At 43.5% G+C, this 576,716-nt stretch overlaps 8 protein-coding genes and 2 long non-coding RNA genes across 19 annotated transcripts; 5 read left to right on the forward strand and 5 right to left on the reverse strand.

Annotated features, from left to right (window-relative positions):
- Positions 1-50,772: 50,772 nt before the first annotated feature.
- MED21 (mediator complex subunit 21) lies at positions 50,773-54,416 on the reverse strand. Its single transcript, XM_030238564.2, has 4 exons — positions 54,301-54,416; positions 53,957-54,071; positions 53,627-53,727; positions 50,773-51,490 (listed from the first exon to the last, which is right to left on the reverse strand). Exons 1-4 carry the CDS (start codon positions 54,340-54,342, stop codon positions 51,314-51,316), a joined length of 435 nt encoding a protein of 144 aa, XP_030094424.1. The 5' UTR covers positions 54,343-54,416; the 3' UTR covers positions 50,773-51,313.
- A 995-nt stretch (positions 54,417-55,411) lies between these two features.
- On the forward strand, positions 55,412-73,967 carry TM7SF3 (transmembrane 7 superfamily member 3). The gene is made up of 12 exons (XM_009094111.4): positions 55,412-55,578; positions 61,528-61,682; positions 63,476-63,626; positions 65,234-65,354; positions 66,101-66,272; positions 66,583-66,760; positions 67,989-68,075; positions 68,479-68,559; positions 69,273-69,425; positions 70,514-70,611; positions 71,176-71,338; positions 71,804-73,967. Exons 1-12 carry the CDS (start codon positions 55,509-55,511, stop codon positions 72,064-72,066), a joined length of 1,692 nt encoding a protein of 563 aa, XP_009092359.1. The 5' UTR covers positions 55,412-55,508; the 3' UTR covers positions 72,067-73,967.
- A 3,445-nt stretch (positions 73,968-77,412) lies between these two features.
- On the reverse strand, positions 77,413-88,630 carry FGFR1OP2 (FGFR1 oncogene partner 2). Of its 3 annotated transcripts, none has more exons than XM_009094113.4 (6): positions 88,479-88,630; positions 85,462-85,598; positions 84,234-84,351; positions 83,193-83,335; positions 80,110-80,223; positions 77,413-79,769 (listed from the first exon to the last, which is right to left on the reverse strand). In XM_009094113.4, exons 1-6 carry the CDS (start codon positions 88,480-88,482, stop codon positions 79,632-79,634), a joined length of 654 nt encoding a protein of 217 aa, XP_009092361.1. In that variant the 5' UTR covers positions 88,483-88,630; the 3' UTR covers positions 77,413-79,631. The 3 variants fall into 3 exon arrangements, with proteins under 3 accessions (XP_009092361.1, XP_050842266.1, XP_018774167.1); XM_050986309.1 differs by having other exon boundaries at positions 85,462-85,720; positions 88,479-88,612; XM_018918622.3 differs by having other exon boundaries at positions 85,462-85,653; positions 88,479-88,602.
- A 952-nt stretch (positions 88,631-89,582) lies between these two features.
- On the forward strand, positions 89,583-107,531 carry INTS13 (integrator complex subunit 13). Of its 3 annotated transcripts, XM_050986293.1 has the most exons (19): positions 89,593-89,662; positions 90,015-90,070; positions 91,169-91,400; positions 92,329-92,403; positions 93,112-93,314; positions 93,565-93,645; positions 94,799-94,889; positions 95,843-95,971; positions 96,119-96,142; positions 97,621-97,705; positions 99,411-99,500; positions 99,951-100,040; positions 100,993-101,171; positions 101,923-102,093; positions 102,480-102,634; positions 103,571-103,801; positions 105,105-105,244; positions 105,901-106,036; positions 106,818-107,531. In XM_050986293.1, exons 3-19 carry the CDS (start codon positions 91,176-91,178, stop codon positions 106,855-106,857), a joined length of 2,145 nt encoding a protein of 714 aa, XP_050842250.1. In that variant the 5' UTR covers positions 89,593-89,662; positions 90,015-90,070; positions 91,169-91,175; the 3' UTR covers positions 106,858-107,531. The 3 variants fall into 3 exon arrangements, with proteins under 3 accessions (XP_050842247.1, XP_009092362.1, XP_050842250.1); XM_050986290.1 differs by having other exon boundaries at positions 89,583-90,070; XM_009094114.4 differs by lacking the exon at positions 96,119-96,142 and having other exon boundaries at positions 89,584-90,070.
- A 34,914-nt stretch (positions 107,532-142,445) lies between these two features.
- On the forward strand, positions 142,446-385,309 carry ITPR2 (inositol 1,4,5-trisphosphate receptor type 2). Its single transcript, XM_018918626.3, has 57 exons — positions 142,446-142,719; positions 171,365-171,435; positions 178,543-178,658; positions 179,786-179,872; positions 180,558-180,716; positions 184,568-184,666; positions 185,770-185,853; positions 186,685-186,831; positions 188,046-188,141; positions 199,832-199,876; positions 208,587-208,741; positions 210,126-210,225; positions 210,345-210,505; positions 212,658-212,799; positions 213,543-213,701; positions 214,570-214,742; positions 216,827-216,946; positions 217,048-217,233; positions 217,820-218,071; positions 218,942-219,086; positions 219,984-220,134; positions 233,808-234,001; positions 236,287-236,419; positions 237,339-237,396; positions 238,935-239,100; positions 241,024-241,197; positions 245,839-245,928; positions 246,092-246,217; positions 247,287-247,409; positions 248,908-249,108; positions 252,520-252,771; positions 254,219-254,344; positions 259,264-259,392; positions 259,954-260,074; positions 269,832-270,022; positions 271,280-271,422; positions 272,977-273,085; positions 307,857-307,965; positions 309,513-309,700; positions 310,745-310,928; positions 311,533-311,789; positions 312,669-312,869; positions 314,819-314,929; positions 319,666-319,761; positions 320,933-321,052; positions 339,283-339,390; positions 340,905-341,097; positions 344,064-344,189; positions 347,339-347,514; positions 348,829-348,993; positions 351,051-351,246; positions 353,341-353,433; positions 357,887-358,014; positions 359,344-359,509; positions 360,740-360,900; positions 381,007-381,168; positions 382,402-385,309. Exons 1-57 carry the CDS (start codon positions 142,628-142,630, stop codon positions 382,486-382,488), a joined length of 8,103 nt encoding a protein of 2,700 aa, XP_018774171.1. The 5' UTR covers positions 142,446-142,627; the 3' UTR covers positions 382,489-385,309.
- An 18,827-nt stretch (positions 385,310-404,136) lies between these two features.
- Positions 404,137-416,796, forward strand: LOC127059086 (uncharacterized). Of its 2 annotated transcripts, XR_007776528.1 has the most exons (3): positions 404,137-405,296; positions 415,281-415,398; positions 415,825-416,796. It is a non-coding gene; the product is annotated as an uncharacterized LOC127059086 (long non-coding RNA). The 2 variants fall into 2 exon arrangements; XR_007776527.1 differs by having other exon boundaries at positions 415,281-416,796.
- Positions 410,571-429,989, reverse strand: SSPN (sarcospan). The gene is made up of 3 exons (XM_030238408.2): positions 429,508-429,989; positions 418,639-418,725; positions 410,571-413,816 (listed from the first exon to the last, which is right to left on the reverse strand). Exons 1-3 carry the CDS (start codon positions 429,823-429,825, stop codon positions 413,454-413,456), a joined length of 768 nt encoding a protein of 255 aa, XP_030094268.2. The 5' UTR covers positions 429,826-429,989; the 3' UTR covers positions 410,571-413,453.
- Positions 429,990-449,529: 19,540 nt separating this feature from the next.
- Positions 449,530-455,030, reverse strand: LOC127059146 (uncharacterized). Its single transcript, XR_007776627.1, has 2 exons — positions 454,798-455,030; positions 449,530-449,707 (listed from the first exon to the last, which is right to left on the reverse strand). It is a non-coding gene; the product is annotated as an uncharacterized LOC127059146 (long non-coding RNA).
- A 1,505-nt stretch (positions 455,031-456,535) lies between these two features.
- BHLHE41 (basic helix-loop-helix family member e41) lies at positions 456,536-460,501 on the forward strand. 2 transcript variants are annotated; one of them, XM_050969944.1, is made up of 6 exons: positions 456,536-456,623; positions 456,738-456,841; positions 457,099-457,162; positions 457,445-457,552; positions 457,772-457,883; positions 457,995-460,501. In XM_050969944.1, the coding sequence occupies exons 2-6, from the start codon at positions 456,780-456,782 to the stop codon at positions 458,999-459,001; spliced, it is 1,353 nt and encodes a 450-aa protein (XP_050825901.1). In that variant the 5' UTR covers positions 456,536-456,623; positions 456,738-456,779; the 3' UTR covers positions 459,002-460,501. The 2 variants fall into 2 exon arrangements, with proteins under 2 accessions (XP_050825901.1, XP_050825900.1); XM_050969943.1 differs by having other exon boundaries at positions 456,538-456,841.
- A 13,999-nt stretch (positions 460,502-474,500) lies between these two features.
- Positions 474,501-547,851, reverse strand: RASSF8 (Ras association domain family member 8). Of its 4 annotated transcripts, none has more exons than XM_030238266.2 (6): positions 547,700-547,851; positions 511,445-511,527; positions 494,825-495,019; positions 481,962-482,851; positions 479,871-480,015; positions 474,501-478,762 (listed from the first exon to the last, which is right to left on the reverse strand). In XM_030238266.2, exons 3-6 carry the CDS (start codon positions 494,925-494,927, stop codon positions 478,641-478,643), a joined length of 1,260 nt encoding a protein of 419 aa, XP_030094126.1. In that variant the 5' UTR covers positions 494,928-495,019; positions 511,445-511,527; positions 547,700-547,851; the 3' UTR covers positions 474,501-478,640. The 4 variants fall into 4 exon arrangements, with proteins under 4 accessions (XP_030094126.1, XP_030094128.1, XP_030094127.1 ...); XM_030238268.2 differs by lacking the exon at positions 547,700-547,851 and adding an exon at positions 546,858-547,008; XM_030238267.2 differs by lacking the exon at positions 547,700-547,851 and adding an exon at positions 546,480-546,665.
- Positions 547,852-576,716: the final 28,865 nt, after the last annotated feature.

A 576,716-nucleotide genomic window follows, 5' to 3' on the forward strand; every position in this document is an offset into this window, starting at 1 on the left:
TTTTTATGTGGCTGTAAAAGTATTTATGTTAGCAGACATTCCATCACAAAACACAAACGGTTTATTTTAATTTTCTAATTTTAAATATATGTTCTTAACAGAGCTGTACACATAGAAGGTTATCTCACTGCTATAAAAGTCTGATTAATGGGTTCACCACTGTTGCAGTTGAAGTTAGTGGGCTGGAGCCTCATGAATATTGGAGCTTGTCCATAGTTTTTGAAGGTCTGCACACCTAAAGAAACGTACCACCAAATGCTCATCCTGAAATGAACTGTGGCAGAGCCAAACCAAGCAGATGAATTTGTTTGTTGTTGAAAGAGAGCAGACAAAAATACCTAAGGTTTTAACCCAAACTGGGACACAGTGTAACCATTACCAACAGCCCAATAAACTTTTATTTCTGTGTATTTCCAGAGTTAGCCATAATATAGGAATATAAGCACCTATTCACCTTGTAGAAGGGCAGCAGCTCTTTAAGCTGCCAGACATAGGAGTTAGACAAACATTTTGAAACAGAATCTTTGCTCTGAGCATGCAAACTTCTGCAGGCTGCGTGCTGTGCCACTCCTGCAGGCTGTGACAACCCGCCAGGGTCCTGCGCCCTCTGCTCCGGCTGCAGCAGCAGCAGGATCCACCCCGGGGCGCAGCAATTAAAGGCAAACACAAAAGCCCAAATACCTCTTGCCAAATTCCACCGAACCTCTGAAGCCTTCAGAAAGCTCAGGGGAACGTCTGTGGCAAAGCAAAACAATGTTGTCCTCGTTATTGTAGTTCAGAGGAGGGAGAACTTGTCAGAGAAAGGACAGTGATGTGAGGGTTTGACATTTCTTTCTTTGCAGTCAATTGGTGTAACAAATCCAAATTGCTGTATCAGAGTCATGCTGGAGATGTCTCTTGGAAAGATTCAGAGGGGGTTTTAACCATGAAAGCTCCCTCTCAGCATCAGAAATAACCTAGAAATGTTTAATTCACAAGTAGTTTGAATCTAACTACTTAATCAACATTTAGGGATCAATTCTGACTTTCCTTTCTTTCTTACTCTTTTCCTAACACAGCCCAGGTGCATTTCTTAACAATAAGCCAGAAAAAGTCCAGAACACTTGAGACTGGTCAGAAAATAATGCAGAGCTGGGTAAGCATAGTTCAAGCCATGAACTATGGAAACAGAAACATTCCCAAAAATTTCTACGGGTTTATTAGGACCTTTTTAGCTGCTGTTCATACTACTTGTAATTCAGATTTTACTTGTAGCTTCTGGTCTGTCTGAAAAACAGAAGTCTAAGGTTTTTATTATATTCAACAGGTAGAAAGCCAGGAAAAAACCCAAATGCTTTATTCTGTTTTATGACACTTTAGTGCTGCTCCACAATTCTGATAAGATTTCACACATGCTGAGTGCACTGTAGATCTTTAGTTGCCTGATTTCAGTGGGGCACAGTAGTGAATCAAATGTTCAGAAAATGCTGTAGCATGGACAAAAATGTATTTTCTTTATAGGTGGAATGCAAATTTAAAAGGAGGCACATATGGTCATACTTCATATGCAGTGTCTCACAATTGAATGACACAGTTAAGATCTTGGGTCTGCAAACTCTTGAAGAGTAAGACAACTCAGAAATTAATTTGGTTTATTCTGTGAGACCATTCATAGAAGTAACATTTGCTCACCCACTTGTTTCCTGCCATGCTCCATCTTCAGGAAATCATCATCAATATTAAAAATACTTAACGACATGAGAATGTCTGCACTGGTTCAGAGCTGGGCTCTGTCTCAGTCACATTTCTGCCTTCCTGGTGATCATGGCCTGACATCTAGGGAAAAGGAAGAATGAAAATAATTCACAAAGGATTCCTTTAAAACCCTCTCACCCTTCACGTCTCCCAAATCTGATGTTGTCTGTCTAAATAATACCTTGAAGCGTTTTGCTCTTCCAAATGTTTGTGCAGTCTACTCTTAAAATCCTGGAAACTTCTTGTGTTCCCAGCACATGGGACAGCCTGTTGAGTGAAATTCACCTCCTTTGGCTTGTCCTGAGAGCATCTTGGTGTGGATCCTGAATTTGTTACCAGCACAGATGATGAACTGTCAATTCATGTCAATCCTAGCAGTGCTACTCTTTTTTTATATCCTGTTCCTTCTCAGTTTTCTTTATTTCTAGCCTGGAAGCCGTTCCATACTCTCATCAGTCATGTTGAAATGTTGCAATTTCTATTACAATTTTGGAAGGAAAGGAACCAGAATTTCACCATTCAAAGAATGGACAAAACATGAATTTAACCAGGGGGATATAATTTTTGCTACATCTTTTAACCTAGAGGCAGAACACATCATTTGCTATGTCTCTTAAAAATAGAAAAAAGTTAAATTATGTCAACAAATAAGTAATATTAGTTCAGTTCTAAAAATGAGGTGCCTTTTGAGGGTATTTGAAACAGTCCGCCTCTGTTCCATACAGCCACCACAGACTGTTCTATATCCACACTCTTTCTGTGAAAGTTCTAGTTTATTCTTTCCTGAAAGCCCAGAAAACTTACTTTATTTAAATAACATCTATGTCACAGGGAAACCATTTCTATTTCCATGTGTATAGTCTAAGGAACAAAGCAACTCATTCAGCTCTACAAAATCAAGGAAATTGGTATAGTCACCTTTTAGACTCTCAACTCATATCCTGAACATCTTAGCAACTCCCAGCAGCCCTTCCAAATCCAGGATTTCGCCAATATTCAATACCATTGAAATTACTTCTTTCCTATGTAAGGAGTATTATTTCTTTAGCATGAATTTCTGGCTTGGCTGTGACTTTTGCAGGCAATTTGGAACCCACAGCATAGTTCTTCCTGGCACAGAGATACCAGATTCCTCAGGCAGGAGTTAAGGATGTGACAAATTTGATTTTTTTTGTAAGCAATTAAAATATTTATAGCTGAGTTCGCTTAAACAACGTCATCTCTTAAAATATTATTCCTGGATTCTCCTTGGACAAAATCCTTGGTGGACCTGCAAGAGACATATTTAGTACATGATCTTTTTCCATAAACAAAGAAACATGGAAAGTCTGGAACAAAACAGTTGACGAATACACTAACTAATAATAACTATTTTTAATTAAGGAAGCTCAGTTAGCACAATCAGCATTGTCATCAGTTAGCACAATCAGCATTGTCCTTTCTTCAACTTCCAGAGAAAAATGAAGGTGACAATTTTCCCAGTCAATCCCAAGGATACAAAATAATATACTAAGCAAAATTACTTGTGTTTTCCAGACATCTTATTCTTAGTATATTTGATCTGTTCTTGCACTGGGTTCAGCAGTGATCCTATGCTTTTTTCTTCTTACCAAAGATTCTCTGCAGATTCTTTGCTAAATCCATTGGTATTTTTTTTTTCTCATTATCTCAAGACATGGGAGATCACTGTGTGTTGCAAGCTTAACCACAGTCTGTCTTCATACTCAACATTTTCTTCCTATATGGTGGTCAAGTGCAGCTTTTCTGTCTGACATAAAGCTCTCAAAATAAATTAGGGAAAAAAGAAACTGGAACAAGATGTAAACAAAATGATGCAGCTTGCTGTTACATTCTGTTCCCTGTTTTTCAACCCTAATGCATCTATTTTAGGGCCTGATACTGAAGTCCCAGTGAACACAGCTTGTGGAAGAGCCTATGGAGAGGATGTTCTTGCTTGGAAGGGCTGGCTGGCATCACAGCACAGTGTAGCTGAGACAGGAGAACCAAGGACAGCCAAGGAGGCACAGCAGGCACAGAGACTGACCAACCTGACTGGAACTGGAGCTGCCACATCTTGTGATGTAACTCAGAACACGACACTTCAGTCACAGGGCACAGTCTGGCTCTGGTGCCACAGAATGGGGCTGAAGTGACAAGCTCTCCCTCTTGGTATCTCATGGATTGATGGTCAGTTGCAGGAGAGTCAAAACCGGTGGTTCCAGAGCCTGTAGTTCAGTGTATGGAGCCAATATGGGAGGTAAGAGGATGGATTACAAGGAAATGAGATAACTCTCAGTGGGGCTGTGAAGCACTTCTGGAACACTGAAAGGTTTGTGCAAAAAGGACTGGTGTAAGTTTAAACCATGGTCATGCTCCATTGCTTTGTGGTCATGCTCCATTGCTGACATGAACGATCCAGCTGTACCTCAGAGGAGCTGCATGGAGGGAGGAGATTTTGGGGAGGGAAGAGATCAGAGCAATGGTCAGAGATAACCTGAGAAAACCACAGGTCCAATGATTAAGGAGTCTCAAAAGCAGGGCTGCTGTTTCCATGGTGGAAGAAGCAAGAGATTACTGGAAAGAACTTGGAAGGTTTTTCTAACCTGAAGTTAAGCTAATCCAAGGTTAGGGAAGCACTGCAAATCCTTAAAGGCTCAAAAATCTTAAATCAGCTCTCCCCTCCTAAACTTTCACAAAATTCACAGAACCATGAGTCTGGAAAAAAACCAAGATGATGGTGATGAAATCCCAGGATTTAGGCAAGTTCTTTAGTTATTTAATCTTTTGTGCCCTGTTCCCCCACTATTCTCCATTTCAATAGAATAATTGAAAGCCTGAAAAACTCCATCCTAACTACTCCCACAGATATGCAACCCCTGCTCTGCTGCGTTCTTGATTTACACTTCCAGTCCTTTCACTCTCTGTCTTCCAGCTCCATTGTCTAGAGCCTGCCCTGTTTCCTAAGTCCACTTAGCAGTACCTGACTGTTCTACTACATTTCCCCAACCACTGACAGCCAGGCAGAGGTCCTCCTCTGTTTCCAGGGTGTGTGAAGCATGTTCTTGTCATGCCTTTCATCACTGGTTCTTCTTACTGAGCAGGATAGGGGGTGTTCTCCATGTTGTTTGCTATTTGTTAACGTCAAAAGTCTGTTCTGGATTTTTAATGCTAATCTGATGTTCAGTGACAAAGTGGCAGAAAGGACATTTCTCCAACCCAGGCAGCAACCAGTAAACTTTGGCTCTGCTACACAAAGAGAGAAAGGAAACTCTTTGCAGAACTAGAGCTGTCAGCCTTTGATGTCTGGGTATTTCTCACACATCAATGAAATGCAGGAAAAATCTTCAGGGTTAAAAAAATGATAGTTCTCATTTTGGCAAAGGTCAGTTCTGAAATGAGCTGGCTTTTCAAATTGGCTTAGCTACCTTTAGCACCTAATGTGAAGCAGGAGATTCTAGGCAAAACATTTCAAAACCAAAGCGTAACCAATTCTCATTTGAAATGGGGCTTTAAGAGCCAGTTTTTCTATGTGTCACACAATCCCTATGAATATACAGAAAATTAACCCATTTTTTCGGAGAAGATTAATTGTTTCGCTGGTGAAGTCTTAATAAGCTATCAAGAATCAGTTCTCAGTTGACCAGAATATTATGGGATCCCTGTCCATTTATCTGTCCTAGTTACAAGCACATCCACACACAGTCTGTAACTGAATCTGGCGCATGAAGATGTGAGTGTACTGGCCTAGGCAGCAAAATTTCTGGCATTCTGAAGCTTTAATATCAATAAAGAATATGTACCCTCTCCCATTTATCCCAAAAGTGACCCTCTGAAGGTTTCCAGATGAAGCACTAACTGCTCTGACAACTTCCCAATAGCTCTGGAATTCCAGCAAGAGTTTTCAAAGGTTACTAAGGAGATGGACTGGTCAGCCATTGCATCTGTAGGTCAAGCCTGTGTGAAATTGAAACAATCACCCTGTGAAGACCAACCTGCTAAATGGGATGACATTTTGGAGGCTCACCTGTGTTGCAGGCAGAGTTTGCAGTGATACCATCTGCCCTGCTTAGCCTAGAGATCTGTTCAGACAGTTTTATGCCATTTTTCACAGTAAAAAAAAAAAATTATGTAAACATACTGTAATTTCCTTTTTGCTCCTTTTCTTTGTGGAACTTGCTTTTGTTGCCGTCCTTTTTCACTACCAAGGTAATTGCAAGCATAAATTCCATAAGTAGCCTTTTCACTTTTAATATACCACAACTGCATCCTGGAATATAATGATCTAAGCACAGTCTCCATCTGCAGAAGAGAAGAAAGTGATTTCAAGCTAACAAAATAGCTACAAACTTAATGCAGCCTCACACTTGTTTAGACTACTAATGAGGGAGAGCAGGGAAAGGAAAACAATTCTTTCCATTCCACTTATCTTGTGGGCTTGGATCTTTAAATGAAAATAATCCAATTAATTGTCACAGCGTGAAGAAAGTAGTTGGATCTGATAAAAAAAGAGGCAGAACCCTAAAGAAAAAAACCCTATGTTTAAGGTCTTATTTTAAGCCAGCAAAAGATCTGGTTCCTGTGGACCAATTCCATCGCCTTCTGTGCATTGTCCGTGAATGAGTCCAGTGTCACAGAGAGGTGGAGCAGCCAGCTCGGGCTCATTACACTGCACCAGCAGGACCAGTTCTGTAATGCTGGATCTCTCACTGTCCTGTTGGATGGAATTCTTGTGGAGCCCTCAGGAGCACAGAGCTCTGTGCACCAATGGAAGCAGAGCAGGTAATTAGGCCTGCAGTGCTCGAGCCTGCTGTGGAGAAAGGCCACGGGGCGGGGGGCCCAGGGAAGAAAAGCTTTTTAAAACTGCATCAAACGTTAAATCCCAGAACTCTGTTCTTACCCTCCCAGTTCCCAGTCAAGGATCTGCCACATTTTTCAGGAATTACTGCGATTGAGATGCACAAGCAATGAGCTGCCAGCAGGGTGGCAGTGGAGCTGGAGCTGCCAAAGCCGTTTCTCAGTCTCTCCAAAGGAACAGAACGTTAATGAATGTACTCATTTTTCTCCTTCCACTGTAATTAGCCATGCATGACCACAGCTTGACCACCTGAGTTAACTCAAAACTGTGGAAAAAAAATCAGTGTACTCAGAAGGATTACTGACCAGAGAGAGTAGCTATGGAAGGACAAGGAGCAGTCAAATATCTGGCCTGGTGTGGTGGGGGTCAAAGCAAACAGTCAGATGGTAGGGAATGCAGACAAACAGGTGTAAGCATGGACAAAAACTCTCTTAGGTTTCTGTGGTTTAAGTAGTCTCCTGTCTCCCTGGGACAGCAGCACTCCTTAGTAAAAAACATAGCTCCAAGGCTATTTCCAAAGAGATTGCATATATTAGAGTTCTTCCACTAGCTGGAAATTTTTCATCAGCTGAACAAACTAGGAAACCCTGCTCTTTAATGAGAGTCCTGTCCTCCTTCCAGAGAAGCTGGGGCTGCACCATTCCTGAAAGTGTCCAAGGCCAGGCTGGATGGGGCTCTGAGCATCCTGGGGTAGTGGAAGGTGACCCTGCCCATGGCAGGGGGTTTGAATGAAATGGTTTTTAAGGTCCCTTCCAACCCAAACCACTCTGTGATTCTTTTCCCTACAGAGGTGGGGGACTGGCCACAGAGCAACTGTAAAATCACAACTGAAACCTTTATTTCTGCACCTTAAGTACTGGCTACTAAGAAAACATCATGGCAGTAAATATGGAGAGGAAAAAATGTGTTGAAAGCAAACAACAATCAAATTCTTCAGAGAATTTATCATCAGAAGAAAATATTCCAGAAGTGAGCAACTGGTCAAATAGTTGAAGGGGCAAAAGAAAATCTTAGCTCACTTTTCATAAACATTTGTTGCAATGAATAAGACCTGGAATGTACAACAATATGATAACATGAAAAATGGCAGAAATAGCACCACATTTTGTTTACCTCCTAGCAAAATGGAATTACTTTCTAAATTCCCTTCTAGATCTTTCAGTACCTGTGAACCTGGAGCACAGGAACACTGGCTGGCAGGGACTCTGCAAATCATTATGTCCAAACACCCACTTGAACTGGGGCTGCCACCAACTCATGGGTTGTCTTCTCTAGCAAGGTTCTGAAAACCTCCAAGGCAATAGACTGCAGTGTTTTTCCATCCTCCGATCAAAAACATATCCTAGTGTCCCATCTGGACTACCCAGAACAGTTTGTGGCCTCCACATCTTCATATACCATCTTAAAGTGCTGAAAATTTGGCTCTTCTTTGGCTTGGCATTTCTGTAGCTCCTCTCCATGCAGTTTTTTTTTTTCTTTTTAATTCATCATTTTTAAATGATTATGCTACTTTACAGCATGCCAAAAGTGCTATGTGATCCTCTTTGTAACTGGCAGTGGGGAATGGGTCTTACACAAGGAGTATTTGCTTATGCTGTGGTTGCAGGAGGAGCACAGCCAGTGAGGTCCAAGGACATCAGTCAGAGAGAGGAGAGTAGAATAAGGAAATCCAGAGATATTTGTTTTTCTTTAGGATGAAATGCCTTATTTTCATTTTGAGGCATTTGTATTTTATATTACAAACTTATTAATCAACTGGTAAACATTTCAACTTCATAGCTGGGACTGTGAGTTTCTTCTACAGCTGAAAATCTTCAACCAGCAGTGGCCATCAAGAGGTGCTGCTTCTTTACTATTCCCTGAAAGGTGCATTGGCTGTAATCTCTGATAGCCTTAAGCATATCTGAAAACTCATTTTTCTACACATATGCCTATGGATATTGTAAGAATCACACTGCTCTCAGCTTCTGGGATCACCTGGAATCTTTGTGGAGAGCTCTAGGGTAGGTGCAATGTATTCCTGTTAAGCCATCTGTCTGAGAGATTTTTTTTCCCCTAGAAGTTGTACTGGAGCCTGAGCTCTTGATGGCACACCAAATGTTGCATATATTTAGTCAGGCCTTTTATTGCCTTTACTGCCCATTAGAGGTTTGCTGGCACTGCATGCTGGCACTGAACTGCTGTCAGTGTGTTTCTTAGGCTGCTCCTGAGGGTGGCTTTGCTCTCATCTAGTCTCATCTGATTTTGCTTTTTTAGATGATTTTTTTTGTTAGACAACATCAGTTGCTGCCAAAACAGGCACAAAACATACAATGCAGTAAGCAGGTATGTAGGTGAAACATTTTGTGAAAGTGGGCTTCACTGAACACTTCTGTACCCTGAGGTTTGGGGTGCTTTGGGCAAAATCCAAAGCTGTGGCTCTCCAAGCTAAGTTCAGATGTAGTAACAGAAGTTTTATCACGGGAGATGCTGATCAGAGTGTTCTGCTTGTTCCTCCCCTCTCTGTAAGGACCTATTTTATTGAAATAATGTTAAAGTAATTCCTTACAGTCCTCTACAAAATATTGTAGAACACTGAACACTGCAAGCACCTCTACTTTCCCCTCCTTCAAGAAAAAAATCTATTCCAAGCAGGTTTTTTTATGCTTTTGCTGCTCTGGTTTGTCACACTAAGCCACTCCAATAATTTTAGCTAAGTGATCACTACTTTTGTGCTTTTAGTAGCTTGCTCTTTTATATCCATTCTTCATCTGATTTCAAGCTCACATGCTGTATTTTGCATGTAATTCATAGTCTACCAGTGACATGAACAGAGCTAATCCTGTCAAAGTACAAACTATCACTACATTTTAAATAATTGTCTTCAGCCTGGCCCAGGATTTCTTTACTATTCTTGATTAAGTAAAAAGATGAAAAGCTACTTCTCTTGCCAGTAAAAATCACATTTCAGTAGATGGACTTTTTAAAAGATCATGGTGTAGCACAACTAAACCCAAGAAGGTAGAGCTTATGCCATTGTGTTATTACCCTGTCAAGTTCTGCCATTCCCCTGTCCAAGAACTATTCTGAATCGAGTAGAATTGAAAAAAAAAAAAAGTCACTTAAGAACTCTTGGAAAACGGAACATTCATCAAGGAATAATTAATAAGTAACCTACTGATAAAGCTGCTTCATGCTTCAAGTGTTACCACATCTGGTCTAGCAATTTTGACTTATCTAATGGTAAAACTTCCTGGTTTTGTTTTAAATTGCTGCAATTTCTTCCCCTTATGTCTAAAGCAGCAGGCTATGCCTTCTGTAAGCCAGAGCAAGTGGCCAAATGTCCCAGTTCTTTGTGGAGCAGTGGCAAGTCACTTTTAGTACAGTAGCTCTGGAGCTGCCACATCTTCTCCAGGCACACACTAACCTCATGGAGCAGATAAATGCAAGCACAGATAAAACAGGGCAAATAGCTGGAGATCTGCAAGATTAACATGTTGTTTGTAAAACTACATCAGCTGTGAGCAGGAGAGGGTCCCAGAGACTGGATGGCTGCAATGGCATGAAGCAGGTGACATATTTCTGCTGCTCTTGCCTGTAATGCTGCTCTGAGGTGTGTAGTAACATCATGAGACAATCAGGAATAAAAACAATACATGCTTCTCAGTTAAAAATTTCAGCCAAGACTACAACCCCTTTGCTTGTGAAAATTTAATCACATCCTTCTTCAAGTGACACCTCTGAACAAGTTTGGGGATCTGCCAGGAAAGGGACTCCTTAGAGAGACAGCTCCCAAATGTGAGCGGTTGACAAAAGTTCAAGCAATATTTAAATCAGGCACTGAAACTCTCAACCCATTTTCTTAATCTCTCTTAAAAACTCTCCCTTCAGCAAGACTCCTGATAAGTGCCAAAATAAGATATTTTCAGGTAAGGTGTTCTGAGAAGCAAGCACCATCCACATCATTGCCAATGACTGAACATGGCAGCACTTGCCCATTTCCAGTTCCCAGCTGAATTTTAGTCCTACACTGTTGAACTCAAGGGATGCTGCTCTTCTTATGCATTGTCACCTCTGCCTTCTTATTCCTTCTTATTGCAGTGAGGTTGTCCCCTTGTGGCACCACTTGTGGGATGAAGCCTCCCTGACTTCTGTGCTTGTGTGAGGTTTTGGCTTTAGTGACAGAGCTGAGGACAGCAACCACATTGGTCACACCTTGCCCTTCTCTCTCATTAATGGCTTTTGTCATCACAGGATCTCTTCCTCCAGTTATTCTTCAGAGGGGAAAGGACCCTGTTAATGTTACCTGTCTTCTCTTGTGTGCATTCTAATGATGACATTTGAATTAAAATACAGAGAAGAACTATGTTGTAAGGAAAGTTGACTACTAGAATGACTAGAGAAGTAAGAGCAAGCCAAACTGCAGGTCTTGTTGAGCTAGGGTGCTTGAAATAAAGGGAATTAGAGATGCAATAAGTTGTTGGTGATTTTTATATAATATTAATCTTGCCAACAGGAGGTGATTTATCTTATACTCAATGCCAATCCTATAAACACACAACAAGAGGAACTTTTTAAACTTTACCTGAGTGTGGGAAGAAACATGACCAGCATTAAGGAAATTAGCAGGAAATTTCTCAGCAGCTGTGATAAGGGACAGCTTTTAAAAATGCCTATGTGTGCATGTGTGTGCATTCATGTGTATTTGAAGGAATCAGTTTACAAAAAAAAGTATCTATCAAAATCCCAGTGCTGGTGGAATGAAGTTTGACTCACAATCCTTAAGAAGGGTGGAGTGTGGGGATTCAGACCCGGCCCTTTGCTTTATGTATTTTTCCATTTGTTTTTACTGTATGAGTCACAAAGTACCTAAAAATTCACAGATGGAAAAGGCTGAGAAATAGCACATCTTTTTTATGATAAACTGAAGCAATTTACCATCCCAGACAGAAAGGACAATAAAATGAAATTAAGAGTCTAACCTTTTACTGAAGCTACTTCATGTATTCCCTCATTCATTTAGGGAATATGAACTGTTCTAGAAACCACCAAGAAACATGAAGTAATTTGTAAAGAAACATGAAGTAATTTGTAGAAAGCTCAGATTATTACATCATCTGTCTGAACAGAGATTTATTGCTGCTAAAATTCTGTGCTGCAGAAACACAGCATAAATAAATCATCATTTACCTTGTCAATAGCTTTAATAGGAGAGGGAACAGGCTGGAAATTTTTCTGGATGAAGTGATGTTCCAAAAGAAGATCTGAGACTGGAGTGTTATTGCCATTAGGAATAACAATATTTACTTGTCTCTTGTAAGGAAGGTCAGGATCAGACCTGCATTAAAAAAAAAAAAAAAAAAAAAAAAAAAAAAGGCAGAAAGGACTTGAAAATTCTGCTTTGTGTTATTCCTTGTGGATGTTGCCACCCCTCTGGCTGCCAGAATTGCTCATGAGGGTACAGAAAGTGTTCCTCACTCACACCAATGGAAGTGACTGATAACCCCCAGCTTGTGCCAAAAAGCAGCAGACTGGGAGGATTATTTATGCCAAAATATTTGTGAGGCCTTTGCAACTGGAAGTACAGTATAAATTCTGTATACTGCTGGTTAAGTGTGTTGAGCTCTTTGCACCGTCGAGGAACTGCAGCTTACAATGTGTCCTGTCTTTATGGGGAGTGATTTTAAATGATTTGCTGTTCTCCAACTTGTTACAGTGTTTAAGGTAGTTACTGTGTAATTCTGCAAAACAAGATGACTGTAATTTTAAGGTTGGTAGGACTGGAGTTTGTACAACCAAGACATTACTAGCTCATCTATGGTCTCATATTTATTTTCCATTTCTTGCTCTTATACTATCCCTTGAAATTTTGTCATCTTTTTGAGTATTTCCTTACTGATTGGGGATTTTGGTGCAGAAATGTATTCCTTTCTCTAATTTTAAAGAAGACTGGATAGGCATTAGTGGGTTTTTTTTCCCTATGTGACACTTCTGCTTTTCATTATACTCATTAAAAACCACACCCTACATTTAATTTTCCTTAAGTTGTATTCCTAGAACTCTTAATTCTGCACTCCCTTCAGTATATTTTACATTTCTGATATTTTTTAATCGTCTGAGTGTTTAACAACCACAGTCAAATACCCCTCAGTTTCCTCCCAAGAAGACTTAAAAACCCCTTCAAAAAGAAGTAGAATTTGTTCCAAAAGAAATCTCCAGTAAGGAACTGAAAACAAGCCTGGCTATTTCTAATGTCAAGCTATTTCACATCTGCTTTTACATCAGAAGAGAAACTAAAGTGAAAACACTCAGCATCTTTCCTGTTTGCAGGCTGTCTTTAGAAGGGAGCTCAAGGCTGGAATGGGTAGAATGGCCCTGTATTTATTGATCTCACCTCAGTTGTCACCTGTCAGCTATAAAAGCTCTTAATGTATCAGAGGGAAATGCTTCAAATGCAACATGGGGATTTTACAGCAAGAAAATGGCTTTAACTGAACCTTGGGAATTGCATCATTAGGCAGCAGTCTCAATGCAGAGGTCATAGTAATAAACTGATAACTCCTTATATTTTTTACTGCATGAGAGCTGAGGAATGGAAGCTGCATGACTAAGGATTTATAAAACCAATCTCGTGGTGACTGCAGTCTTTAAGCTAAAGAAGGAGTTTATGCTGCCTGCTCATATTCACAGATGCTCAGTTTCTCTATTACTGTTTCAAATGTTAGAAAAAGTGAAGCTGTGGACATGAGATTTGTAAAATTTTCCTGTCAGCTTTACAAACTGTGGGACACCGACCTGTAAATGGGTTTATGCACTGCACAAATGTACATGGACATTGGAAAATGAGGTTCTGAAGGAAATGCAGAGAAGTATGCCCAAGGTGAGTGTCCAAAGTCAGTGCAGAGATTAAGTAGGTGATTCTCTGTGTGCTTCTCCCTCTGCATAAACTCCCTTGTTGAGTCTGGTGCTTAATCCAGGTGAGCTCCTGGCATATTAAGGAAAAGGAAAAAGCCCAAACCCAAAGATAAATTGCATCCTATTTCAGCTGCATGTTAAGGCAATTGTTAAGGCAGATAGACACTTAAAAACCCACAAATTTACTGTTTTGCAGTGGGGCTGAAAAAATAAGTCTCCTAATGCCCATCTTGCTTGTGTTTTGGCCTGTGCCTCTCTTGGTTTCCATTGTGGAGGTTGCTTCCATTTGTATCCCTCATGAAAAGTATAGGAGCAAAGAACTGTCCTTTTCCCAAGGAAAGGGAGAACAGCAGGGCAAAAGGCACAGAAGGCTGCAACTTAGAATCTGTGTTCCCACCTGTGACAGGTTTTTTGTGACCAAATATTTATCAAAGGCAGGTAAAGCACATCAGTTTTCATCCTGTGTATGGTTCAGGGTTTGATTTAATTGTTTTCCTGGAACCAGAGCTAAACAAGCCAGAGCCAGTTTTGTCTTGCAGGCGCCTCAGGGCTAAAGTGCAGATTGAACACTCCTGTGTTTCTTTACAGGTAAACACAAGTGTGCCAGGAATTCATGGGTGCAGAAGGAAGTACCCATAGCCCCTACGAGCAAGGGAGGGAAGCTCTCTTAGGAAGCTTTGCCCTTGTTTGGATTCTCTGTTCAAGGCATTTCATGGGAGGTGTTCCACGGGTGAGCACTCGCTCCAGTTCTGATCCCAGCAGATCAGCAAATCCCACATGGAGCAGTGCAGACCTATGGCGTGTGATCTTACCCAGAATAAAACCAGGTGTGTTTGAAACCTGCACTTTTCAGACTTGGAGGCTGAAGGGCATTCCCATCAAACACAAAATTCAAGTAGCCAGAGGAGATCCTTCAGGGACTGGAAAGACCTCAGGAGGTAACAAAATTGGACTGGGCTGATCAGCCCCCCAAAACACAGTGCTTCCAATATTTGAAAGCTGATTATTGACAAAAATTGTCTGTATCAGGGAAAAACCAAAAGACTAGATGGATATTATGGACCTTTATGAGTATAATAAAAAAACTATAGCTTCTTGTGGATTGCTGGCTCATGGTTTGGGATGAAATCTTTAAAGGGAGGAATCATGTTCATTAAGATACAGTGACACTGGGAAGCCAACGCTTTTTCTGCAAGGTATGAACTCTCAGCCAAGCTTGCTCTTTGCTTTGTTCTGGGTTTTAGAGTGCTATGGTTTACTAGCACAGGAGCTCCATGCACTTTATTCTTCTTGACAGGATTTTTTGGGTGTCTGAGTATTCCACATAGGATCAGGCATTCCTATGACCTCAAAATATCAGGTGAATCAATTGAAAATGTAACCTTGAGCATAACAAGAAGCACTAATGTATGATGAATTTGTGAGAGCTGGATCCATATGTGAGAGCTTGATCTCTTGGCAGTCTGTGTTGTCAGGGACCAGAAGAAAACACCCAGCCTAAGATGTGTGTGCAGAGTGTGATTAAACATCTCAGTATCTCTCCACAGGTCCTCTATGCTTAGATTTGAATCACTCTTCCCCTATGTCCCTTATGAAAATGGGAACAGTTTTTAACAGTAGTGGGATGATGGCAAAAGAGGCACCTTGTGGGCTGTTTGAACCTCACCACTGGAGAGCAAATCCAAGAAAAGCAGACAAAAGGCAAAGGCTTCCCTGCGGTTGAAAGGTTCAGCTTTGTGAATGCTGATGCAGACCTATTTTGTTTTAGCAGACCCACTTGCTAATTAATGGTGTTTGTCTAGTTGTCTCACTAGACTAATGGTTAGTTTTACTCTGTAAATAAGACAATCTGTGGTTATAGCAGAACAGAATCTCTCCCTGGGAGTTTGTCAAATAAATGCAGATTGCAAAACACAAATATCTACTCTGCCCTGTGAGCAAAAGCCTGCATTGTAATTGTGCAAAGAGTTGTCTGGTTGGGCAAGAAACCTCCTGTGAAACACACAGGGTCGAGAAAATAGAGGTAGTGAATTTGAAATCCATGAGTAATTTCAGACTTGGTTACATCCAGCTGGTTTGTGTTGCTGAAAGCATCATTACTTTCCCAGAGCAGGAGGAAGGACAGAGTTATGGGGTAGATCACCCAGCGTTTGTCTGATGAGGTGTTGGGTGCACAGCCCTCAGATCCTGCTGCAGACCAAGAGGTTCCTTGGGATAGGGAACCATAGGAAGCAAATATGGCTTTGCAGTGAGAGTAAGGATGGTAATCCTGGAGTAAGAGTAAGGCAATGCCATAAAATTGTGCTCGCTGAAATATTATGATGATGCTAATTTATATTTTATGATGACACACTGCCTCTGCTGACTGCTTAATCCTTAGGAGAACTTAGCACCCACAGGGTCCTGTGGCTCTTGCAAGTGGTTGTGAGTAGATGTGAGCTGAAGATCTCTCCCCCTTCACCCTGAAAGGCAGCTCACAGAATAAGCCAAGACACATGGTGCTTTAGGTGAGAGAAATTCCATCTTCATGTGGCAGCAGCCAAAGGTGCAGTGCCGTCGCAGGTGTGTAAAAGGGCTGATCACTTCCAGTGGCTGGAAGTTCAGAAGGTGCTTCAGAAAGCTCATGAGCAGCTTTATGTAGACTCCAGGCTTTTCCTGCTCTGCTCCTCTGTGCTGGCTGTGTGGCACAGAGCACAGCACTGCTCAAATCTCACTGATACCTGCTGCCCTGGCCTATCATGCACAACATCCTTAATTAGCAGAAGCATGAGAATGAGACAACACATGAAATTGCTGATGTGGATGAGTATTACACAGACATTTCTCTTCCAGTCAGTGAGAAGAGCAAACTGAAGATGTGTCAGTGTACTCACAACAGCATCATTCAGGATGACCATGCACGTGATTAAGCAAATTGCTTTCAGGGAAGTGACTCATTGTTTTGGGTTTGCTTTCTTTTTTTTTTTTTCCTTGCATTATACCTAATAAGCATATAAATGTAGTTTTGTTTATGGACAGCTCTGGGACAAAAATACACATTGTGTGCATCATCAGTTAAGTAATCCATGTCTGCCTTTATCCAAGGGTGCAGGCATCAGGAAACTGAAACAATTGAAAGATGACTATCGTGTAAGAATTATGTTTCAGTGTCTCCTCATATTGAGTCAGGTCATTTTGATGGAGGATAGCTTCTGGGAGATTGTTCTCCCTGAGCATCTCTTAGAAGTTGTGAGAGTCAGCATGTCTTGCCTTGCTGTGTTTATTCTGAAGTACTCAGACCTCTCTTGTCCTGTTATTCTGGTTAATTTGTTAATGGATAATTGATTTCAAGGGAGAGGAAAGTTTCCTGTTCATACTCAACTTTACAATCCTGCCTGCCTGGATATGTAGGATGGCAAGATAGTGGCTCCCAGATCCTATTTCTGATCTTCCACCTCCTCCCAGTAGGTATCTGATGTCCTGGTTTACCGTGTGCCCCAGCCAACAATTATGCCTGAGCAAGTCAATACTGAACAGGTGTCCCAGGGTGCAGCTTATCAGGTGCAGATTAACATCTCAGTTCTACTGGATTCAGGGACTTGTGTGCTCTTCAGAAGCACAAAGCCAGTGACTGTAGAAGAAAGCCGGGTTAGTGGCTTTTTGTTTATTTTCCCCCACTAACCAGGAATAGAGAGGTGCAAATTTAACATCTTGTTTTATCTAAAACTTCCTGTGTGGTCTGCAACATAGCATTAGTTGAATTTGCTGTTGTCTGTAAAGAAATAAAGTTGCACTGCCATTTGAGCCCTTGAAAGTCAGCCTTCAGTTCACTGGGCCTCTGTAGCCATTTGCAAGTTGTTTCAATTTAGGAGCATGGGACAAGTGCTAGAAATCCTCTCTGCTTAAGAATTCTCTGCTTAAGAACATTAAGAAGCATTTCAGTACTCATAAAAGTGAATGCTGAGCAAAGGTAATTTGAAAATTATTGCTGTGATTATCAAACTGCAGTACCAGTAAATAATGTGGTATCATAAATGTAGTAAATAATTTGCATCCAATTTCCACATTTTATTACAGCGTCTGTCTGGAATTTGAAGTGCTTCATCCCAGCAGTTTCTGTAGCTCAGCCCTGGGGAAAGATCAGGGTTTGCTGGTTTTGTTAACTCTTGAAAGCAAAAATCAAAGATGGCAATTGCATCAACTTCCTACAACCAGGGGTGGAGGAGACTCCCCTCTCAATAGCTTCAGTGCCAAATTCAAATTCTCCTTTAACCCCAGAACCAAATCCCTTGAAGTTTAGCCCTGGTTTTATGTCTGATAACCCTCCTAAGACTTCAGAGAAAATGCTCTGTGCAGAAGAGAAGAGCCCAGGGCTGTATCCAGCTCTGGCAAGGCAGCTCAGACAAGCCAAGCTGGCAGGACCTTGCCCTGCCAAGCGCATCCTGCTGGTGACTCACCTGTGTGGCTGGGTCAGTGGCACCATGAACTATTTCCCTACTTACCTGAACTGCATGTGCATGCAGGATGTGTGTGCAGGTTTTGCTTTTGCTAGAGAGAAGTGTGGCGAGGTCTGGTGAGTGCTGCTGTGGCCCCATGTTTGCACTGTGCAGAGGTGTTCATTGTGGGAATGCAGACGGATGGTTCAGTGCCTCACTGGCCATGGGGCTGACAGCTCTGCAAGGCCCGGACTCTCCAGCTGTCACATGTGGTGGCACAGCTGACAGCAGCCTGTGGCTCACTCTCCCCTTGCCCCCACTCACCATGTTTTGAGGCTGAACCGGATCTGTGTCACTACGTGCCATCAATTTGCCACCTGGCTTCCCTAAAAAGCTGTCACAGCTGCTTGTGGCTGACATCTTTCATTTCCCCATGTGAAACATTCTCTGAGGGCCCACCACGGAGTAGGTGTCTGCCTCTGGCTGGTTTCCGGGAATGAGCAGATAAGATTGCTTTTTTCTCCCATTGTGCCCATTGTGGTTACTCCTCAAAAGGCTGGGGCTGCTTTTCTAAGTTTATAAGAATGTGAGTGTAAGAGATGGCTCTGCAGGCCACCAGTGTGTGCCCCCTCAGTGTCACCCCACAGGACAGGTGGTTACCCTGGAGCAGTTGGATTGCATTTGGATGCCTGTGCACCTGTGTTGTTCAGCATTTCCCCCTAATCACGAGTCACCTCCCTCCTTCAACCTCTGGTGCTGTTTCTGTCCCAGGTGGAAGAGGACACGCCCCTCCTCATCAGTGCCAGCATATCCAGCGCACTGTCACATGGTTTCTCTCTGAATTTCCTGCAGCTGATGAGGCTGCCACTGCAGGACAGCTGCAGCAGAAGATTGATTGTGGGGATTCATCCCCACAACTTCCTTCTACTGGATTCTCCTCAACAGTGCTTTTCAGAGTCACCTGTTCCAAGGGAATGTGTATCCAGCTGTTGTCAGGATGGACCTGCATTATGGACTATACTGGTCCCACATATGGCCAAACCAAGTTCAGGAGTAGCAGCTGATACACTGCACACACCTTCCAAACCATCAGTACAGGTCAAATCTTCAGCATCCCTTAGTCTGGCCATCATAATGAAGGTTCTCTTGGAAGGGCAGACGCAGAGATGCTTCTGCTGATCAGAACTTCTTATAGATTAAATAATCTATTTCATAGACTCATAGAATGTCAGAATGGCCTGGGTTGGTCACCTTAAAAGATCATCTTGTTCCAACCCCCCTGCCATGGGCAGGGACACTTCCACTACTAGCTTGCTCAGAGCCCCTTCCAGCCTGGCCTTGGACACTGCCAGGGCTGGATCAGCCACAGCTTCTCTGGGCACCCTGTGCCATGGCATTCACAAGGAAGAATTTCTTCCTAATAAACAATCTTATCCTCCTCTCTGTCAGTGTGAAGCCATTGCCCCTTGTCCTCTCACTCCAGACCCTTGCCAAGAGTCTCTCTCCATCTTACCTGTGGGCTCCCTTCAGCCTTTCCTCCCAGCTCAGAGTACAATGCATTGCTTCTTTAGGTGGTTCTCCTAAAAGGACCCACTGAAGTTTTTGGTGAGTTGCAGACTGTATCAGGAGAACACAAGGATCTGTTGACTGAGAGGCAGTCAATTCATCAGACACAGGTAGTAATGGTTGGTTAAGGGCAGCTTAGTAGATTTAACTGGCTGCCATAATGCATGGGCATGAGGCTTTTAGCCTGGGTTCAGCCTCACAAAGGTCCAAAGCAGGCAGATCACATCCACACCTTGGCTGCTTTGCTATGCTCTGGAACTAATTTTAGGACCAGAACAGAGTTGTAGCAGATAAGGAGCTGCATTTGTGAATTGACACCAGTGAGCTGACTGCACTCTGGGTTTCCCAGAGCAGTGTCCTGAGAGCAATGGCCTGTTCCCAGCAGGGGTGGGGCAGTGGGGATGTCAGGGTGTGGGTGAGGAGCTTGTTTTCTCCTCACCAGCCAGTGGCTGCTCCTCCATGCTGAGCTGCACAGCCTCTCTGGGCACCCAGCAGATGCAGCCCTGTCCAACAGTGACATCTCCTTTTGCCTGTGTCCCTCACACTCAACACAGGGAGCCCCTGTGGCCACCTGGGCTGTTTTGGCTCTCCAAGTTCAGTTTAGACACAAACCTAGGTTGGGTCCAATTAGGCTTTTCAAAGGGATCTAGGTAAGCCTGAATCCCTCTTTTGTCAGTCTTGTACTCACAAACTTTATAAGATCACAAAGAGAGATTCAGCTTTTCTAACACATTGTTCATGCTTTTCCTCATGTTTTCCTCCTCTAATCTGAAAATTAGCATTTTGCTTTCTGTGTGTGCTATTTTTTACCTTTCTTTACTTGTGTCTTTGGCATGCCATGCAGGCAGGCTGTTAATGCTGGCCCTGCTTGGCTCGTCAGCAGCACTCGAGCAATCCTTCCATGCTGGGCAGCGAGATCTATTTCCAGGCCCCTTCTAGGATCTGGCCCCACCTTTTGAAACACTTTTTGCCCACAGAAAGGTTCCATGCAGTCTGGGCAAGGATTTTATGCCTGAGAGCTGAAGACTGTCAGCTCTTTGTTCCAGCTGTGGGGACAATCTCTTTTCAGCATCAAATGTAGGTGTGTCTCGTGCTCTGGTTTCCAGCTTCTAACAACAAAAGGACAAAACAAAAGGGCTTCTGTTCTCAGATGGTTTCAGAATAAGGTGAAGTGCTTGAGGACAGCATTACCTCACATACAACAAGAGAACGTCTGTGTGCTGAAATGTCAGGCCTCATGAGACAAAGATTCCTCTTTCTAAGTGCTGTAGCTTTCCACAGTTCTCCCTCCCAGTTGATATTTTATGGGTTCTTGTACACAGCTGTGCACAGGTGTCCTTAGCACGGTGGACAGTTTTTATTTGACACAAGGGAGGGATCAGTCACAGCCAGTGGAGCAGCCAGGTCAAACTGCTTTAACACCAGTGCTCTCCTGCACAGCAGCATGTTTGCAGAGCCCTGCTTCCCCCTTGGCACGTTCTTGTTCAGCAGATATCTCAATCTCTGCGGCTCTGCTTCAGCTCTGCCTTGTTTGTCTTGTCTTTCCCTGGTGCAAGTTCAGAAGGGCAGCTCCTGCCTTCCTGTTTGTACATCAGTGCCTTCACCTCAGCCAGGGGCTCTTGGCACTGTGAGCTGCAGAAGCAGCATCTCCTTAGGCCACTGCTGGAGAATGGGAGCACAGCTGACACCTGATTCCCCAGTTAATCCATGGGCCCTGTGCTAATTACCTTTACACACTAGGCTGCACAGCCTAAGTGCAGGAAAACAGCTTGTGTCAATCCAGAGAGCAGCTAATGAGAATAACCAGCCATTAACACATCAAATCAGATAATAAATGCTGGGAAGCACTTCTGGTGGCTCAGAGCCTCTCATAATTTGTGAGGGTTGTTGGTTTTTTACTTCCCAGTAAAAGAGCAGCCACTCCTGCACAACTTGGCTTCATAGGAAGTGGCTTTTCTTGGGATTATAGATCAAATAAAAATGTATGGTGAATTACAGCAGCTGGGGTTAAAATCCTAGACTTACCCATTAAACCTGTAGTCTACCAAGGCCATGTTTCACTCTGCAGGTCAAGGACTTCAGAGCAGCTGGGGAAAGCTGGGGAGTCTGGAGCTCTGCCAGTCCAAACACTTTGACAAACAGGCTCAGGTGTGGGGAGTGGGGGAGAAGGGGCAGAAACCCACCAGTGAAGTGTGCCAGAATTCCTTCATGTGCTGCTTCACCCTGGCCTAACTCCCACAGGGTTTCTGTATGTGAAGATTGCTTGGCATTAGTCCTTATTATAACCACAGAGAAACTAAGGAAACACATCTGGAAATAAACTAGCTGGAGCTAAAACTTTGGGAATAGCAATTGGAGGAGTTTTCTAAATGTTGGTTAGATATTTTGCTTGCCAGTCTCAAAGCTCTCCCCAGTCAATTAATGCATTTGTGTGGCACCTCGTCACAGTAGAAATCGACAATTGCTGAAAAGCCCTTCTCTTTGGTATGGGAAATAGCTGAAAATCAATAGTCTGGAGAGTACAAATGCAGAAGATGAAGACTGCTGAGTGCTTTCCAAGCTGCACAGTGGTGAGAAGGGAACTTGTATAGGCAATGCCATCTCTTGCTGGGATTTGCTGTTCCTCTTCCAGATGAAGCTGCTGTAGGATCTTTCATGACCTGTTCCCACCACTAGTAGTGTTACTGGAGTGGGTAAGAGCCTTTCAGCTTCTAACTTCATCCAAGGAAGGAGTCTTGCAGTGTCACAGAGCTGCTGGAAACCTTTCTTGGGTATTTGCTCCAGCAGATGGACACTTGGAAGGGACTGGAGCTAGCTGCTGCCTCATCCAGCTGCTTTGCAGAGCACTGAGTTTTTTGTCTTGCAGGTGTCTCCTGAACACAGCTGATTCCCTCTGCACCACATTTTCCTCTGGTAAACCACTGAGACTTTGGCCTTTCTCCTGCCTCAGGGCTTTTTTAGGATGGATTTCTTCCCTCCTGGTACAGCACTGTGGAGTGAGACACTGCTCATTTTGTTGTGTCTTTTGTGTGCATCCGCTATGGGATAGAAGACCACAGCTCCCACCTAGGAGCAGAGCAGCATAGCAGGATCTGCAGCTGGACCATTTTCCACACAAAGCCATCTTCTAAAGCATTATTCTTCTTCTCAATGTACTCATGTGGCTGTAGAGCTGGAAATAATTTTGGCATGGCTTGGTATTGAGGCAGATTAATTGTATTCCAGCCATGCATTGTGCCAGGATGCTCTTTCTGCCAGTTTTTAATGTCACTCAGAAGCAGCACATGCCCACAGCTCGATTTCCTCACCTGTCCCATGGGCATTATTAGTTTGGCATAATCAAGCAGTTGACAGCAGCTGCCTGGGCGAGTTGCACTGGAAGGACTGACAGAAATATTTCCTCTTCCACCAGAGAACACATTTGAAATACTGGTGGATTTATAAAGCCTGCTTCATTGCATGGAAAGGCAGGGAGGATCCTTTCTTGGAGAGCTATTGAGAGCTCCACAGATGACAATCCTGCTGACAAGTTTCAGTTATCACCAAAGTGAAAATATACCATGTTTTCCAGCTATTTCTCTTTTTGCCAAGATTCTGATCCCAAAATGAAAAATACCAGAGCAAAAGAGATCTTTATGAAAATTACAGGAAAATTGTCCCATAAAATTTGAGACCTTCAATTAGTCCACATCAGGTCTTCAAGGGGCAGAGAGTATCAATGAACAAGGAGAACGTTTCTATTTCTGTGGCTCTTGTTTTCAAATTGCTTTGAGCCATTTCCAGCCAGCCTAAATTCCAGCTAAATGTCTGTGCCTGTAGTGGGTTTAGTGCCTCTGGAGAGCAATTCAGAAAGCCTGAGGGAGGTGCAGAGTGAGTGTTTTGATTCAGATAGCAGGAAACAGGAGACAAAGATGACACTTGGTGGCATTTAAGCCAGCTGAATATGCCCATTTTCTTCTGTTTGTTTTTTCTAATGGTGATACCAGCTGGGGTGTTTAAATATTTATTTCTGTCCTCTCTTTTTTGGGAGATGGGCTGTGTAGGAGGATGAGAGAATTCTTTTCTTCTAAGGGGCATAAGGTACAAACTCAGCCTCTGTCCAGTGGATGCTGTAGGATCCTTCCAGAAGGAGGATCTTGTCCATGCTTCACACTGTATCTCACAAGGAAGTGAGACTTCTTCTAAGTGACTACGAGACCAGCAATTCAGAAACAACCATCCATTTGAGCTGCACAGGTTAAAAGATAATAAATATTTGTACAGTAATTAGAATATCAAATAAAAGGCTGTACAAAGTTCTAGTCAGGAGGGAAGCAGGTGGTGCTCTGTCAGAGTAACCCTTTGGGGGCTGGATCCTCCTTTATGCACTGCCAGGGGCTGTAGGTGCTCTGCAATACTCCATGGTTTCCTGGATTTTCATAGGCATGATGCTGTTGACCATTGGGATGTTATGCCTGTTGTCCTACCAGCTCTTCTCGGGAGGGAAATTATAGAAAGGATGGGTGTGAACCACATTGATTGTAGGACCAGTGCCAATCCTCCATCAAAAATATTTCATTATAGACCATAAAAAAGTTCTGTCAGAGTTGCTGTGTGGTTCTGGAGACGTAAAAGCCTTGGTACCTTAGGCAGGTCCTTTTTCAGTCATCAGACAGCAACAGCCACTTTCAGTTCTTCGGGGAATTAAAGCCAAAACACCCAGTGATGTCAAGCTATGACACCTCTCCTCTCTGGGGACTGCAGCCTTCCAGAACACTGCTGGGCATAGGGAAGGAAAGGCAGAGAAAAGTAATTTGTGCAGTGGAAACCAGACTGCCTTTCTTTAACCCCCTGCTCTTGGGGTCCAACTCCAGATCACCATTACTGATGTCCAGCCTGTGGCCCCAGGCTGCTCAGCTCCAGCCAGAGGTGTTGGATAAACCCATAAAGCCCTCCTCTTCCACAGGGACAAGAATTTGACTTCTGCTGAGGCTTTTGGGAGGATTTTGTCTTGCGCCCAGAACAGACCCAGCCTTCTCCTTTGTGAAAGGCACTGGCTTTGCTGTCGTCTTTCAAAGTGAGGACCCCTTATTGCCCTACAGGGAGGTGTGCCATGAGGATGGGCAGGCCTCTGACATCCCATTTCCTTCTTCCTTGATTCCAGCCCCTGCACTCTCTCCACACTCATGACTCCAGGAAGGCATTAAAAACTGTTTCCTTCTATCTTTGCTACTTGCATGGCTCTTTACCCTGCAGTATTTAAATGCTTTTAATGTATTTATCTTCCCAGCAGCACACTAAAATAGGGAAGGACCATTAACCAGAATTTACAGATGAGCAACTAAGACATAGGAGCCTTAATTCCTGGTTTCTGAGATGCATCCAAAGCAGTGTGGGCAGCACGAGGAAGAGATTCTGCCCCTCTACAGCTGGTGTGCTGCATCCAGCTCTGGGGTCCTCAGCACAGGAAAGGCATGGAGCTGCTGGAGTGAGTCCAGAGAGGGCCATGAATCAGAGGGATGGGGCAGCTCTCCTGTGAGGAAAGGCTGAGACAGCTGGGCTTTTTCGGCCTGGAGAAGAGAAGGCTCCAGGCAGACACCATTGTAGCCCTCCAGCACCTAAAAGGCGTTTATAAGAAAGATTGGGACAAACATTTTGTGAGGGCCTGATGTGATAGGACAAGGAGTAATTTGCTTTAAATTGTAAGAGGGTTGATTCAGACTACATATAAGGAAGAAATGGCTTTACAGTGGGGGTGATTAAATAGTGGCACAGGTTTCCCAGAGATGTGGTGGATGCCCAGTTCCTGGAAACATTCAAGTTTCTGGGATCTGAGTAACATGATCTGGTGGAAGATGTCCTTGCCCACAGAGGTTCAAAGAGCAGGGTTTTCCCTGGTTTGATGATTACATGATTATGATTATAAACAAAGCATGTATTATAAACACAATACTTACACAGAAAGACTATTAGAACATATAATCATTTAGAAGTGAAAAAAAAAAAAAAGAAAAAGCTTTGCTACTTCACAGATAATTTGCTGTTGCTTTTATGTTCCCCAGCCTTGTAAAGAGCCTTTGTGAATTTTTTCACCTAATGCTCCAGCTCTCCTTTGAGCTTCTTATCTGTCAGCTGAAGCATTTTAGATAACCTTTTTTCCATACACCCGACTTTTCAAGCACCCTGTGAATGCAAACCTGTGAATGAAAGTGGCAACTACGATGTGTCACCTGCAGCCACCTAGGCACCTTGTGTCATTCTGTTTTCTGTATGAATACAGGGTCATTTCCACCTTGTGCACCCTCAGAAACTTGGGGGTAGGTAGAGTGGTACTTCCAGTGTATTTTTTGCACACAACAGTCTTTGGCAGGATTAGAGATTCCAACAACTGGAATGCACCTCCACGGATCCCTGTGGTAAAAAGAACCCTCTCTCTTTTGAATGAGGCAAGAAAATCATAGAATCACAGAGTGGTTTGGGTTGGAAGGGACCTTGAAGATCAGCCAGTTCCAAACCCTTGCCATGGGCAGGGACACCTGCCACTATCCCAGCTTCCTCAGAGTCCCTTCCAACCTGGCCTTGGACACTGCCAGGGATCCAGGGGCAGCCACAGCTGCTCTGGGCACCCTGTGCCAGGGCCTCCCCACCCTCACAGGGAACAATTTCTTCCTAACATCCAATTAAAAATATCCTCCTTCAGCTGAAGACTATTGAATACATGCACTTAATATCTGCCAAACATATGCTTTGGCTGATCAGACCATGACTGGTTTGCAGGCAGAGAAATGCCTTGTTTGCTCTTCAGGCACATTTCAGGGCACGTCTAGAAATTCTCCTTCAGTCCCCACAGTCCAGTGAATCACAAGCTTTTTACTGGTTTTCTTCTGGAGCATCCAGCTGCAGTGCTTTGAGGTGAGGACACTACTCAGTAATGTCTCTTTGGAGCAATGGGCACTTGGCTGAGGGAGACCTGAATCCCTGATCACATTCCAGAGGGGAATCTGGGAGTTTTGTGAAGCAGTGACACCATCAACAGTCCTGATTTTTATCCCTTCCATTTTAGTTCAAATTTAAAAACTAAAGCAGGGAATGTAGGGGACTCTTCCCCTCATAAATGCATCTGTAAGGGACACATCTATTTTAAAAGGCAATTTTTTGAAGAAAGAAACTGCAGCATGAGAGCTAACTTCAGTAACTATCCCCTAACATTTATGTAGGGCGTTGTTAATCAATGGAGCAAAAACCAAGGTGCTGTCCAGTGAGAAGGCTGATTTCCCTTTGTCCTTCACCAGTGTTTCAACTACAGACCTGTGAGGAGCATTTCTGGTTTGGAGATAAGATTACCCAGGTGAACACTATCTGAAAGGGAAAAAGAAGGAGAGCAACTAGTCTGAGTTATTAAAATATGAGAGTAGTTTAATTTCATCCTCTGCTCTCTGCTGACTCACTTTGACCTTGAACAAGGCCTCTTTATATTTTCCTGACTGTAAGAAAGGACTAATAATATTTTCTGCTTCCTGGAAAAGGATGTAAATATAGCTCACCATTTCTAATGTGATCATATGGAATGCACAGGGTGGGGGGGACACAAAGTTACAAGGTTCTTTTTTCCATGTGGCACATGCAGGAAGACTTAAAACCACGATATCCACAGCATTGCAAATTTCCATTCAGATTTGTTGTCCCACCCAGGACCCTTTTTGACCCCTTTATAATTGCATTCTTTTTTTTTTTTTTCCCTGAAAGAGTCAATCAAAACCACTCTTCAATTCCAAGATTTGAGCTTGGAAAGAAAAACCATAAATTTTTGTCCTCTTACAAATAGTTTGGTGATTTTGCTCAGAGAGATTCTGGCATCACTGTCTGATTAGGAGCAGTGTCTACTGATGTGGGGTAAAATGCCTTTTAGACCTTCTGTCACAAAACATCTGGCAAGGAAGTGCTCAGCAATGGAAAACCCTGTAAATGTCACTCCTGTCATACTTGAGCCTCTGATGAGGTTACAGTTTGATGGTGGAAAAAGCTCTGAGCTAACAGTAGCAGCATTTCAAGTAGGAAAGGAGACCTGTACTCTGAAATGAGGATTTTGGACACTCTGTGGACATGTGCACTGCCTGTATTTTTATGCAAGAGAAGGTATTACTTCTTTGGACCTGTCAGTGTGGCTTTGATTCCTGAGAAGGTTCTGAAACAGCCATCAAAACCTGACTTTGTAAGTACTTCACTGATACGAACTGATTAAGGAAATAGCCACCAAGGATTGTTGGGAATGGATCATGCCAAGCCTGTGGGGTTTCTGCCTTTGGCTGCTTAAGTGGCCTAGTGGGAGAAAAAAGGAGGCTACAACTCATGTGGTATAATCTCAAGCCCAGGGACATTTCTGCCACTTCTTAGTGACATTCCCAAGAGCAAACTGAGGAAATGGTGTTGATGTGGTTGTGAGAAGAAAGGTGTGCAGTGGTTGGAAACTTGCTCCAAAAGAGTGCTCCCAGCTCTTTTGTGATGCTCTGTTCTGGCCCTGGCTCTGTTCAGCACTGCTGAGTTTGGAGGACAGTGAGGGAACATGGTCATTGTGTTAGGGACTGGGAAAATAAATCAAGGTTGCAAGCACTGTGGACACAAGCATCAGGATTCAACACATGCTTGACAATTTAGAGGGAATCTGAAATGAAAGCAGCTAAAATTCAGCAAAGTCTTTCTCCTTTCAGATGAGAAGTTCAGTAAACAAGGAGAAAAATGGAAGTTATCAGCTAGGAAGCATCCCAGCAGATTTTTCTGACTGCACCCTACTGATTTAAGGTAGCATTTTGTCTCTTACCACCTGACTGTGAGGACAGCAAAGCACTGGAATGGATTGCCTATAATGACAATGAAATCTCCTGTTGGACATTTTTTAAGAACAAGGGAGACAAACATCTTTTGAAGATTTCTAGGTATCATTCACTAGAGAGTCTCTTTTTATCTCCTCACATTCCTGGTCTTCTGTGATCCACACTACAGAGCTCCAGTTAGGTACATGTCAATAATCAGATACTGCTGAGGAAGAGAAGAGCTTTGTTCTGACAATAAAACTCTTTCTGTAGGCAGCAGTAGCAATTGTTCCACTTTCTGAAGCAGCAGTGAACTGCCAGCTGGAGTCCTTTGTCTCAGCTGGAAGCAGTAAGTAGAAACAGGCAAGGGAAAAGCACAGGAAAGTAATCAGCATAAGAGGGGTGGAAAAGAAAAGGCTGAGAAATGCTGCAGCAGCTTGGAAGGGATTGATGCAGGTGGGGCAACAACTTTGCATTTCCACTTCGGGATGAGCAAGAAAGAATCAGTTTCCCTTTCACTTAAAGGATTTCAGCAGGATATCAGGATATCTGTCTGAAAGTGTGGCAGAGCATTACTACCCAGGGATATCGATTTCTTAAGGCGAAGATAAAAACGTCAGGGTGGTGTCCAGATACTTTTAGCCTGCTTCAGTGCAGGATGTGGGGCAAAATGATCTCCTGAGACTCCTCCCAGCCTGCCAGATCTGTGAATTTATCTCTGGCAAGCATTACTTTTGGCATGGTGGGAAAGCATGGGGAAATGGAGCCAAATGGATGTATCCGGGAAAATCACTGACTGGTAATGAGCGTGAACCTTTCTGAAGGAAAGAAAACAACTCTGTTGCAACATCCCACTGCCAGGATGCTTCATAAACCTCATTATTTTTAGGTCATTTTTGCAACTCAGACCCTTCCAGACTCCTGTTAAAGCCCAAAATTTCTTACAGGGGCCAGACCATGCTGTAATTTGTAGTGTTTGTGTCCTGCTCTCATTTTTGCTCTAATAAGTCTCCTGAATTCTGGAGGACATCTCTTGTGAAGCTCTCCATGGGTCAAAATGTACTTTCAGAAACAGAACATGACGTACACAAGAGTTGCTTTTGGTCTGCCATTATGGTAAAGAGACCACTGAAAGCTCATTCCACTGACAGTTAAATACATTTCTGGAAATTCTCGTCCTGCACATTTATTTCCAATTTGCTAAAATCAACTGGTGAGGACTGGGACTGCTGCCAGGACATGCCTTAACATCAAAAGTCTTCTCATCTTCCATCAGCATCTGCTTAATTGAGGCTGTAGAAAAAAGCATCTGCTGCTTTCCCTCTGTTCAGTGGTGAAAAGAAACTGCCTTGGCATTTGACAAACAGGAAAAAGTTGAAATATTTGACTGTTGAATGGAAAATCATCCAGTGAATGTGAACCCAAAAAATGACACTGTTTCATGTGTTTCAACACAGAAATCCAAGTACAGGGGATACACGCTGTGCTCTTTCAAAAGCCAAAGAAATTCTCTGCTTTTCCAGTTAGCTGGATTACTGCTCATTTTTGAGAGGCAAACCTTTCAGTGACTTCTCCTTTTACCATAATAATTTTTCTGGAGGAAAAACGATTTCATGGTGTATTACTGGGCCTGTCAGCAGGAAGAAATAATGAGCCTCACTTTGCCATTCTTTAGCAGAGAATTTGTTGAGAAAACAGCCCTCACCACTCTGCAGTTGCATTGGTGTGAAAACAGCCATAAGAACTCTGGATGTGGATTATTGGTGCTGTTACCTGGGGACTTCAGCAGCAAAAAGATGAAAAACATAGTAACAAACACTTTAGCCAGAATATCTGTTTTTCGTAAGGTAAGGAAGAGAGCTTGGAGGCAGGAACTCTTCCATGAACTGGCATTAGAACAGTACATCTCAAAGTGGGCGTCCAGCAGCTGCTAGATCAGTCTGCCCCCCTGCAGACACTGAAATGGTTCCTGTGCCACACATTTACCCCTGGCACACCCCTCCTTATCTCTGGGCAAGGCTGTCTTGAGCTCTCCTGATCCAACAAGGTGAAACAGCTGCCTCAGCCACACGGACAGCTCCACCCTGAGCCATGTCCTGCTGCCTCTGCCCACTTGGGGCTCACACACGGAATTTCCCATCCAGGCAGAGGAGCTGAAGCTGCTGGGGAGGAGCTCAGCAGCACTATGGTTGGATGGGGCAGAAATATCAGGAACTTCCATTCTTTGGGAACAAAACTGTGTGCTCCCAGCCTCCCTGTGGGTTTGCCCTGCAAGAAGAGCCATGGAGGGATTTGCAGTGTTAGTTGGTGCGTGGTTTTATCTGAGAGCCTGGGATCACAGCACTAGATTTGCCCATCACTCAGACTTAAATGTATAGGGGATTAAGGCTTTGATTCAGGAAAACATTTCAACAAGAAGTCGTGTCTTTAGCAGAAGAACACTTCAAGGGCTGTGTTGAATCTGTAATAACCCCTTTTCTTTGATACTGTAAAATCTCTGTCAAGAAAGGCAGATTTCTCAATGTCTTTAACTGCACTAGATAACTTATGCAGTTACAACTATGGAGTAAGAAAAAAAAATGCTCTTAGAAGCAAATTAAAAGTATTTGGCACTTAATCAGGGACATTTAAAATACATTTAAATATGGACAGCAATGCCAGAAACCTGAATCAGTCACTACAAATCTGAAATTCCCATTAAAAGCTTATGAACATTTTGCCTTAGTGAAGACTGCAGAACTTTTCCCTCCTGATGGTATGGTCTGATCTACAGTCACAGTGCCTTCACTCTAGACACTTCTAGAACAGCTTTACCAGTGGTTTTTTTTTTTTCCTCTTCACTTTTTTCTGAAGCTTAGTCTGTAGTTCTGGAACTTTGGTTTTTATAGTCAAATCTCATTAGACACAACTGTCTACAACTGAGGGATCAGCTCTCCTCCTTCCCTTTGACAGAGGAAGGCAAAAACCAGACCAGGCTGGTACATAAGGTCAGAAAAAATAAAATACATCTCTTTTGAGTATCGTTAGGCATTGGAGCAGACTAGTATGGAACACAATAAATTCTCTTCTGGAAGTTTAAAAATCAAGACTCGATCCTTTTCTCAAACCAGGCTAAAACCAAAAAATGCATTTCTGAAGGAAATTGGATGAAGTTTAGTCGCTTCTGTTATGGAAAAGGTCAGATAAGATGATACTAATGGCCTTTTCCAGCTTTAGAATTGCTGAATACTTCATTGAATGAGCAAGAGAGTGAATTTTAAAAGCTTGATTATTTTAAATTAAACCTCTCTTGCCTAATGTGGCACTATATTTTCTCCTGCATTACCTGATGAAATTTTTCCTTCCCGAAAATAAATAAGGAAGTATGTCAGCTTCCCACAGTCTCTCTGAAATGAATAATGCACCACTCAAAGGGATCTGTTTTCTGTTTATTTCTGGCCCAAAAATTATTAGGATCTCTTGAAGAATTTTTAGAAGTATCCCATTTTTGCAAAGTAGGCATTATTTTCAGACAGCAGAATTTGAGGGCAGATAGTAATTTCTCTGGATGTGTGTCACTGACATTTTGAATGTTTGCCCCTTGCTATGGTAGATGAGATAAACAGCATAATATTAATTTCATATTTCAGTGAAGAAGTAAACATTTAAAAGCCTCTGAAGGAGGAATGACACTGTCACAGAGCTGTAACACAACTCAGAAGGTCATTTCATATTTCCAGCTACTCTGAAGAAACCTGAGGAGGGATTTCCTATTAGACCTGCTGGTTTGGGGGTGGGCAGACTCCAAGAGGGGCATTGAAATGTTACAGCACTCCACATGAAAAGTGCTGCAGGGCCCTGACTGCTGCCCGAGGAGGGAATGAACACAACACATCTTCACACTCCTCACTGTCCCTGTGGCTGTGCTCTGACCAGGATTATAAAAGGTTCAGGTTGGACACCAGGAAGAATGTTTTCATTGAAAAGGTGGTTGGGCATTGGAAGAAGCTGTCCAGGGAGGTGGTGGAGTCCCCATCCTTGGAGGTGGTGGAGTCCCCATCCCTGGAGGTGGTGGAGTCCCCATCCCTGGAAGTGTTCAAGAAATGGTTGGATGTGGCACTCAGTGCTCTGGTTTAGTTGGCCATTAGGGGTGGGTCAGAGGTTGGACTCAGTGATCTTGGAGGTCTTTTCCAACCTCAATGATTCTGTTATTTTAAAAAAAAAAAATCATCATTAGTTTAGATAATTTCTGTGTTTTAGTCTTCAAAGTCCTTCTTGGTCACCTTTATGATATTTTTACATTTAATCTGTCAGAGGTTTCAATTCTTTCTATTTTCTCCCTTTGCACGTGCCTCCAGCTTTTGAACTTCTTCCTCCTACCCTTCCTTGCTCTGCTGCTGAGCAAAGCTGGCTGTCTTCTGCCCTTCCTCAAGCCTTTCTGCAAAGACACTAAACTACTGGCCTGGCACCCCTCAGCAACTTCCATCCAGCTTGCAGGAACTTAATTTTCAGAGCTGCCGCTTTTAAATCCTTTTAAAATGGTTTTACATTCTTACATGGTTCCTCTTTTTGGAGCTGAGCACATCTGTAATGGATATTTGGCCTCTGTAAATACTGTGCACTGCTCAGGTCTGAGCCAAGGGCTGGGTCTTCACTGATGAGCTCCCTGAAATGGAAGCATTTAAAAATTCAGGCCCAGGAAGGGAATGTAACCAGTGTGCATTGAGTGAAAAGTACTGAGCCATTGCCTCTGAAATTGCAGATGACAAACCAGTCTGTTTGTCCTGGCATGTGAGAGGTCACTGTTTGTGCACAGCAGCTTGTCTTGCAATCACACTGAGATGTTCTGGGCTGGAAAAGCTTCCTTGAGGGGACAGGTTGGTTAAGTGGCTGATATTCTCCAGAAAATCAGGCACAAAACCTCCTCTCAAGCTGCAGTTCACAGGCTGGCAGGAATAACACACATGTAAGGAAGTCAGTTCAGTGTCTTATCAGCCGGAGAAAACAAAAGGAAATAAATGACTTTTGTTGTATCCTCATAATTTCCCTGAAACACGGGAGTAGATTCTGGAGTGATGGGAAATGGTGGCCCTTATCAGAAGGAATGACAGTGCATTTATCAGTGTAATAAACATGTGGCCATGCCCAACCCCCTTCTGTTCCTGCCTCCTTTACCTAAGGAGAGAAGGAAGGCTGAGGATGCAGTCTTACCTGCAGACCCACATTGAGATCACAGGAAACTGTCACATCCAATTTCAACATTCTCTCTAAAAATTCAAATCCTGAAGGATCAAGATCAAAAACCCCAGCTCTCAGAGTGCCTGTCATGAATGTGCCAAGTTTGTCTGGAAACATGCCAGGAGACCTTGTATCAAACAAGTCTGGACCTTCTTTACATAAAGTTCCTGTCTAATCCAGAAGAGCTTTTGTGTAGTGATGGCTTTGGGTGCATTTGCATACATCCAGGGAAGGGAGCAAACCTTAAGTAAAGCCCGGTGTAGTGTTATCTTGGACAGGGAAATTTTGAGGGCAACTGATCAGGTGGGGAAATGATGCAAAAATGTAAACTGAAAGTACAGACAGCAGTTGCTTAAGGATCTGTTGCAGCAGCAGAACTATCCCATTTACTAACATTTCCAGGTCTGTGAGGGGGAATGTCAGCTTCAGTATTCTTACCTGGCCCCATGGAGCTGCCACTGCCAGAGGAATTGTCAGGTGCTCTCTCCATAGGGGTGGGTGCACAGAGGTTCTTTTGCTCAGTAAATATGAAATCTCAATTTGATAGCTTCATACAGAAGGAAAAATCATTCAAGTCAAGCTGAATATTCCCCTTGACTTCTAAGCATTCTTGGAAGCTTCACAGGCTTCCATGTGAAACTCAGAAGGATTCCTTGTGGCGAGGGGAACAGATGCTCCAGGTTTCAGGTAACACTATCCCACAGTCCTACAAAACCTACCCAGAGCTACATTTACCTTTCTGATGATGCTCTTCTGACTTTAATAGAGCTGCCTCAACAACAGCAGGATTGTTCAATAATTCTTTCCAATGCTGGAATATGCAGAGCACCAAGTGAACCAGCTTGGGAAGACTCAGGGCTGGGTGGGAATGATTGGCTAGTGGAAGCTTGTTCAGGGCTTTGACAGCTTCATACTGACTTTAAAAGCAAAGAATGAAAATGAATTTATAACTGGTAAGCGGAGAAAGGATTTAAAAACCTGTCTGGGTTTTACCCACGTGGCTGCTCTTAGTCAAGGATTCCTAGGAGGAAAAGCACGAGGTCAAGTGGTGGCTCAACCCCACTTATCTCCAGGATAGTGACAAATGAAGGGCTGGATGGAAAATCACTTGTGACATGTGCAGACTTTTCTACAGCTAGTCTGAAACTTTACATTTTACTGGTTTGGAGCATATGGAATGATGATGGAGCAGTGAATAATAATGTATGCTTCAGTGACTTTCCCATAACACTGCAATAACAAATAGGTAATAAAAATGTCACAGACATTGACAAAATACAGACTATCCTGTTCCTTTGTTGTCTTTTTGTCCCTAAGTATAACTCAATATTGTGGCCATGATCTTTGCTTAATGGTGACCTTCAAGCTTAAAAAAAAATGGATTTGTGGCTATATAAACACATACAGACACACACACAGACACACAAAAAGGCACTTTGCTTTCTGACAGCAGAAGTGAAAATCCATTTCCCCCATAGGCTTTCTTGCTCAGAAAGAAGAATGAAGTATGAAATGTTTTGGCTTTCCTGAGACATTTATGGCAACTGTCAGAAATACTGTTTTCCTAGCTTCTCACTGAAGCAGTTAGGAAATCACATCTTTAGTATGTCTTTAATCCTAAATGTTTCCCCACGTTGTTACATTGTTTATCTTCAGTTATTGACTTTTTCCCTCCTAATGTAAACCATAGTGTACAGCCTGAATTAGCCATCCTTTTCTCTTTTCCTATTGTTTACCTCATTAATCTGTGGCAGACAGAATTAATAGAATTCAGGAATTTTTTGATCCTCAAAGTGCCCCATCTCTCTCTGGTCTTTTAAATTCTCTTTCCTGCCCCTTCTTTGTCCTTTCCAGCCTCCTTCTCTGGTATCTTAAAACTATTTCAGGATACAAATCATTGTGTGTGCTGTGGAGGGAAAAAAAATTATTTAGTGCTTTGACTATGAATAATATTGAAGAGTTTTCTTATTTCAAAGGCTTGAAACACAGCAAAAGCTAAGGCGAAGAAAAAATGTTTTTAGGTGGGAAAAAACAGAGTTTGCCAATGGGGTGGCTCTCCTTCCTCCCACAGGAAAAGAAAAAAAAATCCTGCAATGGTTTTTTCCAAGATTTTTGGGTTTAGTATGATTTTATACCAGGAAAAGAACTAGTATGAATAATGTCTAATAAAAGGAAAATAAAGAGATTGGTTGAGGAGCCTTCAAGGCAAACAGTGGTCATCACTGTAGGTCTCTGGCAAGATGTTCTTGGGGAGGGCTGATGGGAAAGGCAATTTAGCCTTTGACTTCCTCAAGGCTGGGATTTAACCTCAAAGGGAAGGAAAAATATGTGAAAACCTCCTCCTGCACTGCACTGCAAGTACTTCTCAGCTCTTCCTTTGGGCAGGAACAGCCAAAGGTTAGAGCCAGCTCTGGCAGAGATTTTGGGAACCTGACAGCACTCCCAAAAAGCAGATGCTGTCCTGAAGGCAAAGAACTCTGAGCTGCATCATTGAGCAAGTGAAGAGAGCAGGAAAAGGAGCACTGGCATAGGAGTCTTCATAAGGAGACTTTGCTCCTTTGACAGAAATCACACCTGATGAGAGCAGCATTTTCAGGATTACTCTGAGATGTCAGTGAACCCCCAGAAGGCTCCTTGGCATCTCTGCTGGAACTGGGATGTGATCTGTGGGCACAGATTTTCCATAGTTTCTTTCCAGAAGGCTTAATTAACTCCAGCTGGATTTGCAGGAATCCTGAGGATTTTCTCTAGGAGCACAACCTCTTGGAGCACAAAAGCTCTGACAAACACCTGGAGCTTCTGACAGCTGTATCATTATCTCACCTTCTTTGTGAAGCCAGGAACAAAAGAGAAATCTTCTGTGCTGTATGTGTTACTTCCCTACACCACACTTTTAGCCACTCAGGCTGAAAATTTAAGATTCTTTTCTATGCTCTTTTTCTGAAAATTGCAGGTATTGGTGTTCACCTCTGGCTCCAATTCTTATGGATACAGGTCTTCTGTGCATGGTTAATCACATGTACTTCTGTGAAATAGATTTTGTAGTGCTTCTTCTTTGCCCCAGTGATACTAAGAGTATTCCGGATATTTTCCAGAATTGCTGCACCACCATTTCTCCATGATGCTGCATAGATTAGTTTTGAAAACACAACCACAGGTGCTACTACAGATTTCAGACTTTTATCATGTGGAGGGTCAGCCAAACGGGAGTTTTCCATGAAAGGAAACCCTCTTGAGAGGTTGTCTTTCCCAACTCTAGTTTGTCATCCAAATCCTAGAGTTAAAAGAGTTTTTGAAGTCCCACCACAAGTACATGTAAGCACATGGCAGCTTTTTCCCCAAACATCTCTCTTAATGATCATCAGCCAGATTTCCAGGCTGCTCCCTGGGGATGAAGCAGGACCACCAGGAAGCCCTTACTGCTGTTTGGTATCAGCTCCACAGGATATTTCAGAAGGGCTTTGAGGCCGTGGTTCTGAGAGGTCTGTACCCCAAAAGGAAGTGTGAGTAAATATTTAAAGATTCAGTCAGTCTGCTTGAAGGGCAGAGTTCAGTCTAGATGGGCTCCTAGAGCAGAAGAGAGGGATTCAAGCACTTGAGAAGGTTTCTAACAAGCTCCAGCCATGGATGACTGGAACTATTCAGATCTAACAATTCAGTTTGATCATATTTCTAGCTTTGATAAGACATTTTTTGTAAATATAAAACATTGTGCCCATTGAGCTCCAGCTTCATTTTAGAAAGTGACAGATCAATTTCCTGGACAAAGAGATATAGAACTGAAAAAATAAAACAAGCACTTGACAAAACCAAGAAGTGATAAAAACCCCTCAAAGTAAATACAAGATTATGGTCCTTTTTCCATGAAGCATCATTTATATAACAACATCTATCACATCTATATAACAACAGTGTTTAAACCATGACTGCTCATTCTGTATGACTACATGAAACAGCATTTCAGAGGTTTTTTTCCCCAGCAGATCCAAGCCATGAAATGCTAGAAACCTTGCAAGCTGGTTCTCTCAGAACCTGTTCCCACTGCAGAGCAGGCACTCGGTGTTGGTGTGATCCCACTGCAGGGATCTGAGTTCCCTGCTGCAGGAAGTGAGTAAGTCACTTTGACTTCAGTGGTGCTTACTCATATCCTGTGAGAAGATGAGTGGGAAGGGGGGAAACACACAAGGAGAGAAGAATCCAAGAAAAGAGGGAGACTAAGGTGGGAGGGAGGTGCACTGACAAACAGTGAAGCCTCAGTCATTAATGGTCCTCACTTTGTGGCACAGCCTAGAGAAATTTCTCATAATGGGGGAAACACAAGTGGTAAGACACTAAGATGATCCCTAATCATGATAATTTCCTTGTGTTTCTTTTTACAGCTTATCTTTTAGTCACACATAGAAGAAAATGAAAATGTTAAATGCAGGTGCAAGTTTGTGTTCAGAGACAAACACTGTACGTGTGTGGGGTGGCTATGCACATATTTATATGCTCAAGATATAGGATTGGGTTTGGATATTTAGGGCTAAAGCTGGAAAACATGCTTAGGAGCTAAAGCCTTACTGCATGCACTACTTCAGTTATCAACACTGATTTGCCTTTGCTTTATGGATCACATCCAGGAATAATTGTGTGTAATACTTGACAAGAAGAGCCCTTACTGTGTGCAGCAACGTGTCACTTGGGAGTCTAGAGAGCACTTGACAGCTAGATTCAGGTTTGCTCAGTGCCCAGTTCAGGTACAGAAATGCTGGATTATAGAAATGGCCACCAGCCTCGGACCAGTGGTAACAGAAACACAGCAGCTGCCCTTGAGGGGGCAGAAACCATCTGTGTTTCTATAACATTCATTCTGCCCCTCCAGCAGAGCCATGAAAGGGTGCAGCCAAAGCTGAGGGAAAGCTGGCTGCACGAAAGGCGTGCTTGGATCCACTTTCCCTGCCACTGGGGGATGCTAGGGTCTGGCATTTGGGTTCAAGCTGGTGTTTTACTGCATAGGCTGCCTGGGCCAACAAACAGAGCTGGCTACAGCAGCCCCAGCTGACGCTGGCGTTCTCCAGTGTATATAGCTGGGATTGGATTGAGTTAATCCCTTGCTTGGATCATTAATTTCTGCACTAAGTCTGAGGGCAGACAGGGAGCATGATGAGAAGCTGATCCATTGCTTCCCAGCAGAGGCAGTTCAGGATGTGCACAGCTTGGAGCGAGGGGTATTGCAACAGCAGGCTGTGCACACGCTAAGTGCTGAATCAGGCTCAGAAAGAAGGCCAAGTCTAATGCACTGTACGTAAAATGCTTCCTGAAAGGTTTTGGAACCCTCCAACATCAGTGGAGATCGTGTTCCAAAGAAATGGGGTCAAAAGAGGTCAGGACAGGTTTATTTTTATATTGTGAAAAAGCCAGAGGCACTTAAAAATGTTCAGCAAACCGCTTGTCTGCCATTGTGGAGACCTGCAGTGCCACCTGGGAAATACTGTGCCTAAAATCACAGGGGGACAGAGCTTCCCAAGGGGGACAGTGCTGCCATATCTTAGAGCTGCTTTAAACCACTGTGATCCCACAGCCCACTGCACACACAGTATCCATCCTGGCTGGGAGGGAATTATAAGCTCACAGAAACCTCAACCTTCACAAGTAAAAGTATTTACAAGGGAGAAGAAAAATTAGGAAGGATGGGAAGGAATGGGTGAAGACAAAAATTATTCCTGTCCTGTCCTCTCCTCTCCTTTTTCCCTTTGGCAAAGAATCCCCTTCTCCAGACCCTGACAACAGGCATGGTAAAGCCCATGGCTAAGATAACAGCTTCTCTCTCCTAAGATAGCAGCTCAGTTTTTTGGAGGAAGCACTGCTCCCACAGCAGCATGAAGGGTTTTTGGGCAGCAGGGCCAGCTGTGAGGCTGCTGGGTTTTGGGAGGACAGCTGTGCCAGGTCCTCGAGGGCAGAGAGCCTTTGAGGAGCCAGGGAAGTGACTGGAGCGAAGTACCACAGGAGTTTGGCAGACACAGACAGCACCTGCCAGGCAAAAATGGGATGTGAAAAGCTTTGCAAAGTGGATGTTGGGTTGAGGGGCAGCATCCATGGGATCAAGCTGGTGAATCCAGCTGCCTTAACTCCATCTCAGTGTAAAGGCAGAAGGGGTGATGGGTCAAGGAGACCAGATGAGAAATAGTAGGTTAACAATTGTGTGATGCCTGCAGTATATTTTGTTCATCATCTATTAGTGAATTACTGTCCTCCCTCTTTCTACCTCCCATCTTCTGACACTTGGAATAATTTTGCTGTATTGACATACCTCAGCTTAGAATAATCTTCTGTCTTTCTCACAAGTCTGGAAATAGAGTCTGGCCCCAGGGACAGTGGGACAAGCACATCATTCACTGGCCAGAACCAGAGGTACCAAAGACTCCTCTGTACAGACACCCCCTCTGGATCTCAGGAGGCACATGACAAGCCCTAGGGGGGAGAAATTGTTGAAGTCTGATATGGTGACCTCAGTACCCAATAACAAAACACTGTGCACAATGTTCATCTTTTGATTTCTATTATCTGTCCTATATTTATTTTAATTAGCCACCAAATCTGGCTAGCTGTGTCTGGGGGCTTCCTGGTTAAAGTCTGTTCCAGGAGTATTTAGGTCAAGCCAGCCTTCCCTTAAGAGAGGCAAGAATTGTATCCCTCTGAATGCTGTGCCTATGGAGTGAATCTGAGAACTCCCTCAAGTCTCTCCAACGGGATTATTCTTCTCCCTGCTCAGCACCTGAAGCTGTTTTTAACATTGATATGCCAAAGCAGGTATCTCCAAACCTGTGATAAGTAAACACACCAGACTTGGGAATGAGGTATGTCTGCAAAACCCCTGTGCCATGGCCTCTCCAAAAAGACATCAAATAAATTGTGATCAGTGAGGAATGTCTGGTCAGCTTAACCATTAACACAGACTGGACTATTCAACCTTCTTTATAAAGGCAAACTTGTGGGCAGCTCTGGTGGCATGACATTTTCCTTGAGTGACATCACTCTACAGTAATTTCTTAAAAATACTGTGATGAAACATGCAAGGAGAAAAGTATTCTGGCCTTTCCAGACACCTGTGAGTCATCCCAGATTGCTTTTTCTACCTCCAAATAGAGACAGTTAGAAAAGGTAGTTTTCTGAAAACTGTAGCAGTGGCAGAGGCATTAATACAAAGAGTAATTACAGCACATTGTGGATATATTCTGGATCTCTAAACCTTTCAGGCAATCAGGCTATCTTCCTCCCCAGCTTATACCCAGTTCACAAAGTTTATTTATTGTAAACCTTTATCCTTTGCAATATTAAGGCATGTAAGCTTAAATCACCTGATTAATTAGTTTCTTGGGTTTGGAGCATTGTTGTGCTCCAAAATGTGGCACCTCACTGGCTGCATGGGGGAGAAAATCAGCCTCAGACAGGAAACTCTACAAATACAGCTTTCAGTTTGCAGTGTCATGTCCAGAGGACACTGTGGCTTTGGTCACCGTTGTGCATCTGGCCCTGGTGACAAAGGGACACACTTCCCCTTTAAGCTGCTGTTGAATACAGCAGGTCCTAGTCCTTCCCTGGGCCTTTTATCCTGTCTGACTGCAGGCACAGCTGGAGTGTGGTGGGCACACAGACCCTGTCTGCACTGGGGAACCTGACTGATTTGTCTTTTCAGTAACCTGCCCCATCCTTGCCCCTCACACACACATTGCCACCCTCCCAGTAACAAAGGCCAGCTTTGTCCCCAGCTGATGCCACCTCATCTGGTGGCCAGCATGGAACGGAGCAGTTCTGTGGCTCTTTGGGTAGATCTCCTTAAAGCTGCTGCAATGAGGGACACAAAGGAAATCCTTTCCTACTGCTCCAAGGCAAAATGCTGGCTTTGGACGGACAAACAGTAACATCTGTCCCTCCAGATGGGGTATTGGTGCAATTTATTATTGCAATAATAAAATCTTGTGCACAATGTTCACCTTTTGTTTTCTAATAACTCTTCTTTGTTTATTCAGTTTAATTAGCCACCAAATCTAGCTGTTCTAGGGGCTTCCTGTCTCAAGTGTCTGTTCCAGGAGTATGTAGGTCAAGGCAGCCTTCCCTTAAGAGAGGCATGAATTGTATCCCTCTGAAAGCTGTGCCCATGGAGTGAATCTGAGAACTCCCTCAAGTCTCTCAAATGGGATTTTATTCATCTCCATGCTCAGCACCCGAAGCTATTTGATCTGGGGTTACAGACTGTTCTGGAATGGTGAATCTTTGCATTCTTTTTTCACTTTTACTCCGTGTCTGTCTGCAAAGACTGGAGGCTGTGACTCCTCCCTCCTCCTGGATATATTGACTCCCACTAGAACATGGACCACATCCACGCATTCTCAATCCATCTGTCTGGATGAGTGATTCTAGGCAAGGTGGAACATTTATGAGAGAAAAGCCTGGCATTGAATCTAGTGTTTAATGGAGAGGTGTGTGGGTATCCCTTGAAAACTGAAAGCAAACAAGACCAAAAGCAGTTTAAACAGAGACTCTTTGTTCTCTACAACTGTGTTCTTCTAGACTAAGAGACTGGCCTGAAGATGTGCTCTCAAAGGACTGAGCTGAAAATTTTGAAAGAAAGGAATCCATCCAGGTGGTCACAAGGAAGAGTGCCTCCTCATAACCAGTTCTGGCACACTTCTCTCCTCAGCACAAGGTTAAGGAGGGTTAAAACACCAGAACAATGCATTTCTGGCAAGTGCAGCAGCTGCCTCTATTGTGTCTGGTCGAGAGTTCCTGAGTACGTCAGGATTATGAATCATAAGCAAAAAAGAGAATTCAAAGTTCTGCAGTGCAATGTCTCCTCACAAGCATTCCAGTGCAATCCTGCAGTCCCATTTCTTGGAAATCCCATCCCCTTTGACCTCACTGGGGCAGAGTAATAAATCCCTGCTAACACCAGAGATCAGGTTTTGTGCGTACTCTGGTCAGAATGCACGTAACAAGGGCTAAACACAGGATGAAAGACAAAGGGGCTGCCAGAGGGGGCAAGGCCAGCTGCACAGCACCACGTGGTGTTTAGTTCCAAGAATCCAGTGACACAACCCAAACACAGGAACCACACCACCATGGCCCAGGAGCCACCAATAATGGAAAACCACAGGAAGTGAGCACAGGTGATCAAGGGCACAGTTAAGGTGCCCATTCCCTGCAGGAGCAAGAGATGAAGTGCTTGGATAATCTAAGAAATAATCCAGTTCTATGCCATGAAGAGGTAAGAGAGAATTTTAACAATCCCTAAAGCTGGGGTTGATGTCTTTTTGAAAAGCAGTAAGTCACAACAGGCTTGGACTGAACACAGGTGACTCTGGAAAATGTGCAGTTAACTGCCAAAATTCTGCTGTCCCTCACTGTCAGATGGGGTGGACAGAAAGGAACCACAAGTTCCCTTTACGAGGGGAACAACAACTCGTTTGCACTTTAACTTTGTTATTTCAGAAGTTACATTGTTGCAGCTTTATTCTGGCAGACACCAAGCATAAAGAGCTGTGCACGATATAGGCACAATCTTGCTTATTGTGGTAAATATTATCACTTCATTCCTCTAATGATCAGATTCATTTCTGACTCTGCTCCATAGGATTCTTCCTGATAGATTTTCTCTGAAAGGAATGGTTTTTTGCATTTCAGCCTACAATTTACTGTGTATTCCACAGCCCATCAAATTCAGGCCTTCAGATGAGGTCAATATCCACTGTCACACAACAGACTATTAAATATGACCTAGTCATAAAGAACAAGTCACACAAATCAGGATCACTGGCATCTACAGATGCCAAGCCATTTTGTTAAATCATACAAGCTCATGACAACTTTTGTGAAGAGAAAACTGATCCCTCACTCCCCAGCTACACCTGAGATTAAAACCACTGCCTTTTGTCATGCCTCACCTCCTAAATTCCTGCTCTTGTTAGAGAGGTTGGCAGGGATTTATTACTCAATTACTTTTAATTGGTGAATTAAGGACCAGGTGGAAGGAACCACACAGGTGCAAGTGGATCCCTACTCATTCACCTGAAGCTGCTTCAAAATACCTGCAGAGGAGGCAGCCAAACATGATTGTTCTCTGCTGAAAAATACTAATGCCAGAGCAGAATTGCCCTTTGCATGCTTGAGCACACCAGAACAAGTCAGAGCTGCTCCTTCTGCCTCATTGGAGGATTTCACTCCCTCTCAGCACATAAGCCAGCCTGGTGGAACCACAGGAAGGATTTCTCTTGCTGTTGACCAACACCAGCAAGGGCAGATCCCACACTGTGCTCCCCATGGATCTGTCTGGCATACTGAAAGCATCAGGCCTCACAGAGTGCCTGGGAATGTGAGTTCTCCTTTGCTAAAGCACTCAGGTTTGGGCTCTTGGATGCAAGAAACAAGCTGGAACACTCCACCCAGATCCCCTGTAGGTACCTTTCCATAGCTGGCTTCCACAGCACAAATTAAAACCATGTAATTTGAACCAGTTCCATCACTTTATGTTCAAACTCAATGTCTTTTGGGGAAGGAGGACGACATCATGCATCATTTAGTAATCAATTTTAGGTGTGACTTGGCGTCTTGAGGGTGAATGCACCTTCCATGCTGCAGCCCTAGCCCTGACTATGATGCCATAGGGAGCAAGGAGGGACACCAGGACATCTGCTGTGAGGGGGGCATTAGGCACTCACTCACTGCCCTTGAATTAAGATGTTTTTCTTCTTCTCTGCAGTGTTTCCCTTCCATGATTTTACACTGTGCCTCTGTAAATCACCCAGGAGCTGCACAGAGAGGCACATGCCCTGCTTTGGGGTGCTGAGGACAGTCAGGATGCCTCCTTAGCTTCACACACATACCTGGTACCAGGGAAACACAGGATCTCTTTCCACTCCATCAGTCACCATTTGGCAACTGCTGGACAATTCTGGTGGCTTTTCTGTAGCAGAAGCTGGACAAATTACTGCATTCTCACTGCACTGCCACACAGGGAAAGCTTCCTGGCAGCAGCCTATTGCTGTTTTTAGAACTTGACCAAGAGAAAACCTCCATTGCCAAAGCTATGCCTTCAGTCCCAAGTCCAGTAAACACCCAGGGTGCTCACTGGCACATCTGAACACTGCCCAGTTCTTGGAATGAATCCTTGCTTATATTGTTTGCTGACATGAGCATTCAAAATAAAATGGCAGGCTGAATGTTAGTAGAACCCACACTTTTTTTTGATACCTCTAGAAAGAAAACAGAGAGAGGGAACAAGATTTTTTTTTTCTTTTCAGCAAGGCTTGTTAGGTTGGGAACAACTGTATCCTGACTGCCCTGACATTTTTCCTTCTATATCAACCTTCTTCAGTGCTGAAATAAAATCTGTCTTCCACTGTCTTTCCCAGTGGAAGGCACCAAGCACACATACTGTTACTTCTGCCTATTCATCAATCTGCAATACCCAGAGAAAGCACCAGAGAAACTCCTGCAAGAAGCCCTGCCTCCATAATCTCAAGTGTAAGAGCCCTCGTCTTCTGAGCTCTTAGCTTCAAAGGTCTTGTGCTTTCTTTTAATGAATGTGGCTTCTCTCTCTTGGGTCATGGCATGAGAAAACAATTGGGATTTTTTTGTAGCACTTGTGGAAAGTTAATGTGCATTTAATTGCTTTCCCACACAGCCATAGAATGGAGTGCGTTTTTTCCTGAAAGAAGGCTTTTATTCCAATCTTCTCTTTTTAAGTGGGCAGGGTGGGGGAAGGATGTCTCAGAGCCAAACTACACAGTCCCTACTCAGCTACAAATTTCTACTTCTCAAAATTATTCATTTAGGCCATCAGTGAAGTATGTAAGAGGCTAAACCCAGGACCCAAATAATATTTACCATAAGCAAATATCAAGTTAAAATGGTGAGTGGAAAACTGTTTGCACTGTTGTGTTATGCTTTTTGAGTGTTAGGTACAAACAGAAATTCAAAAGAAACGTGGTTCTGGTATAAACAGCTGTGAAATAGACAACCCTGTGTGCTCAGAGCATGAGGTGAATGTGTTCAGCTTCTTCTCCACGCTGGGTGAGTGAGCAGCAGCAGCAAGAATATAAAATTCCTGGTCTAGCTACAGTGAACAAGCCTACAAGGCTTTCCAGGAAACAAAAGTAAACATAAAACCTGCATCTAAGTGTACACAAACAGCACGCAGTCATTGTCAAGCTGCACTCCTTCAAAGCATGTTACACTAAAAACATTGAAACATTGAAGCTTCCTGAAGATCATTCCCACTGAGGATGCCACTTAGTGCAAGCACCTGTGTCTGACATACCTGAAATGTGAACATAATCTGGCAAACTTTGTTTTCTGTGCTCTTTGTTGCTAGAACATGGGTTACAGGTAAAAAGTTACTGCCAGTCAATCAATAAAATGTTTTTAAGTCAATAAAAGTCATTCAAGCTTTCTTCCACAGATCTTAAAGAAAAAGCTAGAATAAAACTTTTTCTCTGGCCTCAGGTTTAATGCCTGAAAATTGCACTTTGTTATTTCTTATGTAAGACTATATAACAAGCAATGTAAAACACAAATACAATTTCTTTCTGTAGAAGAGTCTGCCTTTGTCTAATAGTGAGTCAGCATCATCTGACAGATCAATTTTCTCTAAGTGTTGGATGTGGATTTTGCATATCACACTCTCCAAGGGCACCTGTTGGAAACTTGGGTCGCTACAGCGTGGAATTTCACACCACATGTAAGGTCAACTCAGTGGCCTCCTAGCACATCACAAAGTCTCATCAATAGGAATGAGGCTGATATGAGATACCTCAAGTCTTCTGCCCTCCAGATCTGCCTTTCTATAACGGGGACACGACATTCCTTAACACTTGGTTGGTTCTTTCTGAAGCTGTGCATGTCTTATATCCACGGGATCAAGAGGAGAGACCTCAGGAGGAGTCTAATTCCACCTCCTGAGCAGAGGTCAGTCAGCTGTGAGGTCAGAGGAGGCTGGCCAGAGCTTTAAGCAGCCAAGTCTTGAAAAACCTCCCAGGATTTTCAGCTTCTCTGGGGACTGTGATGCAAAATTTACTTGTCCCGATGTAGTGAAAAACACTTTTCTTTATGACCAGTCTGAACCTCTGTTGTTCCAATCTCTGTCCACCATCACCCTCGTTCTGCTAAGAACCACTGTGAACAGCCTGGTCATGTCTTGTCATAAGCCCCCATTGGTGTGGGCAGGCTGCTCTTAGGCGTCCCCAAAACCATCCCATGGGCAGGCTGCTCTTAGGTGTCCCAAAGCCACTCCTGTTCCCAGCCTACTCCCTCAGCCTCTCCTCACAGGGTATGTGCTCCAGCCCATGCTGACCCTGGGGGCTCACAGCTGTGGGGAATGTTCCAGGTACACTCCAACACATGCTGAACACAGGGAAGTGATCCCTTTCCTCGATCTCCAGGCTGTGCTCCCCTTAACACAGCCCAGGATGCTGCTGGCCTGCTGTATTCCTGGGCCAGCATGAGCTGCTGGCTCATGCTCAGCCTGCTGTGTACCAAGGCCTGAGCTCCATCGGAGCAGAGCTGCTCTCCAGCCTGCCAGTCTCTAACCTGTACTGTTGAAAACTCCCAAAATCTTTTGATATCAAGTCTGTGGGGATGGCCAAGACACTTTCCCCATGCCACACACAGCAGAAGCTTCCAGATATTCCCAAGATCATCTGCAATAGAAGCGAAGATTGACTCTATACAGACATTAAGCTAAAATAATGTTAATGCACTTTTCCCAGTACCTTTAAAAACAAGTGTACAAATTCCTCAGTATTCTTGTCTCTGAAAAAGAGAACAGCTGCTGCGAGGTGTTCCTTTCCTCCAAGCATGGTTGTTTATAGTAAAGAAGACTCGGCTTTGATCAGTTGCTTATGTTTACTAAATTGATTCCAACATCTTTGCCTGTGGGCTGTATGGATTCCCAGTGTGAGATGCTCCTGTCATTTGAAGTGGCTGAGATTGTTTTTCAAGGGAATTTTCCATTATGCTCTGTACTATCTTTCTTCAAAGTACAATTTGTTCACTGGACAGTACTCCTTGTCCAACATAACATGCAGAACCATAGCTCAACACTTTTGTTTTCTTCCCACATGCTCTACCTCCATCTATTCTGTTGTCTCAACCTAAGTTTCCTTTCACAACTCTCTCACAGGTAACCTCATATGTTTGTTACCAGCTGCTATGTCCGCTTTGCTCCCACCCCCCTTTGTCCCCCTCTCTCTGGTATTAAAATTTGGGAAGCAGTCAAGACTTCTCAAGGAAGACACAGGCAGGGATGAGCAGACGGAGCAGCCCTGGCAGAAGGACCTGGGGGCTTTGGGTGAGAGCTGACCCTGCCCCAACCCAGAACCCAAGGGCAGCAGGGCAGGGGGCTGTCCTGCCTCTCTGCCCCACTCTGTTGAGCCCCCCCCTGCAGGGCTGCATCCAGCCCTGGGCCCAGCACAGGAAGGACAGGGAGCTGCTGGAGCCAGGCCAGAGCAGGGACACCAAGGGGATCTGAGGGATGGAGCAGCTCTGCTGGGAGGAAAGGCTGAGGGAATTGGAATTGTTCAGCCTGGAGAAGGCTTTGGGGTGACCTCATTGTGCCCTTCCAGTACCTGCAGGGAGCCCACAGGAAAAATAGAGAGAGACTCTTGACAAGGGCCTGCAGTGACAGAACAAGGGGGAATGGCTTCACACTCACAGAGAGGTTAAGGTTGGTTATTAGGAAGAAATTGCTCCCTGTGAGGGTGCTGAGGCCCTGGCACAGGATGCCCAGAGAGGCTGTGGCTGCCCCAGCCCTGGCAGTGTCCAAGACCAGGTTGGATGGGGCTCTGAGCAAGCTGGATAGTGGAAGCTGTCCAGTAGGGGGTTGGAATGAGACCAGCTTTAAGGTCCCATTTCATTCTATGATTCTCTGACTCCCAACCTTTTTCTAATGCACTGAAAGTAGGAGTACTATAAATGACCCAGACCCTGTAATCCTGCATGCCCTACAATACTTGCCTGAGTACAAGGAGATCACTACTTGTAAAATGAATGGAGCCACAGGGGGTAGCTTCTCAGCCGGATAGCTGGCTCCCCGCAGGGTAAGCGCTCCAGGCAAGCGGCCCAAGGCCGAACACCTCAGCCCTCTGGAGGCTGGGGTGCCCTAGGCCAGACTGCCGCACAGCTGAGACCCCGAGCAAGCTCAGTGATTTCAGCTCTTAGTGAAAGTCAGCTCTTTTGTGATCTCAGCTCTCAGCTTGCTGTAGGGGCTGCGGCTGGCCGTGGCTCCTGGAAGGCAGACAAAATGAGAGAGGAGAAGGCGGCTCAGAGCGTTCCACGGTGGTTTATTCTGAGGGTCTCGTGAAGGGTCTTGAAGCTGCTCTTCTAGGGAAAATGGGCCCAGACGGCCTCTTTTATAGGGTTAGCGGGGATTGAAAACTGACCAATTGTAAGGGTTAGGGAAACTAGCCTATGGGGTCACAGAGAGATAAGGAGGACCAGAGTGAGGACTCCTGGTACAATTCCTATGACTCAGCAAATACCTATCTCTAAACATCCCTCCACGGAGCCGTAGCAGGCCCTGCGTCTGCTACAACTACCATCACACAGTGTGTTCTGAACAAAGACATTCAAACCCCAACAGCAGCAGCTGGACAAATCAGCACATGATAAAGCGCAAAGGAATCCACATCTCCATCCCCTATCTAATGCTTTGTCCATTAAACAGCTGTAGCAAATCAATGTTTTCCCTATTTTCTTGTGTCAGACCCAAAAGATATACACTTTCCTGACCAAGGTGCAGACTGTGAAAGAGCAGGTGAAAATCTACAATAGCTCAAGTGTTGAAACATTGAACATACTTATGATGAAACTTATTTATCTCTCTGGTGAAGGTCTACTTCCAAGTGTGACTACTTATTTGATGCTTAAACAGCAACTAGAATAAAGAGCTTCCACAGACAGGCAGTATCAGGCTGCAGAAACAGAGAAGGTTTCAGGAATAAAAAAACAGGCAGCTATGAAATGTAAAGAACTGTGGTTCCTGAAGATGTACTGTCTCCCACAGTTCCCAAGTTAACAAGTGTGAGGTGATACACAATATTAAGCTGTAACAGGGAATCTACTATGAAGATCAAATCCCTTTTCCAGCAACATATCTCAATTTAAGACATCTCAAAAACAAAATCCACCAATCCCAAGCTTTTCCCTCTTTTCAAGTCCACTAATTCAAAAATCAAACGAACAACAAAAATTCACCCCACCCTAATCCAAACCATCATGAGAAGCACTGGATGTAGTTTTTCCAGGAAAAACCAAAAACCAGGCCCCAGGACTGACTTCAATTGAAAATCTGGCCTCTCAAGCCTCCCCACAACATGGGCAAAATAAATCAAGGACAAGCTGTCAAAGGCCTAGGGCTGTACTGTAGTCTGTTCACCCTTCAATCTTTTTTTCCTTCTGCAGAATCCCATAGTACAAGAGTTCCACAACAGCAGATTAAATTTATGACTACAGATATGCACATTTCATAAAATATTGTTAAGCAATGAAATACTAGCCTCATTAGGTACTTACAGTTTTAGTATTTGTTTGAGGTAGGAACACCTTTGTCTTTTTTAATCCTCAAAACACAGTGCTGTGCTACACTTGTTGCATGCTAAAGGCATTTTTGAATTGCTCTGATTTGCCTGGGTGCATTAGCAATATGTATAACTTTCAAGCCAATGACAATGTTGTCAATATATAGAAACAAGTGGTTTTGATCAGGAAATGAGTAGATGTTATGTGGCAACAAACAACATCCTGCAATAACAAGGCTGGTAACTAAAAACAAGATAAAATGAGTAAGTTTAACCCCAAGTTCCTGCTTTGAACCCTACATTACCTGCTGGTTTGGTGTTGGGATTTTATTTCAAATATCATAAGAGATACTAGTATTTCTGTAGTCCTACAACAAAGAGCAGAAATTCACTCTGTGATTGAGTGTGTGAAGATAAATACACCTCTGTAGAGCACCTTGGGGACAACGGGAATCTTGCTGCTTATGATCACAGCATTCATATGGCAGCCACTGCTTATACTGAAAAGCAACTTTATTTAATAAATTACTTTCAGTTTTCTCACTGCTGATTTTCATCCAGTCATCCGATGACTGGAGGCTTCCAGTGATGAGGCTTCCTCATCACTGCCTGCTTTAGAGGCACTCACCAGTTGCCACGAAAATACAGAATATCAGTAAAAGCAGAGAAATAGCACAAGTAAGAGCAAGTGTGTCAGTGGCAACAATGGACTCACAGGCTCATTTGTGAATTACAAACAACAATAAATGTCAATATCAGACACTTGCAGGTTTATTTATTTGTAAATGTGATGCCAATTGCAAGAACAATCACTGTGTAAACATCAGAGTACTTTTCCTTTCATATGCTCTGTAAAGGGTGGTAAAGCAGCCAATCAACACTACCAGTGCTGTTAATTAAAACATGACCATCTCTGCATTAACGGCACTGTATCCAGGGAACTCTGGTCAACTCCTATGTGTCTGAGGCTTACAAAAACCATACCATGACCATAGTGGGATTAATTTATACAAATACTTGCAATATGTAACAAATTCGATTGAAGTCATATATGTAAACAGAAAGCTCGTTTTAAGTCAAAGAAACATCAATCCACGCAGATCCGTAACAGAGCCCCTGTAGAAGAGTTTCTCACACAAAATCCGCAGCCGAGCTGTGCCAAAGCCGCCGCTCCCGAGGCGGAGCAGAGCGCAGGGCAACCCCGCGGAAGGGCCGGGCCAGCCCATCCATTCCCGGAGTACCCAGAGGCGTTCCCGAGGCTCCTGGGCAGGGCCGCGCTGCCCCCTGGCGCTACGAGTCAGGCAGGGGCTGGCTGTGGGTGCCGCTCCGCGTCTTCAGCTGCGACTGGGCGATGTCGGCCAGGGCGCTCTGGATCTTCTCGAGCAGCACATCCCCGCGGTACACCACCTCCTCCAGCCGCGCCGCCGCCTCGTGGTTCTCCTCCTCCAGCCGGTACAGGCTCGCGGCCTTCAAAGCAAAACCGGGATGATGCCCAAAGATTCTTGGCTGTTTATGTATTTTTCATATATTCGTACCTCTGAATGCTACTATCACATAGTCCTAGTATTCTTCCTACTGTTTCCCTTTAGAACAGTAAGCTAACCCTTCTCATGCATACTTAGAACTCTATTTAGACTTATTCTTATGAAGAAGCCTGACCAGGATGTTTTGTTTTCCAACTAGAATCTGAGAACACAACAAGAAATGGGGCACAGAGGCCCCTGGAACAACTCCAGTGGGGTAGAATGCAGGGAAAACTACCTAACCAAGTGCTCTTTTAACTGGCAATATTCATTAGATATGCTAATTTGTTAAACTTATGAAATTGTAGAAATCTGATGTTGGGTGTGCCCATGACCATTGGGATGCCTGGAAGCTTCCAATAAAGGCCTGCTTTTTATTTTACTATTTCAACACTCTTGCAAGAGTTTCCTCTTCTGATATTAGGCAAAGGGAAAAGGAAGGATCTTCAACAGAACACTAAAGTGACTTTGCTACTCAAGGATGCTGAAGGAACAGCTGGTGCTCCCTAAAAAGAAAAAGGTTCTCTTGTTTAATAGTTGACTGCAACCAATTCACAGATTAGAGCAGAATTTGTACTGTCAACTTCACCAAAAGGGAATTCACAAGGGGCAGGTAAATTGTGTTGAGCATTCATCTAACAGCTCCTTTTATAATTTAAGACAAGACTCAGATCTTTATACACCAAGACAACTTCAGTATAAACAACTTTTTTCTATTTTCTAATTAACCAAGTATTATCTACCACTTTTTTAGCTAAACCTAAAGTGCATATTTGAGAGTGTTTCAAGCACGTTCAAAAACATTTCTTGGAAGACTATCAGAATATTTAATGCTGCACCAAATTAAGCAACAGAAAATAAAAATCAAAACTGGAATCCAAGTGATGGAATCCAAGCTAATTTACCTTAAAACCATACCAGACAGAAAGTATCAGAAATTTTTGTGACATGAAGTTCTTCATTAAGACAGCAAGAAACTGTTGAAGTATCACCTCTAAGGAAAGCATATGCCTACTGGATCACCAGGTCCTCCTTCTGGAGCACCCTGCTTTGCCCACACCAGCTGCCACTTTGATGAGACCCTGCTCAGTCATGGAATAAACTGGAATTTGTCTGTAGCAGGCTTTCTATCTTCAGCTATTAAAAATGCACTTATAGGAAATTATGCTAGTGTTAACGTATCCAGTTAGGATGTTCAGCAATTACTGTGACTAGAAAAGTTGCCAAATTTAACCTCCTCCGTTTAAAACCAAACGTGATGCCACTGCCAAATCATTTCTCTTTGGCCCATACACTATCAATCTTCTGCAAAACACTTTTGAATAGTTACAGAGTATCAATGCAGGTTTAAAAGTTCCAGGGGATCTTAAAGGTGTTTATCAGAGGGTAACAGCATCCTACATCCTTTATGCATTCCAAAAAGAAAATACTTTATATAAATCCAGCCATTAAAAGTCACAAAGAAAAAAAAAAAAGATTATTTTAATAGGTAAAATCTGTAAAAATATAGGAAAAATTAAAAACCAAGTTTGACTGGTTCAAAGGAAGACTCCTTGTTATTAAAAAGTAGTGGAATTATTTGTGACAGAGCTGAAGAACTTAAAAGACACCCTGCAAACTCTTTAACCAGAAACAAAGAGGAAGAACAAAAGACTTCTGTAATGTTGGCTGGTTCTGTGGCTACAAAAATAAATGTGAGAAAATATGAATTATTACACAGGGAAAAAAAAACAATGCACACAGCATCAGTACTGCTATATTTGTTCTGTTAATAACTGGGAAAAAATGGTGAGAAGTTTCCAATATAGTGGTCGTGTGATAAAATCACCTTTTTTTTTAACATTTAAACAGAAAACTAAGTCTAAATCACTGATTACAATCTTATTTGGAACTAGATGCAAGTTCAGTATTTCCACTAAGCCTACAGAGTACTCACAGTCTACCCGTATGAAAAATTCAGGTTTGTACTAAAATAATTTTTCAATGTCCTCATGGCTTAGAGATGAAAAATTGTGTTTAAAAAAGAGGAGGAAATTCGCCTTCAGGAGCGTTCTGATACTGGAATTAGGAAAACTCCTACCTGCAAAGCTGCTGTGGATTCTTCACTGGGCAGGGAATCTATGAGAACGTCGATATCCTTGGCAGTGCGAGCGATTAGAGCTGCGAACAGCTGGGCATACTCTGCACAAAACACAGCACAACTTAGGCGATCACTCAGGGAATTATTAGAAACAAGCACAACTCTGCTGTCACAATGCTATGCAGAAAGCGCAGCCGACATCCACTGATGACTTAACCTCCACCACACCATCGGCTGGGGGGAATTATTTGCCGAGGTGGGATTTTACATTCCCGAGCGCACTGCCCCGAAGCACGTTCGCGTGCAGGAGGCGGAGGGAGCGGGACTCACCTTCCGTGGGGTTCACGGGCTGATCCTTGTTTATGGCCGTCTGGATGTTGCTGAAGGAGGCCGGCGGGCCGCACTGCTGAAGCACTCCGATGGCGTTACAGAACTGGTCCGCGAGCTGCCACCACCAATTAACACGGCCTTAATCACCCTGCCCACCGCTACAGCCACCCCCGGCTCCCGGCGCACCCCCGCCCGCCCAGCCTCCAGGCCGTGTGCAGGGTGCGCACCCCGCACCCGCGGCCATTCACCCGGCCGGGGGGCCGCACTACCGCATCCCCGCAGAGGCGGCGCAGCCCGTGCCGTGCCCCGCGGCCCCGGGCGAGCGGAGGCAGCAGCCGCCTCACCGAGTTGACGGCGTCCTGCAGCTGTGTCAGCCGGTCCGCCATGGCCGCGCCACCGCTACCGCCCCTGAGGCGCGGGCCCGCGGGGCGTGCGCGCCGCCTGGCGGCCGGGAGGAATGGTTGGGCAGCGGGGGTGGGCCGGCCTCGGCACGGCTGACCGGGGCGGCGCTGGACTCACCGTACCTTAGTGTCTAAGGGAAGACTGGACTTGGCGCTGAGTGCCATGGTCTGCTCGGCACGGCGGTGTTCAGTCACAGCTTGAACTTGATGATCTCAGAGGTCTTTTCCTACCTAAGTGATTCTGCCACGGCCTGGGCAGCTTTTCCTGTGCAGCAGTCGCTCTGATCCCAGCTGAAGGCCACAGCAGCGCTCGGGTGCTCCACTCCAGCCCCCATCTGAGCAGGGAAAAGCCAGAGTGTAGTGCTCCCAACAAGCCAAATCAGAGACAGCATCCAGCCTCCGAGTCCAGGGGCTGGAGAATAAATGCCATTTGTGCCAGTCGGTTTGTGCCCATCTTTCTTATCTCTGACAACTGGGTACAATGCCAACCTTCTCCCAGGTGGACGTTAGAGATCATCTCTTTCCAAACTCCTGCCATTAGCGGGGACACTTTCCAGTATCCAGGGTTGCTCAGAGCAACCATCCAACCAGGTCTTGGACACTTCCAGGGGATGAGGCAGCCACAGCCTCCCTGTGCTAGGGCCTTGCCACCCTCACAGCAAAGAATTTCTTCTAATATCTAATCTAAACCTCAGTGTGAAGCCATTTCTGTTATCCTGTCACAACCCGCATTTGGAAATAGCCACTCTGAAGCCTTGTCACTGATGCTGCGGGTGCAGCAATCATACAAATGACCCGCCCTAAGTGGTTTCCAGACAGCACGGTTGGGTGAGGATTTTGTTTGCCCGCGCACGCAAGCTGGGAGGTGGGGTCTCTTCACGCTCCAAAGTTAAACCCCAAGTCCCAAACTGCCGGTGCGAACCCCACCGTGCATCTTTAGGAGTTCGCAGCTGTTACCACGGCCAAGCGCTTCCCCTCCGCACTCCCACCGCCCTTCCCGGCAGGGCCCTCCCACAGCTGCCGGAGGGGGCGGGAGCGGCTCCATCCAGCCGGGCGGGCCCCGCCTGCGGCCCGCCCTCAGCGCCCGCCCCGCCCCACCTGCCCGGCCTTCCCCGGCGTCACCCCCAGTTCTGCGCTCCCTCCGCGACGCCATGTGGGTCTCGCCTCGCCCTGCGCTGCTCCTGCTGCTCATGGGGGTCCTGCGCCATGGTGGAGCCTCAGGTGAGGGCGGTGTGAGCCGGAGCGGGGGGCGCGTGGGGCTGTGGCCGCCATTAGCGGCCGGAGGAGCCCGGCTCGTACCGGGAACGGCGGGGCTGTGCCCGGGTCATGTCCGGTGGCAGGGGCTTGCTACCACTGCAGAGCCTTTTGGGGTGTCCCCGCTCCTGGCCGCTCTCCGGAGGGCGACCAGCCGCTGTCCGGAGGGATGAGCAGGCGTGCGGAGCGAAGCTGCCTGCGGCGCTGTAGAAGCGATTCGCGGTTATCTTAATCTTTCATGAGGACAAGGAGAACCGCCCTTTTCCCCCCCCTTTCCCTTCCTATCCTTTTTTTTTTTTTTTAGTACCTTAATTGCTATGAATGCCATAATTTTAACTGTTGAATGGATAATTCGGAATAATGTTAGCCGCGTCGTTGCGGTACAGCTGATGCGGCTGGTGTAGGGCTGGATTCCCCGAACAGAAACAAGGTGGCATTCACTCCCCATGAACATGAGTTTACGTGACAGGGGGAACGTGGTTAAAAGGCGGTGTGGTTTTGTTTGCTTGGTTTTTTCCCCCCCGACCGTGTACTGGTGTGCATGGGTTCCCACCACCCTAGTGGATGATGGGTTGAAAACTGCTGTCGCTATAAAGCTAGGGAAAGAAGCAAAACCTAGAATTGCAGCTTAATTCCTAAACTTACTTTTTGTCCGTACTGATGTAATCTGGCTTTATTGGCATGGGCTTTTTTGGTAATTTCCCTGTGTTCCTGCATGCGAGTAAAATAGGAGTCCAGAGTTAAGTTTGCTATATTAAGTGTAGTTTGCGAAGATTTACTGTCACATTTTTTTTTTCTTGTTAAATTCTTATCAGTTCAAATAAAGGAAAAAACAAACAGTTTCCTCACAGAGATAATTCAGAGATAAGCAATCAGTCCTTTGTATCAGGGCTGATGTAAGCCTCCTAGTCTTGGTTTTGCTTTATTTTTATACTTGCTTCTAACCATAGACTCATAGAATGGTTTGGGACCTTAAAGCTCATCTCATTTCAATCCCCCTGCCATGGGCAGGGACACCTTCCACTAGACCAGGTTGCTCAATGTTGCCCCACCCAACCTGGTCTTGAATGAATGAAGCTTAATTGTCCCAAAGGAGACTCTTGGGATACTTTGCAGGGCTGCAGAACAGCATTTGGAACCAGAGTCCCAGGTGTGGATGGCTTCTCTCTGCCCAAGTCTCATGCCCAAGATCCTCATGGAGAGCCAGCTATTCCCTGTTTCTTGCAGGACCTAAAAACTTTAGCTGGGCACCTGATGATCACAAGCAGGTGTGAGAATGAAAGATGTCCTTAAGATAACTTAAAGGACGCTAACAAGCATGCTTTGTTTGTCTCCTGGACTTGATGAAAATGGGTCATGTGTTGAGTAATTTTTTTACAATACATAAAAAGGCAAAGCAACTATGAGTCCAAGCAAACTGCTTTGCCTTGAAGGAACCTGTTGCTGTTTTTCCTTGCAGGATTGTGGGTGGAGGGGGAAAGTATTTCCCTCGTGAAAAACTAATAAGCTGTGTAATTTGTGTACCAGAGTTTAGCTGATCATTAGGGCCTTTAAACAAGGCCACTTGCTTAATGGTTCACTGATTTGAAATTGTCTTGTGCTTATTCACTTGTGGACACCCACTTTGCAGGGATGGGCTCTGCTAACTCCTAATCCTTGAAGATCCTGCTTCATTTTAAAAGTGCTGATTAGTAAAATCTTTGCATGTGTGATGGCCTCTGGGCTTCTGATGGGCTGCAGCTCCTCAACCTTGGTCTTTGTGCAGCAGTGTTTTGTATATTGTGTTTGTTGCCTTCCAGGGAGCTCTCCCTTCCTGAGTAGGAGTTTAACTGGCTGTGTTTGCTACATCCAAACCAGGCTGTTTAGTTTTGGAAAAACTAAAGTGAATTAATAGTGTAATCAGGACTGAGTGGTGCTTTTGTAAAGGGAGCTTATCTGGGTGAAACTTGTTTGTGCCAGCTGTTTAGTCTATGCAGAGATGATGCTTTAGAACGAGGAGTTCACACAAAACTCTTCCCTCACTTTTCAGGCCGTAAAGACCTCAAGCCTGGTGAACAGAATAGTCCTCTGGGATGGGAATGGTGCAGATGGTGACAAGCCACATTCTGTGGTGACATCTGCTTTAAGCATCAAGCTGTTCTAAGCATGAGTCTCAGTACACACACAGTCAACTTTCAGAAGCTTTCAGAAGTGTTCCTGCTTGTTTTGAGAGTTGGGTAGGTGCTGTATTTTTTGAGGGGTTCAGTAGTGTGGGAAGATGGACCCTGTAGCCGGTCTCCCATGATCTGGGTCTGCATGGCCTTACAGGTCTGATAGGATATGGCTCCAGGCTTTATTCTGTTAGGTAACAGTATGTGAATGTTTTTCTTACTCAAACTGGTTGTCAGTCTGAGCTTGCACTTCATTAAATGTCTTCATGTGACTACTTGTTGTACTCCCTGCACTGGAAAGTTCTCCTTAGCTCCTGGAGTTTGCTTACATCAGGTTGTTTTGCATATCCACTGCAAGGTGCTCAGCACCCAGTAGAAATGTTTCTCTGCACAGAACCTCTCTGAGGGAAGCCTACTGTTTGAGCATGGCTCTGCTGGTGAAGACTCTTCTATATAGGCAGCAGGGGCATTTCTTCAGTTGTGTTTCTTATTGGATATTGGACTGCTAGGTGTAATTAAGAACCCTGTGTGATTAACTGCTCTGTGGTGGTGGGGAGAAACACTTGGCTATTGGAGCTGGAAATGTGGTTTACTCAAAGCATCAGAGCAGCCAAGAGCTTGGCACTGAATCAGCACAATGGAAACAGTTAAAACTGGGTGTAGCCTGTTGGGGAAACTGTGTCATAGGGAAGGGATAACAAGCGCAGAAGCTCTGGAGTTGCCTTGTCGTTTAGGAGTAAGGACTTTTGATCTCAGAAGAGTTCCAGGAGGTTCTATTTCTTTGCTGTCTTTACTGGTTTTGCCCTTCATGTTAGAGAAGAGGTACTGTGAGGTGACAGAGTGGGCTGTTTGCTCTGTTCACCAGTGCTGTGTGCAGGACTATCAGTGCTCCAGTTCTGGTGCTGTTTATGGAGTAATACAGTGCTCCATCTCTGCTCTGCTGCTGCTTGGTTTCAGCAACGCTGACTTCCCTTCAGCATCTGTTCAGTTGATAAGCTCTGTAAGAGTTTGGGTTCCTCTCATGTCTCTAACCCAAAATTACTCTGATGTGCAGTGACTGTTACAGTCCTTCCCACAGGGCAAGGAAGAGAGCATAGCCTGAACCTTAGAGTGCTTCCAGACCTTCACTGTTGGAAGCAGTAAAACAAGTTGGGATGCCTGGATTTTGCTTCCATCTCGGTTGCTTACTTGCTGGATCTCTCACTTGTGAGGTGGTGTTAACTGTGCTGCTGGTCTTGCAGACCTGTCTGGTGGGCCACCTCTGGGCAGATCAAGCTTGCCCAAAGGAGAAGGTTGCATGCTGTGACCAGCGCTATGTGGTCATTGAGGTCTCTGTGTCCACCTTCAAAGGATGTTTGACAAGACTGAGCTCTCTGTGCTCAGGGAGTCTAATACCTGTCTGGTATTAGAACCAGAGAACTGGTGGTAGCAATAGGCCTGGTGAATTGTGAGTTGATTAATTTAATGAATCAGTCTTGCTCACCACCTTTCCTTTCTGTCTCAGTGCACCAGTAGTGACAAATGAGAGATGGAGAGTGCTGGAAGGGTGCTGTGGTGTGTGGCTGTGGAGCAATTGCTCTTCCAAAAACTTCTTAGAAGGTTCTGTTGCTCTGCAGTGTTCATCCTCTTTTAGGCCTGGCTGGAAGTATGGTTCAAGGAGCCTGTGAACAGAAAGCCGAACAAGACTTGTCTGATGGGTGTAGATGTTCTTCACCCTGAGTCTCTGCTCTGTGCCCAGACTTTGGGGTAAAGTGTGTCACATGTGCTGTTCTCAGAGCAGTTATGCAAACAGAAAGCAATATAGAACACCATACCTTAATTCACCACGCTAATTAAACTTGAGAGAGTGCCTCTGACATTTAGAGTCTCATGATCAGGCTGAAGTAGTGACTGTGTGTCCTGCTGACAAATCTGTCCTTATTTATGCAGAGGCCCCTGGGTATGGGTACACAGTAGAGGTGAGAAACAAGGCAGAGCAATGCAGCTTTTTCCCCTTGATGTAGATCACACAAAGAATGTGTATGGTCTCAGCTTTTTTCTTAAAGAACATCTAAGTGTGAATGTCTTGCGGTTCAGGAAGCTCTGCTGAAGTTTTTAAAGATCAAAGAAAAATATTTTTTGTGCATTGTAAGCATTCACTGTAAATTTCTGAGTGTATAGATGTATAGTCTGTGCCTTCTGAATGCTTTTCTTTAGCGTTCATATGGCTGCTTGCATTTGTGGTAGAACTTGATCTGGTGAAGAAGGATCTGAGGATATCTGAATGCTGCTCAAGGGACTCTGAAGAATCAGAAACTGAAGGATGCACAAAGTTTTTTTGCAGCTTTAATTTTTACATTACTGTGTGAAAATTTGGTGTAGAAGCGTCTACCTTAACACAAACTGCAGATGATGGAGCATCTTTCTTTCCTCACAAGTGGTTTATGAACCCCCATATTTTAGCTGAGGCTTTATTTGTGAGGCAGTACTGGTATTAATTGAATTTTTGGAGTGAGCATGTAAGGGTTGAAGTTCCTTCCCTTACTGTGTATGGAGTGGAGGAGGCATAACAGCTCCCCTCTTAACATATCAGGAGACAAAGAAACTGGCCAGTGATGCCAGTTCTTGGCAGGAGAGAGAGAAAAGTAACAGGAAAGTAGTTAGAGAGTACTGGGTATAGTTTCAGGTAAGTGAACTGTTCTCTCCCTTGTAAATGGGAACCCCCCCAGTGTCATCAGCAAGTGTCCCTTGGATGATGCTGCTGGTGACTCTGTGTTAGGGAACTCGGCAGTACCAACCCTTTCCACCAGAGGCAACTTCATTGAGGAAGTCTGTGTGTGTGTGTGTGTGTGTTCAGGCTTGATAAGTTTTAGGTCTGTTAGGGTATGGAGGCAGGCAGAGGAGTTCAGGGAAAAGCCTGGAAGGCATTGTGAAGCCTGGCTGCAACCACCTACCAAAGAGCATCTTGTGGCTTCTGTGTGGCTGCTTCACTTTCCTCCCTTGGCATCTCCTGTCCCTGCAGCACGGGGAGAAGCCAGGCTTGCTTGCAGGACTTGAATGACAAGCCAAAGCTGATTCTCAAAGATCTTGTATCCTAGGTCATGTGGTTCTCTTTAAATTAAAATGACAGTGGATCATGGGGTTATGCTCATTGTAAGAAGAAATGGTCTAGGTTGTGTCTAGGAAAAATTAGTCAGATTTTAGGTCTAGAGATGGAGATGCAGCAGTCGTAATGATTAAAAACAATTTGGCAGCGAAAAATGTGGAATAGTTTAAAATGGGTTAATGTATGTATGTAAACTACAGATTTGACTCTGTCTTCTGGAACTTGACTTCAATTCCGATGGTTTGTAGGAATTCACCTGGAAAGTCTGATGGATATTGTGCAAGTTGGCTGGCCAGTACTAACATACCTGCCTATATTTGCCAAAGATCAGGCAGTCCTCAGTATCTTCTCTTACTGACTTTCTGGAGTGTAGCTGGCTGGTTGGCTGAGCTGTAGCAAATCCTTACTCCTGGCAAGAAGCTCTGTCCTGTCCTCAAGTGAGTGCCAGGCTGCAGGGCAGGTACCCTGGCTGTGCCTGTGTCTGCAGGTACAGCTCTGTGTGCAGCAGTCTCTGAAAGCTTGGTACAGCTCACAGGATGAGAGCAGCACACAGCAACATCCTGGTCTGCTCCCAGCTGATTAATACTGGGCTACTGGAAACTTACAGGCTTCCCTGGTAATTGTTTCCCTCTGGACCAAAAAAACCCCTGTATCTTCCTTTTTTTTTTTTTCGTAATGCAGGTCTTCTTGAGCTCTACTTGGGAAAATTCAGAAATGTGCTACTTAACCAGACCAATCCAGTGGAGGCTGTAATCAGGAACATCGCCAGCAATGTGACTGTGGTTATTTTTCAAGTGCATGCCCAGCAGAGTGATGTGGTGATATCCTTTGATAAGGTAAGAGTGCCGCTTCTGTTAAGTGCTGCCTGTCTTTCAGCAAAGGACTTGGCTCTGGTACATGTAGAACTAATGGACTGAAGTGGTATAAATAAAGAGTGTCTTTTACCTGCTTGGCTTTTAGACAGTGTTACTGTAGCTTTAGAAATCCTTTCTTGTACTTATATGTCATAGCTGCTGTTTTGAAAGACTGAATGCCAAAGGAATGTCAGAGCTGACTTGAAAATGTTTCAAGGCTCTTTATTTGGTGGCGGTGGTGCTTTTTGTCATCTGGCTCTACTGACTGTTGTCCATCAGCTTGTCACATTAAAACCAGATCTGTGTAAGTGTTTGCCAGATGCTCCATAAACGATCACTTTGGGATGTTTAGTTGTCTGCTGTTCCCATGGCTTGGATTTAACCACTGCAGATATAATGTGTTATCCCAGCTCCTTGTCCTGAATCTAATCCTCCTTTGGTAACGCATGGAGAAATTCCTCCACGTAGTCCAGTGAAAGCTGTTACTTCTAGACAGCAATAAAAACATTCCTGCCACTGCACCCTGCATCCCAGTAATGATGGGACAAAATGAGTCAGTAAAATATTGATTTTTATTGTTGTGATGCTGGGACACTCTCACTGGTATTTGAACAGAACGTGGACTAAGCTGAAGGTGGTAGATGGAGATCTGACAGCTGCAATCCAGTTCCCCTCTCTCCACCAGCATCTTTGAAATCAGAATATACTGAGTGTCAATAAGTATCCTGAGAAGCTTAGAAGATGAATGACCTGTAGCACAAGTTACCCAGCTCAGCCATCCTTGAACTAGTGAAACAGTGAGGATTACAGGGCTGAGACATTACTGTTACACCTGTTTAGTCTTGCTTGCCATTGGTAGAATCCTCTGCTGCCAGTTCAGATCCTCTTTGCATTCATGGTCTTACCAGGCCCAGGGCAGTGATGCATAAATGTAGCTGTACTGCTTTTAGGGCTGGCCTGCCCTAAAAATATGAAATTGAGCCAGATCTTAGTCTGCCAGGTCCAATGTGCTTCCTTGCAGCATTGCCTTGGGTAGCTGTGGCTGCCTTGGCCAAAGGCACTTTCCATGCTGAAAATGTGGCTGCAGGTCAACTGGTTGTTCCAGCTGTGAGATTGTGATACTGTCATTGCTGCTTATCTTTCCTAAGAGCTCTGGTTATGGAAGGGATGATGGTGCTGGGGATTGGGTCAGTAGTTGGCCTGGCCCCAAAAACATCTGGCATTGCTACTGTTAAGGCAGCTGTCATACAGTCACGTTCATTTTGGTGGAGATAGGAAGGTGCTTCTGTATGCTGGTTGCCAGAACACTTCCTTGCTGCCATCTCACAACATTTTGTGAGGGATACTCCAGTCCTTTTACATTTTTACTAGTCAATCCATTGCCGGATTTATTAGCTAGATTTCAGTGCAACTTGCTTGTGATTATCAGCTCTTTAGTAGTCTCACACTTGTCACTTGGGTTTTTGAGCCTGAGCCAGGCAGTGTGTAGTGTCAGAGCTCCCTTTTTTCACCAGCTAGGGATGCCATCCAGAGGGACCTTGACAGGTTGAGAGGTGGGCAGACTTCATATAGTTCAGCAAGGCCAAGTGCAAGGCCGTACACGTGGAGCTGGACAATTACAAGCACAAATACATTTTGGGCAAAGCCTGATCTGTTGTAACTGTTATGTGTGCCTGGCAGGTTTGTGACAGGAATAGCCTCCTGTGATATTATCAAACTGTGATAGAAATCTTCTCAAGAAGAACTGCTTGTTTCTGTAATTTGTTTCTGTGCAGACTCCGTCGGTGAACAGCTCAGGAGTTGGGGTGGACAGAGGGCTGGTGTCCATCCTTCGGCTGGAGCAGACGGTGTGCACGTGGTACCTGCGCGCCCTGGCTGCTGGCCAGGTGCTCAGCACTGCCATCTCCATCCCCTACATGGAGAGAGGTACGTGCTCAGGGCATGCCAGCTCTGCTCAGGCAAGTCATCTGGGGAATCAAGTACTGACCTTTCAGTCTTGCATGGTGGAAATCTGATGGTGATACCAGAAATTCTTTTGAAATGGGCTGAAAATGGTTTTATTGTCACTGCTGAATTGTGAGTTGTGTATAGGAGGTACTCTATGGTCTTGCCATGACTTAAGCCTTAGAATAGAAAACTGCTGTGCATGTGATTGTGGAGTCACACATCTGTTTGGATTGGAAGGGGACCATAAAGATCATTCAGTTCCACCTTCCTCTGCCATGGGCAGGGACACCTTCCACTACCCCAGGTTGCTCAGGGCCCCATCTAGCCTGGTCTTGGACACTTCCAGGGATGGAGCATCCACAGCTTCTCTGGGCAACCTGTGCCGGGGCCTTACCACCCTCACAGGGAAGAATTTCTGCTGCATTTTGATGCCTTGAGAGGCTGAACCTGGAACAGAGATTAGTCAGTGCTAGAGGAATAAAGTAGGTAATTATTGAAAGGCCTTAATAGATATACCTTGGGCAGTACAAGAGCCTGGGCTACAGCCAAGATGGACCCAAAATGATCACAAATTGATGACTGGTCACAAATCTCACGCTTTTATAAGTTTTGATCCCTTTGTGTATTGGAGTTAATTGTCCAGTTATAGCTTCAGGTCATGAAGTCCCATCCTCCTTGTTGCTCTCTTCAGTTCTCCATTGTTTATACCTTCTGGGCCTCCAACTTGTCCTTGGTCTCAGGCTGGAAAGGGATTATTTTGTCTACCTACCCTGCAAAGTGAACTTACTGACACCTAATATGAAGCTCAGAGCTTCACACCTAGGCAGCATAGAATCTGAAAAATATGAAAGCTAAAACCCAAGCCATCAATATCCAATCTAAATCTACCCTCCTTCAGCTTAAGCTGTTACCCCTTGTCCTGTCATCCCTAGGCCCTTGTAAAAATTCCCTCTTCAGCTTTCTTGTAGACTCCCTTCAGGTATAGGAAGGCTGCTGGAAAGGTCTCCCCAAAGCCTTTTCTAGGCTGAGCAATCCCTACTCTGAACCTTGATCATAGGAGAGGTTCTCCATCCCTCTGGTCATCTTGATGGTCCTCCTTTGGACTAACTCCAGCAGGTCCACATCCTTCTTGTGTTGGGGTGGGGTCTTGCCAGAGCAGACTAGAGGGGCAAGTCCCCCCTGCCTGGCCCTGCTGCCCACTCCTCTTTGCATGCAGGATGTTGGTGTCTGTCTGGGCTGTAGCACACATTGCTGGGTCGTGTCAAGCTTCTCATCAAGCCAACATCCCCAAGTGCTTCTCCTCAGGGCTGCCCTCAATCCATTCCCCACCCAGCCTGTGTTTGTGCTTGGGATTGCCCTGAGCCATGTGCAGGACCTGGCAAGAGCTTGTATCCTTCCATTCCAACACTCCAGTCATTGGAGTCACCCATGTGTGGGGACCTGTCACAGGCTGCAGTGAAAACCTTTTGCTGCCTGCAGGGCCAGAACCTGATAACTTTCTGTGCTCAGCAAGTGGATTGTGCCTGCAAGCGTGTAATTGCAGTTATGCTCTCTGTGTAATTGCAGTTATGCTCTCTGTGTTCTAGATCCTATTCCTGGGGGCTGCAATCTAGAATTTGACTTGGAAGTGGATCCAAATATTTACCTGGACTACACGTTGGTTGATATACACATCAAGTTTGCCCCTGCAAACTTGGGATATACCAGGTGTGTGGAGAATTTTAGTGCACTGTGAAAGACCTTCTGTCCTGTGTTTGGCCAAAAGGCTAAAATAAAACCCTGCTGTAACAGCTGAACCATCCAGCTGCTGGCAGGAATTTTGTTTGCTGCAACAAATGTAAATGGGGAAAAGGAGGAGGGGAAGAGGTACTGCATAAAGGAGATAAAGGTTGAGAGTTACATCTTGTGGGGGAGGTTATGCAACTTCAGAAATGTAGGCAGTCAGTAAATACTGGATCTTTCCATTCCCTGTAACAGCTTAATTTGTTTGAGAAGCAATTGTATGTTACAGCCAGTTTTATTTCTTTCCTAGTAGTAAAGCATGATAATGACCCAGAGTTTTGTTTAACTTGAGACTTGAAGTTAAAAGGCGTTATTTCCTGAATGGTGCCTGGTGTCACAAGTGATAGGCAGGGAATGGGGAAGACTCTTCAGAACTCCATGGAAAAACAAACAGTAATGCTGTGGTCTTTGGCTGTTGTGGCCTCCTGAAATTCTTGTTATGGCAATTCATAGGAAGCCTCTGTAAGTGCTAAGGTACCAGCGCAGCCACCACCTGTGCCAGGGTGGTTCTGTGTGATGCTGCTGTGCCCTGTGCTCACAAATACAGTCCAGCTTTGAGTTAGCTGCTGGTGTGCACCTCTAAAGAGTAGAAGCAAACCCTGTGGACAGGTAACTGCTGAAAACTAACGTTAAGGTCTGGGGCCTTGTGGCTGATGTGCTTTTCATTGCAGAGGAGCGAACCCCCCCTCCTGTGATTCAGGGACTGGTCAGAGCTCCCGCTGGCGGCTGCGCTACGATGTGTACCAGTACTTCCTGCCCGAGAACGACCTGTCCGAGATGGTGCTCATGAGCCACATACGGAAAATGTCCGGGGTGCAGAGTGTCAGAGCCAATGGCATTAAGGTGAGCCTGAAGCACTGGGTGCCAACCATGTAGCAGTGGGGTTCTCTTGTTTTCTCCTCCCCTGTGCTTGTCTTCCTGGAGAGGAGATGTGAGCAAGCTCCCTGGACCTGCTGGGGAGTGGAATGGCAGCCTTGCCTGCCTCGGGGGCCAGACCTGGGTCAGTAGGCTGGTAGGGAACCTGAACTGTGCCCTCAGGCAGGGAGGAGCAAAAGAGGAGTGGGAGAATCTTCTCCCCTGTCAGAAAACACAGTTGTGTTGGAGGGAAGGGTTTTATCCTGTGAGCCTTTAACACAGATATTTACTTTTCCAGATGCTTACGCTGACAGCTGATGACAAGACCAATGTCTACTTCTCCTCACTTCCTGGGCAAGGTGTGATCTACAATGTCATAGTGTGGGATCCTCTCTGGAACAGTTCTGCTGCATACATACCTGTGCATACGTATGCCTGCAGTTTTGCTGACCTGGTAGATAACTGCTCTTCCGTCCGTAAGTTGGGAATTTATGTCCTTGCCAGCTCCTCTGCAGCTTCTTGTGCTCCAACATGCCAAATGTGCTTTAAGATTCTTTTTCCAATGTGTGCAGGAGATATTTGTTTTACACTGTGTATATTTTGTTACTTTAGTGAAGTCTACTTCTTGATTAGGGGAAAGTCTAGAATGATGAAGAAAGCCTAAGGAGAACTATTGGCAATTCAAGGTTTAACCTAATGGGGGTTTAGTATGTGGCTTGCAAATGTAACTCTGACCTCTGTACTGCCACCCCAGCTTTGTCCATTTCAACTGGATACATAATTTCAAATAATTTGTAGGACTACAGATGCTGGATGTGAAGCTGAGCTAATAAAACACAGACTAGATTAGGCTCTAGCCAGATTTTTCTAACTCTGGTGGTGCTAACAGGAATCCTGCAGGTATTTTGAAAGGAGGCAGTCATCTAAAATAAGAGTGAAGATAATGTCAGCTGTAGTGGAGTGACTACCAAGTCATGCTGCTTTGTACAAAGCTGTGTAATGATGGAATTTGTGCAGAAACAGAAGGGACACAAGTAATTGGTAGAATTTGGTTCATAAAGTAAGATTTGTTCTCATTATTTTCTTATGTACTGTAACACAAGTGACTGTTGTCAAACTCAATGTTGTCCTATGACAACATGAGACAAAATTATCTAGGCTAAACCTCTCTAATTCAGAGCACATGGAAAATATAGTTTGCTTCTGCAAATAGCTTAAATATAGGTAAGAAATTCAAGAGAAGACGGAGGTGAGCTATAATGGGATGCTGATGATCGTTTTTGTTGCATGGCAAATGTATGAGAGGGAGACAAATGGTGAAGGCTGCACCTGGTGATTAAGCCTATAGCTGCTGCCTGGGTCACTAATCCGTAGCATTTTATAGATGACTGGATGTCCCTTTTTTTAACCTGAGCAGAGACTTTCTGGCAAATTTATTTCTGTATTATAAAAAAGTTACATCTCCTTACAGAAACTTCTCTTGAATAAGGAGGAAGCTCTTGATTTCTTAATCAGTCTGGGACTATTTCAATGTTCTGTTGGAGATTTTACCAAGCTAACTGTTAGTTCAGGCATTGCAGATCTGACAGAGTGGCAGCTCTCAAGTTGTCAGTAAAGTTCGTAACAGCAACCTGACCATACCTTAATCTCTTTGTTGGGACTACTAGGTGGAATGCTCTACTAAACCTACCTTTCTTGTTGTAGGTAAACTCTCTACCAAAGTATTCTTCACTGCTTTTGCTGTTCTTGGTCTTTTCACCTGCTTTTGTGGACACAGATTCTGGAAAACAGGTACTGAATATTTTATCTCATAAATCTGGTTGGAACTTCATTAATGTTACTCTGTGTAACTTAGAATGATGATGTTATTACCAAGATTCACTTGATAGTGATGCTGTGCCAGTTAGGTCCACTGCTTTGCTCTTATGGGGTCTGAAGCTTTAAGCTCAGAGCACGAAGTTTTTGGGATGCAAAGAATAGAAACCTAGAACTAGGGTGCATGCCGGGCATGTAGCTATAAATATATCGTTTTGGACTATCTGTAGTGCTTGAGGACACCCCTGTCGAGAACACAATGTTGTCTGGCTCTCCTTTTGGGAGCTGCTACCTTCCTCGTTGTAATACGAAGATGTCTGAGATCCACTGAAGTGGGCTTGGTACGAAGCTTGCTAAATACTTTTTCCTTCTTCTCTAGACTTATTCTTCATGGGCTTCATTGTTGCAGCATTTGTCTTCTTTGTATTCATTACCAGGGTAACTGGCCTTAGTTATGATGGTGAGTAGATGTGAAAGAATATCCTTTGCTCTTCCTAAACTCTTGTTAAGAACCCTTCAGGTACGATCTCAGTTGTGCTGTTGGCCAGCCACAGGAAGGGGTAGCAGGGTGATGCCTGGGTGCTTGGGCTCTGATTGCCATAACAGCTGAAAATGCAACACAGTAAGTGTTCGTTCCAGCATCACAGTGATGCAGAATTAATAGCTGGATTTAATTACAGTATCTATCCAGGGAAGATAAGAGGTGTTTGGAAACTGTGGGAATTTGCAACATACTTTCTTCCTACTTTAACAATGCATGGGCCTCTGTTTCAGATCAAATGTAGGTTTCATCTGTAAAGTGGAAGTAGGTGGTTTGCGCCCAGCTTGTCAGACCAGACACAATTAGTTCTTTCTGTCTGTGCTACCTCATGGAATTCCTTTTTTTGATACACATGCAGTAGCTTGTAGCCACCTGAACTCCCTGAGAGCTCAGGGAACTGATGTACACGGAAGGTGCCAAGGCCTCCATTCCAGCCCCCCCTGCCACTCTTTCAGCAGCACATCCCCAGCTGCAGGCTGGCATCTGAGTGAAGTGCATGAAGCACATTCTGACACTTTTGTTACCTCATGCAAACTCACTGAAAAAAGCCAAATGTGTATGTAAATAAAGCTGCTGAACATGTTCCTGCAGGAACTGAAGTTTCCAGGATGCTGGAATTTTCTCTCTTTCAGTTCGTCTTATTTTGACGGCAGTGGCTGGAATCATTGGAGGCCTGCTCTTGGTTGTGAGCTGGTGGAGATTTGGCTCTGTCCTGCTTAGCATGTTTGTTATTGGACTTGTGTTGGGATTTCTCTTCTCATCAACACTCTTCTTTACTCCCCTAGGTAAGCACTGTAATCCTCTGCTTGGTGAGTGCTGTGTTCCTGCATGCTGCAGGCACACTGCAAGGCTCAAGATCGAATGGCACTCTCTGGTTTATCTTACTGGGATGTTTAATGTTCTCTTTCCAGTGCTGGGAGGAGTAGAGACATACCTGAGAGCTTCTTTCAGCTGTACTGTCATTAAAAGTACTTGGGGAAAAGGGAACTGATTGTTTTGCAGAGGACTTGGTGACTTTTCCTATTTAAACTGTGTGCCATGTCTGTAACACCAGCTCTGCTCCAGGCATGCACTTGCTCTCTTGTTCTCTGTCCAGAACAAATCCCAGTAGAAAATCTACAGTCTAATTTGAAGGCTTCAGGCATAAAGGCCTTAGACAAATTGCTTAACAGCCAGTAAGCCTGCTGAGCTGGAGTCCCTCTGGGACATCAGAGCATCAGCTATTGTAATTTTCAGTCTCAAAAGTTCTCTTTTTGAAGTCCTTTGGTGGGACAGGTTTTCGTTCTCCAGTTATCTATGTTTGGCTCAAGCCATGATTCTGTGGTAATCTATGCAGTCCCTGGTTGCTCCTCATAAAAGTGGAACAGTGACTCAGCTGGAGGTCAGCTTATCCTCTCTGGTGAATCCACAGGCCTTAGAAGGCAAGGGGAGCAAAGAAGGGTTTGAGTAATTTAATTTTCCTAAAGCCCAGAAGAATTTGTTGCCTGGTGGTGTGGTGATGGCTACATTTGCACCATACTTTGGAGTCTGATGCAGATTTTTGGTTTGGAAACCCACAGAGGCAACAAACCAGCTTTTTATTGGGCAGCAGTACTCTGATGCTTTTAATTCTTACGAGGTGAGGAACGTGTACCTTGTCAAAAATTCCAGCACAGAGTACAGGACCTATGCTCAACCAGGACAGTTTTTCTGTTCTTGATTAACTGTTCCAATACATCTTAAACAGTCAGGATTTGAGCTCAAAAGCTGGGCTTTTCAACGATGTACTCCAGGTATTTTTGAATGTACAGAATTTTTGGGGGAAAAAGCTGACCCCTAAACACTTGTGGAAAAGGAGATGTTTCTCTCACTGCTGAATGTGGTGTCTTGGCAGGAGACTACAGGGTCTTCCGTGATGATGTGGTGTTCTGGGTGACCTTTACTTGTGTAGCCTTGATGCTTCCAGTGCTTTTTGTTGGCTGCCCAAGAACTGTAAGTAACTCTGTTGTCACCTCAGAAGGAGGGAGGGAGAAGGGGGGATCAGACTTCTTAATGTAAAATGTCGTCCAATGTACAGAAAACTTAGCACAGCTTTGTGAAGCTCTGCACAGGTCCAGTTGCAGGCAGTTCCTGTTTTCTGGACCATTTAGCACCACTTGTGCTAAATGGTCCAGAAGCTAAGGAATTACCTATTTTGCACAAAGTATCCACTAAAACCAGCATTTAGTTGCCTTGTGCTGTCTTATCTTGGCTGGATCACAGGTGTGTGCAGCTGATTTATCACAGAAGAACTGATAAAAATTACAAAATACTTGTCCAGAGAAGCCGTGGCTGCCCCATCCCAAGCAGTGTCCAAGGCCAGGTTGGAGAGGGCTTGGAGCAACCTGGGGCAGTGGAAGGTGTCCCTGGCCATGATAAGGGGTTGGAACTGGATAGGCTTTCAGGTCCTTTTCAATCCAGGCCATTCCATGATTCTATGATTGTACTGTCTTAGGGAAGTGGGGAATTAAGAGTGTTCACCAGTCTCCTAAAGCTGTGTTTTTTCTCCCTGTCTAGCTGAACATCTTGGCCTCTGGAATAGTGGGCTCTTACACGGTGGTCCTGGCCATTGCTTGTTATGTCTACACAAGCCTTGCTTACATCACCTTAGACCTGCTCAGAAGGGTCCTCAACAATTACTTCAGCAGAGCTTACACCAATGTGCCTTTTCAAAGGAATGGTGAGTCCTCCTGAGACTTGATTCTCCTTTCAGAGAGGAATCACTGCCTCTTTGGTTCTGTTGTAAACAGTAGAGTGAGGGCAGGAAGGGGATGGGAGAACATAGTAGTGTGAGATTTAACATCCACACGAGAAATTTAGGGCTTCAAAAGCAGTACTGAGTAGACTCAAAGGCAGGAATCTTCCTAGAGGTGTTGTGACAAAGGCCCTTGTGAAAGTTGCTGTTTAGACTTGTGCTGGCAGCTTGCTGAGGAGTGTGCAGAGTGGGCAGTCCAAGGCCTAATACAGTGAAGAGACCTTTCCCAACTCCCTGTGTGTCCTGGCCTCTGCATGGAGTCACTCAGGGCATTTAAGGATGCAGGGATTATACTTTATTCCTATCTGTCACAAAACTAGTTCAGTGTTTGTGCTTGGGAAAGCAAGGAATGTTCTGCTTTGCTACAGGAATCTGTTTCTGTTTTTCCAGACTTCATCATCCTGTCAGTGTGGGCAATGCTGGCCCTCAGCGGGGTCACTGTGCAGCTCCGCCGGGAGAGGAGCGAGGTGCCCTTCCCACCACATCCCTATCTCACCTGGAAGAGGGAAAGGGAGCGTAGAAGCACCAATGTCTTAGACCCCAGCCATCATATCCCTCCCCTGAGAGAGAGGATCCACAACAAGCTGCTGCATATCAAAGAGTTCTTCCAGAAAGACCAGCCAGCTGGGGAGAGAACTCCGCTTCTACTGTAACTTGCCAAATAACTGGTGGGAATGGAGAGGGGGAACTGGGAACGGTGAGACCAGAAACCAGCCAGTGGTGCAGGATTTACCACTGCTAATTTGTCCTGCTGAATAAGAGATTGCTGCTTGGCAGAGCGGTTCAGTGTCCAGTACACTACATGCTGTTTGTGACTCCTCTGTAGCACACACTGCCTGCTGCAACCTGCTTGTGTCCAGCTGCAGAATCCTGTACTCGTAGCCAAGGACAGGCATTGATCCTGTTGGGTCTACTTTGCTGTTTGGGTATGTGGAATATCAAACAGGCCTTGGAAAGCAACCTGCTGATTGTTCCTTGCGTGTGGAAATGTCTGCTGAGGCAGTGCCCAACTCACTCCCAAGGGTGGGCAGCCTGTCCAGCTGTGAGGGGAGGGACAGGGACTGGACATACGAAGACTTCTTCCAGCAGGAACTGAGCATCTCCTTCTAACAGGTACAAAACATGTGGCTGCAGACACGCTGGTTTCCAAGAAGTGTTACTGAACCTTGCAAGCTGAACTGAGTGACTTGAATTGAAACTGCACTGAGTTAACTGTTGTACGTGTGCACTGTGGGGCTTGGGAATGGGAACTGATCTGAGACAAGAAGACTTTTTCCTTTGCTTTTGGGTGGTTTTGTAGCAAGTCATCTGGTCTCTGTGCAGAGATGGCTGCTAAGAGAAGCAAGAGGTTTGTCTCCCTGTTTGCTTTCTGAATACCCTGTGTCTTGTTTCTGCTCTGGTATAGTATCTTTTTTGATGGTGCTGTCATAAAAGAAAGAAGTAAATAAGCTTCTTGTAGCCAATTGCAATTTTTTCCCCCTGGAGTTGGCTGAAACACTAATTATTTGCTTTTAACCATCTTTTAATTTTGCCTTTAAGGGGTGAAAACAGCATTCAGCTAGCAAGATACTGACCAGGAACCTTGCTGACTGAATGTGTTCCTTACCTATTTGAATTGCATCTGCCCAAAGCAGAATGTAGTATAAAAACAGATGAGGGACCAATCTCATATGTGGCTTTATGCTCTTCCTCAAAAAAAACCCCAATAGCCATTTTCAAAATGTCAGCTGGAACAATGTGGTTTTGGCTCATCCCAAGGAGACCCAAGGGTGTTTTACCTGTGCTTGTCCCTTGTGCCCTGTCCTGGCCTCCAGTGGGGGGGTCTGTCATGCACTGCAGGATGGCTTAAGTCTCATATGCTGTACCATGACACAGGGTATGGTTGACTCTTCCTCCTTCTCCCTGTGTCTGAACCTTCAGTGAGGGCAGCTGAGTGCACAGTCCTGCCTGTGTGAGGTGAGTGGCTGCTCAGGTGCCTGCATGGAGCCTCCATGAGGGAGTTCCACAGGGGCAGAAGCTTAAGCTCTCAGCCACCCCTTGAAATTCTTGGTAGGAAATCTGTAAGAAACAGCTCTTTCTGAGGAAACTGGCAAAATCACTTTTTCTGGGAACTTTGTTGGAAGCTAAAGCACCCTAGCATAGACAGGAATGAATGACTTAAATGGCTTTTATTTAAGGAGTTGAGAGCTCAAAGACAGTGTCTGAGGTGACTGAATCCTTCTGATGTTTAGAGACATCCCATCCTTGCTTGGAGCTGGACCATAAACAGCAAAGCAAGGCTGCAATCCTGAGGTTTGGCTCTGGTTTTCCTGTGCTGTTGTGTGGCACATGGGGTAAACAAGGAGCTCTACCCTGGGTCTCTGCTCATTGTCCCTGCACTCATCCTGAGCATGTCTCTGCCATGTGTCATGGCAGGCAGTAAACCCCTTGTGGTATAGAAATGCTCTTAAACATGTTTACCTTGGTGGGTTTTTATAACTGCTGCGATTAACATTGTTCAAGAAACAAATTTAATTTTCTTTATCTTTTATAATAAAGATGTCTTTTCAAAGAATATTGAAACGAAAGGGGTCTATTTGAATTCCATGATGCTTTTACAGTTTAGCCTCTGCCTTTGGTCTTGTATGGAGAGTTTGCTTTGAAAAATTTCTTCTGACCAAGGGCTGAGGTGTGGGGGAGCTTGGCTGGCATTGCAGTGACACCCAGAGGCTGAGAGTGTGGCATGTGCTCTGGGCAGCCACTGAGGGGAGCGCGTGGTCCAGAGAGGCTTTTTGTTTTGAGAGCTTTGTCAGATGAGGTTCTGGAGAACAAAGGCATGGTTGTCATCCTCTTCTTGCCTGAAAACTGGTCTGCAAGCTCCCATAAGGATCTTCAGTCAGAAGTGGGCTTTGAACTCTTTTTCTGAGATCCTGAGTTGGAGATTGTATTTCCTTTTTTTGGTTCTGCCAAGAGATGGTTCTGGAATTTTCTCCCATAGTCCCTAAGCCACAGTGATTAATAGTGGTGATGATCAGAATACATGAACTGATCCACTGCAGTGTTGAAGGGGTATTTTCAAGTCTTTTTTTTTTTGTGTACCCCTTGAAATCCAGGGTCTGTTTAAGGTCTCTTTACGGTCCCATCCAGCACAAATGCTTCTATGATTCTGTGATTCCCTTCTGTCCTTGACTAGTGCTGCCCTTGATCTGGAAAGGCTTCCGAAAAAGAGGGAGCCCCTCCAGAGGAATCAGGAGGCTCCATCTCAAAATGAGCATGTATTACTGAGCCTTGGAGCTTTTCATCTCTCTGCCTTCCGACCTGTCAGCAGCTGTAGGTCTGCAGTGACCTTGGCAGTGTTTTTTGGGGTGAGCTTTAGCGGATCTTTAATTCCTGGTTGGTTTATCCAGTGACGAGTCAGCATAAGAAACACTGGAGCCTTTGGGTGTGCAAGGTGAGTATTGTGTTAGGTTATTGTGTCCTTACTCAGGGGCAGGAATGCATTGATATATTGATAAATCCATATTTATTTGGATTTTGCCTATGACTGTCTGGTTGCCTTCCCTTCCCACATCCTGGATTAGTAGGATCTGGTGTCTGAATTTTCTCTGGAAACAACAGCTCCTGTAACATTTGTGTGTTCAACAGATGCTTGTTGTTTATTATATTTATTTTATTGCTCTCAGAGCTTGTCTGCTCCAGCCCCCAGCTCCAGCAGCCAGCTGACTCCTGCAGAGCATGAAGGGCTTAATGCTTCCTTGCATGCTGGGAGAAGTCAACTTCAAACCAGAGCAATAAACAAGCTCATTTTGGGGGCGAGAGGGAGTGGCAGGAGAAGAGGGTTGCGTAAAACTTCCCTGCCTGCTTCAGAACTAGATCTTCACAAGGCTGCCTCATCTGAAAAAGCATCAGTTCCAACTTTTCCATCTTATCTGGTGTAACAACAGATTATCTAATGTGCTCAAAATGAGCTGGATTTGATTTTTTTTTTTTTAAATCCTGAATGCTGAGGGTGAGGGAGAAAGCCATATGCAGGAAGCAAAGAAGCACAGGTGGAGAATTGCAGGAGGCAGCTGCTGTTTGCTTAGCCAGGAATGTAATGAGTTGCAGATGAGTCATTTAAGAATGTGTTTGCAGTGTTTCTGAATGTAGTATTGGAAAAGGGAAGGTGCTGATCACCCTGCATCCATTGGTGTGCTGTGTTGAACTTCCAAGAACTGACTTTTCAAAACCAGCTCTACTGCTGCTCACTGGAAGAGCCACCTCAGGTGTATGGATTGGAGGATTTCTGGTGCTGAGAACACTGCAGAGAAGTCATTGTCTGCCATTCTTCAAAAAAGTAAACCTTCACCTTGGGAAATGGAAAGACACTGCAGTTTGAGTTGGTGGGTTTCCCCTGTGCCTGTTCTCTGGCTGGTGCCTGAGGAATGCTGCCAGCACATGCTTCTTCCAAGACTGCAGTGACTGTTTCCCTCACTGAGAGTTGGTTAAGGCAGTTGTCAGGTGAGTGTTTTCTGAACGCGGGAAATAAGGATATTCCTTGATACAAGGACAACACTGGCCCTGTGTCTGGGGACAGGAAGGTGGTTGCCGGCAGCAGGAACTCAGTCTCTCCTCCCATACAGTTCCTCCATTCAGCCCCACTTATGCCAAATGGTCCAGAAGCAAAGGAATGACGATGCAGTTTTGCACACAGCATCTACTACAACCTTCATTTAGCTGACTTGTGCTCTCTTATCATCTTAGCTGGATAACAGATGTGTGCAAATGATTTGTCACAGAACTGATAAAAATTACAAAATACTTGTCCAGAGAAGCTGTGGCTGCCCCATCCCAGGCAATGTTCAAGGCCAGGTTGGATGGGGCTTGGAGCAGCCTGAGATAGTGGAAGTGTCCCTGCCCATGATGTGGTAGCACAGGAGGAGCTTTAAGGTCTCACCTTCCCTCTGCCCTCATGCTGTGAGCAGGACCACAGTGCTCTCCTGGCCAAAGTGACGGCCGGTCATGCCTCGGACACTCAAGAACTCCAGGCTCTCAAAAAAAAAAAAAACAAGTTCAAGTTTTACATTCCAACAGAAGACTTGAAATTTCCTCTTTTAACCAAAAAAGGAGCTTAAGGAAATGTCCTAGGGTGACTGTTATCCCCATTCGTGTGTGTGTAATTTATGCTGGATATTATGTTCTGTGCCTTTAAGACTGGTGGAGTGAAGGTTTTGTTTTGGGCCTCTTATCAGCCACCCGGCGGGACATCCAGATAGCACCAGTGCATGTTGCTGCTTTTTTGCTTTTTGTCCTGCTTTTTGCTTTCGCTCTTGCTTCTGCTTCGCTTCTGCTTTGCTTGCTCTTGCTTTTTTCCCCCCCTTCTCATTAGTTACTTTAGCTAAGTAGTCCAAATTCCTTTCTGGACTGTTCCCCCCACCCCGTTGGACCTGCTGACTGCTCCGGACTGGGATTTGGAACACGGAGAGAGAGGTTACACCTTGTGACTGCAGCAGCTGCCTCATCGCCGGAGAGACTTTCTGAATTTGTCATCTTTCTCAGAGCAGTGGAAGAGTGGTGTCATCCAGTATTGTTCATTGTGTGTGCTGGGGGGTGCTGTGCTTGTCAAATAAACAGGTTCTTTCCACTTCTCTCTGAGGAATTCTTCCCGAACCGGTTGGGGGAGGGGCCGTATGGGTTTGTTTTTGGAGAAGCCCTTTTTGGAGATTCTCTCCCAAATTTGCTCTAAACCAGGACAGGAAACTCCCTAAGCCATTGGGCATTTAAACCGGGATCCCAGTACATGCAATTCTGCGTGAAAAGTGTCATTAGTCCTGTATTTTAACAATTTTCTAATCCCACGTGCTTGTGAAAAAGTCAAAGCTGTTCAAAGCTTTTAGTTGTACAAACCAGCCAAATTTAGTTTCAGTCTGCCCTTAGCTGAACAGCTGCCACATACAACAGTTTTGGTTACTTTCTTATCTTGTCTTGCCATCAGGGCTCATCTCAGAGCAAGTACCTTGCTTTAGTCATGGAGACATCCATGTTTTCAGTCAACTTTATTGATAAAATAAGTTTACAGTACACAATTCTAGCCATAAATCCTTTTCAAGCCATCTGCATTACAAAAATAACAGGTATGCAATGAAAAATAGTCACTCCACACACTGTGAAGACTCTTTAGGATTTTAAAGTGATCAGGGTAGGGGAATGAAAGGGGAGACGTATCAAATGTGAAGACTAGGAGTAGATAAATTAAGTCACTTTTTTTTTAAATTTACAAAAATAAACACTAATCAAGCATTATTTTGTAATAGAGCAACCTCAAAGTACTGCCACAGACCAACAACCCTCTTCTGTATTTGGAAGCCAAACCAGAAGTCAGCCATGAAGCTGAATTCAGCATTAAATGGATAGAAATGCCTCTTGACATCACTGCATGGCTGAAAATATGCTTCTAGAAACAAGAACTTGAACAACTGAGCCCAAAATTCCTTGTAAGTTTGCAACAACAGAACACTCCAGTGAAAAAAGATGTTGCTTCTGGTAAGTCAGCAGCTTGCAAGCCATGGCAGAAATGCAAAATCTAGATTAGAGAAGCCCTGGCGAAGCTTTACAGGTAATATAAAAGCAGATAAGAATATTTTGTGCTTGAGCTAAAATGTTCCCCCAGAATTTCCTCACGGCTGCTTCACAAGTCTGGAAATGGCCATAACTTTTTTCCATGCATGTGAATGTCCTTAGTGTGTTCCTAAGCCTAGCAAGAAGCCAAGGTGCTCTGCAGAGAAGCAGCAGCTTTTCCATTTCTAAAGCACGCTGTGAGAATGTGGAGGCCTGATTTACCTGTCCTGTCAGCACATGTATTAGTTCACTGAAAACCAGCATTTACTGCCTCCTAATGCTCCTTTCTCTTACTTATTTCCTTCTTAAAAGCATCACGGGAAGGAGCAGCAACAGAGACACAGAACAAAGGACATGAGCGGCTCCTAAGTCAGTTCAGTGCCATTGAAAGCTCCTCCTTAGGCCTGTGGAGCATTTAACTTGAGCTCAGGGAAGCTGTGCTGGGGCACAGGAAGCTGCCTTGAAGCTGGCACATTTGGAAGTGTTGGGTGCTTAGCTCCTTCTGTGTTGCTGTGACTGAAAATCAAACCTGACTAAGTGGTGGTTGACTTCAGGATAGCCCAGCTGCCATTGCTTGGTGGGTTATTGAACAGCCTGAAAGTTAAACTGTGGGTGGCAGCTGTAACTCCACAGTTTTCTGTAGCTGACAGCTTTCACTCTGCTTAACTCATTTTAAAACCTTCTTGATGACTAGTAAGTACTGGAGAAATGAAAATTAAGACTATTAATTGCATGCTGCCAACTCTGCCATGAAGCTGCTTCCTCCTTCCTCTATCCCCCCCTTTCTGCTGCCACTGCTTTTGTGCTTTCCAGTTGCCATTCCTCACTCAGGAAGTTTGGGCAGGCAACTGGAGAAGAGAGACATGGGACTTGACTTCTTACTGACAGAGAAGTGAGCTGGATTTCCCCTCCGAAAGGTAAAAGCTGAGGCAGAATTGTATTGCTACCTGTGTTCCTGAGAACAACAAAGCGGGAACAGCTCTTTCCATGTTCTCACAATACAATTCAGTGAACATATTTGAAAGAATCTTGTTTCATTTAAAAACTCCAAACTACTGACTGACAGCATTCCTTACATTTAAAAACTGGCCTTGTATTTTAAGGAGATACCTCAAGGCTAAATGACAGAAATTCTTAAATTTTATGCTGCCTGTGTGCCCCTCCCATCAAAGAGGTTTGCTGCAAAATGAGAAGTTATTAAAACCAAAACAAAAGGAAAAAATGCTATGTGGATCATGCACAGAGCATATTCATAAGTTACTACTTTCTAAGGCAGAGATCAGACTTGAAATCTTACCTTTATTATCTAAGAGTTGCACTGAACTTTGTATGAGCAACAATTTATATAAATTACTTGAAATCTCACCTTTTATCTGTAAAACAAGTTCATATAAAAAGAATTTGCAATTCAGCAAGTGCATGAATCCATTTCCTACTGAGGTTAGATCTATGGCAATCAATCTGTCACTGAGGATATTGCAGAACACCAGCTGAATTTATGTTACACAGTATAAAAGCCACTGAGCTGGAGTTGGATGTATTCTCTTGCTGGTGCCCTATTCAGTAACAAGTGCTTGACCAGTGCCCCCTGATGCTCCATTGGTTTAAGTGTGCAAATGAAGCTTGCTGATTTCCAGAGTCCTTAGCTTTTCCTCAGGCTCAGATCACTGCTTGTCACTAATCCTGACAGGGACGTGCTCTCTGATGCATCATCCTTCTTGAGGTTCAGAAACGATTCTCTAGTGATTTGAAGAATTTCTCTCAAGCCTTTGTTTTCTTGCTAAAACCAGAGAGTAAAAAATACATTAATAGGACTCTAGAAAGAAATCAGGTAAAGCCTCACCTCTACTCCAAACTAATTCATAAGGAGTAAAACACTGACTTGAAATCAGTGCTGTGTCATCTTCTCCAAGGGAGCACATGAGGTTTCTGACTCTCCTGCTCTCTTGGATGGGCTTTAAGCACCCCCTCCTTGAGATTAAGCTGTAGTGGTGCTTCCCCTGCTCCAGCAAGGCAAAGGTAATACAACAGCGGTGAGTGACTGGGACAGTAACTCCATAAAACACCTGGAAGGATCTTTACTCCCTTTAATATCTGTGCCTCTGCAGCTTTCTCCTCACCTCCAGCTGGGTGATGCGCTCCTGCTCTTTGCAGCCATGCCTTTCATCCACCTCAATGGCTTTTCTCATCACCGCTGCCATCTCTGTAATTTGGTCCACGTGCACTTGCAGCTCCTGAGATACAATATTTAGTAATATCTTAGTGATATATTTTCTGCATTATTAAAAAAGCAAAGCATTAAATGTGGTTTAGCTGCTGTGACATTTTTTTATCACAGACCTTAATTCTGGAAAACAAATTCTCTCTAACTTCACAGTGTGGGCAGCCACAGTAGTCCTGTTTATTTAAATAAACCTGGTTTGCCCCACAGTGGAAATTGACAGAAGCTTAACCAGCTGTGATTCCTGGCCTCAAAATGGCTACAAGATGGAGCTGTGCCTGCCCTGACCAGGACCTTCTGTGAGCAGGAACTGATGTGTGTTATTTTGGATACGCAAAACTGCTCCACTCCTGTGAGAACAGCAAGGAAAGTCACATTCTTTCCAGGTGTTTGAAACTGGATCTCCAGTACCAGTCCATGGACAGGCATTTTTCTCTAAAAAAGAGCAGGTGCAGTGGTCATCCTTATTATGTCATATACTACAAAACTTCAACCTGTCCTCCACTCCCTATTTTAGATACTTTTGCTTGACTCCACCTCCAATTCCAGCTTTTTTGGGCTCTGGACTTCAGAGGTTCAGTGTAAGGGTCACTGCTGCCTTTCCCTGCGATGCTCCGTGAGAAGCCTGTTCCCCTCTGGCAATCACTGCTGCTCAGTTAAGCCAAACAGTTTAAAGGTATTTCCAACAGCTTTTGTTTTTCAACTTGTCTTTTATTTCGACTCTGTGGTGATGCCACTCTAGTTGTGCCTGACCTGGCCTTTGGACAAAATCCACAATATTTATTGGCTAGGAAAAGCAGGACAGAAGGGCCGAAATGAAGGACAGTAGAGACTAAAGCTAAATCCCACCTTTAAATGATGAATTTGATGGGAGATCTACACAGCTGGCAGATGATCAGCTTGCCTTTAAACTACCACAAAGAACTGCCTCAGCTGGAATCATAAACTTATCTGACCAAAACAAATACCCTTTACTGAAATAAACATCAGCCCTTTCCCCTCTGCCATTCCAACTGCCCAAGCTATAATTTAGCAGCTGTTAAATGCCCACTCTCAATGTGAGGGGGCAGGGAAGAACTTGCTGTAAATCTTTATTTTCTTCTCAGTTTCTAGTGCAGGTGATGACATGAAGTATTTTTTTTTAAAGAACTCCCAAATTTAGCTTGACAGGAAGCTGTGGTCAGGCAAGGATGCACCCTTGAGAAGGACTGGGTAGGAGCTGTGGGTTTCAGATATACTGCTGTCCTCCCTGCTTCCTGCTTTCACAGCTCATGTGGGCTCTAAATCAATACAACTTTGGGCCTGCTCCAAGGTCACTGATGTTAGGTCAGACCCTAACACCAAACTGGAAGGCTCCACTCTGGAAGGCACATGGGGAAAATCAAAGAGAGCAGTGACAGTGAAAGCCTCTGTGTATCTCTCTTTCATATACATGTGGTTTTTTCTCTCTAAGGAGATAAAACCAAAAAGGGGCCGCACCCATTTGAGGGCCTTGTTTCAGCTGAGCAAATTCACAGAGCACACTTATATCAGGGTCACTACTACCAACACACGCTTTTCTCTTGCATACAACACTAACAGAAGACACTGCTGTTCTATTTAGAGGAGGTGCTTCTTCATCTGCTGCAATCAATGCTCTTGTAATAACCTGTAAACAGGCACTAAAATAACAGCTGGCACTCAGGAAAATAGCATTTCTGGGAACAGGGAGCTTAACTCCTTGGGTATAATGGATTTTTTACTTAACAAGAGAGGTATTTAAAAAGTATTTCAACATTGTTCAGTCTTCTGAATACAAAGCCTGAGCCAGAGAATATATAATGAAATTCCAGAAATCCTTGTGTCAAGATAAGGGTGATAAATCTTTTTCATCAGGCATTCATGAAGGAAGAGGTTTAATGAAAATGTTGAAGCCTAAATCTCCTGTTCCAATTACATTGTGAGATGTCATTTTTTCTTTTTTGTTTCTTTTTCTTGCCTTTCCATTTAAGTGCTCCTAAATGAACTATCACAGTCCATTTCAGGATGGATTTCATTTTACCCTCTTGTTTTAGTTCTCCTGAAGCTGGAGCAGGTGCTATACCATATTCTGAGGTAACGTCTGTTGAAAATGATCTTTATCTGTCAATTTTCAAGATTTTATGTTAAAGACACACTTCTAATCCAATATTTTTTCATACCAATGGCAATAATTACACACATAGGATGCTGTAAGCAGGCAAGAAAGAATCAAAATCTTAAATTCTGTTTTCCCAGTAAGCAGACCCTAACTTTGCTTTGCAAATTTAAATTAGCTGAGGGCAAAGATTATTAGACACTTAGAACTTGTTTGTCTTCACAACTGCATTGCTCTAATGATTATGTTACATTTTCAAAGAAATGTATTATCTTGCTAAAAAGCTCCTGTTTAGATCTGTTAGTGATCCAGAATAATGAATTCCCCCAAAATTTACAAGTCCTTTTGACTATTGAATAACTGAACATACACTTGTGTTTCCTGCTTCATCCAGTTAAACTAAAGTCAAAGGACTTTTAATTTTTAAAATTTATTTACAATATTTAGGGGAAAAATTTAAATATTTAATTTAAAAAGCTTGTTCCTCCTATTCTCCCTAAGCACAGGTTTACTAATGATTTCTTGGTGTCACAAGCATAAATTAAAGCTAGTCTAAAAGTCTGACTATTACTAACCTCTGGCAGTGTAACAGGGCAGTTGCCTTAAAGACTGAATTGAAACAAAAGAAAATTAAGCAAATGCAGTAATGAAATGCTACCTGTTTAAAGTTTTAATAAATCAGAAGCTGGTGAGGTTGACTCACTCAATTGATAGTTTCCTGACGGTACTGCATGGCGTGGATTATAAAAATTAGGACTCAATAGTAGTACAATAGTATAAAAACTGACATGAAGTGAGCTTTGAATTGATTCACTACAAGCTAAGGTTAATTAAAAAAAAAGCAAAACCCTCAATGAAGTTATTACCTTGGAATGTTGCTCTTTTAACTTCGTTATTATACTGGGATCATCCTTTTTGCTTGCCATAAGCAACCTAAACATCTGTTCTCTGTACTTGCTCATGATGAGTTCCAGAGCTGACTGGTGCTCTTCGAGAGATGTGCGCAGTTCTGCCAACAGAATTTAAAATGCATTTAAGAGCTTAACACAGAGAACCAAATCAAAATGCACAAGGATTTCAGCTTAAGAAAACCCAAATGAGCCCATAATTGAGTGCCCCCACTCCCTGCACCATGAAATCTACGCAGGCTCTGAAAATGGCTTTGATGGTGATCAGCCTGGGACAACTCCTGGTCAGTAACAACGAGTCTTTTCTTAGTGTGACTTCGTGTTCAGTCCATGTGGCTGACAAAAGCCAGCAGGAGTGTGGCTGAACAGCTTTACCCCAGCCACTACAAGGCACTCTGTACAAAAGGCAGGAAGGAGTTCCCAGATCTGTCTGAATCTGCAGCTTGGTAAAACCAGAGTTAAAAAATGCTTCTGTTCAAAGTATACTGAGTCAAAGGATAAATAACCCCCTAAATAAGGGAAGACTCATCTGAACTGAGATCACTGAATCCTTTGCTGAATGGAACTGTTAGAATACCTAAGACTTTCTTGGAGGAACAGTGCATTCCTAGTTTACAGAATTCCAGAAGGAATTATACTTCTTTACTTACACTGTAACTTGTCCTGACTGCTCCTATTATTTTCAGCAGTCGTTAAACTTGTCTCCAAAAAGATCCCTATATTGCAGAATAAAGTTCTATTTATCTCCTCACTTGTGCTGGACATTAGGTAAGGACCAAAAAAAGTAATTTTTCCCAAATCTCTCTTTTAATTCATCAGTCCCAAAGGCTGGACTTCAGGACTCTTGAACTGAATTGTGATCAGTTAAACGGACAAATTGAAACTAGAAGAAAATATTTCTTCTACAGCTCTGTTTTGAAAAAAGATCAGTGGTAAAAGCCTCACTATTTCCAGTGATTCAGGCTGGAGCTTGAAAAGGGTAGAATACTCATATTTTACCTTTGTTTTCCTGTTGCAATTCCCTAATCTGTCTGTTTTCCTGCTGGATACCCATCACTAGAGTAGACCGAGGGCGGTGTCTTGCTACTTCATTGAGCTCCTGGATTTCTTCCTGGTACTGGTTATCACAAAAACAAAGCAACAAGGTACAGCATATTTGCTTAACCAAAAGCAGGTATTACTCAGCAGGTCACAAAGCACCAGTTCTACTGTCACTCATAGTCTGTAACCAGGAAGACAATGCTTGTTTTTAAATGATAATATCAAACATGCATACCAGAAGTGTTGCAGACGTCCTGACCTTTAGAGACACAAAAGCATCACCTTAGATGTGTGTAGTGGATGCTATTTAACCTTCAGTAAATGCAGGCCAAGTTCACCATCAGTGAAATTTGGCAATTTAAAACTCATAGAGATGTGGTAAAGACAAACCATGAGGTATTAACCTCCTGACATTTACTGTGGCTTGCCAAACCCACAAGGCTGTGTGGGTACAAGTCACTCGGGCCCGAGTCAATGGATCCTGACTTCCAACACATGGGGATATGTAATACTCTTGATCTGAAGCCATAAAGCCTCTGCATGCCTAGTTTTACAGGGCTGAATTGCATGCAGGGTGTTATAATTTTATAGGCCCATTAACATATCTTGGGTCACTAAAATGACAAGATGGACTCCCATACGGAAGGACACAAGACACCTTTATGTTTTCCCAGGAGTTGTCTTGTGAAAGTCACACTCAATCTAACAACACGCTTTGAGCAGCTCAACATCAGAATAAAAGTGAGCACCAAAAAGCCCAAGAGGCAATTTTGGAAACAAAAGGAGACAGTTCAAAGACAAAGTATTCTGTACAGATGAAAACATGTCAGAGCCTCTGTATGATTAAACGGGCATGCTGAAATTAATAAAACTGTGTAGTATTGCACTGGAGAGCAAACCAAGAGACACCACAGAGTGGTTTGTAAGATACCAAGCCCATTTCTAGCAGCATTCTTCAAATAAATGCTTGTTTTCACTATTTAAACTGGACTAACTGTGAAAATGTTTTCACAGTCTCAAACTATATAAACAAGCTATTTTTAGATGAGAGCCACACCTCTACTAAAAACATCAAGTCTGCATTACAGGATTAACCCAACACTACACTCATTCCATGCAGCACAGAAGTGCCCAGAGGATGTTAAGTGCTGCCACTGCCAGGAGCAGGCAGGGCAGGAGAGCAGACCTGTTTCATGGCTTCCACCCGCTTGTTGAGCGCCGTGGTCTGTTCGATGAGTGCCTCGGCCGCGCTGTCGTGCTCCCTCAGCCGCTCCACCAGCGCCTTCGCGTCTGCCAGCGCCTTCTCGATGGTGCAGCTCATTTCTGAACACGACAAAGGCAGCGCTGGCACTACAGCACCTCTGCACAGCACAGCTGCCTGGGGCATGGACCAGCTGCTAGAGGCAGGGCACTGAGCACAGCAAAGCTGGGCAGCATCCCTGCTTCTGGCAGAGTGATACAGAAAGTAAAAGACTGTTACGTGAACTCATTCATTTTTAATGCTACTTTTTTTTTTTTATGTGCCCTCCTAACAGATATATTTCAGGATAACTGAGGTATAAATCCAGCACAAAAAAGAATGCTGAAGGATTACAGTGGCCTGGAAGATTCTGATGACTTAAATCAGCAGAAAAGGAGAAGCTCAAACTGACAGAGTAGAGAAAATTGCTCAGTGGAAAAGTTCAGAAGACAAAAGGCTCGTGTTTTGTTCATGTCTACAACAGAACACAAACATCGCTCTATGGAATGGAACTGTAACGTCTTCAAAGCACGGAAAAGCCAGCAACTCAGCTAATGAAAAGAAGCAACTGCACTCTTAAAACATCGCCCTTCTACCTGCAGCACTTGTTCACAGGAATTACAGATTGCCAGAACTGCCAAACTTGCAAAGTGCTTGTGTCTATTGCAAAGAGTACTGGTCTTTACGCTGCATTTTTTCATATTCATGATTGGTGCATTAAGTTTCAAGACCAAGATTTTCAGTCTGTGTTTTTATTTTCTTTTAAGGAACCTTGGACTTAGTCTACTGAAAAGGAAATCTATTTAAATTCCTTGAACAGTCTTCAGCAATCAAGCAGCAGCGATAGAGGTTTATAAGATTTATGAGCCTTGTTGATATCAGGCTTAATATTTGGTTTAGGAAATGTTCTAAGGTACTGAAAGAATCTATTCAATCCATTTCTTAGCCAGGCTATTTACAAAAGTAAAGATTTTTGTAAGCATTAAAGATTATTGAGTCTTTTCTCATCTACATGAAAAAAAAAATCACTTCAGGTTGATTTTCTAACTTTCTCAGGCACTTTTACAAATCATAGACCAGGATCTTAAGCCCAACTTAAAGAAATCCTCAGATTTGCCTCAACTGATCTTTTGCTCCCACCCCAGGTAAGTAGTAGAAGGAAGGATATTTCAAACACTAGACATTTTACCTGTGTTTTCTGGGATTCATGTGTTATCAAAAGCATCAGCATTTCGGCATGTGCAGGTTTCCTGTCTATCAGATAATGCTGGCATTTAACTTTCCATATGATGTATCTGAGATAGCCAGGCCCCCAGCGGACTGCTGGGCTATCACAGGTGGTTAATTTATTCACCCTGGCTTAGCACTTGGAGCTCTTTCAAATATGACATGGAAAGGAATCACACTGCACTTTTTTAGAGATTTGCTTTTCTTGCTCCTCCCTCCAGTCAGATCTCCTACAGAAATACCCCAGACAAAAGATGACCTTCCCCACTAACTGGCTGAACTGCTGCAGAAATTGATTTAGTGAGATCCATGTTGCTGCTGAAGAGCAGCCTTTAATTCAGCTCACTGTCCAGGAATTCTCTGGCCAGTATAAACAAAGCCTCTGAGGCCTCTACGGGAGCTGGGAATACATTTGGCATTCAGACTACAATGCACTTAACACCTCTGATAATTTGTCTGCATCCACATAAATTTTTAAACAGCGTATGTTTAATAGATGCACTTTCTCGTTTTTGCCCCGGCCCAACCCTGTAAGAAAAAAGGAAGTTTGTTTGTGGCAAAGGCACTGATGATTCTTTTCACAGGGAATGTGCTGGGAAAGACATGTGGAATGCAGCCCCAAAAATTCTGCAGTCACTGTTTCCTGTCAGGCCAGGGCCCACCTCCAGTTTTCAGGCTCTATTTGTACCTCAAAAAGCAGAATCACTGTTTGTATCATGGTGATTCACAGCGGCTCCAAATCATGGCTAGGATACCTTTTGGTATCCAAGACACCGGTCCTAACCTTTGAATCTTAAAATGCTCTCTGCCTGTGAAAAACAAAACCTTTTTCCCTATCCTGAAACTGAGCTAAATCCGTGAGTTAGCCTGGACATTTAGGGGGTGGAAAAAAACTCAAATTAATCACTAATATAATTGATTTAAGCAAATTCTTATCATATATTATTTTTTATGAGCATGACTACGGGAGCTGAAGTTAATGATTCCTGAGCCCTGCCCTAGCAGAGAAGCCCAGTTGCACAGATGCTCGTTACTGCAAACTTGTCAACAGGTAGCAGAGCCCCAAGTCACCCCAGCAACACTCCTACTGCACACTGTCACTTCCTGCTATTTCCTCATGCTTTCATTACCAAATTAAACACCAAAAGACAACAGCAAAGAATAAAGATATCTGTGCGACCACCGCCTTCTCCTAACTTTCTGCCTCTTTCTTTTTTTATCCTTACTGGAAGCCACCTTTTCCTGCAGCTTGTGGGTTCTGTTACCACGGAGACCAGTTTGGCAGCGCTGAGCCAGAATGCAATTTCCAAGGAATTCCAAGGAATTTAGCCTGGTGCAAAGGTCTCGGCGTGACAGGAGCATCCCGAGGGCGTCACCGCCGCACTCCCGGCGTGACAGATCCTGGGGTGTCCCCTCCCGGTGTGACAGGGGCGTCCCGGGGGTGTCACCGCGGGGAGCGTCGCCTCCTGCCCCCAAAACGCGGCGCCACCGCGACGCTGAGGGGCGAAACCGACGCCGGTCGTGACGCGGGCGCGAGCAGAGACACGTGAGGGGTCCCTGGCCCGCCCCGGCCCGCGGGTCTGAGGCGGGGGCAAGGGCTGTCCTGCCCCTTCACGCCCCTCAGGGCGCCCCGGCCGGGGGCGTCCCAACGCAAGTCTGCCCGCGCTCCCGATCGCCCGGCGACGGCCACAGCGGCAGCCCCCCGCCGTGTCCCCGAACCCCTCCACGGAACTCACTCATGCCCGGGGCTCCGGCCGTGCCGGGGATGCGCCCGGACCGGCCCCGACCGATGTCAAATGGCGGCTGGAGGGGAGGCCGGCGCGTCCCGTCCCCGCCAGGGGGCGGTGTGCGGCGGGGGCGGTACCGGCCGCGCACCACTCTCGCGAGAACACACCCCTCCGCGGCCGCCAGCTCCAAAGCTCGCGAGAGAACGCCCCGCCCTCCTGCAGATGCCGAGTCCTGCAGGTGTGAGGAGGGTGTCGAGCCAAACCTCGGGATCTGTGTTTATTTGTACATCAGCAGCTCTAGCGGGACACGCAGGATTATGCAGTTGCACCGTGAATAAGTTTCGATTGGATATTGGGAAAAACTTCTTCCCTGTGTGGGTGCTGAGGCCCTGGCTCAGGGGCCCAGAGAAGCTGTGGCTGCCTCATTCCTGGCAGTGTCCAAGACCAGGTTGGATTGGGCTCTGAGCAGCCTGGGATAGTGGCAGGTGTCCTTGCCCATGGCAGGGGCTACGGACCCGGACTGGATAATAGGGTCCCTCCCAGGCCAGGGCGTTGTGTGATTCTATGTTCGTATTCTTGTTCCATCTTTTAAGAAAAAAATGGGAGACAGTCCCAAAATGACTAGGCTGTGTGGCTGAGAGCCATCAAGGGTGAAGCCAGCACTAAGTGGAAGTTAATGCCAGCGACCGCAACCACCATCCCCTCCTGAAAACAAACCCCAGACTCAAATGGAGAGAACTTCCTCTGCGTACTAATGAGCGTGAGAAGCCACAGACACATCCAGCAAAGGGGGTTGAGTCCTAATTAACACGCAAATTACGTAACTTGCTGCCCGTGATCGCTGACCCTTGTGTTTCTTAAAATATATAGCTAGTGTGAAGTTTCGGTGATCGGGGAGCCTTTTGCTGGCATGCTCCGGCTCCCTGCAGTCTGGAAGACAGAATTCCCACAGAAACTGGAACAATACACACAGCTGTCGCCCCTCGGGCGCTGCGCGCCGCGACCGTAGATCTCGCGAGAACACGACGGCCTCGGCGGGGCCCGCCCACAGGGTGTCCCCGTGCTCTCGCGAGATCGTGAGCTCCTCCCCCGAGCCGTGCGGGCAGCGCAGGGACGGGCGGGGCGTCCGCGCCCAGGCGGGATCGGGGAGGGGAACAGGAACGGGAGCGGGGCCGGCGACGGCCTCGGCATGTCGGGCGAGTGATCCCGGCCGGGCGCTGTGGCCCGGGGAAGTGCGGACAGGGGCCGGGCGCTCCCCCCGGGGGAGCCGCGGTGCCGGCGGCGCCCGTGGCCGCGCGGGGCCCCCGCGGGCTCAGGGGTGGGCGGAGCGGGGGGGGCTCCGGCCGCCTCTCCCACCCCCGCGGCCGCCGGGCGCGTAGGCCGGACCCGGGCCCCGCGCTCCCCGCCGAGCCGCCCGAGGAGGGGGAGCAGAGCGCCGCAGGGACATGGAGGGCGCCCAGCCGGAGGCGCCCGCGCCTGGCCCCGTCTAGGGCGCCCCGCGGGCCTCGTCCCTCCTCCTCCTCGGAGCGGGGCCGCGGCCGCGGCCGGGCACGGCGAGGAGCGGGACCGGGGCTGCTACACCACAGGAGGAGCCGGCCCAGGTGAGGAACGCTCGCCGTCGCCGTAACTCTTCCAGCGGCCCTGCCGCGGCCCCTCGGGCTCCCTGCCCCGCCGAGAGCGGGCTGCGAGCGCTCGGGCCGGGCAGGCAGCGTCCGCGGCTCACGCCCGAGGTGCCGCGGTGACCCCCGGCTGCTGCAGCCGAGCCCGGGTCCAAACCTGCCCCGCTCCCTCCCCTGGAGGAAGCCACGGTCTCACTTCCGTGATCGTCGTTGCTTTGATATTTTGTGTTTTTTTAAATGAGCTTATACGTATTTTTTTGTCTTGTGTATTCTATAATTCAGCAGAAGTACATAGAAAAATAAATTCTTAGGCTAGAAATTGCGTTTTCGGTGGTGCCCAGCGACAGGACGAGGAGCAGTGGCCATAAACGAAAACACAGGAAGTTCCACCTCAACGTGAGGAAGAACTTCTATACATAAAAGGTGGCAGAGCTCTGGAGCAGCTGCCTGGGAAGGGAGTCCCACTCTGGAGACATTCCAAACCCACGTGAAGGCATTACCCGCTCTAGGTCACCCTGCCTTGGCCGATGGTTGGACCAGATGACCTCTGGAGGTTCCTTCCAGCCCTACCTCTTCTGTGATTTTTATAATTTCTCACTTGTTATTTTTGTCAGTGAGATGTTGAAGTACAAATTAACTATTCGTTTAAAAATAAGATATATTTACCAAAGCCAGAACTGAAAACTGGCGTAAAATTCTGTTTATGTTACTTAAAGTTCTTTAAAGTTTAGTAATTTTTTTCTTTTGCATGTTATTTTTTTTTTTTTAGGAAATAAGCTTTAAATAGGAAGCAGTTTGTGTACTTCTTCTTTAAAGTTGGTTTTAAATAGAGGTGTGGGGAGAGTAATACTGTGCAGTTTTGGTTTTTTCAGCAATACAATCCCACTTTTCTCTATTTTTGCTCCTGAGAAAAAAAATAGTTTCTTCTGATTAAAAAATGTAGTCTACTAAATATGGACTCTAAAACTTGCATATTTCTAGGATGTATGTATAATTTTCACAGTCAACTTATGATGTGTTTTGTTTGGTTTTTTTCATTGTGTGCAATTCCTTCCAGCTTTCAATGTCTGTTTCTTTCAGGAAGAAAATGAAAATATTTTCTGAGTCTCACAAAACTGTTTTCGTTGTGGATCACTGCCCCTACATGGCAGAATCATGCAGGCAGCATGTGGAATTCGATATGTTAGTGAAGAACCGCACCCAGGGCATCATTCCTCTGGCACCAATCTCCAAGTCCCTGTGGACCTGCTCTGTGGAGTCATCCATGGAGTACTGTAGAATAATGTATGATATTTTCCCTTTCAAAAAACTGGTAGGTTCTGCCAGCCATTCTGCATATCATACTTAATACAATAAGGGATGTTTTCATCTTTTATTTGAGTCTTTTAATGTATTTGTGTTGTTTAGAGTAAAATATCAAATAGTAATTTATCACTTAAAATTTGTTTTTGCTGTATATATACTTTATAGTCCTTTAATTGGTTTTAGTAGTATATAAATCTCATTACATTTTTAATTTTAGAATCTTTCATTGTCCTAATGTCACTTTACAAGCTGGTACAAAACATGGAGAGATGCTTTAGGGCAACTTAGAGCTTTATTATTGTGCTCTGCTGAACAATGACTTTACAAAAGCTTCAGTGAGGTATTGTCTTAAGTTGAATTTTGTTGCTGAATACACATGGTAGCTCTCTGTAAGAGTTTTGGTATCAGCATTGAAGGAATTCTGGGCTTTAGGAAGAGGGTAGGATTGCCCTGGAGCTAACAGTTTGGAAAAGTGGGAGGAGAGCTTCCTGGCACACACAGCTCCTTGTGTAGAAAATCATATTTTCTTATTGATGTTTGTTAGATCTTGGTAGATATTTACCCCAAGATTACTGTGACAGACTTTGGAGAATGATGTGCAGTTTGCAATATTAGAATTTACTTTATTTTGTGACTATCCTACTGAAAATATAATCTGATTCTTAAAATACCAATATTTCGAAAATCTTATTTGGTATAGAGAACGATTTTCTGGTATACAAATATAAGTAGAAGTTGTTAATCATATTGCTAAGGAGAAAACTGAATACAGCAGGAGTGTGTGATTTTTGTGGGTTTATTATTTTGAGTTTGGCTTGTTGTTGCACATTATCTCCAGACAATCAGAAAAAAGAAGTGCAATTCATGTTTGTTTAAATTTGGGGAAGTAACAATATAATGGCTGTTACCTTAATGAGCTTTTTTGATCCTTGTAGGTGAATTTCATTGTGAGTGATTCTGGGGCTCATGTGTTGAATTCTTGGACTCAAGAAGATCAGAACTTGCAGGAGGTATGATTTGTAACTGTTCTTTTGCTTTGTAGTTCAGACCTCATTGTGAAATAAACATTGTGGTCAATATGAAGTAACTCTGGTTAGTTACAGTATTGGTGGATCTAGTCTGAAATTGTTGTATAACAGAATTTCAAGTAGCTGCCTGTGAGCCTGGATTATTCTATAGACAAAATTTAAAAATAATCCAGAGTCTGTAGGTAGAGACTTAAATATTTAATATAAACATTATGAATAAATTAGTTACATATTTCTTCTGAAATTTAGTGCTACTTCTTGAACTTAAATTCTTAAAAAATATTTGTATGAGAGGCAAATAACTTGTGTTAAATACTTTAGTTGTTAGTATCCTCTTTATGGTTGAGTTGTTTCATCCTGAAAGGGCTCATCCTCTGACAAATTTACGTTGAGGAAGAAATACATTTCCAAAAAAAGCAGAAGGCAACTAACAATATTAGAATGTCTTCCAGGTGTTGGATAGAAGTTGTTATTATGGCCAGATATTTTACTGTAATAAATGAGGTTATTTAATCACAATGAATAAATTAAATTGCAAAGGATAATATAGGGCCAAATGTTTTCCAGAAGGCTGCCAGTAACGTTCCTTAGTTGTTCCATTTGCCCTTCTCCCGGCAATGTCAATGTGCATGTCAGATGCTTTAGAACGCTGCGGGCGGTGCCTCTGTAACAGCTCTTTGTTCCGCCCAGCTGATGGCGGCGCTGGCGGCCGTGGGGCCGCCGAACCCGCGGGCAGACCCCGAGTGCTGCAGCATCCTGCACGGGCTGGTGGCCGCCGTGGAGGCGCTCTGCAAGATCACCGAGTACCAGCACGAGGCCCGCACCACGCTCATGGAGAACGCCGAGCGTGTGGGCAACCGGGGCAGGATCATCTGCATCACCAACGCCAAGAGGTGGGCACCTGGGGCCTGTGCTGCCCCTCCACCAGCGGTTCCAAACACTCCCACGAGGGCTGCAGGCAGCTCCTTTGCACAGATCCTTCTCAGAGCACTCCTCACCTAATCAAAGGTTTTGTTTATTGGTTTCTGAGGGTAAAACGCCAAAAGATTCAAAGATTTCCCACTTTAAGTAGAGGAATATTTGGTGGCTTTAAACAGGAGGATTGATGGTGCAGCCTTAAAAGAAATCCACCTTCCTTTGTAGTGACAGCCATGTTCGGATGCTGGAGGATTGTGTTCAGGAGACCATTCATGAGCACAACAAGCTTGCAGCTAACTCTGACCAGTGAGTATGCTTTTTACAAAGTTTCTGGCATTCTCTAGGAAATATGGATGTATTTCTGTTACAAAACTCACTATGATGAACTATTTGAGTGAATGTGAAGTAGAAGGTGATAAATCATATTGCTAGCTTAGAGCTGGTGTATGATCATTATCTTTCCATTATCATCCTTCACAGGATTTCTTTAGCTTGTTACCTTCTACATCTGCTCCAAAATGAGATGCATAACTGTGCCTTGTTACACATTGTGTGTTTTTAATCACTAATTCATCTGGAGCAGTTTTTCTTGTATTACTTTCATGTTCATCTTCCTTTGACTAAAACAGGTAACTTCTTTGAAACTAGTTTTAGTTTCTAAATGACTGTATTGCCTGGAACTTCCGTTGAGATAAAGGAATCTTTAAATACAGAGTGCATCTCCTCTGAGAAGTCTTTTCCCGCATATGTTTTGTCTAATTAAACTCTGAAGTGTTTGTCTGCAGCACTGTGTTATCTTGTAAAGTTGTTGTCAGTTGAGATCCTATTCCTGGTTGCTCCTCAGGCACTTTAAGAGCAGAAGCAGCGCTCTTTATTTTTTCTTGATGCAGTTGCAATTTCATGGATGTCTGAAGGATCCTGCTCCAGGAGTTAGGTGTCAGATCCATTGTAAAGACAGGGATGTCTCATTCCTGTAGGTAGAGATGTGGTACAATGTTTGTATCGCTCCAAACTTCCACATCCGGATTAGCATATATCCCATTACATGTCCCATCTCTCTGTGCTGTTTGGGGAGTTGTTCTCATGTTCCCTGGAATCCCCTCATTCTTACCTTCACTTGGAGGCACAAATCCTCTGTAGTGTCAATATTCAGCTGAATAAAGCTGAACAGATTGCACCAGTTAAGGACTTACTCCATTGATGTGTCCAAAAAAGAAGCACAGCACTGTAGCATCTGAGGAGCAAGAAGTGTTAAGCTTTTATTTTTATTCTGATAAGAACTTATTTTGAAGTCTGTGCTTTTGAAATTCATATCTGTAACCTAGTTTGTGCAGCACGCTTTCATAAACATGTTACTAACATATGTCTTGATTCTGTGTTCTTTATACCAGAATTAATTTAATTTTAGGAGATGGTCTGCCAGACTGTAAAGGCTAAGCAAAATGATTTTATTTTTCAGTCTAATGCAGATTCAGAAATGTGAACTGGTGTTAATCCACACGTACCCAGTTGGTGAAGACAGCCTTGTTTCAGATCGTCCCAAAAAAGAGGTGAGGGGCTTAAAATTGGAAAGCTTATCCCAGACTGGGAACCATGTCAGACTGAAAATAGTGCAAATTATTCTCAGTTGTTCAGTAGAAAAAGCGCATATGGTGGTTGTTTGAAACCAGGTATATTAAAAAAATCTGTAATATATTCTGCTACTCAACAGTCTGCTCTGCATTAATGTGTTGTCTGTAAGAAAAGATCCCTGAAAATGACTTAACATGAAAAGCATGTAGTGCTATGTAGTATTTAATATATGAGAAGGACTATCAGGGGCTACCTTCCTGTGATTGATTCTACAGAACTCTGCTGTAGTTGTGCTATAAATTGTGAATAGAAGATAACAAATTGACTACTTCCCTCTCTAAGACAGTCACTCTGTTTGGATCTTGGGATTTTTTTTTTTGTTGTTGTTGTTGTTTGGGGTTTTTGGGGATTGTTGTTGTAGTTTTTGTTGTATGGTTTTTTCAATTTATTTTGTTTTGGTTTTGAGTCCCAACCCAATGTTCTTTTTGGCTAAGGAAAAATCAAATACATCTTCTAGCTTGCGTTTATTTGCCTTGTGTATGTATGATGCACTTACAGATAGACATCTAAAGATTACTTTGCTACTGTTCCTCATCAGGTAAAAGAATGTAAAACTAGGCCCAGAGCTGCTGTTAGGATTTATTCCCCATATTGTGATGCTAATTTTTCCTATTAACAATTAGTGACTCAAAGTTTTTTAGCACACTTCTAATTTATTTTTTTTACCATTTTTAAGAACTGCACCTATAGCAGTTGGCATAAGCTCAAAATTCAGAGTGAAAACAGGTTTTGCTTCTTGCTTAGTAGTTTCCCCTGGTGTGCGTTTTAAAATGGTAGTTTTAGCAGTATACTTACTTGAGAGTTAAACAAACTGTACTGTTGAATGATATCACAACCTAAACTGTGAATTCCATGTATCAATTTATTCCAGCTCTCCCCTGTTCTAACCAGTGAAGTGCACAGTGTACGTGCAGGGAGGCACCTGGCTACAAAACTCAATCTTTTAGTGCAGCAGCACTTTGATCTGGCTTCAACCACAATAACTAACATCCCTATGAAGGTAATATTGTGTCTACTGCTCTGTGTTAACCCGATGCATCACTTCTAAATTTGTTTGAAAACTTTTGATGTTTATTTTAATTGAATTTTTACATTGTTTTTCTCTCCATATCATATTTTCTGTTTTGTTTTTTTTTTCTTTTATTAGCCCACATTCAATGTCTGTGATCAGGTTAGTAAAAATGAAGTAGGGGAAAAAAAAGTAAAGAAGGATCACAGAACAAAATATTGTATTGCCAAATCTCAATTTTTGGTGTAGCAATACAAGTGTTATTTCAGTTCTGTTTGCATTACTTTATATAAATACAGTCTTGTTTACCTCAGATCAATTTGTCTGTGATTCTTTTGTCTTTTTCTCGTTGTGTTTAGATATTCTTGACCCTTGTGCATTATAGTGGCATAGTGAGTCTCTTTTTCCTCTGTTTCATTATCATGCCCACCCAACATAAAGGTGTTTGTAACTAAAAGCTGCTTTTTTACCGAGGATTTTCCAGTGGGTTTTCTACTATGAAAATCCGTAAACATGAAATGGGGACAGGATATACCTAGTTAAGAAAGATATTCAGTTAAGCATCTTGTGGTAGAAGTTATGTCCATATTTTAATTTTTTTTTGCTACTTGGAGGGAAATTAGTGCAGTTTAGAATGTCAGGTGTGAAGTTAGCAGTAATTTTCTAATCAGGCAGCAAGGGACAATTGAGACAGAAGTGTCAGTATTCAAACAGAAAAGAGCCATGGGCAAGTAACCTTTGTAATTTAAAAAATTCATTAACTTGTAACATAGTCAATCACTGCATATTTGAAAACTAGAAATATTGTGTGGATTTTATAAGTTAAAACATATTTATATAAAAATTTCAGTTTTTATGAGAGTTTTACATGGGTCATGGCATAAATGTGACTTCAGTTTGCAAATACCTTGTCTGTAACTTTCTGACCTGTGTGCTGCTGGTGTGCCTCTCCTTTCTGCCTTTGTCCTTATAGCAATAGACTATGTTGGGTTCTCTGTGGTTTTTTCTTTTTTTTTTTTTTTTTAATTGTTTTTCTTTTTACACTTGGAGTAAACTAGCGGAGTTACTGTTCTGTTTTTGCTGATCCTCTGCAGCTGTTTGAAGATGCAGTGTCCTCTTTACAAAAATTAATTTTTTTAGTTATAAACTTGCAGTTGCAAATGCACTTCTCATAAGCTTAAGAAATAATAAGTTCCAAGTGTGGGTTTTGGTTTGGATTCTTTATTTTTGGTTTTGAAAATAATTGTCACTCTACCCTGCAGTGAGCCTTTGTTGCTGCTCAGTAAGTTGTAACTGCTGGTGATTATGTAACATTTTGTAGGCTTCCTTAACTTCACTAATTTAGTGAAGTAGTCAAGTCTAGTTTTTACCTGTATGTGATGCTCTGCACCCTGACATGAGGCTTGTATAAAGAGGAATAGGGTTTCAAAAAAGTGAATAAGAGGAAAAGCAGTTGGCTGCATCTTTAAACTGCTCAGAGAGCAAAGTTTCCTCAGCATTGCAATCCTGTTGTTCTCTGAGGCACTTGGAGATTTTTTGTTTTTTTCCAGACTGATAGACAAATGTAGAATCATTCATTTATGAAAATGGTAACCTCTAGCTAAAGTAATTCTATTTATGTCTACCTTTCTCTTTTGAAGGAGGAACAACATGCTAACACATCAGCCAACTATGATGTGGAGCTGCTTCATCACAAAGAGGCACATGTCGATTTTTTAAAGAGTGGTAAGTAGGAATGGCCCTCTGAAAATGGCTTTTGATCAATCTCTTTGGGAGTATTCACAAAGCAAGATGGAGCGCTTCAAATCCATCTAATTTCAGGCTCAAATAGTAAATATTTCAGTTATTCCTTGTAATCCAGGAAACTTAATTTGTAATGTTTGCATTAGTTTTACTCATTACTGACATATTTTAATGCAGCAATGAGAAAACAGGCCAAATTCACATAAGTTCAGGATATTGCTGTGATTTGAAGGGCATGTCAGTTTCTTACTGAGATATAAAAAGTAGATGAGAGACCAGATATGCAAGGAGATTTTACAAAATGAAGTTCCTCTTGTGGATATTTGTGCAAAATTCTGCCTTGCACAATTGTACTTCATTAAGTAATAATAATTAGCACCACCTACATCCCACAGGCCTGTTTATGACAATAATTGCTTTGGAAAAAACAAGACTTGTTTGGCTGTTGAGCTTTTTTGTTGTATTTGAAATAACTATTATCTCTTTTTTTATGTAAATTTGGAATTACTATCTAGTATTCCTCTGAGGTGAATGTTTAATAGCTTAGCCAAATTTAGAAAAGCACAACACTTAACTTATTTTGATGAGGAAACTGCCTGATGTAAAACTTCATTAAAAATCAGCTTATAACTTCTGTATTAGTAGAATTAAATGTCATATGATCCATAAGTTGCCCTTTTGGGGAGTTTGTGCTTTTTGTCCCATTACTTTGAGGAAGAGGAGGTAACTCCTTTGTCATTTCCAAGTGCTGGGCTCCAGATTTTAGGGCAGTGAATGATTAAAGATTGATGAAAAGCCTGGGGTGTTGCAGTAATGACCTCGGCCTCACCTGAACTGTGTTACGATGTTGAAATCTTAAAGCTTTTATTGCCCGGGCTCAGCAGCAGTTTTGTAAAACCTGTCGGCTCAAGGAATTAGGTCTCCTAGGATAATACAAAAGCACTCTGACTGCATTTCCTCTTCACATTTTTCCCATCAGGACTTTGAGAGGAAAAACTATGTTCTTAGATCCTGTAAATTTTGGGTTCTTTCATTTGTTTTTAAATACATATTTCAGCTGTAATAGCTCTGATGCTAGGAAAGCAGGAATTTAGCAACACTGGTCTTATTTCTTTGAAATGTTGCCAAGGAATTTTCAGGTTAAATAAGTTTAGCCTTTAGATATTCTGAGAGGTAATTTCTAAAAATTGTTGCAGTTAATTTTAATAATAAAGTATTTCCAGTATTTTAATAATAAAGCATCTGTGGTCAGTAGAACACATTGAGAGAATTCAGGCTGAATCTGACACAGCAAAGAGACTGGATGATGAGACCAAATATTTCTTTCCCCAAAATCTAAACTTGTCAAATGTACCTTTACGTTGGTTTAATTGACTTTGGGAATACAATATGTGCAAGAAGCAATCAGCTCTAGTATTTGAGAGTTCTGATTTCTGTGTGGAAAATCTTAATAAAGATACTGTCTTAAAGTCCTGAGCATTTTAACAGGAAAAAATTGCCTGCTACTGATAGAACTAAACTTATGTAGAACTTTCTAATTGTCAAATCAAAAGGTTAGGTATCTAAGTTTTAAATTTAGGTTACATTGTGTATATATTCATGTTACATTTTGTACCTTAAAAGTTTAGAGTTGTTTTTTCTGTAAAAAACTCTGGTTGATCCTCCCTCTTTCTGCCTTTCTCTGCAGGTGATAACCATGTGGGTGGCAATAGCAGAGAAGGCACATTTAAAGAAACTGTGACACTGAAATGGTGCACTCCTCGAACCAACAGTGTGGGTAGGTGACATAGAATCTTCCAGACCTGGTTGGTAACAAATCTAAATACAGGAGAGAAAGCCAGGGCAAATCTGAGGTACCACAGGAATTGTGTGGCTGTGCAGCTCATGCACCCTATTAACTATTAGCAATTTTTGTTGACTTGTTGAGCCAGCAGGCCAAAAATACAGGTAAGAGAAATAAGAGCAAACTGACTTGTTAGTGAAGTAATTCAGGAGATAAGGAATTGGGGTTTCTGCTGGAAACAGAACTTGGGAATGTATGAGATTCCCAGAGCTGTGGATTCTTTGGAATCCTCCCACTGAGGACTTTCAGCCTGAGAGGCATCTAGACTTTTTAGTTCTGCTCATTGTGAACTAGCCTCCTCCTCTTCCATTCTTTTATTTTGTGGAATTTTTTTTTTTCTGTCTCTGGAATTACACTCCACTTTTCTACTTCTTTATTTTTCAGAACTGCACTATTGCACCGGAGCATACAGAATTTCACCAGTAGATGTAAATAGCAGACCTTCTTCATGCCTTACAAACTTTCTCCTTAATGGTAAATTTGTGTCCATGGCTAATTATTCAATGTTGTAGTTTTTAATTTTGTAAATGGAGCATATAGCACATTTTGATTGGTGTAGCAGTAATGTGTATGTACTGTAAAAATTCTGTGTTTATTTTAAAATGTCCTATAAATAAGAGAAGAAAGTCCTCAAAGGCAAATGTGTTTTGAAACTTAAAGAGGGGAGGAAAGATGTAAAGAAGCAACAAGTATTGAAATGGAGGTTTGTATGTTTGCAAACAAAATGGCATTACAAACATCCTTTTAAAAAATGTTTCCTTCAGTCAAGTAATTTGATTCTCTAAACATGCAGTGGTTTTATTAAACACTATATCTTAGTGTATTTTTATCTAGAGATTGTGTAGTGAAAATGTCCTTTGGTTAATAAAAATGCTTAGAACCAAAATTAATAGTGTATTTCAGAAAAGCACACTCTTCTGATTTTTGCTTCGTGATAAAAAGAAACTTATTTGGAGAATGCAGCCTTTAATGCTTGGTGTATTATACTTAAAATAAGATAAACAGTTTTATTTCTCTGTCTGAAGAAACAGTGTCCATTTTAAGCATTAGCAAGTGATACCTTTGTACTCAAGAGGTTATTTTATTACTTTTTGAAAGTTGCTTTTAATGAGAGTGGTTCTGCAGCAGGGCAATTTGAATCCCTTATGAATACGTATTTTTTCCTAAGTATAATATTCTATAGAAGAAGTGATTGGTTGGTCTGGGAGAGGCCTTTTGGTGTTGCTTTGTAAAATTTTAAGGTGTATATACCCTGTTCTGTGTCAAGAAATGAGGAGATGGCAATTCCTTGTTCAGCTGGGTGAAAACACCACCTTGGTGGGTTCAGATTCTTCTTGGCCGAGCACAAACCTGTATTTATGCAGCTCGAAATTTAAGATTGCAGCACACAGGAATGAGCGAATGAAACTGATCTCCCTTCCACTAGGTCGTTCGGTGTTGTTGGAACAGCCACGCAAGTCTGGCTCAAAAGTCATCAGCCACATGCTCAGCAGCCACGGGGGAGAGATTTTCTTGCATGTGTTGAGCAGCTCCCGCTCAATTCTGGAAGATCCCCCCTCAATTAGCGAAGGCTGCGGTGGGAGGGTCACTGACTACAGGATCACAGTAAGGGTCTTTCTGTCCTATGCTGCCGCTTCTCTCACATGACAACAGATGCAGGGCAGTAGATGTGGGAAGGAAATGTTGGAGTGGATTGCGTGGTCAAACTTCCTTTGTAATAAATACCTTGATAGATATTTAGTAGAAAATACTGTATTTCTTGATTGTTATGCCTGCTTCATAAAGTACTTTGTCAAGGAATGCCTCCTTAATGCACTAGGAGTGTTTTAAGTTTGTTCTGGCTCTAGAAAAACATTTTTCTTGGCGAGTTTCTTCTGTGGGTTGGATACACATAGGACTATATTGTGCTTATTGTCAAAGGATAGATTGCACATGAGTGTTTGTACAATAAATAAAAAAGATGAAGTTGACAGCTTTGAACCCTGATATCAGACAATCAGCTGACATGCCTTTTGTTTATCCTTTATTTTTTTCAACACATTCTTGATGTCTTTTGTAAATAAGTAGAAGTTCATTCTGGAAAAGTATAACTCTTCCCATACGTGAAATACCTTGCAAATCTGGAAGTCCTCCTTGTCAAAACCCATACATTGATTTTTACCTCATATTTCTGTGCCCCTGTTTTTGTGTTCCCCCGGTAAATGCATGAGAGCTAGAGACAGGGCTGTGGTTGGTAGGGTCAGATGTGGCAGTGGGATGGTACAAAGTGATAAGCAAGGCTAAGCTGTTTAGCCCCTTCACTGAAAGTTCCTTTGTTAGAGAAATGCCTAATTGTATCTTGTTTGGTTATCATTAGGATTTTGGTGAATTTATGAGGGAAAACCGATTAACTCCTTTTCTAGAGCCCAGATATAAGATCGATGGAAGTCTTGAAATTCCATTGGAACGTGCAAAAGATCAGTTAGAGAAACATACTCGATACTGGCCTATGATTATTTCTCAGACCACCATCTTCAACATGCAAGCTGTAAGTAACCTGGGCTGTGTACATTTTTGTTCTGTTCCTAGATTAAGTTTCCCCTTGTTGTGTGATGAATTACCAACTCTATGGGGTGATAAATCCCTTGCTGTATAATCAGTTTATTTTCAGCTTTATTTTTCCTGAACTAATTCTGTATTTAATGCAGTAGATTATTGGAATGCTATTTAAATAAAGTGATTTGAACCTGACAGCTCCAGTTCTGCTGGGTGAAGAAAGCATCTACTTACACATAGAATTAGTACTCAGTAACTGAGGATAAGAGGGTGGGGTTTTGGTGTGTGTTGTTTCATTGCCTTTAATTTTTTTCTCCCTGTTGCTCTCCTTTGACATACACACATTTTCTTCTTGTTCATTTCTGTTTTGCCTCGCAGGTAGTGCCATTAGCCAGTGTGATTGTAAAGGAAACAATGACTGATGAGGATGTGCTGAATTGTCAAAAAACAATATACAATTTAGTAGACATGGAGAGGAAGAATGATCCACTGCCAATTTCAACAGTTGGTACCAGAGGAAAGGGGCCAAAAAGGTTACGTGCCTATCTCTCTTTGTTGATTCTGGACTGTTTTCAGAAATATTCTGTTGACAATGTTATCATACCAGTTTTTTAGAATATAGCTAAAAGTAATACATAGTGAACTGAACACTGTATTGCACATCCCAAATGCTGTGAATGCTTCACCTGTATCATTTAGGGGCTATAACAGTACTGATACTGCTGTATATTAAGGAAAAAACCTCTACAATTTTGTTATCTAAGAATTTAAATGTGTTAAAAAAATTGAAATCAAATATAGTTTATCAGCAAAAGTAAGAAATTTATACAATATGGACAGATAAAGTGGAATAATTTCAAACTAATAAAAAGGAAAACGGTGCATCAAAATTGGGATATATCAGAATCTTTATGGAACAGTTATTTAAAATATGGGATATTTCTTTAAAATAAACATGGAATATTCTGACCCATCAATCACTGGGATATGTTCCTTGTATTTCCAGGAATGAATTGAAAAGAAATTCAGCTTCTGATCTGCCTACATGACTGGGAGTTATTGACAGTAGTGTGGTGCAATTATTTCTTATTTTTTTAGACCTAAATAATGTAATAATTAATTTGCATGTCAGTACATGAGTGGACCTCTGACATTGCATTGTTAGCAAGCACCTGAGAGGTTTCACAAGTGCCTTTTGGTAGTGAGATCTTGTGGATCAGTACAATTTCAATGGACATAATCCATTTCAATTTAAACTTTACCCTGGGCGTTAACTGGGAAATGTTAATGTGGTTTCAAGCATGGAGTAATCCTGGGTGGAGGAACCTGCAGTACAGGGGGATAGATCATCTCTTTGGAGTTATTTTTGATTTGGGGTTTCTGTTTTGTTTCTTGAGGTCTGCATTCATTCAGTCAGTAGTTGCTGATGGTGGTGATCCTCAATGCGGTGTGTTTTCCTGGCCCTTTAGGGATGAGCAGTACCGCATTATGTGGAACGAGCTGGAGACCCTGGTGCGAGCACACATCCAGAACTCTGACAAACACCAGCGAGTACTTGAGTGTCTCATGGCCTGCAGGAGCAAACCCCCTGAGGAGGAAGAGCGCAAGAAACGAGGCAGAAAGAGAGAAGACAAAGAGGACAAGTCAGAGAAGTTGGGCAAAGACTATGAATCAGATAAGCCATGGCAGGAATCAGAGAGGTACATTTTCTAAAGTGAAATCAAACTGTAGCATAACTGTTTTTCTTAGTTGACCTCTTAGATGGGTGTTTTAGCTTAAGGAGTTCCTGCTGTTGGGTTCTATCATAACCACACCACCTCTTCGATATTAAACTGCTTTATGGAAACCTTAAAGCATGTCTGAACATGGGACAAGCAATTGTTTTCTTTTATCAAGCTGTAGATAGTTCAGTGTTCAGGTTGATTAAACAACCCAGCTTGACTTGGCTCTTCAGCTGAGTATCAGGATTATTGTCCATTTACCTCCTGTCTGTAATTCATGTTGTTATTGTAGCTTGTCTAAGTAGCAAGCACCTAACAGTGTGTTCTGTATTCCTTCTCTGCAACTACTTTCTACAGAGTTCCAAAAAACTCATGGTAATAAGCTTAATTTGCATGAGTTTTGTGCATTCAGGGATCATTTAGGATGGGAATGTGGTGGTGTTCGCAGGGGTCCCAGGACGAGAGAAGAGACGAGAATCTTGACTCCATGTTTCAGAAGGCTGATTTAATATTTTATGATGTATATTATATTAAAAGAAAATGATATATTAAAACTTACTAAAAGACTAGAAGAAAGGATTTCATCAGAAGGCTTGAAAGGAAAGGAATGATAATAAAATTTTGTGACTGACCAGAGAGTCCGAGACAGCTGGACTGTGATTGGCCATTAATTAAAAACAACCACATGAGATCAATCAAAGATGCACCTGTTGCTTTCCACAGCAGCCGATGATTATTGGTTTTCCTTTCCTCTGACGCTTCTCAGGAGAAAAAATTGTAAGGAAAGGATTTTTCATAAAATGTCTGTGACATGGGAGGACCTTTTCATCTACCCTGCTGTCACCATGCTGATGACATTTCATGCCTACCTATGAATGATCATTCCTACAACTTTGCTTTCACATGTGGAACAAAAATGGGGACTGAGATAAAAGGGGTTTGGTGTGAATGGGTCTGAATTCACCTAGAAAAGATAATAGGAAATTGTATTGTATTTCTCCATGTATTTATTTTAATTTAGTCTTTTCTTCAACATTCAGACCTCAATTATCTCAATAACTTAAGTGAAACTGTGTATTAAGAACCTTTCCTATAGGTAGTGCTTTATACAGAGGATTATTTGGCTACAATTCCCTATTATTTGTCACCCACTCCAAGGGGTCAAAAGAAATTTTCTTGTGGTACAGGTCTTGTATAATTCTTGAGGAGTACAGAAAGCTATCAAGAATTATGTCCTGCTCAAGCATATTTTTCCTCACCCTTTTCCTTCCCTCTGAAAAAGGTTAAAAGGTCTTTTGGATCGGGAGAAAGAAGAACTGGCAGAAGCTGAAGTTATCAAAGACTCCCCTGATTCTCCTGAGCCCCCCAACAAAAAGCCTCTCATCACAATGGATGAAATGCCCACAGTTGAAAAGGCAAAAGGTAAGCCAGAACAATTGCAACAGATTATTTCTTTTAAAGGTAGATGTTGTTGCATCAGTCTGTGTTTTCTAAAGTAATGAGGTGAATAATTTTGGAGTTAAAGCTAAGTCACTGAAGATGATGTTTAATTGAATGCTAAATGTTGAGAAATTCTTGGAAAACATGTTAACCTCACCAGGTTTGTGAAAAAAGTGAGATACCAAGATACTGTGTGGGTCTGCTGATTGGCTCTTGGGTTGAGAGGGGGTTGGCCAAGTTCCTGCTGGTGCTGTTTGACCTACTATATGTGAGAAATGCTGTTTGAGATCAGGTATCAGAAATCACTGTCTCTTGCTAATAAATAATCAGCTTGCCTAAGCAGTGCAGTTGTCAGAATCGACAGTTCTCACTCTTCCTTGGTGTGAATTATTTTCTGTCACAGTGGCTGAGCTGATGCTGAGATTCTGCATTTAAAGCAGAGTTCATCTCACGTGCAGCAACTCCTCAGCCACTATCACTTTGCATATTTTCTATTTATTTAGCCCCTATTGTAAGTTTGTTTTATATTGTTTTAACATGTTGAATTACCATAATCTCTAATTTCCTTTAAGATGTGTTAATGATGTAATGTTAATTCAAAATTTTCATCACTTAGACTCTTTTACTTACAATTTTAGGGCCAATGTCCTTGCTGTCTTTATGGAGCAACAGAATTAATACTGCCAACTCTAGGAAACACCAGGAATTTATTGGTCGGTTGAACTCTGTCAACAACAAAGCTGAGCTGTATCAACATCTGAAAGAAGAAAATGGGTTTGTATCAGGAAACGCATCACTACCCATATCTTGGTAGCAGTCAGTGTGGAGTTTACAGCATTAGATACTCCTTTGGTGATTAAAATATCTAAATACATTCCTTTGCTTCTCACCATTGATAGAGAACCACAGCAGTGTTTGATTTTCTGTTTGCATCCTGAGTGAAACTGCGTGCTGAGAGCTGGGCTTCCCTGGGCCTCAGGGATTGCCCCTGCAGCAAAGCTCTTATTAAACTTCAGGGGTTTAAACAGTAGCTGAGACTTTCTGCTTGCTTTAGCTTCCAAAGGAATGGCTGATACAGAAATATTGTTGGTAATAAAGTGGTTGACTTTTAGGCTGTGCTGTAATGAAGTTGACAGTAGTCCATGTTCTACAAAAGATACTGGAAAACCAAACCAGCCTCCTCTGAAGGAAATCAGATGATGGTAGACAATGATCAGTGTAAGAGGGGTGAAAATGAAGTTCTTGGGAAAAAATGGCTAAAGCTCAAGTTTTCAAAATGGATTCTCCAGTCACATTAATATTTTCTATTTTGGTGAGGTTGATAGTGGATGGGTTTTCACAGCTGAAATGTATCCCTGCAGAAACCTTTCCTTTATGTACTGGCTGCTGTTAAAAGAAGTATTAAGAGGAGATAAGATTGCATATGTTGGGGTAGGGTGAGACAGGACACTTAGTGAAGTAAAATATATTTATGAAAGCATTTAAATCTGATTTTTTTCAACTATTGATTGTTCTTCCAGTAACAAGCCTTACCACTTGTTGTCTTGCCTTTCAGAATGGAAACAACAGAAAATGGAAAAGCAGGCCGGCAGTGAGGATTAATTCTGTTTCTTGGGACAAAACCCAGCCAAAATGCAAAAATATTTAATGCTGGAATTGCTCTTGGTACTGTTTCAATACAGTTGTATAGCTGTAGTTTGATTGGTTTTTACATTTTTCTAGTCCTATTTTTGCTATGAAGTATGAAACCTGCATATCACGTTAAACCAGCTGTGTGCAAATAGGAGATGTCCTGAAGCGTTTTCCAGTCTTGCTTTAGGTTGAAGAAAACCTCTGCCATGGAGTAAATCAAGTAATCAAAAATGTTAGTCACCTTAAAGTCCTTGCCCAGAAGTATTGGATACTATTTCAAAATCAGTGATGACTGTCTTAAAAAAAAAAAAAAAATTCAAGTAATTTACAGTAAGCTGATAACATCCTTAATTTTGGTCCATGAACACCATTTATTTATACTAGGATTCCTCAGGAGTTCAGAATTATGGAAAAGACCGCACACTGAGTACCCAGACACTGAGCTGAGAGAGTGCCAGTCTTGGTTTTCATCTGAGGGGTGGGAGGGTGAGGGGTTTTACAGATAAAAATTGTTGGTTTAAAGACTTTTAAGAAATGGAATGGAAATGGTCTTTAGAAAAGCAAAGCCTTTCAAGTTGTTGTGTTGGAGTTAAAGGTTTGTAAGCAAAAGTACAATAAAATTTTTTGCTAATAATGATATTATTGATGAAGTGTGTTCTGTAAGATACTTGTGGTTATATGTCTGAGAGACTGAGTTTGAGTGGCTGTGAATGAAAAGGTAGGTGATCTGTGTCCAGTTTCTTTGAGTAGAGCCTCTTTCACTGGGGAGTAGAATTCTCAACAGGGAAAAGTTAGCCAATGTCTGTGGTCCAATCCCTTGCCAGGTTTTGGGTTCTCTTCCACATGGGCTAAGGAAGGATGAATTCCTGAGCTCTCCAAGTGTTAGCCTTCCTCTGGTCTGCATCTGGCTTCTGCAAGCAACTGAAGGGGTCACTGGATATCTTATAGTTGGTTTGAGACACATCTTTGAGATTTTCTAAAACTAGATATTTTTATATTCACCTGCAGCTTTAAATACCATAGTTTGTGATATATAGATCTGAACACAAATATTCTTCACTGAACATTTGGGACTGAATCCTTTTTTCAGCTCTGCCTAAGTACCATGAATAATTTCAAGGTGATTATTCAGCCACTCTGATGCAGGTGTGTTTTCTGTTAAATGACTTTAGACCATTTTTACAGAGTGATTAAATAGTACTTGCATGGTATTATTTTCTATCATACTGTAAAATATTTGTAGCTTTTACAGAAGCAATGTGTAACTCTTGGAGATCCTAGTGTGAAGACTTACTGCTTTTATTTTTACTACTTCATTGAAAACGGAATGTCCTGCTTCACCACATCTCTTGATATCCTAGCTAAAATGTTCTGGTGGAGAAAACTGCCACAAAATTATTGCTTCTCATAACTTTCTGGGTTATTTTAATGAGATTTTACTGCATATCACTCTCTATGTTTCTCTTGTTTTCTAGAGGAATATTGAAGTCTGGAAGCTGGGGAGCATGTAAATGTCAGCTCTGCAATTTGCTAGGCTGGAAAGCTAGAGCTGAAAAGCTCATCCTGTGTCTTGGGAATTGTGTTTTGCGTCTCCTCATGTGCCATTAATATTCAGCTGCACTCTGAAAATATGCACAGGAATTAAATACTTCATTAGAGAAAGTAAGCAAGCTAAACACATACACATTTTAATAGCAGCTGCTATCAAATTTCTCCAACTCCATTAATGGTGCTGCTGCAAGGCCTGGGGAACGGCTCAGTGCTGGCTGGTCAGTCCTCACTGTAGGAAATGCTGAAGGTCACATTGATTCTGTACTCTGGCAGCATTGCTTGGACAAACTGTGGGCTCACAGAGCCAGCTGGCACCCTCAGTTTCTCCAATGCCTGCTGGATTTCATCTTTCCCGCACCAGCTGGAAGAGGTGTTGGCGCTTGCACACAACGAGCTGTTGTACCAGGAGATGAGTGTGGAGCCAGGCTGGAGAGCTGTCAGTGCCATGTCTTTGGGGCTGCTGGAGTCCAAGAAGAAGGAGAGCTCCAGGAACAAACCCACCCTTTTCCTCTCCCTCAGGAAAGAGGAGAAGCTGTTCTTGGTCTGCACGATGAAAAGGTGGCAGGGTGGGTGGGGGGCTTCAGGAGCTCGATGGTGAAGGACTGCCAGGCTGTCAGGCCGCTGGAATCCGTGGCAGCCAGCACAAACTCCTGTGGGGAGTGCTGGAAGTCCATCTCTAGGGGACAGCCGTGCATGGCCTGCTGGGAGGTGTTAAACTGCAGCCAGCTCTCAGAGCCCCACGGAGAGCTGTCAGCTGGGAGGATTTTTAGGGATAACTGAGTGGAGTTGCCATCTTCCTTGTCATAAAATGTGTTGGCAGGTATAGGGACGAAGAACAGGCAGCCAATGGTTGCTGTTAGGAATTTAATGGAATGAACAACCTTTGGGGAAGTGTTTGCTTGTCCTTTAGAGAGGAAGGAGAAAAGGAAGGGAAAGAATCAGGAGGAAAGAAATTACTGTCTCTTGCTGAGTGATGGCAAAGAAATCTTGTCAGCCTCAGGATTGTGGAGTGTACTGAAATTGAAACTTTTAACAGTAAAGTCTCATCCTTGATCACATCTTAACCTCATTTGTTAAGAATATTTAGATATCTGTTTATTAAAACAGCTATAAATATCCTCAACACTGTTTTGTCTAGTCCAAAATATTAATCAAGTCCTGTATAGTCCCTTCCCAAACAATTAATTCTAGTAACTTTTACACAGAAATACCACAACATGGTGTTGTTTCGTCTTCTATTTCCAACATTAATCATGGATTTTTTTGGTGGGGATTTTATGAGAGTATGGGTGCCTGGGATGGGATTGCTGTGAGTGCTTCACATCTGCCTGCTTTGAAGAGTTCCAGAGAATCTGGGAGCAAACACCAGGTAAGCTGGAGGATGATAAAGAGTGGGGACAAATTTGAAAGGAAATCTCTTCTCCGTGACTGTCAGGTAAAGTTTGCTACCAGACTCAAAGAGTGAAGGATCACGACACACAGTTTCTGCAGGTTGTGACAAAAATGGTTCTCTGTTCCTGCCTTTTCTGGATCTTGTGTACTTGAGCTTTCTACACTTTATGGTGAGAACTAGTAGAGTCATGCCGTTATTATCCTCTCCTTGTGTATTACCTCATGTAAACGTTAGGGAGGTATGAATTCAGGACACAAATATTTCAATTGTGATATCTGAGGACTCCATGGGTTCTAGCACAGGAAGCCAGAGACACCGTGCAGGGTGGATGAAAAGGTTGATGGCACCTGTGTTCAGAAGCATGAACAGAAAAGTAAACTTGTTTTTACCTTGGGTAACAGTCTGCAGCTCTTGTGAAGCAGAAAATGGAGGAAGAATCCAGGTGCTTTCCACAAACTGCAGTCTTTCAGATGAGGGAAACAGCTGGGTGCTTGGCTCCAGGTGTCGTGGCAGCAGCGTCTCACCCACCTCTGTGAAAGTGAGATCATTACTGTTTGTCGTGGGGTGACAGCCTTTATCCCAATATCGTGTGTTGTGTCTGGCATCTGCGCCTTTCTCCCCCCGCCCCCGGCCGTCTTGCCGCGGCGAGGCGGGGAGGGAGGGGGTGAGGGTGACCGGGCACCTTGGCTTTGGCTTTTTGCTTGCTTGCTGCTGCTGCTTAGCTTGGCTTGCTTGCTTTTTGCGCTGTTCTTTTTTTTCCCTCCTTTTCTTCCATTCCCTCTTTCTTACCCTCCCCTGAAGATACCGTACCGGCTCTGGACCTGACCTGGGACGTCCAGGACCCCCCGGAGTCTGCGAGAGAAGCTCAGCACCCTCCACAACACTGCCTGGTTTCTTTTTTTCTTTTCTTGTGTTGGGGAGTGTTCCTTTGTTACTTGTCATTAAATAGGTTTTATTTTCCACTTTGCTCCTCCGAGGAATTCCTTCCCGAACCCGGTATTGGGGGAGGGGTGGTTGGAGGTTTGTTTTGTAGGGGACTCCCTTTTGGAGATTTCCCCTAATTTGTCCTAAACCAGGACACAGTTTAAGGTGAAGGACCATTTAGATCTATGTAAAAGGAATCTTATGTCAATAAGGTTACAGGGTTGGGAATAGTATTTGAGTGCTTTTATGGCATGTGGTTGAAGATCTTTGCCAGTTTCTGTCAGCACAGGAAGGACCAAGGGAAGCAGGCTGGAGTTCAACCTCCCCTTTAAAAAATAAGGGAATGGAAGTGGCTTCTACCTCTGAAGAATAAAGTTGTTGGGTTTTTTTTAATATTTCTACATGGCATGTGCTTGGAAGAGTGCTAACAGAAATGTGTTAGGGCTATATTGTCCATCTGAGGGCTTTGACAGATCACAGAATCACAGAATGGCCTGGGTTGAAAGGGACCTCAAAAATCATCTAGTGCCAACCCCCTGCTATGGGCAAGGACAACTTCCACTATCCCAGCTTGCTCAGAGCCCTGTCCAGCCTGGCCTTGGACGCTGCCAGATATCCAGGGGCAGCCACAGCTTCTCTGGGCAATCTGTGCCAGGGCCTCACCACCCTCACAGGGAAGAATTTCTTCCTCATATCCAATCTAAACCTGCTTTCTCTCAGTTTGAAGCCATTCCTCCTTGTCCTGTCATACCCCACATGTTTTATCCCAATGATGCTTGCTGGGACACCTGATTGCAAACCTAAATACCTCAGACTGCAGTCTGTGTACAGGCTTTGGGTACAGACTTTATGTAGGTCTAATAAAGTTTTACAAATAAGATAGCTCTGAGATGCAATAACAAGGCTCTGAATTCTGCACTTTGTTAACAGTTTAAAATATACCATGTGTACATTTTTACAGATTTAATGTAAGGCATAATCCCACAAATTTACCCAACTGGCACCACAAACAAACCATCTCTGTTGTCTAGTATACACTTAAGTCTGAGTCACAGATTCAGGCAGCTGGAAGAGAAGGAGGACTAAAAAGAGTGTCTGGCCTAATTCTTTACTCCAAAGGATACTCAACTACTTCCGTGTTATTTTTGATAAATATTTATTGTTCAGTTCTTAAAAACCCTCCACAATGTTCTTCAAGCATCTTTTCTAATGCTTTATTATCCTTACTGTGAGAAAGTTTATCTAATGTCTAACTTAAATCATCTTAATTGTACTTGAAGGTCATTAGTGCTGTGTGAGTTTCCAGGGGATTCTGAGAATGTACCTTCCATCTTTTAAGTGAAATATTATCCAAACCCATGTATTTTCTCAGTGTTCTAGACTCATTATTTTAGTTTGACATGTTTTCTAGACCTCTGACCATCCTTGTACTCCTTTGGAGCTTTTTTAAGGGTCCACATCTTTCCTTAGATGTCAAAGGATGGTCAAAGCTGGGCATGATCATTCAGCTGAGCTGTTGTCTGCTCCCAGCTAAGCAAAATTAAATTGCACTCCCTTATTAGGAAGACTGCTGCTGGCACATGCCTAATGCAGGGAAGTTGTGCTTTTGCACGAGATACTGTGTAGAACTATTCTGGCAGGAAAGAGGACAATAGAAAAGCCAAACCTTAAACATACCTGGTATGCTGGTGCCCAGGTGAGAAGTGGCATTAAATAAAGTCACCAGAGGTGCTTCCACAGCACTGGAAGCTTCCAAGCCATCTGGCTTGATGGCTGAGATGTTGTGTGACTCCAGGGTAGGCTCGGTGACTCTTGGCAAAATCCCACTTGTTCCCAGATCTCTGTCTGAAAGCAGTTCCTCTGTGCCACGAGGTAAAATCCTCGTGGGCTGTGGCTCTGTTCTGAGCATGCTGCTGCTGTAAGGAGGAGGGAATGTTGGTCTGGATAACCTGGACATGTGAAAGGCAGAAAAGTCTTCCGGCACAGTAAGAACTGGAGCGGTGTCAGGTGGGACAGAGTGATCAGACTTGGCTCATGAGGTGCTTCAGCTTTACCAGGGACAGTGCTGGTTAATGTGTGAGGAAAGCTGGCTGAGGCTTCAGCACTGAAAAGCAATTTGGAATAGAGGGTCTGTGCTTCTCTCTGGGCCACAGAAGGAGCTGTGCTCTTCCCTCCAGCAAATGAAAAGCTTCTTCTGTGGATAGTCATAAAAGGTTTAGACTGAGGTTCACAGCCATTAGTGAACAATTGGCTCAGACTGCTGTTTGCTAGGTCAGCTAGGAATGTGTCCTTGATGAGAGATGTGAAGCCAGACAAAACTGTGGCCCTTACTGAAGCTTCTTGGAATACTGAAGGGAGTGCATCTGGACAGAGGGACGCATCAGAAAGCTTTTCAGGTTCTGGAAAGTGACTTTTTACTTCACTGCTGTAATCTGGCATTTCTGATACTGACATTGCTCCAGGCAAAAATGGGTGTAATTCTGTCTTGGGAGAAAATGCCATGCTGAGCTGTGAGGCCACTCCTGAGGACTGTTCATCTCCCATGACCTGGAAAGCTGCTTTGTGCCTGGAGTGATGTCCAGTAGGAGATGGTATGTGGATATCTCTGATTTACTGGAAAGGAAATAGGAGTCTGCCTCAGGCACGTGAGGCTCTGACAGCAAGGATGTACCAGAAACTCCAGCAGGCAGCACTTCCAGTTCAGAGAAGAGAGGCCTTGTTTCAGTCATCAGTGAAGGTGAAAGATCTGGGAAATGAGAGTCTGCAAACATAATGGATACTGCGGGCTTAGCTGGCATGGCCTGTGCTGAGTGCATTTCTAAGGTGACCAAGCTTTCTTGACTTGCAAGGTGGATATTATTCTGCATCTTGTAACTTGCCGTGGTTATACTTTCTGCACAGAAAGTTGATAAGCTCTGAGTAGCTCTGAGTGATAGCACAAGTGGTGTGAGTAACTGGCTTGGCACAGGAAAGAACAAAGGCCTGGAAGCCTCTCCTGCAGCTGGTCTCTGGGTAATTCTAGTTGGTTTTAATGCAGGTGTTGGGGTGATCATTAATTGTCTGCGGTGCAGTCTTGGCGACTTTCTTTCATACTCCCCTCTCCTGAGTATTCTCCAGCCTGCAATTTCATACCCCAGCAGCCGTGAGAGGCGATGCGAGTTCACGTTGTGCTGCAGGACCTGGATGAACTCACGGAACAGGCCAAAGCCTCCGCAGGTGAGGGGCCAGGAGAGCCCCAGGTAGGTGCTGGCGGTGCGGGGAATGTGCGCGGTGTCCTCAGCCAGGACGTGCGAGCCCGCGGCCGCCGGGCCGGGCGCTGCCGCAGCCGCAGCAGGGAGCTGTCCCGGCGCACGTACTCGGCCATCCTGCGCACCACCGACAGGCGCTCCAGAGCTCCCAGGGCTGCTGCTCCAGCGCGGAGAATGATTTCTGCACTGGTGATGGGAGCTTCCTTTCCACGCCTGGTATTGAAAGGCCAGAATTAGAGTGCCTCAGGACTCTAGCTGGTCAGAGTCACCCCGAGATACCCTAGAAAGCCTCTTTTTCCAGCCCGGTGCTCGAAGAAGGAGTCAGAGCTCTTCAGTCCTCGGTCTCAAGGTTGTTTATTGTTTCTTATCTATAAAATTCTTTCTTCTGTCCAGCAAGACAGTCAGAGGCACTCTCTGCCTGCCCCTGGGCAGTGTTATCTTTTTATACTAAAAACTACATGTACGATGTTTACAATTACTTTCCAACATCTATCACCTATGTTAGACAGTGAGCTTCCACTCTAAAGTGCCAACATCACCCAGAAGATGGAGGCCAAGAAGAAGAAGGAGAAAGGCTGGACATGCCCAGATTCCTCCATCTGTCCCCTGAACCCCCATTCTAAAAACCCCAAAAATCTATTTTTGACCCCGTGATAAATTCACTATCTTTATACTTAAACTTTCGTGGCTTGTAATTCTTCATATAAGGTTGGTAATTGTTTTTTCCAGGGGCTAAATCAAAGGCACAGGGGTCTTGGGCTCTGTGCCAAGGTCTCTGAGCCCCTGGGCAGGACTCGAGTCCTCCAGGGCAGCCAGAGGAATTTCTTGGGTTCCGACAAGAGTGATTAACAGTAGTTCTTCTTACCCCTCCCCATTTTTGTGAAGATCCCTGTTTGAATTTAGTCAATTATTGCTTAAAGTTTTACCTTTTAATCCAAAACTTCCTTCTCCTTGAATATATGAATGTTTCCCATCCCAATAACTTCACTGATTGCTAAGTTTGATCCTAGTGCTTGTGCAGAACACAGCAGCATGGGCTTAATTTCCAAACACTGTCCTCATTTATGGAAGAAATTGACTTCAGAGATACTCCCAGTCTGTTACACATCAAGTGTAGGTACTTACACTAAGAAAGTACCATCAGCAGTAACAAACAATGTCTTGTGGAGGAAATTTGGAGCCTCTCTGGGAGTCTGACTCTCTCCCTGCTCACAGAAGAGCTGGGAACTGGAGCAGGGAGGCTGGATGCTACCTGCCCAGTGGAGAATTGTGTCCCTGTGTTGCTGGGCTTGCAGCCTTCATGCCTGTGTTTTCTGTGCACTGTTGCTCTGGGACAACAAAGCCTCCTGCTTTTTTATTCAACATGTGCATGTTCAATATTTTGTGGGGCTTGGTTTTGGTTTTGGTTCCTTGATGTCACATTTCCACAGCAGGAAAAACCCCACCTTGTGTCAATTAGGGAGCACCCATCTCTTTTTCTTAAAAATCGTTTTTCCCTGCCCTCACTGATTGGAGCAGAAGCCACGGAGGCCAGCAGTACTCACTGGTAGCTGTTTGGCATGTGCTTCAAGTTCTGCATTTCCAAGGATAAACTGCTGTCCTGCACGTGGATGGTGAAATTTCCAGCAGCCCTCAGTGTTTTCTGGGCAGGCAGCCCTCCAGAGGCAGCAAGGTTGGGCTGGTACACTCCTCCCTCCCCTGCCATCGGCAGCCCTTGAAGTGTGTTTGTTTCAGGGTTGAATTCCAACCACTTTGGCAAATCTGCACCACTGGCTAAAGAGACCTTCTCTACAAGAGGATGGCAGAGAAAGAAACAGAATTAGTGACAGGAAATGGTGTTACTACTCCAGTTTTACATACTGTAAGCTCTATCTGGACAAAAGTTCAGAAACAGCCACAACTGATCCATTAAAAAAATCTTAGAAACCATAGTACCTTGGCTTTTTAAGCAGTGCTTGTTTTGGGTGCTTTTTGGCATAGTGGCAACATTTTTTGTCCATTTTGTGCATTCTTTAGACTACAGGTAGATAAAGCACGGGTGTGGTTTGTTGCAGGTTGTTTATTTGCTTAGTAGGGAACTGGTGCATTGGCAGTGAATGATGGTGAGATTTCTGCTATCAGTCCTACCTGTTTTTAATACATCTGAGGCACTTTCTAGGAGGAGATTTTTAGTGAGTTCATTTTAAACATAAAGTGAATGTCTTTGCTGCAGGATTGCACCAGGAAAGGTACTGAATAGCATTACCTTGTACTGAGTTATGGTTCCCTGAAAAGTAAACGCTGGCGCTGGAATACAGAATATTTTTCCCATGAGTACGGTTGCATCTGAGATTATTCCTTGCAGGCTTTTTGTTTCTTCCCATCTGTTATTCAGTCCCTTGGCAGCCTCAGCAGGGGAGCTCACACAGACAGACAGCAGTGCAAAGAGAAGAGAGAGCAGGGGCAGGACTCTCAGCCCTGGGAGCACAGGGGACCCCGAGGCAGGAGGGCTGTGCTGGGTGTGCCCTGGGTCCCTGCAGGCATCCTCCATCTTCCTCCAGTGCTGCTGGCTGCTGGGTGCTGCTACTGGAACTGTAGGGGAGAGAAAGAACCCAAACCCACGGGCATGTGCTCGTCAGAGCAGCCAGCTCCATCTCCCAAGCAAGCAGAGCACTGCCAAATGTCCGAGGCTTCTCATTGCTTGGGTTAAAGCCCTGCAGGTTTCTTTGGGTCACAGTGCCATTTGGGGAGGGCTCTGGGCTTTCAGAAGCCTTGCTACTCACCATCACTGCTCTGTTCAGATGAAGGATTTCCACGGGCAAACAACAGATAGCACAAAGCTGGCTCATGATGTTTTAACCCAGTTGCCTTCAGTCTCACTGTTGCTCCCATCTCTGTTTCTGTTGTGATAAAAGCCCACTCAGAGGTGAAATGTTACATCAGGGGAGCCTCCAACATATGGCATAGGGCAGAGGCAGGTGAGCAGCACAGTAACCTGACCTGCTGGGATTTTGTGGTGTAGTGGTACCAAAGGAAAAGGTGAGTATGGCAAATGGTATTGATCACGGGGACAAAGGCAGGCTGAGACTCACTGTCCTTTCTTCTGCAGCATCAAGGGCTGGAATTCGATTTGCTACATTGAATGCTACTTCTTCAAGTGAGGATAAAGGCAGAAATAAGGGCTCTCATACACCTGTGAGCGGCTTCCAGCTTTTAGATGAGCAGTGCATACAATATGCTTGGTCTGTCCTGCTTAGAACAGCTTTATTTAAAAGCATACAAAAAGAAAATAACATTTACTGGCTCAAATGATAGAATTGAGAAAGCGTGGATGATGTTTTGGAGCCAGAGGACTGCAGCAGCTGGGCAGGGCAGGGAGTGCTCCTTTCTTGGTACAACTCTGCCAGCAGGATGTCTTGAAAACCACAGCATGCTCTGCTTTGGCCCTGCAAATTCAGTGACCATTTATCAAGGAACCAGTTGTGCTCTGCTGGTTTTTAACAAATATTTTTTTCCTTCTGTTTGTGGATGTGTTTGCAGTAGTTGACAAGCTTTCTGTTGTGCTCCATTGCACAAATCCCTTCCATTTTAGCCACAAGTGGAGCATGATTTGGATAGAGCAAGAACTGGTGATGCAAATTTTACATAAAGACAGAAATTGTGTGATATCTGCCAAAAGACAATGGTTTGCTAGAGCCTGCAGTGTGTTCCTATACTCTTGAAAAACAGAAACCCACTTGCCCTGCTGCTAGGTGTGCAGTGCTTGATGTCATTGCTTGCTTTTGGCCAGAGATGAATCTTTATCCTGCTAGTCTGTTTTCCTTGCAACCATGATTGGCCCTGAATAAATCAAAAGTTTGTGCTTCTTTTATTATGCTCAGCTCTGCTGAGAAACAAGTTGCTACATTCACCTCTCAATTTTTCACTGTCAACATCTCCCATATTCCTTTCTCCTGCAATCCATGAAAACAATGACAAGTCCTCATTCACCCCTTATTAAATAAGAGGGAATAGGTGATGGGGCAGAAGTTCAACCTGGAGATGAGGACTTTTATTTAGGGAATATCATTCTTATGCAAGGGAATGGGTGCTTGACAGCTGACTAATCCTTTCTAATGAATTTGCCTCCTGAGAGCTGAGTAAATATTGCCATGTAACCATGCATGAATCATCAGCATGCTCTGAAATGATGGGAATACTCTGAGATCCCTTGGTTGCTGTAAGCTGACAGTAGTCCAAACCACCTCTGGAAGGGCAACATCTGCCCAGTTCAGGGATCCAAAGCCTATGGACACACCTTTGCTTCAGGTGAGGGAATGTCAGTGAGTGTTAAACCTGTTTGGGTCCTGCCCCTCCTTAGTAACATTTGTCCATTTGCTTTGACAGCAGCAGACATTGTGTATTTACTCTGTAGTTGTGGGAGGCAGAGTATTTTCACACTGCTGCTGTGATGTTCTGGGTATAAACTTACTGAAATCTCACATAAATGTGCGAGGGTTTAAAATAATTAGATTTTTAAAATTTCTCTGGAGTTTTCCTGTAATCCTCACTGTTGTTTAATTACTGAGCTCATAATGGATTGTTCTTGCTAAATTGCAGCAGAGGCATGTGGCAGTCTGTTGGGTAAATGTCTTTTGACAAAAACAAAAATGAGAGAGTGGGAGAGAGATTTCATAGAGGAGCAGGAGTACATGGGGGAATAGCTTCAAGCTGCAAAAGGATGGGTTTAGGTTGGATATGAGGAAGAAATTGTTCCCTGTGAGGGTGGTGAGGCCCTGGCACAGGGTGCCCAGAGAAGCTGTGGCTGCCCCTCTGGAAGTGTCCAAGGCCAGGCTGGATGGGGCTCTAAGCAAGGTGGGATAGTGGCAGGTGTCCTTGCCCATGGCAGGGGGTTGGACCTGGATGATCTTTGAGGTCCCTTTCAACCCAGGCCATTCTATGATTCTCTGAAACTATCTCAAATGTCACTCTCTGACAAAACACAGGGAAACTTGGGAACAAATGCAGCTAATCTTTCCCACACAGAACCAAGAAATATCAAAAATTTTATGGAACAACTTCATTCTCATGTGATTTCATGACCAGGGTACAGAGATAAAGATGGGCAACTGAATCAAACAGGATCTTTTTGGGGCACCTGTAAGTACTTGTAAAGAGAAAAATAACTTGCTTATTTTGCTTCACTTCTAGCTTTAAACACTTTTTCCTACAAGTGTGTGCTGCATTTACAAACATGATTCTGAAACCAGGGGAAGAAACACCCCTTAATCCTTATCTGAAACACCAAAGGACACAGCTGAAGGATACATTATCTTCTGCTTTCTTTTTGGGTGGTCTTGTAAAATGGAAATTGTGACTGTCTTGTTACCCTGTGCTGCCCTAAGGCACTCTCTTGTCACTCCTTCCTAGAGGACATGGGGAACAAATGTCCCATACTTCTCTGTCCATGTTTAGCAAGCCTGCTTGGCAGGGTTTAGGGTCTCCTGCAACATCCCAAATAGCCTAGAATGGTTCTGCTTTACAGCCTGTAACTCAAAGGTAATGTTTTTTTGATGATGTTGTTTTTTTGTATCTATTAAATCCCCAGCTCCTGGAATAAAGTAATTACTTGGCAATTTTTACTTCCTTTCAAGTGTCTTTGATATTCCAGCCCCCCTTGTCTGCTGCAAAGGAAGCCTAGATCTTTTCCCAGTAGCCCAAGCAAACTCAGCAAGCAGAAAGTGATTTCAGCACAGTATTGTGGTGGCCTGGCTCATTGCTTTTGCTATGCCTGAAGCTGGCAGTGCTGGCAGCCCTGGAAGCCATACATTGGTAACTTGCCAGGCAGTTTCAGAATGGTTTGTGTGGACATAACAGGAAGCCTGGTAATAGCACGTGTTCTGCTGAATTGTCCAGTATGAGTTTTTCACCTTTGACTTCCATTAAATTCCAGGAAAAGCCTCCTGTGTTGGAGTTGCCTAGAAATCTGTGGAGATATGCCTGCAAATTGGCTGTTGGTGCATTGAGTCTTATGCAAAATGTGGGAGATGTTTTTGCTCGGACTGTTGCAATTAACACATTGCCTGTTTCCGGAAGGCAGAATCTTGGAAACTGGGTGTTGGGAAAGACAGAAATTAATATGGTGGGAGAATGGAGCCTGAATGTTACAACCTGTGTGTCACAACCAGGCACTCCTGTGCTGCCAAATGCAAATTCATTAGAAAGTCAGGGGTTTGGTATCTGGGATAGTGTCATAAAAATCGCTGAGTTTTTCAGAATAATAATGCACCCCCTCCCCACCCCAATTTTATTAATTTTAATCATGGTAGTGCTTTATCTTTAAGTGGCTGCCTCAGGTCCTATTTCTTTTTCTCTATTTTAAAACAAATGGGAGAAAGAGTGAAAAGGACAAAGAAGCAACATCTGAGGGAAAGCTGCTTCTTAAACCTTGTCTTTACTTGCTTCTATTTCTCATTCCCATTAGCAGTGGGAAAGTGTTTTCACTTCCCACCCCACTTCCCTCCCAAACCCTCATGTTTCCTCTGAGAAATTTTCTGCGTGGGAAAGTTTTAAACATGAAAGTCAAGGGATGATTCTATACCAAAGTTAAATTTTGTTTTAACTACCCATGTGAACACTCTTGTTTTGCTACAAGCTTTTTTTTTTCTCACAAATTATGACTTTCTTTTCCTCTTTTAAGCTCAGTTTATGACACTGGAAACTGATTAAACTGAGCTGGAAAAGGTTGTACTAAAAGGAGACAGGGACTTACAGAGTTACAGCTACATATCTAGCAGATAAAGCTTTCCTGCTCAGACAAGCCCACACTATTTCATCTTAGCTGTTTGTTGGGTTTTTTTCCCTGGGGAGATCTAAAAAGTGAAAAGAAATAATTTGCTTCAATGATTTCACTTTCCAAAGCACCATCTTTTTGTCTTCCATTTCAGCTTTGAAAATGAGGAAAATGGGTTAAATTCAAAATGTTCTTTTTTGTTTTCCTAATGAAAGATCACCTTTTCGTAAACTTTGAAGTAATATTAAATTTTGGCCTTTTCAAAGTTATTAGTTATTTAATCCCTTTAAGGGAAAGATCACTAGGGTGGCCAGAATAAAGATGCTCTGTTGTAGGAAGGCTTTGTTTGTAACATTGTGCTCTGTGGGAAGGGAGATGGGAGAAGATGCTCAAGCCACTCATAAAGCAGGACTTCTGCCTGTACATCTGTTAAATTCATTGTGAGACCTGCAAACCTCCAAAACCTCATTAAAACTGCATCTCTCTCCAGCTGTTAATACCAACATGGGCTGTCACTTCAAAAGGGATTCTAGAAATCCTGTCAGCTGATACCACTCCGGGCTGTCCTTGATGGCAAAAAGAGCCAGTGGCTGAAGCCTTCTGGCAAAGTCTTCATTGTTGTTTTGTGTTTTTTTTTCCTTCTGCCCTTTTTTTTTGGTCAAATGGAGGAGTCTGAGCAGAGCCGAGGTTTGCACAAACCCCAGGGCAGGACAGAGGCTGGAGTGCCAAATTCCAGCCCCATGTGATCTTTCAAAAGGGGGTGGGATATGTAGCAAACAAGGATGGCAAGGCTTGTAATGGCCAGGCTGACAGGAGCTTGTTATGGAGCCTGCTACTGCTCCTGGGGCCAGCCTTTGCATTCAGCCAGTGCTGCTGCCTTCCCACAGTAGGCTCTCAAACCAGTTGCTGTAATAACCCTAAAATGGTTTGTGTTTCACTCAATGGGCTCGGTTTTGCCTGGCTGTCAGGTGATGTGACACTCTGGGACAGAGCTCCCTTCCCCAGGCACCAGCCCCAGACGTGGCTCACAGCTCTCTGCTCAACCCAGCGCTGTCCCTCCACTAACACAGATGCTGCTGCCATTGCTCTTCTTTGTGTGAGATGGTTTCTGTCTTCTCTGCTGGAAAGAAGGAAAAAAAAAATTACATTTCCATGTGACCAGCTGTGGATCTTCTCCTAAGGAGAGTGAACTCAGTCGTGCCTAGAAGTTTGGGGAAGCTGCAGCATTGCCCAGCAGATGGGAGGCTGGCTGGGTCCGGGTGTGCAGAGCACCTCCTTCCCCTTAGGCACTTCCAGAAGTGCTGAAAACGGGGCAACTGAGCTGTTCTCCCTCCTTCACCTCTGCTTTTTTGTAAAGCCAGTCCTAAAGCTCTCCAAAAAGCAAATAACAGCTGAACCCCGGTGCCTTTCTGTGTGGCAGAAGCCGAGAGGCTGTTGACTGATGGAGGAAAGGAAGGAAATTTACAGCCAGAGCCCTCTCACCAATTTCTCCTCCCAGATGTTTTTCTTTCGATGTTTGTTTTACTTTGGCAATTGACTAAACAAATTGCTGTCTGAGTGGTGCAGCTGATGGAGTCTGGTTTCCTTCAGGTTTTTCTGCAGTTCCCTTTCTTCTGACTTAATGATCTCAGCTTCATTCTCTGCTATATTTTCCATGGGGAAGGGCAGCCAGGAGCTGAGCAGGGCTGCTTTTGGCTTTTCCCTCCCTCAGTGGGGACAAGGTTTTGAATTTCTGTCCTTCAGCCAACTTCTAGCTCTCAAAAAAATCTTGACATAACGTAATTTTCAAGGCATCCATAAGATCCCTCCCCCTACAAATGCTCTAGACTGGCTAATAATGGGATCAGGCATTTCTGGCTGGGGAGAGGACTGGGTTCTTGGAGGGGGCAGGCTGCAATTGCACAGGCTTTGTTCCCCCACAGCACCGAGGTGGAAGTCAGTCCCTGGAAGCCTGTTTTGTAAAAAGGCCCCTTGTTTTCTGCATCCCTTGGAGCTGTCTGGGTGAGCTGCTCCTGCTATTGCTAAAAGCACTTGAGCAGAATAAAAATCCATATCCTCAGCAAAGCACTTGAGGATGGGCTGCCTCAGTTGCAAAGGAGTAACAAAAAGAGGGGAAGAAAGCATGGTATCACTTAAAATAAAGGACTTTCTATGATAGCTAAAGTAGTGTTTATGTTCACTCTTGACAATATTTACAGCTTCCTTTCCAATGGGTTGCCCTGAATTATGAGTGGGATTCAGTTTCTGTCTCTATTCTTTTTCAGTTTCTGCCATTGTCCTTTTGTAGGTGAAGTTAAGTGTTGCCCAGAAAACCACAGCTCAGGGAAAGCGTTGTTCTGTGTGTGAAAGCAATGACTGAGGCCTCTACAGAGAGGCAGCTGTGACTCTGCTTTCATCTCTTTCAGGAATTATATGACTTCTCAGTGATGAAGACAGATCTTTGATAGGGGATTGAAAGTAATCCCTAAATATTTAATATGTGAGCATTAAAGACAACCAATTTGTCAGATTTGAGAGTGGGTTGAGACTTGCTCCAAGGCCCTGGTAAATGTGTGCATGACTCACGTTGAGGTGCTCCAGGGTTTTTATGGAGGCTTATCAGTATAATAGGGTGAAAAAAAGAGGGTGTGGAAAGGCAGCTCTGAGGTTTTGAGTGAGCTTAACAGAGGGAAAGTGCAGGAGCTATAAATTGTGTTGAACTTGGGGGATGGAGAAAACTAAACCCATTTAGTTTATATAGATGCCCTGTGCCTGAAATGAAATTATGCATTAAACAATGCAAAAAGCCCTGAGTTGAGCTTTGTAGCTGCTCTTATAAAACACAGCAGAGGTTTTTGTGTTTTCACAGCCAGGCCTCAACAGCAGGTTTTGGTGCTGAAATAAGGCATTTGATAAACTAGCTAAGTTTTTAGGAAAAGTTCAAGCTCTTTCCTTCAGAGCTTCTGCAAACTAAATTATCTATTAAAAGTCCTAGCTCTGGATCTAGAAGCCTTACTTCAGTCACTTATTTCTGTAAATATTAGCCTGGCTATTTGCTTTTATTTTTTCCAGGCTGTTGTGCCTGGATGCTTTTATTTGCATACATAATGTCTGCTCTTGCAACAGCCCCTGCTCTGGAAGTTGCCAGGGTAACAGCTTTGTCTGTTTCCTTTTGAAAGCAGGATGAGAGTGGCACCTCGACCTCCTGGCTGGGTGCTGGACCTGGAGCCAGCAGAGCTGGGCTCCATCCTGCCTTGGCTGCTGGCATCTGCCTTTGCCTGAGGTGCCCTTGGCAGGAACCAGCAAAGCCTTTCAGTGGTTTCATTTATTTATTTATTATTTATTTGTTTGTGTGCCTGTTGTTGGGCAGCCACCCAGTCCCTGCCTAGCAACCTCTGGCATCCACAACATTTACTTCAAGGACTCTTCCCACGTTCAAGGGCTTTCCTCACACCTTGCTGTCCACCCCTGACCCCAACTCCCCTTCCCACATCCCAGAGGGACTCCGGGCCTCCCTGCTTCCCCCACATTCCTCTGTAGCTCCTGCCATTTGCCTCTTGGTGTCTCCATTTCCCTTCTGACCCCAGGTTTGCCCTGCTGACTTCAGGAGTGGCTGTCACAGCGGCTTTACCTCTGTTGATCTGTACTTGCCACCAAGATGTTGGGCAAATGTTGATATTTTTTAGGATCAGCTGCTTGGAGAAAGAATCTCAGGACGGTTCTTCTGTTGCTGAAACTCACAATTGTTTTCTCTTTTTTTTTATACCTACTTTCCCATTTCTCAAATATGCCTGTGCATGTCAAAACAGCAATGATCAGCTTTCATGAAATAAAATAGCTTAATACTGCTTGACATCACTATCTTTAGCTCATCCACTGAAAACACCTAAAGAGAATGGTTGGTCTTGGTTTTGCTAGGATTTGCATTTTTTGTTGGTTTGTTTTTTGGGGTTTTTGGTTGGGGATTTTTTTGGTGGTTGATTGATTGTCTGTAGTTTTTTAAAGGAGAAAGGTTTCAAGCTCACCCTGCAGACCAGTGGCAGAGCAGGAGTGTAGGCAGGTCTCCTGAGCTCCCTCTGATCCCACTCCTCCATGGATCAGCCTCTTTCACTGCTCTGGCTTTGGGTCTGAGAGAAGTTAGGGCTGTTTAGCTGGAAAAAAGAAGGTTGTGTGGAGACCTCACAGCACCTTCCAGGATCTGAAGGGACCCACAACGGAGATGGAGAGAGACTCTGCATCAGGAGCTGGAATGACAGGACAAGGAGCAGTAGGTACAAATGGAAAGAGGGGGAATTTGGGCCAGAGGCATGGAAGAAATTCTTCCCTGTGAGGGTGGTGAGGCCCTGGCACAGGTTGCCCAGAGAAGTTTCCTATCCCTGGCAGTGTCCAAGGCCAGGCTGGACAGGGCTCTGACCAAGCTGGGATAGTGGAAGGTGTCCCTGCCCATGTGAGGGTGGGGTAGAACAAGATGATTTTTGAAGTCCCTTCCAACCCAAGCCATCCTGTGGTTCTAAGCTGAGTCTGTGGGACCGGGCCACTGAAAAAAGCCATTTATCTCCCAGCTTCGTTTCTGCGTGTCTGCCAAGCGATAACTGGGGGGAAGAGGAGCCCAGCCCTCACTGTGCCCGTTTGGTCCATGACTGACAGATTTATGATAGGCTGCAGTTTCCTCCGTTTGTCCGGCAGCGAGTGGCAGGGCCGGCTGATTGTGAGCCGGCCTTCCCCACAGAGAGCTCTTCCAGCTGGATCCAGGGCAGAGGAAATGATCTAGAGAAAGCCTTTTGGTGACAATTAACAGAATTCCTGCTGATAACTTTTTTTTGTCCTCTGCCTCAGAACGTTTTTACAGCAAGCCCTAAGTGGCTGTGGAGAGGCATTGGGGGTGGGTGGTTACAAATATCTGATGACTGTGTCATGGATAAAGTTTATTTCTGTTGAAAGTATGATTATTTTTTTAATCTACACCTCCTTAGTATTTTACTCGATGACCAAAGCAACCTAAAAATTTATTTTTCTTCTGAGACGGTCAAGCCCTAAAACCCAGCCCAGTTTGGCTGCAAGCAAGGAAGGGTTATTGTAAACTGCTTGTTTTGCCAAGAACAGCAAGGGGGTTGAGTCCTCGGGTCCCCAAGGTGGTAGTATCAACTTGGGAGAATATACTTAAACCCCCTCCTCCCCCCAGTTTTTGTAATGCATTCCTGTCTGTGCCATCTCTCTTGAAAAGAGGGAAAAATAAATATTTATTTGTGGTTGCATGGGATTATCTGTATCAAATGAATGAAAATACTGGTGTGGGGTGTCCTCCCTCAGAAAGCTTTTAAGAGTTGCCTTAGATGGAATGCTTGAAACCAAATACCTTTCCTTAAAGCTTCATGGTCTTCAGATCTGAGGTTTTGTTTTTTACCATGGGTGAAAAAACAGAACCTGAAATCCTTGGTATTCATTGTTCTTGTAGAAGAGGAGGAGAAAAATAATTTTTTTTTGAAGAGTTGATACACATGGGGATTAACCAGCTCTGTTTTCAGTAGATAAATTACAGCTCAGAAAATTAAATTTAAAGTGAAATGAATATTTGTCCTTGAGAATTTGACACCTGTAAGCAAAAAACTCTTTGTTTTGAGAGCTTAAGGTGCTGCTATAGGATTTGTGCTGGATTTATGCTTGAAGACTTCTTTTCTCCAGCAACTTTTATTGCACTGGAGTTTCCAAACTGGGGTTTACTAGAGAAGGGCAAAAGAGGGTGAAGCTGGTGTTGTAAGAGGGGTCAAGTTTTTCTGCTGGGTTGTTCATGTTGTCAGGGGCTCTTGCAATGAAGTGCTACGTGGGAAAATGGCCTTTCCTTGCCTGAGCAGTGAGCAGAGCACAGGCAAACTGCTTTTATCTGCTGTGCAGCTGGTTTGAATACTGACAGCTCAGACCTTTTGATCTGCCACAGCCTGGCTGCTGGTTTTGCCTGTGCAGGAGCAAGCCCAGGAGCAGAGAGTGGAGAAGGAAAACTGCTGTGGCAGAGAATGGAAAACAGGCAAGTGATGAGACCATGGAAAATACAGTAAGAAAGTGTAGGAAAAATGGACATCTGGAAGAGTCAAACATTGCAGTGGTACAGGAGAGGCCGTGTCCTCATCTGTACTTCTGTGACTTCTGTCCAGAAGTAGCTTGGGCTTCAGCTAGAAAAGAGTGTTTTCTTTGTAAGTATGCAGAGATTTCAGTAATACTGGGGAGCAAAACACCTTCTAAGAGGAAGCTAGTTTTTGAGCCTCAGAAATCATCTTGAAAGAATTCCTTTTATGCTTTTACAAAAGTTCCTGTGTTCCTGTTTCCTTCCCCCACCTGCGTACAGGCAGGTGAAGAAGGGCTGGAGTCTTGCTTGTTTGGTTGACTGCATTTTTGGTTTTGAATGAAAGAGTCTGTATAAATCTATCTGTGTCTCCTTAATATGCATTAGTGTTGGTCCCACAGCAGGCAGGGTGAGCATAGCAGCCCTGCCTCACCAGCATACAACAGGCATGTGAAAAATCAAGAGGAAAACTCTACCTTCAGTCCAGGCATGAAAGAAATTGTTCCCTGTGAGTGTGGTGAGGCCCTGGCACAGGTTGCCCAGAGCAGCTGTAGCTGCCCCTGTATCCCTGGAAGTGCCCAAGGCCAAGTTGAACAGGTCTCTGAGCAAGCTGGGATAGAGGAAGGTGTCCCTGTCCATGGCGGGGGGATGGAACTGGGTGATCTTTGAGATCCCTTCCCAACTTAAATTATTCGATGATTCTATGTAAATCCTAAATACTTCCACTAGACCCAGCTGCTGCTGGGCAGGTACTGGGGACTGTAAACCCCTGCTACCTCAAAAGCAGGGGCTCAGTTATCCCCTGGGAATAACTGGAGATGGAGCAGGTCTGCAATTGACTGTGTGCAGCAAGGCTGGTCCAGGCACTGCCCACAGAATGAAATGATGCTGAAAATGATGTGTGAGCTCACAGCTTTGAAGAGAACCTGCTGGTGGGTGAGGGAAGGGCTGTTCCTGACTCAAGTCAGAAACCCCAATTCCCTCAGTCCCCCTTTTGCAGCACTGGCTTTCAAGAGCTGTGCTCATTGAGGGGCTGCTCTGTGATGGGATAACCACACTGTTTTTTGTTTCCTTGCCTCTTTTTAAAAGGAGGCTGACAATGTCTGGTCCTCACTCTTGGCTTGGTGGAAGAAGGAAGCTGAAAGAAGGAGGTGATCTGGCAAAGCCAACAGCTGCTTGAAGCGCTCCAGGCCTGTCTATGCACATCCTTGCTCCTGAATTCCTAGGGTTTCCAGAGCAGCTAGCCAGAATGCTGAAAAAGCTTTCTCTCTAATCTCTTGATCTCCACTGTGTGTTTTTGCCAGTGCAGGTAAAACAGAGGTGCACACTCCACTACCGGTGTTTCCACCAGGTAAACAGGAGAGTCTCGGTAATTACTGAGAACGATCTGGGTGAAACATCTTGTCTCTGCAGCTGCCTCCTGGGACACAGGAGCAGGAAGGGCAGGCACACTTGACCTGCCAGGTATCACCAGTGACTCTCTCTAGTCAAACAACAAGAAGTGAGATTCATTCATTCATTCTTTGCTCCGGCTAAATTCCAACTCAGATGTGAGGGGAAGTTTTGTCTGGCAGGTTTGCTGGGAGTGGTGGCGGGTTTGCTGTGCTTTCAGAGGTCCATTTGGTACACACATCCTAAATTCATGAGGTGGTTCTCCCCAGGGTGCAGCTTTGCTTCAGGAGCTGGCAGGCCACAGCCCTTGGCATCACTTCAGCTCTCACTTGTGGTGTTACAGAAAATGGTGAGAGGCTCCAGGGTTTGCTCAGGCCCAACCCTTGGAACAGCACACCACCTTTAATAACCCCCAGAGAAGGCTCTACTATTTTATTTTCTCAATTTTAATTTTTAGCAAAGAGACAACCCAGCTGAAAACCAAGAGGATGCCATGATATTAAGGAGTGGAATTAGGCGTGCAGGTTACAAACCAATCTGAATCCCACTGCATGAAAATGTTCAACAACACTGCAGAGCCTGACTGCTTCCTCCCAGGCTTCAGCTGGGACTGAGGACAAATCCCAAGGTGAATTCTGTCCATTAGTAGCAATGAGATGCTCCCTCCATTTGTGTGTGAGTGTATATATATATATATGTATATATCTATATACATATATCTCCTCACTTTGCAAGCTGCATGCAAAACTTGTAGCTTGCCTTATAAACTTAGACTTTCTAAACAAGTTAAATGGAACTAGGATGAGAAATACTAAAACCAGCTAAAGTTTAGCTATTTTTTTCAGTAGTGACAGGAATGCAAGAATGGGGACACCTGGTGATTCACCTGGCTCAGAATCCTCTCCCCCAGCGCTGGCCAGGGATGGGAGCCTGAGGAGAGACAAGAACCAGGTATGTGTGCAGTGACAAATCTTCCAGACAACTCAGGGAACCCACGAACTGGATAAGGTGTCTCTGCTCCCCCCATGATGTTCTATAAGCTTTGTCAGTTTCTTAGGGGAAGGAGCCATGTGGATGTGCTGCCTGTTGAGCCTTTGGTTTGTTCTCTGAGTGTTTCCTCTCTGTGGCTTCACTCTGCACCTCTGAGCTGCATTATTAGAGCTGTACAAGCATCTGTCTCTGGAGACCATCACATGCCAATCCTGATGTGGCAGACTGCTGGAGAAGGTTTGTGCACTTAATGTTGAGGGTTTTATTGTTGTGGAGGGGTTTTTTTGTTTGTTTACTTGTTCTGTTTTTTTAATGGAAGTTGCTTTTATAATGAGCTCTGGGCCAACTTTAGGTTCATGTGGTGGAATAGAGCCTCTGTTGCTCCTTATTTTTCTCCTGACAGGAGAAAAGTGCTAACCCTCAACAGCCCCTGCACCACTTTGTTGCTGAGCACTGGGACTATCCTGTTAGGCAGACTGGAAAGGACATCCCCCCTCTTCCAAGGGTTTAGCTGGCTACAGCCCAGGAGAGCTCCCCAGCAGGAGTGATTTGAGGAAAGGCTGGAAGTAACATCATCTGTCTCATCCCCCCAGGACAAACATGATTTGGAGTGGGTTCCCACTTCTAGACACCTCAGCCAGTGTAATTTTGGGCTGGTCAGAGACAGCAGTTTTTGGGAGCTGGGAAGGAGGAGGGAGCTTCATTTTTAGACAGTCCTTGGATTTCCAAGAGGTTTCCTATGTATGTCTGTATATGTAAGATTCTCTTCTGTTGAGCAGGTAGCAAATAAATGTAATTGAGCATGAGGAATGCAATTATTTGGAATTTGTCTACATTAGAAATATTCTCCAGCGGGGAGTTCAAGGTTTCTTTCTCTCCATCTTCTCCCATGCTTGAGGCCAGGTGGTTTTGGATGATTGAGGCAGCAGATTTGAGGCAGAGGCTGGAAGCTGACTCCTCAAATGCATTGCTCAAGGTGTTTGGTGAAGCAGGGGAGACTAAATTACCACAGAGCTTATTTACCATCTTAACTGGCCACATCTTAGAGGATATGCAGCTGTTAGAAACAAATGTTTCTCAACCATCATCAATAAATGCTGTAAAGTAAGTGGCACAAGCCAAATTATTTTCCACTCCAAGTCTTATTTGCTTCCCTTTTTTCCTGTCTGTAAGCCAAGCCATGGCTAGTAATGCCTCCCTCTCCCAAACAGCTGTCACATAAGTGTAATGTTTAAGCTTGTTGCAGAGCAGTCACAGCTTGCCTATCCTGCCTGCCATCACCTCCCTGCAGGTTTGGAGCTGCTGTCTTACCCCCAGTGCTCCTGGGAGGAAGCAAGAAGTGGCTCCTTTGTGGATGTGGAATTTTCATGGTTCTGTGGGTCCAGAAGCAAGGACCTGTGCTGTGGAGCTGGAGGGCTGGGATGGAAAAGTTAATGCCAGGAGTGTAATTGTCAGTTTGTTTGTGGGTTTGTTGCATCTCACTGTGAAGGTGAAGCAATGATGACTTGTGGGACATCGCTCTGGTTCTGCCCTTGGCTTCACGCACGCAGATTTGGGAGGGAAGAGAAAAAAGCCCTGCACAAAACACTTTCATATCAGTAAACACTAAATAGTGTGCAAAAGGCTAAAGTTGAACTTACTCCTCTTTTGGAGACTGAGGAGATCTTCAGGCATCACAGCACCCCTAGGGGGGGATTGTGTGTGATACTAAAAATTAAATTAGGAACCTCATGTTGGGGCAATTACCCTCCCCATCTTGGGGAAATTTTAGTTCAAACCCTTCGCAGTGGTGTTACAAAGCATAATTACATGACTTGAGGTGCTGTTAGATTGATGCAAATCTTCTGGGTATGCTATCTCTTCATTTAATCAGTTATTTGTTTGCCATTTGGGTACAGAAAGTACTTTCTTTAAAAATTAGTTGAATACACTTCCAGTAAGAGCATCAGTGGGAAATAATGAAAACTAGCTGATTTACTACTAGTAAAGAGCATCCAAGAGCTCCCTGGTGCATCCCATTTATTCTGAGGTTTATGCAACACACAGTCAGCTAATTCCACACACAAGCAAGCCGTGCATAGCTCCTTGTGTTCTCTGTTTATGCCCATTTATCTTTAACTTTGTTAGAAACACATAAGCTGCCTCCTTTATTTGCTGGGTGTTCCCTTTCAATTGAATCCTACTTTTCATTTTTTGTAGATATCTCTTTGCTGTTAACATTGTTGTGTGGTACACTGGTACTTTTTTGGAAATGGGTTGTAAAAATGTTGCAGCAAGTTAGTAGATTTTGTTCAGGGAATACGGATCATCCTTGTTGTAGCAGTGAGCTGATGTGTGATGATGTGGAGTTCATCAGCAGCAGAGGCTGTGTGTGCACACACATGGGAGTCTGGGATGGAGCAGTGGGCAACACATCCAGGTGAGAAACTTGAATAAAAGCCCACTGATAATAGGGAAGGTTTTTGTGCACATCAGGGGCTGAACAATACATGCACTGATTTTTCCTTATTCTTTCACAGCCCTCACCTGAGGTCACATGTAAAGGTGAAATTGCTGCCTGGTGCGTGTGAGATGTGTGTCATGCTGAGGTCCTAATGATGGGCGACGGCTGTGAGGTAGAAGAATAATATATAATATCACTGTGAAAAACAAATACCAATTATTAGTTTGGCATCTGAAGGAAAGCATATCCTTTCTCTGCAGAGTAGAGTGTGCTTTCCTTTTAGAGGGAGATGAAGGATGGGTACCTGCCAATAAGCAGCAAACACTGCCCTTCCCAAAGTCCTGCACCTCCCACTTGAAGGAGATCACTCTGCCCTGTGTGTGACAGCCTTTCAGTTTCAGTAGGGGTTGTCACCTTGCAACATAAACCCTGTCAGCTTAAGCATCAATAAAGGAATCATGCTTCTGTGCTACTGTGAAAATAGGAACAAACACTTGAACACAAAATGAACCACAACAGTTCCTCCTGGGGTTCCGCACCATGTCCAGAACTTGCTGGAGGAGAATTCACCATGGAGGAATATCCTGTGCCTGACCTGCCATAGCCTGCTCCCTCTGGGCTCTCTGCCTCCACTTCTGTGGAGTTTCTGAGCAGCTGTTTTGATGAACAGATACTGCAGCTGATGGGGTTGATCTGTGGTAAGAATGCTGTTAATTCGAATTTGTCTGTAGAGTACTACACCAGTCAGTCAAGCCTGCATCCTCTTTTTATACAGGATGGGTTTAAAACAAACATCCAGTGGATTTCCCAGTGCCAGGATTTCCTGGTGGTTCAACCACTAACTTGGGACTTGGAGACACCACCACTGTGCCTTTGGATTCATGATGTCTCTTTCCAAAAACATGTGAGATTCAGAGAGGAGCCTCTGAGATTTAAGATTCAGATAGGAGCCTCCCAGATTTTCAAAGGCAGATAGCCAAGTTAAAAGCCTGTGTCTCACTGATCTCTGCAAGTGCTTCAGCTGGGTCACAAAATTAATAAATCTTTCTACATGCCTGCTTCTCAGTGGCTTAATTCATAAGTATCTTCCCAGATCTCTCAGTTCTTCCATTCCTCACCTGTGCTGTACCCTACTCAGGTGATTAATAGTTTGATTTCTCTCATGGAGTTTGTCAAGATATGTTCATTAATGTGGTTTCATTAATTATGTAGGGTGGGAATGGGGGATAAACCAGTTTTTCAGATGAGATGGCCAGGAGGAAACTTTTATCTCTCAAAATACACTGAAAGATTCTTGGTGTTGGGGGAGGGCTGCTTTTCTCCATGGCTTCCAAAATCCCCTGTGCTCACTGTTCATAGCTCATCTGCATGATCCAGGGGCTGGAAAGGAGGAATGAAGACATCAGGAAGCAGTAGCAGGCAGACATGACCTATGCCTGCCAGAGCAGGATGGCATGGCCTTGTGGCTGTTGCAAAGATTGAAAATAGGAGGTACAGGGGTGGTGGGGAGGAAGAGCTGAGCGAGGAACAAATGAGAGCTTGGCAGCATGTTCTGGGATCAGGAGTGGGCTCATCCCAGCATGGGAATGCTGCAGGAATGGTGCCTTGCTGGTGCTTTTCACTGTCACAGAAATGGCACCGAGGGCCACCATATCCTCTGCCCCCTTTCCTGTCCTGCAGAGGGTTTCAGCAGTGTTCTCATAGAAGCATTTGCCTGTTCTCCTTTTGCTCTACCAGCCAGCTGCCAGGGAGGCAGATCAGGGGATTTCTCCAGCCTCTGGTTGCCACGGGAAGTGTTTTTCTCCTAGATGTCAGAAACCAAATTGTACCACGAGGGGAAAATTGATAGAAATCAGCATTTCCCCCCCTTTTTGCCTTTACACCCTTGTTTTCACATTAATAACCTCTCCAATTAACTCGTGGGTGAGTGCCCATTCAGTCTGTCCTGATGTGATCCAGTCCTGTACCTCGTGAGCCTGTTCTTGGTGCTCGCAGCTATTGAGTAACTAGTGTGCACCAGGCAGGACATCTCTGGTTGGTGTTTTTATGTCCCTACTGATGAGAAGGTGGCAGTTCCCAGCCTGGTTGTGAAACAGAGGTGCTGATTGTGCTGATGTCAGAGGGCAGGCATCACTTTTATGTTACCCATCTGTTTTCAACCGGCACTTTAATATCTCTGCAGATCACCCAGGAGATAATGTCAAATGTAGTGCTAAATGTATCCATGTGCATTTTAAATGTTGAGCTTTACTAGCTATCTCCAGCAGTTTCTTTGTCTGTGACATGGTAACAATATGCATTTCTTCAGTTCTTTTAAAGCAAAATCCAGTTTCACTGGTAAAATAATTCATCTTCTGCTAACTTTTCCATTCTTGGTTGACAAAATAGAAATGGTGGGTGATGGTTCTGCTTTTTAAATGTACTCATTTGTGGTTGACTATGGATTAGTTAAAATCTAATTTCTTAAACACATTCATATATCTAACTTCCACTGCTGCAAAGATGCAAAACATCTTGCAAGAGCTGTTGAGAAACAGGAGGGTATTTCACTGATTTAAGTGAAGTCCACTGAAACAGAGATTTATTTCATCAAGCATCCACATCATGGATCTATTTAAATCCTGTGATGCTGGAGGATATGAAATTGCATGTCTCAGCTTTTCAGGATTCAGCTGTTCTGCTAACTTTTGTTGTGCTTAAGGAAGACACCCAAATGAGGAACATATTTAAAAACTACCCACAAAATAAATGCAAACAAAATGCCCCCAGTTCTCAGGGACAAGGCACAAACATAAAGCAGTTTTTTCTGACTCATGTCTTACACCTTCAATACAATGTTAAATACTGGTAGGGGACAGAGGCAAACGCACAAGGCATTCCTAACTGAAAAACAAAATCAGGTACTTCCATGTGATTAGTATGCAGGTTTCTTTTTTTCTTTTAAGTTCTAGGTAAATTTAGCAGTTTAGCATTCAACATACTTTTAGGTAAGATTTTTGTTTCAAACCACTGCATTTCCTGAGTAGGAGGAGACAGACTCCAGTCTGGGGAATCCAAATGTGCAGTAATGTTTTGATGATTTTCACAATTCCATATTAATTTATAAAAAACCATCAATTTTCTTTTTTCTCATTTCTTATTGTTACTCAAGCTCTCTTTTCCTGGTCACAGCTGGGCTGAGATCACAGAAATCCTTTGAGAACATCTCCCCTATAGGGCAATTCCTTCAACTAAGCATAAAATCAGTTTGAAATAATTGTGGTGTGAACCTCAAATCTTGGTCCATATTTGCCATCAAAGACATTTTCTGTCTACATGGAATCACAGCACAGTCATTTGGCTGTGCTAATTAAATAATTCCATAGTGTCCTGGAAAGTAATCTGCATTTGGGAGAGGTAAAAGTAGACATGAACTTGGAAAGAGCCAGCACCAATCAGAGGTGAGGGTGTGCAAAGGTGAGACAGGCAAAGAGGATTAATTGGACCTCCTCATCCAAGAAAATCTCTAGACAGAGTGGCCAATAAAATTCATGATCTCTAATTTTCCCTTCCAAACACATTCCTGAGAAACATCAGTTCTTGGGTTGAGGGAGAGGAGTGATGGCTTTAAATGGGCTTTAATGACTCCAGACCTCCCTAAATTACTTCTCTGGAAATGCAGTGCAAACTACCCAAAGCCTGTTGACTTGTGTTCCCCTCCATAAAATGGTATTTTCAGTTTATTTTAACCATCTGAAAGATAGAATGGGCCTGAGGTAAAGATATGTGGCCCCCACTCTCATGAGGGAAGACTGGTTCTCCTGAATAAAAGCTGCTTTTCCTGATGTTTCCTTGCCTGAACATGGACCAGAAAGAGAAATGCACCTCATCCCAAGGTTAGAAATGCTGGTGTGGCCTAGGAAGGATGGGCCTGGTGGCAGCTGCTTGACCAAAACTAATCACAATTTTTTCCCTCACTCTGGTAATATTTAATGTGCCCCAAAAAAGAAAAAAACTGTCCACAGCCTTCTTTTTTCTTCTTTTTTTCACTCTAAACATGGCCAGTATGCTGGTGAAAGGATACAATTCTGGCAAAAAAAAAAAAAAAAAAAAAAAAAAAGAGCTGTATTTATTTTGCAAAAGCTTTTCAGAAAGGAAAAAAAAAATTGTTGATCAGAAAAAACATCAAAAGCACAAGCCTTTTTAAGCAGTCCTGAAGTGTAAAGCTTCCACAGGTTTGAAGCATCTTTCCTGAGGCTCTGCACGATAAAATTAGGAAAGGTAGGGAGGTATTCCTCAAGTATGCTTTCCAAGCTCCATGTCTGCAAATAACTGCAGCCATACAGAAATTACACATATTTTTCACTTATTTAGTTAGTTGCCTACAATTGCCACTTTATCCAGCTTGGAAATACAGCTGCATTTTTTTAGACTTCTTACTAGAACTGTTGTTTTTCTTAGACTTTACTGCAGAAATATTTGCAAAACATTCTCAATTTTGGAGTTGAAAAAAAGAAGGCAACGTTGAGTTTATGTGGAATATTGCTTGCATGGTTTAAAATACTTTTATTTTAAATAACTGCTGTACATTGCTAATGCTACATCCACACTGTAGCCACTGCCATTGCATCAGCCAGTATTAATGACAGCACTCACAACACAATCGCCTTTTAATTACAGTCACTGTCCTCTACAGGAGGCTTTTACCCCCCTTTTATGGCGATGATTCACTTTCCCCCCTGTGTTTTTAGGTTTCTGAAGTCTCAGGACAGCTGGCAAAAGAGAAAATTCAAATAAGGTAAGTGCCCTTTCTGTGTTTGGTAGGGAAAGGCTTCATTTTGAAGCAGCCAAGCAGCACAGGAGCCCCAGGAGACAGTGGCTGATTACCAAGCCTGTGGGGGCTGGCAGGGAGGGCTGCAAGGTTGGAAGCAAACCCGGTGTAGCCGCTGGCACTTGCTCCCTGCAGGAATAGTGAGTTCATTTTTGTGCGCTTCCTGATGCTCGCTCTGCGGTTGGGAGCTGATAGAAGGCAACGCTTCAACTTCCTGAACCCTCTAAATAAAGCATCCTTTCTCTAGGGGTTGGTTTGCTTGGTTTGGTTTTTTTTTTTTTCCCCCAGAGAAAGGCACATTGTGCTTTCTGCTTTGGTTGGATTTTCGTGTTTGGCTCTTTGAATGGACAGCTTTGGTGGTGGAACAGTTGGAAACTGATTCCAGAGAGGCTCAAGTGTATGGCAAGGGGAAATATCTTCACTGGAATGGCTTGGAGCAGCTCTCAGGAGTTTATTTACATAGCTGCTGTGTCATGCCACAGCTACAAGGGTGGCCCAGCTTCCTCTTTAATCTAAACTCCTTCTACTTAAGGTATTAATTCACAAATAGCTTCAGTTTTCTTTATTTCTAGGTTTGCTTCTTTCAAGAGATTATTACGGCAAGGCAGTGATTATTTAAATACTTGAATTAATAGGCATATTAGCTCCTGCAAATTCAGGTGTAGCAAAGAGCAAGTCAGACAGCCCGTCTGTTCACTCTCACCACAATGTGACCCAGTGTGCCTGGACAGTGAGGATGCAAAGCTCACACCCATTTCCTAGTGAACCCCCAAGAGGTCGTCTGCAAGAGGTGTTCATTTTCTAATGTTAAGAAAAATGTGTTTCCCTCCAAGGGCAAATCCTTTACAAGACAAGGTGTTAGGAATTGAGCTGGAATTTCCGGTTCCTACCTAAGCCAGGTTGAATGAAGTAGGTAAACCAGCACTGAATGCTCCATATTCTGGTTTTCTCATTATTCTCAACCAAGTAATGACGCTTATTTTGCATGATTCACTGCTTTATTATGTTACTAAATCACATTTATCTCTGTCAAGCCTCTTTTTCCTGGAGTATTCTGCTGGTGTAATTTTTTTTTAACCAAATGTTTGCTATTTTGTATGGCTCCAACACCAACATATCATTTGAAACAACAGCAGAAAGAGTTAACTCCCATAAGGAGAAAAAAGGCAAAATGAGTCCCCACAGCTGGTTATCTCTCAAGAAATCAGCTCGACGTTTGCTACAGGCAAAGTAAAACAAAGCTCTACCAGCAGTAAATCAATTCCTGTGTGCGGGTACTGTCAAAATGAGCTGTTCTAGAGCTCTCTGATGCAACCCGTGGGCCAAGTCATGCTGATTTTATACATCCAGTGTTTGAAATGCCACTGTGCTCAGGGAAGAGCTTGGCTGGCTCAAATATGGATATCCACAAGGTAGTGGGTGTCTTCAGCTGCTGTGAGAATCTTCACTGGGTGCCTTGAAAAAACAGGCCTTCCTCAAGTAAGCTGTTAATTGTGCATTGCTTGAGATAAGTTTATTAAATATACTCCAGCTACACAGGGGCTTTAAAATCAGAGCTGGATTTTAAATATCAAAATGTCTGGAATGGTTTGTTCTCTTTTTCTTTTTTTTTTTTTTCCTTCCTCTTGTCTATTAAAAAGATAAGAAACGAACCCAAAGCTTTGAGTCCAACTTTCATATAGCTTCATGCTAAAGCTCTGGGGTGTCTGCCTGGATTTTGGCCTGTTCCCATCGACATCTATTGTATAAAAACAGTTAAAGGCATTCTTGTCTTCCCTCTTTTCCCCTGCAGCTGGAAGGCACTATCCTCTGCTCTCAAGAAAACAAACATCAATGCTGCCTGTTGTATAAGCCTCTGGTTGGTTCAGTTTGCTTCTCTGGAGTGGCCCATATATCTGTAACTTCACCCAACAGGGAGGCTGTGTAGGTGTGAGATTAAAACCTTTCCAATCAGACAATTTTCAAATGCACAAAATGCTCAGCTTCTGTCAGGAGCCCACCCTGTTTAGACAAGGTGAGCAGTAAATTCAGACATCTTCCCAAGATGTGAGGAGTGGAAAAGGAGCAGGAATAGGATGACATTGGCCTATTTACCTCAGTGAGTTTTTGGAGTCTGAGGACTCTCTAATATTGTGTATTTTCACACCTAAGGTGGATGCTCAGTGCTGCAATGAGGCATTTGTGTTGAACTCTCTGTGGATAAGCTGCTTCTCCTCTATGCCTCAGCACTGGAATGAACATCAAAATCTAGCACCTAGACATCAAGGTGAAATTTCCCTCCATTAAAATATAGTCAAATACTTCTATAAAGAGACTTAATCTCAGAGTACCACTGCAGAAATTGTTTAAATATTTTCTTCTCAGAAAATAATTAACAGAGCAGAAATGAGAGTTGAGAAAGGAAGACTTCCTCAGTTTTACAATGTACAGAGGAACATGTGCAGCAGGGCAGTCTGTCAGCACCAGCTGATGATTCCTGCATCTGGGTTTTGTTTCACAGCAAATCTGTATTCCCAGCTTTAGAGCAAAAGATTACCGGAGATAACTGATGGAAAACATATCCCAGTTATTGACTAAGCAGCCTCACCTTCACCCTGCAGCTAATTACAAGGTTAAAAATGTAGTAAAAATATCCATATTTATCCAAATAACCCATTTGGTGTATTTCTGCTCCAGATAAATGAAGCAATATTCCACTATAATCTCTGGCCCTGTTTTATCTTTTTCTATGTAGACTTGTTATGACAAAATCTCTTTCATTTTAATTAAATTTTTCCAGATACCATCTTCATAAAACTAGCACTTAGAGAGGCATAATCATTATTTTTAATAGAAGAGAGTTAATACTTGTTAAAAATGCTGGAGGATTGTCACTACTTATGTTTCCTGTCTCCAAGGAGAAGAAGAGCAAGGGTTCCTCAGATCTGCTTTTCCAGGGTGATCTTTCTACCAGTTTAAGACCTGGCCTCCATAAGTGGGTAAGTGCTGACTTATTTTGAGCATACAAATCACCTGAGTTTATCAGAGTGTTTCAACAGCACAGGTTTAAAATGAAGCCTAGATACCTGGCTGCCTTCAGGATGTGACTTTTTCTGCAAAACTGCTGATTTCATAGGGCTCATTTTTAGTTAACAGCTTTCTCTGCTTGGATTGAGATTTCCAGTTCATTCCATGCTTACCACTGGAGAGCTACGGGGTAACAACCATGCTCAGCTGCTGGCACCATCCAGCCTGAGCCAAGATGAACAAGCCTAGAAGGGAAGGGAAATTAAGTCTGTGCCTTGATTTCCTTGTGGGGAGGGTGGGGAAAGAAGCAAAAAGAACTGCAAGTGTAGTACTCCTATCAGTTTCCAGCTTTGTCACAGCAAACATATGCCAAATATTTTCTAAAGTGACCCAAATTAACCTTGTAGTGGCAAAACCTGTCGGCCCCTTTCTGCCCATGCAGGCAGAGCTGTCAAGGACACAGCAGTCCTGCCTCACTGTTGACAACCCACACAAGTCTCAGGTGCCAAAGGACATTTCAAATGGCCCCTATGAACCATGTTTAGGCAACAGAGCTGTCCCCTCCTGACAGAATGGTCCCAAATGGGGCTTTGCTCCAGGCACACCAAGGACACACAATCCTGCTGCTTGGCCAAATTCTGAAGTTCATTCTCAGGAATACTCCCACTGATCTAAGGCATGCCAGGATTTCATTTACTGCTGGGAAATGTGAAACTGCTCTGGCTAAAGTGTATTAATTAGGCCATTAGAGCCTGGTATAAAATGGCTGAGATAAACAGGGTCGGGAGGGCAAAGGATATTGTCAGTGCATTGTAAAGCCTTTGCTGCTCAGCTCAAGCTGTCCAGAAGCACATTTCCATGAAATAAAACCCCAGAGCCCTCTGTGTGGTGGCTCCTGGAGGGCCCCTGGGTCAATGCTTTTCATGCAGTCAGCACGTGGGCAGGGAGCCAGAGCTTCTCTGCCCGCTGGTGCCTTGTGCTGCTTGGACTTTCAGTTTCTAATTCCGGTGTGTTTTAACTAAGTCCAGCCCTGGGGTTTTCTCTGTGTGTTTGGGGCAGTTTGAAGGGCTTCATCTTTGGTTTTCCTGTCCAAGGGCTGGATCCTGAATGAGGGCTCTGGCACCTCTTCTCTTCATATGGTTTTTCCAGGAAGCATTTAACAACTGCAGTGACTCCAGGAGACTGAGCTGGAAGAATCTGGTGAATTCTCAGATCTAGGGCCTATATTTATGTGTACACAGAATCACAGGATGGCTTGGGTCGGAAGGAACATCAAAGCCCCCCCAGTGCCACCCCCTACCATGGGCAGGGACACCTTCCACTATCCCAGCTTGCTCAGAGCCACATCCAATGTGCTTCCAGGGATGGAGCAGACACAGCTTCTCTGGGCAACCTGTGCCAGGGCCTCACCACCCTCACAGGGAAGAAATTATTCCTAATATCCAATCTAAACCCATCCCTTTTCAGTTAAAAGTCATTCTCCCTTCTCCTGTCACTGCATGTCCTTGTAAAAAGTCACTCTCCAGCTTTCTTGTAAGCCTCCTTCAGGTACTGGAAGGTGCTATAAGGTATCTCCAGAGCCTTCTTTTCCACAGGCTGAACAAATGCCACTTTCGCAGCCTGACTCCCTAGGAGGGGTCTTTGCTAGCATTTTTGTATGTGGGTACAAAAGAAAGTGGCAAATCCAATATATTCACCATAAAAGAGCAAAAAGGGACCTCTAGAATGGCATAACATACATCTAGATGCTAAGACCCTTTTTTTTTTTAATTTGGAAACTCATAATTTCTGATCTCAACAATTTATGCTCAGAAGTGCAATAAGGTTGGAAGTTGTAGATCTGAGAGACTAAATCTAAGTGTGAAACCATCAGCTTGTTACTCACTACTAGCAGTCTGCACATTCCTGTGACTAGATTCATATTCTAAGTTAGTACTTGATCAGGCCCTTTCTTATTTTTTTAATTCCAAACAGTGTTTTTTTTAAAAAATATAGTGGTTAACAAATACTATTACTGAGTTTGCTTGTAATTTGGAGAGTTGTCTCAGGTAAATTACACCTGAAAAATCATAAAAAGCATATAGTTTGATTCTTAGAACTGTTAGTGAAAATCACATTTCTGCTTAAAGAATGCACAGTACTTTTAAGAGTCCCCTGTTTGGTATAGCCTTTCCTTGGAACTGAACACTTCCACCCCATACTGAATGTGTGGTTTGGTGGGCTGGTCCTTGGTTTTGGGCAGTGAACTGAAGCAGAGTGGGTTTGTGCAGCCCCCCAAGCGCCTCTGGCCACCAAGGCGTGGCCTGAAGCCTCTCTGGACACCGTGCCCTGTCCCAGCTGTGCATGTTGGGGGAGCCCTGGCAGGGCCCGGGCTCTGGGCAGGCCCAGCAATGGCACCAGAGGAACGGGCAGGGAGAATGGACACAATCCATTGCCCTGTGCTCTGAGATGGCTCTGCTAGCGCAGGGAGATGGCACCAGCTGACTGGCTCACTGCGGCCCCTTCAGCCTGACCCATCCTATGACTCTGAACCCCTGCACAGCACTACAGCATGCTCTGCTTCTCGTTAAAAACAATAACTACAGGAGTTGTGGTTCCTGAAGTTTGCAAGCTCAAACAGAATGTGACACTTCTGGCGACCACACCAAGCACACTCTCTGGGCTGCGGGGAAGGGTCGCCGCTCCCTCACGCCCCCCGGTTTGGGCTCCCTCAGCCGCTGCCCCCGCGGGTTCCAGCCCCGGGGAGCCGCCGGCGGGGAATCACTGACCGGGGACTCGGCAGCTCCTCTCCGGGCCGGCGGGGGTGCCGGGGCAGGCTCGGTGCCCTGCTCTGAGGCCCGGTCCCCTGCCGCGACTCAGTTCCCTGCCGGGTCTCGGCCCCTTGCCCTCAGGCTCAGTCCCCTGCCGGGGTTCGGTCTCCTGCCCGGGGCGGGGCAGGGGCGGGCGGGGGCGGAGGCGCGGGGGGCGGGCGGGGGCCGGGCCGTGCCGAGCCGTGCACCGCTCGCCTGTCAGCCGTCTCGGCACCTCCGGGGCCGCGCTCAGCTCCCCGCCCGCCCGCCTCAGCCCTCAGCCCCCGGCTTCTCCAAGGATCGCTGTCATTTGCTTTGATTTTCTTTTATTTTAATTTTTAAATTTTTTTTTTCACTCGAAGGGGAGGAGCGCGGAACCCAGCTGGAAAATGAACCAGAATGTCTGAGAAAATGTCCAGCTTTCTGTACATCGGGGACATCGTGTCCCTGTACGCGGAGGGCTCCGTCAATGGGTTCATCAGCACGCTGGGGTGAGTGGGGCCGGGCGCGGAGCCGTGCGCGCTGCGCGGAGCCGGCCCGCGGGCAGCGCCGGCGGCAGCGGCACAGGAAGGGGCGGCAGCGCTGCTCGGCGGAGCGGGGAAAGTAGGAAGTGATGGGGAGCGGCAGGGGATGAGAGAAGTTCCCGAGCGGGGCCCGGGCGGCCGCGGTGCCGGCGGCCGTGCCGGGATCTCCGCTCGGCTCCTGCCGGGGCTGCGCCCCCGCGGCGGCCCCGAGCGCAGCACCGGAGCCCGCTCTCTGCCCTGCCCAAACGCCTTCCTACGGTCTTTATCTATAGCTGACCTTTTAATTAATTAATTAATTAAGTTTAATTGCCCGTCCGAGAATTTTTGACAAAGACGTGAAAGGCAAACCCTTTGCTTTCTTGCTCATCCTCCTAATTGGATCATTAAATGTGTATCCCTTTACTTCAGGTTTGCGTCCAGCACAATCTGGTTGTCAGTGATGAGATATTTATAGTCAGATGTTTAATTTCGTGGGGATGCTTTTCCCGTGAGCTCTTTCTCTTTGCGAGGTGAAAAGATGTATTTTACTTCACTGAACCGCTGCTTGTTTCAGGTTTTTATTAACAGTGACGGCTGCAAATCACTCTTTTGGAATCCAGGAGGGAATTCCTCATTCTGCCTCAGCGCAGAATGACAAATACACTGATACATTTCTTTACGTTGATACATTTTTTAAAACCATCCCGTAGTTGGGTTGCAGTGACCTGTCCAGAGGGTGCGGTGGTTCCCTCTGATGTTTGTAGGAGAGTTGCGGGAGCTTCAGTGACTTTGTGGCATGTCCTGTAACCTTTACCACTGGAAACAGCTCCTGTGCTGCATGGTTTTAAGTGATGCGATCGGCAAGGCAGGTCAAACTCTAGTAAATATCTGCTTAAACATTAGTGGTACCCTCGGAGTAACAAGGAAACTTGCTAGGGCGAGTTACTGTGTGCCTGGGTATCACTCCTGTGTTTGTGTTAGGCTCCCTGTGTTCTGAAATCCCTGCGATGGGGGGACTGTTGGTGTGAAAATGCAAACAATTAATGTCTAGATTAACTCGGTGTGCTGCTGTTACTGGAGAAGAGCTGGTGTTCAAGATCTTTTATATTTTTTGATACCTTATTATTGCATCCAATCCTTGCTGTTCACTCTTTTGATCTGTTGACAAGTGTTTTTCCATGGTATGTTCCTCTATTTGTTAATTTGGCGCCTCATCTCTCTGTGACTCCCCATGTTGTCTCACATCTTTTGTTTTGCTGACTCTTACAACTTTAAATTCCATCTGAAAAATTTTGCTTTCTGCAGATGTTAATTGCTGGATATTGTTTCTTATTCTTGTTCTCCCCAGCGCTTCCTTTTTGCTGGCACAGTCTGTTGCTGGTTGGTGGTGTTGTTGTGTCTCATCGCTAGGTTCTGTTATCCGGAGGAAGCTGCGTGTGCTGTGCTTTTGCTTTTCATTGTGTTCCTCCTTTCTGAGAACACCTGCTCATGGCATGGATGTTCCTGCTGTGACTGGGGCTTGGACAACTGTCTCTTGAATACGTGTTGGCATCACCCTGACACAGTATTCAGACTGCTGATCCTCCTCTGATCCCTTGGAGTTAAGGCAGGACATTTACTCCCAGTTTTATGGAGGAGAAGCCAAGATCCAGGCTTGCCTAGGGCACATGGGAGCTCTTTACTAGAAGAAACAAGTGAGCTCGAGCCAACAGGTTCTATCCAGGCTCTTTTTTAGTCAGGAAACACAGCTCAAAAAAACTACCAGTGATGAGACAGGAGCTCAAGAATGCTGATGTACCTCTGTTGGCTTTTCAGCACAGCCCTTTTGCACCCTGCTCCCTGGCACGGTAAAGGCAGCTGCAGAACCAGGAGGCTGGAGTGGAGGAGCTCTGGGAAGCTTGAAGTCACCAGGGGAAAACTCCCATGGCTAGTCAATGGGAAAGCTGACCCCTCTGCTGGTAGTACAACAGCTTGGACTAAAATTTAAAATTGTGATGCCAAGTGACATTATCTGTGCCAGCTATTGCAATTGCTGCCTTTGGACTGGCTGCAGCAACACAGGAGGCAGAAAAACCTCTTAAGTTCAGGGAAAAAGCTTGGCCAGCTGCACTTTTGGTGTGCAACCATTGCTGAACTCCTGCACCTTCTGCATTCCTGTGGGTTCTCTGCAAATCTCTGGTGAGAGGAGGCTTCACCTTTCAAAGGTGCCTTTAGCTGGTGAGGACAAAGTGGGGTAGGATTGGTAATGATTACTTGCTTCATTTGACTGCTGGGAATCCTTGTTTGATTATTCTTGCTCGGGTTGCTCAGGGTGCTGTTCTGAAAGGATAGCTTGCCCAGCACCTCTCTTACACTACTGAGGCTCCTTGGGAGTCTTGTGCTGTTTCAAAACTTGAAACCCAGCTCAGGGCCAGTGACTGTTCAGCAGAGAGAGCGGCCTGTTTATTTTGAGCTGTCAAAGGCTAATTGTTTCTTAAATGAAGAAGCATGAGCAAGGCCATTCTATAAATAAGGTAAAAAAGTGCACAACACCTCTCCAAGCAGGGCAAGTCTGTCACATCAGTAGACATCACTCCTTGAAGGGTTGATCCAGCTCAACACATGAGTTTTGAGGGAGATTTCAAAGCCTAGGCTGTTTCTTGAATTTTGGAGTATTTTTTCCTCACTTGCCAGTGCAGAAATTTTCACATGCTCAATGTCCAAATCATGTGTTGGGCCAGGTTGATATCTGCTGTAACCTGAGTGTGGAAATCTTGCTCTGGTGTAGTTCAGGAGGTATAAACCATCTCTTTATAGGAGGCAGAGAATCTGTGGCCCTGTGTCCAGGTGAGCATGCTGAGAGGTGCTAGGTGAGGGCAGGAGATCCTTTCTACCTCCTTCTGCAAAGAGAGTTTGAGAATTGCTGGAGCTACATTCTGTCAGTGGGTCCTAAAGGCTTGGAACACTTCTTGGAGCTGGAAGAAGCCTGTGTCCTTGCCCTTGCCCTTCTCGTCTCTGAGTGGTTTCAGTGCAATAAACAGCTGCTGGATGTGAGCATGAAGGCTCTGCTTTCAGCTTTGATCCCTCTTAGTCAGAAGAGGAAACTGAACCTCTCTTGTGCATGTGGGGCTAGTGCTGTATGGTGGGATGGGAGCAGGGAAGTTTGGCACTGCTGCTCTAATTCTTGCTCCTCAGTCTGTATTTTAAAAGAGCTCAGTTTTGGTAGAAGAGGTTTAACCATTTGTCTCCAGGAGACCAGGTTTAACCATTTGTTCCAGGCTGTGGATCCCACAAGGAGAGAGGCACCTCTGGCTCATGGTAAAGGAGAGGGTTTCAGGCCTCAGCATTCCCTGTTGGCTACTAGAGACCTTTGGATTCTTGAGGTACTGAGAGCCCAAGAAATTCCCTGCTCTTTTTTTTCTGCTTGGCTTTGGGCTTCCTCTGGGTTTGGATGCTGCTTTGAGGTGCTAATGATGTGTAGTCTGGCTTTTCCAATCTCAAGGCTCTCAGAGTTTCCTCACTTGCCCTCCTTCCTTTTAAAAAATGAGATAGCTGATAGTTGAGGAAATGTTTGGGAAAAGCAATTTACATCCATTGGTAGCATTCTGTCATTGCAAGATAGGTCTGATACTGGATTATTGAACTGTGCTAATTCTGTAGGGCTTTCCCTTATTTCTTTAGCTTTTAGTGTGTTTTGGCTTCTGCCCAGTTGGAGGCCTTATATCCCACAGGACGCGTGTGGCAGGGCCAGGCAATGAATCCAGTGATCTCACATTGCCCTAGGCTGGTGTTGAGACCATCTTTCTCAATATTTTGGCTCTGAGTGCTCTCAAATGATGCATGGTGGCAATTAAAACTGCATTAATCACTTGTCAGTACAATGAGGGGAAAAAAATATTCTTCACTGGAGAGATGGGGGAAAAAAAAAAAAGTAAGTAATGACAATGGCCAGGATCAGCTGTAGGAAATTTTGACGATGGGCCTGTTAGTCACCATGAGGAGCTGCATTCCTGTCTCATCTCCATAAATGTGCAGTCAGAGATCTCCTGGAACACAATTAATGGAGCATGCAGCAGGACCTGCCTGCTCTGTGATAGGTGGTCCTGGATGATGAGGGGTGCTGAGACTTACTTCTAATAAGCAGCAAAAAGTTGTGTTGTAAAATATTTTGGACTCATTTTATTGCATGTAATGTTGATTTTTCTTGAACAACTTCTCTTAATTTGTGGGAGTGCTTGCTTGCTGGAACTTTCTTACTCTTACTCAGGTTTCTTCACTGGCTTTTTGTGAATTAGTTGTCTTGTTGAATTTGGGCTTCACAGAGGGGTTGAGTCAATCATACTCTCTGAAGAGACAAGATTTAGTAGAAAGTGCTTAAGAAGCAGCATAAATCAAAATGTTGCAAGGATAGCAAGGGCTGAAATATGCCATCTTGGTGGCTTCAGGAATGGTGCTAAGACAAAAGATGTAGTGACTGATGATGCTTCCAAGACACCCATGTAGTGTTTTCAGAAGTGCACTCATTTTTTCAACCTTTCTCCCCTGCTGTCTGTATGTGTAAGGTATGGTTAAGGAACAGAGTATCCACCTTTTAATTAATAGCAAACTTTTCTTTCATGTGCCAGCTGGAAAAAGGTAGTTAGTCAGGAAAGAATAAAAAGCCTAAAGAAAGTGAGAATGGCATTACTAGAGTTAATCATAATTTGATTATAACACATAAAGATCAAATAATACCTAAAAGAGAGATGGGAGTATGAATTTCAGCTTTTCTGTGGGAAAAAGTACTTGTATGTTTTGTTTCCTAGGTACTTTATCCTCTAGACTGATAGAACCAATGAAATTTGACAGTTATGATTGTGTGATTCTGATTTTTTTTTTAATACTGTGTGGGATTGGCATTTTCTGGAATATATTTTCTTGGTTGTCTTTCTAATGCAGCAGCCCTGGTGTGAATTCTGCAGCTGCTTGAGAATATGGTGATGCACACTTTTCAGCTCCAGAGTGTATTTCTATTCTGTGATAACTAATAAGCTATGCATTATTAACGACTTTCATTGATCTTACAATAAATGCCATGTAAGTGGAAATGTAGGCATATAAATACACCTCTGTATCTCACACACCTTGCTATTCAATCCATATATCAAAGCTCATATCTTCTGTAATTATCCACTCTCACCAGCAATTAGGCACCACTCCAGCTTTTATAACAACCTTATTTTGATGCTTGTTTCAAGTACTGTAACAGCAGTGCCATCTTTGAATAAACAATGAGACAAAGCTTTCCACAAAGCAGCCTCAGGGGAATGCAGCAGGCCATGAGCCCCAGGGGAAGTTGGTTTGTTTCAGAAGTTTTACTTGTTCACAGAGCACTGCCTCAGTGTGAGGGAACATAACATTAGACTTAATTACAGCAGTATGATTTATGAGGCTGCATGCTTAAATGTAATATCCTTGGTTCAAAGAGCTCATTCTCAAACAGGGTTGGAGAGAAAATGGGAATTAGGGAAAGAACTGATTGATTGATGTGGAAGTGAGTTTATCTGCTGTGTGGTGGTAACTGGAAATAAGAGAGGACTTGGATTTTGAACTGAGACAGGTCATACAACTTCTGTAGTTCTCAGTTGGGCTGTGGGTGATGTGGGGAGTAGTTGTTTGACCTGAGTGACCTGAAGTCTTTTCTACCTTGCTTATACATAATGAGGGGATTAAACTAGACCACCTGTGTGTGGTTCTTGGTGTCACTAGAAACCACAGTTACCCTGTATTTTAAACATACCGCAGAGGAAGAAGTCAGTCAATCTCTGTCTTCCCCAGGCTGGAAGATTGTTTCCCAAGGGGCACACTGCCCTTGGCTCAGCCGGGTGTTTCACAGCACAGCGAGGTCTTTGGAACCCTCCCCTGCCGGTGCTGCTCGGCTGGAGCCTGAGCCTGTTTGTTGGGCACCAGCTCAAAGCCGTGTCCTCTGCACTTGAAAGTCTGGTTTCTGCTTGCTTTGAAAGGTCTGCTACTTCTTGTTGCAGAAAGGGGATGTGGGTAAAACTCCATCACTTTGATAAACTTGGTATCAAAATGGAGAAAAGAAAATGAATATTAGTTCAAGGTTTACTTTTTACCTTGTCTGTGCTGTGTTCTGTCACTTGATCAGAGATGCATATTTTAATTCTGTTGAGGACGTAATCCCCCTTATGACTGATTCCTTTAAACCTTCAAATTATACAAATTTATCATTTGTAAATCTCATTCCCTCTAATTACTTGAACCAGCAGTTCCACCACTGGAACCACATCTACTTTGTGGTTCTTCTGTCACAGGTCCTGCTTTCAGATGTTTATGCTGCTAAACCTTGATGTTCGGGACAGGGTGGATGCCTGGAGCTGAATGTTTTGCTGTAGAAAGTTACAAGTAAAATGGCCTTTCTGAGAAGAGGATTAACCAAAAAACCCCAAACAACCACCAAACCAAACAAAAAAAGCATGTTATCTCAGTTTTCAAAAAACCCCAAGAATCGTGGCAGATATGTGCCAAGGGTCTTCCTGAGGGCAGGGCTCTCTCCAGCACCACTTCTCCAGCATGGAGAGCTTGTCTATCTCTGCCCCTTCGGAGTTTTTGCCCAGGTTTAGTTGGTGTAAGTTGAGGAAGGATTTTACCCTAAGACTTCGTGGGCTGTCGATACCTGTCGATACCTGCCTCTTGCTGGGGGCAGCAGTTTTACCTGGCAGGGGCAGCTTCTCTCTGCTGACACTGGGCACCAAGAGCCCTCACCCCCACCTGCATCTATGTGCGAGGTGAATCCCAGTTCCCAGGATTTCCAGGTTCCTTTCCTGGGAGGTCACAGGAGAGCTTCAATTGTCCAGCTGCTTTGTGCTCCCTATCTCTGGAGAAGTAAAAATAATTTCTGGTTTTAGTGCCTCAGTTCATTTCAAATAAGAAACAAACTGATAAATTACATTCTAGCAAGGTAAGGTTTTGGAAACAGGGTTAAACAAGAAAACCACAGGGTTAAAATGTACTTATTTATGTCTGATATTAAGTACTGCTTGAGATTTTGAGGGGCTGTTTTGACTGTGGTAGCCAAAAGATTGTGTCAGGGATGATCTTGCTGCTGTTGTTTCTGGTTTTGTGCCTCAGTCTCTACCTACTTCTTATCCTCATTCGTTTGCATGTTTTGATTGCTGTTGAGTAGAAATAAAGCGTTTTCCAAAGTATGTGATTTAAAAACAATTCTTATTCATTGCTGAGTAACAAAGGAAAGAGGACCCTGAAGAGTGGGCTATAGGCTGCAGAAAAGAATGTGAGGGAAACAGCCTTCCCTGTCCTTCCAGTGCTCCCTTGCTGGATGATGAAAAGGAGGAAGAGAGGTGTGTTGATGAAATCAGGATGAGAAATGAGCAGAGCAAGTGTCAGAAGGGAAGTGGGGCTAAAGAGGAGCAGGAGCTGCAGTTACCAAGAGATCTGCAGCCCTTGCTGAGAGAAAATAGCTCTGAAAGCTACTGACAAACTCGGTTCTTTTCCAAGGGAAGAAGTCAGCTTGCCTTTGCCACTGCTTACTTTGCTATTTCAAATGTTTGAGGCCTATGCTAAGGCTGGTGAGGTTTCAAATACTTGAATATTTGTTTGTTTTTTGTTCTGGAGGTTTTTTACTTTGTCCAGGTAAATGAATGTTTTATATCACCTTCTTCAAGAGAATGTCTGAAGTAAAATATCAGTTCCTCAGAAAGAAATTGCAGTTTTAAGATTGACTGTGATAGTTTTTGAAACAAAAGTTAGATATAACAAATTGTGGTACTTGGTAGTCTTATATAATGAAGTTTGGAGAATTAATTTGAAATGTTCCTCTAGGTCATTGCTGCTGCATGAATGAAGGTACTGGGTTGAAATTTATATGAAATTCTTGGCAGGAGTAGGCTGGAAGAGCATATCCAAATGTGGTGGTTATCACTGTGAGTCCCTTCCAACTCAGCTTGCTCTGTGTTTCTGTGATTTGACACCACGTTAAGCTTCCTCCAACTCTTCTCTGTATGATATTAAAACAGTAGTCTAGTTTTTGTTCTTTGACCTCTGACAGATAAAAATCAATGTCATTTAAAAGGAATATCAACAAACAAACCCTGAAACAAGGCTCTTTATATGCAACTCAAAATACAGAAACTTCTTGTGATTCAATGCTTGGGCCTCTTATCTTGATTTTCTCTTGGAGGCTTGTTTGAATTTCAAACAGCTTTTTTATTCCCTGCACTTGACACACAAGTTAATCAGTGCTGCAGGGCAGTTGGAAGCACACAGAATTAGGGAAACAACTGCTTAAACTCTTAGTAAACCCCAGATTTTTTATACCTGCTTCCCGTAGTTAAAAGACAGGAATCCAGTTGTTAAGAGTAGATTTTGGGTAGTTGTGTCACGTTGGGCACTGTGATGTGGAAAATTTAACTTGGCAGCTTGAGAGGGCAGCAAAGTTGGATGTGAGCAGTATAATTTTGTCCTGAATCTTGCAATACCTGACTTGATTTGTAAAATCCCAGCTCCTACAGCTCTCTTACTTTTGGATATCTTCAGCTTCTCCCTCATGTGCTTTGCTAAAATATTCTCGGTCACCTTTTACGTCTGGCATATATTTGTTTTAATGTTCAGAAACTATAAATAAAGAGAGGAAGCAAAATCAATGTATTAGAAAAGACTGGATATCACTTTTGAAAACACTGAGAGCAGATTTTGTTCAGTTGTAAATGCTGAAAAATGTTCAAATGCATCACTAAGCAAGTTCCATTCTTCCGATCAAAGAATAAAAGTTTAAAGCCTTCCTAGAAAGATGGGGTTTAAAAAAAATCCTTTATTAATAACAGAAAAAAGAAAACAAACCAACAAACTGTGTGGACTGAAAAAAGTTAACTCCCTGTTAATAATGTTTTCTTTGATGTTTTGGACAATTTTTTTAGAATATCAGTTTTTGCTACGGTGGTCTCAGTTTCAGCAGAATGCATTGTCCTTCTTTGCTGCCTGGCACCAGTGAGGGTGCCAATCCATAAACTCCTGTTCCAAATCTGACAGGGCTCAGTGAGCTTGGCTCTTTACAGTGAGCAGAAAAGTCAGGTTTTAGTGGAGAGTTTTGTGGAATTTCAGTGGAGTAAAATGAGGTTTTCCATCAGGTTTGCTGGTATAAAAATCAGGCAGGGCAACATCTACACTGCTTCCCAGGTTGCAGACAGAATTTAGTAAGTCAAACTTTACTGTCAAACAGGTTTCCTAAGTCCTGGACTGATGTATAAATATTTTGGATTTTAATGTTGCTGGGAGAACTGTAAAGCTGATTACTTCACAAAATACAGGAAGTCCAAGTTTCAAATGAGATTTTCAGGCATCTCTGCAGATATCCTTATGTACCATTGTAGCATGTTATTTATAAAGAATAGCCTTGCCTTTAAATCATAAAAATACAAAATAACATACAGAAAAATTAATTATTTTTTTATTTTGGCAGTGAGTAGGTAACAACTTATGTGTGACAGGCTGGCCAAGCTGATTAAAGGGATGGAGCACCTCCCTTGTGAGGAAAGGCTTAGAGAGCTGGGATTGTTCAGCCTGAAGGCAGCCTACAGGAAAGATGGAGAGAGACTCTTGACAAGGGGCTGCAGTGACAGGACAAGGGGGAATGGCTTCACACTGACAGAGAGGATGTTTTGATTGGATTTGAGGAAGAAATTCCTCCTGTGAGGGTGGGGAGGCCCTGGCACAGGTTGCTCAGAGAAGCTGTGGCTACCTCATGATCCCTGGTAGTGTCCAAGGCCAGGTTGGATGGGGCTCTGAGCAAGCTGAGATAGTGGAAGGTGTCCCTGCCATGGCAGGGATGGAATGAAATGATTTTAAAGGACCCTTCCAGTCCTGGCCATTCTATGATATTATATATTATTTTCCTCAAAAAAAGTAACTCACAATCATTGCAAAGCTTCATGACATTTTTTCCTGTATAAGTGATTTAAGATGCAGCTCCTACACCTGCAAATTTGTGGACGTAAACTGAAAAGATGTCATGAGACAGTTTTTTAAAAGAACCTGTTGAATAGGATACAAATTCAGATTTCTTACTTCCCTGGCTTGATTTTCATGAGTATTAAAAGGTAAATTAGGATTTGATCAAGAAACCCCGTCAGAGGCAGACACCTGGCTGTGCTGTTCAGAGAGGGCACTGCTGTGGCCCCTGGGCAGCTGCAGGGTCTGGCTTGGTGGTTTGCTCAGTTTGTGTTAGCAGTGGCTTCTTTTGCAGAAACAAAACAAGGTCGGGACCTGGCAGGCAATTAAGTCTTGTCCGTATTAACTTTTGTAGTTGAACAGGTTTTTCTGTCACTGAAGGCAAGGACCAATGAATGTCTGGGATACAGTAAAACCATGGTGTGTAAAGTTTGGTTGTATCAGCTCATTTGAGGCCGTGCTGTGCTCGGGGCTGGTGGAGTCAAACTCTGGGTTTCATCTGATCCATTTCCTTTCTGTGCCAGAGTAAGCTGTCCCTGTGATTAGGCTGCTTTTAATGGAACTGTGTTCCCTGAGCATAGCTGGAAGTTGGACAGTTTTTCAAGCATGGATCTAAAGTATGTTTGAAGAGAAACAGTGGATTAAGGGGTGGGACACGAGCAGAGGAGCTGCTTGCACAGGTTTGTTGACAAATTGTGGAATACAACCAAAGACTCCAAGTTCTGAGTCATGCTCTCTTATAAGCATTGATCTGGCGAGCTGTTCAATGCATAAATTCTTTTATATTGGTTTATCTCACAGTAACTGGGCTTATGCCAGTAGTGACAAAGCTAGTTAGTTCATTAAGGCTCCCACGTGTCAAAAGGTGTGTTGTTTTATTTTAAGTCTGTGTCTAAAGATGCTGAATTTATCACTTTGAGAAAACTGTGTGCTGAAGAGAGTCTTACACTTGCTGACATTATTGTTATGCTCATCCATTGGGGGGAACCTCCTTGACTGATAAGCATAATTAAAATTCTTCATTTGTAATGGAGGTGAGGGAGAAAATCCTTTATGCAATCTGATAAGTGGGGCAATAGAAGTCACCACCCAAAGTACTTACACTTGGTAAAGCTGCATAAAAACTGGGCTGTGTTGCCCAAGAAACTTCTTAGAAAGAAATTCAGCATCATCAGGGCAAGGCGTAGAGGCCTGAATGAGTACAGAGAACACAAGAGAAAAACATCAGTCATAGACAAGAAAATCTGCTGACCCAAAAGCAATAAAATGAGTGTGCCACTGAGCAATCTTCTCTCTGAAAACTTCTATCAAGAAATTCCAGCTGTTTGATATGTCCTAGGTTCAGGAAAACAAGAAGTCACAAGTTCTTGGACTCATTGGGCTCAGTGATCTTAGAGATGTTTTCCAACCTAAATGATTCTAAATAAAACTATTTCCAAAGAACTGATGAAAAAAATACCTGACATCACCTCAAACTTTTCTTTATGGCAGAAACAGCCCTTAAGTCTCCAGAATTGACACCATTGCTTCTGACTAACAATAATCTGGTATCATGGGATGGATCCAACTTCCAAAGTGTAGATTTGTGACTGGTATTCGTGTGGATCCATGGTGCAAGAAGCAATCACAGAAAAGAGACCAGAGAGAATTGATATAATTTCTAATACAAGAACTGGAAGCCTTGGGGATAGAATTACACCAATAATAAAAATGCCACCTAGAGAACGAGCTGGGTGCATCAGTCGGAGTCAAAGCAAAGAGGTTTCCTAGTGACACTTTGAGTGATGATTTTCAGAGGAAAGTGAAACATTTTATGCGGCAGCAATTAAAAACTGTTCAGGCAAGTTAGGGAAATGAGTGTCAAATAAAGCCCCTCTCAAACAGCAGGGTGGGGTCACTGAGTTGGTCAAAAATATATTTGCTGTGGTTCTGATCCATTTTTCCACAAAAAATAGGTGAGGGAGCTTTGGATTGCTTTGTGTTTGAGCCTCAGCAGAGACTTGACTTTAGGAATGACCTTGCAGATCAGTTACTCAGCTGTGGAAGCACAGGTGCGAGAAGGTGAGAGGCAGCTTAGAAGGGGACAAAGTAGGACAGAAATTTTTGACCTCTTGGGGAGAACTCCTCTTGGTGCTTAAAATTTCAGATGTTTTCATTTTAATTTATCTGAGGAAGAAGTACATGGTTAGTACTGTGCTGAGGCATCTTGAGAGCAGCTGGCACATTTTGCTGAAGGAATTAATAGGAATTAAATGTGCTTTCATGGGTGCTCACAGATCTGGGAGCAACAGGGTCACGTTGATGCCTCACCCAAATTAACTCTTTGCAGATATTGCCTTAGGCAGAAGATCAAGGAACTATTTCAAGGAACGACTGCTGAAAAAGGCATTGCTTTTTCTTTCCTATTCATAATTTGCAAAACCTTCTGAATGCGGTGCAAAACCTGCAGAATCACACATCTGATGAATGTATTGCTCCTGGAACAGACTGCAGATTGGCCAAAAGCTTTCACAGACCATTTGGAATCTTATGATCATCTGAAAGCGTAGCATCCCCTCAAAGTTGCAAGATCAAGGTTTCCTGATCTCATCAGGCAAGTTGGGAATTTAGAAATGAGGTAATACACAGGTGGTTATATTAATTCGGAAATTGTATCGTGGCTTTGAAACTGCTGAAACGGGGCGTGCTGGAAGAGTCATGGCTGATTTGCAAAATGTATGATTTGGTGGCATGTAAGCAGGAAGTGGGAAATAGTGCAGGAAATGTGACGTTGGCAAGACAGATAAAAGAGGGGGAGCCCAGTGTGTCTTACGGAGGCATCACTGGAGTGTTTGGCTGAGGAGCTGAGGGTTTTTTTCTGCCAGAGAACTGGTAGTTTTGGCTGTTTACTGAGACTGTTGGGATTTATTTCACAAAATCACCCAGTGCTTGTGAAGTTAGGCACCAAAGGGCTCTGCAAATAGGAGAAACTTGGCTGAATGACTTTTGTAGATATAGAAACAAGAGTAAACCATCTATGGATCAAAGGAGAATTTGGAATTTCCAAGTATTTTGCTAAGTAAGTCTTTGAGATGGCAGGCTTTCAGAAAAGACACACTATCTCAATGTGCCCACAGGCTGATGGGTGTGGGTAGAAAGGATCATTATGGACTTCTACCTTTAACTCTCTCATTATATAGATTCAAGGAAATGAGGGCACTGTGTCCCACTGCCTTTGAGGAATTTAAAACAGGAGTGGATGTGAATATGAATTATACTCCAGAAGGTATTTTATTTCAATATAAAGCAAATTCCTACATCATTAAGAACGTTTGGGGTGATGTGGACTGTGTAGAAGATCAAACACTAGGCTGGCAAAGCTTGTTCCAGCCTGTTCGGTAACATGAACATCTCTTGGATGGAATTTTACAGCAGAGCTTATGAAGTCCAGGGACTGACTGGATGTGAATGAGACATAATGAATCAAGGAGAATTCAGTCCCAATTCCCCTTTGTGCCTCCTTTTCCTATGTAGTTGAAATAAGTGTTAAAATAGTCAACCCTTGTAGTGACAAGTGCATAGACTAAGAAGACCAAGTTCATGTCCAGATCAAGAATAAAGATTTCCAACAAGCTGAGGTGAAAGCATTTTTTTCAGTAGCTGCTTTTCATCTATTATCTCAGTTTAGCAGAGGTCATAGAAGAACTAAAGGAATTTTATCACTTTAGCCTGAAAAAACTGAAAATATCTTGTCAGCTCTTCTTTTCAGAGGATACTTCAGTCCTCTGAGGATAACGAAGACATTGCATTCACAGGCTTGTCTGAGTGATGAAATGTCTTCAGGTATCTTCAAATGCTGTCAGAATGGTCTCTACACCTTGGTTGTGGGTATCTGTTGTTGATGGATGATGTCACCCATTGAAGGAGCTTCAGAATTTTTGTTTTGGCTAGGTTTTGGTTGGTTTTATGTACTGGTAGCTTGAGGGATCAAATCTGAGTACTTGTTTTCTAAGGATTGTTGAAGGCACTTATTGTTGTGTTAAAAAACTGGTGCAGGTTTCTCCCTGATTTTTGCAGCCAAAAGAAATATGGATCTGTTTGGTAGGGTGGACCTTAAATACCTTCTGTGAGTTCTTAGTCCTTCTCCATACAAAATGGGACTGAATTGTGAATGCAGTGACGTGTAGGTTATTTTATCTAGTTGAAGGGAAGAGGGAGGAGGATTTTCCTGTGCATTGTGAATATTGGTAGCTCTTTCCACGTGGTTTGGTCCTAGTCTGGGGATGAGGGATTTTCTCTTTGGAGGATGCTGTTCCCACCTTAAACTGGCACCTAGGTGTCCAGATGAAATTCTGTGTGTCTGGATTTCTGATTCATATCAGCCCTAATGTGGCAGCAGCTGCTTTCAAATGTGTCTTGCCTAGAGGGGATTACAGGGAGTGCTGTGAAGTCTCATTTTACTTCCTCCACCTTGGCTACAGTGTGCTAAGAGGTGGGGAAGTTGGATATTTGTGCCATCACTTGTCGATACAGAACTGAGCACTTGCTGGTCAGCTGTTTTCTGGACACTTTGTTGCCAGAGTAAATCAGCAGAATATCTGATTTAAATGCCATTGAAAGTCTGCTCCACAGCTATGACAGGATGTCTTCAAAGTTAGTTGGCAGGAACTTAGCAGAACTTTGGTGAGGTGAGTGCTGTGATACTTTTTTCTAATTTCAGGAAAACAAGTTAGAGACAAGCTTTTCTGTTGTGTAAACACAAGGTTTTAAATACAAACAAATAGTTATTTTTGGTGCTCTTTTCCTATGACAAAAATTAAACTTGAAAGGTAAAAATAAACAAAAACATGTTCTAAAACATTTTCAGATTAAAGGTTAGAAAAAAAAAGAACAAAGGCTCAAACTCATTTCCAACTCACATAATTGCTGACATGAAGCTGCAGTCCAGCCAGATGAACAGCACATTGTGAGGTGCAGGAATAATTTGTAGTCCTTTTAAGTAACCAGAGTAGCAAGCAGCATATGCATGCTGTGGAATAAAGCCTTTTCTCTGCTTCAGTTTTTCTAAGAAATATGATAATATTTAGGTTTAACCAATATCTGTTTCTATCTTAATGGGTCACAAGAGAGCACTTTACTTCTGATGTCTTATTTAGGGCTCCGTACCCATGGAAGAATTTATATGTGAGTGAACTCTGGTGTCAGAGATGATTGTGTCTTTTGCCTTGGTGAATGGTTTTTCAAACCACCAAGGCTGTGAATGTACATGTACTCTGCAAGTTGTTTTTTTTATCAGTGGCTTCACATTACTGCTCCCCATCAAAACAGTTTATGTGAGTGTTTCTCAGCCCTCTCTAAGCAGTATGAGCTCATATACTTAAGCAATTTAATAGATGATTTGTGCTAACAGGGTTGACTGTTGCTTAGAGACCCTCAGGCTCTGAAAGGTTGTAATGTGAAATGAATGACCCAGATTAATGTTTACTTTTGCCCTTGCCTGCATTTGAGTCAATTTAGTTCTGTTATTGACTGTTGTGATCTGTGGGTCCTGTAACTCAGAGGAGTGTCAGGTTGTAGGTACAGTTTGTGGTAATTGGGAGTGGGGCTGTGGAGCTCCATCCCTAGTGGGCTACAGCTGTGCAGGGCAGGGGAACAGCATTGAAGGCAATGAGGCACAGAGTGCCCAGGTGCACTGACCAACTACCAAAGGGAACAGAGGGCACACAGCTGCAATGCATGAACCATGAGGGGGATGAAGGGTTGGGCTAAAGAGCAAGAAGGGAGGCTGCTTGCAGCCTCCTGCAGTGATGTTACTATGTATGGGTTGAAGCCTTCTGAAATTATGTGATAACACTCTGTGTATTGTGGCCATCTTAACTGTGACATATGCTGTAACATCAGGTATGCTGTTTTATTTCCGTCTGTCAAATCAGAAAATAGTGGAGAATTCTGCTCCAGAGAGGTGCTTGGGGCAAGGCTGGCAGCTGTGATTTACAGTCAGGGAGGAAGTTTGGGAAAAGCATGTCTGTTTTAGCAGGAGGCTGGACCTTCTTCCACTTAGGCTGAAGCATCTCAATGTCCTCTTAAACGGAAGTGTTAATCAAAATATAGCAGGCTAATTGTTTATGTGAGTGGATGAGATTATCCCAGACAATGTGGTGCTGTTTGACTTGGAGAAGGAACTGTGTAACTGTATGCAAAGCTGCAGCACAGTGATAGACGATTGGCTTTTTGATTAGGTCATAAAATCTGGGGAGGTGATAAAAAGGGAGCTGATTTTTGGGTGGGGTGCTCTGCTATCTTTTCAGATCAGCTTATAGCTGTGGAGTATTATTTACTATGCACAAGTGAATAGGGACTAGTCAGTGGGCAGGTTTTTAATCTTAATGTGCCAGGCAGCAGGTTAAGCTCTTGTGATAATGTGTCCGAGAGCTTTGTGGAGTGATAAGGAAAAGGTTAGAATAGTTTTACTGTGCTAATATTATTGCACTGTGTTAGATTAGAACTTTTTTAATGGGGGTTGTTTGTACCAATTAGTTTAACTTGAAACTAGATGCGAGCTTTGCTATGCTTGTTTCAGTGTCCAGGTTCCCTTTGCAGGAGAGTGTGCAGTAGTGGTTGCTCCTACAAAATCTCTATGGGAACAGGGCTGTCATGAAACTAAACCTCAGAATCTCAGGCTTGCCTGTAATTGCATTTACAACCGTGCACTGACACAAAGAGATGGAATACACAAAGCACCCTGAAAAGCACCATGCCTTCTCTCTGAGAAGGGCTGCTAAAACATATCCCATTTACTTAATCTGCTCTGGGCAGAGAGAGCTGACATCTCTAAAAAGGGAAACAGGTGTCTTTCAATTGCATTTCTGCATGGTCCCCACTGTCCTGGTTGAGAGTTGGCCATGCAGGAGTAAGGAATGGTGGCTACTTAGTCCATTATCCAGCACGTTCTGATCTTGCTCCAGCTCCTTGTGGGAGCTGCGTGCTTCTCTTCAAACCAGGTAATTTATTTTCTCCTGTCATCCCTCATATTGTTTCTTGGAGCCCCGTGCCTTGGAGCCCCGTGCCATCTTATTGCCAGCCTTTCCCACACCTTGGATTCTGCCCTTTCCCACCCCCCTGTTGCTCGAGGGCACCAAGAACTCCTTGCAGGACCAGCTAAAGCCCTGTGTGCTCAGCCAGGGCTCTGCTCTGTGTGCAGAGGAGCTGATCCCAAGGCTGTCCCTCTGCCATGCCTCCTGCCCAGCCTGCCAAGCAGCTGCTTGCCCAGTGCTCTGACAGGTCCTGCCGGTGAGTGGAGAAGGGGAAATGTTATTTTTTCCCATGTATACAATGAAAGGAAGCGCTGTAATAAATGGAGTGAGGTAAAAAGGCTTTCCCGGCACATTACCTTCTAACACTTCTTCATCCTGTTTCTCTGCCCCAGGTCCCACTCTGCTGTGGGGAGCAGGACTGAATTCCTCACAGCTGGCTCCTGCCAGCCCCCAAGGCCTGGCTTCCTCAGGCAGGGAAAGCCCTGCTTTGTCCTGTCAAGGGGATGAAGGATGTCTCTCCCTTGGAGCTGGGCAAAGGAGGGTCTCCTGCACCTCAGCCCGCTGGAGCTGGTGTAGGGAAGTGCTATTTCATTGCTAATATAGCAAAAGGAATAACAAAGTCTCCAGAAATTATGTAAAAGACAAGAGGGGTGGGTGGGAGGGTGGAGAGAGGAAACACTTGGAGATGTCTGCAGTGCTTCCTGTTTGCTTCTGAAGATTATGAGTCAGATCCCCCAGAAACAAAAGAGAGGGGTTTGAAAAATGGTGAGATTTAAAAAAAGTAATCATGCGTGCATCTGTTCTCTTGGTCTTCTGGTTTTTGAGCTCTCAGGGCGGGAGGCCATTTTTCACATTTTTCAGGGCAGTGGTGACAGCAAGGAGCACACACTTTTCCAGTGAAAGTAGAGAGGTTTTTAATATCTCTCAATGCAGCATCAGGAAGGAGACCAATAGAAGAGATACCAAAGATCGCATGGCTTGGAATAAAATTTATGCTAGCATCACAGTTCCTCTAGAGTTGATTGCTTTGGCTTGAAGAGGTGTAACCCTGGTTTGGCTTTGGCTTGGTTAGATGTAACCCTGGAGCTGGTTTGCCTTTGCTTTCTGACGTATATACTTTGGCACAGAAAGGAGAAGGTGCATTGTGTGTGCCCAGATTGTGTTTGATACTGACCCAGAGGGAAGAACCGTGCTCCTTTTTCCCAGGTCAGACACAGTCTTCATCTTTAAAACCCATGGATTCTGTGGGATTTTAGCATGAGTGTTGATAAGTGTATGTGTGTACAGCAGGATTGCACTTAAAAAGGAAAAATGAAGTGGATATCATTGTTCCACTTATTGTATCACCAAGTGCAGGCTTTTCTAGAAAACCTGATTTCTTTGTTTCGCTGCCAGTTAATTCCCAGTAAATGTATGTAAGTGATAAAAGACTCCAGTTTTCCCAGTAGAAAATGATTATTTGCAGGTGCTTTTCCTCCATTCAAGTATCAGGATAAGCTGTGTGTGGGGAGACCTGGAAGCATGTCCTTCAGCTGAAAAGAATGCTGCTGAACTGGAGGGCCTGAAGGTAGAAGGCCAAACTCATTTCTTTGTAACAGAGCTTGTTGTTAAGATACGCCTTAGGAGGTGATCTGACTGACAGGGACAGCACAGCCAGAGAGTCAGAGCTCCTTGATGCTCAGCAGAGCCATTACTGAGAGCTCAGGTGGACCAAAAAAAAAAAAAAAAAAATCTGTATTAGTAAATAAACACCAGCTCTTGTCTGCTCTGGGTGCTGGATGCAATAGCCTGTACTACTGTAAGTGTTTTCTGGAGTGATTTTTGCCACTTATGCTGTCCCCAGACCCTGTTGCAGGGATGGGCCTGGAGGGGGTCCTGGAAGCTCCTCCTGGAGTGTGCAGCTACCCTGGTTAGAATGCTGAGCTCTGCTGAGCAGATGTGGGGTTTTCTGTGCCTCAGAGCCTGGGAGAGTCCTTGGGCATGTGAGATTGTATGTTGTGAGTGTAGCCTCCTGGTGGGAGATGCCAGCCTGCCTGGTGGTTGGTTTGAGAAAGGTCTGAAACAGTTTTGAGATGTGAACATGCTTGTGATGTCATTTTCCTGCTTTAAAAGGGTTATGAAAAGTTCCCACAAGTAGAACAGGCTCACACCTGTCCCCTTGCGCAGAAGTCACTGTTTTGCCACCCTGCTTGTGGCTGCTGTTTCGTGACTCTCCTACTTCCCAGCTCCTTCCACTGTGGCCAGAGCATTCCTAAGCATTTCCTCTCCAGGTTTCTGCTCTGTGCTGCTACGTGGGACTCACTCAAGCGAGTGTGTACAGGTCGGGGTAGGTGTGGCAAAGGGCTCCCAGAGCAGCTCCCAGCAACTGGGAAAGCAGTTCTGAGACAATCTGGAACAGCTCCCAAAATGATCTCTCCCCATAAAAAACTGGCTCTTCTCAGTTTTAAAACAAGTAAATAAAGCCACTGTGATTTCTCAGCTGTTGTAGTTTTTTTTGATTTTTTTTTTGTTTTTGTTTTTTTGAACGTTTTTTTAAACTGGCTGCTGAAGAAAGAGAAGTACAAAGAAGATGCAAAAATACCTGGGCAAGCTGCAAACATTTGTAAACATTTATTGTTGCGAAGTGAAAATAAAAATGATACAGTCCTTTGTTGAGAGAATTGGAGCACGTGTTGATGTGGAGTTGTTTCCTGTGCACAATTCTCATTGCCACCGGTGAGAGCTGGACACATCAAAGGGTGAGCAGACCTCGTTCAGGGAGTTCCTGCCGGCCCAAGTCATTGTCCCCAGGGGCAGAAGTAAAGGCTGAAACCAGCAGCAGGATTTTGGGAGCTGGATTGTGTGCTGGCTACAAGCTTGTTGGTGGTTATGCTGTTCAACCTGAGAGCTGTCTCCTTTTATCTGAGGGCAAAACCAGGCAGCACTGTAATTCCAGAGCAAGGGGGTGGTCAGGAAAGGTTCATGTTCCCGGTGTAAAGTGCAGGTGTGCACCCAGTGCCAGGATATTGCACATCTCATGGAAAGGGGCTGTGGCTGGGGGAGCTCAGGATCTGTTGTATGAGTGTGCTTGGACAGTTTCTGTGGCTGCTGAAGGGAGGTGCACTAAAGGAGGGGTATAACACTGGGTCAGTACAGAGTTGCTGCAGAAAAGAGCTGTCTGACTACTTTCAGTGGAATTATATGTGTTCACACTAGCCTGGGACTTGTCCCCATTGTTCACCTCTGAAATGAGGTGAGCCCTTTCTTTGTTTGGTACTCTGACATATAAAAGTGTTTGTAATATGGAGGGTTTTGTTATCTGTATTGTCTGAAAAATTGGGTATTTTTAATTAAGCAAAAAATAAGACATGTAAAATTTGCCTCTCCTGTGTAAAATAAGCACCACAGAATGTGAAAAATGTCAGCACTTTGGTTGAGCAATGTTTTCCACTCACATTTTTACAAAGTGTGACGTGGGTTGATCTGCTGGATTATTGTTGTTTGCGTTACAAAATGGAGAAAGAGCTTGGATCGTTTTCCAGGATTTACATTCCACCCTGTGTTTGCAGGATTGATAGTTTTTTCATGTATATTTGTGTATGCATATGTGTTTGTATGCATTTTTTTGCCTACATATATATTGTCATTTTAGATGCTGAGGTTCATTACAGACCTTACAGTAGCATCTGAGGCTCATTTGTCTGCTTAAACGACAATATTTTTACATTGTGTTACTTCAGCAAAGTTTCCTAATTTTCTTCCTTTGCTTATGCTTCCTTTCTACAGTAAGTGTTGCCATTTTGATGAGTAGGTGTGACTGCCTTCATTACAGGGATGAAGTCACTTTTTGATCACTGGACAGATATTGGCATTTCTCAACAGTGCTTTTCTGGATGAATCTCTCAATTTTCATTAAATGCTGTTAGCAGTGAATGATCCAGCCTTTCTGACTTCTTTTATTAGCACAGTTCTTCAAAGCAGTCCTTTCAAGTGGCCATTCACAAATACGTGCAAAGGTGAGAAAAAAACCTCAAACTCTTCTGTTGTAAACTAGATGTAGAATTTGTTTTGTTTTGGATTATTTTCCCTATGCTGCTGGCTTAGCTTTGTCTGTGACTGAATAGGTCACTCTGCAATGAGTTCTGCTTGGTTTTGGGAGCAGTGATGCTGTTACTAGGATCTCTTACCTGAAGTCACTGTGTACCACAGAAATTTAAACTGCTCAGTCTGATAGGGACCAGTAAGCTACATGCCTAAAGATGCAGGGTTGCCTCTGACACCCTTATTTTAATTTATAGTGGTCCCAGTGTCAGTGTTTCTAATGTGTGTTATGTTGATATACCTAGTAATTTGGCTTTATGTGTGCTTTCTTATATTGAGACAGCTGGGTTGCAGACCTGTTTTATGGGTGGTTGTAAGGTGTGAGCAAGCAGAGTTCAAGTCATGTGTGTAATCTTGATTTACATCTAAGTTTGGGCCAAATCCTGGGCTTGTTACAGTGTTTGCATTCCATATGTAGCTAGGTGGATTAAGTGGAAATGCTGAAGAGGTTAGGTTGCAATTAAATCTTTGAAGAATGACCCTCCGTGTGAGGTGCTGACACTGCTGCTTCTTTAAACTTCATCCCTCAGTGCAGTTCTGGGAAGCTGGGATGATGAGGGTGAAATCCTGGCCTCAGAGATATCAGTGGAAGTTTTGTCCGTTCAAAGACAGCCAAGATTTCACCTAAAAGGAAAATATTAGTAGTGGAAAAATTGTCCAGTCCTCCAGGGGATGTGCATTATTATTGGGTCTGTATCCTGCAAGCTGCTAAAGAAAGCCTTCAGAAAGCTTTCCTAATACTCATTTTATATATTCAGGTTTTTTAGCTTTAATACAAATTTCACCCAGAAGAGGGTTTGCCTGTGGAAGGCTTTTCCAGTTAAATGCCTTTAGGCTGTTGTAACATCCTTGTAGGATAGACTCTTACTTTTCATATTAAAAAAAAAAAAAAAAAAAGAAAAGAAACAAAGGAAGAAATCAACCATTTCCTTGGGTTTATGGGAATGTAATTTGTTTATCAAAGGCATTGAGACAGACTGAAGCCAAAAACCTGCCTGGGAGCAGAGTGCCAGTGTTGTAGAGAAGTACAGCAGGACTGGGTGTGCCTGGGGAGGGAGCTGGGTGGGATAGGCTGGCACACCTCCTCCCATTGCCAGTTCCCCTTGGAATCACAGAATATCCTGAGCTGGAAGGACCCACAAGGATCACTGAGCCCCGCTCCTGGCTTTGCACAGCACAGCCTCAAGAATCACACCCTGTGCCTGAAAGCATTGTCCAAACACTTTCTGAGCTCTCTCAGCCTTGTGACTGTGACCAGTTCCAGGTCCCCTTTTGACAGAAGAATATAGGTGTGTTTGGCACCACTGAGAATGACTTGATGTATGTTGTATTGATGTGAGGATCGTGAAATACTGTGCAAATGTTAATTTGCTTGGCAAAAATCAGTATGTCCAAGTGTAGCTCTGTACCATTTTTTTGGCGCATTAATGGCTTACCTATTGCTCAGGCCAAGAAAATTGCAGAACTGAGACTAAAATCCAAGAATCATGCTTTCTTCCTTCCTCTGCAACCTCCAAATAATGTTTTATTCCTTTGTAATAATTTACTTTAGCGCTGTTCTTATAATTTGATGGAAATTGCACAATGTTTTAAATGTAAATATAGCTATAAAAAGGGCTAAACAAGCTCTACCAAACAGAAGCTTTTGCAATCTAAAAGCATGATTGGATATAACACAATACAATAGAATAACAAAATGGCATTTGGGATTTATAGCTGGATTACTTAACTGAGCAGAAAAACTTCTGCTTTTACTCCCTCCCCCTTGACATGCAAGCCTGCAGGTACAGTTACAAGAAAATATGGATACGCTATCAGATAAGGAAAAAACTTTAGGGCTAATTATTTGTGCAGTTATTAGTGCAAATGTGGAGCTGCCTGCTTGTATTGATGGTGTTTTTGTTTCCCACTATGTGCTTGGGATTGTGCTTTCTGCCCTTGTCTCCACACCATTTACTAATACAAAGTGACCCACACAAGCATTTTTGGGATGGTGGGAATGGCTGAGTGTTCCTCCTCTGCATTTTATCTGTGTATCTCAGATAAAATGCATCCGCATCTTGGTTTTGCACTGCAGGTTATTAATGGTGAAATTTGTCTGCTGTTTTAGACACCTTCAGGAGTTTGGAATGTTTTAGATACATAGAATTTTGCTTTCCCAGCATAAGGGTATTTATTAAACAGCTCTTTTCCACCGGTTTTATGTTTGTGGCAATTAAAATTTGTTCAGAAAGGAAAGTATAAATTTCCTAAGGTTTGAGGCAGGCAGGAGCCAGACTTTCTTGTGTCTATGCTGCTGTACCTCACTGGTATGAAGTGAAGTTCTTTAAATATTGTGTTCTGCTGTCCTCCCATTTGTCAAAAGGGCTTTTTAGCATCGAATCTTCCTAAGTTGGACAGAGGTTTAATAGCCCTTCTATAAGTGCAAGGAAAAGCCTTTTTATTTTTTGCTTGAGCTGGGATTAATCTAGGGAACCCTAAAAGATGTGAAAAGATGATGGTAAAAAATTTGGCATTGGAAAAAGACAGGAAAAAGGACACATTTCATACAGGGTAGCTAATCATAGAGCTGCAAATCATTTGAAGCAGGATTGGTAGTCAGAAAGGAGTATGAACTCACATTTTGGGAAGGGTGAGGTAGGATGACTGCAGATTTTTGGCAGGAGACCACTTGAAGCACACAAGAAGTGGGCTGACCTAGATGCCTGATAAGAGGCTCAATGAAATGAAAAGTGGGTGGACTTGGAGAAGAACTGGGTGGATCTGATTATTTTGGCACTTGGGTATTTGATGTTTGATTTCCAGGGCAGCAAAATTTTAATCACCTATTGTTCATTATTGGTTGGTTTCTTGGTGGTATGACTCTCATCTCTCTTCCCAAGTGGTTGCTGGGATGTGTGGAGCACAGGAGAGGCTTTGTGCTGCAGTTTGGGAGGAAAGAAGTGTCCCGGGTGGCAGGTGCTCTGAAGGATCATTTCTGTGGAGGAGGTTGTGTGAAGGGAAATCTGAGGAGCAAAGCAAGGGAGCCTTTGTGGGCCGCTCCTTTGTTCATGAGGGGATGTTGAGGTTATGTGGTTTTGGGATGGAACCTCAGCATTCTTTGTGAACAAATATGTTGCTGGGCTCCACTGGCAGTTAAAATGTCCGGCTTCTCTTACTGATGCCTGTTACCAACTTTGCCCCTCTTCCTGTTGCTGCCCTGGCCTTGTGCTGCTCAAAATGGCAGTGAAATTATGATACCATTAAGAGAATAAAAACTGAGCAACATGAGTGTCTTGCACTGAAGACATTGCCTCTAGCTTAGTTTATTCAGCTTTTTGAAGAGAAAAATACTCCATAGGTGTATAAATAGTACCAAATGTGTAATAGACATCAGCAGCTGGGTCTTGTATTTTTGAACAAGTTACACACACACGTGCAGTTCCACCTGCAGGAGAGTCTGTGTGCTCATGTGTTTATTCAGATATTGTTGTACTTAATAATATTGGCTGTGATTACTGGGTGGAAATCTGTGTTGGTAGGAAGAGACAAAATACATTTCAGGGTGGTATTTTTGAAACTCAAGGTATAAAGCTAAGATAAATGATATCATGTGGCTGCTTTCTTTGACAATCTAAAAAGCATCTTATGTTATGAAAGAGACCTAAAAATCCATGAAAACCACTATAATTCCTTTCCTATTATTTTCTTACATTGATGTTTGTTCTTTAAGAATGCAACTGTATCTCAGCAGTAAATCTAAAATAACTCATCACTGAGAACAGTCCTTCTAGGATTACAGCTGTACAACTATTCCTTGACTCTTGCACTACATCTGCAAGTTCCTAGAAACCTTTTGTGTATTTACCTTTAGCCTGTGTTAGGTAATCAGGGGAGCTTGAAGGACACAAAGACTTATGGAGCATATATGATTCCTGCCTATGAACCATTAGACTTTTCTGCCAACATACTTTGCTTATCAGTTATACTGCCATTGCTCAGTCCTGCTCCTCCCACCCCTGTGTCCTTCCTCCCATTTCAGCAGAGAAGAGGCAGCTTCAACTCCACCAGATGACGGGGGAGAATGAGAGGAGAGGAAGAGAGGTTCAGAACTCTACAGTAGCTTGCTTTGACCACTTGACACAAGGCAGAGCTTTCTTCCTGTGCAGTGACTGAGCACTGAACAGATTGTCCAGAGAGGGTGTGGTGTCTCCTCAATGGAGATATTCCAGAGCTGCCTGGGCACAATGCTGTGCCCTGGGGTGGCCCTGCTGGAGCACGGAGGTGGGACCAGCTGCCCCACTGTGGCTCCTTCCACCCTCACCCATCCTGGGTGATTTTGTGATGATAGTGGAGAGTTGAAACTGCCTTTACTTTCCCCCCCTGCCTCTGTGGAGAAGCACACCTTATCTCCTAGGCATTGCTTTAGGTAGCTCCAATTCTTGTTTAATGAGCCTTTGTACACTGTAGCTGTGTACACTTCTGTACACTGTGAGGCCTTGATGGCTTAAACACCTGCTGGTCTGTGGGGTTGGCTGCCTGTGGCACAATGGTGAGGAGCTGCCCTTGCTTGCCCTGCAGTCAGTGGAAAAAGTTCCACTGGTTTCAGTGGGAGAATGACTGGGCATGTGTGACAAGCAATCCCATGAGTGTTGTTGCTTTCAGCCCCTAATTCTGCAATTACTGAATACAAAGGGCCATGCGTAAAGCCCAGGGGTGTAATTACTGTTTAGACTTTCCTGATGATTTATCTTAGGCACTACCAATGAACTGAACAGCTTAATTACAGCAGTTACTTGGAGGGATTGTGCAAACCCCAGGTATTTATTGTGTTCAGGGAGAGCTAGCTCAGCTAGAGATCATTTCATACAGGTCCAGGGATCTCCATCATCATTTATGTGCTGCCAATGTATGGAAAACTGAAATGCAATTGTGTTGTATGTGCCAGGTGCTGAATGACAGCAGAGAGCACAAAGCAGTATTGTCTGTGGTCCAGCTGATGAATTAAACCCCTTGAAGTTAAAGCTTCTCTGATAGTATCATGGTTAAGTGGCTTGAATATTTGTACCATAATTTGGATGAGTGTTTACATAGCTTGCACATTTTATGGTATAACACAATAAATATAATACAATAAATTCTGCCTTTATTTTTAAAGTCTGATCTGATGCACTTTGGCCTCCTATTCAAACCTACAAGCAAGTGATCTTAAAACCTGCTGTGGTGTGGTCTGAGAGTCACTGCAGGTGCCCAGGACCTTTTGCAGCCAAGCCTGTTGTTTAGTTTCACTCATCTCAAATGGATTTGTTAGCAGGTTACAAAGGTTTTGAATTGCTGCTTGTTTAATGCAGCCACCTCACAGGTGTCAGTAACAAACCAGCGGCTGCTTTTGGCTTGCTATAAAAGTGGGATTTGAATATTTTGAACTGTGTGTCAGAGGAAGTGGTCTGTGTTTGAAGAGCCTCTTGTGTTCCCCTCCGCAGAGCGGGCTGAAGTCTTGCATCATGTGGAATGTGCAGCTCAGCTCTCTCTATGGTACTGTAAGGAGTACCTATGGTGCAGCTCAGCTCTCCCTGTGGTACTGTAAGGAGCACCTCCAGAGTAAACAAGGAGCTGTTAGCCTCCCTGAAGGTCATGCAGCTGGAGTACAGGATGAATGGCATTACAGGGAAATGCTGGGGATTAAATTGTTAATTTAGTAATTGCTAAATAAACAAAGCAGTACTTTCCTCAGATTTTTGGCCTGTGTTATAAGAAACAAAGATGTGAGAAGCTGAGGTGCTGAGCAAGGGCTTAGGAGATGGTGTTCCTGCTCGGTCATGCCACTGCCCAGACGCATGTCAATCAACTTTTCTATGCTCTGATTTTGTGTCCATAGGATGGGAGTGGCACCAGCTCCTTTTTCCTTTGTCTTCTCTGATGCCTTTAGTTCCTGAAGGCTGCCAAGCTCATTTATGGTCCTTATCTTTGAGCCTTTAGATGATGGTGAACAGCAAGTGATTGGTATTAATTGTTGGATGTCTGTTCTCTGCAAGGCCAGTGTGTTTGAGCACTGCAGCTGGCTGGCTCAGAGAGTGTGCAGGATCTCATTTGTTTTGCTCAGCACCAACACCTTGCTTTCTATCTGGCTTTTGCTACAGTGACGTGCCATGGTGAAAGTTTTGCATTTCACCCACAGTTGGGGTTGTCATGAGGGTGTTCAAGTTGTCACCAAGGAACACAGGAGATTCCTTGTGAGTTATGGTGGACTTTTCAATATGCCTCCATCCTGACAGTGCTTAAGGTCAAATCTTATGGGTTTCTCTTTAAAAGCCTTCCAGGGATTTTGTTGAGAGTGAGAAGTACTCCTTGGCATAAAAACCCTTTGGCAAAGCTCCTGTTTAAGGTAATCCTTTCTAGTCAGCTCTCAGTGACTCCAGGTTTTAGGTGCTGTTTACAGGAAGCTTTGGCCTATTAGAACATGGACAGAATGCAGGATGCCTGCAAGACTCTTCCTACGTCCTGCTTTCCAAACCTTACTCTTCTATTTAAGCCTGGCCTAACCTAGACTGTGAAGAACCCAACTCCCTAAGGCCCCCTGCTCGCTCCTGAAGCTGTTCTTCCATTCCCCTTCCTCACTGACACCACGTTTGCTTCAAAGTCTGTTATGAGATTGGAACTGCTGACTTCCAAAGTTCTTTGTCATTTTTGCTTCTGGGAGCTGCAGCTACAGTGGAGACTTTGTCATCTTGCTAGAGGTAGAAAACTCATGGGTGTGCTGGGGGATTGGCCTTGCTGTGCTTGTGGCTGGAGGCAAAGCCTTCACTAACGTGAGTCAAAGCTGAATGCATCTATTGTGTAACTTGGCTGAAGCCAATTTGTGCTTTTTATTTCAATTTCCAACAAAAATGCTGCTAAGAATGTTGCTGTGAAGTGGCAGGGCAGTAGTGTGTCCTTAAACATGATTTTCCTGAATAATTGTTTGAAATGGGCAAATTATTTGCAGGATGCTTCCTGAAAGGAAGCTGAATTTATGTCTAGGAAGTTCTGAGAAAGGTTTAACAATTCATATTTTAAATTTTATTGTTTATTTAACTTCTAAAATATTACAAGAAATATATTAGATTTGTCATCTAGATTTTCTGCTGTGGGCTAAAGAAATGCTTATTCATTTTAGCACAGGAAAATGTGGTCTTGGGAGTTTTGATCAGAGCTGAACCTTAATTCCACATGCCTCCTCAGAGGAAAAAATGGGATATGGTGAAGAAGAAAGTCTGACAGCTGCAGGAAAAAAAATATTTGATTGAGGGTTAATGGCTCTGATGAAGGAAAACATAAATTTTACATGGAATATCAATGTATTTAATGTGACAAAAAGGTTTTTAACTGGATTTAAATGAAGTGGGGTCTGAAACACAGACCATAATTTAGTGCTGTAGAAGAAATCCCTCTCTGGAAGGAAAATATAGACTTTCTTGGTTGTGCTTAGTAACTGAATAACAGATTTTCTGAGGTATTTTTTCTATTCCACTGGAGAAATGTGGAAGCTTTTGGCTCTGTGTTGTGGCAGGCATGTCTGTGCATTTATAAACATTGATGGCATGTTTTAGTGAGTGTGATACCTTTTGTTTTTCCAGGTTAGTGGATGACCGGTGTGTGGTCCAGCCAGAGGCAGGTGACCTTGCTAATCCTCCAAAGAAGTTCCGAGGTCAGTAACCAGGGATGGTTTCTCTTTAATGACCAACTGCTGCTGTTCTACCTCCTTGGGCACTTTTACCATGTGACTTCCCAGAGGGTTTGTGGACACAGGGACAAAGTCTCAAACTGGAACATGAATGGCAGATTTTGAGAATGAATTACAAAATTTGCAAGGGCACAAGAGGCAGGTGGAGAATACAGGGGAAGGGGCTGAATTTTCCTGTAGTCCAAGAGTTACTTGCTTTGTTCTGCACATTTAACACTGATCCCCTGCTCTGTGACAAACTCTGCTCCAGCCCTGCTCCCACTGTAAATGGGAAAGAAACTTGTGAGGTCCAAAGCTACTTGAGCTGATAAATTGTTTATTTTCTTTTCAAGATAAGATACCGTTTTAAGGAGTACCCCCAAATATTTTGTCAGCTTTTTGTTTTGCTTTTGCTTAAAATGGTATGATTTTTTTCAACTTGACCTTGTAGATTTGGATAATTCTGCTGTTTTGCTTATTGGAAAAAAATAACAGTGTGCTGACAACTTGTAGATTTTACTTCTTGACTGCTAAGCTGTGCCAGAGCAGAGCCTGATCCAGGCCTCTTTTGGCTTAAAAGGGCTTGGATTCACACTAGTTCTGAGATAAAGAGAGTATGACTTGCCTGATTTAGAGCAATGGAAATGTGTTTCATGGCTGTGTGTATCTATTTTCAATGATCTTTAAGGTCCCTTCCAACCCAAACCATTCTTTGATTGTCAGGGCTTCCACTGACATGCTTAACCTTAGTATTTTATTTTCAGTGTTTATGTATATGCTACTATTGCAAAAAATAAAGCATTTAAAACATTGGGAGAGTGAAGTTCTGCTTTCTCAGAGAGTTTAGGACTTTTTTCCATTATATATTCAGGAAACATCAGCAGTTGGTTCCAGTTCCAGCTGTGAGTATTCAACACACTGGATGAAAGTGAGGATGCATACTTAGAAACTAACAAACAGTAATAAATTTCAGTCGCTGGTGTGACTGAATAACTTTAAAGCAGAGCTGAGAGTAGCATCCAGTGTGGCTTTCAGGCTGCAAAACTGGTATTTCACCCCCTCACTGCCTGCAAATGACTCGCAGTTCCCAGGTTGCACAAAATATCAGGTGGGGATTCTTTGGATGATATTTCTGTCACTGGACTACCCTGACGTGTTTCTAAAGTTGAGCATATCCAGGTTTCTAGATGACACCAAGGTCACTGGGAAAGATTTGTGATAGGATAATTGAATACACCCAAATGCCTACAACTAAGGATCTCAACAGAGCTTAAACAGACAAGCATAATTTTTTCACTGTCTAGTGTTTGAGGGGTTGATTTTATAACTTCAGTACGTTAGAGTTCTTTTCTTGCAGCTCTATGTTGTTCATTTCTAACTTCAAAAGGCAAAGAAAGAAAAAGTTGGTAGGTTTCTGTGTTGAAGATTTGGGCACTTTGATGCATGGTGGAAGCTGACTGAGCTCCCAGCACTAGTGATTTGCCATCAGTAGTGGCAAGACATGTGGAGCAGATGTCAGAGGGGGATGGGACACTGACAAATATACAGCTGTTTTCTGCTGCTGGGGAAACCATTTTCTTTTCTCTTGAGTTACATCCCGGCTTCTGTCCATTAGTTGTGGACAGTTTTGGCTCTGTCCCTTATTGTAACCTCTGCCAGTTGCTTGCATAACACATCCCTTTTTCTCCAGTTGCCTCTGCTCCTTCTTCTCCACAGCATCAAACCTTTAATTTCCTCTAACTCAGATCCTCCTCTTTTTGGGGATTTCCTCTTTTCCCTCTCCCTCACTTCCCCAAAACTTTTTAGTAGTTACTGTCCTCCTCCCTGCTGCTGCTTAGCTCCTTTTGCAGTCTTTCTTCCAGTCACTCATTAGCTCTCTCTTCTTTGTAGTGCTCCATAGCTTAATTCTGGGATTGCTGGCATGGTGGTAGCATGCAAATTTAGATGAGCTGCAACACAGAATGATTTGGGTTGGAAGGGACCCTTAAAGCCCATCTCATTCCAACCTCCTGCCATGAGCAGGAACACCTTGCACTATCCCAGCTTGTTCAGAGCCTCATCCAGCCTGGCCTTGGACACTCCCAGGGATGGGGCATCCACAGCTTCTCTGGGCAACCTGTGCCAGGGCTCACCACCCTCACAGGGCACAATTTCTTCCTCATATCCAATCTGAATCTACCCTTTTTCAGTTTGAAACCATTCCCCCTTGTCCTGTCACTCCATGCCCTTTTAAAAGAAGTCATTCTCCATCCAGCTTTCTTGTAAGCCCCTGAAGGTACTGAAAGGTGCTAGAAGGTCTCTAACACCTGTAGGAAGGAGAAACTAAATTAGTAAAACTGTAATTGTTGCAGTAATTTATGCAACCCACCTTTCTATAAAAGCATGGCTATAGTGTTAGGGGCATTGAATATCATATCAGCTTCAAGTATCCATAAGAAATGTGTGCTCAGGAGGATGGCTGCAGGAAAGATAAACATATAATTTGGATGTTCTCTCCTTCATCCTTCAAGTCAAATTCAAAGTGTGAGAATAGCAGGAGCTTTGCTGAGAGCCCAGCAGAAACTTGCTGTCTAATTGAGCTTTAGTGCCTTGAACCACAGAGGTGTCTTTATCAGGAGAGCAATCAAAAGCACATCTCTGCTATGCTTTGCTAAATTTCTTAGCTCTGCTCAGAGCCCTGAGGCAAAAGAGTTTCTAAATATTGTTCTTATAATCAAGAATCTAAGCAAAGTCCATATTTTTCTCCCCAAGAATCTTCTGGGAAATAGCTTTCAATTAAAGCAGCAAAGTTAACAAACCAAACAAAAACCGCTTTAAGTAGGTTCTTAACATGAAAGGAAGACTTAGGCGTAAATGATTAATTGTATCATTAGACATAAGCAACTGAAAATAACATCTAAGAGCAGGATGAGTAGGGCCTCTTCACTAATAGGAACTGCTGTCTGTATGGTTTACAATGTTTTTATCACTGATAGCTGAACTGGCGTTGATTTGAGGTTAGAGCATGACCTGGGAGTCAAAGAAGTATGAGAAAAACATGTTTCTAACAAGATGTTTAGATTTCAAGGACTAACTCTGAAAATTAATATCAGAGAGGACTGTGTTTGCTCTTTTTTGGTAATATTTTATCAACCCTTTCCCCAGTGGGAGGGACAAAAAAGAAAGATTGTAGTTTTGATTCGTATCTCCCCTGCAGGGTTCACTCAGAGATCAAATCAAGGTACTGAGCTGTTGGCCTGAACTGAAAGCCTATGTAAAGAGGTGCCTCAAAATAGCAGTTTCATTTTTGCTATGTGTTTACTTTCTTTTTTTTTTTTTTTTTTTTGAGTGGGTGGTTGCTATTCTGGTTGTTTCAGAACGTCCTGCAGCGTGGGGCGTTGTTAAGCTAAGGAAAGATGTGGTTGCTTCTCATTTTGTGTCCATATGAAGAAGCTGTGCTCCCCATTCCTCCCCCAGTTGCACTGGGATGCACCTGCAGTGGCTCTGTGTTCACCAGGGTGCACATCCAGATTTGCATCAGTGCAGAGGAGGGTGGAATTTGGTCCCACATGTGTTTCCTGAAGCCTGGTGAAAAAACCCTACAGAACATTCACTGTATTGGATTGAAGGGACTGATCAAACCAAGTGCTTCATGTCTTAATTCCAGCTGAAGCTGGTGAGATCCAAAGCACTGAGTGTGGTGATGGAAATGCCCACTGTGCTGCAGGGCTGGGTTCACAGATATTGGCAAGAACAGTGTGGAGTGTGTGCCAGGAGTTGTGTACCTCTGCAGAAAAGCCACATCATGAGCCACACAACTGCAGGTTTCCTTAGTCTGGGACCCTAAACACACTCCAGCTTGATGCTCCTATCTCCAGTGGGAAGCACTTTCAGCTTCCAAGGTGTAAAATAGCACAGATGAGACCTGCTTGTTGATCAAGGAACAGGAGCACGAGTCTCATTCCTGTTTTAAATGTAAAATGACTTAAGTTTTTAAACTGGTCTAAACGTTCTTACTTGTAACTTGTATTGCTTTGCTTTCTTGAGGCTTCTGCAGTAAAAGTGATGCTGGTTCCTAAATACAACTCCTTTGCCTTTCAGGTTTTAGTCTGATCTAAGTTTTTTCTGATGTTATTATTTTTTTTTCTTCTCTCCCTTCCATTACTTTTTTTCTGCGCTCTCTCCTTTCTTCCTCCCACCCTTTCCTCTTCCATCTGCCATTTTTCTTTTTACTTGCCCTCTACATAATTTTGGCCTATCATTTTATTTTCCCCTTGTTTCTTCCAGTTCCATAATTGCTTTAGTTTCCTTCTTTAATTTCTTTCTTGTTGTCCTGCCTAGGAAACATCATTGCCCTACTCCATGCTCCTCCACATTTTTCTCCTATTCATTTTCTCACTAGTTCTTTTTTACCTTTTTGTCTATTTTTCTTTCCCCAAAACAAGTAGATTTGTACATGGGGTGATTTTATAGCCCTGTCACTTCCACTTACCCATTTGTCTGGTTTTAGTAAAGCCATGTGATAATTTCTCTAGTTCTGCAAACCAAAGAAATCTTCCATGATGGGCAAGAGTTGAATTTCTAACACTTAAAAAAAAAACCCAAGAGAGGGCAGAGAGAGAAAGCATCTGACAAATATTGTTCTAAAACATCTTTATCCAATATCAAGAAATATGTAAAGGGCATAATAGGAGTTATTTTCCTTTTCAGACTTCCTGAGTAAAGGTGCTATTTGCTTACCTTTGATATTCCCTCCTTAAATGTTTCTCTTCCTGAGGACTAATTATGTAAAACTCCATAAAGTAAGGGATTGGGAACTAGGACTACCTGGGAATGTCTGGAGAAGTCAGAAGAGACATTCTGTCTATTGAGTGGGTTGCTAGACTGACCTCCAGGAGGGAATGGCTTTTTGATCTGCTGTGTGGTGGAAAGTTACTTTATAATCTTATGCCTCAGTTTCTCCTTTTTTCCTGTTTATTTGAACTGTAGCATCTCTAGGGCAGGCACTGTTCCACCTCCTTACTATGTTTAGGATCATGAAGCTTGAATTTACATAGTTTTGTTACCCTAATTAAAAAATAGGGAAAAAAAAACCAGAGAAAAATAATGAGATGGCCTGGTTTCAATGCATCAGGAATCCTGAAAAGTAAAATAAAACAAATAATGATCTTTTTAGACTGTAAATTGAGGGAAATGCAATTGAAGTAATACTGATTTGGAAAAGGTCCTTTACATAGTGGTAGCACCATGCTCTTAGACTCTGCAGGAGGATGGCAAGCACTGTGTTTATTCCAAGTAGCAGGATGTGTGGGGAGTAACTGAGACATGAAGACTGTTCATGAAACATTTATTTCTCTGAAGTAACAATACCTAAAAGAAGGTATTGTTACTTCAGAGAAATAAATGTTTCATGAAGCCTTCTAAGAAGGCATGTTAATTATAGATTGTGACAGAAAATAAAAGCAGACCTTTGTCTTATGAGCTGAAATCTCGATACTTCAGGTAAAATATCCTACAATATGCAATACAATTTAATGGCACACAACAATTTGGGGTTTTTTTCACCTCCTTGGTTTCCAGAATATTGTTAAAGTTACCTGGGAGTTCTGTACTCTAGGTTCTGTGATATCATTCCCATTATAAATGTTAAATGAGAGCAAACACCTTTGCAGAGTGGCTGGGTTTGCTTTGATAAGGATCTGTGGGACTTTTCCCTTGGGACAGCAACTCAGGGCTGGGGCGGAGGGGGGACGGGTAAATCCATGAGCACTTTGGGTCAGTGCCAAGGAAGGTTCTGCCGCTGGGGGACAATTTTGTATGGACAAACTTTGCTGAATGCTTGAGTAGGGGCTGGGTCAGTCGTCATCCAGTGCTTGGCCATCTGTGCCAGTGAAATATGGAGGGCTCATAGTTGGGGACAGACCTTCCTTTGACTGCAGCCCATGCTGAGGAAGAGTTTCACCCTACAACACCCAATCCTGAGTGTCCTTACTACTCCCACAGCAGAGCTCTTTCCTCCTCTTGCCTGTTAATAAGTGTGCATGTGAAAGGGCAATTACCAATGTTTGCTGTGTGAAATGTCTGTCAAGTCTTGCTGCTTTTAGAGCAGTTGATGATTGTGGCTGTGCAAGACTACATGTTTGTCATTCTAAAAGTAATTGGAGGTAAATGAGCCATCAGCCTCTATTTCCAGTTTATAGGACTGCCAGTGCTCAAAACCCCTTGAGTCAGGGAATTTCACAAAATTCAGTTTCTTGCCAATTAGTATTAACTTTCAATTATTGATTACGGTTTTGGGAAATGAAGATGAACAATTGAACAAGCACTTAGGGAAGCACCCTTTGGCTTCCTTCCAGACATCTCTCCCCTTGTTTGATATGCAGCCCCCTCACTCCACCTGGGGAAATGGTGGGGATGGGATGAGGGTTGGTGTATTGATATTCTCTTTCCTTTGCTGCTCATTTCTTATTCAGCATCTCAGCATTGCCTGCAGTCTCCTCCTTCTTCTCCTTCTCCACATCTTTTAATCTCATTTGCACAGCCACCCTGCTCAGGTGGCTCCTCTCTCCTCACCTGCTTTTTCCTGGTCTGTTGGACAGTAGTGATATTCAGCTTGTGTCACTTTAACTAAAAAACCCTTAACAGTAAAAACAACTCCGTGAAGGCACAGAGACCCAAAATCTGTGTGGACCTGCTTGGTGGCTGGCTGCTGAATGCCCCTGCCACCCTTGGATCCAGAGGAGCTGGGCAAGCTAGGTGTGTGGTATACAGACAGCAGGACCCCTCTTCCAAGGCTTCATGTGCCTTCAAGCAGTGCATCTGTGATGTTGGAGTGCTAACAAAGCAGCAGACAGATATGGCAGGATCTCAGCCTGGGGCTCTTACAGAAATTGCACAGAATGGGAACCTGTGAGCCTTTAAAGGCTTTAGGTTCAACTCTAATGTTGTGCCACCCTGTTTCTGGTATCATTGCCACCAAGCTGACTTGGTGGCTGTGTTTAAACACTGGTATCTGGACATTTCTGGACAGAAAAACCTAACCAACACATACTTACAAATGAAGGAAATGTCTTTCAATATGACTGAGGAGTATTTCTTTCAATCTTTCCCCAGACTGCCTTTTCAAGGTGTGTCCTATGAACAGATATTCAGCCCAGAAGCAGTACTGGAAAGCCAAGCAAGCCAAACAAGGAAACCATACTGAAGCAGCACTGCTGAAGAAACTTCAAGTAAGAGACAGCTGTATTTGTAATCTTATCTCAATCTGCAGGCTGTAGAATTACAATAGCACCAGAAAGAATAATAACTAGTAGTGCCTTGGGAACCACTGTGATGGGTATTATTATGCCACCATAGCAACTCTGTATTCTCCTTAGCTCTCCTACCACCTGACTGGCATTTAAAGCCCCTGACCTGGTGTTTATTTTACTTTGAGCTGGGGGTTTTGCCTTTGCTGTAAGCAAGCTAGTCCTCAAGCTAGTCCTTTCAGAAATTTTATAATGTAAAAATGGAGTTGTTAAAATCAGGATCCCTGGTTTAAATAATGCTGGAAATCTTTACCAGGCATTAGAGAGAAGAGTGGACAAAGAGATGTCCTCAATGCTTTAGCCAGGGCATTCCTCAAAATTGTGTTTGCCCTTGTCTTCAGTCTAAGTGATTCTTTTGTGAACCTTTTTGCAGATTTTATTTTGTCTCAAATACAGTGTGGATGGAACAACTCATCTGCACCTGAAAAACGGCTGGCCTGGTGTTGTAACTGAATGCATGAGATTAAGTGAAAACAAGATCCTGTTAAACCTGGATGACAGTTTTGTGGGCAGTGGGGAGGTCACCAGTGCTTCCAGTTAAAACCAGCAAGGAAGGCACATGGTGTGTGGCCAGGGTTACACAGCAATTAGTGCTGGGAGTGGAGAGTTTGCTCTGTGGCTATGTTTGACCCAGTCTATTGTGTTTAATTTTAATGTTGCCTATTGTGAGCTAATGTTTTTGTTTTGTTGTAAAGTCTATGTGTTTATGTACAATTAAACCCCAACAAGTAAAAGGAGTGGTGACAGGGAGAAGCTAATCATAGGCCCCTTTTTATCCTCTATTGGATGAAATAAAGCCCCTGGAATTACCTTTTGGGGTTGGAAAATTTTAAAATAGCATGCTTCTTAGGTGTCACCCATGAATTGTGACAGAGTCCCAATTTTGGGTAATATAAAAGTCAAAATCAGCGTCAGGATTTGGGTGCTAATATTTCCAGTGCAGTAATGTTTGTAGGCTGCAGGATTTAAATCAGGTACATTTCCATTTTGCACTGTGTGTTCCAGGTACTTCTTTTGTAGAGTCTAAAGAAATAGTAATTCTCTTGCAGCATGCAGCAGAACTGGAACAAAAGCAGAATGAAAGTGAGAACAGAAAGCTGTTGGGTGAAATTGTAAAATACAGCAACGTCATCCAGGTAAGCATATTGAAAATCCATCTGCCTTCTCAGTGTTGGAAAGGAAACAGTTGTTTCATTTCAAGGTTACAGTGAAAATTAACTAACTACCCGCTATAATCTGTATTGTCAAGGGTTAGGTAAACAGAACTTGGTGAAGTTTACAATATTGTACTTTTCTGCCTGTTTCAAAGTCGACCAGAAGTGCTGTATATTCCTGTTTAAATAATATGTCATAATAAAAATTCTATGTGTATTTCTTTGTGCTGCAGTTTAGAATCTGAATGTAAATATGTGTCTTTTATTACCAAGAGTTATTTCAAAATCCTGCTACAGAGGTGCTGTGCAGCTCCTTTTAAATCATTGAAGTAATCTGTATCTCATGACATATAAATGAGACAGGAGCTAAGTTCTTAAGTGCAGTACAACTTTTCTGTAATGGATGTAATTCTTGAAGGGAGCACTGAAATGGACACTTGCCTTGCTGTAAAATTGATCCCTGACACATTTCTCACAATCTGAGATGGATCATCTGTTTTCCTAAACTCTAGCATACTTTGATAACTGCCTTCTAGTTATATTTTATATTATTTTATATTATTATAGAAAATCTCTGCAGTGTGAAAGCCTGTGCCTCCTCTTTTGACTGGAGGGAGAAAAAGCAACTAAAAGCTGTACTTTAAAAAAAATTTTTTTTTGTTCCCAGCTACTGCACATAAAAAGCAACAAATACCTCACAGTCAACAAGAGATTGCCAGCTCTGCTAGAGAAGAATGCCATGCGGGTGTCCCTGGATGCTGCAGGGAATGAGGGCTCCTGGTTTTATATCCAGCCCTTCTGGAAACTGAGGAGTGAAGGTGACAATGTAAGTGGAAATACTGAATGTGTTAAGAAGGAGAAGGGAGAAGAATTCCGGGACGTATAACTTCTTCTCTGCTGGCCTGTTTCATAATGGATTCAGTTCAGGAAAGAAGAAATTAGAAGAGTAATTGGGACTTTCACCTTTCATGTGTAACTGGAAAGTGTTACTAAATTATATGGTCTGGAATCTCTTGTGTTGCCACATTGAAGCTTCTCTGTTGGGGCTTCTTTGCTAAGTCTGCCTGTTGAATGCACGTTTACAAAGCTGACAAGAAATCATAGTTTATGCTGGAGTCTTTTTTTTTTTTTTTTTAAAGGTTTTGGGTTTTTTATAAATTTTGTGGCAACATTTTTTTTTCAAGGGGTCAGTAAAGAGTGTCTCTAGGAAAGACATCAGCTTTCTTTAAATCTGTATTCCCTTCTGATGTGAAAATGGTATCTATGATTGGAGCTGGGTAGAGTAGTCTGGAAAGCCTTTTCTGGGTTGGTTTCAGCTGGAGTCTTGCATATTGGTGAGAGGAAGAATGCACAGGAGAGCTCTTTGCAGCAGATCTGAGAGCTGTGCCGTGAGATTACAACTCCCTTCTTCATTCTGTGGCTTGGTTAAGTGCCCAATGTGGAGAATTCAGATCTGCCTCTGGGAAGGCCACACGATGATGAACTTGTGTGGTTTTTTATTGCAGACCTGGCTGGGAATGTTTGGCTGCTTTCCCCTGTGCATAATCAGTGAAAGCCTTCTTAGGATTGTAGAAGGGAATGCCTCTTTTTTTGTGTATTTTCTCTCATTAATTTTGTGGTTACCCAGCCCTTGGAATGCTCTCCAGGATGATGAGTGTGGTTGCTTGCAACTCCTTTTGCAATCTGTTGTGGAGAGGAGAAGGATTGGATTCCCAGCTCCTGGTCAAATATCCCTAGAGTCAGAGTCTTTCCCTGCTCCACATGGTGATCAAAAGGGTATTTGAAAATCCTCCTTTTTCTCAAAGCCTGTTGCAGAGAAAAGGGAGCAAATATAGCCCTCAGGATGGCCTCTGCAGGGCTTTTCAGCTCAGGGGCTCAAACAAACGTGGCTCAAACATTAGCCTGGTATTTCTTTTCCTTCTTTGGAGAGAAAAAAAAAGGGTGACTTGTTGCTTTGGCTTAATTTCTTGGAATAACGTCAGTTCAGCATCTTTTTAAATTTCTCATGCCTTGAAAATAGGTATGTGTGTCATGCTCTTGAGAGGGAGGACCTGGCATTCCCACCTGTTATCTGCAAAGCCATGGTGAGCCCTTAGAGCTGAGAGCAGCAGAACCATCCTTGGCTTTCAAAGGCATCCTCAGCACTACAGAGATTTTGGTTCCATTTCCCACTGTTGTGCACACAAGAGGGTTTGAAAGCAGACTTGCTATCTACAAAGATTGCAGATCAGTGCAGTGATGGCAGTGGCATCCCATGCCCCAGACCCCTTTCCCAGCCCATTCCCATGGGGATTTATCTGACAGGCTCTGAGCCCTGAGGGCCATGTGCCAAACTGCCTTATTCCTGACTCAATGGACTCGGTTCCTTTGGAGTGGCCTGCTGCTCTTTTTGTGTTTCCAGGTTGCCTTTCAGAGCTGGCAGCTTGCCACTGTAATTTACAGAGGGAATTTATAAAGGGAAGGTGTTTCTTGTTTCTACTAGGCCCAAAAGGATTTGGCAATTTTCTTTGCAAATTTCCAGCGATAAACATTAGTGCTCTGGTAGTTCTCTCTGCTTTTGTGCATTTCTACTTCTACAACAGATACACAAACCAGACAGCCGTTTCACAGAGGACAGGAGTAGCAAGAGGAGTAGCAATCCAGTTCATTTTTCTCTCACAGATGGAGGGAGGCTTCAGCCTTTTACTCACTGCTTCCTTTTCAGTTACTCCCAGGCATGGAAACTTCAATTCATGGAGTTAGCTTAGTATATCAGGCCCCTACTCTGTTTAGAAACTTTGAGATTTTTTAAAATTTTATTTCTGTGCTATAATGAGGAAATTCCCTAGAAAACATGTTTTAGAAAGTCTTTTAAGCAAGAGCAGTGAGGTCTGAGTTACTTCTTGGATGGCTGCTACTGACCAGGTAATGCAGGCAAGGTATGCCATATGTGCTAAAAGAAAAGGAATCTGTTACAGGAAGTCGAGTGTGACTCTTCTGGTAAGTGATCAGAGCTTTTCAGCTTTGTGAAATATTTTAGAACTTCATTTTCTGAAAGAAGGTTAGCTTAGTTTCACTAGCAACTGATTAATTTTGCAAGTCAATGAAAGTAATTAAAAATATGACTGAAAATTTACAGTAATTGACATAACTACGGTATTTTCTGCAGACTTTTATTAAGTCTTCATAATTTTTGAAGCTGCTCTTCAATGGAAGATAGGACTGATTAAGGCTAGAGCTGCTTCCAGATGGACTGAACAATGAAATATGCCCTGATAGCAGGAATGGTGCTGTGTGGATTGCACTGCAGTTATTTGTCATTTTAGTGGGTTTTGTTTTTTTCTTTTTAAATAAGATGTTTAATGATGTGCTCTCTTACTGATTTAGTTGTGGTAGTCCTGGTGTACATGCAACAATTTTGAAGTCCTGATTCCACTTTGCAGGATGCAAACCTGGTGGTATTTTGGTTAATGAATTGTCTGGTCATAACTTCTTAAAGCAGGCTGTAAGTAATGTCTGTGTGAAGCATGGCATGCAGGAATGTATTGCATAAGAAATGTGTCTTATAGTCATTATTTTGATTCTGTTAGTGAACTTGTTCCCATGCCTTGGATCAAGTAGGATTTCTGTGTGTGATCTGAGCATGGTGACACTGTCTTACGCTACTGTTTATTTTAGCTGTGTTGGTAAAGAACAGACAAACCTTCCTTTTCACTCTGCAATGAGGGGGCCAAATTCACCTGCATTGAAGTTGCACAAGGCTGAACTGGGCTCAGCTTTTTCATAGGAAATGTGCTGATCAATGCAGAAAGTGTTTTTATTTCTTTGTCTTCCAAAAGAAAGCATGGCTTGTGCAGCATTTCATGTAGTAAAAAATCACATGTAGCCACTTGTCTTCGTGTCTGTGTGTGCTCAAAATTGCTGTGAACAACATAAGCAAATCAGGACCCAGTGCCAACCAATCTATGTGGATTGATATTTTTTTATTATTTATTTTTCCCCCTTCCAGGCATGAATTGAATTCTCCATATGCATGTCTCAAGCAGTTTTCAGGTTAAAGAAAGTTTTGTATTTTGAAAGAATTGCAAGGGCATGCAAATTTGCTTGCAGGGAGCCAGCTAGGAATTCCTCTTGTAGAGGGAAGGTCTCTCAGCTGTTGTACCTGTTGCCTGTGCTGATCTCAAACACCACTTAGGGAGCAACAGCAGAGGGGATGGAGTGTGTTCACCTCTTCCTGAATTTACAGTAATTTCTGTGCCTTTCTAGGTTGCCCCTGAGCAGTCTGAATCAGAGAGCTACTGAGCCTGTCAGGACACTTGCCAGCAGATGGTCCTCATGAGCTGGGGGCTCATGATTACTTTCTAAGCTTTCTTTGGGATAAAGAGAACTTAGTGTAACTTTTGGATGAACTGAGCTGTTCCTGGAATTCGTAGTTTCATTTCTATTTCATGGTCTGGAGTTTCTGCTGAACCAGGGGACATGCTTATTGGGAATGCAAGGGTTGAATAGTTGGAAATCTTGAACCCAAGTGATTGCAGATCGTGGGGGAACAGACCTGCTGTGTGAACTGTCTGCAAATAAATTCACCGAGTGCCACTCCTAGAGCATGCATTTAAATAATTTTCTAAATATGCTTCATTACTTCATTTTATTGGATAACTACTTAGGTCTAAATTGCATTTTATTTCTGACTTCCAGGTTGTGGTGGGAGATAAAGTTGTTCTCATGCCAGTCAATGCAGGACAGCCTCTGCACGCCAGCAACATTGAGCTTCTAGACAACCCTGGCTGCAAAGAGGTGAGTTCAGGAGGGCAGGATCTGAGATGGTCCTAGAAAGGCTGAGGGAATTGGGATTGGTCAGCCTGGAGGAGAGAAGGCTTTGGAGTGACCTCAGTCTTTCCTGTGGGCTCTCAAGGCCACAGTGAGACTCTTAACAAGGGCCTGGAGTGACAGGGCAAGGGGGAATGGCTTCACACTGACAGAGAGAGGGTTTAGGTTGGATATAAGGAAGAGATTGTGCCCTATGAGGGTGGTGAGGCCTGGCACAGTGTTGTAGGCACACAGTTTGTGGTAATTTGGGTTGGTGCTGTGGCTACAGTTGTGCAGGACAGGGGAGCAGCATTGAAGGCAATGAGACCTGGAGTGCCCAGGTGCATGACCAACCACCAAAGGGCACAGAGGGCACACAGGTGCAATGCATGCAAGGTGAAGAGTGTGAAAGGTTGTACTGTAGGACAATAAAGGGCTGTGGATGCTTGAGGCCTTCTTTGGTGTCCCTTGTGCCTCCACCATCCCTCTGGCAGCACAGGGTGCCCAGAGAAGCTGTGGCTGCCCCTGGATCCCTGGCAGTGTCCAAGGCCAGGCTGGATGGGGCTCTGAGCAAGCTGGGATAGTGGAAGGTGTCCCTGCCCATGGCAGTGGCTTGGAGCACGATGAACTTTACATCCCTTCCAGCTCAGGCCATTCTGTGATGTGTTGTGCTTTACTGGTAACCAGAATCCACCGTGAGCCCACGATGGACTCTAAGCCAGCCTTAAAAACTGGTTCCAGCTTAGCCTCAAAAACCAAAGATGAAATATTCTTGCTGCAGTGATAACTCTGTGAGGTTTCCTTGAGTATCTCAAACTCTGAAGTAAGAGTAAGTCCTCACTCAGTATCCCTTAGGGGTGTTCTTGGTAGGCTGTCAGCAAACAGGGCAACATTTCCCCACCTAGTCTTCTCCAATGTTACAATCATTAACACCTGAGAGCTTCAGGACCAGTGTTAAGAGCTGTACAGATATGTAGCTTAGCCATGTCCCCTGCCATCCTAGATGAGGTGTGGTCTTTCAGAAGAGTGGAATGTCTAAAAAAAAAAAACCATCCCCATATACTAGAATCAGATTTTTTTTTTCTCTAAAGGTAAATGCTGTCAACTGTAACACAAGCTGGAAAATAACTTTGTTCATGAAATTCAGTAGTTACCGAGATGATGTACTGAAAGGAGTAAGTATGATTTTTAAATTGTTTTTTGAATCCAAAAAGTCTTACTGTATTTAACTGTAGAGAAATATTACCTCATGAATAAAAGAAGAAATAAGGACTTTATGGAGATGTTCCAAGTAACTGTAACAATAACTGTAATAAGACAATGTAGCTTTACATGCTGAGGTATTGCACAGTTTCATGCCTGTAGATTAAACTCTGAGATAATTTACATTTTCATTTTAGAGATAAGCTTAATTTGTCCTCACATGTACCTTAATAAATCATTATCAATGGTTTTTTTTTCAATAGGTGTCAAGGTACCAGCAGTTTTTGAGGAAGAATTTGAAAGGGAAAATGGTATCTTTTTGTAGACCCATTTAAGGATAGTGTTTCAAGTCTTGGAGAGAGGCAGGAAGAAACAAAAATGATGCCAGCAGAAGAAATAGAGAGGGGGCGTTGGTGTTGATTGCAGAGTAGAAGTAATAATAGAATGTTAGAAAAATCTCTTCACTTCCCTTAAATAGTAAGTAAGATTAGAAACAAAAAAATCAATTTAGTAAAGTTAACTAGAATTAAAAATCATCTTCAGGTTAATTTTTGCCCACTGTTCATTGTGGTGCCTTCCCAAAAGGCCATGGGTCTCCTGCAGGACTGAGTTACCCCATCTAATTTCCAGACTTGGTCCTAAGATTGAATGCTCTTCACTTGGTACCTGCTCCAGAAATAGGAAGCTCAGAAGTATTTTCTTTCTATCAGCTCTGCTGGCATCACTGGAGCTGTTACAAATAGAAAATAACTCTGGAGGCTTTGCCTACCACTTAACAGTGCTTCTTTTTCCTATTTCTTTAGGGAGATGTTGTGAGGCTGTTTCATGCAGAGCAAGAGAAGTTTCTGACCTGTGATGAATATGAGAAGAAACAACACATTTTCCTCCGCACTACGTTACGTCAGTCAGCCACGTCTGCAACAAGTTCTAAAGCACTGTGGGAAATAGAGGTCTTTTTTATTTCTCTTTATAAATATTTTAGGATGCGAAGGCCGGGGCTCAGTAAAAAAACTTCAGCACAACATGAGTCATTCATAGGCTCCTGATATCATCACACACCTCCCTGTAACTATTATTATTTCATGAAGCGGTTTGTGTAGGATGAACCCTGACGAGCTGCTTTATTGCTCTGTGTGTGTGGAGACAGGAGGCTTTCTTGCTATATTTGCCTGCACTGAAATGAGGGAGAGTCAAATTTCAAATTCAGACTTGACGTAAATGGTGTGATTTTACCAAAGCCAATCAAAGGGCGCTCACCTCTCCTGAGTTTTGAGTGTTTACGTTTAACTTCATGTGCAGTATAAAAAATGGAAATCCGTGGCTGACAGGAAATCTCCCAAACATCACACAACACATCAACATTTGTTTATCTGAAGAAAGGTGGTCTTGTGAATGGGCATGACTTTGAGAAGGGAAATAGTAAACATTTTTGTTCAACTAAGAAACATTGGAAATTGATATGTCTCAAATCCTTGATACTACAATAATGTAACTCCTATGTACCCAAAAGTTCCTGTGTGATGGACAACCTTTGTGTATTTAGAACAGTCTTCAGAAAAATGGTTGATTTGTCTGGGTAAGGATTGTCTGGAGTAGAGTGTATTGCATGTGTACTTATTGGAGATTCCTCCTTAAAGGAGACAGACACTGCTAGATTTGAAGAAAGCAAACAACCTACATCTCAGTCAAAGGATAAAAGAAATAACCTGTGATATTTCAGATGGTATGAGGATACATCACTTGAATGAAAAATTTTCAGAAGCCCCTAATATTGACAAAAACAGAGCTGGTATAATTGGTAAAATAATGTAAGATGGATTGAATTTTGCATTTAAGTAGTGCCTAGTAGTGTAGAACAGCTCTCCTTACTTTCTTGAGCTGCAGATTCACAGCATGTCACTAAAAAGCAAAATATGGCTCGTCATGTTTGCAGGGAATAAATTAATGAAAGCACAGAAAGTAATAGATGGAGTATTTCCTGGCACTTGGCAAAAAGTAAATGTAAGTTATCTATAGTGAGCTTCATGTAAGCACAGAATTCCTCTCTTTGGCAGGCTGTAATGATGTTGTTTGCATATTTTTATTAGGAGTGAGCTGCAGGAAATGTCAGTGATCTGAAGGATGATCTTGAGGATCAGGATTAAAATCTAAATTCTTCTTTTAGGTTGTCCACCATGACCCTTGCCGGGGAGGGGCAGGACAGTGGAATAGCTTGTTTAGATTTAAGCATTTGGCAACTGGAAACTACTTGGCTGCAGAGGTAAGAATGCCAGTTAAACAAGTGTTTGTGTGCTGCCTAACCAAGTCCTGCTGGTTCAGAACTGCTGTAGCAGGTGGGTCTGCAGTGTAGATCTTCACAAAGGTCCCACGCCGGGCCCCTGCTGGGTCATACTGTACTGCTGCACCCAGGGCTTGCAGGGCAAACACCACTGTTAAATATGCACAGTGTTTATACTGAAAACCCTGGGGCTCAGTTATCTCTCTGTTCCTGTTTGCCCTTGATTTTTGGAGTGGTGTTGTGACTGTGGATTGGTGTCATGCAAGTTCATTGTGATTAACTAGGCTGCAGGGTTCTGCTATTGCACTCTTGCCTTTTGACTAAAATTCAAATTTAAAAAGTTCTGGGGAAGTCTCTGCCCCTTCTGACGGAATGGAAGGTCCCAGAGGAGAAAGAAGATGTTGCAACTTGTCTGGTTACTATCTGGTACTTTGTATTAAAGCATAAGAGTATTGTGACTCCCCAAAAGAGCAGCTTAATATATTTTAAGACTCCTTAAAAATAAAATATGGCTCTTGACAAGCTGGAATACAGCAGATAATACCAAGTGTATGAAGTGGTACAGTCTTGGATATTTTGATAACCATTAAGAAGCTGTGAACTTTTTGAGTCATATCTAATCCATATTAAGACAGTTTTGTGTACAAATTTTATCAATGGAGTTAAAAGTAGGGTTTTTTTCCCACTGATTTAGTTAGGATTGCTTATTTTAACTTATGCTTTGAAGTATGAGTGAAAAAATTTACTGCCAGAAGAAAGTTATAAATCACTAATGTTAGGGAACCCCTGAAAAAAGACTTGCTCTGGCTGGCTTGAGTTAGATTTACAGCAGTGCAGCTTCTGTATGCAGACAGCTCTTTAGTATTCCCAGGGTACTGCTTTTGTGTTCCAGCTCCTGTAACAGCCTGCACTGAATTCAGAGGAAGAGCAAACAGGAGCTATCAAACTTTCATTTATTTCTAATTATGTCAAGACCACTATCAAAATATAAACAGTGGACTGCTAATAATAGCTAATTTTCAAGCGGCAACCAGTACTCCCACCTGAGAATGGGAGTATTTTCCTTTCTGCTTATAGTGAGGGATGCTCCCAGTAGGAAGATTTTATTAGCTGAGCTGATGGAGAGTCAGGAAAAGCATTGAGCATACTGATGGGCTTCCTTCTTCCACCAGGGGCTCTGTCTGGGGGATTTTTAGGTGAAAAAGCTTCAGGTGAAGAGGTGCCACGCTGCACTGAATGTCAGAACTGAGTTTAGGTTCTTTCTACCTCTGGAAAGGAAATCCCCATCAGGCAGACTTCTAATATGCAGAATATAATTGGCAACAGCAGAGTGAGAGCTGGAAGAGCTTTTGGGTTGAACAGAGGTGATCTGCTGGGACTGGAGAGCTGCACTGGTGACTGTGTCTGTCAGGTGTAAAATGCCTCTGGTGGAGATATTAAAGGTACTACTGTAATAAAACTCTGTGAACTGTATTTTGCACAGTTCGTATGTCAGGCACAACACACCAGCCAGCCAGACACGTCAAAGATTTATGAACAGGCAGGCAGACACCTCGTGTGCGTGACCTAACTTTAAATCAGTTGGGCAAAGCCTACTGAGCACTTATCTGTGCTCTGGCAGCACAGGGAGATTACTCATGGTATGGATTATCAACAGCGTCACACATTGCCATGACCTGATTTTGTTTAAGCCTCCTTGATAAAGGTATCTAGAATGGAATAAAAAGTACAAACACAAGAAGAAAATTCACAAATCTTCTAAGCATTCTGTTGTTGGCTAATGATGCAATTTCTGTCACAGTTTCAGCTGTTGTAAATCAGGATTCATCACTGTTTATAACTGTCTTTTTTCTTACTTCATCCGCCCTTAAATCAGCTTGATGTGTGCCATGGAGGCCTCTGCAGGGCAGTCTTGCATGGGTCAACCCTCAGACAAGGAGCAGAAGTGTCCTTCCCCTGCGTGCCTCCCTTTTCTTCTCTCATACCTTGTGTGAGCAGCCTGTGCCTTCTCTTTTCGTTGGAGTCATCCTGTGCCAGATGTAACCGGTCAGTCTAGTCTGGGATTGGTGGGTCACTCCTGAGCCTCATTGTGAAGGGGAGCCCCTGCAGCTTGTTAAATTCAGGGGATAATCTGGGGACTAAGAAAATTGAAGATGCTTGCCTCACAGAACTAAGGAAATTAAAGCTAATAAAGGTGTTTCAATACTACAGTAAGCAAATTAATTAAAAAAAAAAAAAGTGAGGCAATACCATTGTTCAGTAAAAGAAAACATAGGTGGGTACTTGTAAATCTAATTGTAATAAACTTGAGAGAGGATGAAGTCAGGATGTGTAAATCCTAAATTCCGTTTTCCTTAGAAGTACAAAAAGTCACCTGATTTTTGTTGCCTTTCAAAGACCTCTGATATCTCTGACTTCTGACACAATCTCAAGTAGTAGTATTTCTTCTAATCTTCTTTCCACTTGGCATTATTTAGACTAATTTTAATTACTGTGCTTTGAAGTTCTTAAAGACCTACTAATACGTTAAAGCAACCTAGATCCTTCTCCCAGACTTTGGGCTGAAGGTGAGCCACCCTGAAAGGTGCACTGCTAAAGGAGTCACAGTGGGAGACTCTTGGTGATTCCACACACCTGCACTGCCCTTCCTCTGCTGCTCTGCACACCCTGGGTCACTCACAGTGTCTGTGTGCTCTCACACAAGTACTTAAGACGGAGAAGAAATATACTGAACAAAGAGTTTGATATTTGGTGATAAGATTTGGGACATTGGAAATCTGGAAATCCAATGTCAGACATCTGGTAATGATGTCTGACATTAGAAAACTTAAGCCACAGGCTTAGACGTTCCCAAAGTAGGGGAACCAAATACTCAGCTGAAAAACTGGAAAGAGAAATTGTCTTCTTTAGAGACAGCAGGAGTTCTGCTGTTAGTGTCCTAAGGGCTTGTTTTCACCCAAAAGATCTGAGCCATATCTTCAGCAGGAGATTTAGGCACTAAGCCACCAGCTAAGATCCAGGCTGCTGAGTTTCATTCTCAGAACAGAGTTTTATTCCCATCTTCACAGAGTCAGCAGTCTTTTAGAAAAAGTTCTGTTGAAGATCCTTTTATAGCCCTGGTTACAGGAAAATGACCCAAGTTATTTTGAAGCTTTACATTTATAAAGAGAGGCTGTAAGGTTAGGTGAAAATTCGATGTTTGAAAGTAACAAAGATTTTCCCAAAAGTCTTTTCAGTGCATGTAGCCCATGTAGAAGGCACCCAAAGCCATCTGTGTGTGTGTGTGGGAGTGAGCTGCAGTTTGCTTGAATAGCTTTGCAGATGCTGCAGGTTGGGACCACACAGCTGTGCCTTTCTCATGAACACACATAACCTTTTAAATATTTTAAATTGCCAAGATAAAAGTCTCTTTGAACTGAGTATCAGCTTATCAATTGTGCTGAACCAAAACATGCACTTTTAATATTATTCTCCACATTTAGAGCAGCTCTGGTTCTGTGATTTCTAAACTGGGCAATTCATACTGAAACTATTAACACTTGTTTTATGAGGCTGTTAAACTGATATGTGTGCCCACACACAAGAAATACAGGATAAGTCTGTCATTTCATATTCAACTTCTCAGGTGTGGCTAAAATAATTACAAAATATATCTGCATCTATCAAATCACATGCTGATCTCAGATATTGCAGTAGACAATAGATAAGCCCACAGTATGTTGCTTATGAAACCTCATGAGCATGTACATAATCACAGTGCAGAATTTGTAAGAAAAAAATCTGTGATAATTCTGTTTTACCTAGCTGAATAGATTAGTTACTAGATACCTTGGCCAAAATATGGCAGTAAATCTAGTGAGGTCTTTAGCACGAAATTAACTCAACTAAACTCAATGAATTAAGGCAGGTAAAATGGCAGCCTGAATGTTCACATTCTGTGTTTCTCCAGAACTGTGGCCATAAACAATTACTGCTGTGGAAAACTTCTCTGGCTTTCTTATGGAGTTCTCCTTCCTCTCCCTGTAAGAGTGAAAGGGCAGGGTTTAAGCTGTAATCAATTGTAGTAATTAAGCTGGATCAATTCTGATCAGAGTTTTGTTCTAAACTCTGTTCTTAAAATCCTGCATGAAACACTCTTCCAGCTTTAGGATTATTTTAGCACTAAGTACTATTTTGAAGGTGGGAATGATTGAATTTATTTGGGCTGAGCAGTACAGGGTTACACACACATGAGATGCAGTGACAGTTAGATGAATATTAATTGAACAGGAAGTCCAGTCCAACTTGCAAGGCTGTAGTGCAGTGGTGGAGCACTGCAGTGGCAATACAGGCTTCCGAAATGTCCTTTTTCCTCAGGTATTGGATTGGGCAGACACAAGGTGCTGTCCCTGAGGTGGGGCAGGCATGGGGAAGAGGGAATAGTCTGTGCTGGAACAGGGTCACTGAGCTAAGGCACCAGAGCATGAGTGTTTTGGGTGGGACTCCTGAAGCTTTGCAGGACTGTCAGCTGATTTTCACCACACTGTGGTGTAAGCCACTTGCTGAGAACTCTTGGATCAATGGCCAGTAGAAGTTACTCATATTTCTCTTGTCTGTCTTGAATAATTTCTTCCCATATTACCTGACTCCACTTTTTGGTCAAAATTGCCCCAAGCTGCCCCTTTCTTTTCAGAGAAGCTTATGTATATCATTCAGTTTAAATTGAGAATTGCTGTTAAATTTTGCTTTTACAGTCCATGGTGGGGGGTTGGCACTAGAGGATTTTTAAGGTCCCTTCCAACCCAAATCATTCTATGATTCTGTGATTAAAAATATTAGCCTTCCATGTTATGGATATTGTTATGCTATGCATTTATGCAGATGGACAGGACCATGCCCTTCATAGTAAATTTAAGCCTGTTGTAATAATCACTTGATTGGGATAATGGTGGAGATAGCTGAGTACATACTCAAGCTAATATTGAGAGAAAATAATCCTCTCCTGCATTCTGAATAGTAAAGATTGCCACAAGAATCCCACAAGAATGGAAAACAAAGCATTTAATGAGATTTTAAGAAAGATTACATAATTGTATGGGTAATAGTATACTCAGCATTAGCTAAGATAAAAGAAATGTAAAAGGCAAATCAGTTCTTAAACTTGAGGCTATAAATCAAGATTAAACTCCTGGTGCCTTGAAGAAACTGTCTGTAGTTTTATGGACTTTTATTCCACTCCCTTAAACTGTTAGAAAATGGAGTCCTGCATAGGTTGTTTTATAAAGGCATTTGAGATTGATTATTTGAAGTTCATAACTTAGGCCTTTTGTTATCCACTTGTTGGAAACTGAACTACTGATAGAGATGTTTTTTATTTAGGAAGCAACAACAGAACCACAGCTTGCCAGTGTAATTTTATTTTCTTTTTTGTTTGACATGGAAACAAACCTTTGCAGAAGGACTTGTGGTCATGCCCTGGTCATGCAGAGAGGGACAACACAGTGTTAAATGCTCTGTGGTTCCTTCTGCCTTCAGAAGTAACAAATAAAATGAAATAAAAATGGCCTTGTTTAACTGAGATGTGAGCTAGCTTTTGCTCAGGAACAGTTTGTAAGCCAGAGAAGATGCCAGGAGATGGCAGCATCTACCAAGGCCTTCACACATCTCCTCACCGATTTCATTCCTTGGTACTGTGGGACCTCCTCACCTGAAGATTTCTTCAAACCCTTCCCTTCAGGCTGTTTTTCCCCAGTGTCTCGTCATTAAATTTTAGCACCTCATTCTGATTATTTTCTGTCTGATTAAATGTTTTCTCATAAGAAAAAGGTTTTGCCAAGGTGACAGGGTGAACTCAGCACTGGAAGCCTTATTTCAGTTTTTCTGTCTCATAGGAGTGTGGGTTTTTTTTAAGCTCTATATGGAGAGAAGGATAATTTACAGCTATGCATGACGAGATGGAAGAGATCCAGAGGAGGAGGATGGATTACTGATTTACAGAGCCAGCCTGACCTGTTCTGCAGACTTGGATATGGCTTTTTAAAGTGACAGATCTAGATGTCCATTTAACAAAACCCAGAACTAGATTTCTCCAAGGTTTTTAAATTCTTGAGAATGTGTCTAAATTTCTTGACCTGACTTGTCTTGACTTTGGTGGATTCTGTCAGTGTGCAAATACCTTCATAAATCTGGATCTCAGAGGAAAGTTTTTTCCTCCAGCCAGCTCGTTTGCAATTGTGATCTGTGAGAGTGTTCAGCTCTTTCGATCCTGCCTGAAGGTGGCTGCACTGGGATCATGTTTGTACATATACAAGCTTTAGGAGTGAGGAAATAGAAAGATATTAATACAGTTTTTATTGTCATTTAGTCATTACAAGGCCTAATTATGTTATTAAAAATACACCTTGCATTTTGATGTCTCCAAAACAGCAAATGTAAACACGTCTGTCCTTAAGTGCATTATTTTTGTTTTTTCAAGATCACTTGAGAATCTTTTACTCAATTGTATTTGTGCCTCTGTGATGCTTGACGGAGGTTTCCAAGACTTTCCTCCTTTGTTTTTTTTTTTTTTTGTTTTTGGGGTTTTGTGTGCCTGTGGTTTTTGGTTTTGTTTTTTTTAACAGTAGAAACATCAGTCATGTCTAATTCAATCATCCCTAGTTACTCCTGTGAGGACCACTGAAAGGCATAATGGGGTATTAATATTTAGAACATGACTCTTGAAGAGATGAGGATGCTTTCTTTTCTATAACACAGGTTGACAGAGCTGCTGATGCTCAGACTAAGGTTATGGCCCAGCATCTAAGTTACACTTAAGGGCCTCTTAGACATTTTTCTTCCTTTTGACTTCCTCTACAGAATAGGATATGGCTGAGTGGGGCTGAGCACTGGTTTCATGTTCTCTGCCCTTGATCCTTGTAGAAGAAATTAAATTTCCCAGTTACCACTCATGACATGGAGCTGCTTCAGCTTATGCTGCTTGTGTGAGACCTTTAAGTCTGTGCTGATTTAGGCATGGCAAAATGCTGGCCTGCCATTGCTTACACAGCAACTGGAAATGCCATCAAGATGATCTTTCTTCTGGTAATGAGGGTGAAAAATTAGGACAGGAAAGTGTTGAAGCTGCTTCTCATTCCTGTTTTTGACTAGCCTGAAGCAGATAAAAAGGTTCAGCTTTCCCAGTGCTCCCTGGAAACTTGCCTGATCTGCTAAGACATGGCTCATGAGGAAAATACAATCCTGAAAGAAAAGGTCTTTTAAGATGTTTAAACTTTGCTTGCATGATGATTATCAGGAGCACTGTGGTGATGCTGAGGAGGGGTTGAATGGAGTTTGTTGAGGTAGAGCTGTAGCCAGTCTTTGTTTGGCAAGTTAATAAGATGGCAAAAGTCCTTTGAATACCACTGAAAGTCTTTGAAATTGTGCAAAAGTCCTTTGGATTTATCGAAAGCTAATCAGTATGACATTAGCAAAGAACAAAGCAAGCCTAATGAAGATGAAAGATTTGAAAAGTGGATTATTTTTCTTTTGTCCTGGCTTTTCTTCCCCAAAACACTTGCCCTTGTTGGCTGGGTAACAGGCTGTGTGTTAACAGGCTGGTTATCAAATGAAATGGGGACTGTTTGAGCGTGTTGAATTAGATCCTTTTATGCTTTCTCTGTCAGGGTTTCCTTCATAAATGCAGGTTTTAACCAAGTCATTAAAATGCTCGTTTAGCTGAAATTTGGCAATCTAATTCTTGATTAAAATCATGAATTAGATTGCCAAATTTGATTAAAATCAGCATGGGTGTTTCTTTCCCCAAGCTCCTCTCTCTCCTTCTTAACAGTCTGTCCAAAAATAGCCTGTTTGGGTACTTTCCATGCATTCCTCCAAGAAAACGATGTTCAGTAGAAAGGTAGAGTTTCAAACTTCTTGGATTGTAAAGGATATCTAACTATGTGAAGATGCAAAAGTGAAATTAAAGCCAGGAATAACCTGTGAGATGATCTGGACAATAGCAGAACCCCAGGAAATGATGCTCTGTAGACTTGTGAGGTTTGGAAACTTTAAGGTACAACTTTGAGCAGCTTTAATCAGTAGAGATGACAGAGCCTGGAACTTCTGGTGCTCAATCTAGTGGAATCCCTCTCAGGATTAGCAGGTCACTGGCACCAAGTACCAGAAGTAGCACACAAACACACAGAGATGAATGTTGCCTTCCTGCAATGCAGACTTTACAGATTTTGTAAAGTCACTAAGTGAAAATTCAGCAATGATATTTCTTTCCTGCCACATGGTTTTAACCAGAAATAAAGACTTTGTCTATACCTCAGTTTTCCATGTGTAAAAGCTGACTTTTATTATGAGTTTGTCATATATACTTTCTCCTGGGGCCCTTCTGCTGCTCCCACAGGGTGAGGATGCTGATATATATATGTGTTCAGACATCTAATCTTTTCACATAGCGCCGTGTACCAAGGCTGAGCCTGAAATCTGTCCAAGAGACACCAATTTTTGTACTCAGGAGGACTACCTGCAGCACTGACTCCTGAGCCTGAGCACCTTCAGGCTCTCTCAGATACCCTGTGTGGACCACAATTTGGGAATTTGGCTTCTTGTAGAGGAGTGCAACTAAATTCCATTTAAATGTAGATTTAAAAGAAGGTATTGCCTTCTCTGTAGTTGCAAATCTCTCTCTAAACTCCAGAATGAGAAATGTAAATGAGAAACTCTTTTTGTGGTAACTTTTTATTTCCCATTCATGGAAGGGTAAAAAATGACTGTACCTGAGTTTGTCGAAAAACAAGCAGCTGAGGATTAGGAATTCTGGATTATTCTCTGCTGGAAAAGAAGCTGATGGAGATATACAAAAAAAACCAAAAAACCAAAAAACCAACATACAATGAAACTATTACAATAATAATTTATACAATTACATTTGCTTAAGCTCTGCAGTTTGTGGTTCTTCTTGTTCTTTGTGCATATTGGCTGCATGCACCTTCCAGTGGCATTTTGCAGGAATATTCACTGCTGTATTTCAGGTACAATTCAGTAAATTGAAATTTCAAGACATCCAGTGACACAAAAAAGCTTGACAAGTGTTGAGCTTTATTGAGGCCTATTTTAGCATATCAGTCTTACTTTCTAAACACCTGCAGAAAATTTTACTTGATTTCATTAGCAGCAAGATAAAAATATTAATGTTGTTCTTTTCAAGGTTTCTTTTGTTTTGGCAATTTATTGAAAATGTGGAAGTGAGCTTGCAAAAATCAGAAAAAGCAATAGGTTTTGGAGTGCTGAGACTGTCACTGTGTCCTTAGGTTATTCTGGGCTGGGATATTGAAAGGGACTCAGAACAGGTGTAATATGACACACAATACTGGATGATTTATGCCCCTTCTACCTGGCGAATGTAGCATGGGATAATAGCTACTGGTCTGTTTTTTAGAAACCCTCAGCACCAACAATCTCAGTTGAAATGAAAATGAAAGTGGCAACTGCTGACCAGAGCTGAAAATGGGGCCCTGGATGTCAGCCTAAAAACTGAGTTCCATTGTGTTTATTAATGTCAGCATCTCAAAACTTTCTCTAAACAATGTCTTTTTGTGTTTATTATTTCTGTAACAGCAGGGCAAGAAAAGGCCTCATCAAGGATGTACTTGATTTCTCACCTGAGCCTTCTGTGTCCATCACCCTCAGCCCTGTTTTAGAAAATTGAGGGCAGTCAGTTCATTCATTTTTTAAGAAGGCAGGAAGCGTCAAGGGAGGGAGATTCTCCTAATTTCTCCTGTTACTGTTATAAATATATATTTTAATCACCATTATGTTGAAAGCAGGCAGCTGAAGGATAGCAGAATTCGGTTCATACTGAGTAGGCAACTCTATTCAATTGAGTCCTTCAATGAAAACCTGTAGGATCAAGTCCTCAGTGCCCAGTTCTCCGTGCTTGCTCTAGGGACAAACTTAAGATGACCCAGACTTTTTCTTGCTAGCTTGCAACCCGCAATATCTGAAGGTAGCATAGAAATTCAGCCTTCCTGTACCTTCTCTGCACCTTTGCTGGAAGCCACGGTGTGGGGCTGGGACTGAGGGGCACTGCCTGCTAATTTTGTCTCTCCTTGATGGGGCACCGAAGGCAGAGAGCTCAGCTTGGCTGCTAAAATTGGGACACCAGGGTTATTTTAAGGTGTCAGGTGAACAAATGTCATGCTGAAAGAGCTGTGGAAACTTAAGAAGTAACCAAAACTATGTGAAGACAGTTACATAGGTGTATAAGTTCTAGTTTTTTGGTGTTCATCTCTCATTCCTCTTGCTGTATAGCAGTAGCAAGAGCCACTTGGAGTTGGGAGACTGTGACAATGTCAGGGAGGAGCAAAATGGACTATTTGAGATAGGTGTCAGCACAGGGAAGAAGGCAGGGTCTCTAAAGTAGGTTTGTAATGGTAACACAGTAGCTAATGCAAAAAATGAAATGGAGACAGCATAAACCCTTGGTCATTTCTGTGTTAGCACAACAAGTTGTGACGCATAGGGAAGGTGTTTTCAGCCATTTGACAAAGATTTGAAAGTTTTCCTCTTTTGTTCAGGCTTCTGTTGTGGAGAGGAGTGGGCATTTTGAGGGGTTAAAGAGATATAAATGATTATTTTTTAATAAAAGTCTTATCATTGTAACAAAATCTCTTCACAACAGTTGGCTGTGTAATGTTAGATGTATGATAATGTGATATTGAAAAGTTCCACTGGGACTCATGCATCATGCCCTGTGCAGTTCTCTTCTGACTCTTCCGCACTGGTAATGCCAAATTCAAGCCAAGAAAATGACAGTACTCATCTGTAAGATGTATACACACTGTAGTTGCCTATGAACAAAATTGTCTTTTATAACTTATAATCTTACTTCAGCATTTTCAGCATATCCTGTGTCAGGGAATATTGGTAAATATTGACACAAAATTGTTTCTTCGTGTAAATCAAATCTTGAAAGGTTTCATGTGCAGCTAGTGAGTGGGTGTGTGTGGTTTTTGTTTATTTGTGGATATGTCTGCCTACATAATCCCCATCTTATAGGCTACATATTTCCCTTGTCAAAAGTATGATATTAAACAGCTTTTAAATAGTAACACTTAAAATTTATTATTTTCTCACAGTACTTTAGTATTAATTAATGCTTGATAATCCTGATAGGACATAAAAATATTATTCCCATTAATAATAGCTAAACAGAACTACAGTGTAATGAAATTATTTTCTCTAGTGGCATCGTCACTCCTGTTTCAAAGATGTGTTAGTTCTGAGTTCACTGTCTTCTCCTGAAAAATCTCAGTAGACATAGAGAATGGGTTTTTTTATCTCAGTCTGTCTGCCCAGGGTCAATCCTGGAACTGATTGCATGTGCATGTGTGTGGGTGACTGTAAATGGCTGCATTTAGAATAGTAACTGTGCTTTCTTCATCATCCTTTTTGGGTTTGGTTATTTGAGATTCCTCTTGAGTTAACAAGCTTGATTGCAAGATGCTCTTTCTAGAGGTGAGGACATAGCTAGCTAAGTCAGCCAGAAATTGATGCAGTAAATCTTTTACTCTCACACTGCTTCTAAAACTCCACTCTCCTTTTGCAGGGTGGAAACATAATAGAGAACTGAACCAAACCCTCTCCCCCAGTTATGAAATGTCTGAAAGCTATTGAGATTGTATTTGACTTCTTTTCTTTTCCAGGTTAACCCTCACTATCCAGAAGGTAATAATGAAGGAAAAGCTTTGGTAAGTGGAATTTATATGTTGCATATAATCTGGGGTATGCTGTATCCTTAACCCAGCACATCCTGACATATGGAAACTCTTCATAGCTTTCCTTTTCCTTATGTGTTCCAGCTGCTGGGATTGTTTTCCATATCCTGTGTAAGGTAGGATGCATCTCAGAACTGGCAATTCAGAAAGTTTTCCCTCACTCTGAGGCAAATGATAAGAAACTTATTCAAATTCTGCATCAAAGTGGCATTAGTTGAAGTTGTGCTTGTTGTCTGACTGCAGATATAAAATGTATTAGTTCTTCTCAGCTCAGATGTGTTATTTCCTGGCAACAGCCTTTGCCTGGTACAGCTTCAACAGCATTTTAGCTAATTCTGACTAATGAGGCCAGACATGGAGATTATACTGTGTGAAGGAACTGGAGTTGGGGGAAGTCTCCTTAGGGGAGTCTTATTGTTACTAAGTCAACAAATATTCCCAAAAAGAATAATTCCTCCATCAAATTCATGAGATTGTCTTAAAAAGGCTGAGATCTTCTTAAAAAAATTCAATTTAATTTCTTCCTGCTTGCCTTCTGGCTTTTGTTCTTTAGGAGGACACATTTTCAAGTTTTTCTCTGCACAGGGAAGAAATTTTTGATTTTTCATGACAAGAAACCCAAGATTCTTACATAATTACATGCCTTAAGGACTCCAATTTTAATAAAAATGAAGCCTTTCATAAGAGTTGGCTACACTGGTTTTCCATCTTCCCTAATATTTGGCATTAGTGGTGATATTGCAATAACAGCTAAGTTGTCCAGAGAAATGAGAATTCTCTCCTATGAAAGTACAGAAGTTCTACCAGTTGTTTCTCTTTTGTATTGGAATGAAAATTGAGGCCTTTGAAGCTTTGGAATGGAAATCAAGATCAGTTTTAGAATTCTGCAGTGAGTAGGTGTTAGGCCCTTGTCACTGAGGAGCCAGTCCTATTGTACCACAACATACTTATTTAAATTTTCCCTCTGCAGCCATACCAGTTCATCTAAATAGTTAAATATTCCCTGGACTGGATAAGGCACAAATCTAATCTAAGCATGGATGTTAAAGGTGGCTTCACTATCAGTTTGGCTTATTCTTCCTGGGTATTGGTTTCAGCTAAAACCCCAGACCAGCCAAACCACATTAGAGAAATACTTCCAATAAAAAAGTAATCAAAGCTGATGGATGATTAAAGCTGATATTTCTGTGGAAATTTTAATTTATGCAGTCAGCACTTTCCTATGAAAGATGTTTTGTGGGAGAACTTCTAGCAATTTTTGGTGACACCTCCATGTAAATCCAAGCCTATAGGCTCTATTAGTGTGGTAAAAATCCTTTTGGATCCTTCGACCCTTTATAATCTTGTTGGCAATGCCATGGGTCAGCAATGGCTGCTTGAGCCTTCATTCTGCCCTGAAGCAACCCAATATAGAAACTTCACATCCCTGTTCAGGAATTTCTTTTATGTTGCAATGATGCAGTGCATTGAATTGTCCCTCAAAAGTAAAAGAATCTTGTAATATTTGGAGTTCTTGGAGGGCCAGCTATGTCAGTCTTGTATCCAATAGCACGTAACCTGGAGCACACAGGCTTTCCTTGCTCTGGTTATCATCTAGTGTTTCCTCTGCCTAACTGGCTCACAGCAAAGGCATCTTCTTTTCCATCCTTTGAGGCAATTTATTTTGAAATATTGCCCATGAAGTAAATCTGAAGTGAGGAGGTTGAAGTGGACCTACCCCAGCAAAATTTGAGTCTGAGTAGCAGGGAAATGGGAGATGAATAAACAAATCCTTGTGGCTGAAGGGCTGAACCTGTAGCCTGTGCCCTTGAGGCCAAGAAAGCCAATGGAATCCTGGGGTGCACTGGGAAGAGCATTGCCAGCAGGTCAGGGAGTGATCCTGCCCCTCTGCCCAGCCCTGGGAGGCACATCTGCAGTGCTGTGTCCAGTCCTGGGCTCCTCAGCACAGCAGAGACAGGGAGATCCTGGATTGGGGCCAGTGGAGGCTGCAGAGATGATTTAGGGCCTGGAGCATCTCTGACAGGGAAAGGCTGAGGGAGCTGGGGCTGTCCAGCCTCGAGAGGAGCCCCAGCTGAGAGGGGCCCTCAGCCCTGGGTGTCCCTGTCTGCAGGGAGGGCTCCGAGCAGGGCCCAGGCTCTGCTCCAGGGGCCCAGCAATGGCACCAGAGGAACGGGCAGGGACTGAGCCCAGGAGGTTCCACCTGGGCAGGAGCAGAACTTCTGTCCTGGGCAGTGACTGAGGACTGAACAGATTGTCCAGAGGGCCTGTGGAGTCTCCTCATTGAGAATATTCCAGAACCATCATGACACAATCCTGTGTCCTGGGATGGCCCTGCTGGAGCAGGGAGGTGACACCAACTTCACCCACTGTGGTCCCTTCAGCCTGACCCATCCTGGGACTCTCTTTTCTCTACTGGACTGTTGGATGAAAGGGTAGCATCTCCTTCTCTGTTGTCTGGGTTTTAAAGGCAGCACAGCCATCTGTGCATACTGTGCCAGCCCTGAACCCCTCAGCATGTGCTGGGGCTGCTTGTGCATGTTCATAGCCTGGTTTACAAGGCCTGATCCCAATTGCTCAGGCAACTAAATTTTGGGAAGCAGCAATGGAGAATGGTTTTCCATGATGCAGCAGGGGGCACGGACACCGAGGTTCTGCCTAGGCACATCTTTTCTGCCTTGCCTTAAGTGACTCCAGAGTCACTTAAGGGATGAAAGGGTTTTGGCTCCAGAGAGCATAAATATAACTGAAAGTCACTGGGATTCTGTTCCCAAGCATTACAGGTATGTTTGGACTGAGGTTCGTTGCTTGTTTATGAGCTGCTTCTTGACAATCCAGCCAAATTGTCTTGTGAAGCACTGCTTTTAATTCTGGTAAAATTTGGCCTTGCAATGAGTTATTAATATTCCCATATCTAAAATCCAGAATAGTTTTTTTAAAGTGGGAAGATCTTTTTGAGATTTAAGGGTCTTATCAAAAAAAGGGTTTCTTCATCTCTTAAAGTCTAGGAGATTGTAGTGTATCATGTATCAAAATGCAGTGCTCCGTGTTACAGTTCCCACTAAACCCAAAATTGATGGTTTTTATGCTGCAAATTACTATGCTTGCTCTAAGGAGAGAAATGTACAGCATCAAGAAGAATTCTACAAACATCAGGGAAATGTCAGGAGCAGTTGGGAACCTGGCATTTGTTGGTGCCTTTGTGTTAAAGGCTGACTTTGGATGGGTACCTTATCTCCATTTGTCTGCGTTTTCATGAGAGGGCTAATTCTAACCAGTTCCTGTCTTTTTTTCATTGTTGAGATTTTTGTTAGGATGGAGACTGGTATGTACTTACTTATCTTGTAAAGAAGTTGGGCAGTTCTACCATGGGCTGCCAGGTACAATTTGATCTATCTCCTTTCATTTCTGTTTATATATCTTTATGAATTCCCAACATTCTGCAATTCTAACTTTTCCTTCTTGCTGCCAACCCAGATTGAGAGATTTTCTTTTCCTGATAAAAACTGTAAATTAATTTTTTTTTAAATATTGTTAAAATATTTTATTATACCTTGCAGGAATGACCTGTATTGAGTTACATATTTTATATGGCTGGGTGATGCTGTTTAAACAAGTGGAATAGGCAATCTGAAAAACATTGAAAAGAAAAGAGAAAAGAAAAATCATCAGCTTAAAAATGGCAGCTTATATAAAGCCAGCAGTCAGGCCACTGGGGAGGCTGGGGGAGAAGGGGAGACACGGATGCCGGCACATTATTATTATTCTGCTGTTGCGCACGGGTCTGAATCAGCTCTGGAAATGCATACATTGCTTCTTACAGAATGTCTCTGGCTCCTAACAACAGGATTGCAACGTGATGTCTCTGCTAAAAACGCGATGACTCACAAATGAGTCAACAGTGAAGGTGTTACAGGAGGCTAACTGCTGTGCCGTCTGCCAGGGCTCCTAGCAGGCAGGAGCAAGGCTGGCCATTCATTTACTCCATTTGCTTCTCATAAAGAATTTTTAAAATAATCTAGCCTATGGAGTTCTGCTCACGTTACTGCTCTGTGAAAATGCTGGTTTTGTAAGAGCCTCCTAAACTGGGTTAACGTATTGAGATACCACATTGCTCTGGATTTAACAGGCATTTTCAGAACTCTGGCTGCTATTAAATTTAATTTCTGCTGAAATCTGTAGTGCAGTTTAATGTATTCATTCAGGAGCAGAGCATTATCCTATGCCACAAGAGGTGTCTTCACCAATTGGAATTGTAGATTGGGTTTCTAAAAGAAAAGGTATTTTAGGTCTGTCATGTTTTTGGATTGCTTTTTGCAGTTGAAATGAAGGCCCTTCTGTAAGCAAAACTCCATGTAGGTCTCTTGAATTTTAGGTATGATGCCCCGTTGGGTTAAATAAGGAAGTTTTGGGATAGTAGCAATTAGTAGCAAATTCTGTTAAGAGCTGTGAAAAGGGTTATCTGCTGAGCTGTGAGTCTCCAAGAGGACAAGTCTGATTTGACCTGATTATTTTGTCACTGATTCCAGCATGGGATTTGTCTCTCCTTACATTTGCCCTCCACATGGCAAGCAGTAGGTCTGTGCTGTTTTTTCTCCTTAAGCTTCTTTGTAAATCATGATGCAGTGTAAATCAGTGGTGGTAGCCCAGGAGTTACAGACTTTGCTGTGGGCCTGGATCAGTATTTCCCCTTCTCACCAAAATGGTGGTTTTTCTCACTACCTAGGACTCTTTTTTTGAATCTTTAGCCTTTCCTTTCCTAGGTGGGTCCCACCCTGGCTGTGCCATGGGGGTTTACTCAGTTCCCCTTCCTGGATGTGATTATTGAGCTTTGCTGCTGCAGAATAAGGATGGGGGCTCACAGCTCTCTGTGCCAGTGCACCCTGAGGTTTTCTCAGGCTGGAGGAGCTGACTCTGCTCTTTGTACCTCTGATACTTACGCTGGGCTGTTTAGAAGGGGTGGGTCCAACTCCTGCCTGGCAGAAGCAGAACTCAATGTGTGATCTCCTTGATCCTTGTGAGTGATTTAACCAGTGCACAAGAATGAAGTGATTGCATCTTCCTCACCTTGGGTATGTGTCTGATGTGAGTTGTGACAGCCTGTTGCTAGTTTGGGACAATCAAAGCTATACACATTTTCCTTCCAGGAATGGACTGTTTGGTAATACTGTTTTACCCACAGTTCTCTACACTCCTGGCATGTAATTCACCTGGATTTTTTTTGTTTTGTTTTGTTTTGTTTTTTATTAAGTCTTAGAAGTGTTTTCCTTGACTGTCACTGACCACATTGCCAGCATGTCTGAAACTGTTCCATTGGCTTTCTCTTCACACTGCTTTAAGTTGAATTTTCTTCTCTCTCTGTTTGAGCTCCTTTGCAGTTCTTTTCTTTTCTCTTAATTGAATCCAGTTTTGCTGGCTGCATCTGCTCATATGCCAATTTCTACCTGAGCAAATGTCATCTTGTTTTCGTCTGCTTAGGAATGCAGTACTTCTCCTAAGCTATTGTCTAATTAATTTAAACTAGCCTCGTACTTTCACTTCTTTCCACATCCTCACATGGACTCACTTGCTGATTCAATAATGGCTGGGTTAAGTGCAGATTCTGACAGCTGCTTACTAAATTTAATTTATCGTGAGAGGCTTTCTGTATGCAAGTGTCTGTGCATTCTCTCTCCCACATAGGCATGTGCACGTGCACTGGGACATAAAATGAGGCACAAATACAAATCCATGTTTGTTCCTATGTAATGACAACATTGCTGTCTCTCATGTACCCCTTGTATAGAACTTGTTTCCAGAGCTGTCAGGTTGGGGGTCATTTCTTGTTAGATTTTTTTTTTCATGAGTACTGCTTAACTTCCATAACCCAGGTTGGGTTGTAAGATTCGAATTCTAAAATAATGCTGTAAGGAGAGTTCTGAGGTTTGTGAGGGAGTTCAGCCTGGAACCGCTGTACAGCCCTTGTGCAGGTCTGATTTTGCTCAGCTAAGCTCAGCATTGCAGTTAACTGTGCTGCAGGCACTGTCTCACCCTCTGTTGAAGTGGAATTTCTTTTTAGGCTAAAAACCAGATCTTGTTCCTATGTCTGCCAGCTGCTAAGCCTGGTTGGTGGGATTTAGGGTTGGTGAACTTGTTTCTCAACAGGATCTATATAACTGCTGGGGTCACTGGGGAATGAGCAGGGTTAGCCCCAAACTGCTGGGTGAACTTCTCCACAGAGTTAATGGTTGTGAACTGCTAAAGCACACGAGACCTGCCTTTGACTTTGCCTCCTGCCAGCTCACCCACTTTATACACTGGTCATGGTGTTCTGTGGTGGGCAATATCCCTTTGCCCAGTCTGGGTCAGGTGTCCTGTCCATGTTCCCTCCCAGTATGGTTTCATATTTTGGTCTGTATTTTACTCAGAGCCCCAGGATAAAAAGAAAACCATACAATTATGAAGTGTCCTGCCTTTTTGTATACCAGTCATTTCAGTTTGGAAATTATAGTGAAGTGGGTAGTTTCTGGGAAATCCTAATTAGATTTCAGTGTAAGTTGTGGAAAATATCAAAAAGTTTGGATGCTGTTCTAAACTATCCTGTACTACTCACTCCTTTACAGACCTCTTGAATTTTAAACTGGATTTCCAGTTTTCCATTTTGTTATGAAGTGTAGGAAGTAGTTTTTCATTTAATATTGGACTCTGACTCACACCTGTTAAGCTCTCAGAAGGATTTTTTTATTGTTTCTATGCCTTTTCAGCTTGTGTCTCATCACGAGAACGTACAACAAAATATGTATGGAAATCACAAAAGCAATTTGCTATTTTCTCGATCCTTGCATATTGGTTAAATTTTTTGTGCATTTTTCAGTAGTTTTTTGCATAAGATACAGGAGAATGCGGGGACTGTCAGATTAGTTTATATTTGTGCAAGTCACAGGTGATAGTTGCTCTTTTTCTTAGCAAGACTTCCTCTCAAACACTTGTGGCAGTATCCTAATGACTAGAGGAGCCTAGGAAAAATGTCTTTCTGTATTTTTTTTCTGCTCTCTCCATCCTTGATAGAAGTCATGGGATGGAAAGCTTGCATTTTGTAAGCTTGATAATGAAAATATGGATGTTTGGAAGGATTCAAAAAGTGCCTTGAAATGAGTTCATAACTAACCCTTTCTTCCATAATTTCATTCATCCTTGATTTTGTTGTTTAATTTCAGTTAGCAATATGGATAATCAAAGCTTTGCCCTTGATTGTCCCTTACAGTTTGGTTTTAATCAAGCTACTAATGCAAAACAACTACAGCCTGGCCTTTTACGTTGTACCACTCTTCCTTAGTGGTGTATTGTAAATCATTATAATAGCATTTCATGCTTCCAGGGTTGGATTTTTTTTCTCTTTTGGCTTTCCTCATTCCTCTTCTCCTCTCCCTCTGTGATGTATTTTGTGTACATAAACGGCCCTGGGCTGCCAGTCTCTTAATTGGTTATCAGTCTTTTGTAAGATGTGTAACTCGGCACCCCAGAGGAGCAGCTTTTACTCACACCAGTAATTCTGTTGGTTGCTGTGTGGATACGGGCACAGGCTCTGGATGACTCCATCAAGCCAAGAAATATTCTCAGGGAAGGTGGCATTTGGAGTCTGTAGGCAAAGCTAAGGAGGTGACTAAAGATATGAGGATGGTGCTGTGAGGTTACAAAATTCCTGTGGGCTCTCAGCAGGTGGTGAGAGGCAGATCCCACCTTAGCTCACAGCCTTGGCTGAGTAACTGTCCCTCAAAGGGAACAACTCCTGCCCTTGCAGGGGATAAAATCAGACCTGTGTTGGACCCAGCCTTGGTGTGTTATCAGCCTGTTCTGGGGTTTGTAATACAATCCAGCTGGGGCTTTGCCTGTCCCCCTTGCCATGACAAGCTGGTCCTGATGGAGCAGGTGTTCTGCCTCCTGCTCTTTGGAGAGTGTCCACAGGACAAGAGGAAATGGCCTCAAGCTGCTCCAAGGAAGGTTCAGGTTGGGCATCAGGAATGATTTCTTCTTGGAAAGATCTGACAAGCATTGGAAGGGGTTGCCCAGGGAGATGATGGAGTCCCCATCCCTGGAGGTATTCAGGAAACAACTGGACTTGGCTCTAGTTTAGTTGACAAGGTGATGAATTTAGTGACAAGGTGGTCAGAGGGTGGACTTGATGATCTTAGAGATCTTTTCCAACCTAAATGATTCTGTGATTCTCTGAAAGCATACTGCTCTGATTCTGTAATCTGAGAGGAAAAAGCCATCAAATTTACATAAATTAACAACAGATTGAAGCAAATTGCTTACTTTTTAAATCTCCTACTTGTCTTAAAAAAAAATCTAATTTTCATTCATTCTCTTCTTTCAAACATGGCCCTTTTCAGATCAGCACTGTGTAGTTGCATCAGGTGGGAGTGAGGGGTCTGCAACTACTGCAGGTTTTTGAGGTTGTAGGTCTCAAATAAAGCGTATCTAGTGCTGCAATGCCTCTATAGCTTGTGGCTTGCTGTTGTTCTAATGACTGCCTGAGACCCCATGGAGCCAAGTGCATCCTTTGTGTTACTCCAAAGCCAGTTGTGGGAGACTCTTGCTAGAAGGTAAAAAAAAAAAAAAATTCAGATGTATTACTTGTCTGCAAGGTAATTGAAGAATTTCTAATGGGCCCTGATGCAAGCAAATAACCCTTGTGCCTAATCAGCAGAGAGAAGGCGACCTTCCTTCTTCAAAGAAGAAACGCCAGGCAGGGGAGAAGATTATGTATACTTTGGTCTCTGTGCCACATGGAAATGACATCGCATCTCTCTTTGAACTGGATGCCACCACCCTTCAGAGAGCTGATTGCCTGGTTCCAAGGTAAAAGAAAAAAAAAAGAGAAAATGGAAAAAGGGCAGAAAATAGTGCTGTATTGACAGGGCTTCTTCCTGGTGTTATGTTGGTGAGTAAAGCAGAAAAAAAAGCAAACATGAGCAAGTATTATCCTTCTGTTAAAATTTGAGGAGTGTTCATGGATAAATAAGGGATGTATAAAACATGATACTGCTGCTGTGACTGGGTAAAATAATTACAAGGATAAAACAAGTGACACTTAGAGTCTGTGAAGAGAAAAAATAATGGTCTAAATATTGCACAGATCCGTACGAGGATAGAGTTGAGCTCTGTGCACTGTTTGAAAAGAAAAAAGTACTTTTAATAGATTTAACTGAATTGTTCCCAACAAAATAATGTGTGGGGTGAGCTGGGCTTCTGTTTCCCTGACAGATCATGATGCCACTGAGCACATTTGTTATTCAAATGTATTCAGCAAGTGGCTTCTGGGTTTTAATTGTCAATACTTGAAATTTTAGCTGGGTAGCATAGCTGAGATTGGTTAGATAAGTCACACGGTGTTGGTTGTGACTGAATGGGCTTGCAGACACTTGGGGCTGGTTGTTATGAGGGTGGATTTTAAAGCTGGGTACTCACAAATACTGATGTATGTGACTTTGAAGTGTGTTTGCTATGCTAAGTTCTGCCAGATAATTTGCTTACTTGAATACTCAAAAGCCCATCAGCGTGAAAGGGAGAGCGTGAATGGAGACCACAGTGAATATATTTCAAAAGTAAAATTCTGAGTTAAAATTGTAATTGATTTCTCAGCTCTGCTTTTTGATAATACCACAGATTATCATATGGAAAGAATTTAGAAGGATCTCATATCTGCTCTTTGTTCACTTGATTTTCAGTTGAGAGCTGGTACTGTAAATGCTTGCTCTGGAACAAGGGTTTGCAGATCATAATGATGAAGCTGTGAAACCACGGTCAGCTTTACTTTCTGGCTTTTGTGCTATGACAGCTTAAAAGAGTTTGTTATTCTGCAGGAAAAAAATAATAAAAGAATTGGGTTTATTCATGAAATGTATTTCTGCTTGGATGGGATTTTATAACATCTTCCTTTTAGTTTTTTTCCTTCAAAGAATATTTTACTCCTAGACTTACATAAATACTTAAACCCAGCATTCTGCATAATCCCAAGATGCTGGCTGTTCTTCTTGCAGCTCTGCTCTGGGTGAGAAAGAAGGAGTCAAGGGAAAGGGGTACTGCAGTGTCTTTTAGGTCCATCTCCCCTTTTTATTGCAGTGGCTGGTGTAGCTCCTGCTCTCCAGCTTCATGTCACAGGCAGGTGTTGCAGGGCATCCCACTTGCCCACATGGGCTCAGGACTGATCTATCTCAGCTGCTGTTTGCTCTGTCCCCTTTAGGAACTCCTACGTCCGACTGAGGCACTTGTGCACCAACACTTGGGTCACCAGCACCAGCATCCCGATAGACACTGACGAAGAGCGGCCTGTGATGTTAAAGGTAAACAAAATCCCAAACTCTTTCCTGAAGCTGTCTTACTTCTGACCTATGAAATGTGCATAATAATTAAGATAAGGTAAGAGGATTTCTCACCCACTTTAAACCAAAAACGATTGCAGATTGGGACATGCCAAACCAAAGAGGACAAGGAAGCTTTTGCCATTGTATCGGTTCCTCTGTCTGAGGTCAGAGACTTGGACTTTGCCAATGATGCCAACAAGGTTTTAGCATCAACTGTTAAAAAGCTGGAGAACGGAACAATAACCCAGAATGAAAGGAGGTTAGTGAGTTTTATTTTTTTCCCAGCTAAATTGGTGTTTGGTTACTCATGTTAACACAGTCATGGGTAGGTGATATCCACATGGACAGAGGCAACTGGGAGAGGACACTTCAGTTCTGAGAGTGCCAGCCTGGAGTTAGATGCCCCCTCTGTTGAAGCATCCTTGCTGTACCTCAGGCTGGTCTGTGTGTCACCTGTGTAAAAGAGGGGTAAACAGCACTTCCCTAGCTCACTGGCCACATAAATAAATGGGTTGTTCCCTGGACAAGTGTCTTTGTCTGGATTTCATTTGATAATCTGCTTCTGACCTGTAATGTGAGGGTACATTGCATCTGATTCTCATGTACATGAAAGCAGCACTGCAGGGCTCTGGACTTGTGTGAAGTTCACCACACTGCAAATCTGCAAAAGCCTTGGAAGGAGGTCTCAGTGTGACTGAGAAGCTGCTCCATTTGCTTTCTCATACCTATTTTCCCCTGTTCTCTTTTTCTATTTTACATCTTTTTGATGTTTACCCCTTGTATTTATCCCCATTTTGTTTGTGGCACTATTAGAATATCTGCTTCTCACCCCCCCCCCCCCCCCCCGAATCAAGGGATTTGTAGTACATTTGTTCTACATTGTAGCCAGATATATTCCACCGCCAGTGATGTAGCTCACTATTTGTCTTCAGCTGCCTGTGGTTAAAGTGAATATAAGACAGCATCTCTGGCACTGTGAATTCATAACTCTAATGCATCATACACATCATACATTTTTCTGAAAATGTTGCTTTTTGGTGATGAAACTGAATTTTTGCAGTCAGTTTCCAGTAGAAATTAGACCAGATGATTTAATATCGTAACATGCAGATTTTCCCATGGGTGTTGGGAGTCAGCCTTGAAAAGCTGTGGGGGCCATTTCATGATTGAGTTGACCCAGAGAGGGACAGTGTCCAGGTGGGACATCCCTGTAGGAACCTGTCACTGTCAGTATTGTCAGGTCTTGATGTTGACAGATGGGTACAACAAACATGTAAAACAATTCAGAGCTGTTTCACAACAGTGCCATTATTTGTTAGTTCTTGTGATTTCCTTTGGGAAAACACGCCAAACCATCTTTTTCCTGTCTTATCACCTTCTAGCATAGAGAAATAGGAGTCCCAACAGTTCATTCCTTATTGCTCCATCCTACAGCTGCCTTTTCAACTTTATTTTGTGGGGGTGACACACACCTTCACTCAGAGGGTTTAGGTGAGCAGCCCAGTTCAGTTGTGGATAATGGGAACTTTGTGTCTGTCTCCCACAGGTGACTTAAAATCTCTTGGGGATGTTACTGCCTCTTTCATAGCTGGCAGGTTTGTTAGTTATAGACTAGACATTGACCAAATTGAGATGATGCTGAGTTTTTCATGTAAAAGATTGCTGGTGCTGTTACGGGATATTCTTTGAAATCTGTGGACATCTGTGTTTCTCACTGCATGTCTGGCAAGGTGTTAGTAACAAGGAGGCAGTAATGACTTTGTTTTCTTTTTTTTCCATTTATATTCTGTCTTTTTGCATTTTCTGAAGGTGGGAGAGAAGGAATTACTACTGCTTCTGTTGTTTTTAGCACCTGTTTCTGACAAATCTTTTGTTTAGCAAAGAGTGGAACAAATGCAGTTTCTTCGGTCAGAATATATAGGAAAACAGTTATATATGAATATATATATGAAAAATGTATATATGCAACAGTTTCATGGGTCAGTAGGGAAATTGTCTAGTGGCAGAATGTTTTTATTCCTCTGGTGAGTCCATCATCTTGTTTCATGGACCTATGATAAGCATAAAAATCCTTGCAAGGTTGTCTAAGTTTCTTTTTACTGCCCCTGGGCCTTGAGGCTACCAGGTATAGATTTTGGGCCTCTGAATACTGTGTATCAATCCAGCAGCCTGTATTTTTCTCTTGTTTTCCCTCTGGTTGTTTAATGCTTTGATAAACAGCCCTGTGATTGATTTAAGCTTCTGCTGAACCAAGGCTTGGAATCCTTAATGTACATGTCAAACTTAACTTTGCAGTGGTGGAAGTTCCATTGGGCCAGGTAAAGCTTAGCATAAATGTGATTTTCATTCTTAATGAATCCTAGCAAGTGTTGAGTGACTGTTTATAGTAACGATTTGTCCATTCATTCTAGGTTTGTAACCAAGCTACTGGAAGATCTCATTTTCTTTGTTGCTGATGTGCCCAATAATGGGCAAGAAGTTTTAGATGTGATCATCACCAAGCCAAACCGGGAACGACAGAAATTAATGAGGGAGCAAAATATATTGGCTCAGGTATGTCCTACTGTGAATAACTTCAATGTATTTGCAAACAGATTGTAGGAGAGAGTGATGTGAGAAAAAGTTATTTTTGGGCAAGTCGGCTTATGCCAGGTCGGGTTTGTGTCTCTTTGGATTGGGTAGAAATGGCACTACTTGGTCAAAGCTCATCTCTTGGTCCCTAAATCAGCGTCAATCGCAAGAGGCTGTAGAGGGCTCTTAATTTCATGTGATTCTGATAAGACTTAAGACCATGCTTGGAAGCAAATTGTTCACAAAATTTGAGACAAACATGGAACATGGTCCCAGTCCTGCAAGTGTTCCCCACATAGTGCCCCTGTGAAACTCTGACTTTGTTTGCATGAGGGCAAGCTTGCAAGTAAATTAAATAAATGTCCTTTTTGAGAAGTCATCTGAAAGAAATTTAAAAAAAGGGGAAAAGGAGACTGGACAGAAGCCAGTGTTGTCCTCCTTTTTCATCATTAAAGTGTCCAGAGTTAAGACATGTAACTAAAACAGTTTAAATTTGGGGGTAGTAAAGAAAAAGCAATATCAATCAGGTTGGTGGGAAATGTAAAGCTAACCCCAGATGCTGTGATTTCTCAGATTGTGTCCCCACTTGTATTCAGTCAAGGCTGTTGTGCTGATCCTGTCAAAGGACATTTCCATTGTCTTTGATTTCTGCTGAACATCCATTATATAAGTTCAGCGGAAATCTGGGTCTGGTTTTCACTCTCAATGATTTTTATTTTGAACAGATATTTGGCATCCTCAAAGCTCCTTTTAAGGACAAAGGTGAAGGATCAATGCTGAGACTTGAAGACCTGGGCGACCAGAGATACGCTCCCTACAAATACATGTTAAGATTATGTTACAGAGTTCTAAGGCACTCCCAACAGGACTATAGGAAGAACCAGGTCAGTGGTATTAAAGATAATTTTCCTCCTGATTTCTATAATTATATGTCCTGGGTTTGACATAGTGCTCTGCACTTACAAGTGGGATTCTGTGGTAATGGGGAAAGGCCTTTTTTTTTTTTTTTTTGTGCGTGTAGCTTAGTGGTGTGTGAATTGAAAGTTCAGCAATGAATATCACAAGTTCACTTTGTAGTTTTGCAGGCTCAGACTGAGACTGGGGTTCACTGCTTCATTCATGAGCTTTCTGTTATTAAAAATATGTTCTTGGAGCCTAGATTGCAAAGTGGGAAATCTGCAAAGCTGTCTGTTTCTCTTGCTTAAATATTTGTAGAGGGATGGCAGTGAGTCAGAGCAGAGGTTGTTATATCAGGTAGCCTGATTTCCCACTGCTGGAGACTCCCTGTGAGCCAGAGGTATTTCAGAACATGGACTAAAGGGGCTGGAGATAAAAGCCTGAACTGCTGTGTGGCTTCTTTGTTTTCTTTCCAATGTTTTACAGAAATATTTCTGTCCTGAAGGGAGAGAAAAGGAGAAAGGAAGACTCAGGAAAAAAGGTTCTTAAACACTATAAAAACCTTTCAGTTTTTTGGGTTTTTTTAAGAGGTTGCCATTTCTTGCATTTTATATATATTTTCATGGATTCATTCCTTTGATTTATGAAAGAGTAAGAAGAGTTAGTCATCCCTAATATGGAATCTTTTTCTCAGGGTACATATTTGAGGTATTCAGAAGTTCTTTTGTTCAGGTCAGTTCAGAGAGGGAAGTTTTGAGTGTTAGTTTGATTGCTAACTAAGCTGGATACCTCTGGTTCTAAACCAGAAAGCATTACTGCTCAGCAGGTCATCATGGGAATTTTTCCTTTTTTCAGGAGTATATTGCTAAGAACTTCTGCGTCATGCAGTCCCAGATTGGTTATGATATTCTGGCAGAAGACACCATCACAGCTTTGTTGCACAACAACAGAAAACTGCTAGAGAAACACATCACAGCTAAAGAAATAGAGACGTTTGTGAATTTACTCAGGAGAAATCGAGAGCCAAGGTTTGAAGTGGGCCATGTAGCATTTTTGCAGTAGCTGTGAATTGCATGCTATTCATTACTTTAATGTCTCTTTCTCCCTGTTGTGCCCTGGCAAATGAAAACCCCACCAGTACAGAAAATATTAGAACTACGTCTAATTCTTGGAATTTAACCATATCCACATTTTAAAACTAGAGCTTACTGAGAAGAGGCCTTATGCTTTGCAGGACAGCCTTGAAAATTTGGTCTCAGTTCTGACTGGGGCAAAGAGAAATCAAGAAAAAGTTTAATTTCTCCCAGCTCTGCAGCTCCTCTATGAAAGTGCCACTTGTGTTGGTTCCCCTGCTATAAATTATACACACATGTCAATTTTTCTAAGCTTCTATTAATATCAGTTTTTCTGCAGGTTCTGATTCCAGGTCAGACCTGAAAAGGGCCTAGGACAGTGAAGATCCCATAAACTTGTGTCCTAGACTGGATTTTGTACCAAATTAAAATTTCTGGCCTTGAACTTCACTCACCTGATTTTTTTTTATTTTTAATAAGCTTCAGGTCAAAATATAAAAGAATTTGATTTATTTATTTTTAAATGGAAAAATCTCTTTATGATTGGATTTTTAGTTGTAAAATGAGCAAAGGAATACAAGTATAAGAAATTAGTGTACTGAAGGCCAAATATTGTCCTCTGTAATGATGAATACCATTTTCCAGGTAACCTTTAAGGATATTGCTCAAGGCCTTGGTGCTTCACTGCCTCAGTTATTTTCTATATGCCTCTTTGGCCTCACTCTGTAATCTCATTGCCTCTCCCATGCTCAGCTGTGTTGGGCTTGGTCAATATGAAGAGGAAATCACAGGATCTGTCTCTGAAGAGTCTGTGTTTATTGAAAATCTCACATTGCATTTTCTTGTGGTGGAGGATGTAATGGAATTTGTGCCATAACCACATCATGCAACTGCTGTGTATCCACTTCTTTGAGGAGTTCAGGAGCAATAAATGTTTCAAAATTGCCCCTTGCCAGATGGTGTAATCTGAACAGTAAAGACTTGATCTTGATACTGATTTTCATGGAGAGTCTTGTAGATTTTTGCAGCACTGTGGGGTGAGAGAGAATTGTGGCATTCTGCTCCAAAACAAGAGCTACAAAATTAAAAACCTTCCTGAGTTTTGGCTCCAACCAGGTGACTTCCCCAGAATTCCATGTAATTATGTGCTGTTTGTTTAATTTTATCTTTGTGATTGCTATGCACTTTTAATTAGTAGTTGCCACAAAGCTTCATTTCAGTTATGTGGGTGGATTTTTTTGTAAGTCTACCCTAAAAATGCTGTCTGTACTCACCCACTACAGTTCCCAGACTTTAGTGGGGATTGTGGTCTGTACTTAGAGGTTCAAACTGTTGGATCCTTGGATGGCTGATAGGAGATAGAGTTTGTACCTAGATTTCTAAGGAAGTGGAATATATGATCTGTGTGTGTGTGCCTGTTCACATCTGCTCCCCCACCAGCTCTTGAGCACCTTGCTCTGTTTTAGCCACATTTGCTAGAGGAGTGGTGGGCTCAGAGATATTTAATTCCCATAATGGAAAGTGGAAACTACATAGAAGGAAGAGGCCCTTTTTATATTGCAGTGTGTCAAAGGCTGAACTGTTACTGCACACACAGGAATCCCTGAAAAGAGACAAACCCACGTGCCTAATGAATGTCTCAGCTGTGTGGAAAGCCTCAGCCTGAACCTTGTTAAACATCAGAAGACCTACATTTGAGAGACAAATTAATAGGAAGCTGATTTCTCTGCAAAGCTTTGTTCTTTCTGCTTTACATGGAATGACCTCTTTGAATGCAGAGTCCTGTCTGCAGGTCCTGACAGATCTGCACTCTTCTCTGGTAGCCCAGCATTCCCTGACCGTGTTAGGATGGGGCTTAGAGGGTGTTGTGAGTTGCAAGAGTATGAACTGGCAAAGATCATATGTTGATAAATATCATGATACAGAGTTCCTATAGTCTACCCATACTCTAGTGCTGAGCGCTAGAGACTTCTACTGCAGTTCTCTAGTAGTAGTTCAAGTCTTATGTTCTGCTGCATCTCTGGTTTTTTTGACTGCAGATTCTTGGATTATCTGTCAGACCTGTGTGTATCTAACACCACAGCAATACCAGTAACTCAGGAACTCATCTGCAAGTTTATGCTGAGCCCAGGGAATGCTGACATTCTCATCCAGACCAAGTGAGTATCTGTAATCAGAACATGCTACCTTTTTGTTGTCTGCTCTCCTAAATTCCCAGCACTTTTCTCGTGGCTCCATTGTGAATGGTTTGTGTTTGCAGGCTGGTTTCAACCCAAATGGACAATCCCCTGGAATGCCCAGTCATCTCAGATGACATTGATGAAGAGGAAGTGTGGCTTTACTGGATTGACAGCAACAAGGAGCCTCACGGCAAAGCCATCAGGCATCTGGCTCAGGAGGCAAAGGAGGGCACAAAAGCTGATTTAGAAGTTCTTACCTACTACAGGTAAAACTGCTTGTTCAAAGGGAAGAAAATGTAAACTCTCTGAAGACACCCAGTGCTGTTCTTATCCAGTTCATTTGGCAATATCAAAAAAGGAAACCAGAATCGTGAAAGAAAAAAAAAAAATGAAATCAGTTTCATGCCAGAAACTGAGTTCATTTCAAGTTTTTCTTGTGGGAGTTATCACAGTCTCTGCTGCCTACTCCAGGCAAATCTTGAGTTTCCTTTGCTCATCACATCTCTTTGTGAGTCTTTTATTTTGCTTCTAACCTTTTATTTATTGAGCTTTAATTTTAGGTTGTGCTGCCCTGGAAGCAAGGCATGATCTGAGAAGCGAGTGTCCTGAGTGTCTTGAGGATTAGAGAAGAAATGGGATCATGGAATAATGTTTTACAAAATTGAAGCAACAATTGAACAAATAATTTTAATGTCAAGTTGCTCTCTTACTTAACAAAATCACTCTTGTTATTTTTTAGGATTTATATCAGAAAGGCTCACAACAGGCTTGTAACATGAGATTCTGAGGTGTGTTCTTTCATTTCCAACCCATTTCCTTGAATACCATGTTATTACCTTTTTCTTTTTTTAGGTACCAGCTGAACCTCTTTGCAAGAATGTGCCTGGACCGCCAGTATCTTGCCATCAACCAGATTTCTGCCCAGCTGTCAGTAGACTTGATCCTCAGGTGTATGTCTGATGAGAGCCTCCCCTATGACCTGCGGGCTTCCTTTTGCCGTCTGATGCTGCACATGCATGTGGACAGAGATCCCCAGGAGTCTGTGGTGCCTGTCAAGTACGCCAGGTTGTGGACTGAAATTCCTACCAAGATCACCATTCATGAGTAAGTTGAAAGTGCTTCAAACTAAAGTACAAAGCTCTTTGTAGTGTTAGTCTCAGACCAAAATGGTTGTAGATGTCCAGTGCCCACAGAACATGTGTGTGAAAAGGCATTTTGTTGCAGAGCATGGAACTATTAATTATTTTTACTCTTGGAAACTTCAGTGGCAAGCTTTCAATCATTAAATATTTAAATTTTATTTTTCACTATGTTCTTTTATTGAACAAGCTGGGGAAGATGGAATGGCCTTTCCTCAGACCAGCTGCACTCCAAATAATCCCATTGTGTCTCACATGACAGGTTTGCTAGGCTGGAACTCAGTTTTATACCTCAAATTCAGCAGAAAGCCACAGCTGGGAACCCAGAATTAAGACACAGTCTCTGTCCACAAAAAACTCACAGTGGCTTTGGCCTTTACTTAGTAAAGTACTTAAGCATGTGTTAAATTTAATTTTAGAGAAAGGACCATTGATTTCAGTGGAAACCCTCTCCGGCTTCACTGATCTGATGGAGCAGCAGCGCTGGGATGCTCCCAGCCCTGGAATTTCTGGCTGGAGAGATAGAGGAAGCAGCACAGCAGTGCAGCAGGCAGTGTTGTTTCTGTTAATGACCTCGTTGAATTGCCACAGCAAGATTTAAGAGTTAATCTTGCCACAGCAAGATTTAAGAGTGCCGCAAAAGGGGCATTATCCTGTCTGTATTCTTCCCATTCCTCGTACTGTTGAAGGGAAGGTTTGGGCATCCACTTTCCATATCTCCAGAGAGATGAACTAAGTAATCTCAGAGGGTCATGATTGGTTTGTTTTTTCTTTAGTGACAGCTGATCCTGATATTAGAGGTATTTAATTTTCCTTCTTTTTGTGCCTTGTATAGGTATGATTCCTTCACTGACTCTTCAAGGAATGAAATGAAGACAAAGTTTGCATTAACAATGGAATTTGTAGAAGAGTACTTGAAAGAAGTTGTGAATCAGCCCTTTCCGTTTGGAGACAAAGAGAAAAACAAACTCACATTTGAGGTACTTCTCAGCTATCTGCATCCTACTTACAGTATTCCTCATTTCAGATAAGATGACGTTGCTTCTTTCAAGCATAAATGTTGGTGTAAAATAGCCTAAAGAAGCACCTGTTCCTAATTCCATTCTTCTTGGTGCTGACTGGTACTGCAGAAAATAATATTCTTGTCTGCTGTGTTTTTCCAACCTTTCCTTCCTTCTTCTGGGGTGGTTGCATTTCAGTGGAGGGAGAGGGGATTTCTGGGGAGTGAATGGTGACTATTCCTGCTCTTTCTACATTAGTGAAATAACTTGTAAAAATTCTTCAGTAAAAGTAAGTGCTGTTTTCTGTATAGGGTATTACACTCAATGAAACACTCTGGATAACCTAATCCTATGGTTTAAACATTATTTGAAATTCCTGACAGAAACTTTAGATAAGCCTAGATTTTCTAGGTTCACATAGCAAAGAATAAAGGGGAAATGCTTACAGCATTTATAGTTCTTCCTCCAGCCTACTTCTCTTTGTTGCTTTTGCCTCTGGTCACCTGAAATCACCTCTGTGCAAACCTATCATCTTACTCTTCTGCTGACATCCATCTTCCCCAAAGCTGCTGCCTCTTTAAATAATTTCCCAGAGTCTTTCTTCTAGATCTTATATATTTTCACAGATGCAATTTTATCCTCTCAAGCCTTCCTAAATCTCACCTTGGTTTTGCTGTCTGCTGTAACTTGATTGATCAATTGCTTTGTCTAATCCTGACAAACATTTAATGTTACTGGCCTTAGTCCAAAAATCAGTGGCAAGACTTGTGCTACTTTCCACTCAAGATCTGAATCTCTGTGAAAGCTGCTGTGTAAAATGCAATTGAAAACCACATAAGCTGTCAGTACTTCATTTTTATTTTCTTTTTCTCATAGGTGGTACATCTGGCTCGAAACCTCATATACTTTGGCTTTTATAGTTTTAGTGAGCTCCTCAGGCTGACCCGGACGCTGCTGGCAATTCTGGATATTGTTCAAGTTCCCATATCGTCGTACTTCGAACGGCTGAGCAAGTTTCAGGATGGAGGTGAGATGAGCAGCACAGACTGTTATTCCAGTGGGTAATTAGCTTTTTAAGTTGGAAAAAATTTATGGAAAATCTCATTACTCTTTCAAGGTTCTGTATTCCCACATCAGCCCACCTACAGGAATGCATTGCAGGGGGCATTAAGATGATCAGCTAAAAAGGAGCCTTTTTGAACAGAGCTGCATCCTTCATGACTTGTGGGGTACTGCATTGGTGTTGCTGCTCCTTTGCTTATTTGGAACTTTCAGATTTGGTTGTAAACCTCATGCCCCTAGCTCTGAGCATCCTGAGGGAGTTCAAGCAGCGTTTGCCTGGGCACGGGGATTATGGTGGCTCATCTGTGGCAGAGCTGATTGTTAATCCTCTTAGCACTTCAGTGAAAGGGGGAGAATGAGATGTTCTGGTCCCACAATGGTAGAAGTACCCAAAGGTAGTCCAGAGGAAGCCATCCTCTGCCTGTGTTTGTCAGCTTAGAATATGCTTTTTTGTGAACCCAGACCACAATGCCTCTCTCACAACCCTAGGACTATTCTGTATGTCCCACTGCCTTTGCTACCATGGTTTAAAAATGGGTTGAAGAACAAGCAGGCCGGAAAGGTGCTGAAACGTAGCAGTTTAGTTTCCCTTTGTGAGTGGAAGAGAGGCGTGGGGGCTGAGGGTCCAGAAGACTGACTGATGGGAAATTCTCTTTTAATATGTAGCTGGTGTTGGCAGCCAGCTGGCTCACAGTACCAAAATGGATGAGCTGTCTTGTTGGAAACAATTATTTGGTGTTTTCTCTGGGGCCTTTTCCCAGCCTTGAGTTTTTTTATTCATCATTTTGCTCAGTCACTCCCACAGATGCCCTGCAGGAGCATGCTGTTCTTCACAACTCGTTGAGATTCACACACTCTGGAGAGGTGTAGACTGTCCTTGTCATCTCTGAACCAAGAAGTCATATGCTTGGTTCTCTTGATCTTCTCTCCATCACTGCCAGCAGACTTTACTGACACCCTCTGGAAGTCTTTCCTGCAATGCAGTGCACACCAAGTCATGCTGTAGCTGGCTGCAGTCCCTCCTCAGCACTAGAGAAAACACTGTATGCCCAGACACTTGGAATTATGTTTTCCTTTTTTGTCCCTGAAAGACTGCATTGAAGACTCTCTTCTTAAATAGAGAAATAGACTCTCTTCTTAAATAGTCAAACTGGACACAGTTTGACTCCAGACACAGTTTTGGCATATTTGCAACATGGGACATGCAGATGTGGTTCTTCTGCTTAGTTCTCACTCTGTCCAAGCCTTTAATCCTGCTTATGCATCTTGTTTAGTGTTTTTTTACTTACATTCATTCCCCATAAAATCATGTTTTGTCCTAATTCCCTTTTACTTCTGTGGAAGGGTTTCCTTTCAAGCTATATAAGAGAAAAAGGAACCACCCATTAAGTGCAAACAGACTTGCTCTCAGTTATATGAATTTCCTTAGCAATTCCATACAAATCAATGAATTTGCTTTGAAATGAGTGAAGGAATGTTGCAAATGGCACCATCCTGCAAATGAAAGCTCAGTAGCCTTTTTAGTAATACTCAGTCACATACTGGAGACTTGTTCGGAACTTTTTGTCCGGATTTTGTCTCATGTTCTTTCAGCAAAAAGGGCACAGAGCAAAGGTGTGATTTTTTTAAATTATTACCTTTAGCCTTTGTACAGATTATTTAAATTTCTTTCCTGCTATAGCTGTCTCTATTGATATTTACCTTTCAAACACTGACCAGTTCAGGTCAGGATGTGATTATCCATGGATGTTCTCTTGTTAATTACCTGTGGGTTGGTTTGTTTGGTGGGGGTTTTTCCCCCTTTCCTGCTAACTCTGTGTCTAGAAAGCTTTGGAGAGAGAATTTGCTGGTGCAGACTGTTGTCAGTTCTGTCTGCAATCTTACAGGAGTCCGGAGATATTGGCTGTGCTGTCTAGACTTAAAAACAGGCATTGAAACTTTGCTGTGGTGAGACAATGTGTTTTTATGTAGAAATAGCTGTAAGGCTTCCTGGAGAGGCCTTCTACAGTCTTTGTAAATGAAAAGGATGCCTTTGGGTGGTCAGATCTTTTCTTCAACCTCCCTTTTCTTTTCCGATTGAGAAACTATAAACTACATAACGTGTGCATTTGCTTTGCACTCGAGACAGCATGATCCTGAATTTAACTGCTGTGTCCAAGCATCTTGCCTTTCCTCCTGCTTTCCCTGGAGGTGCAGACTTACCTACCTGTGAGCTATAAAGAGGCATGTATCACAAAGATGAAGTTGAAGCAGTTTAATAACTCCATTTCACTATCTTTGAGCACCCAGCTCATAGAGCTTCATGTTCAAAGAACGTATTTCATGTCTGAAAATCCCAACTCGAGCCAAACAGGGAGTGCTTTTCATCAAGGAGAACCACTCAAGAATCAACCAGCATTGCTTTAGTTGCACATTGCACCACTGAGGGGTGGTGCTGGGCTGGAGCCTCTGCTTGTGTTGGATGGATTGCAGATGATCCCAAGGGTGAGTTCAGAAGCACAGGTATTCCCTGGGTCCTGTGGAGTCTGGATCAGTCTTGTCCAGGATGCACTAGAGATCCTGAGAAATGAACAGGCAAGCACAGAAATTGGTCTAAGGAATTTTTACTAGATCTCCCATCACTTTGAGAGTAAGGATTGTTCACCATGCAAAGCTGTAGGTATACATTGGTTTTCCATTTAATAGTAATTATGGGATTGTACATGCAAGGGTTCTCTCCCCTTTTTACACAGATATCCTCTCATAAAACTGTGTTGCTCAGAACATGATGTTTTATTAGTTACCTGTCCTGGCTTTTTATTGTCTCTCTTAATTTATGATACTGGTTTCTTAGGCTATTAAAAAGGGTGAAAGTAGGAATTACCTCAGTCAGCTTTCTTAGATTTTGGAAAATGTGATGGCAATTTCTAAAATCAGAATGGTCTGATTTTTTCCAGCAAGTGTTTTCTTATTCATAACTTCCATAAAACACAGACAGATGGATTGTTCCCTGCCCTCTTTCAGGGTGGTGGGACCTCTCTCTCTGGTCAGGGAGGTGTGAGGGTGAGTTCTTGCCTTAAAGGAGGTCAGATTCCATTCTCCCACATCTCTCCAGACTGCAGCATCCTCTCTGGCAGGTCCAATTCTTATAACAGTCATACCAAACCTTTGCAGAATATTGCAGGTAGGTGTCCCTCCAACACATTATTACTCTAGGGATGTGCAGGTTAATATAGCTCCTTTCTAAAGAAATAATAGCTTCCCTGAGTTGCAAAAATCATTACATTTATGTTCTTTAAACCAACAAACAAAAAGATATGATTGTTTCTGTTGTGATTTTTGTGTCTATATTATGAATGTATGGAAGTTTAAATTTTGGGGTTTATAGAAGTTGTGGGGCTTTGTTTGGGTTTTTATGTTTGTTTATTGGTTGAGTGGTTTTTTTAAAGCTTCCAGTCAGGGATCACAAATGTCTAGGCATAAGCTTCAATTCAGTAAGAACATGTATTTCATCCCTTGACCTTAGGGTTTTGAAGTGTGGCTCATAACTCCAGTTTTGACAAACACTGAAAGCCAGTCATGATGCCTGAGATTGACAGTTTATTGGTATAAACAAATATGTTTAAGTTTTATCAAGCATTAGGGGCGTGATCCTGTAAATCTTTTGCAGAAAAAGTGCTACTGAATACCAGCTTAGGTTCTGTATATTTTAATTTTCGTCACTATTTAAGTGTAAATGTGCATAGATTGATAGTGAGATTGATAGTGAATCTATATTTAACAACAAGACTTTGTCAATAGTTATGCCAGTTCAGAATCACAGTTATTTTCAGGTTCTAAGAAAAATTACTTGAAAAGGGGTTTGCCCAAATGGATAAGTCGTGTAATTTCTATTCTACAGCTGTAGTAGATAGAAGGTAGCATCTCTGTAGAAGTTGAGATTTTTGATCAGGATCTATGTATTTTACATGATAGGTTTTGTATTTTAGTTTTTCTTAAAACGTATTGATTTCTATGGGAAATCTGTGCTGAACAAATCTGGGGACAGGTAGGTTATGCTGTTTTTCCATTTACTTTTTCCAGGTCAGTAGCAACAAAAGTTTCCAACATCTGATTCTGGTAATGTGAGGTTGTTTGGGAACTGGTGAGCTGGATTCCTAACTGGTTTGACCAGTCCACATTGTGAAAGCTGTAGTTAGGATTTTGGGAAATATATTAATGATGGGTGGGAGAATGCGGTGAGTCTTGGCTGTGGAAGGCTTTCCTGGAGGTGTGCACCTCAGAACTGAAAGAATCAAATTTTCAACCAGCAGACTCGAGTCTTCTTCCCTGTTTAATATTTATTTCTTAAGTACACCCACTTACTTCAGTAAAACTACTTGTTAAGTGAGGAATTATATATGACAAGTGTTGAACTGTTGAGGCAAATCTGCAAAATGGAATGTATTTTTAGGCTTAGAGGAAGTTACATGAAGATTTAATTAACCTTTCACATTAAGAAGTCCTTTTCCCTCCTTTGCTTAAATTTGGAGCCACCTTGGTGGCTGAGGTAGTCCTTGATGTTTTCTGTGGGTTTCTCTGTCTTGGTTTGGCAAAGATTCTCAAACCACAGAATCATAGCATGGCTTGAGTTGGAAGGGACCTTGATGATCATCTCATTCAAACTCCCTGCCATGGGCAGGGTCACCTTCCACTATCCCAGGTTGCTCAGAGCCCCATGCAGCCTGGCCTTGGACACTTCCAGGGATGGGGCAGCCACAGCTGCTCTGGACAACCTGTGCCAGGGCCTCCCCACCTTCACAGGGAGCAATTTCTTCCTGATATCCAACCAAAACCTACTCTTGTCAATGTGAAGCCATTCTCCCTTGTCCTGTTGATCCTCAGATTATTGTAAATGTCTGTTACTTCCTTTAGAAAACTTAAATTTAATGCCACTGTCAGTTACTTGAACCAGAATTAAATTTAATGTACATGTAGTTTTATGGGTGACCTTATTTGATGAAGACAGATTGAAGAAAGCTGGCTAAGAAACATTTATGAGACAAGATCCTGTAAAAAGTTAGGATGTGTATTTTTGGAAATGCTTCTTATCTAGATTGCACCCTAAAAATGAACTGACTTGAAAATCTTGTAACCAACTTCTTTTTTTGTTTCAATCAGTGTGTCTTAACTTTGAATTTTTTTGTGCATATTTGAAGCTGTTTTCTGTTTCTTTTTTTCCCCCCCTTTTAGATTCCAAAAAATATATGGGGTATAGAAAATATACTACCTCTATCCTAAAGAGGTGGTTTGTTTTTTTTTTTCTTAAGGAGAAAATGAGGATTTCATTTAGTACTGCTGTCATTTTGGCACCTTTCAAGAACATTATAATCTCTTGCAGTTTTAATTAAAAGGTAAAGTCATTGCTTTCCTAGTAAGTGCACCCTGCTGTATCATTCCAGAGTAAGGAGCCAATCTGTCTTGTCCAATACTGCTAATTTATTCTCTGTGAATTAAAATGCACATCTTTCTCTAGGTGCTATTTGCTCTTTCAAATAGCTGATTTTAGTCAAACCATGCAACTACAGCATATGTCAGGTCTAAAGAGGAAGCAACATGGTAGTAGCAGCAGGTAAGCCACACATTTGCCATGCAGCTCAGTGCTGTTTAGTTACTGTTGTTTGGCAATGAGAATAATGACATGCCAGGAAATACATCCCTGAATTTGAGCTGCATATGTATTGGGATGCAGTTCACAGTCCTGGGCACCAGCTGAAAAAGCTCTCAGTGGTACAAATCCGGGTTATCTGCAGAGTGTATCTGTCCCTCAGGAGCTCAACAATTTTCCTGAGCCACTGTCCACTGATATCAGTGGGAGTCTTGGTTTACTTTGCTCAGTCTTTCCGAAAAATAAATTTTAAAAACTGCCTGTAATAAGCTTAAATTGCTCCCACCTCTGTGATTTTCTTGTTAAATGTGTTGCCCACAACTGCCTAAGAAAATGGCTCTTTTTACTTGTTTCAGTCTGGTGGCCACATATCTCAGCTGTCTGGGTCTGTATCTTGTGGTGTGTCCCTCCTGCAGATGGAAGGGACACAAGATTCCATCCTGCCAGGGGGCAGGACAGGGGGGCCTTGCCTTCTCCTGGAGTCTTCAGCACTGGTGAGATCTGCTGCCTCTCTCTGCAGAGGAATGCTTGTGATTCTGTGTGTCAGGGGACTCTTGTCCAGACTTCTGTTGCTGTTACACAACCCAGGAGCCTCCTCAGCTCCAGCTCCAGTTAGGTCTCATTTTCTTCCAGCCCTTTTGGCTGCAAGTAGAGGTACACAGTGTCTGGAAGCACCAGTGAGACCACTGAGGGTTGACAACAAGGCTGCACCTGCCTTTTCTGTGGTCCCTATGGGTCCAAGGATCAGATTTCATCCAAGACTATTCAAAGTTACTCTACTGTTTCTCAGCCCTGCATCTGTTACCTGCACTTTTGTCTAGTTAACAATTTGCAGTATCTTCTTTGAGGCATACTTTGATTAGCAGGGCTAATGAGGCAGTGGCTGCCTGGCAGACTGGAGTAATAATTTATACCAGCAGTTTGCAAGAAAATCAAGGTTCTAAGAAGAAAAAGGAGAGTTAACTGTGTTAGTCACAGATAGCTACAGAGAAGAAACTGCTGTTCAGTGCAGAGTACTGCCAGACCAAAGGGGAGGTCAGACTGAGAGCTTAATTCTGTGACATGAACCATTTCTTTCCTCCTTACTCTGTCCCTCATTATAAGACCCGTGCATTAATGGGATTCCAGAGACCATTGCTCTTCTAAGGAATCAATATCTGTCTTACAGATGTAACTCAGCTAGGAGGCTTGATTCTCATGGTGCTTTTTACCCTCAAGGCCAGCATGTTGATGTATTTTTTTTTCTTGGACTAATGTCCATGCCATGAAAGTTATGCTTGACAAGCTCAGTGGTTTTGGGGATAGGAAAAAAGCCCAGAACCTGCAGAATGTCAGGAGAAGGTGAAGTTTGGTAGAGTTTCACCATGGCTGGGCAGCTGAGAGTTTGCAGATAAAAAACGAAGGTTTATGGCTATGTTGTGGTGAAGGCTGGAGTGGCCAGATTTACTCAGTGGCTGGGGAGCAAATGTACACTCATGGCACATTGTAAGTTTTTTCCTTTGTTTTGCCTCATTACTTCTGAGGCCTATAAAATATGGAAGTGATACCTCACCATGTGTCCTTAATGCCAGGCATAAGGTTTTCTGTAAGCCTTACCTGAGGTCAGCTAGTTATTGAGCAATGAAAAATGGTTTAATGAAGATATAAAGTGTGATTCTTGGCCTGTTTATGGTAGGCTCTGAAGTCTTTATGAACAAATTCCATAGAAAACCTGTAAAAATTAATACCTCTTTCACAAGCAGAGCTGTAAGGCTTTAATGCTTCTGGCAAATAATGTACAGCTCTAAAGAGTTTGAAATAGAATGTATTCCTTTAGGTAGTGAAGTGTTGTTATTATATGTCCTTAAAATGGCTGTAACTTTTCATGCAGAAAAATTAAATTGCATGAAGCAATGTAGCCAAATCATCAAAGAAATGTAGAGCTAAAGCTGTCATTGGATTCTTAATCTTGCCCTTGGTATTTGGTCATTGTTGCACACAAATGGTGGTTCCCTGACAGAGGGTCCCTGAGGACTGGAGGTGTTATGTACTTTAAGATGGCACCAAAGCTTTCTTTGGTAAGCTTTTGGTGGAGCAATAGTGTAAATCTCACTGAAATCCCCAAAGCCAAGAATATTTGGAGTTTTGCTGTTGTGAATACTGTCTTAAAACCTGGTTGAATGCACCTGCACTGACACATGGGTTGAGACAAAGTCCTGTGTGCTGGTTTTGACTGAAGTGTCAGTGTCCTAATCAAAAGCATACTTGGGTATGATGACATCAGAGAGTTGTTGCTATGACTTAATAACTGCATAGACCATGTGAGAATTGTCAAATTTTTGTAAAGCCTTTTATTTCTTTGTCCTCCCTCCTCTTTTTTCTGTAAGCAAAATTGAATAATATATTTGATTTTTATGGACAGGTTAATGAAGGTTGTTGGGGTAGTGGATGCGCATAAATTTGTCTTTTCTGATCGTTAACAGATCTCCTGAAGATCTGATGAGACCTTTCAGTATCTGAAGGGAACCTACAAGAAAGATGGAGAGAGACTATTTACTCCAAGGGCATGAAGAGACAGGACAAGGACAATGGCTTCACACTGACAGAGAGAGGAGGTTTAGATGGGATAATAGGAAGAAATTGTTCCCTGTGAGAGTGGTGAGGCCCTGGGAGAGGTTGCCCAGAGAAGCTGTGGCTGCCTCATCCCTGGAATTTTCCAAGGCAAAGCTGGATGGGGCTCTGAGAGACCTGGTGGCAGGTGTCCCTGCCCATGGAAAAGGGGTTGGAATTGGGTGGTCTTTAAGGTCCTTTCCAACCCAAACCCATCTATGATTCCATGTGGCAGCTCTCTTTTAGGTACTTAGTTTCCATAAGCATTGAGCATCCAACTGGTCCAGTCCCTAACAAAAGCTGCTGGGTGTTAAAATCCTTTTGAAAATATGGGCATTTTTAAAATTTCTGTGCTGAGAGATGAGCACTGTGGGAAACTGTTCAAGCTAAAAATAGCTGAGCAGTTTTCAAAACTGAGTCCTAGGAATCCATCTTTTGCTTTTCTTTCTTCTGGGGAAGACTGAACAGCAATGATAGTAAGAGCAGGTTCCTTCCCCCCATGACAACTAGGGACCAGACCAGATGCCTGTAGGTAATTTCTAAATAAACAAGGCTGCATGTTGGTTCCCTGGCATCTTGGAGATTTCTGTGGAGCAGACGAAATTTCTGGCTCTAAGGGGATCTGCCAGCCTTTGAGGCTTCCACTGACTGTTCCACCCTCAGGTTCTGCACAGTTCTCTGCACTGTGTGTGAAATATCCAAAATTCTGTGGGTCCTGGGAGAGGATGCTCCATAGCAATGGGCTGGGAACAATTGGAAGCAAAGGCACAAATTGCCAGCTGCCTTCGGCAGTTGTTTTTCTTACTGAATATGGTATTTTGTCACTTATCATCCATACTGTATTGCATAGCAGATTGTTGTTCACTTTTATATTCTGCTTTTAGAATTTTTGCAACCAGTAAATGACTTATCAAGAAAATATGTTTATGTAGAAAATGAAGTGTCAAATTATCCACTGTTTCGATTACTTGGGTGGTTGTTATTTTTTTCCCATAATTGACTCCTCTGAAAAGCCTTTCTTCTCAGAGAGGCCGCTGTGTTGTCAATCGTGCCAAATTGTATGAGATTATGTGCTACAGTTTTGTGACAGAAACTGATACTCATTAGGAAGTTGTGATCACTGTAATAAAGAGTAATGAAAAGGAGATGCACAGTTGTCTATTCAAAACATGACAAGCATTCTCTTCTTTCTTCTTCTTCAGTGTCTGTCAATCTGCAGCTCCTTTAAATTACCCCTTGTGAATGGTGAATTCAGTCTTCCATCGACTAATCTTGTTGAGACTGTACTTTAAATAGGAGACATTTCTAATGGGTCCACTCCTTATGGAGGGCTTTTGGCAATTGACTTGTCTTGGCAGAGGGAGGAACAGAGAAGAAGGGAAAACTGGAAAAAGATTCAAGGAGATTTCCTTGTGTTCTTTTCCTCTGTTGGTCAGTCACAGCTCTGAGCACTTGTGCTGCAGTTTGCTGCTGAGAGAGGTGGTTGGTGGCACACATTAGCACCTCACAACATTGCAAGGACTGTTCTCTCCCTGCCATGCTTCACAGCCATATATAAATGTTAGTACCTTGACCTCAAAGAAAACAGCCAAAGATGAGGTCAGCAGGTTAAGGGTGGCAGTACCATATGGAGGCACAGCTCAGCTTCTATTCACTTATCTCTAGCAAAGTACACATAAGAGTTATCAGAGTTCACATCTACTTGCTCTCTCTCCTGATTTATCTCAGTTAACTAGCTGAGGCAGTAAGTTAATTTTTCCTTGGTCATTGGTATTCAGGAAGCGCTTAGGAGATGTGACTAAGATCAGAGCTCCCTTATTTTAGTCATTGTGTGCACATATACTAAGAACTTAAATCTCTTTTATTGAGCCAATGTATTTTGTCTTGCATTGTTGCAGGCTTAGCTGACAGAGAGCCAGTCCCTTTTTAAGCTGCAGTAACCTTCCTGCGTGCCTTACCTCAGGGAAGCACACCATTCCCTGCTTGAATAACCACCTTCCAGCAAGACTGCTGCTGGGCCCTCATGCTTGTGGCTGACAGATTTAATCCGTGCTTAACATGGTCCAGGCTTCCAAGGCTGGACAGACAACACTGAGTACCACCAGTGATGATTACTGAGGGATCTTTTGGAAGAAAAGCTGCTCCCCACTCCTTATGTACATGGAAGATCTCGCTGGCTTCTTTCACAAAGCAGAGCAGCTCCTCTCAGTTGAGACACATCAGCTGCACTGCTGTCTGCTCCTTGGAGAGGGTTACATTTCATCAGCACCCTGAAAACATAGTTGTTTGAGATATATTTCCTGAAAAGAAACACTGAATTGCTCCAGTTGCTGCAGCATTTTAACTCTGGGAATGTTCTCTTCAAGCCTCCTCTGAATTAACTGAAAATTATAGTCAGCATCAGGCAGTTGGTTGAAAATTATAGTCAGCATCAGGCAGTTGGTTAAAAAGTTTTCCAAGATGACACCTTGTCTCCCTGCTATTATTGACAGAAATAATGCAGTATTGAATCACTACCCATTTCAACTGTAAATACTGAACTGGATTAAGTAGTCTTTTCTCTTACTAAAATCCTTTCCTGTGCATTAATGAAATGCTGTTTGAAATGGCAGGGATAATAAGTACCACCTTAATCCTCCTTCACTTTCCCACCTCTGTCTTTTGAGATCACTTGCATTAAGGTCAATAGTGAAGGAAGGCTGTGGACAGAGGATATATCCTTGTTACTGATGCTGCTGGGAAGCAGCTTTATAGCTGCCTCTCACTGGTTTGTGCTATCTTTGACCACTGGTGTTCTGTAGATAACAGAAAAGGACAGCAGTCACTTAATTTATTTTTATTTCCTAGATGCTTTTCTGGGCTCCAGTATCACGTTAGCTGAGTGCCTCAGAGTCTTTGCTATTGCAGGCCTCTCACTGTCCTTCCTAGAGGTGGAAAAAGTGATCTACTCATTTATGGAGGTTGTCCTGAAATGCAGAGACAGTGACTAATTCCTTTTTCAGTGAAGGAGTTGAATCCCATTCCCTGCCATACCTGTGCAACACCCTAGTAATAGCTGTGAAATAAGCAAGATATGGTCTGGGCAAAATCCCAGCTTTCTTTCTCCAGGAACTGAGGTCCACCCAAGATGTTGTCTGATATCTTGTCCAAAAGACACTAACTTTTGCGTTAGCTTTACAACCAGTAGATTTCAGTCTTGAAGGGTCAGCAGGAACTTTTCAAGATGAAGTGGAATTTTTCTTCCTTATTTTGGACAAACTACAGTTGTGTCTTGTTTTTGAGAAGAATATCTTCTGGATTCGTCTTAGACCTAAGTGATTTCCTTATCATTAACCCCATTGACTGAAGTTTGTTTTTAAAGAATTCCTGATTTCCCAAATGCCCTCTATTTATACTTCCCTCTGCCCAACTGAGCAAAAGGGATTTTGAATCAATATTTTGAGAGATGATAATTTCTTAACTGAGGTGTATGCCAGGGGTGTTGCAGGCCATGATGCAGCTGCCCAAGCTACAGGTCTTGTGGGCTTATCTGTCAGCATTAAGGACAGAATGAAATGGATGTCATTTATCTAATGATTTGAAGATGAAGAAAACACAAATTGTTGGTTTAACTGAAGGCACTTTAAGGGCTGAAGGTCCTTCATGTAGTACTGTAGCTTTGCATAGGTGCATTGAGTGGTGGTCAATACAAATACTTGTTTAGCACACTGGGAGAAAGGAGTTGGGGAGTTGGGAGAGAGATATCCATCCCATGTTATTCCCACACTGTTTTACTTGATTTGAAGAGAAAACACACCTTTTTCATTTTATGTCATGGAGAGTATTTGTGATGAAATTATTTGCTTTATGCCTGTGTAAGCAGTTAGAACTTTCTGTGCCTGCCTAATGTGAGGATACAGCCTGTAGTTTGATTTCTCGGTTTTTCCCCCCTAACAACATGCAAAATCAGAAGTACATTTCCCCCCCCTCTCTTTTGTAGGGACTTGAAGTATTATTTTTAAAAGACTGATTCAGAGTGATTGCACACCAGACCAGATGCTGAATGGGACCTCAAACTTGACACAAATCTGCCTCATTCACTTTGAAAAAGCACCCTCTTTGTGTGTTTCCCTTTTAAAGTCAGGGCTAAAGGCATTCTCTTGCCATACACATTGTAGTTGAGCTCTATGAATTGAAGAAATAAGGGAATAAGAGGAGGATTTTGCCAACAAAATAAAATCTAGCCTTGGCTTTTACAGGAGATTATCTGGGAAGAGGGTTTCTTCACTGTGAGTAAAGCTTTGCTGTGGCTTGGTGATTAAAGTGTGCTAAAGGACAGACAAGAACTATTCAGGCTTTTCTCAGCCAAGCTACATTTCCTTCAGTCTTTTCCTTGCCTTTAGTGTAGCCTAGGTCCTGGCACTCTTCCTGTGAAGAGATGCTGTCATTCCTTTCCTTTCCTCCATTCCTTCCTATCTGTGTTTTGCAAGAAAGGAAACTGATTCATGTCTGTAGGTAGCACAATATTCTCACACTTTCTTGTGCTACCTTTGCAAGGAAGCCACTGATTCACTGAGATGTTTTTCCCATCAAAATTCACTACAAAGACCAGTATAATCTGTGGGAACAAATGGTATTTCTTGGTAGATTTTTCAGTGTACCATTGCAACCTGGATAAAGGTTTTACCACATAAGTGTAAAGTAATTTTTTCCCTCATGACTAACTTACAAAAGGCACTGTGATTACAGATACCAGTTTGACCTTCGGGACAGCCTTCAAGCCTGGCATTCTCCTGGGACTTCATTTTGAAGGGAGATGGTTGGCTGGTTGTGTCAATTGGGTTTGGGTTGTGCCCTGTCATTTGAACCAAACAAAGAGACTGGCACAACCTCATCTCTTGACTCTCCTTCAGTTTGACATCCAAAACTCCACCCATGTGTCTCCAAATTGCAGCAATAGATGATATTCATAAAATACCAATAAAAGTTTTCTAACGATAAGCATAGTCAGGTACTGGAATTGCTTGCCTAGGGTTGTTCTATAATACTGGATATGCAACACTCAGTTTGCAAATATTCTGAAGAAAAGTTAAACCTCTTTAAGAAATTATCTTGGATGTGGATAATACACCTACAGGCAAAGGAATGGGTGAGATTTCTTTAGTTCTACTTTTTATCATTTGTTGAGCATGTTAACAGAACTCTGGAAATCTTTTGGCATATTTACCATCTGTTGACCTGCAAGAAATGATATCTTGGAAAATCAGCATAGAAAACTTTTGCCTAATTGGGTAATTTGAATGAGCTCAGGAGCTGAGGGCTTCTTTTTCAATATGCCTTTTGAGACTGGAAAGGGGTTTGACAGCCTGGGTGTATGTGTGATATACAGTACTGTAAATGTGCTTTAGTCCTAGGAAATGTGTCTGTTTTTGTTTAATGCACAGGGAACAACGTCATGAGGACCATCCATGGGGTAGGAGAGATGATGACCCAAATGGTGCTGAGCAGAGGGTCTGTGTTTCCCATCAGTACTCCTGATATACAGCCAAGTATTCACCCAAGCAAGCAAGCCAGCACTGCAGACAGTGAAGATGTGATTGTTATGGACACCAAATTGAAAATCATTGAGATTTTGCAGGTAATAATGAGGGGTGGTATTTTGCACAGCAGTCATTTCACAGTTCTTTACTCACAGAGTGGCCAGTTCTGTTACCCACATTCTTACTCTTCACTGGGCTGCTCATTGTAGAAATACCTCCTTGATATGAGGAAGGCTAGTCCTCTGTGTGAACAATTGCACGGTTGTGGTCCTCACCCTGTTGTACTAGCTGCACTTTTGAAGGAACAGGATACTGCAGAAACTTTCTCTCTGTGACTGCAATGACAACTTGTCCAATCTGCCTCACTAATGTTTCCTGAACACAGTGTGTCTGTTTCCAGTTTCTTTCACACACTTAACACTGGGTGGTTGCTTGATTTAAGCATTTGACCCCTCTGTTGCAGTAGTTGGATAAAGGGCAGAATTGGCCGTGGCCCCACTGAAGTTGTGGGAGGCTGTGCACTTTTGGTACAATTAATGCATTTCAGATTCCTACTGTTGGGCTGAGAACAGTCTGTGGGCTGCTGTGATTTTCTCCCAGCTGATGTGACAATCTAGGTGACACCAGCCTGCTTCCTTAGATGCAGTTTTCACTTGATGCTGTTAATAAGTGAAGTGGCACACGCTTGCTCTGTGTACTGAATCCTGCTTTCTGCAGTGCTTGGGCCCTGAAGGAATGTTTCAGTGTTTTCTATAAATTCTCTGGATTTGTTGGTAACAATGTCACTTTTGAGGGATTCCATTTGTTCTGACTGCTCATAAATTATTTAGATGACTCTAATTACTTGTCATCTGAAAGGCTATCAATTGTTAGAATATACTCAATACTGCATTCTTTGGTTCTAGGCCTCCTTTAGTTTAAAATTTACAGTGAAAAACAGTGTTACAAAATTAAATGACCTAAATAACACCATTCACGTGTATTGCTTTTCATTTTCCTTGTTTGTATGACTGAATTTCTCTCCATACTTTCCTGCTTTACTGGTCAGTCTCTAGGAGGATGATTCCAGGACCTTGTCCTGTGCATTCCCTGAGGGAATTGCATGTTGTCTCATCCTTTCCTTTTTCTCAGCACATTCATTGTAAGAGCACTCAGGATTGAAGAGCATTTAATCCTAATTTCTTACTTAATCTGTGGTTTGGTATTAAAGGATTGGTCACATGGTCAAATTACTTCAGATAAGTGAGTTGTCATATGCTGGGTGAATCCCAGTAAATGTGCATATATATGATCTTAGCCCACAAGAAATACAAAATAATTCAGTTTTAAATGCAATGAGGAAGGATTAATTTAAATCATGTTACCTTTCATTACTGCGTTATTAGCCTCAACAGTGAGTGAGAATATTTTAGATTTATTGTACTAACTTGCAAAGCAAGTACAATGGTGATTAAAGCCATTCTAGTCTCAGAAATATTTCAGTTTATAGTAATTTAATTCTCAACATATCTTCCTATTGCTTTAAGTAAAGACTGTTTAACTTATGATTTCTATTCTGCCTTCAGCCAGAATTAAACAGATGGTCTGATAGACTTACTTGACTATGCATGGACTTGGGAAATCTTTATTTTTAAAAATCTTGCCTGTACAATTCTGGGGCAACTGAATAATGAAACCAAATTAGAGAAATCCTATCACAGTGGGTCTGGGAAGCATACTTGGCTTTAGCTGTAGATGAAAGAAACAGGTTGCCACCATTTGCTAACTCACCTTTCAAATCACCTGTCACCTCAGCCTTGGAAACTCAGCATATGTCTTTCATCCACACTGATTGTAAAATATGTTAAATAATCTTAAAGGTGTTTGATTACATGCTTGCATTTCCTGTGGGTAAGAAGTATCCATGTGTGTACAAGTGTCAGCCCTTAATTTGATACTAATGCTTCCAGCCTAGTTATTTTCCTCACTATTCCAATATAAAAACACCACTTCCAGGTCTGAATTAGAATTTTTCCTGTATGAGTTTCCTCTTCCACAGCTGAGGAACAAAAAGGAATTTTTCAGATATCTGAGAAGGTGAGCCTTGAGCCTGTTGTGCTTGCTCTCTATTCCACTCCACAGGGCATTGGAAGTGCAGCTGAAATATGAAATAATTGATGTCAGCGGGGGTTTGAAGGTTCTGATCTGGCTTGTAGGCAGTGAGGACAAGGCAGTGTGTTGGAGCCCCTGCACACACCCAGTCCTACTCAAGCAATCCATAGGGCAGAGTTCAGCATGTCTCAGGATGGGCAGGGTAAAGAAAGGAATCACAGAAAATTGGTGGATGTATTGGATTGTTTTTTCATAGTAAAATTAATTTGCTTCACTTTTTTTTTTCTTTTAGTTTATTCTCAGTGTTAGACTGGACTACAGAATATCCTACATGCTATCTATCTATAAGAGAGAGTTTGGGGAAAACACTGAAAATGTTGACTGCTCTACATCATCCCCACCTGACACACCAGGGACTGCCTCAGGTAAACCTTGCTATTTTCTTTCAGTGCAAAGTAATTCTGAGTAGGCAACTGCAAACACTGAGCTCAACTGCAGCAGAAAGACACAGCCTACTGCAAGTTCAAAAATTTGTGAAAAATAAAGAAAAAATTAAGGCATTCCATAAAGTTTTTTGCTGGCCTGTCCTCCTCCTCTAACAAAAAAGTGATTCAGTTTTCCCCACTGTGATGTTTTGTTAATTTATCTGTGCTCTTCCCAAAACACTGCATGGTGGTAAGTGGATAATGGTTGGGGATGGATGAGGACAGGTTTAAGTGAGGTGAACATGGTACAGGAATCTTTTGGCTTTCCAGGGAGCCTTCCCATGCACACACAAGTGCTCAAAAGGTCTGTGTGAATATCTGCAAGTAGGGGCGAATTGCTCTAGTTGGAGGTGGGCATGTGTATGATACAGGTCTTAAGTAACAAGTTATATTTAAAGCCATTCTAAAGCAAATTGATGGTGTGGCAAATAACTGGGTTTATGGTAAATACTCTAATGTTCATGTATGTGCTTTGCTGGGGTTGGCTCAAGAAAAAAGAAGAAAATGTAAGAAAAAATGTAAAAGTTTGACAGTCTGCATCATTTGTGGGTCACTGCTGGTGGCTAGTACAGCTCCTAGCACCCTGTGGCTTTGGCTCATCACTACAATTCTCTTCCTCAGGAATAGTAGTACAAAATTTACCTCTGCCCCATATCCTGTTTGTTCTGTGCTACTCTTGGAGAAAGCAAATTTTGCGTAGTTGGAGAATGACTAGTTAGACCTTTACTTGATACCATCTGCTTTAAAGAGGAACAGAATTCCATTTTGCTGTGCAGATTAAATGATGATCATTGGCTTTCTTTTTTTTTTTCTTTCTTTTTTTTTTCCTTCAAATTTTTCTTCTGATTTTTTTCCCCAGCAATTGTTCCTGACATAGATGAAATTGCAGCTCAGGCTGAAACCATGTTTGCTGGCAGGTATATTCTCTGAAGTTTTACCTCTATGTATATTTATATATCTTTTTGTTCATGTCAATATTTCTCATGGCCGATCTCTGTTAATTCTGTGCTTATTTTTATAGCCCTTTCTCTTCCTTTGCCTGCTTGTTAGTTGCATAAGCCATACTTGAACAGAAACGTGCCAGGAAAAGACCTGGATTTCAATCAAGCAAACAGCCCAGTTGGCCTGGATGGCTGTGGGATTGGCTATGAGCACCCTCTTAGTTGTAAGAGAGTTGGTAGAAAGTTTTTGTCATGTTCCCAAAGGCAGCTGGGGAATGGTGTACAGGTGTTTTGGGCTAAACCACACTAATTTTCTATTTATCTTTTAATGCCTCACACGGGTGCTGAAAAGCCACTCTTTTTCTGGTGTGTCTCATGGCTACAGCCCCAAATTTCCTGGATCAGCAGCTTGCTGTTGGCCCTCAGGATTTCTCATAGATTGCATGACCTGTTGTCATTGCACTTGGTGTTCAAACTCCTTGGGAACATTGTGCTAACAGTAATCTTTCCTGTGCCTCCTCAGTCAGGAGTGGACCACTTGCCATGATCTCCTGGTCCACCAGAGGCCTGTACATCACAATTTATGCTTGCAGAGTTTTGGAAGGAATTTCAGCTGTGCAGTGAACAGAAAAAAGTAACCCATGGAAGACACTCACGCTGGAGAGTTATTACCATTATCACTATATTGGTTTAATTTTATGGGTATAATTATAATTATACCAGTAAAAAATTAATTCCATTTAGACAAGGCCGTAGACTTTAAAGTTTTTCTTGGAGCTAAGGAGAAGGATCTGCAATGTGGGCACTGTGATCTTTCCTCTCTCAGTCCCTCATGCATTCTCAATCTTTACCAGCAGAAGCAATGCCTCCAGACCTCTCCTGAACTCCCATAATGTAAAACAACACACAGCCCTTGGCATCTGCATCTTTAAAATGAACAGAGAGACCGAATGGTTTCTTGGAAACATTATTTCTGCTTTGATATGTTAAGTGTAAATCTGCTTTCTGCCGTTCCACATTATGAATATGATTCCAGAAATATGATGCTTTTGGCAATTCTTGCTATTTTGGATCTTCTTTTTTCTTAAATGAAATTTTAATAGCAGCTGAAAAGGGAAGGAGTGAAAAGGAAGGAGTCAAATTAATGTCTGAGGAAATGCAGTTTACTTCGTTTAATTTGGATTGGGGATGAACCTGGCTCAACTTATCCATGACATAAATGAATGCTTTTAGAATATAGATTTTAATCACAATGTTTGACACATTTCATAGATGCTTACTTCTGCCCCATAGTGTCCATTATGCTATAAGATTGCTGCAATAACTGTAGGAGAGAAGTCCTTGTAAAATACATTAAAGTCATATTTATAATTTCCTTCCTGCAGTGTATTTATTTTGATTTTAAGATCTCTGTCAAGTGAAGATTGTATATAGAGACATATTTATCTCATGAGCTTTTATTTTTTCTTATTTACTTTACTTTATTTGGTCCTTTCTCCCCATATCTGTTGCAGAAAGGAGAAGAATGCAGTTCAGCTGGATGACGAAGGGGGCAGAACTTTTTTACGGGTCCTCATTCACCTCATCATGCATGACTACCCCCCATTGCTCTCAGGGGCTCTGCATCTGCTCTTCAAGCACTTCAGCCAGAGAGCAGAAGTTCTGCAAGCATTCAAACAGGTATGGATGGGCTGAGTGTTATCCCAAGAAATTGAATGCAGGGAGCCTTCCCAAAGGCTGTTCTGCTACTTAAATTGCTGTTTGTTGCATGACAGTGTTATTTCCTCAGAGGTCAAGTATCAGCAGACCTCTTTGGCTGGATGTGCTGGTATATGTTATACTTCTGTGCCCCCCAGAAATTGTTATTTCTGGCACTGCATCCATTTGGGAAAGCATAGGTCTATGGTGAGCCTCTCACAGGGATCCCTCAGGGACAGAGCAAGTGCCTCGTGTTTGGCAAGCAGCGTCCCCGTGTCAGCAGTGAGACTTCTTTGTCTTCAGGGCCTCTTAGGCTGGGTATTGTTATTTTGTTATTCACCTGGTATTTCTAATTCCAGTTCAGGTGTCTTTGCACGGGGCTCCCCTGCCTGATACCGCTATGCCCAAGAAGCAGGAAGGCAGGGATAGAGCCAAGCCTGTTTTCAGCTTTTTTTCTGTCCCTCTGGCAGCGGTGCATGTGCAGACTCCATGTGTCTGTGGATTAGGACAGGGAGATCTGATGTCATGGGGCTGCAGGACAGAGATGCCTCTGTTACATAAGCCTTTATAACATATGTTGATAAGAACATCTGATGCTTATTGCAGGAGCTGGGTAGTGTGTTGTCTCATCGTTATGTAAGGTAGGGAGGTTTCTCTCCTGTGCAAACAGATGAATGATAAAGACCTGAAAAGCTTTTGTTTAATGTTTTTGTTGTGCAGCATAATGGCCTCCCACCAGGTATTTAAAGCTAGGCTGTGCTGGTTAGTTGCATAAATAGCTGTTATTCCCAGGTAAGCAAGGACTGAGTTGCTTAATGTGTTTTTGTGAAGGAGGGAAAAGGCTAATGGAGAAATAAACAAAAAAGATTGTAGAGCACGTGGAATAAGAATGCCTGCAACTGAGCAGCATTCATAAATTCTGTAATATAAGAAGGTTTTGCCAAGCCAAGAGCGATTATTATGACAAAAACTTCATATTACAAAATAGTGAATATTTGCCTGGATGTAATGTGGTTTTAAAAACAACATCAGTGTTGTCAGTGACCCTAATCTTTTACATGAGTATGATTTCTTAAGTGTGTTTATTAATTTACTGTAAAGATTGCTGATAGTTTTTTGGCATATTACCTTCATTAATAATCTTTGGAGAACAGAGAGTGTTACAAAGAAAGAAAATGTGTAGGTCATGCTAAATCAAGAACTACACATAACAGTGAAAAACCCAGATAATTTGAGCAGTACAGGAAAAGGAAAAAATGAGATTAATCTTAATAAGTGGCATCCACTCAGACGGTGAGAAATTCCATGAACCTGAAAGTCAGTTTGTCAGCTATATTCAGAGAAGTTTCTCTAAGCTGGCCTAACAGTGTGAAAGTCTGTTATTTTTCAATATTTGATTATGGTGGTGTAGGAGGTCATTAAAATTGCTGGCCATTCTGACTTTTCTTTGGATGCCCTGATCCCTTGTCGTACCATCCTTTTTTTTTCCCTTCTGAAGTACAGTGCTAAAGCAGTAGGTATTTGTATCTATTGCTTTAATAGTGTGTAACTGTATTTTATAATGCCATGAGGATCATGGTCAGTGCATCAGAGCTCACTCTGCACAGAACTCAGGAGCCTGTAAATCTGCCCATGCTGAAAATGCTTTGCAGTGTACTCAAGAAGGTGAGAGGATGTCGTGAATGTTTTAACAAACCTGTTTTAGGCAACTGCAGCTTCAGGCTCTGCTCAAGGTTTTTGATAAATGGGGGCTAAAAGGCTGCATTGTGCCATGTTTGAATTGCACAGGGAAGGTTGCACAAGCCACCTGGAAAGAGGCTTAGAATGGGAACTGTCAAGAAAATTACCTGGCCATAAGTGCTGGTGCTTCTGCTGTAACAGCTTCACAATTTTCTCCATTTCCAGGTTCAGTTGCTGGTGTCCAATCAAGATGTGGATAACTACAAGCAAATCAAGGCTGATCTTGACCAACTACGTCTGACTGTAGAAAAATCCGAATTGTGGGTTGAGAAGAGCAGCAATTATGAGAGTGGAGAGGTGGGGGACAATCAAACCAAGGGGGGAGAAGAGCCGATGGAGGTGGGTTTAAAGCCTTTGCTGTTTCAATACTGATAGGTAGTTTCATGAACAACTGCAAAATCGTGGTCTGGTTAAGCAATGTGAGAATGTGAAGTGTTCTGGCTGAGCTTTAGGAACTGACAGAAAAGAAAATAACACTTGTGTTATCAATGTATTCAATATTCTCTCCTGATGCTTTCAGGAACTGCATTCTTAGGTCACAGAGCTGCCTTCCTTTCTGGGTGCAAGCCACAGTGTGCAGCAGCACCCTGAAAATAATCTGGGAATTGTCTGCTGGCAGTTGGATTGACTTTCTGGAATAAAAGAGGAGTAGACAGTGTCCTGCAACTAAGGGAGAGGAGCACAGTCACACCCATGTTTGCAAACATTATAAGTAATTCCACTCTTCACCACACAAGACTGACCTAAGAATGTTGAGATTTTGTAGGTGAACTAATGTTTTAGTTTCTTTGGCCCTTGTCATAGCATTTTCTCAGGATATACTCTGATTGGATGTAGAACTTGAATCTAGGAGTATGAAGACCTCTTTTTTTAAAGATTTCATTGTTTGGATTTTTTAAATTTTGCTTTTCAGTGCAAACTGAGGTCACCATTTAATCATTTATCTCCAGCATGAGCTTTTAAGAAAACACAAAGTGTTGCTGTGATTGAGGTTTGTGCCGTAAGAGTAGATAGAGCAAGCTTTTCCACCAATATTTATTCCCACTTTTCCCTTTTCATCAGAGGAGGTGGGGAGAGATGAAGAGCTGTGATTTCTGACACAGCATTTTCCTTGTTCTCTTTCCTGGTGCCGGGAAAGATGGGTAAGGAAGCTCCCAGGGAAGTAGAAAGCCAAATAGAGATTATACAATGTTGTGGAGGCCACACATTAGGAAAAAAAGCTGGAGCCGTGGAGAAGAGAGAGGGTGCTTGCAAATATCTGTGACACACACATGGCCTTTTAGATGGGGAAGCAGATTTTTGGTGGCTTCATGCAGGGGCAAATCCAACACTTCAAGGAAGAATCCCAAATTCTTGCAACAGTGTAGGTCCTACCCTTTCTCTGATCTAGCTTAGCTGATGTTATGATACCACATCTTTAGTGGTGTCAAAATTAGGGAGGAATCTGGAGTTGAAGCTTATGTGGTATTTCCTTCTTTCTTTCCTCAAGCACAGCTCTAGAAGGAAAAAAAAAGTTTCTTTATGTATTTAATGAATTGAAAAGGTAATAGGGAAACAGAAAATAGAATTATGTCAGGATTACAAAGTTTTTAAGCTATACTAAGTTTTTAAAGTGTAATTTATTCCTATGGGTAGCCTTGATAGCAAAGGAACTCCAGGAAAAGGGGACAAAACAATGTGTTTGAAACAGAGTCACCTCTCAGTGGGATAGTTTGAGGGTTTTTTTGCCATGAGGCACCTGTGGGTCTGTATGGATTAGCAGTGCTTCAGTAGATGCACAATATTATCTCTGGCAGATCAGAGAGATTATTGTATCAGAGCAGTAATATGTAGTCTGCTGGTTAGATCATCTGCTGGTAATTCCCTGAGAGCTGTGCCAGGTTACAATAGCTCAGAATCTTGTCCATCTTTTTTTACCCTTGCTAAATTCTTCTTTAACCTGAAGAGGTGTTTTTACCTGGCAAAAAAGTAACATTAGGTAGTCAGTACTCTCTTTGAGGTCTTAAATCAGATGTAGGAGGTGTGATGTTGGCCATAATCTGCAATGTGTGAAGCAGGTGGCTAGCTTTAAGCAGACAAAAATCCCATGAGATCCATGCTTCCTTGGAATGGATACTGGGTATTCAGAGCTGGATGTACCTCTAGGTCTTTAGGGAATATGCCTCATTTACCTGTGTTTAATTTTTCCCAAACAACATTAAAGTGTGCACAAGGACTTAAATGACACTCCAGAACACTCTTCTCTTAAACCCAAGTTTCTGTTGTCACATGAAGCCTACTGAAAGGTGTACATAAGAGTTTAAAATTACCATTTTTTTTTCTGAGTCTTCCTAGGTAATTGTTTTTCACCTTACTGTCATAACCTATGAGCCTTTCTTTCTTTTTTTTTTTTTTTTTAAGTCATATGACTCCAGAAATAGGATTTGTAGAAAAAAGGCCTTGCTCGTATAAAAGTATCCAGAGTTCTCCACATGAAAAATGGCAAATCTTACATCCATGAAGGACTGTCTGGATAGGGACTGGAGATCAGAGTTGGAAAGAGTTATTTCAGACATAAATTAGACACCAATAGGGTTAGGAAGAAATGCTGAACTTGAGCTCACATAAGAGCCCTGCTTGAGAAGGGGAAATCAGATAAAGCCTGTTCACTTGGTTCTCTCTAGGAAGGGTGTTCTGGGTCTGTGTAGATACCACAGACCATGGAAAGTGAGTTTTATTGTCTGGTCCCTGGAGGATGTTTGGTTGTGTAGCACCAGAAATGCAGCTCTGAGAAAGAGAAACAGGCTCAGTTAAAGGACTTTAAGGTGAAGCTGGAATGGACTGCAGTGGCATTATAAAATTCCTCATCTTTTCCATCTGCTGAGAAAGTTCAGTGAGGTTTCAAGTCTTTCAGCACTTGTAAGCACCTGGTGTTCCCTTATGTCCTTTCTTTTCTGGTCTGTGGCACCTTGCTTTAGTTCTGGGAATGTCTGAACACACATCACAAAGGTTGAGGTTGTGAACTGAGAATTCTGTGTGTGTCCCTCATTCCCCTGGAGGGAATTCCTGCCTGTGGAGGGCAAAGCTGTGCCATGGGGACACAGACATGTGCCTTGCACTGCTGTCCTGCTGGGAGGAGGGAGACTGCTCAGACTGAATGCTGGAAGCTGTCTCCACTGGCAGCTAGCAAGAAAGGATCTAAGACTGATGAAATGTTATTCCAGGAATTTTATGGGTAGAGGGAGTAGTCTCTTTCAGAAAATACAATTTCCTTAAGGTGGGGTACTCAGGTGAGAACCTTTCTCCCTGAGATCTCTATGCCTGCCTGTCCCCTGTGGAAAAGTGTGACAGGGAGTGTCTATCATGGGGCATAATGAGGCCAGATCTGCAACTGAGTGTCTTTGGTATCCCAGTGGTGTGATTATCTCTTGGTAACTACATCCCTCGCATATTCTTATGGGTTCAATAAACAATTGTTTATTTTGTAAGGAGAAAGGATAGATTCAGCAGTTTAATGCTGATCAGTACTTCCAGATAAGACATACAGTTCACATGGATTATAAAACTACTTTGATGAAGGAAGAATGTTGATAAAACTAACAGGTAAATTAATCTTCGTTTACCCACAATCCCAGAATGGAGGAGAGTGGTTAATTATAGCAAAAAGCCTGAAACATCTCCCAAAGTATTGATTCAAACAGCTAGAGAGATGGCAGCCTGCATACTAACAAACCTAACCAAATAAAATCTGCTGTTGTTACATAGATCAGCACTGAACAGCAGTGCTGACACTCTTATAAACAGCTTCCATGGCCAAGTGGTGCAGCTGTTCTTACCTCTCTGGAAATTAGGACCAGATGGGATTTATAGAACTCTTGAATTTCACCATCAGCTAAAGAAGTTCAGAGAGAGGTTTCAGGACATATAAACATTCAGCTTGGCATGCATATATTTGTTTTAGTGTATTTCTCTTTTCTAAAACAGTAGGAAGTTTGAGGACACAATGAAACTCAGAAGTGCACCTGTTTTTTTTTTTTGGTTTTTTTTTTTTTTTTTAATGCTGTTATACTGGTTTACATCCTTGTGGTCATACTGTGAGTCAGTCTCAAGATCTGCTAGATTTTTTCTTCATGCTTTATAGCGTCAGCATCTGAAGTCCAATATTTCAATTTATTTTTGTTTCCTGTTAAGAAAGGCTTAGCACAGCTGACAGCAGAAAAACCCCCAACACTGCCAGTATTCTTAGTGGCAGTATTTGTGTACATGTTCTCCCATGTTTTGATTGAGAGATATGCATGGAAAGGTGCGTGGGTGTTGGCAGTTCCTTGCTGACTTGATTTCTCTTATTTATCATACCCAGCTGGGGCTTTCCAGGAGCCAGGGCCCAGAGCATACAGCATCATGACTTGATGGTGCAGTTTAACATATGGTTCCTATTTGTTTTTAAATCTTTTCCTGCATCATCCAGAGATACAGGCAGAAGAATCCCCTTTGTGGGAGGAACATCTCTAATTTCCACATGCTGCTTGTTCCTGTTAAGAACTATAACCTGCTTAACTGCAGAGGCTGTCTTAAGCTCTTTCTCCAGACTTTTTAGTGTTCACATACACAGATTTTGTAATCTTTCCAGCTGTAAATACGGATTTTTGGAACATTTGGTCACTACTGAAATACACTTTTGGTACATCTCCTCACAGTATTTAAATTCCTTGGTGTGCATAATCTCTGATTTAGGGACGTACTCCTTCAGAATTATCAGAAACATGAAGACATAGAGTAATTGCCTCAAATAACATTGGAAATTTGAATCAGAGGAAAGACTTGAATGTAAATTCTGTCACTCACTGGATAAAGAATAAACGAATCTTTCTTTATTATCTGTGTTATATCAATTCCTTATGAGCTGCTGTAATACTTTGTCACTTGCTGCTATTAAATACAATCAATTAATGTTGAGGAAATTGCAATAAATCTCTACTTGTCATGTGTTCTTTATTACAGGAATCAAACATTTTGAGCCCAATACAGGATGGGACCAAAAAACCCCAGATAGACAGCATTAAAAGCAATAACTACAATATTGTTAAAGAGGTTGGTACATCTGCCAAGAAACTTGCTTGACATACCTGGTTGATTAGTAGATTTCGTAATTATTGTGAAATAAAGTGTCTTTGGTTTTGTATGACATGACTGGTTTCTTTTCTTGATTGCATGCTTATTTAAATGTTTGATTTGTTGTTTTTTTAATTTATAGATTTTGATTCGACTCAGCAAACTTTGTGTTCAGAATAAAAAATGTCGGAATCAACAGCAGCGTTTACTGAAAAATATGGGCGCCCATTTGGTGGTCTTGGACCTTCTGCAGATCCCCTATGAAAAGGTTATTTTCCTAATTTTAGTGGTAGAGAACACAAACTCAAGGAAGGGAAAGGCCTCGACAGGCCCAAGAATCAATGGAAATATTTTTTAAAATCTGAATTGTCAGCTGGTGGTACAAGCATGAAATGATGATGTCATTTTCTACCTTCAGAATAGTGAGTTTGAGCTCAGTTTAAATACAGCTGCCTGCACAGTTTTATTTAAAATTTAATATTTACTGCTTTGGGTACCTAGATGTCACAGTGCTGTCATTCCTCTACCCATTCCTGAAGTAGGCAAACCTTAGGACCAAAAGCTTTCACAGATCAAATCTGAAATAACTTCTTTGTTTTTATGGTGGACATCTGTAACCTAGTTCCACGTGTTATTTTTTTTTTCACAAGATACAGTTATTTGGTACTGATTTGATGGAATTAAGCATACAAATTAATGAACTAGATAGGCTTTGAAAGAGCACATTTTTCTAGATCTTCTAGGAATCACTGACAGGAGGTAAAACATTTTCTGGGCTATGTTTTCCTGTGTGTTATATTACAGACACTGGGTTCAGCTGTTGTCAGTAAAATAGTGCTTGTCCATACAGGTGGTTCATCAAATCATACTTAGGATACTACATGAGAGGAATATAAAATGGAGATGAAACTGGAGATATATTTGTGTGGGAGTATGTGTATGCACACATACATCTGTTTCTGTATGTAGCTGTAGAAAAACCAAATGTTTGCCAAAGCTTAAAGCTAATGCAGAGTGACATTTTTGGTTTGTTTTGCTTTTTTTTAAATCAAGCACCTTAGCACTTTTTAAAACTAGGAAATTATAACCACACAAGAAGAAATCTTACTTGGATTTTATGCTCCTACCTATGATTCCCTATGGTTTGATTCAGAGTAATGTACAGCTGCTAATGGACTCTGAAGGAAACTGCATTAGTTACTTTTGCCAGAGGGAGAATTCCTGCCCTATAAAGGCTCAGGAGAATTGGTTTATTCCTGGCTGAATTGATGTTGTGTGGTTTTAACACCTATGTTTAGCTATAACCAGCTGGTTTCATTTGTCCTTACTTCCTGCAGAGTGATGAAAAGATGAATGAAGTTATGAATCTAGCCCACACTTTTCTTCAGAATTTCTGCCGAGGAAATCCTCAGAATCAAGTTCTCCTCCACAAAAATCTCAACTTGTTCTTAACTCCAGGGGTAAGTATTTCATTTGAAATAGAATATGATAATTGGAAATAAATTTGGGTTTGCTGAAACATCCCAGTGCTAAATAAATAATTTCACTAAATTATGCCTCCCCTCCCCTCTCTCATTTCCCTTAGTGTTGCTTTTTATCTCTTTGGCCTTAATGTTGCCATTTTAAAAGTGAAAAATGAAAACCAAGGAACCTGTCGGGTTTACTGGAAGGATCTATGAATGTGTGTCTCATCCTTGTCTTGAACGTGACTCTGATTTTATTCATCCTGACTCACTCACTGATGGACTGTAAAGTCAAGGTAGAGGGTACTGTGACTGCTGTCATAAACCTTGGGTAACAACAGAATCAGACTCACACATTTTTGTTGATGATGCTCCCATTTGATTCAACTAGTATAAAGTCTGACCTTCTATTAAATAATTGTCTTTACAATACACATTTTTATCACAGTCCCTTTGTATATATTTGTGTGTGTGTTTACAGACATATTCATATAGAATGACACTTGCTCAGTGGATCTACTGAGCAAAATATACTTTTATTAGAAGGGATTGTGAGTATGAGGATTACAGACCCTGGCCTGTGCACTTTAGGAACATTTGTTCCATTGTTTTTTTATTTATGCTCTTTTGTGACATTAGTGAGCAGCTCTGAGCTGACCACAGTGGGAACAAGAGTCTGGATTCCATCACGTCCAATGCTGACACTTAACTTGGGTGCAGTGTGAAGCCAGCTTGCACTTGTATTTCTGTTCTTTCAAAGCTGATTTCCTGATCATCCATCCACAAGTCATTTTGCTTTTGTGAATATTGTGGGGCAAACTTAACATGGATTCCTATCAGATGACACTAAACAGACACGTATACTTTAGGAGCACACCTGACCCTCAGGAGCCTTTAGTCCAAGGGATCAACCTAAAACTAAAGCCCCAAGAATGCACAAAGTCTGGGTGCTGTGTCCTCAGCAGAATCCCTTCTTGCTCCAGATCTGTTCCTCTTGTTCCATGCTGCTCATGGATACACAGCCCTAGGCTTCTTTTGCAGTTAGTGTGAAAAGAGACATTCTCTTTGAGACCATCAGGCTGCATCTGCAGGGATTTACCTGCTGGAAATGCCTCCTCTGTGAGCCCCAGAGAGAGCTAGAGCACCTCAGCATCTCATCTGCTGGCCTCATTGCAAAGTTTGATGGTGAGTGGGGCCAGGGTGGTCTCAGGTGCCTCATATTCCAAAGCTTTTGCAGAGTGCTCTAGCAGTGTAGTGTTTGTGTCTTCACATTCCACATGGACACAGGTTTGGTTTATGCCCATTTTAGGACTCTTTGTACTTATAGGGAAGTGTGGAGAAATCCCCTCAAAACTGGAAGGGGGACTCTGAGATCACTGAAAAGGATTTCTCCAGTTTCCCTTTAGCAGTGAGCCTTCCTCTACTTGAGAATCCCATGCCTCTCTGTCTCAAAGCAGATCTGCCGTGCTCATGAGGCTGTTTTTGATCTGTACAGCTCCTGGAAGCAGAGACCATGAGGCACATCTTCATGAATAATTACCTCCTGTGCAACGAGATCAGCGAGAGGGTGGTGCAGCACTTTGTGCACTGTATCGAGACCCACGGCCGGCACGTGGAGTACCTGCGATTCCTGCAGACCATCGTGAAAGCAGATGGCAAATACGTGAAAAAGTGCCAGGACATGGTAATGACAGAGGTAAGCAAAGGCTTCACATGTTAATCACTTGAGTATTTTGAGGCTGTTTTTCCTGCTCTTGATACCAATGAGATATAATGGCATCCTCGCTTTAGAATTTTAAGCGCCTTCACAAATAATGAATATTTTAGCAGACATTTTCGGGAGTTTGATCTAATTTTGTAAGGCCATCTGTATAACTACTAGAAAGAAAACATGAGTGTTAGCATGGTGATACAGAGATGTCTATTTGTAGATGATGTAGCATGGAAATCTGAGAGTTACATAAACCTTTATTTTCCTATAATGTAATTTAGGATCACTTTTACCCACTCTTGTGGCATGGGTTTGCCATACAAGAGGCTTTTACCTCTATGGATTTGTCTAAATAGTGTTGTAGACCTTTTTTTTTTTTTTTTAACATGTAGCAATTCTAAATCCTAGTTTCTGCCTCTTTTGTTTTTTTGGTTCAGTTCAGAGCATTTCTGTGAGGGTCAGTAGAGCTTCTTTAGCTTTAACTAGCTGGATCCAGTAAATTCAACCAAGTTGTTTGTGGAAAAATCTTTATGCCAATAAATTTCCTAGGAAAATACCTAATTGACTTTCTTTGCTATTAGGATTTGATATATTGTGAGCATGATAAATGAAGTCTTCAACTTGCAGACACTTGTGCATTTAACTGTAACTGTGTTAACAGTTCCTTGAGATTAGTAAGTGGGTAAAGTTGAATATGGTGAAAAGTCATGGTTGGATTATAGTCCAAGGAACATTTTTATTTGTTTTACAAAGTGTTTTTTCTTGGCTTGGTTTGGTTTTTTTAAGAGGCATCTTCACAAAGCAATCAGAGATAAGCTTTAGTTTTTTGTGGTATGAACAAAACGAAATCCCACTGAAATTTTATTCCTCAGCAACAAGAGGAAAAACTTCTAATTAAGAAAATAAAGCTCCTGCCTACATGGATAACCTTTAATGAAATTCACCTCAACCTTTTCAATTTGACTGAAGTATTTTAACATGAAATATCAATTACAAGCCTTTGATTTACATAATGCAAAGACTTCTTCTGCCTTTGTGGTTTTAGATTTTTCTGATTCCACTGAAGGGTCTTGTAGATTTTTTTTTAATCATCAAACAAAATTTTCAGATTTTTCTCAATTTCAATATATTTTGCTATTGACATGTAGCAGCACAAAGATAAACTGTCATATTACATTTTCAAGCTGACTCCATGACAAAAGTAGAAATGAACTTGGATACAGCATTCACATCATAAGTCCTGCAGGAATTTCCCGGGGGGAGGGAGCAAACCTGTTTTGATGAAATAGGGTAAGATAATGATCTGTTTTTCAAAAAGTAGGAAATTACAGGTAAGTAATTATGATTTCTTTGAAAAGGATGCTAGTTGTGAAACTTGAATGGCACTTGAATGGCAATCCACTCTAAAGGGAACAAATGGCTGGAATTTGCCACTGAGTTGGGACAGTTTCTCTATAGACAACTCAGATGTACTTTGTGACCTTAAACAAGTGCTGTAGCTTTTCCTGTGCCTCCAGATGGGGCACATAAACAATTTACCACAAGACAAGATAGAATATGACTGTACAGCTTGCTTCAGCTCCTCCTGTGTTTTCTTTCTCCCAAGGGAAGTACATCGTAGCTTATTCCCGTTTACTGGGAGTCAGGGATAATCCTCATATTTACATGTTCTAGAAAGTGCATGCAGATGAAGGAGCACCATGGCAAGAGAATACTGTAATAAAATCTATTGGACATCCCCAATCTGGCTGATTCCCTTGTTCTCATCTCCTTGGTCTCCATGTCTGCAATGATGTTTACCAATGTGAAAGGCTCCTTACGGCACTTTTTCTCATTACAAGCAGGCTTTGAGGTTCCTGGAAGAACCCTGCCTGTCAGTGCAAACATTATTACAGAAGGGAAAACAGAATTTACTTTGGGCCAGATCAATGTGGCAGCAGAGTTTTCTGTTACCTGTAGTATTCTGGAGTAATATTTTGCACTGTATCAACAGCTGCTCCAATACTGGACATCCTTCATTATATTACCATAGAATTCTAAACTTGCTGAAAATATACTTTAATGGCAGAAAATGTTGTTGGGTTGTTTTATCCTAAGTTCTCATCCCTTTAAATTATTTTTTTTTCTGTACTGTAGATTGTCCAGAAAATGTCTGAAAAGTGGTGGGTATAGAAATAGTGTAGAAACGCAAAGATAAATGAGAAATAAGAATTGCAGGAGAGACTGAATTCACAATTCACTCCAGCCAAACATCAAAGTAAAAATAAGCAAGAAACAGGGAAAGCACAAACAGAAATGCTGTGAATTCAAAATTTGAAGTGTTGAAACCCTGGAAAGTGTAATGAAATGTTTCTTGACTTTTCATTCTGGGAGACTAATTTTAATTCCTGTTCTTGCTGCTTTCCCATTTCTCAGCAGCTCCAGCAACCTTTATGACTACCCTTGAATTGAGTAAGCTGGGATTTCATGTCACATATGGACTGGAATAGGTCAAGTGCCTAACTCACAAAATAAGTGTGATTTTTGAGCTGCCGGGGTGTGTTCAGTACTAGCAGGGGTTTGTGGGAGCTTATTTTACCTACACTGAGAGTAGATTGTGCTTCAAAGGACAGTGATGGAGAGAGGATTCCAAACAGGGTTAGAGCAAAGCTCTTCAGTGAGATGTGCTGAGATTGGGCTGCCAGCATCCAGCGCTGCTCTGGATCCTCTTGAGATGAGCAGAGCACTTGTGGCAGAATCAAACATTTATCACATACACCAGTTTTCTGCTAAATGAAAGTGCTGAAATGACTCTGACAAAGTCATGACCCACCTGCCAGATTTGCACAGGGTGGGAAGAATCTCCCTTTGTTTCCAATACTGAGCAAGGGTAGGGAAAAGTTGGGTGCAATTCTGGGTGAGCCACAGCCTTTTTGTGTGAAGCAGCATGGAAGATTTAATCTCACTGCACCTCAAGTGCTTATCTATGAAACAGGGATAATAATGCATCCTGGCCTCCTAGCAGGAGGTGAGGGTAATTAATTAACTTCACACAAACATTGACATGGTAGGAATAATAAGGATGGCATGCTGTCTTAGGTAAAAACAGAGCTACACAGAACTTAAACCTCAAATTCACCTTGCATTCCTTGGTGAGTTATTCCAGATTTGCACCTATGTTGATAAGAGCGGAAGTTTGCCTGGAATATTGTTTTGACATGTTCATTCGGCAAACTGCATCAGAGTAAATTTTGTTTCGTTGTTTGGGTTTTAGCTAGAGACTCTTCGCATACTTAGAGATAAATTAAGACATTAAGAAAATCACAGAATCATTTGGGTTGGAAAAGACCTTTAAAATCATTGAGTCCAAAATGATTGCAGTGCAGGGTGCTCAGAACCTTGTGCTCTCTTTCTCAGCTGATAAATGGTGGTGAAGATGTGCTGATATTCTACAATGACAGAGCATCCTTCCCAGTGCTGCTCCAGATGATGTGTTCAGAGCGAGACCGAGCGGACGAGAGCGGGCCCTTGGCCTATCACATCACTCTGGTGGAGCTGCTGGCCGCCTGCACGGAGGGCAAGAATGTGTACACAGAGATCAAGTGCAATTCACTGCTGCCCCTGGATGATATTGTCAGGGTAGTGACCCATGATGACTGCATTCCTGAGGTACGATTCCTCACAAAGGAGGAAGCAGACTTAGCAGTTTTTAGAAAGCAGACAATGTTCTGTTGTTATAATGCACTGACAAGTTGAATATATGCACGGGGAATGGGCTGGAAATGGGTGGTGCTTCTTAAGGTGAATAAGTGAGAAAGGATAGACAGTATTTATATCACAGAACATTCACTGTCCATAATGCATTGTTTGACAGCTTTTCAGGCACCTTCTTTTGGGTTTGTCCAGCCACTGCCAGAGTTTAATGCACTCATAACTTCTGGCTGAAACTGTGAAGACCCACCTGAATGTTGGGTTGAGCCAATGTTTTGCCGTTGCCTGATTTTCTTGGAAATGATAGATAAAATTCTGTCCATGCTGAAGTCAGTGGGAATTTGGGTGAAGTCTCATTTTATTAAACTCAATTGCAGTCTGGCAAATATTTTTATTCACTGCAGATAAAGGCACAATTCTGCATGTGTCATGCTAAAGCACAACTGTGATATTACCTGGCAGAAAAAAGGGGCTCTAAGCAACAGAACTGGGGCCTGCAGGAGTTAAAACTCCCTCTGTGCCATGAAAATTGCCCTTGTGATCAAATGATCTTATTGCTAAAAAGAAATATGTTTGCTTTGCCCAAAAGTTCCCCTTAACAGTAATTTCAACAGATGGTAATTAGAAAAAAAATCCCAAACAAAAGAAACCTAAAGGTCTGATCTGAGTTTTTTCTTCACTGCATTAAACATATGGAACTATCTCATCTCCCTTGACCGTGCTAAGAAATTTTCAGTGCATATGCATATGTTTATATTTAATCTATACATTTTTGGGCACTGGGTATCCATTTTTATGCTGTGCACATTCAGACTTGTCATGCCAGAGAGGAGTCCTGGCATGTCCTCCTCCTAAGCCTTGTGCTGCTTTTGCTGCAGTCCCAGTGTGCCACAACCTTTCTCTGCCATTTAGATCCCAAATGCAAGTGCTGCATTAGAACTGTGGAAATACAGGGACTTCAGTCCCAGCTCTGCAAAAGACTTTTTATTTTATATTTGGCAAGCCTGTCACAAGGCTTCAACCTACCACAGTCTACTGGCAAGTGCAGAGTGTCCTGCATTCTGACAGCCTCTGGCTTTGGAGCCAGGCCTTGCTGGTCTTAATATTAGTTAAATACCAGAATCATTACTGGTTTGTCATGGGGGGGTTTTGTCACTAGAGTAAGCATGTTTGCAAAACCTTTTCATTTTTCTTCCTGTGGTCTTTCAGTAAACACATTAAGGCATGTGTTGCCCAGCTTCTCTCTAAATCTTCAGAACCAAACATGTGCATTATTATTGTTATGAATGTTTGTTAGTACTGGAAGGTTCATCTTTATTGTTCAGTATTTTTGCAGATAGAAAACTTTATGTTAATTGTTTTTACTGTTCCATTTTATATGATTGTGTTTTTGCTGTTCCTGCAGGTGAAAATTGCCTATGTTAATTTTGTTAACCACTGTTACGTGGACACTGAAGTGGAAATGAAAGAAATCTATGCCAGTAACCATATCTGGAAACTTTTTGAGAACTTCCTTGTTGATATGGCAAGGGTAAGCTACACCAGGTGTTAAATATTACAAAATGCTCATGGGTGACAACTGAACTGGCAGTAAGGGTTTGTTTGTTTTTTATTTTTGTGAACTTTTATTTTGTTGACTATTTTTATTCAAAGTTGACAATAGGATAAGTGTGGTTAGTTGGTTTGTTTGTTTAACAAACAGTCATTTCTATGATCTTTATCAACATTTAACCTGCTGATTACTAGTAGCCTTCTCTCTCTAAAAGGGCATCTTAGAACCTGTGCCTTTCTCTTTTCTTACAAAGAAACTGGGGATGTGTACATGGGTGAGAGCCTGTATACATCTTTTGGGAAGGTGCATTACATGTCATTATAGTGGTGACTAAAAAAACCCCCATCTGTAATCTCTTCCTTTATTCTGTTGTTATAGTGAGGATCAGGGATCAAGATCTTCTCTGGCTCATGTTCCTTCTTTAGTCTCTGTTTTTGTCTTTCATTCTCCTGTCACTGCATTCTCATTGCCGATGTGAAAGGCAGGTGTAGAACTGTGGTCCCTCAGAATACTAATTCAACTATAAATTACAGCTGCCAGGGGACAGGGCACAGTCAGTACCACAGGCCTGCCATTCCTGTGGTCCTCACTGAGCCTCTTGGTGTCAGTACTTGTTGAAGTAAATTTTAAGTTACAAGTTGAATTAAGCTTCGTTCCCAGGGATTTTGAAGGCAGAAAACAAAAGCAATCTTGTGACTTCCACAGGGATAAAATACAGTAGCAGAGCTGCAAGGGGAAGCTAGTATGATGTAATGATTACATGTGCTACATATCCTTTTCTAGGAGGTTAATGCTTGTAATTATCAATAATTACAATGTTAATGACAAGCAATGGTGTTGCTCTTTCTGCTCAAGAAGTAAAACCATGGGTTTTTGGGTTTTTCCCAGTCCATGGCCCATTACATTTTATAATACTTAAGTTCTCACTCCTTGCATTCTTCATTTCATTGAAATGAACAAAAAAGGTGAAGAATCTCAGTTTGGTCCTGCAGCAGACAATGACCCCAAAGTAATAGTGTGCCACAAAATAATTCCTTTGAGACCTATTAGGAGAAAATACAATGATTTTTGGCTAAAAGAAGAAGCAACACAAAGACTTATGCTGTGCAATAGTTACTGGGACCTGTTCATTTTTTCTGTGAAACAGAAACCTTATATATGTTTGGGTTTTTTGTGGTTTTTTTTTTTTTTTTTTTTTTTTTTTTTTTGGGGTGTGTATGTGTGTGTGGGTTTTTTTGGTGTATTTTCTTTTTAAACCTTTTTTTTTTTTTTTCCCTGGGAGCAGGTTGAGGCAGGAATGTTTGTGCTCTCTTTTTTTGATGGTAGCCATTTTGAGCAGTAATTAGTCCTCTACAAACCCTGTTTTCTTTGCTTTGTCTTTGTGGTTGTGTTACACAGTGAAAGCCCTCCTGGACAAAAACAACCTGGGTTGAAAATTAAGATGAGAAACATCCTTGGAAGAGTGTTCTGACTTTTAACCTTACTGGTTTTATCTCAAGAAGTTATTTCTTCTATTAATTCCCTTTCTGGGTTGCCCTTTTCTGACATGTCCTGACCCTGACTTTCCAAACAGACTATCCCTCCTCCCTAGCCCTTGAACATGGCCAATTTTCTGTGCCCCTGGGCTGGAAGCAGACAAGTAGAAAGAGAGCTCTGTCCAGGTTTCCTCTCATGAACCTGGAGACAAATGGCACTGTGCTAAATGCTCCAGGCTTGTCCTGATGCTGGTGACCACTGAGCTTGTTTTTAAACATCTCTCTCCTGAGAGAAATTAAACCCCAGGTCTTCAGAGGTGATGAGGGGAAATGCCGTGTTTTGTATGTGGGTGCTGTTGGCAAAATGCAGGTTTATTCTCCTCTCCTGCAAGTGTGTCAGAAGTGCTTTGGCCTGTCCTGCTCTTCAGCCATGGATAGTTGTATTTTCCAGGTTATGGAGTGTATTTGTTCAGATTTGGTGCTCTGAGGCCCCAGCAGAGCACAAGTGTTATAAATACATCAGCGTTCTGTAGCTATCAGGACAGTTAGAATGCTGTCAGCCTCATGAAAGATGTTACAATAGCTTTCAAAGCATTTAGAAAAAGAGCCCTTTGATCCTCTGTGTTCCAGTGAGCTAAAAGGGATGCTTTTGCATGGGGGAAGGGGAAATGCTTTTCTTTAACTGCTACAAATGCCTGTCAGTGGGTGAGTTTGTGAGCTTTGAGTCTGTTATTGGAGAGCACCAAGGTGAAAGACGGAGAGTGTTATCTTCAGGTTGGATTCTTTCTGTTTTAGATATCTATATATATATATTTAAAAAAAAAAAAAGTAACTGATTTTTAAAATCTGTTTCTGGATTGAGGAAGGAAATATTTAGTCCCCAGCTGTCATTTTCCTTTCAACAACATGATACATTGCAAAGCAGCCACGAGGCGGATCCGTGTATAAACTGGGTTTGCCAAAAGCTGTCGTGCTTTCAAAGACACCCTGCTTCTACAGCTTCTGCCAACCTACTTTCTGCTGGGTGTGACTTACAGCCTTGTGCTGAGCAAAGGGGGTGCTGCTGAAGGAAAGGCTTCCCTTTCCTGTGTGTGGCCCAGCCTGTGTAAATCAGCAGCTGTAGTCTGAGCAGGATTAAAGACAAGAGCCGAGGATCTGACAGCTGTAAAGTCATCCTGGCTTTCTCCACAGAATTTTTGAAGTATTATTCATGTGAGTTTTGGTCCCAAAGCCTCTTAAAGGGTTTTTAAACACTGCTTTCTCAATCCTCGTCTCCATTTCATGCATTTCAGGTTTTTGTTTTTTTCTTTCACGGAGGAAGATCTTTCAATCCCCAAAGGGCAGAGGGATAAAAACAAATGAGAGGATTTCCAAATTCCTTCTGTGCTGGGAAATTTTCAGACCAGTGTTTGAGCAGAGTGGCATTCCCACATATGACTCTGCCTTTCAGGCAGCTGAAGGGGAAAGCTTAAAATGTTCTGGAATTTAGTTTTGGTGATTTCTACATTCACTGTGCTAGCACTGCACAGCTCCCTGTCTTCCTATTGGGATTGCAAGTGCTGAGCTCAGAGCTACTGGTTCCAGCCAAAATTGGCATGCAGATTAATTAAAAGCAAAAGAACTTCCAGAGATTTTTAGCTCTATGATCTCTTAAAAAAAAAAATTAAACAAGTTTTGATTATTAACTGAATCATTTACCTTCAGAAGGACTGGGGCTGGTAGTGGTGTTCCACTTTCCCCAAAACAGAAGGGCTGATAAGTTTGCTGTTTCATTTTAGCAACTGTTGCTTCTCTGACCAAAATCTTTCCTGGGGTGATAAAAAATGCACTCTGTGGAGGTATGACTGATTTATCTGACACATTTTAGATAAGCAGCAGACAAGCAAACTCCTCAAGACGCCTCATTTGTCTAGGTCTGAAGTTATCTTTGGTTATTCCTCTGCCTACTGCATGACAATCTTTGTGTGCTAGACCCAAGGTGTGTCTGTGTTCCCTTGAGCTCCAGCATACCCTGAACACAGGTGCTTTTGGATGTCATGCCAGTAGACTTCCTTAAAACATTCCTGGTGAAATTGCTGTCTTGTAGTGACAGTGGCAGCGTGTAATTAGAGAGAATCTTTGCCCTGTGTGAGATTCAGGTGCTGTGGATTATCTCTCTGCTTCTGTCACCAACTTTTCCCTGTGACCTTAAGCAATTCAGTCAGCCTCTCTGGACTCCCCATCCCTGAAGAGATGTAATGTTAAGTGTGTGCCACTCAGGTTTGGGGTTATATATTAAACGTACAGATGGCAATGACTCCTATCCCTGGGATTTTTGTATACAAAATAAATTCTGCTTTTGCTTAGATTCCCTAGAACATTGCAGTCATCTCTGGCTTGCATAGGTAAAAGAGTAAACAGCTCTGCCTTCATTTCTTGTTAAACATGACTACAGCTGCTTATTTAAAGGCTGTTGGAGAGGTAGTATAACTACACTCTGTACTACTTATTTGTCCAGTCTTGCTTTTCTCACTATTTTTGGCTCTCTCTAGACACCTTTCAGCACTGTGTACACTGACACACGCAAAGTCAACATGACTCTGTATAGATGTTCAGAAGTGTTGAAGAGAAATAAAGGAAATACTGAAGGATGTAATCCACACCAGTAATTTTTCCCTTTCTTTAGGCGTGACATCTTTATGCAGCAAAACTTTTAGTGTTGTACCAAAGGGAGTCTTTAGGAACCTTTTGTACAAATCTTCCCACTTCCTCCCACCATTCAATCATCCTTCTGTGCTCCAGAGCTGTCCTGATATCATCCATTCCCTTCTTTCATTGTTTTAGCTTGGCTTCTGTATTTTCCCCATGTGGCTTCCCAAAGAAATGCTGCCTCTCTTCCAGTACCATCCTAAAGCCTGTTGGTATTGAGTGTGCTGTTTCCCTTCCTTCCCTCCTTTTAAACATTTTTCTTGCAAATGAGCTTCACCTTTTCCACCCATTTGTGGTGATTAATTGTTGAGAGAAGCTAAATGTTGTATGAAATCTTTCTAACCTGAGTTGTTTATGTCTCATCTGTCTCTGAAGCATCTTCCAACCAGCCCTGCAATGGGAGGAAAGGTCCATTTTCTTCTTGAATCTGTCTAAATGTGTAAGTGGAATGCAGTGTGCTGATTTAGGGGAATCTTTTCTTCATGGTGTGGGAAAGAAGAGGCAGGCAGCCAGAAAGAACTAGTTCAGAAGAGAAGGGTGGACCTCCAAGAAGAAAGATAAGCTATAACAAATCCAGCTTCAACTCTAACATAGTTTTCTCTGATAGATACTATATAAAAATCCTTTGTTTTTACTTTAAGAAGAAATATCAGATGTGTTGTGATAAATACAAAATAATGAAGCTTGCTTATTGGGGAGAACTAAATCTCGTTGTTTCCTCCTCCTTCCCTGCAGGTTTGTAACACAACCACAGATCGTAAACACGCAGACACGTCTCTGGAGAAATATGTCACTGAGCCTGTCATGAGCATTGTGAGTGGCTTCTTCAATTCACCATTTTCAGACAACAGCACCAGCCTCCAGGTAAGGAGAAAAGACACAGACAAATCAGCTATTCAGACCATTAATGAGCTGCCTTCTGCTACCTGCATAGGAATGCTGTCGCTTTTCATCCTCCTTTAATTTCTCTGTCCCCTCTCGTGCCACTGACTACAAGCTTAATCCCTCTGTAAAACACTTAATTCTTCATTTTAGTCACTTGCATCTTGAACCAGTAGACAGCTCAAAGGGGTCAGAGTTACTTCTGGCTCTTGTGAATTCATTGGAGGGGATATCCTTGTAGAAAAATCTTTGTGTCCTGTGACAGAAGGGACGCACACCTGAGAATGGGAAAAACTCCTCTGTCCTTATGGTGTGTATTCTATTTACTTGATATCAGTAGCAATCTAAGGAAAAATTGCATGATTTGGTCTTTTTAGAGGTGCAGCATTGATTTCTGCTCCTGCCAGACCTAAAGATCAAAGAGAATTAAATGGAGCCATAACTTGACTCTACAAGTTAAAACCCCCTTGCTTTGTGTCAAACCCTAGGGCAGCTGTGGGGAGATCCTTAAGGGTAAAATTCTGTGTTTGTTTTTGTTTTCAGACACACCAGCCTGTTTTTATTCAGCTCCTGCAGTCTGCTTTTAGAATTTACAACTGTACCTGGCCAAACCCAACACAGAAAGCCTCAGTGGAGTCCTGTATCAAAACTTTGGCTGAAGTGGGTAGGTGCCAGGTTTTACTTTGATTATTACTCTTCATGTTTAAAGATCAGACTTGAAGTTTAACAACATTATATTATATTAACAGTTTTTAATATGACTCTATTAGCCTGAAGTTTTGTCAGCAGTGATTTCAGAAATCCCACTTTCTGAGGCTAAATTCTTCCTTCTTTTATAACCCATTCAAACCTGCCCCATCAAATAGGGTTCTGAGGGTGAAACTGGTAGGGCAGAAGGATGAGTTTGCTAATGAGTGCTGATTAAGCTTTCGGCCATCAATTTTAATTTGATGGTTGAAACTCTCGATGATTTTAACTTTTTAATATCAAGCAAGTTATGATATTAAATCACAACATAAGCAAAGTCATTCCTGTTAAAATACATTTTTTAAAACTTCTTATCCTACATTAAAAAAATAGTCTTCACCAGAACATAGCTAAGACTGGCAAAAGTTAATTTAAGTTAATTAAGTTAAATTTCTATAAATATAATTTTAAAGTCGTCTGCCATTCTGTTCTGACAGAATAAAGGATTATTCAATGTAGTTTCCAAAAGTCAGTGCTGGTTGCTGGTAGAACAAGTTTCTGCTCGGTGCGAATGAAAGCTGAGTAGAGGCAGAAATACATAGAAACTGGCTAAATTCTATCATTGATACATTTATTTAAAAGTATTAATAAATAATGATAAAACAATATGAGAGGGTCCCAGAGCTACCTGCAGCACTGTAACAATCAACTCTAAATTTAGATTTTTGGAATAGCTTTACAGAACTATCATTTAACATTTTAGCCAAAACATCTCCTTAACTTTCTGTGTGAATGTGAATAAGCAGTTACCTAAAAATTTAGCAACCTTCAATTGTTTTATTTGCTGAGCAAATTATTTAATTAGGGATCCATCTGGCAAACGAACTTGGGAAGTTGAAGACATTTTATTTCCTTTATGCTGTAGCTACTACAGTCTTAAATAAAGCTCCATCTCTACAAATTCTTGTTTGTGTGTTTAACACTTATCCCCTTGTTCTTCTCTGGCAGTTCTGGAAACAGTCATCAATAAATTACTTCCTTTGGGAGTCTGGGGAAAGGCGGAGAAATAGGGCAGGTGAGAGTAGGTTTGAGACCAACCATGCCCTCTGTGTGCTTGAAGACAGCTCAATGTCTTCATTTCTGTAGAGCTGCATTTAAAATCAAATTCTAGCTCAGAGAGGTCGTTGTGTTATCTCATCAAGATGAGGCTGTTTGGAGGCATCTGAGCGTGGGTTTATTTTCCATTTGGCTGTGTGCCCGCAGCACACAGCTGATTGTAGCATGAAAAATTCCCAGCAAATTCCAGCAATGCAGAGCTCTGCTGATTGCTGGATGAGTCAGGCCAGGCTCTCACTGGGCTTTCTCTTCTCCCAAGGAGCATGTGCTAGGACAAAAAGAAAAGGCCTCAGGTTGCACCAGGGGAGGTTTAGGTTGGGTGTTAGGAAAAATTTCTTCATGGAAAGGGTTGTCAAGCACTGGAACAGGCTGCCCTGGAAAGTGTTTGAGTCATCATACTGTGGAAGTATTTAAAAGACATGTAGATGTGGCATTTAGATACATGGTGTAGGGATGGACATGGCACTGTTAGGTTACTGCTTAGACTCTATCTTGAAGGTCTTTTCCAACCTAAATTATTCTATGATTCTGCCCTGCTGAGACAGCTAAGCTGAACTTGTCCCCACAGCAGCTTGAGAGGGAAAACACAAGTGACCCTAAGGGGATGGCAGATCCAGCTTCATGTTAGGTGTGCCAGCACATCAAAGGGCTGGTGGGCTTTGGTGGGCAGTCCTCTGTGTGCCTCTTGTTTCTGGGGGCTCCAGGAATGGCTGATGTCTGGAGTTTGCTTCAGATACGTGACTTTGTATGCTATTTGTGGAACTCATTTTCTACCTCCACAACAGTCCTTTAATTCTGTTTTCTTTTTTCTGGAGATGGTTTAGAGTTGGTTTGTTGTTTTTTGGGGTTTTTTTGGTTTATTTTGTTTTTTTTTTTTAAGTAAGCTCTTGTGCTATCCTATGGGTCCAGGCTCCTTCTTGCTCCTTTGGCTTCCCACCCGTGGGTCCCCAGCCATGCCTTGGCTTCTATCAGGCGTGGCAGAGCAGAGCTGAGCAGCCAGTGAAGGGCATCGCTCCATGTCCTCCTCTGGGGCTTCCCTGCAGCAGGAACTGCCAGGCTGGGAGCCCCTGGGGTGCCATGGGCTGGCAGCCTCAGAGAAGCTCCCTGAAAGCACACAGCATTGCTGATTTCCTTGCCCATATCCTAACAACTGTTTGGGGATTCATCACTAATAGCAATATCCAGCATGGTAAAGTTGTGTTGTGTCAGACAATTGCCACGTTTTATTGAGGGCTGAGTGCAGAAGGGAAGAGTAAGGGAAGATGTGAGGGGGATTTCCCCAAAGAGCAAGGTAGCTGGAGAAGTAGAAGCAGAGTTTTTGACAAACACCCCTGTGCAAAATTTGTCAGGCCAGCAGAGATTTTAACTGCAGGTGATATTCAGTGTTCTTAGGCACAGTCACAAATGTGTCTTGCCTGGGCTAATGGAGTGAGCCTGTTCTTCTCTTTGCAAATATTTGGAAAAACTGCCCCAGCTGGGGATACCAGAGGCTTTTACAGCCAAGGCCCTTCTGTGGTTACAGTGGGTGCCTTTCTCTGTCGGGTGTTCCTCTGCCCAAAATGTTGCCTCATTTTGGGAAGCCAGAGGCATCTTCCATAATGCAATACAAACACAGCAACCTTCTTGTGCCTCTTTTGTTGGCTGCATATGTGGACCCTTTTTTGCCCTTTTCTGACTTGAGAATCTTACAGCTTTAATGTTAGGGCCTTTGTGTTTCACAGCAAGGCTTTAAAAAAACCTGCAAAAAGATTTTACCTATATCAGAGAGATGGAGTATTGGACAGATTTACAGCAGGGACCAAAGACTTCTGAGGGAATATAAGTGGAGTATAGACCCGAAAGAGCAAACATTATTTTTATTTTTTTTTCTTGGTGTCATTGCCCTGGATTTACAAATGAATCCCAGGAGGAAGAAAGAAAGATCATACACAGATTTCCTGAGATATCAAAGATCCATATAATGACACACTTTTAAAATGACATACTTCAGAGCAAGTTTAAACAACATACACTCTGCTCAGTGCTTCCTAGTTTATTGCTGGCAGGTGGATGCAAGCACTGCCTCAAGAGCTTAAGATCATTACATCTGCTTTCTGATGAGCACTGTAAGGATGTGTGCTACCTTCCAGGTCAACAAAAGGATATCTCACAGAAGCTTATTTTTATAACCCTGGTACTTCAACTCTGCTTTACCACCAGGGAAAAACTGCATAAGCTTTGCAAGCCTCACTTGCTGCTTTGTCTCCAGGCACATTCCTGCCTCCAGTTCAGCAGGAAGTACGGAGACTTACTCCTCTTCAGCAGATCTCTCTGTGTCTCCAGGAGGTTTGGAACATAGATATCAATGTCCACCAGGTTTCCATTGCCCAGGAAACATTTGGCTATTTGGCCTGAATAGAAACACTTGTGAAATTACATACACACACATACACACACACATACATACATATATATAGATGTGTGTGTGACTTGTTCACATGGATTTCTGAAGCAGGTTATCACACTGTTAAAAATGAACACATACATATATCACTTTGGCCTTTCCTCTTTTAATACATAGGACTGAGCTTTTCCTTGAAAATACAGTCCAAAAAGTGAATAATCAAAACAGCTCCCATCTCCCTGGTAAAACAGCAACAACTGAAAAATACCCAGACCTTTGTGAAAACAGAGGAAATAAGACATCCAACCATTTAATTTGTTTCAAATGAATACATTATCAAAGGACTTTCAGTTGATGCATTTTATGATCTTTGCAAGGTTGAGAAGGGTGGAGGCCAGCCTCAAAGTCTGCATTTTAAACCAACTACTGTCTTTCTCTAAAGATTGGGGAATATCACCTCTCCTCGCAACCAAAGATTGTATATCTTAAATTACATATCCTAAATGGTATTGAAGCAGGGTCTTTCCTGACCAATCCTTCAGGACCCATGCAAAGAACTGTCTTTGCTTCTTAATTAAGGCAGCAATTCTTGTATCTTCTCCTCTGAGCATCAGTTTTCTGTTACAAGGGTAAATTAATTTGCTTTACACTCTTGTCTCTGTAACATCCGTTAGTTTTCTCCATTATGTTTTAAAAAATTGAATATTTTCTCTGGTACTGTGTCTATCCCAAAGATATGGTCTGTCTGTGACTGTGCTGTGACCACCAATAATGAAATAATTGGAATCTCCCAGATGAGTAAACAGTGCCAGATAGGAACCTGCATTTTGTTACGCTATGTCTCTTGGCAGACCCTTAAAAAAAAAAAAATCTGTTAGCAAGCCAAATTGCATTAGTCACTATCAGATTATGTTCTAGGATGTTGTGCAGGAGAAGCAAGAGGAGAATTCTTGTTTCCATCCTACTGAATCTGAGGTGAGCCCTGTAAGATTGCTATTTCCTAAGTTCAAAGCTGGAACAGGTACTGCTGGGGTGGTCAGGGGAAAGGAGCACTCTGTTACAGGAAGGGAATTCAGAATCCCCACATGTTTTGCTTAGCAAAACACAGACCTGTGTTGTTGCTCTCTAAATGTACTTAAGAAGATAAATAGTCACAGAGACGTTTAAGCTGAAGGGCAGTGCTGACCCAAAACCAACTGGACATAAATTACACTGGTTGTAAATAACCTAAATGAATTTAGATTGTAAATCAGAGGATTAGAAACCACTTTGGAAGGATGTCCTTGGTCAGTGGGCTGAGAGAAAGCGGAGGGAGGAGGAATGGCAGATAAGCTGCCATCATTTAAAATGGGGCTCAATAAATTTTTCCAGGGATATTAAAGAGCATGGGTTGTCTGTAACAGAGAGCAGATGGTCTGAAGGTGTACTGAAGTCCTTTCTAGTTGAGTATTTATTCCCTAATTTAAAGTCACCAATACCTCCTTGTACAGAATAAAAAAACCTTCTCCTCTGGTTCTTCTTGACCATGCTTTTATGCCCTCTAAAGCCCTTTACTTCTCCCTGATAAATTACAAATAGGAAATATTAAACATAAAATCTAGGTCACATTTTGTCACTTCTTTGAAATTATTATGTGTATTTTAATGTCCATATAGATGAATTTTCATATAAGAATTTTTTTCAGTCCTGAAAGTACGTTTATTTCACTTCCCATTTGAATTTTAAAATCTTTCTTCCATTTTATAAAAAGCTAGACCTTCATTTTCAATTTTTAGTTCAAATAAAATAATTATCCTGTTGTTACTTTTTTGACAGCAAGAAGAATACATTTCAGATGAAGCACATATTTTATTCTATTTTAACTGTTTGTGTTTGCCTAATTGCAAGAAAAATTCAATGATGATCTTTTTACAGGCTGATAAATATTTTAGCGTAGATTTTCTGTTGGAAAAAAACATCCAAGTGAAGGGTACAAGATTGGCAGGTTTGTGTCTTGTCTACACAAAGCTTTTATTTCCCTTAAAAAGTCTTGCTGTCGCTAGCATTAGTGTCTCTCCATCCAAATGCATTTGTTAAGCAGTCAGTAAATGATTAAGGAGCTGGAGGGACTGATTTATGGAACAAAATTAATTGAACTAAATATGCGTCACTCTGTTACGTGACAACTGGGAAGTGTGGGAGAACATGATAGAGCTGTCTGCGACTACCAGGGGGTGTAAACTGGGAGCAGAGCAAAGGATTCACAGCCAGATACAGCTGGGGCTTTTTCCTGACCCACAGGAAAAAGCACACTGCCCAGCACACTCCTCCTGGAGGGGCTCTTAGGGGCCAAATGCCTGTGGGTCCCCCTGAAAACCCACAGCAGGGATGCTTCAGGGTTAATTAGCTGTGAAGCCACCACACTCTGGTGTGTTCTGCATATACTGCAAAAGCTAATGGAGTGACATTTAAAATGAGGGAGCAGTAGGTGGAAATAGCAAGAACAGCAAGGTTCCTTATGGCAAGATAGATCATTCTGCAAATGGGCATCCAAGGAAAATTACAGGCAAGGGCCACTTCCTGGAAATTCTAAGGACAGAATTGGTCCTCAGACACAGGCAGCAGCACAGTGAAAGGACTGTACTTCAGGAGGCAGTCCTGAAATAGGTCCAATTGCTCTACTCCTGTGAAGAGAACTACATGCAGGTAATTTAACAAAATAACACCTGGGCCCATTTCAGCCTCTTGGGAGCAGCTGGACTGTGCTCCTGGGACCTGGCTGGAGCTTGCTCGTCCAGAGTGCCTTGATTTTTACCTGCTTGATTCTTGGCATTCCTGGTGCCCTTTTCTTTGAGTACTTTGAGTACTATTTCATTGTTTAAAGCAGTAAGGGGGAGGAAAGCTGCTGATCACTGGATGCCCACAGACCCATCCAGCACAGGGCAGGGCATTTTGCTGGGACCTGGCTGAATTCACAGCACTGTGTTTCTTACCACTGCCATGGGTTGTGTCTGCTCTCTTGTCTTGGCTCCTCTCCGCTCTCTTGCTGAGAGATAATTGGGAACAGCAGATTGAGAGTTAGTACTTTAAAGGATTTCCCAGAAATTCCATCTCCTCTGACACTGGCAAAATGGTGTTGTATATTCAGGATGTAATTAGCCCTGTGCACGGTGCCCTAGGTGGGAAATGGGCACTGTATAAGCCTGGGACGTGCCCTCCACTGCAGGGCAGAATTTACCTGTGCTGAAGACATCACAGAATCACACAATATTCTGAGCTTCAAGGGACCCAAAAGGATCATTGAGTCTATCCTGGTAAGTATCCTGCTGGATACTTATGTACAGACAGCCACATAGCTTTTTCTCAAGTTCACCAGATGAAAGACAGAATTTTACCCCCTCTTGGCTCCTTTGTCTACCAGCTCTAACCATAGTTTGCAAGTTTGAGTGCTGTCCAAAAGTATTTCTAAGTGGAAAAAAAATAAACATGCTTTTAAATATTTGATGTTGATACTTTAAGGGAGATTGACACATTTTGAAGAGGAAAGCAGCCTACAACACCTAAATTAAAAATAAATATTTATGTTCACATTTGTTCATCAGCTTTCCAAAATGTAAAAATATGTTTCATGTAGTTTTAAATAATGAAATGTGAAACAAATGAAAGATAAACTTTCTACAAGCTGAAAAGAAATAAGAAGACAAAGGCTTTGTTTATAGCTTAGACTTCAACAGTGCCCTTTGACAACCAATACAAATCTTAATTACAAATGGAATTATACATGTAAGAACTGCTCAAAACAAAGGAGTATTTTTTTTTTCTCTCTGGTTTTCTTTGTGATAGTTTTAATTAGCTCCAACTCTTTGAACAATCATAGTCCTTGACTGCTCCTTAGACACTGATGGAAGTTGCTAACTTCAAATGGCATCTCTAGGACTGCAGAAGTCTGGGTTTTCCTCTGAACAGTCTGCTCCCCATTGCTAAATTTATTCTTCGATATATCAGGATTCTGCTTACATTCCACTTAATTGAGAAGTGAGCATTGTCCAGTAGCATTCCAGTGATTGACATTAAGACACAATAAATTGGATTAACAGGCTGCAGCGCCCTCCCTCCACTGGCAGAACTTTAATGGACTTCTCTAGTAAAGTAGGCAGCAACAGGGCAAATGTGTTTTGAAAAACAGCCCAGTTGAATTATATAGAAAAACAATCATTAGAATAATGGTCAGCCATACATGGCATTTTCCATGTTAATCAGGAACTTGCCTTCAAAACAAATGAGGAGTGGAAAGGAAAAGTCAATTTGTGTCTTCCCAGCTTAACCTATTTTTTTTTTCCAATTCCCAGTGGCCAACTATTTAAAAGAAAGTGCCTACCAGAAATGGATTTAGAGAATTCTCTTCCATGCCAATGGAACAGCCTGATTCAGGGGGGAAGCCCCAGTCCTGCATTGGGATCCAACCTTGCAGTGGGAAGAGAGGAGGGTGCCCTGGACCTGTGGGATTCATTAAAGGGAAGAGAGTCTCCATGACAGAATGCCCTTGCCATGGTCTTTGGGGCTGGGGGTTGAGGTGTCACAGCCAGATTTAGGTTTATAATAAAAGCTGTCATTTCAGTCTAGTCCTGAGGGGAAGAGAAAGTTTGTGCCTGGGATCTGTGACTCACTGTGCTTGGCAGCACTGCAGCCTTCATTCATCAGAGCTGTGTGGTGCCTCTGCCTGCACGTCCTTCCTAGGGCTGGAGGCATGGGCTGCTTGGGACAGAAGGGCATCTGCTGACTTCACAGGCTCAGGACATAAAGCTGGATATATTTTAGAGCTGGGAGGAAGAGGTGGAGTATTTTTGATGCCTCCCTCCACTGTGGAAAGTGTGTTAGTGAGGAATAGTGGGAAAATGCCTCAGAGAAATGTTGTGCAGAACTGCAATTTGGGCTAATTGCTTTTTAAATTTCAGCTTGTTTCAATAAGAAAAACTGAAAAATTACTTATTACTGGTCATTATTACAAATGGATTAGAACTGCTCAATTTTATTTTTAAGTTTTTATTAAACATAAGCTGTGCCATAGAAGTGAAATGACATGGAATACAGAGCCTAATCACTGGAACATAACCTGGTCTTTCAGAGATACTGATCATAGGCTCACAGAATGGTTTGGGTTGAAAAGGGCCTTAAACAGCATTCAGCTCCAACCCCTGCCATGGGCAGGGATACCTTCCACTATCCCAGCTTGCTCAGAGCCCCATCCAGCCTGGCCTGAAACACTTCCAGGGATGGGGCAAACTCTTGTTCATTGGTTGAATTTCAGATTATGAAATTGGTTGAAGTTCAGAACAATGTCACTCTGATCTCCAGTGGGAGGGAAAGAAGCAGCTAACACAGAGATTTTACTGGGGGAGAGGGCAGATACCTTCTAACCCTGCCTTTCAATCTTCCTTTTCAAACAACAGTTCAGGATGCAATAGTAGTTTAATAGTGGATGCCCTGCAAGAATTCCTGCAAGTCTCTTCTCATTTTTTTTTATTCTGATACTCTCTCTATTGTAATTTCCTGCCTCTAAAGCCTAAAAAATTTGCAATTTTTAGCTATTGATTAATTTTTTAACTATCAGATATTTATTAACTCCTGGATATATTGCAGTGGCATCCAGGCACCATCTAGGATTCCTGGATGCAGGAATCCTAGCAGTATAGGAAACCCTGAGAGAAGAAGACGGTCTTTTTCAAATTTAATTTGTATGCACTTGGTTCCTCAAGTTCTTCACAAGAGGAATATACAGTAAAACAACAGAGAGTACTTGGGATAAACTGGATAAATGTGCATATGTCCACTAGAAGGAAAAATTCCAGAATTTGCTTCTGAATAGAGTAAAACTAACAATAGAGTTGAAATAACACATACTCCTTTTGTTACTCTTATTAATATCTCTGGATTTTTTTTCAAGTTAGTAGAAAAATTATTCTGTTTAAAAAAATAATTGCTGTGTCTGTGAAAATATATACTGGAAATTATTCTCATCTCATTTAAAATAGTACAGCTTGCTTTCTTTAACTAGATTATGGCTGATTTCTGCCACTTAGGTATGCTTATTTTTAAGGGTTCTTATTTTTAGGATCCTTATTTTTAAAAACCTGTTGAAGTGATATCTCCCTGCCCCTTAACTTCAGCAAGATCAGGCTGTTGCATGCCATGATCTCTATAAGATTTTCAAGTTTTTGCCACTGTAAATAGCTGGTGTTTTTCCTTCCTATTAAAGCAAAGAACCGTGGGATTGCAATTCCAGTGGATTTGGACAGCCAGGTGAACACCTTGTTCATGAAGAGTCACTCCAACATGGTGCAGAGGGCAGCCATGGGCTGGAGGATGTCAGCCCGCAGTGGACCTCGCTTCAAGGAGGCTCTTGGTGGGCCAGCCTGGGATTACAGGAATATCATAGAGAAACTACAGGTACAGAAATAGCACATGGCTTGGGCAGCAGTGGGACTGCAGGTATCTCACGTGTGCCAGATGTGGAAAACACCAGAGACAGGCCCAGTGCATTTTTAGTGCTGGATGAGAGGAGCCACTGCAGTTCTGTGTGGGGATGGCTGAAAAGGCTCAGCTCTTCATGATCAGAATTTGGCTCCTACAGAAGTCAGAGAGGGGTAGGAGGTATCACAGAATGAGCTGGGCTGCAAGGATATCATGAGGATCATTGAGTCCAACCCCTGGCCCTGCACAGACACCCAAACAATCCCACCCTGAGCTTGAGAGCACTGTCCAAGCACTCCTGGAGCTCTGGCAGCCTTGGGGCTGTGACTGTCCCTGGGAGCCAGATCAGTGCCCCAGCACCCTCTGGGGGAAGAACCTTTCCCTGATATCCACCCTGACCCTCCCCTGACACAGCCCCAGCCGTTCCCTGTGTTCTGTCCCTGTCACACAGAGCAGAGATCAGGGCCTGCCCCTCCTCTTCCCCTCGTGAGGAAGCTGCAGAACTGCTGTGAGCTCTGACCTCAGTCTGCTCTTCTCCAGCTGAACAGACCAAGTACCCTCAGCTGCTCCGTGTGTGGCTTCACCTCCAAGCCCTTCACCATCTCCAAAACTGTACTTTGGACACTTACATTGTGGTGCCCAAAACTGCACACAATATTCAACTTGTGTTCTCCTTGAAGTTCTCCACAGAGCAGCATCTCCTTTCTGCCTTTTTTTGGCCACATGTCTGTTCTGGCTGCAGAGGAGATACTGGAGGTTTTAGGTCATGTTTGTGTCACTGGAGATTGCCATGAGATGGAGATCACTTTGTGCATGTAGAGCCTAAACAACATCAGGGGTTTATGATCTGAGGAAACAGCAGGACCCAGACAAATGGAGGGGCCCTAAAAACCTTGTTCATGAAAGCAACACCTGAGGTGACACATTACCTGTGTGTGGTGAGCCTTGCTTTTCCAGCACACCATCATCCTAACTGTTGCCACAGGTTTTATGAGCACTACAGCAGAGGAGAAATTTGAAAGAGAGTAACAATGGACACCTTGTCTCCCTTGCCCTGCATGAGGGGTGGTGTGAAGAAAGGCTTGAGGTGGCTTTCCAGCCACATGGGCTGCCCAGGGCTCCTGCAGCTGGGCATCACAGTGGGCCAAGCAGTGTATCACAGCGAGCTGTGCGACTCCACAGCACGTTGGTGTAGTTCTCCTACAGTTATGGGTGTTCTCCTGTCTCCCCCAGGATGTGGTGTCCTCCTTGGAGCAGCAGTTCACACCCATGATGCAAGCTGAGTTCTCGGTGCTGGTTGATGTGCTGCACAGCCCAGAGCTCCTGTTCCCCGAGGGCAGCGATGCCAGAATAAGATGTGGTGCCTTCATGTCCAAGTAGGTGGCGTGCAGAGGGACCTGTTTGCTTCTTTGGGAAAGGTGGTGGGTTTTAACTTTTTCAACAGCATTTACCTCTGGTTTTCAGCAGAGAGTTAAGCATGCAGCTGACCAAGTTTACTGTTCAAAGCTTAAAGTGAGTTCTTTTGATCCCTATTTTATATTTCTCAACAGTTTTGTTGTCTAGAGAGCATAGAGAGAGAGGTGTTGCTTGCCTTACCTGCTAGAAATGGGATGTTAGTGGCTTGTTAAAATTGTGGCAGGCTCAACCTACTTCTGTTTTCTCAATGGGCTACTTTGCTATTACATTTCACCAAATCCACAACAAAGACTTAGATTTTCCATAGCAGAATTTTGAAGAATTCATAATGAAGCAGTGGGCTGCTCAAGGCTTGTGGGTTTTTTGTTGGATTTTTTTTTGGTACAGCAAATTGATATTTTTATTCTAAACTGCCAACAGCTCTTTGAAAATACATTTCACTAGGACCCCTATCTGGTCTTGAATTATTAGATGTTTTATTTGCAGTCTGTGCATTGGAATAGAGTCTTGCAAATTTTTTATTAGTCCTCAAGTGAGATGCCCTCCCCGCCCTTGAGAAACTATAATTTAAACAGAGATAACTTGGGGGAAATGAATGCATTTGGCAGCTCTCCTGATTCCTTGGGTATTTGCATATTCTGCAGAGGTAGCATTATAAAAATATAGTTTATCTGTTTGGAAAAAAAAAAAAAAAAAATTAAATTTTGAGATTATCCCATCCCATGTCCTCTGTCCAAACTCCTGTTTGAAGCCAACATCAAAATGCAAACAAAAACCCCAAAACTTGTCCAAGACCTTCAGATTTCCTCCCTTCCTATTTTCGCAAACATTTCTCCAGCAAAGTGTGAGCCAGTGCAAGGACCTGTGCACAGATCTGTTCTGCACAAAGACAGAAAGGCTGTTTCTGGTATTGGCTTCACCTGACTAAAATCCAAAATCCTGTCACAGTCATAGCTGGAGATAGAAATGGACTTTGTTTTCTGGCTTGTCAAGTGGTTGTGTGAATGTAAACAACAATTATGTTTCATCCAAATGTCTGTATTTCTGAGCGTCTCCATGTAAGGTTTTTTTGGAAATTCATTTGGCTGAATACTATTTGCTAATTAAATCATAAATATATTATAACCATCATAGAAATTGGAAAGTAAAGGTTGTAGCTTTTAAAGTATGAAAGATGCTTGGTGAACACTGGTTACTTTTAAATAATGGTTAAAATGTTACCTTTCAATAAAGAATGGATGAAATAGCAAGTCTGGATCTTAAACTGTAAACCCTCAAAAAAAGTGGATGTAGAATCCTGTCTTCTGTATGGGCAGTAAGATATGCAAATTGACACAAAAATCTCCCCACACCTTGAAAGTCCCATTTCCTTTTTAATTATGATTTCTCTTGATCACTTTTATTTCCTTTCCTTGAGGAAAAATATAGTGATGGGCAATTTTTACATAAAGAAATTGCAGCATGGCTTAGCAACAATGTGCGAAGCTCTTTAAGTTTTAATATTTTACTTTCAGGTTGATTAATCACACAAAGAAGCTAATGGAGAAAGAAGAAAAGCTCTGCATTAAAATCCTTCAAACTTTACGAGAAATGCTTGACAAGAAAACCAACTTTGCAGAAGAGGTACTGCTTCCACTTTAATATTAAATATAGAACTAACAGCACGGTATTAATAACAGAATCTGACATAGTTTCAGTTTTGTGCATGTTTTAGAGATAGCCTGGTGTCTTAGGAACAGTGTGGTAAGGTAGCAAGTTGGTTTGGAACAAAAGAAACTCTCTGCCTTACATAGTTCTGTGTGAGGGACTTGATAAGATGAAATGAACTAGCAGGGCAAGTATTACTATGTAAAATTATTATGTATTGGATATTCTCTATTTCTGGAGATTAGTTTTAATTTGTCACACCCAACTTTACCATAAAATCAATGGAAATATAAGGATTTTTAATTGCAATTGTACAGTTTTTCCCTGCTGCCTGTGGTGCCAGACTTTTATACTCCACACACTTTTTAATGCTCCCAAATGTGTGAAAGGAAATCTGCAATGTTTAAGCAGAGCTGCCAGTTTTGGGAAGAAGTGATATAGTCTGTACTCTGTAAGTGTCTAATTATTTCTTGCATTCCTCTCTCCCCTCATTGCCCAGTTTCCTCTTGTAAAACCAAGTCTTTCAAATGCCTCTTTCATTTTGCCTATTCCTTTGGCTATCAGTAGGCAGATTCAGATGTAGATGTCAGCTGTCCCTGCTCTTTCTGAGCCTGATCCCAGTGTCTTTTGTGTAATTTCTTCTTATCCGTATCTCTGGGTATTCCCCAAACCCTTTCAGCATTATTCATTCTCAAATATGAATCATGGAGCTATCATCTAATTTCTCAGTGCTGACATCAGACCTGCCCTGTGCAAAAATAACCAGTGTAAGCAGAGGAAACCAACCCCATCTTCACCTCCTCCTAAAGAAAACTGTAGTTAGGCCTGGGCAGACAAATTCTTTTTTAATGTCATAAAGAGAATTTCACAGGGGAAAATTTTTGATTATGATTATTATTCAAATTATGAATGATAATATTATAATGATTTTCATTCAATCATTAAAATGATTATTATTCATATTTATTCTAATAGCATTCTGGGTGCATAACAGCAATGCCTCACCTGGGAGAAATAATTTGCTGTTGTAACTGACCTTTGCCAAACCTCTCTAAAAGAATTACATAGACCCACCATAAGTTAACCTCATCTCAGAACTACAGTGGAGGAAAAAAGGCAACACTTTTAATGTAGGACTTGAAACAGGCAAGAAGATTTCCTTGTTTTAGTTGCTCCTTGTACCCTGCTTTGGCTGGTGATAAAGGGAGACAGAGTTAAGGGAGGGAATTCCCATCAGAGGGAATGTGCTCCATAGGTCTGTAAGGGCTCTGTTTCCAGGAGTGGGTAAAGGAGGTGTATTCCCAAATCCCTCATGTGACCTCCACCATCCTGGGGGGGCACGGTGGGTGGAAAAGCTCTTTCTAAACAGAATTTCTCCCCCGTGCTTCCTCTGGAGTCCCATTGGTTTTACACTGAGGAATGTGATGAATCAGTGCAAACAAATATGTGAATAAACAAGCTTGGATATGCTTTGCAAGTGTTTCTCTGGCTTGCTACTCTTATGAGTCATTGTTCAATGCCATGGACTAAAGAACAGTAAAAATAGCACAATGAATAGCCTCATGTGCGTGTTTCCCATCTTTTTTTGGGCTATGATCTCACTGCCTGCAAAGTTATTTAACTATGGCATGCAGATATTAAAAAAAAAAATTAAAAATAGTAGTAAATACATAACGGTCATAACCAGAACAAAGCTACAGGGGGACGTGGAACATTTTGACAGGAAGCCTCAGTTTGCTAATCAGCCATCAAATTGTATTTTGTGATAAACTTGACAGAAATGGTCAACACAGTGAGAAAGAAGGATGAAATAATGAAATAAAATTTCCTCCGCTCTCTTCACATTAATTCCCACCACTGAGCACCTTCTACTGCCTTGGTCCTTCATCTGACCACTGGAAAGTAGCCTATGTCATTTGCTGAAGGAATAGGAGGCAAAATAGGAGTAGGGGCTTATTTCACTGATTTTATGCTTATTCCTGCATCCACTATGTCAACTCTATTGTTGCACCTCCCTTTGGTGGTGAGTTTCAGGTCTCTGGTGCTCTCCTGGCTCCACATCCTTGGATTTCCTGGCAGTCAGCCTCTGAGGCAGCACTCGCTTGTGCCTTGTCTTGCTTAGCACCACGGCATCTAATCATGCTGGGAATCAAAGTTTAATTTCAGAAGTTTGATTTAAGGTATATAAATGAGACATAAAACCTCCTGGCCATTGATTGGCTTTCATAAGTAATTATGGGTGATTATTGCAATCTCCTGGGAGTTCTGCATTGAGTCCTAGCCCTGTTTGTATTGATTAGGTCACCAACTGGAGTGAAACCTGATCTGCAGCCCTTCTCTTCCAGAGCAGTGTTAAAACACTTGGGGAAAGCAGGGTGTGGGAGGAGCTCACATTGCCTCTGTTTAGATAGCTGCTGCAGTATCTAAATGTACTTATCTAAAGCTTGCTTCAGACTGACTATGTGAGAAGAAAAGGAGGGACAGAAAAGACTGTGCTTGGACTGGATGTGCCCCATCCATACTTGGGGTTAGAATCACTGGCAGTTTTTATACCCATTTTGCAAAACCAGAAGGATCTTGGACTGGGATTTTTGAATTTATTTAGGCATGTCTTTTTGTGTTTCACCATAGTGCTTGATATCAGTTCAATTTCTGTATGAATGTTGCCTCTAGACCTATTTATACACCTTAGTTTGAATCTGAGTCACATTTCCAAAAGCACCTGAGACATGTGGACTGATGTGTGCTCACTTTGCAAATGACTGGAGCAGTTTAAAATCTTAGCATGACCTTGCTGCCCTGCTTAAAGTGGCTGTCCATACAACTGAGCTGCTGGGCCAGGAAGGGTGGTCCAGCATCTTCAGAGAGGGTTCAGAAGCTTAAATTAAACCCTCCCCAGTGAATTGGATAACGTTGTTGAACTCTTGATCTAATGGTGCTCATGCGGGCTTTGTGCCTGACTCCAGCTGCTGGCATGGCAATGCCTTGGGTATGGACAACCTGCTGATTTCCCAGCTGTTCATAAATCAGGTCAGCACCTCTGGGGGAAAAATGTCCTCTCTGTTACCATATGTATATTGCATCTGATCAGATGTGCTAGTGGATGGGAGGATGTTACCAAATGTGGCAGAATCCAGGCCTGTGTACCCCTCCCTAAGGCAGCTCCTTTGAGAACCACAACTGTAAATGAAAGGAACCCTTCAGGAAGGGGCACCTGTGCTACGCAGCTCACACTTTATACTACTTCTTCCTCTTTTAGGTGCTGAACTTCAGTATAAATAATTGAAAACTGCATTTTTAAGTGTCAGTAGAACAAAGACTCTGTAAGCTGCTTGTCAGAAATAAGTAGTTGTGCTTTTTGCCTTTTTTGGAAAAACTCATGAAAAATGTTTGGTTTTCTCTTAGACATTTGTACTAGGTCATGATTTAAAATCATAGAAGTAGCTCTGTGGCCTTTTGTTTTGCAGGGTTAATGTTTCTGCATTCTACTTTAGATATCAAATGTGAGCTGTCCTCTCCCCTTTGTTTGCAGGAACACCAAATATACATGTGAAAGAAACGGTACAGCTTTGGTGGAAATAAAGATGTATTTTATTCCTGCAAGATGTGGTCCCAGATGTGGCCACTGCTGGCTCTTGGTCATTTTGTGCCAGAAGAACTGAATCTTTTCATGTGGAGCTGTTGACAAAACTCCAGTGAGTTTGTCAAAAGCAGTCATGCCAGTTTATTTTTGTATTGATCTACCGGGCAAGCTGAAGCCAGTGGGAGATGCAGGTCTTTCTCTGGTGGGATAAATGGCCTCAATGGGTTTTAGAAGCCAGGAGATTTTGGGAGCCACTACAGTGTCCCAGCATTGCATTGCAGCTCACTGAATCACAGACATTCTCAACTTAAACTGCTTTCTATTCTATAGCCTCATCTTTTCAAGATGATTTGACTTATTTGCATGTGCAAATTAGGCAGCATACAGATAAACAGCATTTGTAGGTGAAAAAAAAGAGGAGGAAAAAGAGAATAATTCTGAAAATGTGTTGCTTGCTGAGTGTATCATACCTCAAAAGAATGCTTCTTTTAAATGGGAGAGCAGGATCCAAATTCCTTTATTTTGTTACTGCTCACATTTTGGGTTAGTGGCACTGCAGGCAGTAAAAAAATGTGAGCAGTAACCCAAAATTAAATTAATTACATTTAATTTTTCCCTGTTTCTGCTGTCAGTTTTATTTGTGCTGATGTATAAAAATACCTGTGCACTGGTCTGTTTTTCCCTGTTGACAACAGGCCATTCTCCTCACTAAGCTCAGTGTGCCTGCAAGGTGATAGGGGGTCAGAAACACCGCAGGAGAACATGCATGCTCAGTGCTGTTGGTACTGAATTTTTTAAAAAATCACTTATCTATTCTAGCTGATAAAGGACACTTTTGCAGGGTCCAGCATTAAAAACTCACTCCTTAGGAAACCAGCTCACAGGGAGGGACTGGAGGTGCAGGGAGAAAGAATGGGTATCTCCAGCAGTGCCAGCCTGGTTGTGGACCAGCATTTCTGGTATGGTCAAAAACCTGCTATTATGTCTTTATCATGGCAGTTAAATGATGAGTGAAAACTCAAACACAAGTGGTACCCCTCAGTCTTAGAGATGCTTTGTGTGAAAGTGGTGGTCAGCTGCAGAACCAAAGCCTCCAGGAATTCATTGCAGCACAGGATTCAAGGCTTGCTATTGCCCTGAATCCTCTGAGCCAGTAATTGCAGTGGCAGGAGCACCAGAGCTTTCAGATATGCAAGACTAAACACTGGACGTGGTCAGAACCTGAAAGTGTGGTAATTTCTCATTAGACCCGCACACTGACATTTTACAAAAGAGAGAAAACCTACAGAAAAAACAAATGAGCACAGTTTCACTTTCCCCCCTCTAGGCTTCAAGCTGGGATAATTAAGCAAAGGGACACCAGGAGGCATGTGATGGTGATGGTGTTTGTTCTAGCCAGGTGTTGTCAGCCGCAGTGCTCACAGCCTCGGGCCATCAGCCACTGTTGTGTTGTTATTGCTGCACATTTCTGGGGCTGTGACAGGCAGCATCAACCAGAATATTCTGAATTAGCATCTCTCATCTTTGGGGTACCCCTTTTCCCTCCTGTAATGTGCCTTGCTCTGGACTGAAAGCACAATGCTGCTGGACAGCCCCCAGATACTCTGCTGGATTTTTGATCATGTCCATTTGTTGCTGATGCAAAAACCTGGGAGAACTGGGTATAAGAAAAGTGTGACTTATTTTTAAGGGGATATTTTTTTTTCTGTAAGTAACAGGCCCTAAGGATTTGCTCCAGGTTTGGACTGTTAGCTGCTTGTGTCACCCTCAGTAGCCTGTTGAGAGCCACTGTGCTTGGGTCAGTTGTGAGGCACCTACAGGGGTCTGTGTCAGGGGTGGTTTCAGGCAGAATGCATTGCCCTTGTGGAGCTGGACAAGAACTTGAAACTCAAAGTCGTGTATCAAGGACAGGTAATTCAGGAGACAGCCTTCCTGACACCCTACAAAGTGCAGGTCCTGATCTAGTGAAAGGCAGGAGAAGTTTAATCTGCTGCGGGGACAGTGAGCACAGGCCTAACTACACTGCAGTCATGATTTTGCCCTCTCTTTATTATGCATAATTGTTAACTCACCATGATGCAAATAAAGGATCTCCAGAGACCTAAAGGTACTTCTGTCTCAGGTGATAGTTCAGTGAGCAGTGGTGCTCACTACTCTCTGGTACTTACTCTTTTTTTGTTTCAAAATCTTGGTTATTTTTCCTTTGTTTGTTTTTTCTTCAAGTCACAAACAAATCTAATGGCAGAATGCCCAGGCTGTAAAAACACATGGTTGTTAACACATTTCATCCAAAAGATTGTAGTCTCTCAGCAGCTCATATTTATCAAATTTTAAGATTATGGTATGTTGTTATCCAGTTTTCTTTCAGAAATATTAAGCCCCAAATCCTGATTGATAAATTATTTTGGAACTTATATAATCTGCCCTTCTCACATAGATCATCTCTCCTCTAAAGGAGCATCTAATGCTGTAAAATATTTTTTGTAGCTACTGATTAAAACAGCATCAACCAAACTGATAAAACTGGAGTAGCTTGCTCCTTACTCTGAACTTCAAATGACCAATTTCTGCTCTGGAATTTGCCCTTTACACAGTGTATGGGACATAGGGGGGTTGCCCTTCTTATTTCACATTAACACCTTCCTATGGATGCGATCTTAAGAAGAGCAAACCAGCATGAAAATCTTAACTGCCTGCCAACTGTCTGACATCCTTCTTTATTGATATTGCTATTCATTAAAAACAAATAAAAAAGAGTGCAAGAGAAGAGAGCTGTTTAATAAATGAAACTGTTAGAGCTCTGAGGATGATTCATCTCACCTTACTCAGGTACAATATTCATGGAACTGATCAGGATCCTTTTTGTAAACAACAGCAACTAGATTTTCTAGTTGTTTTGAATACAGGTGAAATTAATTTCACTAAAGACTCCAGTACATCTGGAAATTAAATTCCACGCTCACTATAGCTCTTTGAATCAAATTCTACATCATGAAGATATCAGGATCAAAGTTTTCTCCCTGTTTTATTTCTATATTTTAAATTATGAATACAGCAGATTTTTAGGAATTTAGTGGTAGGTTCCAGCAGATCTTAGATTGGCAAGGACTAACTAGGTAAATGACCAAAGATACGTTGTATGCTAATATGTAAAATGAGCCAACAATTTTATCATAAGGTTCATGTCCCCAGGTGTGGGGAGTTTTGAGTGAGGATAGATTCATAAATATAAATATTTATTTTAGGTTATTTATTCCTATTCCTTCTCTTTCTCTTTTACCTCCATGGTGGAGTTATATTAGAAGATAAATATTAGAATGTTAATTTGGTGTCTAAGCATATTGTTTTGGTTTTAATGGAGTAGATGGTTTTGTTTAGAATGATACTGTTAATGCTGTCAGAGTTACTTAACAGGAATAAAAACATAACTCCCATGGCCACCCTAATTTTAGTGATTGGTGGTTGTTCAAAGTGCCCAGTTGACATCCCAAGGAGCCTTTGTGCTTATTTGCAGAGCAGGAGCAATTGGCATGGGTGCAGCAGGGCTTTCCATACCCTGACAGCTACACTGAGGTGGGAAGGGAGTTCAGAGGGACATGTGGGAGAAACAAATTGCAGGCACCCTGATGTTTGGGGTGGTTGCAAGGTGTTTTGGGACTTAGGAGAATCAAACTGCATAAACCTTTTTCCTGACTATGATTCTAGAAGATGTTTCTCCCCACACCCTTTCCGCTCCTGTCTCAGAATTAATTCCTATATGAAAAGGCCACATTTATGAGCAGTTTCAGTACCACTGCCAGGTAATGGTTATAATTCTTGCTGAGAAGCACAGAGAGTGTTGCAGTATCACAGAGACCACAGTGTGGCAACTGTGGACTTCTCAGAAACATCTCCTGTCTGTGGGAGCAGGTCAGCTGCTGCTGCTGCTGCTGCTGCAGGGCTCAATTCCCACAGCAGGCAAATGTCTGCAGTAGTCGTGGAGGGGGCAAGAGAAAATGTCTCCTTTGGTTTTGAATTTCCTTGGAAGGGGAAAAGGGTTCTTTTGTTTTCTGGGTGGTTTGGGGTTTTTTTTTTTTTGTTTATGGGTTTTTTTGTTTGGTTTTTTTTTGTTTTGTTTTTTGTTGTTGTTGTAGGGGTTTTTATGTTGTTGTTGATGATGTTGTTGTCTATCACAAATTTGCTGCTGCTTTATTTAATATGTTTGAGCAACAACCCTGTTTGTACTTTGCAGTCGCACCAGAGATAGCAGTGAGCAGAATTCAATGCCTTGTATTAAGGATGGCCAATGAATATTTATGATAGACCTAGGGAGCCAGTAATAAAAATGAAATCGGCATGATGCCACTAGATCCAAATCTTTGATCTCTGTTTTAAGAGAAAATACAATAAAGCAGAGGATAATGGACTCATTATAATGGAATGGTTAGTTATGGTTACTTAGGGCAGCATGAATAGGTGGCATTACATAAACTGCTCTAGTCCAAGATTTACGATCCAGAAATGTGTTTCAGGCACTGAGTTTCTACAGAAAACATCAGTTTATGCTACTGCTCTGGTTTAGTCGGTCCAAGCACAAAGAATTAAAGATATATCCCTTTCAGATCCAGGATGGGGCATGCTCTTGCCTTACCAGGGACAGCAAAAGCACTAAGAACCAGCAAGGCCCTTCTCCTCAACCTCTTTGTGCGCTTCTCCTCCTCATCCATCACCCTGAGAGCAGGCAGAGGGAGGGCTGGGCATTGCACAGGGGTGGAAATTAGATTCCACTCCCTGCCCAGGCTGTCTTACCAGATACCAGGTGTGAGGTGACACTTGGGGTCGTCAGGACAGAGGGGACAACTGCTGGTTTGGCATCAGCAGGAGCACACAGGGGTGGTGCCTGGAGATGTGTGCCACAGCTGGATGCACCCACCTCCACGAGGAGCAGGGAGAATCTCCTGCAGAGTGCTGAGACAGCTCCTGGGAAGCCTAATGAAGGAGCTGCTATTTGACAGGGATGGGGAGCAGGAGCAAGTGAGCTATTCTTCTTTTTAATGGTTGCAATTACTTGCTTAACACCCCTGCCACACCAAGCAAGACACAGAGGAGGGCTGATTCCAGGCTGTGGATGAAAGCTGATCCCAAGGTCTCTGTCTAGCCAGGCAGGAGGAGGAAATGGAAATTCACTGTTTTCTGATTCATTTCAAACTGATGTAATTTCTAAGGGACTTCATCACTAATGACACCTGGCAAGGGATTAGTCTGCAATGTGGCCCATCTCCCCCTTTTCAAGAAAAAGAAAATATATGCTATATTGAACTCTGGAAAACAGCTATTAAGCAACCACAGTAACTGCTTCTGATTTTTTTTTTTTTGGTCTGATGAGGATTTTACCCAGCATGTTTGGCCTTGGAGGAGTGCCTGGATGGTATTGCCAGCTGGAATTGTCAGAGCTGCTTTGTCTTCTGTCCCAGGAAAACAGAAGCCTGGCGGGCAGTCACTCTCGCTCTTATTTCATATCCCTGCTTAGTCAGAGTTGCCAGCCCCAAGCACTGAAAACCCTGAGTCAGGCCACAAACAAATCACGAGATTTGGCTTGAAAATCATGAGATTTTTTAATTACAAATAGTTTATTTGGGATTTCTCTGTGTTTTAGAGTGTCTGTTCTTCTAATTCTACTGTACAAATCCCAGAGTTTGAAGTATGCTTTGCTGGATTATGCATGTGTTTATTTACTGAAATAAAAGCCAGGTTCATTTATGGTTACCTGGACTCTGCAGTTCGTGGGGAAAAGAGCAGAATACTCAGAGCTCACTTTAGGGGATCCTTTCTCCTGCCAGGGGTGGCCCCCAGCTGGGGCACAGGGAAATGTGCTCATCAGGGTGGGACTGGTGTTGGTAACTCCAGGTACAGAGCTGTCACTGGGGGTTGGGAACAGGGCCTTGTCACTCTGAAAATTCCTTTTGGCAGACTTGTCCAAAACATTTTGTCTCCAGTTACTGAGCAGTTATACCAGCGAAGTCTCCTTATATTCCTTTTACCTTCAAGCTTTTTACCCTTCCCCCTGACTTATTTTTTTACTACTTTTCTCCTCTTATTTTTTGCAAAAAAATTGATTTTTTGACTCCTTAGCTGTCTACAGTAGCATTTGTGTCCTATTAACCCTCCATCCAGTAGGGCTGGATACCAGTCTGCCTGTCTCTGCTGCAAAAGAAATTTAGATAACCTTAACTCTCAGGTCTTTCAGTTTTAAGACTCCTTACTTCTTCCAGAGGAACAACAAGCTTCCCTTGAACCAGGTGTTTTCTCAGCTGTGACCAGTTAGAGGTTCTCAGCTCTAAGGTTCCTTCCAGGCTGCTCTACTGGGTGCAGTTCAGCATTTTAAGAAACCAAACTCTTCTAAATATACAAATATTTGACTGTGGCTCTCTAAAAATGAAAACCTTTGCATTTAAACAAATGCTGGAAGCCCTGCACATCGTTGGGAAGTTCTGCTTTTACAGTTTTTTCGAAGGGGCTAAAAAAATGTTCCTGGAGAACAGACTGTGCAGCCTGACTGTTCTTAATTTTGCAAGGAGACCCACATTAACTAGGTTGCTTTTGTGAGGCAGAGGATGTTAACAGTGGTAATTCACTGCCAGCAATAAAGTGTGGGCTGGTCAGTAAATTCACCCAGGATGGCACAGAGGATTGTTCTGGTTATATGTCACAGTCTTTATTAAATTTGCCCTGGTTGGTGCTGGCACTTAGTTGTAGTCATGATAATTCTCACAATAAAACCAACCATAAGGACTTAGAAAGGGCTGTTTGGAAAATGGAAGTTGAACCATTTCTTCTTTTCCTTCATATTTAAGTATTCTTACAGCAAATAACATCATGGGATGGGAAAACCTCAGATTTTATTGTTTGAGTTTGGATTTTTGTTCTGAGTGGGGAAATGTTTTCATGAAGAAAAAAACCCAAACAACCCAAAACATCAGTCAGAGCAGCAAGTTTAGGAGATTACTTGGGGTTGGGGTGTGCTTAGACAGAAATGAGTAATTTGTACTGCAGAAATCTGGGCAAGGTGGTAGCTATTTGTGCCTGTGCAGGGTATCAGGTGAGAGCAGCGCTGGCACTGTGGGGGCACAGGGCTGGGAGGTGGCAGCTGAACTGGCTCCTCCTGGAGTCCCACCTGATGCCCGGCCAGGCTGCTGAGAAGGGTTTGCTGTCCCCAGTGTGGTCTGCAGGGAGCCACTTGACTTAGATGAAGCTGTTTATATAAAGATATTTCCATACATGCAATACTGAAAGAGCTTGTTTTAACTCAGTAGCAAATTCTAGCACACTGGGTACTCTAAAGATAGGTCTTTTACTTCCCTTTTTAAAGAAAAAAAAAATCAACTATTTGATATATACTTTAATTCATCATGTATTTAACCTGTTTTTTAAGCTATAAACAATTTGAAATGAAAGAAACAATTCCTTGTCTCTTTAAACTATCTCTTTAAACAATCTTTTTCCTATTTTTGCACATGCTTTTTCCTTTTTCTTTATTTTTTTCCCCTGATTCTTAGCTGAAGAAAGACTTTATTTGGGAACAGGAAAGGAAATGTTGCTGGAATAATGTTTTCTTTTGATCTACCCCACAGTTTATGGCTTCTGTGTCTTAAGTTCAGTACTTTGATCACTATCTGTCTGTTTTGCTGCTAAGCCCTATGCAGTGTGATGTTACTATTGAGCCAGCTGGGGCTCTGCCACCTGCAAGAACCATGAGGTAGTAAAATCAGAGTAAATTAAAAGAGTTTTCTCAAGCCTCTTCTGCATGATTCCCAACTCTTAATTTCACAGCTGAAAAGTGGCTGCTTTCTTGCCCCTGCCACTGCCGTGCCCATCCAGACCCATCTTCCAGCAGGGGCCTCCCGAGCCACAGAAGGTGGCAAAGCAGCACCAGGCAGCTGCAGCTCTGCACAAAGGGGCTCTTTCACACACGTTCCTGCTAGGAGAGCACATGTGCAGCTAAAACAAGTTCCACTGCCCATCTGACTTGAGCAACAGCCACCCTGGGGAAGCTGTCTTTTTCCTTTTTTTTCCTGAGATTGGTCAACAGATATATTGCCCTAATGCTTGTTTCTGACTCGGTGAGCACTGTGTTTAGGCTCAGAGCTTTGGTAATTCTAGATTATTTTGTGGTGAGGAGGGTTGCTGAAGGACAAAGGAAGGAAACTAAGGTTCCACCTGACAGGCTACTCGAGCACAACTCTGCCTCTTGCCCTGAGCTTGCAGCACAGGGAGGTACCACCACCCTGGGCACGTGTCAGTGCAGCACAGGGTACTTTTAAAGTAGCACAAGCTCACTCCCGTTTTGGGCTCCTCTCCAGGGGACTGAGTGACTCACCTTGAGAGAAGGTCTCTGAAAGTGGAAGCAGGACTCTGTGTATGACAGTGCAGAACCTCGCAGGTTGGCAGGGCGCCCGTCTTCTCCTCCTAAATCAAGGAGTGTGCTCCTGGGCTTTGTGAATGAAAGATTTGTTGGGGGAAAAATGGGATGAAGGCTTAAAAAAAAAAAAATTTATTAAGCTTGGCTTACTGTGTAAACTCTTGTTCTGAAGTTGGCTTCTCTTGGAAAAAACCATGCTTTTAGAAATTTCCGCAATGTTGGCATACACGAAAGGAGCCGCTTCTTGAGTTGTACAGACTCCAGAGACTCTTCCTGCTGTGTTGGCCAACTTGATTTGCAGTGCCTGTTCTCCTGAAGGTGGATTTCTGGGTCAAGGTGGCTCTAAAAATCTGCAACCCAAAGGGGTGATCCAACAAAAGACAAAGCAGAATACCTCCTATAGAGCACTCTCCCCTCCAAACCTGCCTGTGGCACACAGATACTGCTGCCCAGGGTCGGTGGGGTGGCTACCAGCTTCCGAGGCAGCCAGATGGATGCTGGTTAGATGATTTGGGACACATGTCAACCTCACACTCCAGTGATCCTTGTCTGTCGTACCTGTGGAAATGTTTATATCCATCATACCATGGGGTTGCAAACATACGGGGGACGGGACAGGACGGACCCCCTTGCCTGGAGGGCATGTGACTTTGACACGGGGAGGAGCACGTTTTCTCCACAGCAGCCACTATCTATCCATTATCAAACACCACCTGCCTTGTTTGCAGAAAATCCCTCCGGATGACACTGGAGGCATTTCAAAGCGAACCTGGACACGTTCCTTTGTCACCAAGGCAGGGGGGGTTGGACTGGACCAGCTCCAGAGGTCCCTTCCAGCCCTAACAATCCTGGGATTGTGTGAGTGATCAGCGGGATAACAGGAGAGGCCGGTGCCAGCCCTCTCCACAGGTGCCAGGAGGCTGATTCGGGTGAGAGCCGCGGCAGCAGGAGCGGGCAGAGCGGTGCCCCAGCGATGCCCGGGGCCGCTCCCGCAGGGCAGGAGGGGGGATGCGGGCGAGTGCAAGGCGCCAGCTCCCACCTTTCCAACCGGCCCCCGCGCTGTAATCGCCTTTGCCCGGGCAGCGATTTAATGAGCTGTTTGGGCATGTGACCGCGGCGCATGTGAGCGGGGCCGCCGGGGGAGGCGCGGGCGCTGTTATGTAATGGGCGCAGTGTCTGGCTCCGTGCGGCGGCCCCGAGCCCGCGGGGAGCGCGGCCCCGGCGGCAGGAGCGCAGGAAAGGCTCCCGAGCTGCCTGCGGGGCTGCGTTGGCACGGAGCGCGCATCCCCGCGCCGCCCGCGGGAGCCGCCAGCCGCGCCTTATGTAACGCGGCGGGAGTGCGGCGGCGCCGGGGCACGGACAGAGCCCCCGCTCCTTCCCCTCGGCCGCAAGAGCATGGAACGCGGTTATATTTATTAACCTGCTCCTCTCCCGCTTTGCCGCCGCCTCGAGAAGGGGCAGCAGAGGCGCCTCCCCTTGTTGGGGTGTGCGGGATTTGGCAGAGGATGCTGGAGTGCAGGCACTGAGGTTTGGGTGTGCAGGTGGCCTGCGAGGATTCTCATAAATTATTTTGTGTCTGACTCCCCGGTGGCATTGCACGGGGGTGCCTGTGTGAAGCTGCAGTTGTTCTTGCCATCAATCCCTCACCGTTTGTCTAGTTCTCTGAAAAAAAAAAAAAAAAACCCACAAAAAAAACAAGGTCTTGTGACCAAAAATAAAAACCCACGAAATGTGGAGCATCTGGGGCAGCTTTAAATTTCAGTAACAATTTTTATTGATAACCAGCTGAGGAGCAAATTGACATAACAGATCTGACAGATAGAAAAGTGCTTCCCCCATCCCCACCCTGCAGCATTCACCATTTCTCCAAAGTACCATTTGAAATCCAGTCCTTCCTCCTCTATGGAAGCTAATGTTCATTGTCTTGCCCTTGAAAAGAACAATAGTGCTGCCCAGGAGCTGTGAAGAAACCAAACCCTCGAAAATGTTGAGCTGTATTAAATCTCCCCTACTTTCTAAGGGCCGAAATATACTGCTTACAGGCAGTCTGATTGCATGGCAGTCAAAACATTTTCCTCTTAAACATTTCCCCTGCCACCACTACAGTAAGAAAATAGCTGCTTATAAAGCTGTGCTTGCAACAAACTCCCGTGCTGTTTGATAAGATCAGGTGTACTAGTTGTGCATCTGGGGAATATTCAACAAATAATATCACTTTATATGATACAGATTCCATTATCCTGTATTTATTGCATTTCCAAGAGGAAGTTTTTGTTGGAGTTGTTTTTGTATTAATAAGCATCACAAAACGGTGTTTTGGTGGGTGTAAGGTTTTTGTCTTCCCTTCTGTTGCTTTCCCTCTATTCTTTCACTTCACCTCCCTATATACAGCAGACTCAGATTTAAATATACATTGTTATGTGTAGTTACATAACTCTGTCTTGTAAGTGCTGAAAAACGATCCCTGGCTTTATCTTCTGAGTATTTTTTAAAATTAACAGGTTTTGTGTATAATCTAGCACAGTCAAAAGACAGAGGGAGGCATGCTGCTACTACATAAAGATAGTTTCCCACAAATCAGAACAAAAATAATAGAAATTATACCCCAACAAATATCATATGCTGTGCTTTTGCTAGCCAGTGAGTCCTAATACCAAAGAGTATAAATGTGTTTGCTAACGAGTGGATACTGAGTTGATTTAATGAGTTGGTGATGCAGTTGGTGACTGCTCATTATCATCAGAGAATCTAACTTGCTGCAGCATCTCAGAAAATAAATGAGTACAGCTCAGACTGGCCTGTGTTGTGAGCTAAATGAGAACTTCTCCTCTCTGCAGCTTTACCAGTCTTTGGTTTTTCCTGCTTCGTATGTATTACGCTGAGCTGCGGTTCAGGTCCTTTAACCATCCATTGCTGAGCTTTCCAAGGATGGGTATGGAAGTGGTGCCAGACCCTGCCTCTCCTGAGCAGAGGGATTGTCCAGACAGGTAAACAGATTCAGAGGTCTTGACAGATGGAGATTAACAACAGGCCTTCTCTCAGAATAAAGGGCCATTCTTTTCCTGAGGGGTGGAGAGAGAATATTAGGACTCTGGTTATCATCTAACAGACATTACAGGAGATAAAGGAGCTCCAAAGGTGTGGAAAGCTCTGACTACAGCTTGAGCAGGTCGGGTTGCTTATGGTTGCTTATGAACAAAAGCATGCCAGGAGTCTGCTGGACTCTGCCAGCGCTGAAAGTGTTTGGTTGAATGGAATCGCCTTATTCTGGTACCACTTATGGGAAGAAAACAGCAAAACTCTTCCCATTCTGCAGCCTACATTTTATGGGGCTTCATTCCTTAAATACCAGTGTGCCCTCAGAGCTGTGGGTTGCTAGATACTGCAGGAGCACAGCACATAAATAATGACATTTGCTTTATTTTGGAGTTGTTAGGAAATCAGTGTCCCCGTAAAGTATAAATACAGCAGAAGAGGGTTTGTGTGTTTGCGCTTCAAGACAAAAGTTCTTTATCCGTAGTATTCTTGATCCTTAAAATATACAGTTGCAGAGAAAACTTTATATTAAAAAAAAAACTGTTTATTTTTTTCCCTCCTTGGTGCAGAGTTTTAGAATCTGGTTCTGATTGCTCGGGCTTTGCTGCTATCACCTGATTTTTACATGGTGCTGAAACTCAGAGATGTATGCAGTGAAACTTTAAAACTGTGTTGAGTTTTGGAAATGTTCACCTGTTTAAAAAAAAAAAAAAAAAAAGAAAGCCAGCCTACAGAGAGTTTTAAAAATAGCCCAAGTCCTCCTGGAATTCAATTACAGATGCCTACCAGCTGCTTCCCCTGCCCAGGACCTGCATTTCTAGTTTCTCTGTTCCTCTGGATGTTCCTTGCAGGGGAACAGCCCGTGTGACATGACTGATGAACAGAGAGATTGGAGAGAGAGGTGCTGGGGTATGGCCCCCTGCCATCCTTCCATCCCACCTGCTGCTCGGGCTGTCCTTTCATAGTCACGATTTGAGCTGTGCGATTGTTGTACAATGTGGATGCCGGCTGTGCGGCCACTGCTGGGACTGGCACTTTATTCTCATGCTATGTGCAATGACTTTTTCAAAAGCTTTTTATTTAGCCCCTGTAGCACTGTGACTTACAAAAAAAAAAAACATTATAAGAATCCTGTCTTCTTGGATCTGTATTCTGTCTGAGTTCACAGGCACGTATTATGTCCCCCATTTGCTAAAACACCGAAGTGCAGACCCTGAGCTAAACTGCAGGCTTCATTTCCCCTGGAAATATATGCAGATTGTAATAGATTTGCCCATAAGTGCCCATGCTGGATTCTCCCATAATATGGACCTTTCCCCTAAGGAATTGTTTCCAAAATTGTGGTGTAGGATCAAAATAAAAAAAATAAGAAAAAAAAAAGGCAGAACACCAAAACTCTGCTTACTTATTAAATTACATGGACTGTCTTTTGTTGAGTATCATCTTTTTTTTTGGTCTGGTTGCAGATGATTCAGCTGTCCAGTTGCAGGAGAACATTTTCCAGCAACGTAGTTTGGATGTAATCCTCTTTCTGGTATTGTCCTGTTTTTCCCCCATAGGCTTTCTGTGTGTGCCCATCTGTGTGTGGCAGTGACAGGAGCTTTCCACCCAGTCTGGCTGTCTGCAGGATCTCACTGGTTCTGTGCTGCCTTGCTCTCTTGGGTATGGTTTGACTCTTTGATTGGGAAGAATATGGTTTGAGGCTTTGTGGCAGAAATTCATTTACTAATTCATAGGGGAGGGAAGTGGGGGAGGAGAGGAGAGGGAAGGGAAATAATTCTTTGGTACAGAACAACAATCCTCCAAGGACATAGTTACAGTATTTCTTGTTAAAGTACAACGTGTTTGTTTTCAAATCCTGTAGAAAATGCAGTGATTCTGTGGCTTAGGCTGTTGCCTGCTTAGCACACAGCTATGCTGCAGATACAGCTGTTCTGAGCTGAGCAGTCCCTGCCTGATGTCTGGTCCCACTGATTTCATGAGACAATTCTTATTCACAGGACTTCACATAATATGACATGGCTGCCTGAGAGCTGGAGACATGAATGCCTTGTTTGATTTGAGATTTCTCAGTGATTTTTAATTTTGGTGCAGAGATCCCAGCAGAGCTGATTTTAATTAAGAACCTGATCCATAGCTCTTAGATTTAATGATGGGATGTACCTGCTTACAGTGTGCAGTGCTGCCCTGCCTTGGGGATCTCTAGGCTAGCCCCAAATTAACCCATTTAATAAATTAGATTCACAAGCAGAATTTTGCAGCTTCCCTTTCTGGTGCTGTCTTGTTTTGTTTTCTGAGGTTCCTCTCCATAGTGATGCATGGATGCACCCACAGCCTCTTGTGAGCTGAGGTCAGATTTGCTGTTAAAATCAAGCAGTTCTTTGCTGTTTGATATGTAGATTTATTTTTTTCATCCTAAGATTTTAAGTTAGGCTAAAGGTCAATGCTTCCAACTTTTTTTTTTAAAGGAGGCTGATACCTGTGTGATATAAGTGATGGAGCTGATGTCTGAGAAGCAGAAGTGCACACAGCAAGTCACTGGAGCTGACAGATTTCAAAGGGGTGTAGCTGATTGTGTAAGCCACTAGCTTGGATGGTTTGATGTAATGCTGTTTCCAGACACTGTGGGGATTACATGTGCCAGTGCTGGGTGTTGCCAGACAGTAACCACAGCAATTCACCCTCAGTATAATTACCACCTACAGCAAGGCTAGCAGCTCTTAAATGAGGAGGAGTGGGATTCTTTATCTAGGAAAACACCATGTCTTTCTGTAAATCCACTTAATTTCTTCATTAGAAGGGAAAGGAATAGTGACAAACCTCAGCCAACACTGTGCATAATGAAGTATTTATTTAAATACTCCCTTTGATATTAAACTGTAGCACAGGCAGAATCCAGAAAAATCAGGTGGCTTTCCTTGCAGCTCATACAGCATTAGCTGTGGTTTTGGAAATGCAGCACAGCACTGTTCCATGGGAGGCTTTAATGTGCTTTTTGAGCACTTAGTTTCCCTCTCTCTGGATACTAAAATTAATAATATTGTAAGTATAGCTCTAGCCACTTACAGACCTCTTTCGGATGGTTGATTGCTTAAAATACACAGCAACATTGTTAGAGGGGAAAATGCCAAGTAAAAAATTCGTATTTAATTCTTTACTTCCTTTTCTTACCTACTTTACTAATTCATCTCATTAGCAGATTGGGAAACAAGTTGTCTTGCAACTGCAGAGGTTGTTTTTGTGTGGATTTGGGGGGATTGTATTCTTCATGGAGTGCAGACATGCAAAAAATTGCTTGGTATTTGGTTGTTTTGCTGTGCTGGTAGGAGTAACAGATCAGGAGAATGTAAGGTGGCTTCCTTGGCACCTGATCCAAATCCCATTAAAGCCAGTAAAAAGATTTCTAATGTTATTAGAGCCATGATGGGATCACTCCAGCTGCACTTTCCTTGTTCCCTTGCTGCTAGCATTGCCTGCTCAGAGTTCCCAGTGGGATCAGTCATAACAAGCAGGAACCTTTGCACCCTAGCTCTATGGGAAGCTAGTGTTTACTGCTTTAAAGGTGTCCCAGTCATTGCACCTGCCCCTGACCATTACAAAACCGGTGTAGCTGTAGTAGAAATGATGATGGGGAGAGCTGCAGGGGGACCTGAGCACCCACAGTGCTCTCAAATGAGCCAAGTGGGCCCTTGGTGCTCTTATTTAAAATCTGCCTACCTGGTTTGCAGATAGAATCAATTACTTTGCCATTTATGTGATCTGCATTATTCCTTCTTGTAACTATGGGCACAAAGCCTGATACTGAAAACGTAGTCTCTTGTGGCACAGGTCTAGGGTTCCAGTCATTTGGATGAGCCCCTTTTGATTTGTGCCATGAAGACTAAAAAATGGTTCTGTGCTGGCAAAAACTCAGGGTGCCTCCAGTACAAAATTAATTACAGTGTAGGGGAATGCACCCACTGCCAAAAATATTTGACAGAGCATGAAAGAAGTCCAGTTTGCTCTGTTAGGTATGGCTGCAAAATGCTGGAGGGGTACCTGCTGTTTGCTTATGAAACATTGCAGGTATGCACAGCTGGGTCTCAGGAGCTGAATGCCCCTCTGCATCCCACATCAGCTCCAACTTCTTGATTACTCCTCAGCCTGTAACTTGCAGCTCTCCCAGCAATAGTGTTCTGCTGTCCTGCCTCATGGAAGGGTTTGACCATCACAGCTTTGCAATAAATACATCTATAATCTTGTTGTTGAAGCATCTTAATTAATGTTGTGAGAGCTGGCTCTCGAGCACTGCTTTTGAGCCCTGTGAGCTCCTGGCTGTGGAATACTTGAAATGATCATAAATCTCCTTGAGATGGATTTTTCATCCCCTGAAACATAACCCCAGCCCCACTTGCACCTGAACTTCTTTTGTGTGTAATTTAATACCAGCAGCAGAGGAAAGCATCTCAAGTGATTTCCTGTGAACCTTTGCTCGAGGTGAAGGAGGAGACAGATGCATTCACTGCCTGAAAAATGGTTGCTGTTGGATCAATAGATCAGATAGTTTGGTGTGAGGGAGTGAATCTCTTTTGCCACTGTTAGAATGGTATGAAGCAGATTTTCTTTTCTCATTGAGACTGTCTGTGTGACAGGTGCAGTGGTAGTTAGGCCAGGAGATGGGCTTACATTTGTAAAGCTAAAAAATTTCTGGCCTCTCTTGAGGCCGAGGGCATTCAGTAGGCACACAGCTCACTGCCCAGCAGGCACAGTCAGCATCTCCCCACAAACACCCCATGCTCTTGGGGTGGGAATAATACATCTCATGTGAAAGCTCTGTCCTTCAATGCAATCACTGTGGGTGATACCATAAACCCTGTGGTAGTATTTACAGAGTAACTTGTGCTGTTAAAGGGAAAATTTAAAATAATTGTGGGGTTTTTGACTCTGACTGCATTTCCCTCTGCCTGTGCTGTGTCGGCTAAAGTTTGGAGTCCTAATTTAGGTAAAACTTTAGGCAGGAAGAGAATATTCTGAGGCACCCTGCCTACTTGCAGATAGTGCACACTCCCGTTATCATCAGTGCTATGCAAAGACCGTAGCATCTTTCTGGAGCAGACTGTAAATTAAGGCCTGAAAGAACTGGCCATGTCCCCTCAATCCTACTTTTGTCTTTTACCTTAGGATAAAAGATTTATATTTGCATGTCACAAAGCAGATCATAACGGTTATCTCAGAGCTCATTGTTATTTTGCAGTGTTTTTAGGAGGCTGGCAGCCTAATGCTGCAAAGTTGTTTGTAATGTTAAGCTTCTACACCTAAAGCAGTGAGGTATCCATGGTAACTGTCTTGCCTGTACACAGGTCAGAGCGCGCACATTCCCAGAAACTGACTCAATTTAGTCTGCCTTAAACATCAGGTAATTAAAAGAAGGCACTGGCTCTGATTTTTTCTTTTCTTTTTTGGTAATAGAATTTGGTTTTAATTAGCCGTACGAGCATTCTGCTACTGAAAACAAAACAAAACACCTTTGCCACTGTAAATATGTCTGTTGCTCAGACCTATTCAAATTAAACCTGAGTCTTGTGCTAAAAATGTTAAGGGCTTTGCAGCAAGCAAATTCCAAATTAAAGTTTCTACTTAACACTGCAGAAACCTCCTGCTGTGAGGTTTGCAATAGCATTTTTTTCATCTAGGTCCTCTGTCAGTACTTGGTAGACTCAGTTTCCTTTGACTTCTCTCATAGTTGAGTCCAAGATTAGACTCCAAAAATTATCCTACTACCTTCCCGATTTCCTTGTTGATTTGCAGAATACATGTTCATTAAGATGAGTTTCTGTTCTTGTCTGTAATGATTTTTTGCAGTTGTCTGAGGTACTTATCTGCATATACCAAAGCCTGAGGAAAATTCTCTGCAGAACCAGCTGCCATGCTTGGAACTTTTTCATCTGCCAGTTTGCTCCCATCTTAAAGTTTTCCTGTCTCATTTTTTTGGACATCATTTTGCTTCATCTTGGTTTGTTCTGTCAGTTCCAATGCTTTTGCTAAAGTGAATCATCAGGTGTGTTTCTGCTGGGAGTTTGGCTTGGTGACTCAAGTCTGGAGGAGAAGGAAAAGGCTCAACTTATAACCAGATGCTTTCTTCCTAAATGCTCATTTGCCCTTTCCCAGCATCCTCCAGAGCTGCTTTGTTAAATAAGAGGCAGGATTGCCAGAGTAACTGAGGGGCAAAAGCTACAAATCAAATTTCACATGGATCATAATGTGTCCTTGAAACAGCCAGGGGATAGGGAGGAAAAAGGCACATTCAGAGGGGACAAGGAGGAAGAAAAAAGATGGAGGACAGCAAAGAAGGAGAGACAAAATCCAGATCCTCTCCTGGTCTCTTGCATCATCTCTTCTGCGCTATATAAATCTGTCAAGCTTTTGGCTGAGTCTCAGCAGCTCATGGTGCCACAGTTAGAATACTAATGCTTGCTTCTACTTCTGAGGAGTTTTAGGCCAGAGAGGGACATTAGGTGTGGAGGTGGAGGCACTGAGTGACACTCAGTCCTTTGCAGTAAAAAAAGCCGTTTCATCATCAAGTGGACCCACAGGGAGACAGAAAGGCACTAATATGTATAGGAAACCAATTTATGTAACAAAGCCTTTGCAAAGTGGTAATTAATTAAAGGAACTAAATAATGGTGACGTTCTGGTCAGTGTTATTTAGGGCTAAATGAGGGATCTGGTGTTCATAGGCTGTCATCAGAGCTGAGAATGCTGATGCTGTGGCTTTCTCTGCCATGCAGAGACATTCTTTGGTGCCTCAGAGGGTAAGGTACTTTGGACTTTGTTAGTACAAACCAGAAGAGTTTTCTGTGGGAGTGAGAAGGAGAATTTGGAGTCACCTAGCTGGGCAAGTGAGTGTGTGTCCCCAGGTCCACACCAGCAGAATGTCTCACTGGGGAAGGGAGCCTGGAGCTTCTCTCTAAGAAGCTGCCTTTTGTTCAAAAGCTGAAGTGTTTCTACCATTGTTTTTAGTATAAACCAGTAGTATTTTGCTAAGGATATTTATCAGATAGACAAAATGCAGATCTTTTTCACGTTAGGATTTTGGTAACGTGTTTTCTTGCTATGGGAGTTCTGTGTTTTGCATGTTGGAGTCAGGGTTCCAGCTGATGTTTTGGATCACTGTAGTGCTCTCCATGTCTCCTTGTCAGAGATTTCATAAAAATCGTTTTCCTCTTGAATTTACTTTGGGTTGCACTGGTTTTTGGATCCAATACAAGCAGACTTGGTGCACTTCATGTTCTCATTTAAACACATGTGGATTGCTAAAGAGGGTCAGACCAGAGGATTAAGAGTGTTTCTTGCTGTGTGGCCATCACCAGATGCTTCAGAAGGTCTAAGAACCCCCACTGCAGGCAGACTTCAAGTTTTCTATTCTTCCTGAAATCCTGGAATAATCCTTAACAGTAAGATCATAAATCTGTGGGCCCTAAAGCAAAAGATTTTGTCTTCTTTCCCATAGTTGTTTTTTTAACATTTGCTATTGTAACTGGTTTTACTTGTTGTCTATAGAAATGCCCAAATCCTTTTCTGAGTCTTGCTGAATTCTTGGCCTTGGTGACTTCCCATGGCCATCTAATTATGTGTGGGCTTACAATTCCTCCTTTATCACTTTTTCATTGATCCTCTTTACATTTCATTGGGGGCTGCTTTTTGAGTGGGAGAAGAGACAGGAATTCCCAACCTCCCATCCCCACCCCATTAAAGCTTTGCTGTGCTTTTGCCATGTCTTTTCCGAGGTGAGCAATCTCAATCTGTAATACCAGAGTTTTTCCATACCTTTGTGTGCTCCCAGCACTTCTCTGAGCCTTCCAGGAAATGGCAACCTGTTGAAAACAGAGCTCTTAGATGAAACTGTGTCACTGATCCAACTTGGAGCAGTAATTTTGTCTGTATAATTTCTCACCCTACTCCATGTTTTCACAAAATTTTTTGCTGCATTCAGAGCAGAGGATTTTACCAATAATCAGAATAGCCTAAGCAGTCAGTTCTGCAGCCTCTAAAACTGTTGGTGGGTTTTGTTTTGTGTTCATTAAAAGCACTGACTTGGTGCCATGCCTGTGCAGTTTAATTCCCACTTACTGGAACTGTAAAATTCTTCTTGGTTTTCATAATGCTGTTCAGCCCTGATGTTGGGATGTTGTGTGGCATTTATCAAAGAGATGTCAGGAGTGGGAATATCAGCACCCTTGAAACACAGGAGAAAAAAATTGCTGTTCCAGGACTTCCAGAGCAGGTTTCCTGCTGGTTCCCAGTCAATCTGTGCTGTACTTAACACCTCTAAAAGAGCCTATGACATTGTATTTCCATTGCTACATGCTGTGCATGTAGGAACATTCCAGTGATAATATATTTCTCCTTGGAAGCAATAGGCATTTGGGTATTATAATGGCAACAGCTTCATAATAAATATATGCCAAAATCTGGTATGATGAAACAGCTAATGCACATGTGCTGCAGTCTTATCTGGGACATAAATAACTCCACAATTTTAGCAAATATTAAATATAAAGGGGCAATTTAATATTATGGGTGAACAGCTTGCATATTAAATTTTATATAAACATGAATCTGTCTTTTAGTAGTGGGAATTTGAAAAGCTGAGACAGGCTCATGAAAATGTGGCTTCATCTCCCCCTTGTCTGTACCTTTGAACAGCTGATTTTATTTCAAGCAAATTTTGGTCATTTTTCCCATCAGTTATAGAGTAGCTTCGATGTTATTTTCTTTTTTTATCTGTTCAACATAGAAGATAACTTTTTCCTGATCTTGGGAAATCTGGCATTTAGAAATTGTTGTTGCTCCTGAAATAAGATGACACCTAAAAAACTATTGGGCTCTGGTGTGACAGCCAAAATATCTCTGACAGTTATTAAAAACAAAATGCTACTCTCTTAATACAACGTCTCGGTTTCATGCAGCAACTTTGGCTAATAGAAGTAGTTTATGAACCTTCTGCTGCAGTGCTGCACAAAGTCAGAATTATTTCCATGGCAGTCTTCAAAGGATGTTATTGGATTTATTTGTTTGAACTGATGAAATTTTAGACTCCAAGAGTGAAAAGCTAGTATTGCCCTCTAATTTAAAAGGGAGGGTTGTGAACTGCTTTGGAAGAAGGGAGGTTTTTCCTAGCAAAAGTTGCTTTCAAAAATCAGAATGTCTAACTGTTGTTTGGAAGAGAAGCTCTGTCATGAAAAGTTCAGATATGCCAGGAAAGACCACCTCCATCACCAAGTCACTGTAGGTTTGTGAATCAGTGGGTAAAGTCCAGGATAATCCCTGAATGAGCCTGGAGGTGCTTAGCCTGCTCACTTAAAAACGACATTAATGGGAGGTGAGGTACCCTGGCCTGGCCCAGGGTCTGAGCCAGGACCTGGTTCCTCATTGCTGGGGAATAAACCTCCCAAAGGCCTTTTTCCAGCCTCCTGAGGAGCTCAGCACCTGGGATGTGGTAGAGCCCAGCTGTTCTCTGTGGCAGCACAGCCTTTGCCAGGGCAGCAACAAGAGCTCAGGTGGTGAATGATATTGTTTTAGTCACAGAATGATCCAGTTCTTACACTTGATCAAGGGATCCTTTCCTTCTGGCATGGCTTTACCTCCTAATCCTGCATTACCATTATTTCTTAGCTACTTGGGAGTGAATTTGCTGTTTGAGGAAGAGATGGTGTGGCTCCTTGTGGTGACAGCAAAGTGTCAGCAGCAAGGATCTGACAAAAATCAACAAATCTACCAGAGGAGTTGCTTAATATTTATTTGATATTTGCCATCTCTGGCAATCAAAGTCCATCCACATATTTTAGAGGGGGTTTTTTTTGGTTTGGTTTTTTTTTTTTTGTTTTGTTTTGGGTTTTTTTGTGTTTTTTGTTTTGTTTTGTTTTTTTTTTATGGTCCTCTGGCCACACAGGTTTCACATTTCCAAGTACTATTCCTAGGACCAGGAGCATTAGAAATTAATATAGTGCTGGGATGCTTTGTTTTGTTCTGGACTTCTTATTTAATGTAGACTGGAATTCTCATACAAGCAAAAATTTTAGGTGCTGGACTTCAGGTGCCAGTTATTATCCTGATATCATCCTGAAAAGGATTATACAGTTGGGAGAGTTGACATGAATAGAAAATGCCCGATCAAATGTACTGTAAATTTATTCAAGCTGCTACTACTACAACTTTTTTTTCTTTTTTTTAACTGGGGAACATGAATTATAAATATTTTCAAATTATCCCTGTCAAAATGGATAGCTAATAAAGTGCTAGACTTGTAATGTTTTCTAACTTTGCTCTACTTTCCTGTTTGTCTGAAATGCCACATGATTTCATAGATGTAGTGAAAGCAGTGCAGGAGCTGGCTTTGTTCCAGGTGGGAATTGTTCTCCTCTGCTTATAAAAGGAAGGGGGTGCTTCTTTTTCCCTGCCATGCTGTGCAGTGCAGAGTGAAGGGACAATCTGCCCATCACTGCAGTCACCACTTAGGACATCTCCTGCTGTATCCTTACCACGCCCACATTATTTTTTGGAGCTGATTTGTGCTGGTTTTCCAGCAAGGAGGATGCTAAGACAATGTTTCCATTGTCTTAACATCCACCTGCCCTGAACCACTGCAAGGTTGGTTCCCTTCTGCTGTTCCTGTTTTGCTGCATGCATGGAAGCTGTTGGAATATGTTTTGACCAGTTGTTTTCCTTTGCACTAGCCACAAGTATATTTGGAGGCTGACACAAACACATATACACACCTGTTTTTTTTCCCCTTAATGCCTGAAATCCAAGAAATCAGCAACAGTTTGGGATCTGTTTCCATCTAAGAATGCAAGAGGCGTTTCCCAGAAGTGTCAGGTATGTTGATCATTTTGTCAGGCTGGCTCTCAGGACACTCTGGATACAGGGGTGCTGATCAGTGTCCAGAGCACCTCTTTAAATCATGGAAAGAGAGAATCTGGCAGTTCAGTGTGTTGAATATAGTGGTGTTCTGAGGTGAATGGCACTGAAGGAAAAAATGGTCAGTTTTGACTCAGCCTTGGAATTGTTTTGAGACAATTCATGAGCCCCTTGATTATTTTGCAAGAATGCTGAAAATTAGTTTATTTTACAATCACTTTTTTTTTTTTTAAATGTAGATATATAGAGCACTTCTAACTGAATAATTCCTATTACTGTGAACATTTCTGTTGATTGAAGAAAGTGACACAGGACATGGTTTAACGTCATGTACACGGTAAAACTAGAAACTGTTAAAAACCAATGAGAAGTACTCATTTAGTACTATATTAGTATAACCCAAAAATCATGTCAAATCCAAAGAAAAGCCTATAACCTGGGTGGCAAAATAATTCTGATAACCTCCTTTAGGAAGTGCATAGGTTCCTTCAAAGGTCAGCAGTGGCATAAGTACAAATTCTGAATTTCTGAAGTGTCATCAGCAGTCTTTAGGGTGACCTCATTGTGGCCTTGCAGTGCCTGAAGGGAGCCCACAGGAGAGATGGAGAGAGACTCTTGACAAGGGCCTGGAGTGACAGGACAAGGGAGAATGGCTTCACACTGCCAGAGAGGAGGTTTAGATGGGATATGAGGAAGAAATTGTTTCCCGTGAGGGTGGTGAGGCCCTGGCATAGGTGCCAGAGAAGCTGTGACTGCCCCTGGATCCCTGGCAGTGTCCAAGGCCAGGCTGGATGGGGCTCTCAGCAACCTGGGATAGTGGAAGGTGTCCCTGCCCATGGCAGGGGGTGGGACTGGATGACCTTTAAGGTCCCTTTCAACCCAAACCAGGCTATCATTTTATGATTTTGTGATCTTTAGTAGTAGAAAAGGAAGAAGTCAAGAGGTCAGTGGAACTGGTGGCAGGTAAAAATGAGCAGAAAACTGAAATACAGAAGTGCCTCCTGAGCTAGCTTGGAAGCTCTGAGCCAACAGGTGAAGATTCTGCTGTATCTGATCCAAATCATGGCAGGCGCTGCATCTGCAAAGCATCCCTTAGCTAGTAAATCAGGTGTCTGTAATGCTCTGGCTTTGAAGTTCAACATAATAGCAATATGGCAAAAGAGAATAATGTCATGAAATTGGTGTTTGGCCACTTCTATTATTTTCCATTGCTGCCTGTTACGAGTTGCTCATAAAATGTCAGAGCACGGTAGTGTTCATAAGTTTGCATCTGGAAATTAAGTGTCTGTTTTGGTAAATATTCACATTAGGGCACTTAGGGGTAATTTTTTTTTCTTGCAGACTACAGTTCCACACAGAAATCCTGTTAGAAAATAATGGGATTTGTGTGCATAACTCCCTGTGCATCACTTTGAAAGTTTACCCCCTGCAGCAAAAGAGTTAGATAATTTTAGACTTTGAAAATTGTGCTTCTCAGATCTGGTCTTTTCCAACAGTCTGTTATTGATGGTGCACTCATAAATACTTCTGAATAATTGTGATCAAATCTTACATTGTTTTCCTTCTGTGGTGGAGAATTTGAGTTATTGTGTATCTCAGTGCTTTGTCTTGTACTGGAGGAAGTCTGAAAGGAAAAATTAGAGAGGTGCTAACATGACCTCGTTTGTAAGTGCACAGTTTATATGCACAAGTGACAGATATAAACAATAATATTTGCCCACAGCAAAGACTTGTTCTCTCCATACATAAATGCATATATACGTATCTAGAGATGTGATATTTGAACAAATAAACCCCATTCAGCAGCTACTAATACCTTATGGCCTAATAGAAAAATTATATAATTACAAAATCAAACTGTGTTTTTCAAAGTGTTTTCTTCTCAGTCTAAGTGTAAATGTTCCAACGCTGTGGTTTTCACCAACCCAAACAATTTTTCTCTCCTGCTGTATTCCTAGTGGAGCCACTTTTTAGAGTTACTGCCAAAAAAATCTTTCTCTTAATATGATGCTTTCCTGAGTTTCTTCAGGGTGCAAAATTAGACAGTTATCAGGCAAAATCTGTGGGGTTTTTTGTGATGTATCCAGTATTCTTTTCCCTATCCATATTGAAAATGAATTGGCAATAGCAGTTATTTTGCAATAGTTTGGCACTTAAGCTTCCAGCTTTCTATGGAACCTGGAACTGCAAAGGAAAGAAGAATTAAAAGACTGCTTAAAAAATGAACTCCTTTTAGAGCAACTATAGTTTGGTTTTCAAGAAGGTCCTGCTCGTTTTTTGGGGTTTTTTTTTGTTTGTTTGAGCCTGTTAATGCATCTCTGCATTAGTTGCAGTCTCAAGTTTATCAGTTAGTCTTTGTGATGCAGGAAATTTGTATTGAGAGAAGTGGGATTCCTCCCAGTTTTGTGTAGGATTGAACAATGGCACATTTTAAATGTGGGGTGTCTCTGCCTAATGAGAGACAGCTGAGAGGTGTGGGTGGCCAGCTCTGCTCTCCTAAGAGAACTGTGTCATGAAGTCTGGTGCATATTTTGGGTTGTTTTTTTCTTTTTAGACTTGGATAAAATGCTTTTGCCTGGCAAAGTGCGTGTCTGCTCCTTCTCTTTGCTGGCAAATCTCCCGTTGATTTTAGTGGAAGCAGAACTGGACACCAGCTGGATCCAACTTCATATTTGAAAGTGCTTTTTTCCCTGGTGTGAATAAATGCCCCAGTGTGCAAATAACTGTGCTGTTGGGTGTCATATTTTATTGGTGAAAATATATCACTTTCAACTATCAGTTGGCTATGAAAACATCTTGTTGCAAAAAGATCAAAACCAAGAAAAAGCTCACTCTGTGTAAAAACAAACAAACAACTCCCCAAAACAAACAACTTCCCCCAATTTGTGAGCCCCCTGGAAGTTGCTGGCATCATGAAAACAGAAATTTTCCACTTTGTGGACATAATAGGAGTCAAGACTTTGGGGCTCTCTTCCAAGCCTGTGCTTGTGCAACACCATGCGTGTGGTAGCCGTGGCCTCAGCTGATCCCTTTTGGAGACGGGGAGATTTCTGTGTCATCTTGCATTTCAAGAGCAGGTTGTATCATAATTTAAAGAGTTTTAAAACCAACTGTGGTATCTCCTGAGAAACCACTTGCACAAAACTCCTTCTCCCACCATGTTTTGTCTCCAAGAGAAATAAGGGAACAAAATGGGTGAAAAGCAACGACAACAACAACAAAAGCAACAACCAAAAAAATCATCCTGAAGCAGGCACTCAGACTAAGTAGACTAGAAATTTCATTTATAAATAATGACAAAAAACATGTAGAAGTAGGTGTCTTTTAAACAGCCTTCATAGAAAGCCTCATCTATATTTACTACAGGAAAAGGTAGCATGATGTCTTCATAGATTATGTGAATGACATATTTTTTTCACCCAGCTTGTTCTCCTAATGTAGACCACAAGATCTTCAAATAGTTTCTGTCTGAGAAGCCACCTAGTTGTGGTTTAGTAACTGCCAGCAGTACAGACTATCACACCTCTTCTTAAACTGTTCCAATAGCTAAATGCCACTACTGTTATATAAAATAAAAATAAAATTCATGACCCACAAACTGAATAACCCAGCTGCCTCTACCTCTTTTCTAGCTGAATTTCTCCATTTTCAGCTTCTCACCAGTATGTCTTGCACCTTTTATCTTTAGACTGAAGTCATCCATTATATCAGATTTCTTATATAGATAGTCAGAAACAGAATTCATGCTTAGACTGATAAACTCAGGAGATTGAATGCCTTGAATTTCTGATTAAAATACTTGTTTTATTCTCTAATCACCCTCATGGAGCTTCTGCAAACCTGATCCAATTTGTCAGCATTCTTGAACTGTGGACACCAACTTGTGATGTGGTATTGCTACGGTAATATGCTCCTGCATGTGAATAAGTGAGAGAGTCTCACAAATCCCACATAACAGCTCTTGTTACCCTTTGCAGAATTGTGGGATTTGGGGAGTTGTCATTGCACTGATTTTTCTCCTAGGCTTTTCATTCTTCCCCTAAGTCATGACCTCCTAGAACAGAATCCTCCTTTTTTTTGTGTGTGTTCTGTCTTTTATTGTTAATAAGACATACAGAAGTTTGGACATAATGACATTCATATTGTTGACTTCTAGTCAGTTTAATAAATGATGCCTAAATTGTTAGCGGTGACTTGACCTTATCCCCTCTTTTTTTGTATGTGTCCTTTCCAAACACAATTAATAATTATTTTCTGTATGATTTAATTTCATTAAGAAAAGCCCCAAATGAGGCAGACATTACATACTTCATGAGTTTGCCCATTAGAAGCCCATATATTTGTTTATGATTTCTTGCTTTAAATTGCACATTGAATTCTGTCAGTCACTGAGTTGTTAAGCCATTTGATAACTATCCTTCTGGGCTTACTTAATCAAAAATTTTGCCTTACAGCATTGTGTCACACTGCACAATTTATCAAAAACTTTACCAGACTGATATTTTTATTTTTAGCAAAAGCAGAAGATAATCTTCAGAAGTTTCAGAAGGTCTGTTTTGGCAAACCTGTATTGAGGCAATTATTACAACATGATGCCAACATTAAAACTGCCATCAGTATATAGTAACTTCCTTTAATTTTGGGTTAATGGAATGCAAAATCAGCCATTCCTTTGCCTCTCCAAGAACTGACATCAAACTCATGGCAGGGGGCTGGATATCATTAAAAGTATAAGTATTCCCTGGTACTTTTGGAAAAGTATCATTGCATGTGAGACGTCTCAGAGTTCTCTGGGATTTTGTGTCTCTTCCAAACTTTCTGAAAATCTGTATTAGTAGACCACAGATCCCCAACAGCTCCTCTTTTATACTTGGCTGCAAGTTTTTAAAATATGAAGATTTAATAAGCCTAGTTTTCATACCTCTTCCTGGATTATTGCTGAAATATGCTTACAACATCATCCACTGTATGACTGGTTGGATGTAGCTGCCTTTTCTGTGTAATCACTGATAATCTGAGCATTTCCACTTCATTAATTTAATACAGATTAAGAACCAGAAGAGATCACCAGACCCTCTAGTTCAGCCTCCAGAATGTTATATGTATAATGCCAACTCCTTAAAAAGTGTGCAGAGTTATATAAGGCAGGATGGAAAAGTTTTGGTGGTGTAATAGGGAGACCTGGTGCTGATGCAGGTATCCATGATAAACCTTAGGTACCTCTCTCAGCCATTACTTCCTGGCACATCCTCATGTGGAACCAGCCTTTTGCAGGTTCAGAGAGGGCAAGTGAATAAACCATTGTATTAAGGCATTTAAATCAAGTTTAAAGACCAACGAGTATAATGAAATACGGACTGAGAAAATGGAATTTGTTTGTGTCTCCATGTTCCTACTAGAAAATGATTCCCTATTGGAAACTTTTGCCTGTCAATCCCCAGCTATTTAAAACTGCAACAACAATATCCAGTTGTTGCTTTCTTGTGTCCTCAGTCTTTATCCTAGCTTTTGTTAGGGACAATGCAGTGGTATTCATCAGCAACAATAAGACTGTTATGTTTCATTGTGTTTTTTCCAAAGCTATACAATGTTCTATCCATTATAGAAGGGTTGCAGTCAGCTGAGTGATGTTTACATGTCACTTCCATACCCTAATAAGAGGTATAAAAGAAAAGTATATTGTAGCCAGCAGGGGAGAGTTTCAGCTTGGAAGGCCAGGACTTCTGCCTTGTATAGAAACGTAATCTGGGAAGATAGCACTGCACTGCTTAGTGTGCTTTTATTTTTGGCCTCTGCTTTAGTGCCACAAGTCTCAGTATTAGCTGCAGCAAACTGCTTATTCATGCTGCTGCTGTGATCGTTTGCTTTTGGGCAGTATTAATTTTGTGGCTGTGCTAAGTTAGGAACCCATTCCCAAGGACATCAATGGTGTGTGTGGCTGTGTGGCTTGTCCTGGCAGCGGCCGGTCTCGTCTGTGTGATAGGGCTGTTCTTCACTGTTTGCTGGCATTCCCATAAAAGCATTCCCACACACCTATGCCAGCAGGATCAGCACTTTTTCTGGAAGCAGGGTCTTTCCAGCTTTTTCTAGGATGGTGCCTCACAGTCACATGCTGGAGGTGATGGGCGTTTCTGATACATTCCTTGGGTGTTTCTCTGTGCGTTTCTCAGCCCTGGTTCGTGTGGCTGGGCCCTTCTGCTCTTTGTAGAGGCAGCTCATTTCACAAGACTCATGGAAGTCATATGGCTGCCTGAGGTCATCAAAGAGGAGATGAGGATCCCGAGTTTGCAAATATGTGGGTTGAGCCTGGGGGTGCCTTTTGGACACATCTGTCAGGCAAAGCAGAGGTTCCACCGCATTTCTGCTTTTCAAACACTGCATCCTTGACTCTTGACACTTCGGCTTCTGGGAACTATAACTGTTGTCTGGATTCATGGGAGGTTGAGAGAGAGCAGGAATCCTAATAATTAAGACTTCTTGGAAGAAGAAATGAAGTCTGTTCCGTAGTTTGGATATGGGTGGAGCAGGATTCCTCTTTCTGTAGACAATTGGAGAAACATCTTCATATCCTCTGGTATCTTTAAAGTTAACAAGACAGGAGGAAGATCTGAGATGTGCTGGTAGTTACTTGCTTCAAGGTATTCAGACCCCAGTGCTAAATCACTCAGTTTATTAGTCAAAAGCTGTTTTATGGTTTTAAACATTCTTCTTGATAAAATAAGGGCTGTTTTGGTTGAACAATAAAGCTCGTGACCACAGGTAGTATTCTTAACTATATATAGATGGCTTTTGGTGCTTCTTCCCATGACTGCTCTGTGACTGTTTATATAATTTACCATTACTCATCCACAGACTGCAGAGGTTCCTGGTTGAGGAGGTTGACTCAAACTGAGTGGTTAGTCAAGTGCAATGGCAAATGCCAGCCTTTCTGTTGAAATGATCATGTCTCAAGACAGTGCCCTTTCTGGATTGGGTCCTAGTTGGGAGTAAGGATGGGTTTCTGCTCTGTGATCCCATTTGTGTGACAGTTTTATCATTCTGTGATATATATGCCTGCAAAAGCTTGAAAAGTTACTTTAGCCTTTTTCTCTGTCCATGTTTATCAGTGCTGGTGGGAACTCTTTTTCCCATCACTAATATGTTTTTCTTCAGGATATGAGGAAAATGAGGTTCATTTTGCTGTGAGACACTGGATTTTGGTCCCAGCTAAAGACAGGATGTTGAGCAGGAGGAGCTGGTGCTCTTGCCCATCTTAAAATTGCTTATGAGCTTGGTTACTGTACTTGTCCATTACTGTAGCACTTCAGGTTTAACTGCATCACAAGCAGGCTGGGAAGGAACCTGTCTCTGTGTGAAGTCCACAGAGACTTCTGGTTTTTTACCTTGCTCTGTAGTGCAGAGCACACTGGATAATTCTCACATGGAAAACCCACCCAGTAAACTCCCTGTAGGTGGTGCTTCTTATTTTTCTTGCAACTACTGTATTTATAGCTTTTGATATTTTACTGTAGGCCTTGTACTTTCTTTGGCTGTATGAGGGAATTCTGTACAGACTATTGTCAAATGAAAACATCAAAATGGGAGAACTAGGAAAGAATGGCTGGTTGGTATTGTCAGGCAGCACACAAAGTCCTGCATTTTGGCACTTTTTTCAGGTGGACAAAGCTATTGTCTTCAAAGCCCATGAAGCAGTGAAGCCCCTCTGTGGTGTGTGGTTGCCACTGGAAATATTGCCAAGTTAACAGGGAAGTGGGAGTGTGAGAGTGTCTGGGATTTGCTTCCCTACTGCCTGCTGTCTGTGGCAGCCACAGAGATGTTTTGATTGAAAACTTGACTGCTGCACTAATGTGCAGGCACTGGGAAGCTACTGGATGCTGAGAATGCTTCTAGTGCACATATTTTTTCAGAATTTTTTTCATTAAAACCAGCAGTTTAGTAAAAGTAGGAAAAAAAAAAGTTCAATTTTAATGCTAAATACCTGAGGTGACCATTTTCCCCCATCTGTGTTGAGCACTGGAGACCTTACTTAGTTCTCTTTATGAAATCTGAGGCTACACATACACCTACAATTGTTATGTCACCTTCTGCCTCTGTAAGGCTGTGTTGACTGCAGGTGTTCTGCAGTCAGAGAGACTGAAGGCTTCAGGAGACTGAAAGCAAAATAAAAATGCCAAGTAATTGGTATCTCTGACTCTCAGTCCAGCATGTCTTGTGTTGCAGAACATAAGTAAAATGAAAGGGAAGATCTTCAGAGAGCTGCATGCAAATTTTGACTGGTTGTGGTTTTGGAAGTCAAGGAACAAGGCGATACAGAGAATGCTTTTTAAGCTGTTCTATCAAATGTCATATCTCTGTTTTAATATTTTATGTGATGTGGCTTCTTTCAGATGATCAGCTGGATTATCTGAGATCAGAGAAAAGGGAGTGGTACTACTCAGCTGCAGAAAATAGGAAGAAAGTGCTGCCATGGCAGGGTAGGGCACAGACACACTGGCTGCAGAGCACTGGCTATTTGTGGAGCTTGTTTCAATATACACATCTCACAGATAGCCAGTCAGAATCACTGAAGTGGAGGTGTTTTATTTATAATCAATAACTTTAAAACAAACTTCAAAAAAAGTTTTTACAACACTATTTTAGAATTTTTCCCCTGGGATTTGTTAGATAAGACCATTAGATATTTGTTTTCTGGACAACTTTCCTGTTTGTGTGCTTACTAATTATAATGGAAAGACCTACTAAATTATGTATCTGTGTTAAACAGCTTGCTTTTCAAACAAAAGAAATTGGCCACAACTCTCATTTCTTCTATTTTTATCTTTCTCTTAAAGGGCAACACTTTAAGGAAAATCCTCCTGTATCGGTACTTTAAAGGGGAATATGGAAGTGGTATGAATGGGCCCCTGTCTGCCAGCTACAGCAAAACTGCACAAGTGGGAGGTAAATCAACACACATCATTCAAGAGAGCAAAATTAGCAGCACCATTTTTTCTAATAGGCACATTGGACATGCTCCAGGCATTCAGTTGGTAAATAAATCAAACATGTTCTGTAAACACTTAGTAGAGAGGTAGTATCAGACTCTTCTATTTTTAAGTTGCACACACTTGTCTCAGATGGTGCATTTGGAGGTACCAAAGCAGGTACCAGGAAATCCCCATCCAGAAATTCAGTGAAGCAGGAAACTTTTTAAGAGAGATAGTGTGCTTCTGGAAATGAAAGATTTTTTTTTTTACGTTCCAGATCCTTTATTGATAAATGAAAAATATCTAAGGAAAAGCTTTTCACAAAAATACTGGCTAGACAACGGAACAGATTTTCCTGAGAGGTTGGAAAATGTGTCAGTTCTTGTTACAAGACTCTCACGAATCTGTCCTATCTTCCTGTGGGCAAGAAGTTTCAGTAGATGATCTCTGTAGGTCCATTATAAGCTAATTTTTTGTATCATTCTGCTGTAAAAGCCACAGGAAGTTACTGCAGGGGGGTTTCTAGGAAAATCCATGATAATGGATGTCATAGGAAATGAGGCTGGAGCTAGGTATAGAGCCAGGTCAGAACTGCATTTTGCATTTTCAGTGCACACTGAAGGCATGCCCAGATTCGTCAACTTTTGCAGATGTTACCTAGCTGTTCCTCCTTTACTATGTCAGTGTAGACTCTGAAAATCTTTGCAGCCTTAAAATTCTGTACACCAAATTTTGCTCTCTAACAAATAAGGGACTGAAGTTTTACTATTTTTTAGTTTTCTCTAAAAAGTGTGTGTGCGTATGGCATCATCACAAAGCCTGAAGCATTTTAATCAGTTTAATCAAAGTAGTACTGGCTGATTAAAGCAGTACTGTATTTTTACTAATGAAGTAGGCACAGTTACATCTTTAGAGAAGTAAGTATAGCAGGAAAGATGATCATCTTTGATAATAAAAGGTGGTTGATTTAATGAGCTAATACAATTTAGCAAAATTTCTTCAACCCACACCTTTAATTTGGATTAACTCGAGTCTGTGTTCTTTAAAAAGTGTCATGATGATGGTGGTGATGATGATGATGATGATCTAGGAGTTGGCAAAAGCATTTGGCTGGAAGGTCAGACCCATAACCAGGGTGGATTTACCAGGACACAGTTTTAGTGTAGATTAGGCCTGAGATTGGTGTCACAGCATTGACCCTACTCACAGTTTAGTGTATGCAGCAGTGGAATTTAAAAAGGGTTCAGTGAACAAATCAGTGTCCTTTCCATCTTATTTATTGTCTGAATATCCTGACAGAACAATGGCTTGGGGATTTGTTTTATTTCTTATTCTTAGAGCCCAACATTGCAGTTTCATACAAAAATCTTGTCTTTTTCAAAGGGAATTTTGCCTGACAGAATTTCAGAATTAAATTTATTGCTGTTGCTGTTGTGTGCTTTATCACTACCAATAGGTTCATTTTCATATATGTGTGTGAAGCAAACACGATTGGTATTTGTGTATTTGTCTGATTTGCAGGTGGATTTTCAGGACAAGATGCAGATAAGTCTGGGGTGACCATGTTTGATATCCAGTGCCTCCTGGACAAAGAGGGTGCCTCAGAACTGGTCATAGATGTGATAGTGAACACCAGAAATGACAGGATTTTCTCCGAGGGCATTCTGCTGGGTATTGCGCTGCTTGAAGGTGGAAATACTCAAACACAGGTTCTTGTTTAATCTGCTTATTCGCATATTGATTCTCAGATGCATGTGGTCTGGAGACAAATAAAGAGAACCTTTTTGCTGTGAGTTCTCTGAGAAGTTTGTCACTAGAATATGTACCACTGTAATACAAATGTAAATATGCCCTATTACTATGCAGTAGCTCTTTGGGAGAAGGAAATGTTTTTCAGCTCTCCCTCTCTGTGTAGCACTGTGCTACTTTTAATCTGGTCATTGCCATGTGAGCATTATCCCCAGTTATTTTATCTCTGTCTTTGTAAAATTAAAAATTATAATACTTCTAAGTTTATAAAAGCACATTATTTTCTGGAAACCTTCAGAGACGTTTATCAAAATCTCCAAAGAGATAAAAACCTGGTCTTTTGAGAAGACCAGTATCCCAGTTGATAGAAAATATTTGCTTTAAACTATGGTTTCTAGGTGTTCTCACCCAGATTTAGCCAAAATCAGATGTTTGGGGGAAGAGAGAGAATTGATATGAGGAGGGAAGGCTGGGAGAATTGGGATTGTTTGCATACTGTTGCAAATGGTCTTCAGCCTGCTTGACAGTTATACTAAGGTACTGGAATTAATAACCTAAAATAATATTTAATAATAAATTATGTCTGTAGCACAAAAAATGAATTTAATCCAAGCTATAATATTACATATTTGATGTTCCATGCTTTCTCTTGTTGTTACATAATAAGTTACTTTTACTGTTATTTGTAGATGGAATATAATGACTAGTAAGCCTGGAGAAATGGAGAGTGTCACAAAGTAATCTAACTTCAAGTACAATATTGTGACATTTAAAAGAGTGCAAATAGCACAGTTCACCATTTTACCCGAATTTTAAAATATTATCATCAGCCTTTGTTACCAGCCTTGTATATCACTTTGTGAAAGAACTGGTCAGGCAGTGGCCAACATTTGTTCTGTGTAAGTGAAGTAATTATTCATCATTTGTTTCACCAAAAAAAATAGTGTGTTTTTGTATTTCTTCTTCCTTAGAAGATTGATATCTAAAGATTTTTTTTTTTGCAGTATTCAACTTACCAGCAACTAAAGGAGCAGAAGAAGTCAGAAAGGTTCTTTAAAGTGCTGTATGATCGCATGAAAGCTGCTCAGCAGGAGATCCGATCCACAGTGACAGTGAACACTATTGATTTGGGGAGCAAAAAGAAGGAGGATGACAGTGACCTCACCATATCTGTTCCCAAAAAGAGAGGTAAGGAGGCACCCCTGGGAAGGAGGGGAGCAGGGCTTGATATTGACACTGCATGTGCTGCACCACTCATACTCTGCTGAGTTGATCAATAAGCTTTAATATTAATCATTACCAATTTGCATATTTTGCCTGTTTTTCTCTGAATTACACTTGAATTACAGTCCATCTCAGGTTGGCCACAAGGAATTAGCTTTAATGAAATCAGTGAAGCTCTGCCAGTTTACATCAATAAAAGATATTGAGCCATATTTTTAGAGGAGCAGAAGCAAAGGCTGCTGCTATTGGGGATATTTCACAAGAGCAGGCTCAGGAACTGATTTCCCACCCTGTGGTCTTCCCATTGTTCTCATCATTTATTGTATATGGGAGAGAAATAGTAGGGCTTTTTGTGTTAATGTTCTGTTTCACTCTGGTTTGTGGTTTATTTGGAACGTGCTATCCCTGCATGAATGTTTCTTTGATATTCTTTGTGAGTTGCCTAGAGGTCTTTGAAGAGTTAGACACCAACAAAGAAAAAGTTGCATTCATTATTATTGTTTTCTTATTGTTTAATCAAATGGGAAGAAAGACTTTCAAAAATGAAGGAAAATTATCTTCTTTTCAGTTAAGGATTCAACTCTGCATCTGAAGGAGGGAATGAAAGGACAGTTAACAGAAGCATCTTCTGCAACCTCCAAGGCTTACTCTGTGTACAGAAGAGAAATGGACCCAGAAATAGATCTGATGGGCTCAGGAGCAGATGCTGCAAATGCAGAAGAGAAGTCTGCAGAAGAAGCAATCATGAGCCCTGCCATTGCAATCATGCAGCCAATACTGAGATTTCTTCAGCTGCTGTGTGAGAACCACAACCGAGAGCTCCAGGTAAAGTGTTTTGAGCTGAGCTTTTCTAGGGGTGTTGTTAGAGGGGCTGCACCTTCATCAGGGGTGCAAAACACACTTGTGCCTGGCCCCTGTTACAGAATAGGGCTGTCTGAAATGTTGGGTCCAAGGGATAAAAGAACCCTTTTCAAGAACCATTTGGGTTCTGTGTTGTACTTCAGAATTGCTTGGGGATCTCAGCACAGCCACATGGAATTGAGCAGGGTCTAAATGTCCCTGTTCGTAAGGTTGTTGTGCACAGTTGATAGATCACTTACCACAGAACTGAAGAGCACAGAAAGTTAGTTTCTGGGTACTGCCCCTTTCCCAAAGTATCACAATTGAAGGCTTTAAGATGCTCTGTGTGTCCCTGCTATCAGTTCTTCTGGTAGAAATTACTGTCCCCATAGCAACCTCTGCAAAATGTATTTTCTGCAAATATACATCAGTGCCGTGGCCAGGAGTGGTTCCTCCCCTTCCAGCTGTGGTTGGGGTGGTTTGAGCTGAGCTCCATAATGTGCCACCAGACCTGCTTCGCTGTGGGGCAGCAGCTTCCAAGAGAAGGGCTGTAATGGGTGACTGGGAGCAGGTCTGCAGGACATATAAAAGACATTTAAGGCCAGTGCAGATGTTTGCCAAGTTCACTTTCCTAAGCCTTCCCTGCTCTATGATTTAATCAGGTAATAGTTCTCAATTGCTGCATTAAGGCCTAATATATTTTCTATAGTAGTGCAGTGTACTTCAGTACTGAGACACAGTGGTCATATGGTTATAAATTGTATCCTTCAATGTTTTCATGAAAAAATACTCAAAGACCTTGTTTGCCTTGACTCTCTTCCTTTTTTTTTGTTTTGTCTTGTGTTCCTTTCCTCCACCCACCAGAATTTCTTAAGACATCAGAACAATAAAACAAATTACAACCTCGTTTGTGAGACCCTTCAGTTTTTGGACTGCATCTGTGGGAGCACCACAGGTGGGCTGGGCTTGCTGGGGCTTTACATCAATGAAAGGAACGTGGCTCTTGTCAATCAGACGCTGGAGAGCTTGACAGAATATTGCCAGGGCCCATGCCATGAAAACCAGGTAGGCTCAAGAGCTTCTGGATACAGAAGGCTGTACCTGAATGTTGCTGTCTGAATGCTTATAACAAACCTTTGAGTATTCCTGATAACATAAATTCACTTGGAGATGCTATCACTAGGCTTAACACGCTTCAAGTTTCCTGAGGCCTGAGTGACCCTTTTAAGTCAGAGCTCAAAACAGACTCTTCATGTAGTACCTCTTCTTCCTCTCAGGGTTTGCAGACCTTTTGGACAGAGTGTCATGTTTTATGTTGCCATGTCCATGGCTTAAACCTCACTTTGTGAGACTGGATTTGGAGTCAGAGTTTTGGAAGTGCATTGCAAACACAGACTTGTTTGTGTTTCAGTGTGTTTCATTTTCACACATTTTTCCCTTGCTGGTCTTTATACATCTTGCTAACACTTACTTTCCTTATTTCACATAACTGCCACAAAGTTTAACTCACCCTCCTGCCATACCAGCCAGCAGCATCTTTAATGATGGGATCAGTAGTGGAATGGATGACACTAAAGACCATGCTTCTGATCTTCTGTGCCTTCCTCACTGCAGCCTTTTGACTTTTGGTAAAAGTCTCTTAAGTGCCATTCTGAAGAAGTGTAGAAAGGTAAAAGATGTGGTTACATGCTGCCATATTTGATCTGAAGAGAACTGCAGTGAAGTTGTCATAGTGGATGAAAATGCAGAATTTTTGCAATGGATTAGCAGTGGGAAAATTGTGGTGAGCAAATTACAGAAGCAATCTGTTCTCTATCCTAGAAATAGCTAAAGAAATACATGCAATATTAATGCTTCTTCATTAATGTGCACCAATGAAATGAAAAGTGCTATTACTGCCATTGCTGGTAATCAGCTGCCTTTACTTAATATTTTAAAAACAAACAGAAATCCTTTAGTGGGCTAAATTTTGAACAGTAATATTTAAACCATTTATGGGTGAGAAAAACAACTGTAAAAAAGTATAGCTGCAGGACTGGAGATAAAAAAAAATGTTACAAGTTAGCACGTTCTCCAACAAAGTTATGTGAGAAGCACTGGAGGAACACTGATATGGAAGGGAATGATGAATTACACTTTATTACTTAGACCTTTCTGCTGGGAAGTCACTCAGGATTTGAATTGCACTTGCTTACACCAACTGCATGTCTAATTCAATATACTTCAGGGGCAAATGCTCCACTCTCTCATTTTCATTTTTCCCCTGTCTCTTGTCTTCCTGGAAGACTTTTCCTTTCCTATTGTCCCATAAACCTGCCAGAGGAAAAAAGTGCCATAGGCTCTTGTATAACTGACTGTTATGCACAAGGCCTAGAAGGTCCAGAACTCCAGCTGCAAAGGCATTTGGGAAGTACCACTGATCACAAATACAGTTTTGAATTCCATATCCAGAAATACCTTTCTTTGCAGGACATGTCCACATGCATGGAAAAAACTTTGATTTTCATGAACATTTTGTGCTGTAACAGCAATATTAGTGCTGGCTGCAGAAGGCAAATGAAGAATCTGAGCGTGCAAATTTGGTTGTGCTTGCAGTCAAGCTTCTCTTTTATGTCCGAGGCTGGCATGTGCTCAGCTGAATCTGGCAGTGCTCCTGAGGGCTGCTGTCTGCAAGTTGTACCACTTGGTGCCAAGCCCTGCGGGATTCTCTGGGAGCAGATTTTAGCTTGCACCACCTTTTTTCCAGTTGGGTATTTCACTACTGGCAGTGTTTGGGTTAGTTCTGTACACACAAGTCTCCCCCAGCACTTTGTGTGGTGTGTTTTCAGGCTGTTCTGCTTTGACTGAAGGTTTCCTTGCTCTTGCAAGGTGTTTTAAATTCTGGGTCCTTCTTTTGGAAATTTGCTGATGTGCATATTTTCTTCCTCCCTCTGGCTGTATCATCTCCCTCTTTTTCCCACTCCTCCTCTCCCTTCTGCCCCTGCCCCATTCCCTTCTCTTCTCCTGTTTTGCAGACATGCATAGCCACCCATGAGTCTAATGGGATTGATATTATAATTGCTCTCATCTTGAACGACATAAACCCTCTTGGCAAATACTGCATGGACTTGGTGCTTCAGCTCAAGGTACAGTATATGAAAATTTGTTTATTTGAATTTGGGCAGCAACAGAAGACATACCTATGGGAGAGCTCTAGGCAGCCTGACATTTACTTAATCTTACCATAGCGCAGTATACTCAGAAGCCTTTGAAAAAAAAATCTTGCAAATGAGTTCATCTCAGCTTCTGAATCCTTATCAGGCCCTCTGCCACAGGCCTTTTGACCCACTGCTATGTTTAGGACTGTGTCTCAGCTTTTTAAAAACAAAAATCCTATCAGGCATGACACAGCTAGCATGAAAAGTCTGTATTGTGGATGTAAAATCCCTCAAGATTGGTCAACAGCCACACTGTACAGGCATGCAGCAGGTCAGGCATGCTCTCTAAATACCAAACTCTTAAAAATTATTTGACAAGGAAATGCTGTGAAAAATAACAATACATCAGATGACCTGCAGTGTCAAATAAAGTTGAAAACAAGGTTCAAGTAAATTGTACCTTATTTCCCTTCTCAGTGTCCTCTGAGGGGAAACACAAAGTGTGGAGTGTGAGGGCAAAGCCTAGAGCGGGAGGGCTCGTAATGTAATTTTGTTCTGTATTCTGGGGAGAGTTGGACAGGACAACAACTTGTAGATAAGTTTCTCCTGTGTGTGTGCCAGTGCATGCAGAGGGGAGCTCTGCAGCTGCACTGTCTGCCAAGCAGGGTAGAATCTGTCCAGGAGGAGCCCAGGGTTATTGCCTTTTCTTGCCTCCCAAATTAAGTATTTCCATTGCAGATGGTCTGTTTCCTCCCCAAACCAGCAAATACTTTGTGGTAGCTGCATTGCATCATATTGGCAATGTTATACATGTCTAATAAAATAATTAATATAGCTATATATCATGTACAATGAAACATTGAATCAACTGTGCCTTACATATGATTTTAATAACTGTAATTCCTTTTTTGAATGGTAATGTAATTCAGGCCTGCCTCTAGCAAAACACTTAGGCAGACATTTAACTTTGAAAATGCAGACAGTTCTTTTGAAGTCCAAACTTCAGCCTCTGTAAAGATGTATCTGCCTTCACTCCAGTACCATTTTGATTTGCCATTGTCATGAGGCTATCAAATGCTTGTAGAACAGCTTTTCTGTGTAGTGACCAAACATGGAGCTTAGAGACACCTCTGCAAGGACCAGTGTGATCCTGTTCACAGGAGGCTGGCTGTGCTCCGATTCATTCAGTTAGCAAAAATTGTGGTGAATATAGCAGAGGCTCAGACTGTGGAAATTATTCAGATTTTGCAGAATCACAGAGTCATTTGCTTTAGTAGGGGTGTCTTGAGGACATCTTGCCCAAGCCCTCTGCTCAAGCAGGATCAGCTAGAGGTTTCTCAGGATCATGTGCAGCTGAATATCTCCACAGCTGGAGACTCCACAACCATTTTGGGCAGCCTATCCCCACTGTCTGATCCCTCTCACAGTATGAAAGTGTTTTCTGGTGTTTAGTTAGAATTTCATGGGTGTTTTATTTTGTCTCTTGCTTTCTCACTGGACACTGCTGAGAGGGGTCTGGCAGCCTCTTCTGCATTTCCTCCCACCAGGTATTTATACACATTGATAAGATCCATCTAAGCCATCTGTACTCCAGTCTGAATAGTCACAACTTTCAGTGGCTTCTTATATGAAAAATGCTCCATTCCCTTCATGGTTTTTATGGCTTTTTGCTAGACCCATTCCATTATGTCCATATCACTCTTGTACTGGATCTGGACATGTTGCAAGATGTGATCTCAAGAACTGGATCCAAATTAAGAAGCTGCTGTTTTTGATTTTGAGTGGCAACACATTGAAGTAATAAAGCAATGAGTTTACCAAGTAATATTTGACTGTCAGTGCTCATAAGCAACTTTGAAGTTGCAAATACATAAATTTTGCACTGAAAATACAGAATTCAAAGTATGCAGGCCTATATATTCACACTTACAAGCAAGCTCAGACACTGCTTTCAGGGAGCATTATATGTTGAACTTACACCCTCCAACCACAGGAAAGGCAGTGCAGTTATATTTTCCCATGCCATCTAAGTTTAGCTTGTTTTGCACTTAGTTTTTGATGTGGCATTTAATTACAACTTCATGGATTATATTTTCCAATGGACTCCTGAATCATTTAGTGAGCAGAACAGACAGTGTTTACTGAGTGCAGAGGTGGCCAGTGTTCAGTTCTGCTTCTTTTTATTTCAAGTGTGACCCCCTGGCCTTTCTTACTGACCAGTGTGTAAGCCCTGGCACAAAGTAAGAGCTCAATATCTGCCACATCTGTGACAGGATGAAGAGACATTGTCAGTCTAAGAGTACAGAGAATCTAAGACAATTGTCTTCTTTTTTCCCTCATAGCTGTATCTAGTTGCTTCACTCATTAATTTGTTTTTCCAAAATTTTTATCAGGAGATGAGATGGGAGCCCAGGTAAAGGTGAAATAAAGAGTAGAAGTGCTTTGAGCTGTGCTGCTTTTTAGCACCTGGAAACTGATTTTTTCATGTACTAATGTGTTACGTACTTTGTGCTGTGTTTTCCAAGTGATGGATGTCTTTTCCTCATTGATGTTTAGGATTAGATCCTAGGCTCTCCAAATACGCAGAAAGTGAGGAATAAGTAGCCAAATAACCATCACAAATGCCTGCTGTAATTCTATGCCACGGCAAGGCACTTCTGCTGAGTCAGTAGCAAGAAGCTGGCTGTTGATGACACAAAGTCCTACCTATCCTCTACCTTTCCCAGCTTCCTGGAAGCTGCAGCAGGCTTCTGTCCATCTCCAGGGTTGTCTGCACTGGCAAAGAGCTTCAAAGTCCTCCTCAGCCATGAGTGAGTGGACTGATGCCTTCCTTCTGTTTCCTTCCTTTCCTTACCAAGCTATCTGGTAACCTGTCATGGTCCCTTCCCTCCTCCTCAGTTTGAGATCCTACCAATACTACCCCTACTGACTTGGCCACCACTGTAAGGGAAATCTGCAGCAGAAAAGGAAGCATCCTGCTTTTCAGAGCAGCATCCTGTCAGGAATCCTCATCAAAATGCTGTCCTCTCCCTCCCCCTGTTCTTATTCACTGTGCACATTCAACTAATGCAGTGTTGGCTGCAAGGTAAAGAGTCTGATTAGACCTTTCCTATGGATGGTCCTGATTTGATTCAGAAGCAAAAGGAAAAGGACATGGCAAAACTCATATGGAGTGCTGTTCTCCTTGAGCCAGTCCCCATTCAGGTCTTTTCTTCCCATCTCTTTTTCTTTGTCCTTATCTCATTCCTGTGTTGGCAAGCCCAGGCTTCTGTCTCACTCCCAGTCTCTTCTCCCAGAAGTTTCTAATTCCCCAGTTACATACAACTCTTCTAATCAACTCTCCTTCCATTTACCTTCAGTCCTCCAGTCAGAGGTGTTTAATCCTCAGCCTAACACAGCCCTGAGTAAGCTGCTTTGAGCAGGGGCTGGACTGCTGGAATCTTAGTCCAGAGGACAGCTTTTAGTGTGTGGTTTTATGATCCACCCTGCACAGTTTTGTGATTCTGTGCTCACCAAGAATAACCCCTGTGGGCTTTTAGCTGTGAAATGAGTGTTTCTGCTCTATAGTACTCAAATTGTAATTTACAAAATGCTTCTGAGTTGGACAAGTTTGGGAGACTACAGCTCCTGTGATTGTTCTGTTGGCCTCTAGTGCTTCATATTTTCAGGCCTATTATCAAAACTTGGGGGTACAAAGGCTGCTTAAAACACAAGATTCTTGAACATGTAGGGCATAACATTTTTCTTTTTCTTTTTACCCTTGTCCCAAAAGCAGCTGAACCCTTTTCCTCTGAAACTGCCCATGCCAATTGTCTGAGGCACTGGAGAAATAAATTTTGGCTGGAATCATTGATAATGGTAATAAGCAGCTGAGAATGAGGTTGTAGGGTGGGTTGGCAGTTTTCCTGGCCCCTACCTCTTCCCTGGGGACTGTCTCCTGCTTCCAAGTGTTCCAACAGCTCAGTCTGTAACAGGGAATGATGGGGATGCTGTGACAGGTCAGCCAAGGCAACCCTGCTCTGCCAGAAAGCAGCCAAACCTCCAGAACCATTCTTCCTCTCCATTTCACCACAGCTGATTTAACTGGGAGGCAGGCTGGTCTCTGAGGCACCACTGGGCTACTGCAGCTAAAGCTCATGCTGTGTAATCCTGAGGAGCAGTCCTGGGGAATAGCAGCCAGTTGATAAAGCAAAGGTTGTCTTTATATATTCCCCCAGGAATATTTAGTAGTGAAACAAAATCTCAGGAGTGTATGAAAACAGTTTATTTTGCAGCCTTTCAAATAATAACCAGTTAGACTTCAAAAAACCAAAGGGGAGGGAAACCTGCCTGAATGATAAAACCTTCTGCGTAATATGTTTTGTAATTACCTCTGTGGAGTCTTGTTTTAACAGAAAGCCAAGGCAAAAGTTGCTAGGTGGGAAATAAGGAAATGAAATGGAATTTAATTTCTTATGCACAGTCTGCAGCAACACTCTGTATTTAAGTAAAATATTTTTCAGTGTTTAAAATTTTCCTTCCAATATAGCGTGCAGAGTTAGTGTTACAGTATGCTGACATTAAAAAAAACCTATTAAATATGTCAGTAAAATAAAAGATGCAAGTGGTTGAAAATCTCATCCACTAAAAAACTGCTCCTCATAATCTCAATTAAAACAAATGCAAGGGTCATTAATCCATGAAAGAGATTTAAAATTTGCATTAATTTGGTTTTGTATCTCCAGAACAATGCCTCCAAGCTTTTGCTGGCTATTATGGAAAGCAGGCAAGACAGTGAGAATGCAGAAAGAATCCTTTTCAACATGAGACCAAGAGAACTGGTGAGAAAACTTGTGAATATTCATAAATCTTTTGGCTGAAAAAAAATCTGTCATTAAAACATTTTTAAAATGATCTGTATCTAAGCTGAGAAGTGTTGGCAGCGTATGGTGGCACAATGTATCAGGATAGTACTAATTCACAAAAAGTGCTTTAAAAGGATCAAGCATGCATGATTTCAGTCTTTACGACTTCATTATTTTTATCCGTTCCAAGCACTTTTCTTTAATTGTTTCCTAACGGAATTATCATATTCTGGTAGACTGTCTTCAAGTGCAGTTTTTCAGGGGCTGGCAAATTAAGCTTGTACAGTTTGTGAAGCAGTGCTAACAGAAATGTGTGTGTGGACATATAATATATTTAATATACATGTATGTTATTTATGTCTCATGAACAAAGAGAGTTCCAAGCAATTGTTGTTATGTTTTGGAACAACACTGATGTTTATAGAGATCTCCAGGAACTTGAAATGGGTTGGAAATCTGTGGGGAGTAATTTCCAATACCACTTGACTGTGTAACAACAGAAACTGAGAGATCTGGGAGTTCTTGAGGGATTCTGGGGAAGAATCTGGGGACACTGTTTCTGCTCTTAGGCAGAGCCCAATGCCTGCTGGTTTCAGGGAATCACCAGTAAGGTGGCATCTCAGCAGGATGAGGCCATCCCTAGGGTACAACTGTAGGATCAGGCCTTGTGTGGGGAACCCTATGGTGGTCCTCTAAGAGGCTTTTGGTTATTTGGAATTTCCCCAGCAGATCCCTGCCCAGATCTGCCTTTCCTTTTTGGTTTAAGTGTGGTTTTTCCTGTGAAATTATGTTGCTGCCTGCTCTGGCCAGAAGATCATGACTGCTCTCTTAAGTGCTGCACAACAGTGCCTGCCATATCTAGACCACTCTTTAGAAGCATTTGTGAAAATACCTGCTCACAAAGGCTCATCATTCCTCTTCCTTTCTCATGGTTGCTGATGAAAAATGTAGTGGTTTGGAGCCTTATAAATCCTTCAAGCTTGTCTTTATTTCAGAAAATGTTTCTCAGGCTGCTCCCTCTTCTTACAGAACTGCAGGGCACCCATGCAGGCTGGAGCTGAGTAAAGTGGCTGTGTTCAAACACAGTGTGGTTTTTCCCCAAGAACCACATTTATTTCATCTCTCCCTGGCTGGGTTTGTGTTGCAGGTGGATGTGATGAAGAATGCCTACAACCAAGGTCTGGAATGTGACCACGAGGAGGAGAATGGAGATGATGGCATCTCCCCAAAAGATGTTGGCCATAATATCTATATTTTGGCACATCAGGTATGTCTTACTTGTTTTGTGACAGCTGCCAGAAAAGCATTACATGGTTAAACACCACATTGTCACAGATGGAGTCATGCACTTCATGGGTAAGAGAGAAGTAACCATGTGTTTATTGATAAAAAACAAAGTTTGCTAGCAGATGTGGCAGTGGGTTAGCAAGGTTCAATGGCAAGGATTGATTGTTTACTCATACAGGACAGGCTCAGCCCACACTGTCAGGGAGGCCTTCCTGTTGAGTCATGATATTAAGGAAGGATCCCCTTGCATTCTGAACTCCTCAGATGGGAGTTTAGGTGCAGCTGGAGCCAGTCTTAGTCCCAGCTTTTCCCAACAGTTTGTCTGAAGGTTTAACTCCACATGTTCAATCCATAATGTCATTTAGCCATCAAGAATTCAGAGTTTAGCATGCTCTTAACCACTTACCAAGAGTCTCTTGTGGTAAGGAATCTCTCAGTCTTGAGAAGCAACCTTGAGATCCATTCCTTGCCCAAGGGGAGATCCTGCATATGGTGGTCCTCCCGTTGTGGAGGAATTTCACACAAATTGTTATTTGTGTGAAATAGCAATGTAAAGCAGAACAGTGACTGTCTACTTAGCTTTCTCTTGTTTTAACATTAGCAGATCATTTATATCAATCAAATCATAAATTGTGTTACCATTACTGGTGTATTTTAAACAGTGCCTTCAGTTGTGATAGCAACTGAACTTGATTTCAGAAGATTCCTATTATTTTAGAAATATTGCTTTGCCAATAAGAATAATTGGGCCTTTTCACTGCTTTCTCCTTTCAAATTATGCTGTAGTGCCCTTAAGCTTTTTCTGATCACTTTTACTTCTCTACTGGTAAAGGAAGAATGTACACTGGAGGTTGTTATTTAATGGGCTGTTTATTCTTCAGAGTAGCTGGTGTCAAAAATAGTTTATCTTTCAATTACGTTCAGAGTATTGAAAAGTTTTTGTAATTGAAAGAATAAGGACCATGAACTTCTTGGTTATATCATAGTTTACAGCATTTAGTATTTCATATAAGGGCCAAATTAAAAAAAAAAAGTTTTTCCCTAAGTAGAAATAAATGGGGATAGGTGGGGATAGAAACAGATGGGGATAGGAAGTGTTCCTCATTCCTTATGTTTATTAAGTGTTGTTAGGAATTGAATACTCAGTGAAAAAAAGAAAAGAAAGCAATCTATAGTTACAGTAGTGTTATGCAACATTTCTTTCAAGCAAGAAATGCAGAAAAACAGTTCCTGAGTTATGCTGGTGTGCTCACAGAACATTTAAATAAGTAGGTATTGTTATTATGCTGGTGGTGGTATGGTTGACCATGTTCTACTCTTGTGCTGTGTGTGGGGCTGTACATAAGATACCCATCAGAGATGACAGTATTTTTAGAAAGCATCTGCAGCTCCTTTCCTTGTCTGAATTTACTCCTTGTCTGAATGCTTATAATGAAAATTTAAATGCCTGCCAAATCGAAATGTTGGTATTTTCTGTCTTCTGCCTACAGTTTGTGTTAAATTACTTAACAGGGTGTGACATGGAAAATATTGTTTGGGGGAGTGGAATATGGGCCTAAAGCTATATATGAAGTGACTGCTGGGGTCATTTTACACAAGAGGTCACTGCCAGGGGTACACCAGCTGGCTGAGGTGTAGGTTAAGCTCTGTCCCTAGGTTCATATCTGCAGTGCTGGAGAGGTCTGTGGTGCCACTCCACAGCTATTCCTGATCCATAGTTGGTGTTTTGGTTGCATAAGGGTGGATATTTTTACAGCAATTTACTGAGCTCCTTCCTGTTCTGTAAAATTAAATGTCATGATTGGCTGTGTATGCTGTAAAAATATCCATCTTTTTTACAAAAAAAAAAAAAAAAAAAAAGACTGTTTTCTTTTCCTTGCATTTCTGTAACATAGTACATGTGTTTACAATAGATTTGCACCCATGTCAAGCCCCATATCAAAACAAAGCAGTGCAAGGATAGGCAATTTGGGGCCTTTATGTGTCCTCTGCTAATGAAATGCTACAATTCTTGGCACAGACCTGCTAATCTTTGACCCCAAACTCTTTCCATGTGTGCCCTTTTTGCTTGCCCTGGGATGGGCAGGATACGAGCATGGACCCTCCTCAGTAAGGCCATTGTTGCTGGGTTCCTTTGCTGGCTTCAGTCTCCACACATCCCTGCTTTGCTGTCAGAGTGCCTTTTTGATGCCTGGGCCTTCTGCTTGGCTTAGCTGACCTGATTTACATAATATTTCTTTGCTGTGGCACTTCATCTGACTTACCTTTTTCCTACAACTACTGTGGCTCTTCAGTCACTTTCCTTACACTTCCTGGTGACCACTTGCTCCAGTTACAGCTTTTTGGTCCCTCTGTAATAGCAGAATCAAGACTCAGAGTTCCCCTTTTTGCTGTTCCAGCCCTCAAACACAGACAGTTTATTTTGGGGAGCTCCGACTTTCAGTTTTTGTCGTTGCGCTCTTCAGGGCAAAGCTGGGTTCTGCATTTTGCCACCACTACATCCTTCCTTGCCCTTCCTGTGGTTGATTTTACCAGAAGCAATAGGCATTCTTGTAAATGTTTGACCCACAGAGCATAGAAAGTTGTACATGTGTCACAAGCAAGGCTGAGATTTCTGTTAGTAAATCTTCTTTACAGCCTCCCAGCCCCTGCCCTAAATGTGCCCCTGCACATGGTGCACACACAGAGGTGTGTGGCTACAGCAGCTGTGTCATGCCAGTGATCACACGTCCTCCACATGGTTCTTTGTCCTCTCTTTCCCTTATTTCCTCATCTTCCTCCGGCGTGCCACGTGCCCTGGCTCTGCTGCTTCCCCTGCACTGCCCCTGGGCTGTCTGGGCACTGCTGCTCCTCTCTTTTCCTGCTCCTCGATGAGCAGAGGGGAGAAGGCAGGGCCACTGGGAGAAAGCAGAACTGAGCTGTCCATGAGGAGCTGCCCTGAGCTGCAGCCCTACTCTGCAGCCTGGTTTTTGGGGCTCCTTCCAGATGTAGCTCCTCTACAGCTGCTTGTGGAGCAGTGGCACAAGCTGGTGCTTTAGGTCACATCCTGGAAAAATAAGCATGCTATTGGTAGGTAGAAAGGGCTCACAATTCTCCTGAGAATCCATGGAGGAGATTCTGTTTTCTTTCTCTGGTTCAATGTCATGTCATGTCATGTCATCCCAAGCCTTGACCTTGCTATTTCCTTGCAGTAGTCTCAGGTGAGTGCCAGAGGTGTGATATGGACAGGGCCATCACCTCCTATACCACTTCTCTTCCAGCCTCAGTCAATAGGTATGGTATTTCTGCTGCTGTTCTCTTAGGAGATTGTGTTAGAGCTGGTCACACTCTGTTTTGCAAAGCTAGTAAGGCTGTCCTCGAACAGACTTCATCTTGATGTGATGTCCCTGTAGGAAATTACCAAAGCTTTTGACACAGAAGCATGAAAAAAGATTCGTTCTTGTCCTTATCTGCAGGAGCATTAGTGCAGGAGAATCAAGTTTTTAAATGGTTACACAAAGAAAAAAATTATTAAAAGCTAGAGAAATCCTCTGGCTTTTCAGATGACTGCTTGAGCTGGCTGCCTGTTAGTCAGAACAAAGTACTTCAGGAGTCTGTAAACTAAAATACAGTACTTCACTGGCAGTATTTCCCTGAGGTTCATGATCCCTTTGATATACTGTGAAGCAAGATAAGGCAGTGGTTATAACTAGAGGCTTCTGTAGTCTGCATGCACATATACATATACATATATATATATATATGTGTGTGTGTGTGTGCACTACTGTTAACAGAAAATACTTTGGAGTATTTGTGCTTTTCAGCTCATGCAAACTGTCTAAATCAGGCATGGAGCCCAAGCCAATCCACTGTACCTTTCAGCAGAGGCTTTATTCGTGAGGGTCACAACAATGTGGAATAAGTTGACATAGCTTTTTGTTAGCTTGCAGCATGGCAAGAGTGCACTTTCATCTGCCTGCAGAGCTGTGGAGAGATGTCCTTGATCTGGAAGGATGTGAGTGGAGGGGGAGTAAGGGAGCAAACTGTAACAAAACTTTCAGATTTCAAATGCCTTATAAACTCCTCTGCCTGGTTCCCAAGCTGTGGCAGCAGTGGAGGGCTACTGACACAGCCTGTCACCCCTTTCCTGATGCACGTTCTGTGCTCTCAAGCTAGCAAAATTTTCTCAATTTTAAGTTTCTGCTTAAATGCCCTGTTGGAGAGGGAGCACAAGGCTTGGAACTCCACGATACCTCTGTCACTTCCAGGTAAATAGAAGGTTATTTGTTTGTTTGTTTGGTTGGTTGTTTTTTTCAATGAGATTAGGCTAAAATATTATTTAAATCCCAACCAAGTAAACTACTTATATTTATACAATTATCTGGTGCCACAAAGACTTAATGAAAAATATTTCCTCACCCCATAAGGTTAGGAGAATTATCACTGCCTGATATCAGTGCAGTGATGACAAATTTGAACCAGGTTATCTTCTAATAGACTAACACAGTTGGAAGTGTCCTTCCATTTATAAGTTCTTAAAATAAACCAAGGAAAAATCTGCTGTGAACTGTAAGGTTCTCACTGCAGGTGCTGCTAAGGACACACATCTTCCTCTCTGGTGCTAGTTTTAAATGAGCTGAGCAAAATAAATAACTCAGCCTTATATATTTGTTAGTATATTAATAACAGAATCAAGATTTTTTTCATCAAACTTGGCAAGCATTATCAAACTAATGTCTTACTGCCATGTTTACTTCATTGCTTAATAGTGTAGACAGATGAAGGGTATTTGCAATTATCGCAATTAAAATGGCAATAATTGATGGCATGGATTTATAGTTTGGGAATTGGCATACACTACCAGCTATTTTTAAAAAGTTACTATTTTTGACATTTGAAATATGAGAGGTTTGATTATGAGACTTGGATATGATACATTCATTAAGGATAAAATAAAGTCAGTTAAAAAAAAATTAGTTATCCAAATAGAAAAAATTCTAAGAAGCACAAAGCTTTTTGTTTCTGTGGCTTTCTCTGTAGTCTGTCTTTCTGTAGCTTTCATCAGACTTGAGTACACCCAGGACTGAGACCACCTTTACTTTCCACATCAGTACTGTACCTACAGCTGCATGGTTCTGGCACTCTCACATGCTCTAGCAGAATAAAGAAATGACAATAATAATTGTTTCAGAAGTTTTTTAAATAATTAATCTTACTTTTTACAAGATTTTGGAGCAGTTAAAAGCTCTCATTAATTTTATTTGTCCCTTTTTAAGTAGGTGGTACTGCCTGGTGTTACAGATAGAGGCACCAAGGCAGAAGCAGGCACAGACAGCAAGTCAGAGCTGTCATGGGAAGGAAGTGTGGTTGTTTGATCCCCAGTGCTTTGCTTTGACTGCCACGTTGGCTTCCCTCCTATGCTCACTCTATCCCAGCCACTTTGCTAACGTGGAAAGTTGGCATTTATTGGGTAGTGCATAATCACTGAGCACATCAGTACTTCAGAAGTCTTTCAGAGACATGCTAATGTGTGTTTTTCAAATAAACTTTCCTGTACTGCTACTATTAGGGGTTGCTGAGGCAAGAAGAGCTTTCATAAGGTAATGGGTGCAAATATGTTCATGTGTGTGTGAGGGAGGTATTGTAGGGCTTAAGGGTTTTTTTGTAAGTGATTATTTTTGGTGTTGTACTTTGGAGCAGTTCCTGGATTTCCTCCACTTTGCTGTATTTTAACTTCTAGACAGATTCAGTTAGACCTTCATCCTTTTTTTCCCCTTGAGTATATGTGTGCATGTATAAAATAAAAGACAATTACTAAACCTTACACTAAAAGGTAGATGTGGATTCTTGGACTCATCCATTTGTCTTGACCTGAATATAATTCAAGCCAGGTGAAGGGATTCCATGCCAAGGCCTTGCTTATGATGGGTGCAGATCTTCCATGATTTAATGTGTGAGGAAACAAGAAGTAACACTGTAAATGTGGGCCTCCAAATGTGGAATAGGTTCACTGCAGGTGGCTCCTCCAAAGCTTTCTGAACCAAAAACTGTCCTGCATGAAGTGTGCTGGTGGTCAGGCGTAAATTCAGAATGAAATTTGACTTTTTAAAAAGAAATGTTGCTGAGGAAGGCAGAAATTGAGTGCTCAGTAATGTGCATTGACAAGCATCTTCTCTAAGACACAGCAAAGAAGCACTTGGAATGCTGTTTAGGATAGGGAACTGGTGGGACCAGCTACAGCCCAGGAGTCTGCAGTGGGTGTGAACTGGCTGAAATTGTAACATCATGGTTATACCATGGAAATAAAATGAACAGAAGACAAGTGGAAAAGAACACCTTCACCCTTGATTGTGGTGTTGCAATTACTGGGCCATAACATTTGCCTAAAAGAAATCTCCCTGTCCCTGTGGGAGCTGTGAATTCCCAGAGGATTTTGCTTTAAAAGATAGGCTCGTCCAATTGGGAAGCAGCTTTGTGCTCACTCAAGGATCCTCCAGATGAGCTGAGATCTGGGGACCATACTGGTTCAGTAAATTTTTAAAGCTTGTGGAGTTCTTTCTGCTCATCCTCTGCCTCAGGTAGTTGCATGTCTGTCTTTACAAAACATTAGCTTGTGCCTAGGTTCTGATGACAAAAGATTTTCAGTTGATTCTGTTTTGTGAACTAAATGTCTTGGTTCATTTGAGTTTTTACACATCTCTGACTGGTACACTCCCAAAAAAACCAAAAAAAGAGTTTTCACGTATGGGACTAGGATTTTGGAAAAAAAGACCACTGGTTATACTGAGTGCAAATGTAGATGGCTCACGTTTTGTGTAGCAGTGACCATTGTCAAATTGTGGAGCTGATGTGGTCAAGAAGCAGTTGGCAGGTGTTGTTGGAAATTGTCCTCCCAAGTACCAGATGACAAATGGAGAAAAACATTGTGCACAATTAAATAGATAGGACTGCCTTTTGAGGCCAGAAGATGATGGACTCTCTGCTAGAGGATAAACCTGTCCTTCAGGATGAATAGGTGTGAGTTTGTGCAATGAGGATGCTCTCTTTCTGCAGGACAGGTAAAATTTTTCAGGCTAAAGGATGTCATTTATTGCAAGGCTATGCTGAGCTTTGCAGTTTTTTTGGTGTTTTTTTGTTTCTCTGTCCTTAACAGAGAAGCTCTTGCTGATAGCAGTGCCAAAACAAAGAGCTAATGGGAACCAGTCCCAGGAACCATGACTGTCAGGGGACTCATAAACTTGGCTGCCAGACCTGAAACTTTTCATGGAACTTCTATGCTCCACATGTTGTTTTGTAGTTATCATCCTGATGAGACAGGCTATGGCATCAAAATGAAACCAGCTAATTAAATGTCAGGAGAATCAGAAGATGTTGCAGGGCTTTTGCACTGAGATTGCCAAGATTGAAACAGAAGCCAGTGACGCACATCACCCTCCTTGTGGCTCATTAGGATGGGATATAACTCCACGTTCAGCCAGCTGCAGGATGGAGAGACAACATGGAGGCTGCCACTAATGAGCCCCTGAAAGGTTAAATAAACCTCTCTGGCTGATCTTAGGTCTCAGGTTATAACCTTGACAACTTGTCCTTTGATGTTTTCTTTTTCTCCCCTTCTCCTTGGAAGCACTCACCTCAGAATCCTGTTCTGGCTTTGATAGGGATCTACATGGGAACCTCTGTTTTCCATCTAGTGTTGTGTTGACTTAGGCTGCTAAGAGCTGCTAGGATTCAAGCTAGAGCTTTTGGCCATATACTGGCCACAAATGCTTTAGCTTATTTTAATTTTTCTGGTTCCACTTCTCTAGAATAAGATGAAATGTCTGTTCTACATATGTGTGTGATTTATTATATGTAATGTTAATGAGGGATATATCCTGTTTGACTGTGGCAACTGCGCATTTCACTAGTGCACAGGTGGCCTTAATATTTCTGCTTTGTGGGTTTCTTCTTCTGTCTTTAACTTCTGTAATCCTTGTGTTTTGTGGTTTACAAGATTTTTTTGTCATTGGGAAATATGTTGAATTGGTGTCGGGGCCCAAACGTTACACCAGAAGAAATATCCTTTCTTTGTCAAACGTCTGCATTGTGAAATCTTCACATTAGTCTGTGGTTTTACTCTGAAAATTGGCTGTGGGACAATGAAATACTGTTCAAGACATTCTCTGCTCTCAGGCTCTGTTTGCAGTCCTGTCCTAGCAATAACCACAATACCTTTTTATTGCTGTCTGAAGCAGCATGGGGTAGACAGAGGGACTTCAGTCCTCCTTTGGTTCTCTGTCTCCCGTGAGGCAGTTCCTTCTCTTCCCACTTGAAGAATGGGTCTTCCTTTAGCTATGTCCACAGCTGGTCTACGTTGGAATGCCTCCAATCAAAGTAAGCAAGCAATACTGATTTATACTGGTAGAGAACTTGCCCTGTTGCCCTCAAACCATACTCTTACCCTGGAGCTGCCTGCTTGCATTTGTCATGCTTTAAAAGTGGTGATATAGGGGTCACAAGGAGGTTGGCTTGACTTTAAACTTTTAGATTGAAATTGCTTGGAGAAACATTATGTAGAATTAAGCATAATTTTCCTTGGAAACTGAGTAAACTCAATCCAGAAGCTGTTGAGAGGCAATAAATGTGGGACCACAAAGTGCCGTCTTTCCAAAGCCACCCTTCAAAGCACGCTGCAGACTCAGCCAGCCCTGAGTGCTGTGTGCACATTTCACTGGCTCAGAAATGTATGTACTGTAGCTGTTTTGTTCAAATTGCTGCAAACTCCCCTCATCAAGGAAGTTGAGTTCTTGCACTGGAGACAGAGCTGGAGCTTTTCCAGGTAATCTTCAAGTGAACCAAGGTGCACCTTCTTCTTCTAAGTACAGCCCAACTAAAACATTTTACCCTAAGCTGGGGTTTGGTTAGAGGGGAAGTGAGGTAACCTTGGAAGTACCATGGAAGTGAAATCTGGTCTCACTTAATAGTATCAGAGCAGTTCTAATAGGCCTCAGATATCTCACTGTGAAATCCTGCACCTTAATTAAAATTGGGGGGGGGGGGAGCAATCTTCTCTAACAAAGACATACTTTTTTATGTTCAATAGTCACTGAAGTAATTACAGGTTAACAAAAATAAAGAGCATTAAACAGAATGTCAAAATATGTCTGTTCCTCACAGTTGCTCCGTTTTAACTCTCATCTCCTCTGATGTCACAATTTAATTAGGTATCTCAGTCACTATAGGGTTTTCCAGACAAGATCTGAATTTGTGATCTATAAATCAGCAGAGCTCAGTTGCCATCCTCTGTATTTCATTCATTTAACACAGTGCAGAAAAGTGAAAATGAGGTTCACCTTGCACTTTCTCTGAGGCAGCTTTATGAGATACTGAATAAAAGTGTCCAGCTGTGAAATTTAGTTTTAACAGCTGATTAGGCTTTTCTACACCAAAAGTGAGGTGATCAGTTACTTATGATCACCTTCAGACCTGCACACAGATAAGCATCTAATCAACCTGGGGTTAAAGAAGCCTTTTCTCTGCCTTTTTCTATGGGCAAGGATTTTCAGAGTTTGTTTCATAAATGGTCTGTGGTAACCTTAAATGAACTTCATTTGAAAAATCTTTCCAGCTTTTTCTGTCTTTGGGTCTGCAGAACACCATTTAAGTTGGTTGGGTAAAACAGCATTATTTGTGAATATCTGATAAGGAGAGAGATGAAATTTTTACTCCTACCAAGAACTCTTTATTTCATAGGTGCCAGGTGAAAGTGCTCTCCTGAGGACAATAGCCGTAATACAGACTTGAATGAATAACTCATCATTTTACATTCTGTTCTTACTGGTCCTATGCTCCTAGTTTTATTTTTTAGGGATGTTTTGCTCTGCTGATTGGAGGGGGAGGCAGAGATTCAACAGCATGGTTGAAAATGTTGGAAAATCTCACCATTGTAATTGTTTGAGAGGAGTCACCTCTCAGTTCCTGTCCATCTCCACACTTGTACACTGCCCTGTTTTGTACCCCACAATGCACATACATCAGGCCCAGCAGATAGTAGGAAATCCATGTCTGCTGTGAATTCAACGTTTCAGCTTCAGCTGTTTGCTTGCTGCTTCAGTCTCATATGTTTTTGACTCTGAATGAGCAAGTTATGCTTTTCTGAGTGTTGTGGAACTATGAGTTGAGAAGGTGGGATGTGAACAGGCCTGGCTATGAACAGGCTTTTTGGTTTGACATCAGTGTAACACGAAATCACAGAGTCTGAGCCATGATTGCAGGCTGCAGCTGAGGAGTTAAGCCCCTTCAATGTGCCTCATTAAAGACAGGGAGATGGTTTATCCCAGCCTTTGCAAGGGCTGTCTTCCAAGCCACACCTGCCTATGGCAGAGCTGGTGATGTCAGGTTGGGTTGGTGAGCTGCATCCAGCTGCAGGGGTCACAGTGTGCCAAAGAAACCATGGCACTATCCTGAAAATGGAAGAGAGAAGACAAGAGTGGGTAGATCCTGAAGAAGAGGATGAGTCCATTCTGGAAGGATCAGCCCACAAGGAACTTTCTGCTCATGGTGCCAGAGGAAGGGATAATGAGTGCCAGTCAACATCTCTGGGTCTTATGGCTCACAGAAGGAAGTCTGTCCATTCCTAAGAACTTGAAGCTGTGGTTTCCCTCACCACATTGCCCCCAAAGTAAGAGTCAGCAGCAATTCCTCCTTTTGTTTGTGCTAGCCTGTCTTTTCTAGAGAAGCAACATAGTAGACTGAAGATAGCTAGCAGAGTCTCATTCTGCAGAGAAGAGAAATATTAGAAAGTGAAGGGCATGGGAGCAAAAGGATTTTAAGAGTTCTTGAAAAGGATGTGCCTTTCACAGCTCTCTTATCTCAGGTGTATTTATGTATTTTGGATGTATATAAAGTATTGGTGGCTTTTAGAGGTGACAAGTTCTCTCACTGTGTGGATTTGGGATCCATACACCTGCTGGTTTGGGCCTTTCCCAGACTGTGTCTATACAACATTGGTGTCAGTGGTTTTGTCTGCCTTTCTGGAGTAGCATGTGACTGGGATCGTCTCCTTCTGCTCTGAAGAAGACTGACTGCAGAAACTCTGCTCTCCTTTTCTTTCTTTTCCACTGAACTTTCTCGTTACCTCCCTAAATCATGCCTGACACTTCCATCATCTGATTTCCTTCTATCCTGTATGTGCAAATTTGCAATATTTGCAAAATTTTCCTTGCAGTAATCATGAGAGGCAGTCTCTGAGTGCAGTTGTGTCCTCCTGTTGGAATATTCTGGGTTGCATACTGCTGTCCACATCCCATGTCCACTGCTGCCTGGTGTGGCCAGTGTACACCAAAATCCACATGTATGCATTGGGTTGGTTTGATTCAAGCAGTCACAGCTGCCTGTGACAGTTTACACACAGCTTGTGGAGATGTTTCACATCCACCCACCTCAAATTAATTTTGTTTGGTTGCAGTGCATTTTGGCTGACCTGAACTTCCCCACACATGCATGCACTTCATGTTTTTGGAACTCAGCTTTGCCTGTGAAAGAAATTAAAAAGGAGGCAAGTGGAAGTAAAGTTCATTGAAATATTAACAAGTCGTTTTGTCTTCTGCTGGTTTTCATCAGGGTAAAAAAGAACTGCAAAACCACAACAGAAATAGCAATGAAATTACTATGGGGGGCTGCAAACATAATAGTGATAGAGTTCACTTATCTGTGGTTTCTTTTATGTGATAATATTGAGGTGTTTTATTTCTCCTCTGTGAGGTAGATCACTATTAGCCACAATTTGCAGTTGCCCCATGTGGAGGCTGGGGAGGAGAGTTGGTGCCTCAGAGGTTACACGAGGCCGTGGAAGACCCAGCAACAGAATCCAAAGCGTCTGGACCACCCAGGGACCTGCTCATGTACCACAAGCCATCAGGGAAAGATTAACTCTAAACCCTTTTGGTTGCTCTGTACGGTATAATTGTCTAAATGAAATCAATGAATACTTGATTTGAGAGTCTCCCATTGCTCCATCCCTGCTGTTCCTAATGTTTGTTAACAGATTGCTTTGTGGCAGAGTGCAAAGGTGCCGCTCTATAAAACTGTAATGACTTCTGGAAAGGAAGTTGCCCTGTGTATTGCAGAAAGCACCATTCAGTTTTGATTGGAACATGGGGAGCTGAGGAGTTGTTATTGCTTTTAGTACAGCTACTTGGAATAACAATTTCTGCTCAGTTATGGTTAAGATGACATTTCCTTTTTCCCTGCTTTTTTCTCTCCTTGTTTACTGGTGGAGTTGGAATGTTCTCCTTTGCCCTGGCCAGGGAGCTGGCACATGGTGAGGTCCTGGCACACCAAGGAAGAGGAGCTCCTTTTCTGTCTCCTATGGTCCTCTGTCTGTCACCCATCCTGTTTGCTACTTGCTTGACTTTCTCTTGGCTGTTTTTTCTCGGTCCTTGGGGGTTTTCTTGTCAGTCCCCAGCCAGCTTTTTTATCCTTTCTTGCTCTCTAAGCAGAAAATGAAGTGTTTGGTGAGCTGACTGGGTTATCCCTGGTGAGAGGGTTTGTTGGTGCCAGATCTCATACTGCCTGGCTCTGGGAGCCAAGGGGACTAAAGAGGAAGAGATTGAGGCTGTAAATGAGCACCAGTTGCACAAGCCTGTTGGCACAGCAAGGTGAGACTCATCTGAGCATTATTTTGCTGTAGCTGCAAGTTACATTTTGTCACAATTTCCCCTGGTGAAAGACCACTGGCCTTTGGGCTGGCAGCCCACACTGCAGTGTGTGGTTACTGACAGGGTAGTGAAGATAATTTGCAGCAGAACTCCCAGATGTCACGCCTTGGGCTCAGGTACAAACACTCTCAGCTCACTTCCCCCAAGGGCTGTTGTTCATTCACTCCTAGGCCTGTGGAGTGGCCTCCCTGCCCTGACAGGCTCGAGGGGGCTGGCTGGCACCCCAGAGGGCGAGTGAGGCAAGGGCGGAGAGGGCTCTGCGCAGTGTGGCAGCTTACAGGCATGGCCACACCCAGCTCCCTCCCCAAAACAAGCCTCAGTCCCCAGCACAGTCCTGGTGCTGCCTGACACAGTGCCCTTTCCCTGCCAGGAGTGCCCCACCACATGCCAGCCTCACTGCTACCTTGCAGCTGGGAGAAGAACTGAGAGAATTAGAACAAGGATAATACTAATTTCAAGAATTTTGTTTTTATTTTTTAGGTGTTTGTAACACTTAGTAGTAATACTATAAATGTAAATTGTATCAAGGCACAGGAGCTATTTGTGCTTTTCGTGTCTTTATTTCTGCTTCTCAGCCAGTTATCCAGTGCTTTTTGTACTATTCCATCAACCTTTCCTAGGAAATCATGTGTTTGACACTTAGCCTGTGAACTGACTCTTCCTTGACAAGCCTGATTGCTTACAGGACTCTAAACCTCACTCCTTTAGATCCCTTTACACAATTGTAGTCATAAAAAGTCATCTTTACCCCCCCTGCTGCCCCCCACCATGTTTGGCAGTTTTCAAATGCTGGGAAGCGAAATAAATCTCTCAGAATTTAGAGATACCTGGTATCTCTAGCTTGTATTTCTTGTACTTTTTTCTTCTATTTCTTGTCCTTTTGGGGGCTTCAGCAAAGCCTGGTGTAATCATCAGGAATTTTGATAACCATCTCAGCTGTGTACTGGGTAAGACCTCATGCCTTTGATGAGAACTTGAGAGGTCCCTGCAGTTTATAAGTTACAACCAAGGACTGGCATAAAATATGGAGGGGCTCTGTGTTTTACAGAAATATTGAAAAGTGGAGAAAAACTTTCTCTTTTCAAGCAATTTTTCCACATGCACACATATATTCATACACTGGTATTTTGGCAAACCAATCTACTATACCATGTCAGTGAGTTAATGACAGGCTGGTGAAATGAATGTTCACAGCTTTGAATCAGTCTTTTCTTTAGCAGCATTTAAATAACTTCATTTTTGTTCAAGGTAATCTTGACTATAAAACTATAGGCCTGCAGGAAGCCCATATATTAATTGCAAAAGCTGGGTCTGCTGTGGATTTCCACACTGCTGATCATATATGGCAATCCAGATGAGTAGCAGATCTGATTTTATAGTCATGTTGTGTCAGGGGTTTAGACTGAGTATTACTTGTAATTCTGTCATTTATCTCTACTCTTTCGTCTTCAGCGTTCTTGGTCTGTCCTCAATCTTTCACATTTTGTACTGATGCTTTATTACAGTGTTTTCCAAAATTTTTAAGTAAAAATCTTTCAAGATGAACAGCAGTCCTTCCTTAGGAACTGACTGAAAGCCAAATGATCTTTATTCATATAGCTATTGCCTTGCACATCCCCTCTTTGGAAGTCACTGTTCCATTATGTGCTATTGCTTCTTGTCCCTACATGCCTTGATGAGCAGTAAAATACAGTGTTGTCATTTAAAATATTGTCACTGGCATGGCTGATGTGTGAGTGAGTGAGTGAGGGAGTTTTCTCCACAATGGTGATTTTTCTGGGGGTCTTTGCAAATTCAGGCTCTAGTGATGGTTTTTTGGGCTTTTTTTTATCAGTTACACTTGCAATGTATTTTTGAGGTGCATTTTTGAGCTTTGCTTCGGAAACATAAATGGAACTGTTCTTCTCCTTGTAGTTGCTCTCAGCCATGTCCACCCCATGCCATGTTCTCCAGGTGCCCCAAAAGACTTGTGCAGCACACTGGATATAACACTGTACTGCATCACAGCAGTTAAATATGAAAAAAAATATCACTCCGAGCTCGCACGGCCTTTATCTGCCACGCATAAACTGTCACCTAGGGTGTATTATAAACTTGGATAAGCTTCCTGTATTTTAGGTTCACAGTTTGTCACTGCATTGTTATTTTTACTGCTGTGTCTTTGATCTCACAAAAAGCTCTGCCCTGGTCAAGGCATCTGTTGACACAGTCCCCCTGGACCACATGGGCCTCTGAGCTTGTTAAGGGGCAAAAGAAGGTTCATGAGAGCAGAGCTTCAGAAAACACCATGGTTGCCAAATAACAGCATTCCCAAAGCTGTTCTGTGTCATACTATGGGCCTCTGCTTTGGATCTGAGCTCACTCAGATTGCTGTCCACAATGTTCTTCCATCACTGTGGCTGTGGCAATACAGAAATATGAGCAGTAGTTATTGTTGTGTCAATGTAGAGGAATCCATCCTTTGTACAAACTGAGATATGACCAGAAAATTGATGGGCCCTTTGCTCTGAGCTTACTGTCTGAATGTCTGGAATACACAGAAGGTAAGTGGATATTGAGAGATTTGGAAGCTAAGAGAAATGAAGTTATGAGTGAAGAAGATTCAGCTTTACCAGCTGAAGATTGCTGGTGCCTTTAGGTAGGTTCCCCATCTGAAATGTGCTGCAGCTCCTCCAGCTTGGTCAGAAATCCCTTGTTCTTCCTGATGTGTCTTTTCTGGCAGTAGAGGGGCTGGCACAGAAAATCCTGGCTTGTTCTTCAGGTCACTTTGTCCAGTGGCTATGCTGGAAAGCCCCCGCTGTGCAGCGCTAGGTTCTGTTCACACATCAGCACGGGACAGTCACAGCCTCAGAAAGCACCGTGCAGGTCACCAAATACACACTGTTTTAAAGAGCATGACTGCTGTTCATGTGAAACCTGATAGCAAAATATGCTCAATCTCAAATCCTCAGCAGGCTCTGAACACTCTGTTCTGGCCCATCCCATTAGAATATGAGAGCCTGACTTTGTTTTTTCTACTCCATGTAATAAGGGAATTTCTGTTACTGATACTTATCAAGAGAGACTTTTACAGTAAAAGTTATGGACAGTTCAAAGCATATCAGGAAGGAATATATAGAGTTTTTACAGGGTTTACAAATGGCATTTCCAATTCTGAATCTATAGCAGGTCCCTTAATTCCAACTGGCATAGTTTTAATAAGAAGAACTCTCTATATGTCCTTGACTTGTCATTTGTTAGAAAACTGAAAATCTTAATGGTTCACGTTGGAGAAATAAAGGTCAAGATACAGGCAAAGTTCCTCTGTATTACAGAAGATAATCAAAGGGGAATATATTTGCTCCTGGTTATGCTAATTCATCACTCCAAGCACGGTGTGATTGCATTCTGTCTAGTCAGTGCTCTTCTTCATATCTTAAAGAAGAGATATAGCCAAAGTAAAGGGCACTTGGAGATAGACAGGGAAAATAATTGAGTCACAGAGAGTCTTCTGTTTGAGGAGGGATGGAAAGGATAGGGATTGTTTTAATTTAAAGAAGAGACAAATAAAAGAGAACGTGACAGTAGTGTACAGAATGATGAATGATACAGAGAAGGTGAACTGGGCACTCCTGCTTGCCCTTTCATAAGTACAGAAACAGAGGGACATCCAATAAAGCAGAAAGGCAAAAGTAATAACACTGTTGAAAGGGCATTTTTAAACAGTAACTATCTTGTTTCTAATGGCTCATCTTCTTTCTCCATGATTCTAGAGCATGTCTTGAGGGGCATGCAAGGACCTCAAAGAGATGAATTCAAGTTGACTTGCTAAGAAGTTGTTGTGGTCATGATGCAAAAGCTGCTGGTTGGATCAGATTATTTGGCTTGTGTGAAGGGGAAGAACTTGTCAGATAGTCATAAAGAACCTTTTTAGTCTCAAAAATAAGTGGAACTTTAGCTAAAGACATTGATGTGTGTGATGATACTATCCATGCATTTGCTAGGTAGAGTAAAAAAAGTAACTCTTCAGGACAGAAATCTACTGCTGATGGAAGGAATATTCCTCTGCAGTTAATCCCCATGCCATTTCTTTGCTGATCTCCCTGAATAGCTGCTCCTGACACTTTTATAAAATGCTGATGTTGTGCCACATTGGCTTGGGCTGTGCTGTCAGGACCAAGCAGACTTCTGTCCCCAAGGAAGTTGCTGGAAGCACATTTATTCTTCCTGAATATATCTTCCTGATATTCTCTTCCTTTTGGATGTTCCATTTTTTATTCATCTTTATTTAATAAGTTTGTATTGAGATCTAGAAGAAAATTTATTTTGATCAGTAGATTCTAGGGAACTTCAATAATTGGACTAAATTGTATATGTACCTCTCCCCTGCCTTTTTGTTAAGAAAAAAAAAGGGAGATAATGAGACATGCAAATTCCAGATGAGAGAGATCATGTGCTGGTTAGATTATTACAGTATCTGTTTGGATCCATTGTTACTTTTAGACTTAATTCCTGTCAGGCTTTTTGTAGCTGTGCAATTATTTTATAATTCCTCACCAGGCTGTGCTATTTCATGTAGCACAATCCCAGCCCACCTGTGGTGATCATCACTTCAAAGCCCCGGTTCCTGTGGTCATTTTGAGTGTGTGCCTGCCTCATTTCTAATGGTCTGTTGTGGTAATGTCAGCTGTGATGCTTCAGCCCTGGATCACATCTGCAAAGTGCCTTTTCCTCTCTTTCCTGCTGCAGTTTTTCTCATCTTAAATCAGGTGAAACACCTCAGCTATTCTGGATGAAAACCACTTACTATGATGTAAGGAAAATTGAATTTTTAGTAATTTTCTTATGCCTTATAATTAGGTTTTTGTTTCTCACTCATCTACAGGACATCATGAATGCATTTGCCAACAACTTTCTTTTTAAACTTTGTACAGCAATGGAACATATAAAATATCTACTACTCAACATATAACAGATGTATTTTATCAAGCATGTGAAGTGTATAATTTGTAAAAGTTTATAGAAGATACATATTTGTGTGTATGTGTGTATGTATCTATTTGCTGTGTATATAAACTGTGCAGTTAAGGATGTATTTGCCTGAAACTACAGTCCAGCTCCCTCAGAAATAGTTGCAGCCCTGGAGAACCAACCTACAACCTAGTTTAGCCATCTGAAGTCATTGAGAAAAATTAATTGTAAATGTCATTTAGTATTCAGAGGTATGCAAATTTTATGTCTAAACTCAAGTGAAAAGAAGCATTCAGTCTAATTTTTTGGCATTTGTCAAAAGCCTTCCAAAAACCATCCAGGCTGCAGACTAAACTGCCTTTCATAAATCTCAACTGAGGACTTTCTGCTGACTTCTTAAGACTAAATTATTTCTATTGTTCTCGAGTAATTACATTTTTGTTGTTGTCTGTGGAAAGAGCCCCACTGGGTTGAGCATGTAAGTGTATGGGAATGGGGGGAAGGAGGATTTGTGTTAGTTAAGTGGAGATGATAAAGCTGAAAACATAGCAGGACATAAATCAGATTTTTCTTCTTTTTCTAGTTGGCTTGTCACAATAAAACATTGCAACAGATGCTGAAGCCAGGGTCAGATCCAGATGAAGGAGATGAAGCCTTGAGGTTTTATGCCAAACATACGGCACAGATAGAGGTAAAGGACTGCTCTGCAGAAGATGGACTGTGAGACAAGTCTGCATCTTGTGTGTGGTGTATCTCCTCTTTTTAGGCTTCCAAATGGTGTGGGTTATTTTTGAGGAGAAGGTTGAATAATATGCTTTTGGCCGTGGAAGGTAAAGGAACGCATCTATATTAGAAGTGGCTCCAAGCCATCGTTTCACAGTAGCTTTCCTGTGTGGTACCAAACATGTTTTGTTAGGGAGATAATGACTGTGGACAGGAGCTGTGTCATGAAGTCAAGAATCGTCTTGTATGGTACATCACTCAAATAAATAATCATGAGTTTCAAAGCCTCTGATTCTGGCTGGTCAGATTAAAACTCTGGTTGGAGTACAAACAGGGTTTGTAGTGGTGTAGACATTTAGTATGGCTTTTGTTTAAAATACCAAGGCTTGGCCTGCTTCAGCAGTTCTATTCTCTATTTTAAACTTTACACCTGCCATGGGTTGGACTTAGGTAGAGGTCCACAAAGGTATCCCACCACAGGGTAGATGGAAGATCCACAGCCTTGGTTGTCCAGAGGGAAGCTCAGTGCTCCTCTTAATGTATTTTAATACTTTTGCTGCTGCTGGGATCTCTCTTAGCAATTATCAGCCATTTTATCTGGGTAGCTTGTAAATTTAGGCATTAAAAAAGCACTGTGGTCAACTTTTATGTGGCCAGTAGCTTCTTCTAGAAAAGTGAAACTCAACCCAGCATTGCTGCTATACAAAATAGATAACTGCTTGTCTTGGAAAGCAGTCCTAGACCTGTTTGGTGTTTCAGATATTATTTCCCCTATATTAATGTATCTCATTTGTTTGTTTTGAAATTCAAATAGGGGTGTTTTTTTATTTTCACCAGTGGCTGCACAGAGGCATGGCTGTAGGAGTCTAAAAGGGTTTTCTACCCATTTCTGTATTTTTAGTAATGCAGAGTCAACAATCAGAATGGGGAAGCAATTTTGATGGCAGTGTGGTGAGATGAAATAAAATCTACCTCACTCACTGATAGCTTGGTAGATGCTGAAATGCAAACAATTCAAAACCTTGGGTTTTGTCAAGTAAAAAGATAAAGACTGGGTGCTGCCTGAGTGACATTTTTGCATGTTCACCTTTACAATTTATCCCATCATAGAAATGTATTCAAGATGAGAAAAGCATTTTGTAATCAGAGCAGAAAGCCCCTGAACTTCTCCACTTTTTACTGCGTCAGATTTGTTTCAATTTGCTGACAAACTGAAGCATTCTGAATTACAAGATTTTTTTTATTGGGCAAAGTCTGAACCTAGGTTTTTCTTGAGACTTATATTTGCCGCCTTATTCAGGCAGGCTTTTAAAAATAAAACCAGCTTTACTCTGTTTTGGGATTGCTTGGTCCAACTTTATTGTAATATTCAAATTATAATGCATTCATTTGTAAATAAAAGGGGAGCTGTGAACAAGAAAAGATATGACAAAATGATTGGATAGTCACTGACTCTGACAAAAATGTGCATTTTATTTATAGATTGTTCGCCACGATAGAACAATGGAAAAGATTGTCTTTCCTGTCCCCAATATTTGTGAGTTCCTCACTCGGGAATCCAAAAGTCGGGTGTTCAATACAACAGAGAGAGATGAACAAGGGAGCAAAGTCAATGACTTTTTCCAGCAGACTGAGGATCTGTACAATGAGATGAAATGGCAAAAGAAAATTAGAAGTAAGTACTGTAATTTGAAAAAAAATAGCTTCATTATGCTAAAACCTTGCTTTTAAACCTTCAAATACTTGCATTTTAATGATGAACACTTTTCTCTGTTCACTCTGTCACTACAACAGGCAAAACTGTTCTGGGCTTGAGAGTGTAGGTCTGCTGAGACACTTGCATGCCCCCATAAAAGAAGTGTAAAATGGAGCAGTTATTGATGTGTTCAAGATGATGTTTTGGACTCCAAAACTCAGGGTGTAGTTCTACTAGTCTTGATAGTGTTGCACCTAATTAAACCAAGGCCCCTAATATTTAACAAAAACATGTGTAGCTGCATATTTGAGGTTTGCAGATTCCTGAAAGGCCATTAAAAGACTCGTAAATGTCAGTCACTTAAAAACATCTCTCACCAGAACCTCAGCTGCTTTAAATCTGCCCAGCTCCCATGGAGTCAGTCCCCCTCTGCCAGTCCACATCAGCCTGGCATGACTGTGCTGCAGGGTGTCCCAGTTTGCCCATACTGGTGCATGTCCCATGGTACTGGGGAGGCATGTGTGTGGCCTTGAGCTGCTTGGTCAAGGTCATGGGGGAGAGGTCAAAGTAGCGCCACCAAGACGAGGGGCAGGGAAGCTCCAGCAGGTACCCTGAATATCCTCAGCTCCCTGGTGGGCAGTACAGCTGCTGGCCCTTGGCAGGAATGGGGCTGTTGCCAGTGTGCCTGGATCAGGAGGCTGCTGCCAGTTCAGCCACTGTCAACTCTCCCCTTGGCTTTTGGAGCAGAAGGTTGTATTTTATATATCATAGAATCACAGAATGGTTTGGGTTGGGAGGGACCTTAAAGATCACACAGTTCCATAACCCCTGCCACTATCCCAGGTTGCTCCAAGCCCCATCCAGCCTGGCCTTGGACGCTTCCAGGGATGGGGCAACCACAGCTTCTCTGGACAACCTGTGCCAGGGCCTCACCATCCTCACAGGGAACAATTTCTTCCTAATATCCAATCTAAACCCACCCTTAGTTTGAAGCCATTCCCCCTTGTCCTGTCACTCCAGGCCCTTCCAAAGAGTCTGTCTCCATCTTCCCTGAAGGCTCCCTTCAGGCACTGGAATGCTGCAATGAGGTCACCACAAAGCCTTTTCTTCTCCAGGCTGAACATATATAAAAATGGCTTGAAGTGATCTCTTCATTCACTGCTAAAATGCAGATGCTCTTGGAGTGTCACACATCATCTGCTCACAGCAACTGATCAAGAAGGGAGGAAGGAATAGGGTCTAGAGCAGCAGGATAGTCAGAGCAATGTGGGAGCATCCTGAATGTGATGGAGACATGGATGTTATTGGAATTTCTTATATGTCAATTCCCAGGCTTTAATTTTCAGCAACAGCAAGTCTTCAGCGTAAACCCCATCAACACAAATCTGCATCTCTTGGTTGCACCCTAAAAATTTAGTAGTGACAAACGGACCAGAATAGAAGTTGAAAAACACATGATTCCAGAATCTGCAGAATATTTGGGAATAAAAGTCAATGTATTGTAGAAAAATTACTTCAGTAAAAAAATCATATCTGGGGGCTTTGCATTAGAAACACAAATAAAAGAGCCAACCCAACAATTAGACAGACCACACCTGCCTAATGCTATGAACAAATAAAATGGTTTTATTTTTATTTAGAGCAGAAATTTCTCAATTCCCTTCATCAGTGGAATAGCCCAAAAGTCTCTGTGTTGGGGTTTTTTTATTATTTGAAAAGATAATTCAGGTTGAAGCTTGGTTCATTCTTTAATCAAGTGTCTGTAAGCATGAAGTCTGTGCTACTTAAATTGACAAATGCCATTTTTGCAGTGGCTCCAAATGCTTGAATCTCAGCAGTCAGCAACACAAGGTTATCACAGTGAAATCTGAATATTAACTAATTGCTATTAAAGACTATTTGGCCTAAAGCCTGAGGCAATTTTATGCAGCTGAAGGAATCTGCTGTTTATAAAAACTTCACTGGGTGCTCTGCATACTTGCAGGAAGTTTTCAGTACTCTAAAATCTAGTTAATAGGGATGTATCATGTGTGAAACCCCTCTGAGCAGAGATGTTTTTGCACTATTGCACATAGGATCTTGTTTCAAATGTTAATTTAAACATATTTTAGTCCATTAATATATATGAAGTGCTTGCCTGAGTTTTAGCACACTCTGATTTTGTTCCTGACCTTCTTGCTGAACCGTGTATGTGACTCTGGACACAAATTCAACCCTGTTTTGCCCTTTTTTAGTCCTCTAGCTAGGCTGTAGGTTATTTGGGATATGGACTATTTATGTGTGTTTGTACAACACTTCACACATGGAGATTGTGGCTTGTTTGAGTCCTTTTAAGCAGGAGTACAGAGCTATTTGTCAGCAGGTGACCATGGGCTTCTGAGCATCACACCGGAAATAGTCAGCTTTTCTAGAAACAAAACCCAGACAGACCAAATTTTGCCTGCTTCCCAAGCAGATCAAAATGTTTTTAGTTTGACAGAGGTGAGGAAAACACTGCAGTTCTGAAAACCATGCCTATTCCATGGTTCTTTGCCTATGTCATTGGTGTACTCAGTCCAAATAGGTCATCTGGATGATACATTCTGGGTGTTCTGGTTGACTGGCATTCAGAGTGCTAAAATCTATTTGTTTGCTTGATTTTATGTCCCCATGCACAGAAGCTGCAGATTCAGATGCAGCTGAAAAGACTCCCTTGCAAAATATCCAGGCCTTAAAATCCAAAATCTTACCAGAGGCAAAACTCCAGTATATATAAACTGTACTGTGATCTTTGGATTAAAAGCTCTGCTTGAAACTTTGTTTTATGGCAAGCCTATGTTTAATATTTGTCTATTTTAGTTTATTTTAAAGATGTGCATATTTTCTACAATAATCTGTATTTAACTCCCTTGGGGCCATTTCTGCTTGCTTTCAGCTTATTGATTGCTGCTTTTCTCCCTTTCTAGATAATCCAGCCCTCTTTTGGTTCTCCAGACACATCTCTCTCTGGGGAAGCATTTCCTTCAACCTTGCTGTATTCATCAACTTAGCAGTTGCTCTGTTCTACCCTTTTGGAGATGATGGAGATGAAGGCAAGTAGAGTTTGGTCTTATTTTTTGTTTTAATTTTAGATGCTTTCATTTCTAAAGTAACAAGTAAAGCTGCACTTTCAGGTGCAGTCATATCTGGAAGCCATTTAGTGTCTCCTAAGGAGGTACCAGATGTTGTCTGAAATGTGGTGGTTGATCTGTGTGTCACGTGGCCCACACAATGCAGAGCAGAATGGATAGAGCATAAACTGGAGATTATCTAGATGATCTCAGCTAATTTTTTTTTTATATTGCCATATTGCAGTGTCCTACTGCACACATTTAGCTGCAGCTTCTGAACTGAAGGAGGATTCCTGGCAGCAGAGGGACAGAGATTCCTTAAGGCTGACCAAATTGAATGACTTGCAGTCTTGAAAACATATGGAAGAGAATTATTTGAAAACTAGGTTGTTGGCTTTTGACTGTATTGTTTATTGGTATAAAAGGGCATAACTTTTGCAGAGGAGAAATGCATTAAGTAAAAATACTCTTAAAACTTATGATTCTGTCTCTGCTTGGTCCCATGTCACAGGAAATATTTAATGAAGTTTTTTATTTGCTATAAATGCAGCAGACTAGCAGGAGGCCTCTTTGAAGCCCAAACAAGCTGAATTGGGATAAAGGACACTAAATAGTTTAGAATACTGGTAATGGGAGCAGAGCCATTCACCTCTGGGCCTTTGATTCGTGGCCAGTCAGTAATGTGACTGAAAGTCACCTCTGTCTGATGGCATGTGAACTGGGCTGGTGGAAGCAGTCCAGCTTCTAGTAGATACATGTGCTTTTCACAAACACCACAGCTGGCACCAGCAAACATTCCTGCTGGCTGGCAGAACAGAAAGGCAGAGGATTAAAATATATTGGCATGGGGACCACGCTGCGCTGGCAGCCCATAGGGTGGGCTCTGCAGGTCACACCTCAGGCAGCTCCACAGCCTCGTGGAGTGAGGCAGAGTTTGCAGGGCTGTGCCCTGGAGAAGGGAAGCATCTTGTGCTTTGTAAACTGGGGAGTCACTCAGAGCACGTTAGAGCCCACTGAGGATGAGAGGAGAAATAAAGGGTTAAAAATAAACCTTTTAAGCTACTAAATTTTAGCTAATCTATACTCGTGGAAATCCTCTAGTCTGCAATCAGTAGGTATTAATACTTATTCTGAACTGCAGATTTATATGGCTTTAGTTTAAGTGGCCCCAGTAATCCAGTGACAGCTCATTTCGGGATTCCAGCTCCTGGTGCTTGTAAAGCCAAAGCGACTCCTGAGCAATAAGGAATAGGTGTGGCCAAATCAGATTAGCAGGTCATGAGGCAGCCTCCTTAATGCCAGCCTCCCTCTACACCAAAGTGGGATCCGACAGCTGGAGTTGGTCTCCCAGTTTTCCCCTTCACCCGGTAGAAATCCACCTCTGTTCACCTGTCTGAGGTGCTTGGGCTGATCTAATCATCCCAAAATGCTGCCTTTTAGTAGGTACTTACTGTTCTTATGTAATAAAACAGAGGCGAGTCTGCTCCAGATGAAGGCCATTTCTGAAGGGAGCCTAAAAGAAAGAAAGGCAAGAGCACATGGTGACAGGACAAGGGGGAATGGCTTCAAGCTGACAGAGAGTAGGTTTAGTTTAGATATTAGGAAAAAACTCTTCCCTGTGAGTGTGGTGAGGCTCTGGCACAGGTTGCCCAGAGAAGCTGTGGCTGTGCCATCCCTGGAAGTGTCCAAGGCCAGGTTGGATGGGGCTCTGAGCAACCTGGGATAGTGGAAGGTGTCCATGGCAGGGAGAATGGAAATTGATGATCTTTGAGGTCCCTTCCGACCCAAACCATGATTCTGTGAAGACTCTTTGCCTCCAGGGTGCCTGTCTGCACATGGTACTGGTGTGGGTTCTGCAATGTGAAATTGCTAGACCTGCAGTCGGGAAGAAGGAAAACTGGTTTGTAACAGAACCACAGAGAACTTTGGCCTTGTCTTTCAGATGGGCTTGAAAGTAATTTTTTTAGGATCCATTAAAAGTTTCCAAATCTTGTTGGCAAGGAAGTTCTCTGATGGAGCTGACCTTCAACCTCCCACCAGGGATAGAATCACTCTTGAACTTTGGAAAAGTTTGGATGCCATCTGAATGTTGAGGCTAGGGCCTTGTCTCATTGTTTTCTAATCCCAGTGATGCTGCTCAGCTGTGTATCTGTTGCCAAAGAGATTCCTATTGTGAGTCTAGCTAAATTTTCTATTCCCTTCTCCCCCGTCACTGACCTCTCAGTTCATCCCATAACAATAGAAGTCAGTGTACAAGTGTGACAGTGCCCTGAGATCTGAATGTGCTTTTTATATCACAGCAGCATGGTGTGTTTCCAGAGCTTTAAGCAGAGGGGAGAGGGAAAACAGGGGCATCGCTCAAAGCTCGGGGAGCGCCTGGAGGCATCATCTTGCAGAGCAGCAGGGACTGCTGGCAGTGCAGGCGGCGGGCCCCGGGCCCCGCTGCGTGCCCGGGAGCCGAGCGCGGCCGATGAGCCCGGGCCGATCCCGCAGTGCCCGGCTCCCTGCCCGGGCCGATCCCGCAGTGCCCAGCTCTCTGCCCGGGCCGATCCCGCAGTGCCCAGCTCTCTGCCCGGGCCGATCCCGCAGTGCCCAGGGCTCCGCTCCCTGCCCGGGCCGATCCCGCTGTGCCCAGCGCTCCGCTGCCCTGCAGAGGCGGAGGTTCCCGCGGAACAGCCGCGGCCCTTCGGGAGCGAGTTGCTTTTTCGGGAGCCGCGGCTGGAAACGTGGCAGTGCAGCGCGCTGCCACTTGCTGTGCGGCCCCCAGGACCGGCTATTTCTGTAGCTGAGCAATCGTGGAATCAGGCCGGAGGGGCCCTAATGATCCCTGCAGAAGGGAGCTGATTAGTGGCTTGATCCAGGAGAAGGGTAAACTGTTCCATCTCTGAGCACTCCCTGGATTTTAATGGAAATTTCATTAGCTGTATTATTACCTGTGCAAAAAGCAACAATACTCTGAGAATAATAGCTGCTGCTGCAATTAGGACAAGCCGTGGTCAGCAGTTGTGATGCATGAATCACGCTTTTGTTAGCTCTGCTGGCAAAGGAATTGATCTTTTGGATCCGTTTCTTGGTGAAAAATGGAGTCTCCAAAGATGCCTTTCTCAAATCTCCCTTTCTCCTCTGCACAGGCACGCTCTCACCGTTGTTTTCCGTGCTCCTCTGGATAGCAGTGGCGTTTTGCACAGTAATGCTGTTTTTCATCTCCAAGCCTGTTGGCATTCGACCCTTTTTGGTGTCTGTTATTCTCAGGTCTATATATACTATAGGGCTCGGTCCTACCTTGATACTCCTTGGTGCTGCTAATGTAAGTACTTCAAAAGCAACCAGAATTTCCCTTTCAGCAGAAGGAAAGATATTAAAGGTCTCCTATTAAAAAAAAACTAATTTGATTAGAGCTGTGCAAAAACTTTTTTCTGGTTCATTGTTTAAGCCAAAAAAAATGAATAATTTCCAGTCATCCTGAAACAGCACTGTCAGCAAAGTGGGAAACTAAGAAAAAAGTTGGTTTAGTTTTGTGCATATGCAAATATTTTAAAAACAAAAACAACAGGAAACTTAAAGAAATATTGCTGCATAAGGGCAATAAAATCTACAGTTTCTTATGTTAAAAGAATAATTTTCTCTACCAATACTCTCGGCACTATTGACACAAATTTGTGAAATGTTTCTGGGACCTTAAATATACTTTCAGGAAGAAAAGAGCTTCCAAAATTAAAAATTCTCTCAGCCCTTTACCAGATCTCTTAACTTAGCCATGAATAAGTCTGCATGCTTACTGAGCTTGGTAAGATACACAGTCGTGCTCACAAGAGATCTATTTAAATTTCTGCCTGACTGCTACAGCTCTAATTCACCCCAGCACTAAGTATTTTGCTGTTTGCCACCAGTTCTGTACGTGAGAATTTCACATACAGAAAAATACCCAGACATATAGTCAAAGGTAAAGGCAAGTAAGCAGTCCTTGTCCATGTCAAATTTGGGAGCAAAAGAGGTGTGTTGAGTCCTCCCTCATTCCTTGTCCTGGACTGCCAGAGAGATGAGGTGAGACCCTTTCCTGTACACTGCTGCACTGCTGCTCGTGTGCAGGCAAAGCTTGGGAGCCATGGAGAATCTGATGCTGTTGTTTAAATGCTATACTTCAAAAATGGCCTCATTTCTGAGGGGTTTTTTAGGGATTTTAAATTGAAGGACACTATCTGAAGGAAATAGATCTCACACACCCTCCCCCACACATTTTCTGTTGTCTTACTATTGTTTTCTTGTAGTAGCAATCGTAGCTGCTCTTACATAGTCTCAGGTCTAAACTCAGAATTGTTGGGAGTTCATTCCCCAGCTGGATTTTAATGCCTTGTGACATTAACCCTGCCCACCTATTCACTAATGTAATAGGAATAAATCACAATGTGATGAGGCACAGTGCACTGTTGGAGAGGTGATGTACTTCCAGTCGCCCTCATGTGCTCATCCCCAGTGCGCTGTCAGAGCTGGATTTCTCTCACCTCATTCCAGCTATCTAAAGGTTGTGCATTTAGTCAAACCAGCCTATCGAGACAGCAACCCAGACAATAAATACCAGGATTTTTCTGAGGCATAAACCTAGCCTTTGTTCCCCCCACAGCTCTGTAACAAAATCGTGTTCCTGGTGAGCTTTGTTGGGAACCGTGGGACCTTCACCCGTGGCTACAGAGCCGTCATCATGGACATGGCTTTTCTCTACCACGTGGCTTATGTCCTGGTCTGCATGCTGGGCCTCTGTGTGCACGAGTTCTTCTACAGCTTCCTGGTAAGTACGTGCTGCTTTGGAGGGGAAAACTTTGCAAAAATAGAAAATACCGTTACCCATGCAGCTGTCTTCAATTTCTTCCTGACAATCAAGCCAAATCATGTGTATTTTTAGCATGCCGTTGTGTTGCTGCCCCTTAGGAGCTGCTGTTTTTAGTAGAACCTGTTTCTGTTAGGACTTATATTATCTGTTTTAGAGCTGAAAGTTTGCTCCTTTCTTCTCAGACAATCATCACCCAGCCCACTCCTTTTTCCCAGCTTTCTCCATGTTCTGTGTCCACCATTCCTGTGTCTATTGTCAATCCTAGCATTTCGGGGGCAGTTGTCCAGGGGTGTGTGCATCCTATCTGTACCAAAGGATCCCATTCCTCATCCCCAATACATTTTTAACAAATTACTTGGGAATGGGGATGGCATGCCTTTGGTGTAGCAGGAAGATTCATCGCTTGAAATGCATCCCACTTCATTTTCTTTTGTTGCCATTATCCAGATGGAATGCCTTTTAATAATGTGGTACAGGTGCAGTGAAAATGAATCACACAGAATTATGCTAAACTCCCCTAACTGCTCCCTTCATGCTGAGTAGCAGTAAAAGGTGTTTCACTGCTCTTGTTTGCTAATCCTTTTGCTCTATAGTGAAGCATATGAAACTTGTAGGGACACTGACTAAATTGTGGTTATTACCTTTCCTGTTGTATTTTTTCTCAGCTTCCTGAATAGTGGTGAACTCCCAGCACTTCAAAGATGTGTTAAGCACACTAAAATTTTCAGGAGTTCAGTGCTAACTCAGATAGAGCTCCTGTTGAAGTCAGACTTTCCAGATTTTGACACTAAAGTCTGCTTCAAAGTTTGGGAAGATTTCTAAGGAGCCAAGATTGTGGCTGTGGCTGTAGGACCCCTTGAAATGGATGTAACTCTCCAGCTTAAAAAATAGAAAAATTATTTGCTCTTCTTTCAATGAGTTAGGTGATCTCTGTCTTAAAATACTTTGTAAAGTGTCAAGCAGCTTAAGAAACATTTTATGTACTTAATTTTTTTCAGTGACTGCTATTGACCAATGTCCATGATTCATGGACTTTATCCATGTACCCAGGTTGCTTCCAGGTGTTCTCTTAGTAGTGGATGTAGTCTAAACTAATATTTGTTCATAACTGTCTCCCCTCTTTCTTCATTATTAATCCTTTCACAAGGCTGTCGATTTCAGATCCTATAAATTGTGGCTAAAACCTTCTTCTGTGGAGCATTTTGATAAATCATATTGTGTCACTTTATGTCTGTAATCTGAGCGTTTTGAAGTAGAAATACATACATTATAGATAAGGTTCAAAGCCCTATAGAACATCAAGAAAATTGTAGGAGAAAAAAAGTTAAAGGTTCTTGTAAAGCTCCTGTCACGTTTAATTGCTGGTTTAGGCTTTTGACATTTAAAGCAATATTATCTTAATGTATAGTTTTCTTTAAAGTTAAATACCAGGAAACCATATAGTGCAGGGTAGAGAAGAATAGAAGTTTCTAGTCTTATACAAACAGTGACATTAATTAAACTTTGTCCTAAGAAGAGGTGGCCCCAATTCTTGTCCATGTGACATTTACATGATGCCATGAGCTCAAAGAAAGTTTACAAATATGTAATCACTTACATGTATGAGTGCATTTTTTGGTTGCAGCCTGTGCATGTTTGTCAGATGAGAGATAACATGAAAAATTACTTTGTAGATATAGATCCATAGTATGAAGACACTGTTTAAATTTTAATCTAGCCTGGTTTTAAACATGGGGAAACAACAGATCTTGATGGTAGGTGTTGTCCGTCTCTGAATCAGGTTCAAATATATTTTGTGGATTTTGCTGTAATTAATTTTAAAATTTAAAGTTCTGTGCTAGATTTCCTCCTCCATAGGCATGACCAGCTCTCACTGAGATCAATGTGAGTCTGTGAAGCTGAGAATGTAGAACATGGCTTGATGCAGGTTTCAATAGTTCAGATTGTTTTCCTATGTAGCATCTATATATTGCCTCATTTGTATTCATTTTTCCTCTACTCTCTGCCTTCCCCAGCTGTTTGATCTGGTGTACAGGGAGGAGACCTTGCTAAATGTGATAAAAAGCGTTACCCGGAATGGCCGTTCAATTATCCTCACTGCAGTGCTTGCTCTCATCCTGGTTTATCTCTTCTCCATCATTGGCTTCCTCTTCCTGAAGGATGACTTTATCATGGAGGTTGACAGGTTGAAAATCAGGACCCCTGCTGCAGGTATTGTTTTTTATATTAAAATTTGCTTCCAACATATCCCTTTTTCTGTCTGCTTAACCTAACTCTTCATCTGAGGACACCAAATTTCTTTATTTGTGCCTGCATGAGAGCAGAACTAATTCCATATACCTTAGAACTCAACTAAGTCTCTGTGTAAAATTTAATGTGTATAGGTTTGTTTTAGTCTGGGCTTATTTGTTGAAATGCTAAAATCTAACACATTTGATTTATCATGTTTGCTTCACAAACTCCTGATAACGTTAAAAAAAAAAATCTGTATTTCCTAAAAATCTTCCTAAATGAAAAGCAGCTCCAAGTGGATTGTATTGGTTCTCATCCCACATTAAAAGCAGCTCATAGTAATTTCTGTGTACTGTATGAGGCATGTGATCTTAACATGTTCATTAGCTGTATTCATTTCATTACTTTTTAAGCTTCATCCAGCAGAAATTTATTACAAAATCCACATTTCTACTGATTCATCTATTAACTTCAGTGTGAATTTCATGATCACCATGGTTAGTGTATAATCCTGGCTTCAGTAAAGTCATTGGGAGGTTTGGAACCAGTTTTAAAAAGGCCAGGATTTCAGCTTTCTGGAATGAGAGAATTTAGCAAAGTGAATAGAGAGTTACAAACTTGCTTTGCTAGAAAAGAGCCAGGTCTGGTCTGTTGAGGGCTTTGTGTGTGCTGCCAACCAGCCTGCTGGGAGCATGGGCAGGGGAGTAACAACTGGCCACAGAGAAATACTTGAGAATAGCTGCTGATTAAATTCCTCGAGGCATGATTTTCCCAAATGCTGAGCTATTCAGACCTGTACACAAGCACAGAACTGGTGGAACCCAGCTGGGGCTGTGTGCACTCAGTGTTTGCCAGCCTTTCCCTGAAGTTGTTTTTCCAGGATTTAAAGCTCACAAACAAGGCAAAGGTCATTCAAGACTCATGGGCCTGGCGTCTTTCCGCAGCTGGTTCAAAACCATATGAAAAAAAAGGAACCTGACAGATTTCTTTAGCGTACTGTGATTTTTTTGTAAATTTTTTTTTTTCTACCACTGATCATCCATTAGGGGCTAAATTGGCTTATATTTGACTTACCATTCATTTTTGGGACAGAACTTAAGGTGTGAAGTTTCACTTTGAAGCATAGTTGTGACCATCTTAATAGAGCAGGCTACACACAGTTCTGGTCTGATCCAGGGCAGCAGCTCCTGTGTGTTTGTGTTGCTTCTGTTGAGTTCTTGGCAGATTTTTGTGGTGTGGGTATGTTCTTGCTGGCTTCATACATTGCCATTTCTGATCAAAAACTCATCAAGAAAATATGCTGACTGCATGTTGATGGAACATTATGCTTCCCAGGACAAGTGCTTTAAATTTTTTCTTTATAAAGTAGCAGAAAGAGTAAGTCAGAGTGCATGTTTTCTGCATTACACACACTGTCTTAGGCTGTTATTTTGTTGTGTAGTTTTGCCTTCATTTTTTTCTCCTTAAACCTTTTTGTATCTCTAATTTGAAATGCAGAAAATTGTTGAAGGTGCACAAGAGAAAATTGGTTTGATAAAATCAAGCTGATGTACACATTTACCACTTTGGGAATGTTAAATTAGTGTTTTACACAAACCCATACATATTTACAAATGAGTACCAAACTGTGTTATAATCCTTGAAAACCCTTAAATATTCTACATTCAGGATAACTGAATGTCAGCTTGGTGTCCTTCTTGTCAGCTTTTGTGAATAATTTATCTAATGGTTTTTAAAACTGACATTATTTTCATATCTGACAGTTGTTTGTTGCTTTGAATATATTTTGTGCTCACCAGAAGCAGCCGCATTTGATGTAGATTCATTAATTTCAGGAGATGAAATGGGAATAGCTGTGATATTCAGTAAATATAAAACTGTGTTTTTGTTCATTGTGATTGCTTTGAGCTGTTGAGGCAGAATCTTTCAAGGAGGGAGGAATTGCTGGTGTAATTTGTTTTGTTTTCCCTTCTTAACTCTCCAACCTGGTGCTTCGCTCCTAGGAAATAATGATTTAAAACTTAACATCAATGTAGTGCCTGTCTTTTTGTCAACATCCTGCCTTTTCCACAGATATTGGTGAAGTTCCCACTACAACCCTGACATCAATGATGGGAGCCTGTGCAAAGGAGAACTGTTCCACGAGCATCCCAGCTCTGAAGCCAGGTCAGTACAGAACTTCCCTCAGACCGATGATCACTTAGAGCCAAGGGATCCCTGGAAATATTCAAGGCCAGGTTGGATGGGGCTTGGAGCAGCCTGGTCTAGTGGAAGGTGCCCCTACCCATGGCAGAGGGCTGGAATGAGATGATCTTTGTGGTCCCTTCCAACCCAGACCTGTGGTTCTGTGATTCTCTGATCTGTGTGTTGCTGTTGCAGGGACTTCTGCTGGTGTGAGAAGTGACAATGACTCTTGTGAGTCAGAAGTGCTCAACTTCTGCAAGGCTTGGAGCTTAGTTGGCAGCTTTGTTGTTAACGGGAGTGCTTCCCACGCCTGATTTCCAAATGCACTGACATTAATTTTGTTATTAAAAGGGCTTGCTGAATCATTATGCTTGAATGTACAGGTTGCTTCTTGCCAAGTGACTTAGCAGAGAGAAGCAGCTTGTCTGCAGCATCCTCACCTGCACACACTGAGCCGCTGGTAGATCCAGTTAGGGCCACAGAGATTCATTTTCATGGCATAGCATAGCTATCAGCAAGCTTCTGTGTATTTTTTCTATATGCATCTGGGCCAAGGCTGTATTGTAGCCAGAAGACCTAAGAACCCAGATCCAGGCCCACATGTCTGTCTGTCTCCCCTGTTCCCATGGGGCACAGTCTAGTTGAGGTGGCTGGTGTTTCAGTGCAGGTCTTAAGTTCGGTTGGATATGTTGTGGCCTTTGCAGTGGAGGTGTGTGCACAGTGGATGGTCTGCAGGCTCAAAGTATTTATTGCCACAGTTGCCTGTGGTTGCTGGGGGCTGAGAGTGAGGACATAAATGGTCCCTTACTGTGTGCCAGTATAGTGTTGTTTCATAAGCTTTATTCTTCCAATAATTTTTGAGTTTTTAGGATCAAAGCCTTCAGGGAGAGGGCTATAAAAGCAGGCTTTTTCTCCCCAGCTGGTGTGTAAACAGGCCTCATAAACAACATGGGAAGCTGTCTGGCTAGATAGAGAAAACAGTCTAAGAGCTATTGGCAAAGCTGCTGCATTCAAAGAGCAATCAATCAGTCAAAAAAGATGCAGTATGGCTTTTGCCAAGCTCTTTAAATGATAGAAATCTCACATTTCTCATTGTTTGGGTACTGCTCCTTTAAAATCAAACCATAATGAAAGAGGGTTGACAAAACAACTAAGTTCACTCTTACTTAATCTTGAAGAGATTTTATTTATCCCATATCATTAAAACCCACCAACATTCAGCAAGAGCAGTTTTGCTCGCCTTACCCACCTGGTCAAAAGAATTGTTCTACTTTCTGTCTTTTCCTGGGACAGATTTCCTCTCTGGCAAAAGTATGAGCATGGTGGAATGCAAAGGCATGAGATCACCATCCCTGGAACTGTTCAAAAGCTGTGGGGATGGGGAATTTGGGATGTGGTTTAGTGGGGGACATGGCATGGTTGGGTGAGTGGTTGGACTCGGTCTCAGAGGTCTCTCCCAGCTTTAATGGTGCTATGATTCAGTGAGATTTGGGGAGTTTCACATTGCAGCACCAGAGAAGTCCACAGCTGTGTGTGGGAGAGAGAAAATGTTCTCAGTAGCATCTCAGGTCCCGAGTGAGACGGGAATTACATTGCTTTTCAGATCAGATCACTGCTGATTGTTTATTCTGATGGCACTCTGCTTCTTCCTTGGGTTTCACTGGTGGAGCCTGTGCCCATTCATTGCTCTTCCAGCTGAGGGAGCTGCCTGAGGAGGCAGTGTGCTGTGCCCAGGGAGCCTCCCCTCTCTGCAGCCTGCTGCTCACTGCTGCTCTGGGCTGTCAGCATGAAAATACTTCATCTCTTCTGCCTCAGAATCTCCCTCTCTCCACTCCAAAGACATTTCCATAGCACTTCAGTCTATGCCTGGTGAAGTCCCTGATCACTTAAAGGAAGTTCACATCCTACAGTACATACCTCCTCATCCTCTGCAGCCCACAGAGACCTGTGCTAGAAAGGTGCACAGATACCTGTCTGTAAAATGGGACATTTCCAAAGAGCCATGCCACTGCCAGGCCTGGTCCTGCCTTGTGCAAGTTCTGCTGGATCCACGTGGGCACAGGTGTGTCTCAGCTGATGTGCTTGTGTGGCCCAAGCAACTGTGGGCCATCAGATGAGGATTTTTGAAGTCAATGTCCCTGTTACCCTGTGATTAACATTGTGGAGCAGTCTTAGCACTTAACCTGTTTTGCCTGAATTATATTTAATCAGAATATGGCCTGGCTAATGCTGTCCAGACCCTCACAAACCACTATCCAGGGTGGAACTGCTTGCAAATAACCCCTTCTGAACCTCATTAATGTCAATATTGGGTCCTTAACAAAAATGCACTCTACAGATCCACTCCTTTCTTTCAAGTATGGGCATAGCTGGTGCCTAGAGGGGCTGAGCCTGCACTGCATTGAGAGCAGACAGCTGAGGCAGAACATGTGCCTGTAGGGTTGCCTGGCTCCCAGCTTGAAGGCAGCTCCACATCTGGGAGTGGAATAGAACAGTAAAAATGATGTCTGTACATTCCCCACAGCCTACATTGCTGCACTAGAGGTTTCTGCCAACTTTGGGCTGTCTGGCTCTCTGGCAAAGATCCTGCAACCTGAGCTTGCTTTTCTGGGAGCTTTTCTGGCTGGAATGCTGATGTTCTGTGTTGCAAGATGTGCAAGGTGATGTATCTTTTTCTCTGAAGCCTGGCTTGCTCTGAATTAGCATCTCAGTGGACAGGGAGAGTTGGGTGTTAGTGCTGCTGGTAGATAATTCCCTCTTCAATTCTCAGCCCCGGATTATCCTCTCTGTTCACCAGAATCTGATCATCTGCTGCTTCCAGCACCTGAGTCTGGTCTTGTGAACAGAGAAAATATTGTAGTTGCCTGAAAGAAATAGAAGCTGTGGCTTTTTTGAAGGCTTTTTATTTATTTTGTGGATGGTCTCCTTCTCAAGCAAAAAAAAAAAAAAAAAAAAACAAGATGGAGTATTGTTTGAAAGGAGGGAATAATAGCAGGATACAACAGCAAAGATTCGTTGGTATGAATAACATCACTGTGCTAGTAAAATAATCTAGGTATGACAGGATAAAAAAGGTTTCTTGTTTCAATCCTTTCAGTTTCAATATTTAAGCAGTTATTTTAAAATCCAGGATTATTTGTGGGAGTACTGTCTGTAATGACCATATAGTTTAACAGGGAAGTCTGTCCTGATGTCTGCTTTTGCTTTTCTTTTTGCTCTAAGTTCCTTCAGTAGGGAGTTCTTTCTCATTTAATTTGCCTGTGAAGCAGAAGCAGTGGTGGCAAAAGCAGCAGACACCAGTGCTGTCTTGCCCATCCCAGCCAGGATACATGCACCACAGTCTGGGAACCCAAATCCAAAATTAAATTTAAATCCAAATTACTTGTTTGCAATGTGAGTGCTTGCAGTCAATTCAATTTATCAGAGTCTATCTCAGTGGCCCAGATGTGGTGGTTTGGGGCTGTTAAATATGTGCTTCAGTCAGCTCTCACAGCAGGATGTTGTTATTTATTAAACTCTGTTACAATGAGTGCATGGAGCACAGCGAGTGTGAATCGCTGCCTTCCCCCCCAAGCAAGCGTGTCCCTGAAGAGGAAGGAAGGCAGGAGGAATGGCAGTCACAGCGCTGACCCTTCAGCACAGGCCAGCAGGACACAGGGAACAGCTCAAGCAGGGCTCTTCAAAGGGAGGCTGTGGAAGCAGTGAGTATGTGATGGGAGGGACTCTGGCCAAGGTGGGCCGAGTCCCCTGGGGTTTGGTGTTCCAGCCCAGCTCCTCTGCACGTTCAAATATCTCCTGTACAATAGTACCCTCTGTGGCTCGGCCAAAACCACACAGCAGCTCTGCAGCACAGATAAGAACAGAATCCAAGTTTTCAGGCTGAGGCCAGGGAGAGCCTTTCATTAAATGTCTGTCAGAGCTGTGCTTGGGCACGTGTGCTGGTGGAAAGATCACGGACAGACTGACTCGAACAAAAGCCAGCCTCTCCTTAATGGCTTGAAATGCTAACATGACTTGGCTTCTACATGAGTAGGTAGAGGAATGATTTCACAGGAAGACAATCCTTTTACAAATGTGCTTCTAATTCTCTGTTAATGTTGCTTCTTGTCTATGCTGCATTTTTAGGGGGCCCACTGGAAAAGCAGTGGGAGGACTGCAAGGAGAAGGGGTGCTCCCATGAGCAGACATGGTGGCTCTGTGTCATTAACAGCTCTGGTGGGAGCCCTGCTTGTGATTTTCTCCATCTCTCTTCAGGCTAAGTGTGCCTGATGTGCCTAAGTATGTCACCAGCAGGGATGTGCACATGGGTGGGGATGATCAATGAGGTTCTGCATGAGAAATACGAGAGGCAGATGTGTCTTGCAGTTGCTTTCTCACACAGAATTGTGGCTTTGTTTGATGAGTGATTGTTTGATGCTGTGGTTCCTGTTCGCAGGTGAAAAAGAGGAGGATGGAGTAGAAAGGACCTGTGACACCCTGCTCATGTGCATTGTGACCGTGTTAAACCAAGGCCTGCGCAATGGTGGTGGTGTGGGAGACGTGCTCAGAAAGCCTTCCAAAGATGTGAGTGTTTTGGCTCAGGAAATGCATTACTCCCTGAGCATCTCATGAATGCCAAAGTCAATTTTTGGAGGTTATAGACAGTGTTTGTATCTAGTCTGATCTCATGTCACACAGTTGTTTAATCCTTGTGATTTTTAGATCCCAGATGGGATATTTAATGGGAAGAGCTAGACTTGGTGTGATGATGATGCTTGAAGAAAGGATTTCTAGGTAGTTGCTTACCACTTCTGGAAAAATGCAGAATATCATACCCTTCAAAGAACTGCTAAGAAGTCAGCCCTGGGAAGCACATCTGCAGTGCTGTGTCCAGTCTTGGGCTCCTCAGCATGGGAGAGACAGGGAATTCCTGGACTGGGGCCAGTGGAGGATGCAGAGATGATTTAGGCCTGGAGCATCTCTGGCAGGGAAAGGCTGAGGGAGCTGGGGCTGTCCAGCCTCGAGAGGAGCCCCAGCTGAGAGGGGCCCTCAGCCCTGGGTGTCCCTGACGGCAGGGAGGGCTCCGAGCAGGGCCCAAGCTCTGCTCCAGGGGCCCAGCAATGGCACCAGAGGAACGGGCAGGGACTGAGCCCAGGAGGTTCCACCTGAACATTTTAGTTTATATTCAGCATGGCACCTGCCCTGGAATAGGTCCTGTTGTTTACTTGTACTCAACCAGCATGAAGATCAAACCAGAATTTAATCTCTTGTGGCATATTTTCTCCTCCAGAAGTTTCCTCAAAAATGCAGTTCATTTAAGGACCTCCCTTAATATTTGGGTGGTTTCATAGATTTTTATTTACGTTCAAAAAGAACATCACAAATAAAGGCAATCTAGCAGCACTTTGCTTGATGAACCACACCATACATGTTATAAATAAATTCAGGATAAAGGATCTCAGCAGGGCTTGCAAGAGCCCAGAGACAGCTCAGATCTGGATGGAAGATCTCTCTGTGCTGGTTGTAGGAGTCTCACAGACTGGGGGGTTCTGCAGGAGCCAAAATTTATCCCCAGTGGAGTCTGTAAGCACTTACAGACTTTCAAAATGCCCTTTGAAATTGACCCTTGCCACTTAGCAGCTCTTAAATGCTAATTATATTGACGCACTCAACAAAGGGTGGTGCTGTTATTCCTGTGAATGTGTGGGAAATGGAGCAATTGGGTGACTTCAGGTTTCTATCATGGTTAAGGAAAGGACTTGGGTAGTCCCTCCCTAGTCCTGTGAGTAAGGCTAGCAGAATTTGGCATATGAAAAGAAAGAACCGTAGCTTTGCTTGAGCTAATGTGAAAATGTTGTTTAATATTTTAGATTTGTGCTATTTTTATACCTTATTGCAACCTTTCTATTGCAGGAGCCCTTGTTTGCTGCACGAGTTGTTTATGATCTTCTGTTTTACTTCATTGTCATAATTATTGTTCTCAATCTGATCTTTGGAGTCATCATTGATACATTTGCTGATCTCAGGAGTGAAAAGCAGAAAAAGGAGGAGATACTGAAGACCACCTGTTTTATCTGTGGTAGGTGTTACTGATCTCTTGAGATATTTGAGGGTGAAAGGAGTGAAAATGAACTAGTCCTCAATAAATAAAGCTTAGACCCCAGGTGTGGTTATCTTCTACAAGGAAACCCTAAAAATTCCAGAGGCTGATTCTAAATTTCTTCCCTCTCAGTGGGAGACAGATTTGGTTTATGAATCAAAAGCTAGCTTTGCTGAGAGGTGGCTTCACAGTCTCCACCCAGAATCTGAGGCAGAAGAGCTGTGTCTCACGCTTGCATCATCACCAGTAATGGAGATGGGGCAGCTGCTGACTCTGTTTCTCAGAGCTTGCTGCAGATGAAAGTGCAGCTTCTATTTCACAGCACAGGGCATTCCAGAGGGGGAGCATAGCAAGAGCTGCCCATTTCAGAAGGTGATATGAAGCAGGGAACAAAAGAGTTCAGTGGAAATCATCCCCACAAAGCCCACGGAAAATCACACTTACTTTGAAATGCACTCACAAAGAGGGGCAGACCTTCACTCCCTGGGGAAGACACCTGCTTTTTTGTAGGCTGGGTGCTGTTTCCATGGTGGTTGTACGGACAGGGATGAATGCTGTGCAGAGCACTACATGTCTTTAGTGTCTGTGGACAGGAAATCCAGGGAGGCAAACACTGGTGATTCCTCTCCTTCCTCACTTCTGGTATTCTTCAGAGATCTGGACCATTACAGGGAAAAATAAAAAATAATTCTTATGACTACAGCTTTGTAAAGACTGTGTGACAACAGAGCTGCAGGGACTCACCCTCTCTGCCAGGTTTAAGCCCACAAACAATCTCACTGAAGCTTAAGTGGGACTTTTTATATGTTTGATGCTGAAAGCGTGCATAAATCTTTGGAAGATCAGAGCCTGGACTGCACACTATGTGCTTCCCAGTATACATCTAGAAAGAGCCAGAGCCAACACTTGTAAAACACTTTATGGCCCTCAGCATAGAAGGCTCTGTAAAACTGTAACATATTTATTATATTGTTATTGTTATTAAGAGGAAATATCACAAAAGAGAATAAATGCTGCGTTGAAAGACTTCTGTCAGGACTGCCTTCTGGCCTGGTATTTCTTGCCTGGCAGTTATGGCTTTTAAATTAAGATCTTTCAAATTTATGATCCTTTAAATTAAGTTAGGTTCCTTTCTCTAACATATTTAACAGATTTGTGTATTTTTTGTTGAAGTTTGTTTTTTGGCTTTATGTTCTTCTCTTTTTGCAGGACTGGAGAGAGACAAATTTGATAACAAGACCGTTTCGTTTGAGGAGCATATAAAGGCAGAACACAACATGTGGCATTATTTGTACTTTATAGTTCTTGTTAAAGTTAAAGATCCAACTGAATACACTGGCCCGGAGAGCTACGTGGCACAAATGATTGTGGTAAGTCAATTTGGGCAAGTGCTTTATGCAACTGAGAGATGCTCCTTGCAGCTAGGGCAGAGAATATCTTTCTTTCCCCCTCTCTCTGAACAATAGGAGGCATCGATCTGTGTTTTAAAGATCTTTTCACATGTCTTAGTCTGCAAAAAAACCTGGCTTTAAACATAATGAAAAAGATGAAGGTGCAGGCCTCAGTCTCCAGTTTGGTGTCGGTGCTCTCATGTGCTGTGGGTTCTGCTGCCTCATTAGGCAGAGCTGAGGCAGGAGAGCATGCATCATAACATCTGCTGCTGCTCCAGCTTTGTCCAGTGTCTCTGGGCTGCTGTCCAGAAAAATAACATCTCTTGCTGCATCCTGAAACGTGGGGTCAGTGCTCAAGGCTGGTGCTTTTCTCCCATGGCTGCTCTGAACAAGCTAGTGAAAAAACCAAACAGAGCAGCCACAGGGATTTGAAGAGCCACAGAAACTGCCATGTGAAGCAGGGAGAGTACTTGGATTCAGAGAGAGAAATGTGATGATGCTGGGCCAGAGAGGTGTTCGATTACATTTTGTTTCCAGAGGGTTCATTCTGCTCAGTGAGAGGAGGGATTATCAAGGCTGCCTGGCTTGGGGCTTCAATTTTGATGAATTCTGCCTGCCTGCTGGGATATTCTGGTGCAGCATTTTCTTCCTGTGGACTTGCTGGCAGGTATTGCAGTGCTCAGGGCCTGTGCCAAGCTCTGTGGTTGCAGAGCTGGCATATGTCTGAGTCCCGGAGGAGGCTGTAACCAAGCGCGCATCAGGCTTCGCTGTTTCTGCACTTCTGGAGCCACATTTCTTATCAAGACTATCTCCCTGCTATCCCTCATCAAGGCTTTGGCTGGACATACTACCCAACCTCATTACTGAGGTGCTGGTGGCCTTTTACTCCCCAGTTTAGCCAAGGGGAAGATTCTTCTTCTTTCACTTCAGCTGTCGTCAGGTCAGGCACCAGGTTTCAATCGATCCCAGCTCCTTTCTGCCTTGACAGTGCAGACAGCTGGGTTATTTATTCTGCCTTCAGATGGGTGTCCAGGATAGCTGGGCTGACTCACCTTTCTCACTCTATTGAAAGCCCAAATGGTTAGTTTAGACAAGGTGCCTAATTGGGAGCAGGCTAAAATTAGAGCTGACTGCCATGCACTGTGCAGGCTTATGCAGAGCTTACCTTGAAGAACTCATATCAGTGGAAATGGTGGTGTTTAGACAGGAGTGTATGCTTGATTGCTGCAGTTAAATTGAGCTTTTGTAAGTGCTATTGCCACTAGAAGGGAAGGTGCCATGGCAGGTGAGGGAAATCAATGCTCGGGTGCAGAGGAACAGCCTATTTCCTTCAATTTTGAACCATCAGTCTCATTGCCCAGCTCAGAGTGTTTATGCTGTAGGCAGTAATGGATCTACATTTCTGCAGTTTGGTGGGTGAGGTAGAAAACCTAAAACAAATCCTTGTAGACTCTGTTGCATTATGAGAAATTATTCATAGTGGCAAGTTGTCCTGTTACCTGTGGAAATATTTTAGCTTATGTCTGAAATACATTTTAATTTCTGGAACCAGACTCTGGGGCCTGTCTCATTTTTTCATTCCTCCTCTTCCTCTCCCTGCAGTGTTTGTAGGATTTTAAAAGTTTGTGGTATGTATGTTAAGTATTAATGTTTAATTCCAAGGGATGCATTAATATTCATAGTAAGCATATTCGTCCTGTGGAAGCAGTGGTTTGACTTTTCTGATGTGTAATTCACTAATGTATTTTACTTCTGCATTAATGGCTGGAACTCCTTTTTGAATATCTAAAACAGAAAAGCACCAAAAACTAACGCGACTCCAGGCACTGCACTGATTTCCCAAAGCCCCTGTTCCTCTAAGTCAGAAGGCTGGCAGTTTAAGTGGGTAGCAGTAATCCAGATTTTGGGATTATTAAACTCTCTTTTTCCAGTTAAAGGTTATTTTGGATGCTGGAGAGGTACCTATGGATCAAGAAATGTAAAGCTTGGGATGAAAGTATAACGGGTGGAGTGGGAGAAAAAGGAGAAATAAATGGTTGAACAAACTACAAGTGTCTGGTATGGGATTAGTAGTTGTGTCTTTGTGTAGTTTAAATTCCTAGTATGAAATCCAGGGAAGATGTGCTGCATAGCAAAAGCAACTGGAACTTCTTAAGTGAACAAAAAAAGGACACTTTCTCTTGGAGCCAGAGAATTTACTGTGTGCCACATGCTACAAGGAATACTAAGCAATTAAAGAAAATAATCTGACTGCAGGAATGAAGTATGATATTTGACTGGAAGAAGAGATTAGAGATACAGCTTTGCTTAGGACCAAAAGAAAAGTCAAAAGGAAAACTCTCAGAGGCAGTTTGGCAGCTGTCAGACATATGAGCTGCTGTAGCAAATGTGTTTGGTGTGTCCCAAACACAGCCTGATAATAATGCATTACACCACAAGCATGTGAGATGTGCTGCATTCCATGCACTAATTAAGCCTGAGCGTGGCTTTTGTCATGAAGACAGATAAACTGATTCAGACTCTGTGACAGCCTGAAAGCTGTGTGACCACCCTTGTGATGCTGGGAGAGGTGACCAAGTCCCAGGTAGGAGAGCACATCCTGGTTAGGATCTGGCAGAAAAGAGACTTGAAATTAACTTTTCACAAGGGACTTGCTGATGGAATTGACTCATTGCTGAAAAAAGGCTTGTTGGGGGTGTATGGGATTGCAGGAAATATTTCTAAATATGGGTGGTTGGGATAGCAGGACCTCTTTGAAAAGGACAAGGTGGAATGAGATTTTGTATTTCATACTATACAGAATATGGCTGAAAAAACTCTGTGAATCATAATCCTGAAAGAACTCTCTTCATTCTAATTGTTATGATCAGGAATACCTTCTGTGGCTGCTTCTGTAGCTTTAATGGATTCTGTGGAATTTAATGGAGTTCTGTTTTTTCACAGCCAAATCACTTAAGGAGAAGTTCTGCCCAAATCCAGTCTTCAAGTCCTTCAATACACATAGGTCAAAATTTTGGAATATGCTGCAGTAACTTTAACAGAGAGTAGAGTTTAGCTCCAAGTATCATCCTCACTGTCCCTACAACTGCAGTAAGGAACCAATTATTATTTGCATTTGCCTACTCCTGTCTTACAAAGTATTGCAAAAAGTAACATTGGAATAATGATCAGTATTAACTAAGCACCAGGAAAAGCATTTGCAATTTCTGATAGTCCTTTTCTCTATTGCCCACCCTCGTCAGAGCCGAAAAATATGACTGTCTGCTTTGTGACTCTCAGTCTTCTCTATGTATCATTTGTCCAGCAAACAGTGCAGCATCTGGTTGGAAGGTATGCTGATAGCACAACAGATAAAAAAAATACTGTGGTTTCCTTGCTTTGGAATGTTATTTGAAAGGCTGCCAAAATGATGGCAGCCTTTCAAATACACATCATCGTTCACCTCTCCAGTTTTTCAGCTCAGGAAGGGGAAAGAAACATGTGGGTGATGTTGTACACACTCCTCACTCAAATGGAAGATTCTTGCAGACTTCTAAGTTCACTTGTATTTCTGTTCCAGGGGTGGTTTGCTCCAAGGCATTCCCATTATCTTGCATGTCTCTGGCTTCAGATGACCTTGGGGTAGAGGACTTCTTTTGCTTTCTTGCTCTGGACTGTGGACATTGTCTCTGCAAACTCCTGGTGTTCCCTGTGATTTTGATTTCCCCAGAAGCTCTCTGTTTGCTTCAGTGCTTAGCATAGTGCTCTGAGCAGTGATTGAAGTAGTCAGGACCTATCCAGCTTTCATAAAGAAAGGTATTAATTTTTCTGGGTTTTTTTTTTCTATTTAGAAAAAAGCATCAAGCATAAAATGTATTCTAAAGCAAAACACAGTTTATACACCTCGAGCTTTATGGAGATGTTGGTGGGAATAAAGCACTTCAGCTCTTCCAGTGCTGCCCTTTCTTCTTGCACACTATCTTTTATCAGTTATTGGGTGAAATATTAATGAATATTAAAGCAGGGCAGTAGGTTTTATTATCTGTTTGCTCTCCAGGCCTCTTTTATGAAGTCAGACAGGTATTATACAATTTCCGAAGAGACAGAAACTTTGAAAAGCTGGCTGCATGCCTTGTGTTTGCACTGAGAACCTGCATGAATGATTCCCCTATTGAATTTTCATTCCTGTAGAAAAACCCTGTTTATCTGGCCCATTTGACCAGAAACACCATCCCTAGCAAACCCAGAGATGCACATAGCTTGTATTACGTTGATACAGCAATCTTTAAATGTTCCTTGTGTCCATTTGTCAGAGGAGACAGTTTAATGTGATAACTGGAACAATGAAGGTTAATGTCTAAACTTTGGTACTTCTCTTTTCAGAGGTGTAATTTGTACATACATATTTTACCCAAGCCTTGACAGCTGTAAATAGTTATATGGAGGTTAGAAAAAAAAGGACATGATTATTTACTGAATTTTTTTTTGCAGCTCAACAGAGATATGAATTAGCCTATGATTTGTACCTCCATTCAATTGCAAAAGTAAAAGGCTATTGGCTTAGCAATTAAATTAGTTATTTTTCCCTTTGAAAGAATGAAAGACTTCAGCAAACGAATCCCTGGAACTTTCATTCTCACGTGCTCTGTCCACAGTTCTTAGCAAGTTTTGTAATGGCTTTTATCAGCATTAGTGCTACCTGTCATAACTACATAATTACAGCACCTAATTATATTATTACTTATTTACCCTAGTTATGTAATTGGGTGTAATTGTGCAATTATGTAACTCCTCAGTCAGCTGAAAAATGCTCTAAAACCAGCCTATGCTCCTAAGAGTAAAGGATACTGTGGTGAATTGGACATCTCTCTAGAGCAAGGCAATTTTTGCTGGGAAATTACAGGTTCTTTTCTCCATTACGGTCACTGGGACCATGAACCTTTTATTCCCATCAATGTGGCAGGGAGGAAGCAGTACAGATAGGCTGAGCAACACCAGCCTGAAATTCTGAACAATTGTCTTCTGATTCAGTTCTTTTAAAAGCATTTATGTCGCACAGCAATGACCTGCCATTGGCCGTGTGACAAAATATTTGTACTGTTTTATTTTAAATATTTTGAAGGTGTCAGCTTTTTTCATTATTATTTTTCTTTTAAATTGTTGAATAAAAGAAGTATTTAGCCATGTCACAAGGAAAAATGCATTCCCCTTTTGAAACATTCTGATTGTTTGTTTGCTGTTTTTAAATACTGAAGTTTTGAAAATTCAGCTGAATTTAGTGCTTCTTTGAGCTGGTGTTGTTGTTTCTGTTCTTCCTATCTCCAGCCTCATGCTTTTTCCTTCTTTTTCTATTAGATACCCAGAAGTGGGCGTTCAATTGAAAAGCAGTGCTGGGAACAATGCCAAATGAGCCATTGAGAAGCCTCACAATAGTTGTCATTCTGCCCATGCTGTGTGTTGGGCAGCGCCAGCCCTTTTCCCTCGGCACCCTCCTCTCTCCTGCCTCACTGCTCTGCCTTTTGCCGTGTTCCCACCTCAGGAGGGGAGGTGTGATGTGAGCCATGGCAGCTCCTGGCTGCTCCCAGGGGTCAGGTCGTGGCCAGAGTTGCTCCGTGAGGCTGTGACCCCAAGGTACAGGAGCAGGGTGAGGGGACAGGCTCCCTCCTGGAGCCAGAGCTGCTTGCGTACATCCCCTGGCACACTTTGCAAAGGGGATTTTTTTCATCTTAGCCAACCCCAGCAGACGTAGCCGAGTGTCAAAACAGCCAAGGTGTGAGCCAAGGGCACCTACAGAGCCCAACAGCTGTGGGTCAGGAGGCTGCCTGCCCGTCCCCTCACACCTTGGGGGAGGTTGCTCCAGGGTTTCTCGGTGAGCAAAAGGCATTTCACCAATGCCAGACCCTGGTGTGCTCCCCTGATATCTGACAGAGTCAGTGGCCATCCCCGAGCAGGCCACATGGAGCTTCTAGGGGAGGCAGCTCCAAGGGAAATTCAGGCAAGAGAGGTGGAGACTGAAAAAGCGCTGTGCAGAAAGGGGAAGGCATGCTGACAGCATGGGGGTTTGTGGAACAAGCTGTTCTTTACTGCTGTCGATTTTTGTCAAAGAATGTAATAAAATTATATGTACTAAGAGGGCTGTTGACCTCTGCTCTTAAAATAAAGCTTCTTTGCAGAAGGAAGAAAAAAAGTTCTTACATCCAAAATTCTTTTCTATTGTGCTATCCATCACCCTTTTGAATTTTGGAGGTAAAAGTTTTCTCTGCTAGTTCTGTAGATACTCTTATTACATCCAAGGATCACAAAACACTGTATGGGTAGAGAGAATGACCTAAAGCAGAGAAATGTCAATCCAAGGTAGCATGAATGCTGCAGAATGGGCACTTGGGATCTCGGGAAGACACTCCCTGTGCTTTTCACATGCACTTTGGTGATTCATCCCAGACAATTCCAGGAGTTTCCTCCCCCAGATGTCCACCAGACCCTTCTGCCGAAGCGAGAGCCGAGGGGGGAGGACCAGGGATGTGTTTGTTTGCTCCTGAGCTGCTGCAGTTCACAGCCCAGAGTACTAATGTGAAAATTGATGGCCGCTGAAGTCATGCCACTCTGAACTGCACTGGTTGAGGAGAGGACACGACTCTGGTTCTGCTGCCTCTGGATAGGTGGGATAATATCAGCAAGGAGAAAGGGCACCAGCTGTTTGGAGTGACCCCTTCAGCTGCTGCAGCTGAGTCTGCCAGGGACCGTGAGCTGCTGCTCCTAAACTGGTTCACTTTAAATGAACTGTATATTTGAGGCTTCTTCATTATCATTAATTCCAGTTCAGCATGAACTTTCTGATCTTGCAACTCTTGAAAACCCTTACAGGACTTGTGCACACAAATGTTGTGCTGGAGTGGGGCATGGAGTTTATAGCTTTTGGGAAGTTAATAATGCTCCCATTGTTAGGGCTGGGTTATTTTACTTTTTAAGACTGGTTTTGCTCCAAAAACCAAAAAAGATATTATTAAAGCCAAACTTGCAAGGATGAGATGTATGTACATATCATTAAGCAATGCAACTTTTTCTTAATTACTTTTAAACGGCTGATACGATGCATGTCACGTTATGAGTAATTGCTTACCATGGCAGTAACATCCAGAGCACAAAAGCCAGCTGCTAAGTAAGACCTGAGGTCTCTGAGAAGGGCTCATTTCCTAGGAAATGCAGTGTTGGTTTTGTCTGCAGTTGGGGTTTTCATAAAATAAGCAATTAAAGAAATACACCCAAATAGATGATTTACAGCTCCCATTTTTCTGTGCTCAAAATAGGGAGTGAGTGAGAATGCAGCTCTCTGTGTCCTTCCATGTGGGCATGGGCCCTGTGGTGAGTCCAGGGCTTTGGATTAGGTGCACCAGGTCCCAGAGAAAGTTCTTCTGCATCAAGGCCTGCTCCAAATCCACAGAGGAGCTCAGAGTTGATCACTATTGAGTGATAAGGTCACTAAAATAGAGCCACCCTCAGATATCCAAGTGTTAGCCATTGAGGCACTGTTCTTTCTGCTGCTAGGTATTGAGTTATTTTTCTATTGTTGCTTTTCTTGTTCCTCAAAAATAATTCTCATTTCTGTGGGAAGACCGCTGCTATTTTTGCCTCTACACTATTATCTCATTAAAGTGCTGAACACCTCCCTCCTCACTTCATAAAATAAGCAATCACAGTAACATGCCTAATTAGCTGCTTTCTTGCTCATTTGTGTTTCTCAAAGCATGAAAAGTTAACATCACGTGAGGACTTTGCATCTTTGCACAAAGCTCATATTCTTCAAGAGAGATGAGCATCTTCTTTTCTACTTGAAGGGTTCTGCATCTTCCAGCAATGGGCTGTTTGGCCTGCCATAAATAATTTAGATGGCCTGCTTGGCTCAGTGATGCAGACATGGGTAAATAAAGGAAAAGGTGGGCTTCATTTGCTACCTCCTTGCAAAAGCTTGAGATCTGAGTGGGTTTATGTTTATACACATGTTTTTCAGACAGGCCATGGCACAGAACCCTTGTCTCTGCTCAGCCCCTCACATTCTTGTTAACTTCTAAAGCACCAAAACAATCCTGTCCATTTCCTTCTTTCCTTTAAAATCACCTCTGTGTTCACAGCTGTGGTGTAATTTCAAGTTACAGAGCAGAGCCTAAAACTCCTCAAAAGTATATTCATTGATATTTGAGGGTTTTTTTCCCCCTGGGGTCCAGAATCAGCAGTTTGATGCTACCCAGACCTAGTCTTTTTGGCCCCTGTGATACTGTGGCTCACTTGTAAGCTTAGCTTGATTTCCTCTGTATTTTCATGATTTGGCCACCTGTCTGTTTAGGCTTCAAAGATTTTGCTACAAAGTTGGGTTCTGCCTTGATAATACAGTGTAGCCACAGCCTCCTCGTCCTCATTCCAACTTCTACTTGTTCAATTTGCAAATTAAAATAAATGAGCTGAGTTGGGTTCCTGTTTGCTTGCTGCTGGCCTTAAAAACTCGAGGAGGGGTCTGGACAGGAGGCTGTGTTCCTTGAAGCTTGCACATTCCCAGGAGCAGGGAGGGGAGGGGTTCCAGCTGGAGCAGCACGAGCCTCTCTGCTGGCGGGACACGGGCTGCAGCTCCCTGCTGGAATCTGCTCCTGCCTCCACCTGCCAGAGACTGGAACTGTTAACTTTCCAGGCAGCCTGCAAAAGCCATCTTTTATCCCTTTGTTAAAGAAGCCTGTGGCTTGAGATGGATCTGTGTGTGGGCAGGCCTTTAGTATGTGATTCCAAGTGATGGAAAGGCTCTCCAAGGTACTGCATAGGCACCTACTGTTGCACTTAAAATACTGGCAGTGACAGAGCCCTGATTCTCCTGGGACTGGCTGCACAGGGCTTTGCCAGTGAAAGCTGGACCTTAACTGGCATCACTGCTAGTGATAAAAGTTGAACCCCAGAGGAACAGTGTGATGAGCAGATCCTGAAACGTGTCAACTGAATTAATTTGATTTTGCTCGATGGGAGAAGCAACAGACACAAAACACTTCAGTGCTGTTTGAGAATATTATTGCAACATTTGAAAACAATTATTGCTCTTTGTATTACAGTGGTACTGAGCCTCTGGCTGCTCGAATGGGAAAGAGACTGAAAAATTGTCTACGGCCAAGACAGATAACTGCAGATGCTGAGGAAGGGAAGGACAGTGGGGTTCCCCAAAGACATGAGGGCAGTCAGTAAAAGAACAGGGAGATGAATTTATTGCCTCACCAGGAACTACATTTAAAAGTAAATAGGCCTGAAGTTGTTGGGACTCAAAACATAGCAGTGAGATTCTGCAAGATGCAAACTAGGGAAAGGCTACAAAAAAATGCAGTTCTGCTTCTGACCTCTCACAATGCAGGGGCAGCAAGATTTGAGGGGATTTAGTGCAACATTGGCATGAGCTTGATTTACAAGATGCTACAGATATGATGAAGTTACTTCTTTGCTGAATCTATCATGGAAGGAAAAATCCACTGGCCCATATTACTCTGCATGGATAAGTTTCTGAATTTGTGTAACTTTGGTCTCATTGTGCCATTTATCTTTTGGGATCAGCTTTATGAGATTTGTGTCAGGCTTTTCTATTTGGTTGCAAGGGCTGCTTTGCAGAATCTTCTCTCTTGTGTGTGGTGGATGTGTGTATGATAAAAAGCTAAGATTGCATCATCTTTAATAAAAGCAAAGATGTATAGCCTAAAGAAATCAGATTATTTGTAGAGAAAGAAATCAATCAGGCTGGCAAATTGCATCTGTGGGAAAAAGTGCAAAATGTTTGTTTCATACAGTATTTATTGAACAAATTTGTTGAGAAGATGGTTAAAAATGCTCTACAAGAAAAAAAATAGGAACCATTTTGTTCAATTTAAATGGCATTGATGTATTTTTTACATCATGAATTCTTGCAGCATTACCAACAACAATCCCTGATAAAGTACTTTGCACAATTGCCTCACAGGGCATTTTGAGATAAAAGTATATATCGGAGATTGTGAAGTGGCTGCATCCAATTTATATATAATGGAACCCACTGCAACCATCCTCCAAAATTCAATAGATCAGGAATCACATTACACTTCTGTGAGTTTGGGGTATAAGGAGCTCTAAAGAGCCTCCAAAACAAACAGGCAGCTTTAAATCATGTTTAATGAACCCTGTGTGTTTTATACACATGTGATTAAAATGTTTTGTTTCTGTTTTTCATTTTGCTGGGTGATGCGGAAGGAAAATCCTAAGTTCAGGCCTGTGAAACTGATCATCTGCTTGTTCTCAAGCGAAAATTCAGTTTAACTGAACACAGCAAACCATTTAAAATGCTGGACTGAAAGAAAACAAAAAAGAAAAAGCAGATCTGTACAGAGGATCCATAATATTTCCTAGCAAAAGCACTAAATGAAAATGCAGTATAGGCAGATATGGTCATTCAGTACCATGCTGGTTTTTTCTTTTATTCATCAATGCCTGCAGCCTTGAAAACAACCCACAGTAGACACAAACCTGAACAAGTAGAGGACTCAGTTTTGCTGTTTCCCACCTATTTCCTGAAGGGAATAAAAGTGCAAATGGATAGGTGGCACCCTGTGTGCTGCAGCCAGACCTGCTATGAAGCCAGTCCTTGGCCATCGTGCCTGCATGGGCAAAGGCCTGTTCTTGCTGTGCAGAGGGAGCCACAGGCAGGCCTTTGAGCAGAGCAAGGGGTCAGAGAGCAGGTTGATAGTGTTCAGGCCCATAGGGCTGGAAGGTGGCCATTGCTTGGGGTTGTTTTGTCAAGAGATGCTTCATAGAGGAACTTCGATCTTAATCCTCTCCTCTGAGTGGTACTCAAGTGTGTGCATTTATGATCTTCCAGGTCTTTTCCAGCCTTAATGATTCCATGATTTTGTGCATGTGTAAGGTGTGTGCATGATTGTATCATTGCTTAAAAATCTGTTCTGTGTGGTGATGGTCAATAATTCTCATTAGCTTTCAAAGAAAGCTAATGTGTAATTCTTTCAGTTGTCCTTTCATACTGCCCCATGTACAAAATACATCAGTGAAAATGGGCCTGAAGCAGGAACATTGAGATCAGGACTCAAAATGTCTCTGCTCTGGCAGCGTCCTAAACCAGAACAATTCACTGCCATCAGCAGAGCTGTGCCTGTGTAAAGCTGAGAAAATGGTCAAGTCCTGAGCCTCTGAAAAACGAGTCTCCAGATGAGTCTTTGTATTTCCCAAAGATTCTGTTACACCAAATTGAAGCTAAAGCCAGGAAATGGACAGTACTTGCAAAATACAAGGTGACAGGACCAGGGAATTAAAGCTAAATGTGAAAAAATCCCCAAAACATAAATTTCAACAAATATGCTCCTGAATCCTGTGATTCAAAACTAGGAAGCAGAGGTCATGGCTTGGATTTTATCATAGAGTTAGACCCTGATCCATTGGATCAAACCAGCAGGCACATTGACAAAAGCAGGTCCAAATTTGTGGTCCTCACCAGCTGGTTGGTACATATGTGTCTGAGGAGGAGACATCATCTGTGGTCTGGTACTGCAGGGGACGTTTACATTGCAGTGGGATTCATGCCACTGGCTTTTGTCTGGAGTTCAGCGTCTGGAGTGTGCTGCTGGCATGTTTTGTGAAGGAAAATCAATATTAAAAGAGGAATGGGAGAAGGGGGGCTCCAGCTTGCTGGTGCAAGCAGTGTGGGAAGGGCAAGGGGCCGGAGAGGCATCGGAATTCTGGTCACTCTCAACAAAGCCAATGGGAAGCAGCGACCCCGCTGCCGGGCTCGGCGGGGTCCTGGCCCACAAACCAAGCATGAACTCACTAAAATGCTATGGGGAGCAGCAGGGGAAGCAGAGGAGGCAGGGACAGGTTAGAGTTGGAGGCATTTTGCTGGCGGAGCTGGGGCTGCATGAGCAGCTCGGCCCCTCAGCTGTGCCAGGACTGCCCCGGCAGTGCTGGGGGAGCTGAGCCTGTGGGGTTCCACAGCAGCACCCTGGGCACACCCAGCTGGGAGGGCACAGACAGACCTGCCACGTTCCCCTGCACACAGGCTGCCCTGGCATTGTGCTGATCTTCCCACATCGAGACAGCTGGAACTGAAGCAGAGCCTCCCAGGCTGCCATGACATGGTCCTTTCTTTAAGGACATGTGCGCTTAATGTCAGAATATTGAAACCATACCCACGTGAACAAAGTTAGTAAGCCAGTGATTCATGACTGTTTCAAACCTCTATCTAGCCACAGTAAATTTCTGCTCAGTAGTGACAGTCTGTGTCCACATGCAGGCTATGATTTACAGTTCTGTGTTTTGTATCAACAACATCTGTTTAACAAAAGAAGAAAAAAAAAGCCAAGAATATTTATTTTCTAACCTCTGTCCCAGATGTTTCGTTATGCACAAAATCCAGGGATTATATCAGAAATAATTATTTTAAATGAATGATCTGAAGTGTTTTTCCTAAAGTATGTCTCGTAACCACTAACAACATGAAAACATAGGAATGTGGAAAAATAAACTCATGTTTTACACAAATTTATAATTATACCTATTTTAAGGGCACAAATATTATGGACCAAACCCTGGGTTTTGATGGTAGTGTTGGGATTCTTGAATATTTGCACAGGACAATATCAATGATCAGGGTTATGAAAAAGATAAGGTGGCAGAGAGCAATTGATACAGCAGAAAAAAGCAACAGCTCAGAAATGTGCTGTGGGGAAGGGACGACACCAGGAGCAAAGATGTCTTCAAGGAGAGCAGTGCTAGGGTGGGACACCAGCTGAGGCTCTCCAAGCACACAGGAGCTGTGCCCTGGCTCTCCCATGAGTCCCCTGAGGTCCCTGTACACCAGCAGATTACTGGGTTTCACCTGGACAGTGGCTAGAATGTGCCATCTCAGAGACAAAGCTGCTTAGTTTGGTTTCTGCTTGCCACCTTTCAGGGCAGAGTTGCTGAAGTGGGATCTCTCCCCTTGTGGCTGCTGCAGCTGGGGTCAGGGTGGCCTTTTCCTCTCTAGGGACAGGTTGTGACTCACAGACCTGCTGTTGGCACGTGGCTTGCCCACAACAGCAGTGTGAGAGCACATTCAATCTTATGGAAAAAAATACTTTCATTATTATTTCCATCTTTTGGAAGTAAATGCAAAGTCCCTTAGGTGTGTTTGATAAGCAGAAATGTTGTGGTGCTTGTCCTTTACAGAGCTTCAATTTGAGTGTCTAAACTGCCCCATAGAGCGTCAGAGAAAATTCTTTGCAATTTGGGGTTTATTATCATTCCTCACCATAATTTTTGCAGGGGTATCATAAGTGGGAATGCTGATACAGAAACACTGAGACATTTATAACTTCCTGGCCTGGATATCAGTCTTGAAGAACTCGCAATTACTCAGAATTACCGTGATAGATTCTGTTGCACCTCTTGAAAACATTCAGCCAAGTTAAAATGAAAGTAAATGCATCAATGACACTGCTAAGGCAGACTGTGGGTCTGTGTTGTGGTTTCAACCTTCTTTCAGGGGGTAACAGGTTTTTCTGTTTTTCTGTGGGCTGTGGGAGCTGTACGATGTATCAATCCAGTGCAGAGCCAGCCAAACCTATTAGTTCTCTTGTTGCATAAAGATTTATCTGTAATTGCCAAGGTTTATTTTTATTTTCTTTGAATTACTGTTCTGGATGCATATAGATGCATAACAATTCCTAATTTCCCTCCCTATATTCTTGTACAGCACAGATTGCTTATCAAATACAGTCTTAACATTAAAGTGTCAAACAGGATTTGCAGAAAGCTATTTAGGTTTGTAGTTTAGGATGAACATTTATCAAATTGTGGATTAGCTGAATCATGCACTGAACCAAATTATTATTGTCTGTGATTAAATCACAAAGTGGTTATTGCCCTGTGTCATCTAAAGCACGCGATAGCTTAAATCTTGAAAATCCCTTTTTAAGGTGCCTATAGGAGCTGCATAATGCTGGACTTTTAGGACCAGGCTCTGTCCCTAGACAAAAAAATAATAGCTTTCAAAAGGTCATTTGGACTGATCCCTCACTGCTTCTATGGGCAGCACACTGGGAAGAGAATGGATGGGTTTATTTGCATTTCAGACATACAGAATAGTTTCAGCAAATAGATCTCTTTGTACCCAGCGCTGAAGTATTTATTCAAGGTGCTGGCCCAGAAAAGCGGAGTGAACTGTTCCTTCTCGTGCCTGAAAGGACAGGGGCTGCCTGCTGGAGAGCAGTGATGCCCAGTTTGTTTGCTCTCATGCTGAGGGCACAGAGGACTGGCAGTGCCACTCCTCAGCCCTGGAGGCCATGGGATGACCAGCAGGGTCTCTCCTCAGGACCAGTGCAGCAGAATTTTGCCAGCCAAAGGGGCACTTGAGGGGCTACAGTCTTTCTAAAGAGGCTCAGTCTTCCTAAAGCTGTAGGAGGTTTTTCTGGGAGCTGCTGCTGTGGTTGCTGCCTGCCCACAAAGATGTGTTCCAGGACAGCCCAGCACAGCACGTGAAGATGCCGGCAGCAAACCTTCCTGGTGATTGATGTCCACGCTCCTCTTGTGTACCCTTCAGCAACCATCTAGCTGAGGAGCAAGAGGGCTCCCAACACCCCTATTTTCTCAGCCTTACTATTATGGCATAGCCCTCCTGATGACAGCCTCGCTGAGTCACCGAGGAGAGAAGGATCCTTGCAGAGCTGTGGGCTGGAAGACACAGCGGCCACTCCCCTGACCTGGTGCATGCAGCGGGGCAGGTCACAGCCCAGGAGGAGTCATGACCAGTAATCACCACTTTTCCTGGTGAACAGATAGGAGGAGTCCTGAAAGGGCTACTTTCCATTTGCAACAAGGGGTCATGGGGTGGAAAGGACTGAGAGTCACTGCATTAGAGCATGCTGGAGAAATGAGTCTGGCACAGCTGATGGCAGTGTGGCCCTCGCAGCCCGTGGCAGTAGCACCAGCGGAAAGCCTGTATTAGGCTGCCTTTGCTCCTCTACTCCATCCCCCTTGTCCTACTCTTTGACCTATTTTCTCTCACTGTTATCTAGTAATCTATTTTTTAAGGCTCAGCCCAGTCTTTCCTGCTGGTTGCAGCTGATCCATCTTGCTGCTGGCCTGTGAAACCAGCACCTCCTAAAGAAACATCCCTCTGCCAATTACTCCAAAGGCATGGATTCAGCTCAGCGTGAGAGCTTGATTGAAGCCAGTTGGCTGTGCCAACAGGACAGGGATGGCTCAAGAGAGGCTTCGTACAAAGTACAGAAACTCTAAACTGATTTCTTCAGTCTTCCCTCCATCCATGCTCAACCAGAGCCAGCAAAGTCAGAAAAATGACAATATTTTACCGAAGGGAGGACTTGCCCACAACTCTGCCATCCCCCTGGAAAGCCCACACAAGGGAAGGAGAGAGTTGCACATAAAACTGCAGGAGGCAGACGCAGACTTCTGCTCTGAGCCTGCCTCTCTGAGACAGAGGGTTTGAGGTTTTCCAGCGAGCTCAAGGAGCAAATCCTCTAAGCCCTGTGATTTCTCAGGCATGTGCCCTCGCCGTGGGCACCTCGAGTACGTGCACCCAGATCAGTGCACAGAGGTCTGGCCCTGGGGGAGCTGTGCCTGCGGCTGGTGCCCCGCCAGCCGAGGGAGAGGACGGAGGGGGCGAGCGCGCTGGATCGCCACTCAAATGTCTGCTCTGCTCGTGTGCAGCCTCTCTGGCCCGCAGCCTTTTGGCTCGCCCCACCTGCCTTTTTTCCTTTTTTTTTCCCTTTCCCCCAGCTGAACTGGCGGAGAGGAGGTTGCAGCTCCTTTCTGTCCCTGCAGCTTTCCTGTCTGGCTGACGCTGTGCCCTGGACACAGATGTCTGCTTAAATATGGATCCTGCGAGGCACAAGTTACGCTCACGGGAAGACTGTGGAGAGGGAGGATGCTGTGATCCGTAGGTGGGCTGTGAATTGCTGCCGTCCTGTGTAAGGATGAAACAACAATAACAACTCACAACATACTGCCTTAAACAGTGGTTGTTTAGAAAGATTTCGGTACATTTACACTATTAATTATTTATCCAGGCGGCTACTTTGTTTAAAAGCATCCCATCCACATAGCCTACCCTCTGTGAGCTCATTAATGCTCGAACTGCGTCACCTCAGGCTAACCTGGTGGCTGTTGATTGAGTCCCGTGACAGCTGTTTGCAGAGGTTTGCCCTGCTCCCTGACAGCAGCCTGCCTTCCTCCTCCAAATTGCCTCTCCATTCCAGGCAGGGTTCAAATTTCTGAGTGAATGCTGTCCTGGGCAAAATGGTTGGATTTCTAAGAGTAATAAGTAAGGCATGACAGGTAACATCCTGCACACCCCCAGGAGTGCTCCTGAATGTTACAGCTTGAAGGTGTTGGTCAAGGTGAACCCTGCACCGAGCCCATAAACATTTAAGTCCCAGAACAAATCTTTAGGGGTGTACAAACATGTTAATGACCTCCAGTTAATTGGCAAGCAATTACCTTGAAGTAAAAATAGCTTTCCCATTGCTGAGCAGTCACAAGGGTGCATGTCCCCCTATGAACACTGAAATTTTTGGCCAAGGAACCTTGTCCAACTTGCCTTCTGGATCCTGGCAGGTCTGTGATCAAAAGTTTGTTGTCCCCAGCACCAACTGCTGTTTGTTTGTGGTAGAGACTCAGCAAACAGAGCTGTCTGCCAAAGCTAATTTTCACACTGCCCTTTAATAAAGTTCTGCAGTTCATAATGCAATGAAAAAGTAAGGTCATATTGACTGGCAAAAGCGTGTGGTTCAGCAAGGGAAAGTACCTGCTGTGTGCACTATAAAGGAACTATCAGTGAAAGCTAGATAAGTATTTTTAACCTAAAGACAGCTTGGCAGGCTATAATGTGTCTCCTACCGAATTTCGAATCTTTCTGATCCTCTGCATGACAAAAATACACAGCTGGACTGATTTCATCAGATGTGTACTGCAGCTGAGAACAAAGAGGCCTGCACCTAACACATCTCTTGGCACTCCAAGTGGGACCCGTTGGGCAGATGTTTGACCTGTTGCCTCTCTGCCACCTATAAAAGTCAGCAGCATCTTTTCAGGAGGTCTCCAGTCCATGCAAACCATTAGCTTCTCTTAGAAGTTGGATCAAGTCCTTGCTTGATCCTCCACAATACTTTGGGAAAAAAAGGACCAGATTTTCCTGATATGTAAACAAACCATACTTGGGTTTCGTTCCTGGAAGACATTGTCACAGCATTTCTAAGAAGGCAAGAACTGGGCACACGTGAGTCTGTTGCTGAAGTCCCTTGACTCTGGGGCTTGTGGTGGCCAAGATGAGCGGGCACGTGGTGCAGGGTGGTTCCAGCTACAGAGCCTCATCTGCTCCGTGTGCTCCACAGCGTTGTGTGGCAGTGAGGTGCTTGCTGCCTGTGCCATCCCTGTCTCCAGGCAGTGTAATGTCATGCCAAGGAGGAGGGAAGCAGGTGACACTGGGAGCCTCAGGACAGCCAGGGTGTCTGGCACCTGCACAGATTCCTCTGGATGCTGCAGTGAGGTGCAGAGTCAGTCTACAAAAATCTTTCCAAAGCAGCCTGAGGTCTCTGCCTTGTGTCCTGGAGGAGTGAGGGAGTGGCAGATGGAAAAAACAAAACTAGCAAAATGCATTTCACAATCCTGGCAGCAGTACTCGGCAGACAGAGGAGCCGCAATGATGGCGTCTCAGATTGCTCTCCCTGTGCAGCCTGGCTTTAGGGACTTTGGTGTTGTTGCGAGGCTTGAAGGGGCTCCTGTTCCCTCCGCTGGCTCCTATGGCCTTGCATTTGGTATCCTCAGGTGTTTCAAGCAGGAGAAGCTGTAATGAGTACAGATACCAAAGCTTTCCAGGAAACATTCAGGTACAAGTGCAGCTCTGTTCACTGTAGCTGCCTTGAATTAAAGTTCTGTGCCTGTAGTGGCAGACAAATTTGCTGGCAAACATTTGGAAAAAAAAAAAAAAGGAAAAAGGCATCAATCCAGAAAGGCTCTGTGCATAAACTAAGCTTAGTATAAATGAGTACACCTGTGCTCAACAGCAGGCACGTGATGAATGCTCTGCTACATCCTAGCCAAAATAAATTCAAAATAAATATCGGCATGTACTGGTGGAAGATGAATGCTGGTCTTGTAAGCAGGACCGCATGTGGCAGAAACAGGATCCTCCCACTCGGAGTGTCAGCTGGGGATATCCACAGGGAGGGTCACGTGCACTCCTCTCGAGCTCACCAGCAGAGCTGGTGAAAACAGGTTTTGATTTGAATGAGTTGTGACCCATTGAAAATGGCATCATGTGTAACCACAGTAAATTGTCATAATGAGATCACGAGGCTGGAGAAGTGAGCGGCGAGCAAAGAGGCCGCGTTCCACTGGCGCCCACGGCTGCCAGCCCAGGGCTGCAAAATGCAACCCAGGGATATGCTCCTGCTCCCTGGCATCTTTGGTGATTTAGGGACAGGACCAGAGGTTGCACAGCCAGACAAAAACCCGTTGGAAGTTTTGAGTTAAAAAGAAGAAAAAAAGCTAAAATTCATACAGCTTTGCATTTAGTCTTATCCAGAGTAACAGAGGGGACTGGGCTAACACAAAGAGTGGACAAACACGAATACTGTTAGTGCTGCCATGCTCGCTCAGGCTTAGCCTAGCTGTTTCTAAATCATGCTGCTCTAGGAGGGTAGGGTTTGGTGATCAGGACAGAGCACTACTGAGGTGAAAGGAAATCCCCCTGGAAGCACAATAAAGCCTTGGTGTATCCCAGGTTCACAGCTCTGCCAGACCAGCCCTCCTGGACCCTGCTCAGGCATAGCTGCCCTGGGCTGCCCAGCTGTAAATGCTGCAGAATCCTCACTGGCTTCTCTATTTTCATAGGAAAAATAGAGGCAAAGTCTAAGACTATGATCAGTTTGATGGACTTAAAACTTTACCAAATACCTGGACAACATAAGTAGCAGAGCTCCTGCCTTCCAGATGTCTTGTAGGTGGACTTTGGCAAGAGCTCCTTGCTGATCCTCCCAGCACAGTGCTACTTGTGTGGGGCCATTCACAGCTCAGGGGACTGGAAGAAACGCACTCATTCTGCTTCTCTTCTCAAGTTATCGAGTGCACGTGGCCCAGCCACGTCCTCCCGCCGCCTGCAAGGCACAGGGCAGAGGTGTGTGCGTGCTGCCCGCTGCAGGACCTGCTCTGTTCCCTTGGTCTCAGGGCAAAGCAGGTTGCTTTCCACGTGGCTGCCACTCCTCCTAGTCTTGCACCCTTCTGTCTCCTCCATCTGTTAAGCTCTGCACACAAATATCTGTGCCCCTGAGCCATGGAGACAATTCAGGCTCGTGCAGATACACAGCACCTTCCTGACTCATATCATCTGTTTACAGTGGTTTGGTCATGGCTGAATTCATAGCCTGAGTCCATGAATAAAGAAACAGCCAGCTCAGTGCTGTTCCATGCAGTTCAGGTTAGCCCTTGGCCCCGGGGTTGTGCTTGCATTTATCCAAGATGCGCAGTCTGAACAGCACGTTAAAGCCTAAGCCGTTCCCAGGACCCCACATCTCCTATTGTGGGCATCTGGCTCCAGGTCCTCCTGCTCTTCCCGTAGAAGTGCTAGAGGCTGATCTGGAAGGTTCTTGTCTTGTTTTCCTGGTGTTGCCTTGCTGACATTGCTGCAAGGACAGCCGAAATAGATGGAGACCAGCCAAGCTGAAGAGACAGAGGGGAAATGTGTCCCTGCATACACTTAAAAGCAAAGCACAGGGAGCACTGAGGGTTTCCTGGTGTACCAGAGGAGTCTTCCCAGTGGGGGCATTTCTGCCTGCCAGAGCCACAGGTGATTGTGCCAACACTGCCCACACTGCAGTGCAGGTGCAGCTGTGGAGAACCCAGATTTTCCAGTTGGTACCTTTTCTGTAGCTAATGAGAACCAAAAATAAAACTGCTCATTTGAAATACTTTCTGTATTTACTGCTTAAGATCACTTACTGTGGGTCATCCACTGAGCTGAAGTCCTTCTGAGCTTTCATTCTCTAGTCTCAGCTTAGTACCCTGCATAAACCCTTACTAACATGCCTTATTTTTCTAATATCCATGTAGGAGAAGAACTTGGACTGGTTCCCTCGTATGAGAGCCATGTCTCTGGTTAGCAATGAAGGCGACAGTGAGCAAAATGAAATCAGGAACCTGCAGGAGAGGCTGGAGTCAACCATGAGCCTTGTGAAACAGCTTTCCAGTCAGCTGGCTGAGCTCAAGGAACAGGTAAGTGCCCTGAGTAGGTAGCAAAGTGACCATGTGTGGATGAATGCGCTGCCTTCCATCAAGTCACAGTCAGGACAGTGTTACAAAAGAGACTTTTGTCTCAGGAAGGTTTTATCTTTCCCTCCAGCAAGCTTTCTGGGTAGATACACTGATAAGGGTTTGGAGTGAAATTGTACTCTGTTAGCAAGAGAGATCAGGTAAGGAGAAAACTCTGGAGGGGAATTAGTCATGAAATGCTCCTGGTGGGCGTGCAAGGACAGAGGGGAAACTGCAGAAGGGATGAGGGGCTGCGTAACCCGGCAGTGAAAGCAATGTAGTGTCAGGAATAGCTGCATACTGATGGGAATCTGGAGGGGAAAAAAGCCTTCTGTGTCCAGCCCTTGGGTTTTTCTTCCACTGAGAACATCAGCAGTGCCCTTGTGAAAACAATTTGCAGAGCCTGTTGCTTTGCTTGTGTCGCCCTTGTGCTGGTGCCCCTCCTGCGGCTCCCTCTGCTCTCCCATATGGAGCACAAGCTGCTGGCCTCCCTTAAAGCCTCCCTTAAAGTCCTGCTCCTGCCCACATCGCCTGCCTGGTGTGTTGGCTCTCCCTTCAGGATCAAAAGGCCAGCTCCCTTTTTTCTACAGGTGCTGGTCACTTCTGCTTTGCTCATTACAGCTTCAGAAAAGCATCTTTGTGTTTTCTTTATGGGAAGCCCTTCAGTGGCATTAGCAGAGTTATCTAATTATTCCCCTTCAAATCCCTCCTTAAAACTTTTCCCTGTGAAAAACCCAACAAAGGTTTAGGCTGGATGTGCTGAGACCATTGCTCATTGTGCTTACCCACAACATCCTGGTGGGATTTTTTTCATCCCCCTCTGGCTGAATCTGTTCTCTCCTGGCTTAAATTTAAACCCTGTGTGGCTGGGGCCATCTTTTCGTTCTGTGATTCTACAGCACCAAGTGCAAGTGCTGACCCTCTGCAGGGCTACACAGCACAATAGCAGCACAAATAATACTCTGTAAGACCTGCCGGGGGATAAGAATAATGTATAAATGAGAATAAAATGCCCATACTTTACAGGAAACAGATCTCCCACTTCAAAGACATCCCTTACTTGTAATTTTCTATGCTGAAGAAAAGAATTCCACTCCCTGTTGTTTTGCTTATATGTATCTTGCTCTGTGACTGCTAAATAATAGCAAAAAGGAAAAAAAAAATCTCAACTCGTCTCTCTCTGCCTTTCCACCTTAGATGACAGAACAAAGGAAGAATAAGCAGAGGCTGGGCTTTCTTGGATCAAACACACCCCATGTGAATCATCACATGCCACCACCCTGATACCACGGGGAGAAGCCGTGACTAGCCTTTCATCAGAATTCCTGCTTTACTATAGAATAAAAAACTGAGATTGAGAGGAGTGAACAGTGCCTATTGTTACAAAGTTAAAAACAACCAAGTGCCAAGATGTTAAGTGGTTTAGCTCTGGGAACAATTTGTAGCTGTTTTTCATGGTTGAGAGGGACCACAACCTAGAATGTGAGCGATACAAGGCAGCTCGTTTGTATTCCTTGCCTCGCCCGGCTGGGCTGCGCTGGCCTCCGGCTCCAGGACTGCCTGGGACAGAGGCTGGGACAGCACTTGGCCACATCCTGGGAGCCCCTTTCTCCCCGGAGTGCCGGGAGAAGCGAGCTGAGCAGAAGAAGGAGAGGTGTTTATTGAGGCAAGCACGACAGCCTGGCTCAGAATCAATAGGTCGTCTCTGGCTCACTTGCCAAACTGCAACATTAGTCATATTTGCTTGGCATTTACTATTTTTTAATTACCAAAAATATGTCAGCCCATAAGCGGTGATGTTGCTTCAAGTAACTTCTAGGAGGGAAAGGGGAGAAACCTCAAAAGACTGGAGGAAGAAAAAAAAAAACAAAAAGGAAAAAATAGAAAAAGTTGCAAAGAGAAACATTAACGCTTTTGAATTTTAGCTGTCACCATGCAATTTCTTATTTATAACATGGAGCACAATGTATCTACAGCTGTGGGAATGTTATGCACATAATACTGACAACATAACTGGAAGTGATTTCTTTCTCCTGGCTTCAGATGTTCTCGATTAATGTGGCCGTGAGGTTTCACATACTGAGGAGTTAAAATGTGTTTTAAATTCAAGTTCCAGTGGAGGATTCGGGGGGAAAAAAATTATACCTGTAGTTTGAAGCATGTATGGGATTTTATTTTTTACAAAAAAGCTTAGAAATGTCTTTTTGTACAGAAATGTAATGGTGTCATTACCTTCCATAAACTCATCTTCAGCAAGAGTTGATTTGAGTAAATAAACACCAAATTCTGCCAGCTTTCCTCTGAGCTACAGATCATGGATTGATGGTTTTGCCTGCCCTTCCCACTTCCAGGGGTTTGCTGGGAAACCTGGTGGGGAACAGGGGGGGCAATATCAGAGAAGCTCCTTCCAGCTCTCAGCCCTACAAAAGGCAGCAGCTAAGTCACCAGTGCAGGTTTCTGTTCTACCCTGTATTTCTTGGAATGGCTTGAAAGAAAAGTTACAGGGCCTAGGGGACTCTTTTGTCTTTTAGGAAGAAAATTGAGGGGCACAAATGGGAGTTGTGTCCTCTGTTCGCTTTCATTTTCAGTGGGTTTTGGTTACCAGATTGTGTCACATTTGAAAATGCACCTCTTGTTACATGGAGTCACTTTTGCAATTATTTGCCCCTGTAAAATTTTCATTTTGTTATAAAAGCCATTTTGATCAAAGGAAAAAATATTATTGGTGTAAATATTTTCCAGTTTCTTCCTGGAGAAATGCTGTTGTCCTGGTTAGGCACTATTCAAACCAACAGGCCTAGAGTAAAGGGAAAGAAAGGGTATTTCACTCTCTCTATCCCTAATTGAAACCAGTTCTTGAAGCTACTTTTTTTTCTTTATTTTTTGTGGCAGTGATGTGGCTGAGATAAAAGTAATATATTGTAGCAATATATTTATATCTTCTTCCACTGAAACATCTCCCATTGGCTTCAATTGTGTCCTTCAAAAATAGTGTAGAAATCAGAGGTTTGTGTATTTTACTGGAAGAAAATCTCTTTCCATTGGCTTTAGTCCAGAGAGCACCCTGGTTGTGAGAGGTGATGGCCAAAGGAGTTGCCCACAAACATAAAGTCATCAGTAAATCGGTAAGGACTCAGACCCTGTAGCTGTATAAATTCAAATTAGTTCATACAGTTAATCAGATCTACTCACAGCTTCTGTTGCAACAGCAATTTCCTTTTCTCACAAGTGTGGTTCTAAAACACAAAGCACAGTTCAATTATAAGATAAGTTAAACTATCATTATTTATTGGGGGGTGTGTGCTTGGCTAATACTGGAATGGGTTGGCACTTTTCTTGTTTACCCTCAGAAAAAGCAGCTGCACATCAGGGCAGGCTTCTGCTGCTGGAGCTGGAAGAACTTGAGGCTGGATGGATTTGTGCCCCGAGCCCAGGGCTGCAGGTGGGTGCTGCTGGTGCTCCCTCTGGCTCACAGCCAGACCACATCCCCTCAGGCTCAGCAGCCCAACTCCTGCTCTTCAGAAGGGAGAGTTACAGCATCAAAATCAGAGAACAGATGCTGGTTCGCCTTGGCCACGGTGCCTTTCTGCTGTTTATAGCTTCCCAGAGAGACCTCCAAAATCAGTAACCATAGGTGATGCTACTTGCAGACTGTAAATATATTTCACTGACAATTTCGACATCTTTGCTATTTCTGTCAAAACTTAGGCCCTGCCCTGCTCTCATCCATGTGAGCAATCTGTACACTCACATGTGGTAAGGCAAACAGGATGCTCCTTGCATGGATAATGGTTGCAGGGCCAGGCTCCAAGACTTAAAAGATTGTGAAATATCCCCATGAATGAATTTATAACAAAAATCATTGTTTTATACATATATTTATGTGTATATGTTTGTTTAATGCAGCTGGGGTAACATCTTCCTAGGCAAGTATCATTTACCTTACCTATTTATATGAAATGATTGCAATGAAGTTAAAACATCTAAGAGCTTTTAATGCCTTAGAGAGATTTATAATTATAAGCTCCTTGAAAGTTAAAATCTACTTAAGTAAATGTGTCCATTGCTGCTGAATGTAACTTTTAATAAAATGTGTCATTTCATATATGTCTGTCTCATTCTTGGGGCTAAGGCTGGGGAGAAATGTGTGTTCTGGTTTGGGAAGAGCAGGCTGGGTGGGGGACCAGGCTGTGGGTGTGCACCCATTCCTTCAGCCCTGAATGGATGGAGGCTGAATGCAGCAAGGAAAACAAGAATTTGTTTGATTTCAGGTGCAGATTGCTCTGTCCAGGACAATGGATCCAGGCATGCCACTTTTCCTGAAGGTTGGGTGGCAGCTGGGTGTAGGATTTGCTGGAGTGCTCTTTGTTGAGGCCAGGGGAGCCCTGGGTGCAGGTGGGCAGAGGCAGGGATGGTGATGGGCCAAGTGTTACCAGGTGGAGATGAGCAGGCTCAAGGCAAACAGCCTCAAGGATTCTGCTGCTGCCAGATCTCTTCCAACCTTTATGATTCCACAATGCTATGATGCAAGCTTTGCTGTGTGAGATTATTTTGCACATTTTTGTCCTCTTATTTTTTAAATGTTTATAGTGTAACTCTTTCAGGTAGCACATTGAGAGAGAGACCAAGGGCTCTCCCCACTCCTCTGGGTGAAAGAATTGAGAAAGACAAATTGTGTCTCTCAGCCTGGGCTAAGGAAATCTGTGGTCTTGTGAAAAATGGAAGAGCCCTCCCTACAAACCTGGGTTTGATAAACTATACACTAAAGGACATATAAGTCCTTTTTTTCCTTTTTCCCAGCTGTTTTTTTTTTTTTTTCTTACAAATAGTCAATATTAATGAGGAAAAAAAAATAAGGTTTCTTCTTAGCAAGAAAAAGCCTGCTAATTAATTAGTAAGAAAAATCCTATTAAATGGAGCATGCTCTTTCTCCTCTGCACTTGTTCTACCAACCTACTGAGATTTTGAGTAGAATTAACTTTCTTTTCTATTCTCTGGTATGATTTTAAGGCTAAATAAAAAGAAGTTTGTTTACTACTAGTTTTGTTAGATGGTTTTGCAAAAAGGATATCCTAAGAGAAAAGGGGGTTTCATGCAGCAAGCTTTCAACCTAAGATTACAGTCATACTTAAAAAGCCCCAAACCAGCATTAAGCATCTAAGCCCAAAGGGGAGCAGTTTCACATGCAGGACTGAGAACCTCATGCCAAGGCTTTTCTTTTTCAAAATGTTTTCCCCCAAGGCACATTTTAATTCAAGAGGTGTTTCAGGGAGCAAACCTCTCCCTCGGCACTGGCTCACTCCATTCTGGCCTGCAAGTGAATTCTGCTCCTCCCTTTCCACCATTGCTGCTGCTGCTGTGACAAAGGCATCAGCAGGCGAGGATGTTTTCTTTGGGAAGCAAATGTTATCTTCTGGGGAAGGCTGCCAAGTTCATTTCTGAGGGGAGAAGGCTGAGATTTAAGGCTGCTAACCTCTCTGTTGCCCCGGGATGCCCACAGGAGCACGACTCCTGCTTGCAGGTGCCTGTGCTGAACATCCTGAATTTGCACAGAAACATTCAAAATGCCTCAAGAGGAACTCCGCCTGTGGGGGTTTGAAATGTGCAGTGGTGTATTGCTACCATAAGCTCACACTTGCCCCCTTTATTTATATGCTGCACTGTTTCAGGCTGAAGCAGGAAGCTGCAAGGCTGAAGACAAGCAACCTTTCTAACTTTGCTATTTCAACGTTTTTCTCTTGCTGCAAACAGCCAAGAGTTAACTTTCTTTTTGTGGAAAGAAACTGGAAGTTTCTTTCTCCATGTCTCCACCTTTGTCTGCTGCCACTCAGGTAAGGTGAGACCTGGGCACATCCTGGACTACGGGGTTTACTGATTAACCAAAGCAATAAGCTAAAATGTGTAGGAGCATGGTGTTCTTATGACTTAATAATTCTGTTTAAATGTTGTAGATTGTCAACATCCAATATCTGACTCAATGTAAGCAGGAGGTTTTCCAGGCAGCCCTTCTTGTGTAAATCACTGCAGTCTCCATCTTCTGATGGAGCTGCCATGTGGCCTTTGCCAAGGCAAGTGCAAGGCTGTGGGGTCAGCCCAGCCACTGCTTTGGGTGGGCTCTGTCACCATCCAGATTTCATTCAGATGGCAAGAGCAGTGGGGGGATCCAGTTACAGCCCAAAGGCCCAAATTCCCTTTATAAGTTACTCCCTTCTGGCCCCCAAAATCTGCAACATTTATAGGTTTTGTTCCAAATAACACTGAGCTGCCACAAAAGCTGTGGATTTTGGGCACATCCTCAGTGTTTTCTGTAATGGCATTCAACTGGGATATGTCAATCTGTATTTCACAATCCTCTCCTAGGAGCACTTGCTCCCTTACCAAAGGTAAAAGGATATTTTTCCTTGCTTCTTCTTCCCTGCCCTGCCAGCATTACAGGATGAAACACCCGGGACCTGTGTTAACTCAGTCCCTGCTGTAGAGACTCACAGTTGTGTCCAGCAGAGCACAGGACAACCCAGAAAGAGGGATTAAAAAAGCCATTTTCAGTTGTGAGTCGGTGTTGGATGATAGAAGTTGGCTCAGAGTTTATATTATTTTTTTTCAAGTCAACTTTTGCTGGCTTTGAGGTTGATTCCAGCCCATTTGCAGCCCACTGGGGAGCTGCAGCGGAGGCTTTGTCTGGCACAAAAGCTCCCACCCCAATTTGATAAAGCCAGCAGAATTCCTGGTGCTCCCCAAACCTCTCCAGCCCTTCATCTTTCTGTTCTAGGAGCTAAGGTGTTCGTGCTGTGTGTGACTGTGTGTGGTTTGCACACACACAGCCCGGTCTGAGGGTATTTGGGAACACTGGAACAGGAATGGGACGGGTTGGCTGCGGCCCTAAACAAGCAAAGCTGGTGTGAGCACTGCCCTCCCGTGAGAAATGCAAATCCTGCTGCCTGTGGCAGGGCTTTGCCACTGGTGGAGGAGTCAGGAGAGGAGACTTTGGTCCCTGGAGCTGTCATGGCTCTTCCTATGCAGGTGCAAACATCTGTCCAGGCTCCTGGTTGTCAGCAGGTATGTGGGAAGACATTAGCAGGGTATTGTGCACCTGGCCCCAGACTGTGAGAGTTGTGAACGTGATGTGTTACAGGGCAAGGAAAGAAAGGGAAGGAAGAAAGTTCAAGGGAAGGTCTCAAGGGTACAAGAAAATGTTGTCAGGGATGGTGGTTTTACTGGTGGGATTTACTCAAAGTTTACTTTGGAGTTACTGTGAAGAATTAATGTTACAAGAAGCTGGCTGTCCATGTCTTTGTCAATCTTGAGTGCCTTTTCAAAGGGAGGACTCACTGGTCCACTGAAATCCCTATTACTCGGGGTTCTCATTCTATAAACTCTGGGGTTTTTTTGCAAGTTTGTCCACAGCACCTCACTTGGGATGAGTGCTCTCTTACATGGCTAGAACAAATGTAAATAAATACAGAAATATAACCAAGCTTGAGATTTACTGAGTACAAGCAGTCTTGCAAAATTGCCTGTGTTTCCTGGCTCTGGATGGGATGGAAATACCACAAGACTCCCTTCTCTCACAGTAACGTGATACTTCTGCTTCCGGGCTCAGCGCAAAGCGGGATGTGGAAGCATGTTCAAGAGAGGAAAAAGAAAAATTATAATCATGCTCATTTTTAACATGGCAAAATCAAACTCTTAATTACAATGCTTGAAGTGGCCACTACTCAAGCATTGTAATTAAGAGTGGCCTACTCAAGCAAGTGGCCACTACTCACTGTTTGAGTAGTGATCATCTACTCAAACATCTTGTGCAGTGCTGGGTGTAGAGTTTTATCCATCTGCTCCTCTGTGGCACAGGGCTGGAAATGGGAGCTAACCTGGCCTGGCAGTCTCCATGGGCAGAAGACATGGGGTGTATCTGCCAGCTGGTTCTCATGTGACTCCTCTTCAGCCCAAGTGCTGCATCCTGGCCAAGCAAACCTGGTTCCCCATGAGCCATGCTGGTTCCCATTTCTCCAGGAGAGGGAAATCCAGTCTAATGCAATCTTGGGATGCAAACCTTGTTCTGTAATAATAGCCCACAGGTCTCAGCACATGGCCTCTGGGGCATTTTGCCTCTGAGCCTGTGGAGGAAGAGCCGTGCCCACCCTGCTTGAGGTCATCACCTCCAAGGCAAGGAGCACAAATGTGAAGTTGTCTCGTGGGCTGAATGTGGTTCTTCTGCACTTACACAAAATCTAGGCAGGTATGGTGCTGCCATATCACCTCTTTTATTTCCTGCAGATGCCTTTTTTTTTTGCCTTGTTTTAGTGGCAAGGGCTCCCTTCACAATGGCCCTCCCCCAGCCAGACATTCACAGACACAGTTTCTCCAGGCAAGTGACAAGTTATCTTATGGGGTCCCTGTAATTTTCCCCATCTGGTCAAATATTTGGAGGCAGAAGTTATGTCAGCTGGGAAGGAAACAAAGCTGTGTCATTGCTGGGACAATGTGATGTGGCTTTGATATTGCTGTGGCAGAGAATGCCCATGGTGTGAGCAGCCACATCCTAAGGAGAAGATGCCTGGGAATTTAGGGCACTGCACAGCTCCTCTGCCCTCATCCAATCTCCAGCACAGCACCTTCCTCAGGGTGAAACAGGGACATTGATCCAGCCTGCCTTTTTCACTGCTCCCCCCTCAAAAGAGAGGAGTGAAGATCTGTGTCCTCAGCACTGCCCATGAGGGGTGTCCCCTCCTGCCTTTCCAGAAAATGTCCTATTAACAACATCTTCTGAGAACTGATGGAGACCACACATGTCCTTTCAGCCAGGCCAGCAAATAACCTTCAGCTAAGTCTGCCCAGGGCCGTTTTGGATCTGGTGATCTGCATTTAGAAATAGTCTTGGTATTTTTAAATGTTGCCTGAAGCCATCTGCTCCCCTCTTCATTTTATGTTTTAATTGTCATTTATAGCATATTATATGAGCTATTCAAAATCCAGACAGACACTGGAGGGAAGTGAGTGAGTCCCGAGCTGCAACACACAGAAATCTCTGAAAGTCTTCCCTCAGCTTTCAAAGGGCTTGGGGCTGGCACCCCCATCAAGGCAGCCCGAGTGTCTGCAGCTCTGTGGGATCCTGGCTCTGGGACACACCCTGTGCATTCCACGATTGCTGCCAGGGCCAGGGACTTGCTCTTGGCTGCAGCCAGGCAAGTCCCTGACATCTGTAGGGCTCCCGGTGGCTGCTCTCACAGCCCGGGCACAAGGAGGTCAACTGATTTTCTCAGGTCACCAGTGCGTGAGCAAATGATTCATCCCAGATTTTCCTGGCTCCTAAACCTTTGCTCAGACCACAAGGCTGCTTAGTGACTTAGCAGGGCTCTGGGGAAGTCAGCTATAAATTGCAAACACGCTATGGCCAAGTGACCGGCTGCGGCGTTATCCACGTGCCATTGGTGAGTCCAAAGAGGCTGGCTGGTAGCTGGGAATTACTGCCAGGGTGAGGAATGCCAGTTCTTTGATGAAGCAATGGCTTCAGACAAAAAAATTGTTTGCCTTGCCTCCTACTTTATGGCAAAATCTTTCTACCTCTGTCTTTTCTGCCTGACTCTGTGCAGGGCCCTGTGCCATGACCCTGCAGGGAGTTGCTGCTTGGAACTGAGACTGGTTTGTATGGTCTGAGCTCAAACTGGTGTCTGGAGAGGCTACCTGGAGCAGAGGCTAAATGGTATTAAAGGAATAAAGCTGGTATTTATCAAAAGGCCTTCAAAGGATACACCCTGGGCAGTACAAGAGCCCGGCTGTGGCTGTACCCAAGATGGATGACTGGTCACGAGTTTTCACACTTTTATAAGTTTTGGTCCATTTACATATTGGGATTAATTGTCCAATTACAGCTTCAGGTTATGAAGTCCCATCCTCCCACACTGCTCTCCTCAATTTGCTGTTTTTTATACTTTTGGGGCCTGAAGCTGCAAAAGCGTTCTTGCTTCTCAGGCTGGAAAAGATTTGTGAAGAGAGCTTGCTAACACTTTATATGAAGTTCAGAGTTACACACCAAGGCAGTACAGAATCTGGGAAATATGAAAGCTAAAACTTAAGGCATCAAAACCACCCCAGGTGACAAAGCCATTGCCTGAGTCCTGCAGCCTCAGCAGGGCAGGATGGCCAAAGGGCACTCTGCTGCCCCTGAAGGCTGAGTGACACCTCAGCTGAGTGACACCAGGGGCACAGCTGTCCCAGGTCAGGCTCAAACACAACTGCACACCAGCGTGCCAGATGGGCATGGATTTACCCACTCAGCCCTGTGGGATGGCTTAAACTCCAGCTAAGATCCTCAGCTTTTGGGAATGATGGCTAAATGAGCTAACCTGTGCTGGGAAATGTGCTGCTGCTCTTTGGTGACATCTCAGCTTGCTCTGGTGGCACCATGGTGCTGGTGACTATCTCAAACCCAGAAATACTTCCTTTCAGGAGATACCTCTTGATTTCCTCTCGCTGGTTGTGCCAGACTCAGAGAGCAGCCAAGGACCAGTAAGTGCAAATGGGTGAGAGGGCTGCAAATGCCCCAGGCCAGGCTGCTCTGACTTCTGAGCATCCTCACAGTATGGGGAGTTATTGCCACATTGCTCTATTTTACTAATAACCTATCACACTTCAAACATATGAAACAAAGCAGGACACTGAACAGCAAGCTGCCTGAATAAGGATTTTATGTTTGTTGGGTTTCTTTTTTTAGGAAATCCCTGGACATCAATGGTCAAACTGAGGGAGTCAGATGCTACAAAGGGAAGACAAGAGAGGTGGCCCAGCTCCAGGCCCCCTCTCAGCCCTGCAACGAGCAGCTGAGGACAGCTGGCACTAATTGGCACTTTCCTTGGCAGCAGATGAAGTGTGGAGGAGACAATGGGGCCTGGGCTGGCTCCTCGTGCCCAGAGGTGATCCCCAGGGCTGAGAGCAAAGCTCACTGAGAGCACAGCCAGGAGAGGCTGCAGCGCCTTCCCTGCTCAGGGGGGAACAGCCTGAGTTTGGATGTCAGTGCAGGTGCACAGGATGTGCACTCACCACCAGGGCATTGGTGGCAACCCCAGGGGCACAGGATGTGTGCCCACCACCAGGGCATTGGTGGCAATCCCACACTGAGGGGACAGCAGGGCCCAGAGCACAGGGTGCTGCTGACACTGAGCACCAGCACCGTGGCAAAGCCCCTGGTCACATTGGCTGGCCCTGAGCTGCTGGTCAAGCCCCAGAGAGACACTCAGCATCAGGATTCCTGAAGGGTCCCATGCTGGGAGCTCACAGCAGGAGGGGAAAGGGCTTATGAAAAGCTCCGTGCAGAGGTGGTGGTGCTTCATACAGAGCTGGGAAGAAATGTAAAGCTGTGACACCTGGAACACAAACAGGCAGCTAGAAAGGACAGGCAAGAGCAGGAAAATTCTTCATACTAGAACACCACTTGGCAAGGAGACATAAAGGAAATGTAACTTTTTTTAATAAGTGAAATGATCATCATAACTTCTGGATTGTGTTATAGTGAGGATTTTTGTGTGTACCAGCAGTACTTCCATCAGCACTGAGCTCTTTTTTTTTTTGCTAAAAAGTGTATTCATTATCTTAGACATCTATTGGCAGCTCAGAGGCACCATTTCCTTTTGAACTTCGTGAACAAATTCAAATGGGGAGGGGGAGAAAAACCATCCTCACTTTCCAAAAAGTTCTCCATGGTCAAAAGGGCCCTGAGCTTAGGCTGCACTGAGGCTCTGAGCCAGTTGGAGCAGCATCCCAGCAGTGTGACATCTGAACCCCTGTGTTAAGGATTACCACCCAGGTTCTCCAAAGCTAAAAACGCTTTTTAAATTATTTCATGAAATGCAAGCCAAATAAACTCGATGGTGCTCTCCTTGTTTATTCCCCTGGAGTGGGAACACAGAGTTTAGGCTTTGGTGCCTTCCCTGGTCCCTCAGCACAAACAGGAGAAGCAGCTGAAGGACTTGGAAGCTGCAAGGATGAAGTGGAGCTCTCGGGCAGTAACCAGAGCTGAGCTGAGGGAAAACAGCTGCGAGCTGGACGCCAGCAGTGTCCAGTGCTGTCCTCAGGGAGCGATGGGAGGGCTGGTTCCTCACCTCGGGAGGTCCTCAGCCCTGCCGGTGCCGCGATTTGTCCCCATCCAGCCCTGCCGGTGTGGCCGAGCTGTTCTGCCGCAGCTGGAGAAGACAGCCCCGTGGGGAAGAGGAGGTGGGGGGAAGGAGAGGAGCTCGGAGCCCAGCAGGATAACGAGCTCGCCGAATGCAGATGCACGTTTGAGCTGCAGCTCCCACACAGCCACAGCCGCCTGGCAGCGCCCAGCACGCACATGTGGAGTCACAGATTCAGCGAATAATTCGGGGTGGGAGGCAGCTTTAAAGGTCATCCAGCCCAACCTCCCTGCGACGAGCAGGGACATCTTCAACCAGATCAGGTTGCTCAGAGCCCCATCCAACCTGACCTTGAGTGTCTCTGAGGGTGGGGCATCCCCCGCCTCCTCGGGCAGCGTATTCCTGTGTAAAATACCCTGGCTGTGAAATACTTCTTCCTTATATCAAATCTAAATTGACCCTCTTTTAGTTTAAAACCATAGCCCCTTGTCCTCTTGCTGCAGGTCCTGCTAAAACTCTGCCCCTATCTCTCTTATTAATCCCCATTTAAATGCTGAAAAAACGCAGTGATGAAGTCACCCCAAAGCCTTTTCTCCCAGCAGGGCTGCTCCATCCCTCTGATCCCCTTGGTGTCCCTGCCCTGGCCTGGCTCCAGCAGCTCCCTGTCCTTCCTGTGCTGGGCCCAGGGCTGGATGCAGCCCTGCAGGGGCGGGCTCAGCAGGGTGGGGCAGAATCCCCCCTGCCCTGCTGCCCTGGGGCTCTGGGTGCAGCCCAGCATGGGGGGGGGGGGGGGCGGGTTGGGGCCAGTGCACATTGCTGGCCCATCCAGCCCCAGAAGCTGATGTCCAGCTTGCACTGATTTTCTCAGGGCTAGCTCCTGCTTTCACACATCTTCTCACCTCCCTTTGCAGGCTGCAGAAAGGATTTTTGGCAATTCCATGACTGATGCGTGCCTCCAGGGCTCCAGGGTACAGCCCAGGACCAGCTCAGCAGCAAGATCTGGCCTGGGCTACACTCAGCTTTACATTGAACTCTCATTTCCACCCCTCTGTACCAATCTTGGCATCTCTGGGGATTCTCCTGTAATAATACTCTCTGTGCCATTGACTTAGACAATAGTAATTGAGCTTCAAACTTAATTACAGTATGAGAACAAGCTGTCACTTGATTGAAGACACTTCTTGATTATTTATTGAAATAAATACTCTTACCTGACTCTGCAACTTGACATAAAGGGACTAGACATTGGGGTATTTTTTTATGGCTGTGTTTATATCCTTTCTGTCAGGTGCAGCACTTTAATAAAATAGCAGGCCCTGGCTTCCAAAATGCTCCCAGAGACTCTCCTTTCCTTAAACTTCCATTATTGGTAGTTTAGAGAAAGAAGAGACGAGAGAGGGATTGTCTCTGATCCCTCATTTAAGTCCTTCCCAACTCCCTCCCAGCTGATCCTGCTGCCAGGCTGCCCTCTTGTACTGAGACCAGGGCATGCTGGGCACGCAGGATATGCTGTGGCTGCAGCCATGCCCTGGGCAAGAAATGTCTCAAATTAAAGGATTGATAGGATGAGGCAAGGGGGGGTCAACCATTGCTCTTACAGGGATATTTGGGCTTTCCAAACAGACATTGTGTCCACAAGCTCGTCCAGGAAGCTCTCTGGACGATGCTCTGAGGCTCAGCCTGTAGTTAAGGGAACTCATTTGCTTCTCCAACAAGTAGGAGCAGCATCATTTATTCCAGAGCTGTTGGCCTGGAATTCCTCTGTGGGACCATATCAGCTCCAAGAAGCCATTAATTCCCTCCAGCCTTTACAGTTACTCTCTGTAATGATCAATGTCTTGGGCATTTGGTCTTAGAACAACAGTTTTTAGAGAGCAGTTCTTCCCTGCTGTGACTTGATGTTTGCCTCTGTGACTTCACAATCTGAAATAAATCCTTTGCCAGCTGTTCCAAGGCCGAAAAAATGCATCTAGACCCACAGAAAGTTGAGCTCCAGGTTCAAAACACAAACCTGGTTCTCACCTGCCAGAGGCTGAGCTACCTGAGATCACCTCAGACTTCAGAAAAACTTGAATTTCAGCCAAAATTAATAATCAATGCCCATTTATATTTTGCTGGAGTTGTTTCTTACCAGAAATCTTGGCTTTATGAACAGAGACATAAATTTTAAAGCTGATGCTTATTTTATAATCCCAACCTGGTGATTTTTTTTTGTACCCACTTAGTTATGGGTGAATCACACACTTTCGCTGATGCACTCACACCACTTTCCTCACAGATGTATCAGCTGTAGGTGTGTCAGAGAGACAAAACCTTCTCTTGCTGATTCCTGAGCCTGAAGTACACTATGTTTCAGTTCTCCTGCTCATGTTTCAGTGAATTTCACTCTCAAAATGGAAACGTGGGAGTCCTGGTTCCTGACATGCAGAAAAGTTACAGGAGTGGGATGCACACCCTGGGAGTGCTTCAGTGACCCTCACCCTGCTCCTGTCCACCAAGGCAGGGGGTGTGTAAGCAAAGCTGCATCCAGCCAGGCTTCTGCCATCTCCTTTTCCTACAGACTCAAACATGACCTCAGATCCCAGCTTTCCTCCTGCTGTCCTCTTTGTTATTCCCTTTTGGGTCTGGGTGAGTGTTCAAAGAACATCCTCTCCTGTCCTTCCAAGGGGCCAAACATTCTTAAGCTTTATGCAGGCAAAGTTTTCCTGTCAAATTCATGAACTGAGGCAAACAGACAAACCTTATGAAGAAGGACCAGGATGGTTTCTGTCCCATTAAGGGAATTTGTGAGAAACTCAGTACAGTTTCAGAAAAAAAAGAAAGTGTTTGCTCGGATGATGGACGTCTGTTGAATATTAATCTTTTCTGGGTATATCGCTTCTTAAAGAAAGCCTAAATTATTCAGGAGTATTTGCATGCTGAGATACGGCAAATTTACAGGCAGTACAAATCAGTCTTTTGCATCTTAATATGAAAGGAAAGCAAGTCCCAAATTTGGCTTCTTAATACTTTATTGGCCATCTCCTGCTAAGTAAAATAATTAAGCTGCTCATTAAGACACATCATATATCATCCTGGAACAATGGCCACGTTAATCCTTATACACAGCATCAGCAAAATAACTGTGAGATGCCACAAATCCATGGTTTAGGTTATTCTTTTTATCCATTTGCTGTTTTACAGGATGTTAGTGGCAGAAACATCACCGGTGACAAACAGCAGGCACACAGCAGCCTCTGCCCTGGGGAGGTGACAATCTGCGAGGGTGGGGAGCTTAGTGATGGCCATTGCTGCCCTGGGGGGTGTCCCCCACTTTGTCCCACTCTGTCCAGGACAGTGATGTCATCCCCTGGGCTGCTCTGGCCCCTGTCCCCACTGCCACAGCGGCACTCGCAGGGAAGCACCAGCCTTATTTATGTAACAGCTGCTGTTTTTAGGTGCTGTCACTCACACTTTCACTGGAAAACATGGTACTTGAAGAGCTGCTACACTAGTACAGCATATGCCGGAGGCAAAACTATATATATATTTAAAAAAAAATCCCTGTAAAAAAAAGAATTAGAGCAGGATTATCACAGCGTGTCGGCCTCCCATCTGCAGCTCAGCTGGAGCAGCGCCTCACCAGGGCCACATTTTGGAAATGCTGCGCTGCCTGGGTTTAAAGCCTTTGTGAATGGAGTTGATTTTATTTTATTTCTCTGGTCAGGATCACAGGGGACACTCTTAGGTGATCCAATTCCTGCTGTTGTTAGGAGCTTTATGCTGGTGCTGGTGATCTCAGGTGGAGGAAGGAGCTGGGACTCAGCAGTCAGGCAAAAGCAGCCCCTCTCAGGCTGGGGCTGAGGGCACCCTACCTTCCTCTGCTGCCCTCCACCTGCCTCAGGGTCGCAGGTTTCTCCCTCTGTCCAGCACAGGGAAAGTATACTCTCAGATGTGCATGCACAGGTTTAAATGTGTGTGATGCATTCTGACTGAAATCCAGCAGTGGCAGTTCTAATGGAGATATCCACAACGATTTCCATCAAAAGTCCTCTTCATGCAGTTGGAAGCTGTGATGCCACAACTGAGCTGCTGCTGTCCCCTCAGAGCAGGGCAGTGCGTGACCTCCATGGATCTGAAGTCTTTCAGTGATTATGGCTTATCATCAGAGCTTATCCTTCAGATTCCCATTGCTTGTTCTCAAAAGCAGATCTCTGCTATAATTTAGGGTTGTTTTAAAGCAGCTACATCAATTTTCCTCTGACCCCCAGTTTGTAGAGGTGAACATGTATTGACACCCTGCGCTTCCTGGATGACTGGAAACCTCCCTGCTGGCTCCAGGGGACTTTGGCTTTGGCTCTCCCAGTAAACTGTCCTCCATGTCCTAACCAGCATCTCCTGTTCCCCACCATTTCTTTTCCATCACACACACATTTAATACTGATTAAATGTATGAGTGTGAAAGAAGGGAGAAACCTGAAAGAAATTAAGGAAGGCAACTGAATAGAGTAGAGTAGAACAGAACAGAATGTTTCCCTTGGAAGGCACCTATGATGATGATCCACTCCAACAGCCTGAGCACTTTGGGGCTGACCAAAGGTTGAGGCACATTGTAAAGTGCCCGGGTGTGCTTGAGAGGCATTGTCCAAATGCCTGTCAAACACACCCAGGGCACTGACCACCCCTTTAGGAAGTCTGCTCCAGTTTCCCCACCTTCCTGGTACAGGAATGCTTCCAATATCCAGTTCTAAACCTCTCCTACACAGCTCTGAACCTTTTGCTGGACACCAGGGAGAAGAGATAATCAAGCCCTCTTGCAGGGGAGAAGATGAAGATGGATGCCTGGTGGTCTCCTGTGTACCTGGGTGATGGCCACATCTTCTCTCACATTGCCAGCTGCAGGTCTCTGTACACAGATGTGGGCGGAGGAGGGAAATGGTGAGATGGGTGGTACAAAATCTCAAGGATCTGTCATGTGTCCTGCTTCCTGCCTGGATGAGAGTAGCCAGGAGGGAATCCACTTAATGAAACACTTCAGCTATTGCATGGAGAGACCAAGAAGCCACCACCTCGGCCCCACACCTCTCCTGTATGCTTCAGGCCCTCCTCAATGCATCTGGCCAGGCTGCTGTAAATCAGAACCTCTCCCCCCACACCAGTGCAGTGACCTGCAGCAGCTGTGAATTTGACACGGCGTGCCGGCTCGCAGCTCACCCAGCTGTGTTTGATTTACATCTGGAGCCACTTGGAAGTTCACGTCAGAGGAAGGAAGGGGCAGAAGCGGCGCAGAAGGGATGGCTTGAAAAATGCCCTCTGCTGGAAGGAGCTAAGCCCCACGGAAGGCAAACGAGTGGGAGAGGAGTCAGGCACTGATTTTCTCCCTCTTCCCCTTGCCCTGACGATGCCAGGCTTCCTGCAAGTACTGATTATGATGATTACAGTGTTTCTGGTGTGTGTATGTGTTTGTGCACACGTGTGCAGTGGTTTCTCGCTAAACCTCACTCAGTTGGACGCTGCCAGATGGTACAAAAGCTTACCGGAATTTCATTTTCAAATAAACCACAGACTTGGATGAGCTAATGTTGTTCCACATAGAAAGCCACAAAATTCAACAAAGTGATGTTGTTTCAAGACGAGGACATGTCAAGTGAGGGAACCATCCAGTCGGCTCTGAAAGAGCTACACACTCCCCCTCCTGATTTTGGAGGCTGTTTATGTACCAATGCTGGGCATGCGGCACTGCAGCTTGGGTTAAAACTCTCCCCACAGCTGATGCCTGTGGAGCAGAGCCTTGGCAGCAGTGGTGCAGCAACCACATCTGCTCATAAGCCTTCCTGTTTTGCTTGAACCACTCCTGGAAGTCTGGTGGCCACTGAGGATCTCCTTCTCCACAAGGACAGGTACACAGGACTGCTGGGGGATGCAGTTCCACATAGATGTCCTCGTTGTTGTCAGGTGACCTCCTGTGATACTCAGCTCCCCCAAGCCCAGAGCCTTGGGGGTGTCCTGGGAATCAACCTGGGACCAGTTGTCCATTTGATATGTAACTCTGTGCTGTCACTGCTTTGCCAGGAGTGGTGGCTCTGGATGGGGCAAGGACAAGCCACTTGGACACCGAGGGATAAAGCAGCAAAAGGACTTCAGCACTGCAGCAGTTCCTACATCCTAAAGCACATCTCCAGAGGCCTTCTCTCCCTCCTGTGCCTCCAGGGTGAGAGTCACGAATCTGGCAGCAACAGAAGCTGAGCAGGGCAAGGATTCAAGCCAGCCACAGGAAGAGAGCCCTGCTCAAAGACCCAGCTCTCCCTGCATCCCTGCCCCAAGCTGTCTGGCAGAACCCAGGTATGTAGTTGCTGTGCATTTAGTCCCAGACAGCCTAATGCTGGCGTGAATAGTGCTGTGATTTAATAACAAATTGGCAAAAGCCTTCCCTCCCCAGCGAGAGCCACCTCCAGCCTGTGGCCAGCAAATTAGGTCTTGGCCTGGCTTGAGGATGTGTGGCTGGGGAAAGTGAGCCTGGTGCTGGGGGCCAGCAGCCACAGCACAGCCTCCCACGGGATTCTGGCACAGGGCAAGCCTGCAAAAGGGTTTCAGTGTTGGACAGTGAGAGTCTGCAGCTCCCAGGCTGGAGGACCCACAAGCACAGAGCTAAGAGAGGCCATGTCTCCAGGAGAGGCAAATGGAGTCACCACCACTGCCCCGAGGAGACTCACCAGTGGTGGTGGCCTTTTTCCATGTCCCAGCACTGCAAGAAGCACCTACAGCCACATTTGCCACAGTTAAGATTTCGTTTCCATTTTAAAATGCATTTACTATTGATGTCCTGCTGTGGAGGGTTGAGCAAGCACCGGCTCAGCCTGATGGATGCTACACTGCTCTGCCTTGGGCTGAGGGTCTCTCTCTGGCTGCTTTTCATGCCTATTTTCAGCTGTTCCCATGCTGCCTGTTTATTTCAGCCTGTTGTTTCCAGGGATGTGGCCTTCCTGCTCCTGAGGAAGCATCCAAACCTCAGCAGAGAGAGCAAAGACATACAGTAAAGGCATTTTTTCCTTCTTAAACTCTCAGACCTGCAGGATGGATTTTGTTTCAATTGCATCTTTATAAATAAATTTCTATTTCACACTCACCTGTTTATTTTCTGTCCTAGTTAGAATCAATATCACTGGTAATTGTCTGTCAGAGCATTTATACATCACTGGAAGGTGACTAACAAGGGAAAGTCTTTTTCTTTATCTATATTTTTTCAGACCACTTCCAGTGAATTAACAAACAAGATTGTTGTAGACTAGGTCCTAATTTTTACCCACAGATAAATGCATTCTCAGAAGGAGAAGCAATCAGAGCCTTCCTGGTAGCTCTGACAGCCCCAGCAGGAGGGTCATCCTGTGGAGATGTGACCTCTATTCCTGAACCATCCTGCCTGATGGACATCTGTGTTGCATCCCTGGCTGCAACACAGGAGTCCAAGGACTCCTGCTTGTGCCTCCCCCACCAGCCCTGCTCTCAGCAACTTCCCTCCTGAAGGATGTTCTTCTTCCTTCCTCATCTTCCACCCAGAATGAGTATTTTCATGGCTGAACTTCTTATTTGACCCCTAATCTATGTTTGGAAAGTTTTCCTAATCAGTCAAAACAACTTTGGCTGGACCTGCTGCTAAAAGCTTGGGTCAAAATGTGCATTTTACTGGTGAGCTGTCCTGTGTCTCCTTTTATTTCTTCCACCTTCCTCCTGCAATGGTGAAAAACAACCTTGTGAGCTCCTCCTTAGGTAGAAGAAGCCAATTTATTCCTTGTTTGTACAGCACCAAGTGCTCTGGAGCCACTATCCACTGTGGCACATTGTTTTTTACAGCACATGAGATGCAAATATTAACACAATGTCCTGGGGTGACTTTGTGATGCACCATTCATCTGTCTAGCCCAGAAATAAGTTTTGCACTTTTACACACACTCAAACCCTTGAATAAATCCTTTTGGTGAAGCTTCTCCAAGCAGTTCCATGGGATTGCTTAAGGGAGAGAATGAGCCAAGATGCCCAGCTTGCTTTGGAGGCTGAAGAGCAGCAGCAAATGTTCAGCACCACACAGCAGCCCTGCCCTGCTCACCTGGAGGGCAGAGCAGTGCTGGGGGCCCTCCCCAGCATGCTCAGGACAAGCCCTTTGCCCAGCCCTGTCCTGCTGGTGCCAGCCTGCCTGGACCCTGGAGCAGGAGACTGGCCTCCATTTGCTCCGTGCCTGGTTCTCTGCGTGGCCCTGGTGACAGATGGTGGTGACAAACGAGCTGCAGGTCACTCATGTCCCCTGTCGTTCTTCGTGGGGAGCTCAGCCTTGCGCAAGGCAAGTGGTTGCACGATGCTCGGCGGCAAATAAATCATAAGGAATTGATCCATGAGGAATTTCTCCCACTCCCTTCTTTGCAGAGTTACCAGGACCCCGTCCAACAAAATAACAACATTTTTGAAAGCAGAGGCAGTAATTTACAGCGGTGTAAATCAGAAATGCTGCCCCAAGCCCAGCGGGTTTGCCCCACATGATTCACACGCTTGTTTGCAAACATGAAAACTGTGGTCCCAGGCCAAAAGGTTTGCAGTGGGGAGGGAAAAGGCTGGGAGCAGGAGCACAGAGATGCTGTGGCTCTCTGGGACCATTGTGGAGGTCAGAAGCAGAGCTGGGTTTGTGTTTTTCAGATTTGTGCTCTGTTGTTAGCACACATGGAATTGTGCTGCCAGCTTCCAAATGACCCAAAGGACAGCTGGTGGTACCAAGCTGTGACAGCCTGCTCGGGGTCTGGATCCCAGCAGGGGCATTTGTCAAGTCTGAAAGCTTGGTCCACGATGGGCAAATCATTACCCCCCTTTCCTCTCCTCTCTCCAAGTGTTTTGGAGCTGGTTTTCCCATGACAGCTTTGCGTCCTGTGGTGCTCAGTGCCACACAGGCCATTTACTCTGTGTGTGGAAGGGAATAATCACCATGGAAATGAGTAGCTATCAGCAGTGAATCTTCTAATCCCACAGGATGAACTTCAGGCTCAGTCCCAGAGAAGGTGGTCCTCCCATGAGCATCTGGTGGCACTGCTGAGTGCCAGCCTCTCCTGACCATAGTGTTGTTTGTGAGGGTACAGCAGGAGCATTTTGGAAGGAGGCTGTAGGGTATCTTAGAGGAGGAGGAGGAAGAACAAGGTTTCTACTTTTTTTCCCCTTGTAGATTTTTTTCTTTTTTTCTTGCCCTGGTTTGCTACAATTATCACAACACACGTAGCCCACTATATAGGGAAAAAGCCCACCAATTTCATGCAGAAAGGCTGGAAGATTGGGGCCATCCTGCTCCTTGCAGATGACACAACCACACTCAGGCTTTCACTGGAGCAGAAGGTGGGTTTGGGTGGTGCCTGTAGAGGCAAGGAGTGGCATTTGGAGAAGGGCTGGATTCCCTGTGCTGGGGTGTGAGTCTTGGCTCTGTGCTACCACAGCTTGCTCAGAGGAGCCTGTGGGATGCTGCTGCCAGAGCCAGTGTGCCCAGAAGCCACACATTCCCACTGCTTGCACAATGTCTTGGGGGAGGTTTGCTTGGGCTCCTCAGCCCCCAGGGTGCTGCTTTGCACAAGCACTCATACCCTTGTGCTTGAGGGAGGTGCCCTCAGCCCCGTGGTGCCCCAGGGATGAGGAATGGCCACTCCCAAGTACCACACACACAGAAGTTCACCCTGGTCACCCAGAGGCTGATCCCATGATTTAAGGCAGGAGGGGCTGATTCATTTCTCTCTCAGCACCCAGCACAATGTGGGTGGCTTGGTTTGTTTCTTAACTCCCCTTTGAGACATTGCTAGTGAGGGCATCCCCAGAAGGCATCCCCATCAGGTGCAGCTGATGGTGACAGGGCTTGCAGGAGGATGGCAGCTCCTGGGAAGGTGAGCAGAGGTCCTCCAGCCAGCCAGGATGCCCAGGTGCACGGGGAACTGCTGGGATGCATCCCTGGCATGGTGCAGAGGGAAAACCTCTGCCAGCTGCCCCTATCACCTTCCACAGTCTTTGGCTGCCCCTGATAAAAATAGCCACTCGCCTCTGTGCTGTGCCTGCAGCAGGCAGCTGGGCACTGAGACTTTCTTTTTGAGCTGATTGCGTGGCATCTATTTTAGCAAGTAGCTGCTCTCGGGAGGTTTTGCTGATGGAAACACCTGCCCACTGCTATGCTTGCCCCAGCCAGCCCCTGGGCTCTGCAGGCAGCTGGTGTTCCCACTGTGTCCCTGTCCCACAGGGCTTCTGCCTCCCCACGAAGCCCATGGCCCTCAGCTGGTCACTGAATTTGTTATGCCTCAAAACTGGGTCTCCTTGCATCACTGCAGGGGATCAGCTGAGCCCTCTGCCTTCTTAGTGAGCATTTCAACCAAAACTTGTAAAAGCAGGTTTGGGAAAAGGGACACACCTTCTCCCACTGTCCCATGAAATGAACAGGTTCAAACTAAAGTCCCAGGGCGGGCTTATACCTTGCTTCAACTGTGTTGGAGCATTTAAAATGTAGGTCCAGGAACTCCACAAAGGGGTCTGCAAGAAGGAGGTGTGTTGTGAAGAGACATAACAACACACCCTCTCAGCCCACTTCTTGTCTCTGGAAGCAGCAAAAGTGATGGGGGCAAACTGTTTCTGGCTTGGGAACAGCTCATGTCCAGCCCCCTTCCTCCACTGTGCCTTTGAGCTCCAGCCTGTGGCTCCACACAGCATTGCTTTTTCCAGGAACAAGGGCTGACCACGAGAATGATGGAGCAGACACCTCAGTGGGGGTTCTGTGCTGCACCACGCAAGCCAAGCTCCTGATCAGCCCTCAGCACAGGTAGGGAAGGAGATATGGGAGTTAAAGGTTTCTGATGCTTTTATTTTCAGAGGCAATCAGCAATTCTGGCTGCCTTCATTGTGGGTTCATTCAGGGCAGCTTCATCTGAACTGGCTTGCAGGGGCTGTAGCTACCTCCTATTCTGTAAGTCAAGGCCTTTGTAGTCCTTTCAGGTGGGAAGAAAGGGAGTGGGTTGCTCTGCCATTGCTGAAAAATGCAGCCCAGGAACGCAGCCGTGCGTGGTCCCCAGAGGCTCCCCAGGCTGCCTCATCCTGCCACTGCTGGCTCAGCAGCGTTCCCTGAAACTGAGGGCTGCCCAGCCCCACGAGCAGTGATGGGACACAGTTCTTGGACTGCAGCTCTCCCTGTGTCCCCTGTGGGATGCATTCTGGGTTGGGATGGGCTGGAATGGGTGGCTGTGGGATAGAACCTGGTGTGGAAGGGCAGGGAAGGAGCTGAACAGCTGCTCCCTCCTTTTCCTCCTGCCGTGGGCTTCAGGAAGCACCCTGAGAGGAGTCAGGTTCCTCCTGCTCCCACTCCCTTCAGGCCTGGAGTCTGTTTGGTGGAAAGAGTGAAAAGGACAGCGTATTACAGACCAGGTATGTGCCATGGTCAGTAATTTTCTCATCCTTCTTTGACAAGCTCCCCCAAACCCTCTCTCACAGGATCTCCAGACAGAGGCTGGAGAACATCAGCCATCCCTTTCATGGAGCCAGCAGCCTCCCTGTGGACTCAGGTCCTGCCTCTCACATGGCTGCATGAGCATTGCTCTCTCCCTGGCACCCTGCCCGGGCACTGCCACAGCTCAGTGGTGGCTCTGAGTCCTGAGGGCCTCAGCAGCAGAGACCCACTGCACCCTCAGATTCTTGGCATCCCCCTGCAACCCTGTGCCACCCACCCAGTGCCAGTCAACGTGCCACTCGCCCGAGACACGCCTGCAATAGCTGGTCTGCACACTTTTGCCTCTGAAAGCAGAGCAGTGGGTGATGCTGGAGAGCAGTGAGGCAGAGGGAAGGGGTGCAGGACTCCAGCTTGCCTCTCGCCGTGTGTCCCGCTGGCCGGGCGAGCTGTTTGCTTGTGCTGCTGCAGCCAGTCCTGGGATGGTGCAAACCAGCGGCTGCCAATTGACGTCAGAGGAGCACTGGTGGTTTGCGTGAGCTGAGGGACTGCTTCTACTCAAGGTGGGTTTCCAACACCACACAGAAATGCTTAAATTCCCCCCCCTTCCCCTCCCTTTGCTCTGGGAAACAAGTGCCTTATTTCATTCATTGGCTAGTTTGGTTATGGCAAGAATCCTACCCATATTTTGGCTACTTGGTTGTTTGCTGAGGAGCAAGCAGCCCAGTTAATACTAGCAGAGAGCAGGGGAGTGAAAAAAGAGGGGGGAAATAGGGCAAAGCCAAGTTTAATCTCCTCTGCCTCAGTTTGTGCCACATGTTCCCAGACAGAACCAAAGCCGTGTATTTTTTTCTTCTTGCATCCCCTGCAATGTTTTTGAGGCTAGTGAAAAAGTGGGATGCTGGGTTCCTGCCATCCTTCTTCTCTTCCCCTTCAAATCACTGCCTGTTCTGTGCAATGTGTCTGGGCCAAGGCAGTTTGTTTGAACTTGCTGTATTTTCCCTTGACTGCTCAAGTTTTCCTTCTGCCACTTTATTTTTATTCTGTGTTGCACTTATTAGCCACAACCCCTCTGTTTTTCACTTGTCTCTGGCTGGATTTGACAGTGACAGTGACAGTGTCAGTACATTTTCCCTAAGCCCAGACCAATGTCTTTAACTGCAACATATCTTTCCAAACCCAGAGTGATTCCTACAGGGAGTGCTTGGAGCAGTCACTTGACTTCCATGGACTTTGGATCAGGCTTGTGCTCTCGGATCACTCCATCCGTGTTGCTGCCAATCCATGGAGCCGGACCCTTTAAGACTGTCCAAAACAAACACTCTCTGGGTGAGATCAGTGCACAGACCATCACGTGAAAAGCTCTGTGATAACAACTGACTGCGTGTTTGCTTTCATATGGCATTGATTCTTATTTCCCTGACTATTTTTAGTCTTCAAGGTTGCCCCTTAATCAACCCGCTTTCTTTAATAGCTGGTGTTGCCCCTACTGTGCTGCAGCAGGGCTAATGATGCTTTGTATTAGATGTGGGAAATATGAATTAGTTTCTCATCCATTTCAGTGGCACAGGAAATATGAGTTAGTTTTTCATCCATTTCAGTGCCTTGACTCAAATCCTCATACAGGCACTGAAAGAAAAATCCATCAGACTCCATACCAGCCCCAATCAAGATGTTCCTGTTAGTGGGGAAAGCCTTACAGTAAGATGTGCCATGCTCAGACAAAGACAAATTGAACAAATCTTTATTCCTCTTCTACTCTACCTGCTTCTTCCCTCCAGGTCTGAGGATTTGTCACCCCAAATCTATCTGGGGTTGAGGAGTGGAGCAAGCCTGGCACTGAGCCTCAGCTGGAGTGAACCCTTCAAATGGGGTCAGCTTCCCTCACAGATGAGGATGAGCGTTCATACCCCGTGATCCTACATGCCCTGCAAGTCTCTCTTATTCAGTGCAACACCAGAGCACAGAGGGGTCCCTGGTTGTTGTCTGCAGGTCCCAAATTTTCCCTTTCAGGTGTAATTTGGTGGCATTATGACCAGGGCCTGCTGTTCCCACCACTCAGTAGCCTCACTTGCCACTTAGGCTAATGAAATGCCCTTGTTGTCTATTAGCAGGCAATTATCCTGTGAGATTTTTAAGCACTGGATGTCTGTCACTTTTTGATAATTTGCTGTAAGCAACAGCATAATCAGTGGCTGGAGAGCTCAGGAGAAGTATCAGGATCCAGTTTGCAAATCGTGCCTCCCCTCCTTGGCTAAGCAGGGGCGACTCACATGGAGCCCACAGAACCAGTGCCTTTTGTGGGGTCAGGAGAGGATGTGCCAGGAAAGTCCTGCCTCACTGGAAAATGGAGAAGTAAGAGAAGCACTGAAACCTGGGTGGGGTGACAGAAAAATGCTATTAGAAATAACATGGAAATGCAACTCCTGTTAATTCAGAAACACAGAATTTTGCCAGCTGAGATCCTACAATTTCCTTTTGTACACAAGAAAAATAAAAAAGCTGAATCTATGCAAAAAGTAGCCTCACCAAAAAAAAAAAAAAAATATATAGATAGATAGATATATGAGTACATCCTATAAACTGCCGTTTCCTATCCCTCCCCTCTCCCAGTCAGGTTACAAAATTTTCTTTCTTTGGTGACAGCAAAGAAGCATGGCTGCCTGGGTCCTCACCTAAGGCAGTCTAGAAGAATTGGACAAGCCATAAAAATGCACTAATTTTCACATTCCTAATCTAACAACACTCTGGATCTTGAAAGCCCAAAGTGCCTGATTTCTGGGGGTTTATTTTCTGCATGTTTTCACTGTTTCTCAGTGCGTTGGCAGGTTTGGGCAGCAAAACGGGGTGGGAGGATTTCGTATTTCCTCTTGGGTCTCTTCATGTGCGTGCTGCTCTCCTGCCTGGATTCACAAGGTGGAAGGGAAAGTGTAAATGTCTATTTTCTTCCCTTTTCAGTGTGATTGTTCCCTAAACTATCCCACCAAATCCCTGGTGACCAGTAGTGTCAGTATAAATGGGGATCACTGCAGGGCTTGGTTGACTCGAGCACATTATGGATCTGGGACACCAGCTTCCCCTGCCCTTCCTGTGTCAGCTCTGGAAGCTGTGGAACTGGAAGAAAATGTCCCAAAAAAGATATGAGGGTGGTTTCCACACATCTCTGCATGCATACAGCTGTGGCTCCAGCAGTGATGCTCCCAGGCAGCCTCATGGAGAACAGATCAGGAAAAAGATTCTTCTCATCATAATTTTGGTGAGAGAGAAATCCTACACTGAAGCAAGGAGAAATCCCTCTTCAGTTAGCTTTGGGCTAATTAAAAATAGTTCTCCTTACACAGCTATGAGAGTGAAATGGGGTTAAAACCCTGTCTAGCTCAAATATCTCATTTTCAGGACAATCATGGCTTGGAAAGCCAAGGGCTGCCTTAATCGGTGTCACTCTCTATATCTCCTGTAACTTGAGGTCAGCCCAGCACTCATCAGTCATAATCCATCTCACTGAAGGAGAGGCAGGTACTCAAATCACCTTCTGCAGGTTATTCTCTGCTCTCAGTCCAGGCTGCTGCTCATATTTGGTGGCTGAGTCTCAGATGTCTGTGCCAGGCAGGGATACCTGGGTGCACCCAAGTGAAGAGGTCACTGGTGACTTTGGGTGGCCTGAGCTCCGTGCTCTTTCTGCAGCCAGTCACTGTAAGCCAGCCTTGGAGGCTGCTGCATCTTTTACTCAAATGCAAAGATGGCTTTGTGGAGTATTGAGGTAACAAGTTAAATAGGTATTGCCCATCTCTTTTTTAAAAAGAAAGGAAAAAGATATCGCCAGCTCCACCACAACAAGTTTGAAGTTCAGATGAGGCTTGCAACCATTGCTCGGACAAAGGCATGGAGACCAGGTACCAAAACGAGAAAAAAAATGTACCCCAGTCTTCATAGACGTAATCACTGTTTATGATATTTGGCTACAGAGGCAAGTTAGCAGAGGATAAATGCTACTGAGTAGAGATTACTAGAGACAGCCATTTAACAGAAAGTAAAAACCCCTGGGGAGGAGGAACTGCAGAGATGAGCTACCCCCAAAGTTCACCTTCTTGGAGTTTTTGCTACAGGTGCTGCAGTCTGTGCATGGCAACTCAAAAATGACCTGGCCAAGATGTTGCTGGCTGAGGGACCAGCGCTGCCTGATGTGACACAGGACAGAGCTTCCCTACACCTCAGAACAGCTCAGCAGTGCCTTGGGATTTGTGTTACAGGCCATGGGGGAGCAGCGATCCTGCCCTGCAGCCAGGGGAGCAGGGCTGCCCAGTGCCGGCCGTGCCCGCTGCCTTAAGGAGGCCTCGAGCGTCGTGCCCGGGCCTGAGCTGCTGTTGTTGCTCTGCACCTCCCTCGAATCCCCCTAAGCCAACACCCTTTGCTAAGACCGAAAAACATTTTCCAGACGAAAGCATGTGTACGTGTGTGGGTGGGTGGGGTGCAGGGGACTATGAAAATTTCAAGGCGAGGTATGACATCCTGACTTTCTAAATATAGAGGACCTGAGCCGCGGCTCCTCTCACACGCTAGCAGCGTGCTTTCTCTTTCGAAAGGGCCCCAGAGCAAATATTGCACTGGCTGGGAGCGTGAAAAAAGGGGAAAAAAAAATAGAAAAAAAATTAGCCCTGCGAGTTGATTGCAGCTCCCGGCGCTCTTGCGCAGAGTTGTTGTTTAGGCAAAGCTCCAAGCGGTGCCCACGCAGCGGCGGCCGGGCCAGCGAGGCGCAGATGGCCGTCACATGAGGGCTGGTGGCAGCCCCAGCGTGGGGCCAGGCCTGGCCGTGCTTCCCCTTCGCCCACCAGCCCTGGCCCTGCAGCGGCAGCAGGGCAGGACAGGGCACGGGCCTGGCGGGGCTGAGAATGTGACATTTTGGCTCCCCGGGAGGCGCCGCGTCTCGGTTCCCTTTTCGCTGCCGTTGTTGTTGCTTCGGCATTTGCATAGCACGACATCAAAATGCCTCAGAGCCTGAGGAAAGTGGTGGCTGCTGCTGCTCCTCCTTTTAAGATCCCGAGCAGTTATCCATGCAACACCATCACTCTTTGTGTGTTCGGGGTGGAGGAGCAGGCATGACACCAGAGGGTTATGGCCTTTGGAAAAGTTCTGCAGAACTGAATTTAATCGAGACTGATGATCTCTAAGCCAAGCTATAAAATCCAGTGGAGAGTTATATCTCAGTAATAGACCCTATTAGAGGGTCTAGCACAGTCTATAGAAAGGATCTCCTCTCTATTAAATTCTCTAGGGCTTGAGTTCTCATTTACACAAAGGGCCCTTTTAGCTGTGTAAAATGGCCATGAAGTAGGTGTAAAGATGATTGATGCCGTCTTTACAACCCCTTTACACTGGGAAAACAGTGTAAAGTGGCCAGGGTGCAAATGAGAATCACACCTGGGTTTGTGAGAATAAATTAGATCGAGCTCTTCGCAAATTCTGTGTGTCCATAGGGGTTTAATCCTACTCCTTTATGTGGAATTCACCTATAAGATAAATTTTCCCAGGCTTATAAAAAATTGTTTTCTTTTTCAACATCTCTGTCCTTTCCAAGCCTTATAGTCCCAGTCTTTCTCCTGGTGCAGTCCACGTGGAGTCTGACACTGGGAAAAGGCTGGGAGGTGTGTGGATATGCTGTGCTAGGTGAAAATCCTTTAATTAGTACCTTCCAAAATTCTCAATCCAAGCAAAATACACATTGTAAAACCATACCCAAGGGGAAACCAGTTCCTAAACCTTCTGTGTCTGTTTCTCCACCTCTCCTGTTTTGATTTTATGCTCTTGAGATACATGAAAAGGAAATGAAGAAGTTCATCTTTGCTAGATCGAAATGCCCCATATTTATTCATTAAGCATATAAACCATCAACAGAATACATGATGAATATTGCTTTCTTCCAGAGCAAGGGGTTAAGCTGCATTGTGCTGATTAGCAAACCGAATTCGTGGCTGGAAGTGGAGGGTGAGCTGATATAGAGATGCGCAGCTTGTTAAGTGGAGCAAGCTCTGTTATCCAGACCTCCCTTCTCCTCCCTGCCCACATGCCGAAGGCATTTACAGCAGCTCTGTGATCATCCCCGCTGTGTCTGCCGTGCCCCAGAGCAGCCCCAGCAAATCTCAGCCCAGGGGAGAGCAGGCAGAGGCCGGGCACCGCCAGCCCAGCCCCATCCCCTGCACCTGCGAGGTGATGGGAGACCGCGGTGAGAACGTGTGGGTGAGGCAGGGGTCAGAGGATCAAGGAGACAAAGGGCAGCTCTGCTGGAAATGCTGCTGGGCCAGGGTGGAGGGTGGAGTGCTGCACACCAAGCTATCCCCTGAGCAAAGGGACATTTTGGATGGGTGGGGGGAGGGAAGCATGCCCTGCTGTGCCAGCACAGCCTTCCTCTTGGGGGGAGGCCCCAAAGCTCAGCTGTCATTCAGGCTCCCTGTGATCCCTTTCCTGCTCCTTGTTATCTTCTGTGTGGAGAAAGGATCCCACATTTCTGGCTGAAGGGATGGGCAGAGGGTCATGCAGGTAGGAGGAAGGTACATCCTCTTCCCTGAGCTTCCACAGAGAGCATGGAGGCGTGTGTGGGACGGGGGACAAACCTGAGCACACCACAAGGTGAGAGGCACCCCTGTGTACCCATCTCCAGGCAGGATGGCCCTACCACAGGTCTGTGAGCACTGCTGGCAGCATGTTCCACCAGAGCCATGGGAGATGGGGTGGTTCCTGCCATGTCCGCATGGATGGCCCCAAGGATGAGTCTGATACCACCAGCCTGCTATCCCAGTCCTCTCCTGCCTCAGCTTGCCCCAGCAGTGCCTGGGAGGCAGACTGAGGTCTTTGGATGGGTGGTGACATGGGCACCCTTGCAAATGTACCCTGCAGCCAGGCTTAGGAGTGGTTGTTACTTTTAGGTGCAATAAAAAAGGTCATTTGGAAGCAGATCTCAAAACCCCTCATGTCCTGCAGCTCCTCCTTTGTGGCTTGGCAGAGAGCACCTTGGTGATGCTATGTCTGCTCCAGAGGCACTTTCCATGACTAAAACTACAGCCCCTATACCCCACAGTGTTCTAGGTGGGCCACAGGAGATTTCACTACACTGTGATCTTCTGACCCTGAAGGCTTGATGGGCTAGCCCCTGGATGATGTGTGATCACCACATGGAAGACAGTTTTTTTTTGTAGGATTAGAGCTCCTTAGACAACTAGGTTTGTGCCAGTCTGGGTTTTTGATTTTTTGATGACTATTTTTGCTGCAGAAAGTTGGCTGTTTTTTTCTTTAAAGCCTTATATAAATTTAATTTGCTTCCTCCTAGCTGGTGATTATGGCACAAGTTTTCTGGCATGTGATTGCTCCACCCCACCTCAGAGACATCCTTGTTCTGGCTGGGATTGGGAAATCCCTCATCATGGCAGGGTGTGAGCACCAGCTGGCTTGCCCTTGCACAGATATGGATCAGGAGGCAGTGCCAAATGCTGCCCATTAGGGATTGTTCCTAAATTTAGCTGTCCATGCTGTGCAAGTGGAAATGGCAGTTCAAGGGACAAACCAATGTAGTTGTCTTGGTATAAGGCTAACGAGATGTAAAGCACTTCTAGAGCTGCACTTTCAGGGTGAAAAAGCACTGCTTAAATATGCTTTGTTTTTCCACCCTCATTAAGAAATCATTATTCTCTTGCCCTCATCATTATCAGAGATGTCTTTGGGAGACTGGCAGTCTCTTCTTGCTTCCCTCCCTCCACCCCATTTTAAAAACATTCATTGTTGCAGGGATATATCTTTCAGGGCTGTTGGCCCGACTCCACTGCTGGTGTGTAAGGCTGATTGTCTTTAGAGGAGTTACACCAAAAATGCATTTGGCCTTTTGTGCTTGAAGTATAATTGGTGGAACTGGCTAAAATCTGGGTTTGTCAGCCTGCAATTAGAGCATTATGGACATAGTTTTCAACATGACTGCAGATTTAGGGTCCCTCTACCTTAGGAGTGCAACTCAAGGTTTCTTAAACTGATCTTTTCTCCCAAACATCAGAAATCTGCCTGGGATTTCAAGCAGGGCCCACCAAAGAACCTTCAGTGAACTCGCTCATATTTGTTGTTTATTAGTAATTGGGTTAGGTAGCCTATACCATTATTCCCTCTGAAAAGTTATATGTCTATTTTATATGGCAGCCATCAATATATTCACTTTGGTGTTGGTCTCAGCCTGCATTGGAAGAGGTCTTGACCTCCCTCATCCCTGTCTGAATGTTAAATTCCCATCAGGTTAGCATGGATTACACCCAGAGCACCAAGATATGATTTATTCCCAAAGCATGTTCCCACTGATATAATTAAGCAGTTTGGATCAGATCCTTATCTGGTAGAAATTGGCATAGCTTCTCTGAAGGCAAGAGGGAAATGGACCCTATTTTGTAATGGCTGTAGCCCTGCAGATGAGTTCCCAAAGATTTTATCCATGGCTATTACAGATCCTCTGAGGGGAGCATTTGTACAGCTGCATCTTGAGGACTCTGTGACCTCTGGCTAATCTCACAAGAGGCCTTTTCTCAAGAGCAGCTGTACAAAATGCTCCCAAAAGGATTGAAAAATCAATTCATTAAAGCTGTGTGAGCGTTTTTCCTCATCAAACACCTTCCAAGGGCCCATCCCTCTGCAGTGCCTGTGGTGGCAGTTCCCATCCCTGGCCACAAGCCCCTGCCAGCCCAGCCCAGACCCTACACTTGCTGCCCGTGGCCCTCAGCAGCTGTGAGAGGCTGGAAGCGAGCACCCACGTAGAAGACCTGGTAGCGGTGCTTCCACACCACAAAGCACATCAGCAGGCACACCAGGGCTGCCACCAGGTTGAGAGCCATCTGCAGAAGGAGGTACAGGCTGAGCATGGTGGTCAGGCCGCCACAGTCGGTGTCCTGGTACACGAAGGTGCGGCCCAGGGGGTCTGCAGTGTCCAGTTTGCACTGGCAGGAATCCTGGATGGTGTCACAGGTGAACTTGGTCAGCTGCAAGTAGTGGTGTGCAGCAAAAGCCACTGCCAAAACACAGGCAACCAGAGCCAGGGCGCTCAGGAGAAAATACAGTAGCTGAAAGAAAGGGGGGGGAAAAAAGAGATACTTTTTCTAGCTTCGTAGAGTTTGAGGAACTTACAAGGAACGCAAGCACAGGTACTTTTCAGGGATCGCACACCCTCAATGTACTGACTGGAGATTGGGTGCTTCAACAGTTGCAAGGCTCCTTGTGATGAGAAGTTCAGCAGGTCATCTCAAGAACTTGCCTTGCATGTTTTGTATGAGAATTGCCTTGCAATTTGGAGTCCTGGGGAGACCACCAGAGAACTGGTGTGTCTATACGTCAAGAAGCTTTCTAGAGAGGGAGGGAGCATTTTCCTCTCCAGTCGTACCTGCTTTGACAGGAGCCACGGTCATCAGTTGAGACAATTTAGTGCCTGCAAGCAGAGCTGAGCAGACTGAGCCTTGGGCTGCCATCTTACCCCAGGCTGTGCTGAGCTCTAGATGTTTTTGAGACTTTGCTCATGTCCAAACAAATATGATTTATACTTGCAAATCAGGCAGCGGTGTGGCTGATCTCTCACTTTATGCCCTGTGGATGCAGCCAGACTTTTGCTTCCCATGTCCCAGTGCAGAATGGGAATGCAGATCTCCACAAAAAAATTGTGTGCTGTGCTCAGTCTGCTTCCAAAACATGTCCCATAAACATGGGGAAGTCTTTCACAGGCATGAAAGGGCAGCAAGCACCCTTCTTTTCCCAGTGCTACAATGTGAGAAGGACAAGGGTCTGCTTGTCACCTCCACTGCTCCTCACAACAGTGGCAGCTTAAAAATAGCGTGGCTTTTATCAAGGGTAGCTTTGCAGAGTCCACCCCCACAAACACATGGAAACTGGCAGCAAGTCGGAGCCTTTGACACCCTGGGATTCACCTGAGAGCTTTGGATACCAGCACATATGGGCTTCCCTTTGCTTTTGATAGCTGGAATTGGCAGTTGCTGCACTGCGTACAAAATATGTGTGAATGTATATTAAAATCATGTTCTGTGTTTAGCCAAAATTGCATTTTTTGGTTCTGTTCAGCGCTGTAAAAACATTTATTTTCCTTGGCGTCTTATCTGTCAGACACATGGCATGGTTGGGAATCTGTTATTTTAAACAGCAGCTTCTCTCTCTCTTTCTCTCTCTTAACCTCAATACTGCAAGCAAAATATCAATATAAAAGCTTTTTTTTTGACCTTGAAACTCCAACTATGTATGTCTTGATAAAATTCACACTCCTGGTGCATTTATCTTAGAACTACACTGTGAATCAATTTTCTGTTTGGTTGCCAGCCTGAAAAAAAAAATATTTGGGATTATTGCAGGTCCTGAAACACTATGTACATTTTCCCCTTCCTATCACCAAATTCTTACTGAAAGATCTTAGTTTCCAAGACTTGGCTGCTATTAAATTTAATTACTTCCCCTGTGGCCTTAAACCAAGGGCAGCTTCAAAATGAGGGCGGCTCTTATGAAATGCAATTACTTTGTCCCCTCAGCTTTCAAGGGAAGGGTCCATGGGAAAGGTGAAGCTGGAAAATGGGGCCACCTCCTCATATGAAGCACAGAGAAGATGGAGTGCTGCTGACTGATGGACCCCCTCCAAACCAAGATGTGGTAATTCATAAGCCAATGGCATTGTTTTCAGAGATGGTGCAAATATGTTCGATGGGGAAAGCAGAAAATGGACAAATGTTGGTTGTTCTGTGATATAGAAGTCCTGGTGGAAGTCCCTGGATTCAGCCCAGCAGAAGACAGAATCAGGCCTCCCTAATAGATGGGATACTAAGCCAAGACTGCACCATGTGCCTGATTCTCCCTTGGCAGGCATTTTATTTAGCTAACAACTTCTATCCAAAGTCAGGACACAACAGCCTAATCTATGCTCTAGGTACAGCATGGGAAAATTTGTCTGTTGTGTTCCTAAAGGGAAGGAAATATCAGAATCTGAATACACAGGCAGCTCTTATGATAATCCTTGGAGGCAAAGGGACATGCATGGGGGACTCAGGGCAATTTCCAAAAAGCTTATTATTCTCACAGGATGTTTGCAGAGGAATCTCTCTGCGAGCTGCTGAAAATGAACACGTTCCCAAATATCAAAGGTGAGCCAAATGCAAGCACTGCCTCTGAGGGAGCACAAGACAGTGAGTGCTGAGATTCCATCATCAGATTAATCACATGCCAGACCTGGAAGCAATTTCAGCATCACAAATACAACTGTGTGGTGGGCTCTGCCCAGGAACCAGGACTTGCCACTGGAAAACTGTTTTTTAACAGCTTCAGAGAGACAGGTACTGCAATTGCTGCTTAAATAGGAGAAAAGGGAAGTGGGGAGAGACAGTGTACAATGACCTCAGAGCATGGCAGCTCATCCTCCTTCATGCTCCTCATATGAGGAAGAGACATTTTAGCAATATTACTGGCAATAGTTGTCCTCTGTGACTAAATTGAAATAAATAACAGGAAGACGGATTAAGTTCCTCATGAAAAACGCTGCTCATAGTTATCAGAGGTGGAAGCAGAGAGGTTTGCAGAGGTGGATCAGGAGGCCCTTTTTGAGGGTGGTGGTGGCTCAGGCATGAGCCCCTGCAGGGAACAGGAACCATGGTGTGTCACGGCGTGGGCTGGGCGTGTGGGAGCAGAGGGCGTCACTACCCCGGGCTGCAGGGAGTATTCTGTCAAATGTCAGCACAGAGCCCAGGAACTCCACAGGATGGCTCAAGATTTTCCTGTGTGGCACTCACTGGCTGTTGCTGTCCCCCTGAAGGGCACAGCCACCCTCTCTTTGGGTGGCCTCCCTTTCTCAGGGACACATGGTGTGCTGCGGGTACCCACAGCAGTCTCGGGAAGGGACTTCTGCCGAAAGCGGCTCTCACACCTCTTTCTTTAACAGGATCCAGGGCTCAAGCAAGTGTGAAATGAAAGAAGCAGCTGCTGAGAGGGAGGAAGGCAGAGAGGACTGCACACGTCTCCTCCTGTTTTCCACCCCAAGGGAGTTGCTTGCAGTGGTCAGAGGGTCACCTTGGGGGATGACCCAAATCCCCCAGGCCTGTGTGTGTGTGTGCGCGTGCGTGTGTGTGTGGTCCTCCTCTACAGTGATCCTTGGGCTGTACAAGGGACCTTGGGGTGCTTAATGCACTCCAGGGAAGTTCAGCCAGGATTTTCCTGCAGGATGATGCTTGGCTGATGGGAACCAGATATCAGTATGAGGGCAGGACCTGGGCCACACCCCATAAGGATGGTCAGAGCAGATTGGGCTGAACCCAACTGCAGGGCTTGATGAAGCTTCAGGCCCTCAAGGAGAAAAGAACAACCCTCTGAACAATCTGTCTCATGACTGCACTCTTGCATCCTCAGTCTTGTCATAGCTAATGCTTGCTTTTAGTTCAGAGACAGCCTTTAACTGAAAATTAAAGATTTGAGAAGTGATACTGGAGATGTGGATGAGTCCTATGTGATTGAAGTCCTGGAGAAGAGTTTTAGCTCCTACTTTGTTAAAATAGGTATGAGCCCTTCAGACAAAACTTTTCTTTTGGTCCTGTTATCCCAAACTGTGGGATAACAGCTCCCAGCAGGGACATGGGACAGGAAAGGTGAACAGCCTAGGAATGATGAAGTTCTGTGGCATGCTGCAATAGGAAATGCTGGGAAGGGGGATTTTGGGAAGGACGGTGCCTTTGGTAAGCAACAGTCCATAGGCTATTGACTGAACCAGGGAGATTTAAGCTCTAATTCTGCCAGGTGATGAGGAATGGCCCATTTTACATCACCTCAGGAGCAATTCCAAAATGTCTGTTTTCCTACAGAAACGATGGCTCACATTCCTTACCGTCAGGGTGGGTGGCAGAGACATCTGAGCTGCCCAGCCCGACATGCCCTTCCCAACACGAGAGATGACTCCCTTCCTGCCTGGATGCCAAATTCAATTTACTGCTTCGGGGCAGGCAGTAAGAATCCTGGCGAGGCAGCCCCCGCCCTGCCCAGTAACCTTCCTTGGGGGCAGAAAGGTGACAAGGGACAATGTAGAGGCAGCCACAGGGCAGGCACAATTGTTCTTCTCCCTTTTTTTCTTTAAGTACGAGAGAAGCTCGAGAGAGACACAAAAGACACACCGGGGTCTAATTTCTAAGGGAGGATGGATGGCAGGGTTTGAAAAGCTGCTCCTTGCATTTTGTTTCCTTCTGCCTTTTTCCAGTTAATAATCACTGTTATTTTGTGCTGCTTGTGTCGGTATTTTTCTCGGTTATTATGTGTCTGCAAAATATTAAGAGTCCTGAAAATTACAATAATAAGGAAAAATAGCCCAGGAAAAATGGTGTTAAAAACAAGCCTTCTCAGCCTTGCTCTTCTAGGTGCTCACCAGTGTCAGCAAAGCAGTTTTGGAGACAAAGGTGGGGTATGGTGCAGTTCCTGCAATGCACAGATGGGAATTTGCTTTGTTGGAGAATGCATGTCCCTGTGCTTTCCCAGTACTTTCCCATTAAACTTTCCCATTTATTAAACCTTGGTTTAAGTGGACTCATTTTATGCCACCTTACTTCTTACCCTGCTCACTATCCCCACTTAATCTACTTAAACTCTCTGACCACTTCCCAAATTATTCCAGCTTTGTCTATATTCCTAAAACATGGTGAATAAAATGGTATCTTGTTCTGATTTGAAATGTTATTGGGGTTTCCCCTTTATAGGATACAGTTTCTTCCTTGGCTGCCTGGAAAGTAACAGAAAACCATTCCTGCATTTCAGGTGCATTTTCGCTTCTTTTCCTGTGGTCTTAAAAATATCCTCTGTATCAACTTTTTTATTATATGTAATGACATGAGAAAAAAAAAAGCTTAAAAAATGTTCAAGTACCTTCACTGTGAACTGTGCACACGTCTTCTCATCAGGCTGGTATGAGATACAAAGCATAACAAATCCCACTAAGGCCACCACACAGACCTGCAAGGGGAGAGATGTAAAATGTGTCAAGGTTAAAAAAACCCTACAAAACACAATTTTTCTCCACCCCCCCCACCCAAGCCAAGACATCTTTCTGTGTTTGCAGAACCATAATTCAAGAAGCAGTGTAGAAGCAAAGTCATCAAAGACACAGCACAGCAACAGCCCCCAGGATGTGTGTTGAGTTTTTGCCCACACAACCATCAAAAAAGAGCAGAAAGTTTCTGAAGTTGGGCTTGCAAGCTCAAAGAGCACCATCCTATGTAGCTCTGGGTGCTGACAGGGTTTTTATGTCACCCATGCAAGTTTTAAATCATTAAACCATGGCTGCCACTGGGTAAGAAGCAGCAGAGTTTATTGCAGAGGCTTTCACCCTCTTTTGGAGTGGACACCTTACTAAAGAAGATATCCATCTCCCCTGCAATCTGAAACTGTGTTTTAGCCCTGTGGCAGTAATTGCTGAAGGTTAAAACTAATGGAAAAGTATTTGCACGCTTGTTTATTCATTTAGCCCTATTTATTATTATTTCTGGATTTATCTGCAGGAGCAGGTACTCACAGGTTGGCATTTTCCAGGTAAGATGGGAAGATCCTCCTCTGAGGAACTAGCCCAATGAATGTAATTTGCTTTTTTTGTGTTTAGAAAACACAGTGTGTCCCCACACTGTGCTAAGCACTCCAGTCAAGTGCCTGCCTCTCCCACTTTTTGGAGGATCAGTGAACAAACCTCACAGGAGGACTTAGGAGCAGCAGATTGCTGCTTTTTGGCAGTTCATTCCTTGGATGGAGGAGTTGGGTACCCAGACACCAGGTGAGGGCTCCCTGTCGGGCTGGATCTGGGTGTGAGAGAGACTGTTGGCAGCTGGAGCTGTGTTTGGAGAAATCTGTGCGTGTTTGAACTGCCTTGGGAAAGCATGCCTTGAGTTGATGGCACGCACGTGTTTTTAAATGACCCTTCAAATCACACCTTTAAAAGCCATTTTAGGTGTGATAAGCCTTAGTGGGGACTTTGGATGAGATCAGGCACTGTCCTTTTGGTGGTCCTCTCTACATGCAGGGCCAGGAGCAAGTCTTTGCCTCCCTGCTAGGAGCACCTTGGTTATAAACGACAGCTGTTAAATTCTCAGCGACTGCAGCAAGATTCGATATTTTTTCCACCCACTCCATTTTACTTCTGGAGTTTGAAAGAGTTGTCATTAATCTGAGACTCTGCTTTCCCAGAGCAGTGGGATTTGCCTTCTTTGGTCAGAGCCACATGTGAGCTGCCTTTGCCAAAGTGGGGCTATGCCATGGAGAAGCATGCAGGAGTGTGGGGCTCCATCACAGCCCCATCCCCACCTGCATGCCCTGGAAGTGCTGCTCACATCCATATTTCCAGCTCCACAGGGAGCTTGACCTGCAGCGAAAAATGCCCAGCTGTCCTTTTGGACAGTAATGGATAAGTACGTTCCTTCTATGATCTGCTGCAGAAAGTATCAAACTTTTTGCATCTGCATTGCTGGTGCAAGGCCCAAGGCAGCAGCCCTGCAAAGGAGAAGTACCTCCCAACACACACAGAGCCATGTCCCTCAAGAACCTGGGCAATTAGTAACATTTTTCTCCATGAAGTTTTATTTCATGTCATTTCAGTGGGACATGAATAGGAAGTATTGCCCGAGAGTATTTCTAAAGAATGCGTCAGTATTATTTACTCCTTTCCATGTCATGTGTATTTATATTCTGGTCCTGTGACTTACACACGGCCTCCAATTTATTTGTTTCTTTCTTTTTATTGTTGACAGCAGTAGCTGACAGGGTTGTCTGGGGAAAAAACAACCTTTCTTGTCAAAGGTCCTTCAGTGCTGGGGTTTTTTTGCCCTGTAGTGCTTCTGTGTGACTGAACCATGTTTTATTTGTTTTATTTCTCAGGATCATGTCCTTGGTCCCTTGCACCATAGATTAATCTTTTAATTCAATTAACATGCCCATAACACTTAAATCATAAGAAATCCTATTGCTGATAATATCCAAATGATAAATTCCCCCAGTGCCAGTAATGGCTGAAGGAGAGACCTGCAGCAAGAACTAAAGAAAAAAAAAGCTTAAACACACTCTCTTAACATCATATCCCCAAAATTCATGACCAATCAAAATCATAGGGGCTCCTCATATCAAAGCTGGACCTAAGTATTTTCAGGATCTGGTGCTGAAGGATCTTGTTATGAGCAATAAATCAAATTTGCTTTGCTTCAGCTACACTAGTGGGCATTTACACTTGCGCGGACCGAGAGCCAGATTTGCCTCCAGGTGACTGCCATGAGACATCATGGGACAGTTCCCACTCCCTCCTTCCCCTTCCACTTAACCACAGAGGGCTGACAGGGCTGCATTCATTTCTGAGGGCAGAGACCAATGCTGGAATTTTCTCTCTGCCATCAAATGCCTCGGACAACTTTTCAAAATTCCTGCTGGCTTCACACGAGGCAGGATCAGACCTCCCTCTTCAGAAACTTCCCATACAAAGGGCTATCACTTAAAAGCAGCTCCATTCCTGCACATGCTTTCTAAAGTTCCTCTGGGATTTAAATAATATACTCAGGGATAGTTGAAGAGGCACATTTGTAGAGAGGTATTTATAAAGGATTACACTGGGTCAGGATTCTGGCAAGTCTTGGCCAGGACATTTCGGAAAGCTTAAGCATTTCTTTTATAAGAACACTGTATCATTTTTTTTTTTTTTTTTTTTTTTTTTAGACCAGAGAGGTGTGTTTTTATAAGTGGCAGTAAAAAATAATGTGGCTGAGAATTATGACCCACATATGTTTAACAGTTCATCTCTTTAAAGGTAAATTCACTCCTTGGAGGAAACCAAAGCGTGGAATGTTTATATAGGAAACAGCTCTATGCTGCTATTTTATACATTATTAATAGATCAGCTTTGAATTACACCTGTGAAGTGTAACAGAATAACTATAAAAATCCACTGGTAAGTATTTTTTAGGAGCCTCTAAGTAACTATAACAGCTGCAGGCGTGTTACAGGTGCTGTTGATGCTGATTGCTAAGCAGCATTAGGTAATCCCACATCCTGGTGCTGCAACAGCCACTGCCACATCCCAGTGTGAAGCACACATTTCCCATGCCTTATTGACTGAGCATACAACATTAAATGCAATTGAACCCACTTCAGCACGTGCTTGCCACCAATCAATGTGCATTTGTTACACAAATAAAACAGATTCTCTGAGACCTGCAGGATGGCACTTAATTAGATCTGCTCTGGTCAACTGTTACCCAGAAATCCAGGAATTTGCATTTCTGTGCATGTTTCAACTTGAGTTTATTTCAAGATCCTACTTCAAAATTTCCATATGGACTAACACACCCCTTGCTGAATAGGTAGTGACGTGAAAGGTTATCCAAGGGAAGAATTTAATTTTGGAAAGCACTGCCTAGAAAAAGACCCAAATGTGATACAGAAGTATTTAGGAAAGGTAGAGATTTCATTTTGCTTAAGGCACACCCTGTGATCACAACCCAGGAGAACAGCTATTTACTAACACTGGCCAAAAACTTAAATATTTAGGCTGTACAAAATTTTTAATAATATTTCTTTTTGGGGGGAAGCAACAGACATTCCTCCTATTGGGCAGGAACACCTCAGGGCTGAAAAGTGACTTAATAATTGTTGGTTTTTTAAGCCACAGTCAAAATAGGAAGAGAAGTTTTCCAGCTTGCTCCCACCCCAAAGAGGGCAGGAACCTGTTGTCATGTTATCCCATCTGCTCCTGCAAGGATTCAGCACAAGGTGTACGAGGAGCACAAGGACACCACGTGGCAGGGCTGAGGAAGGTTGGGTGTAATTAGGGGAAATATGAACACATAGGGCACAAATTTCCGCTGTGGTTTGCACTCATTATCTTTGCACGCTGACATATTCATGTGGTTTGCTTTATTCCGACAGATTTCAAAACCACAGATTGCTCTAATCTGGCTCCATCTCTCCCCTGTATGCTTGTGAAACTGGTTTTCCTTTTGTTATTGCTACAATTTTAGCCCAAATGTAGAATAGGTGGTTTTCTCTAGCGAACTGCCTCCTACCCAGAGCATCTTGAAAACCTTGGCTGGTAAAGCAGGAGGGCTGGGAACATCCACCAAGAAATGAAGGCAGGAGACAAAAGCCTGGCTCTAAGGAGCATCTTGGGTCTGTGCCACATCACAAGGCAAATGCTGCAAATGCTCACAAAGGCACAGTATAGCTCTTTGTATGGGGGCTTCATTAGCAAAAACCTCCTGTCAAAGTTTTTAGGGGCAGAAAGCAAACACTGCAGGACAAAACCTCTCCCAGGTACACCTTGCAATGCCACACAGCACTGCTGAGACCCACAGGAGAACTCTTCCTATTTAATGAGACTGAAACTCAAACTTCAGGAGGAAAATTACTGTTAATAGAATTAGGAAGACAGCTCCATTATGGACAAGTTATTTTGTAGTTGCTCACTTGGAGACACTGGGGATCTCTGTTTTTACGGACATAGGTAAAGAATGATCTCTTGCAGCTGTCTCTGGAGTTTCTGGCTCTCCCTCAGAGGTGATACTTGGCTGATGGTTCTCCCACCTTATCAGATACATCAAGGCTTAGCTTCTGTCTACACCTTTGGAGAAGCTGCTTTGTCCACCAAATCTAACACTCCCACTGGACACAGATTTTGATGCAGGAAAGAACCTGTCCCTGTTGGCTTTGCCATTATAAACCTGGATCACCTCTGGTGCCAGACATCTCTACAGGCTGCTGCAGAGAGCAGCACTGAAGTTCATTGGCTTTATGAGGTTTGAGGAAGCTGTGATGAAAATGGGTGCTGCAGGCAGCTTTCACTGCCAGCTTTCATCAGCCTCAGGTCAGCCTGGGTCTCACTGTCACGTGTGAAAGAAGCCAGTCTGCAGATCAGAGGTACTGTGCCCTAATTTTTTTTACCCCTTACAGACTTCTTGTTAAATTTAAGGACAATTTAGTTGCATATAAGTTATTTCCAAAAATAATGGCAATAATAATGGCAATAATAATAATAATATCATCATCATCTAGGAAATCATTCTTTCAACAGCCATAAACGCCACAATAACTACCCCACCTACAGAATAAAATAATGATGTCTTTACTACAGGTCCCTTCAAGCCATGCATTAACACCCCCTGGCAGATCCAAAACTCTCTCTTAAATCCTGTAAAGTCATCAAAACCCTGCAAGAGCATCCACAATCAAATGAAATGCTATTTTTTCCATAATAATCTTTGCTGTTAAGGTCAGTTGCTCATCACTTGTGCTAAGGTAAGATTTCACTCCCCCAAAGGCTACAATTGCTTACACAGCCAGGAGCTGCAGTCCATTGCTGCTGTTAAACCAGAAATACAGTCCTGGCTGAACAAAAGCCTGAGGGATCAAAAAAATAAAATAAAATTAAGAGTTCAAAGAGCCGGCAGTGATTTTCAGCCTGAGGAGTGCAGCACGGCTGAGAGTAGTAATGAACACCACTTGTGGCTTGGGGTGTGTCTGTGACTGTGAAAGCCACCATCTCTATAGTGGTGAGGCTACCTGGGCTGGGGAAACCTGCTTAATATCCCTCTCCAAATTTTACCTAGGCTTTTTGCACAAATTCCAGTCAGGAATTCTGCAGTCAAACTGTGGGGTAAGCCACTAATGGGTCCAGGATTAGACCAGCCCTGGCCAGGTATCAGACACACCTCAGGTGTGCAGTTACCTTCTCAAACCATTCCTTCAGAGTGTTTGAACGTTTCTCCCCATCAAAGTTTTCCACTCCACACCTGAGCAAAATCAAAGTGTGAATTTCAGTTAATCAATGCATGGTTACTCTTGGAAGAGGATGAGATTTAAGGGCAGAGGGTTCTGAAGAGTCCTGCTCTGGTGCTACACATTGTTCTAAACAAGCACTGGCCTCTTCTTCAAGGCAGTCCTCCCTTAAATCTTTTGATGTTTGCCCATGGCTAACTGAAGCCAGCCTGTACCAAAAAAATATGGATGCCTGCATGACTTTTTGATGGCAACAGGTTTCAAGAGTCACCTTCTATTAGAAATTGAAAATGGTTTCCCTAAAAACAAGCAAAAGTTATAGAGACATAAACATTTCTGATTCCAGGTAAATGAAAGTTGATTAAACTGCTTTTTCAGTTAAAAGTATGCCTGCCTTTTGCACCACACAGCCCCACATCAGCCTCACCTCCACAGGGCAGAGAAGCCAATGCTTGAGCACTTATGCCAAAAAACCACAAGCCATGGCCACCCCTTGAGTAAAGCTCAGGGACTCTCTGGCCTGGGGAAACACCTGGGGAGATGGACAAGGGCTGGAGCAGGGAGAAGTGTCAGAGCTCCTGGGCTGGGGGTTCCGCCCACAGCAGATCATTCGGGATGCTTTTTGCAATGAAATCAGTGACAGCTGGAGCCACAGTTGCTGCCTTGAGCTGCTCGTGAATCAGATTTTTTAAAATGTTTTTAAAAGTCCTAATTTTATGAACATCTATACATATACATTTAAAATAACTTCCTGGCAGAAATAATAAACACCCTGGATAATCATTTCTGATGAGCACTTCTGTAACTTTCTTAACTCCCTGAGTCTGCAAAACAGGGCTGGAAAGGGAGCTTATCCATGAAAACTCTGGTACTCTCCACTTTTGATCACAGTGGAAATAATCTAAAGTAGGTTTTTCAAGGAGAAATACATCGTTACTTCTTCTGGGTGTCAAAAGGCCACAAGCTAATGAAAAAGAATGAAAAGGATACCATTAATATCTACTGTCTCTGCAACACTTTTCATCCCAGGATCTCAAAGCAAGGGGTGAAGGATGGCCACTATTAACCCCACTTTGCAGGGGAAATAACAAAGTCTTAGCAAGGTTAAGTAACTTGCCCATAGCTATGCACCAAGCCAGTGGCAAGACACAGGAAAAAATAAAGTCCTGCACTCATGAGTGGGTTTGTCAAGAGTTTGTCCAAGCTCCTGCAAAGCAGCAAGAAGGAAGAGACTGCCAGGGAGTCCAGCCTGCAGTCTGGGGAGCTCAGGACAGGTCTCATGGGCACCTTCACAGTAACTGGTTCCAGGCAAGAGAAACAAATGCTGCCCTCACTGCTTTTACTGCATTTATCTGCCTGTCCTTAGCAATGGGAATAAGTTGCTGAAGCTGAAGCAGAAGTGGTAAGTCCTGAAAGCTTCGTAGTTTCTGTCCATAAAATTTTCCTTTGGTTTCTGACTCATGCCCCATGCATTTTTGGACAAATGCATTTTAAGTGGATTTTAGCTGCTTTTCATGGTGAAATGCTCTGGGTGCAATGCAAGTTGCATAGCTTCCTTCTGCAGGGGCTCAGGAGGGAAGGGCTGATGCTCTGGGGAGGAAGCCCTGCAGGCTTGGAGCCCTCCTTCACTCCCTGTCAGAGGATCACTGGCCACATTTATTCCCCAGGATGTTGAACCCAATCCCTGGCCTGCTCCAGCCTCACAAACCTACACAGTCAGGTTTTGAACCCATTTAATTCTGAATTCTGAAATGGGAATTCTGATTCCCATTTAATTCAGACAGCTTTGCCTGGTTTTCCTCACTAGCATTTTCCACTGGCTGCTCCTCTAAAAACAGTTCCTTTCCATTCTTGGTAATGCACTGAAGCACTTGATTTTCAGCAAGGAATGGTGTCACCATTTTGCCACTAATAAAGAAGAAAAAAAAAAACCAGCTTTCAATCAATCAGGGTCTATTTAACACATTAGCAATTTTCCTTCATTTTTCTGTCATCCTGCATTAACAGCCGTGGGGTCAAATCCAGCCTGGTGTAATTCCAAAGGAGTAACACCAGGAATGAGCTTCACCCTTTATATCTAATGTTGCTAAAAAGGTCTCGATAATAGATTTTTTAAGGTCTTGATTCAGAATACTAATCAAGTCCTTTAAAAAGAGCACTTGAGTGGGATGCTACTAAAACAAATATGCTCTGGTATTTTACACCACATCTTTCTGTCCTGTTGCTCATTTCTGTGTGAATAAATGAGTTTTGGGAAGCCGCTTTCTGCCATGAGGTTCATTCTCAAGCAGCACATGGGTCATCCATCCCCCATCTAACACCTTCCATGCAGCCCAAAAACCAGCCCACAGGACATCCAGCCACATGCAGCTCCTAGCCAAGGGTTCTCCTTCGTGGACCAGTTTTCCCCAGTTCTCTTGAGGCCAGTCCTCAGCACAGTCCCTAGCACAGCTCATCAGCAGCACCCTGTGACTGCACACCTGGAATTCCTAGCTCAGCACCTTCTGGCTCTCTCCACCTGATGTCCCAGTGGGCACCAAGTCCCTCCATGGAGACACCACAGCACAGGAGCAAAGCAGATGCAGCACGGTGTGGCACCTGCTGCATTTTGCCCCTCGGATGTGCTTTGCACTGCTCCCGTGGTTCCACAGCCAGTGCTCCACACAGGCTCTGGGGCTGCCCCACCTCCTCATCCTCTCCTTTCTAGTACCAGTTTCCTTTTCACTTCCCTCTGACCTGGTCCCAGATCCCTCCTTCCATTCTGCTTTGGGCTGAGGGTACAGGAGAGCAGCGTAGTTGCCCAGGAGCCTGCCTGGCCACGTGCCCCCAGCAGACAGTCCCTGTCATCACCCTGAGGGTAAACAGAGGGGCACCAAAAGCCAGTTTGAGGCATGGATGAATCAAACCACCCTGGAGTGTGCTGGTGACTCAACATCTCACCAGAGTCCCCAGGTGAGAGTCACCATCTGACTCAGAGCCAGGTGCAGTCACCCTTCCCCATGGGGCTGCCCACAGCCTGCACTGCTGCTCCCAACAGCCAGGGCACCCTGCAACATGAACCAAAACTCCCACAGTCCCAGGAAGTGTTTCCCCAGGAAATGTTTCCCCGGGGATTCCCCTGGCTGGCAAGTGCAGAACGTGCCCACCAACCACAGCTGAGAGCTAAGTCTTGCTCCGAGTCAGGAATTAGCTCAGGAACACACATGGAGAATTATTCCTGATTTTCAGGGGGAGCTCTGAAAGTGACCAAGCTTGGCCTCGTGTGGGCATCTAAATGTCACTACTGCTGGCAGCTGCTGCTAAAAACAACAGGGGTTAGAGCTCTGTTTTCAGAAAGCAGCGACTTAGGTGGGGTTTCAGGCCTCCCCAAGGAGGCCAGCCATTTGTGGATGTCTCAGATGAATGCTGCTGGGGCACTGATGACATTCTCAAAGGCCAGGGCTGCTTCATGGCTTTTCTCATATCCCTGGCTGTACATTAATTCAGTCCTGCTCACTTTCCCCACCTTTTTCCAGTGAAAAAGCTATTTCAAACCTGTGATAGCAACAGTGCTGCCTGGAAAAGACATAAACTGACCTCCAGAATCCTCAAAATTCACTCAAGGAGGAGTGAACATGTTCACTCAAGGAGGAGTGAACGTGCTACATATTGCTATTTTATCATTTGTATTCCTCTCTGGTTTGTAACAGTCAAAACTTCCCAGGAGGAAATTCCTCTTCCAAGCAAGGGCAGGCTCTTGCTCCACAAAACACCACTAAACTCTTGGATGCCTCTTCAGTCAGAAGAGAAACATGAAGAGATGAGTCAGAGGAGCTCTTCCTCTGGGAGCTCAGGCCCTGCTCCTTCCACCCTCTGAAAGGATGCCCAGCAGGATTAACACAGCAAACCCCAATCAGTTCAGATGCTCAGATAATCTTCCAACAACAAATTACATTTACAGAAGATGCTCCCATAGCTATTCAGAGCTTCAAGAAATCTTTTCTCTAAGTTCCTAAACACAAATTTGTTTGCTGGGAATTCTTACAATCTGACAACACCCAGGACTGTGCTAACACATCAGGGCATATTTTCAGGACATATTTTCCTGAAACCTGTTGCCTAGGGAAGAAATCCGCATGCTTAATTATATCCATGGCCTATTCCAGGCTCATAATCACTGATCCTGTCCCTCCAAAGGCAAACCTCACATCCCCAAGCCCACAGCCAGCGGAGTCACACCACAGATGGCACCACACACCCTGTCCCCAGCCCTACAGGGGACAGGGGTAGCTGCTGCTGGGGAACCACCCAGGCTTCCCCAGCAGAGCTGCCTCTGATTCACACCCAGCAGGACGCTGCCCTCTGCCCAGACCCCCAGCCCACACAGCGAGGCTGGTGTGTCACTCCAGAGTGACTGGAGTGACAGAGTGGCAGGAGCCCCCAGCAGGCCCTGGGAAGGGCTCCCTGTCCCTGCCACGTCCACCAGTGCCATCCCCTTCCCCATGGCCACGTGTAGTCAGGAGCAGCGGCGGGAAGAGGGTTAAATCCCAGCAGTTCTCCAGCACAGCACAGCAAGGAAGCTCCAGAGCAGGCATTGCTCTCCTCGCCCAGCTAAAAGTTGAGAGTTACAGAGTTATGCTCTCACATCCAAAACCTGATATGGTTTGGTGGTCAAAGAGGGTTGGCAGCATAAGAAATTAACACTTTTTTTTTCAGCATCACCAGGCAGGAGTTCACTGCAAAACACAAGCTAATACATACATCCAGTGAACAGCAACCCTGTATTTTATTTCAGGTCTGTTGGGTACTGCAGGGAAGAATACGAAAGGCTGTGTTATTCTGCAGGAGCAGTTCTCCTTGGGAAAGTATAGCCAGACACTTAATCCCAGGAATATTTATAGTTAGCATAACTCAAATGGTGTCGTGCATGCAGTTGGTTAGTCTAAAGTGGAGCGTCATGCAGCTTGCATTAATGCTGGCAAAGGCACTTTATGGAGAAACAGACTTTATGCTTACAATTATCCCAGCCCAATATGGAGTGTCTCTGACAAGCAGAGAGGAACTGATGCCTGCCATAAGGAAGCCCAGCACTGTTACAGAGGTGCCTAACGCCAGCTGCAGCAACGCAAACAGCAACGGGAAACGGCAGCCACAACAAGTGTGGGATTCCTCCTCCTGGCCAGTTTTGGGATCCCCCTTGGCTTTCTTCTGCTTCTTCTTCTTCATCGCGGACTCCTGCGTCGAGCCGGCGCTTTCCTCCCCTCCGGCTGCCTTCCCTGTCTGGCTCTGGGTGTTCGGGGACGTGCCGTGCCGGGCTTTCTCCTCCTTCCCCATGCCGGCGGGCTTTGGGCTCTCACGTGCGTGTGTGTGTGCCCAGCCGATGGGGGTGTGAGTTTTCTGCCCCCCAAAGCTTCGCTTTGTGCCGGCTGAGTTGTTCCTGGTATTTGAATCAAGGAGGCTGAACAAATATGGAAAACATTTGGAAGCAGATTGTCAGAGCTTCGAAATGCCACATATAGCCCGGAGAAGGGGGGATGCAAGGGGGGTAGCGCACTGCCAACGTGCAGGCGCCGGCTGGGCGCGCAGCGGGCCGGGCGTGCGCGCTCGCTCGGCTCCGCAGGTGTGAGCGCACCGTGGGGGCCTGGGGACGCACGGGGAAACAGCAGGGCAGGAATTCCGCACCGCCGGCTGCTGAACAGCAGGGAGATGTGCCTCACCAGGGAGCCGGGAACGCTGCAGTGCCTGTGCAGGGAGCAGGCAGGGAGGGGCTCATGGCACCGTGGCTCCCCTGGGGGTTGGCATCAGGCGGAGCGTGGCTGGGGGCACCCACCAGCACAGTGCCCTTTCCACACGCCCGCTGAGCCGCTTTAAACAGGGGCGTCCCGGGTGAGGGAGTTGATCGCGTGTGCGGAAAGTACGAAGTAAGTACAAATGAAAATACAAGTTAATGTCCCGGGGAGCCAAAAGGGATCCCGTCTCTTCCCAAAAGTTGCAAAAGCGCAGCTAGGCATGTTATATGATGAAGCAGACAGGGACCAGCAGTGAGGACTGGTGCTTCTGGGCAGGCAGTGGAGCAAACATCTGCTGAGCATGTTTCCAGGGCTGCAAGTTATCCATAGCAGAAAGATTGTTTATGTTACCTAAAAGACAGAGGGATGTCTTATTGTGGACATGTGGTCACTGCACTTCATCCATATGTGGGCTCAGGCTGGTGCTTGGAGACAGCACAGCAACAGAAGTGGTGGAATTTCTCCTGAAATACTCAAAAATTGTTCTGTGGCTGAATCCAGCGCTGGGAGCCCTGGCAGAGCCTCTCAGACACTGGAGGGGCTCACCCATGGAGGTGCCAGCAGGACTGGGGTCTGCAGAGACTGCATTCTGGCTCTGTGAAGAGGAGGGAGCAGGAAGAGGTGGGTGCTGAGTGGTGCCATGCCAGGGCTGTGCTGGCAGCCCTGAGTTCAGTCAGGCCCCGGTGCACAAATCCTGCAAGGGAAGACCAAGGGAAGCAGGGAGCCTGTGGGAAGCTTGTGCTTAGCTCAGGCCAGAGGAATTACTCAAAAGCTTAGGGGTAAACAGGTGCTTAAATGCTTTGCTGGCCCGGGGCCGAGTGTGTCCAGCCTGATGTACGGCACCGCTCCTCCGTGCGTGCGGCTCCGTGTCCCCGCTGGCACAGGGACACCCTGAGGACACGTGGGCTCATGCTGCTGCCCCACTGACACCAATGAGAGAACCTTAAATGGTCCAGCCAGCCCTGTCCCCACCACGGGGCGGTTGCAGTTGTTTTCCTTTTCCACAGAAGCAGGCAGCAGGAACAAAATGTTGGGAGGAGTGGGGCAGGTGGAAAGAAGTCATCAGAGACTGGAGAAATCCCCACCAAAATCGCCTTTGGATGTGGCAGAGCAGCTCAGCTGGGACTGGCCAAAGTGGTGAGGTACTCAGAGAGGATTTGCACATGCTGGTACAGCATTGAGGAAATATTTCCTCTGACACACTGGCACTGCCTTCTGAGAAACTACTCCATTTCCAGCTCTTTATGGCATTTTAACAGCAATGAACTGTGTCTTCTGTATTAATAAATTATGATGTCACTTTGTTTTATGGATTAAGCAATATCCTCTTTTGTTATTTATAACACCAAACAGATGAAAGAAAACTAGAAACAAAGTGGTTTCAGATGCTTTCTGCACACACAACTCTCATGCTACATCCACAGAGAGAGATTAAGATACATTGTTCAAAAAAGGAAGAGGAAAATAAACAAGAGGTGAAAAAAAATCCTCCTCTTCTAGACATGTTGTGTAGAGTACCATGTTTTCACAGTTTCCCACTAAGATGTTTTGTCACTATCATTCTCTTTTTAAAATATCCTTACAATAACTTGCACTCACGGGTGTATCTTGCCTCTCAAAGCCACACACAACTATATTTAACCACAGCTCTGAGAAGGACAGGGTGTTCAAGGATCATCATCAAGGTCAGACCAGGAAGCAGTGGCAAAGCTGAGGGCATGTTTAAATGATGCCCAGTTGAACATGTATCCTAATAATAATTAGACTGAAATGAAGTTAGAATTTTCTTTTCCTTTATGTCCATCCATTTCTCTGGTTCAATCCCAATGATCTTTACTGTGGACTTTCCCCCAGGAAAATCCCTGGTTTATCACCTGGATTTGTGCTGGCAGCTGGATTTATGATTACTATTTTCTCAAAGGGGCCAAAATCCAGCTGCTTTATTCGTGCCGACATTCATATTGGTTTCAGTGGGAGCAATTGCCTGAGGAGGGTGAACAGGATTTAACCCAAGATCAATAAAATTAACAAGAACTTACCTTATGGCCAATAACAACCCTTGTTTATCTCTGGGCTAGAGAATCTCTGGTAAAACAGGTGCCTAAATATCCTTACAGTACAGCAAGTAACTAATAAATGAGGCCATGCCCAAGGGCAGCAGCCGGAATATCTCCTACAGGGCATACGTGGGATGTCCCCTTGGGTGCCAGATCCCTGCACCCCTTTTGAAAATTCCAGCTGGTGCCCAGATGCCTTGGGGCAGGAAAAGTCTAGGCCAGCTCAGGGGACATCTTCTGTGCAGTGACAGAAAGATTTGGGTATGAAACCATGAAATGTGGCCAACATAGAGCAGAGCTGCCTTCTCCCAGCTGTTGGGTCTGGAGTAGCTGTGCCACACAGCTTTTCCAAGGAAAACAAAGACTTTAGTTGCCATCTGCCCTGGTCACACTGAGACAAGGAGCCTCTCCTTGGCTCCTTGCACACTTAGAGGCATATCCATCTTAGAATCCCACCATTTCTAATCTCTGAAGCAATGCATGTCTGTTTAGAGAGAAAATTAAGGGTCAAATCCATTGAGAAAACTCCGGGCAGGGATATTGCTGATTTCAAATTATTAAATTGTGTTTACCAGAGGTTCTTTTGCTGTGGCTAGCTGTCCCTGCAAAGTCAAACTCAGATATCTTACATGCTGGGAAGTTTAATGGGGATGGAGAAAAGAGATGGATGCAGGATTGATCTTCCATACTTATTATCTGAACCAGATTGTGTTTGCTGATTCCACTTGGCATTAACAATCGAGTGTAAAACAGCTGTGAAGGAACTCATAGCAATGACAAATTAAAAGAATTACATTTTTGGAAATTGAAAGATTAAACGAGGACACTGAAATAACACTAAATTTTCTCGAGTAATACATCTTCCGGATGTCACTTGGATTTTCCCAGCAACACAAAAATAATCATTACCCTTTTATGCCCAAAGGCCCTGATTAAGTATGTTCTTAAATTAAGCACGTGCTTGAATACCCTTCCTGGATGAGGATGTTTTTTGATTCAAGCCCAGCTAGCATCTCTCATGTGGCACGCAGTTGTAATTTCATGTCCTTTACACAAAATGAGTCATGTTGCACAGCTTTTCCATGGCCAGACACCGTCCTCTGTCAAACATTGCCTGCTCTTGTTCCTCTCCTTGCCAGAAAGCAGCAAGCCTGGGTGACGGTAACAACAAGTCAAAGAGCACACACAACGCCAGGCGTGGAAAAGGCGAGGTCTGGGCTGCAGCTTTGTGGTGACAGTCTTTCCTATTGCTTCTCCTAGGGCTGGGGACACACAGCACTGCATGGGACTCCAGAAAGCTGGGATTTTTTTCCCCACTGCCATCTTTGCCCTGGAAATAGAGCGGGGTTGGCGTGGTTGGGCTGCCAGAGACACCCAGGCGCTCACTCCGACGTAATCACATTTGCACTGGTATTTCTCCCAGGCATCAGCGCCCCAGCCAAGTGCCAGAGGCAGGGTTGCAGCACACAAATCCAGAGCAGCAGAATTATCAAGGAACAAAGGCTTGAACAGGGCTGTCCTCGTTGCCCCAAGTACTGTGGGGCATTTGGCTCCCTTTGCCCAAGGAGCAACTCCACACAAAGAGCTGCTGACCTCCAGTTTGAGAGCTGGAGTTGGGAGGGAGCCAAATGTGCCACAGCCAGCCAAAGAATCACCACTCTCCAAGCCAGTCTGGGCTAAGGAGAAGCTAAGGCCCTGCCTAACCCTTGCTTCTTGTTCCCCTGATCCCCTTTACCCCGCAGCAAGACATGGACTGCAGAGCTGGGCCAAGCACTGCCCGGTAGCCAAAGCTCAGCTGGGCCAAACCGGGAGGGGGGGTTCCCCCTTGAAGCAAATGATGAAAGGTTCTCCCTGAAAAAAGGTTTAAAGTCAAGCTGTGATTTCCAAAACCTCATGCCCATCAACAGCAGATAATAACAACATGTAGCTCTTGAAAGCACATTTGCATAAAAGACCAGGCCAATTAGAAATGGGTCAAACACATGCAGTCCATGATGGTTTCTGCCACATCCACTTTTAAAGTTCGGGTCATCTGGAGGTGAGGCTTGTTTTCACCAGGCTCTTCTGAGGCCAGTTCATGTTGTTTTGAGTGTCTGTAGGCTCTGCTGTGAGAGCTGGGTTGTGCCAGGTGACCTCCAGAGGAACCATCCATCCCACAGCACTCTTTGCATGTGCCCTTTTGGCATCCCTAGGGGTAAGACCAAGGCACAGAGCATTTCAGTTTATCTGGCTGGGGTGACAGATGTGGAAAAAAGTAGAGAAGAGGAGTTGTTTTATGTCAGGGTACTCCACCCCCGGAGGCCACTTATTTAACAATGCACCTTACTCCCTCCGTTGCCTCTGACCATGAAGTAAATTTGTGCATATAAAAAAAATCAGCTTGGGAAGGAATGGTGCCTTGCAGTCTCCAAAATGTTTGTCCTACACCAGTTCAAATTCCTGGACCTTTGCTTTTGCTAATGCTCCCTTAGGTGCCTCATGCCCGGGGCTCCTCACCTCCAGCTGTGGTTCCCTGAATCCAGTGGCCCAGGAATTTTTGAGGGTCTGAACAGTGCTTAAGCTGTCCATAATAACCCGACTATTTCTGCCTTATCTTCTACTCTTATGGCAGGTTCTTTGGGGTGGAAGGCACATATTATCACATTTCTGCATGAGGCCTGGAGAGGGTCCCTAGGGACTACAACTGATAGTCCCTCAAAACTGGGTTGGAGAAGTAAGAATTGAGAAGCTGAGATGTTGCACAAAAGCAAAGCTAAGTGCTGCAGCTTGCTCTACACATCACCACGCTCTGGTGAGAATTTTATACCAGCCCAGAAACCTTTGCATCTCCCTGAGCAGGGTTAAGGAGTGTGAAAACCAGGGATGACCAGTTTACAAATGCTCTGTACCCTTTCCAAAGCCAGTCCTCTCTCTCTCCCATATTTGAAGAGGTTATTGTCTGTCAAAGTACGTTAATGAGATATTATGGCTGTTAGATCTTCTCACCAGATGTTAATCGCTACCTGGTTAAACAGAGGCAAATCCTCTCAGCCATGTTCTTGCTGAGGATAAGAATTAGCTCTGTTCTATCTCTGTGCTCACAGGAATGTATTCACACCCCCCCATGCACATGCAGGGCTCAGGATGCTGTTTTAAACCATATACAGAAGTTCCAGGAAATCTGCCTGTGGCTTTACACCAGGACATTGTGGGCAGCAGAGGGAAGGGCAAGGGCTCCTGCTCTCACTTTTCATTAATTAGAGGGATAAAATGAAGGAGCTTCATAGCAGTGGGTGCCAAATATGCTCAGCTTGTCCCATGTAAGTGGACGTCTTGTAATAAAATTAAAAAGGCCTTATTTTCAAGAGACACATGAAAAAAACTGTTTCTGAGCCAGTGTAATGCTACCAGCAGCTCTAATAAGGTGTTCTCTCCAAAGATCCAGGACAAACTTTGTGGAGCATATTCACACGTATCTCATTTCTTGCACTTTCTGGAATGCAAAGACACTCAGGGCTTTGTTTCTGCAGCTGGCTCAAGCTCTCTCACTTGGGCAGTCTCGCTGTGTTACTCCCTGCTCCGGCAGTACTTCCAGGCCTGATGTACTCACAGGCACTGCAGTTGCCTGAAATACAGTTTTGGGCCCTCTGGAAGGCACCAGCTGGAATTTTCTGAGAAGTCAGTCTTTCGAAAGCGAGTGGTTGTGACTCTCCTCTGACCAGGTCCACCATAAGTGGTGACTTCTCTCAAAGTCGTCTTTGGAGCCCTGAAGCACCTGAGTGCCAGAGCTGATTTCTTCAGCCCAATTGAAGCTGGTTGCTGACCTTGGCATGGCCAAGATTTGCCTTTAGCTCTTGGCTGGTTCAAAGGTGGACCCCATGATCTTCCCTGGAGACAGAAGACCAGAGTATACTGGGGTTCATCTTCTCCAGTCTCCTCCTGAGCTTGCCTTAGGAGGAGCTACATGGCCCAGTAGATGCCGGGCCATAATCTTCTGCCTCGCAAAGAGCTGGTTACTCACAAAAATCAGCATCCCTTTGCTGACTGCATTGCTGCATCGATGTAAACCATCTATAAATCATCTCCACAAATGACCAAAGCTGTCTAGTCTTCATCTGAGGTGAAACAGGGGCCTGCGGTTTAGGCTAGAACTGTGTGCCAGATTTGGCACCCTCAACCTCTGCCCATCTCCTCCCTGGAATAGCCTCCTGGTCCTTGCCTCTGCCCTCCACCTGGGCTCAGTTTCCCTCTGAGCAGCAATACCAACATGTTGTAATGTAAGAGGGTTCTTGAGGACACAGAGCTCTCTGTCCTGCCAGAATTACTGCATGTGCTCCACCAGATGTTGAAGAATTTTCCCTTCCATCCCAAGTTACCCTGGGTATTATATTTCCCTGGCTTGACATTGTTATGAAATGTCAGAGCTTCGCAACTTGTCTGACTCTCTTTTGCAATGTCCCCAAGGGAGCACAACCACTTCCAAAGCATTGGTTGGGTCCGGCAAGCCCTACGGACTCGCACCATCTTCCCTCCAGAAGAACCTGAACCATCTCTGCAAGACAGGTGAAACATAGCGGGGTAGGAGGTGAAAGCAAGATGAGCTGAAAGCAGGTCTGGAAGGTTGTTGCTAGTGGATTTGTCTGAGGGCTGCCTGGGGACTGCTTTTAGTCCATATTTTTCTGTCACACAAAAGAGGGAGGAGTGCATGGTGATACTTCCTGATGACACAGACATGCGAGCCCTTGTCAATACAGAGAGGCCCCAGCCTATCAAACAGGAAGAACTGTGTGACCTCGAGGGTGAGAACAATGGGAATGGGACGAAATTCAGTTGTGCCAAATGTAAGGTTTGGCACGGAAGGCTGAAGGGCCAGAGTTTCTCTGGGAAAATAAAACATCTCAGGCGCCTTGGCTGGTCACAGGATTGCCTTGAAATGGCAGCACAGCACAGCCATAAAGAAAGGTGAATGTGAGAGAGGATGAATCAAGTATTTCCCACAGGGGGCTGAAAAGTATTGGTGATGGAGAACAAGTACTGGTGGGCCCTGTGAGGAGGCTGCACTCAGCTTTATTCATCTCTATTAGAGAAAGATGAGCAGTGACAGGACCAAGTGTAACTGAGGTGCTGGGTGGGGGCTGCAGACCCTGTGTAACACTAGGGTTACTCAAAGGGATTGCCTGGTTCTGCCCACCAACATTAGCGGTTCCAGAGGACACGATTGATCTATAAATATCCTGTGCTAAACTGAAAACAATGTTGGCACAAGGACAAATGGATACAAATGGCCATGAGTGCATTGAGCCTGGGAACCATTCTGGCCATTGGAGCAGTGAAGGGGAGGAACAGCAAGGAGCAGCTTGTTGTAAGGTACTGCAGCAATAATTTTTGAATTGTACCATTTGACATGGGGCTTGAGATGATTCAGTGATGCAGGAAGTGCCTTCCCTTCCAATCCCCCATTATGGGTACATGTTTGGAGCCTTCTTGCTCCTATGGGTGTCCTAACTCAGCCACAGAAGGCAAGCCTGCCAGTCCCCTGACTAGCTGTCTTAGGGCTTAGCATAATCAAACTCCTAATTTGTTAGTGGCAATTATTTTGATTTAGTGCATATCTTACATAGAGGCTGGAGGCTTACATCAGTAACCAGTTCAGTATCTTTTTTTTTTTTTTTTTGTAGTTAATACTTTGTACTTATATAGCATCTTTCATCTTTCAAAGTGCTTTACAGACATTAATTATTTAATTCTCCCCATACCCCCTTTGATCTAGGCAAGTATTATAATGCTCAGTTTACAAGTGGGGAAAGCAAACTTAGAACAAATCCTTGCTGCCAGGCTCATCCCACCAGGACTGATGCAGCTTTGTGGCTCGAAAAGGCAAGGAAAAGTTCCATGATGTGCACAGGGTCCACAAGAATCCAGTGGAGGACGCAGGCTGGTAACTCTCCTGCATACCCTCTTGTTCCAAACAGGGAGAAGACAAAGAGGCTGCCAGCAAGGGCTGAGTGCAGGGCCACCCATAGGGTGCTGTGTGGATGATATAGGACTATAGGAAATTGTGTGCCATGTGCCCCAGAGAAAGACCCAGAATTCATTTTCATCAGAGAATGCAGAACAAAGCCATCACAGTGGCTAGGTGACCAAGGCCCAAGGAACAGGAATAAATGCACACAGTTAGAAGTAGCTGATGAATAAGAGCTGACATTGATCTGCATAGACATGCATTCAGTGGAAAGATGTGTCTTCCCTCTCAGTTAAAAAAAATAACATCTGATGTATTTTTGATGGTTCTTCTATTGAATGTTTATGTAGTTTTTCAGAGTGACTGTCAGAGTCTGATTTGGAGATTCCATTGCTAAATAATGGAGCCATTTTTCTTGCAAATTCAGAGTGATGTTTGTGTGTTTGGGTTGCTGTGGCCATGTTAGGACACTGCAAATGCACTCTGCCTGGTTCTAAAGAGAAGTCTCACATTCTCCCTCTCTTTTTCACCCTTTTTAAAGGACATTTCTGTCTTACAGGGGCAAGCAGTGTAGTTTGTGAGGTGGAACGGGAACCTGGGAACGACACACTTGAGGCCCAGTGCTCATTCTGATGCTGGTTTGGTGTCTGACATTGCTGCATCTCAGTGGCCAGTGCCCAGAGTGGGAGTTAAAACACCAGGGTACTGATTTTGACAGGTACTGACTCATTTTGAGGCCAAGAGAATGTCATTTAGCACTAACTCACTGTCCAGCCTTATGGGACAAGGAATTGTGGTCCTGTGCATTCTCCTCCTGGCACGGCAATCGCAGCTTGTGCCAAGAGCAGCCCCTGTACTCCTTTGGGTCAGTCAGCACTATAACATAATGCCCTTTTGTGGGGAAAAAAGAGGAAAAGAACTTGAATTTAGTCACATTTTTCCTGCAGCAAAACTCTTTCCTGCTCCTGCTAGCATTAATTCCTGGAGAAGTAAAAATGGCTAAGGTTTTTTAATTTCATGGCCATTTTGATATGCTAAATGGTGCCAAGAGAATAAGTGCAAAATTAACAGAGTTCAAATCCCCACGGAACATGGAAAATGTAGTTAAAATAGTCCTGCTAAAGATTTTGTAATTAGCAGAAATTATTTTAAAGTGTAGCACCTTTAATTAGCTGAGAATGCAGCTCACTCATATCAATATTACCCACAAAATTGGCTATACCTGAGACAGTTAAGCTCCTCACCTGCACAAATCCCTCAGGAATCCACAGGTTAAAACTGAGATCCATGGAGCTGTGCACTAACTGCAAGGGAAACTGTGATGATGGAGCAATGCTGAAGGCACAGTCTTATAACAAGCACAGTCAAGTCAAAGACGCCGTTGTGATTGTCTTGTTGTGTCGCTCCCTCCTGCCAGAGATCCTCTGTGTTTCTTAGATTTATCTCTTCTTATCCATTCTTTAGGAACCCTGTTGACGCAGGCTTCTCCTCTACCTCGTTCTAGCTCATCCTAGCTCACTGCACCCATGGGCTTCCTCAATATTAGGTAATGGTCCTTAACTCCAGAAAATCTCCTTCTGCAGCTGTGGACTCATCCTTGTCTCCAGGCCCTTTCTCTGTCTTTGGGAAGTCTCACAGTGTGAGAAGAGCAAAGCAGCACACCTCAGTGCCCAGCCTGGCAAGGTGTGCAGGGAACTGGCAATGTAGGAAGGGATGGAGGCTGCCCACATGATGGGAGAAAGGCTTTCTTGAGGATCCTCATTGTAGCAGGTCCACAGGATGCTCAGGCTGCCTCCAGGTCATGCCAATGGGATGTGCATCCCTAAATGTGCCTGATGAGGCCTGTCTGAGGTCAGACAGGCAGCCTGTGGCAGGGATGGGAGCTGTCCTCCTGCCATCTGAGCCCAGGCAAGCGCCTTTACAACAAGGTCACTCATGCCTTTAATTCCTCTGCTGCAGAGTTATTAGCTGTATATTAGAAACCCTATGCCCAAGGAAATTTCAACTCCATTGCCTGCTCATGTGGCACTGTTACAGTGACATTTGTAAAAATCAGTTCACACACAGCAACGAGACAACAGAGAGAGACAATTGCAGTGGGTTGTCCATGTGGCTGAAAACCCACTGACCATCCTGTGATTCAGGACCATCATTCACAGAGCTCTGCCCCATCAATGCTAGCCTGGGGTCACTCAGGTATCCAGACAAAAATTGGTGGGTTGATGGCAAAATGTGGGGCCTTCTTCTAAACAACTCTTCCATGTCATTGCTGCACAAGAGGCAAGGAAGAGTATTCATTTTAAGATGCACAGCAACATTCATGAAATCTCAACTGGTTTCAAATATGGAACTTCCAGTTCGAGCTGTGTTGCATAAAGCACCAAAAGGTTGGGGATTATTAATATGCTGTAACTAAAACTACAGGAAACTTCAGATGGAAAGGCCAGCTGTGTGGGATGAAAAAAGCAGCAACAGATATCTCTTTCAAATCAGCTTTGGACAGTGAGTTGAATTTGCACAGGTCAGTTCAATCTTGGCACTTCTAAACCGCTCAATAATTCACTGCTCAGCTGTAATAATTTATAACACAACTTTCTGAATGTAGCTTTGCAAATCACAGAAGGACAGAAATCCCATGGTCTCGTGCCACTCAGGCAGTCCCATAGCTCATTAGCAGGGCTGTAAAGCCAGGAGGTACCAGGTGAGACACTTCAGACAATCCAGGGGCTGGCAGCAGCAGGGAGGTGGTGCAGGGTGGGAGGCAGTGGAAAGACCCATGGCAAACCCCTGACATGACACTGAGCCCTTGTGCCAAATTTCAAACCCCTGCTCTGAAGCAAGGCTATGCTCAAACCATTCAGCAATAAGGTCACCAGAAGCACTTCATGTGGTGCAAAACAGTTTCTTCTGCCCTCTCCACTTGTGCTTGATGCCAGGTGTCGGCCCAGCCCATTTGGATGGATTTTTCCCTCAAAGATGTCAGAGGCAGCCATACAGCATGGAAAATATCACCTCAAAATGCTTGGCAAAGCTTTAGTGGACTGAAAAGGGGGTTGTATAATGGGATGTCTTGAGTAACTTGAAAAGCAAACATCCTAACCAGAGCTGCCTATAGTGCAGTTGCCTGTACAAGGTGTGTAAATGCCTTTTTTTGTCTGTGTGTTTTTCCAGCTGCAGTGAGTTCACCCAGCCTTAAAATTATGTCAGTGGTATCTGTGCTGTCATCTGCCTCCTGCCAGCACAGGCCACTTTATATGGGTGCAGTGACAGGGAGGGAGTCGTGCCCTTGGACATCCCCTGCTCCAGGAGTGTCCAACCTTGAGCTCAAGCTACAAGGCAAAAGCAAAACCAGCCTTTTGTCTCAGGCATCCATGAGCAGCTTAAACAGGCTCCAAGTGGGCCTCCTCTGCAGTGACAGCAGTGTTTTCTGGCAGCTCCCTGCTGGCTCTGCCTGCTCTCCAGAGCCCAGCTCTCCTCTGGGCAGCCACAGCTGAATTGGGAACACTTGAAGGATGTGTTTTGCTCTCACAGGCACTATCAAAGGGATGCTGCCAATCAAACCCTCACTCCAATGGCTCTCCACGTGCCATGTGAGTACCTTGTCTGTGCTAGATTAAATTTTTTTGTCTCTCTGGTGGCTGTAATAGCTCTTATAATCCCTCTCCTATTTTTTTTACACCTGTTTCATCCACCAGCATGGCTGAGAGCAGACTGCCCACTGCCAGCACTGTGGATCCCAGCCAGGGTTTATGGACATACATTTTTCTACACAAAACTAAGTTTCTGGTGCAAGTGAGGCCTTGTGCAGCTGTGTAAGGAGTCCTGGCATGGGCAGGTCAATGGCCTCAGTGACACAGGGAAGGTGAAGGTGGGAGTCTGGCTTGCCAGGGTGAAATTATACTTGGAGGAAGGAGTTGCCAGGCCTTGGCTGATATCCCTGCTGTAGGTATTGGCCCAGAGCAGGGTAAAAAAAGCAAATCTTTTTAGTACCTTGCCTGAGACAGCTTCTGATTTCATCACAGTTTTATCTATAGTGTGTGTGAGTCCTGAGTCTGTATGCCCAGACCTCAAAATAATCCATACCACATTTGCAGTCCTGGTGAGGAGCAGTAAAGAAGGGAGAAGGATGCACTGGAGGGCAGGTAATTCTGTGCCTCGAGGGCCAAAGAAATTCCTGCTCAAGAGGACTGGAAAGCTTTTGTGCAAAGGTGGATCACAGGGTGGAAGGGAATATTAATAAAGGTGGTACTGACTGATGGATACAGAGAGCAGAGACCAAAGCCCGAGGGAGGCTGGGGCAAGAAAGTCCAGGGAATGGGAATGGGAATGCTCGATTTGATTTTAAAAATGAGCAGTGAGTGGCAGGAGGAATGGGGATGTGCTCAGCAGAGCATTGCAAGATTGGGATTCACTGCCACCGGAGATTGCCGAGACGCAGAGCTCAGGAGGTCTGAAAAAAATGCATGGGCAATTATAAAGGTTGTGGATATCTCCAGGGTTACCTCATTGGAGATAATCAAGCAGAAGGGATATAAACCAGAGCTCTTCAGGGGGCATGCCAAATGATATATGCCTAGGGTTAGGAAAATATTTTCCTATAAGCAAGTTAGGATTGGCCATTCTGGTGTTTCTCGCTCTGGGTTTACAGGACTTTGCAACTGGGCACCTTCAGAGAGAAGAGAGCAGAGTAGATGAGCTAGGAGCCCAGTCCAAGGCAGCAGTCCCTCTGGTCCTGTGTCCTGCTGTGTGAGAAAGCATGTGAGGAATTATAATTCCCTTTGGACATGTGACCCAAATTGCAGTGGGAATTTGCATTCCTGGTGCCTGCTTCCATTTCATGTCTGCCCCCCGCTGCACAACAACACCTGCAAGAGGGTTTGTTACCATCTCTGAGAGCACAAGCTCAACAATCTTTTCAGAGACAATAAGAAGAGTATCTACAAAGGAAACTGAATGGTAAAGAAGAGTCAAAAATATGTCAATGCTGTGTAAAAGCTTATCCATACAAAACAAACTTGCTCAAAGAAAAATCAGCTGTCACTTTAAAATCTGACATTAAGGTTTTCAAATCACAGACCTTAATCAGGAGTAATACTTGAAGAGGAACAAAGAGAATTTATGATGAAAAATCAGGACAGTTGAGTGCTAGGCTCAGCGGGACTAACTGCATGACAATATGGATAAGAATGATAATTGCATTAGCTTAGCCTGGAATCACTGGCCAGAGCTGGGTTTTTTTGGTCAGCTGAATTTCTGAAATGGCTTCATTTACTTTTTAAGCAAACTTGGAAGGAAAATTACAAATAGATTATGACATGTCTATCCACCGTCTTAGGGGAACGGAGCATTTCAGAAAAGCATCCTACCCTTGGCTTAGAGCTTTTTGAAATGGTTTAAACCAAGTGCCCTTTATGGGTCCTTCTAAATAACGTAAGAAGGTAACTCCTAGTGATGAAAGTTAGAGGATCCAAACCCATAATGCTCTCACTTTGTTCCACACATTGTACTTTGATCCCAAGACCCAGTCAGACCCTCCCCATGGTGACATTCTTACTTAATCCAGTTTTTACATCTTATTTACCTTTTTAAAAAACAGGATGACTTTAAACAGGCACTAATCCTCTGCCTGTTAAAAACAACAAGATACCTCTACCTGAGTTTACATTTTTTGCAATAGGAAACTGTGGGTTTATCTCCCAGCTCTACAGTCAAATTCTGGTTCAAATTCCACCCCAGTGATCCTAGTCCCAGTCCCAGCTGCTAGCTCCACATTGCTGAGACCTGGTGGGAATAGTTGGGGGCTCCCAAAGCAGTGTTCTTCCAAACCAGAGCACTGTGAGATCGCAGACAGGGGAAGCAGCAGCTGGTGCAGATGGGACAGAGGAGCAGACATTCCCGCACAGCCCATACCTGGACCACTGCTCTCACTGGTAAGCACTGCTCTGGTGCAACATGAATTTGCCCTTAGCAAAACCTGAAGCCCGAACCAGGGAGCATGAAAGAGGCAAGGGAGATGTGAACTGCAACAAAAATTGGCTGATCATGGCAAATCTGGTGCTGTTCCATTGCAGCATCTCTTGGTGCTTCACAGAGGGACAGAAGCTCTGTAGGACTGGCCTGTCTCTGTGCTCGGGACAGAAGGCAGCGAGCCCTGTGGCACAGGCAGCACTAGTTGGGACCAGGCATCTGGGACTGATGCCTCTGCAAAAGGAAACGAGTTACTTTAACTTGTTCTGCACAAAGTAACCAAAACATCTGTGCCTCTAATTCCTCCTTCAGCAGCAGCAGCTCCAGCGCCCTGATCCCGCGGCGCTGGCTGGCAGGCAGCACAGCTCTCCCACAGCCAGCCAAAGCACCAGCTGCTGCTGGATGTGCTCAGGACACCTTCTCTGAGCAGCCTGGCTGCTGTGCAAGCCGCTGCTGGGTCTGTGGGGCCCAGGAGTGGCCGGACAGGCGGTGTCCGCTGTCCGCGACCCGGCCAGCACACTCAGCTCCGATTGCAACACCGCCTGCCTCGCTCACTGGCTGCTTTTATTCATCTTCCTCAAAGGCTTAAATAAACAAGAAACAGGTTAAAAACAAAATCTTGGCCCTAGCCCCTTCCTGAGCTGGCTGTTCCATGATGGCTTCCGGCCCTGTGCACGAGCTTCCCCCTGCAGAGGGAAGCGGTGCCGTCCTGCAGCTGCCTCGAGTGGCAAATAAGGCCACGTACCTGCCTTTGATATTGGTGCCAGGCACTGGAGCAGCACTCTCCACACCATCCTGGTGCTTTCCACATCGAGTGGGAGCTTGAGTGTGCTGGTGGGAGCTAGAAGAGGTTTGCCTTCCCAGGGCCATGGCACAAGGACACGGGGATGGTCCCTGCCAGCTGGGTGCCAGCTCCACATGAGGGGGCATTTCCAGAAGACAAACCTTGCACACCTCTCCAAAGCCTTTTTTGAGGGGAAGAGGAATTTTATTCCACTTGCAGTCGGTCATGAACATAATCTTGGAGAAGCCTATCAAACCAAGAGCTTTTGTCCTCAGGACCTGCGGTGCAAATTGCACTGGAGCAAAGCTCCTCCAGCCATTTTGCTGAAGGGACATTGGGAGCTCATGGCAATGACTCCTTGCCCGAGGTCACTCTATGACAGCTGGGCAAGGCTCCCAGGGCTTTCGAAACACTTCACGTGCACAGAATTGCCTCACAGCACCTTTGCTATGGATATTTTCTATTCTTGCCATTCAGAACTTCCAGAAACAGATAAAAAGGTGCCAAGGTACACGATGGGACTCTGTGCCAGCTACTGTGCATTTCTTCCTGCCCCAAGCTCCCTATTTTCTTGACAAGGCCCAAATGATTTTCCTCACAGAGCATTTGAGGTCTGGTTTTCTGTGTGTATTAAAGAGCTTTATGTCCATCATATTGCTGCTAAAACATGCCACTATCTAGCACTGGCAATATGTTCCTTACTAGGGCTTTAGAGTGTTATAGATAAGTTATGTAGCATTTTCCATTTAAATTAAAATAGATCAAGCTAAACTCAAGGGAAGCTGATAGCTGCACTTTCATTTTATTTCAATCTATTTCCTTTTTATGACCCATGTTACGCTAATAATCAAAACTTTGATTAAAGGTCTCTAAGGCACCATGTTGCACACAGGCCAGGCTGGAAACTGCCTCCAGCTCTCCTATTGCCAGGGTTCCAGCTGCCAGACAGTGGCAAAAGCAGGGTGATTGATATCAGTGTGGCATCTTGGGGTCTTTTTCCTCCCTCTACGGAGAAAGTCTCTGCTTCTTCTCTCATCTGGCCTGAATTCTCCAGGCATGAATATACAGATCTGAAACTTGCCTGATTCTGGCATTCGTTGCTGGTGCTAATGGGGATCTGGAACTGCCAGCGTGGACTTTGCACACTGAGCTGCACAAGTGCTTTAGGGGACTCTTGCAGTGGTCAACCCCAGAAAGGAGGCTAGAAAAACCCAGCTGTTGAGGGTAGTGCTTCTGGGAGTGATGGACTGGCCTCACAGAAGATGGAGACATAAAGGAGACACAGTGTCCTGCTGCAGGCACTTGCCAGCACCCAGCTGCTGTCCCCCTTTTGCACAGCTTCAATAAACTCCTCTAAATGGTTTTGGCTACACCATAAAAAGGTGTTTAAAAGGAAAAAAATATAATAGGAGTGATAATGCTAATCTGCAAAATGGGAAGGTAATAAAAAACTCTAAGCTTTCTTGTCTCCCTCAGGTTTGTGGGGCTGAGGAATCACAGAACCACAGAACAGCCTGGGTTGGAAGGTACCTTAAAAATCATCTACTTGCAATCTCCTTGCTATGGATGGGTATGAATAGGGATGTGGTAGTGGTCCTGCTTGCTTGACTCTGCCCCGCTGAGCTCCCACACCTCAGCTCAGCTCCAAGGGCAGGTGCAGGTGTTTGTACCTCACTGTGCCTCTGATCTTCAGGAAAAAAATTGTTCTGGTCAAGGTCTTATTGCCTTGCTAACGACTTCACATACTGGGGGTTTTAAAGAGTGGTTTGTACCATACAGGAAATCCCACAAGTGAGACCTCCTTGCAAAGGCCTGGACACTGTGCCAAGATCCGCGGGCTGAATTTTGGCCACAGCTGTTTTAGAAAAGTCACAAAGTAAAGTTCAAAGAAAATATTGAAATGGCTGCATGGCTCCTTCTCCTAGCAGCAGAGCAGATTTGTGGGGACCTGTTGCCTGCCCTGCTCTGAGCAGGAGGGTGGGGTGAGTATCACCTTTGCCTATCTCGGATGTCACACCTCAGCTGCTCACTTCCATGAGTCCCATGCCCCTCCAGCCTATGGCTTCCTCCTCACACCTTGGAAGGACAGCAAAGGAAGCAAAGGGCAGTAAACAGAACACTGACCTTTGCACAACACAGACCTTTTCTAACTTTGACATAAATTCATGAGCTTTATTGGGCACATGCTGAAGCCTTGGGTTTGGTGATTTAATGCCTTTCTCTTTGCCAAGGCCACCAGCAGGCAGGGCAGGTTTGTGCTTGGGGTCTGGGATGCAAAGCATTTTTATGCAAAGGTGATCTGGACCCCCACAGCTGTGGGGTGTTTGTGTGTGGAACAGCAACCTCAGCAATGCCTGGCTGTGGACACGGGTCCCTGGAGGTCCTGCAAGGGGGCACAGGCTGCACACCACCGTCTGACCAGGAGCCAACACTAAAGCCAAGCCATAGAGGCAGCGGGTGCCAGCACATCCCCCAGGTGGGCCATGTGGGTGGCACTGTCCCTACGCTGTGGTGCACCCCCGGGCTCTTTTTCCAGCACCCTGTATCCCTCCCCACCAGGGTGAGTGTCCCTGCCGCTCCTGAGATAAAAGTACTATGGCTGGGGAAGACCCAGGGTGACTGCCGCCCTCGCTGTCCCTGCCATCAACGTGGGAGATCGGGACCCAGCGTGGCCTGGGTGGGCAGGGGCTCATTGTCAGGATGTGCCTCGGGCAGGCGCCTCTGCCCAGCCCAGCTTTCTGACCGCACAAAGAAAACATTTGCCCAGACACAGCCCGGCCCCTTGCCACGTTGAAAGCCTGGCTGCCGGCAGCTGGAAGGGGTCATGCAATGCCTCCCCAGCAGGACACAGAGCACAGGACTGGGAGACGAGCTAAACGAGGCTGGGTTTTAGAGCCTTCCTGAAATCTGCCCTCATAAAAGGCAGCTGTCTGGAAACCTGCTCGTCGGGGGGAGGAGAGTCTCCCTGTGAATAAGGGAGGCTTGCCAGGCGTGCCACCACCGCCGCTCGCACGCAGGCGGTGCTCCCGCCTCGGCTGCAGCAGCCTGCTGAAACACCGGGGAAGTGAATAACACCGCTGAAAAGGGACCCTGCAGGCAGGATTTCCAAGAGCTTCAGAGCCCCACGAACCATGGGGTAGCTCCCTGTGGAACTGCACACCCCAGGGAGCACTGCAAGCACAGGGGACCATGCTGCCATCTGGTCTGGGAGCAAAGGGCACGCTGGAGAGAGCAGGGAATTCAGGCACAGTGACTGAGGGGGTATTTCCCAGCTGGTACAAGGTCCAGAGGTATCCTGGATACGTCCTGACAAGCTAGGATGGGTCTAAGGACTGACTTATCCTTCCCACTGGGACAGTGGGTTTTAGTGATCATCACACATGCCTGTCCCTTCTCCTGAGTGTCTGTGCTGAGCTTTCTTCTGTCCTGCTTGTGGTCTGGGGCTGGACTGCAGTTGGTGCCTATGCCTATGTAATACTTCGGTTTTCCAGTCCAGTGCTGTTTATACGATGCAGAGGACTTCTCCTTGCTTGCACATTCCAGATACATCTGGGGTGGTGGCTGAAGCAGACAGGCACCAACAGATCCTCTGATTTCTCCTGTCCTTCTAGCTAAAAAGCTCAGCCCTTCCCAAGGAGAACCCAGGAGGACACATCCAACAGTAGCTGGGCTCTTTGCTGCGAGCCAGCCTGCTTCAAGGAGCTTCTGTACCCAAAAACACACGCTGGGCTTCTCCTCTGACTTCTCTCACATCTTCTTAGCACTGACCTGTCTGCAGCCAAGTGTCTGGAATGGGGTGGTTTCTGTTTCATAGAGGAGGGAGACTGTCCCACCTGTCTTGTGCACTTGGATTTAAAAGAACTTGGCTTCCCTGCCACATCTGACCTCTCAGCCTCCTCCTTTATTCTGAAGGAGCTCAAAATGACAAGGCTCTAATAAACCCACCATCCTGTGAATGAGGGAAAATAATTTCAGAAGTGATGAATGACACATTCTTATTTACTGTAATTACACAGTGTGCTTCAGGAAGGTATTTTCCTATCGCTAATCCAAAACTTTTATACTCCCTTTTCTCACAGTTTTCTGCTCCTTCATTTCCTTCTAGGCAGCTACTCCCAGGTGCCAGGAGTGTTCCTACAAATCTCTGCCCCCTTGGAGCTAGCAGGGAAGAAGGGGATCTGTGCTTCAACTTCTCCAGCCTCAGCTTTCCACAGCTACATTTGCAGTGAAGGAAGGACAGAGGAAAAGTGAAATCCTGAAGTTTGTTATTTTCCTCCTACATTTTCTAATGGGCCTTGTGACAGTCTGGGACTCCACTGTAGTGTGTAACCACCACAAATATCCAAGTCAGTACCATATGGCCTTATACAGCAAGTTCAATAGTGTGGCTCTAGGTTTATCCTTTTAAAGACTTTCACACTAAGATGGTAAAATATCCCAGATTTCACTTGATTACAAAAAAAAAAAAAAAAAAAAAAAAAGAACATGCGCTTCTATGCATAACCCAAAACTCTTTCTTCTTCTCTCAGAAGTCCATAAAAAGGCATGCAGAAGGCCTTAGGTTTTCATTAAAATGGTGAGGAAGTGCTTTGCTTCTCCTGGAGCCTCCCAAAGGACTGGAATATGCTGGGTGTTACTTCAGGCAGTTCTGAGGAGCAAGCCACTTGACTGGAAAAGTCTGCACAAAAAAAAAAAAAATCACACCAACCCTTTAGGCTGTGGTCACATGGAACTGTTTTAGGGATCCCAACCATCCCACAGATCTGTTGAAAAGTTCTGGCTTCAGAGTTTCTCCCTCGAGCTTTGTGCAATCCTCCCGTACCTCCTAGGACTTGGAGGGAGAGGACATCTTTCACTCGGACATCTGGCACTGGTGTCCTAGCAGACAAGCTCCAGGGCATTTTGTGAAATAGTCTGCAGCCTTTAGAATCTGCTCCAGACAAAAACCCAAGGACACCAGGCAATGCAGCCCATTATTGGAATGAGTCTGTCAGATACTGTTTCATGGGGTGTCTCTGTGTTTCTGTGGGGCTGTTAATTGCAATAGGGGCATTCATGCATTTTCTACATCCTTCCTGATTCTTAACCAATGTAGGACATTTTCCTTTAGCTTAGCTAAGGCTTGTTGGAAATGCACAGAAACACAGTGTGGCTTAAAAGATTTTCCAGCTTTTAAATTATTAATCTCAGAACTTCCTGCTCCAGACACCACCTAACAATGTGCTCTATAGGCTGTTTTCATGCACTAGAACTTTCATGCCTTATTTGACCTTTCACTCCAGACTTTTCCACCATGACCAGAATCCTTTACACTTGGTATCCACCACTCCATTGTGCTCCAAATGTATGTAATTGTGCTCTAGGACAGTGGAGTTTCCCAACTCACTTTCTAGTTGTATCCTACTGGGATTCTTTCTGTGCTGAACCTTCAGGAGCCCACATTTCTCCTCTGGCACTTCCCTGCCTTGGTTCTCCTGAGTGAACTGGAAGTATTTGCACATCCACAAGTGGTTTCAGGGGAGACAAGCATTTCCCTCTCTGCATTCATCCCTCTGAAGAATCAACTCTTTGTGACACTGTTGCAGTGCATCCCAAAGGTTCTGCTTGGATTCCCCATCCCTGCTACTCCACTTACGAGCAGAGGCGTAGTAAATTGTGCAGTTGCAAAATTGCTATTTTCCTAAAGACTTGGGAAAATTGCATTTGGGAATCCCACAGAATGAGCTAGTGCAGGGATTTATGGCCTATACCCCTGTACAAATCAGAACACTGATTACACTGTTCCTCCTGTGCAAATACCAGCAGAGCTCATCAGTAAATTTAACCACTGGCAAGAATTGCACAGGTGGAAACTGCTAAATCTCGTTCTGCTGGCCACTGAAATGCTCTCCCTCTGTCACTGTGCCCAAGCAAGGTTTTGCAATGTTAGCACATCCACAAACAGCACATCTCCTTCTGTAACAGGAGCAGAGTCCTGTAGACCTGCAGCTTCAGGGAGCGGGCCAGCTCCGGGCAGTCTCACTTTTGCTTTTTTCAGTGGAAATTCCCCATCACCATTGGTGCAGCAGGCTGAAGTCACCTGCTCTTGGAAAAACTCCCTTTCCTTTGGGACCAGTTAGAGTGTGTCAGCCTTGAACTTATCACAGGCCACGTTGTCCATGCACCTACCACTTGTTCAAAGGTCTCAGCATGTACCCATAAATAGCCTACGCACAACAGACCTCTTGGAAGGCTGAGGCCATCCAAGGCCTCCTGTTGGCATGGTGTGCCCTACCTTCCCCACCAGCCTCTCCAGCGCAGCTGGGGCTTTACATAAGCCCCCAGCCATCACTAAACTGCCAGGCTGGGCTTTGCTGAGAAAGCAATTTTCTCTTCCTTCTTTTTCTTGATGTTTTCTGCCTGCTGATCTACACATTTCAGATCTCTTGTGGCTGCCCAAACTGAACCCATCATCCAAGGGACCTTCATGCTCAGACAGAGCTTCTTTCCAGGGAGTTCAGAGGGGGAACTTAGGGGGAAGGTTGTTTTGTTTGTTCCTGGTTGATGTTCATGGAAGTCATCCAGCAGACAGATGCAGATCCTTTCTGTAACACATACCCAAGGTCTGACTGACCTGTTGGGGAAGAGTCTCTGAAGGTCCCAGGACTCCAGACAGGCTTCAGACTCTCCCTTCAGTCAGGGCTGGCAGTGACCTCACAGTGGAGCCACCTTTATTTTTTACTGTCCCCGGAGGCAGGAGAGGTTCTCAGCTACCTGCAAAGAAGGAGCTTCACTGGAAGCACACCTTTCAAGGGAATTTCAAAACTGATGGGATAAGGCACAGTTCCTGGTGTTTATCAGGACATCACCATGCCTTACTTATTGCTCCAGTGCCTTGTTTCTGACTTCTCCAGGTTTGGGAAGTGTCTACATTCTCCTGTCACCACTATCCACTACCTGCTGATTAACCTGGTCACCATTAGCCCACGGGCTGGTTTGGGAGACTGGCCCATCTCTGGCATCACCCATTTCACATGGCCTAAGATGGGCCAAAGTATTCCAGACTGTGACCAGTGTCCTCCTGATAAGGTTTTTGCACCAGTCCTCCACAAAAACGTGGTTCTGATTCTGTCCCCCAGCTGGATCTCCCCCCATTTCCTCATTTTGCAACTCTGCAAAGGGCTGGCTGCACATTGTGTCTTGTCTTGGCCCACCACCTTCCCACACTCAGGTTATTTTATTTCTGCTTCTGAGCTCAGCTCTGTTTTTGCATGGCCCCTGTCTCTCTTGCTTTACATATGCTTGGGTGTGTGTGGTACTCTCTGAGGTGGAAGTTCTCTTTTCTTGTCCCCATGTGAGCCACAGCACTGAGCTGACAGGACTGACCACCTTCTCACCACTGCCTGCTAACTGGCCCAATGCTCTGCTGCAGCCCATCATTTAAAAATTTGGCACATTCCTCAGCCTCTTAGGGCATCTTTGGCTTCCCATTAAACACAGAGGTATCATTCCTAGCTCAGGAAATCTCTGCCCTGCAGGCCACCAGGACCTAGTTGACTGGCACAGGGAGCTTGCATTGTGTCCATGATGTTTGTCTGCTCCTCCCAAAGTATCTCCTCCTGGACTCCAGGACTCCCAGACCTTTTGTCTGACCCAGCTCAGATTTTTATGTGCTTACCTTTCCCTTTTTCCCTGATCTCAATCTGGTCATCCCCTTACTGAAAAATCTAATATTATACCTCAATGTCCAATTTCCCCTGGTTGAATACCATGTTATTCAACCAAAATAATCCTTCAGCTGAATTCTCTTTGTCCCCCACTTTGTGGCACACAGCTGATGAACTTTGTCTAATTTGATGGTTGATTCTAGTCATACAGCCAGACTAGATAATTTAATCTCTTTTCCTGAAGGCAAGTGCTCACTGGCATAAGAGCTGACCCCAACAAATTGGCTCCTAGGCCTCCCATTTCAGAGCCATTCCCTCATGCCGTGGTTATGGATGGAGCTGAACAAGGTGCATTTTCCTCTCCCAGGTGCATTTCCCTCAAGCACTGTGGCTTTTTCACTGATTCAGCTGGGACAAATAGTTTGATTCTTTTCTCCTGGAGACTGGAAAGCTGGTGGATGATGGTGGTAGGCTGTGTGCTGGCCAGCTTGTCTGCAGCAGGAGGCTGTTTTTTCCTGAAGCAACCTGGAAGCCTTTTATATCCTTTTCTCACCAATTTTCTCAATGTCTTAACTCTTTCCTGTAGTTTGTCTTGGTTTATAAATTGGCCAAAGCTTTTGTTGTGCATCTTATTTACTGGAAAACATTATTTTGCATCATACTAATGCTTCTGATCACCTCTTTGATCCATCCTGCTTTTTTAAACTGGGAGTCTTCCAGAAGAATTTTGCACTCTCTCTGGACACTGAAGTCTTTTATCCTCGTCTCCAGGTGACCTCTTATAAAACTCTTAGAAATTTCCAGATGTTGCTTGAACTCCTTTTGCAAAGTCTCCAGCTGTCTCGGCTCATGTTTTAAGTCTTTGGTAATTTTCAATTTCCGTTCCCACTTGGTTCCAGAGGAATCCCAGAATTAGGACTTCTCCTAGAAGCTGAGTCTCACCCTCGACATTCTTTCCATAATTTGAAGATCTGCAGGTTGTTCCAGAGAGGATGAAGCCGGCAAAGTAATGCTCCAGAAATGTTCCGGGTGTTCCACAAGGAGGTTGCTCCAGAAATGCTCACCACCACCACCCCCCCACCCCACCCCCCCCCCCGCTCCCCACCCTGTCTGTTAGTTACAGAAACCATGCAAAACCCTGCTTTCCTGCCCATGGGAGGAATCACCTGCAGGGAACTGTCTTTTCTTTCAGAGTTCAAGCTCCTTTTTAGTCAGCATTCCCCCAAAAGGTCTCCAGTTCAGGGTGCTTTAGTTCAGGGTTAAGCTCCTTTTACTTCGGCTGTTTTCTCGATACTTTTCCAAGGACCAGTCCAGTGAGGAGGAGGGATATTTCATGCTGAAGCTGCCTGTTTCTCTCCACTGACTAACAAGAGAGCCCGCTGCTCTTCCTTAGATGTCCAGCATGAATGACTGGCATGGGGCAACCAGTATGTCCTCGATGAGCAAGTTTCCCTTGCTGTCCGTGGTGCTCCTTCCTCAGAGAACTTCTCTGTAGTCCAGGCTCACCCAAGGTAATGTCCCAGGGGAGATTTAGGTTGGATATTAGGAAAAAGTTCTTCCCCCAGATGGTGGTTGAGCACTGGAACAGGCTCTGCAGGGAACTGACCACAGCTTCAAGACTCACAGAGCTCAAGAAGCATTTGGACAATGCTTTCAGGCACTTGGTAGGATTGTCCTCTGCAGAGTCTGGAGCTGGACTCCAGGACCATTGTGGGTCCCTTCCAACTCTGAATGTTCTATGACTCTGTGAACATGTGTAACAATTTGCTTTCTGCAGCAGCAGCAGCAGATTCTCCCACCCTCCTCTGTAGCAGTCCATGAGCCTCTCCTTCTGACCCCCCACCCCTATAACCTATACGCACGTGGCACAAATGTATGGTTTTTTTTTTTGTCCCCGGCTGAGCTTCGGACAGTGTGGAAATGCCATCAAGTTAACAGGGAGAGAGCTGTACAAGCCCGCAGTGCCGCTTGCTGCTTGCCAAGCAGGAGCCTCAAACACCTCATCAGAGCCTTCGCTGCTCCTAAAACCTCATTCGCACTTTACAGACGGGCAGTGCGGTTCGGCAGCCCCCACCTCCCTCCCGCACACAAAAATCACGAGTTACCCTTTTGGCCAGAATACCTGTAAAGCACGGTCGTTAGAAAGGAATGATGTGAGGTTCCCGTCTCTATTTTGGCAGGCGAGGGCGTGTTTGGTATTTATTGGGGTAATTCCCCCGCCTCCCCCAGCAGCCCGGATTCTATGGGAGCCCGGGTTTGGAGGTCACGCACCTCCAGGAGCCGGAGCCCGCGGAAGGGAGGGAGCAAAACTAAACCAAGTGAAAAGCAAGCGGTCAGCGCTGGCGGCGGGGATAAACACATCGCTATGGATCGCCTCAGCTGACACTTCCCGCCTGCGGTTCCCGCCGGGAATACCGGAGAGAAACCCGCCAGCCCGGCGCTGAGAGGGGGTGGTGGTGTCGGGGGTGTCCGCTCCCCCCGCCCCGCACGTGGGGCCGGGGCCGCTGCGCTCCCCGCACACGCTGCACACCCCGCACGTTGCAGGGCCACACATGCCGCGCCGGCGTGCAGGCACGGCGCACACGCGGGGACACGCGGGGACACGCAGGCCGGGACACACAGGCGGGGACACACACGCACGCACAGACAGCGCCTTTGCCGGGGCACGGGAAAGAAGAGCATCCCCTTCCCTCGGGCACTCCGTCCTTCCGCTGGCAGGAGGGTCCTGGCGGGCTGCCCGGCGAGGGGCGAGGGGTGGGGGCTGCCCGGGGCTGGAGGGGCACGGCCCGCGGTAGCCCGTGCGGGGATGCCCGGTGCCGCACGGTACCGCCGCCTGCTAGCGGGGGGCGACGGGGCAGGGCCGCCCGGTGCAGCCCGGCGGCAGTGATGTGGCAGCAGGTCGGGTCACGTTGCCGGCCCTGTGCTCGTACCAGTGTGAGACGGGATTAGGGAGGCGGCTGTCGGTGCCGCCGCCGCCGGCGGGGAGCGGGGGCTGCGCGGGCGCGCCCGGCGAGCAGGGACTCGGGCGGCGGGGCGGGGGGGTTCCCGCCCCGCCCCGTCCCGGGGCTACTGCGGCCGGTCATGCTGCACCGGTGCAAATCCTTTCCCAATGTCACCCCCTGCGCCCCGCAGTGATGCGGGCTGCCCGAGGTCAGCGTCAACAGCAGATGTGTTTACATTAGAGATAGACATATTTTTATATGTATGTGCCTCTATACGTGAGTCCCTCTGTATAGAAGGAGCGCTTCTGCCGCGGTCTGGCGTTGCAGGCAGATACGGCTCCCGTCCAAAGGTCGGGAGGGAGAGCTGCCGGGAGCAGCGGCGGCCGGGAGGGAGCACCGGGGGACGAGAGCTGCGGCACGGCGGCGCCGGGCCAGGGAGCTCTTCGAGCAGTTACACGCGTGTGCGTGCGCCTCTTCGTGCCCACGCATCCTATAGAAATCTATAGAAAACGTATGGCGAACGTGACCCCCTAACCGCACCCCCAAGAGAAGGGCTCGATTATTACCCCCTTCATCCCGTGGGCACGTTTTCCACTGGCGGGTCTCCTCCCCGGATGCAAATTAAAAATAAGAAAAAAAATAATAAAAGTAAAATTATTTCATAAGTATTCAAATTAGAAAAATAATTTAAAAAATTAAAACACAGTGAGAGTGGCAATCACCACGGCGGTAACGCTGACGATGACAGCGGCAGCAGCAGTAACACGGGGGGAAGCCGCTGTCTCGCAGGGCGGCCCCGGGCGGGCGGCGGGACCCCCCCGTCCCCTCCCCAGTCCCGCCCCCGCCCGCGCCGCACGTGAGCCGGGTGCGGGGCTGGCTGGCGGCGCGCGTGCCCCGCGGGCAGGCGCGGCGGCGGCGGCGGCGGCGGGAGCTGCGGGCGTGTGCGCGGGGAGCGCAGCGAAGGCGGGCAGGGGGGGAGCGGCAGCGGCGGCGGAGGCACTTGGAGGTGGGGGACGAACCGCCGCACACTTTTGGCCACTGCACGGGAGAGGGGGGACGGAGGCTGCATGTGCGCAGCGTCGCTCGCGGATCTCCCGAGACTGATCTCAGCATCCCGCAGGCTCAGTCAAAAGCAGCGACGAAACATCAGCCGCTGCCAGACATGGATGAAGGAATCTCCCGCTTGCCGGAGAGGCAGCTACTGGAGCATAGGGATTTTATAGGGTAAGGCGCCGGGGCACTATCTCCTTCTCGTATCTCTCCGGCGTTTCGTCTTCTTGAGAAAGTGCTGCGAAGCGCTGGGAGCGGCGCCGGCTCCCCGGCGGGGCGCGGGGCTCGCCGCCTCCCTCCGCTGGAGGACCCGGGCGAGCCTTTGCCCAGCCCTTCGGGCAGAGCGCTCGGCGCCCGTGTGCCCACTCGAGGAGGTGCTAGGCAAGCTATCGCTGCACTTGCCGATGCTGGATCTTTGTGTTTTTCTCCAGGCTGGACTACCCTGCCCTGTATATGTGCAAACCCAAAAGAGGCGTGAAGAGGGACGAGAGCAAGGTAAGGATAAGTTTCTGGGGCTCTCTTCTCGCTTAACCGCTTAATTTGGGCTAGCTAGATTTTGCAGAGTAGCTCCGCTTCCAAGAGCATCCCCGGGGGGCTGCGCATACAACTTGCCCCCCGAATCACAAGTGGGTTTACGAGCGAGTTGGCACGGCGGGGAGAGCGGTGTCTTGACGATAATTTGCGCGGCATGTGGTCCGCATGACATTTGTTTTGGTTTTGATCGGCGTTCCGAGGGACTCTGCCTAACACTTGGCTTTTCCGGGTTTTGCTAATTAGGAAACGTACAAACTGCCACATAGACTGATAGAAAAGAAGAGGCGAGACAGGATTAACGAATGCATTGCCCAGCTGAAGGATTTACTGCCCGAGCATCTGAAACTAACGGTAAGGTGCCCAGGAGTGTATATGCCCGTGCGGATGCAGGCGCCGGCAGCCTGCCCGCTGCGCATCCCCGGGACGCCGGGCTGCCTGACTGCTGCCCGCCGTCCATCCTGGCCCTAATGCCTCGGGGGCCGGTTTCACCGAAGTTAACGGAGGCCTCATTTGGCGGTAGCCAAAACGTTAGGGAGGTAGCCAAGCCGCCCCCTACCCTTGCCTTTGCAGACGCTGGGACACCTGGAGAAAGCGGTGGTGCTGGAACTGACTTTGAAGCACTTGAAAGCACTAACAGCCTTAACAGAGCAGCAGCACCAGAAGATAATTGCTTTGCAGAATGGTAAGCGGGGTCCGGGGGGCAGTGCCGCTGGGGCGCACCGAGGGCGGGCAGGGGGAGGCGCGGAGCATGGAGCCACGGGTAAACGCTGTCCCCGCTCGGTCTCCCCCGCAGGGGAGCGGTCCATGAAGTCTCCGGTGCAGGCCGACCTGGACGCCTTCCACTCGGGCTTTCAGACGTGCGCGAAGGAAGTGCTGCAGTACCTCTCCCGCTTCGAGAGCTGGACCCCCCGCGAGCAGCGATGCGCGCAGCTCCTCGGCCACCTGCACTCCATCTCGTCGCAGTTCCTCCCCGGCCCTCAGCTCCTCTCCCCGCCGCCGGGCCCTCTCAGCAAGGGATCCTCCTCCTCTTCCTCCCCGCCCGCCCCCCCCTGCGCGCCGGGCCACAAGCCGGAGGGCCTGGCTAACTGCGTGCCCGTCATCCAGCGGACTCACGCCGCCGAGCTCAGCGCCGAGACCGACACGGACACTGACAGCGGCTACGGCGGGGAGGGCGAGGCGCGCCCCGAGCGCGGCCCCGCGGCGGCGGCTGGCGGAGCGCTGCCCGCCCTGGCCATCAAGCAGGAGCCGTCGGGGGACGAGGTGCCCCCCGCGCCCAAGCGGCTGAAGCTGGACCGCGGCGGGAGCCCCATGCCCGGCCCGCCGGGGCTGGCGGCCCGGGGAGCCGAGGCGGCGGCGGCGGCAGCGGCGGCCGCGATGGTGAGACCCGACGCTGCCCTGCTGGGCTCGCTGATGGCCCTGGGGGCGGGCGGCGGCGGGGCCCCCTTCGGACAGCCGGCGGCTGCCCCTTTCTGCCTGCCCTTCTACTTTATCTCCCCCTCGGCCGCCGCCGCCTACATGCAGCCCTTCCTGGATAAAAGCAGCCTGGAGAAGTATCTCTACCCCGCCGCCCCCATCCCGCTCCTCTACCCGGGCATCCCGGCACAGGCGGCCGCCGCCGCGGCAGCCGCCGCCGCCTCCTTTCCCTGCCTCTCCTCCGTGCTCGGCCCCGAGAAGGCGGCGGCGGCCGCCACCGGGCTGCCCCCGACGCCCCACCTCCCGCACCCCTTCGCTGCCGCCGCCGAGCCCAGTGAGGAGCCCGAGCCCGCAGCCGCCGAGGAGCCCGGCGCCGAGGGCCCGTGAGACGCCCCGGGGCTCCCCGCCGCCGCTGCCCTCCCCTCGGACTGAGGGGCCGTCGGGCCCGCGCTTGCTCCCCCGGGTTCCTACGGAGGGCAGGGGTCGCCGGGGCCGGTGATCGCCGGGAGCTGGCGGCCGCGGGGTGCCGGGCCCGGCCCCGGGGAGTCCCGCTGCCGAGGCGGCAGGTCCCGGAGCGGCCCCCGCAGAGGACCGTCGAGGATAAAATTTGCTACTCAGTATTTTTTTAATGTTTGGCTTTATAAATGCATAAATAAGGAAAACAAAACAAAAAAAGAAGAAGAAGGAAGAAAACATAGTAAGGATACTTTTTTTTTTCTCTATATATAGAGTAATTAAATGTGGCACCTTATTTGGAATGGGTTTTTACATTGTGTCCCTAAGTCCCACTTGGGAACTTGCACTTGTCCGGGAGACCTGGATGGGTTCAGGGTGAGGGCGGGGAACGAGGCGAGGGAGGAAGGGCAGAGCCCAGCACCTGCGCTAGCACTTTATGGAGAACCGGAGTGTGGAGAATGCACCCTGAGCCCAAACCTGCAGTGCCTTGAGCACCCGGGGATGCCGCTGGCTCCAGCAAGTTTTGGGTGTGCAAGGAAAGGAGGGTCAGACCCATTACATAACCTTGTGTTTGTTTCTTTTTTTTTTTTTTTTGGCTAAGGTATACAGGGGTGGCAAGTGCATTTGTTCTCACCCCATCTTTATTTAATTCAGTATGTTCCCGAGAGATTTTTTTTTAACCCCAAACCTTGCTGTATAAAATGAATGTTACTGCACTGAACTACAAAAAGAAACCCCCTTCTCTTCCCCCAAGAAACACAGAGCAGCTTGTCAGCCTGAACTCATTTTATTCTAAATTCTGAGTGACACAAACTGGAGGCCATAGGTAAACACCTTGCTGTGCAACCAGAAATTATTAACCCACTTGGGGTAAGTTTCCCATATGGGTTTTTCCCTCATCCCATGCTCAAATACTGCGTTTTCCCTTTCTGGAGACAAACCAGACGCCAGATAATCACACAGATAAAGCTTTTTATAATAAGGCTTAAACCAAGACCTTGCCTAGATATTTTTAGTTTGTTGCCAAGGTAGCACTGTGAGAAATCTCACTTGAATGTTATGTAAGAGGTGAGACACCACAGCCTGGCGAGGAGTGTGTGTGTGTCCGGGGTCCGTCAGTCCGTTTGGTGCATCTGCTGCTGCTGTTGCTACTGTTTGCCTCAAACGCTGTGTTTAAACAACGTTACAAAAAAAAAATCTTACTAGCCTACAGAGTGGCTGTATGTAAATAGTTGTTAATACATCCAATTAATGACGTCTGACATGCTATTTTTGTAGGGAGAAAAATATGTGTTAATGATATTTTGAGTTAAATATCTTTTGGGAAGATTTGCTGAAAAAGTTGCACTTTTGTTACAATGCTTATGCTTGATACAAGCTTATGCTGTCTTAAATTATTAAAAAAAAATAAATCCTGTCTGCAAGAAACCAGCTGTTTTAGAACAGTTTAGTATGTGATATATTAGAAATCAATCTTTATATTCAGTATTTTCCAGCACTCCATGAATTCTATTATCTAAATATTTCCACACTATTTTGTGATTTAAAAATTCTTAATAAGGAATAAAAACTTTAATACACAAAACGGGGCTGTCTACTAATTAAAAATGATAATACATAGTAATTGTTGCATTGAGCTTCAAACTGTATGATTGTGTGTCTGATGATGATTTAATTCACAGTTTTAATCTGGGTTTGAATTTGCTGGGTTTTCTTTAACTCTCTCTGGCAAACTCTGGTTTAATATGTGCACATTTCACAAAGCAGAGTGTGGAACACACGGGTTTCTTCCTGACATCTACTTTTTTTCCTCTTCTTTTTGCAAAATATTTATCTTTCAAATTAACACTTGTCAGCCCTGGTGCTGCATGGGAGCTCTCTTTGCTCACAAGGAACAAACTTTATGATTTGCCTGACAATCTAATGACGTATCACAATTTCTGCAGGAATGAATGATGGGTGTCCCAGCTTGGAAATACTCTACAAAACCCAAATATTTTGTGCTGAGGGGGAGAGGGAGATGAAGAGGAGGAATAGAGTGGTGGAAGCAGGCAGATTCCTAGAATGGAAATGCAGCACCCTAAAAGCTTCAACAGATTGAATAGCAGAGCTGTAGATCACCTTTCCTTCCAAAAATTCTTGCAGGGAAATAAAACTAAAGGAACGCCTCAAACAGTAGCCAGTGTTTACGTAAGAGAGAGATGAAGGGAACGTTCCGTGCTCCCTCTGCTGGTTCTTCAGTACCGGTGACTACAGTGACAAGGAATGAAGTTGGAATTGAATAAAAAGTTCCTAAGGCTCGTGTTAATTCCACCAATCCCTTAAAACACAGGATGAATTATAAATTGGATGAAAAGTAAGCACTTCTTTTAAATTACTCGAGTAGGATTGCTAAGAAATAGGCGTCTTCACATAGAAGCTGTAGTAAATTTAATTCCAATTAGAGATACAGGTGGGCTATCTACAAATACCAGTGGACACATAGACAGGTTTTTTCCATAAATAATGGACCAAAGGCTGCCACAATGCATCACTCTTCCTGCTGAAGTAAATTACTAGGTAGGGAAATGGGAAAAAATCTGTGTCTGCCCCATCTGTCTTTGGATCTGGTTCTGCTCCCTGTGTTTTCACAGGAATGAAAGCGAGCTGGGCTCACCCCTTCCCCTCGGTAACTTTGACCTGCATACTTGAAGAGCTTAACACTTGTTAGGCCAGCATTTAGGCTGGGATGAAGGTGCTCATGAGTCCTCCTGCCAGCTGGGCAATCCGCTGACTGAGCGCAAAGCCCTTCCTGCCAGATCACTGCCCCAACACAAAGGGTGGAGCCACAAGCACTTCATAAAAACCTGTGCCCCTCGTGAAGAGCGCAGCTTAAAACCTGAGCATCAGCAAGGCTTTAGGTCTCCTTCAAATTTTCTTCCTTTGGGAATATGAATCCATTTAGATTTCACTGGGCTATAAATGCAGATCCTTAGCGGGCTTTATTAATTTCAGTATTTACCATGTACAGTAACAGAAAGGCTTGTTTTTATTAGCCCTTGAATCAAATGTGCCAAATGACTTCATGCCAAGTTGCACCATCAGTGAAATCTATTACATTTTAAGACATAAAACATAAAAACAAATTATGTGTTCTCTGATAATCCCAATGCCTAACAAAAGCAAACATGGGGCAAAAAAGGTTTGTAATTGAGGCTGATAACCCACTACTGCTGGAGGCAAAAGGCAAATGACAGGAGGGACCCTAGTGTCAGCTTTAATTATTAAATTCCAGGCTTCCTCAGATCCCTTTGGAGTCTAAATCAACTTGTATGTCTTGAATTTTCTTAAGTTTAAAAACAATCACAGAAACACTGGACAAGAGGTTCCCATCTTTAAATACACATTCCCTTATGGAAGCGCTGAGAGTGCAGGACTGGGTGCTACATTTACTCTTTACACTTGAATCCATATTCTGTTGTCCCACAAACGACAAGATAAGTGATGCAAGCTTGATTTCTTAAGCAATAAATGTTGAAAACAGATTTTATAATCCAGTATATCATAGTGGCATGACAGGCTCCATTAGAATGTGTTAAATCAAGATGGTTGAGATTGTTAAGCCAATGAAAGGCAATACAATGTACCTCCAACTGAAGGATGAGGAATTTTTATATTTGGAAGTGTTACAGATCTTAACTATCAGCCCTGTTTGAGAAAGGCCTGACCTACCATTTAAGCCATGAGAGTCCTTTTCTGGAGCACAATGGGCCTTGGAGTAGGTCCTGAGTTGGTGTTTTGGGTCTTGTTTGTTTAATTTTCACTTTAGTCGGGGCAGACTGAATGTCTGACATCCAGCAAGCCTGGGGACTTTGTGCAAGGTGTGTTATAGCACCTCTAAATTCCTGGCCTGCCCTGTAACATGGGTCTTGCAACAGATTTCCTTTTCCCTTCAAACTTCAGTTCTTGGAATCATGTGATCCCAGCCTTCTCTGAGAAGTTTCCTGCCTTCTAGTTGTAGAAATAAACATGAAAGTACAACCTTGGAGAGAAAAAAAGTAAAAAATAATGCCAAACTTTCTCTGTGAAAAAAGTCTTGGATTTTTTAAAGCCAGTTTCACTTAGGAAAGTCTGAATCTCTGTTGACTTTCTGGTTCTCCTGCAGGCTCAGAGCAGCTCGCTGGGAAGCAGCAGAGAGAAGCTGGTGGCTCACCTGCCAGCAGCAGCAGCTGCATGAGCCCCAGACACGTGTGGGCTGGATGTGAGCAGGGCCGAGCTGCTCTGCTCCCTGCATCCTTCCCGTGGCTCCAGCATTTCAGCCTGCAGGGCTGTCAATCTGTCACAAGCACTAAATTCAGGGCAGCCTCGATGCCGGCGCTGCCGCGGGCTGCAGGAGCTGCCCTGCCTGGGCCAGGCTGTTCTGCCTCACTGAGCTCACGGGGCACCCAGGGGCAGCGCACCTGCTGCTGCCACCGCTGCAAACATTCCCCGCCCTGCGTGGCCCTCCAGCATCCCAGAGGATGCAGGCAATGCCTGGGGTAGGCGAGAAGAGATTCCCTTATGTTTCAGCAAGCAGGGACTTTGATCCCAGGCAGCTCTACTGGGTCATGGAGACCAAGGAGAGTTGTTTCTCCTGCCTCCATAAAGCCTTGTTGGTTGTTCGTTTGGGTTTTTTACTTTGCTTTTTGCTAGGTGTTTTATAAGCATGAGACCAAGGCATTCTCACAACTATGTAATTTCTAAGGAATAACCTCAGGAAAAGAGCCATGTATGCATGGCACCTTCTTCCTCAGCAGAAAATTGTCTCTTCAAGAGTGTTTGGATTAATACCTGCAGCACAGAGCCAGATGAGCCAACAAGTGGATTCTATTCTCACTGTAGAAGGTTGCCAAGGCTCCAGCCCCCCTGTGAGTGGCAGGCAGGCCCACAGCCTTCCTTACATATGATGTTGTTTGCAAAAGAGTCCATCCAGGTGGGAGCAGCAGCCCCTCTGCATGGCCTAACACTTATAGATGTGGTTGGAATGCACTGCATTGGCTTTTGGTTTGGAGCCTGTGAGCAGTGACGCTGAACAGCATTTCTGTGGTACGGATACTGCAGCTTCCAGCAAAGTTTGTGAGGCTGGGCCCTAGGTTCCAGCTGCAAGACCTGGAATATGAGTAAAAAAACAGTCATAAGCCACCAAGAGCAGACTATGTAGCAATAAGGCAGCCTGAAATGTGGAAAAAAAAGCTTCTCTTCACAGAATACCAGAATGGGTCAGGCTGGAAGGGGCCACAGTGGGTTATCTCGTCCCACCTCCTGCTCAGGCAGGACCATCCCAAAGCATATGGCACAGGATTGCATCCAGATGGTTCTGGAATCTCTTCAGTGAGGGAGGTTCCACATCATCTCTTGGCAGCAAAATTTCCAGAAGTGTTTGCAGGACTACCAGTAGGAGAAACTGAGTGTCTTAACATGTAAGTTGAACTCTTGTTCTGCACTGGACGGAGAGGCTGGAAAAGAACTAAAGCTGGAAAATCTTTTTATGCTTTGCTTGAAATGAGAGGGCATCAGTCTTAAGCTGCACAGGGGGAGGATTAGGTTGGACATGAGGGAAAATTTTTTCGCTGAACAGCTGATCAGACATTGGAACTGCCTGCCTAGGGAGATGGAGTCATTGTCCCTATAGGTTTTTGCGGAAGGACTGGATGTGGCACTCAGGGCCATGGTCTGCATGACACGGTGGTCTTCGGTCATAGGTTGGACTCGACGATCTCAGAGGACTTTTGCAGCCTAAACGCTTCTGTGATGCTGTGAAAAGAGAAGGTCTGTCCCACGCTGGGGCTCTCCGGAGGGCAGGAGCGCTCAGGCAGTACCTGCGCACGCACCGGGCGCGTCAGCGCGGGCAGCACTCCTGGGAGGCCCCGCAGGGGGCCACGGGGCCGCTTCGCGGTGACTGTGCCAGAGAGTCCCCGGCAGTCCGGCCGGTTCCCGGGCGATTCCTCCCTGCTCCGTGCCGCTGTCCTTCCCCCGGCCCCGCCCGACGCTGCCTGGCTCCCGCCCCGGGTCGAAGTGCGCGCCCGCCCCTCAGGCTGCCGCCGTCACGCGCGTGCCCGCGTGACCGCCGCGCACGCTGCCCGGCACATGTGCGCGGGGCCGCGCCCGCTGCGGGGAGGGCGAGTGGGCGGGGTCAGCGGCGGCGGCAGCTGCCATTGGCCGGCGCGCGGCTCGCGCTCCTCCTCCCCTCACGCGGCCCCGCCTCCCCTCAGGAATGGCCGCCCCTGGGGCGGGCGCGGTGAGGCGTACTCTGACAGCATCGCGGGGTCAGTCCGCCTGCAGGAGTCCTTTGTGATCGTCGAGTCCAACCTGTGACCGAATACCAGTGCGTCAGTCGGACCATGGCACCCAGTGCCACGTCCAGCCTTTTCTAAAACACCTCTAGGGACGCGGATTTCACTGCCTCCCGATGGGAGCAGCCCATTTCGATGTATGATCGCCCTTTCTGTGAACAAATTCTTCCTACTCGGCATCGTTGCGGTCTCACCTTGATGATTGTGTGTAGTTTTGGTCACTGCAACGTAGGAAAGATATTAAGCTGCAAGAGAGCCTCCAGAGGAGGGGCGTGGAGATGGTGAGGGACCTCGAGATGAAGCCACACATGGAGCAGCTGAGGACACTTGGTCTGTTCAGCTGGAGAAGAGCAGACTGAGGTCAGAGCTCACAGCAATTCTGCAGCTTCCTCACGAAGCAGAGGCCCTGATCTCTGCTCTGTGGTGACCAGCGACAGGACCCGAGGGAATGGCTGGAGCTGTGCCAGGGGAGTGGATATTTGGAAAAGGTTCTTCCCCCAGAGGCACTGAACAGGCTCCCCAGGGATGGTCACAGTCCCAAGCCTGACAGCTCCAGGAGCTTTTGAACAACTCTTGGGCACATGATGTGACACTTGGGGAGTGTGTGTGCAGAGCCAGGAGTTGGACTTGATGATTCTTGTGGGTCCCTTCCAACACAGCTCATTCTGTGATTCTGTAATGTCCAACATAAACCTCCCCTGTTTTCTCAGAAAGGGCTGTAAGGGGTTCAGAGTCCCAGCATTCAAGAGTTTTGCTTAATGCACATTAAGCAAACAGAATGCAACATTAGGAACATATGGGCCAATTCTGTATAGAAATTAATAATTAGAGCCCTTGAGGTCATTAGCTAGAGGGTTAATAAATCAGAGGAAACCTTAGTAGAGGCCATTTTTAAACTTAGATTCGTCTAAAATAACAATGTTGTTACTGTGATATGGAATGATAGAATGGCTTGGGTTGGAAGGGACTTTAAACACCATCCACTTACACTCCTTTGCCATGGGCTGGGACATCTTCCACTATTCCAGGTTCCTCAGAGCCCTGTCCAATCTGGCCTTAGATACTTCCAGGGATCCAGGGGCAGCCACAGCTTCTCTGGGCATCCTGTGCCAGAGCCTTACCACCCTTGCAGGGAAGAATTTCTTCCCAATATCCAATCTAAACCTCCTCTCTGTCAGTGTGAAGTCATTGCCCCTTGTCCTGTCACTCCAGGCCCTGTAAATGGTCTCCCTCCATCTTTCCTGTAGCCTCTTGTAGGTCCCTTTGTTTCAAAACAGTTGGTGGTGGCAGCACTGACATGGTGGCACCTGTTGGACAGAACAGCAAGATCAAAAATTAACACAGCCATCTGAGAGGAGAAACTGAGGGTCCAGCCCTGGTATGCTGTGTGTTTATGCACTTTATGTTGTAAACTCACTGGAATAAAAACAGATCTTCACGGGAGCAGGGGTAGGAGCTGGCACGGTAGTTTCCTTTTCCCCAAGTGCAGATTCTAATCAAACAGGCTAAAGCTATTTCTCAGTAAGTAACTGCTTAATCATTCTGTGCAAAGTAGGGCAAGATTCACCAGAGGAACAGTGCACATGTCTCTGAGAGCAGCTTTTGTCACAGGGAGCAGGAGAGGCAGAGGTGAATCTCCTGGGGGAAAGAATATTCAATCCTAGTCGCCTACTGAAAGATAAATAGTCTAGGTCCTGAACTCTGACTCAAAGGCAGGGCTGCTCCTCTTCCAGCGTTTTGTGTGAGGAGTGATGCCCTCTGTCGTTCCAGGGAGAAGCTGCTGGGAGTTAGGGAATTGAAATCATGAATGTGAGGTGGGTTTGTTTACTCCAGTGCTGCAGACTCTTACAGATGCTCTGGTTTGGACACAGGGTCCGTCATGCAGAATGCACTTCGTTTTCCAGAGTAAAGTCAGAAATGAAACGTGTAGAGACAAATGGACCAACACGACTAGGAAAAAATGCTTCAACATTAGAAAAGCATGTAGAATAAGCAAGAATTCCTTAATAGCTGCTACAAAGGTAATTGAAGGGTATGGGAATACGTGTGGACAAAGGTCAGAGTTAAGGCTGTTTTCCCTTTGACATCTGTTCTCTGAGAGAGAAGGAGCTACCTTTGCATACCAAGCTGCCATCATCAGATAATGCTCCTTGGCACTCTTAGTCCGTCTGTAAAGGCAAATGTATTTGTGCGAACCTGGGCTGCACAAGTTCCTGCTCCCTGGCACAGCAGAGAAATTGTGTTTGGAGTGCAGTTTGCTCTGCAGAGTGCAGAAACGAGAACATAAAGATACATCCACGTCTGCAAAATGTGAAGTGGCTTTGAAAAACGCCTAACTAGTCAGGGGGCTAATTCTGGTGTTGTAAATGACGAGTTAAGTACAGTTATTTAAGATGACCTTTGAGAGCAATCTGTGTGCCATACCCCAGGAGCCAGCTGTGGGAAGCACGCTCCCATCAGTGTCCTGCCAGGCCCAGAAGGCATTTCCAGGACTCCAGCTGTTTGCTATGATTGCTGAACATGCACAGTTTGCAATACCTGCTTTTAAAATACACAGTAATGTCACGGGCTTGCTTGAGTTTAGTAACTCTAGGGCAGTGCATTCCAAGGAGTAGAGGGCAATTCAGCTGCCTGGCAGAGCCAGTAGGAAGATACTGCATGTCCCTGACTTTTGTTTTCCACAGAGATCACTACCTGTACCTTCAGGAACAAAGCTGCCTGAGCTGGGGCAGCACAGGGGTATTTTACGGGCTAACCTAGCACTCTTCCTAGTGTGTACAGTCACGTCATAGAGCAGAATCACAGAATGGCCTGGAATAGAAAGGACCGTAAGGATCCAGTTCCACCTCTGCCATGAGCAGGGACACCTTCCACTATCCCAGCTTGCTCAGAGCCCTATCCAGCCTGGACTTAGGCAGGGGCAGGCACAGCTTCTCTGGGCACTCTGTGCCAGGGCCTCACCACCCTCACAGGGAAGAATTTTTTCCCAATATCCAATCTAAACCTCCTCTCTGTCAGTGTGAAGCCATTGCCCCTCGTCCTGTCACTCCAGGCCTTTGTTAAAGAGTCTCTCTCCATCTTTCCTGTAGGCTCCCTTTTTGCACTGGAAGGGCACAATGAGATCAAACCATCTTTATTTGTACAAGTCTGTGAAGAGGAATCTCCTGCTTTCCCCAGATGTTCCTGATGCACTCACACAGCAGTGCCTTTGGATGCAAGCCCGATGCCTTGACTGAGGGCACCTCCACAGTGCAGGAATCTTGTGAGCTTCTGGCTGACAAGAGAAGCAATAATATAATAACTAGACAGAGCTACCTGAAGAGGAAATCAGAACAGACTCAAGTCATGCAAGGAGCTGAACTCCCGCACATGCTGAAACCAGCATGCTAAAATCAATAGTAAATGAAGATACTGATTTTGCAAAGTTTTAAGTTTGAAACAGATGACTCAATTAGATCTCAAAGGTGAAATCTTTATTGGTTGAACCTGGCACAACACTTGCTAAAGGAGAGAATAAGTCTCACCTCCTTTGAAGTGCTTTCATTATTCCATTTAGAAGGGATATAAATCCTCTGCTATCAGGAAGAGGTTTAACCTCTGACTGAAGGGTTAGGGAAAGCTTCTTCTGCAAGTAGGTTATTTTGCCAATACTGCACCAAGGGTAGTTTACTGCTGAGCTGCATGTGACCAGTCAGCTCTTTCTACAGAGCTTGAGGCAGAATGTTAGGCCAGGTGGCCCCCACCCTGACTGAACCATTGCGGGACAACTCTGTGTGACTCAGAACAGACTTTTCAGCAAATGATTCATGTGCAAAAGGCAGTAAATGGAGATGAAGGGCTTGTACTCCTTCTGGGATAGCCCTGCATTTCCCTGGGCTTTAGTTTCCCAAGCTGACAAAAGGGATTAACATCTTAACATCTAATAAACTGACTATATACACATATATGTGTGTGCATGCACATAAATTATTTGATTGGGATCATTGTTATAGTCATAATAACATAAGAAAATAGGTTTTCCTTGGGGATTTTAGGCTGTGTTCTGCCACTGAACAAAGATGTTAAGGTAGTCACATTGCCCAGGTTCCTGCTTTTGAAGTTGCTCACAACACCTCAATTACATGCTTGTCTCGTGTGACTGCACCCTGGGGGCAGTCCATTCTTCCTACCAAAGGAGGAAAACGTTCCTAGAAGTAGGTGCCTCTTGCTGTAAAGTTCCTTGGATAATGTACAAAGGCAGCAGCAAGAACTTTATTGAGCAGAACATGAGATAAGGTACTGCAGCACTGATTATTTGTTGTCCTGTCAGATGCCAGCAGCTGTACTTAATGTTACTGAAATGCATTCAGATGGCTAACATCTTTAAATGATCTTTGCCCTCAGAACTAAGCAGCAGGGACTCTGTGCTCAGACATGCTGAGGGGTGCTCATTCTCAGCAAGACTCCGGTGCAAGAGCAGCTGAGATGTTTGTTAGTTAATTAAATTTATTTGGAGCATGTAGAAAACACTTTGGAATTGGCAAACTATGAAAAAACACACTTTCCAACAGTTCTAACTCTTGTGTGCTTTATCTCTTCAGCCACGAATACCAAAGTGCACTTGGGTATCAATGGAAAATTGTGAGATGGCAGCCTATCATGGTGCATCACTGGTTACATGCACATTGCTAGACCGTCCTAAGACTTGCAGAAACACTGGAACATTTAGTACCACCAAGCAAATCTCAGCCTGTTCAATTGTTTCTATTGATTAGGTACAACACATTCTCAAGTAGCACTTGCAACAATATTTAGTCTGCCTTTGGTAATAGCAGCACTTTGCAAGAAGAGTATTGAGCAAAAGTTGAAATGAAGTTTTATTCCTTTACTTGCTTTTCCTTTTTACCCCTTCAGAAAAAGAAATCTACTTAAAGCTAAACAAGAATTCACCTTAAGAAACCCCCAGCTTCCCTCAGCACACCTGCATCTTACTCTCACTGCAAGGTAAAGCTAACTCTGAGTGACTTCTTGTCACCCTCTGGGTAGGTTATAAAAATACACTTCATGCTGCAGTATCTGGATGGCACAACCAAGTGCAGGACCACGTTGTGCTCAATACTATTTGCCAAACAAATAGGAATCTAGACACTGTTCCCCACGGGGCCTGCCGTATATGGAGACTAAATCAAAGGGGTTGAGGCAGTATTATCTCAGGCTTAGAGCTGGGGGACTCCAGTCCACAGGGATTCTAGTAGCTTGCCCAAGGTCACACACAGGAAATCTGTGGCAGAGCTGGGAAATGAAACAAGAGCTTCCCAGGCACTGGCAAATACACCAGTCACGGGACAGTATCTAAAATGGAATGCTTCAACCCACATCTGTATTGGTTTCAGAAAGCTTCCAGGCCTGCTCAGAAACTTCAGGAATGGCATCATTTGTGCACCAGTTACACTGACACTGGGAATAAGATTCTTTGTAAGTATTACTGTGTCCTTTCTGAAAGAACACCTTTAAAATTGGAATGTTTGGTGCCTTACCCAGTTCCCTACCATGTGCTATGTATTCCTGGAAAACCTGCTTCCCATCACCATGCGTGGCTGCTGTGTGTACTGCTGCCCTCTCGTGTGAGCCTGCTGGGAACTGCAGCATTGGCGCAGTCGAGGAGACCCAACTGTGTGGTGCTTGCCTCTGGCATAACCTTTCATCCCAGCCCTACAGCTAATGGACATTGCTGCCTTTCTCATTTGCTCTGTCACTGTCTCCTCCATGCTTGTTTTGTGCATGACACAAGCAACATGACAGTGCAGAATCCAGGTCATAGTTTTGGCAGCCACGCTGCAGATCTGCCAGGTCAAGGAAATGCTTAAGACAACGTTGTAGCAAGAAAATGTTGTCAAAGGTCAGCTGGCACTCTGGGGTTTCTCTTCAGTGTGCCAGGAGGGCCAGTTCCACCTCATCGATCAAAGTTCACCTCAGGCTGATTGGGACTGCTAAAGCCAAATCATCTTTTCTGGGCATATAACATTTCATGAACAGCAGTTGGATACACACAATAAAAGTTGTAGCAGGTAGTAAATTAGGAGAAGCTCCACAGGCAACCACAAAGAAATTCCAGTTATTTCACACTTAAAGGATGACCTGAATTTCATTCTAGCAATAGCTCCTGATGGTACTTCTGTGATACCATGTCACTAGCTCCAAAGCTGCATGATTCACTTTCCATCACATTGGCACTGGATGAGACTTCAGGGCAAATACAAATCAGGTTAAAGATGTTTTACTTGGTCTACATCTCACTCCCTTCGTTCCATCAACCTCCCTATTTTTTTTGTTGTTTTTTTGTTTCTGATTTAACCAGATGCCTTCACTTTAGAAATACCTAGTCAGGTAATTGTTGGCACTCCTTTGTGTTGCATTGGATTAGGCGGGTTTTTTAAGCACACTTTCCAAAAGCCTAGCTGGAGCTCTTCTGAATACCTTTTCTTCAAAAATTTTGCTCATTAAAAATAAATAATAGAAAACTTTTCTTTCCTATAACTTGACCCAGGATTGAATATTACATCTTTTATGCTGCATTTTCCTACTAAGTTTTCCAATTACCAACTATCGTCCTCCTTTTGCAGAGGGGTAGAACAAGACAAAACATGTAGCTGAAACAATAAGCACAGTCTGGTGTAGTGGTATTTCACTTCCATCACCTTCCAGATGTCTTAACAGAAGTGTGATGACAGTCTCTCACTCTTCCAGAGATCCCTGTAGCCTTTCCACAGCCATGGATTCAGATCCAAAAAGCCTCTAGAAATCAAACTTCAGATGGCATGGGGGAGAAGCTCCAGGGCTGCCTCTGTGGTAGCAAGGAAGGAGGTACACACAGAGCCACCAGTAGTGGCCTGAGGACACTAGCAGTGCCTGAGTTGCTCAGACAAGCGGTGAGGTTGTTCAAGGAAGTTTATCAGCTCTGATTGCATCAGTTCCTTGTTGTCGAAGAGGCTCCTTTTCAGTCAGCCCTGGACAGTACATAGAACTTAATGCAAAGGATGGGGAAAAAAAGTATACCCAAAAGCATACCCACCTGGAAAAAGGGAACAAAACAGACCGAGATTGTCTCCATCCAGTATTTCTGGAGAAAGTTAATGATGAAGCAGTGGCTGACCCAGAAAATACTCATTAACACTAGCTACAATATCAAAGGTAGCAAATATATCATTTTCAAGTAAGGCAATAATGGGCACCATTGCTCATTGTGCCCTACTTCAGACACCAGACATCTTAGTTGAAACAATCATTAAAATTCGGGTTATAAAGGAATAATACCTAGCTGACACAGACGTAAAAGGCAGAAGAATTGAGTATGGCTTCTGAACAAAAGGGATCATTGATCTGGCCTGGTTTTGCAACTCATTAGTGGTCCAGTTACACTGAGCTAGTTAGTGCTGCAGCAGCCACATACAAATACACCACTTTGTTCTTTAAAGGCAAAGCAAAATATCAGAAACATCAGCTGTAGCCCTGGCTCTGCTGAGCACGCTGGGAAACCTTAGTTACCACACAAGCCAGGCAGCTGACTGGCACAGGAGCAGGAAAGGGCACCTTTCAGGGCACAGGGCCTCCACAACTTCCACAGCCTTGACAACAACAGTGCCACGTGATAGGGCTTCAGTGGAGTTTGTGGCATTGTCCTATTACCAGTCAACAGTGCCACTACTGTTAGTTCATTTCTCCTCACATCTAATGAGATTAGGCTCCAGTTAGCTTAGGAAAATCCATTTGTTGGGATATTAGACTAAGGACAGCATTTGGATGGCTTAAGTCACAATTCTCCAGCTGCATCAAGTTCCCAGCCTTGATTAGCTCAAATGATCTCAAGCAAGCTTCACATCCTCTCTGGTCTCAGCACAGTAACTACACCTGAATCTGGCCTAAAAGACCTTCTGCTTCTTGTTCAAAGATTAATTTCTTCCTGCTCCCTGAAGCATCAGGGCACCCTGCATTCATTGTGGGAAGAATCTGTACATTCAGTTCATCTCCAAGTGAGCCTCTGCCTCTTTGCTTTAAGTTACACCTCCCCCGAGTCAGTGACCAATTCTGTCATTTCAGGGTTATGGTTAATTTTAGTAACAGTTCCTCAGCTGAAAACAAGCTCCTCTTCCCTCTTGCAGTGCCTGGGCTTTATCTGATTGAGATTTCAGCACACTTACAGTAAAGGAGCCTTGGCCCTGCCTTCAGGCCTGGTGCTTTCTGACCGAATCCCAGCAGCTCTCTCGTAGACACGCGTGACATGAACAATGCAATCCCAGCAAACCATGAACTATAAAGACCCAAAGTTTCAGAGGGGAATTTATTGTATGGGAGCATATCCAATACTCTTTGTCAACCATTAATGAGAATAATAAAAAATAGAAGCTTCTTAAATGACAAAAAATATAGTTACATTTAATACAGATTTTCATCTTGCATTGAAATGGAGCAGTAATAAAATGCTCACTCATGTTTTCACAGTTGGTGTTGCTTCTCTAGGTTAAAGAAAGCATCAGCAACTCAAATGTTCCAGTCAGAACCCCTAGTTAGCAGTTTCATGGGATGATGGTGAGGGTTAATGCTCTCAGCAATTTTGACACACTTCACAAGTACAGCAGACCCACTTGATCCATTTCAGAACTACTAAAGTTTTCAGAGGGACCCGCTACACTTGAAGCATCCTTGCTGCAACTGAAAGGGTTTTGTATCAGAACATGGCTTTTAGGCCCCAGACACACAACTGTGGAACACTCAGAAATGTTCTTAAATCCAATCTGGTTCAAAGGGCTCTGAGTTGATCCTTTGTGACCCCTTTGTTCTGCCCTCACATGCACCACACATGAGCACAAAGCTCTAACCAGTACTTGGTCAGATGTGTAAAGTGCTTGCAAGACCACAAAGGATTTGACATTCTTCAGCACTCCACTTAGAGACCTAAAGGCATTCACTGCATGCATACATTGGTATTTACTACACACACTTACACCCAGCCCCCAATATTATTGCAATAATTCTTTGCTGGTATAACAGCTCATACACCAAGTTTCACTTATTTAGTTTTCTACAAACATAGGAAAAAAACACCTGAAGAGAGCTAGAACAGCTTTCAATCAGTCACTATATTGGCATTGAAAGCTTTATTTTTGAAAACTTTAAGCAGCAATACTGAATAAATAGACAGAATGATTGTTTTGTCATCTCCATACAGCTGATGGCCTTCATCCAAAACATTAAAATACTGTAGCAAATAGAATAAACATGCACATTTCAATGTTCTAAAAAAAAACCCAAACAAACAAATAAAAGGAGGTGTAATATAAAAGTAACACTTTGACACTTGTTTTGATACAGTTCAGACCATTAGAGACTATTTTCTGGAAAAAATATCTGAATACAGTTTTGTTATTTACATGTATCATTAAGGCCCAATTCACTCAAGTTAATGCACATCAGGAATTTATATGCTTTAAGGTAACTCACTAAAAATTACAAGAACCATGTTTCTTTGATCATACTCATATGATCCCAGTTCACTAAAATAATGCAATACTCTCCACTCTAAAAACAAGGCAATTGCTGCCCCAAGAAGAGATGTTTATTTCACTAAGGTATCTTTTTCCCTCTTACCTCATATGTTTGCATATTGTTAATGCTAGTAGTGGTAGTTCTCTTCTTCAAGAGCTTCCTCCGAACTTGCCAGGGTTTAGAAAAGCAAGCAATCTCAAAGCTAACATACCATTTCCAGAAGCAATTCAGGCACTTGGGAACCTAAGTCCCACTAAAAGATACTGGGAGCTGACATTTTAGAGTGGGACTCTTGGTTTCTCCGTTGCTCAGGCATTCAGACTGTTCAGCTTAGCCTTAACCTACTGGCTTTTCAGATGCTCACCCCCCTCTTTTCCCCTAACAACATAGCATCTCCCTCCTCATGGATGAGAGAGGTAACACAGGTAATTTCCATTAGTAATAAATTAAAGGAGTTCTTCATATAAATTCCCTGTGCACTGGAAAATAGTGCTTGTGTATTCAACTAATGCAAGCAAAAAACCCCATTTTTATCATGCTGCCCAGTAAATAATATGGCACTTGTTAAAATTAGTATGTGTAGCTTCCTTTCTGCTAATGCCCTAGGAGGTTTGGAACACTTCGAAAATGGACTTTTTGTACAGTTGTAAAGAAAGAGTGAGTTTCCGCAGTTGATCCGAAGCAAAACTCTAAACGCCATAGTGTGAGGGATTTTCTAACTGTTACACATGGGTCAGTTCACATTTAATGCAAGGGCATGCCATTTCTATTTGGTTTATTTACAGAGAAGGTGAAAATGCTATGGAACTTCAGCCTGGGTGAAATTCAGTAAGCAAGAGGAGTATGGTGGGGGGTAGGAGAATTTGTCAGTGTCTCACAACTAGCAGGTCTGGATCCCAAAGCCTCTCTTTGGCCACAGGAGAAGCTGCAAATGTTTTTCAGATCACCTTGACATGTGCCAAAGCCCTGGCAAGGAGGGCCCACTCAGGGGTGCTGAAGTGGTCACTCCTGAGCCAGCTCCAGGCTGGCTCCTGTGTCCAACAGCTGCTGCAGTCAGCAGGTGCTACTTTTTAACTCAAATGGCAAATTGCTCCCTTGATTCTATGACAAATCTGTAATTCAAGCCCTCCAAAGCTGCTCTTACTCCTCCTTTTAATCCATTTCCTCCTCCCTCTGTCTTACAGAAAAACCTGGCAGAGAAAGAGAGTAGGTTTTATGATGCAAGAGCCCAATTCAGCTCAAACTGACATCTGTGGAAGATGGACCAGTCACAGAATATGACAAAATCATTAGCTGGGGTAAATATGTTGATCTGCCTTAAAAATACTTCATCTCAGTACAAGACTCTTTCCCCCCCACCCCCATGCAGCATAATTTGGGCCAGACTTTGCAAGGTGCTGAGTGCCTCAGTTCTCTAACATCAAGAGGTGCTGAAGATGCAAGATATCCACTGGAGAGGGCCATTTCATTTCTGTAACTTGAACCCAGAATGTAAGGCATATATGCTCAAGTACCTTGGACAGATATTGTCCCCAAACTATGTATATTTATGTATATTTTACACTATATATATATATATATACACATATATATATATATATATATACACACACACACACACACACACATTCCTTTAATACAAATTTATGGGCACAGTAAACATGAGGACAGAATTGTTTTAAACTAACAGTAAAATGGGTGAGCACTGCAAAGCTTCCTCAGGTAGGAATACCTTGTTTTCCAGTTTGCTCACAAGGGAAGATAAAAAAAAAAAAGAAGACCTGATAGGTCAAACAGTAAAAATTCAGAGTCCATTTGGAAAGGTCCTTTATATATTCACAGCCTTATCTGTTGCTGTACGTCTAAATACAGCAGCATTTTTAGAATATATGATGTCATTAATAAGTGGGAAAAAAATGCATTAAGCACTCAAGAATCCTTCATCTTCTGCTATATCTTTTAAAACTTCCATTTGTCAGGAAGCTCCTTTTTTAGAAAAGGAGACTTAAATTAACATATATCTGCATATCAGTGAATCAACACAAGAGGATGCTAGGAGTTAAGTATTTTTCTATGGCTAAAAGCTTGGAGTTTCCTAGCAGTGGTAAAATCCTGACCCTGCCAAGGAGCGTATCAGGAGCCCAAGTCTTCAGCACTGCAGTGAGGGCACAGTTTCCTCCCTTGTGCCCAGGGGATCTCCAAGGTGGGGATGATGCTGTGAGTTGCTTTTAGAACTGGAAATCCAAACCAGGGAAGGCCCATCCCTTCCCTAACTCATCCATGAGGCCAGCCCCCAACATTTACAGTGTGTCCCACTGATGCCAGTCCCTTTCTCCTCAAACCTGGTGCCTCCTGCAACAGTCTCACTTCAAGGCCTGCAACCAATGAGCCATTTGGGAGTAGCTACTTTCTGCAGGAAACCTTTTTTGTCTAATTATTTCTTAGTTTTGATTGCATTAGAGCAATATCAAGATGTGATTATGTTCTCTTTTCGTATGTTTTGTGAAAAATGACCACCAAATGTGTGAATTTTCTGCTCGGAAGCTTTACATTCTCTAAGTGACTGTCTCTTTCAGAGGGACCAAATGTCTCCACCAGGGAGCTGAATGAAATCCTGGCCTCTCCTGTCAATAAAAACTCTGCTATTGACTTCTTGGGACTCTGCCAGGTTTATTCCCTTCACAAAACTTGAGTGGACTCTGGAAGGTTGGAAGTGGATACTCATTTGTGTTGTGCCTTTCTTCCCCTCCAACAGCAAGATTTGTAACAAAACAAGAACACTGTAATGGCTAGTGGAAAAAATGGAATACAAAATCACACATAGTGAAAGCCTCCTACTCTCTTTTGGTAAGATATATGAAGACAACTTCTTACATTGTTCTTTTCTCAAAAGGCATATACAACGTGGCAAAATATTTCAAATATACATTCTATATAATAAAATATCATCTAACTAGTGCATCCTCAATCATATGCTGGAAATATTTTTACCAAGCCAAGGTTTAAAATCCATAAATCTTTTGAACACTAGGTGCTTCATTCAAGGCAGATACAACAGCAAGTAAATCCCACAAGCTCACTTTTCAAGCCTTAAAAGGTAGCAATGGATGGAACATGACAAATGATGACCCATGACAGAAATGAACAAAGTTAGTGGTGAGAAACCATTGCAATGGTTCAGCACCCCTCAGAACTCTGCATTGCAGGTTGCTGTACTTGATCAGATGGGGGATGTTGGTACACACAAAATAAAGTCACCTCGTCAGACTGACACACAGCCATACTTGATAATTCACAAGTTAAAAATAAAAATATAAAAGGTCAACATTCACAGGTCCATTGATTAAAGGGAATAAATTAAACCTCAGATAAGCTGCATACACGGTTTCCTTCACCCTCAGTCTTCCATTTATGACTATACAAGGAACAATACTTTCCCAAACACTTCTGAAGTGGCAAAAACAATGAAGTTTTTGCACTCAAGCTGTGTTGACAGCAAGGTCATCCTTGCTAATTATGAATCGAGACAGCTCCTGTCTCTTTAGCATCAGTGCACAGGGTATGGCTCCAAGTGGTGTTGGAGGAAGAAGAAGAAATAACACAGTGGTGTAACAAAAAAAAAAAAACACCAAAAAAACACCAAGACAAACTTCTTCCATTCATCATTGGCTGAATAAAATAAAGTGTATCTTGTCCAGGGTACCTTGCTAGGTCCTCTCTAGAAGAGGTACATACTGTCATACATAAATGCCCTCTGGGTTAAAACCAGATGACAGGGGGTTCTGTAGGATCCGAAGGTTACTGGGGAGTTGCCTCGATGAGCCAGGGCGCTTCAGTGACCCAGATTGAAAGGCTGGCTCTGCATGAGAAAAAGTGCAATTAGAAAAGTCATCAGCAGGGGTGCACCTCTCCACCTCCTCCTGCTTAATGCAATACAGAAAAACTAATTTCACACGTAACAAACTACTGAAGTGCCTGGCTAGGAAGTGAGGAGATCTAAGGTGCACACTTCCTAGTCACTTCATAACAGAATGAAACCCACACAAAAGAATTACCCTCCCACGAGAAACATGCACACACACACAGACACACTTAAATGGTGATGTGCACAAAGAGCTTGAACATGTAACATGACCAAAACTTCAGCTTCCTTCCCACTTAAAAGTTCCTACATGTGCTGCCTTTGAAGGTCTGGTTGTCTTTTCTTCTCTCCCACCCCTTGCCTCCCCAGTGCCTTTTGGTTATAAATTTTTTTGAGCAGAGGGACAGTCCCAGCACAGGAGAATGCTGAGACAAAGAGCCCCGTGGAAGCAGAGGGCTGGAAAAAGCACACGTCTGTGCTGGTGCCGCAGCTCTGACATGCATTCAAAACGCTCCTGTGGTTCTGCATAGGAAATTCTCAATCCAGATGTGGGCACATGCAGGCTCGCTGATCTCACTGGGGGTAAAGGCAATTCGCACCTGCAGTAACAGCCATCTGTGCAGGACTTCTGCACAGCTGGCAGCCCAGCTGGATCGGCTCCTATTCCCGTGTGGTTGCTGTCTGGCGTTTCTTGGGATCCAGACACATTCCTTTTTCTGCTTGACAACACCCCCACCAGAAGAGGAAGAACCCAGACGAACAGCAACGTCAGATGTACGATCATGTTCTGTGCTGGCAGCCAGCCACAGCGGCCCCTCTTGAAAGCTGCAGGCTTAATGCGTTGCTGATGGGACAAACGCATGCCCGGGCACAGTGGGAGAGAAGTTCCCCACATACTGCTCTTTATTTAGAGCCTGCTAAACCCTTGGAACAAAAAGAAGCACTCGACAATGCGCTCTCACTCTCGTAGTTTTTTGCTAATGTCTTCACTAAGGGAGGATTCACTTCATGTAGGAGCGCCAGCACTAAAGTAAACGCAGCAGTAAAGGCACCGCCGCCCCTTCTCCCTCCTTCCCTCCCTCCCGAAGCATTCCGAGGGCTGCACCTCTCTCGAGCTCCACATGTGGGGCCTCCACCTCCACGGGGTCTGCTGGCAGCACCGTCACCTTGGTTCCCGTTTGCTGGATGAACTGCTGCAGGTTCACCTGGCGCAGCTCCTTGGTCAGTTGTTCCAGTTCTTGTTCCCTGTCCTGCCAGGAAACAAAAAACATCTGCTGAGCAAATAAAGCAGCATTTCATGACCACAGTTACAGGTGGGCATCTATTGCTTCTTCTCTTGATGAGAAAGCCTCCAATTTTTAAAGCTCAAATGCAAATTGATGAGTTGAAAGATATTTTAATCTTGTAATTTAAAAAGCCAGTCAACACTCGCTAGCACTTAAAGAACCACAGAATCAATTAGGTTGAAAAAGACCTCTAAGATCATTAAGTCCAATCCATGACCCTAATTAGGTTTTTCTTTATGTATTTTATTTTTATATTGCTTCTTGGATGACTAGCAGCTGTTTCTCATACCACCTGAGAAAAACATGGGCACGTCAGCAAACAAAGGTAATAGTGTGAATGCTGAAAAAATTATCAACTGAGCAGCAGTCTGGTAACAAGTCTTACTTCTTCCTGAAGTGTCCAGCATGGCTTGGACACCTCATTCAATTCTTCTGATCTTAAATGGAGTAAAATTCTTTTCTCTCCTTATTCTTTGCATTTTCTATTTAAACTTTTTTGGCCAGAATCTTCTCAATCTGCAAGGGGTTTGTGCGATGAAGCCAAAGCCTAACTGGTTCCCCACCCCTTGAAAGCACAGATAATCATTTAGGATTTTTTTCTCTACTTCTGTAATGATATGCAAAACTTACAGCTCTCATAGATTATAACAGTCTTGGACTATTATTATTCCCCCACACAGAGGTTGAGCTGCTTTAATCTTTAACTTCAGGTATGCAATAAAATATTTGTCTATTTCCTCCCCCTCAAAGCTCCATAATCCAGACCTCAGTTTATTTTCTTGTGGACTTCCAGATTTGTGCACCTTTAGGCTTAGAAGACAACTGGAAGATCTGAATTGAATGGGAACTTAGCCAAGAAAACAGACTATGAAAAGAACCAAGCCAGAAATATTTTGAACTCCATCATAGCCTCGGTGAATGTGAATGAGGATAGATAAAACACATAAAGAGGACTTGAAGCTTTCCATCAGTGCAAATCCTTAAGTGTAGCTGTTCTGAAAACTTAGCATAGATAATCATGGCCAAAACTGATTACAGTTTTCATCCATTTTCCTTTGGATGAAAAGATTACTTCCCCCCGCCATCGTCTAGGAAAACCAGCTCATACTGACATGGTTCTGAGGTAGGAGTAAGGATACGAAATCCCTTTACATATTCACAGTGGAATCACCTTATTACCACTGAGGCACTGCAGAATATACTAACTGTGACTTCTGGGAATCAGCAAGGACCACAACTCCAACTGATGTGTGGTGCCTTAGGACTAGCTTACATGGCACATAAAAATCCCAGGAGCTCCAATCTTCCCTCCACCTCATCCAGCTAGCAGTGAAGTTCCTTTATTCTTTCATGCTCTATCAAGTTCCAGGTGATATCTTTAACTTTAGCAAGGACACAAGGACTGGATTCTCTTTTGACATGTGCCACAAATGTCTGAGGCGTAGAGAAAATAAAATCCTGAACATCAGCCAGTCAGCCAGGAAAAGACAGATGCTGTTCTTTAAAACCAAAGCCCTGAAAGGTTGCAGGTACTTTACTTTAGCTCTGTACCTTTCCAGGTGCTGCTTTTGGACTGTTCTTTGTAATTAATCTTTTTTGGTGGAAGACAAACCTAGCAAAGATCAGAAGTTTATCCTCAGAAAAGGCTATGATGGTGCAAATTACTGCTTTTCTTCTCAGACAGTTTGAATGAGCAAGTTAAATACAGGTGAAATAAAAACTGTCTGCTCTCCAAAAAAAAAACCCACGAGCTGAAATGTGATTTGAAAATGAAAGCAACACTTCTGCCTTTTACCATGATTCACTTTGGACACTTTTTTGTGTTGTCTTTCATAGGCTTCAGATTTCTGTAAGAAAAATTAGTCACAGTCTCTGACTTTCTCTAGCTATGGATAAAATGACAGTCTTACCTGTAATCGCTTGGTAGCTTGGCCCAAAGACCTTTCTACCGCTTTAATGCCATTTTCCAATCTCAGACTCTGCTGGCCCTGAATATCAATTTCTCCCTTCACCTTCTCGATCTTTTCCTTGACTTCTTCTTCATTCACCTGGGACTCTTGGACTTCTCGCTGCAGCTTCTCTGCTTCAAGGCCACTCTCCATGTTGTGGATCTGAGACACATAGTCCTTGAGCTTACTCTCACAATCCAGGATCCTCTGCCTCATCTCCTGCAGCTGCTCCATCAGCTGCTTTTCATTCTCTTGTTCGATCTGCAGCTCGTTTTCCCAGAACTCTTCCTCCTCAATCTCCACTTCGTTCCGTTTGATCTTCTGCTCCAGTTTGAGGATTTCTTCTTCCAGGCTGGCATTGTACTTTTGCTCCCAGTAGCGGATCTCGGCTTCGTTGGACTCCAGCTGCTTCTCGATGCACTGAAGCTTCTCTGTCTGGAGGTGGATCAGTTTCTTCAACTCGTCCGCTGTTGTTTTACAGTTGTTGAGCACCTTTTGCTTGAACTCGGATTCCTTGCTCTTCCCGAAGATGTCCATTAGCCCCTTGGCACCGCCGGTGAAGGTGAGGGATTTCCTTTTCGGCTCCCTTCTCTTCATGGCCTTATCCCCGGGCTGCCTCAGCTTGGCCAGGGGAGGCAAGCTCTGCCGGTACAGAGTCCTCTCGGGGATGCGCGCCACGCTGTCCGACGTGGGCCGCTCGCTCAGGGAGGGCCCGGTGCGCCGCAGGATCAGCTGCACGTCGCTGGCGTACTGTCCCCACTTGTTGAGGGACACGATGGGATTCTCGTGCGGCGCCAGGTGCCGCTCCGTGTCCCGCCACTTCTCGATCAGCGTGTAGCGCCCGGTGCGCCCTGCAAGGGAGCACAGCGTCAGCGCGGCCGCGGGGGGGCGCCACCGCTCCGCCCGTGAGGGCCGGCCCCGGGACGCGCTGGGACAGCGCCGGGACAGGGGGACACGGCAGCGCAGGACGCTCCCGACCCCACAGGCTGTCTCAGCGCACCCGCCCCTGCCGCAGCACACGCTGCCCGCACATCACCGAGTTCGCCTCTAAACCCTCCCCGCGCAGAGCGGGAGCGGCAGCAGCGAAGAAGGACTAACCCCGTGAGAACCGCGGAACTGCGCAACCCCGGGGCTGCCGGCAGGCTGGGATGGACTGCGGTTCATGGAATCGCACAATGGTTTGGGGTGGAATGGACCTAAAGATCAGCCAGTCCCATCCCCCGGCCATGGCAGGGACGCCTTCCACTATCTCAGGTTGCTCAGAGCCACATCCAGCCTGGCCTTGGACAGTGCCGGAGATCCAGAGGCAGCCACAGTTTCTCTGGGCACCCTGTGCCAGGGCCACACCACCCTCACAGGGAAGAATAAATCAAGTGACCCAGCAGGGTTGACAACCACCCACGTAAATACATCCAATGAGAACCTCTAGGCCAAGAAAACAAGAACAGGAGTCCCAGATCTTTCATGCAGCCACACAGAAATATGAAATGTGGAGGTAGTGTGTTTGCTGTTAAACTTTCATCAGAGGCAGCTGTTAATGACTGACCGAGCCTCAGCTCCCCTGTTCGTGCTCTCCAGTTCATTCAGACACTGATTCAGCCTGGGCCACAGCCTGTGATGCCCATGGCAGTGCTGCTGATGTGACAAACCTCCACTGAGGAGAGCACAGCGACAAGAGCAGCAGAGGCTGCCTGAACTGTGAACAAGCAATCCCTGCACAATGAATGGGCTTCCTGCACAATGTCATCATCTGTACCAGCATGTCCCACATCCCCACTGGGATCCCAGCCTTCAGGAAGAAACTCGAGTCTTTCTCTAAGTGCTGAGTTTTTCTAATTGCTCCACTGACAATACAACTTATGTTCATGGCTTCATTTGGGTTCTTCTCAAACACCCTTCAATTCAGATCAGCAATCTTCCTATATTTTTCTAAGCACTCTCACTACTCTGAAATACAGCATTCTCCCTCTCCAGAAGAGTTTCCCCTGTCAAAGTAACTTCACTTAAAAGCCACAACATTATTTACAAAAAGATGGGAAAGATCAACTGCTTTTAAAGCATTTGATGCTAATGAATTTCTGAACAGCTCTACAATTGCCATTAACCTTAAAAACATCAGTAGCTACTTTAATGGATTACCTACATTCATTTTCATGAGAAATGATCATTCAAATGATTTATTTCAGCACATAAAAGCCTGAAATAGCTGTCATATATGCAACTACAGGGGGGAGGAGTCAGAAGAAATGCAGTTATCAGTGGTAATACATTTGATGTGTTCTCTTACCTTATACTACCTGCCCAATCATCACACTTTTCTCAAAATGACAAAAATATCCTAATCTCAGGCTGGACATCTACCCCTGACCTCCAGTCACAACACTCACATGGACTCCTCACTTCAGATTTGTAGGAAACAAGCTGCACTGTGGTGATTAACACTGTGCACCTCTCTGAAATCAAACATTGCCTTCTAAAGGGCTTCCCAAACTAAAACTACTGCATTAGAAATGGTCCTCAGCTCTCACTTTCTCACAATTAGCTCCCAAAGCAAAGAATAAGAACAAAAACTGGCTGCAGAAGCACCACCTGGAGTACTGGTGGTTTTGGCTCATGGCTCATCCCAGGGGGATTGGCTGGCCCAGTCAGAAACCAAAATGTCCATGTTCACTTCCAAGGTAGGAGTGAGGGCTGAAAAATTTGGCTGATGGAAGTCACCAAAACAATGCAGGCAGCATGAGAACATGAATCCACCACCCCAAATGCCATAGAAATAAATGACTCTGGGTAGGGACTGGGAAAAAAAAAAGTGGGGAAAAGCCCCAAACCTATCAAAATACTAACATGCTTGGCTAACACTGTCAGAAAGAGATTTAAGGCTTATTAGAATAAAGTTCTTCAAAATCAAGTTTACAAAGGTATATGGTGTAAAGTGAGAGATTTTTGCTAACTCACAATATTGATAATTGATCCATGAAGACTTATAGTTTGTAGTAGGCATAGGTGTTGTTACAGGAAAAATAAACCTACTACTGTTGGCCATAGCATATGGACAGTAAATCCTGGAGAAGAAAAATTTAGTGAAAACATAGACCCGGACAAAGGCTGTATTTCATTGCTCTGTTTTGTTCATCTTAGAAGTTTCCAGCTTGTAATCATGGTTGTGCTACTAATGTTCATGTTGTGTCAGAAACAGGTTCAAAGAAGTCCTGAAATTGCAAACTAGAGTAGGTACCACTAGGGGAGTGAGCAGAGCGCAGTTTCTATTCACTCTGCTATTTAACTCATTACTTAAAAGAAATGTAACAGGAGAAAAAAAAAAAAGGTGAAAAGAAAGAATGGGGAGAGGAGAATAAAACTCTAACAACCTTGACCAAAAGTGAATTAAAGAATTAAGCATAACTTGCCAAGAACTATTTCCATCTTAGCTTAGGGTTCCAAATCAACACACAGCCCTAAATAATGAACCTGGCACTCAAGATCCACATAAAAGAAAGCGTTTTGTAGAAGTAATACTTGCACAGTTTAACAACCACACCTGGAGCTCAGGACTGCTCTAAAACAAAGCTGTTCTCTTCTGAGATCATTACCCAGGTCTGGTGCTCAGCCTGTGCATGACGCAGATTAACAATACCCAGACAACCACAACTGTGATGTTTGCCTGCATTAGAGGGGATTAATTCACAAATGAAAGGGTGAATGAGTTAATTCAGAACTAATGACAGAGTATTTCAGAACGCAGGCGTCCCTACAGCAAACTGCTGGTTTTGATGTGCAGCCACCACTGACAAGGAGAAAGCAGCTTGCCTGGGTTGTTGATGAGGAACAGTTTGGCACCTGCATGCTGCTTCTTGCCCTGTGTGTTTGTCCACAAGCTTCTGGACACAAAAAGCACCTGGCAGAACTCATTCCAGCCTCATTCATGCAACCTTATTATTTTAAGAATTAAGTTACAGTTGCATTCAGGTAATGGCCATGTATCAGCAATACACAGCATTCCTCAAATTACAGTGTGTTTCTCCAGCTGAATATTATATTGAATACCACCCAGAATTTTGCAATATCTCCACAGAAGGTTCAGTGACCAGTTCAACAGTGAATCCCCCTAAAGCTTTGGAAATAAAATTTTGCTTTAACTGCAACTAGAACATATGAGACTTTTTTTTTTTCTTTAAATACGTCTATCAAAGCCTTGTATTGATGGGAATGGTAAAGAAAACCATCCAGACAGGCCCAAAAAAGCACAAGTAGTGCTGTGTTCTGTAGTTTCTCTTCAGAAAACAGGAATTCAAGGGCTGGAAAAAGCACAGAACCTCTGCACCTACTTCATGGGCAGCAGGGGAAAGGTGGTTCTGTTCCACTTTGCTGAGCCCCCGCTGCTGGGCTGCATCCAGGTCTGGGATCCCAGCACAGGAAGGACAGGGAGCTGCTGGAGCCAGGCCAGAGCAGGGACACCAAGGGGATCAGAGGGATGGAGCAGCTCTGCTGGAAGGAAAGGCTGAGGGAATTGGGAATGTTCAGCCTGGAGAGGAGAAGGCTTTGGGGTGACCTCAATGTGCCCTTCCAGTACCCGCAGGGAGCCCACAGGAAGGATGGAGAGAGACTCTTGACAAGGGCCTGGAGTGACAGGACAGGGGGCAATGGCTTCCCACTGACAGAGTGGGTTTAGATTGGGTATATGGAAGAAATTTTTCCCTGTAAGGGTGCTGAGGCCCTGGCACAGGATGCCCAGAGAAGCTGTGGCTGTCCCTGGATCCCTGGCAGTGTCCAGGTCCAGACAGGGCTCTGAGCAAGCTGAGATAATGGAATGTGTCCCTGCCCATGGCAGGGGGCTGGGATGGAATGATCTTTAGGGTCCCTTCCAATCCAGGCCATTCTGTGATTACTACATAGTCCCCAGAATGGGGACCCTTCACGTACCATATGATATTGCCAGATTAAAACAATCATCAAGAACTTGTACCTGTTTTGCAGACAGCAAATGACAAGCAATAACAGAAGCAGATACATATTTACATCCCTAAAGCACACTGCATCTGCACAAAGGGCAGTGTCAATAGTTAAGTTTCTACCTACAGCTCCCTAAGCACACAAACTTATCACAGGTTCTATTAATACAGGCACACCTTCAAAAGAATAAATTATTTCAAAATTGAGAAAGACATCAGTAAAGGAAATATATAGACTCCAGAATGCTGATGTTCTGACACCCTGCAAATAGCTGTCATGAGTAGTTTGAACCTGGATTTCTTGTGACATTAAATGGCAAACTGTACTCAGTGTCCTAGATCTGGCTCTGCTGCACAGCTAAACACAAGCTCTGGACCCAAGTGCCCATGCCACGTGCCCAGCCACTGTAGTCTTAGCTTGGGATTGATATAATTGATGTAATTTGCTAATTTAAACACAGATTCCATCACAATGAACAGTGATTACACTAGTGAAATATAAGTACAAGGTAATTAACATTTTTTAGACTCTCAAGAGGCAGATTTTAAAATTATACTTCATAAGGATAGTAGGACAACATTACTCACTTCAAGCTCCTCTATATGCTTTAATATTTGCAGCTGACACAGTAGACAGAGCAACCATTTCTGCTGCCAAAAGTGAAAATGAAACTCCAAAGGAAAGCAGCAATAGCAACACTATTGGCAGGACTGTAACCTGAGAGGTCATCAATTCCCTTTTTCAGGACAGAAATGATTCATCCCATTACTCCCACCTGAAAGTCCATCATCCTCTACAAGCAAAGTGTTTCAGGCACTACATTTATTTTGCTATCCAGGTAGTATTATATACCATGAAAAAAAAAAATCTATCTGTGCCTTATCTTTCCCATCAGGTTACAAATGTTTATGCCAAGCACCAAGCAAGATCCATCTTTCCATTAAGAGTCTCCCATGCTTCAGAGCCAGGACCTACAGCAGTGAGTCAGTGCAAGCAGGTGACTTATTGCCCTGGTCTCACATCATTCCTGAGAAAAGTGGTGGGATGAGGAGTCTTAAACATGAGGGTACCTTTCCTTCCCTAGAAAAGGGGTTGGGGTGGGCAGGAGCAGGTCTTTGTCACCAGAGGTCATAGAATCATTTAGGCTGGAAAAGACTGCCAAGATCATTGGGCCCAAGCTGTGCCCAATGCCCACCTTGCCACCCAGCCCAGAGTACTGAGTGCCACATCCAGTTATTCCCTGGATACCTCCAGGTATGGGGACACCAAACCTCCCTGAGCAGCTCCTTCCAATGCTTAATAAACTTTTCTATGAAGAAATTCCTGCTGATGTCCAACCTGAACCTTCCCTGGCACAGCTTGAGGCCATTCCCTCTTGTCCTCTCCCTTGTTCCCTAGGAGCAGAGCCCAACTTCCCCTGGCTGCCCATCCTGACAGAGACCTGTGCAGAGGCAGATGGTCCTGAATCTCCTTCTCTCCAGGCTGAGACCTCATAGCTCCTTCAGCTGCTCCTCACAGGACTTGCTTCCAAACCCTTCAATGCAGTCTTGCTCCCAGTTTCTCCTCTGTCCCTGAGACCACCAGGATACACTCAGTACAAGGGAAGATCCCTAGCAGATACATTCCTAGCTCCCATTTTCCTTAGAGGTCCCATCATCTCTGCTGCACAGCAGCTGTGCCAAGAGTCTGCCCTGCAAAGTAGCACTCTGGGCAGTCTTGGAAAAAAAAAAAAAGGAAAAAAGAAAATGGTCACCTAAGATAAAAGTTTTAAGACAGCCACACTAAAAGAGAAGTTGCACTAGTCTCAGTCTTGAGCTGAATCTGAATGAGCACCCCGGACTTATCACAGTGCATAACAAGAATAAAGACACTGTCACCAGCCTGCACACAGGTCTCCATGGAGGTAAAGCCAGACCTGCCAACACTTGGCTCAAGCCAAATCCAGACTGCCCAGAGCACTGAGAAATGCACATGGATACAGCTTTCTGGACCCATTTGGTTTCCCAGAGACAGCCTTCCAGCCCTAGGCTGTCTTCCTTAACAAGGCAATGCAAAGAAAAAGTAATTTCATGTGGGTGAAATCTTCTAAGAACTCTTAATATGTGGAACATGTGGGTGAAAATGCTCTGCCTTACCAAAGGGACAACAGCATTAACACCTGAATCTTTAACAGCACTGACAGAAAAGTAATTGCTGGCAATTTTAATCAATCCAGGATGATTTGAACTCAGTATCTTTGAAATATAAAGCTGACATGTGATTCATTATGTGATACTTAAGTTAACATCCACAGCAATTTTTAAAAAAAATTCCATTCTGGCTACCTAAAACTCTTTAAATACCTAAGATTAGGAAGAAAGAAAACCCCCTTTAAAACAGAGGTTAGAGTTTGCATTACTCTGATTTCTTAACTCATGCTATGTTTTTCAACCACAGGTATGAAATACAATAGAAAATAAAGAGTGAGAGGAGTCCAGTCCAAGGAAGAAATATCTGCAGAGCTATACAGGCTCCACAGAAGGTCTGCTGAGTTCTCCAGGCACAGCCATCTCTCCATGTCTTTACCAGGGATGAAGCCTTAGTTCATTACTATTATCCTTGCTCTCAAAAAAGGAGTATGCAGAAGTTTATCACAACCTGACAGAACAAAGCTCTCAGTCATCACTTCATACTTTCAGCTGCCTTTTTCCAAGCACCCTAAGGTACCACACCTATTTTAGAGCTGTGTCCTAAATAGGTGAAACAGTGGGGAAGTGTGGCTGAGGTATCACAGCAACACGTGGCAAAGCACATAGAGCAGCCCAGGTCCCTCTCAGTGAGGTTACTGTAACCAGATTTCTGAACCAGAAAGTTTGTAGGATCACACCATGGGATCACCACAAAATTTCTTGTACTTATTATCCCTCTTAATGTCACAATTTGAAGTGGCAGAGAATGAAATCTTGGGGTTGAAAAAACACAAATTTTAAGCAGATCCTTAGCGGGGACACCTCCCACTATCCCAAGTTGTTCAGAGCCCCATCCAACCAGGCCTTGAACAGTTCCAGGGATGGAGCACAGGTTCTCCAGGCAACCTGTGCCAGGACCTCCCCACCCTCAGAGGGAAGATTTTCTTCCTCATATGCAATCTAAATGTGCTCTGTCAGTGTGAAGCCATTGCCCCTTGTCCTGTCACTATATGGTTTTATAAAGTAAGTGATTTGATCTTTCCAGATACAACTCTGGCTGAGCCCTATAATGCTTTAACACATGTTTTAGACAGCACTGACATTTTAATAAATACACTCCATTTATCTTTGAGGAAAAATACTCAACTGGAAAGAAAAAAAAAAGAACCCTGATGGCTGCATTTGTTTAATTTTAAAAAGAGACAGCTGTACTTCTTGTTCAGTGAAGTGCCGCTCATGAGTCTCCAGCCAGAAGCGCCAAAATCCACAGCACTATTTAAAGCAAGTCTGCCAATTTAATTATTTGCCACAGAAAATTACAGGGAGGAGGGCAGAAGGTTTCTTTTGCTAAGAAATTCAAGTTTCATGTCTCTAGACTGAAACATTCGCAGGAAACAAACATTCTGAGCAGAGGAGATGCATTCTAGGCTTCAGGGGTAAAAAAAAACCCCACAACAAATGCAGTAAAAATCCTCATGGGGGCTGGGGCTGGAAGTGGGAGAGCAGCACTTCTGAAGGAACAGGGCAAGTGTATTTGTGACTGCACTATTTGTCACCACATTCCTTTGGAAGATTTATTATTTTTTGTGTTTGAATGGAAAACAACCAATAAAAGCCAATTAAAAAAAAAATCTATAGTTAAACTCCATTTGCCTAACCATCAGCAAAAATGATGGACTCAATTTTTTAGGATACATCTGCTTTTCTCCTCAGTATTACAATGACTTTTTGCAAAGAGCCACTAAGCTCACACACACTCAAAACAGACCTTTGGCTGGATTAATCAATCACCTCATCACACACAAAGTTTAATAGTATCAACAATTCTCTTTTTACTTTTTTTCAGTGGTCCAAATTATGAACAGGAATCAAAATGACCGAGCAATGTTTATATGAAGCCATTCTGGTTTTCACAGAATGCACAGAAAACTTAGTGGAGGATGGGCTGTCAAATGCACATTTTTAAAAGAGACAAGGATGAACCTTGGAAAAGCTCATTTCTCCTGGCAAAAATATTTTTAAAACAAGACTCATAGTTCTCTATTTAAACTGTTTCCTGAGGTGTATTTTTGTTTTGGTGAGGGCTTTGTTTCTCATGATTAAACAATCTCTTCTCTTATTTGTATTAAAAAACCAAATCTTTGTCACTTGCAAACAGTTTGAGTTTAAAATAAAATAAAGCAGACCTAGATAAAACTCATAAAAGGTAGTATCAAGTGTTCTTTAAGAGCCCAGAGAGAGATGATTTCACTCTCTGGAAACTTGTAACTGAGTAGTTTTATGTCTGTCTTGAACAGAATTCCAGCGACCCACCCTCCAGCTAAGGCAATTCCAACTCCTTCTAAGTTACAGATACAGACAATTTTATATCCAAATTTATATCCAACTGATATTATTCTCCCTTGCATTCAATAAATTACATACACATTTTTGAAAATAAACTTTGTTGGGGCACCAAATGAGATAATTCTCCCCTTTTTTTTCCTTTTGTTTTAAAGAATGAGGGGGCATTTGAGACTGAGATTTAACTTCAATCTAAACAGAAATTAAAAAAAAAAAAACCCAAAAAAACACAACTAACAAAAAACCCTAAAATTCTTACTTTGGGTAGTCATTTCCTGTTCTGTAGTGATCAAGAGATGGGCAGCAGGGGAAAGGGAAGGAGCTCACAGTGCAAGAACAGGTAACACAAATGTTATTTATCAGGAGTACAGCCCCAGAGAGAGACTTTTTACTGAAGAGCTCCAATTTTCTAAGGAGCATTAGTCAGGCAAGTTTTAGTGACAGAATGCCATGGCCAAAGGATTAGACACTGGCTATGGAACAGAACCTCTTACAAAGGCTCATAGCCCAGTATAACTTGATTTTTTAATGCTAAAATAGCCCCAGAATACAAAAAAAAAAAAAAAAAAAAAGAAAACACAAAAAACCCCAAGAAACTTTTGTATCCTGAAGTTGTTATTGAATTTTCATGATATGGGGGAAGAGTTGAAGAGTTGGAAAGTGCATAGATGGAAATCTCTTTGTTGCTTTTATCGCAGCAGGAGATCAGGAGACAGGACCCTGCATTTGACCAAGTGACAGCAAAAGACACTTTTTAAAATAGAAGAAGTTCTGTTTAAGGACAACACACTCCAACTGCCAGGGTGAGTGAACACTGCTACAGTCAGGTCTCTCTCCACACTTGTGCACATTCAAAACCCAGCTGCCCCTCGTCCTGAGCAACCTACTCTGCCTGGCCCTACTCTGAGCAGCAGAGTTGGATACTGTCCAAAGGTGCCTTCTAACCACAGCTCTCTGCTAATTTTGACTTTCCTCTTTTTGAAATGCTGGACAAAGCTTTATTTTTCACACGTCTAAAACAGAGGCAGCTTCATTGGTCTATGAGAAACTTCTTAACTATGGATGTCTTAATCCAAGTATCTTTGGCTTGTACTTTCCTCAGTGGATATGGCTGTAAAATAAGCCAGTTTTCAGATATTCCAGACACAGCAATTCAAGAAAATAATATATCTCTTGCAATTCACATTTCAGGCTCAGTGAAGAAGACTGTGTTTTGTATGTTGTATGCTTTAAGTCAAGGATCTAGTAATAAACTGGAAGGCACAACAAAACAAAAGGAGTATCTCACAAACTTCACAGACAGACAAAATAATCCTGAGTGCAGCCAAGTTATGTGACTGCTGAAGGAGCCAGACTGCAAAGTGGAAAATCCCATCAGAGCCAAGCAAGGAGGAAGCCAACTATGACTGGCTACTTTCCACCACCAAATGTCAGGTGAGAGTTAGAGGGATCCATTCTCAAAGATTCCCATTCAAATTCAAGTGACAATTACCCCTGGTGGGCTGGGATCTACAGCCAAAATCACAGGGGCAGCCAGATGGTTCTGTCCTATTGAATGGCCTGACAGGAGGGCTGGGAAAGCCCTCCCTGCCAGAGCTACACAGGTGTAATTTATATGGTGCTTGATACTGTCCTAGCTGTCCCAGCAAGAGGGGAATTGTTCTGGGGGTTTTCTAGAGAGGGCATTTGCCTTGGGGAGGAATTTCCAAAGGATTATCTTGATTTGGCACTGGTTGCAGCTGAAATTGATCTCAGCATGGAAGCAGCGTCGCCTGTCCCAGACAAACTGGTGACGTGTTATAGAAAAGGAAGTCTGCAGAGCTGACAAAACCTGTGTGTTTCCAAGGCTGAGGGAGTCTTTACAGAGTTCAGGCTAATAACTGGGGATACAGAAGAAAACCCAAGGAGAAATTACACAGGAGAACATTAAATTACTGTCTAGAACTGGGAGTCTGACATTTCTGTGGAGAAGGCAAAGGAAACAGAATAAAAGGGATATTGAAAACAAAGTGAAGAACAAAAGTATCACAACCACTTCATTATTTCTAAACACATCACTTAATCATGACTAGAAAATGATCATGCTAGTAGAATTGTTTCTCAAAAATTTTGAGAATGTTTCTCTGCAGGCAGAAAATGAGATATGGAAGCAATTGATGAACCAATTACCATTAAACAAAAAGCTGCAACTAAACCAGTAAAGAAACATTTAGTAGTTTACCATTAACTACAAGATTTGAGAGATAAACTGACTTTCTACAATTTTTAAATGAAGCTTTAAAAGCTATTTTGTGCATATAGATAAGCACATGCTAGCATTTTGTTCAATCCTCTTAAAATATAAAAAGAATAAATGGCAGTCTTCCACTCCATCAGATGTAAGAAGATGGAAATTATGTTTAGAAGTTTAACATTTAAATAAATAAATAAATAAATAAATAAATAAATAAATAAACAAATTCAATTTCAGAGAAATTGACTTTGTGCTTACAGGGAGAATACCTTGCTGACATTCACAGATCTAACTTTCTATTAGAAAATAATTATTTTCAAATTGAGTCAGACTGCTAATACAATCTTACAAAATGCTGGCATACTGAAAAATGCAGAAGCTCACATTTAAACTATTAATTTTAGGTAAAGCATAGGTTTTAGTGCCTAAATTTAAATAGTATGTAAAGCAAATTATAACATTTTAGTGAAGAATAGGTGTCAGCATAGGAAATACTAATGGGATAAGGCTGAGGCTTATTCAGGATGCCCTTAATCACTGATAAATATCTAACAAGACTTTCCTGTGGTGGAGCCTGAAAGATTTTATTTTGCTTTTTTAAACTGTTCAGCAAAGGGATAACAGTGTAAAGACTTCCAAGTTACCCTTTCATGAGCAGTGAGTTATGTGGCATGCAGGAGTCAGAGGAGACCCTGAAGGATCTATTTCATTGATCTATACTACTCCCAATATAGCAAAAGATCCTTACAGTGGGTATAATTTCAGTGAACTTCCTTAGCCAACCAGTTATATTGCACTGCTTTTATGTTTTCTTTGGTACTCAGAATATTGACAGTTTAGCACCTTCCTTAGTCCAGGCTTTATTTACAACAACCAATGACAGCATAATTATTATTATATAGAGAATAAATTTTTACTGAAGGGAAGGTTATAGATTTCAAAATGTTTCTTTTCTGTCTTTTCAGTCTCTCTCTGGCAGGTGAAAAATCCAAGGCTACAAGTTTATACTGCAAGATTATCCCACTGTGCATTGCATCTTCTGCTCTGCTGGTACCCAGTGCTCCTCCACCTCCCCTGGGTTTAGCTTCACAAAAAAAGCTTTACCCCACTTCCCATCTGGCAATACTCACCAATAGCCTGAGCAAGGGCTATTACAACTTCCTGGCATGTTGTGACTTCGGTGACCCCACACACGATTCTCTGCACTCCATCCACCCATACTTTGAGCTCCATGGTTCACCAGATCATCCAAGAGCCATGAATGCAAATCAGTCAAGTCATTCTTGCAGCTGCACCAAAGACATGCAGCTGACTTCCTGCAGCAGCTGGAAGAGAGCAAAATCCTGGTGTTTAGAGCAAAGAACTGCCAATTTGAAAAGTTAACAACTTCACCTTGACATCTACCAGGTAGGAGAGCCAACACAACCTCCTTTCTTTGAGAACAACAGGAACCACACATTTGTGCATTTTGGGGGCAGAGTGGCTGGAAAGTGCCCAGCAGAAAAAGGACAGCAGGTGCTGGTCAACAGCAGCTGAATATGAGCCAGCTGTGCCTAGGTGGGCAAGAAGGTCACTGGCACCTGGGCTGGGTCAGCAATGGTGTGGCCAGCAGAGCCAGGGCAGTGACTGTCCCCCTGTCGTGGGCACTGCTGAGGCCACACCTCAAATCTGTGTCCAGTTCTGGCCTTCTCACTTCAGAAAGGACATGGAGGGGCTGGAGCATGTCCAGGGAAGGGAACAGAGCTGGGGAAGGGGCTGGAGCACAAGTCTGATGAGGAGCAGCTGAAGGAGCTGGGAAAGCGGCTCAGCCTGGAGAAAAGGAGGCTCAGGGGGAATCTTCTGGCTCTCCACAACTCCCTGACAGGAGGGGAGAGCCAGGGGCTAGTTGGGCTCTGCTCCCAGGGAACAGCCTCAAGTTGTGCCAGAGGAGGCTCAAGTTGAATATCCAGAGGAATTTAATAATGAAAGGTTTGTCAAGCACTGGAAGGGGCTGCCCAGGGAGGCTGATAGTCCCTGCCACTGGAGGTGTCCAAGAAAGGACTGGATGTGGCACTCAGTGCTCTGGGCTGGGTGACGAGGTGGGGATCAAGCACAGGTTGGACTTGGTGTTCTCGTCCAACCTCAATAATTCTATGGTTGATTCTAGGATCCCATGCTTTGATGATGTCTACCTCTTCTGCAGACTTACCCAAAGCTTCATTACAGTTTATTTCCAGAAATTTTATGAGTTGTTACAAAAAGAGCACCCAGAGAAAAAGCACTAAATAAACAACTCCAGAATAAACTCCTAAGTTTCTGGTAACAGGTGCCCCTACTCCTTTATATGCTGCCTGAAAGTTTCCAGGGACTAGTAGGTAGGTTTCAGTGTTTGTTCAATAATTTCTAGCAGGTAGAGCATTTTTAATTACAGCCATCCATGAAAGCCCAACTTTTGTCTCCCTGCAGAAACAGTTGAAGGTTTCTACTCCCAAAAAATCCATGCATTTTGTACCAGAACCCAGAGAGCAAAGCGAGCAGACAGACTGCTTCTCTCTCCCTCTAAAACAAAAACATGCATCAGGGAAAGTGTTCTAGGGGTGGTTTAACCCCTGCCAGCACTATGCTGATTCTTGTGAGGAACCAGATGTTGTTTAATGTCTTTTCCTAGGTTTTTCCATAGGCTCTTCAATGATACTATGCAAAAGAATTTTGTAGTAAACCCACTAAAAATTGCTCTCTTCAAAAGATAGAATGCTCCCTCAAAAATGAAACAAAAACCAAGCCACCAATAATGATGATTAAATCTTTAAAACAGATTTAAAAAACTAACAAGAAAGCAGACACCCAAAAGCCACCTACAAACCAACCAACAACAAAAAACCAAAATCAAATAAAGAAAACCTAATGAGACAGCTGGGCTGCTTAAGCAGATAGAGGGAAAATAAATAGTGATAACGCAATAAAAGAAGCTCATGTACTCAGGTAATCCCATATGGATAAAGTGATAAAACTAAAGACAATATTTTTGAAGAATTAAGTACCAAGAAAATGGTTTACACAGAGATTGAGTAAAAGAAATCTGAAAACTAGGGGAGATTAGTGAAGATAGGCAGGGTGGGATTACACAAGAAACATGGAATCTGATGATGCTGATGGATTGAACAGAACTGCACCGCATGGAGGCAGAAATGGTGCAGAGAACACTGCACAAATACCTAGTGTGTTCACATTTACAGTGTAACCAGAGCTGCTTTCTCCTGGGGATGTGATCTCTTCCTGCATGTAAAAGATGCACCACTGCAGCCCCCAAGCTAAAGGTGAAAAATGACTTCCCATCTACAACTAAACAGTTTACCCAGCAGATGACAAATACTGATACATGATGCAGAGGACACCTGGAAGATCCTCACCTGACAAGCTGGGGTAGCAACAACCTCAGAGCCTGTTAGAGCCCCACCACACCAACATGATGAGCCTTAGCAGAAAAGCACTAAGCAGTAAAGCCAGGCCAGAAAACACCCCCAAAATGCTGCCAAAACCTACTTGTTTAGAAGTATACGTAAAATTTGTCAGTAAAACCAGATCTCAAATAGAGTTGCACACTCAATAGAAAAGGGATCACTTTTAAGAATATTGATGTATACAGAAATAGTCTTTTGAGACATGAACAAGACCCTGAAAACCCAAAGAGGTTTTGATAAACATTCTCCCACATTAAGCTAGTAATTCAAAGAGAATGTCTATCTACACAAGCATTAACCATGTACACAGAAACACAGAAACACTTCATTCAGGTTAACACCATTTTAATGTACCAATAAACTAAGCAGAAGAAAATCTTTTACCAGCCTGTAACATAGTGACTGAGAAAACACCTCACAGGCCTCATCAGTGACCTCTGCTATTTATTCTTGGACCAGTTGTCTTCACAAATAAACAGACCTCACATTCCAAGCCCAGCTGTAAGGAACTTTATTAATTAACTTAATAACTTGCTGAGGGTTGAACAGTTCAGATTTCCTGGCACCGACCAAGCCATCTCTCCATGTGACAACGCACACGTCAGCAAAGCATCCGACAGCTCTAATTGTTTTTCTGTCTGTCAACATCCAAAGTATTATCTCAATTTAGCAAGCCAGCAAATGCATTTTTCCCCCAGTCAGCACACAATGTACAGTCTTGTGCTCAGTGCAGATCAGGTTTGGTCATTTGTTTTCCTACAGTCCATCTTTAAAAAAAGCAAAGACTAAAGAGGAGCATCATAAAATAAGGAAATATTTGCTGACACTTCCAAGTTTGAAGAAAGCATTCACCAAAGCTGCAAATGATCTGAACAAAGTGCCTTTGAATCAGTTCAAGCTCAGGGGAAATATTCCCATTCATTTCTTACAGGACAAATAGTTTTAACAGACCAAATAAGATTAAGAATTTGTGGTACGTGCATCCCTCAGACCAACAGGCAGGGCTGAATTAAAGGAGTGTGTTAATAAAAGGGCTGCCCAGGTGGAGTCCCCATCCCTGGAGGTGTGCATGGAACAACTGGATGTGGCACTCAGTGCTCTGGTTTAGTTGACAAAGTGGGGATCAATCACAGGTGGGACTTAATGATCTCAGAGATCTTTTCCTCTATGGACTCTGGGATTCCATGTGCCCCACAAGAGCTCACAGGATTCCCCTTTGAGGACCTGCCATTAGGAATGTACACTCACATCAGAAATATAACATCTCTGTGCTGAAATCACTGTGTCTCATTAGAGTGCCTAAGCAAAGCTCATTTGTACTAAGTTAAAAAAAACAGATCTAGGACTGGTTTGGTTTCTAGGATTGTGCAGTAGAAGTTCACAGAGAAGTGTGAGAACCAGAAAATTTTCTGGCCACGTGCTTATCTCTGCTTCCCAAATATTAGTCTGTAGCACTGTTTTATTAGTCTTTGGTTTTCCTTCATAGGTATTCTGTTCTTTATCTGCTGTTAGGTAACTTTCATACCAGTAAAAACTGATTTGCCTCCCCACTGATGGTCAACTGACAGCTCCAAATATATTTTTCAACCTGAAATCTGTGCCCATAATGTACATTCTGCTTTTATCTTAGAGGAGGCAAAATAAGCCTTACCTCTAACACTGTGCAAATTTCTTTCTGAAACCAGTGTAAGGGCTGGGGAAAAAAAAAAAATCTCACTTCAGATTTCTCAATCCCATAAGTTCAAAACCAGTTCACCTTATGCATATTAATTTCAGCAATGACTGGGAATAGGAATGCAAAACTAATTTACCGAGAGGCATGCAAGCCAAAGCACGCCTGTGATCACAGCTTTTCCCAGTTTGTCAGCCATCAGCTCCATAGCCACATACAGTTGTACTTGGAAGCAAGCACTGGAAATCTGGCATTCCACAGCTACTTCCTTCCCCCACTTCTCCATTACCTTGCCTGAAGCTTCCTCAATTACCTTGTTTACCATGCATTAAGCATTTTCCCTAAATTCCCCTTTTATCCTAATTGGCTGATGGTATCTTAGTCTTTCAGGTATTTGTTCAGTTTTTAAGTGTGAAGAAAATCCAGCATATATATACATAAACACACACAAATATATATATATATATATATATATATATATATATATGTATATATGTATATGTATATGTATATATAGCATATATAGGCTACTATTTTAGCTACCTCTCCACAACTGGTTTACAAAATATAGAAAAGGCTGAAGTTTAACAAAAGACAAGCAGATCAGACTAAGTGCAAAGGACTTTTCTAGCATTTAAGAAGAAATAATATTCCAAGCAGATGCTTGCAAGACATCTTGCCATAAGCGTTAAGTCACAAGGAAACCTGAGAGCTAAAATCAAGATGCTGATTTCACCTCATTTCTACTTTTTTATAAGGTTCACACTGCCTGAAAGCATCATGCATCTCAAATCAGGACTAAAATCCTGCTGCTGCAGAATTTTGACCAACCAGTTCAGTGACTTTCTGTAGCCCCATCAAGTCACCAGCATGTTGTTTAGTACACTTGAAAGTCAGGGTGCTTTCATTTGTAATTAGCAATAACCAAACAGCATTTGGAGTTTGGCATTTACCCTTTATTTTCCATTCCCTGTGCACTGTGGCCAAGTTGTGCTCCTTGTTTTTCCCTACTATGACACCAGGTAGGGGCCTGGACAAACAAGCAGCTTGTTCCACCCATGCTGTGAGCCATTAATACGAATAATTACTTAGTGCTAGTAAGGCTTGATTGGAAAATACCAAACAAATGAGCACAAAGAAGCCAGACCAGCTACACAGAAAGTTTATAAGCCATCCAGAAGAGCATGAACAGGGTATGCATTTGGAAGGTCTTCCCAACCAGAAGAATCCAGGTATGGAGCCAAGGAACATTTTCCAGATGAAGTTAACTGCAGATACAGAATTGGCTACTGGAAATAAGCTCTCTAGTATTTATACCCAAAAGCCTCCGCTAGACTGATGAAGAAGAAATATCCTACAAAATATGCGACCTCCCATCAGTAAATGGACAAAAATATTTCATGTGAGGTTCGAATAAAAAAAAAAAAAATCCAGTGAAAGTCTTCTGCAGGCAAAACTTTTACTGAAAGGAACAGGTTGTGGGGTTGAAATCAGCCCATGACTCTCTGAAAGAAGAGTGTTTACACAGAGCTTTATCTGTGGGACTAACCCTCGTGGAGGTTATTCTTTTGCTAGTCCAGAAGAATGCTCTGAGATAATAAGCACTGCTTGAAACAAATAAACCAGAGGTCCCACAACCATGACGATGACAGTGTTGAGAACAAGCTTGAGAGAGAGTTTAGGATCAAGGAATTTTCCTCCATGAGAGTGGCCAAAAGATGTTCTGACATCTGTCTCAAACAGGCCAAAATCCTGATGCCACAAGCGATATCTAAACACACACAACACACACACAGCCCCTCACCTGTGGGAAGACAACACAGCACCAAAACAGGAGTTTGTACAAGCACTGACGCGCAGCCAGTTTTGTTGTGTTTCTGGCAACAAAGGCTGTATGAAATCGTGCCTCTGGATAACCCAAAATTCCCCGAGTCGCAGCTTCCCAGACAAATTACCAGTTGACTTCCATCCAGGAACCCTCCACTGCCTAGAACATGAACTGTTGCTTGCACTGCAATTTTTCCTGCTGCAATACAGCAAACAATTTGGTGGGAAAAAATGAGGGAAAGAAACATTGTTCTGAAGCACGGAATGCTACAACTGGTATTTTGCCTAATTACAGAACATTTCTGACCTCTCCCTGAGCTACAATCTCTCCTTGAGCTGCAATCTTTACAGCACAGAAAAAACAAATTGTCTCTTCTCTTTGTAATGGTGAGAATTAGCTAGAAGGAATTAACTTGTTTTCTTTTGGGGGTGGAGAAGTGAGAGGAGGAAGTAAAGCATTCATCCATACTTCTTGTCAGCTCTCTTACAAAGATACACTTTGTTAATGGCAACTATTCAGTTATTACCTGAAATAATTCTTCCACCTTAAAAATTTTATTTTTGGCTTCAGTATTTTAATTCTAAGACTGATCTCTGACTTCAGCAAGTGTGTTAAGCCCTCAGGACATGTTTCTGCACAGTGTTTTAATCTAAATGACATGTGACAATTTGAAGAAACCAGAGACACAGTTTAGTAAAGATTTAACTGCAATGCTGCACAAAACATTCATCCAACCTGGGATACAGGTGATGACATAGCTACAAACCTTCATGATTATTAACTGTGTCTAAAATTCTCATGGCCTCCACAGAAAAGTGAGTTCCAACCAGCTGTCACAAACACAGATTGATGGATGGAGTGATAGTACTCCCATCACCGTCTGTAACACTTTGTATCTTTGGAGCTACCAGGCTTGACCCAACTGTGCTGCAAAATATTTTCAAATCCCCACAAAATATTGGAAAGGAAACAAGCCAGCAGGTAAGCCAAGGAAACAGATGGCTTACTAAAGTTCCTTTGTATTTGGTCACTGCTGAGTGCATAACCTAGCATTTTTAACAGTAAGCTTCACACTATTGCACTTGAATTTATTCAACAGGAAAAACAACAACTCTGAAATTAATACTCTCCTTTCCCTAAGAATAGATATAAAAAGCATCTGAACTCCACATGGACTGTGGCATAAAAACCCAAGGGTGTTTTGGAAATGGTGACACCACTCAAGTCAGAGTTTCAAGGATCCTTGCTTCTATTAGATTCCAGTCAGAGAGTTTCTAAAGCAGAAATTTAAACATTTAAAACTTAAGAACATTATACTTAGGATATGTAGCAGCAAATCAAAACAATATCGGATGCAGCACTTCTTTCAGCTCTTGAGACAGGATTTACTGTGATACAAGCATGAATTCAATTCAAGCAGGCTTACTCACTAAATCCCAACCCTGAATCTGTTTCAGGGTTAGGACTGAAGTACCACCTTCATTTTACATACAGCACTCCTTTTCCCTATTCTCTAGTTTAGCTACTAACCAACAATATTGCCAGTATGAAACATCACAATCCTAGAGAGGCAGGATTGAGTGGATTCATCCTAGAAAGCCTCACAGGCAACCACTGTTCTAGGAAGGGCTGGATTATAGAATTACACAATAGTCTGAGTTCAAAGGGACCTTAAAGCCCACCCAGTTCCAACCCCTGCCATGGGCAGGGACAACTTCCACTATCCCAGGTACTCTGAACCCCATCCAATCTGGCCTTGGACCAGGCATGGGGTAGCCACAGCTTCTCTGGGCAACCATGGCTCACAGGGAAGAATTTATTCCTCATATCCAATCTAAACTTGCTCTCTGTAAGTGTGAAGCCATTTCCCCTTGTCCTGTCACTCCAGGCCCTTGTAAAGGGGATTTTCATCTTTTCCTGTGGGCTCCCTGCAGGCACTGCAAGGCCACAATGAGGTCACCCCAAAGCCTTCTCTTCTCCAGGCTGAACAATCCCAATTCCCTCAGCCTTTCCTCCCAGCAGAGCTGCTCCATGCCTCTGATCCCCTTGGTGTCCCTGCTCTGGCCTGGATCCAGCAGGATAGCTGGTGGCAGCACAGCAGAGGTTCAGACAGCAGCTGGGATGGATTTATTCTGTGGCAGAGGAATATCTTTTTCCAGATATGTTAGCCAAGGAGCCTGCACTGCATATAAATGCTGTGACAAACAGCTCAGAAAAGATATGTGCATTAAATAAATATCTCCTGATTCATCATCTCAGTTAACAGGCAGACATTTACTGCACTGTAATGTCTTCCAAAGCTGTGTAAGTATTTGTTCCTCATTAGTATCAAATATATAGTGCATTTGAGAAAAAAACTTTATTACACACCACTTTATTAATAAACAGCAGTATTAGGTGGAAGTCACATCTGTACCTCTCTAATATGGTCTAAATAGCGTGTGGGAGTGAAACAAAACAAAGAGCAGAGAAGTAAGCAAGCTGGTTCATTGCAGGGGAAATATTTATACAAAAACTACAATAAACATACACCTTACTTCAAAGTTGCCTTAGACCTCAAGATGCCCTAGCTTCAAAGGAGACAAAATAGGTCATTCTCCAAACTGGTTCAGAGGAAGACCCAGCTCCACCCATTCAACCTTTCCCTTCTCCCTTCACGGCTTGTCCGCGAACACCCACACCCAGCTGAGGGACTAAAGACATTCATGTGTAATTGCCAATATTTACACTAATGAGGCAATGAGCTCATCTGCTCCCTTTTGGCAAAACCTGCATTAGCCCTTGGTTTTGTAGGGCTGAATCTGTTCTTTACACTTCACTCAAAGCCAGCATTTGCTTTGTCATTTGACTACAGCCACCCTGAGTCTCAGCTGTCAGAGAAGTGTTCCCTGCATCCCAAATGTGAGCTGAGGGCAAATTCCAGAAAAAAAAAATACAACAAACTTGTTACACTTCCCACATATGGGATATGGAGCCAAAACACAACACTTTCTTCCTCTATATTGTGGTGAACCTTGCATACAGATAAGCCCATGCCTCCCCTCTCAAGTTTGCACTGAAGGATACAGGAAATAAAATACATCCTGCAACTGAAATCTACTTAAATTTGAATTAATAGAAGTCTTAAAATTTAGTTAAACACATGGTTTAAAGCCATGGCATGACACAACTACTGAAATCTCACTACAATCAAATGCAATTTCTGAAACAAACAAGGTGAGGCACTTTCAGCTTAAGCAACATAACTGTTCCAAGAAATTATAATCTCAAAGCTTTATTCAGTAAGCAGCTACAATATTCATTAAACATTACCTAAGAAATTTCAAGTTGCTCTCCTGGCAACCTAAAAAACTCTGCAAGACAGAACAGAACTTATTACTATGAGGAGTCTTGAAACAGTTAAGCAAGATAAATGAGTGGGGGGAACCCATCACTTTCTAAAATTTACACTTGGCTCTGCTTACTTCCATATTTCCCCAGGCACAAAAGAACTTTTTTGCTTCTTCTATTCTCCATTTATAGGACTCAGCTGGATCACTTAAGTATTTCCCCTCTCTTGACAATTGGCAATTTTATTAGAGCAAAATCTGAGGTAATCGTAACACATAGCAATAGCTTATGGGCTGAAATACTCAAAGCGCATTACTTAATTCATGGAATCATGGAACATGTTAGGGTGGAAAAAGTCCATCTCATTTCCATCCCCCTCCCGTGAGCAGGGACTCCTTCTACTACCCCAGGTTGCTCCAAGCCCCATCCAGCCTGGCCTTGGACACTTCCAGGGATGGGGCAACCACAGTTTCTCTGGGCAACCTGTGCCAGGGCCTCACCAGGAACAATTTTTTCTATATATCTCACCTAATTTCCCCCTCTTTCAGTTTGAAATCCCCAAGTTTTCAGTCTGAATTCCCACAGTTCTATGGCAATGCCACAGGCAGCTCCAAGAGAAGCCTTCACCACTTTGGCCAACAGGCCACACTGCACAGAATGGACACAGAACCAAATTCCACTTCAGGAGATGAGGATGCTTAGATTCCCTATTCAGCTGATAATTTTAGGGAAACTGTTACAAACTTTGTACTTTCTAACCACTAATTCTCTATAAATGTTGCTGAAACTCACCTACACTCCAAAACTCACTGGGAGGAGCGAGGAGTGCAGATATGAACATCATAATAAGTACACTTCCCCTTGGAAGTCCAATAATGGTCACTTATCACATTCATAGAAAGACCCAGCAAAGAGCTCTTTAGGAAAAACATGATTCTCTGCCAAAAAACTGACAACAATTAACAGAAGTCAGCCAGCAATGCAAATGGAAAATAGATGTTAGGTCAAATTCAATATGACAAGGGAGAAATAAATTTTCTTTTTCCTGCTCCTGCCTTCTTTCACCATGGCAACAATTTTTAAAGCAGCTCAACTTCCCATGTCTTGATTTCCCTCTGTGTTTTGAGACAGCATCTTCATTTTGCACTTTCTAAGATGGAGCCTTTCACTGCTGGCCATGCAGTCACAGGCTTTCATCTCAGCTCCTAATGGCTACATCCTCCTCCCCACTGCACCCTCAGCAACCCCACCGTGTCCATTTGCCCAGCACAAGGATGTCAGGACAGATTTCTGGAGTCAGCAGACTTGCCAAATGCAGGCAGGGCAAAGCAGCCCTCCCCTTTCTTCACTTGATCAACTTATTTTCCCTCAGGAAGTCCTTCCACAGTGATCTCTGCCCTTCTTATTCACTTTTTGCTCAGTTTACCCAGGAACTCTTTATCTCTCTCTCACCAGAGTAACCTCAGACACACATGTGGAAGTGCAACTCCACCAAGTTACTGGGTAAATCTCTTTATCCTCCTTCATGCTGTCCCTTAACCCATTTCTGCAGAGCACCTACCAAAACACAGTGGATCAGAAGGTGAGACCCTCCTGCTTTTTGGGCTGATTGTGCTTACTCTATTTACCTCCACACCCTGGGCAGGGTGCACCTTGCTTTGGGGTTCTGCTGCCTTTCAGAGAGGCCAAGACAAGCACAGTTCTGCTTTAAAAAGTTCCTGCAAAGCACCCAGATGATGGGCAACTAATCAAGACCTTCTGGAAGTATGCTCATCCCTCCAGAAGGAATTGTATCATCATTCCGCCTATCACAGGGGATCTTCACCATTTTTTCTGAGCTTACAAGATGCCTGGGATGCCAGACACTGGTACTGAAGAACACAGAATTATTAACACTGGAAAAGATCTCCAAGATCAAGTCCAACCTCTGACTGAACACTACCTTGTCAACTAGGTGCCACATCCAGTATTTTCTTAAAGATCTCCAGAGATGGTGACTCTGCCACCTCCCTGGGCAGTCCCCTCCAATGCCTGACCACCCTTTCAATGAAGAAATTCTTCCTGAAGCCTTCCTGACATAGAGTCCAAGTTAAACAAAACAGCATCTCAGCACTGCTGTGTGAATAGCTGTGATGAATTCTCTGGGTTATCATCACACTGCTTATGAAGGACAAAGTCGAGCTTGCATTTCTCTCTGGAAGCAGAAAAAAAAAAAAAAACAAATCAAAACCAAGAGATCTGATTAGGACATTTTTAGCTTCCCCTGGTCTTTCTAACTTAAATCGCTGCAGTATCTGTGGATTCTGTTTCTCCACAGAAACAGAGAGGCTGTGCAGTCTGGAGAGCCACTGGCATCACTGAATAATTGACAGGGTTAAGGATTTAGAACTCTGTGAGGGAGCTCAACAAAAAGAGCCTGGCCAGTTTTCTTTTAAATAAGACGTGGCTGATGGGATTTCTAATCTTTATTGATATGCAGCTATGGAATTGTACAATATCAGGTAACATCAGGAGGCCAGAATGGCTTATTAACCAAAATTACCTAGCAAGCAATCTAAATCCTGGAAAGAACTCAATGGGAAGTGCCTACAGAAAGTTTCTGCTAATCATAAGATAGTAAGCAAATAAACACCTAAAACTGCGCAAAATTTAAAGCTTTAAATCATAAAATCATCCAAAACATAACATTTAAAATAAACTCCAACTACATGACTTTCCTCAGACCTAAGAAAGGTTATATTAAAGAAATCTTATATTATTCTTTATAAAATTCTTATTTATAAAAGTACAAAGTCAGGCTTACCAAGTGAGGTAAGCCAGGCATTCACATTTCTCTTTCTATTTAGTTATGAATGACCTGAATATTAACTTGCAGGTATTTGTAAGATTTTTGCAATCTGACAAATGAGATGCATTTGACTTCATTTAGCCACTATGTTTTCTTCCTCACTCCAAGATATCAAATACTAAAGCCTGTTTCCCTAACAACTACAATTCAAAACATAAACCTTTATTTCTTTAAAGCCCAGAAATTCTCATATTTAAACATTGTGCAACTATCCTTTACAGGAAGCAGTCTGCAGAACTGCCAAATCTACATGGACCAAAGAGAAGAGATTGTATCACAATGACATGCCTTCAAAAGCTGAGTTTCTTTCCTGCCAGAGAGAGAAATGACTAATGTGCATTGTAATTAGTGCAAAAAACAGTACTATCTTTGCAGTTGCAGACTGGGAAAAACTACAATTTGATGTTTACACTGCAGTAAATTAAATGGAAAAACTTTTGAGTTGGGTAATAAGCACATTTTTCCTCTGAAATGTTTAATGACAGTGAATCATTAAACACCTATGAGGTGAGGTCTTCCCCATTTTGCTACTACGAAGATTAGAATATTGCAGAATTCCCTAGTGATCGATAAATTAATAAAACCCAAATTATTTTAACTTTAGAGTCCACAGGAATTGCATAATTCTGTTTTTCCCACTGTTCTACAGCAAGTGAGAGGATGCAAACCTTGCCAAAGCTTGATAAATTAATGAAAAAAAGGGAGGAAATGGTTTGCCTGCAACACCCAGGGCTTGGATGCAGCAACTCACATCTCAAAAAGCAAATATTTTTGAAGCAGACAAGCTAGGGACTACTGTCTCTTCATGTAAGAGGCATTTCCACACACCACCCCCCCAACCATTTATTATCAATACTTCTGTCCTTTCCAGACATCCTGTCTCCATTTACATTCCATTTTCAGCTTGCCCTCAGCTGGCAAGCACAAGATGAATCCCAACTCTGAAAAATCACTGGAAGAAATTTTTTTTCCAACTATCAGACCACTGTATTTCTTCAGAAACACTTTCAAAGTATTCAACTTGAAATGCATTTCAAATACTTGAAGTACTGCTGTTTCAGATGCAAAGAAACCATTCAGATGTGGATATAAGATCCAAGTTTTGTGTAAGAACAGATTTACACAGGACTGTAAAGTAAAGGAAAAGAAGCCTGAAATGAGAAAGCAAGAAACCGCACGTAATAAAAATGTGACCAAGTGAGGAAGAGGAAAGAAATGGATGCACATGCCATGGTATCTTCAATTTCAGGTCTGCCACCCCACCAGTCTGAACAAGTGCAACACAGACAGCAAGAAACAAGAGACACTTTGTGCAGTGTGAGGCTCTGGAGTGGGGAAGAGAGATGAGAGATGAAAAGTATCTCTTGTAATGCAAAGAATGCAGCAAAACTCAAGGATCCCAGCAATACCACAGTCAAAGAAAACTTTTTTTCCTGTAGTGACTCAGTGCCCAGGCAGCCAGAGAAAGGTGTGCATCCAGCAAAGCTGAGATAGGCAGGAGAAGCAATGAGAACATGAGAGGCAGCACTTTTCCCTTGAGAGCATTCCTCACCTCAGCCAGAACTCACCAGCACGTCAGAGCAAAACTCTCCCTGAGCCAGAGATCCTCTCAGAGAGCACCCAGGAACTTCTCCCACCTATTAATGCCTGTCAGTAGATACCAATCAAAGGTGACGGGCAGAAAATCATGAGCTCAATGAATGGAGTACTTTCTGATTCATGACCTGGGGCTCTCGGATGAAAAAGGAATTGCACTCTGCTTCCACGGTTCTGGAAAGGAGCACACAGGCTTTTTAGCCCAGCCAGCAGAAGTATCTGCCCAGCTCAGGTAGGTCAAAGACATCTAAATCACGACAAACACAGGCCACAAAACAGCTGGAAGATACAAATTGTGTCAGTGCTCACAAACCAACAAAGTCTGGTTTTGTTGTTCATCAAACATACCAGAAAATGGAATATCACTATACAGAAAAACATGAAGCAGCATTCTGCGAGTGAAAATTTCTGAAGTGAGTCTTAAAACAACTTTTTTGTCAACTGTATTTAAGACTTTGTGTGAGTTAATTCACTTTAAAGCATCATTAGACCTACTCTGAACTTCAAAGAAAAAGTTGTATCTATTTTTGTCAACTTTTCATATTTAAAGTTTCAATACTGAAGGAAAAATATTTCCCAAAGTTAACTCCTCTGATTTGGTGTCCACTTGTGCTGCCAGAGTGAGTAAGTTCTATTCCTTTTCTTCATTATTTTTTTAATTAACAGTGAATAAAAGTGGATCTACTTTTTTTTCTTAAAAGTACAAAAATCTATTATTACTCCATGATTTCAGCTGGGGAAAAAAAAAGTTTTAGTAAAACTCATACTACAAGCTGACTCTGTCTTGTGCCCAAAAACAGACAGCAAAATAAAGTCATGTAACAACAACAAATTACATTAGTGATGCTTAAGGCAAAAAACCAAACTGGTTTATTCAAAACAAGCAAAGGTAAATAAGTAACTCTCCCCATGTGAGGAAGGGCAGGCACCATCCTGATGAATTCCAGCAGGCAAATACCTTCTGCTCTCATACAATAAAATCATTCAGGGACAGTAACTCACATGACTTGTTTCAAAGTGACAAATAAAGGAGTGACACTGCAGTCACCTGGCAGCCAGCCACAAACTCGCTCTACCGAAAGGAATTTATTCAAAACAGAGTCAACAACAAATTCTTAAATATTTCAACTTGGCAGAAGAAAACCTGGCTCAACACCACTACATTCCAAGCTTCCTGGAGCTCCAGGTTAACATACATATGTCTATGTGCTCTGAGAAAAATAAGAGACCAGTGTCTGTCTAAATTCTATGTCACCTGAGAAAAATAAGAGACCAGTGTCTGTCTAAATTCTGTGTGCTGGTTGAGTAGCAGGACTGTCCTCACGGCTGGTACCACCCCCACACAAACCATCACACCCCTTTAGCAAGAACATGTTGGCTGAAGGCAGCAATTAATGCTCTGGAAATGTTTGCTTTAGAAACAATCCACTGATGTGCATTAAAGAGACACGTAGCATGCCTAGAATGTAGGGCTGAAAGTGCTTTAATGAATAACCCAAACCACCTCTCAAATGAGGCAACTTAAGTCTGAAGGCAGACTCTAGCCCACAGAGCATTTTGGATGCTGTACATATGGACAGATGCGTCCACATACCTGTACCACCCTTCAGCAAAGCTCCTCTTCACCAGACAGAGTGCATTTTCTATATGTGCATTGATATTGCAACTAGTTCTACCCTGTATTAAGGATAATGAAAGTATCCATCCAATACTGCTTTGCTTCAGCTTTTCCTGTAGTAAGACAAAGCTGTTTTACCTTTATCCTTATCTGTACTTCCGATACACAGAGCATGGGACAAGCTGTCATTGCATTAAATGAATAAGGCATTTTAATTTATTTAGTTCTATTGGTCCCTCAGCTGCTTCAGTTATCAACAAAATACTGCTATAAATACTGTATTTGCAATAGGAGTGGTAAAATGGCAATATACACACAGAAATGAAGAGGTGGTGTGACTGCTATGAAAGTCTATCACTGAGAAGCTGATGTGTGCACAAAAGGCAAATCAGCTTTAAACAAGGCCTGTAAATGGTGACAAGCCTGAGAAGAAGCTGCATTCTCAGTTTTTCTCACTTTCTTCACCAGCCTCATCTACATCATAAAACAGGGGACTTAAAAAAAACCAAAATCAAACCATGAAAAATAAACCAATGCATAATCTGAAAGTATGTATTTTAGTCTAAGTTCTGATATTTTTCCTGTATCAAGGATTCATCATGTTGTCAGGAAAAACATCATCTGCTACTGTTTACTTTTCCTAACAACTTTTTTTGATTTTTGGCAATGTCTGACTGGTCAAGCTGGGGACAACTCCTTACAGTGAATCAAAGAGTCATTAAGGTTGGAAAAGATCTCCAATATCACGGAGTCCAATCGTTGACCAAACACCACCTTGTCACCCAAACCAAAGAAGAAACACCAGTTGTTTCTTGAACACCTCCAAGGATGGTGACTCTTCCTCCCTAGGCAGCCCATTCCAATGCTTAACAAACCTTTCAGTAAAGAAATTCTTTCTCAAGTGACGATCTGCTGCCCAGGATCATTGGACAAGCAGAGGAGCCAAGGACAAAAGCCTCCTCTCATTTCACACTCCCCAGTGACAGGTTAGCTGTGGGCCTCCCTCTTATACAGCAGGAAGGTGAATATCCATGGAGATCATACCACCACAGGAGAGAGAAACTCAGCAAGTCTGCCCAGAACACACCTGGTTAGAGAAAACATTGCACAGAGCAGGAGAACTGGGATCTTGCTCAAATTACTCATATCAGGAAAAAAGGGGGAGTGATGAACTTATGAAGCTGCCCCATCCCTGGAAGTGTTCAGGCCAGGCTGGATGGGGCTCTGACAAACCTGGCCTAGTGGAAGGTGTCCCTGCTCACAGAAAGAGGTGGAAGGAGATGATCTTTAAGGTCCCTTCCAACCCAGGCCATTCTGCGACTCTAAGTTTTTGAGTTTTCGGAATGCTTTATGTCCAAGTGCTTTTAGAAGAGAGCAGGGAAACTCTTTCTTGGAGGGTTTTGGTGCTAACTTCTTACCTGCAGATAAAGACAGAGATGTCTGCTTATGCACAATCTGCTACTCCAGGCATCAGTGTTCACTCTGCTGATGAGGGCAGTTCCTAGAAGGAAAAAAAGAAATAGTGTTATATACATTAGTGAAACAAACTTCTTGAGGATGAAGTTCTATTCCCCCTTTTTCCTTTAATGTTTTGGAAAAAGACCATGTTCACCTGGCACCTATAGATCTACAACAGCCTGGTACCTACAAGCAGTATTTTATTTTTGAAAAGTTAATTCAAAAGAAACTTGGAATACTGTTCTTAATTTGCTGCTTCTTATACCTGGTGTGACATGTTCCTGCTACAAATAACTAAATGTGGTAAACAACATTTCAACAGCTTTCCAGAACATTAGGAAAAAAAAACCCAAAAAACCCCCTAAGCACTGTATTAGGTAGTCACGAGCATCTACCACTGGTAAATTGTAAATATAGGAGATTGTGAAATAATCTTCTTTCCCAATTTTCTTTTTAAGGAAAATAATCCTCAGACTGGAGCACTTCCAGTGTATAACCCTCCAAGTGCTCTGGAGCTGCACACCCTGACTCCCTCACAGCAGTGAATCACGAGCAATGCATGCACAAACAGCCAAACAAACTGGGCAAAAGGTAACAAATCCCAAACTGCTGATTAAGACTAATAATCAGCTTGGAAGGGATGCTTACTACAACGTTGAACAGCATCATTGTGACAGACGTTGCCTAATATTACGGCACAGCTAAGGAGAACATGTGAGATGTGGTTATTTTTAAGCCTTCACAACCAAAGATTTTCTGAGTTATGTTTTAAAGGAATATATCTATTATGTGTAACTCTATATGGGAACTTTATAGAGTGCAGCATGGAAATACAGCTCTAAATCAGGAAAACGTTCCACTGGTATTTCAGTATCTCCCCTAGCACCATTGTCAGACACTGAATTTTGTCCAGATAGAATGTTTGTCTCCTAATATCTATCTGATGGAAAGATGTGATAAGTACAAACTCCAGCATAAGAATATCATAAAAGTTTAGAAAACAACAAAAACCTCTTAAAGATCTGGAAAGAAGGGAGGTCTGTAAAATACTAAACCATGTACACCATGCATCCAAGCTCTATAGAAGTAATTGCATCTCTCATTATACCCCAAAACTCCACAACAGGACACTCAGGAGCTCCAAAAGTCTCAGGCACATATGATTTTCACCATAACTGACTGAATATGCAGTATTGATTCATAAACTGATATTAATTAAATTTCTGGGTTGCCACAGTATGTTTTTGTGATGTTTTGGGCTTTCCACTCTGCAGACCCACTAACATTTACTAACAGTTCACATGAGTCTTTTACTCTAGCTCTGAAATGAACAGAATAATTTCTGGTGAGTTTGTCTCTCAGCTGAGAAGCTGTAATTTAACAGAAGGAAGATATGCTTATTAATTCTCCTTAAAGTACTTAATTGCAGTTCCATTAGAGAACACTCCTTTAAGTTCTCTACTCAGGTTTATTCACCACATAGTCCTAAGTAGAGTCAATCAGTCATAGAAAATGCAGAACATTTATCTAACACAACACATCAGGTTAAATCACCAGGGCTTGAGCCCCAGTTACTTACCAATCCCCCCTTACACATGTTAGATTAGGAAAATAAATCTGGTCTTAGCATACAGATGGTGAATTAGTAAATCCAGAGGGACAGATGCTTGAATTTTGCTGAGGGAAGGAGAGATAAGAGCGAAATAATCACCTCATCCTAAACTATGAAAACTCACCTTTGAGATGCTAAAAGTTGTCTCCATCTATTGCAAACTGAGCAACTGCCAATACACAAATAGTAAACATTTCAATTACCACTGTTTGTTAATTACCCCAGGACACTTTATACAGAGAAGAGTGAATTCTGAACCTGAGAGTGGAGTGGTCAGCAGCAGGGACTGACACTTCCACTCCAACAGAGCAGTATTATCTGCAGCTCTATTGAAACCCTAAAGCTCCTCTCAGACCAGTCTGCTAACTGAGTGGGAAGGAGTAAGGGTAAGAGCCACATTCTGTCCTTAGAGACCCCTATTAAATCAGATTCCCAACATCAGCCACTTCCTCTTTGTTTTCCTCAAGCCATATGGCTTCCTGACAGAATCTGTACAAACAATAAATCCATTAATCAAGCCACTGCTGGATGAAAAGGCTTTTTCCCCCCCCTCTTCCCTTCATCAATCCAGACATTTTCATGGAGATATTTTATGTATTTTATTTTATGAAAGTCCGAAGGAAAATACTAAAGTGGTCTTTGTTCTCACACTGCAGCCCCAGTTGCAGTTTGTATTTGTAGAAGGAGATCCTCACATAAAATGCAAAGAGATACAGGCATAGTGAGAAGTCAGTCAAACCAACAAGAAAGGAGTCCAGCCTAGCTGAATCTTAGCAGGGATACAGCATAAATTGCTACCTAGGTTTGCTGGCATACTGTCTCAAAAAACGAAAAATTACAAAGAAAACATAATTAACTGAAGTAGGTAAAATAAGAGAGGCATTAAAAGTCTGTTCCCACAAGGCTCTGAGCAGATGCACACATGCAAATGCCACAAGTAGCTCAAAGGAAGAGTTTCTCTTAAGAGATGCCACAAAAAAGGACTTCCCCACATGCAGGGAACTCAGTGGGAGGGAGGAAACAGAGTAGCAAGATTTTTACCTCTTGTAGGTGGGAAACTCCCTTTCCAGCAGGTGGAAAGATTTCCCACTCCTCTGAAAGAAGGGAGAAGAACGCTAAACCCAAACCCAACCAGGCTCATTCTTTCACCAAACTGAACATACACCTGAGAGACTGCTGGAAATGCAAACTTCCTGTTTTGATGATCTGTTCCCATGAAGGCTTTTCCCAAAATTTCTTTGACTGAACATTTATTAGTCAATAGTCTTCAGTGCAGGAGGATTGGGAAGAACAAGAAATTACTCTCCAACTCCGGTGGTCTCTTGCAGTCACACATTTCTAAAGCAACTGTGACCCTTCCACTGACATGGAAAGAAAACAAGATTGGCATGGTAACAAATCTTTTTACCTTAAATCATGTTTTATTTTCTTCACAGCTGGTCTACAGCTTACTGGATGACCAAAACTGTTCCACAACTTCATTTAAACAGAAGGAGCAAAAGCAACCCTCAGTTTAAGTGAAGTTCAGGAAACACAAAGCAGCTTGCTTATGACACTGACAAAGACCTTACAGAGAAAGAACATTTAAAAAGGTGTGAAATTCACTTTTCAAAACTTAGAGCGGGGTTGGGGGTTTTTTTTGGGGGGGGGGGGGAGGGGGAGGAGTGGGGAGGGTGGTGTTTGCATTTTTAAATACAGGAAAGGAGCATTCTTGATTAAAAGCAGGAAATATTTGAAATTACATCCCTTTCTGTTTTTGTTAAATTAAGTAACAATTAGCCACAAAGAAGAAAAAAATTACAGAGCTTAGAAAGTTTGAATCATTATCTCCAAGGAGACACATCTGTAATGTTAACAAGGTCAGAACATTTCAGTCAGTTCTTGTGGGTGATGGGAGATACAAGATATTAGCTTCTGTTCCTACCAAGGCAATGACAACTCTGAAAGACTGCAGATATCACTTGAAGCCTACACCACTATGAATTATTAGCCTTGTGGCCACAGCCTAGAAAGATACAACATCAAATCCAAAGTACAGATGGATTTGTGGATGCCTTGAGGTTGTGATGAAAGGTGTGTTTGTTTTGGACAGGGTGGTAAGGAGGATCAGGTGCTGCCAGCTAGGGAGGCCTTTTACCACATCTGGGGCAGATGGTCCCAATTATCTTCTCATCACTGCTAATCAGAAGTCATCCTTCAGCAGTTATATAATAACCTATGTAAAAAATAAAGCTGGGATTGATGTTTGGCTTCCAGCAAGAGGAGAGCGTGCCTGTCACAAGTCAGTCACTGCAGGCAGCGTCCTGTCTTGGAGTCTCATTTACAAGCCTGGGATATGAAGCTCTGCAGGTGCAAGACAGTGTCTTCACATCAGGTGTGAAAACAGAATACAGGTAAGGCTGACAAGAAAATTTAGGGGCACACCAGTGGGGGGGAAAAGGCAGTTCTCCTTCCTGCCAGCTCACTCTTCTGCTCTTTCTGACCCTATTGATAAAAAACATGTACTCCCAAATTAACACCTCAAATAGAATTGAGAATGGATTTGTCCAGCCCAGACTTTACTGCACCATTAAGTCCCATATCCTGTATGGCTTAGCAGAAGCATCCCCATTTACATCCCAGAATAGAAGGTGCTTCTTTGTTATTGCTATTTAGCTCTTCTCAGGAAGAGAAAAAAACTGCCTATCTTTAAATTCAGCTCTAAACTACTCATTTGCCCACAACACTGCATCCTAGTTCTTTAAGCTCTACTGTGGTGTTGAAAAACAAGGGCTACAAAAAAACATGTTGACACATAAACCAAGAAGAGTGAAATTAAAATTATAAAGCAGCTTGATGTAAAAGAAAAGTCTCAACAGAGATCTCCGGAATTCTGCCTGTCATTCGTCTCCTTTTAAGTATGAGAAGGGCATCTGCTTTCCAGGAACAAGAGCTTTGAATTCATTTAATACATTTCTAAGCCTTTAGAGTTACAGTTCTTGAGAAAAGAGAAGAAAAATACTTGATTTATTTTCTTTTTGTTTAAACAACACAGCCAAGAGAGCCCTGGCACATGAGCTCAGAGGACATCAGAGCAGAATATCCACAGGTAAAGCACGTTGCTTTCTCTTCCTCCAAATGTACACTTTATTTTGCAACCCCTGGGATAAAAGCCCATGGAACCATTACTCCACAGTAATGGTTCCATGGGCTTTTATGAAAAGGGAGTGCTGATACAGCAGAGAACCATCAGAGCTCACTCACAGACTCACCTGCACGTCCCACTCTACTCCCTCATCCCTGCAGCTGCACCTGGAAAACACCGGGGGAATTGTACAGAAACCAGGAGCTTTTCTTCTTGTCAGCAAGACCACTTTGTTTTTTTTCAACACAGGAGGCACTGAGGTGTCACACTCACTGGCAGGAGGAATGCTTTCCTCTGCTTCCTTCAGCAGCCCTGGAAGCAGGATGCTTCAAGCTGCTGACCAGAGGATTCCCTCCCAAAACACTGCCCTGTCCACACCGCTGTGGTTCCACAGAGCCAGGCTTACTTCACAAGGTAATTATTCAACAGAACAGAGAAAGCCATAGCAATAATTTGCTTTGTTGTTGAAAGCTTCTTTTTCACTCACAGTCAAACCCAAGTCCACCCTTTGATTTAAAGAGTGCAGCTCCCTCACTTTACATTCCTGCCTTACCTGCACAATTTCACACTTGACTACTACTTCTTCAAACACAACAAACTCTCGCCATACCTACCTATGACTAAGTGTTTTGCACTGGTTCTCAGAAAAGCATGTATGAGAAAGCATATTTAAAGAAAATGAGCAAGGGACTGAGTAATTCAGTCAAGCAGCATTTAGCAGAAATCGGGTTTAGGCCTGGGTATTCACAAACCCACTGACCTGTTTGGGTTGGAGGTTAGCACTTGTTATTAATCTAGTGGTTAAACTACAGGAAGGCATTTTAAAGGAGAGATTCAAGTTCAAACATGTATTTCATTATCATGCACATCTCTGAAAAAGTGCAGTTGGGCAAGTCATCCAGGTATTTAGGCAACATAGAAGAGGTAGCACACAAAAATAGAAGTATAATGACGTGGCATTTGTTTTCACTTCTTTCCTTGAGGATATTTGACAGTAACTGTAAAAAATAATGGAATAAGATTCTGGTTTATTTCCATTTGTGTAGTTAAAACCATGTAGAACTAATGAAAAACAAACCCAAATCTCCCTTTCCAGAGGAGCTGTGGTTGCCCCATCCCTGGAATTATCCAAGGCCAGGCTGGACGGGGCTCTGAAAAACCTGGGATAGTGGAAGGTACCCCTGCCCACAGCAGGGGGATTTGAACAGGATGGGCTTTAAAGTCCCTTCCAACCCAAGCTAGTGAAAGAGTTTATGATTCCTTTACCACTGAGCAGGTGTCCCTGCCAGCACAATGACTGCACAGGTGGCAAAGCAGTAGCTCACCATGCAGCCTATATCTGCAGTACAGACAGAACCCAACAGCCCCTCCAGTTTGCTCACAGTCAATACCACAATTCTTGAGTAAACAATGCTCCACTTTCTAGGCACTGCCAGACAATTTCCATTTCCACATCATATCAATTTATAGGCAATTCTTGAGAGTCTGTTCTATTTTTGAAAATAATGAAAGACTGCTGCTATCTTTTCAAGTACAAGCCCTCCTTTCTGCTTCTCTGGGTTGTTTACACAGCATCCCTTTTTGTGATGATTTAGCCTGGTTTTGTATGAGCACTGAGGTAGCTTAGTTTGCAGAGCCCACATCAGTAGCATAAAATAATTAAGATATCAGGATTAAACAGTCACTGTTTGTAAATTCAAACTGGTTCAGTTTAGGGTTAACCCAAGCCAGCAAAAACATCCAGTGTCAACTCAGTTTTGTCTGTAACATCGGCAGAACATTCAGCATCTCTCTGCATTTCCAAATAACCCTTTCAATACAAGACAGCTCTCACCCAAACCAGTGATTTTCCAGAAGGTCTAAAGGTTAACTTCAATTACCCTTTTCTTGGCAAGGAGTCACAAGCCACTGCTAATAACCCCAATTCCAGACTTCTTAGAACTGCACAGGACAAAGCAAAGCATTTAGGACAGTGCAGTCAGCAGCAGCAAAACCTGGCAGGTGACAGAGAAATCCAGTCCCTGTTCCAAAGGCCTGCAGTGCTCTCTTTTGTGACTGCCACCTTGCAGACAGTGCACTGCTGCAGCCTTCCATCTGATTCCACAAACTCATCTTTTCCCTGTTTCCAAAGCACACAGCTCCACTGACACTTGAAAGCAGAATTCTGAACTGTACCATTCTCCCTGCCTGCTCCATTTCTGTCTGGCCCATGTGGCACCCCACAGTTCTGACTGAACTGGGTCAGCAATCAAATCCATATTTGTAAGAGCCAGAAGCTCACAAAGAGTCCAGCAATATGCATCAGCCTATAAAAGTACACTGCTGAGAGGATAAAAGGAACCTGTGAATTCCTCCTTGGCCATGCCAGTGCTCATCCACAAGGAATGGACATCACCAAGACAAACAATTTTCACTCATGAGAGCCGTCAAAAGCCCACCTCTTGGTTCTGCCTTTGTACACGAGGCAAAGTGCTCAAAGGCCAAACAGACATATTATCATCAATACCTTAAGAGATCTTTTGAGATTGTCTTGAAAACAACTTCATTAATGTATGTGAAATATGGAAAAAATGGACAACAACACGTAGCTTTCTTGTTTATGCTGAAACACCCTCAAAGTAACTCAATTTCAGTATAAGAATAAAGCAGTAAGTTTGTTAAGCAATAATTTCTTTCAGGTAACTTGTGTCTGCATATTGCTTCCCTCTAATGAACTTCAAATGTCTTTAACTGAAAGCACACAGTGGCTAATAAGAGATAAAATACTACAGTGTGCAGCTGTTACATGTTTCATGGCTGTAAAAAACAGTCACAGATGGCACCTGCAGAGAGCAAAGACAGGCCTGAAAGCTTGCAGATTTCCAGCTTGCTGCACAAGCATTTGTCCTTGGGGAAGAGGAGTACCCTCCATCAGTCCTTCATCCAATGTCCCTGTCCTGTACCATCGTGTTCCCCTCCCAGAGTGTGTGAGGAAATAATATCTGGATTATAATAACCCAATTCCTTGGTTACCAACAAAAGAAATACAGTTTACAGCAGCTACTGCTATTATATAGCCACAGATTTCTTTTCATGTGGCACTTTAATCTCTCACTTCATTGTATAGTCAAGGGATGCCAAACTTCCTTTTTCTTTCCTTGCAATTACCCATGAGACAATTGAAGACAAACACTGAGCTGATTTTTGCTGGATTTACCACATTCTGTCCAAGGAAATTTAATCAACCCTCTGTGCAGCAAATTCCAGGTACTCTTGGACCTTGCACAGGTGCAAGTGTAAGGCAAATGTGAGAAAGAGAAAAGTTAACTTCTCTATTGCAATCCACTGCCTCCTTCCCAAACAGCAGGAAGTAAAGCCACAGCACTTGTCTCTCTTGAGACTTTAACTTAGGAGAAACCCTGCAGAAAGTGATCAAGGCACAGCAGTTTCAGAACTAATTACAATCTCTGGTTGGACACTGACTGGTGGTTAATTAGCACTTGGGAGACACAAGGGCCAACTCATCATCAACTACCAGGAAATGCAATTAATGCCATTAAAGTCTTTGAAATTTATTTATTTATTTGATAGTATAAAAGTATATAATAAGTTCTTGCTTCATCTGCTACAAAACGTAATCTTTGTCATTGGCAATACAATTCAACACTTCAAAGGTCACTAATAATCAAGAAAAAAGCAACACTTTACTGTCCAGTTCTATCATTCAGCTTATGGCAAAGACTGGTCTGTCACTGTTAAATCCACCTCCTCCCATCTCAAACCAATGGAAACGTAAATAATTAATTTTAATGTAAACATTAAAACCAAGTTCTCTTATACAAACATGACCTCTAACAGTCAGTACTTGAAATCTCTGAAAAAGGTGTATTTTTGGGGGTGACATGCAAGGCATGGAATGGGAGACAAGGAAAAGCTACTGCAATAGATGACTGGTCAAATCTACTAGCTCAAATAAAAAAAGGAAACCAACCACAAAAAGGTTTTTAACAACAAAGAAGATAATGGACTAGTTAAAAAATACCTTGTATAGCAAAATGAAAATAAATGTCTAAAGCTTAGTGGCATCCCTGCCTGTGGCAGGGGTTTAGACCAAAATGATCTTTAAGCTGCCGTCCAACTTAAACCAGTCTGTGATTCTAGATAACCAGACTCTCCAAGCACTGGAACAGTGAAATGAGAGAAATCTTCATATACACAACAAAGCTTTTTCTTCACAAGACGTTCAAAGCAGGGAATCCTTTCTTTTTTAAATTTTCCTAATAAAGTCCTCACATTAACCCCAGAGTCAGACCAAAACGGAAGTCAACACTTTTATTCAAAGACCCTTACTTACAGTTTAACAACCAATTATTTATTTACTTTTTTGTTTGCTTGACTTTGGTAGGGGACTGTCAGACTCATTACCTAAAATTAAGTGTTCAACACAAGCCAAATCAATGGAAAGACTTCTTCAGAGATCAAAAGCAGGATTGAGATCTTGCTGCCATTAGCAGGAAAAACAGGAAAACAATCAAGATAGAGAAAAGCAGCAATAAAGCCCATTGTGCCTGTTACTCTGTTTTCAGACTTCTGTGGAACTGTCTCTCCTGATTTAGAGCAGTGGCCAGCAAACCCCCCAAATTCCCTTTGAAAAGGTCCCAGGCACTGTAAGAACATGTGGGATGTCCAACTGCAGTTCAAAGCCAGAGAGCTGCAAACACACGAGACCAACACGTTGTAAAGATGTACTGATACCATTCAGAGTCCTGCTCAGTCAAGGCAGACCTCAAGCCAAGTGGCCAAAAAATAGTGTTATATATCAGCAGAACAGGACAGCCTAAGTCTGGTTCTTTTGATGATTTTGGCATTTTTTCTGTGTTTTTATCAAAGCTCTTCTTTCAATCACATCTAGCCATAATTTTATAAGTTCCCCTCCTCCCCAAACATAGTTGTTTGCAAAACTGCAAACATTTTGTTAAAGGCATTACAAATCTAATTCACAGTACCACAGAATGGCCTGGAATGGAAATGACTCTAAGGCTCATCCTGTCCCAGGCCCCTGCCATGGGCAGGAACACCTCCCACTATCCCAGGTGGCTCAGAGCCCCATCCAGCCTGGCCTTGGACACTGCCAGGGATGGGGCAGCCAGAACTTCTCTGGGCATCCTGTGCCAGGGCCTCACCACCCTCACAGGGAAAAATTTCTTCCCAATATCCAATCTAAACCCACTCTCTGTCAGTGGGAAGCCATTGCCCCTTGTCCTGTCACTCCAGGCCATTGTCAAGAGTCTCTCTCCATCTTCCCCGTGGGCTCCCTTCAGGCACTGCAAGGCTACAATGAGGTCACCCCAAAGCCTTCTCCTCTCCAGGCTGAACAATCCCAACTCCCTCAGCCTTTCCTCCCAGCAGAGCTGCTCCATCCCTGTGATCCCCTTGGTGTCCCTGCTCTGGCCTGGCTCCAGCAGCTCCCTGTCCTTCCTGTGCTGAGATTTGGAGATGATTTTAGTTAACACTGACTCAGATCCCATCCAAATTGCACCAATTCTGATGAGCTCTCACACTTTCAATTTCCAGAATTTCAATGAAAACCAAGAAACAGCTAATTAAAGCCTTAGCTAGGATAGCTTCTTCCCTGGGGGCAAATGGAATCCACCTACACACAATACTTAGAAAACAGTCAATAGCAAAGTGTAAATATTGCCTGAAACTAACACAATCGATGAAACAGCTTCTGAAACTGCAAATGTAACAAAGAGGCTGAATAGAATGTTTTGACCTTCTTTGAAAATCACAAAGTTAAAAGGCTTTTGGAGGCTAAGAGATGCACAGCTTGTTTCTATAAAAAGTCTAATGCTGACTCATTTAAAAATACTCTTGCTACTACATCCAAACAGCAGGTAGGTACACAATGCCACCAGAGAGCTAAGACACAGAAACAACCAAACTGAGAACACAAGACTTGCATAGTGACCAAACTCCATCACAAACCCACAGGACAGCACTACTTCTCTGAAAACTATTTCAGCAAAACATCTGTTTTTCTCCTTTATGTTTCATACCACTTAGTGAAAGGCTCAAAAGATACCAAGTGATGAAATCACCTGAACAAACAGCTCAGATCTTGGGAGTACTTATCCTATGACAGGATAGCTGGGAGCTGAACAAGAAAATCCTCACTAAGTTTTCTGTATTTACTCAAGACACATACAGACCAGGAATTTGCTTGGCTCGTTCCTCCCTTTGCTAATTCTTACAAGGACACAAGACAATTCCACCTCCAAAGAAAGCAGCACAAACCAGTAATTACCTCAACGTGCCTCAATGATGCCCTTAAGCAGGCAAATATTTCCTCATGGAATGCAATACAAGCATCTAAAATTCCACTGGGCAGAAACAAATATCACCAGAAGGTCTGCATTTGTATTCCTTCTGTTGTGTGCTTTCTTGTTGCACCATCAAGTGCAATCTGCACAGCTTACTCTTTAAGTTAATGCTTTGTGAAAAAAAACACAAAGAACACTCAGTTATTAATAATAATCCTCAAGTATTATGTTAAGAACACACCAACTCAGTTGACTTAGCATAGTTATGCATTAAAGCCATCAAAAGCTTTAAAGGACATTTACATAGTTTCTAAGATTAGCCAAACACTAAGTGCAAATCCCACTTGTAGTGAGAAAATTGCCCACTTCTCAGTATATTACCAACATCTTAACTTTTTGAGTTAAAAGCCACATTCAAACATTTTTACTAGACACTGCTGTTTATAATCACTGGACGACAACTGAGTTCAGGCAATCTCTTCAGCTGGAAGAGACGCATCTATAGCAATGAACATTTTATTCAGCTTCATAAAAAGCATCAGCCTACAGCACTCTTTATAACATAATACACCAGTTGCTCACAATATTAAATTCAGCTGCAGCGATTGAGAATCCTGTTTGCTGACAGAAGCTCAAAAAATAATTCATTTCTCTCCTGATGGATTACAGCTAAATCATTCTATACTGTAGACTGGTTCTCTGTCACAGCACCAACTCCCTGTGTTGAGACTTCTCTTCCATATTTCTAATATGAGAGTTTCCAACTGAAACTTCTGCTTAGGTAACTTCTGGAGTCCTATAAACAAAACAACATTCTACAAATTGGTTATGAGGGCCTAACCTTGACTTGCCGCGTGGATGCTCTGTGCTAAAGAAAACACAGAGCAATGGGGTGACAGTGCCAGACAGAGGCACTTTTAACTTGTCACCAAAAAGATCTCTTTTGCTCCCAAAATCTACCGGTTTTAGGTTAATACTACTTTCCTTTGCCAAATTTCCTTCAGGAACACTGTAGCTCCTTGTTCTTTGGGTTAGTCCGGGTCTGTGAGGCACCCAGGAAAAGAAGAGATGTAGAGGCCAGGTAAGCAGTTTTAAAATAATTCTGTATGTACATGAATATCAGAGGAAAGTTAGTAATTCTGGCAAAAGGACTACAACAATGTGGCTGGCAATGCATTCCATCAGGTTTTAGATTTTTCCAACATCCATGGGAGGCACCCAGACACAAGGGGAAAAACCAACATGAAAAAAAACGATGTAAGACTTCCACCACTGTGCGACACAGGAATCAAATGGGACTCACTCACTGCTTATCTCAGCCTCCTATCAGCATTTTCAGGAGCAAACCTTCCCTGACCACAAGTAACAGCCTGCTAGAGCTGATAGAAAAATCTAATAGCTGACACACACACACAAAAAACAAATCCAAAACAGCCACACCATGAACCAAACCTTAAGAAGATTTGACACAGCATGAGGAGAACGTGCTGCTTAAGGAATTAAGATCTCCACACTCCACTGTGCTGGTGGTAAAAACTCTGTTCCTTCAGGCATTCATTCACCAGGAAAATGGGAGAGCCTCTAATGGCCAGAGCAGGAGTTCAGCTGGACAAAAAAGCCTTATAACACCTGGAACAACTTTGCAAGTGATGCAGAGAGGCTTTGGAAATCCATATGTTCAGCAAAACAGCCCAGGTGTGCCACATTGCCCAGCACTGGGTGCACCAATGCTTGTGGTACCTTCTCTGCAGAAGGCAAGAGCAGAGTGAAACACTACTTTTTTTATTTCAGAAGATGAATGAAAGTTTAATTAGCACAGATCTTCAGAGGAGGAAGCTAAATTTTTTAAAGCCATGTCCAACAGTGATGAGGATTAGGAGTAACAAGAGTTATCTATATTTGATGTGTAGCTGAGGAACAAAATTATCAAACTCCACCAACATTAATACAACCAGACAATCTTGTTCATTTTTCTCAGTTACATTTCAGAAAAGACTTTTTTTATTATTATTGGAAAATAGAAATCATATTCCTCTACTATTTATCCCACTCATTTTTTGTCCTTCTTGCCCTTGAGATTCATTTGATGTAGAAAAGCACATACTTTGCATAGGACATAATACCCAATATGAGAATAATTACTACATTTTACTAAAAGTGACCTGGCATCACCACGAAATTATTTCTTTGCTATACAAAATATTTTTAAGATGGATATAAGATAGGACAAAAAACACGAGTCCAACCACCTCCAAAAGAAATCATTATAATAAAAGAGTGCATACAGGTAAGACATTTCACCAAGCTATCATAGCCACTTAAAAAAAAACACCATATAACACAAACCCCATATTCTTTGTGTTTCATTCTTGGAAACACAATTTAAAAAAAAAAAATTTAAAATCCATTTTTAGAGTGAAACCTCCAAAGCCACCAAAGCTGCAATGTTAACATCCCAGAATGCTGTTATGCAATTCTTAATAAATAAGTTTTGGAAACACATTAAAATCAGAATCAGCATTTTCTTGACAGTTTGCCATTAAAAGACAAATAATTACATTTCTGCCAGTGTAGCAAGCTGGTAGCAATCCAACTAAAAAGTTATTTCATTTCAAGCTTGTTTCCTACCCAACATGAGGTGAAATTGGCTTACATTACTTGACTAATGCAGTACAGGCAAGACTCCTGTCACTTGTCTGTAAGAGTGCCTCATACATTGGATAGTACTGCATAGCTGACACAAAAATATAATATTTAACATTGTAGCACCCTATGTCCTAGAAAAGCCCTTGCCCACAGCAGTAGCTTTGCCATAGATGAAGTCTGAGATGTAGCTGGAAGCCCCACAGGGAAACCTGAAGGGTAAAACACACCCAGACCATGATTTCCCCACACAAATAATGGCTTTCATTGCACCATCTTGAACTGGAAGTTCATTCATCAAAACAAAGCTGTGTATTTGGTAAGTAACGTCTTGTGCATTTTTTAATCCAAAAAGAAGCAAAAATTAGACTAAATGGAGAGTTCAGAAAGTTCCTCATAAGTAAAAAGCAGAAAAGGTGGTGCTCTGAAGTCACAGCAATAATGCACAGCTACAAAAAGCCTCACCCAAAACCAACCTGAAAACCTGAAAAACATGAGTGGAGTGCCTTGATACACTGCATCAAGTAATTACAGTGGTTTGGCTTGGAAAGGACCCCAAAAATCATCTTGTTCCAACCCATTCCACTACCCCAGGTTGCTCCAAGCCCTGTCCAGCCTGGCCTTGGACACTGCCAGGGATGGGGCAGCCACAGCTTCTCTGGGCAGCCTGTGCCAGGGCCTCAGCCCCCTCACAGGGAACAATTTTTTCCTAAAATCTGTTCACCATCATTCAGACTATTTTAGCTGTTATTGCTGCAGGAAGGAGAAGATCAAATCTTTCATCTCTATTTGCAGCAGAAAGAAATAACCCACATGCAATCCAGCTCAGTGCTACAACAGATCCATATCCAAGTACAGAACCAGCACTGCTCTACCATGTGAAAGCAGATACCAAGCACCCCAAAAGGCAAGTTACAATGCACTTACAGAAGGGGAAAATCCCATTTTTACACACCATATGAAGGAAAACAACAGACTAAGCAATGGCTTGACACCAGTGTTAGGCTCTAAGAATGTTTCACATTAAAATCAAAGCAGGACACAATATCTCAAATAGCTGTTTAGACTCTGAAAGGAATTATCATTTGGAGCATAGAGGCTGATTCTGTTCAGCCAGCCACATTATTAAATACAGACTGCCTAAAATCAACCTGGAACTATGCACAATGTACACTGTCATAAAGGGGTGAAGGGAAAACCATCAGTTTAAGACATATGCCCATAAACCAAGCATAATTACTATTCTAAGGACTTCAGAATTGACTCTTATGCATATTAGTTGAAAGGCCAAAAGCTAATTTTATAGCATGATTTATGGTCTACATAAGCCCTAGAAAGGTAAGATTTAGAGTCACAAGGCAAAACCAGTTTTTTAACCCAAGGTGTTGCTGTCATCAGCAAGGGGAGCTCCTCATCTCCTCCAAGTCAAGAGTCAAGAAGTCACCATCTTCTTCTGGAAGCAAATCCAACTGCAGATCTGCCCCCACCAACATCCCTGTGGGTTTGAGAGGAATAAGAGAGGTGGATTTGTCTGCTGCTCACAGCACAGTACATGAAACCCTTACACAAAGTAAAATCAGTACTTACACTCAAGTACAAGCCCATACCTGTTTTATGGATAGAATGGCCAAGTATCTGTGACCCAGAGCATCCTGAGTGCTTCCCTTTTCATTCAGCTGTGTTACAACACAAGACTATGACATGCTGCTGGTCTTTTTCCATCCTAAAACAATGATTCTGGAGAAAACACGTATATTCTGAGTACTAATGAGGTTATTTTTTAATGCCATTAAAAGCCACTCAACCAGGACTGAGTGTGTGCTAGATAATGGATCAGAACATTCTTTACAGTAATTCAATTGCAACATAACTCCTTGAGCCTTCTAAAAATAAGGAGTATAATGCAAGGAGAGTGACTATTGGTGAGCAAACGGCGTCCAAGAATGACGTGAATGAGAATCTCAGCTCTAAGATTCTGGGTGGGACAAGGAGCTTCTTGCAGCCATCAGCAATGGACTACCGCCACCAGAAAACAGACTTGGTTATTTGTTTATATGTGATTATTTTTATGTCTATTATTCACACAAATTACATGAAGGTGGACAAGAGTTCAGCCTTTCTGTATTTCTAAAGTCATTTACCTGCATCTTGGCTTTCTTCTTACACTGAACAGAGCCTAAGTAACAAAGTCCCTAGTAAACATAACCTGTTATGCTCTAATTGCCTTAAATAGCATGGACAGAAAACCATTTTAAATGAGAACAAGATAAGGTAACTCCCATTTGTGAAAAGAATGAAATCTCACAGGATTTTGAGCTAGTCAGTAATGACACAATTCCTTACACAAGGCTTTCATGCACTAATACTCATCTTTTCCATTATTACTGATTTTTAATTTTTTTCTTTAAATCTGTGACCTATATAAGTGGTGAGAAGTCAAGTAATCCTAGGACAACTGAGCACCAGGCACAAAACAAGCAGCTGAATAATTGCCCAGCTGGGCATACAGATATCCTGTGTTGATCCTTTAAATAACACCCATGACACAGGAAGAGAAGCTGTGCTGAAGCTTCATTCAGATTTTCATATTTCTCTATTTAAATTCATATACAAGATCAGAAACACCAGCACAGCAAAAGAATTTTTGCATGTTAAAGCACCTCCTCAAGTAACATTTCAAAGAAGATTAGAAGCTCCATTGGATTACTCTGTGCTCCTGCATTTAGCTGCAGGTAGTTTGGGAATGTTCTCCCTAAGTAAAGGTTTATTACCTTGCACATGTACCTTTTTAGAACTTGTCTTTAGCTTTTAGACTTACTGATTGCTGGAACAGAGAACAGAAGCCTTTGCCAAATTATCATTATGGCAACACCTTTCAAACATAAGGCAAATTTTCTAATACAAACAAATAAGATTTCTTGGCTTTACAGGTAGCATCAGAATTACGTGATTATGCTAATTTCTGGCTGTTTCTCTCATAACCCTGTATCTGCTGCAAGGAAAAAATCCAAGTCTCTTTCTCCCAGATCCTGGTTTATACTGACCAATTCCAATCAAATTCCAGCCATCACAGCAGGGAAGAGTTGCCCACATTTTAGAAAGAACCTGGAACCTTCTACCTGAAGACAGACAAGGCCATCAGAGCAGTGATGCTATGTGTTCCTCCCCTTAAACAAGGGGGGGTCATACTGCACCTAAAAAAGCACCTGGAATTAAAGAAATCCAGGTAGGAAGATGGATCTCCAGCAAATTCCAGCTCATGACAGAGTATGTGCAAATCAAATTATCCTCTCTTTTAATACTTCTGACAGATAAAAGAAACCTTAAAATGCACAAAATTACATCTAAGTTCTCAACTGTAAACAGTTTCTTCCCTAAGTATTTGGAAGACATCTCTTCCAAGATCTCAGGCCCTGCTTCAGAACCACCTTACTCATTTTTCAAAATCAAAATGACATCTTTCTGTAACTTATTTAAAAAGCTGAAAGCTTAGGGTTTGGGTTTTTTTAAAGTTTGTTTTAAAAGTGGCCCTATTTACCTACCAAAAAGATATTATCTTTCAAACTGCCTTACTACTGCACAAAAGAAGTGAGAGGAGCTCTCTCCTTCAATGTTTTTGTTCCAACACATCCAGGACAGCCAGTTGTGCTCACAGAATACAGCACCTATGGGGAAGGTCACCTGCTCTGACTGATAGCTGAATATTTAAAGACTCAGAGAAGAGAATTTGAAGTTTAATGCACCTGTTGAAAGCTGGCATCAGTGTTTCTGGTGAAGCTACATGCAGGATTGGCACCCAAACATACAGAATTAATAGCCCACAAAGGCACTACTAAACTACTTTTACACTACTATCCTACACCAAGAAAAAAGAGAAAAAAATTCAGGTTACAAGTCTCTAACATAGCACTGCTTCCCCTCACACTCAATATACTGTTACTGTGGCATGTTCTTGCACATTAAAGTTACAGAAACACAGAAATGCTAATCCATAAAGAATACTTGCTTTCAAACAGCAGTTGCAGTGATTATAATGCTCCCAAAGCAGCTCTAAATGAAAGCAGAACACTGATAAAAGTATGTCTAAATCATTAGCAAGTGTTTCACTTCACCAGTTAAGCTCCAAGAGCAGAAAAGTTACCTTCTCACACTTACTGACCAAAGCACTGCAGGTTTCTGCTCCCAGCTCCACATCACAGTGCAACATTCTTTAGAGTCTCCATAATCTCACCAATTCCATTCCACTCAGAGGCAGGAAGAGCCATCAGCTCCTTCAGGGCTTCTCCCAGAAAGGTCAGCCTTGCACTGCTTCCCTCCCAGGCCTGGCACAGCCCTTTTGACAGCACACACTCCAGGCAGATCTGGCCTGGCAGCTCTGTTCTGCTGGCAAGGGCAGCACCAGAACTCAGAAACTCTTCATGATGAGCCCCAGGGATGTGTGGATTGATGATGTCTTTAAGGGTGTAAATTTGTTGCTGCAGATGGTGTGTGCATGGCAAGGGAGGACACCTGCACTACTGCAGTCAGCTAATTAAATAAAATGGGCTCGCTTCAGCACCTGCAAAACCACACCAGCAATGAAGAAACCATCCCCACTAGAAACTATGATCTTAGACATTATGCACGTGACAATTCCACTATTAGATAACATGGCACAGGCTCTGAACATTCAGATTTCTTATCTGTAAGCAGCTTAAGTTAAGCATCTCTCAGAAAATAATTGCATGAAGTAATTACAGTGATAGTTTCTCAGTCTGCACAAAATACGTGGTGCTAATATCCTGATATGATTCTCAGTTCTGGAAGGTTTAGTGTAAGTGAACAATTTTAGTCTCCCAAAGCCAGCCAGAAGCTGAAGTTGACAAGTGAGAGTACTAAACTTCCAGTTTCCATGGAAATGGAATTTGGATCAGTACAAACAGGGATTTCAGAACTTAAAACCCAATGCTCTCCATCTTCCACGCTCTATTCCAGCATTAATTTTCCTGGGTAATAAGGGGTCGAGAGAGGCACAAATGCCACACACATTTGTGATCCAGTAACTCACCCTGCCTTGTGGCTCCCCATTTTCATTTAGAGGTTGCCAGCCCCTTCTAAACCAGGCACCAGAGCCATCAATTCAGCAGCAGCCAGCCAGACACATTTATAAACACAACAGTATCCCAAAACTGTCCATCTGGGAGGACTGGGCTCCCACTTATGTGATGCTAATACGCATGAAAGAGCTGCTTTACAGCCCCTTGCTGAACCACCCAGAGCAGGGAAGTTGTGCCATACAGCATAATCAGTAACAAAATTCTCATTTTTAGTCTTGATGTGACCCAACAGAACTGCACAGAACTGTGGGATTTTCCAACTGTAAATCTTCAGGCAAGAACAAAAAAAAAAAAAAAAAAAAAAAAAAAGATATTTCATCACCACTAATGCAACACTCCTGCAGCAGTGGCTGCCTAGGGCTGCAAGGGAGAAAAGCATGCTCACTGGCAGCTAAAACAATTTGCCAATGGTTTTTATGGCTCCTGTTCCTTCTGTTTGGCAAGAGCAGAGGAAGAGCAATTTTCTGGAAGTATTTACATTGATTTTGCAGCTGATGACAACACTCCATCTGCTCTCAGACACTTCAGTGCCTCTGCCAACTTCTTCCCTAATGTGGTGCTTTCTCCAAGCTTTGCCAAGGCTTCTCTGCTTCCTGCACCACTTCTGCTGGAAGAGGACATTTCAAGTTGAGATGTGAACACCTATCCCATGCCCAAACCCACAGATCAGCAAACAGATTTCAAATTAACTCCTCCTCCTAAGACCATCACCTCCAGAAGCCTGAGGATGTGGCTGATGCCATCAACAGAAAGGGCAAAATCCCTGAAATAAAAGGGTCCAGGCCAATGAGAAGAAGCAGAATTTTAAAAGGACCTAAATAAACTCATTATTTTAATAAAAGCCCAGAAGTCCTATGGAAATTAAGATTTTCCCGAGCATTTAAATATGCAATTAAAGCAATATCCTCTCTATGGCAAATAGTGGCCTACCCCAAAAAAATACAAGATTTCAGATGCTTATACAGCAAGTGCAATTTTACGCACAAAACTTGTGGTGTAAATCAAAGAGAAGGAAGGATTTTGTTTGTACCCATTTGCCTGACACCTTTCCTAGAGTTAAACATCAAAGGAAGCAGCAAAATCAAATAAAGATTGGGGATTGGGAAGCCTGATTTTTTTTTATCTTTTTTTTTTACTTTGGGACATTTATTAAGGCAGAAGCATACACAAGTAACTTGGCTGCTGTCTCCAACTTTTACATAATGATCACACTACCTTGATGTCATGCCTTATCACTCAAGATAAACTAGTCCTAAAAATGTAAGAGCTCATCTTACAGCATCATATAAGTGAAAAATAACCCCCCAAAAGTCACATATAGCATTCTTTTTAAAATGAATCTACCACAGGAAAATGGATTGTAAGGTCAGAAATTCCTGAAAAGTGACTATGACTTTCAGCAGCTCACATAAGAATTGTAAGTATTTAAACCCACAAGAACTGAGATAAAGAGCATCAGCCTGCTCATGTTTCATTTGAAAATAGCTAAGTATGTTAGTGTGAAATGGCATCCCTAGGAAATAATCCCAACAGGGTAAATGCAGAAAATAAATGCCTTAATCCCTTTTGTATCAGTACATATTTATTAGGCCTGTCCAGAGATAACGAGGATCTGTGGTGTGCAGGTTGGATTCAACATCTAAAGGTTTCTTCTATCACAACACCTGTCTCAAATTATCTATCCTCTTTGCTGACAACTAGAGAAAGGATTACTGTGTTTACAGGCAAATTCTTTTTTCTAACAATTTGCCCTTTTCTTCTCATTTCACTGACCACCTAAATAGGAGAAAAAAGCAAATCACAGCATGTGAAAAACAGGCATCAGCCTCATTCTACTGCTGCAATTTGTCTTTGTTACTTCAAAAACCTAGGACCACGGTGATAAGCCCAGAAAAAACAATGGATTTGAAACGAGCCTTTTTCTCCTCCAGAACCCCTATAATACATAAGCAACTTCCTACTTCAAGTTACAGGCTTAGAGAGAAACTGAAAGCTGAAAAAATTTGGAAATGACCAACTTCTTTGCATTTAGGCATTTGACTCAGTTTGCCTTTGTAGCAAATAAAAGACCAATTCAGCAGCTACATCAAATACAGCAGCTTGTTTTGGCAACCTCGTTTTTAAGAGATCAGATTTAGCTACTCAGCTTTAATACTCTTGGTTTTGAATTAACCATCTGTTCTGTAACATTGAGAGAAACCTGGTGCAGTATCAGTCTAAGGGGTCTCGGGGCTAAAACACACAAGTACATATATATATATATACATATACATATATATATACATATACATATATATATACACACACATATATATACATATACATATATAATCTGGCCACAGCAGGCAAAAAGAGCCCATCAAAATAATGATCAACTTTCCCCAAAAGGAAGCTGTAGTGTTGATTTTTCTATCTATTCTGGGGCTTCATTTTACCTAATTACCAAGAGGAACTAGGGCCAACCCAGCACACATTTTAATCAATTAACACAAAAAGGGAACAACTCTGCAAGGCTTTAGAACAAAGAGACTTGCATTTACAACAGCTGTAGGTCAAAGATCTTAATCTGGGTTCTTTGAGAAGACTGCCAAAAATAAACTGTTTAAAAAAATAAAATGCTGTTCCACTGTAAATTGTCACTGCAAAGGAAATGCAAAATTCTCACATGAAAATATACAGTTAGAAAAAGCTCCTTAGGCAACAATAGGTATTTTTCAAGTATTGCTGGGAAAATATGGAAGCTTCTTTTTCCCCTTTCAATAAGATAGATGCAAGTACACAGTTGCTCTGCTATTTAAAGTCCCATCAAAAGAAGACCAGATTTCTAAGTGTTGCTTGACCAGTGAACTTTTAACAAACACTTAAATCAACTGATCCCTTTAAGAGAATCACATCATCAAAAAGCCATTTATTTCAGCAGGCTACCAAAACAAATAGCTGAAAGTTGGCTAAAGCATGCTAAAGAAACACATGACAAGTTCAGAGTTCCCAGATCTTCAAACACCATCTATATATAAAAAAAAGCTTCCAGTAATACCAGTGCACTTCCACACAGTATCATCAATACCATGGTTTGCAGCTGATCCACTGCAGGAGGTTCTCCATGATCCAGCAGGTCCTACTCCCACACATGGTCAGTAATTAGGGCTTACAGGTCCCAGACTGCCACTTCAGTGACCTCCAGGACCTGCTTACAAGAGCTGCTACAACTGCTTTTACAACAGCTCTGGCCATGAGCCTGCACCTTGGTGTAAGGCTGGCAGCACGCAAACACTACAGGGTTTATTTCAGCTCAAAGTATTGCAGCTCCACATCCCAAGAGACCCAGCCTCTACTTCAATTAACCCTCCTATTCCCATCTATCTTCTAAAAAAAAAAAATTTAAAATCCAATCCAAGTTATGTGTTACTTGTGCAGACAACCCCCTGTGCTCACTGCACAGCAGCTTCTCATAGCACAGATGATTGTGACTGCAGAGGTGTTTAGCAGTGGCTCAGTTCCAGCTCTGCCCACCCCAGCTGGCACAGGGCCACTGGCTGCAGAATCAGTGCAATATGTGCATATTCAGAGCCCCATGCTCAAATTCCAGCAGATCATCACTTTTTAGTAAATAAACTAAGGAGCTAAACCGTAAGCTTTCAACACAAGCCAGCAGTTAAATCAAGTCTTTTATTTTACCAGAACCAGGAAGGAGGAGATACCAGAATAATTCTCAGGAAACCACCTGAGATACCACAGTGACTCCAAATTTCTATCTAATCTTGATTTAGAAAACCAAAGTTATCATTAGGGTAGCTAACTATTGATGCACATGATCAAAAAAATTCACACACCACTCTCCTGACATTTCCCTTTTAACCTCCCCTGATTAATGGTGAAAGTTCTAGTAAATGAACTTTCAATTTACTGGGTTTTCAATTAAGAAACTCAAGATTTTGCAATTCAGGTGCCTTTACATAAATAACTAAACACATGCTGTGACATTCAGGTATTTGCCAAAATTTCTAAGAACTGATGCTGCAGTTGTTGACTGATTTTGCACAGATGACCACTCAGTGAGTCTCCTTTGTGTCCTTAACCTGCAAAGTTTGATTTAACTCTATTCCATCTATCATTGCCTTTATCAAGATTACTTCACCTAGAAGGAAAAAATAAAGAAGAATTAATTAATTTGTCCCTTTTTCAAAGTATGTTCAAGCATAGCTTTACCAGAAAAGAAAAAAAAAAATCAATTAACTGAAAGGAGGAAAATCAGATTTCCATGAAAAAGGTACATCAAGCCACCTACTCAACATCAACTACATAAAAATTATACGACAGTACTTGAACCAAAGGGGAACCTTTACACTCAACAAATAAAGAGACAGCAGAATGGTTTGATCAAGGACTTAATTTCAAGAAAAAAATTCCAGTGATGTAGCACCTAGGGAAGAACATGATATTAATCACTTATTCCCCTTCAACTTCATTAAAAATCTCTTCTTCTGCTTCCACTTCAAAGCTTCCAGCTGAAAGCCTGATTGGTCCTTTTGGGTCCAGAGTGGGATAACTCTCTAAATCCCAGGGAGTGACAGGCTCCTCTGTGACAAGTCCAGACACATAAAGGAATGCCCACTCTACTATCCCTTGCACAAAGCAAACTGGTGTGTGAACAAGCAGCTCTGAAATCCTGGATTCATTACCAGGCATGTATTTTTCCCATATCACCTTACTCAACTATGTGCATGAACATTCCAATAGAAAAACCTGTATTTTTAACTCCTTGTTACAAGTCTTACCACATAAATGCATACCCTGCATTCTGTTAGAAGTACTTTGGATAAAAGAGTTTTTCCTTCTCTTCTTTATCACCTCTAATATTTGCTATGTTTATAGCTTTTTTTCCAACTCAATAATCCATTGCTAATTTCAATATATTATACCTTTGTGACAAGTTTCCCTAGAACACAGTTTGTCTGCTGCATTCAAGTACAGAATCATTAGATTCCATAGAAAAACCCAGCTCCTGGAAAGCTGAGAACTTACTCTACTCTAGGGCAAGTTATTATGACCTAGAGGAAGGTCATAACAACTTGCCCTACTCTAAAGATTCTGCAGCAGCCAGAAAACAAGATGCAAAGAAAATCCTACATGTTCTGCATTTATCCAACTGAAGTGCTGTAAAGATAAGCAAAAAAAAGAAAGAGGTTTTTTAAAAAATTACTTACAAGCAAGGATTTATTTACCCCTCTGGTTTAACTGCTGCCAGTATCAGCAAGGCAATCCCATTACAGCTGACGGTGGCTGTGTGGTACAAACACCTCTTAAAGAAAAAGAAAATAAACCAAAAGCCAGAACCCTTCAGGCTGGAAGGAGCTGCTGGAGCCCAGCCTCCTGCACAAAGCAAGGCCAGTGCTCCATTCAGACCAGGTTGTCTTCACCAGCTGGGTCTGAACACTGACTCAAAGGATGAAGGTTCTTCCCTAGAAAATGTAAGTCTTCTTTACATATGGTCATTAATAATGACATAGATCAGAGACCTCCCAGCAGCCCCAAGCCAATGACAAATCTTAGATCACTTTCTTTAAATACTTCTACACTTAAAGTTCAGAGCCACTGAATTACTCCAGTTTCCCAACACATTCTGAGAATTTGTAATACAGTGCAAAAAGTATCCCCTATTAGTGATGCTGAAAACATTTTTAAGTGAGTTGTGCTCACAAATTACTGCATCAATGCAGGCAGAGCTGGAGTCAACTGATTGTTCTAAGAGCTGACACTCCAAGTAAGCAGCTGGTTTTCTCCCAGCCTGGGACAAGGTGGAATAAATCAATTTGAATTTTGTAGAAATAACTTAAGTAGGTAAGTTTGCACACTAGTTTTTAATACCAGCCATCACAACTGCTTTGCTGTCCCCTCCATCCAAGACACAGCACAAACAAATCAGTTCCCAGAGAGAAATCCAAACAAGCAAACACATAAAAGCAAACACTTAAGTGACTTGTGTCACAAGATTTGTTTGGAGATGTTGGCTCAAATAGACTTGTGCCCGATCACTCTTTACCTCATCCCCTACACACATTTCCAATGCTTCAAATAAGCTTTGGCATTTATTAAATAAATGTAAAAACATCTTACATGAAGACAACAGATTATATCCTATATATGGTATATTTTTAATATAACCTGACAAAGCAACACATTTTTACAGGCCTACATAAATTCATACTTCAAGCTTTTTTTCTCTTCCTTTTCAAATAAAACCCAGGTCTGGTAAATGTTAATGGAAAAAAAAATCTGAAATTTCTCTAAGAAGAGGCAAATGCAGGCACAAATCACCAATTCCCACATAGTCAAGCTCTGCCTCAGGTTCACACATTGTCAAATTGGTGACAATGAGCAAGTAGGTACTAGGAGAGCAAACAATATTGTAAGAAATTTCAGGAAATGCTTGGTCTTTGCTTTAATAAAATTAAGTGACGTGAACAAAGCACAGAAAGAACATCTCTCAACAAATTCACAGGGTTCAGAAGAACAGATCAGACACCATTTGACCTCAAGAGTCCTAAGAATACAAGGTAGCCAGTCAGACACTCTGATGATGGGCTCAGCACAGCAAAATAGAACCTAGAATTCTTTTTAATAGAACTGATGGTAAAGAATTTCTCAAAGGATACTCACACCAATTTGCTGCTGTATTAATTAAGAACAAAAACCAGTAAAAGCTTCTAAACTAATACTGGCTCTATTTTGTGATCTCTTTTGAAGGGCTGTATTAATTCTCAACATCAAGAATAAATCCACTGCAGGAAATCATATGACAAAAACACATGTTTTGGACTATGAAAATGAACAAAGTCAAACTACTCAAGATTTGCCTTGGCTTTAATGCCTTACTTGAATGTCAGGTGTAGTAGAATGGACCCATGTTGGAGCATTATAGTTATTTCCCTTTTCCTAGTTCAACAAGCACAGGACTGACTTTATTAAAACATTTCAGGAGTCAGGAAGACAGGGAGAAGAACACAACGCAGAGCAAAATGAAAACAGTGTCTGTACAGCAGGATTATTTTGAACTTCCATCAGAAGTACACACAAACCCTCCCCGAAAGCTCTGTATGCTCACACAGGACTGGCACTAGAGCTGCTATCCTGCAGGAAAACTGAAGTAGAAGTTACAAGAGAAGATTTAAGAACAGCCAGTGCTTTATTTGCCACACAGTATCTGGGTAACAACTGCTGGATTACACTTTAAACCCTTCCCAGCTCCTAGAATTGACAAGGTACAGTAACAATTCATGGCTGCCTCCAATTACCTTGTAACAAATCTGACTCTTCCAGTCAGCTTTTCTCATAAAAAGATGAACCTGTCCTTGATACTTGTCCCTTAAAATGTTCATTATTCCAAAAGAACCCCCCAGTTTACCATTTCCTTTTGCTTGAGCTTTTGCTAGCAGAGCAGCTGTGCCTCAGCTACGTGCCTCCTGTTATCCCACTCAGGGTGCCAGGTAAATCAGCTTAACATCATTCCCAGGCATTTCCCCTCGGTGATGTGACAGCCACAGCACTTATGGCCTCAGTGACTCACAGAGTGGCTCACAGGTGGCACTGCTTGGCCATCATCACTCTACATCTGTGCCTTTGCCACACTCCAGCCTGGCTGAGGAGCCTTTCAGGGTGCAACAGAGGCTGTCAAGTTGCTACACAAGAACTTGTTATCAAGAACTTTTATCAAGAACTTGTTCCAGAGCTGGACTTCATTACAGGGACATTATCCTGGGCATGCCAGCAGGCTCACCCACTGAGGATGGAACATGCACCTACCAACTCCTGATTTAAGGTCCAATTATTCATCTCATAGCCTAACTTTTATTTTTACAGGAAAAAAGCCACTGATAAGTAGTGGTCGAATGTCCAAAGGAAGGTCACCCTGTAATCTGGTTCAAACTAAGGTCTGAACTCGGAATGAAGCAACTCAGATGGCTCCCCCTGCCAATATTAAAAATCATCAGATATTCCCATCTGCCTTGTACTTGAAATCCCAGCCATGAAGAGGCTCAACATTACAGCTACACATTGTGACATCACCACATGGGATTTAATTTTTTTTTTTAAGATCCTTGAACACTTCCAGGGATGGGGCATCCAGAGCTTCTCTGGGCAACCTCTTCCAGTGCCTCACCACCCTCACAGGAAAGAATTTCTTCCTAATATCCAATCTAAACTTCCTCTCTATAAACTTGAAGCCATACCCTCTTCTTCCCTCTTGTTTAATTTTCTACTCCATTATAGAACTGTCTTCACCCTACCACATGCTTTATGTCCATGTCAGCAAGAAAAAGAAGGGTATTTTTTAAAATGGTGTATACATTGAATCCTATTCTCATGCATACTGGTCAAGCTGAGGATAATGGAGATCTTTTGAAATAAAATATAGTTTGTCCAGAGATCATTGTGGACTATTAAAGTAAACCATGCTCAGGAAGCATATAGATTTCCAATTATTTAGGCTTTTGCATATACACTTACAATGACAAGCATGAAGGGCACTGTAAAATAGGAAAGAAATAGCCTTGCAGCATATATTTAAATAAATCTGCTATCCACAGTTAAAGCAAACATACTTTTACAAAAGTTGAGGTAATATTTAAGCTTTTTAGAACAAAATAATGTTGTTTAGAAATGGCACAGCATTTGTCAAGCACTTAGGAAGCCAAAAGACTAAGACAAGAAAGTGTATTTGCCATTTTTTTCTATTTATGTCACATTTTTATCTTATAGTGTGTAAATACAAATTCAGAGGATGTTAATGACTTGAAAAAAAAGGTCAGAATTTACTACACTAGTTTATGCTCCGGGAGGGAAACAAGAGCTCTTGCAGCTGGTAATACTGGCATATACTAATATGAAAATACAGCCAACTGCACTTCCTTACCCTGTGCTGAGAATGGATATTTTTGTCATGACAAGTAGTGTACATAAAAAATATTTACCTGCCACAGGCACTTTAGTATTAGAGTACAATAAAAAACCAAACCACTATGGAATGTGACTGTATTTGACTGTTCTGCACATCTGTAATGGTTAATGTTTCTAAGCAGCTCCTGGAAAAATAATCAAAGCTGAAGAATGAAGGGAAAAGCAGCTGATAAATGAAAATAAGCATCTTGTCAAGAAAGACAAAAATGTGGTTAGAGGTCAGTGAAGGACAAGAGGAGGGAGAGAGTGGAAGAATTCTAGAATATTTCTGGTTGGGCTTCCCTAGAAGGCTAAGGCAGAGAGCTGCCAGCAACAAAAACACTGTCTCTCAAGGAGCAGGGGAAATGAGCACTGACAGGATGTCAGGATCACAACAGGACAGGTGCAAGTTAAACCCAACTCCTGGACAACAAAACAGCAAAGTAAGTGTTCCCTCTGCTCTGCTCCAAATAGCTCAGCAGCAAAGGAATTGGAGGAATGCTCTGTGGCTGGGAGATCTGAAGGGAAAGTGCTGGTGTCTTCCCCTCCCATGCAAAAGCAAAAGCTGGGCTGCGACTGAGAGGGGCACTTGGAAAGCCATAAAGTCATGAGGGAGTGTTTAGGAAGCCTGGTGGCAGGGCAGAAAAGGATGGCAGCGCCATCAAGCACACACAGGGAGCACAGGAACAAGTCACTAATGGGAAGTGCTATAAGAATGGCAGCAGGAGAGCAGCAAGGGTTGGGAACAAGCCCCAAGTTTCAAAAGGCACACTGGGAATCCAGCACAGAATCACAGAATGCTCTGGGTTGGAAGGGGCCTGAAGACCATCTCATTCCAACGCCCTGCCACCAGCCCAGGTTGCTGATCAAGGCTTTGCAATGAGTTACAAACAGGAGACCAGCAACTCCTAACAGACCCAGCCTCCCTTCTGTCTTGCCAAGAGTTTAAGTAAAACCAAACCCCCCCCTCCCCTGGAGAACATTTTAAATTGTAATTTCTGTCTGCTGTCAGGAGCCCAGCTCTCTCGCACCCTACCTAAGGAAGGTGAGCCTCTTCCCCTAATTTCTGCCTCAGAAAAGTGACCAACCCATGCCACACAGAACTTGCCAACAGCAAACTCACACCCAGCTCTCCTCCTGCAGCACACACCACCTCCTAAAGGTATGTGCCTCTTATCTTCCAGCCTTGCCCGCATGGACTGCAAGTTCCTTTGATTCATCAAAACCACAAGGGAGGCAAGCAGCAGGCCTAAAGTAGAATATTATCTTAATTCTTGAGTTAAGAGATCAGACTGGGTTTTCTAACAGCTGATCACCATCACAGATGCCCATACTCACTACATCAAAAGCCATCTAAAGACAGTTCTCTGTGGTCTCACACAGGACAGCTTAACCCCAAGTAGCACTGCTGTGGGCTATATCAAGCTGGTTGCTTTCTGGTCTGTTCCTGGGAAATAAGGGAACAGCAGGGTACCCAATTTGTTATAACAACTTTGTACATTTCATTTTGTTTTGCTCCCCCTGCCATTCTTGGAAGAAAAGCCTAATGACTTTTAAAATATGGTATATTTCAGTTTGAAACAAAGACTAAGTTCACAGGACAGGAGTGAAGCAGGTAAACTGCTAAGCAAATGCATGAACTGCAGTGAAAGAACACGGGTAGTAAAAAAGAAAATTCAACTTCTATTCAGAGTATTTCATAAACTCTTACGTGTTTATGTATTTTGTCATTTTCTGCCAGAACTTGCTCACTAGAATGAGTTCTGACAAAAGATTCTGCTACGCTCTACCAACTCCTTGAAAAAAAAAAAACAAACTATGTTCCCTTGTATGCTAAATAGCCTTTGTTATCTCTTTGGAGTATCAGGTTACCAATTCCAATCCCATTAGCTGCATGAAAACACTGCATTGTATTCAGTGTGACTGTTCCTTGTTAGTCCCATGCTCCTCTGTGCCACTTCCACTACTCAAAATACAGAGTCTCCAACTCAGCTTATTTGAAGTTTCTGTCCTTGCCCCCTGTGAAAACAGTGCAAATGCTTGGATTGACTTAAAGGCAGGGATGAAGCTCAGGCCAAACTTGCTTCAAAAAAAAAAAAAAAAAAAAAAAAAAAAACCAACAAAAAAAAAAAAGCCAACCAAAAAAAACCTGAAAAACCACCACAATCACTTCCTGGTGGGCAAGGACAAGGACATTCAACCACTGCCCTATGTTTCTCTCCAGATAGGAATTATTATTCCAGATACAACTGCTAGTTAATATTGCTAGCTACACAGCTGCAATGGCACATTTAAAAATTTGCTCTCTTGATTCCCAATATCAACTTCAAAATATTATCAGCTGTGGCATCTTCCTACTTTCTTCTCCAGGAAGACTCTGACATGTGCAGCCACTGATGAGTTCCTTTTAACTTCCCCTCATATGTCACATAGAAGAGGGAAAAGAAAGACAAGGACAGACACAGATTTTACAAGTGTTTAAGTGCCTAAAAATGGTGCAATTTAATATGGACCTGGGGAATTTGCATCAATGAGTGCTCTCTTCTTCTCTGTTTGCAAGGAAAAACTGATTTCTTTATAAATTTCACTTAATGCCACACTAGAATGTTAGTATCAATCTACTGGATAATTGCTATTAATTCACTAACTGTCAAGATACATGCAGCTTTTATATGGCTTCAAGCATAGTATTTAAGAAACACAGACTGACAAGCAAATACCTACCTTTAAGAAAGCAAGAAATTACACTGCTCTCAATAATCCCATTTTACTCTGAAGGAAGTAATCACCATCAGTGCAGGCATGGCAGGAGGGAGTGGAAGGGAGAGGAGAGAAAGCAGATCAGATATGTTGAAGGTCTCCAAACAGCCCTGTGACAAGAACAGCACACCCTTCAACCCCTAAAGCCACACTGTCTCCCCAGTTCAGCACAGACACAAAACATCTGGCTGCCCAGTGGAATTACAGCCTCTCTTTATCCATGCTCACAAAACTGCTGACTGAGAGTAAAACCTTAAGTTTCTAAAGGTTCTTCCGGAAACTCCAAACTCCTTTCGAACAACAGCTTGGAAACACTGACAAACACTTCATGAGTCCAAAACTATTTTAGCAAAATACTTCCAGTTCACTTGAAGCAAAAGGAAGTTCCAGCTCTGAAGATTCCTGGGGAGAACACAATACATAGAAAGCACCAAGACCCTGGCCAGTTTAAAACTGGACCATGCGGAGGCACAGCAAGGTACAGGCTGGAAACATGTCAGGTACTGTTGCAGGAAGAGAGGTAAAACTCAAGGTTACACCGAGCACAGCTTTCAAAGCAAGTAAATAAATTCAAACTACAATGTCAAGCCTGGAGCAAGGGCAGAAGCTGGAAGTAAGCTGCATTACACATTTCTAGAAGTTTCCCTCCCCTTTCTGCTCAAAGGGGTAGTAAGGCATTAAAATCTGACGTCTCAAAATACCATGAAACCATCAAAACTGCCAACATGGGGAAAAAAAACCCTCTCCTTTCAAAGAGAGAGAGGTCACATCACACTACTAAGGAGGGAGCAATACCACAGCAGAGGACAACATTCAAGCTCACCTTTAAAGCTGTGCTGCTTGCTTGCAGGTGAAAAACAAATCCCGGAATGCCTCACAACTTTTCCAAGCTCAAATATTCTCTTACTGCATCTGCATGAGCATTTTCCATTGACAAAGAAGGTTAAACCCTCTTAGCTGAAACACACATTGCTCTATCTACTTGCTCATTCCAATCCTCAAAATTAATGTCAGACAGAAAAACTTCAGGGATCTTCACAAGTTATCCATGGATTACTTGTAGCCTCTCTGCAAATATTTCCTCTGAGTTCCACTATCTGGAACCACAGAGAACACACATCTTCATCCAGATGATATGAAGATTCAGTTGGCAACAACCGATGTAGACAGGTCTCACACAGCAGACTCCAATACTGGAATTTAAGCAAAAACGTAACTTATAATACTTGGAATTGGCAGCATCCTCCTGTATTATAATGCAGTACACTGGAGTTTTTTTAGTTACTGCGGATGAAGTTGTGAAGTGTTTCCCCAAACTTAATTTGAAAGAGCACAACGTAATTGGCTGCAATGTAACTTTACTGCTCATGTGTTGAAACTGAAATGAATCCAGTAATGTTTATCCCCACCTTTGGAGATACAAGTGATCAACAGATCACTCTCTGTGAACTATCCCATACATATAGGAAAAAAAAAATCTTTTTATAAATATTTACTCATTTAAATTACTGATCTATCTTGCTACCCACACAGAGGAGACTACAGGGATGACCGTCTGTCCTCATTACCATTCCTCCCTTCTTGTGCTAAAGATAGCATGGAGAGTAAAAAATAAATAAATCCTCAACAGCATTAGGAATTAGACAATGTCATGTTGAAAGATACCCCAGATGAGGAGCCTTATCTCTCCTGGCTGGCTGGGAGGGCAGGGGGGCTCTGACCCACAGAAGGGAGGTAGCACTTAAGCCTCCCCTAGGGTGGTCTCTTGCAGCAGGCTCTACTCCCAGCTGTAATTGCTCATCAGTCCTAACTGGATGCCTGACCACTCTGGAACAGTTCAGCAGAGTATTTAAACAGATGGATGGTACAGGCCACTGGAACAAACCCCATTTTTCCCTGGCTGCAGCTCTCTTTCAGTGCATTCCTTTGAAGTCTGTGCCACTGAGGAATCAACAACAGCTGAGAAACATGTGTTATCATACAACACTGAGCACAGCCACAGCACTGCACAGCAAGATGCTTTTGTGCAATAATCCCGCTCTACAGCAAGCATTACAGGGTCTTTTGGTGTGAGTGAGCCCATCTTCCAAGCACAACAAGAAAATAAACAGATTCCTCCCTCCTTAAGGAGTGACTCAAAAGCAGAAAGGTGAATTACACAGATTTCTCAAGCGCTTGCCAGCTGAAAGCTCACAGTGCCTGTCTCCTAGAGTCCTCTCAGATACATTAACATTCCCCATATTTATGTCATCACAAAGATGACCAGATACTTGCAGAGATAGAAGAGAAGTAACAACCCAGAGGGGTCTGCAGTTCCCCTGCAGGGGATACAGGGGAACTAGCTGGGAACTGTTTGTCCCCCAGATGGGACAAACCCCTATATCTACAGCTCAAACCCACCATCCTTTCCCAAGCAGGATAAGCTCTGTGATCTCAACTTCACAGGTGACAAACTGGAGAGAGACTGAGCAAGATGGCACCGCTCAGCACACACAGACTACTCAACCCCCTCCCCACACTTTATCAGCACAGAGAGAGATAATATACAGCCCTCAGAAGAGCCAAGGGAGAAAACACCATGACCATCCCCTTATCAGCCAGGAAAACCACTCCTGTCAAAGGCATGAGATCACCACATGCTTTGAAGGGGAATGGGAAGGGTAGCAAGAATTAGTTATTTATGAAACTGAATTTGAGACTAGATTTGTTGTCCAGACTCAGCAGCACAGAGCTGGCTATGTGCACATGCAAGAGGACAGCAAGTTATAAACGAACAACACGCACATACACACAAACACACCTCTACTTGCCCAATAACAACTTTCTACAGAACCAAGTATCATTTCCACGGGAGAAAAGCAACAGGTCAGAGCCTCACATTTACCAAGTACCCCAGTCTCAAATCTTACAGGAAGGCAGGCATTGAGATTATAACAAATCTCATCACACTGTAAAGTCCCAACCCCACCATGAAAAAAATTACAGGAAAACAGAGGATTTCAAAAAAGCCCCAGAAAACCCAAAAACATTTAAGTTTAGTGTCAAGATAGAAGTCTTAAAGACTTAAAAACCCAAGCAAAAAACCTAAAATTGGAAAACAAACACACTGGTGGACTAAGCTAAGTTCATAATTAGAGACCTCGCAAAATAAAATTTCCAGGAACAACAAGCATCACACCGAGGGGGGTCCTCAGCTGAGTCCCCACAGCAGAGTCTTCCACCCTGTAATTCAGTTTAACAGTTTCTTTCTGGAGAGGTCAATGCTGTCCTTCATAGTCAGCTTGAGGCAGACTTCAGGGACCATAGAAAAAGCACACACTGATACTGTCAGAAATATTCAGAGGATAAAAATAGCCCCAGTCTCAAAACCTTTGCAGCAATGTAAAAATCCAGTATTGCTCCAAATAAGTGCTCAAGATCCCTACAACTTTCCAAGAATGAGTATCAGAACGAGCCAAACTACCACCTGATCAGCAATCAGAACGACAACTGACCATACAATTATTCTTACAAATCATATGAAAAAGCACTTAAGAGAATGGAGGCAATCTCAGTATCCCAGGAGGTGCAGGCAGGGAGGCAGCTTAGGCAGGAGGTCACACTGCCCTGCGATGGCAGAAGCAGGAACGGAACCCACCATCCTCAGTGCTCAACTCCGCACTTTCAGCAACTCGGTCTCCTTCATTCCTTTTCAGAGTTTCCCTCAAACAGATTGTAAGAAGTTATATCAATCAAGTTAATTTGGCTCTTCAGAATTACTGCTGGTATTTCCAGTAATGGTTTGAAGTACTTTGGAAAGACTTAAACTTCTTGCTAAATATGACTTCGTATTTTTCTCCTCCTCTTTCTCACTATGCCAAACTTTTTCCATCTCCAGTAAAGATTAAAAACAAGATTAATTCAAACAATGGATCAAATTCTACTGGACTCCCAAAGGTGGAAAGGATGGAGAGATTACTTAACAGTAAGAAGTGAATCACCTTTATCTCTCAGTTGTCCTAAAGGGCACACAACTAAGTACAATGAATCCCAAGCAGTCATTTCAGTTCCCTCAGCAATTCATTCCGTATCAAAAATTTTTTTTGCTCTAAGACTCAGAGAAGTACTTCCAATTTCACGTCAAGCCTACTTTCCAATGAGATATCATCAAACAAAAAGTTAATCCGAAATTAAATTTTCTCTCTTTAAAAAAAGCGGGGGAAAAGTAAGGCTGATTTTATTTGCAGTTCAGCCACGTGGTGTTTTGGACTTTTGGAACAGTATCTCTCAGAAGAGGCAATGTAACAGAAGGAAGAACCACCCCCAATCAAAAGAGTTGACAGTTCATTCACAAGCTACATATTCTCTACTGAAAAAGACAGAGCCCTTTACTTTCACAGCACTTAACACAACCGCACCGCGCCCACACAATTAACAGAGAGCCTGAAAGCCCTCAAACAGGTGTCCTGCAGAAATCATTAGGCAATTGATTTGCTCGCTCTCCACAGCCCGGCAAACACTCAATTTCAACGTGATACTGACCAGAGCTGAGGCACAAACTCACAGGTCCGAACCAGACTTCCTAAACCGCCGACAGCACTTTTTGCCACGGATGCGATTCTGTTAAATGTGTCAACCTCCGACACACCTGCAGCCTGGGGATGGGAGGCGTGACAGGTGCAATTCCAAAGGGGCCACCGGAATATGTAACCTTCCCCCGCCTCCTGATTCCCCACACCGACGAAACTCACGAGCAACACTGAAATGCAGATTAAGACTGCGTTTAAATCACCATTCTGCTGGACAGAAAACAGGCTGGCACACACCGAACTAGTACAGCCCCAAACCGGACCCTGGAGCAGACCTCCCCAATACTACTTCAGAGCTGGAGAAAGCAAGCAGCAGAATCCATTTCCTTACCCTTTAAAGTTCATGCCTCTGTACTGTCCTACCGCACTGTATTTGCTTAAGATTTTCTCATCAATACTACCCGACGAGAAAAAAAAAAAAAACAAACCAAAAAGTCCCATGCATTCCCTGGCGGCAAAACACATTTTCTTCTAATCTTTCTTCTTACTGGGGAAGAAAAAGAGAGGGAGGGGTTGGGGCAGGAATAAAAGAGATTAATCGTGAAACAAACCGGCACTGCCCGATAAAGGGGGTGAAGGAAAAAAAAAAAATACCAAAACAGTCCACGTAGCAAAAGGGGGGAAAATGAAAAGGAGAAAAATAGGTTTAATTTTCTTTCCGGTGCCAGGAAGAGAAGGGGAAAGAAAACTACTACAAAGATTTCCCTGTGTAAGAAAAGTAGGTTTTGAATTCCCTTCCTCAAGGACACCGAAAAATATCCCTTACTTTTCCACGCGATGCCCAACGGATGCCAGGAGAGAGGAAAAGCCGGAGGAAGCCGGGGAAGTCGCGAAGGAAGAAGCCAAAGGACAGAAGCGAGTGCGAGAGGGCTTGGAAGAGGCGAGAGGGGGAACAGCAGAGCCCAAAACGCCAAAAAATGAAACCAAGAAACAACAGGAAAAGAAACACACAAAAAAAAAAAAAAAAAAAAACAACAACAAAAAAAAAATCCCAAGAAAATCCGAGGGGAGATGGGAAACGGGCGAGAGGGACGGGAAAGTTGGCGAGCGAGGAGGAGGCAGGGAAGGGTCATAAACCCCCCCAGCGGGGACGAGCCGGGAGCTGCCGGAGAGGGGACGCGGAGCCGGGAGAGCGAGCGGGGCAGGGGAGCGGGGCAGGGGAGCGGGACTTACCGCCCGTCCCCTCGCTCGCCGCCCCGGCAGCGGCTCCGGGCGCCCGTCCCGCGGCGGCTCCGGGGCAGCACCAGCGGCCGCCGGCCCCGCCTCGCTGCCCGCGGGGGGCGGCGCGGCCGGAGCAGCGCCCGGGGCTCGGCTCGGCGCGGCCCTGCCCCGCTGCTGCCCCGCTCCTCCCCGCCGCGGGGCTGGGCGAGCGGCAGTGCGGGGAGGGACGGGGTTGCTTCCGCCTCCTTCCTGCCGCTGCCTCGCTCCCCTTCACCGGGGGAGACATGTAACGGAACTGGGGCGCCAGCACGGCATTGTGGGAGCTCTTAAAGCCGCAGCCGCCCCCGCCGCCCCGGCCCCGGCCCGGCAGCCTCGGGAGGCGGCGGCGCTGCAGCTTCGCTTGAGCGGAGTCCCCGGAGCCGTGCCCGGCACCGGGAGCCGCCTCCGCAGGCTCAGGCGCTGCAGCCTCGCCTCAGTGGAGCCCCCGGAGCCCGGCAGCCGGAGCCGCCGCCGCCGCAGGCTCAGGCGCTGCAGCCTCGCCTGAGGGGAGTCCCTCGAGCCGTGCCCGGCGCCGCGGGGCGGTGGGAGCTCGGGGCCGCCCGCCCTCCTCCACACCCCCGCCCAAAGCACAGGGCGAGCCCCGGGCGCGCCGGAGACCTCGGGTTACTCTGTGGTTTTCCACGAGATTTTAATTTTTTCCCCCACTATTGTTTCTGGAAGAAACAAGAATGCCTTTGGTGCTTGTTTGAACCGGGATGCGGGAAGCCGGCAGGCAGCGTTCTGTGTTGTTGCTGATTTGGATTTTGATGATGGAAAATTCCCTGGGAAAAAAAAAATAGAAAAAGTCATAAACCTCAGAGCAGCAAAGACTGAAGGCGGCTGTTTTGGGCAAAAAGTTTTGGGTATGAAGTTTTAATCAGTTTGGGAAAATGACCTTAAAAAAATTCCAAAACCTAAGTGGAAAAGAACTTCAGTGCTGTGATGCACAGGCATTTTTCACTGTCTGCAAATGCTGGTGCAGGGTCTGCGCTCAGTTCCCAGCAGCTGCAGCAGCAGAGCAGCAGCAGTCAGTCCCAGCTCTTCCCTGGGCTTGTGGCCTTCCCAAAACTGCCTGTGCCATGTCCAGGACACATTGGACATTTAAAAAAGAGTCTCATCAAAAAAACCTTTTTTTCTTGTTTGTGTTATCACTATTTCTCTTGCAGGTTTTGAGCATACCAAAGTAGTGGGTTTTTTTGTAATTCCTGATCCTTCAGAGGAGAGCAGGGTTTTGCTTCCATGCAGGGTGCTGCTTGCACACAACTCTATGCTGGTGCTACATAGTGGACATTTTCAAGAGTACAAGCATAACTTCAGTTTAGATACGAGTAAATAAATATTTGTGAGATTTGGGTTTGGGGGTGTTTGTACAAATATTCCTATTAGGTCTGAATCTTGGGTTATGATCACACCTTTCTTCGTGGGTTCATTTTGCTAGGCAGGTTTTTTTGTAAGCACACCTCCAAAGTTCCTGCTGAAAAAGTCTTCAGAATGCTGTCACTTTTATTTCTTTGTTTAGACTTTTTTATCCTCTTTTACAGGAAGAGGTGCTAAGCAGTCTGTGAGAAGAGCCTTAAGCACAACATGAAGTGGAGGTTGTAAAAATTAGATTATACTGTTGGGGACCATGTGCTTTCTGTGGTCAGTTAAACACACACACTCACCTTCAGTTTAAGAAACTTTAAAAAAAACATCACTTGAGGGATGAAAGTAAAAAGGAATGGTGCTGATGACCAGTTCTGTACTCTACTGGATGAGATGTGTTTGCACTAAGCATCTTTTACTATGACTTTCAAGAATGTCAGGCAAAAATGCATCCTAAAAGCTTGGTGCATTTTCTAGGTAGATTCTTTGTTGCAAAATATTTAACCAACTATACCTGCCAAGATACTGCTGTTCTCAGAATATACCACTGCTTCCTTTTGTTTTTCATGAAGCCTGTAAACACAACAGGAGCCATAAAACTCATGGAAGAAATTTTCCCAGAATTCAGGCTTCCCAGGGACTCTTACGAAGTGAATGACCTGGGAAGCTATTGAAGCTATATGACCTGGGAAATTATTGTTAGGAGGAGAAAAGCCTTTTTGAAGGAGTTAATGGTTTACTGAAAACAAGTACTTGATAAATCATTGAGTTCGTGTTATTTGCCCGCTTCAGGTGTTCAGCAGAACCGGGGGCCACAACCTCAAACATCGAGTTTTCTATTCAAAGTTCACTCACCTATTAGTTTCTCAAGCCCAACAAATAATTTTTATACCCTTTTTGTGTAGTTTCCTGCGAGAAAGTTGAGTGAATGAAAAACACCCCTTTACAGAGGGAAAATTAATGGCCACAATTAAGAGATTTCTGAATGTTCAGCACATGCACAACAATGCATAAAATGTTTATGCTCAGGGTTGTTGTTGTGTTTGACTTGCTGGCTGAGCATTGGCATTTTAAATATTCTAATGTCTTATTTCTTCCTATTCCCCTTCTGCAATTTGGTTATGAAGTCACCAAAGGGAACACATTTCCACTGATTCACAATAGTGTTTGTGAATTTTTCAGAGCAATTTTTGCACAGCTTGATATGACAGGATGTCCAGAGAGGGCATCAAATACATTTTCAAGAGTGATTTTGTACATCAAAAATGTAACTCTTTAGAAGGTGAGGTGGTAACAAAAATAGAAAATCGAATTTCTGTCTTACTTCAATTAGATAAATTTGACCAAGAATTTGACCAAGGCTAGCTCAGGGAAAGTGACAGTGGTCATTTAGGCAAAAAGGGGGGAATCTGCTCAAATCCAGCCATGAAATGGGGCTAAAATTTTACAAATACCTGCCTTATGTAACACAGCAGTCCAGCTGCTCTTTTTGTGAAAGAACAAGATGCCGTGTTTTCCCAGAAAATTGCTCAGGAAGATGTTATAGAGCAATGCTAAATTGTACCAGCCAAGGGCAGGACTTTGTGCTGGTGCAGGGTGACTCTGCTGTGACAGTTCTTCGCTCCGCTGCCCACCCCAATCACTTCTTAACTTTGTTACTTTTAATTTAATCCCAAATAATTTGAGTTACATTCACCTTCACTCAAACCTTTTTCCACACTTTGCTGAAGGAGGGTAAGTAGGATCTAGCCAGAGAAGCTTTCACATCCATAGGAAAGCAATTTTCCCATGAAGATCCTGCTTTGGTTTTGCCAAAGGGGTAATTTAGGTACCCCAGGAAAGGAGTAAGACACCCTTTGGATTCTAATTGCACAGGGAATTCCTTACACCACACAGCCACACACATGCAGAGCCTTACAATATGTTCTTAATGAGCACAGAAAGGAGAAAATAAGCCCACATGCCTTTTGATTATGTACGTTTTCTAAGAATGACGCCTTTTTGACCAAAACCAAGAAGAGAATGTTCCTGAGGTTCCTTAATTTCCTCCTCTCCTCAATCTAGCAGCAGCTACCTCTGCCCTTGCCACTGTCATTTCACCTTGAGAAATGCAGTGTCTCGGTGGGCCCTTCAAATTTAATCCAGACTATAAAATCCAGCTCATTGAGAACAGAAACAGCTCTGTGTGACCAGTGACAAGTGATCAGTGCTCCTTTCACTGTCATGGGTTTGCAGGAAGCTCTTCATGGAACAGAACAAACTCTGTCTCTGCAAATGCTTTCTTGAGGAAAAGCAGGGCTGAATCCAGCAGATTCTTTAACTGTGTATATATATCCGAGCATGTGAATAGTCTCAGTGGGACTGCTTGCATGATCAAAGTTAGGCATGTGCTTAAGTACTTTGCTGAATTTGGTCCATAGCAAATAAATCTGAACTGATACCCAACAAGCAGAAAAACAAGCTAATTTGGAGTGGGGTTAATTTATGTCCAGTGGTGTATTCGATTAAGTGTAAAATGAACATTTCAAGAGGCTGGTTTCTTTTAAAATGGAGCTGCTGTCTGATATTCAGGGGAAGCAAACAAACATCAGATTAAAATTTAAGTGCATTCTTCAAACTCTTTCTTCTTAGTTTCGTTTTTCTTTTCAGTTAATATTTATTTCTTGCAGCCTGAGGAACAATAATTCCTGGTTTTTTCTCCTCTGTGTTTTCTGGGTCTTGCCTTGCTATGCATTGAGTGTGAGTGATGTGCCGTGTTTGATATACAGAAAAATGCAATCTCAGTCTTCAAATGGTTGAAATTCAAAAGACAGATATTCTAAGATGGGAAATAGGTTCTATTTCTGTTTCACACAGCAGATTCTGGGTACTCACAGAGACTGCAGATTTCAAGACTTGGCTCTGTGGAAGAGATCCAAATGATCTCAAAAAAGAATCCCAAACCAAATCCTTCCCCTTTCTTTCTGACCTGGACATGAATGTTAACTCATACTAACTAGGGAATTAGCCTTGAATAAGCAACCAGAGCGAATTTATTTTTGTTGTCAGTACAGGCAGTAACTCTCACAGTTCCTGGGTCCAGCCTAAGCACAGTATGAATATATTCAGGGATAGTTACAGTTCTGGCAGGCAAGATACTCAATATTCATGAGTGTGGCTCTTCTGTTTATTTCACAGGAATGGGAATCAGGTGAGCCTGGTTCTGTCTGTTCATCAACAAATGGCTTTTTCCTCTGATTCTTTTTTGATTAATAGAAAGTCATCTTCTTCCTTTAGAGATAGACTGGTTCACTCAAGTTAGAGGAAGATGTTGAAGTCTAAAGTGGGGGAATGTTACAGAAGAATGAAACATTACTAGTGCACCTCACCCTTGTGCATTGGCCATGAGATTATGAGATTTGGATGAATACCTTTAAACCAGTTTTTAAAGGCCTGTTTAAATCAATAGTTATCTGGAATTGTTGATAGTAAACCATATAATTTTTAAAGTATTTTTCTTCAAGTTCTGTCTTCTGTAGATCACTGCACAAAAGTCTTGGCTTTCATTAGGAAAAAAAAAAGTAAATTTGTAGTTGCCATGGCTACAAAGAAACACAAGATAGATGTGAACCTTGACAATCCTGGAACCAAAATGCAAATAAGAGGAAATCTAAATGTCGTATGATAAAGGAAGAGAAATTACCAATATCAGTCTCCAGACATTTAATTTGAACATAATGACAACAAAAATGCTCTGCCTTTTAAGGTTTATGCAAGTAGTTTGCATCACCTTTTTGCCAAGTCCTGGAAAGAAATACCACTCTAAATCTCAAGAAATTCAGAAGAGAGAAAATTATGTACTGTGGCTCTGAGAAAGTGACCAGATATCAGCTAAAACAAATTAATATCTCTATGGGGACTTGCATCTCTCTTGCCTGGAGGACCTAGATGGTAACAGAACCATTGCACCAAGCAAGGACTGAGAAACCATCTGAAGATCAAACTGTCTACAATGAGTCTTCTGTTGAAGATTTGGCTCGGCAGAGGAAAAAACTCACACCTTAAAAGAAATCCAATGATGGAGACAAGAATAGTTGACTTAACTAGGAGGGAGTGACAAGGAGAAGATTTTAATTTAGGAAAACCTGGAAATGTGCCCTTGAAATGGGTGTAATATTTAATGCAGGAGTTAATTTGCTAGGTGTCTGGAAATCTGTGCCCTTCTCTGATCAAGGACATTTAGACATGCATATTCTTTTTTAATGCAAAGAAAAGTTTTACAACTTTTTGTAAAACCTTTGTAATTCCAATGTTTCTTTGGGTTGGGTGGTTTTGGTTTTGTTTTTCCTATAAAATCTAGCAGAATCCTCTCTCTCTCTCTCCAGGTGTGATAAAAACTTTAGGATAGTAGGATATCTTTCATGGAGTTCAAAAACCAGGAACACTTAAATGATCTGGCATGGTACTGTTACTTTTGAGCTAGGACAATTATAATTTCCAGTGTAAGATATGGCTCATCAGGCAACATATTTAAACATATTTATAACTATATTCACTTCAGTTTATAAATCAGTTTTGTTGTTATTCTGCTGTATGTCTGTCAGGTGTGCCAAAAGACATGCCTGCTTTTCTATTATGAAGAGATTTTTATCATGTACATTAAAGAAACACCAAACCCCTTTCATATTTTGACCTTGTCGATAAATTCTAGACCCTCAGTTTTTTCCTGCTGCACAGTATTTCATTTCTATTGAAAAGATAGGAATTACCTGTCCCCTGAAGCAGCAAAATCAAGGCTAATATACTTTAAAATACAAAGAGTGCAAAATTTCAAAAGCACCTCAGTAGTTCCCTAGCTTAAGCCCCATTTTTATAAGTAAATTAGGGCCAGATCTCCAGAGCTTTTGGAAAATGCAAATAGATGCCTCAAGGGCTTTCAAAACACATTAAAATGGAGAAGGAAAAAAACCCGCCACAGAATAAAGTATTGCTGCTGAGGTTTCCATCTTAAGAAGTTTGCATGGGAAAAAAAAAAAAGAGTTTTTTACTTCTCAGGGATTTTTGGAAAAGCTTGGGAGTAAACACTGACATTTCACTGCACCTCCAGAAAGTTTGTAAGAGAAGTATTAAGCTGTCCTACAAGTCTGTTGCAGCAAAAATTGGTGCTTTGCTCTGCAAGGTCTGTATTTAACCTGAGTTCAGCAGATTAATTTCTTTGTCGAAAACAGTTTCCCTGTTGTCTTGTAAAGCCTTTCTCTCAATCTCACTCCTCGCTTTTGTGGTAGGTTGGGAAACATGAGAGGCCAAGGTACCCTCTTTCAACAAAGAACTAATTTCCTGATCCTTATGACCCGAGTGAGCCAAGCTTCCCCACAGAGAAACAAATTGGATGACTGTTTTAGGATAATTGGGTAGTTCTATGCCTTACAAGTAAGTTATTGGAAATCAGAGCTGTGAAAAGCTCTTTCTTTGCTTTACCTGTTGTTGCCCCTCATCGAGCCCTTTATTTTTGAGAGGTTTCATTTATTGTCTACTTCAAACTGAAAAAGAGCAAAGGAATTGGCAAAGTATGTTTTGGATATTTACATTATCTACTGGTTGTTATTTGGTTTAAAATTTTCTTCCTGTCACTTTCCTTGTCCTTTCTCTTCCTTTTACACGGTGTCTTTTTTTTTTAAGGCCAAAATCTTCAAAACTCTTGTCAGCCTGTGTGATGCTGCATCCATAACCACAAATTCATTTACAGATCTGTGCACATCCTTGCTGGGTTAGCTTTTCTGTATTAAACTTTAACAGTCACATGCCTTGGCTTCTAAAATCTGTTGGGAGCAGGGAGTTCACTGGTGAATCAAGGTGGGAGATTCTCAGTATTGGTTTGTGCCTTGTGTTCTTCCCCCAAGCTGCAAGTCCTGCAAATTTGATGTGCAACACCCTGATTCCTTGTCCTTTGGGAGCACAGATGGATTGAGCAGTCATGGCAGAGGGGTCACAGCCAGGCTGTACCTTCACAGCTCACATCCCTTCAGGTGTGGGGAGAGAGCAGAGCCTGCCATCCCTTCCCACCAGCTGTGTTCTGCACAGCCAGCACCCAGTGTCCAGGGAGCATCAGGGAGGTGCATTTTCCAGCATCTTGGTACAAAGGAGAGCCTCTGCTGCAGCCTTGGCTCTGGATGTACCCATGGGAACACCTGGAGCATGGGGTAAGCCACTCCTGAATAGCTGGAACTGTGGTGGTGTAAGCTCAGGCCTAACCTGAGATCAGGGCAGGCTAATTTCCATTTCTGGGAAATAATCCCAATACAATGTACTCTTTTCTATACTAGGGAAGTGTTTTAGGGCAGTTATTTCTTTAGAGCATCTTTTACTTTTTTATACATCACTAAAGCTTTTCTTAATATTCACACAATAGTTATCTTTTAATTGTGAGAGCAAATCATCTCATTATCCATCTATAACAAGCAGAAATCCCAGCTGGATGAGATCCCACAAGTGACCTGTGCAAACTGAGGTGCAAATCCACACTGTGTCTTCAGGGACATTATGGAAAACCTGATCTCTGCTCTGTTAAAAGTTAACTTTAACCTATCCCACAGAGGAGCACTAGGCATGTCTGGTCAAGATATAGGAAAGGGCTTTCAAGCACACTTTTTCACAGGTATTTTTAATGTCTCTTTGAAAACTCATGCTGGATGTTAGCAAGGGTTGCTTCCTGCTGTCAGTTTTATAGTTTCAGCCATGATTTGAAATGCTAAAACACTATAAAGAGGTTTCTAAGTACTATTTCTAATTCAACCAGAGTTAGGAAATTTTGCTTGTCTACTTGGATGTTCCTGAAACTTCTAGCCCCAAACTGCAGATGAAAGAAGTCTGCATGAGATGAATTATTTTGCAAAACAATCCAAACACAATGTACTGTTTTCTATACTAGGGAAGTATTTTAGGGCAGTTATTTCTTTAGAGCAGCTCTTTTGCTGGGTACCAAGCCCAGAATGGCCCAGCTAGTTCCCTTCTTGGGGCTCCACATCTTTTGTAACTGGGGAAGAGCTGTGAGCTGCAGAAGGATGTCAGAGTGGGGGTTCTTGCTGCACATATTCCATCGTGGTGGTGGCTGTCTAAGGTCCCTTTGTGGGAAGGAAAGGGGAAAAGTCACCTGACAGATCCCCTAGGGCGTTCCTGCAAGAAGGAGGAGCAGAGTCCTGCTGGGAGGGAACTTTCTGGAGCTGTCTGCTGGTGGTTGAAGGCAAGTGGCACCTTCTTCTGGTCGTAACTCCACGAGGGAGCTTTGATCTGCAATATTTTATTTTTTTTTCCCAAGAGAAAATATCGTGCTCATATGTGAAAATATAGCTGCAAAACCTCTGAAAATGTCCATACTTCTGACCACAATGGCCTGGAGAAGGGTCATTTTCATTGTGGGTACAAGGCCACATTCTCAGCATTGCTTCAAAATAGAGCTATAATGATTTGTACTCAGTGCGGATCTGGTCTTTAATTTTGTATACCAAGTAAAAATGAGCACTGCTTTAATTTTTTTTCCCCCACTACTCCTGAAGCACAACCCTCCAGTGAACAGAATGATGAATTCCAATGTCCTGAACATGATGGATTTTAATTTCTTATTAGAGGAAGCAGAGGAAGAGAGAAAGTAATAGCTTTAGAGAGAATGGCTCTGTTTGTTTTTTTAAGTACTTACATTTGCCTGGTAGTCTGCAATGTAAGTGAATTTCCTTGAAATCTGATTATTGATGTACCATTTTTTTATTATTATATCATTTATGTCAGGCAGCCCACCAGCACAATTCTTCAGAAGAGAATAAAAGTGGTGTAAAAACAGAATAAGGGCTGTAATGCTAAATGGCAGGAAAAATATTAGCATCAAATGTAGTTGGTCAAAACCCAGCAAAATTGTTAAATTATTGATGTTTTTCTGAGGGATTTGGCTGTAAAAGGGATCTGTTAACATGACACGGTAGGAATTTCCAAGACATAGACATAATTTAATTTGTTCGCTAAAACTTTCAGTGTAAATGCAGGCACGGGAGGTGTAAGTGATGAAGGCACAGCCCTCTGATTGGATGTATTTTTCTTCTCTGCTGTAAAATCAGAGCTCCAAGCTGCTTCTGTGTAAGAAAAGGCTAGCAGGAAAGCTGAAAACACGCAGTAAATTGATTTAGGCCAATTTTTATTCTTTCAAGCAATAGCAAAGTAGCCTCTAATCTCTTTGTTTTTCTGACCTGTCCCTGACTTTTGCTGTTTGTTTGCTTTTTCCTGTCATGGGGTTTGTGTCATGCCTAAACAAAGAGATGGACGGATCTTTTGTTCCTGGTCAGTTTTCATTTGTTTTCTACGACCTATATGTGCAAACAGCAGAGGTGTGAGGGTTGAAATGCTAAGGGAAGCTGAAAAACAGGTCTTGAATAAGATTCTCTTTTCAGGTTATTGTAGCAGAAGAAGGTTTCTCAACTAATTAGCCAGCCTTTCTGCCAAAGACGGGAACAAAGGAAGTGCCAAGCTGCTATAAGATAATAATTCTGTTTATCAGCGCTCTACAAACACCACTTGTAAAGCAATGATAAGCCCTTTCCACTCCGATAATGCAGCTGATCCAGGCACGTATCTCCGAGATGCTGCGCAGATCTCCCAATTCAAAAGAGGTTCTTGCCCACATTCAGGTGAGGAATGGCGTTCCAGATGGTCCAGTGAATATTTTAGAGGCTGGCAATGAAATCAGAGGCATCTGGGGCAAGGAAGATTAGTTCCTGCAGACTGAGAAATGAAGGAGGGTAATAACAGGACATTGCTGTTTGGAACACAGAGGGACAGGCTGACTATAAGGAAAATTTGGTTTAGAGAGAATTTTGATGCTTAGTAGTGAGAGGGTTAAGAAGATGATACTGTTTGGGTTTTGCCAGTTCAATCCTGCTGTGAAGCTGCTTTTGTTTTCTTTCATCATAATTTCTTTTTGTTTTTCTTTCATCCAAAGGCACCCTTCCTAAAACAATGTTCCCATTGCTTTTAGAGAAAGTTTGCCAAAGTCATGCACCTCTTTATTCCTTGCACTTTGTGAATATTTCATCTTCCATAAGCCGTGCCAAAGACTCTCATAATGAAAACAAGGATCTAAATAATTCTGAGATAAATGAGGGCTGTTTTTCTCTTTTCCATATTAAGTGTTTATAAACTTCAAAGTAATAACAACCTTGAAAAAAATCACAAAACCGAATGCTTTAAAAAATCAGTTCTTTAATTCAGAAGTGCTATCATGAAGTATCTGGGATGGTTTTGATTTTTTTTTAAACACATTGCCTCCCCATTTTGTGAAAGCAATTTGTAGATGCCCACAAGACCCAGTGTCCTCAAGACTAGCTTTACATCTTTTCCATGAAAAAAAAGAGCTCCCAGAAGAGTCTCATTTAATTTGTGGAACTATGAACTTCCACTGAGGGAGGGCATGTCTCAAATCTGAGCAAGTATTCCTTTTGGATTTGTTTTCTCATGGTCAGTATTTACTTTCCATGAGGGTGAAAGAGTGCTGGTGCTGATCATCCCATGGGAAGTGCCTGCCCAGACAGACTGCAGCCAGAGGGGATGCTCGGGGCAGGGCTGCTGTCCCTGTGGGTGTCCTGGGGGTCATTCCCCTGATCCACTGGAGCAGGTACAGCCCATGGGGGGATTGACCATGGGGACGAACATCTGTGCCTGGCACGGGCACAAAGAGGAGGAGAGGTCAAGGACCTGCGGTGTAAATTCGGGAGAGAAAAGCCAAGGGGATGAGGGATGTGGAGGGGTGGCCTGAACTGAGAGTCCCCTCCTCAACGTGTGACACCGATTGTCATTTCTGAGGGCTCTGTGTGGTTATCTCACTGCTCATCAGCAAATGAAGGGGCCAATCTCACCTTCTCTACTCTTTCTTCAGGGCTTGGCAGCGGGTTCAGAGCCCAAGCAGTGATTTGCTTTGTTACACGCAGGCAGGCTAATGCAGGCCATCACCTGGGAATGTGATGGAAATGGCTTTCACTCAGTACTGAGTGAGAAAACTCCTGGAGTGTCAGCAAAACCCCCTGCTTCCTGCCAAGTGCATTTATGGGTTTCCATCTTCCTAATTTGTGCAGACACAGAAATCCCCCAGACCAGCCTTAGTTTTCAAAGCTGTTGAGAGAAAATCCCTGCTTTCCCCTGGCACTGGAAAAGTCTGTGGGCAAAACCAGGTGCCCTTGGCATCTGCCTGGGGCCTGCACGCTGTGTGCCCTTGCCTCTGTGCCACAGGAGAAACCCTGTGTGCCACAGCCACGCCTCAATGTCACACAGCTCCAGCCAAAGCACTTCTGACTCGAGCCCCCAAAGAAAACTCCACACATCTGTAATGTATTTATGGTTCTGCTTGCTCATTTGTCCTCCCTGTGGTCTCTTTTAATGAAGGGTATGAAAAATTAAACTCCTTCATAGGCTCCAGCGAGCTCAACAGACGTAGTGAGTGAATGCTCTGCTCCTGAAGCACCGTTCTGCCAGTTACTGGTTGACAAATTTCCGTGGGTACATGGAATGGGATCTGTAATGAGCTTCCTGTGCACTCAGGGCCAGACTGTGCCAGGAGCAGGGCTCATGTGAGTCCCACGCTGGGACTGAGGGCAGTTTTATGGCTCTGAAATGGGCAGTGCTGTTTGTGCAGCAATGAGTGAATTTACAGTACATTACTGCCGAATTACATTTTTTTTAATTACGCAGCAACGAAATAGCCAGGAGAGGGGATGTGGACCCAAACACCCCTGATGGTGTAAGGAGCAATGGAAGGGAAATATTGGAACTGTTGATCTCCATGCTGTGTCTTTAAAAAATGTGAATCTCCCACAAGCTGGAGGCTGCCTGATCAGTCATTTCAAGGTGGATATAACTAACACACTGAGCAATTTACATAAGACTTATCTTTGCTTAAATTCTTTTAAAAGGATACCATCAATTTAAAGATTACTTTTCCCTGGGTCATTAAAGTTAGGCACATACTAATTTATTAAAGGGTAATGTATTATACCTGGGAAGTGATAGTATCTGCCAGAAATTCCAGGGAGGCTGTAGAGGTCTTGCTGTGATGAGCCAAGCTGATAACAGCACACAGCCAGACAGTTAATGGAGCTGCCTGTTCCCCAGGACCGGGGGTGCAGTGCTGTGGCAATAATCCTTTGGGAAGGTGCTGTGGAGAGACACAGCAGTGGAGCCTACAGCAGGAAAAAAATGAAACACATCAAATCTTATTTACTGGGAACGGTGCAGCACATCACAGGAGCGGCCATAACGCCACTTAGCATGTGCCAAGTGCTGCCCAGCCATGTGCAAATAAAAAGCTCCTCTATGGAAGAGCTTTCACAATCACAAAAATGTGCAAAAAGCCTGGGTGGATGCCCCATCCTGCCGGGAAGCACCCGGCCTGCCAGGAGACCTGTGGAGGGTTTGCAGTGTAAATAACCCTTTCCTGAGTTATCTCTGTGTAGAATTTTGTAGCTAAAATGACCCCGTGGGGATACAAAGGCGCCCAGAGCACCTGTGGTGGAGGGAGGGTGGTGATGTTCCCAGCCCATGTGATAGCAGCAAGAAAAACACGTGAGCAGCAATTTCAGAAGTCAAACGTGAAGGCTACACAAACTCCATCAGAGAGGGGATGAGCCACAGAGGCTGAAAGTTTGGCTGGGGAGAGAGATGCTTCAGTGTAACCAGCGCTGCAGGAACAACGCTCTGGGGAGCACCAGCATCAGCAAAGGGACAGGGTGACAGACGTGAACTGGAGCAAGTCTGATCCCTCAGCCTCACTCAGCAGGCTGGGGTTATCCCTGCAGGTCACTGAGAAACTCAGAGTAGAGAGGTTCACTAAAAGGAGGGGAAAAAAAATCTCAGTGGGAATCAAAGCTGAATTGCAGAGGTTGCTGCAGCAAACCAGGACAGAAAACCCATGGCTAAGAGTGGGAGGAAAGAGCAGAGGCAGCGTGAGAGGCCCTGGAAGTGGCTCTGGGCTTGGACTTAGCCTCTGCCAGCAGGACTGTGTAAGCAGGGCAGCTCCTGGCAGTGCCTGGCTTGGGGCTGGGGCTGGCCGTGGAGACTGGCAGGGATGCAGGGACGGGCTGGGGATGGCAGTGGAGGCTGGCAGGGATGCAGGGACAGGCTGGGGATGGCAGTGGAGGCTGGCAGGGAGGCAGGGACGGGCTGGGGCTGGCAGTGGAGGCTGGCAAGGATGCAGGGACAGGCTGGGGCTGGCAGTGGAGGCTGGCAGGGATGCAGGAACGGCATCGCAGTGCGGGGCGAGTTTCTCTCATGGACAGGAAATGTGTACAAGGATTTCCCTCCTGCGGAAGCCAAACTGGGCTACAGGAACATAAAAGAAGTACAAAAACCCCACACTTTATGCTGAAATTATTTGGTTAATTATTGCAATTCTAAGCCAGTCTCAGGATTGAAGAAAAACACCCTCAAAGTTCAGCATTAAGTGCCCTACCTGATGTCTCCTGTTTTGAGATCACAAATCATTTCCAGATCTTTGGCTCCTAGCAGGCACCATCAGCACAAACCTTTTCCCCAAACATTCTCTGTTTTTAACCCCTGAGAGGGCCGGGGAAACTCAAATGTGATCTGCTTTTCCCCTAAATCACAAGGAGGCATCACTGAGAACTGAGGGCTGGAATGCCATGGGGCAGGAAAGGCTTGTTCCAGAGGCCAGAGCAAAGGCATTTTCATGCAAGATCTACTCGAGGCTCCATCATCCCACACCACAGGGACACAAAGCCTCCTCCTGCCCTGCCCAGGAGCAGCAGGGGCAGGGAGGCAGGATTTGGGCACCTCGCCCAGGAACACGGTGACAAACCCTGACTCAGAGCATGAACAACCTTGCCCTTCCTGTGGATGTTTCTTTGAAAAGAGTGACTTAGCCTTAAGCAAAACTGGAACACCAAGAATTTGTTGGAATTCAGGAACCACTTGTTTTCCTTTTGCACAGTTTAAGTTTTTTTATTTTCTTTTTCTTTCTTAAGGATGAGCCTTATTACTCTTCATGCTCATTTTCTAGTTTGAGCAACTTTTAATGTGAGAAAGACACACAGGAAAGTTAATACACATAATTTCTGAATTGTAAGACATCTTTCAAAGGAACTGAATGTGGTTTTTTCAGTGCTACTGTCAAGAAATCTTCAGGTTTTGAAACTAAAATCTCTTTTCCTCATTAAAAAAAAAACCTGCCTTCACTGGGAGGTTTTGATCTGAGCACAGAATCTGAATTGTGTGTTAGGCACTGACTTGAGATGGATTTGTGTCTTAAGCAAGGAACTTTGCCTCTTCCCTAGTTTTCCTATTTGAACTATTGTTTCTCTTCCAGCAGAACTTTATAAACATCCAAGAAAAAAGAACTTGGAGAAATGTGCTGCTGTTATACAACTGCTAATCATTACTATTCTTCTATTGTATTTGATGACGTAAGACAGCCCCAGCCAGATGCCTTGAGATCTGAGGAAATGTCTGCAAGGCATCTTTGCGGTAACACATGGGTGCAGATTCCATTCATCATTTCCTTGACAGTTTAACTAACTACTCCCAAGCCAAAAAAGATCCCTGAAATCCCTCCCAGAAATATTAGCTGAAGGACAGGAGCAAATCACTATACAAGCTCAGGCAGCCTGTGTGGAAATGCCAAGGCTCAGGGACTGTCAGGAAAGGGGCTGCAGAATGTAATCAAAAAATGCTGCCTTGCTATACATAGGTCTAAATTCTATACACAGGGACTTACACCTCCACTGGGAAAAAAAAAAAAAAAAAAAAGGAAAAACCAGAGTTCTGCACATTGTACACAGTTGGAACCATTCATTCAAAAACTCTGGTTTGAACTTTCCATAGTACCTATGGGATTAAGAACAAATCCCAGTTAACTTCAGTAGAACTGGGGGCCTTGCACACTTGAATAATTGAAAGCTGCAGTCAGAATCAGCAGAAACATGTTTTTCAACCTTTTACAATTAGCAGCACCTTAAAACCTTTCTTTTTCCAGTGGAAGTGTCAGTTCCTGTATATTGATTTAATACTGCAGAAAATAGGTTTGTTTTTCTTAGTTACCCTCTGCAGACCCCTTAAAAACACTCTATGAACACACAGACTGCAGGTTAAAAACTGTAACTTTGACATATCTCAAAATAGTTGTTGTTTTCTCTAGAGCCCTTTGTCCTGGCATCATGCAAACTATTATACAAAAGTCAGGGTCTGGTTCTTGTGGTTAGATAAAGTTGAAAAGCATCAACTTTAAATGTTTCGTGTTGAATTCTCTTTTTTGAGTGCCAATTGCATAATGGTTTGAGCTCTAGCTTTCAACTTTTGAATGTTTGGTGTTAGTAATGATGTATTCCTGATAGTACATGCCTTGTGCTGGTCCTCTGTGCACTGTGTGAGCCCCATTTTAACACCAAAATTCTATGTTAACATATGGGGGGGAGGAGACACTCTCCACACTTGCTTCCTGCTGAATACCTTGGAAAACCTGGGAAGCATTCTTTCCAGGACCATCAGAACATGACATTATTACATTACAGAGTGACTATGGAGCTTTGCAGCTGTGATCTCCCAACTCAGCTTGGCTGGGAGGAGCTGGCTAATAAATGAGGAACAGGAACGGTGGAATAGCCCAGAAAATAAAAACTTTAGTAACAAAAATAACAGATTACAGCAGGCTACAGAGGCTGGATTCCAAAGACCTCTGGGCGGGGCACACAGAGCCAGGTATAGGGGCAAGAGGTCCAATCACAACGTGCACTCAGGAGAAGCCCTTATATGAACTGGGCATTGAGCCAACTGCAAACAAGAACTGGAAACTCGACCAAATGTAGGACAGTCCTATTAGCATACCGCTAATTGCCATGACCCCACTCCTCCAACCGTGGCCTGGTCAGGTATCCCGTCCCCTCCACACCCTGCCTCCCATGGTTTGTGGCTAAAGCTCTCTAAAAATGCATCTGAAGCATGTGAGAAACAACTGCCCACTTTGAAAATTTAAAAGGATTTATTAAAGCTTGACAGAAATACAACAAAAGGACTACATAAGGAAAAAGCTGCAGTTCTGGGAACTGCCCTCATGGATACCATGTGGCTGGTTCATATTCAAGCTGGATGCTCCATCTTTTATACCCCTGGGCATTGCATCAGCCAGCCCAGCCCTCCCAAAATCTGTCAGTCAGCTCTTCTTTGCCATTTATCTGTGGAGATTGCTTTCTTGTAACTGGATTGGAGGTCAGGTGTTGCCATGCTGCTCCCCCTAAGCACCCCCTGAGCTTTTCCATTCCCAGCTGCCCCATGCAAGGGACACGTGTGCAGCCTTCTCTCTACCTGTCCTAGACAACCCAGGTTGTCTGATGGCAACAATACAGGGGGGAAAAGGGAACTATGGTGTCGTGGTTTGAGAGGAAATGAAGTTTTTTGTGGTGGTGTGGTCACGCCAATTGGTGTTCAGATTTTAATATTGGCACCTGGTTTGTCCACTGAGGGCATGGATACACCTCTGAGAACACAGGGAGTTATAATCTGTGAACTCCCAGGGGAAACGCTCTTTGGGTTCCGGTCTTAGAAGAGAGCAGACCCTCCCCTGCCCGGCTCTGAGATGGGCAGGGGAGGGGAGCCATGCGGCTGGAGAGAGAGGTAGGCCAGGCCTGGGCCGAAGGGTAGAGAAGCACTGCGAGGGCTTCGGGCAGCCATCCCCCATTCCCCCCCGGAGAGAGAGAGAGAGAAAGCAGCCTGTGCCTGTGATAGCGCGGCTGCGTGAAGGAGAAGGGGGGGGGTGCCCAGCAGGGCAGCCAGCCATGGGAGTTCATGAACCAAACCAGCAGAGCCTGGGACTTTTAACCCTTCTGGGGAGGATGGAAACCTTGCAAATGCTGATTCCTCCTGGAGTTGAGGAGATAGCAGGAAACGGGCAAGTGAAAGACATAGAGAGAAGTTGAGAAGAATCCTAGGTGGGAGGAGATGATGGAGTGGCCTTTGGCTGGACTTTTCTTGGATAGCCATGACAGAACCCTTGTGTTCCTGTGACACAGAGACTGCATTCTAGGGGGAGGCAATGGCTCAGAGCCAGGAGAGTGCGGTGATGTGGAGGTGTGTGAACAGAGATGACGGGTGAGGAGGGTGGTGGTGGTGCCCTCCGTCTTCGAAGAAGAAGAAGAGGAAGATGATCTCTGTTCAAGAGACCCCTCCGCCCCAGGGGGTGAAATTTGGGGGGACAGGTGTCCCAAAAGGAGAGGGACTGTGCTCTTTTTGGAACTGGACAAAGCATCCCTAAAGGGAAAAATCCTAGAAGCAGCTCTGGCCCATGCACAGTGGTGAGAGCACTGGACATGGAAAGAAGAGGTCAGGATGGCAAATGTTCTCCGGGCGGTGCCACACATGACACGGAAACATGAGAAGTTTCGACTGTTTCCTGGGGAAGTCTGTGGTGCAAGAGGGACTCCTCTCTTCTCGAGGAACTGAGAATTGATTATCTAAAGGGTGGTGATGGACTGAGAGCGAGTGATCTAAAGGGTGGTAACGGAATTAGGAAATTTGCTGGGGGGAGGAGGAGGAAATTTGGAAGGTTTTCATCCTGTGTTCTGTGTGTTTTTTCTTGTAGTTTTAAGTTAATAAAGTTTTTTTTTTCTTTCAATCTTAAGTTGGAGCCTGCTCTGCTCTGTCTCTGATCATATCTCACAGTAGATACCAGGGAAAGAGGTATTCTCGTGGGGGCAGTGGCATTGCGCCAGGCTCAAACCATGATATATGGGGAGAACAGAGGACATCTAAATTACAATAACATAACTATGCATCACTAAAGCTTTTCTTAATATTCACACAATAGTTATCTTTTAATTGTGAGAGCCAGTCATCTCATTATCCATCTATAACAAGCAGAAATCCCAGCTGGATGAGATCCCTCAAGTGACCTGTGCAATTGAGGTGCAGATCCACACTGTCTTCAGGGACATTATGGAAAACCTGAACTCTGCTCTGTATTGAAGCCTACAAGAATGACAACCTGAGGAGAGCACAGAGAGCCAGGACCAGGCCATCAAACACAGCTTTAAAGGTCATATTCCTCTTGGCACCAGAAGGAACCACGGCCATGAGCAATTTGCTTTGTGTTTATGGCTTTTACCTTGGTGTGTTGTTTGTCTTCTAATAAGCTTCTTGACTCACTAATCATCTGTTCAGAGCAGCTTTCTGAGCTGTGACTGGGGAAGAGATGAATGTGTCCAGTCCTGGAATTATGCAGTGAAATGCTACTCTGCATATTATAGCTGCAGCATGATATATTAGCCTATAAAACACAGCTTGGGAAAGGCTTTGAGCAGGCAAGGGGCTGCTGAGAAAAATGGGAAGGAGGGACTTGGTGAGCTGTGTGATGAAGGGGGACAGTGCAGGGAGAAGGTGTTAGCCTTGGTGAGGCCCAGCAGGTAATGGGAGACAATGGAGGAAGGGATTTGGGGTGAAAGATCTGTGCTTGACGTGGTTGTAAGAGAAATAGTCACTGCAGGACTGTAAAGAGCAGCAGCTGGAAGTGATGATGAGCTGTGTGATGCAAAGAGACAGAACACCACAGTAATCTCTTCCAAGTTGCAGGATATCCCAGCTGGATACAATGGGAACTGAAAATCACAGGCCAAGGGCTGTCCCTGCACCATGGCCAGGGAGACTGGGGCACCAGTCCTGACTACGACTGCGGCACTGTCACCATCCTTACAGCTGCAGTCATGCCTGAGGCCAGGGCAGTAACAGGATTTTAATGACTTGGGAAAGCACAAGGCTCTTTCTGACACAGAATGATGTGTGGGAGGAAGTTGGAAACAAGTGAGGGGCAGTGTATAGGTGTTTAATAAAGCTACATCCAGCCTGAGGTCTATACTCAAAAAAACTGAGGTTCTTCTGTGTATCAGGTCAGATTTCTCCCTCAGCCCCAAACTCACCAAGGGTTGACCTGAAGAACCTGACCTGGCTGTTTTTCTAAAGGTTTGGGCAAATCTGTTTTGTTTGGTTTGATGTCTGGTTTGGTGGGCAGAAAGACAAGCTTTTGGCATTGGAAAGGAATTGTTAATTGTTACAGTTTGAAAAAACAGATTTCTCCAAGGTTAAATATCTGAAGATATTAATAAAATGAAACAGAGACTTCCAATTCTGAATCACAGGTTAAAATCATCTCCAATGAGGAAGGATCCAACATTGCTCCTTCTTGGAAAGTGCCTGGTAGCCTATATGAAGTTAGCTGGGCTTGCTCAGATCAGCTCTGCCCTTTGATTTTCACAATTTTGGTCAGTTTTGAAAGTGATTGGATTGCAGTGGTCCACAGCCATGCTAAGGCATTCACAGCTGAAATGTAGCAGACTAAGCAGAACTGCATGAACCTGAGCACTGTTTCAGCTGTTCATTTGTTTCAGTGGCTGGTCCCATGGCTTAGTTCAAACAGCCTTTCATGGCTGCTAAATGAAGGGAAATCTTGGGAACATGCAGCCAACATGGCAGATTTGGGGTCCAGTTTGCTTTTAAACCTTTGGGTATTGCTTATGGGGTGGTATGGGACAATGGTGTGACTGAGCATTAACATTATAAAAGATATTTCTAGTCTGAAAAGACAATTTTTTTTAAGTGCCAGGAAAAGCTACACTGTCACTGAAACCTTTCTCTGGTCCCTTGTTCTCTGAGCCACTCTGAACATGTCTTTACTTCCATGACCTTGTATTTTTTTTTTGCTATAGAAAAGCAATGTCCTCATTAAATAGGTTTAAACCTCAGCAAACAGGTCCCTGTTGCACACCCATTGTCTGTGTGCTGAGGGTCACAGGGACAGAAATAAAAAGCCATTACTCTGGTGACCCTTGTGATATGCATAAGGAACATGAAGCAAGATTATCTATATTGAGGACAGGAGTTTTCTGAGTTTCAAGTACCTGTTTTTATACTGGATTAGCATCTCCTCTGCCCTTCCAAGTCTTGCAAATAGAACATCAGCAGCAGGAGAGTGACCCCCTCTCCTTCTGAAGCAATTCTGCTCTTTGTGCTTATGGAATGTCAGTGATTCCAGTGAACTTGCCACTGGTAAGGCAGGATGCACATTGGAGCAGGTATTTGCTGACAGCAGAAAAGCAGTGGACTACTGATTTCCTCTCCAGGCTCCAGAGAGGAATGTGTTCTTGTGACAAGTTTTCTGCCTCCCTATTTGAAGCATGGTCTTTCCAGCTTCCCCTTTTCATTCTTGGGATGTTATTCAGCCAAGTGCTGTCAGTAGGTTCTCCCATCACCTTGGGTGGGTTTTGCAAACCGCAGGGAGGTCCCGGGCCACATCCCAACCCCCATGTCATGCCCAGCTCCCCTCTCCACACACCAGGCAACCTCTGTAAACCTCAAGTCTCTGTTCTCTGCCTCAGGTACTGTCTCACCACCTAATCTCCTTTTCTTTTTCCTTATCTCGCTCCTCACACTGCTGTACAGTTCTGGTGGCTTCCTTCTTCATGTGGTTCAGGAGGAGAGAAATCCTGGGAAAGCAGGAGGGAAGGAGGGCTTGCTGTTTGCTTTGATGCCCTGTCCAGGGCCTAGAGGAGCAGGAATCACAGCATCATGGAATGGTTTGTGTTAAAAATCTTCTTCCAAACCCCTGCCTTCTATCCCTTGGACCTACCTCTGATTGCTGGCACAGAGCTCATCCAGTCCCTTTCTGTGACATTAATGAGGTGTGTGAAGGGGCCTTGTAAGAGAGCGAAGTGATGCTGAGGGGGCTGAGACAGGAGAAGGAGCCAGGCAAGGACCTTCCCATTCTCTTATCCCAGAGCCCTTCAACAAACTCAGCAGGTCAGAGTGATGTGGCCTCTGGATCTGGCCAAATGGTGCCTGCAGTTTTTCAAAGCCCCCTAATGCTGTTAAATTGGGACAAGCTTTCACAAAGGCAAATTTCATGTTCCTTTTCCAAAGGCTAAGGGCGTTAAAGCCTCTCTGAAAAAGGTTACCAGAGTATTTTGACAAGGCATAATACAACCTGGCCCTGGTCTTAGAGATAAGAGAAACTTCTGGCTAAGATTTTCCCATGTAGTTCAGGTTTAGGTAAATATTCAGCATGGAAATTTTAGCTAAAATATCTAATGTTTGGTAAATGTACTTGAACAATCTTAACAATAGAGCTGTCAGCCCCACCTACAAGAAGGGGATTTGGCAGAAAGATCTAGGAATGAATGGGTATAAGGCAAAGCTGGGAAAATAATGTTGTTAACGATTTCCCAATGAGTCATCTGCAGATTTTTTAAAACTTTATAATAACAACAGTTTTTTAGAGCACATGAGATGCTTTTCTTCAGAAAGCAGCATTATAATGAGGGAGGAGTGGAAATGCATGTGCTTTTCATCTGCAGGGAACACAAAGAGACTACCTAATGTAAAGCAGGCCTTTAAAAAGACAAATAAGCATGTTAGAGAAAAATACTAGAAGAATAAATCTGGAGAACAACGTTTCAAGTGCACACAGAAATGCTTCCATATCTTCTGAAGTATATGAGCCAGGCAGAGGAAACTGCTCCCAGTCACGGCAGGGCTGATAGATCGGCTTGCACGCCCGGGACTGATAAACAGCTTTTGTGCAAATCTCTTTCAGACTGCTTCCCTTTTCTTCTGATAAATATTTAAAAAGAGATTTGTTTCACCAAGATGACTTTAGTATGAGAAAGTGAGCAGGGAGTTTAATGTGGATGGATCTGAAAAAGTTTTATGAACTTTTTGTTTTATTTTTACTTTATTTTGTACAGTGGGCAACTGGTATCACTTACAAACTCCCACAGAGAGCCTTTGCTGCTGCTGCTGTGGTTACAATCCACTGACAGGCAGAAATCTGAACGACTTCTGGTACCTTTATGGTCTTCCAGTTTCCCTCTTTTTCTCCTAAAGCCTCTGCCTGTCTGCAGAGCCCTGGCAAGACGATAGCCCCAGCCCCACCCTGCTGGTGGAAAGTTCCTGGAAACCATCAATCAGAAGGAGTTGCCTTTAGCAACCAACAACAAATCTGCCCGAGTTCTCCGCGGGGATGGGGAGGACGTGGTTATTTCTGTGTTGATGTTCAGCTGAGAATTCCTGGCATCGGGAAGACTTAACCTGCAGGAGTTTTCAGAGGGCAGGAATTAAGTAATGTCTGCAGGGTGTGATGGGAGGCTCCTCCAGGCTGTCTGCACCCGGGTCACTGTCACTGAGAGCAGGAAGAGATCCTGAGCCAGTTTGCAAAGAAAGGACCATGAGGTGCCTGTCTCAGTTGCTAAAAACACCATCAGGCAGCCATGCAGTCCTCAGCAAGGCTTGAAAAATCTGCAGGGGTGGAAATGTCCCAGCCAGCCTTTCTGATAGCCTGAATTATAGTATATTTTAATGTTCTTATTGCTGACTTGTTATGTAAAACCTTAAACACCTTGCCAGGGGAAGAGATGTGTGTCTATTAAAAGACATAGGTGTGTGTGCTCTCTGTATATTTTTTTATTGAAAACCCATATCTGCCTGGGGATATTTTACCCAGGTGCCCCACAGGTGTGCAGGGCTGTCTCCAGGCTCAGCTAGGAACACCTCCCATCCCTTCCCAGCACAGGGAAACAAGACAGCATGAGCTTCAAGGTTATGGAACACAGGGATGCACTAACAGAATTACAGTCATTTGTGAGACTTATCCAGAGACAAGGTGCTGCCTTCCACAGAGAGGGGCTTTAAAAAGTGCAGCAGCCTCTGAGGGTGGGTGTCAGGACAGGGGTTATGGATTCTGACTCTCCCAACCCAAAAAGCTTCCCTAGGTCAGGGCAGTGTGGGTTTCAGCAGCTGCTCCTGTGCTACCACCTGTGCCCTTGGGAACAGGAGGTGGAGAGGAAAAGGAGGGAAAACATGAACATACACTTAAACATCAGCTCAGGTTTCAAGGGGGAAAAAGCCAAAGAGGAGGACTTCCTTATTCCTCTCCTCCCCAGTGCCCTAGATGGGGGGAAGGGCCCTGCTGTGGTGTTGGAGTGAGGCAGGGCTGTTGTTGTGCAGATCCCAGCATCTCTGCTCATCCTGCCTGAGGGGAAGTTCAGCAATTTCAACACCATCTCGGGGATTTTCCAGAGGGCACAATCTCCCAGTTAGTCATTCAGTCTATTCTCCCCGTGCTCTTTTGAAAGAATCGAGGCATTTTCAAAGAAGTCAGAGGGCATCACTGGCTTGGCTTGACATTTACACTGGTATGTTTTTATCAGAAGGCAGGGGAGTGGCTTTCAGTGCTGGTAAACGTGAACACAGTGAATTTTGTTTTCTCTTTGAGAGTTTTAGAGCTCACTTTCTCAGACCTATTCACAATCTAAAAATAGCCCTTTTCATCAATTCATTAACAAACCCCTATTGCAGTGCACTGCACCTTGTTATTGATGTTCTCAGGGGTATAAATAACTGCCTGGCCACTTCTGCTGGACAATCAAATGCCAGAGCATATATTTATTTCATGATAGAGCAATCAATGTCTAATTTTACCCCTCTGTTTCTGCAGTTGTCTAAAAGCTACAGGAATGCCTGAAGTCAGAGGAACTGCTACCTACCAGAGCAGGTTCTGCTCCCTGAGTATCTGGTCTATTCTTTGGTAGGTCTGGGCACCTGAACACTGCAGGAGCCACAAAGGCAAAAGTGGGAGAAACTAAAGTTTCTCCCCAAAATACCCAGTTTTGCATTCTTTGGACTTCCTGGTGATAGGGTGGTGAATTTTTACTTTAAATTAGATTCACTATGAAGTGAATGCATGCAGTAAATTTCCCAACAGATAATGGGAGAAATATTAAACAATATTATTCTTAATTAGCAAGATGAACATTTTCTTCATCAAGCCCAGACTTTCACTCTGCTGGGCTAGGTGAGAAGGCATTCCTTGCTTTGAAGAGTTTGAAACCTAAAGAAACCAGAGAGTCTTCAAAGTCAGGCACAGTCCTCTTTTCACAGACAGATAAATTCCACCTGCAGAAGTCCTGTGTCCTTCTGCACAAGATCACTCCTTTTTCCATTGTTTCTTTGAAAAATAAGATGAATTTTGCTAATAAGCAGCATTGTACACATGATCTTTTCTTTGGCAAGAGTGTTCCTTAATGTGCCAGTTAAAATAATTCAGTTAACTTTGGCCCTCTCAGTTTATTTAGAGACCTCAAAGTACCTCAGCATGCACACAGCAATAACTGATAAGGGAATGAAATTTTAAATAATCCTAATTTGTATTATGCTGGGTACACCAAAAAGCTGCTTTTCCCTAATCTGCTTATTGCTTTTGTAATCCTCACAACAAGACCTCTGAAAATCTCCCGAGAGAATAAAGATAGAATAGAATCAAGTGGGGAAAGGGCAAAGGGAAAGAGGTTTAATAATTGAGGAAAATCTCATTTGAGCAAAGTCTAATTAATGAGCACTCAGAGTTTTATTGGGTTCTGTGTAAAGGCTCCAGATGAGGCTGGAAGGGAGGAAAATGTGGTGCCTGTCAGATCTGGATTATCAATCTAGGCTAGACCTAGGCAGAACCTGAGCCTAGGGTGGAGGGACTTTTGCTGTAAAAGGTCTACAAGGAAGCAGGCAGAGGGAAAGCAGCTTCAAGCCTCCAATCCAATTCAGCAAATACCAATTTCCCATTTGATTGCCCCAGTGCTGAGAATTCATCTGCTTCCAGCACAGGTAAACATGGTTTTACTTCATGGGGGGGGGGGGACGACGACTTTGTCCCTAAAATAGAACCTATCTGTGGGGACAGCCTTCTTGCCATGCCATGCATAAATTCAGTAATTTCAACTCTGTGATTACCATAGCTTTGAGCTACACCAATGTCTGTGAGTTGACACTGCCATGTTTGGGACAGCCCAGTTTCTTTGATGGCTTCTCCCATATTTCTGTGCCTCGTAGTCCTTGGCACAGAGACTGGAAAGTAATTCCTGGTAGCCCTCTGAGTGCCAGTGTGCACACAATGAGCAAACAAATGCTAGACTTAACAGGAAATATAATCCATACCTGTGACTTGTGCTCAGGTAGACTGAAATGCATTCTGAATTGATTCTTTTTTATTCTGGGGTGCATTCCTTGCTCAGTACTATTAGCCCCTTGTAGTAAATCCACACCCAACAGGGATGAAGGAAAGAAAACCAACCATAAGAGAAAATGAAACAGCACAGAAGTGACTGAGGCCAGATCTAGGGAGAAGTAAGTTCTGGGAAGTTTCATGCTCCTGGGCAGGCTCTGGGCGTCTTATGGACCCTGCTGACCTGGCAGACCCTGTAGCAGATCTCTGGGGGCAATGCTGGAGTTGTTTTTGCTTCCTCCCCTTGAAAGAGTTTGCAAGTAAAGGCCCTGTGATGAAGGCAACATCTTTTTTTAGTGCGGTCTCCCTGAAAGCAGAACACAATTTCTTCAGCTTTGTAATTCAAAAGTATTTTAATTCTGTAATGGCATTTATTCTTCAGGCTGTGAATTGACCATAAATAGTTCTCAGCAAGAATTTGCTGTTGGAACTGTGGCATTTATTAGAGACAAATCAGATAAAGTACCTCGGGCTAGACTGCAACCCTTCTGGTCTCTGTTCATGGCAGTGAGGTGGCTGGGAGGACATGAGGAGATGTCCCCACACCAAAACACATCACAGCTTTCCACACTGCTTCCTTGCTGCCTTGGCAGTGTGGCGGGCCTGGGAGAAGGAGAGGGAAGGACTTGGGCACAGCACAGACTGTAAACCTGCCCCCCAGGAAAGCTGACAGCTTTGGGGACTTAGGAGCACACGCACCAATGGAGCTCAGCATATGGCACAAACCCAGAATAAATGCATAAAATAATCACAGTCACTGCTCCAAGGCACCTGTATTTACAGACATCTAAAAGTAATGGTGATTAAAGAAAACTGCCTTGAGTTGAGACTGTGTTCAACATTGTCATGCACACACCATAGATAAAAGCCTTCAATTCTTGGAATTCAGTGGTTTGAAAACAGTTCTTTGCAGCATTTTATAGTTAATAATGTTCTTTATCCTCAAAGCGGGAGTACTTGATTTTAGTGCACAATCATTCTGACACCTGCATGCACTATCTCCTCTTTACCCAGGCCCACCAGTGAGATCCATGGGTGGGATCAGTCTTTAGTCACTGGAATATTGCCTGAGTTTCATGTGGTACGTGTCACCACCTTTCACATCAAGAAAGGCACAGATCCCAGCATCACTCAAGGTGAATCTGCCCTCTCTGATTTGAGTTTCCCATATACTTTATTAGTTTAAACATTTACAGTGAACATAACCTCACAGAAGAAGCTGTGGCACAGTGATGAGAAAACAGCTGAAAACTGTTTGTCTCCTGGGACTAAATCCTAAGACACTTTGCAGGCAGATATTGGCTCGAAGACTGATGCAGCAGGATAAAAGTTTCCCTGTATAGGATAATGTTATTGGAAGCAAAGCGGCTCAAGAGCCAACTCAGTCACCAGTAATGTTGTCATTTTTAGTTACTAAGAGAAAATATATCCCAGTGATTACAAGTGTGACTGTCTAGTGGTTATTAAAAATAAATCCCATTCTTTCTGGTCTAGTCGAGAACTTTCTGAAATTCTTTTGCTGCAAAAGGGTGACTGATGTGGGATGCAGAATACTCCTATTTTTGGTCTTGTAACTATACTTGCCAATCTTTGAAGAGCATTGATACGAACCAGAAACAGCTGGATCTTCTGTCAGCAAAACGGAAAGTAGGTGGCGTGTAGTCATTGAATTAAGTAGCTTCATTGCTGCCCATAATCACTGATTGCATATTATCTAATGGCAGAAGAAGAGATTGTTAGCATCTGACAGTTTCCATTTCAAGTGTTTTTAGGAGATGAATCAATTGAAGCACTGATTAGGCAGAAGTGGACCAAAACTATCAGTTGATTGCTTTTAGATTTACAATCTATTTTTAAAACTAATGAAAACAAGGCTATGAATTTATTCAGCTGCAATTTCAGTCTGCTTGTGTGTTATGATCTTGCTCTGTTTTGCAAACACCAAAGGGAACTGATTTATGTCAAATGACCAACCCCTTTCTCTCCCCTCTATAAATTGTTCCTGTATCTGATTTCTACAGGGAAGGAGAAATATCTTGTATTTCTGTTCTGTGTGTAGATACAGTTTAGAGCAATTAGCTGTATTTAGGATACTTCACGTTATTCTCTATTCTCCTGACACGTCAAGAAAAGTAACCCAGCAAGCTCTGGTTTGAAAGAGCCATTATGAACATGTCCAAAGCACTGTCTACAGCTGGGTTCAAGTGCTGCATTTCCAAGGTCTTTCTCTGGGAAGGAAATGATGATTGATACTAATGCCTGTACACATTAATCAAAATGGGTATTTTCTTGACTGCCTATTCAAACAACACCTCTGACACCGTTTCCAGTCTGCGTCCCCAAGGCTCACAGCAGATGTTTGTTTGATGGCCTCTCATCTCCACTGTTGTTTAGAAAGTCCATTTGGAAATAATAGCTCTATTTCCAACCACAGAAAGCAAAGGCAACATTATCAAAATCATTTACCCTGGGCAATCCAAATGAAAGCCCTGAGGGGGAAGAATATGTAACCACCACATCCATTAGAACTATTTTGGGAAAATGCTATGAAATAAATGTGTTCGTGTTCTGAAGATCCATTTGTCTCTCCTTCTCAAAGCTGCTGATATATTTTCAGTGCTGCTGGGTGCTCAAACATGCAAACACTGGATGTAGTTGTAGCAGCTGCTGTGGCGTTTCATTCAGTAAGGCTACTTTGGTGTGTTGGAATAGGAAAATGGTTTAAAAGGTGATGGTCTGGTTTTAATGGTCTGTTAAGATAACCCCAAATTCCTCACTCTTCAGTGTCTGAAACTGTGCCTGAAACTGAAGCTAGTGAGAATTGTGTATGAACAAATATTTAATAAAGAGGGGACTCACATGGTTTCCTTGGCCATCACGAAGAAAGATTTTAGGTACCAGAGGCTTTCCATTTGATTTAATGTCTGAGTCACTGGCTCAGGCTAAATAGTCATTTAACCTTGTCACAGCTCAGTTTAAACTTGCCTATGTAAGTGGGAGAAAAACAGTTCAGTGGGGGACTTTAATGTGCTTTCAACACAAGTTGACCTTGTCTGCACCTGTGTGACCTGTGAAAGTCAGGATGCTGTGAGCTGGACCACGACTTCAGCATAGCTGTGCTATCAAGAGGGAGCTGATCCATAGCAGCATTTGGCTCTTAAATGATGCCTTTCAGCCAAAGTGCTTCACTATGACCAATAAGATTCATTAGGATTAGTCAAAGACTTGCTTTCCTATCATTGTCAATTCTTTATTCCACAAAACTATGATAAGCTTTTAGGGAATGAAGATAGTTTTTATTTTTCCATTGGACTTCATTGAAAAACTTTGGATTTTCATTGCCAAAAATGAAAAATAGTAATAATAATAAAAAATCTGGCTTGTGTGATTTTTTTTATTACAAACAGCCCAACATTTATACATAAATAGGCATTTTCTTGCAAACAGCATCTGTTCCACCCAAGGTTTCTTTTAGGCTTCATAAGCTTTCAGGGCAGCTCTAATTCTTATTTCTGCCGTATCAAGAGGACATCTGGGGCTCAGACAAATGAGAACTGGTGGCAGAGCCCCAAA

Source organism: Serinus canaria, chromosome 1A, assembly GCF_022539315.1.
Source record: "Serinus canaria isolate serCan28SL12 chromosome 1A, serCan2020, whole genome shotgun sequence".
In the NCBI taxonomy this organism is placed as follows: Eukaryota; Metazoa; Chordata; class Aves; order Passeriformes; family Fringillidae; genus Serinus; species Serinus canaria.

Excerpts from the sequence above, each read along its gene's own strand:
- FGFR1OP2 (XM_050986309.1), bottom strand. The coding sequence starts at position 85,662 with ATGCCCCAGGCAGCTGTGCTGTGCAGAGGTGCTGTAGTGCCAGCGCTG. Across the intron at positions 84,352-85,461 it reads GGGTGGAAGCCATGAAACAG|TACCAGGAAGAAATCCAGGA; the intron begins GTCTGCTCTCCT and ends TGTGATAACCAG. Across the intron at positions 80,224-83,192 it reads TAAAAGAGCAACATTCCAAG|GAGCTGCAAGTGCACGTGGA; the intron begins GTAATAACTTCA and ends ATTGTATCTCAG.
- TM7SF3 (XM_009094111.4), top strand. The coding sequence starts at position 55,509 with ATGTGGGTCTCGCCTCGCCCTGCGCTGCTCCTGCTGCTCATGGGGGTC. Across the intron at positions 66,273-66,582 it reads TCAGAGCCAATGGCATTAAG|ATGCTTACGCTGACAGCTGA; the intron begins GTGAGCCTGAAG and ends TTACTTTTCCAG. Across the intron at positions 68,560-69,272 it reads AACTGGCCTTAGTTATGATG|TTCGTCTTATTTTGACGGCA; the intron begins GTGAGTAGATGT and ends TCTCTCTTTCAG.
- BHLHE41 (XM_050969944.1), top strand. The coding sequence starts at position 456,780 with ATGGATGAAGGAATCTCCCGCTTGCCGGAGAGGCAGCTACTGGAGCAT. Across the intron at positions 456,842-457,098 it reads GAGCATAGGGATTTTATAGG|GCTGGACTACCCTGCCCTGT; the intron begins GTAAGGCGCCGG and ends GTTTTTCTCCAG. Across the intron at positions 457,553-457,771 it reads CCGAGCATCTGAAACTAACG|ACGCTGGGACACCTGGAGAA; the intron begins GTAAGGTGCCCA and ends TTGCCTTTGCAG.
- SSPN (XM_030238408.2), bottom strand. The coding sequence starts at position 429,825 with ATGGGGAAGGAGGAGAAAGCCCGGCACGGCACGTCCCCGAACACCCAG. Across the intron at positions 418,726-429,507 it reads CATATTGGGCTGGGATAATT|GTCTGTGTGGTGGCCTTAGT; the intron begins GTAAGCATAAAG and ends CTCCCCTTGCAG. Across the intron at positions 413,817-418,638 it reads GTGCACAGTTCACAGTGAAG|CTACTGTATTTTCTCCTGAG; the intron begins GTACTTGAACAT and ends CCTTTCTTTCAG.
- RASSF8 (XM_030238266.2), bottom strand. The coding sequence starts at position 494,927 with ATGGAGCTCAAAGTATGGGTGGATGGAGTGCAGAGAATCGTGTGTGGG. Across the intron at positions 480,016-481,961 it reads AAGCTACCAAGCGATTACAG|GACAGGGAACAAGAACTGGA; the intron begins GTAAGACTGTCA and ends GTTTCCTGGCAG. Across the intron at positions 478,763-479,870 it reads ACATGTGGAGCTCGAGAGAG|AGCCAGCCTTTCAATCTGGG; the intron begins GTGCAGCCCTCG and ends TTTCTCATGCAG.
- MED21 (XM_030238564.2), bottom strand. The coding sequence starts at position 54,342 with ATGGCGGACCGGCTGACACAGCTGCAGGACGCCGTCAACTCG. Across the intron at positions 54,072-54,300 it reads TGCAGGACGCCGTCAACTCG|CTCGCGGACCAGTTCTGTAA; the intron begins GTGAGGCGGCTG and ends TGGTGGTGGCAG. Across the intron at positions 51,491-53,626 it reads AATCCACAGCAGCTTTGCAG|GCCGCGAGCCTGTACCGGCT; the intron begins GTAGGAGTTTTC and ends TTTGCTTTGAAG.
- ITPR2 (XM_018918626.3), top strand. The coding sequence starts at position 142,628 with ATGTCTGAGAAAATGTCCAGCTTTCTGTACATCGGGGACATCGTGTCC. Across the intron at positions 208,742-210,125 it reads GCTGATTGCCTGGTTCCAAG|GAACTCCTACGTCCGACTGA; the intron begins GTAAAAGAAAAA and ends TGTCCCCTTTAG. Across the intron at positions 212,800-213,542 it reads AGCAAAATATATTGGCTCAG|ATATTTGGCATCCTCAAAGC; the intron begins GTATGTCCTACT and ends TATTTTGAACAG.
- INTS13 (XM_050986290.1), top strand. The coding sequence starts at position 91,176 with ATGAAAATATTTTCTGAGTCTCACAAAACTGTTTTCGTTGTGGATCAC. Across the intron at positions 93,315-93,564 it reads TGCATCACCAACGCCAAGAG|TGACAGCCATGTTCGGATGC; the intron begins GTGGGCACCTGG and ends CTTCCTTTGTAG. Across the intron at positions 103,802-105,104 it reads CCATGGCAGGAATCAGAGAG|GTTAAAAGGTCTTTTGGATC; the intron begins GTACATTTTCTA and ends CCTCTGAAAAAG.